At 40.2% G+C, this 576716-nt stretch overlaps 8 protein-coding genes, 2 long non-coding RNA genes and 1 other non-coding gene across 14 annotated transcripts; 1 reads left to right on the plus strand and 10 right to left on the minus strand.

Annotated features, from left to right (window-relative positions):
* The first annotated feature begins 10861 nt into the window (after window positions 1-10861).
* jak1 (Janus kinase 1) lies at window positions 10862-56019 on the plus strand. 2 transcript variants are annotated; one of them, XM_074634914.1, is made up of 25 exons: window positions 10862-11149; window positions 23041-23252; window positions 25949-26072; window positions 30892-31048; window positions 31612-31775; window positions 32208-32476; window positions 33651-33778; window positions 34873-35055; window positions 36305-36462; window positions 37096-37210; window positions 38627-38825; window positions 41701-41810; window positions 42503-42655; window positions 42801-42888; window positions 42979-43106; window positions 43279-43417; window positions 46731-46882; window positions 47094-47244; window positions 48078-48166; window positions 48512-48704; window positions 49913-50037; window positions 50180-50352; window positions 51432-51549; window positions 52111-52221; window positions 53867-56019. In XM_074634914.1, exons 2-25 carry the CDS (start codon window positions 23048-23050, stop codon window positions 53984-53986), a joined length of 3552 nt encoding a protein of 1183 aa, XP_074491015.1. In that variant the 5' UTR covers window positions 10862-11149; window positions 23041-23047; the 3' UTR covers window positions 53987-56019. The 2 variants fall into 2 exon arrangements, with proteins under 2 accessions (XP_074491015.1, XP_074491016.1); XM_074634915.1 differs by having other exon boundaries at window positions 33651-33766.
* Window positions 52448-61129, minus strand: LOC141767533 (uncharacterized). Its single transcript, XR_012593881.1, has 3 exons — window positions 60989-61129; window positions 59349-59419; window positions 52448-52623 (listed from the first exon to the last, which is right to left on the minus strand). It is a non-coding gene; the product is annotated as an uncharacterized LOC141767533 (long non-coding RNA).
* A 10293-nt stretch (window positions 61130-71422) lies between these two features.
* Window positions 71423-166043, minus strand: raver2 (ribonucleoprotein, PTB-binding 2). Its single transcript, XM_074636710.1, has 16 exons — window positions 165718-166043; window positions 143382-143448; window positions 113352-113659; window positions 111652-111816; window positions 99176-99367; window positions 93909-94029; window positions 89210-89292; window positions 89023-89121; window positions 88358-88469; window positions 86647-86969; window positions 83834-83942; window positions 81578-81759; window positions 80739-80852; window positions 80171-80272; window positions 78351-78569; window positions 71423-74224 (listed from the first exon to the last, which is right to left on the minus strand). Exons 1-16 carry the CDS (start codon window positions 166009-166011, stop codon window positions 74084-74086), a joined length of 2631 nt encoding a protein of 876 aa, XP_074492811.1. The 5' UTR covers window positions 166012-166043; the 3' UTR covers window positions 71423-74083.
* A 10085-nt stretch (window positions 166044-176128) lies between these two features.
* cachd1 (cache domain containing 1) lies at window positions 176129-269254 on the minus strand. Its single transcript, XM_074634911.1, has 27 exons — window positions 268503-269254; window positions 233288-233350; window positions 226105-226253; window positions 216437-216543; window positions 210242-210368; window positions 207843-207987; window positions 207463-207679; window positions 207128-207277; window positions 203148-203432; window positions 202604-202753; window positions 200127-200250; window positions 199873-199990; window positions 197241-197409; window positions 196953-197095; window positions 195901-196082; window positions 194914-195024; window positions 193605-193727; window positions 192904-193003; window positions 192678-192794; window positions 192004-192164; window positions 191683-191769; window positions 189467-189583; window positions 189000-189151; window positions 187792-187953; window positions 186844-186921; window positions 186609-186710; window positions 176129-179670 (listed from the first exon to the last, which is right to left on the minus strand). Exons 1-27 carry the CDS (start codon window positions 268764-268766, stop codon window positions 179420-179422), a joined length of 3954 nt encoding a protein of 1317 aa, XP_074491012.1. The 5' UTR covers window positions 268767-269254; the 3' UTR covers window positions 176129-179419.
* A 6893-nt stretch (window positions 269255-276147) lies between these two features.
* Window positions 276148-276668, minus strand: LOC141767526 (uncharacterized). Its single transcript, XR_012593880.1, has 3 exons — window positions 276614-276668; window positions 276385-276541; window positions 276148-276267 (listed from the first exon to the last, which is right to left on the minus strand). It is a non-coding gene; the product is annotated as an uncharacterized LOC141767526 (long non-coding RNA).
* Window positions 276669-277533: 865 nt separating this feature from the next.
* trnag-ccc (transfer RNA glycine (anticodon CCC)) lies at window positions 277534-277604 on the minus strand. Its single transcript has one exon. It is a non-coding gene; the product is annotated as a tRNA-Gly (tRNA).
* A 16633-nt stretch (window positions 277605-294237) lies between these two features.
* Window positions 294238-434110, minus strand: ror1 (receptor tyrosine kinase-like orphan receptor 1). 2 transcript variants are annotated; one of them, XM_074634912.1, is made up of 12 exons: window positions 433656-434110; window positions 341618-341680; window positions 334707-334997; window positions 334399-334432; window positions 309543-309670; window positions 307302-307619; window positions 305639-305884; window positions 304902-305116; window positions 300452-300631; window positions 299579-299806; window positions 299065-299429; window positions 294238-297872 (listed from the first exon to the last, which is right to left on the minus strand). In XM_074634912.1, exons 1-12 carry the CDS (start codon window positions 433765-433767, stop codon window positions 297170-297172), a joined length of 2883 nt encoding a protein of 960 aa, XP_074491013.1. In that variant the 5' UTR covers window positions 433768-434110; the 3' UTR covers window positions 294238-297169. The 2 variants fall into 2 exon arrangements, with proteins under 2 accessions (XP_074491013.1, XP_074491014.1); XM_074634913.1 differs by lacking the exon at window positions 341618-341680.
* A 10419-nt stretch (window positions 434111-444529) lies between these two features.
* Window positions 444530-456401, minus strand: pgm1 (phosphoglucomutase 1). The gene is made up of 11 exons (XM_074634918.1): window positions 456018-456401; window positions 451431-451593; window positions 451122-451265; window positions 450664-450789; window positions 450323-450513; window positions 449627-449781; window positions 449389-449504; window positions 449148-449283; window positions 448065-448248; window positions 447707-447841; window positions 444530-445250 (listed from the first exon to the last, which is right to left on the minus strand). The coding sequence occupies exons 1-11, from the start codon at window positions 456261-456263 to the stop codon at window positions 445161-445163; spliced, it is 1686 nt and encodes a 561-aa protein (XP_074491019.1). The 5' UTR covers window positions 456264-456401; the 3' UTR covers window positions 444530-445160.
* A 4053-nt stretch (window positions 456402-460454) lies between these two features.
* On the minus strand, window positions 460455-474019 carry efcab7 (EF-hand calcium binding domain 7). Of its 2 annotated transcripts, none has more exons than XM_074634917.1 (13): window positions 473756-474019; window positions 471871-472082; window positions 471546-471632; window positions 470731-470953; window positions 468284-468405; window positions 465277-465418; window positions 464250-464359; window positions 463829-463992; window positions 463434-463567; window positions 463190-463338; window positions 462252-462461; window positions 461061-461168; window positions 460455-460619 (listed from the first exon to the last, which is right to left on the minus strand). In XM_074634917.1, the coding sequence occupies exons 1-13, from the start codon at window positions 473883-473885 to the stop codon at window positions 460539-460541; spliced, it is 1872 nt and encodes a 623-aa protein (XP_074491018.1). In that variant the 5' UTR covers window positions 473886-474019; the 3' UTR covers window positions 460455-460538. The 2 variants fall into 2 exon arrangements, with proteins under 2 accessions (XP_074491018.1, XP_074491017.1); XM_074634916.1 differs by having other exon boundaries at window positions 470731-471001.
* Window positions 474020-485391: 11372 nt separating this feature from the next.
* alg6 (ALG6 alpha-1,3-glucosyltransferase) lies at window positions 485392-507423 on the minus strand. Its single transcript, XM_074634920.1, has 14 exons — window positions 507233-507423; window positions 506933-507017; window positions 505686-505775; window positions 505364-505452; window positions 505181-505263; window positions 504522-504586; window positions 502930-503115; window positions 501720-501855; window positions 497975-498060; window positions 496050-496134; window positions 495702-495772; window positions 494450-494518; window positions 491945-492137; window positions 485392-486692 (listed from the first exon to the last, which is right to left on the minus strand). Exons 1-14 carry the CDS (start codon window positions 507312-507314, stop codon window positions 486495-486497), a joined length of 1518 nt encoding a protein of 505 aa, XP_074491021.1. The 5' UTR covers window positions 507315-507423; the 3' UTR covers window positions 485392-486494.
* Window positions 507424-514698: 7275 nt separating this feature from the next.
* Window positions 514699-517114, minus strand: foxd3 (forkhead box D3). Its single transcript, XM_074634921.1, has one exon. It carries the CDS (start codon window positions 516478-516480, stop codon window positions 515302-515304), a length of 1179 nt encoding a protein of 392 aa, XP_074491022.1. The 5' UTR covers window positions 516481-517114; the 3' UTR covers window positions 514699-515301.
* Window positions 517115-576716: the final 59602 nt, after the last annotated feature.

Raw genomic sequence — 576716 nt, forward strand, 5'->3', positions numbered from 1 at the left:
ATACAAATAATGATATTTAGTTTGCAATGCAAATATTATATATATATATATATAAATATATTTATAAAATATTTTTAATAAATATTATTGTTTTTATTATTATTTTTAATTAATATTATTGTCAGTCAATTTAGTCACCTGATTCATACACATATTGATATTTGGTTTGCATTTTATAAATATATGTATATATATATTTATTTAATTATTTAAGATGTCAAGATCTGCAATAAATAAATTACTAGACTTACTCACATCTAGCATATTACCCCGTAGTAATTAGTAAAGTGGGCTATATACTCTTGGATTCCACCACTTGTTGACAGCTTATTTTCTCTCCAAAATCAGAGCTTTTATTATTATTCATTATGGCTCACGAGGTTCTTATTTTTCATGTTTTTTTAACTTGCTGGCAGCAGGCGCAGGAAAGCACATGAGTCGCTGTCATTACGCGCAACATTGTGCGGACGGACGGGCGGAATCTGGATCTGGAGAGTCTACTTGTTGCAGAGCCACACGGCGGCTGTCAGATGTTGCGCACAGACCTTCAGTCAGTCTCCAGTCAGTGGAGTAACCAGACTAATCCATCAGACAAACAACTCGGGAAGATTAACCTTTTTTTTAGCCTCGCGAAAGTATAGTTGGTCATCTCCGCGCACCACTCCGAAGCCTGTTTTTTTTTATTTGTGCGATCATTTACTGTCACATGTGCTTTTGGTTGAGAATTCAATAACAACAAAAAATGGCGACAATCACGTTGCTCTGTGTGGTCTAGTGTGCTGCTGCGTCATTAAAAATATTCATGTCAACACGGGGAATTAAACGGAATAAAACTGCAGGTGAGTGAGCCAAATATTATGTTATACTATTTAATGCAATGTTATATATAAGAAGAAAATATTATATTTTTAAATCCTTACAGCATGCATGTTTTGTTTTTGCTCCACAGAAAAAGGGGTGTGTATGCAATGCTGGGCGTTAACGTTTGGCTGCACAATATCCAACATTTGCACTTATATTTAGTCGCCTTTTAGTCGCCTTTTAAAGAGCATATTCAGCACAACTGGAGCAGGTATGCGTTTTATTATTGTTGTTTAGAACTTTTAGTTTTATTTAGTAGAAAAACAGCAACAAGCGTTTAACTGTGTCCTCGCTGTTGTGTTTATTATAGGAGCTATTTATATGGCGTGTTGCCTTCACGGTTAGTAGGTTATAAGGCAGTTATTAACATTGAGGGTTTTTATGCAATATGGACGCTTCTTCTTCACAGTCTCTCCTCTACTGCTTGCTGACAACAAATGGAGATATTGAGCCCAGCAGACTGTGTTGCTCGTCCTCTCACATGTTCAGGTATGTGCACATGTTGCTTGGCTTTTTGTGACATGAGCATTTTGTTGTTGTTCCACCAGTGAGTGGCCTGAGCAGCGGGGCTAATGGAGTTGTTTACATGAAGAGAGGAGGAGGGCGGACTGGTCGAGGAGGAGGAGGAGGAGGACGAAGAGGAGGAGGAGGAGCTGCTACGTCGGTCCAGAGACGCCACCGGACTGCTCGAGAGGTGGGCGGAGCCTGCAGTGGAGAATCATAACAAGTCTGACGTCACTCGGCCTTGTGGTTGGTATGAATAATATACAGTTAGTTTGTCTCCTCGAGACCAAGTCCGAGCAGGAAAAAGAGGTTTGGAAAAAGTCTTTGTACCAGTAATTGTTTTATGAGATGAAACATTAACGAGCCCTTTGTGCACAGAATGGAAACTAATGGAAAAAAACTTTCATATGGAAAGAGATTGTAAAATAACTAAAAATGATAAAAAATACATAGAGCAAGCTTCCTCCTCCTATTTTTTAAGAAATACAATTGTTTTAATTACAAATTCACAGCCAGTAGTTCATAGAGTTCAAGTTGCATGTTATGCACCCTTCAGACACAGGTAGACGTTTCATCATATAATGGACAACTGAGTCTTTTTTTGTTTGTTTGGTGTCCAACAACAGCTTAAGGGAACTATTGTTGACACTGACCCACTGCATATCGAGGACAGATATGAGAAAAAATGGTGAACATATATATAAGCATGTCAAAAATTTCATACAAGGTTAATAACAACTTTTAACGTAGTTGTAAGCAGATATATGCTTATTAATGTATTTGTCAACAACTATAACTCCTCCTGTGGGCAAGCGTAAGTGGAGGCCAAGATTCCTAGGTGAAATTCAGATTTGGAGTTAGGGTTCAACCCGCCAGAACCCTAACCCTAGCCCCGTAAACCGCAACACACACACATCAGACATCAGATTTTTTTTATTTTCATAAATAACTGTATTCATTAGAATATAAATGAAAAATTGGTCCCTGATATTGTTGGCTTAAAAGTGTTCAGTCAGTTTCACTTAAGTTTACACTTTTATCAACAAATAGGTGCGGCCGGGCAGATGAAAATTTTTTTTTTTTGTTTATTTGTTAACTCAATGCAGAAAATGGGGAAGGGTGCCAACTGGCATTTTTTAAAAAGTATTTCATTTAAAAAAATATTTTTTTAGAGGGCGACCAGCACCCCTCAGAAGGCAGCGCGCTAGGTGTCCGCCTATATGACCTATGCCTTAAGCTGGCCCTGACTGAGTCATTTGCAGGACAGAATCAATGGTTGTGCAAATAGCAAAAATCTATACCTCAAATACTTAAGTAAATTAATCAAATACAACAGCATAGTGGTTTAAGTGCACATGTGAGCTCACTCCTTCAACTTCCAAGACTCACTACTGAGCCAATTTCACCAAATCTAGACTTTTCTGACACAAACAGTAGGATGTAGCATAAAGGAAACCTGGATGATCAGGATTCTATGAGCCTGCGTAAGGACCAGTTTATTTCTGTTCTCCTAAACAAATATAGTTTATGTTTTGTACCTTTTTCATTCTGACTTTATGAGGTTATTTTCTAGAGTTCATTTTATATTTCCCCAAAGTATTATGGAATTTTCCAAAACGACTTCCTGCTTGTGGTCATTGTTTGGAAGGAAATGTATGTATTAAAATGAAGGATTGATAGGTTACATGTCTATATTACTCTGTAGATTAATCTGTTATAGATTAGTTATATGGAAACAAATGAAATGCTGGAGATACAACTTGCATATGTTTTGTATGAGACAACATCAAATATGCTGCAAAAATTCAAAAGGAAGACTGCTATGTTTGCACCTGTTTGCATCCGGAGCACAGGTATTATGGGTGGATGATGATGAACGGAGCGAAGCCCCGGACTGCTAGATTTGTCAGGCTGCCCTGGTTCAGTTATCACAGTGCTGATGCTGTCCCCATCGAAGGTACAGTACTGTGATAACTGAAGGATGGCTGCCAACTTGACACGAGTGCAGTGAATCGAAGCACGAACCAGACGAGTAAAGAGAAGGTGGACAAGTGTGAGTATGTTTTTTTAGTTTAATTGGATATCCAAAAATCCATGTGTTTTTATTCTCAAACTGTTTTCATTCATTGAATCTGTCATTATTTAGATTGTGACTGTATTGTTTATAATTTAAGTATAAGAAACATTAAACTCAAAACCTGTAAGTTACTATTGTCTTCACTACTTATGTAACTTCTGCTTAACTATAAGAAATAAAGTGAAATCTCTTTTATTCAAACGTGTACGTTCTTTTATTCGAATTACATTTAATACCTTAGCGTTGCCAGTAAAGATAATTTAGCATTAAAACTAATGTACATCATGAAAACTGTCCACATTCATTTCCTACATAGTGTGTCTTCTTTATAGTCAAGCCTGATGACTCTAATGCTGATGAACCTCACATTACAACATAAAGTCTTATAAATATCAAGTTTAGTTCAAGCATGTTCTTCAAGTTTCTTCCTGAGTAAACCATTAGGACTGAGCTGAGCTGTCCCACACTGGGAGCACTGGTCTGCAGGCTGAATGGGAAGGTGGTCCTGAATGGTTGCTCAACATTTTTGTCAGCAGAGGGAGCTAAAGATGTATTATTGATGTGCTGTGTGGTCTAAATAACAAGGTCTACGGCTCTGTGCCACTGTGTTATCTGCTCCTGAGACCTTAATAATGAATATGTTGGTGCCAAAGTTGTGAATTCAAATGAAGTTGTCATGATTCATGTTAAATATAGCGTAATGATTTTCTCTGAATCCAGTTTTGATAACAAAAAAGAAGATATTCGTTGTTCCACTAAGATTTTTTTTTACCAATAAGGCAGAACAGTTGAACATGATCCATGTATGATTCACATCAATGACAGCTACAGTCTATCTTTTGGTATAAATTGTCATTGTTGTTTTAGAGAATCTAAGGTAATGTTCAGTATTAGTATATCGCAGATCAAAACACACTTGTACTGTGATCTGTGATGTCAACACGCCGACATGAATCCTGTTTTTTTCAGAACCCTGTTTTGAATAATACCCGCACTGTTTGAGTCATGTCTGATAAACCACAGGTCACTGCACCTGTCCTTACCATGTTTCACTCAAAGGGTGCACACTGTAGCTGCTGTGGAAATCCCCAAAGAGTCATGATACATATTTTGTTTTTGTCTCGCCCTGAACCTCAATGTGCTCAACTCGCCTTGATTCACATGTGTTTTTCTGACTCACCATGTGATCTCTAACGGCCATGATTATGAGGAATTGCTGTCATACTTCCTTTAATACAAAGTAATGAGTGTTTACTGGGATGTGGCACGGAAAGTCCCTACCTTAAAGGTGAATAGGGTAAACATTAATTAACAAATAGATACCACCAGGAATCTTCCGTAGTTGCTTACTTACATTAAGACTATTAGATTAGATTAGATTGATTTTTTGTATTAAAAGTTTTCTGAAATGTATGTTTAAATATGCAAATGAGGCATTATCTTATCAAATATGTGCTAATTAGCACACATTTCCAGAACAGAACATTGGATAAAGCCAGGTTCAAAATTATTGTTTCATTTTGTTTACATATTAGAGTCAAATGTTTTTAAAGAGGGACTTTTGGATATCTCTGTGTATCACTCCATAAATCAGAAAATACTGTCAACAGCCATTAAAAAAAACTCACATTTTTGCCATGTTTTTAGGAATAACATGCTCTATAAATAAGGCTATGAATGATAAATGAACAATCCCCTCTGTATAAACCTTCCGAATATAGATAGAGAGGAAACTGGAAAGTTTGGTGAATGTAAGTGATACTGAAGTGGGGATTTCTGACTAATTTTGAGAAAACAGTCTTTGAAGATATGTAGGCTATTGTAAAATTCCATACATTTTGCAAGACACTAGAGTTGAATAGGGTAAAAACAATTAACTAATAGATATCACCATGACATTTCCCCAGTTGATTTCTTACATTAAAACAATTATTTTTGTTTTACAAGTTTTCTGAAATTTGATGTTTAAATATGCAAATGAGCATTATCTAATGTTAACTTTTGGTGAATTTGGGAGAAATCTATGCAAATAGACAAAATCTATCCCTGTAATCCCTGTCTATTCAACATGAAATTTGGTGTCCAACAACAGCTTGAGAGGAACTGTTGTTGACACTGACCACTGCATATCGAGGACAGATGTGAGAAAAAAGGGTGAGCATATATATAAGCATGTAAAAATTTCATACAAGGTTAATAACAACTTTTAACGTAGTTGTAAGCAGATATATGTTTATTAATGTATTTGTCAACAACTATAACTCCTCCTGTGGGCATGCATAAGTGGAGGCAAAGGAGAAGATATAATTGCTGACAAATATTGTACATTAATAAATACTTTAAAATGTCATTATAGCTGCATACAAAAACATTATAGTGTGTTCTAAACCATTTACTAAATGTTTATATACTTATATATGCTAAATAGGGGGAGTTAAAGTAAAGTGTTACCCAAAAATTATGTAAATAACAGCTTTGTTTTTTATATATATATATGTACAATTTACTGTATATGTTAACATACAGCCTACACTTTGTCTGTGTGTTTGATCTTTATTATGCAGTCGTCAGTGGGGAAACTCCATTATTTATTGTGTGGTGACATCACCCAGAGAGTCTGCTGACTCCCAGTTTTGAGGAGAGAATCAGTCGTTCACACACTTCCTTCAGTTATTTGTCCAACACTCTTGATTTCCTCTTTGTTAAAAATGTCCCTTTAAAAGCAAAAACTGATAGGTTACATGATATGCAACAGAATCTCGTGATGCAAGACATGAAAAGTGGTACACAACACATTTAGGATATTGGCAATGCCTCACCACTGGAATGCTCGCACACAGTTTCCAGTAAACAGCCACATCCAAACAGGCAGTTATGCAAATTTGCATGAGACAGAGCTCATGCCGTGTTATTGCAAACATAGATTATGACTACATGTTGTCAGGTTTTTTTGGAAACACAATCACATAGATGTTTGAGATGGCTCAAGAAAAGACCTAGAGGGAACTACGTACATTTTTGCAACCTACAGAATGGCAAAGATGAATGATACACTCCCTGCTACAGTGTTCAGAAGGTGTGCACAACAGGGAAGTCTTTGAGTGTGAAAAGTCCTTGATGGAAGAAGTATTCAGATCCTTTACTTAAGTAAACAATACCACATGTGGTTCAGTACTCCACTACAAGTAAAATGCAATTCAATTTATTTCAGTTCAATTCATTTTTTATATAACGTCAAATCATAACAGAAGTTATCAAGATGCTTTTCATATAGAGCAGGTCTAGACCGTACTCTATAATTTAGAGACCCAACAAGAGATCCCCCATGAGCACCCATTCTTAAAAGTCCTGCATACAAAAGCTTGAAAGTATATAAGTAGCCTATTTTCAGCAACATTTCAAAACCAGCAAAGTATCAAATGTAAAAGTATTCATTCTGCAGAAAAATGGTTCCTGACAGTGTTTTGTTAGTATAGATGATGCTTTTGGATTAATATTACTGCTGCATTAATGTATAGGTTGTAGGGCTGTCAAAGTTAACGCGATAATAAAAAAAATAAAATAGTTTTAACGCCACTAATTTCTTTAACACATTAACGCAATCGTTCTTTTAGAGGTTGTAGGGGGCTCAGTTTTAAAGCTAGAGTGAAAATACTGGAATCATATAAAACTAGAAAACCTAAGGACTCCATCGGTACCAACCATGTCATAGCCTACTAGCTTGGTTACAAAGGAGGCTAAACAACTCTCCAAACTGGTTATTTTCAAAGGGGTCCCTTGACCTCTGACCTCAAGATATGTGAACAAAAATGGGTTGTATGGGTACCCACGAGTCATGACAGATACGTCAGACATGCCCACTTTATGATGATCACATGCAGTTCCGGGCAAGTCATAGTCAAGTCAGCACACTGACACACTGACAGCTGTTGTTGTCTGTTGGGCTGCAGTTTGCCATGTTATGATTTGAGCATATTTTTTATGCTAAATGTAGTACCTGTGAAGGTTTCTGAATAATATTTTTCATTGTTTTGTGTTGTTAATTGATTTCCAATAATAAATATATACATAAGCAGAAAGCAGCATATTTGCTCACTCATATGTTGATAAGAGTATTAAATACTCTGTGATGAAAAAATGTGTGATTAATTTGCGATTAATCACGATAAAATATTTTAATCGATTGACAGCCCTAGTATGTTGCATTTTACTGCAGTAGAAATTGAAGGTTGTGCTTATATTAACTCCTTTATATACTGTTGGATAGATTAATCTACAGCAATGCATCATATTCTATAAGATCATCATATGATTGTAGAGTCGCTGTCCTGTTAGAAACACGTATCTCTAAAAAGTCAACTTTTCATGAGCTAAGAAAAACAGACATGTTTACAGCTTTGTGAAGATGCATTTTCTAGCTGATCCAAGAGGGGTTTTAAATAGTTTATTTAGATCAGGAAGTAGGATAATTTTCTCATCCAATAAAGAAACACTTAATTCTTCAGTTTATTGGAAAAATTGACATTCAAAATTCACTAAATTTGGAGATACGTGGTTTTCACTGGACAAGAAGGGTTTGAAAAATTGTAATCTTAAAAGTAACTGGTGACTAAAGCTGTCAGACAAATGTATTGGAGTAAAAAGTATAAAGTTGCATAAAATGGAAATACTCAATTATAAGTACCTTGAGTTTGTACTTAACTAAAGTGCTTGAGTAAATGTCCTTAGTTACATTTCACCAGTGCATATACTGTAGGTGTTCAAGATTGAGAAAGTGGTACACAGAGCTCATATGACTAATGCTAGACTGGCAAAGCTTTATCCAAACATTGACTCGTTATGTCTTCGGTGTAGAGGCCGGCCAGCGGACTTAATACTCTAATGTTCTGGCTGTGTCCGAATCTCTCCACCTTCTGGATGAGTATTTTTTAAAGCTTATTGTCAGATGTTTGTAACCCAATTTTACCATGACCCAGTGTGTGCACTCTCTGGTTTTGTATCAAAGGAATCCTGTGGTCTCTTGCCAAACAAAGCCTATGTAGTAATAGCTTTCAATTCACTCCTTGCGAGACCCCTAGATAAAGAGTAGGGTTGAACCCATAAATGTCCCATTACAGTAGTGAGCAATTCTTCCTACCCTGTATTTTATCTTATCTTATCTTATTTATTTATTTATCTTATTATTATTATTATTATTATTATTATTATTATTATTATTATTATTATTATATATTTTTTCCCCTTTCACTTTGTTTGAGTAATCAATACAATTATTTGGTTAGCCTATGTTTTTCCGTCCTTCACCTGAATGGATTTTGTATCCTGTAAAGCTATGGGTGGGTGGGTGGTGTGGTGTGGAGGGGTGGTAATGAGGACTTCAGTTTGTTAATGTATTTGTTGAATGGTGCCTCTTTGTAGTTGGGGGTTGAGTAAGTGCAATTGTCACAATTGTTTGATGGGAAATCAAAACGGTATTGCATGTTTGCAAAAGATAGTTACTCATCCAAAACACTTCAAAAGCTAGTCACTGTGTCAGTAAGTTGGTCAATGCCACCAAAATGAAAGGTTGCTTTGTCATTGTGTGAGCCATACTGGTCAAAATGTTTACATGTTTTGTTCACAATGGCACGCAAACCTGGAAATGTTTCTTATATGCAAATCTCTGTTTTGTTCTACTTTTTGTTGACACGGACTGCTCACTGTACTATACAAGCATGTCAGTCTTCTCTAGCTGAATGCTGTTTTGTATCGCAATGAGCTTTTTAGATTCCCATTTCAACAGTGAGTCAAAGTTTACTGGGAAAAGTCGATACTCTATAATACTGAAGAACACAGAAACACGATATGTATATATGTGTTTATAAAGTAAATATATTTGTTTAACAATGTGCTCACCAAAATTCACCTTTGAGACGATGAAAGAACCTGCTCTAGCTCAGTAAAAAAATAAATAATAATTGTACCTCCTCACAGTACGTAACACTATGTCATAGATATTTATGGAATATACATAGATACATAGATTTCGATAATTGAATGGATCATTTCGCATGCGATGGCTCAAACAAATGAAAGAATGTTTATAGAAGTTGTGAAGAGGACGACAATTTCACTGAGAATCAACTCATCAGTTTTGATCAGCAAGATATATGCAAGTGGCTTTTGTGCAAATTGAAGACAATTGTACTGACTCTTTTGCACATACAGTATGTGCCAAAACTAGTGCAATTTGCTTGAACGAATGAGAACGTGTAATCTATTGTGAACAACAAACTAATTGTCCAGAGATTTGAGCTTCTTGTATCAATGATTTGAGTCAAAGGAAATGAGTGTGGGAATACTTTTCAGTGCCCACAACATGAGTAACACAAGTAAAAAAACACAGACACTCACATATCTAGCCCCTGTATTGGTCTAGCCCAGGGGACGGCAACCTTTACTATCAAAAGAGCCATATTAGGCAAAATAATAAAAGAAATCTGTCTGGAGCCGCAAAATATTTGAGCATTATGATGAAGGTAACACAGCTTATAGTCTAAGTATGTAGTATATAAGTCTAATGCAGTGAGGGCCCAAATGCAAATGTACTATGGAGTATTAGGACCACATCGAGGGAAAAATTTCCAGAATAAAGTCATAATATTACAAGAAAAAAAGTCATAATATTATGAGAAAAAAGTCATAATATTACGAGAAAAAAGGTGTAATATTACGAGAATAAAGTCATAACTGTACAAGAAAAAAAGTCGTAATATTACAAGAATAAAGTCATAACTGTACGAGAAAAAAAGAAAATAACACGTTAAATTTCTACTTAATAATACTGACTTTTCTCTTAAACTTATGATTTTATTCTCCTAATATTACAACTTTTTTTCTCATAAACTTGTGTCTTTATTCTCGAAATCTCAGATTTTTTTTTTTCCTCCTCAATGTGGCCCTAACACTCCGTCGTGATAAATAAAAATGAAAATGTAAACAAACACCCAGGTTGAGGACTTCCGAGGATGGGGAGAAAGAACAGCCATCAACGTCCAGATGTAAATCTCCATATTCTCGTAACATTACGACTTATTTCTCGTAATATTATGACTTTATTCTGGATATCTCTTTTTTTTCCCTCAATGTGGCCCTAATACTCCATAGTAGATTTGCACTTTGGCCCTCACTGCATTAGACTTATATACTACAGTTTATAGTCTATACTTAGACTATAAGCTGTGTTACCTTCAGCACAATGCTCAAATGTTTTGAGGCTCCAAACAGATTTATTTATTTATTTATAGCCTAAAATGGCTCTTTTGATAGTAAAGGCTGCTGACCCCTGGTCTAGCCTGAATCCAGCAAAGGGTTAATGTCGTCATCCTGAGTGACGGGCTCAACAGCCAATCAGCTGCCGAGTTCCACAGAAGGCCATTGCGTTGTTTTCGGGAAGTGGGCAGCTCGTTGTCAGGAAGGGTTAGCGAGAGAACAGAGGAGACTGCGTCTCTGCCTAAAGCTGCTATTCATCAACAAATTACGTGGATTTAACCTACTGTTTCTCTCCCTCTGGATACTGGACATTTTCCTCGAGAAGCTTGGGAATCAAATAGCCGACAAATAGACTTAAAAACGCGTCTGTAGAGGAGCTATAACTCGGTCGAAGCGTCTTGATGTACTAAAAACGAAACGGAAGTAACTTGCCAGCTGTCTGGCGAAGCTCCTGATGTGAGTAAATAACCTTTTATTAAATGTTCCCATCGAGAAAACCGTCTGTCTTCTGGTTCATTTAACACACCAGCTTGTTTGTCATCTTTCCCCGTTGTTGTCAAGCGAGGAAACATCCAGCTGTTGTTGTTCTTTGACCATCAACTGGATAGCTAACAAGCTTGGCATGATAGCAGCGAGACGACATCCATGTTCAATGCTGTACAGGCTACATAGATCTATAGCTGCTGGGCTGATAGACACTGATTACAATGTAATGAAGCATGTTATGGATAGACAGGGAACAGAGTGAGGACAAGATACTAGTAAGATGTTATGTGATACAACCATGACATCAACTATGGCCTATGCTATTGAATAAAAAAAAGTTTGACACTATCTCAAGACAAATATTAGATTTAAAGATGGTCAAAAGGCAGTCTGTGTTTTTAAAGGATATTCTATTATTGGATTGAAGTTTATTGGATTTTGTCCACCAAACTGTCAATACTCGAAGTTGAGAAAAGGAGAAATGTCTTTATGAAAATACCCAGCCTGCCAGTCTATATATTCTTTCATTGTGCTTATATGATGTAAAAGAAAAGTGAAACCAATTGTAAATTTTCCAAAGGGGAACCACATGGACACACAAGATGGATTTTAAATAAACTGCTTAGATTTGATTCTGTTAACTGGAATTTAACCCACAGAACAAGGAAGAGGATGATTATATGTGTCACTTTGGTGTCCCACACCCACGACTTAATCTTTTAATCCATTGACATACAATTAAAGTGATTCATTATTTGATTGATTTTTCAGGCAAATCTGGCAAAGATTCATTGTTCAATCTTCTCAAATGTGAACATTTCCTGGTTTTCTTACTCCTCTGTGAATGCAAACAGCACATCTACTACTACTATTGGATTTTTGATTGTTGGTAGTTAAATGTCTTTATGAAATAGCCAGCTGTCTATATTCTTTCATTGTGCTTATAGGTTGTAAAATAAAAGTGAAACCAATTGTTAGTTTTATCTTGGACCAAGGGGGAACCACATGGACACACAACACTGGAAAAGATGGATTTAATTAAACAGCTTAGATTTGATTCTGTTAACTGGAATTTAACCCTTTAACAGAACAGGAAGAGGATGATCATAGGTGTCACTTTGGTGTCCCACACCTGAGATGTGACGACTTAATCCTTTAGTCCATTGACATACAATTAAAGTGATTCATTATTTAAGGAAGTGTTCAGGCAAAGATTCACTGGTTCAATCTTCTCAAATGTGAACATTTCCTGGTTTTCATACTCCTCTGTGATTGCAAACTGCACATCTACTACTATTATTGGGTTTTTGATTGTTGGTAGTGAAACGTCTTTATGAAATAGCCAGCCGTCTATACTCTTCATTGTGCTTTTAGGGTGTGAAAGTAAAGTGAAACCTATTGTTAGTTTTATCTCAGACCAGGGGGAACCCCATGGACACACAACACTGCAAAGATGGACTTAAATAAACAGCTTAAGATTTGATTCTGTTAACAGAACAGGAAGAGGATGATCATAGGTGTCACTTTGGTGTCCCACACCTGAGATGTGACGATTACTGACGACTTAATCCTTTAGTCCATAGACATAAAATTAAAAGGCAATGATTTTGATTAAATATTTAAGTAATTTTTCAGGCAAACCTGATAGTAACCTGCTCATCTATTGGGTTTTTGATTGGTGGTTTGACTAAACAAGACATTTAGAAGACGTCACCTTGGCCTTTGAAAGGCCTTTTCCACAAATTCTTGACATTTTATAGACCAGACAATTAATTGATTAATTAAAAAAATAGTCAAAGATGCATTGATAATGAAAACCTGTAATGCAAATATATTGTGCAAAATCCTGTCAACGATGGGTAAGTGGTTTCACACATTTGAGGTTGACAAAAGTAGGTGCTCCTTCCACACACACACACACACACACACACACACACACACACACACACACACACACACACACACACATTAAAAAGTAGGGGTGTTAATATTTCCATGAACAGTATTCCTGTAATCAACAATTCCACAATTATTTTACTCAAAATAACTACAAATTCAGACCTCCTATGTTTCGAACATCTCAGTCAGAGTTTGGTCTAATTTACCGAGGTTCAGTGATATGGAACGCTCTACCATCTCATATTTTAAAGTTGGCACCAAAACAATTTAAGAAAGCCATTAAAGGTTAGTTTTTATCTCCCCAAACTTTTCCTCATGGATTATTTCTGTTAATTGATTGCCAATAATGAGTTTTTATTCATGATATAATAATGAGAATTCTATTTCATCACTTTGTCTACTTGCATATATGGATGTTTGCTAGTGTGTGTAATATATTTTTCTTTTTATCTTCTCTCTCTCTTTACCATCCTTTTTTAAATATTTTTTCTCTTTTTTAAAAAAATAATAATTATTTGTGCCCTGAACAAGCCCCTCTGAGGGTTTTTTTTCACCCCTCCATCACATTTTTTGTTGTTTATGTAATATCAATTTGTACCTTTTTTATATTTGTAAACAACTAAAATGTAATTTCAAACAGTGACAGAAGGTGGTTTCTTGCAGCTCTCCCTTTGAAAGGAACTTGAACTGTCTGTACATGAACGACAGTTTCATTTCTTCGGCATTTTATTGATATCAGAATGAACAAGTGGCAGGCTTAATTGCTCAATTGCAGATGCTATTTTATTTTGACTATGAACACTTGATCAAAATGACTTTTTTCACCCAATGAACTTTGATATCAAGTTTACGTAGGCTATTTGTGAAGGGTAATTTTCCACTCAATCGTAGGCTTTGGCTAATGTAAAATTAGTCAAGGGAATTGACATTTAAAATGCTAAATGTTAAACTGAAATTATAGTTAAACTGGACTGGTGTAAATTTAGATTTACGAGAATCTGACTTTTTTAATGTACTTTGATGTGGGATAGTGATCAAATTTGAGCATTTTCAGTAGTTTGATCTTCTTCATTTTAACGCTTTTGAGGTTTATTTCAGTTGAATAAAATAAATAGGCCCACCTTTTGGTATTCTCCATTATAACATGATATTTAACATCAAAGAGCACGACATTTATCACTTATTTGATCTTTTCCTGTCATAACCAAGTGGCCTCTGGGACGTTGTTGCTTTACCAGCCTACAGTGTGCCTACTGTATTTTCACTTCAGGCACATTGTTTTTCAAGCTTTCAAAAAGTGAGACATGGTGTAGCACATTTTGCTGAAATGTAATGAAAACTGTAACGAAGAAAATTGTATTTTTTTTCATTTCCTGCCCATCCAAATTACAGCATTGTGTGTTTTAAGCACAGTCCCCCTTCACTAATTTATAAAATTCAGGGGCATAACATATTGAATTGACGATACCTACTCTGAATTGACATTACCTTCTTAAACAACTGTTTAATATAACATTTCACTAGTCAATTCCACTGATTAGTTTCTACTGTTCTGGTTTTAAGTCGGTCAGTCAGTGAAATTAGTTGTTGATGGTGTCACAACACTAGAAGTCTTAATTCAGAACCAATGCTTTGCTGCAAGTTAATATCTAAATTATTGTATGATGGTTATGGTGAAATTAAATTATATCTGGTTAAAGTGTAAAATGTTTATAGAATATGGCACTGAATTCGATTTTTTACCTTGAAAACTCAAGAAGTGCATGCAGGGAATCAATAAGGAAGAACTCATAATGATGATTCCTAACCATCAAAGCACTTATTCAGGCTTTTGTTATAGTTCATGTTTTGCTGCATTGTACAATTGAGCCAATTTAATGAACATCCTATAAAAATAGTTTCAGTTTATGAATGGCTGTATCTTCCAGACTTTGACCAATCGACAGAGGTATACCAATAATGCAGTGATAATGAATGTACACACTTAACGTCATTATGTTTATATGGGTGCTGATTAATCAAAAACAGGTACAGAAAATCCCTGGTGGGATAGTGCACTAATTCAACTTATTTATTAATGCTCAGACATTTAGATGGATGTCCTAGGTCGGCATGCACACAAGCAACAGTGTTGCAGCCAAGCACTGATCACTTTTATTCAGTGGTGGAAGAAGTACTCTCAGATCATTTACTTAAATCAAAGTAGTAATGCAAAATCAATTAAAATTTGACTTCGGTAAGTACAAAAGTATTAAAATCAAAGTATAGGCTAAAGTAGGCTATGCAGACTGGTCCATTTCAGAATACTATATGATATAGTATATTATATAATGCATTATAACTATTGATGCATTTGTGTGTGAGCATCACTTTAATGTTGCAGCTGGTAACGGCGGGGCTAATTTGAACAAACTTATATAGTGCCGGCTTGCTTAATCTATAATAATACATCATAATTGATTTGTTAATTACATTTTGTGTTACTAATCTGAATCTGCAAATTAAGTAGTATCTACAGCTGTCAAACAAATGTAATGGAGTAAAAAATACAATATTTTCTTCGGTAATGTAGTGAAGTAGAAGTATAAAGCAGAATCAAATAGAAATATTCACGTTAAGCACAAGTACCTTAAAATTGTACTTAATAACAGTACTTAAGAAAATATACTTTCCACCACTGGTTTCATTACATTATTTATGCGCAGCAATGTAGCCATATTACAGACAAAAATCCCAGAAACTGATTGAAAAGTTGCACAAAAGATCCAGATCCAGAAGGAGACTGGCTGCACTTAAAATAATAATAAAATGATAATTGTCATGCAAAAAACCCATAAATGACAAGTACCAGTTGATGTTTTGGTAGTAACAGTAGATAGCCTAAGCATTCTCCTTGTGTCTGAAAGTAAACAAACGTAAACGCCTTACCTTTACTCCATCATTTATTGTAACTCATTCCTAGTTAAGTACAATTCATTCAGTGTGTAAACTACACTTATTATTAGAATCATCATCTCAAACATGAGGGCAGAAGGATGTCAAAATGTTTAATGAGGAATGCTCTCTCCAATTTTGGCATTTTGTCAGCCGTGATTGGCTACAGCCCTTTTTGTTGATACCAAAATTTGGCTTCTTGTTGATTAACGACCGGCAGAGCGCGAGCAAGAGCAGCATTTTTGAGGGTTAGCATTATTGTTTGAATAAAGCTTTAAGGATTTATTTTAACACTTGTCGACTTTCATTCATGTATGGGTGGATGTAAAAGAAATGGTCTGTGGATATTACCTACAAGCATCTGCCATTGCTCCTGAGTTCTACTCTGTTCTCTTGTTTAATTGAGTAGAACTGAACGTTATCCAATGCTTAAACTAAACTGTAAATCAACGATAATTGGCTAGGTTTACTTTCGGACAGTTTTTAATACAAGGTGATTGTAGTGACAATGTTATGAATTTAATAAAAATGATTGTTATTATTTATAAATCTCTTTCTCTAACTCCTAGTGTCTCTAAATGGAGGACTTTAAATAGATCTGCATATTTGATGAAGTTCATGTGAATTATTCTTGCACTTCTTGGGGTTGTACCCATGTGGTTGAATGCACTTATTGTAAGTCACTGTGGATAAAAGTGCCAGCTAAATAAATGTAATTTAATGCAGGCTAATGTTGTGATGTATGCACAACGTGTCTATTCCAAAACGTAAGGTAGAGAGAATTTGGCTACCAAATGGCAATGGTAAATACAGCCCGATGCACTACTTATCAAAAGCAAAAATTGTCATTAATGAGTTTGTAATTAGGGATAAGACATGGCCAGTTTGCTAATAGCCTTTGCAGTCAACTGTGTTGGAATGAATAGTTGTTGCAGTACGACTAAAGACTGATGTAGATGTATTTTTCAGTTTCTCTTGCCATTTTTTGATGTGTCATTGTTTCGAAAAGTGCACAGTTCTTTCTGCTGGACATTTTTGACTCCTTTGACAATATGAGAAGCTGACTGTTAGCTTGTTTGCCGTTGCTTCTTTTGAACTTGATAGCATATGTAGCCTTGCTTTATAGCCCTGTTAATGGAACAGGATCATCATTGCTTACCTTGATTATTTTTCTTGGTGCTTAGTTTGTATAACCAAATGATCACTGTCTGCAGCTCTTCACCTTAGCAGCCACTGTATGGGAAAAACTAGGACTATTTGACCCTAAATAAAATCTCAATGGAGACCTGAGAAACCTATGATAAGTTGTCAGCCAGAGTTTCCCTTTGACACAATAAAAGTCAGACACATTGTCTTTGCTGGAAGGGTTTTACTGTGAAAATTATCTACAGGAAGTTTTGAATCAATAGGAGAAGGTTTTCATGGGGAAAGGAGGCTCATTTTATTTCACTTTCACTTTCTTGTTGTTGTTCTTCAGCAGCACTTTGTGGTCATGATGCTTGTGGTCAGGTTTTGTTTTTATCTCAATCTACAGATGGGCTACCTACCTTGGACGTAAATAGGCAGGGGGAACTCTAAATTGATGCAAGTGATGCAGAAGAGCTTATTTGTTTGTTGGTGTAGTATGCGTTAATAAGACGTCCAGTCCACCCAAGCTACAGAAACCTGTAAAACGTTCCTAGACTGAAGATTTAAGTTTTAGTTTAGTGATTTGCATGTTTCGAAAATATACAGCAAAGATCTGAAACAATCAGATGATTAATCAATTTGTTTATCAACAGAACATTAACTACCAACAATTTTGATAATTGCTTAATCATTAAGGTAATTTTTAAAGAAATAATGGAAGAAATGTTCTGGTTCCAGCTTCACGATGCACATTGTTTTTCTTTACATATTATGCACCAAACAATTAATTGATTATTCTAGAAAATAATGGCCCGATTAATCAATAATAAAAGTAATCATTGGTGCCCTAAAGCAGTATTTGATACTTTCTTTCTATAGAAAAACACAGATGCGTATGGAGGTAGTCTTTTATGCAGACTTTATTTTCCCCACACCTGAATCACCTACACACCTGTCAGGATTAGCTGTCTATAGTTGCATTGTAAGCCGCTCCAAGGTCTTGTGTTTGTTTGGCAGAAACAATAGTCCCAGTCATTTTATCGTCTTTAAAACAAAGGCATGCAGACAAGGCAGGGTGGCGTCGTTGAGGGGGAATAGGAAGAACTGTCAACATCTTTTTTTATCTGAAGTAGACATGGGAAAAATGTGGTTTAATGATTGCAAAACTCTAGCAAAAGCGTCATCAGTTCAATACTGCCACATGTATAGACACATCTGTTGAAAGTTGAATTTAGTTAGAAAGAGGATGAACGAGGGAAACCGACACACTGACTGAGTCACTCACTCATTGTAAATGGAAGACAGATGACTCATTTGAAAATCTCTTCTCACGAAATTCAGCTGTAATATATGACAATGAAGAGCAATGATGACTGTGAGAACATAGCTCACCAGCCAGGCTAACGACTTTGTGGTTATGTTTGAGAATTGGCACACATCACAATACAAAAAAAAATGTATAAAAACAAGCTTAGCTTGTCAGTTGATTTAAATATGATCAGTTTAAGGTCAGTGTGAAACAGAATGAGTTAAGCAGGGTAGAGTAATTTAATGGAAGTTATTTGTCAGCTTATTATGAAGTTAACAGGAGTTACGACGGACAGGAAATGACGGTGATAAAACAGATGAACAAACGCTCATCAGTCTGTTACTGTGCAGTCTACCTGTCTTTATCTCCTCCTCCCCTTTTTTCTCTCCTCTTTTTATGTTTGTTTATATACGCTTATGTGTTTCTAGTTGGTGTATTTAGCTGTAACTGCTGTCAACACAAGGACTCACAGCTGCTGCTGTTGACATGCTGCTTATGCTGTGCAGCCGGTGACAGGCTTTTAGACTCATTCCGTAGTGAAACCCAGACTCCTCGCAGCCCCTGCGTAGCAACGATCTGTCCTCCATGTTGATGTCACCAGCTCAGTGGAGAGGGTGACGTCATGTCACTCGCACTTGTAGTGACACATCACTGTGTCCTGTGCTTTTGTGTGTTGGGGCTCTGCGCTGTATTAGTATGAGTCATTGAACTCTCTGCTGAGCTCACAATCAGTATAATACTTTTGTTTTACTGTAACACACACACGGGCACACACCTTTAACACGCTTGATTGGCTATGTTAAATACGCAGTGGTCACCCTGTGTCGATAATAATAAAAGGGTGGGACAAACTAACAGAAGTACGCTCATTCTGGTGAACTTTGTATCAAAAGCTCTTGATATGTTTAATTAAAGCCATAAGTCCATCCATCCATCTTCAACCGCTTATCCGGGATCGGGTCGCGGGGGCAACAGCTCCAGCAGGGGACCCCAAACTTCCCTTTCCCGGGCCACATTAACCAGCTCTGACTGGGGGATCCCGAGGCGTTCCCAGGCCAGAGTAGAGATATAATCTCTCCATCTAGTCCTGGGTCTTCCCCGTGGTCTCCTCCCAGCTGGTCGTGCCTGGAACACCTCCCAAGGGAGGCGCCCAGGAGGCATCCGTGCTAGATGCCCGAACCACCTCAACTGGCTCCTTTCGACGCAAAGGAGCAAGGACTCTACTCCGAGTCCCTCACGGATGACTGAGCTTCTTACCCTATCTCTAAGGGAGACGCCAGCCACCCTCCTGAGGAAACCCATTTCGGCCGCTTGCACCCGCGACCTCGTTCTTTCGGTCATGACCCAACCCTCATGACCATAGGTGAGAGTAGGAACGAAGATTGAACGGTAGATCGAGAGCTTTGCCTTCCGGCTCAGCTCTCTTTTCGTCACAACGGTGCGGTAAAGCGAATGCAATACCGCCCCTGCTGCTCCGATTCTCCGACCAATCTCACGTTCCATCGTCCCCTCACTCGCGAACAAGACCCCGAGATACTTAAACTCCTTCACTTGGGGTAAGGACTCATTCCCTACCCGGAGTAGGCAAACCACCGGTTTCCTGCTGAGAACCATGGCCTCAGATTTAGAGGTGCTGATTCTCATCCCGACTGCGTCACACTCGGCTGCGAACCGATCCAGTGAGTGCTGGAGGTCGCAGACCGATGATGCCAACAGGACCACATCATCTGCAAAAAGCAGCGATGAGATCCTCAGCACACCGATCTGCAAACCCTCCTCCACCCGACTACGCCTCGATATCCTGTCCATGAATATCACGAACAGGATTGGTGACAAAGCGCAGCCCTGGCGGAGGCCAACCCCCACCGGAAACGAGTCCGACTTATTGCCGAGGATCCGAACACAGCTCTCGCTTTGGGCGTACAGGGATTGGATGGCCCTGAGAAGTGCCCCCCTCACCCCATACTCCCGCAGCACCCCCCACAGTATCTCCCGGGGGACCCGGTCATATGCCTTCTCCAAGTCCACAAAACACATGTAGACTGGATGGGCATACTCCCAGGCCCCCTCCAGGATCCTTGCGAGAGTGAAAAGCTGGTCCGTTGTTCCACGGCCAGGACGGAATCCGCATTGTTCCTCTTCGATCTGAGGTTCGACTATCGGCCGAACCCTCCTTTCCAGCACCTTGGAGTAGACTTTACCAGGGAGGCTGAGCAGTGTGATACCCCTGTAATTGGCACACACTCTCTGGTCCCCCTTTTTGAAAAGGGGAACCACCACCCCGGTCTGCCACTCCTTAGGCACTGTCACCGACTTCCACGCGGTGTTGAAGAGACGTGTCATCCAAGACAGCCCCTCCCCACCCAGAGCCTTCAGCATTTCTGGGCGGATCTCATCAACCCCCGGGGCTTTGCCACTGTGGAGTTGTTTGACTACCTCAGTGACTTCCACCAGGGTAATTGATGATGGTCCCCCATCAGCTTCCAGCTCTGCCTCTACCATAGAGGGCGTATTGGTCGGATTCAGAAGTTCCTCAAAGTGCTCCTTCCACCGCCCGATTACCTCCTCAGTTGAGGTCAACAGTGTCCCATCCTTACTGTACACAGCTTGGATGGTTCCCCGTTTCCCCCTCCTAAGGTGCCGGATGGTTTTCCAGAAGCACTTTGGTGCCGACCGAAAGTCCTTCTCCATGGCTGCTCCGAACTCCTCCCACACCCGCTGCTTTGCCTCCGTCACGGCAGTGGCTGCTGCTCTTCGGGCCCGTCGGTACCCTGCAACTGCCTCCGGAGACCTCCGAGATAACATATCCCGGAAGGCCTCCTTCTTCAGTCGGACGGCTTCCCTGACCACCGGTGTCCACCACGGTGTTCGAGGATTGCCGCCCCTTGAGGCACCTAAGACCTTAAAACCACAGCTCACCGCCGCAGCTTCAGCAATGGAAGCTTTGAACATCGTCCACTCGGGTTCAATGCCCCCAACCTCCACAGGGATGCCAGAAAAGCTCCGCCGGAGGTGTGAGTTGAAGATCTCTCGGACAGGGGCCTCCTCCAGACGTTCCCAGTTCACCCTCACTACGCGTTTGGGCTTACCAGGTCTGTCCAGAGTCTTCCCCCACCCTCTGACCCAACTCACCACCAGATGGTGATCAGTTGACAGCTCCGCCCCTCTCTTCACCCGAGTGTCCAAAACATGCGGCCTCAGATCAGATGATACGATTACAAAATCGATCATCGACCTTCGGCCTAGGGTGCTCTGGTACCACGTACACTTATGAGCATCCTTATGTTCGAACATGGTGTTCGTTATGGACAATCCATGACTAGCACAGAAGTCCAACAACAAACGACCACTCGGGTTTAGATCAGGGAGGCCGTTCCTCCCAATCACGCCACTCCAGGTGTCTCCATCGTTGCCCACGTGCGCGTTGAAGTCTCCCAGGAGAACTATGGAGTCCCCTACTGGAGCCCCATACAGGACTCCATTCAGGGTCTCCAAGAAGGCCGAATACTCCGAACTGCTGTTTGGTGCATACGCACAAACAACAGTCAGAGTTTTCCCCCCCATAACCCGAAGGCGTAGGGAGGCGACCCTCTCGTCCACCGGGGTAAACTCCAACGTAGCGGCACTCAGCCGGGGATTTGTGAGTATCCCCACACCCGCCCGGCGCCTCACACCATGGGCAACTCCAGAGAAGAATAGAGTCCAACCCCTATCCAAGAGTACGGTTCCAGAACCGAGGCTGTGCGTAGAGGTAAGCCCTACCAGATCCAACTGGTAGCGCTCCACCTCCCGCACAAGCTCCGGCTCCTTCCCCCACAGAGAGGTGACGTTCCACGTCCCCAGAGCCAGCCTCTGCCGCCCGGGTCCAGTCCGTCGAGGTCCCTGGCCTTCACTGCCACCCGTGTGGCAGCGCACCCGACCCAAGCGGTTCTTCCTGCAGGTGGTGAGCCCACAGGATGGAGAGGAGGGGGGTGCCACGTTCCTTTTTCGGGGTATCCCCGGCCGGGCTCCGTGGCAAGCCCGGCCACCAGACGCTCGTTGACGGGCCCTCCGTCTGGGCCTGGCTCCAGACGTGGGCCCCGGGCTTCCTCCGGGCCGGGTAACTCCTCCTCTGCCTCGTGTCGTCATTGGGTTTTTTGTGAACCATTCTTAGTCCGGCCCCTCACCTAAGACCAATTTGCCATGGGAGACCCTACCAGGAGCACGAGGCTCCAGACAACACAGCCCTCAGGGTCATAGGGACACACAAACCTCTCCACCACGTTAAGGTGATGGTTCCCGGAGAAGCCATAAGTCTTTCATTGCAAATGTAAGGTAGTTAATGATATTAGTACTACTTAGAAGCAATTACTTGTAAAATAGGGTGTATGTTTATTTACCATTTCACTGACCATCAAAATATAGTAAGTTGTGTGTAAGAGAAAATGTAATTAGGTTGTTTAGCACTTGTGTATTTTCTCATTTGTCTCATCTGTCCTGAATTGAATTAAATACAAAGCTTACATTGGTGTACACAATATGCAGGACAAAAAGGTTTAATCTAACATCCTCACTGTCTTCCCCATTTCTCTTTTTCCCTTCGCTTGTCCAGTGTCTGAATGCCAACTCTGTGGGTGATGGAGTTGAGCCGGCAACTCTGTGGGAAGATGAGGAGGTCCAGTAAGAGGACCCAACTCTCCTCTTCTCCTACTTCCACTCGGGGCCTGGAGATCCACTTTTACACACCGGAGGTGCACCAGCTAGAGTACTTCAAAGGCTGCTACACCGCTTTGGAGCTCTGTGTGGATGCTGCCAAGAAAAGCTGTGAGTATCTGACCTGTTGGCTAGTTGGCAAAATCATTGCCTGCTCTGCTTATTCATAAAGTCTCTGTTTATTGCCAGCAATGAAGGATGTGTTGTAGATTTCACTGTGAATATAATATGTGGCACATTAATTGGAGATAACAAAATCACCAGTTTTACATCTTAGACCCCCACTCTTAAATGACATTGCATTAGACTTAAAATGATTGATAACCAGTAGGGTTGGGCGATTGTTTTTATTTTCATATCGTCCAATCGTGGTTACTTGAGATCACCAATAGACGAGCCGATCCCCAGGGAACGACGGCTTGGCTCAGCATCTGATGGAGCTAATCAAACCTCTAAGCTTTCTGCAAGCAGTACCGTTAAAGTTACGTGAATAAACATACATGAAAGAGTGTGAACATTTTATTTAAAATATTTAAATATCAAAAAAACTATTTAATAGCAATGTCTCCTCTATTCAAACATTGGCTCCCTTTTAAAAGTCCATGTGTCTGTGCTTGGTGCAACAGCATCATGTTCTGTTTAACATTATTATCTTACCTTTTAATATCCAATCCAAAATCATATCCATAACGTTAACTACTCTTGTGAAGGTCAAAATAAAGTTTTGGTGAGCAGGTATATGGAGAGTCATGGGGTGTCAGATTCATCGAAAAGTGGTTTGTAATTAAGGATTTCAAATTAATTTGTCAAAACGAGACTCAGCGGGCGGACATGTTCCAGAAGATACATCTCTTAATGCACAGTAGGGCGCAGATTCTAGATAATATTTTAATAACATTTTCTGATAGTAAGTTAGTTAAAATTGCCTTAATATTGGTATAGGAAAAAACGATCATCGATCATCCCTTCAATCGCTGATAAACGATCCGATGCCAATCGGCACAAGCCTAATAACCAGTAGCAAAGGTTTATAGCAAACATAGAGAGAGAGACATATGAACACAAGTAGTGAACAGCTGTTAGTCACGTCTATTTATATAGCCCAATATCACAAATCAAAAATTTGTCTCAAGGGACAATAGGGTAAGAGAGATAGTGAATGTCAAGCACTAATGCAAGAAGTTGGATAAGATACAAGAATACAGTTTAGAGCTGGCTTGAACCAAAGACAAATCAACCTGATTACAACACATTCAACGTTGGGTATTTAGTGATACAGTATAATAAAACCCTGGGTAACCTTTGTAATTCCTGCTGTGATGACATTAAGGCCCTGTTCAGACGTGGTATTAACATGCGTCCTCAGTGATCGGATCACAAGTGGACAGCTATAAGTACAGGTGTGAACGCACTCAAGACGCATCGAGATCTGATCGCTCAGACCACATTTAGAGGTGGTCTGGGCCACATATGGCCACATTCTTTTAGTGGTGTGTACGCACATGTGTCCTGGGCCACATTGAAGGACCACCTACTCAATTGACGTCCTGCTGGAATCCGCGGGTCTCTGCGCTCCTCATGTGAAAAGACAGGCAGATGCAAGCGATTGTCAGCATGTAACGGCCTCTGTGCTCTACTGTAACCTGTTTGCATTTTATTAAAATACTTCTTATCTATAGGCTACATATCTACAGACTGTCAGACTAAACATGCATTATCATGATATTGTCGGAGATGTGTCTGTGTTTTTGTTCCGCTGCTTTACACGGAGCTGATGTTTACTACGTGTTTATTTGCATATAGAACGGGGAAGTGAGATCGGATCACAGAGTGGTCACTCAAGACACATGTGGAGACGTATTCTAATGCCAGCTGTGAACAGACGTACTTAAAGCTGTCCACTTGTGATCCGATCACTCAGGACGCATGTTAATGCCAGGTCTGAACAGGGCCATAGTGATCACAAAATGGTCTTTATAGATTTTGCATAGATTGGTACATGTAAGAATGTTTTAAAAAAAAAACACATAGCATAACAAAGATATTTATTATAGTTAGCCCCTTAATCACGTTTGTCTCATCTACCAACAACCATGACAGGTGATAAGCTGTCATTTGGCGTCTGGTTCTGTTGCAATTGGACAAATTCATTAACGTCTTTAATGAGTCATTTTTCATCCCCTGTGGCTTTTTTCTCTGATTAACTTCATGAAATGTGTCGATGTTAAGTTAACTGTTCAACAAGGGGTTAAATGTCAGAATATTAAACTACACTCTTGCAGAGGAGAACTTCTCCCTGTCTATTACTGTTCTCAAGTCCAGATGAACGTTCATTACTGTCTGAGTGCTGCCATTCAGCTGGCAACATCTGAAATAAAATGTGTTAAGATTCCAAACAATCATAAGTGCATGACACTCCTGCAAATCAATTACAACCACAGTTCAAAAGCCATGAAGCAGTTATTATAGTTAGACTAAGTGCCACTCTAGTGGTTCTTAGAAAACATATCTCTCCCTCTCTACACAACCATTAGTACTTTGAACTGACTGGTTAACCGACTGCTGTTAGCTGGAATAAGATGAAAATAGTGTCCAGTATCCTCCATTTAATCTACTCCAATGTATAAAAATATACAGTGTAACCAAGTGAGATTGATACAGTGGATTATGTACATCTCTCTGTTTATTGTGTTTTATAAGCAGATTGTTTGCTGTTGCTCTTAAATCTGCAGGCCTGCAAATCAGCCTCCCTCCCAGTCCAACAACTGCTCTGAATATTGATCTTTTTTCTTCTTTTCTCTTCTCAGCAATCTCTCCCTTGTGCCATAACCTATTTGCCCTGTATGATGAGTCAACTGGCACGTGGTACCCCCCCAACTATGAGTTCAAGATCACAGATGAAACCAGTCTGAAGCTGCACTATCGCATGAGGTAAGACTACATTAGAGTTGAATATTATAATTTTCTAGCTGCCATTTATCTCCATAAAGTAATTTCTTAAATTGAAACCAACCAGTTTTTCCGTGTTGAACCTCTTCAAATGTAGTGTAGTCTGAAAGATAATGGAAATATTATTTAATACAATTTAAGGACCTATATCAGGGATTGGACCCCTACTTGCAGCGTCCTTCGGACCCAACTTTGGCGGAGATGGCCTCATCTGACACAAAAACATTTATCTGCACTGCACCTTTATTGCTGTTTACAAACATTTACATAATGTCTTCATAAATTACCAATGTGTAGGCCTATGGGAACTGACAAAATGCATAAAATGTATTATCGCGGCGCCAAAAGGTGCAGTGAAAAATTGAGTGCACCCAAATTAAGTGCTGGTGCACCTTTATGAAAAAGTTAGGTGTACCAGTGGAACCAATGTAAAAGTTCAGCCTGGATCCCTGTATATGGAAGGGCCACCTCAGGAAAGCACAACTTGTCCGGGCTTCTGATACTGGATCACCTTCCACAATCGAGCCCCTACACCCAACCTGCAAGATTAGGTTCAGGGAAATTTGGCATGCTGACTCCTGACTATGAAAACTGGCTCCTGGGTTTTGGAATGTCTCTTTCTGGTGGGGAGGTGGGGCAATACCAAATGTGCCATAGCGAACCATAGTTGATCTCACTTTTAGGCTCTGGAGCCAATCTCCTGGATAGGGACAGGACTGTTTCCTTGTCCAGAGGTTTCCAGGGTGAGAGAACCAATGGGGGACTGTGAACAAGCTCCTTGGTGTGTGCTGATGTGTTGGTCTTATCCCAGAGAAGAAGAGTGCCACAGAAAGGAATGCTTTAACTGTTGTTTTTACAACTGGCCTTTTTGGACTGTCGGGGTCGGTTCCTGGAGAGGGTGATTCCTGAGGACGCTATAGTTCTGCCAGGGGACTTAAATAGTCATGTGGATACGGCCTAATATGGAGTTTTTGGTTTGGTGATCTCAGGATTGCATCTCTGCTTAGATGATGTCAAATAGAGTATAACCTGGCACGTGAGTAGATAATGTACCTCTGGTAGTGATGAGGGAGTCGGGCCAGAAGGCAAAACTTTTTATTAACCAGTCACTCTACATTCCAACCCTCATCTCTGGTCCAGGAGCTCTGGGTAGTGACCAAAGATATGAGATCTGGGATTCAAGTGGTTGAAATGTGTTTGCTTGAAGTGCTGTTCCTCCATGTTGAAAGGATCCAATTTGGATCAGGATGCTTTGGAGGTATAAAGGGCCGTGTCCAAATTGGAGGAGACTGTGTGGACTGTGAATACACTAGAGGTATTGCATATCCTACATCCCTGGTAATGTCGCAGAGTCGCCAGACAGAGCTGAAAGACATAGCAAGGTGGATGCCAGGGCTACTTTGTTTATCCTGCTGCCATCAGGACATGTGCCACAACAATTGGTGGAAAATGAATGGAATATAGCGAGTGTTGTATATATTTAGTCTAGAAAGTAATTTGTCCATTTCTGAGGATACATGCAAGCAGAATCAATTACACCTTAACACCTTCAAATAACAATTTAAACTATCATTCTATCTATAGGTCTCCTTCAGTTGTATGCAGCTGGCTACTTTGTCAATTTACCTTTTTATAGAAATTTACCTAGGAAAAAAATACCTATTTTGTACACTTAAACCTGCAGTAGGTAGAATGTTTTTTGCATCATTGGGCACAAATTCCATAATACATTTTCAGCATATTGTAATTCAAGTGCTCTGATGGATAACTAGACTTCTGCACCTCCTCATGGCTCTGTTTTCAGGTTTTAAAAAATCTAGCCTGCTACGGCTGGTGGGCGGTGTTTGGTATTTCCTCATCTGATCTCAACATGGCTGACGGCTGGGTCACAAACTTTCTCATTTTACAGCTAAACAGTCCACTACAAGATGTTTCTGAAAATATTTCAGGCGAGAAATGGGCATTACAGTAACAGAATATTGATTCATATTTGATCAGCGCTGCCTAGTTTGACCGTTTGATTGGAGTTCGCGAGTGATTGACAGCTGCTCAGAGACGGCAGACTCCAGCTTGGCTCTGATTGGTGGTTTTCCTCCGGTCTGTGAAATCTTGCAGATGCTTTAGGAGCACCAGAGGATACCCAAGGACACAGAAGCACATGATTTTTTTTCAGATTACCTGTCTCATGCACTACTGTCAGGATATAGTGACCGTTTTATAAAAATATATATTTTTTAATCATATTTGCTCAATTTCTACCCACTGCTTCTTTAATGTATGTACACCGGTAGGGTTTTATTACCAGAAATGAACTAATAGACTAGGAGAAAATACAGATTATTTGTTGTATTTGTTAAATGTCAGTGACTAACTGCTCCCTTCAAGCACATACCGCACATCCATCACCTATCCACAAGTCCTCTGTCTTCACATTGTTTTCATATAGAGCAAAACAAATCATCACAAAGGATTGTCAGGATACTAATAAAAACAAAGTCATAACTGCACCTTGTAACCTTGTTAAGGAAGGTGCTATAGAAATAAAGAATATTATTATAACTGTCAGTTTTAGAGGTTGTATATTACATAAAGAAGTGATGCATGTACTCTTGTAAGTACCATCAGAGAAATCTGGAAGGCATATCACTTAACTGTGTACAATTTAATAACTCCACGAAATCCTTGGCATTATCTGAAACCACTCACCCAAGCAGCATTACTTTAGAACTTGTTGTATTAGATCATAACATGACAAATGGCACTGGGCGGCTTGGCAAGTTGAGACACATTCTTCAAGTTCCCACAGGCTTGTGAGATCTTGATTCTCACTTTGGCTTAGTAAGAGGAAAGAGAAGAGAAAACGGCTAAAGATATCTCTCAAACAATGTTTGGAATTCAGCAAAAGATGAAGGTTGGCAGCAATTCAGAGACGGCTGTGTGGGCCATAATCTCAGAAAAGGCATAGAAGGCAATTACAAAAGTAATAGAAGGCAGTGAGTCACTGATGTGTTACAACAATTACAAGTGGATGCCAAGAGTAGAGTGGAACTCGATACTTGACCCAATGATAAGAGACTACATTGCTCATTATGCCCCGGTTTTGAGGAAAACAATGTTTTTATAAGAGCTGTAACAAGTCTGCTGGGAAAGTTTTTATGAGACAGACCAGCAATGTCGTATTTGTGACTGACTGGATTCATTTGAAGAGTTAAGTCCCTCTTTAGAGAATCCATTTGACAAGTTAGGTAGCATTTCGTGCAAAGAGGAAAAAAACATTACTGTGGTGTCAATTGCACTTCCTCTTTCTCTGTGCACTGCTTTGACAGTAGCTAGTGGAGAGAAAAGCGAGTGTGCACAGAGCCTAACTGTGGCGTGTGCTATGTGTGCTTTGCGTGTTTGTGTTTTTAGCTGCAGCCTGCTTTGCGTTCTGTAATGCAATCTGCCAAACAAGGCAGGGCATTGTGGTCAAGTCTGGATATTCACACAATCTTAAACATAAACAAATGTTGAACACGAATACACACGCACAGGGAAAGAGACACCAGTACGGACAGGTCTGTGAGGCTGTACTCAGGCACAGCAATCGTCAGCATGCTAACATGCTTACAATGGCAATGCTACATGCTGATGTTTAGCAGATATAATGTTTACCTTGTTTAATATCTTATTTTAGTGTGCTAGCATGCTAACATTTGATAAATTGCACTAAACACAACACACAACTGAGGCTGATGGGGATGTCATTAACTAAATATCATCTGACTGGGATAATATTAATGTCTGCTCAAAACTTTGTGTCAAACCAAATGTTGAGATAGTTCACTGGATAAGTGACAGGTCCTCTGGGGACCATGAATGTCTACAAAACCTTTAATGGCAATACATCCTCTAGTTGTTGAAATAAATCAGCCTGGACCAAAGTGGTGGGCCGATTGACAAACAGACCCAATATTACCATCGCCACTAGTGTGGCTTAAAAGCTCCTAGCTTCTGTGTGTCCTATTGGCTTCCTCCTTCCACCTACACTGTCTTAAGGAGTCTTATTAGTATCAAAAAGCATCACGTTTTTCATGACCTTGCTGAATGTTTCTCTATGTTTCTCTCTCTGGCCAATAAAATTTCAGTTGTCCCTTCATCAGTATTTTGCGTGCCCGTTTTGCAGATTTTTATCTGCTGCTTTTTTCCTCTTTTGTATTCTTTTTTACCCCAAACGTTCTCCTTATTTGGTTCCCCTGTGCCCCATGTGTGCTGTTGGTCTTCAGAAAAAGACAGTCTGTGACGCTGAACAGACTGAGATGACATATTTCCTCTGAAAAGCACAGGCTAGCTGAAAAGTTGCTTCATTTCAGAGAAAACAGGAAAATAAGGCAATACCTAAAAGAAAAAAAAAATGTGTATATGTTGCCCAACACTGAAATTCTTACTAGCTGGGCATGAAATGTTAAAGTGGAAGTGACAAAAGGTGGAAAAATGGGCATGGGCAATGTTAGTCATGGACATGTCACATGTTTACACATTAATCACTGCATATAATACCGGAGGGAATAAAGCACTTCCTTTTGTATTGTTTCAGTTGCACAGACAAAGTTCATGTATGAAGCTTATCTTTTCATTTTGACATTCCGCCGCTGGCAGGCATTTCTTTCGCCGAAGGCCAAAATCCCCTCAATGCTTCCTTGTAATTTATAGAACAAACATCCTTCTTTGCTTTGGGGAAACCTAGCAGTGAGTTCCTGGTACTTTCTTGCAAGCACACTCTGTATTCATTCTGTTAACTTGTTTTCTTTCTCTCTCCTCTCAGGTTTTATTTCAAAAACTGGCATGGCACCACTGAAGGAGAGTCTCCAGTTTGGAGACACTGCATCAGCAAACTCAAAGGAGTAGGACTTAGCCCACAGAAAGCTCCAGAAGGAACTCCCCTCCTGGATGCTGCCTCTCTTGACTACCTGTTTGCCCAGGTATAAAAAACAACTACTAATTACTTACTTTATATTGTCATGGGAGCGTTTTTAAGCATTGCATTCTCATTGTTGCCCACATGAAGTATCTATATATTTGGGCAGAGCACCTAAAAGTGTTTTTTTGAAAGATTTGTATTTGTTATTTCTTCATTTGAAGGTACATTCTGATTAGAAGCTCAAACATCAACACACGTCACAGCTGAGTTTCAAAACATCAACAGCTGGGAGGAAATGTAACAATACCAGGAAGTGCAGCTTCGAGGACCGCAATAGACAGCATACTCTCTTCAGTGTAACTTAAAGCCACTGTCAATTAGATTCTTTAATTCCATTGATATATAAAAAGACTGAAAGAAGTTGTAACTCAGCAGGAATTGATGTTTTCAAACTTCAAATAACAACTTAAGTGAATTGTTAGTTGTCTAAAATATAAGAAATCCCTCTGAATTTCCTGTAAATAAGGAAGTCTGCTTCTTAATCTCGTTTGGTCATCTTGACAGGATTTGTATGCCATGTTGACATGTCTCTATGTTTAATATTAATATCTGTTTGTTGCGCAGGGCCAGCATGACTTTCAGACAGGCGTGGTTCCACTGAGGATGTCCCACTCCGAGGCAGAGCAACACGAGATAGAAAATGAGTGTTTGGGCATGGCTGTGCTTGCGATCACTCACTATACCACGAATATGGATATGCTCCCGCCCACTGCTTCCAATGAAATCAGGTAAAACGTTGGGATGGTGCTACTTCAACCGACTTTTGATTAAGATATTAAAATAACACCCACTTTTAGGAATGATAGTTGCAGCACCCTTTCAATGCCATCCTGCGAATTTCTATGATATGTACTTTGTGCTCAGCCCACATGCACACGTTGTCCCAAAAAGCAGGCATTTGCATGCAACATTTTAAAGTAAATGTTGGAATGATGATAATAATAATAATAATAAATCATAATTTCCCCACATTTGAAGCTTAGAGAGCCTGTAGACGCACAAAAACAGTTGTAAATACCACAAGAATCAACATACCTACTAATTGATGGCTACTCACAAATTTTCCTTACCTTTAAAACACTTGCACAGAGTATAGGAAGTAAACACTGAGAGGAATTGTTCATAAATTTCCATCTATCTTTCTACTTTAATCCCACCAGCTACAAGCGTTTCATCCCTGAATCGCTGAACGGCAACATTAAGCAGCGCAACTTCTTGACACGCATCCGCATCAACAACGTCTTCAAGAAATTCCTCAGTGAATTCAACCGCCGCACAATGAAAGACAGCAACATCACGCCGTACGACCTGAAGATCAAGTACCTGGCCACGCTGGAGGGCCTGACCAGCGGCCTGGGCAGCGAGCTGTTTCAGCCCATCTCGCTCGGTGTAACGCAGGAAGGAGATCTCTGCAATGGAGGTTACTATGGTAAGATTTCAGGAAGATGATATAGGGATGCCCATGATTTAAAGGTCTCCGGCACTGTGCCAGATCTGTGTCATGCAACAGTTCAGTGTGGATTTTTGTTTGACATGTAGTTTTATAGAATTACAAGAGATTATAGATGACTAAGAAAGAGAACTACTTGTTTACCAAGATTATTCCTGTGGGAGTTAATGTAATAACAATAGACGAAAACTATCTTAAAGGACCAGTGTGTAACATTTAGGGGGATATACTAGCAGAAATGGAATATAATATTAACTATTATGTTTTCTTTGTTGTATAAACACCTGAAAATAAGAATCGTGTTTTCGGTACCTTAGAAAGAGCCGTTTATATCTTCAGAGGGAGCGGGTCCTCTCCACGGACTCCGCAGTAGTGCACCACCATGTGTCAGCAGTAGCCCAGAACAGCTTGGGAAGAATCGATAACGTTACTCGCTCCCGTCGCCACCGCTCTCTCTCTCTTTTGCTTCACCACTCACTTCCCTTGTACACACACACACACACACTCTAAGCACTGGCTCTGCTCCAAATGACCTACACTACTCTTACAACAACTGGCTCTAGAGAGGGCCATTTGTGTTTTCGCGTAGGCTACCGCAGCTCTCCCACATGCTTGGCACACAAGAGAGGCTTCAGTTGGTTGCAATTTCAACCTATTATTATTAATAAAATTATTAAGCATGATGAGACAAAATATAGTTGCTACTATACCATTTAATACCATTTAATAATTTGTTTGTTTTTATAACCCTATTGCAACATTTGAATCAGCTGTACTGTTTTGTAGTGGTTATGTGACGGTGGTTAGTTTGGTGTGTTGAAAAAAAACAAAATAATAATGATAAAAACCAAAAGTGAAAGAAACAAGATGTTTACATGACACATTAACCCACTTATCACAAAACAGAGTAGACCCTGGTTGATTCTAGCCTATGTGTGACGTTTTCAAGCAGAACACATTGTCCTCGCTTCACTCGTCTCTGCATAATCGCTGCCAAGATCTTCCAAAAACAATATCGAGTTACAATTAACTAACGTATAAATGTGTTTCCAACGATCAATGTGTCTACAGTCTGTGTCCTGCAACTGCAGCATTTAAATAGTTTAGCTGCATGTGTCACTGCTGCGATATAACGTTTGCTTGCTGTTTCTAGGGTACTACAACCAGGGCCAAGGGCAGAACCAGAGTCTGAACATGGAGCCTTGCCATGACATGATCGTCCTGGTTACTGGTACCACTGGCATTGCCTGGAGGAAGAAGCCCGCTACAGTGAGTGAAACTGTGTGAACAGGACGTTGTGTTAGAGAGATGATGGCCTCTAGTTTCACAAGTTTCAGATAAACTGGCAGTTACAATCAGCTGTCAAACATCATGCAAGAAAAATATCAATAACTCCCTGTTGAATAGCTACAACAGAACATACACCGATCAGCCATAACATTAAAACCACTGACAAGTGAAGTGAATAACATAGATTATCTCGTTATAATGGCACCTGGCAGTGGGTGGGATATATTAGGCAGTAAGTGAAAGTGAACATTTTGAACTTTGAACTTTGTGTTGGAAGCAGAAAAAATAGGCAAGCGTAAGGATGTGAGCGACTTTGACAAGGGCCAAATTGTGATGGCTAGACGACTGGGTCAGAGCATCTCCAGAACTGCAGCTCTTGTGGGATGTTCCCAGTCTGCAGTGGTCAGGACCTACCAAAAGTGGTCCAAGGAAGGAAAACCGGTGAACCGGCGACAGGGTCATGGCCGGCCAAGGCTCATTGATGCACGTGGGGAGCGAAGCCTGGCCCTTGTTGTCTGATCCAATAGAAGAGCTACTGTAGCTCAAACTGCTGAAAAAGTTAATGCTGGTTCCGATAGAAAGGTGTCAGAACACACAGTGCATCGCAGTTTGTTGCGTATGGGGCTGCGTAACCGCAGACCGGTCAGGGTGCCGATGCTGTCCTAATGTTATGGCTGATCGGTGTATGTTTCTATATGAAAAATTATGAGTAAGCTGGATAAAGTCACCATTATACTGATATCAGAGAAAGATTTAGGAGTAATAAAAAAGAAATTGCCTACAAAAATGTAAAGTATGTTAAGCTCAATAAAAAAAGTCATAAATCAGGTCAGAAGTTCCAATTCCCTACAGGCATATAACGGGAATATTTTACAGAAAAGAAAGTGAACTATTACTCACTTTTATATGTTTTAGAGCTATTAGCGCTTGAGGTAACTTGTCCAAATGGGATCCTACTGAATATTATCTTTGACAAACCTTGTAAAGGTCATTGCAGTATTTTCAGATGACAATATTTGAAAAAACTGATGTTTTATTTTCTTACATAATTTGTGTGTATATTTGTTTGTTTATCTTTAAAATAGACTACTGTGGCCGCCAAAGAAAAAGGCAAGTCAAAGAAGAACAAGTTAGATGGAAAACAGAAAAATGACAAGAAGAAAGATCCAAGCGAAGACTGGTCCATATTCTGTGACTTCCATGAGATCACACACGCTGTCGTCAAAGAGGCGACGGTCACCATCTCTAGACAGGACAACAAGAGGATGGTGAGGCATTAAAGAGCACTGTGTTTAATGTGGGATTGACCTCCATATTGTCACTTAGCTACCCAAATCTGTTCCTAATAACCCCAGCTGTAACTTCACATGTTTATTATGTTTATATATAACAGAGTATTATCATTATCATGGTAGAATAGTGTCACACAAGACGGAAGCTGTAAAAAGACTGTGTTTAACATTAAAGGTCCAGTGTGTAGGATTTTGGGGGATCTATTATCAGAAATACAATATAATATTCAAAACTATGTTTTCATTAGTGTATAATCACCTGAAACTAAGAATTGTTGTGTTTTCGGTCTTAGAATGAGCCCTTCATATCTACATAGGAAGCGTCACGGAGTCAAGTTGCTCCGCCATGTTGCTCCGCCATGTTGCTCCGCTATGTTTCTACAGTAGCCCAGAACGGACAAACCAAACACTGGCTCTAGAGAGAACCTTTTGCGTTTTTACGTTACCTGAAGGCCACCGTTGTTTTCCGACACGCTTGGGAAACTGCAGTAACATGAGCCGCAGAGTGCAAAATTGTGGTACCGCCAGCCGCCGTCTGATTTCCGTTGATCCTAAAGTAGTGTTATTATGGTGAGGATGCCTCTGAGCGAGGCGAACGATGTTACCATGGTTTTGCACTCGGTGGTTTTAGCTGACGTGTGTAACCTCACTGTTTTGAGCGACGCTCGTTGATGTCTATGTAGAGCAAGCACAAACGCGAGTGCGAGCAACAGAACGTTGACTTTCATTGACTTAACGGCCACAGGTGTCGCTGTTAACAAGCAATTTCTGATTCTTACATAGAGTCCCTTTAAGAATTAAGTTTGAAAAGGATTTATTGTACAAAACTTGTTTGGCCTTGTTGTTACAATAGCCTCAAACTAACACGTCAAAGTAAATACCATTGGGATGTACAGTCATCATGGAATCACGCATTCCCACATATTTTAGTAACCTGGACTACTGCCTCGACTTGTTTTCATAGTTAATGTGACCAAGGGTTACATTTGTTTCGATTTACAACATGTTGTAGTGAAGCCTTCCCTCGCTCCATGCTATTAGCCGTATGACTAATGGTGATACCATGATTCATCATGAAGCTGGATTTTGAGTTTTGCAATACATCACTGCTCTTTTAGATAGCCCTCTGGAGTATTGTGGCTTTATAATAGCTCCTATTCTGATCACCTCTCCCCTCCCTCTTTCTCTTTATCTCTCTCTCTCTCCCCGTCTTTTCTCTTTTCAGGAGTTGCAAATGGCTTCTAGGAGCGAAGCTCTGTCCTTTGCAGCCCTCGTGGATGGGTACTTCAGGCTGACAGTTGATGCCCACCACTTCCTGTGCAAGGAGGTGGCCCCTGCTTCAGTGGTGCACAACATCAACAACGGCTGCCACGGACCCATCTGGTTTGTACTGGCAGTTTTATTGGTGTAAATGTGTGTGTACGCATTTGCCTGTTTCCTCACAAAACATAGTGTTACTGGACACAGGCAGTCATATTATTACACATAATCATCATAAACCATCGGTTATTGAATTTATTTTGTATTTGCCCCTACTTTCTCAGCCTCCTACCTGCACAGAGATCACACACTGCTTTTTAAAGTCAACCTAAATTAAGGTTTTATAAGAAAGGCTGTTGTCTTCCTCATTGATAACCTACAGTACATCTTATTTACCAACCTTTCCATTATAGCAAGTAGCAATAAAAAGTTTGTCTAAATGTAGATTTTGTTACTGCTCTAAAAGGTTTTAGTCACACAAAACAGATCAATCATTGGTAGGCGTATCACTTTATTGATCAGGGAAACTGGTTTGGTCACCCATGTACAAGAAAAAACAGAATAGAAAAAACAAGTAAGAGGCCACAATGAACCACATACAGTGTGAAAGACATACTAACTATATAAAGTTATACTAACAGACATACTATCTTTCATCATAGCTTGTTTTAAAATATTTTATATAACTTAAAACCTTCAATCTACTTTTGATAGAACCCCATTACTGCCCCCATTAATTGCGTTTCCCCTCCCCAGCACGGAGTATGCCATCCACAAGCTGCGTCAGGAGGGCAACGAGGAGGGCACCTACATCCTGCGCTGGAGCTGCACTGACTACCAGTACATCATCATCACCGTTGTCTGCACTGAGGTAGTGTAGATTTATTCAACTTTGGGAAATGATATGTATCATTTGCATTTCAGGATCGCCGAGCAGTCTAAGGCGCTGCGTTCAGGTCGCAGACTCCCCTGGAGGCGTGGGTTTGATTCCCACAGCACACTCTTCTTGCAAATTCCCCCACTGTGGGACTAATAAAGGAATATCTTATATCTTATTATAATATAATAATTAGTAAATTATAGTGGTTACGTGTGTTTATTATTATGTTATAAGTATTTTTAGAGTACAAACACATAAAAACATTTCCACTGGTAACTAGTATTGGGGACTGTTGTCTCACTATTGATTTTAAAAGTATAAACTGAAAATGTATTTGAAAAATAAAATACAATTGAACTAAAATATTATTTGTTAATGGGAGGAAACCTAAAATTGATAAGGTGGTGCGGCTGTGGAGAAATTGAAATAAAAAGACAAAACTCCCTAGTTCCAGTGTAAACTCTAAGGTAGGATATTCTTTCCTCTTGAGAACAAAAACTCGTCAAGTTGCGTAAACCAAAACTGGAATAAAAGCCACACCCATCTTTGTTGTTGTGTCTGTTAAATTTCTACAGGCCTCTCTGCTTTAGAAAAAAGTTGTAAGGAAAAGCTGAGATCCTCTTGTTTAATCTTTCAATGTCATCATAGTGTAAGGTAACGTCTGGCATCCCAGTGATACTCAAAAGGCCTAGTGTTACACACTAGACTCACAGAAGCACCAAACCAAATATTGTCAGTTTATATTGGATTACAGGATGCTTATTTTCAGACAGGTCACTACAGTGCACTTCAGTTTTATGAGTCAGCACGCACGCACGCACGCACGCACGCACGCACGCACGCACGCATGCACACACACACACACACACACACACACACACACACACACACACACACACACACACACACACACACACACACACTAGCATTCACCAAGCTGACCCACTGGGTCATCTTAGCCACTGTTTACAGTCACGGTTTATATTAGGACTGAATAAATGTTAATGTATTGTAGTAGTGACACATTTCTGTAGTGCTTGCATGTGTCTGTAGAGCTTTAACATAACTAGATACACCTTTTTGTTGTTGTTAAAGAAATAGGAGCAAACTATATCTAGATATAACTTCTAAAAAAAAGAAACACTCTAAGGCCTCTTTTTTGTTTATTTTCTAAGATATTGACATTAGCTTTCTTGAGTTCATTACACTTTTACATTTTTCCTTACACAGTCCCACTCCCTCTGCTTTTCCCAGCTCCTCCTCATTTAACGTAATGTTCACTTTTCAATTTTTTTTTCTCTCCAAATCTAAAATAGTCCTCTTCACTTCTGTTGCTCATTCTCCTTCAGTCCCTCCATGTTTGTCATTTAGTCTTGTTCCAGCTAATATCTCTCTTTCTGCATCCAGATTGACCTGAAGGAGTCTCGTCCTGTGCGTCAGTATAAGAACTTCCAGATTGAGGTGTCCAACGATGGGTGCCGCCTGTACGGCACTGAGACGTTTCGGGCCAATCTCGTCGACCTGCTGGAGCACCTGGAGGGCCAAAGCCTTCGCACCGACAACCTACAGTTCCAGCTGCTGCGCTGCTGCCCTCCACAGCCTAGAGGTAAGCTTCATCCTGCCACAGACATAGAAAGATTTAATGTAAAAGGGTTGACTGTAAAAATTACACCAAATACTATAACAACAACATAAAAACAAAATTGTAGAAAGCCCTGCTGTGTTTCAAATAAATAATCTATCAAACAATTTACAATGCTCATATTACAGGATACTGCCGAGCAACCGCAATAATGGAGTTTATGGAAGATAAGACTAATAGAAATCAGTCTGAAGTGTTGACGACTCAAGTGGAGCATGAAAGAGCATTTTTAAATCCAAGGAGAAAACAGTTTACTATATATGACTCCAGTTTGTCCGTTTTTTTGCGACATGTTGAAATAACATTTAAAGCTATTTTAAGCGGTTGTGGTAAAGAGTGTGATAGATGTGATAAAAACTGGTGAGATGTGTGCATGTGGGGGGAAAAGAAAACAAACCAGAATGATTGAGAACCTGTAATGATAAACAGCAAGAATTTCATACATGCCAATGTCACACTACACCTGCAGTAAAAAAGATTTAAAATTGGAAATGCGAGGACAAGTGCACTTTTAAGTAATTTTACTGGTTTACAGCAATTTACTTAATTAATAAATGCTGAAAATGTCCATATGAAAGCTATTGGTGTGCAACATGTTTTCTACCCCCCCTGCAGCACGTGCACCCTTGATTTATTTGAATTGAGAAATCTGTCTATTATGATGGTTGTGAAAAGAACGTATTCCTCGTAACCATTTTTCCAAACGCTTTGACTCGTCTGCAGTGTTCACACATAAATGCTTACAGCAGACTGAAAATCCTTTGCCCTGGCATCTACCAACCTCTGCATCATCATTCCTGAACCTGTGCAGCACAACACTTCTCTGTGCACTCTTTTGTGCAATGCTACATCACAACTGGGTGTGGTAACAAGTACAATGGACCACACCTGACTGTGATGTTGGGTGGGGTCAGAAGTGCAACAGACTTGAACCTTTCAACCCAGAAAGTTCAGTGAAGCAAAGCTTTCCCTCCATACAAGATTTAGAGTGGAGTTGCCCTTTACGGAAAGGGTATGTGTGTTAGGGCTGTGTGGCTAGAATCTGGCGATACAGTACGTATCATGATACAGAGGTTACGATTCAATATATTGCAATACTGTAAGCAAGGCAATATATTGCGATTTTTAAATCTAATTTTAGGAAAATTTGATTTAGAAAAAAGAACACACCACCATATGCATAAAATCTGAGTTAATTTTCTTTTTTTTATGCAATCAGAAAAGTGGGATCTACATTTGCATTTATCACAGTTCCTGTAAAAGCCAACATCAAAGCACTACTTTGAGAGGGCACATTAAAGTATTGACTGAGTTAATCTTTGCATGCAAATTATTAATTAAAAATCGCTAGTGTTTTTGATACAGTGTCACAAAACATAATATCGCGATATTTGATTTGTTTGATATTTTCTTACCCACCTAATGTGTGTGTGTGTTTGTGTTTTTTGCCACCTGAGGTTAACTGAAGCTGGCATGAACAGTGTGTATGTGTGTGTGTGTGTGTGAAATGGTGTCAGGGAGGAAGAGAGTTGTAAAATGTGGGTTTCCGGCGCCAAGCTAGCACTCTTGTGTTTACTTCACTCAGGGAAAGGTGGAGCCATGTGTGCATGGATGTTTTGAGCTGTTTATGTTTGTTGGGGTTGTGTGGTGTTGATTATTATCATAAGGCACAACTGTTTTGGGTTAGAGTTTAGGCTGTTTCTGCCTTAGAGGAAGATAAAAGACTGGAGTGCTGTGTTGTTGTCCCTGTTAAAATATTTATGATGTGTTATACAACATCCTTGCTCTGATAATAACACACTGGTATCCCCACATCCCGAGAATATGATACAAGCAATTTACTTTTACTAGTGTTTTGGGTCTATGTACGGTTTTAACTGTTGTGAAAATATTATTAAGTAAGTATTTAATGGCAGATGGGTGAAAGACAAACTACATATTTTGGGCAAATGTGTATCTGGATTTTTCATATAAGTAAGTTTGAAAAAGACCATGCTGGCTTAGTTTAAGACTCAAGGTAAATGGGAAAAGGTTAGGCCTGGATAAGGTCAACGGGTTAAAGAGTGGGTGCATTGTAATAAGTGGGTGCATGTTGTATTTGGGTTTTGCATAAAACTCAGATTGCATGTTACAGAACAGTGCTCTCAACACACTGTGACAGTGAATGTAGGGTGATGCTGATGGAGTGCAGATCCTTTTCCCCCCATTAAACCACAGTGCGCTGGTTTTGTCACAACATTAGACACCCACAGACAGACACATGCAGAGTCGCACGCACATGTAGTACGGCAACAGGCACAAAGACACTTTTTTCACTTCATCCTCCCACACACAGCTCTGTAGATACAAAAAATAAACTGAATCAGTATTTGCAACCCGACCTGAATAGCTGTTCGCATCATTGCCAGATTGACGTAATTGCTGAGTGCATGTTTTACCACATGTAAACACGGTTTTGCTTTCATGCTGCATACCAGTGCATATATGAGCGTCTATACATTTGTAGCATTCCTGGGTGCTGCGAAAGACACCTCAACCCCAAGTTTACCTCACTGTGAACATCACTTCTGCTTCTATGGTTTTCAGAGTTCATTGTTGTTGTTGTCGTCTGAATGCCGTGCAGACTTTTTAAAGCAATCTAAACTTTCGACAGTGTTACAATAACACGACCTTGACAACAACAGAAGCAGACATGATGTTCTCTGTGAGGAACCACAAACAATTGTGGTCTGTGCTGCTTGATTTTGACAAAAACAGAAGCCAAAACACTATCATACTTTTGAAAATGGCCATAGAGCAAACCCTGATATGGCCCTTTAAATGTCTGTTTGTATTGCAGAGATTTCCAACCTGCTGGTGGTCACTAAAGAGAGAGCACCGACCCCTCAGACACCCATGCAGGAGAGCCAGCTGAGCTTCCATCGCATTCTCAAGGAGGAGATTGAACAGGTAAACCTTCTCATCTTCATGTCTGTCTCCCATGTTATGAAGGTAATGCAGTTCTTATGGATGTCTATAGATGTAAATATGTAAAACTCTTCAAATAAATAATGCAAATGTATGTCCATATACTGTATTGCAAAGTTTTTAATTATTTACATCACAGTTTAAGCTTCCTGTGTGCTGATTGTTATATATGTAAATACAGATGACAAATATTAGAAACATCTTTAATATAATACAGTCTTAAGGCCCAGACAAACCAACCCGACATAGAACGAGCAGTGACAAAGGCCGACATTTGCGTCGCATCACGTAGCCTCTGTCTTGGCCAAAAAATGGCATTCAAACTCACCGCAAAGACTACCGCCAACGGCAAACTACCACGTATGTTCTGCACCTGCGTGAGAGAAATGAACTCTCTCTCTTCATTTGCATACTGTACAATTAATTGTACAAATTGTATTCGCCGTATTTGCATTGTTACACACAGTTGAACTTTGGCAATTCATTTAATCTTCTCTTTTTCCGTATCATTTACAGTTAAAGTATGTAAGAGAAAAAGGGATTCCTTGAATATGAAGACACTCTGGTGTCTGGACAAAATATGTATTAAACAAATGTTTCAGAAACCCTGTTGTTTTAGTAGCCATAGTTTGGATACTGGATCTAACTGTTTTTTTCTCTGTTGTGGTAACCAGGATGAGCACCTTGGACGGGGCACAAAAACCAACATCCACTCGGGCACACTGAAGGTGAAGAGTGAGGAGGACGAGGATGCAGGTTACTCTTCCTTCCAGGAGGTCAAGGTGGTCCTGAAGGTGCTGGGTTCTGGACACAGGGACATCTCCCTGGTAAGACATACTCACAGATCCTGTACATGTACTGTTCTTATGAGGACTTTGACTACTTCAATTCTGTAACATCTTACCATCCTGAAGCCAATACTTATTAGCAGGACGCTTTTTTAACATCTGGTCTTTGTCTTTGTGTTGACAGGCGTTCTTCGAAACAGCCAGCATGATGCGACAGGTGGCCCATAAACACATAGTGCTGCTGTATGGAGTGTGTGTTCGCCACCAGGAGAGTAAGTGCATTTTAAGAACTGTGGGTGCATATTTGTGAGAGTGTGTGGCTGTTTCTAACACCATTGTCTCTTTGTGTTTGTGTGGAACAGATATCATGGTTGAAGAGTATGTCCAGCAAGGACCACTGGACTTATTTATGAGGAGACAGAAGAGCCCACTCGGCACACCATGGAAGTTCCAGGTGGCCAAGCAGCTGGCCTCAGCTCTCAGCTACTTGGTGAGACAGGAAAACACTCATACACACAAACTATAGGAATGTAAGCATGTCAGTGTTGTAGGCATCCATGGGTTTAGATCCATTTTGTCAACATAATTTTAGATTTAGACTTTAGATTTGCTTCTTGTTTTTGGACTAACAGGTTTGTTGTATTTTGTGTTTGTGTTTGTAGGAGGACAAAAAGCTGGTCCATGGCTTTGTGTGTGCTAAAAACATCCTGCTTGCCAGAGACGGACTGGGCACCGATGAAGGAGGGCCCTTCATCAAGCTCAGCGACCCAGGAATACCAATCACAGTACTCACCAGAGAGGGTGAGTACAAAGTACACACACAAACACTCCCTCTCTCTCTCTCTCTCTCTCTCTCTCTCTCAGGGTTACTAAAAGTGAAACCTAAATGGTTACAAAATAGCTGCCATGGAAAATTTCACAATAACTTCCACTTTCTTTCCCAGTCAGCTGTAAATGACTGAAACCAAAATGAGAACACATGAAATGTTACAACTTCATTTAATAAAGTAAAACGAATTGGACAATAGATTGGTTATATTAATTTTCCAATACATTTTGAAAACTAACTAGAACTTCAAAGATACAAACATTAATGTCAATAAAAACTTAAACTTAAAACTATTAATTACACGGCTTTGTTGAATACTCGATTCTGATTGGTCAATCACTGCGTTCAATGGTCTGTTATTTCTTTATCGCAAGACCGTTGCTATGGGCGCAGTTCTGATGTCAGACTCTGGCGGACCATTTTTGTGTCAAATTATTGATTTCTTAAGTAAGTAGCCGTGTAATAAGCGGGATAATGTACAGCTAGCGGGTCATTGTTGTGAAGTAAGGGCGACGAAAGACCCCTCTACTCCGCGTCGGGGTGCTGCATCGCCCTGTCGGGGTTTATTTCGCAACAATGACCGGCTCGCTGTACATTATTCCTTACTTAGACCGTGACACAGACTTTATTCAAACAGAAACATATTGACGTTGGTCTGCCAGGTTGAGAGTCTGATGATGATGGAGCTTCTTCTACGCACTGCCCTGTCTTAGTTGGATTTTTGCTCTTGTCTAATCTTGTTCTTTCGTCCTCTGTAACCTTATCTCTTCCCACAAAATACAGAAAAAATAAATAAAATAACATTTCCGATCAAGCAGAGTGTGTCAGCAATAGGACTCGTCTTTGTCACATAATCAATGCACATTGCATCGGGCACATTTCCCTCTCAGACCGCACTTTGTTTTGTAAAAGCTAGATCTGGGTTCAGGGAAGATGGTAATAATAATTCAGACATTTCTCAGATTGCACAGTTCCCCTCAAATGGCCGCCTCATGTTTCTGTTTGTCTATTAGAGCTGGAAGTTGCATGATAAAACACAATGTGGCTGCACAGATGGAACTGCAGACCACAGGACAGACTGGAAATGTTTCTCTGGAAATGTCCATCGCAGGGTGCCCCTGGGAAAACTCCTCCCTCCCTCTTTGTTCCCAGAACTCTTTACATTTCTTCTTCTGCCTCCATCACTTTGCAGAACCATCAGTCTTCCAGTTACACATCGATGTCCTTGTATATAGATTTGATTGAACACATAGTGGGTAAAGTGCTGAGAAACCCACTGGGAGCGTTCTTCCCTTCTTCCCAGCAATCTCTGATCGCTCTCAAATCCATTCATCACTTTCTTTCTTTTTTTCTCTCTTTTTCCCCCCAACACTTGATTATCTCCCTTCCCGCTCCCATTTCTGTCTCCATCTTCCCCTTTCGCTCCATTCAGCCCCTCCACTGCTTCTTCCCCTCTTTACTCCTCCTCCTCCTCCTCCTCTTTCCCTCCAGTCGGTCCTCCTGTGTTCCAGTCTGAGCTGCATACATTCACTTACATACACCCCTCATCTGATGTTATGGATTTATGGAGTCAGAAAACCAGCTATGGGGGTCAGCCAATCAGTCTTCCAGTCAGAGTATATTTCAGCCAGTCGAAGCCAAGGCGTTTTAGATTCAGCGGATGCAGTCGGTCAACATTTTAAGCCAGATACCCGTCCAGTCAGCCTGTCAGAGCTGTACTGTGTTGAGCAGAGTTTGTAGAGTATGTTGGCTCCGAACCGTGAGGTCACACCCTAATTATTACTTCCAAATAGTGTTTTTAGTGTGAAGCATAGATATTATGTTAGCATTTGGTCCAAGTGATCATATTGATCATATATAGTGTCAATAATATACATTACCCTCTATCCTGAGACTAAAGATGTTCCGATACTATTTTTTCCTTCCCGATACCGATTCCAATACTTATACTTGCGGTATTTGCCGATACCGAGTACCAATCTGATACCAGCGTGATAAAAAAAATATAAAGTTATTATTATTTAACAGTTTATTTCTGACCATGTATGGATGTGATATGATTTTTTATCTTTGTTGTGTGGCCTGGCTCAGGTTAAACCCTTTGTAAAACATGAACAAATGCACACAGAAAATGAATGCGGTAGACGTTTCTTTTATTATTCAGTTTGTCAGTTACAGAGAACATAAATAAATGAAGCCAGGAATAAATAACAACTCTGTATTCTCTTAGCTGTCTCCTCAGTGGACAGCCTGTGTGCTAATGTGTCCTGCAGGGTGCAACATTCACACACCCGACTCGAAACGGAAGCCTTACATACTATACATATTGCCGTTTTACTTAGTGGATTTTCCACTGTGAAATGTTGTCAAATGGCTGACATTTTTCTCACTCTGGCTACCGTTACACTCTCCACTAGCACCGCACTGTTGTTTGCTATCGTCACGTGACAAACTACCTGCAATCATTTATTCTTCGTTGCTCTAAAACAGTAGTTGCCAGTGGCAGCTTTGATACATTCAGGGCGACAGCACAATGGAGGCCACTGTTTTGGAGTGGCGAAAAAGAATTGATATCCAATTTAAAAAAAAGTTTCTATTTGAATAAATTATGGTATCAGATCAGTACATAGACTAGCATACTTGCTGATACCCGATACCGAATTTTGGGCAGTGTTGGACGCATTGCCGATACTGGCATCGGTATCGGAACAACTCTTAACAGAGACTAATGATGTGGACAAATCAGAGAAAAGGGAAAACAGCTACACAAAAAACCCTCCAACAGGAAAAAAGAGCAACATTGGAGGAATCCCTCTTCTAGGGCAGAAAGACATGCAATTAATGCAATACATAAAGAGAAATAACATTACAAAACAAAATTAGAATGAAATATGAATGTTACAGCCTGATGAGGACAGGACGATGTGATTATAATGCTATTCAGTTATTATGATATTTCAGTCTGTTGAAGGCGTTTAAGATGATCAGCGATTCCATGTTTTCCTCGCTTTTTAAAAAGGTTAAGTCAGTATTTCACACATTGTAATATCTGAGGAAAAGTTCTCATTATCACATCTTAAAGATCAAAGGGTCGCCTTGTCGTCACTCATCTTCACATCGGTTCTGTCAAACATCATTACAATTCAGAATTCCCATGTTCTGTATTTCACGAATCTCCAATAACCATATTTTGTTTTTGCGAAGACACCAGGGGACTGAAACAACGTTTTCCCTACCAGTAATTGATCCACTGGTAGCTAAAGCTGACTTTGTTTGCCTCTGCAGAGTGTGTGCATCGTATCCCATGGATCGCTCCGGAGTGTGTGAAGAGCCCGTCTTCTCTGAGCGTCGCAGCTGACAAGTGGGGCTTTGGTACCACCCTGTGGGAGATCTGCTACGATGGAGAGGTCCCCCTCAAAGACAAGAAACTCACAGAGGTAGGGGGCACACACAAGAACTTTATATGACGATGTATATAATCATACATATATCTAAACTAATTTTTTTATTCCAAATCTGATGGCTTTTATTCCTGTTCATTTTCTTACTACTTTTTTCCATTTCCTCTGTCCACCATCACACTTCAATGATCACATTGTGTTTTTTTATGCACCTCCTCATTCATATGCATGTCTTTGTGCTGGGCAGAGGGAGAGGTTTTACGAAACAGAGTGCCAACTGGCCACCCCAGACTGCAAAGAGCTGGCTGAACTGATGACGCACTGCATGAACTACGACCCCAAGAAGAGACCTTTCTTCAGGGCTATCGTCAGAGACATAGACATGCTAGAAGAGAAGAGTAAGTATGAGGGGATTGTGTTTCCGATACATTATATGTTAGATATTTTCATATAATGCGGCGGGTGGTAGAGTAAAGTAAAGTAAAACCTTTGTTTACGCAGTTTTATTGCCTTTAGGTGTCTCCAAAAACATGTTAGACCTGAATAGAATTGAGTGTTCACTGTAGGCACAGGTTAAAAAAATTCAAGGCAGTTGTCATATGATCTGATTCTGAATATGTTATGTATCTCACCTAGCAGCAGCCCAGTAAGCAGTGCAAAGAGAAAGAGAGAGAGAGTTGTTTACTCAGTTCAGATGTTCATGAGGAAGTTCACTGGGTGCATTATCACTGATCTGCCCCTCAGCTGGGCCCCATGGCAACATAATAGACTCTGTTCTTCCACCTGCTGGCCAGGATTGGATACTGCAGTCAGTCTTACTAAGGCTTAATGCTTATTACCCCATTGACCTTCTTATATTAAATTATTATTATTATATTAAGACAGCAACAAAATCACCTAAACTATAATGTCAATCTATTATAAATTGCACCCAAAATGGCTTGAAAATTCCCGTAGATTAAAAACCATTTTCATTAAATAAACTCTTTTATAATTATTGTAAATGGTGAAACTGAATGAATCTTGCTTGAGTAATTAGTAATTTTCCAACTAAAAGTAGCCAATTGTGTGGAAACCAGCTCATGCGAAAAGTTACATAACCACCAAAAATTCTGGTGAAAACTTTGACACCGTCAACCACAGTACACTTCCTATGACGCAAGTGTGCTTATGTTGAAGAAAAAACATGTTTTACCCTGCACGTTTTAAAGTCTCTTTTTCCATCTCTCAGACCCGTCTATCAAACCACAGCCTACACCAGAGGTGGACCCAACTATGTTTGAAAAGAGATTCCTGAAGAAGATCAGAGAGCTGGGAGAGGTAAACTGATCCTGCTATATTTATGTTTGTGCGTTAATCTCTGTATTGCAGATTTATTTATTTATTATATTTATAAGAATGATCAAACTTTCAATCTCCAAATGCGTAAATATAATGACCTGGCCATTTAGTTAACAAGCATTGGTCAATATTTTGCATTAAATCTATATAATTACCTAGTAGTAGTGTGGTGAGTATGGGTATTTTTACGGTTCACCTAAGCTTACTACTATTAGAAGACAACTGAAGGACTTGAGGTAATGATGAGAAACACCTAGTCCCTAACAGGAAGTAGACTAGAACTTGTTCGTGATCGTCCAAATAACACACATGTTCTTCGTGCAGGGCCACTTCGGTAAGGTGGAGCTGTGTCGCTATGACCCTCGGGGAGATAAAACAGGTGAGATGGTGGCAGTGAAATCCCTGAAGCCTGAGAACCGAGACGAGCAGAGCAACAACCTCTCGACTGAGATCGACATCCTGAAGGCACTCTACCATGAGAACATTGTCAAATACAAAGGCATCTGCCAAGAGGAAGGTAAGATGGAAAGATGGAAAGAGTGCATGCACAAAAATAAACACCAACAAATGTATATTCAGTTGCAGACAAATAGAAACCCACGTGTATTGTTAGGTGTGTGCTCTACTCAACACAACTCAAACATTTTAGGCCGCATTAAGATGTTTTCCACAGATGTAGTTCACTGGTAGGTTATATATTTTTAAGTCAGGTGAAGCAGACATGTAATGTTGAAATGATGTGCTCTTAGTGTGTAAAAGGCACATGATTACAGATGGTTAGTGTTTAACCACCTCGCATTAAACCAGAAATTAAGCTTTGGTGGATTAATTTTCAAAATAAGAGCATGGTAAATAAATGTCGGTGTCAAAAAAGCTGAGTAAAAATCTCTGGTGCCTCTAGGTTGTAGTTGCAAACACTAGTAACTCACTTGTAATGAAACTCCTCCCATCTCATACTATTCCCCCTTCATTGGTCATACAAACTTACGTACAGATGTGTGGCCTTTAAGGGCAGTTGTCGGGGCCATATTTTTAACCAGGGATCCAACGTTATACACACAGACCCAAACACACACGTATATAGACCTTTTCATTGCTATTCTGTTGCTAGGGCAACAGCTTTGGTCCGAATTTACTTCCTGTCAGTTATGGAGGTATTTCCTGAATACTTCAAGTCTCACAGAAACATCTGAACAATAAAATCTTCCGTCAGGTGTGTAATATACAGTAGTCATACTTTCGAACGTTTTGGTGGCATCTCGGCACGCCGAACTTCCAACTCCGTCAAATACACCACGCTCGACTTCACCACACCACACACGGACTGTATGGGTTGTAGCTGCTCTGGTACACGTCGCATCAAACTGAAGAAAGCTTGCGGTGTTTCGTAAAACCATATTAATAGTCCTTTATTTTGATATTTATTATCATTTTATTTATATATTTTTATTCTATCTGGGCACAAAAAGGATTGAATGCAGGTATCGTTTGACTGGAGAAGTTTTGATAGTACTTACTGGTTTATTTTGGTTAGTACCTTAAAGGTATCGAGTACCGACACCCAGCCCAATTGGTAATACATGGGAGGCACAAACTGGGGTTAGCATGCATACGCAGATGCAGACACACACAAATACGCACAACTTCTCTATATGTTAAAGCACAATTTCTGCTGATGAATTTGTGTCTGCCTCTGATTGCATTTATGTGTAAATCTGTTTGTAGGTGGTCAGGCCATTAAGCTGATCATGGAGTACCTTCCACTGGGCAGTTTGAAGGAATATCTACCCAGAAACAAAAGCAAGACCAGCCTCAAAACCCTGCTCAGCTACTCTGTCCAGATATGCAAGGTAACACAGCTTCTTACCACACAGCGGTTTCCTCAGATCAAACGTCAGACAAACATATAACCAACATGGCTGGCAGTGCATCCAAGTGTTTCAATTAATAGATAATGCATCAGGTATGTGTCATTGTTTTGTTGTTTTTTAGGGAATGGACTATCTGGGATCTCGAAATTACATACACCGGGACCTGGCTGCACGTAATGTGCTGGTGGAGAACGAGAGGACGGTGAAGATTGGAGATTTCGGCCTCACCAAGAGCATCAAGGACAACGAGGGATATTACACCGTCAAAGACGAAAATGACAGCCCTGTTTTCTGGTGAGTCGAGAGGAGATGGATGTTAGAAAAGCTCTTACTCTCATACTCGACTAGCTGAGATCATATTGTTAAAAGAGAGACTTTGTAAAGGAAGGAGAGAATAAAACGGGGAGGGGATACTAAATGAAATAGGAAGGACCAGAAAGGAGTGCTGAGTTGGAGAAATTTGGAATAAATTGGAATCAATTCAAGCAAAGAGTGCAGGGATTTCATTCATAAATCATTTTCATCCAGCAGGTTGACTCTGCTATCAGCTGAGATTTAGTTTTGAGTGTATAGATAAGGAACTAAGCCTGAAGGACCAGGTAGCATTGAGAGGACAGAGAAAAAGAGTGGAGTGGTTTGCAGCAGGCGGTTCACTTACGAGGGACTCGGTCTGTATAAACTGAGCTGAAGTACTTAGAATTATTATATTATAATTACAATATACAGTAAATATTAAGAATAAAAATTGTAACCCTGGTTCAGTGACCTTTAGCTGGTTTGGAGAGAGTCTCTTTGGTTTCCTAAAATCACTTCGGTGTTTTTAGAAAATTAGCTTTTAGTAAAATTAGACAAAGACACTTGAATGATTTTATTAGTCATATCTCCGAGTAAATAATCTGCACAAAAACATTAAAAATACCAGCAAACTGCCATTTCAATCCCAATTCTTCTTTTATTCTCTGGACATACCTTTTCAACCACAAACGGTCTTCGGCCTAATATTTCTTTAAGCAGGTATACATTTCAAAAAAGTAAACATTATACTATGACTTTTTTATGACATACTTTACAATGACTTTACCATACTATGATATTTTGACTATTTTTTCGACATACTATATGATTCCTTTTGTAGAATTAAATCTGTAAGCAAGCATCTGGAATTTGTTGCAGTTGCCTTTTCTCTCTGAAGGTGTGTAATACTGTGTAAAAACATTATTAAAGCAGCATATTTAAGTAACAATACAGCCTACTGTTACTGCTGAAAGACACACAGGGAAGGCATGGTCACATCAACACAAAAACTTACAGTGTAACTACAGTATATGTTGAAAAAGTAATCATGCTCTTACATTTTGTTTTGTGTTTTTCAGGTATGCTCCAGAGTGTCTGACCTTCTGCAAGTTCTACCTTGCCTCAGATGTTTGGTCCTTTGGGGTGACGATGTACGAACTCATCACCTACTGTGACTACTCCAAGAGCCCGATGACGGTCAGTATGCAGCGATCTCCTTATTATCTTCACTCTCACACAGGCGTTCAAGAAATACTTCTAATCCTTGTTGTGTATTTTTGGAAGCTTGGATGATTATTCCACATTAAATACATATCACACATACTGCACCGGTCTTGCAGAGATTCATTTGTATGTGGCAGATGGTGTCGGTTTTTGGCCAAAGTGGCAGATGACAGACTCCACCAGGGGCTGTGTCTGTGCCAGCGCTAAGAGCTTAGATTATCATGAAGATCTTTCATTTACATCCGGCTTTTAACTGGCAAGGTCATCCTGATTGATCAGTTAGTAATGAAGACCTGCACAGGTCAAGTGAATGTTGAAAAGGAGACATGCTATAAGGGCATGATGTTACAAAAGCTCAAAAGTAAAAGCTATTAAATCTGGAGCACAAAGACTGAATTACTTTTTTAAAATCAGTCTTAAACACATTTTCACTTGATGTATTTAAATGTTTCACGTCTAAATGATAGAGCCAGTATTAGTAGTAGTATTGTACGCTGTTTCTTTTGTAACCCGTACTTGTTTTCACCCACACAGCTTTTCCTTGGCATGATTGGTAAAACTCAAGGTCAGATGACAATCCTCCGATTGGTGAAGGTGTTGACAGAAGGAAAGAGATTGCCATGTCCTGAGGGCTGTCCTGAACCTGTAAGTCTTCTCTTTAACAACACAACAATAACATGGACACAGACTTTTTTTTAAAGTGTTCTGAAGTTTGTATTTACAAAACGAATGCAAACAAAGCAATATGACTATAACAATTGGGGATGTCATGATTTTGATTCTAAATCGGAAATCGATCGAAATTAGCTTCCAAAAGCAGCAATCAAAAGCAGGATCGGTGATTCTCCCAGTATTTTTCTTTCTTTCTCTATTTGCGTGCGTCCAAAGGAAAAAAAACAACAATTCAAAGATGAATCGTGGATTTGGAGAATCATGACACCCCTAATAACAATAGTTAAAATGTTTGGCCTCGGGTAAGGACCAATAGTTTGAAGAAGGAGTAGCAGCAGCTTTTGTACAGTAGGTCTCAATGTTAAAATCAACATCCTGTCAGAGAGGAAACAGGGAAGAAGGAGATGAGAGCACTCAAATTACAGTTTAAAACAATCACCACCATCAGTGGTTTCAATAGGGACATTTGAAGATACTGCGACGAAATTATTATAAATCAAGGACACAATGTCACTTCTATGAGACCCTGAATGACCCAAGAGTCACAATTTGATTTTGAGTTATTTACCCTATTACATGGAGCAGTTAGATTCTTAAAGCCTATCTTAAACTACTGATACTACTGACATTTTACTAGTGGTACTGGCAATTTTACAGTGGTTTTAGAGTGTATGAGTGTATCTTGAAGATCTTGATTTTTTGACATGCTGGCTTATGACTTTTTTCGAAATACTATATGACTTTTTTCGACATACTATACTATGGCTTTTCTATTTTTTTTTTTACATAAAATACTATTTTTTTATTGAGATACTATACTATGACTTGTTATTTTTTGACAGATTATACTATGACTTTTTATTTTTCCGACCGAATAAACTGACTTTTTATTTTTTCGGCATACTGTACTATGACTTTTTAACTTTTGACAGAATATACTATGACTTGTTATTTTTTTGACATATTATACTATGACTTTTTTCATTTTTTTCGACGTACTATACTTTGACTTTTTTCATTTTTTATTGAGATACTATACTATGACTTTTGTTATTTTTTATGTCTTTTTTAATTTTTTCGACTTATTTTTTCGACATACTACACTGACTTTTTTCATTTTTTTCGACATACTATGTTATGATTTTATTTTAATTTTTTCAACATCCTATATGACTTTTTTTCAACATACAATACTATGATTTTTTTATCAAGATACTATACTATGACTTGTTATTTTTTCGACATACAATTACTTTTTTTATGACTTATGTTTTTGACAGAATATACTATGACTTTTTATTTTTTCGACATACCATACTATTATTTTTTTTTGACATATACTATGACTTTTCTTACTTAAACACAATTTTGCATTATTGGATGCAAAACACCCCATCAGACTACCTTTGACCTGACACACACACTAACCTGTGTAACCTATAAGAAAGGAAAGCTATAGCAACAGCAATTTAACTTAACATGTCAATGTTGCCTGCTACAGGCAAATAAAGTAAAAGCCGCTGCACTGCAAGCAATACATCTTACAGCTGCAGTTCATTTCATTGTTAGGTTTTCACATTTCTACCACCTGTCGTCTAACACAATTCATGTTTGACAGGTGTACGAGCTCATGCGCAGGTGCTGGGAGAACATGCCCGACAGGAGAATCACCTTTAAGCGCCTGGTGGAGGAGCTGACCAACATGCAGCAACAGCTCCAACCACAAAACGGACTTTAAACCTCCTCAAAATGTTTGAGGCTCTGAGAGTGATGTTGATTTTTGCGTGCAGACTCGGGACCAGATGTGAACGGTAACACTGACCCCAGATCAGCATCTGCCTGTGCAGCTTCATTGTACTGAGAGACAGTCCTGAAGGATCAGAGCTTCACACAAAGCTGTGCTCCTTCATACTCATATATAAACCTTCCACAACCATGAAAAGACTTTAAGTCCTATCAGTCATGCCATATTTTTTATGTTTTTATTTCTCCAGTTTGTTTAATTACTCCATTATTTCCTAATTCGAGTTGAGTATTGGATGAAACAAGTTAATCCTCTCAAATCTTGTAGCCTTAGCTCATGCTTTATGTAACCTTATATTTTATAAAGGACCTCCAAATGTATCTAAGGGATTTAACACTCTGCATTGTCAGAAATGTCAAACTCACATGGACTCGTCGCTCTTATAATGTGCGCCGAAGGCTTTTATAATCATTTGGAGTCGAGGCCGATATCGCTCTCACTGATGGACGCTTGAAAGATGGAGACCGAGCAGAGAAAGGAACTGTTTAACGCCCACTTTCACACAGTTCAATGGCTGTGTGGTAGCCTTCTTTGGGAGACACACCCACTGGATCACTAATGAATCATGTTGAGAATATCTTGGATGGATGGACAAAGGCATTAACACAGATACTGAAGATGTGGTTCTTCAACGTTTTGTCTTGGACTCCTGTTCGCCTGATTTTGTATTTCTTTTAGCCATGAAGTAATCTGTGATAGATTTTCTTTCATGATGTGCAGATGCAGTGACAAAGATCTGGCTTTAAATTACAGCCAGCAATCAGTAAGCAATGTTGCTTTCACTGTGTTGTTGTCATCGGCATTTTAGCTGGAAAAAAATGACAAACATTCATTGGCTCTAGAAGACATCATATTTTAAGTTTTAGTAAACGGACAGGCATTTTTCACTATTTTCAGACATTTTATAGACCAATTAATCAAGAACATAATCCAAAGATTAATTGTTTTCAGGCTGCATTGTTTAAATGTGTAATAAATGCTTGTCTCAGCCCAAGTGACCTGCATCTGCACAGCAAATCTACTTTTTTTTTCTATTACAGGTTATGGCTCTCTAATCATCTTCCATGTTGTTTCAGGAATCACATCTTTTGCACTGTGTTAAGGTCCTATGATTGATTGAGGTGGTCCGGTTTATAATCTCTAAACGGGTTTGGTTTGTTAAATGTAACAAATCTTAAATTGAGAACTGTATGCATCTGATTAATTGCCTAAATCACATATACAGCTGGTAACTTGTTAGTTGAGGAGTGAGAGATTAAGACAAGTACCTGTGAGAGACACTTGAGGGCAGCATCACGTCAATTTTCCTCTTCTGTTTATGTAGCTTTCCACACATACTTTATGAAATGTCTATGTACCATACTGAATAGTGCAAAAAGAGATCCAATTGCCATTATTGCAGATTGTATATGGAAGGACTTTAAGTGGTACACAGGGCTTGAAGTGAGAGAGAATCATTGACTATTCACATGGTATTTTATTTGTTGTTTCAGTTAAAAAGTATATTATTTCTTTTAGTGATATTCATGATTATGTAAGTGCATTTTATTTGTACCGTTTCCTTTTCAATTCTTCAATATGCCCCGAACATTTATAAAAGTGTATTTTATCTGCGAGTATGTGAAATTTGAGCAGAGGGTTTTTTCTGTTGTAAATCCATCAGTAGACATGAGCCGTAAAATCTCACTCAGTGATAGATTATCATGACTTCAAGAAATGGTCAGTTTCTTCATATTATCGTGTGGCTTTTACTGTGAACTTTGGCAGAAAAAAAGGACTATCGAGAACACAAAGTTGCGCTTCAGTCCACATTTTATTTAGGAATGTAAAAGACAATTCCTTCTGCTCAAAATTAGAGAAAAGAAATATATATTTTTCAAAAAAATAAGACGAATGTATCAATAATGGCAAGTACAAGTATCCATTAATACAAATTGAATTAAATACATTTGTTGTGTTCTGTCTGAGTCAGTCCAAATGCAATATATTATTTAACTACTGACTACTTTTTTATGACATACTATACTATGACTTTTGACATGCTATACTATGGCTTTTTTATTACTTTTATTCTACATACTATGACTTTAATTTTTTTGAAAAACTATACTGACTTTTTATATTTTCTCAACATACTATACTATGACATTTTTAATATTTTCCACATACTATGCTATGACTTTATTTTTTCGATACTATACTATGACTTTTTTCATCATGCTATATGACTTTTTTTTTATTCTTCGACATACTATACTATGATTTTTTTCAACATACAATACTATGACTTTAATTTTTTTGACACACTACTGACTTTTTATATTTTCTCAACATACTGACTTTTTCGCCATACTACACTGATATTTTGATTTTTTCCACATACTGTACTTTGAAATTTTTCAACATACTATGCTATGACTATTTTTTCGAGATACTGCGCTATGATATTTTTCATCATGCTATACTATGACTTTAATTTTTTTGACATACTATACTGACTTTTTATATTTTCTCAACATACTATGACTTTTTCATTTTTTCCACATACTCTACTTTGACATTTTTCAACATACTATACTATGATTTTAAAAAAGGCATAGTATAGTAAGTCGAGAAAAAGTCGAAAAAAAATCATACTGAAGTATGTCAAAAAAAAATAAAAGTCATAGCATAGTATGTCAAAAAAAACTCATAGTATATATTTTGAAACAATAAAAAAAAGTCGTATAATGTGTCGATATGATTAAAAAAGTCATAGTATAGGATGTCGAAAATGTTTTAAAAAGTCAATGTAGTACGACGAAACATTTAAAAACAGTCATAGTATAGTATGTGGAAATACTGGTCATGGTATAGTATGTCGAAAAAATAAAGAAAACTCAGCATAGTGTGTCGAAAAAAGTTGGTATAGTATGACGAAAATTTTTTAAAAAAGCATAGTATAGTATGTCGAAAAAAAGTCATAGTATAGTATCTCGAAAAAATAAAGTCATGGTATAATGACTTATTTTTTCGACATACTACACTATGACTTTTTTTTGACAAATTATACTATGACTTTGAAAAAAAATGTTGACATACTATACGACGACTTTTTTTCAAAAAACTATATTATATATTTATTTTTTTAACATACTATATAAAAATCATAGTATAATATCTGGAAAAAATAAGTGATATTTCGAAAAAAAGTCATAGTATAGTGTCGAAAAAAAATCAAGTCATAGTATAGTATGTCGAAGAAATAAAAGTTATGGTATAGAATGTCCAAAAAAGTCATAGTATAGTATGTCAAAAACATTTTAAAAAGTCATAGTATAGTTATGTCCAAAACATTTTAAAAAGTCATAATGTCGGAAAATTAAAAATAAGTCATAGTACAGTATGTCGAAAAAAAGTCATAGTACAGTATGTTGAAAAACAAAAGTCATAGAATAGTATGTTGAAAAAAATTATTATATAGTATATCGAAAATATTAAAAAAAGTAATAATATAGAATGTTGAAAAAATAAAAAAAGGTCATAGTATAGTAAGTCCAAAAAAAGTCATAATATAGTATGTCGAATTGCTAGACATGGTATAGTATGTCAAAAAAAGTCATAGTATGTCAAAAAAATAAAAACAAGACTCGGTCAAAACCGAGAATATGGCTGTACCGTATATGGTCAGTATGTGAATTTGTGGCTAAATTGTTACACAAATAGTCAGTGGTCATGTCTATAATGTTTTGTAAACAGTTTTTTCCACTTATATCTTAATGTTTGATTAAAAGACAACTTATAATGAAGCAAATGACATTCAGTAATAGTAAATGGTAACATTGACTAGTCAGTATATTATATATTTTATACAAGGTGAAAAGGTATTAGCATGACATACAGTATGCAAGATTAAAAGTATTTAAGTTTTTTATTAAAGCATGTGTATCAAAAGCATTCATCATATCATACTATATTATCGCATTTTTATGACTTCGACATACTATACTATGTTTTTTTTGGGACTTTGACATATTATTCTGACTTTTTTCAACATTCTATACTATGACTTTTTTCAACATACTATACTATGACTTTTTTCAACATACTATACTATGACTTTTTTCAACATTCTATTCTATGACTTTTTTCAACATTCTATTCTATGACTTTTTTCAACATACTATTCTATGACTTTTTTCAACATACTATTCTATGACTTTTTTCAACATTCTATTCTATGACTTTTTTCAACATACTATACTATGACTTTTTTCAACATTCTATTCTATGACTTTTTTCAACATTCTATTCTATGACTTTTTTCAACATACTATACTATGACTTTTTTCAACATACTATACTATGACTTTTTTCAACATTCTATTCTATGACTTTTTTCAACATTCTATTCTATGACTTTTTTCAACATACTATTCTATGACTTTTTTCAACATACTATACTATGACTTTTTTCAACATTCTATTCTATGACTTTTTTCAACATACTATACTATGACTTTTTTCAACATACTATACTATGACTTTTTTCAACATTCTATTCTATGACTTTTTTCAACATTCTATTCTGACTTTTTTCAACATTCTATTCTATGACTTTTTTCAACATACTATATTATGACTTTTTCAACATACTATACTATGACTTCTTTAATTTTTTGACATACTATACTGACTTTTTATATTTTCTCAACATACTATGACTTTTATTTTTAAGTCAAAAAAGTCATAGTATAGTATGTAAATTAAAAGTCCTAGTAGAAAAAATAAAAAAAAGTCATAGTTTATTATGTCGAAAAAAAGTCATAGTATATATTTCGAAAAAAAAAATGCTTTTATTCATCAGTCCATCTTGTTGCTAAATAATAATTAATGTGTTGCTATGGAGATGTAAATCCAGAGGACAGATGGTTATTTTTTAATTTGTTGTGTATGGTTAGTTGTGATGTGTTTTGATTTTTGTCTGATGGGTCTTACTTGTCTGTTTGTTTATGGTAACAGTATGTCTATTGTATGTGTATTTTTTCTCAAATTGAGCTGCCTATGGATGCAAAATCAATTTCAGTGCAAACTGACAATAAAGTTGTATTGTATCATATTATTGCTTTTTTATGACTTTTTGTGACTTTATTTGACATACTATACTCCAACAATTTCACAATTTTTTTTTAAAACATCCCCGCAGTTGCAGAGTTTTTCAACTAATGTAGACTGTTGGCTTCACACCCAGCAGAGATTCCAACATGCTTCCACACCAAACGGTAAAAGGAACAGAGCAATGAGTTGTTTTACTTACCATGTTTATAATGTTGCTTGTGGCAAATTGGCTCCAGTCTGACGAAAGAGACACCTGCGACGCATTCAAGGCTCCAAAGTAAGAGCACAAGGTTTTAAAAAAAAAAAAAGAAAAAAAAAAAGAGATATATGGGCTCAGTTATCAAACATTAATACAAATAATCATACTATAACCTTTTAAGACATACTCTACTATGACTTTTTAATGACTTTCTTCGACATACTATACCATGACTTTTTTTTGACATTCTATACTGTGGCCTTTTTATGACTTTTCAACATGCTATACCATGACTTTATTTATGACCTTTTTCCAAAATACTATACTATGACTTTTTTATGACCTTCGCGATTTACTATACTGACTTTTTCGACATACTATACCATGGCTTTTTTATTACTTTTTTGACTTACTATACTAGAGTTTTTTTTAAACATGATACTGTGACTATATTTCAAAAATGAAAAACACAGGAAAAATTAAAAGAACAAAACTTGTCATAAGGAAATGACCAACACTAGGCCCCTGACTACAGGGCTCTTGCACTTGCTGCCTTTTCAGGCCTACGCTGCAGTCTTGAGTGGAGCTCCATGCCACTGGCTTTATACTGGAAGCCCCTCTTATTTGAAGGCATGGGCTAACCCCATGACATAAACTATGTATTGTTTATTATGACTTTTTTTTATGACTATTGGACATATGACTTTTTTCAACATACTATATTATGGCTTATTATTATTATATGACTCTTCCACATTTTATTACTTTCTTTTACATACTATATTATAACTTTTTATGACTGTTTTCGACATACTACGGCTCTTTTGTGACTTTTTTTTAACATACTATATTATTGCTTTTTTCGACAAAATATACTGTGACTTCTTAATGACTTTTTCAACATGCTATACTATGATTTTTCTTTGCTCAAAGTCTTTTATTGGTATTCTGTACAAAATCCATAAATAATTGTATAAACACACTATATCCCCCCCCCCCCCCCCATCCCTATAACAATATTACTGCACCATTAAATAAGCAGAGTTAATTTCATAAACAATTACATTTATACATATAAATGAATTAAATCCGATAGAAATATGAATGAAACACATACAAAGAAAAAAAAAGGAAGGAAAGGACCAAAAACAAAAAAAAGATAAGTAAATTAAAAATAAAATAAATAAAAAACTAAGTATAAGTTAAGTATACTATGATTTTTAATGACTTTTTTAATGACACTGACTTTTTTTATGTGCTATACTAGTATACGTTTTTTCATGACATACTATATAGGCTACTATGACTTTTAATGACAATTCTATCAACTAGATATCTCCACCGTCAAACAGGGTTTTGCAACAAAATCCATATTCCAGACTGAGCATTAACCTGATAAGAGTCCATTTGTTGCGGTTCATTCACAATCCACATCCAGAATTCATTCCTTGTCCAACAATTTCACCAATAAGGTGATTTGTTTAAAAACATCCCCCTGGCTCAGTTGCAGAGTTTTTTCAACTAATGTAGACTATTGACTTCTTAATTAACTAGATTTCTAAACATGCCCAGCAGAGATCCCAACATGCTTCCCCACCAAACAGGTAAAAGGAAACAGAGCCATGTGTTGTTGTACTCACCATGTTTGAAATGTTGCTTGTGGCAGATTGGCTCCTGTCTGACGTCATCAGTGATGATGATTAAATAATAGTTACAGGTAACAAAAGAAACTTGAAACTAATGAAGCAGTTGAAGAACTGTGTTGGCGTCTTCCTGTGCTGACTGAAGACACACCTGCGACGCCATCTTAATTATCAAAGCCAGGTGAGTCAAGGTTTTCAAAGTAAGAGCATAGGCTTCAAAATAAAAGCACAAAAATATATGGGCTCAGTTATATTAAACATTAATACAAATAAAAAAAGGCTCCTACAATACTATACTATTACTTTTTAATGACATTTCAATCCCAATTCTTCTTTTATTCTCTGGACATACCTTTTCAACTTTTCAACCACAAACGGTCTTTGGCCTAATATTTCTTTAAGCAGCTGTAAATTTCAAAAAAGTAAACATTATACTATGACTTTTTATTGACATACTTTACAATGACCTTACCTTACCATACTATGATATTTTGACTTTTTTTCAATATAAAATACAATTTGATTACTTTTTTTTTATATGGTTCCTTTTGTAGAATTAAATCTGTAAGCAAGCATCTGAAATTTGTTGCAGTTGCCTTTTCTCTCTGAAGGTGTGTAATACTGTATAAAAACATTATTAAAGCAGCATATTTAAGTAACAATACAGCCTACTGTTACTGCTGAAAGACACACAGGGAAGGCATGGTCACATCAACACAAAAACTTACAGTGTAACTACAGTATATGTTGAAAAAGTAATCATGCTCTTACATTTTGTTTTGTGTTTTTCAGGTATGCTCCAGAGTGTCTGACCTTCTGCAAGTTCTACCTTGCCTCAGATGTTTGGTCCTTTGGGGTGTCGATGTACAAACTCATCAAGTGACTCCTCCAAGAGCCCGATGACGGTCAGTATGCAGTGATCTTATTATCTTCACTCTCACACAGGCGTTCATGAAATACTTCTAATTCTTGTTGTGTATTTTTGGAAGCTTGGATGATTATTCCACATTAAATACATATCACACATACTGCACCGGGTCTTGCAGAGATTAATTTGTATGTGGCAGATGGTGTCGGTTTTTGGCCAAAGTGGCAGATGACAGACTCCACCAGGGGCTGTGTCTGTGCCAGCGCTAAGAGCTTAGATTATCATGAAGATCTTTCATTTACATCCGGCTTTTAACTTGCAAGGTTATCCTGATTGATCAATTAGTAATAAAGACCTGCACAGGTCAAGTGAATGCTGGAAAGAAGACATGCTATAAGGGCATGACGTGACAGAAGCTCAAAAATAAAAGGGCTGTCCTCATCATCTGAATAACAACACAACACAATAATTACATGGACACAGGTTTCTTTATAGATGTGTTCTGAAGTTTATTATTTAGAAAATGAATGCAAAGAAATCAAAAGGATTGGAAAGCAATATCAATATAACAATAGTTAAAAGGTTTGGCCTCAGGTAAGGAGCAGTAGGTCTCAATGTTAAAATCAACATGTTATCATTTACCTCTAGAGGTATTTAGAGGCATGCAAATAGTTTTGGTATAACATGGGGAAGTTTTGAGATATCCATCTCATGAGATTTCTGTTGCCCTTCCAGTACGATGGAGGTGAAATTCATTTAGAAAACCTCAACAGGAATTCTTTCTAGAATCAGTGTCCTCATTACTCTGGATAATCCTCAGAGTTAAGAGTTTTCATTGGATCTACTCTACCAAAGAATTAGTCCTGTTGAAACCTGTCCAAAGTGAGCCAGCTTCATGTTCAGTGGCAGGAGAAGTAAACTCTGTGATGGCAGTAAATTTGGTGTTTTTGGGTTTGTTTACCTAACCAACCTCTTTTTGGTGAAGTAGGTGATGGTTGCTCTAACTGACATTTAAAAAAGTTCAGAATCTTTATAAATATTATTATATAATATTCAGTCTCCTGCATAAGTGCTCTTTTAGTTGGATTTGCTTGATAATCATGCTCTTTAAAGGAGGGCAATCACCACCACCAGTGGTTTCAGTAGGGACATCTGAAGATACTGTGTGACAAAATTATTATAAATCAAGGACACAATGTCACTTCTATGAGACCCTGAATGACCCAAGAGTCACAATTTCATTTTGAGTTATTTACCCTATTACAATGAGCAGCTAGATTCTTAAAGTCTATCTTAAAATACTGTCACTCTTTGTGAAGTGCACATAAATATTGCTAGTAATACTGGCAATTGTACAGTGGTTTTAAAGTGTGTACATTTATCTTGAAGACATAAAGTAGAATTTAAAGTAGGGATGCTTGTGTCTATACTGACCTTATTAAGTGTATCAGGTATCGGCCAAACCTGCCACAGTTTCTTTGTCAATGTCATTATAAAATCCAGTGTTTCTGATATCAGTTATATGTCAGACCACTGACTCAATTTTTGGCCACAATAGTGTAAAAATGATCCATGCAATCAGGGCACATTTAAATTTGGGTGAATAAGTACCTGTGAGATACACATGAGGGCAGTATCACTTCACTTTTCATCTCCTCTACAGTTTTTTTAGTTGGCCACAAATACTTTATGAAATGTCTATATACTATACAGAATATTGCAAAAAAAAAGTCAATTGCCGTTGCTGCAGATTGTATATTTAAGGACTTCAGATGGTACACAGGGAGAAAGAATAATCATTGATTATTCACATGGCATTTTATACATTTTAGATTATTTGTTATTTCAGTTTTTCTCATAATTATATTTTCTTTTTAATTCTCCAATATGCCAGAACACTTATAAAAGTGCAGAGTATTTTTTCGGTTGTAAATCCATCAGTGGACGTGAGCCGTAAAATCTCACTCAGTTATAGATTATCATGACTTCAAGAAATGGTCAGTTCTCCATGTAATCGTATGGCTTTTGCTGTGAATGTTGGCAGAAAGGCAGAAAAAAAAAGAACTATCAAGAACACAAAGTTTCGCTTCAGTCCACATTTTATTTAGGAATGTAAAAGACAATTCCTTCTGCTCAAAATAAGAGGAAAGAAATATATATATTCTTCAAAAAATAAGACGAAAGTATGAATTATGGAAGGTAAAAGTATCCATAAATGGACAATGAAAAAATAAATAAAATCAGTGTTTGTTGTGTTCTGTCTGTGTCAGTCCAAATGCAATATATTATTTAACTACTGAAAACAGTTTGTTCTATATATTACATGTGTAAGTAGGCATGCTAAAATTGCTCTAGAAATACATTATTCACAGTAAAACAATAGCTATGTCAGTGTGATATAAAAGTTTTGCAAAATCTACAGTATATTCAGGTCAGAAAAAAATCCACATACTTAAAAAGCGAAAAACTGTTTACAAAGCAAGAAGCACGGCAAATCTAGATTTATCTACAGCCATTAAAATGTGTCAGAAAATCAGAAATACTTCAGTATTGCAAAGCTTTGTGATCAGCGCACACACACACACACACGCACACACAGTCATTCACTATTGCAAAGTCTAGCCTCACCGCTGACCCTGTGTAATATGCAGAATACATACTGGTACAATGGCAACGCACTGAAGCTTAGAGGAGGCTCCATTTACACAAGAACAGAAAAATCTGGATTTTAACCTGAAGTGATTCAGCTATATAAAAAAAAAGAATCACAACTACTACACGTGATTTTCTGTTCTGATGTAAATAAACACAACAACTGTATTTTCATGTCATCATATTTCTATTAACAACTAAAGACCCAAAAAATAAGTTGAGGCTGCATTTACACTGAAACAGAATTTATCCTGAACTGCAGCTGGCTCGCTAACAGGTTAAGATTACCACCAGCGTTACAACAGAGTCAAGAACATCCTCCGCCACGGGCGTACGCAGGCTTTGTTTGTGCTGTGTTCATTTCGGGGAACTGGGCCCCATTGAGTACAATCATCATGAGGACGTCACGTCTAGTTGGTGGCACAGAGAGGCACAGAAAAATAATAGAGATATTCTCCATCAGTCCCAACACTCAACATTCAGAACGGGGCTGATATTCTACACAAGTAACAGATATAAAAAATGTTATTTTATACTATCAAACTGTGGGAGGCAGTTTTAAAGATAATATTGCAACATCAGATAAATTCAAGATATATCTATCATTTGATACATCCAAAGAAGTAGTCCTTTGTTGAAAAACAATGGAGACTCTATTCAAAGGCTTCGAGCCAGACATGCAAATGTGCATTATAAAAGCACAGCACAGGTACAGAATGACCTGTGAAACCAAACTAAGAAACTAAACACTTGTATTTCTAAAAACAAAAATCTGATTGTATGGCACAAGTTTGCCATGAGAAAACATCAACATTGTATTTGATGTTATGAAATGACAAAAAGCGTCTAGATTTCCTTCTCATACAGCGTTAGCTGTGTCCCAACTCAGCCTATGACAGTATTTCCTTTTAAGACTGAAGACTGAAACTAATAGTGCTTTAGCTTTAGGCAGCCCTTGCCAACATATAAACCAACAAACTAATCCCAGCGTTAAACTCAGGTCCCAATCTTCACTTTGATATAATGCCAAGCCTGTGTTTAAGTCATGGAAAGTATTTCTAGATTAGATATGAACACTTTATCATCTCTGCTGGTACATCCTAAAAACAAAAACACTCCTAAAGAGAGGAGGACTACACTGGTGTACGACATCGCATGCAACAACTGGTGAAACAGTGAGGACAGTGAACACCGGAATAAAGACAAAAGCCACTCACAACATCGACGGTGGACGACCGGAGGAAGACCGAGGAGGACATCCACATCCGACACCAGAGAGAATTTTAAATCAAAACTGCTATTTTCAAGGTCAAGAATGAACACTGAAGCTCAACTATATCTATATAACTTTTATCTACATGTCATTCTCTGTGCAGCGAACACGTCCAGGCTGCTAACAAGAAACCAAACAGTGGAATTTATTCTGGTTATTATTATGTGCATCCTGCACTGACATTTTTTCATATATATATATTTATATATTGGTTACCAGATTTAGTAGAAGCTACTGGGCTTGGGGTTGAAAACAGGCACAGACCAGGTTATGGAAGTCAGAAAGAGACGGACTAACACATCGTTGGTTTTGGCCTTTTTTTAAGGGATTTGTCAAGACCAACAAAAATACACAATATCATCAGCCTTATCCTTTAAGTGTGATTGGTGCCGATTTAGTGGGATTATTCTGCACTAAGCTGCCACATTTGCACATCCGGTGACTGACAGGTTTGGAGGCTCGATGCCAACTGTGACCTTATGTGAGCGTCTGCAATCAGATATCTGTTCACCAGGGAGAGAGGGAATGATGTTTGTCAGTTGGCCTGCGGTATCAAAATGCAAACTGTGATTGTTTTCTCTGTTGATACTGAAAATGCTGGACGATTTACTCCACAGGAGAGATGATAATAAGCACAAAAACATGAGGACAATAATGTATTCATATCGATTTGGATCACACCGGGAGAGGTTGCGTCAGAGTCCAGCTAATACAAACACCAGAGCAGAGAGGAGACGTTTCCAGTGTGTTGGGAGTGTGTGTGTGACAGCTCTACAGGTACGTGCAACATGCAAGAGTCTGGCAGACATAACCAACACTCTTCACTGAGCGAGCAGACAGAAGAGGAGAACGCCACAAAAAAAAAGTTAAAAAAAGAAATCCCTAAAGGCTGAGCGGCTGACGGCAGCCGGAGTTGTTTTTCCATTCCTCTCTTTCTTTCAGCCTGTCTCTCCTTACCCCCATTACCTGCCAAGCGTACATTTTTAGAGAACTACACCTACACCTGCAATTACTGGTTCCAGCACACATGGAACACCAGGTGAAGTAAACACCAGTTTGACTCTCATTAACCGCTTCAATCAATCTGCAAGTCACGATGTGAGAGCAGACCGGGTCTGATTTTCGAAGCATAAACCATGTTCAGAGCACAAGTTTTGTGTATAATCACAATTTAAACCGTTTGGCAGAATAAAAGAAGAATATGAAAATGTGCTAACCAACAAATTTCTGACAAACAGGCTTCAGCAGGTCACGCACATTACTGACTGTCACACCGTTCTCAAAGGTATACAGATACAGGATGGTTTCTATTGGATGCGAATAAAATCACGACTACTAGGAGAAATGCAAACAACCTCAAGGTCACACACACAACAACAACAACAACTCAACATGGCTTACTGTAGGTTGTTATGGCAACGAATGTTGAACAGTACAACAAAAGATTCCCACTATAGTTTGAGAGCCAGGTGAACTTCAAACAACCTGAACTGAAAATACTACAGAGCAGCTTCGCCAGGTTCAACTCAACAAGAAACCAAATGAAAGCTACAGCAGTAACACTAAAGTATGGCAAACAAGATTTGCACTAAATCTTGTTTACCAACCCAGTTTTTGTTGTGTGTGCACTGTGCAGTTCTGGCTGAAATATCCTTTTTCTTCCTCACTTTGAATAAGATGCTTGGCGGTTTCACGGTGAAAAATCAGCACAATGGGTTTATGTAATAACACTAACTCAATTCTTAAAGGGATAGTTCAGGTGTTTTGAAGTGGGGTTGTATGAGGTACTTAGCCATAGTCAGTGTATTACCTACAGTAGATGACGGTCGGCACGCCCCCAGTAGGAGAAGCAGACAAGGGCACCGGAGCAAAGCAATGTACCGCTGTGGACGGGGACGGCAGCAAAATGTATTTTAGCCACCTAAAAGAAAGGCTCATCTAAAAAAAAAGAATATTGGTTTAAGTGTACGCTCTATTTAGTGTATTTTCTGACAGCGAATTGAACTAAATGTGAAACTTGTCTATACTGTTTTTGTCATCTAAGCCTGCTGGCTTTGGAGGGAGCATAGTTAAGTTTCACTTTCAGTTCAGTTCCCCGTCGGAAAGGAGAAGGAAAGGGCTGTCTGACGGCAAGATAAAGTGGTGAAAATATTCTAAATATAGCGTACACTAAAACAGATATTGATGTTTTTAGGTACGCCTTTCTTTTAGGTGGCTAAAATATGTTTTGCTGCCGGCCCCATCCACAGCAGTAGATTGCTTTGCTCCAGTGTCGGTGCTCCTGTCTGTTTCTCCAAACTGGGGGTGTGCCGACCGTCATCTACTGTATGTAATACACCTTCTATGGATAAGTACCTCATACAACCCCACTTAAAAACACCCAAACTATCCCTTTAACCTGCCAGTTAGATTAATGACCTGTCAATAAATCAATCAAAAGGTGAAGAGCAGAGTCTGCGACAAAAAAAATTAGCAATTAACAGTTAATTGGTGGCTTTTGAAGACTTGTTGGCAAGATAACCGACACAATTAACACTGTTGAGTTACTGGTTTTGAGTTTCATGTAACTTAAAAGGATTTTGGACAAGCAGGTGGAGTACACTAGAAAAGTGGAAGAAAGAGTGACACTTCTCTCTGTCTCTGAGTCTGTTTTTGCATGTGAACGGCCAAAACTGAGGGTGTGAAACCTTGAAATTGGCAAGTAAAGGAAGCCCTACATTCCAGTCAAGTAACCCAATTCTTTGTGGTCAGTTATACTCCTGATTCTGTCCCCATACAGGTATTTTTAGGAATATGTCCCTTTGCACTATCAAATCTAGACTTGCAGGATTAGAGCTCAGATTTGTTCTGTCCTCAATAGTTTTGACATCCACACACACACACACACACACACACACACACAACTCTGTAGTACATACAGTCATGGCTTTAGAGCAAGTGACACGTAGGGCAGAGAAAAAGCTGACACCAATAAAATAATTCAGGCATGGACAGTCAGAGTGGAAAACAGACAGTCAGGAAGACAGACGGGGAAAACAGACAAGCAGACGGTGCTTCTGCTGCCTCAGCTGTTCACATCCACAAACACAGAGGCCCCGTCTCTGGTCCGATCACACATTCGCACACACAGACATTTCTATCCCGTCTTTTAGAGAGGTGGAGGTGAGAGCGGAGTCCAGCTGGCCGCTTTTAATCCACTCACACCAGGAAGCAAATCAAACTGAGGCTCCGAGCCAGACAGCCAGAGGAACGCCATAAAATGGTGGTTACAGTTGATTCAGGGGGATCAGGCTGATGAAAGAAAAACAAATCAATTAAAAGAACTGCTTCAGAGGGGAAAATGCAAAAATGTCTTCTACAGTACAAACAGCCACAGATGGAGAGAGAGAGATGTCATGTGAAGTAGATTTGATTACAGATACAGAATGAAAAAGAAGGGACAATTGAGTTGTTCTCCCCAACTTTACATTGGAACACAACTGGAAAAACAACTGGATCTCTCTCAAACAGACAGTTCAGGTGTTGGAGCAGCACAGCAGAGAAGGTGATGAAGAGGGCTTCAACGATGTTTAAATTACAGACCTGCACATCTACATATAGATATTTGGTCGTTAAACTGCCGTGGGTGCAATATAACAGCAGAATTTAATCATGCAGATTATATTATGAGTTCAAGAAACACAGAATTAAAGCATGATCTGCATTTCAAATGTCTTTCTTTAATGTGAAGACAGTTACTGTATTCATTTAATATACAGTACTGAACCTAAGTGCAGCATTTTGAAGTCCATTATTGAATGAAATCAGTTGCAAAGCCAGATGGAGAACACATTTGAGTGGGAAAATGTTATAAGGTGTTAATTTGGAGTCATATTTAGAAATATTGTTAAGACCTTGTGGTTATTTAAGTGAAGCAAAATGGTTAAATATATGTTGGTCTGATTTTAATAGTACTGTGCAGGCCTGAAGAAAAATAAATCACAAAAATAAAAGCATTTTTAACTAGCACAGCCACCAGAAGTCACAGTCAGAATCATACAGAAAACATTCAGGACACACTGTCAGTCACAATAGTGCAAAGATGAGTTAGTGAAATTAGAATAAATGGAAATTGAAAATATAAATGCATGGTAAGTAGAACGATTATGATAGTTGCAAGAAAAAAAGTGGGGAAGAAAAAGTAAAAAAAATGTTTACAAGCTAAACATAAGATTAATCTAATACGCAATACTCTTTAGATTTTACGATCAGTGGGGAAAGCAGGAAACCATCAACTGTCTGAATTAAAATTATGGGAAATGTCAGTGTATGAAAATGACTGATTGTAAAACAAGAAGAGTCTGTGGGTATTCAATTGTAATTTATCCATATCCTCCATTAAAAGACTTCCCAAATGGGCAACACAAAAGAAAAAAGGAAGGGAGCCACTGAATGCAAAAAAAAAGTGAGTAAATTCATGATGTTAAATATGTGGAAACAAAGAACACATAACGGGCTTTGATCAGCAGCTATTCTCGCTGATCCTCTTCCTGCCTGTAAAGGATTTGTACAAATATTTAGCTGAATACATTCTCACTTTGTTTGGCACTCTAATGCTCGTCTACTCTTTTCTTTCTATTGTCCATATCCTCAATGAAACATGTTATGGATGCATGCTTCAAAATGTGTCACAGTTTCATGTTAAATATGATTCTCAAAATGAAAGCGAGACTTAAGAAAACATGCAACTGGATGAAGAGCAGGCAGCAAGAGAGTCGACAAAGAATAGAATAGAGGGATGTTAAGTATTGCCCTTTAGTTTAATGTTAAGCCATTTTATTGGTACTTAATAAGCGTACCTGCACACTACATTACCACTTATACTCTTCCATTATTATTGTGTCTGCACATGTAAACATCATGTACATCCTGTTTACAGCGAGCAGATGAGAAACTCGCGCCACATATCTGGTCCAAACCGACGTATCGTCATTATCTGATCTCACCTGCTATTGGGTTTCACAGTGTGTGAGCGTGGTTGCCATGGCTATGCAAGTAATATTCTGCTCCGTGATATATAATCAGATATGAGCAGAATACAAATAGACATACAAACAGGGAAAAAAAAGAAGCTTTTACTAAGCATATGCGTCATTACGTAGGAGTATATATATGATAATGCTGTGTGAATAATTTACACTAGAAAATAAACATTTTACATTCAACTTTCTACAGTAGTGGGAGACTTAGTTATTGCCGGGTTGTGCACATAAAAAACATAATATTACACTATAATATTAAAATACCAAGCCCTCTCCTCCTTAGTAATAAACATCAAACCTTCTGGACATGAAGTGTAATTCAGTTCACAGCATTTGCTCTAATCAAACAAACTACCTAAAGAAATCTTTTTTTTTTTTTCACAAAGAATAAAAAAGTATTTCTCTGTTCACTTAGAAAAACAGTTGGAAATAAATCAGCTCTACTAATATTAACATATAGTTTGCTTTTTTTCTGTTTCCCCTAAATACTTCAAACTGAGGTGTCGAAATTCTACCAGCGCCCATTAAAGAAAATAACATGCACAGTGGCTCGTTATAGTAGCATCTGATGAACAAAAAAATAAGAAAAATGTGAAACGTTTTTGATTCTGAGGATCGTAGCATCTCTCAAATGATAAAGACTGTGTCCCAATCTCATACTACATACTAGGGGTGTTGAGATATATTGGTAACACAACTTCAAAAAATTTAATATTGATATCATGTTAATAACACATATAATAATATAGTGTAAATAATCCAGTGCCTCTTAAATAATTTGATATATACAGTTATGGTTACAGACTCTCTCTCCACCTCCACACACTCGCATTTTGAGTGTAATTCTTTTGCCGAAAAAGAGACAAAATGCACAAAATTAAAGATGAATTCTGATTGATTGAATTTTTTTTTCAAATTCTCTATAGATATTGCGATAATAGCGTAATTGGGAATTCTTTTAGCCACGATAATCATATAGTGATAATCTGATTTCGTGACAGCCCTACTATACCAACTGTATATACAGTATATACTAATCTTTATAGTATACTGTTGTTTGCAGTCAGTATACAAAAACATACTTTACCATTTTATAGTAACAGGAAATGATGCAATATGTGCACTATGCATACAATCAAACTGCAACTTTAGAATATCACTGCCAATTAAACTTCACAAAGAGAAAATGAAATGTTTCTGGAGCCGTTCATCGACATTAACCATCAGTTTTACTTCCCATCAGTGGACGGCTCCTCCATGGAAGGATTTTTTTGTACTGAGAGAACCTGCTTTGAGTCAGTATGTAGTATGGATTTGGGACAAACGTACAGCCTGAATCCTTTATGTTCTAATGGCAGCTGGAAAATGGAAGTAAAGCTGCTTTTAACAGTCCCAACAGATCTTCCCAAAAACACCCAACTGTGTTACAACAGAAAAAAGAGGAGAGAAGAGAGGAGAAAGGACTGTGCACTCAAATTTGGCTTAAATGTTAAAAACCAAACCAGACAACTACATTTAGTCAACACAATTTGATTCAATGTTAATAAATTGCCTTGGAATATTATTATATTATATTACAAATATATAACAGTATAGATTGCAAAAAAACAGACACGCAGTAAATAGGCTCGTTGGAGATAAACTGCGCCTCGCCTGGAAAGTAGACGAGATCAGGCGGCAGGCAGCAGGGGGCGATGGCAAAAAGCTGCGGCCAAGTCGGCCAGCCGTTTCCAGCAGCCTTCAAAGAATTTACAGGAAGTCACAGGAAAAGTGACGTCCTGTTAGATCCGATTTGTAGGCTGCTTTTAGTTTGCAGACCACATTCAGATTTATTTATGTTTGTTTGTAAAACTATGCGGAAATGTGCGTGTATCTTGCATTGTATTATATCCTTTATTCTTTTTATGTCCGCCTTGTAAAGCTTGTTTTTATAAGTGCTTATAAATAACCATCATTATTATTATTGATATGATGTTAACAGATTAAACCTTCAATGCACAACATGAGACTAATAGCCTACAATCTAGCGTTAAATATTACAATTGAACAGATAATTTGTATTTTCTAAAAAACGTGAGGTTTGTTGTCAACACTAAGAGCCAATCAGCTCTTTGATCAGGCGACAGCCAGGCGTTTCCCATAATGCCCTGGGTCTTGTAGTCGGTGGAGAGCATCTACAGTACGGTGCCTGGCTCTAAAAACTGCAGCCGCCTCGATCTCGTGAGGTTATCGTTGCTCACGTGTGCACGACGTCAGAGCAAGTCGGGATCAAGTCGGACACAAATCTAACCGGCATGCGTTTTGCAGGCCTGGCGCATCTCGAACGAGCCTAATGTTTTCCTGTCATTCATGTGGTACAATACGCTCGCAAACAGAGCTGGGGAATGTCCATTAAATGTGATATTGTCTGTTACGCATGGCTTTATATATTCTGTATTACACACTGTATTTACACCAGTCTGTTATCTTTCTTTATAGAGAAAGGTCCATTCATTGAGGGAAGCTTTTTGTAAAGTCACCACAATTAAGGGGTGTGATTGGTTCAGGCCCCTTTTTTTCCTGATATGCTCCCAAACGTTGGGATTGAAATGGCTGACACTTCCTACAGAAACAGCATATCAACACGCATAAACACACACGCACACACACACACTCTAATCCTCCGCGAGGGGAGATATAAAAGAGGAAACCTGGGCAATACCAGGAAAAGAGAAAAGACACTGCAGCGGGAACAAACAGATGTCAGTTCGACTGACTAATCAAAAGCGTGAGTTTGAAAAGAGACACCTGACTGTAGACCAGTCCTAAGACAGTTTCAGCAGGCAGACAGACAGACAGGCCGCCTGGCTGCAGATACAAAAGCAGCTTATACGTACAGATACAGTATATACTTTAGTTTACATTATATTAGAAAAAATGTACAAGATAATATTAGTTGAGTACGGTTGACACACTGACTGAGAAACAACAGTTTAAGTTAGAGTTAAGGCTTGAACAGGACAAAAGCAACACCGTGTTTGTGTCTATGTGTGTGTGTGTGTGTGTGTGTATAGAAGTGCCACGATCAAAGAGCACTATGGCTTGCTTTCACTTGAGCCATTTGCAACCCTGAATTCTATTAAACTCAATACCTACTTAGGGATGCAAAATGGCAGCCACAGAAAGGCCACTAGAGGGAGCTGTAACATCCAGCAGACGCTGTGTGTGTGTTCGTGTGTGTGTGTGTGTGTGTGTGCCTCCCTCCATAAGCTTTAGGCTTTAAGGTGGTTTGGTTCATACTAGAGCCTCTTCCTCTTAAAGTAGTCAGCGTACTGCCCTCCCAGGCCTTGGGAGTGCTGCCCGATGTAGGCACCGTCTGATGATGTCACTTCCTGCACCGCCAGCTGAGGGTACTCTCTCTTGTGGCCCCTCGTCTGGTTCTGAGGAGACAGAAGTGAGAAGAGAGGGAAGAGTGACAGTAGAGGTGAAGAAACAGTATAACACTTAAATATCTTACATGTTAAAGGAACAAGGTCAGCTACTACTGTTGCACTTACTGATCACGTGTCTTACTTTTAGAAAATAAAAGATGATTCAATCAAACTTCTACGCCTTTTTCGAACACTTCCACACTCACAAGTCAAAAATAAATAACTCCAAGCCACACAGCAAACGTAGACCTTCAAATTTCCAAGTAGAAAAAGCGTCCCTTATTTTGGATAAAATTAAAAGCACTACTCAATTTTTGTATCTCCACACTTATATGTTGTTACTGTTGTTGTAAAATTTGTGTTTTGATTTGTTTCAATAAAGAGAGCAAGAAAAACTTCACTGTTACGAACATTATTTTTTTAAATTGCCATAAATAAAATTTAATTTAATGTGAAAATGTTAAGATATCCTGAAAATGGTTCACTCTTAAGTTAAAGGTCCTTTCCACTGCTATTTTTCCAAGCAGATTTTTTTATGTGATATTTAATTAATTATGGGGATTGTTCTTATTTTCGGGCCTTTGCTTTTCTTCTTTTTGCTTTTGCTGACTTGGCTTTCTCTTGATTTTTGTGTGGATTGCCTACATCTCTGTTTATCACTACTGTGTGCTTACTTACTGTATGTATTAAATGATACATGAAACACATGAGACTTTTCATGTATTTAGTGTGTTTTCATCACGACATTGATCGACACTTTAATCTGACGAGAAACTAAAAGAAGAGATTGGAAAAAGTGAAAAATGTGTTGTTGTGGATTTTGACAACAATGCAAACATCCTGTGTTTGTGTCTGAAGGTGGCTCTAGAGGACCACGCAGACTGTCTGTACAAACAAATGTAAATCTTTCTACAGACGAGGCTTAGCTCAGGCGTCTGGATCCTGTCTGCTCTCTGTCTCTGTCTCTCTCTTTCCTCCTCTTCTTCTCCTCTAAATAGTTTTCACACCCTTAAAAGATGAGGACAAAGTCATGGCTGTACTGTAGCTCTATTGCCACATCTCAGAAAATTGCCAAACATGTAATAGAACACATTGATCTACTATCGCCATAGTCATCAGCAGTCGTTCTCAGACTTTGTGGCTTGTGACACCTCAAAACAAAGCAACTACTTGTGGTTGAGAGCAGTTCAACCTAGACATGTCAGTTTCACTTCATTTTGCTTTCAATAGCCCGACACCCATTAAAGTGGCAGCAGGCAGTATATTTTTGGCATAATTGGGCAAAAATCCCATAATAACCTTTCAGCATATTGTAATTCAAGTGTTCTGAGAGATAACAAGACTTCTGCACCTCATCATGGTTCTGTTTTCAGGCTTTAGAAAATCTAGCCGTGCACCGAAACCGTGCACTACGAGATGATTCTGAAAACATTTGAGACGAGAAATAGGCATTAACGTAACATAATATTGATTCATATTTGATCAGCGGGCCTAGTTTGACCGTTTGGTCGGAGTTCGCGAGTGATTGACAGCCGGCTTTCATAGACGGCAGCTGGATAACAGACCTCAGATCAGCTCTGACTGCTTGTTTTCCTCCGGTCTGTGAAATCTTGCAGATGCCGTTAGGAGCACCGGAGGACACCGAGGCACATGATTTTTGTCAGGTTACCTGTTTCATGTACTACTATCCCAATATAGCGCCCGTTTTAGAAAAATGACTTTTTTTAATCATATTTGCTCCAATCTCGCGTACTTCAACTTTAACCGGCAACTAACCAGTTCATTTTTCAGAATTAATTGCACAAAATGACGTGAAATATAGGAAGGGCTATCCTTTTACTCCAGCGCTCTATTGACTAACTGAGCTTTGGCGCTGCATTTCGAAACGCTATATCCATCCAATTTAATGTTTTGTGTTGTGAATGTCTTGCCTTTTATTATATTTTCTGTTGGCTTTGCTGAAGTTTATTGCCGCATTTTGATCAGGTCATTAACATGCTCCGATCGATCAGCCACCAATCATTATCAGCTGGTCTCTGTCCTCCTTCTTAGCTGTCCATCGTGTCCGATGATGACGCACAGATTCTGAATTGAAACATTTTCAATACTCATTTGGCTGCTTTCTCGTCTGGATTTAAATTTGCTTTACCACAGCTTGACACTCACACACACACACACACACCCACACACACCCACACGCTCCGTGGCGCCGGGCCCGGTGTGTGTATCCTGTCTGAACAGCTCAATTGGTTAACATGGGTGCCAAAGTTTCCTTTCTGTGCGCATGTTGAATTAACACATAGACCGTAAATTAACCGCTAGACCGACATGCATAACCAGTCAAAAATGTTCTCGGTGGTTAACCGATTAAATGTTAACCGTTGACATCCCTAATTCAACCAAAGAGTAACTAAGGAAGTCTAATGTTTAGACACCAGAATAGGTCACATTATCCAGTAATTCATAACAAAACAAGCAAACATTAGTGGAAAATGTGAAAAAATAGACTGAAGATAGAATTATTTTTGTTTCTGCTTTCTTATCCTGTTCATCATCTCACCAGGGTGGGTAAACAGCATCATGAAAATGCAAGCAAATGAAAATGGATGCATATCAGAAAACAGTTACGACGTACACAGCCAGACGTGTTATTAAAATATGATCATATATACTTGTTAAAACAGGAAACACCAGACATCAAGGCCTGTCTCTAATATATGCTTTTTAAAATAAAGACTGGCTTCTATCCGCAGTCAAGACAAATCCAGACTCTGATCACTATTTCATAAATGATGGTAGTAATGCATTTACAGCAGCTAATATTACAATGAACACTTACTGTTGCTGCTTCACGTGAAAATCCTTTCATCGACTTTTCTGTCTGCTTTTATTGTGAAGCAGCTACAGTAAAATAAATAGTGATCCCGATACTCTCTCGGAGTTTCAATAACTCCTTCTTTAATGCAAACAACAGGGTTATGACCACGGCGGACAACTCATACACTACAGAATTACAGAAAATAATAGTCTGTGCTAATATTTATTATATTGTTTTGGCCTTTGTGTAAGGATTATCTCATTACACATAAATCCATCCAGTAGTGGTTATTCTGAATTATTACTTTGAATTCACCGAGCTGAACAGCGATCCTTCAGCTCCCCACTGTCAACAACTAATAACCGCCCACTAACATCAGAAGTCAGAGGGGAAACACTGAAGTAGCTCACTGCAATATGAAATGTTTGGATTTTGTCACCTGAGCTGAGCGCGCTCTCAATGATCACTTCAAAATGGAAAAATAATTGGGGGAAAAAGTACAGTGAAAAGGGTGTTTTCTCCAGCTTCACTCCCACATGTAATAAAAGTGTTACATCCTGTATTATGATGGTGGGAGAAGTATTCATGACCTTTTACTTGAGTAAAAGTAGCAATACCACAGTGTATAAATACTATGTTACAAGTCCTGCATTCAAAATCTTCCTTTGAGTTAGTTGTTAAATATATTTTAAGTGCCAAAAGTTAAAGTATTCATTATGAACATTTCAGATATATCTATATTATATTACTGAATTACAATTAGTGATGCATTAATATGTTCATCCCTTTAATATTACAGCTGATAAAGGTGATTTTAACTACTTAATATACTGCAGAGTAGCTTAATCTATAATAATATATCTTCATTTGTCAGTTGATTTATATTTTGTATTAAAGGGACAGTGTGTAGGATTTGGTGTCATCTAGTGGTGTGGTTGCAGATTGCAACCAACTGAGTACCCCTCCGCTCACTCCTCCCTTTCCAAGACCGCGGTAAGGTGAGCTGCTGAGTGCAAAACCGTGGTAACACCGTTTGCCTCGCTCAGAGGCCATTCTTACAATAATAAGACTACTTTAGGAGCAACAGGAAGTTAGATGGCGGTTGGCGGAACCACGGTTTTACACTAAGCGGCTCACGTTACCGCTGTTTCCTAAAATGTTACACACTGTTCCTTTGATAATCTGAATCTGCAAAGTAACAAGTAACCTAAGTTATCAAATAAATGTAGTGGAGTAAATAGTATATATTCCATCACTGCTCACAGATGTACTAAAGGTGTCACATCCTGTATTACAGTGTACATTGTCTCTACTCACATAGTAGTAGGTGTTCCAGTCGGGGGCGGCAGTGTGTGCGTGCGTGATGGGGTTTGGCGTGGCTGCCGCCGGGTGTGGCGCCTGGAGGAAGCCGGGCATTAAAGGCAAGGTGCTGTAGGCTGGCAGCACGGCAGCAGCTGGTAGGACGGCCGGTGGAGGGGCGGCGCCGTTACTGACAGCGTGCAGAGAGACTCCTAGAGGCTTACACACATCTACCTCCTAGAAGAGACAGTGAACGACAGGTGGTTGACTGTCTGAAGACTGCAAGTCAGGAAAAACACAATAAAAGTAATATTCCCCAAAGCCATTTTACATTTTAGGGTCCATTTTGTTGACAAATTAACCGACTCACACTCTTTTATTCATTTATTTCTGCCCCCTAGTGTCTATTATGAGACGTTCTGATGTCTGATGACACACTCATTCGCCTTCTGTCTGCGGATGTTCTTTTCCTTGAGGACAACGAGCCAAAACTAAGTGCTACAATGTCATGTCAACATATTTTTGGTTAAGTTTAATGTCAGAAACGCGTCGTATCATTTTCTCCAAGATATCAGTTTCTCCTCCAACAGTGAGCTCAGTCGACCAGAATGCAACTCTGGCTGCATCTTCAAGCAAACACTTCACACAAACACTTCAGACAAACACACACACACTCAGTCGTACGGCCTCCAGCAGCAGCAGATAAGCCTGGACCTGCTGCTCAGGGTGTGTGGAGATGTGTGTGTCAGCTGCTGGGTGCAGAGTGATGCATTGCCTCCAACAGGGTATCAGTGTCTTAGAGAGAGGTCACACAAATTGCATGTAAATACCAACATGCTGCTCTGAGGGCTGCAGCTCAGATCATTTACACTGCGTCTGTTTCACTTGGTTTTAAAGAGCTTCTGATAATTTCTACAAACATAATTAGTCATTTGTATGCTGTAATTAATAACTTCTGCAAATGAATTAGTCATGAATGTAATAATGTAAACTAATAATGTTAATAATTATTATTCATAATAATTTTAATTTTCCCTAAAATTCATATTACTATTCACTAATTCAAAGAAACAAATGATTAATTTGTATTAAACTTTCCTCCCCAGCACTTAAAGGGTAACTTTGGTATTTTTCAACCTGGACCCTATTTTCTCATATTCTTGTGTCTAAGTGAATAATGGGGACAACAATTTTATAAATTGGTCCAGTATTGATGGAGAAAGCTGCAGCCGCTAAACAAGCTGTAATGTATTCATTTGGGTCAACCACCGTTGACCGAATCTGAGAGGATCAGATTCTGTAATTAGTAATGTGTCTGACAACATTACAGAGAGGACCCTACAGAGAAATTAAACGTTATTAACTTTCTGTTTGTCATTGTGTCATGTGAGTTGTTGCCGGAAGAGACGACGGTAGAAACGTGAGTGTGAGTGGAGAGCGGAGTGCCACGGGACACCGGTGTTGTTAGGGTTTGTTGTGTTGGAGTACAGAAAGCTTAGCTCAGTGTTATCTAAAAAATTTGCAATGTCATGGCTGAATATTTAGCTGATTTCGACAATGTGGAAGCTATGCAAGGTTTCAGAACGAGGCTTCTCTGAGCGAGACACACAATAACAAACAGACTGGATCAAGTGAAAGATAAGAAAAACGTTTTATTTCTCTGTAGGGTTCTTTGCATAATGTTGTCAGACATTCAACACAAGTTACCCTTTAATGGATGAGCGTCTGTGTTTGTGTGGGATCTTGACAGTAAGGACATTTTGGCACTTCGGTTTTCGCTGTTATGGGGGTTATGGTTAGAATCATGTTTGGTTTGGGTCAGGCGTGTGTGTGTTTACCTTGCTGGCGTAGGCCTGGTTGGCTGCTCCAGGCTGGGAGTAGTACTGAGTGACCGCCTGCATGTAGGAAGTGTAATCCCCGTAGGTCGACACCGGAGGAGCCTTGAACACAAGAAGGTTAATTTACAAATTCTGTAGGGCTCATTGTTTAAAATGCTTTCAAGTAAAAATCCAGGAATGTATCTGCATCTATTGAACATTTAGCGATTTAAAAACGTAAAAATGGAAACCAAAAATGCAAAATTCGGTGAAAATTAGATTTTAAAAATAAAAAACAAACAAACATTCTTTCTGTAGTTTCAGTGGTACTTTTAGAAGACTTGGATGAAATTTGGCTGATGTGCATTGTCTTTTGTGTTTTCTCCTCATTTATCTCATCTATCTCATACATAACATATTCTGAGCAGTGTCCCAAATTGTATGATGTATGGGAACATAAAAAAATCATTTTACCCAATCTGCTACTTTTTGGTGAAAAAAAAAAAAGAAACACTGAAATGATGAGCCATAATTTTGCACACACAAACTCACATTGAAACCCACACAGTTACAAATGAGTGTGTGTTACCTGTGTGTGCTCCTTGCTGTAGTCTGTGGCTGTGTTGTCCTGTGGAGCAGCGGTGTTGTAGGTGTGAGCTTGTGCTTGTGCTTGGTAGTGCTGGTACCACTGCTGCATGGCCTCCTATGATACACACACACACACACACACCAGCAAACATCAGGTGCAGAAAGATGAATGTTTGCTCAGTAATTTTCTTGTCTTTGCTGATTTTTTTGTCTCTTTCTTTCTCTTTCTTTGTCATTCATTAACCATTGTTCATGCCGACGGCTCTCCCCTGTTCCTCTCCTTTGTCTTGTCTTTCCAGACAAATTAAACCGACCGTTTTATTGGTTCTCTAATCATGATTCATTTGTTTGGATGAGTAGATTGTAATTAACATTTAAAATTGGGTTAGCATCGCGCTGCAAATATCAGATGTGTCACTTGCTGCTGGAGGAGACATCGCTAAGACGAGATTGGAGGAAGAAAGAAAGAAAGAGATGCAGACAAACAGCCAGGAGGGAGGCTTCACGACTTGTTCAGATTGGAGTGTTAAGACAGATGAAGGGAGCAGGGACAGATGGAAAGACACGGCGCTCTCTGCCAAATCCTCTCTCATACTGTCTGTCCAAATATCCATTCCCATTCTCGTCTCCTCCACCTCCCTGCCTCCTGTAGTTACAGCTCACTCTGTCACTGCTGCTCTCATCCATCCACTCATTATGTATCCATCCATCGATCATCTATTCAGCACCCATCCCTCTCTCTCACATTTTAGGCAGAGTAACACAATTGTGAACACGCATCCATCCATCTATCACCATATTCCTTCATCTGTTTAGTGTGTCCTGTATGAGCTGCGGTACCTGTGTGTAGGCCTGGTTGTATTGGCTGTAGTCAGTGGAGGTATCAGTGCTGTATTGGGCTGTGGTTGTAGCTGACACGTTGTGGGAGTAGGAGCCGGAGCCCTGGGAGACGACGGGAGCAACCGAGCCGCCGTACACCCCGGAGCCAGGCTGCCCTCCCTGGGCTTTGTTCCCCACTGATCCTGGAGGAGGAACAAAGAGTGGGTGATCACACATACGCATTAACATGGCAAAAATATCTCAAAGTAATCCAACATTAATCCATCTGTTGTGCCCTTGGCTCTGAAACATTTATAGCTTGCTCCTTCATGGAGGACGGCAGCTGTAGTCCTTTTAGATTAACCACAGTTAACCACTCCTAAAGCATCATCCCCTTTTCCAAAGTTGACCTCTATCTTCAGTTTGCACCAAAAAATCCTCACTCTGCTTTTGGAAGAGCTTCGAAACTATGACGAGGCACAGAAGCAGTGCATTAGTAGCACTGTTGTGGAGAAAACCATGAGTGTTTAACATACTTAACATACAAACCAACGTCAGATGAGTGCTCAATGCTCCAGGAGGGTTTTAAAAGAACTGTTCAACATTTCACCGGACTCCACTGTTATCAGGCCATTAAATAGGCGCTATCGCTCGCTACAGTAAAAGCCTCATAGATGTGGGTCAGCAGGGGCCTACTACGCCTACTAAGTTGAAAAAGTGAAACTTAAAAGCAACACGTTTTAACACATTGCAAAACTGCATGAAACTTTACATTTTGAAGACAAACAAAACAGCTTCTTTAGGTTGAGGCAACAAAGCCACTTAGTTAAGTTTAGGGAAAAACTTGTGTTTTAGCTTAACATAACTACGTTTCAAATGTGAAATGTGTTCGAAAGTGAAACTCAACGCTTATGAACACATCCATCGTCCCTGACCTCCACCGATTATGGAGTTTCACACTGTCTGTACTACAGCACCTCACTTCCGCTTTTGCTCCTGTCATAATTACTATGGTCTTTAGAGGTTCCTGTCGTCTGCTTTTATTCCTTCTCCTTTCTCCTTGGGTGTAGCAGGGCCCTACTGACCAACATCTATGAGGCTTATAACCACTGATAATGCACATTTAATGACCTGATAACAGTCTAACCAGCTCAACATTTTGGGAAAACATGCAAATATGGCTCTGCTTCTTGCTGAGAGTTAGACTCTCAAGTCTGTACGTTATATATGGGACCAGCAGCCAGTTAGCTTAGCTTAGCATAAAGACTGGAAACAGCGGGAAACAGCTAACCTGACTCTCTCCAAAGGCAAAGAAATCTGCACATCTAAAGCTCATGTAGTCTCTTTCCTGCGACAGTGCTGTTGAAGTGATGAGGAAGGATGCTCCGCGGACACTGTTCTTTTTGGTATAATAGAGTTTATTACAAACAAGCAACAAATGTCATAACGAACGTCTAGAACGTCCGGAGGTCTCAAGTCAAATCTGAGAGTCCTCCACTTCGGAGCTCTCGCGCCTCCTTATATCGGGTTCATGTCATGTAACATCTGAGCTGAACGTACAACCATGCATGGCTCCTTTGTCCTACACATTTATCTTTCAGCCCCTGGTCCTATCTTATGACCATATTCTCAACTTATGCTTCTTACCCATGTGTTTACCCTTAGGGCCTCTCGGTCATGTGCAAGACTTGAAAATATACCACACTCACAAATGAACCTGTTGTATCTTGTTTGTTTAACCCGTTGAAAAACCAAAGTGTAAATCTATTTCTTGGCCTGAGGCAGTAACTTTCTAGAGTCTGGTCATCACTGTGAGGTTGAACAAGCGTATTACTCAAAATCTCGAACTATTGCTGTGAGAAAGTTTCTATGCACATTTTCATACAATTTCACACGTGTCTTTGACGTGACTCTGGATTGCTGTTGGAATTAATTGTAACCAAGCTGACCACAGCTGCCTCCTTACATGAAGGAGGAAGCGATAAACGTTGTAGAAACACATTTCAACCCTACAGACAGTTAGTTTTTGATACTCAAAAGATAGATTTTTGGAGGAGTTTTCCTTTAAAATGAATATATAGTTTTGTCAAAGTCCTATTTTTATTAATAGAGGTGAAAGTGTTTCTCCGTGGGCCGACCTAACGTGTTCAAAACAGAAGAGTTGCTATGTTTTTGCCAGATGGTCAAAAGTACTGAAAGAGCTACCTTAATACAGCTGATTGCACATACAATAGGATAAGATAAATGCATTAATTTGTTGTGTGTTGTTGTGCTCACCTTGCAGCACCACCCCTGGCATCACACTGGCCAGGTTCAGGTAAGGATTGGAGGGCAGTCTGACTTCTTTAGGTGGATCGCCCAACAGAGAGCCCTGACCACCGCTTACCTAAACAGAGAGAAACACATTGAAATGGTGTCATTAGGAAGTCTTGCAGGTCAAAGAAAACAACTTCAGTCTGTAAGTTTTACAGCAAATTGAATTACTGGTCAGTCTGCCCTACAACCTCTGATCCACCACCTCTGCATCCTTTCTATCCTCACTCTTAACTTGAATTTTCAACCACACCAACATACTGTACCAGCCTCAACGTAAGGTGTTTAATGTTGCAGAGATTCTGATGAAGTGCTGAAGAGGCTGTGGAAACCTGGGAGGATTGTACTCTCTGTTTAATTACACTTTCCCTCCATTAAAGACACTTTAGAGAAGACAGCGCTGGGACTGCAATCAGTTCCCATAAGAACTTTAGCACTGTGATTATCTCTGTACACTGACTTATTACCGATGATGATGTCAGCATAGCAGCTCTTTATTTAAACCAGGCTGAGACAAAGACGTGTAGAGGAGCAGAAAGGCAGTCAGGTGTACAGTGTGCAGAAATGTGTACATGTGAACAGGGCAGGTAGACACTAAAGGCCGGGCAGAGAGGCAGACGGAAGACCTCATACAGTATCAGTAATTAAGGGAGAGACAGAAGTGTATTATGGGAATTTCCCAAAGGGAGAGCCCTTGAGGGACTGTGGCTGTTTACTCATACGCTCACACAATGTGTGTCTTTTGAAGCCCTGATGAGGCTAAATCAGGAATAAATACCCGTCCACAAGAAACAGGTAGAAAGAGAGAGTAGTGATGAGGGACTTTAACAAATATATCTGGTAACACTTCATTTTACAGGTCTGCAAATTTCATGGTAATTAGGTGATAATTAGCAGCTAAATTATTTGAATTACTGCCAAATTACCCCAATATTTACCTCAAAAATTATTTTATTATAAACATGATTTAATAATTATGTGCTAAAATAAAATATAATCCTTAAAATAGGGCCCTGGTCAAGCGCAAATCTCACCCTTGTGTGGCTTATTGTCTACGCATATGTAACCTGGTAGCTAATGTAATGATTCAGAGTTTTTTAAGAAATTTCAAAGAAGTTATTTGCTAATAATTCTGAAACAACAGCTCAGCGATAGTCAAGTGTATCTCGGTCAATAACTTTGTTGTTTTTACTATTTTTCTGTAGATAAATACAGCTGAAACAGAGGAGGATCAATGAGCAAAAACATAAAAACATGATTTGATGATCAGTCGACTACAGGCAAGACTTGACCAATCAGAATCAAGTATGTAAATTCTTAGTCGGGGACACCCCTAGTTGCTTCAAAGCCCAAGGAGCACATCATGAGCTAAATACATTAGAGTGTGGGGTTACAGGTTAAAAAAAGCCCCATTCACAATGAGCATACTGGAAGGTAATCCGTAGCCAACGTTACCAGAGACAGTGTTAAGTTTAATAAACGCATTGTTAGTCGTCACCCAAAAGGCCTTTTCTCTTGTCACATTTAAAGATAAAACTTAGGCTACTGTTTGAAAACATAAACAAGTATGAAAGCTTAGCTGAAGTATCTGGTCTGAACCTGGTCATTTATTTCTATATTTGTCCTTATATTATACTGTAATGCTAGGACTGATTAGCTATATACTGCAATACAATATTGTTTCTTTATTTAAATGCTTTCTAAGTAACATAAATCGTCAGCTGATGAGAACTTTTTGTCTGGGATGTGTAGCTTTAGCCTCATGTATGTAAATGAGTCGTCATTTAAAAGATTCTCCTTTTAAAACGAGTCAGCCTGAAAACATTGAAGTCAGCCAGAGACAGCGTTTTTCAACAGACTCATGAAACTAGAGTTGTCTTAATTAGCTAGCTAGATAGAGCTAATAATATCTGTCTGCAAAATAGGAGTTAAAGGTGGAGTCAGCGATTCTGGAGAAGGATTGTTGACCCCCCTCTAGATTTACCGTTCCTCTCGCTCTCGCTCTCACTCCCACTGCCTTTCTCTTTTTAGCACCAACGCCGGTTGCTGATTGGCTGGAATAGTGTTGTGTGGCTCGGTCTGAGCCATTTTTATTTACAGAGCCAGGGCTGTGATGGAACACCAGATTTTATTTTTAGTGTACACACAGAAACGGACAGCTAGTAGACCGTAATTTGATAAAAAAAATGGATTAGATCAGAATCGCAGACTGCACCTTTAACAGGCTAGGAATGAGCAGCTGCTTTTCTCTTTCTCTGTCTGAAAACCCATTGTTTAAAAAATTAAGAATTTTGAGGGGATAATCTCCCACCATTATCATTGTAAAATGCAAAAGGTGCATGAAAAGGAAAGCTTGGCAGGCGTAGCAACGGTAACTATGAGAACAATTAGTTTCCAAGAGTCCTCCTTGTTTTGTCCAACCAACAAATGGCAATCGATTGAATATGTATTTCACAACAATGCCCCACTAGCTGTACATTATCCCGCTTATTACACGGCTACATACTTAAGAAATCATTTGAGTCTGACATCAGCGCCCATAGCAACGGTCTGTTATACATAGCAACATTCTGCTATAAAGAAATAACAGACTGTAGGACGCCGTGATTGACTAATCAGAATCGAGTTTTCAAGAAAGCTGTGTAATAAAATAGTTTAATTTTCTGTCAATCAGAGAGATCCAGAGACCGGTGACGACTCATGGAGAGATTCAGAAGTGACTAAGAATAATGTGAGATGCAGAACAGGAGGGACGGTGTTTGAGGATTTGTGCTCACCATGCCATCTGAGCTGTTGTGCTGGCCTGCTGTTGTATAAACTCCTCCGGGGGGTTTAGGTGGAGGAGGACCAAGTCCTGAGTTACTTATACCCAAGGAATAGCTCTGTCCGTGATGGGGATGGGAGCTCAGCATGGTCCCAGGAGGAGCTGGCTGCCTGTCACAGGAGGTGGAGGAGGAAGCAGAAGGGTTTGTGGAGATAGAATGGGTGCTGTTCTGCTCTCCCATTCCTGCTCGACCCTGGAGGTATGGCATCACACCTGCTGCCGATACCACTACTGTGGCATTGTGGGCAGACGATGGCACTGACTCGTGGCCCAACTCTGTAAGAGGAGAGGACATAGGACAAACATAAAATACAACACATAGGCTCGGAATAGAAAAGGAAAAGATGAAAAAGTAAAGTAAAAGAAAGGAAGGATGGAAATGACGGAAAACAAAAGAAAAGGAACAAAAGAAGTTAAGGAAAGTGAAATATGGGAAAGACAGGAAATACAGCACAGCAGAGGAACAATGTAAAGTAAAGGAAATTAAATGAAGGGGAAATGAAAGCAAAGAGAGGAGAGATGCCAGATAAACACGTGAAATGATTTTTACTGATGACCATCAGCGTCTCCGTCTCCTCTGGAGAGACACGAATCACTCAGACAGGCTGAAAACTGAGAGCTCAGCCCGACCGGCTCTGCAGAGCCAGCTGTAATATATCGTCACTTATCATGTTTATTTACAGCCCAGCTCTTTGCTCCACGCTCCCCAATATTTCACTCACTCCAGGGTTTAATAAACACAAATATGTACACACAAGCACAAAATAAACATACACAGACATAAAAGCACACATAATTTAAAGATGCACACACACACACACACACACACATGCACCACCACACTTATTATAAATCCAATATTGCTGTGACAAATGGCCTCCACAGCATAATAAGAGAATCAGCTCTAACAAGCCTTAAGCTAACAATCCCTGCAGACACATGCACTGATAAAAGCCTCACATTACACACACACACAAACACACACACACAATCAAAGAGGGACACGCAAATACATCAGCACACATACGCACAACTGCTATGATATATCATTTCCATTTAAAACAACACAGCTTTTCTCAGCTGGAGATTTGAATTGTAAATGCACTGCAGTGTTCCTGCTGATGTGTTGTACAGTAATGTACAACTGTGAGGCGTTCAGGAATCTGCAGAATGGGCAACCCCGACAAACATATTATGATCGAGGGTTATTTACATATCTGTTTACACGTATATCACTCTCTTCTTCTTCTGTGTTTACGACCTTTTATTGTTCAAAAATACTGCTACACATCAATTAACACTTTCAGTAAGAAGAATCCTTTTTACGACAGTGAGAAATATCTGAGAAAATACAAATACTCTTTGGGATACTGATATGTACTCTCTTTACTGCTTGATACGGGTGGCCTCAGCTTGCTTTGTTTGACAGCACAAAACAGAAATAGGGTGCTGTTATTGCAGAGCTAATTCATCAAACGTTTTCCGATGTTCTTACGATGGCAGCTGAGAGAAGTGAATGAAGACAACTAGATGAATTTGATGGATGGAGCATTAAGAAAAACACTGGTGAGAGACGTACTGCAGGTCTCACAGTGGTCTCATTAGCTTGCAGTAATGACACCAAGTCATTTGACGAGGGCGTACTGATACTGAGCCCTGCTCACCTGTAGGGGAGTCTCCCAGGAGGCCTTTCCCCAGCGGCACGAGGCCTTGAGGCCGCATAGACAAAGCTTTCTGCATCAGCAGCCTGGACGGGTCCCCAAGCAGACTGGAGACCTGCGGAGGACAGAGGAGAGACGTAATCTAGAGATTATGTGAAGAAAGAAAGGAGAGAGAGAGTGGAAGAGGTGGAGAGAGAAAGGAGATAAGAGAGAAGATGAGGGAGAGAAAGGGACAACAGTGAGTGTTCAAGTATCATGCATACAGTATAAATTACACTACAGTCTGCATTATCATTATCTTTTCTCCTTTTTTACATCCTCCAGAGAAGCCAGAAGAAATTACAGTATGAGGAAAACGCCAAGCAAATACACAGGGGTTGAGGGTCAAAAAAGAAAAATTTAAACAGCATTCCTCTTCATCACTGTGACTTTTAACTTTCACTTCAGCAATTAAAGACAACACCAGAGACATTTTAAAATATGCAAATCAAAACGTGGAGGGAATCTGAAACACCTCAAGGTCTTCCTTTTAAACAGTAAAGCAGCAATTAGGTGGCATGATGTACGGGGGGGTTGTGCTGAAGAGGAAAATGTAAGAGCACATAATGCGCTATGATTAACCCGCACACACTAACTAACTCATACACACACACTAACAGGTGTCTTACGCTGCTGATGCGCTTGTCTTTGATGTGAAGGAGCTGTTGCTGTGCGAGCTGCATATGCAAGAGGTTCTGGAGGACTAGTCCATTACCCAGCATAGCATTCTGCAAGGCAAAGAAAAAACACACATTATTGTAAGAAACACATCAACACACACACACTGAAAGAATAAGGTGTTGATGTTATTGTGACCTGGTGTGCTTTTCCCAGTGTGAGCAGAGCTGTGGTGAGAGGAGGTCTGAGGAACGGCAGGCTGGTGTGACGCCCGTACTTCCCTAAAAACACAACAAATAAACACATCAGTCAGTGCTTCTCTTTGGGATTTTATTTAATGCATTTTGTTTCCACTGATGCATTAATCAATCATCATCTCAACAGGCTTATTAGTCAGACAACCTATCCATCAGTCACACGGTCTTCTGTTTTATAACAAGCACGAGTAAAGCAATATTGGGATATTATGTTCGCACAAATTGCCTCCATCATAACTTTTTCCAAGTTTAAACTTCATTTTGATGTTGAAGATGCAGTTGAAAAGAATCTCAAACAAACAGCAACAAAATGATTAATACAGAGAAGAAAGGCAAAAACGCAAACTTCAAACGTCCTGTCTTTATTAAATGTACTGACAGTTTTCTCAAAAACAATAGAAGCGGCCTCTAGCTTCAGCATCTCATTTGTTTTTTTTCATTAATTCAGGAAAGTGTTTGTCTGTATCTGTAAAATGCTAAAAAATTCAAGAGAGATATTGGAAATTGTTTAAAGAAAAAAACAAACATATTCCCTTTTTTTGCAGAACCAAATGGCTGTGAATCATGCTGAACTATGAGATGATTTCAAAATGGGAACCACTGTGCTTGAAGGAGTTTTCCTTCTCTTTGTATTCTTCCACCACCACATACTAGGCACTACATACTCAACATGTTGTATTATCGTTCAACACACTGTTGTGTGAATAAACAGTAGTATGTATCTTTTCGGACGCACTAAACTGTAATTACCACGTCACTCCCTGAGAGCCTCCTTGCCTGTTGGAGACACGTAACCATGGTAACCCGTACCAACCTCATGTGACCCAGCGATGATTTGGGAGAATCATGAATCAAGTCTGAACTAATGTTAAAAAATATATTACGCCTAGCAAAGTGAAATCTTATACTTACACTTAAATTCAAGAACTACTGACGTTACAGAGCTGTCCGTCAATGTCTGTTATGAATGTTGTTGTCACTACCGCATTGCATTGTGGGATATTTATGCCGCTGTAGTGTCCAGTGTTTGCATACTGTGATATTTCACTGGAAATTGTATGCAATTTGCGTACTAGATTTCATACTAAGGTTTCGGACATACTTAAAAAACTCACATACTGTTTTAGCCATACACTGTATGTAAAGATGGATTACATGACAGCTCCCCACAAGTGGTTGTGTGTAGAAGGTAACCTGCAAATTACTAAAACTTGCAAAAACTCACGCAAGACTCGTTGCCTGACGACCTATTCTAACCTTAACTATTCAAAGTTAATGCTCTACCTTAACCATCTCACGAGAGCATCGCAATTTGTGTGTTACCTTCTAGATATGACCCCAAAGTGAAGCCAAAACATCTCGATCGCCCCCTGGTGGCTGGCTGCAGTATAGGTCATTAATACCGCCCCCTCCATGTTAGCGGATGGGAAATGGGCCAATCTTAAAAGTCAAAGTACACGTCAAATACATTTTGCCCAAAGATGGTTTCTGTCATTTTAGGTAGTTCTTATCACGCTGATGTATGTTCAAGTCTTAATATTTCTGATAAGTTTGGTTTTAATTAGTTATTTGATGCTATAAAAAGGGTACTTATAGAGATATTATGGTTAGTTGTGTCTTTCTAGCCAAACAGCAACCGTTATGCTGACGTCGCAGCTAGGTGGCTCACACTGACAAACTGCAGCCGTGCTCAGCTCGTGCTCGAGTCGGGCGGGTGTGTGGGCGGGACTTCGATACCGCGGCTCCGGCCCTCTGATCACTACTGCGCAGACTCTGGCTCCAAATGATATCAAAATCTCAAGATGGCAGTCGGGATATTTTGGCTTCACTTTTGTACAGTGGGAGGAAGTGGAGACACGTCGTCCATCTTTATATACAGTCTATGCTTTCAGCGTACTAAATAGTATGTTAATATAGAATTTCAGATTCAACCATCGTATGTTTACTAGATAAGCTACTGTGTTGTACTTCCTACAGGGATTTAATGTTGGATCTTTGCTTCTTCAGGCATAAGAGACGATGTACAATGTAACTCATTTTAAAGTTAGTCTATACTTTTGTGAATGCTTCAGTTATTGTTATTCATTTTTTGGTCAAACTTTTGCTCAATTTTCTGATCTGTTATTTTCACACAATTTGTTTTCACAGTTTGACTTCTGCTTCTGGTTAAAACCTCAAAGGCCAACTTCTGTCTTCAACTTTTATTTGAAGTGTGTTAAGCTAGCTGCTGCATAGCCGTGATAAAAACAACCTGTCCGCTGAGGAATGTAATTAAATTGTGCACCAATAATTGCCTTTTCTTCCAAAAAAGGATTAAGTAATGAATAAACAACAGTTTCCTTCTGTTGTTAATGGCGATCAAGTCTAGAGGAAGAAGACGTACCGCCAATTTTTTGTTTTGTTACAACTGTGTTAACACCCGGTGTGGTTTTCTTTGTAATGCTGAAAAATTTGAATTGCACATGTTAAAAATGAGCAGTTACACTGTGTTTTTTCAGTGGACACAGAAAAATCAATCCTCTTGCTTATCAAATCACCATGGCAACAACAAGAAGTAAGTTTGCATTGACCGACATTCATTGATTATAACTAGTACGGCTTGTTGTTTTTAAGCTGCAGTGTAAAAACTACAGAACAGATATTTTTTAAAATGGAAAAAAACTTCATAGATTTCCAAAATTGAGGATGGTTTGCCCACATTCACACACTAAAACACGCTTTTCTCTGTTCAGGATTCATATCAGCAAGGCTTCTCTCACCTTCAGGCGATTGCCACCCTACACTTGCACACATACAGAGTACACACACTTCCTCTCTTTGGCTTTTGTGTGCGTGTGTGAGCTCCTTCTCTGAATCACAAGGCCTCCTCATAATAAATGTAAAAGTCAATGCTAATGGTAGCTTCCTGCCGACTAGGTAGAGAAAGTTTAACATTTAATCAGGGTCCTAATTTTAGACTTTAATTGTGCGTGCTCTTCTTTAAGAGAGCTTCCCCCACCTCGCCCATCTTCTCCCCTTCCTGTTCTCATTTGTTCCACTAATGTCACATGATTTCATTTTAATACCTGATTAGCCATTCATCAAATAATGAAGCCGTTGACGAGGTGATTATAGTATATATAAGGGCCTAACAGAGGGACACAGTCTTACAGTGGATCTTTGATTATTATCCAAGAAAGGCTATTTAAAGGAACAAATTCAGGATGCCTATTTGCTTTAAAATCTTGAAGATTATTCAAAATGTGCAGTGTAGATGCAAATTTGATATAATACTATATACTATTTTCAAGTTGAAAGGTTTAAGCCGCATGTTACTAAGGGACCTGCAAACAGCTGCAAACACATTTCTTGATAAACAAAAAGAAACCCTGCTTTTTAAGAGATGTGATATTTAAAAAGTACAGTATACTGTGTCTTGAATCAAATTTTTAAACAATTAAAAAGTTAATCATGTTTTATGTTTGACGAAAAAATCTTAAATCAAGGTCCACTTACTAGCTTTATCCCAGTACTTTCAAGCAATTTTCCTTTGCAGATGTTACATCATAGCCATTTTATAGTTTTCTGCCCTTTAATATGTGTTTCCATTCATGTGATTCCATTTGTTTACAATTTGTCTAAATTTCTAGATCCTTCATTCATTCTCGTACATTCATTAAAGGGCCAGTGTGTAACATTTCGCGGGATCTATTAGCAGAAATGGAATATAATATTCATAACTATGTTTTCATTAGTGTATAATCACCTGAAACTAAGAATTGTTGTGTTTCCATTAGCTTAGTATGAGCTGTTTATATCTACATATGGAGCGGGTCCTCTTCACGGAGTCCACCATGTTGCTCCGCCATGTTTCTACAGTAGCCCAGAACGGACAAACCAAACTCTGGCTCTAGAGAGAGCCTTTCATGTTTTTACGTTACCTGAAGGCCACCGTAGTTCTCCAACACGCTAACTGTGGTAACGTGAGCCGCAGAGTGTAAAACCGTGGTACCGCCAGCCGCTGTCTGACTTCCGTTGCTCCTAAAGTATTGTTATAATGGTAAGGACGGCCTCTGATGCACTCGGCGGATCAAGTTACCGCGGTCTTGAAAAGGGAGGAGTGAACGGAGGGGTACTCAGTTAGTTGTAACCTCACCACTAGGTCCTTGCTTTAGTGTTTATGTAGACCTGGGATTAATCATCATTTTGTGAGTGTGGAGAGAGACTTGTATCACACTGAGGCAGATGTGCAAGGCCATCTCTTGCTTGGACCTTTTTGCTATTACTTTCTTACAATCACATTGCTGTCATTTCTTTGTAGAGGTGCTTATCTGTTCTCCAGACCGAAGCTTTAACGTCAGAGGGACGTGTGACACCTCCAGTTGATCTCTATCAACACTTCCCTCTAGTGCACTCCCATCCATTCAGCTCTTGATAAAGTGTGTCAGGGTAAGGTCGTTTCACACTAATAGCCCAAGGCGAGTATACATTACATGACATTAGCTGATGAAGGTCATTTTGTATAATTCAGTGGACTAAAATAAATCATGAAAAAAAATATTATATTACAAATTCAGACACTGTTAAAATAATGTTTGTATATAATAACTAATGGGCTATTAGTTGTAAAACCAAATGATGCTCCATGCAGCAGCACATACCTCCTCTTTTCCCAGAGTGGTACGGCCTCATGAGGATCTGCAGGGCAGCAGGGTTGGTCATACTGGTCAGCAGCTGGGCTAGGTTGGGTTCTGGTAGCAGACCTTTCCTATTACTCAGAATCTGGGGAACAAAAAACACACACACATATATACACAAGTTAGAGAAAGAAAAGTGAGACTGTCTGTGTGGTGTACAGTATGTGTTTTGATCTTGTCATTAGGAGTCCCTGATGGCTGTCGTAATCATTACACTAGTTTACATCAGCGGGATACGTCTGCAATGTCAGCAGAGGGGAGTTGATCTGGGAGACAAAAGAAAAAAAAGAAAGGGACAGAGCTGTGTGAGAGACACAAAAGGAGCAGCAGGGGGAAAGGGACAGGGAAAAGAGATGTGAAAAACAAGACAGAAGAAGAATTGGGTGGAGGAAGTTTTAGTAGAAACTTGAAAAAAAGTAGAGGCCACATTTCAGACATTTCAGACACCGATTCATAAGTTCTCTGCCAATTTTACTTGTCAACATGTTTGGAAAAAACCTTGAGATATTTTTCAGTGAAAGTTGTGGCAATCTGCTGCAATCGTGCTGAGGTGAGAATGAAAATAAATCACACCGAGGGAAGGCACAAACAAGAATCTTATATAGTGTACCGTGTGCAAACCAATGACAAGAGAAAAGCAAATCAAATTTTGAAGCCCCTAAAAACATGGTTTCAATTGTGTTTCTAAAAAAAACTTAATATTTGTTACCAAATTTACATTTACAACAATCAAAGCATCATTAAGTTCAGAAAAAAAGATTGTTAAGTATTATTTATTAGGAGTGTAACAGTAAAAAAACTTCATCAGGTTTGATTGACAGTCGCCTGGCAGCATGAGCTAACGACCCACCGACTGTCATCAGATTACGATTAAAATATTGCTGAATTCTGATTGGTACAGAGAAAGTAGTGACATCACACTCTTCAAACAAGTGAAAAGACCTCAGTACAAACAAAAAACGCTCAAATATCTAATGAGAAATAAAACAGTTTGGCATAAAATATATATTTTTTTCATTTTCATGATAAGGAGCTGATATAGAAAATTGAGTTTCAGGACCTTAAATTACTTTCCCGAATACCATTTTTTGGGATTCAAAGTTTTGGTGAGAAACATTCAAAGGTATTCTCGAATATCTCGCCCGTTTCAGTGCCCGGGACAGTGCCGTTGATGCGCTACCGTACACACACGCAACTTTACACACAACAAACAGTGATATCCATCTGAGAATAACTAATAATAATTAATGTTGAATATGAATAATGTTGTGGGATTATTCCTTATTTCATGGGCTATTTTGGGATTTAAACTTTATTATTACATACTTATATAAAAACAAAACAAAAGAATAAAAAACAAAGCATTCAAATACTGATTCGGAGGTCGATTACTATGGCAATGGTCGAAGCTTTGAAGCATTTGGGTCAGCCCTACATTTAATGTGTCTCACAATGTTGTTGTAGCTGCATGTTGTATTACTTTCTGTTCTTAGCACACACTTGTGTGTGTGTGTGTTTGTGTGTGGTGTAGTTGTTGTGTGTTTCTCCTGTTAATAGCAAAGCTTATATATAATTTGACATGAGCTGAATTTCCTGGAACTCAACAGATCTCTGCTGACTTGCATTTAATCGAAAGACATACTGTAGGGCACATCCCCAAATAATTTAATCACTCATTACGCTGCGAAATTAAATTCAACAGGCTCAAATGAAATCCTATTGAATTAGACTGCGTCAAATCGAATGGAGCAGCCCTTGTAGATCCTCCTCAGCACTGACAGTGTGGCGGCAGTGCTCGCTGTCTGGCCCAAAGACACGGCTATTTAAAACAACATTAGCAGGATGGTGATATTTCCTGCTCGTCTGCCCCTGAGCTACAGCATGACTTCAGCTCAAGTCAACCTTGTTTCCTCCCTGTCACATCCTGAAGAGAGAGCATTACTGACGGGGATGGAGCGGGGCTGACTCCAGCCTGTCAGCAAGAGACAGAGGAGAGTCTGGTGCACACATACAATATGTGTATTTGTGTGTTACAGCAGGGAAAATTGGTGTGTGTGCTGGTGTTGAACAAGGCCAGTCGTAGCTGACAGCGTCTTTCAAGGGAAGAGAGAGGAGGAGGTGGAGGAAGAGGAGGAGAGCTCTGTCATTTCTTTTCTTTCTGCTGGAGAAAATGTCAGCATGCATCAGTCTGTTTGGCTACTGGCACAAAATCCAGCCACACACCCACACACTAACACACACACACGCCTGCCAGGGAGGTAAGGGAGCCGCGAAGAAGGGAAGGCGAGAAGTGTCGCGTAAGGAGAGGGATGGAGAGAGAAAAAAGGAGGGAGGAGGAGGCCATCTGGTCCTCAGCGTTCACACTCACATTCACTAACTGGAGACGTGAGAGAGTTGCCTCGGAAGAGAACAGTAGCCAGGAGTAGTAGGTCTTGATCTCTTTCTGAAGGTCTGATGTTTCTTTTACCAGCTGCTCACATTCAATATGCAATAATCTTAAAAAGAGCCTCGGGGTACTAATGTAAACGTTTTCTTTCTCTCTACCTCTTCTTTCTCAACCAATCGCCCCGTTTCTTTCACTGAGTTAGTGTCCTCTTTCCTCCTCACGTCTTCCTTATCTTCCTCAGCTAATTTATTCAGAGACACATTTTCTCTCAATGTCTTTTCATCCTCTTCGTTGCAATTCAGACTCAGCGACCGTTACTGCTCTTCTTTTCAACCTGTAATTTTCAACCCATCCATCTCAAGGTCACAACCTCTTTTACCTGCGCCTGACAATTCTTGCTCTGCAACAGCCGGGAATAAAATCACAGAGAATACAGCAGTCAGACATATTTAAAATATCTACTCAAATTTAAAGACTAAAAGAGAAATCATGTAAGAATGAGTGAATTATAGCACCCTTACTGGACTAATGTACGTGTTGGTAGAGAACATTGTGTCCAAATTGTCTTAACGGTGTTGCAGTTTGACTACAAACTCTGACTTTTAATTGTTGCCCTCCATAAGCTCAATTAGTGTAATCTAAAATATTTATCATCTGATGGGAGTAAAGTAGCAAGCTGTAATGGTTTTCCATGGCCTATGGGTAACTCATAATGAACCACAAACTTCCAGTTCATGTGAAGATATAATTGAGGCTTTCCATGTGACGGAGCAATACTGTTGTAATTTGAGCCTATAGGCTGTTCAATGTGCAAAAAACAACCAAATTACCACTGACGTTGTGAATGAGTGCCATTATTAACTTTGGATTATTAGAGTTTACTGGAGTCCATGTAAAGCCTTATTAACGCAAATAAGAAAACCTACTAAATCTACATTATAATGTATGTTTTTAATGTAATGGCACACTGATTACAAGACCCTGCTTTCACACTAACCATTCTTGGACCAACTGAATAAAACAACGTAGGCCAATACAACATGTTTTACATATTTTCAACGAAACACAATAAAACAATAAAGAAATACATCTGTAAAAATATTAGATAACAAATAATTATAAAATTAATCAAAATATTTAAAGATTTTTTTTGAGGTTTTTATAATAGTATTAGTATTAGTATTAGTATTAGTAGTAGTAGTAGTATTAGTATTAGTAGTAGTAGTAGTAGTAGTAGTAGTAGTAGTAGTGTGCCTTATGTATTCAAATCAGAACGTCAAATTTTGGTCAAAGTATGTATGTTTTAGCGTCAAAATGCTATTGTCCCAAGCCCTTCCAAAAAATGTTTCCCACATAACCTGACGTAGAAGCAGACAGGAGTAGCAGCACAGAAGATAAGCAATGTACTGCTGTGGACGCCACATTAGTTCAGATCCTCAAGTCACACAATAACACAAACTAACTAACCGATCGATGCAGCGGTATACCACCAACTCTGCGAGGTAAAATTACTGTTTTTGTGAATGGAGTCTGGTGGCTTTGAAGACAGCAAAATAACAGCTTCAGTTCCCTGTCGAAGAGGGCTCTCTGATGGCAAGGTAAAGCAGTGAAAATATTCTAAATATAGCGTACACTTAAGCTGATATTGATTTTTTTAAGTGTCTAAAATCCGTTTTTCTGCTGCTTCCATCCTCAGCTGATTTATTTCGCCATCAGACAGCCCTTTCCGACAAGGAACTGAAGCCATTATATCGCTATCTTCAAAGCCACCAGACTCCATTAACAAAAATAATAATTTACCTCTCAGAATGCAGGAGTATACATAAAATCCATGAACCCACCCTTTTAGTTATTTCCAAACTTAGCATAGCTAAGATTGAATCAGCTAGTGCTAGCGTTCACATTATTCAGAACATTCGTATAGTAAATTGACAGCTGCTCTGAGTGAAGTAGTCGTGCAGCCGGAGGCTCGGGAATTGTACAAGAGAGGAGATTTAACTTTACCTTTCTATAACCTAACAAGTCTGTGTAATAGAACACGTGATATTACACGAGAAATTAAGCTTTAGTTGTTGTGTCTTTCTAGCCAAACAGCTACCGTGGTGCTAACGTAGCAGCTAGGTGGATCAAACTAAAAAGCTGCGGCCGTGCTCGGCTTGTGATTGGCTCGGGCGGGTGTGTGGGCGGGACGTCAGTACCGTGGCTCCAGCCCCCCCGATCACTACTGTGCAGACTCTGGCTCCACATGACGTCCAAATCTCAAGATGGCAGCTCCCCTATCCGGGATAATTTGGCTTCACTTTTGTACAGTGGGAGGAAGTGGAGACGTGTCGTCCATCTATATATACAGTCTATGTTATATATCAATCCATGTACTTGTGAAAATGAACAAGTAACGTTCCTTTTCCACCACTCATCACTTGTATTTACATCCTGTGTGTGTAAGTCTGCTGCACCTTCATGTATTTGAATGTCTGTAAATGTTTGTATGTCATACTGTGTGGTGGGTTTGGTTTATTTTAGGCAGTAGGAGACAGTGGAGGAGCCTAATCAGTCTATAGGACTATAATTATCATGTCAGTGTCTCTCTGCAACCACAGTACAGTGTAGGAGGGATACCACAGCTACAAAGACTATTTCAGCCAGAGGGTATATGTATATTAGAAATATGTATATCTCAACGCTGGATGTGCAATAACGTCTGCTTGTTTGTGTGTTTATAAGCCTGGAAAGTCCGATGTTTTGATGATATAGTGTATGGACTTACAGATTTGAGGAAACGGTTCGATGGAGAAAATCTTTTTTTTTCAAAAATCAAAAAACACGTTGCGTGCATCACACTCACCATACCCTGGGCGGCGATGAGTGCAGCCAGGGTGCTTCTCCCTGAGGTGCCGGGGGTACAGAGTGACAGACGAACCTCCTGTCCTCCCACCAGTGTTCGGTCCATCTCTATCAGCACAGCCTCCGCCTGCTCCGAGCTCTCATACTCCACCACACCGAAGCCTCGGACTGGGCTGCCTTCATCCTGAGCAAGCTGGAGGATAGCCCAAAAAAACAGCATTAAGTTACAGCTGGGAAATGAGAAGTAAGTCAGAAATGTTGTGCTTTGGGGGAAGAACAACTTCACTTATTGACTGTTTTATTTAACCAATAGGATTATTAATGCTTCTGCAGCAGCTTTGCTTCAAGAAAACTTTAATTAAACCTCCACTGTTTCATCTTCTTTACCTCTGCAAGACCTGTAATTTGTTTTCATTAGTTGTACCAAAATGTTTCCCCTCTTCATCATTTTGTTAAACAACTAGTGTCCCTCTGTTATTAGCACCGTCTCTTCTACGGCAATATATCGGTAAGAATATGATACATATCATAATGCAGGGGTTACCATTCAATATATTGCAATATATTGTGATACAGTAAACAAGGTGATATATTGAAACAAATCGAATTTTAGGAAAACTGTCATAGTATAAAGAACACATGCATAAATATGCAACAGTGGGATCTGCACTTGCATTTATCACAGTCCCTGTAACATCCAACATCACAGCACTACTTTATGTGCCATCTGAGCCACTGTCTGCCACAAATATTTGCATGTAAACCATTAATGAAAAATCGACCGTGTTTCTGAGAGCCAATACAGTATAACAAAACATAATATCACGATACTTATCAATAATTTCTGACAGCCCTGGTCTCCTCATTGTAAAAAGGTTGTGGGTTTGAATCTGCCAACCAGCTCTGTGCAGAGTATTTGAGTTTTCCTCACGTCTGCTTGGATTTTGGTTAACTCCCATAGTCAAAGAACATGAAGGTTAGGTAATCTAGAGGACTGAATGTGATTGTGTGTCAGTCCTGTGATAAATTGCCCCCCTGCAACCCTGAACAGGATAAGCAGGACAGCAGATAATGGATGGATGGATGATCTCAAGAGCCTCACTGGAGATGATGATGCTCAGGAGCCAAATTCAACCTGTAACTACTGTAGATGGATACAGCAACGCCAGTGCATCTGTTGCTGAATGAAGAAACACGAACTGTGTCCGAATATAAAAACACGACATGAACCACTGCAGCCACCGTTTGGAGAGAAACAGATCTCTCTATGTCTCATCTAAGATGTTTTTTTTCCTTGTATGATTGTTGAATCTTGAAAAAAGACCTAACTTCTGAATAACTGGCACTAAAACCTAATATCTACTGCACATTTCCTTCTTTCAGACTTCAGAAGGAATAAAAAAAAAGAAAAACAGAGGCATTATCGCCAAGAGCTGATTTAATGGAGTGACTGTTTTAGAGTGGGTTTTCTCTTCAATATGCAAGAGGAAATGTGCTCACTGATAATTCTAATCATCTAATATAAGTTGCATGCTGCTTAATATTTTTTTCTCTCAACAGAGGGGGCGAACTGCCTGGAAACATTACTTTCATTTATTCTATCTTTTAATAAATCATCAGGGGAAGCAAAAGAAGTCCCTGCAAACAGCCTCTTCTCTATTTCTATATCGAGTTCATGGCCCCGTCTAAGAAGAGTAATACCATTCATCCAGAAAGGAGAAAGGTAAGGTATTTTATATGATTGGATTCAATGGCCAAAACACAATCTCCGCCAGAGCATCCAAGGTTACCATGGTGACGTACTGTGAGACTGAAAAGTCCAACGTTGCTAGCTGACTGCTAATTCAGTCATATCGTTAGGCGAACGAATGTATTCACCAAATTCATTCAAACACGACAAAAAGAGCTTATAAAGAGGATCAAAACTACAAATGTACACACTTCCACTTTCAAGTGTGTGTGTATTCGTGAGTGTATTTGTGTGTGTGTGTGTGTGTGTGTGTGACAGATAACTGTGTGTTGTGGTGGAGGTGAAAGAGCTTGTCTCAGCTCCTTTTGTCAAAGAGGACAAATAAAAAATGACATGATGCAAGAGATACATCCTCTTCTTGCTCTTCCTGCACTGCTCCAGGGAGTAACCGTACGCACGCCGGCACACACGCACGCACGCACGCACGCACACACACCACACGTTTTCGTATGTGCGTAAAAGCGACCAAAATGTGGGCTGATCAAATCAAAATAATAAAATCCTGCTTAATGGCCACATCCATTGAACAACATGGAAAGCTAATGGAACAATGCAATGTTATCACATTTTCTTTATGGTTCCTGGCCGATGAAACGGATCTCTCCAGTCTACCCAGTACTGCTGACCAGTAACATTACTTCCGAAGATGATAGACTTTTCTGTCAAGGAGCTTCAGTCATTTCCAGTGTGAGGAGCAGCTAAATAATGCAGGCAGGCTAATAGCTTAAAGCTAATGGATGATATTGGATAATGACAATGGCTAAAAGCTAATGGCCTATGGTTAAAAAAAACCCACACCATTTGACCTACTGCTGGTAGTGACTGAATTCTATGAAAAAACAAAACTGAAAAATTACATGAGGAGCGCTTGATTTGTCTACGTCCACTTTTTGAGACTGTTTAAGTATATCTGGTGCAAAGATCTTAATTTAGTTATGTCATACTTGCATATGTTTTCTGTAAATTACTATTGAAGTGACTGATTGTAGATTCTGTAGGACACAGAACATCAGACTAATCTGCCGATTTTCTTGATTAATTGTTTATTATATAAAATATAAAATAATAGTTTCCCAAAGGCCGAGGTAATGTCTGCAAATCGTATGCTTAGTCCAACCAACAGCCTAAAGTCCAAAGATTGAGTTTATTTTGAAGAAAACCACCAAATATTCACATTTAAGAAGTTAGTAGCAGTGATTTTTTTTTACCTAATTTATTTAATCAGTTATATTTACATCATTTACAAGAAAGCCCACTCAAGCACTAAGTTTCAGAGGATTTGTGATTGCAATTAAACATAAAAAATTATCATATAATCACACTTCTATGCGATACAATCACATCAGGCATTTTCATGTAAAAAACTGATAGATTACGAATCAGTGGGAGACAAATGTATTTGTGCTTTCTCAGCCTGCGCGCTGATGCCTGTTACCATCAGCGCTCAATCAAGTGGCCCTCCACTTCCTCCCTCCTCTCATTTTTCTGCTGTTCCCTCCGGTCTGAACAGAGGACGGATGGATGGATGGACGGATGGATGGATGGAGGGGGGGAACGGGGGAGGAAAATGGATGTATATGTGGAGGAGTAGGTCGATAGGCTATTATGATCAGCATACATTAAGCAAACTGTATGGAAATGACCTGAACCACTCTACCACTTGAGAAGTAGATGGATGGATAGATGGCAGAATGAGAGAGAGTAGGAGTGAGGATAAGATGGCGAGAAAAGAGAGAGGAGGAGGAGGAGGAAAGAGGAGTGAAGGAGAAAAACATCAGTGATTGATTAAGTAACAAGACAAGTGAAGGGAGTGAGAGGATATGAGCCAGAAAAGACAGGAGGGAAAACAAATAAAAACTTGCTCATCATTATTTTTGTGTGTACACACAACAAATAAGATCGGAGTGGAAGTGGGTAAACTGTGAAACATACATTATATATATCAAATTGGATTGTGTGCAAATGGTATTCAAGCTACCATCAACTATGTGTGTTGTGTGCATGCGTGAGTAATGATGTGAGTCTCTCTCTACTCAAATTTCTTCTCCAACTCCACTCACACCATATCAAATATTCAATCATTATTTAGATCTGCACAAACAATTATGTAAATTTAAAGTAGGCATGTGTTTACTGTATGTGAGCCTTGTATATGCAAGCTGCCATTTGCTTCTCTCTTTTTGTGTTCCTTGAAAGCCTCGAAAAATACATATAAATGCATTTTTGCTGTTTGTCTTGTTCAAAAACATGTACAATTTATTGTAACCACAAAGTAGCTTTGATATTATCAACATAGTTTCACATGTATGGCAGCTGAAAAGGGCAGTGGTGTGCACATTCTCAGTTCTTCACACATGCGAGACTGACAACACATGACTAGGGCTGGGTATCGGTACTCGATACCTTTAAGGTATCAACTGAAATAACCCAGTAAAACTTCTCCAGTCAAACGATACCTGCAATTGATCCACTTTATGCCTAGATCTTAAAAGAAAGGTGTATTTGTTAGAGCATGTGAGCGGAGTGGAGCTCGAGCCAGCAGGGAGTTTTAGTGGAAGGATTTTGGATGGAGTGCAGTGCAAATAACTGGTGCCGTTCACACCATGAGTTCGAAGCTTGCCAGAGTGAGCCCAGAATGTGTCTGTGTATAGCGCACGGCGGTTGCATAGGATTGTTTCAGACTCGTGTGATCCAAACATTTCCAATAATCGCAGAGCGTTGTTAAAAAGTGAACAGTTATTGAAAAACGAAGGTGTAATCATTTCCAAAATTCCCAACATGTTTTTATCTTACGAAATATTCTGCTTCAATCAATGATTTGTTGGCGTTTAGCCTTTCAAAAACAACATTTTCACTGCAGTCAAAAAACGTTTTTCTCTCCGAATTGACATACACAAAGGACGCACCTGTATTAACGGGGTGTTCTAACATCAATAAAACGAAATTGATGAGTTATAATAAATTAAAGAAAGTCAATTTGATTCAAAAAATAAATTTAAATTGAGAATTTTGTATGAGGATTTTTTTCTGCGGCCTGGAGCAGCGGGAACGAACAGCTAGCCAGTGGGAAACACACACACAGCTTTCATTCACATGATGGGTATCAAACGTACTCTATTGGTATCGTTAGCACTTTAAGGTTACTGGTATTGGTACTGGCATTGTAATTTTTTAAACGATACCCAGCCCTACACATGACACTACAAAATTAGAAATCAAAGATGTCCGTGATATTGAAGAGCTCCCAATGAAAAAGTTAGATTTTTCTTGATCTTCACCCAACATTGTGTTGGAAATGTTAAAGGTTGGATTAAAACATTGCTCATGTGTCATTCCAATGAAAACCTTTTTTATTGCAACCCCTTTAGTATCACACAGTCTTGCTCGCCCTTGTCCTCAAGGTATGATTTAGAAAAATTAAAGAGTAATTAACTTCAGTAATTTGATACTTCATCCTATAAATTATCCTTGATGTGAATCGAATTGGCCCAGAGGATATTCCTCTCCTGCAAAGTGTAATCACCCAACATCAGTCTAATTAACAGAATGCGGTTTTTCATACTTTGGCCAACAGGTAGTAAAGTTGGAATAACAGACTAAAGTAATCGACTGCACCATAAGGTCCATGGTATGATGTGTAAATCACAGCTGTTTTTTTCTGTCATGATGCATATAGCTTCATATACAGTATATTCATATACTGTATATGATGCATATAGCTTCATATACAGTATATTCATATACTGTATGTCCTACATGTATGTCATCATCATCATTTTGATATTTTCTAGAGTTGTAATATAAGGTCTTCACTGTTCACAGTGCTGAATGTCAGTATGTATTGTACATGAGGGATAGACAGATATCATGTTTATGCAAAGTAACAAATGTAGCTTGTTGTATAATGTTGATGTAGCGTGGGTTAATGTACAGCCCACCAAAGAATAATGCTAAGATATTTTGTGGTATCATACTCTCTCGACATGTACTTAACCCTCCTGTTGACCTCGGGTCAAATTTGACCCGTTTTTATTTAATCATAAATATGGATTTCTTAAATCTAATTGCCCCAAAATAACATGGATGGTTGCCTATCAAAACAATATTCTGACTAAAAGTTTACATATACAAGTATGTGATAATACATCAACATTATGTTCCTCTGATAATAACTTTAGTCAAAATAATTCACAATATCTGCTTTTTCTTTTTACCAAATTTTTTTTTTATAATTTCACGGAAATTAGGTTTATTAACCTTAATTTCAACCCAAAAAGTGTAGAAGTTGGCCAAAAAGGTGTAACACAGAATTGGGTGATAGTTTATATTGTATGCTTTATAAAAAGTCAAACCAAACCGGGTTAATTTTGACCCGGGACGGCAAAAGTTGCATTGTTGACGGGAAGACAACAGGAGGGTTAAACATTACTTGCCATCCCTGATTTTGACAACATGATCAAACAAATGAGCCAAATGAGTCTAGTCGAAAGTGCAGTGGCACTCAAGAAGTACCTTAAATTATAGCATAATTAGCAGCAGTTGACAACCCCATTTTCTACTTGTACAGTATGACAGCCTGCCATAGAAACTCATTTCATAGAGATATAAAACCATATATGCAGAGTTTTCTGTCGGTCTGCTGTTAGAAAAACCTGGGGATCAAACCACACGACATGCCGATTGTTGTTCCCAACTCTTGCGAATCAGAACATACCAACTTATCAACAGACCAAAACCTTTCAAATCTGACCTCTAAAATCACGATAAGCATTCAAATGGACACAGATGTTATGATGGCATTTAGATGTAGCCCAGAGTGCATCTTACCTACGTCAGTAACTTGATTTGTCTGGGTCAACTTTTTGTATTTTTGCATCAGAAGACATAATATTAATAGATGATCCTTAGCTGACATTAAGAATTACCTTTGTCTAGCAAATATAATTGATTCAATAGATATTCAATAGATATGCATCTTATATGAAAAGGTAGGATGGTCCTCCTTAACAAACAGATGGAAGCAGCATTGTATGTTGTTTGTTTACAAGACTTTACTGCAAAAACTAGGGCTGCAACAAACAATTATTTTCATTGTCGATTAATCTGTCGATTATTTTCTCGATAAATCAAAGTTGTTTGGTCTATAAAATATCAGAAAATGGTGAAAATGTCGATCAGTCTTTCCCAAAGAAGAAGACGATGACGTCCTCAAATGTCTTGTTTAGTCCACAACTCAAAGATTTTCAGTTTACTGTCATAGAGGAGTAAAGAAACCAGAAAACATTCACCTTTAAGAAGTTGCGATCAGATCATTTTTACTTTTTTTTCTTAAAAAAATACTCAAAGCGATTAATCGGTTATCAAAATAGTTTGCGATCAATTCAATAGCTGACACCTAATTGATTTATCATTGCAGCTCTAGTAAAAACTGCCTTGTTACTTCATTTTACATTTCAATCCAGCACTTGCAATGTCAGGTCACAGGACATTTTAACGTTCGCTCTACCTCTTGTTTACACTGAACTTGGAATAAGTGGGTTCAAATACTACTCCTGCATACAAATGGAACAAACTCCAAAAAATATGAAGCTACATTCTCTGATCTCACTTGAACATTTTAAAAGGTTGTACTGAAAATGTTTAATGTATGTCTGTGAATCATCTGTGGGTCTGTCTATGCTTAAACTGTACATGTTTATTTTCTTTGTACGCGGGTCTCTCTTGAAAAAAAGATCCCAATCTCAATCAGACTACTTGTTTCAATAAAGGAAAAATAAAGTAGAAGAAATATGAAATACAAGTGAGGACTTTTCACCGAAGTCACAAAGGCCAGAAGGACGTTTAATCAAATATCAAAGGTATTTGTAGGTTTTGCAGGTATCGACTCTTTAAAAAAACAATTGTAATACACAGTCTTTTTCTAAATGCATTATATACAGTAAATCTCTGTATGTGTGTGTGTGTGTGAGTGCAGAAACCAAAGATGTTAAGCTAGCTATCAGTGTGTGTGACAGCTCCTGACCTCAAGTCGGGTCTCCAGCCAAGAGATGCTGACTGAGGCACCAGCAGGGCTGATACTGTGTGTTTGAGGGTGTATATGTGTGTGTTTGAAAAGGTTTAAACGGCCACATCAGCTGTCTGAACCGAGTGATGAGGTCACGACAGCCCTGTCACAGCTGTCGGTGAAGAAAGGTACATACATGACCTGTCACAGTGATAAGTTTAACTGTAAAGATCTTTATGAAGAGAGCTGGAGGAGTCGAGCAGAGGATGTGCATGTGTGTGGGTGTACATGAAAGCGAGGGAGAGACTGAGTGGGGGACAGCGTGACTATTATTAAAAAAATAAAAGATAAAATAATCAAGAAATCATTAGTTCTCCTAAATCAAAGTTGAAATTCACCAAACAACAAATGTTTGTGGAGGTTTTTCATTATCTTCGTGTGCGGCAAAAGATGTAATTAAACACGACACCTATCTTAGATTTATTCTCTCTTTGAATAAAACTTTGAAAACACCGCAAATTCCACCAAAGGGGGGGCAATAATGGTGTCAAGGATCTTAAGATTGTACTTGGAAAGACTTTAATTATCTGTGCGACGATGAGTGCCGATGATTTGTGAGGAACGTGTTTGTTTTTGTATCAAAAATTGGTATTTTCTGTTGCTTCTGAATAAAAGAATGCAACTGCAAAATAAAGTTTATTATAAGTTGTATTTCCCGCTTACAGCCTCTTTGGTTCATTGATGTTGTAAATGCAATCGGCAGAAGTAAAAAGCTAACGTTAGGCTACAAACAAATTACTCCACGGTTGCATGACTTTTTTAAGACACGTAAAAGCTTCGAAATTCACAAGTGGGATATTTACTGACGTATTTTATGGCGTAGAACAAAACGTTAAAATCTCTTCAGCTTGTGTTAACCACAGACTTTATTTCAGGCATCTAACTAAAAACCCATTCAAAAAACCCATTGATTCCAGACGAGGGAACCAGACCGGTTTTAGGACTGCAGCACTCTATTTACATGTATCTAGAATTATCTCTGATTCATCTCACATTCTTCTACACTTTCTCACATTCTTGTTTCACTTGGTGCCGAGAAAAACATTGTGTTTTAGTTGACATCCTTGTTTCTCAGCTGCTGTGATGCTTTTTGCCTGTGCTTGTCAATAAAAACCTGTCGCCAGTAACTGGACATTATTGCCATGGGGGCTGATCTTCGACCTGTTTCTTCAACTTTAAAGTCCCACACAGCACCTGCTATTAAAAACCGCGAAGCTGACTTTTCTGTTTGCGCCAGCTGGTGGGCGGTGCTTGGTATTTCCTCAACCGATCTCAACATGGCTGCCAGGTCAAAAACTTTCTTATTTTACAGCTAAACAGTCCACTACAAGATGTTTCTGAAAACATGTGAGGCAAGAAATAGGCATTACAGTAACATAATACTGATTCATATTTGATCAGCGCTGCCTAATTTGACCATTTGATCAGAGTTTGCGAGTGACTGACAGCTGCTCAGCAACGGCAGGCTCCAGCTCGGCTCTGATTGGTTGTTTTCCTCCGGTCTGTGAAATCTTGCAGATGCCTTTAGGAGCACAGGAGGACACAGAGGCACATGATTTTTTTCAGATCACCTGTCTCATACACTACTGTCAGGATATAGTGACTGTTTTATAAAAAATACTTTTTAAAATCATATTTGCGCCAATTCTACCCACTGCAGCTTTAAGCCATCTACATCTACATCTACATCTACATCTACATCTACATCCTTTTACAGATGTTAGTACATTACTGACCAGATTCGTTCCTATTTGTCTCCTAGTGAATGTGGGATTTAAACGTACTCTCCGCCATCATTATTACATTTACAAATATGCCAACAATCTTCTCACAGTGACTGACAGTCTCCCGCTCTTCATCATTTCCCTTCAGCTCTCCGTCTCCCTCCGTCCCTCTATTAGGCCTGACACTGTCAGCCCTCTCCTCCCTCGCTCCATCCTCTCTCTAATAGGTCTGGCATTCTCAGCACCATCCTCCCTCCTTCCCATCCCTCCTTACTGTCTACATCCTGCTGTCCTTCCCTCTAATATGGTTGACATTCTTTAGCCTCTCGTCCCTTCCTCCATCTCTCCTGCATGACTCAAGCTAAAGTGCTGCCTGGAGGGCCCTTTCGTGGGGAGCAGAATTATGGCGCTCAGGGCCAAGGCCACAGGTTAAGTGCACTCTGCACAGAGGAAAAGTAACAAGACGGCTGACTCTACCTGTGCACAGAGGAGGAAGAAGGTTTATGTAAGAGACTGCAGCTGACAACAGTAAGACATACGGTAATGATATGAGACAAATGAATATGAAGCAAACAGAGGAGCAAACATCATATCATACAAAAGTTTGCATGTCATTGAACAGGCGATGTTGCGATTATACGATCAGCGCCTCTGGGATGCCCAAATATATCAATCTTTATGGTGAAAAATGGTAGGGATGCACTGATACCGATGCAAGTATCGGGTCTGATACTGTGCTCATGTACTTGTATACTATTCCGATAGAACTTTATCACTTTAGTCTCCACCGCATCAATTAGTTTAGCTGCGTGTGTGTCTGCCTGTCGTACTCTGTCAGCCCGGCATAACGTTAGCGAGTGTTCGGTCAAGAGAGAGAGTGTGTGACGATGAGTGAAGTTATCAGTAACGTTATAGCTGTGAACGTATTAGTGCAGTGTGTGTACAGTTTATTTGTCGGTGAATATACTAAATGCTCCAACTCCTAAAATACCCTCTCCAAGTTCTGGGCCTTGCTTGTCAGCCACCTGCTGATTAAAGTGAAGGCATTTAACCTTGGAGTTAGCAACAACTCCAGTTCAGGCTCACTTAAGGTGAACTGACTTTTAAGGTGGACCAGCTATTCTCCTTTAAATGTCAAGCCACTCCTTTGAGTTTTGCTCAGCGTGTTTTTATTTTTAATATTCAAACAGTTAATTGTTAACATCCCCACTGCAAACTATGCTCTCTTTGTATCAGAAAAACACAAAGTTGAATGCTAAAAAGCCAGCAACTGCATCATGTCGTATATTTAATTTGTTACAGTCAGAAAGTGAGGAACATCTGATGAAAATAAAACATGTTTTCAACTCATTGTTAGAACTGTAATGGTATTATTAAGTACTCATATTGGTACTCGGTATAGGTAAGTACCCAAATGTAACTACTTGTACTTGGTCTATCCCTAGAAAATGGTAAACCAGAGAGACTGCACTAACCACAGCCGGGTATGCTACTTAAAACGGAGCAGGCGCACTGGGAATGAGGCATTTCAGACAATGTTTGTGTTTTCTTGCATTGAAATCAAGTGTATCCCCAGTAGTATCACAAACATGGAAATACTATGCTACAAATGAATGCAAAGCAGCAATTAAAGGTACTAAATGTGAGATTGGGAGCATTTCTATTGCCTCTCAAACTAACGGTGCCATCAGCGCTAACAGTGTTAACCTGGGGAGGAATCTCAGGGTGGGCGCTACGCTTCTGCGCCGCCGCCGTGGGTCGGGACGGCGTTATCAGCTGTAACCGCTGTATGAGAGCAGTGCAGAGTGGCAGCCGGGAGCTAGCCAGTGGGGCACACTCAGGTAGACATTACTCCTCTATATCTTTACACAACAAATAGTTGTTTGCTGCTATAATAATGCTCTGGATATTGTATAGATCACCTTTAAGGTTAAAATGACTTTAATGCACCACAGGCATTTCTTCTGCAAAATAATACAGTAACTACTGGTCTGAATGCTACCTTGTATGTTTTCATATCCCAGTATATGTTGTTTCTGCATCCTGTTTATTGGTGTTCGGGGTTTCAGAAGCTTTGTTCTTTGAAGTATTTCTAGTGCATACATGCTGAAGTGCAGTAAAACACACAAACACACACTTGTAAGCACATACTGTACTGTACATAGCAAAATGCTGAACCATAGGTCAAAGCCTGCTGGCTCTGAAACAGAGAAGCAACATGAGCTAAACACCCACAAAGCATCATGGGACCAGGATGATGTGGGTGTATTGATTTCTATGTGGGAGTGGGGCAGAGGGGTGGAGCTAAAACTGGAAATGTAGCAGATGACAGATACCCATTGAATGATGTCTAAATGGTAATGTGGGGGTGCGCTGGATGTAACGAGGCAGGGTGGTATATAACCTTCAGCTGAGTTATATACCGTTGAAACAGAGCAAAGTGGGAGGGAGGGAGGAAGTTGAAGGGTGGGGCAGTTGTCACAGCAGCCACACCTCACCATGGAAACAGTTGCTTGGTGATGCTGCTAGACTGACCAATAGGGACGCTGCCCTCTTGAATTTTATATCAGCACCTCTCACCTGATGGCGTTGGATTGAAAAAGGCGTGTATATGGAAGGAGGGAACCATTTCAAAGTGACAAAGATATTATGAAGATCCTTCAGTGGAGTTTGTGTGACATTATCAATGAATAACATTTTATTTTAGAGGTTGTTTTTTTTACACTATGAGGCTCTGAGAAAATGGAAATTTGCAAACATTCATCTTAAACCTTTCACAGCACAGACATGTTCAATGAGCCGTAACCAATTAGATACATAACTGTGTAGATCTGATGGTACGAGGTGCGAAAACTAAAAGGCCCTGTCACATTTGCTGTTATTATGGTAGGAATAAATAACTTTCTATCCCACACACACATAGAAATACACACACTCACTTGGCAGAAGACAGGTTTGTAGGTTTCTGAGAAGAGCTGGGTCAGTTCCTCAGAGTCACAGAGGTCCAGCGGCAGCCGGTTTATACACAGACACCTGGAGTGCAGGTTCTCCTCTTGGCTCAGCTGGTTGACGTCCATCCACTGCACCATCAATGAGCGATCATCCTGCACAATCAGAGTACAGAATCTGAGTTTTAAGACCCTGAACTCGCTTCACACTCCTACACTGCATAAGTACCCTCTAAATTCTGCATTTATTATAAATAAATGTTTGCAAATATAGCTGTACTTGCTATTATGTATTCATCCTCTTTGCTCTAAAATGCTGATTTAAAAGCTCGTCAGCCCTTGAGCTGCACACTTACATCTACAGTTTTTTGATTCACTGATTGAGCCGATCACAAATGAGAGGTCAGACAATGTGTTGTATGATTTCAAGTAAAGTAAACCGCACTAAAATGAGACAAGGAGATGTTTTTTGTTCCCACACTTATGTGTTCAACCTGCTATTCAATATTTTATACTCAGGAGTTAGATTGAAACCAAACTCAACTAGCAGAACCTGTATTTGTACTCATTATCTGTTCTCCCCTGTAAGATCAGTTTCTACAAATCACAAGTGATGTTTACAAGTTTCAGTCAGGTTTTGTGGAAGTAAACAACTCAATGTGAGGATGTGACCAAAGACTCAAATGTATCACTCCTCTTTCTGCTCACTTTTAGTTTTTAGTTTAGTTTAGTTTGGAGCTAAATTAACCCAATCTATATAAATATGTAACCTGCTTGGTGTTGGCCAGTAGTCCAATCCAGTATAATCAAATCAGTTGTTACAATCAGGTAACTTAAAAAAAAAAAAGTGAGGTAAGATTTTATCAAATCAAGTAAAATCATTTAAATTTAAAAGGGAACTACGCCCATTTTCAAAATATTATTTCTAAAACAGTCCAAAAAATATTAGTAAACATGAACAAATCTCTCCCAAATCCAAAAACTAGAATGCTAAAACTCAAACTTGTGAAGTCATAGGGTATAAAGTGTGGAACTACTCCATAGACAATGTATAGAGTGCGGCAGGAATGAGTCCTAAAACGCGGAAATGAGTTAGCATATTAGCATTTCCGTCTGGAAGTCAATGGGTTTTTTGGGCCTACAAAAATAAGTCAACCCTGCAGCACTCTATAGGGAGGAATATTATGAGTATATGGGAACATTTTCTGTTTCACAACTGACAACACTACAATAGAATAAAGCTCATTTGGGTATAAAAAAGAAAACAAACATCCTGTGGAACGAAATCGAGAAATCAGCCCCCCATTCATTGTCTGTGGAGCAGCTCCAGACTTTATACCCTATGACATCGCAAGTTTGAGACTTACTTCTCTGGTTTCTGGCTTTGAGAGAGATTAGCTCATGTTCACAAATATTGATTGAATTTTCCTCGGTCATGGAAATAACATATTGGAATTCTTAATTTACGTGGTGTTCCCCTCTAAATGCAGTCAAATCGAGCCAATTCAAGTCAAATCAATTCAAGTTTAGCGCAGGTTTAGCCCAGCAAACTAAAGTGCATCTTTTGTCCTCATCCAAAGGGTTCAAAAAACAGGAGCCCTTTGGCATCTTTCAGTCATATAGATAAATGTAACTATTAAGATGAAATAATCAAACATAACAGGATCATTATAACAACTGCTCTAACATACCATTGGTCGGCCCAGCAGCTCAGAACGGGCCCGTGAAGCAGAATCCTTCTTCATGTATTCAACAAACCCATATCCTTTGGAGTGGCCCGTCAGCTCGCTGTACACCAGGAAGGAGCGTTCGATGTTCCCGTAGGCGCGCACCGTCTCCTCAAACTGCTGGGCGGTGAAGGTGTGGGGCAGGTTGGTGAGGCAGAGCAGGGAGTCGGTGGGCTGCAGCGTGACATTGATCAGGCGTCCCCGGACAGTGCTGTGATGGAGGGAGCGGATGGCATCCTGAGCCTGGTCCCCGTTCAGCAAAGTCACAAAGGCTGGAGGAGGGGACATTATGGAGACATCGACGAGACGAAAACACAGACAGAGACGAAGAACAGACACAAAGAAAGAGACGCACACACGTAAATGGACGAGGACGTGTGATAGGCGAGCAGACGGAGACAAACATAAACATACATTTAAAAACAGGCAGAAAGCAGTTTGGAGTGGAGGATGCACACAGTCAAGAAACATGCAAAAAACAACTCACATGAAAAGCAAAGAAAATAAATGACAGGCCGAATGTGGCAAAAAAAAAAAGTTATAAAAGTTTGACAGACAGTCATAAAGACAGACACACAGATACACAGAGAGAAAGACAACACATTAGCTAGAAAGCCAATAGGGAGCCACTATGTAGGGGGAATCCACTGTGACACACACACATACACACCATATCTAAACTGATATATGTGTCAGAGAAACAGTAATACTGATGAATACTACAGTTAAATACTAATGGCAATTTAATTATGATACCTAAAGACAAATGATAGCCTCTTTTCCATGCCAGTGATAATATTTCTTAACGTCATATTATCATCACAGAGTATCTCTACCAATCACGGCCGGAGTTTCATGTTTGTTTTCTCTTTCTCTTTCCAGAAGATGATCTCTCTCCCTTTCCTGAAACTGAATACGTCAGCTGTATTTGAAAGAAAACTCCCATTTCATCTTAGTCCCGTGAAGCAACAAAGGTTATCACCTGTCTAGAGGCTGTCAGTTTTTGCCTACAAAATGAGAAAAGCCGTCCTGTGAAGTGAAGTCTATTGATGAAGCTTTGAGATTTATTCATAAATTACAATCCAGCCTTGATACGAATTCCCAATAGGCTTCCTTTCCTTTTAACGGTGATACCTAGCTCCAAGATTAAAAAAATAAAAACACAATGTGTAAAACCCCATTGATAAAACCACACACATAAACAACTGTTTAATTAGGCTGAAAGGGAGGAACACGGTGAATGTGAAGAACACTAGAAGCCTATGAAGCCTTAAACAGCCTCACATGAAAACTGCCACGGACGGATTCATGGGCTTTGAAATGAGGTGGTAATAAATTGATCTGTAATGTGTAGTAAATGTGTATGTGATATGTAAAAACAACAGGCTCAAAGGAAACAACATACACACTGAAAAAGACAAAAACTCAAATGAATAACCAAAACTAACAACCCGGTCTCACTCCCAACACGATTGGGCAGCGCCCCTCAGCATCGGAAACCAGCATACGGAGGTACCCTTTAGCGACAATATGTGACAAACCGGGCTTTCAACTCACTTCAATGTAAACCCACCCGGGGCGATATTCGACGGTCGGAGCAAGTGACGTAGTATTAATAGCATGAGAGTCCGCTCAGGGCGGGCAGGAGGGCTGGTGGATGGGTCAAACAAACACAAGACTTTCAACCAGGAGACCGGTGTTCGTGTCCCGTGTGAAACTAAAAGTAACATTGACTTGTTTTTTCACGTCAGTCGTTAGTCACGTGAGTCGTCGGTATTGTCAGTCCCATGAGTCACGTGGGTCGCTAGTCAGTTAAGTTAACGTCAACCACAACCGTTTCCAAACCCCAACTAAGTGGTTGTGTTGTCTAAACCTAAGTTCTTGTGGAAACCGAAGTTAATTTTGAAAGGACACTATGCATGTAACGAGCGTATATTGACATGACTTCCCCAGTCCATCCAAAAGTAACGCGAGAGGGGTACCCGGTGTGTCGGTGTCTGATGTCGAGCGGCACTGACCGGCGACATTCTTAGTCGACTAACACTCATACGATTTTGTCCTTTAATCAATTAGTTGATTTAATCGACAGATCTATAAAACTGAGTTTCTCCACAAAGAATCACACAAAAGCACAACTTTAAATGTTGTGTTTACCAGAGATGTGCTCATAAGTTTCTTGGAAATACTGTAAGTCATTCAGCTTGGAAAAAGCATAAAAAACAACTAATCGACAAAGGATATCTTAGTTGACTAACACCAAAATGAGCAATTAGTCGACTACTCTATTAAAAGGGGGCAGCCCTAAACTAAACCACCACAAAACTCAACAAGGAGGGAAAACTGGGATCTCTGCCCAGTTCCTGAATAACACTGATATATACAGTATGTCAGCTGAAACAATTACATAATATACACAATGCTGGAATCAACTATCCAATAATTCATAAAATGTCTAAGTAGTACGTTACTACTACTAACATCCTGTGAAAACAGCTGTGACTTCTGACCAGAGAATCATCAAGTCACATCACAGCTGCAAAAATATGGATAAAAAGGGAAATGAGACTTTCCATCATCACCCTAGACAACTTATGTTGAAACTACTAAGCAGTGTTTCTGCTGCCCCATTGGACCTGCTCAAGAGACCAGCAGTTTAAAAGTGAAATTGTATTATGCAGCTCTCAGATTTGACCATTTATAATCAGCAGACTTTGCTGAGCAGTAAAAAATAACTACGGCACCTTCTGGCACCCTGAAGTGTCAAAGAGCAAAGAGAATTCATTTGAATTGCAAACATAACCGTGAAGTCAAGTTGGAACACACAGGGCATCAGTACGGCCAAATCAAACATGCATAAAAATAAAAATGCTATTTGATACTGGGAAACAATTTCTGGGGTCCAGTGTAACCATGGTGATGAAGTTAAAGGGCTTCGTGATGAACAACTTCTACCAGTGTTCAGGCTTTAAATGAGTTGCATCACATCCTAGAAGGAGATAAGATAAAGATTCATTGTACAGTAGTAGAATAGCACAAAGTGTACTTTTTCGTGCTGAACAAAAGATTGTGCCGATTTAGCCGAAGCTCAGATTTGGGCTGGTCAAAATGTATCTAATCAAAATGAAACAGGATAAGCAGTTTGTGTGATTTTTGGAGAGATCCATTAAAGAGCACCTTAAACACTACAGACAGGTGCAGGCCTTGCACTGTGAGCTTTTGACCTGCAGGAAAATGTCACCATGCCTCCGGACATCACTGCCCCTGTGGTCATACACCTGGACGAGAACACAACACAATGTCTTTTATCAAAGCTCCGGACTCGCCTGCTGCTGTTTTGACCCTGAAGTCCTGCACATGTTGTTTTTGAAATAGTGTTTCACAAGAGAACATACCGGCTCCCACCATGCATAAATTGGCTACTGTTGGGGAAGTGTATTTCAAACACATCTAATACAGAGACTATTTCATGTCGGTTGAGTTGTGTTTTATTGAGTTTGGAGCTACTATAGTTACTTATTACTAATTACTATTTACATACATTACACACTATTATCCTGATATGGTTTGTTTTTGCTTCAATGCAAGTCCTTCAAAATTAAAACACATCGCACAACTCTTCTCCAGGACACCATGCTTTATTCACCAAATGTTTTCAGCTACCTTGACTTCATCAGGGTGGTGCCTGAGGCTGTTTCCAGTTTCCTTATATACAACACATTGAACTGTAATTTTTGACCGCAGTGAAAATATTGTTTTTGAAAGGCTAAACACCAACAAATATGGACTGAAGCAAAATATTTCGTTGGATTAAAACATGTTGTCAATTTTGGAAATAATTAGATCTATCTTTTTTCAATAACTGTTGACTTTTGGACTTTACAACGCTCTGGAGTTATTGGAAATGTTTGGATCACACAAGTCTAAAACAATCCTACGCAGCCGCCGCAATTACATATTCTGAGTTGGGCTCGCACGGGCAGGCTTGGGACTCCTGGTGTGAGTGAGATCGGAGTGAAATTGGAGTGGGACGGAACGGGAGATAAGGCGACGCTCCAACTTTTTAAAAAATCTGCTCTGTGTTCCAACCAAAATCCTTCCGCTTACACTCCCCGCTCGCTTGAGCTCCACTCCACTCGCATAATCGGACAAATAGTCTTTTTTTTTTTCTAGATCTGGGTACGAAAAGGATTGTTTGAGGTATCCCATTTTTGTGTTCCCATTTACATGTTGGAAGTGAAAGTGAAAGCCTGAAAACTGGTAGTGTGGAGGCTAAGTCGAGTATCACTCTTAGCTCTTGTCTTCTATTACTGATGATGAGAGACAGAGAAGCCAAATCCACCACACAGAGTTCAAATTTAGTATTTGTTCAAACCAAAGAGGCTTCATCCTCAAATACTGAGTGTGTATTTAAATGATACAGAATGAAGATATCAAGAGACAAAGACTGATTACAAACCTGGATAACGTGATGATCATCATATATAGGGACATAAATGTTACTCTATCCTACATTTCAATATATATATATATATATCCTACATATATATATATATATATATTGAAATGTAGGATAGAGTAACATTTATGTCCCTATATATCCCATATATATTTGAGAATCTCCCGTAATGAGTAAGTATGAGGTGATATACTCCTCAGCAACCACACACAGCATCTGAACAATACAGTGACAAATGCAACATCACATAATGCCAAGTCATCCTGAGTGCACGATATATAGGAAATAGGAAATGGAAAGTTGAATGCTGGAGTTTAGGTTCCAGTCCCATAAATCACTCAGTGATTGTTTGTTAAATTATTCAAATGAAAACATTGGCAGCTGGTGTCTCTGCCACTCATCAGAGGTAGCAACACAGCCAGAAAACGTCAGAGTGATGAGTGATTTTTGGTGCTAAAAATGGTGCTACAATCACAAACTATGATTACTCAGTCGAAGCTGGTTGCATCTATGTGGCTTCTATTTCAAGACAGCGTGTTCAGCTCCGTCACAACCTGAAGGTATGGCAAGGCAAAACAAAAGTTTAAAAACTTATCAAAACCCCAAAAGAAACTTCTCAAACCACTCATGAGTCAGAATCCACTCTTCCACCATTATTGCATATGTTCGACATTTTCCAAGAAATCAACTAGAGCAGTCGTTCTCAACAGCAGCAAGCTGCTAACATTTAGAGCCACCTTTCAAGCATATTTCATATTCATTTAAGACCAACATTGTTGGCACAAACCAGTTCCTAAAGTTCTGGGCAGACCTTACAGTGTCATAAAGAGGTGTCAAACAAGCATGCTTAACTTCAACTCAAACAACTGTAAAAAGTTCACATTTCTATGACAAGGTGAGGAAAAAAAAGAAACTGCGTTTGATAGATTTGAATATCTATAAAAAATGAAGGTAGGGCTGCAACTAACAATCCACATTATCAATTAATTTGCTGGTTATTTTTTGATTAATCAATTAATTGTTAAGTGTATAAAATGTGAGGGGAGGAGGGGGGATTTTCATCACAATCAGTGGCGCCGGCAGGATTCATAGTATTTCATAGTGTGCACAATAACCACCCGCCCATTTATAGGCTACCTTTCACATCAAGGTTCCCATGCACACACATACGCAGTCTACTCAGCGAGCGAGTGAGCGAGCAAGAGAGAGAAAGATTGATTTATGTGTTTTTTTTGCACCAATGTTGCCAATACATCACCACCACCATAAAACTCTGATTAGCCTACTGCAAACATTTCAAAGCCAATAGGCCTGAAAAACAGCAACAGCCAGCTGAATAAGATAAGATAAGAAGAAGTGCTTTAATATTACTTTAGGCCCTGGGGCTATGGACAGTGAAAGACCTTCCGTCTCTTCACAACATTAATGCAGCACCCCCTTTCAATGGACAGTAACAAAAAGTGCCCTCCTCATCAGTAAACACAATGTGAAACTCATCAATATAAGACAATATGTAGGGCTGCACTGAATGGTTCGAAGCTCAGAAGCTTCATTCATTCTCTCTTTTATCTCGTTGGCTAATCTTCCAAGAATCCACATTAAAAACATTTTAACATACAATAATTTATATACATTTCAACACATAATTGTTGACACACACACATATCACATACATACATGCATACAGTACACACACATTCATGACGTTGACATTCAAATTCTAAATTAACATTCAAATCTATTGATTCGTTTTGTTGTAAAGTCCAAAAGTCAAAATGTATTGAAAAAAGATAGATGTACGTTTATGATCATTTCCAAAATTCACAACATGTTTTAACCTCGTGAAATATTCTGCGTCAATCCATATTTGTTGCCGTTTAGCCTTTCAAAAACAAGATTTTCACTGCCGGGGCTTCAGCTTCAGTAAGCCCGTGCATTAGGCGCCATAGCCCAGAGAAAAGTGCAATAAAAGTCGTCCTTTAGCGCAAAAGCATCGGATTCCCTTGTTTAACAGCATCAATAGTTGGACAGTAACAACAATGTGCAATAGCAAGACCTCCAAAACCTCATAACGACAACTCATCACTCATTACGGCTGCTGGCGCCACTACCCAAGATCACGTCTTCACATTGCTTGTTTGGTCCAAACGGGATGTTTTAAGGATATAAAACACAGAAAGAAGGAAATCCTCACATTTGAGGAGCCGGAAACTTGTTGGGATTTTCTCTTGATAACGGACTTATATTGTTAATCAAATTTAAATGCAGGGAGCAGCTATGGACAATCTGGACATTGTCTCAATGTTGGCAGAACATGTATGTTCCCTTTCAACTCTGATGCGGGCCGTCAAATCAAAATCTATTTAACAGTAAAATATATGCGGAGCACACAGGAGATCTGGAGGTGGCTTAAAAGCATCTGTAACGCTGACCTGCACACAAACACCACCTCTTTTATCTTACATCAAAGCTACAGTCTGTATCTGCATACCGACCAACCCCTATGTCCACACTATTTGGTTAAAAAATACAATACAAAGACTACAAAGTGTATAAAATATGTGCAGGCATCTATGACTCAGTGCATGTGCAGATCCGGTAGACGCTGCAGTCTTGGATGGAAAATGTTGAAATGAGCAACAATCGGGACATCTGCTCCACAGGCGTCTTAGTTTTCACAGAGAACATCAATGTAGGCAGATCTAATGCAAGGTCAGGTCAGGATCGGGCTAACACACAAGAAAATCTATCCCCACCTTTCTGAATCTTCATCTATCAGCCTGCCTGTACTTGTCTTCCTCCCTCTACTGCATCTCCATCGATCGCTTCGTTTTTGTCTTTTTGCGCCTTTCCTTCCCACCTTACTGCTCTCTGACTACTGTATTCCTTCATATCTATTGGCTTTATGCCTGTCTGTCCTTTGGTCTCTCTCACCACTTCGCTCCCAGTTTCCCTATCTCCATTTCCATGTGCCTCTGTCTGTCTTCAGATACCGCCTCCACCCAAATCAATTACCTCAAACCCCATCTAATACTCTTACACACTCACACACACACTCACACACTGTAATGGATCTCTTACACTAAGCTGAGAGCCTAATCTGGTTTTAACCCGCTAAGTACGCCACCTAACATTAGGCATTACGAGGAGATGGAGAGAATATGGTTTGGGCTTTATGCTAAAGCTCTCTCTCTTTTTATTGCCTCTAATGACACAGTGCAGCCCGACAAGCGGGGGCTGACGTCAAATTCTGCTCAATACTTTCTCCAGCAGTGAAAGGGAGACCTCTAAGACGCTTAAATAGCTTACAAAATAATCTTATAATTCACAGCCTGGCAATCACTGAGTGGGCTTCCAAGTGAACTTTGCCACAAAAAAAACACAAAGAGAAAACATGAAAAAAAAGAATAACAAAAGCGCATACGTGTTAATTATGGGTCTCTGCTTCTGAGCGTGTCGATTATAACGCATGCTCCTATGAGGAGTGTGTAGGGGCTAAGAAAAGAAAAGAAAATCTTCCGTTGAAATCACCTCGAAGGCTGCAATTCTGCTGCCACGCTCCCCGTTGAAGCAGCTAATTAAAAACAGGGGAGTTACGAACGCCGCGACGGACCCCTGAAACTCGAGGGGCTGGTCCTCGTGCTGTGTGGAAGGTGGTCCTGCTGTTTCATCTTGGCCCTGAGGCCTAGATGAAAGTCTCAGGTGGAGAAAGGCGTCTCACAGAAGTAATCAACTCAGCGGGCTGACAGGGGAAAACGCTCCAGAAGTTCAATCCACATGTGAATTCTTTCTTGATGACTTTAAAAAATGCTTGGTAACTCCTTGAATTTCAAGCTGATAACTAGAAAACAAATGTGTACAATTTTCATTGGAAAGTATAATTCGATTGAATAGCATCCCCCCCCACGTATCAAAGTTACGTGATATGATAACTAGGGTTGTCAAAGTTAACACGATAATAACGTGTTAACGCAAATTAATTTTAACACCACTAATTTCTTTGACGCATAAACGCAAATTGTGATTTTTAGGTTGTAGCCTGCTCAGATTAAATAAGATGTCACGAAGGAGGTTAAATAACGCTCCAAACTTGTGCTAAATTTTGGCGAGGAAAAACTGTCATGGCCATTTTCAAAGGGGTCCCTTAACCTCTGACCTCAAGAAAATGGGTTCTATGGGTACCCACGAGTCTCCCCTTTACAGACATGCCCACTTTATGATAATCACATGCAGTTTGGGGCAAGTCATAGTCAAGTCAGCACACTGACAGCTGTTTGCCATGTTATGATTTGAGCATATTTTTTAAGCTAAATGCGATTAACTATGAACAATCATGCGATTGAATGCGATTAAATATTTTAATCGATTGACAGCCCTAATAATAACGTTATTCAAAGATATGTGGCATAATAAGGAGTATAACAAGCGAGAACATCCACTAAGAGCAGGAGGGAGAGGTGGTGGATGGGTCCAACAAACACAGGACTTTCCCCCAGGAGACTGTGAAACTAAACTAAAAGTCAAAGTTCACTAGTTGTGTGGTAATGTAATTTTGTAGGAGTCAGGGTTGACTTGTAAATATTGTTGACATCAACATCCAAGTTGTAATTAACGACTGGGAAACTCAATAATTTCTGAAAGCTCTGATATATGCGAATTGGCACTTAAAAAACAAGTAAACATAGCCGTCAGTTAAAGTTTGTCATTCAATATAATTAACCCAAATATAATGGATATGATGTAATCGTGTTTATGCACAATATTTTAAACCCTTAAAAGTCCAGTTTAGTAATCATACATCCATCTTGAATTGTCAGTTAACAAAGGAATCTTTCCCCACCTCTCTGACTCTTCATCTATCAGTCTGCCTGTACTTTCATTACTCATCCCATATGACGTGAACACAACATAGGCTACGATGGTAAACATGGTAAACATTATAGCTGCAAAATACCATCATGTTAGCATGCTGACATAAAGCATCACTCAATGCAGCCTCACAGAGCCACTATGGCTGTGGACTTGTCTAGTTTTAAATTATATCGTCAACTTATTGATATTCAGTAAAATAGCTGGACCCTGGTTGTTAAATTTTGTAGGCCAATGATCAAAATTAGTTAGACTATGATTAACAAAAGATTGAATAAGCAAAGTACACCTGAAGGATCCAAACAGCACCTTGATATAACCTTGACTTACAGCTAATTTCTCTTTTTTCCTATTTTGCATTTGAAAGCTTTGACAAGAGACAGGTTATTATTCAAAATAGTGATCCCAGAGCAACACTACAAAACAATTTAAGAGAGAAATCTCACCAACAACCAGCCTGGGTGTCATCTATTATCTTTTTATGATACCTTCATCCTTTACAGGCCATCAAGTGAGAAAATTATAATTTCATCCATTTCACCGATTCTTCTTCTGTGCTAAAGGTGAAAAGTTCCTTGAGTAATGATGTGTAAGATTTCAATTTGCTTTAGAGATGAAAGGGAGATAAGAGGAAACCACGGAGCCGAGGACGGTGTTTAGAAATTACATCATTATTGCAATTTCAAACCTGAACTAAAGGTAATATCATCTGTCTGTGTGTGTGAAGGATGAGCTCTCTATGGATCTGCTGCTCTTTCCTTATCAATCACACACACACACACAGATTATACACACCAGTAAGAGCACCGAGTCTCCTGTGACTCATCCTAACAATGAAGGCCCCCCAAGGATGTTTTTGACTGCGAACTGCAAAGTGTATAAATCCTCAGATCACAGCAAACATCATCTCTGAGATGAAGAAGCTGTGATCTGAAAGGCTATCCAAACATTTGCATTGTCTGAAAGGCATACGTTACAAAAGACGATTTCACAAATAAAAGATAAAAACAGGACGAGAATGGAAGAATGAGAAGTGGCACCAGCAAGTTGTGTCTACAAATATAAACACACACAACAGATATGACACAGCCACGATTGTGCCTCTGTAGCACCAATAAACCCTCATCCTCCCTTACGTCTCTGTGGCTTTATATTCCTCCCCGCCACTGTGCTACAGCATCTACATGAGTAAACACTTCAGACGAGCTGCGTGCTCCTCTCTCATCCTCTCCCTCTCTCTCCAGCGGGTCCTCTCATCCTCAGAGTCCTTTGTCTTCCAACACGTCGGCCCTCCCACACTCTCCTCTCCATCACCACCACAACCTCCTCTCCATTCTGCTCCCTTTTTCTCCTCTCTATCGCTGTTTTCATCCATCAGTCCTCCCCACAGTGCTGCAGCCACTTCCATTGCAGGCTTCAAGCTTACATTAGGGCTTGAATATTTTTTGGGTTCAGTAGATTTTTATTATGATTCAAAAATATTCTTTAAAGGAACAGTGTGTAGCATTTAGGGGGATCTATTGGCAGAAATGGAATATAATATTAATGTTTTCTTTAGTGTATAATCACCTGAAAATAAGAATCGTTGTGTTTTTGTTACCTTAGAATGAGCCCTTTATATCTACAAAGGAAGTGGGTCCTCTTCCCGGAGCTGACCACCATGATTTAACACCCAACCTTTGTGTATAATAATATTAGGGCTGTCAAAATTAACGTGATAATAACGAGTCAATGCAAATTTGTTTTAACGCCATTCATTTCTTTAAAGCACTGACGCAACCTGCGATTTTTAGGTTGTAGCAGGCTCAGTTTTAAAGCTAGAGTGAAGATACTGGTATCATGTGGAACTAGAAAACCTAAATAATCCATTGGTACCAACCATGTCGTTAAATAACGCTCAGAATTTACGCTAAATTTTGGCGAGGAAAAACTGTCATGGCCATTTTCAAAGGGGTCCCTTGACCTCTGACCTCAAGATATGTGAATGAAAATGGGTTCTGTGGGTACCCACGAGTCTCCCCTTTACAGACATGCCCACTTTATGATAATCACATGCAGTTTGGAGCAAGTCATAGTCAAGTCAGCACACTGACACACTGACAGCTGTTGTTGCCTGTTGGGCTGCAGTTTGCCATGTTATGATTTGAGCATATCTTTTATGTTAAATGCAGTACCTGTGAAGGTTTCTGTACGATATGTGTAATTGTTTTGTGTTGTTAATTAACTTCCAATAATAAATATATATATATACATTTGCATAGAGCAAGCATATCTGCCCACTCATATGTTGATAAGAATACTAAATATTTGAAAAATCTCCCTTTAAGGTACATTTTGAACAGATAAAAAATGTGCGATTAATTTGCGATTAATCACGATTAAATACTCTAATCGATTGACATCCCTTAATAATATATATTTATATTTTAGGCCCTAACCCAACTAAAAGCTGTTTGTTTAACTGAAATCATCCAAAGCAGTAATTGTGGATGTGGCAAAGTTTCCTCCGTCCCCACTGCACACCTGAATGTCAGAATCAGCTTTTGTGCAGGCATCTCTTGTCTAATTCAGTTCTGCAACAGCAAAAACACCACAAACAGGTGGGACTCGAGATGCGACAAGTGTGGAGCAAGATGCAGGCAAGCAGGGGAGCCAGAATCATCTTGAAATTTGATTGCAACATTAATTCAGCAGTCACCAAATGTAACAGAATATAAAATCACTTTTAAACAAGTAACTTTACAAAGATATTAATATTTAGAAATAGTGGCTACAGAATCAAACACGTATGACAAGATTTCTTATTACTGTGTTTGTTGTTATCAGCTGTAGCAGTAGTATTGAAATGTTATAGAAAGGTATATGAGGTTGGTGGGTGTTTGATGTATATGGACAGAGAGATAGAGAACTGGAGGGATGAGATGCATAAGAGGCAGTTGCTGAGTGGATCTGCCACTCGGCGTCTCTTCAACCAGCCGCCTACTCACCCGCCCACGGCTGCATTGTTCACTCAGCAGCTCTGTCCCTCTTTGAAACATTTCACTCTAAAAACGGGTGCGTCATTTTACATATCCACACATATAATTTTGTACAGTTTTGTAGTATACATGTGGATTGCATTCTAGTGGAAACATAAATAAAATAGTGCCTTCTGATTTAAATCTGAATTTAAACAAATGATAAAAGCAAGTACAGCTACTCTAGGAGTCTGCAGTTTGACGAAAAAACTTTGACACCAAATACTTTCGGACAGCAAAAAAAATGAAAATAATGCCTTTTAATTGTGCATGAGATCCCGCCCCTGTCGGCCATTGTATCATCAATTCATCATCTATTGATCCTTCCAGTAGATGACTCCGTCTCTCTCATTGTTCTCTCTCCGTCATGCCCTCCCCCCCGTCCGTCCATTTCTACCATTAGTCAGACAATCTGTCATTTTAAGTCAATCCTAACCTTCATCCTCCATCCATCAATTCAGTTCCTTAACATCCTACCACCACCCATTCTGCAGGTGCTTTCCACTCCTCTCCTTCCTGTCCTTTCTGCCTTCCCCTCTTCTTGAGTGAAAAAAATACTGCATTTGATCTATGATCTAACCAAATACCTAAATCTAATCTTAAATGACAAAACTGGCTCAAATGGAGTATTTGAAAACAGATGTGTCACCATGTACAGACACAACAACACAGACACCTGTACAATTGTAATTGATGAATCATTTCACTTTTCAAGCAAAAAGCCAAAGGATTTTATGCTTTTCTTTGAGAAGGATTAGGAAAAAAATCATATTACTATACAATACTAATAAAAATGTCTTTGGGAGTCAGATAAAACAAGGAATTTGAATTATAAAAGGCATTTAAAAAAAAAATCTGACTTTTAATGGACAAAATAATTTATCATGAACATAATTGGCAGGTTAATCAATAATGGAAATATGAATTAATTGAGGCCCTAATGTGAGTCAACGTAATCTTCAGCTCTCGTACACATTAGTGAAACCATACACCTGTGACAATGTCTCACTCTCTCACTCACATGCACACCAGTGAAACCAGAAGGTTCTGTTTTCTCAGAAACTACATACACTACAAAAGGGAATAGATTCAAGATACAAAAAAAGAGTATTTGTTATGACAAATTGTCATATTTAAATCAATACATTTAAAGAATCTAAACAAATGCAATAGAAAGAATGTTTCAATTACATCTTAGCTCATTTGGTCTCTCACTCTCCCGTCTATTTCTTTCTCTCTAACACAAAAAAACAAGACCACACTGAGAAATCTGCATATTCAAAACTGGATCATGACAATACCTCAGGGAGGCACGACTTCCTCTGTTGATGCACTCTGAAGACTTAAGACCAGATGTGGGTTTCTCTGTGTGTTTCTGTGGTCAGCTGGTTATCATGAGCTTTTCTAATCTTTTGTGTGCTCCTTATACAAAGAAAGCAAGGTTGACAGCCCTGATAACACTGTGAGCGGAAGTATCAGACACAAGTTACATTATGTGTATGTGTACATGTGTGAATCTTTGTGTGCTGTACAGTCCAACCAAAAGGTGTTAGACCATGTGTGTGTTTTTCATGTGCGTTGGTGTGAAACACAGATAAAAAAACACCTCTTATGCAAACTCTGGTTGCTGAAGAGAGAAACTTGAGGGTTTATACACAGTAAGTGATTATGACTTAATGAGACATCTGCATATTTTTCCATATTTCAGAGATGCCTGCATTTTTCTCAAAACATTATTTCTGATTGTCAACGGGGGAGCTTTAAAAACTGTATTTGCCACAGCTGGGGTTCAAGTTATTTACATTTCTACAGCAGTAACTTTGCTGCTGTTTGTTGTATGAAGATAAAAAAGATGCCACAATTATTCTTCAGAATTGTATACAGTCATTGCTGACCACAAAGCAAAGCCCAAACTTTGACAGTGTAATATAAAGCCCTGTTCAGACCTGGCATTAACATGCGTCCTGAGTGATTGGATCACAAGTGGACAGTTTTAAGTACGTCTGTTCACACTTGCGTCTTGAGTGACCACTTGTGATCCGATCTCACTTCCCCGCTCTATATGCACATAAACACGTAGTAAACACATGGCCAATACAGCAGACGTTGTGACGTAATATTACAGGATTGTCAGTAGTAATATCCTACATATTAGTGAATCTGGTACATTGTATTAACATCAAAATAAAAGGTTATTGTACCGGCGGTCCCCGGGGACCTCTGCGCCTCCGACACCGCTGCCTTTGCCAGGCAACAGTGGAGTACAGAGCTTCAGAGAGCCAGGGATGAGAGAGAGAGAGCAGGCAAGAAGGAGGGTGTCAGCTCCGTGCAAAGCACACATGTGACAGTATGATAGATATAGATGAGATATATTTTAATAAAATACAGTTGTACTGACAGGATACAGTAGAGCACAGAGGCCGTTTCCATGCTGCGAGGCAGACAAGCGCTCACATCTGCCTGACTATTCCCCTGAGGAGCGCAGAGACCCCGTGGATCCCAGCGGGACTTAAGTTGAGTAGGCGGTCCTTAAAGTGGCCCAGGACGCATTCGCGTACACACTGCTAAAAGAATGTGGCCACATGTGGCCCAGACCACCTCTGAATGTGGTCTGAAAGATCTGATCTCAAAGCGTCTTGAACGCGGTCAAACCTGTACTTAAAGCTGTCCACTTGTGATCCGATCACTGAGGAAGCATGTTAATACCAGGTCTGACCAGGGCCAAAGTTGAATAAAACTCGGCAAAATGGTTGGAGGCAATAATGGACTCCAAGAAAGCTATTTTTGAAACCAAAACCTGTAACTGTATGTGATCCCCTGCCAGTGGCATAAATATAGAGAGTGTAGCCAGGGCACTGGGGTCTGTTGCCAGAGAGGGCCCGTGCACTGGCCACCACAGCACAGCTGGTGGACGGCTTTTTTGTTGTTGTTTTAAACTGTCACCCACCAGTGAACCCCCCTGCTATACCCGATCTGTGAAAATATTTCTTTCGCCAAAGGGGGAATGACAGAAAAAAGTTTGAAGTCTTATCTTCTTATCTTAACTATCACACCACTGTATACACAAATATATCTGTATGTGTGTACATCTCTGCTATGTATGTCTGCGATCTACAGACAGGACAGTCTGACATTATAATATAGATAAATAAAAATATAGTTATTCTAGTTATGGACTTGTGGATGTGAAATACAGGAACAATGAGGCGGCTGCTGGTGTCACCATTGTGCTGTTTCACACTCGTCTCAGAAACAAATGTGATGGGCAACGTTATTGACAGTCGCCTTGTAATGAGGGAACAATAATAACGGGTGAGAATCGGCAAAGGAAGGAGAAGCATCACAATCATCATCGTCGTTTTCTTCCCCGCTCTTGGTGTCAAACCAAGGACGTTTTTTTTGACTAGTCGAAGCGTGTGTGCGTGGGGGTACTTGTCGCTTCATTAGCTACCCACAGTGCACTTGGCCTAATGAAATTCTGAAGAATTTCAAATTATGAACACACACACAAACACACAAAAGAAAAGCATGCGCAAAAACGTGAAACATGATATGACATATTCACATATTCACTCAGCCTGACAGCAAGAGCTAATAAGGACAGTGACATGGCGTGTGTTTATGTCTGTGTGTGTGTGTGTGTGTGTGTGTGTGTGTTGAGTGTGATCAAAGATAACAGGCGCATCACATTTGCGTGGCCTGTGCTGATTTACATTTAGTGATTCACAAGGAGACAGATGGACAGATGATGACAGAGACGGAGAGACAGAAAAGAGGGGAGGAAGAGGGAGACAGAGAGGGAGACAGAGAGGGAGAGCAGTGACAAGCTGCTGTCCAGGGAAGCAATTAGACGGACTCGGCTGCTGTCACTTAAAGACAGGAAGATGGAGAACAAAAAGTGAGATAGAAAAGAGTAGTATTGAGCCTCATAATGGTTCTGTTAGCTAGTGTTGTGTAGTCCTGTGAGAACAAACACACACAATTATTAATGTCCTAATGTTAATAATTATTCCAAATGTGCGGCCAAATGCTCAAAACTTTTCAGAAAGGGTAAAACCTTCCTTAGCTTTATCATTACAAAGCAAAATTATGGATGTCGTTTCAATGCTTTTATTGTTGCCTATGTAAAGCACTTTGAATTGTCTCTGTGTTTGAAATGTGCGATTTTAATAAAGCTACCCTACATAACCATGAAGCAACACGCTATGTGTTTATTATGTTTGATATTAGAATATAGCTTTACACTGTAATAAAAGTAAGTAAATTAACCATCAGTGAGATCACAACCCCGACATCATTTTTAAGGAAACTATAAATCAAATGTAAAGCTATTTTCTTATACTACTTATTTCATTTTCAGTAGATTTCCACATCAAAAACAGCAATTTGACAAATAGAGAGGTATTTATTGGCACTTTTAGGTAAAAAATTAAAACAAAAATACAGAAATAGTCACTTCCGCAGATGCACAAATTTTGTTGTTTTGCGGAGGCACGGCCCATGAAAGCCACAACGCTGATGGTACATGTCCACAGCTTCCGTCCTCTCCACACTTCCTATTCATTGTCTATGTTGGCAGTCGTGCAATGCATACTGGTAGCATGGCGGCGCGATTCGAGAGACGGGGCGTCACGTTGGCTGCTCTTCATTTGCATAAAGTTGAGGTCGAGGCTACTTTATCAGGGGCAAATCAGGGGAGTCCGGCGCGACTCACTGCCTATGGAAACTCCCGGCAAACTTTTAAACTAACTTGTGTATCTAAAATACAGACAGATTCAGCACCTACATGGCTTATTTCTCTCAAAAAAAAATTTCAGAAACACATTTTGGCGAACTATTTTCCTAATATAGGAGAAAAAAAGTTTACAAATGAGCTGCCATGTTGGTTTCAGTTTGAAAGCTTAGAGCAGCAGGCGGCAGCTTGGCTTGCGGTAGTTGGTGTTACTGGTGTTACACGTTGGTCGGGCATACACCGATTACATTATGTACCCACTGTCGTTTTGCTTTTTTTTACAGGAATAAAACCCATTTAGTTCATTTTTGCATATCAGCAGCGTGTTATCAATACAAAATCGGACGTCGGACGCTACAATCTGAAAGTGAAAGTGTCTGCTTGTACAGAGTCTCAGCTCCGAGTAGCAGGAGTCATATTTCACTCACACATGGGAGGAGAGAGAGTTGACACACAAGACAATGGCGGCGGATTTGGTGTCGAAGCGAAAAGCAAAAGCGCCTATTCGGCAATATTTCAGATTTAAACGACATAAGGGAAACATAATGTTAATGAGGTAATCGCCGTGAGGACGGAGTGGTCACAGCCGGTGTGCATGGCGGAGCAGCGCCAGGTGGAAACCTGCAGCCTCGTAGAGACAGCTGTACCGGAGAGACCAAGACACACAGCCATCGGACGTTAAAGATCAAAGTAAGCACGCTACACATATTGACTGTCATGTTTTCTTGTAAAATGTCCAGTGTAATCGGTAACACCGGTGTTGTCACAAGTTTATTAACCGGTGGGAAAATTTGTTCACTGTCACATCCCTAGCGGCAGCAGCCCAAGAGAGAAAGCGTTCGATGGTAGCCCATCAAGCGTCCACTAAAAAGTGGACTCACTAAAAAGTGATGACCATGATTCCTAAACCATGCAGCAGCAAATGTTTAGTCATGTCAGACGTACTTGCAAACCGTTTCTGTGCGCGATTACATTCTGCTGTAACACCTCTTCCTTTTGTGAAGCTTAGCCACAAACTGTTGACTCTATACATGTGCTTTGAGACACGCATAACCACCAATGTAGAGGGAAGTGCGGTCAGTCCAAAACTCTGCAATGAAAAGTGATTTTAAGGGACTCGTGAGCAGAATTGAGACTAGAAGAATAGAAAATACTTTTCCTTATATGTTTGGAATTTCTTCCAATTCAGACGCCGCATTCAATACCCAACCCCAGCAATGCTGCTTATAATGAGCTTAATGTTTTTTCCAAACATTTGTACAAACCCCAAGGCAGTGAACCATAGCCATTTCTCTAACCGTCAACTTCTGCTTTCTAAACTAAATGCAGCCTTCCAGACATCACAAACAACTAACAGCAAAGCTAATCAACTCTCCATTCAGCAGTGTCATTACCAGAGAAAAACACAAACCAACAGCAACCCAAAGCCAAACACATTCATCTTTGTAGGGAGGGATGACAAAAAAAAAGCGAGAGAATAGTTTATTGATGTAAACACCAACAGAAAACAGAAGAAGGCAGTAAAAGAAAAAGAACAAAGAAGAGCTAAATGAGTGTTTTAATGGCAAAGTCACAATGAAAATGGTAGATGTGATGGATAGTGTTTCTTCTCTGTGACTGTCTGCTGCAGGACAACCCATACTCGTCCCTCGGCCTGTGCATTTCATCCACACCGTCACACACACACACACACACACACACACACACACACACACACACACACACACACACAAAGCGACAATGAGCTTTTTGCCAGCATGTGTTGTCTTCATTAGTGAACAGTGCAGCCACGAACACAAAGGCCTCCATTGAAAGGCAGGGATTCCCAGGATAAACCCCGCTATTGTATTCCCGGATCCCTGGTTCCGCAGCACTGCCGAATTAGTACACATAGGACCGGTGGCCTCATGTGGAAGCGGCTGGGTCACTGTGGCTAGCTGACTGGTTGGATGGATTGATGCCTGCAGATTCCTGACAGGCTGGCGGACAGCTTCATCTGCCTGTCTGTGGTACATATGTAAATGTGTGCATCTGGGTGCCTGTCGAGCTGCCTGTCGAGCTGCCTGTCGAGCTGCCTGTCTGCCGCTCTGGCTGAAGCTTCAATTCAGAGCTCAGTTAAATCTGAGCAGCAGAGACCTGAAACCAAAACAACCCTCAAACTTCTTCCATATTCACTATTTAAAAAGTTAAGTTTGCTCAAAAGCCAACTGTCTTTCTGACGTGCATTAAACTTCTTTTCTGCAGGTCTGTCTGTGATCTCAAAGAGTTGTGGATATAAATAATAATTAGTTGATTAAAACTGATGACACGGATCGCTGCCTAAGGCCACTGAAATGATTGGCAGTGGAAATGGATCATGTGAGATAGAATCTGATAATGAGAAATAAATAATTCAAACTCATTAAGCTTTGAATTTGCATATGGATTTTGTTTGGCCTGTTCTGATAAAAACTACTGTATTAATACCAAACAAGGACAGTGGGCAAACACACAGCATCATTTATTAAAGGCCTCAGGTGAGTTCAAACATTCGGGATGTGAAGCCCAAAATTTTAATCACACATCAATAGAGCTGGAGTCTGAATGCGCCAAAATGTGCAGCCAACACGTGATCTAATAATGAGATTTTATACAGCGTTGGCAATCCCACCCCATAGTAATGTGAGCATGGCGACAGATAATGATGGATGCTGCACTTTTTGAACGTGGGCCACGGGCCAGATAACAAGCTGCTGGTAAAGGGACTCCAATTTGCTAATGGTGAGGAAAGGACGTAAGGAAGGAAAGAAGCAAGTGGAGGAAGGATTGAGAGGCAGTAAGATGTGCGAGGGAGGTACAGATCAAAAGGACGGTGAGAGGATTAGACACTTTTTGAGGGGATATCTTGGCTAGAAAAAAGTGTTAGGTTTAAAAAAACACATCAGGAGCTCAGGAAGAACAGAGGTGCTGGTACTCTGCTTGTGTGTGGGATGTGTGCGTGTGTGTGTGTGTGTGTGTGTGTGTGTGTGTGTTCGGAGGGTGGGTGTTTACGGAAAAATCATCATTAGCCGAGGAGCTGAAGCAACAGCCCGAAGCAAAGCCGAGACCACAGAGTTACGTACACACACACACACACACACACACACACACACACACAGCGTGACACGCTTAAACACACATTAACACAGATATGTGCACTGCTGGACACACCGACAGACAGACACATAAACACTCCCATCAGTATGACCTAATAAGTCCAACGGTGGAGGCCGGCTCAGTGAACAGATATGGTCATGAGGTGCAGATGCATGCCAAAGCTGCTCCCAGTAGTACGTTTCAATTAGAGTAGAGGTCAGAGACGAGCCAGGCGATGTTCCACTAACTAGTTACCACACAAACAGTGAGGAAAAACACCCCAGAGGATTAGAAGACAGAAAGAGGATGACAGTTTATCGTAGCAATCGCTTTTGTTACACCCAGGAAATTCAATTAGAGCAAAAGCAGAGCAAAAGTGTGCACTATGAGTAAATTACCACAGGGTCAATTACTAATGCATCCACAGAAAGAATTATGTTTGGTGTAATTAACACCTTTATCCCAGGAGAAGCCCTCAAGGAAAACGACTCCAACACTGAAGTAACACAAACACCGATACAACAGGTGAGTCTTATTAAGCAGACTGTTGCATGTCTCAACAGAGTCAAATGAACTCCTGCCATTTACCCCTGGGAAATTTAATTATTTCACTTTGACATACAGAATCTGGGCAGAACTGTGCGGGGCCCCAAGGAAGGAGGGGGGCCTGGCTTTCCAAGGAAACCCGGGGTTTCCTACAGGTCTGGTCCTCCGGTGCGTCTTCCTTGGACCACAGGGAAGCCAACATCACCACAGAACATGGCTATCCGACTGACTCCATTCCGCAAAGAAGATAGACGCACGTCGACTAGGAGGGCTGTTATCCTCCCATCACCCATAGACAAGTCGCACCTCAAAGAAGTGGTAACAGCCCAAGGCCCTCCTTTACCAATTCCAGTAAACCTATCCAAAGGGTTGGCTGCATTACAAGGCCAGGTGGAGGCAGCACAGCTCGTAGGCTTGGGGCTCCCAGGGCAACCTCATATCCATTGAGACCGACTGGGGCAAGCGTTTTTGCGGGTTACCATGCTTGCCTTCCAGTTCCTGTCCCAGCTCAGGAACAGCATACCAGCCATCTGTTTGTCTTGGGGAAAGAGGGTTTTCCTAGCATCCCCAGTTCAAGCTCTCTTCCTCTGGGTTTCATCCCCATTAGGTTCGGGGCTACCATCCGATCTCCTCTTCCGCAACAAAATAATCTTCAACATTGGCGCTCCATCGGTACCTGAGAAAATGACCCTACTTCTCACTTGATTTATTACCTCAGTAAACATTGTAAACATGAGTTTATGGTCTCAATCACTAGTTTCAAGTCTTCTTCAATACAGCATGATGTTCATTTAATAAATTATGGTCCCATTTAGAGTCATATAGACCATAAAGAAGGGTATGCTTTAAGGCGTGGCAACCTTGTGATTGACTGGTCGCTACCATGGCGTTGTCCGGTCTACGAGTTTCCGTGTTTTCGTTTTACAACTTTCACTCTTTCACAGTGTGTTTTCAGCTCATGAAAGTTAATTATAACCTTTTGGTCAGTAAGAAATGTCTCATTTAGCGTTCAGTTGTACTTAGCTCCACCCTCTTGTGTCAAATGCTTAATTCAAGCCTTCAAAACAGTAGTCCACAAACCAATGTGTGACGTCACGCTGACTACATTCACTACTTACAGTATATATAGTCTATGCTCTCAACATGGTGACAACTGGAATGGTGACTTGCAGCTAACAGTGCTAACAGCGCTAACAGTGAAAAGGGCAACAATGGTGACAGAGCTAACAGTGTTTACCTGAGGGAGAACCGTATGGGTGCTAGAATGTAGCACCTTTAACTAGTGTCTGTTACAGGTCAGTCTATGTGAAGTATTCCCTGTATCTGATATGTCTAATAGTCAAAAACACTACAGTGAAAATTAAACAAGAGTTCAATCCTCTCCGTCTTATTACGGATTTGTTGCTAAAAGGAATCCCCAACTACACACAAACACACACACACACACACACACACACTTTACCTTTCAAAACAAACACACAGACACTCCCACTCCCCAGTGACTATCATAGCATTCAGAATATTTTTGAGTCTTGTGCATGCTTGACTGTGTTTTTGTGTCTGCATATGTGATACACTTAGCTCAGGGAATGTGTGCATTTCACACCAATTATAAAAACCTCTCTGCACACAATAAAACCACGTAGCCGTTTTCCGTTCCCTGAGGGAGTTGTGCCATTTTTGATCCATACCTACTCGACAGCGGAGCCTGACACATATGGGCTTCTGACATACCTGCCATCTCATATTAGCTCAGTGCTTTAGTTCATATTTTTTTTGCATGTAGTGTTGTGACCAAAATGAGCTCCTGTTGATGAATAATATATTGAAGATTTCTCTGTAATCTAGACTATGATTGTAAAATTCAATCATCTATAAATTAAGAAAAACAATATTGGGCCACATATTCTCTAATAAAGCATTAATCCCATAAACTCCGAAGATTAATTTATCTGATGACACTAAAACCTTGGTGTGAGAAACAAAAGTTCACAGAGGGAACTCTCACTCCCTTTGTAGGATTAATATTTAATTGTGCATTTATTACAGAGCCCAGGGGCTCGTAACAACAACAGAAAGATATATAAAACCAATATAAAACCAATTTCACATTTAAAGCCAGTTTGACTGATAACAGCTGTGTTCTGTCTCACAATGACAAAACACGACTTCTTTTGAGTACTGCGATATAAAATGTGCAACAAAACTCAATATTCTCCCTATTAACAAAACACTACGTTAAACAAATTTTGTGTAAATTAAGTGTGCCCAGTTTGAATTTGATGAAAGATTATCAGCCATGCAGAATGATTTGCAGGCAAATAATTCCACCTCATAAAAAATTTAACATTTTTATAATTCAACCTTGCGGGGAAATGTGACTGAACCCGCTGACCTGTTGATGCCCGCCCTTGTTTAAGCTGAACAAATTACATTAAAGCCTGCTACGTCCTGTGAAATAGATGAGGAGATTACCTAGACGGGCTAAGGCTAATTCCTGGCTAATTCTTTGCTGAGTAAAATATGAGCTGAGATTGATTATGTTCCCTCTGCTCGTCCTTGTCTCTGGCTCTCACCTCCTGCTGATACAGTGAGCCTACATGAGTCGTACTGGGCCAACACATTTTTTAGGTTGAACCCTGCCCAAAGCCAATGTTTTAAGTCAATAACTCTCTCTCACCACCTGCTGATATTGAAGATATTGTATTGCATTTTCCTAGTTTTTGTAAGTCTTTTTTTTCTAATTAGCAGCAGCATTAGCTTTTGTGACAGCTGGTCAGTACCATATGAATGCCTTGTCCTTTTTACTAGGGCTGTCAAAGTTAACGCGTTAACAACACGTTAACGCAAATTTGTTTTAACTCCACGTATTTCTGTAACAAGTTCATGCAACTTGTGATATTTGGTTATAGTGGGCTCAGTTTTGAAGCTAGAGAGAAAATACTGGATCCAATGAGACTAGAAAACCTAAGATTTCTATTGGTATCAACCATGTCATATTAGCTTGTCGTGAAGGAGGCTAAATAACACTCAAACTTACGCTAAATTTTGGCGAGGAAAAACTGGCATGGCCATTTTCAAAGGTGTCCATTGACCTCTGACCTCAAGATATGTGAATGAAAATGGGTTCTATAGGTACCCACGAGTCTCCCCTTTACAGACATGCCCACTTTATGATAATCACATGCAGTTTGGGGCAACTCATAATCAAGTCAGCACACTGATACACTGACAGCTGTTGTTGCCTGTTGGGCTGCAGTTTGCCATGTTATGATTTGAGCATATTTTTTATAGACAATATGGACAATATGTCATTGTTTTCTGTAGTTAATTGATTTCCAATAATAAATAAATACATGTTTGCATAAAGCAAGCATATTTGATCCCATGTTGATAAGAGTATTAAATGCTTAAAGTACATTTAAAGTTCATTTCGAACGGATAAAAATGTGCTATTAATTGCGATTTACTATGGACAATCATGTGATTAATCAAGATTAGATATTTGAATCGACTGACAGCCCTACTTTTAACCAATAAATTAATAAGCACATTTTGTTAGAGGATAAGCAAGATGTTACATCTGTAGTGTAAGCGCTATTTACAAGAAAAACAACAACAGAAACACTAGAATAAGGAGAAAGAAAACCAATAAAACAATTAACAGTTTGTTAGCTTTCAAAAACTATGACTCATGGGATATGTTGTTGTTACATTCAACAATTATGATTCATGTTATTGTTAGATTCTAACAGAATAATCATTTCATCCTGTTTCTGTTGATATGAAGAGGTATCAAGTAGTAGATAGTCTCATAATGGCTCAGTGGTCTTTCTTGTTCAAGTGTTGTTCAGCTACTCTTTATCGACAACTGATGCTACACAAAAGCAATTCAGACTTCTGTTTTCTAAACCTCTGGTGTCAGGTCGCAGCAGCAACAACCAAAACAGCAGCCATCCCCTGACAGTAAAAAAAGGGGTGCCACCAACAGAAACTGAATATTATGAAAAAGATACCAGGGTACTGCACACACTGCTCAAATAAACATCAGCGAAGCAGAGAGGGAGAGATATGAGAAGAAGCCTTTGAGACCTGAAAGTAACAAAAATATTGAAGCGAAGGAACGCTCTGATATTCACAGTTTCAGAAATTAACAGACATGACAAAGAACATTTTCAACTAGGGGTGGGGAGAAGAAATTCGATACAGCATATTTTGCGTGGCAATATTGTATCGATACACGGAAGTATCAATATTTTATTATATAACTATTAACCTCTTAATCCAACAGCCACTATTCTGTCTTTCAGAGGTTGTAGCGGGAATACGCTGAATAACGCTCCAAAATGACGCTAAATTTTGGCGAGGAAAAACTTGCATGGCCATTTTCAAAGGGGTCCCTTGACCTCTGACTTCAAGATATGTGAATGAAAACTCTGAGATGAACAGAGGGAAAACTGAATCTTATTAGATAAAACAAATGTAAAGGTAATAAATTGCAAAATGTTTAAAATCGCAATAACATCGTAACGTGACGTAAGTATCGTGATATCGTATCATGAGGCCTCTGGTGATTCCCACCCCTAGTTTCTATGATATGATCTCACAACTTTCCGTTTTACATTTGCCATTATTACATGTTTCTGTTCACAATATTTAAATTTACTTTCCTCACTCAATAGAAATAGTCAAAACAATATGCCTGAGTCTGTATGAGACTGTCGATCACCATATACTGTACAACGTTGGCATCTTTTCCCTTTGGAAAATAATGGAAAATGGAAAACACAACTGTGTGTTCCCAGCAGTGCTGACGGTCTGGACGTCAAGAGCGTCAAATTCAGAACTTTTCAACACATTTCAGCTCATTCACTTAAAACCATTTCACAGAGTGCTTCACTTCAAATCTCTCTCAGCTGTTGCATGATTGCACAGACGGAAAGTCAAGACAGGCTTTTTGAAAGCTGTGAGACAGAAAAGGTGAAAGAGACAAAAGAAGGAGAGAGGAAGGAGAGAGTGAGTCAGGCTGTAAACACTCTCGCACGCGCGCGCGCACGCACGCACGCACGCACGCACGCACACACACACACACACACACACACACACACACACACACACACACACACACACACACACACACACACACACACACACACACACACACACACACACACACACACACACACACACACACACACACACACACACACACACACACACACACACACGACCAACACTGCTGCTTTACACAGCTTTACATTTGTTATGACATATATTAAACAAACACACACACACACACACGCACACAGGCATACATCAGCACAAACTAACACACACACACACACACAGGCATATATCAGCACAAACACACACACATACACACAGTGATAAAGCACAGCAGTTGAGGTTGAGTAGAGGTCTGTGTGTGTTCGGGGTTTGAAGTGAAGAGGCGACAAGCCACGGGGTTACCGGATCAAGAAAATATTCAACCCTTCAGCGCACACACAGACACACAGACACACACAAAGTGAAAAGCTACAGAGGCTTGAAATCAATCTTTCACACCTCTAACTGAGGCAGTCGGGAATCTCCCACCACACGCACGCACTTATACCAGCTGAGGGAACAGTGTGCAGCCTGCCTGCTGACGCAGCATCCCACCTTAAACAATCCCATTTGTACTCATTTGATTAGGGTCAAAGCATTAATGAACAGTGTCACTAAGTCTAACTGTTGGGGCTTGTTCACATCGACTACACAGAAAACACTAACACTAACATGCCAACAGCACAGCTCCAGCAGAAAACAAAATGGTTTCATGATTAACACTGGTTTAGCTTAATGCCCAAGGTCATAAAATGTTTTCTGCAAGTAGGGGCTACAGTAAAAATAAGTTAACATTTTTTTCTATTTGAAAATGCTCCCAAAGTGGACACATTTGAAAATGGTGTTCTTGTGTTGTACAGTAGGAGAAAATATTTTTAAAAATGAAAATGTACAGCCGGGGTGGCCAACAAGTCATGTCATGGAGAGTTAATAGCGTGCATGTTTTCATTCCAACCGATCACCTCAGCAGGCGAGTTCACTGATAAGTTCTTCCCCTCTACTCAAAGCAGTCTTTGGTTGCAGTAAAACGCTGCAGATTGTTGGCTCTCTATGGCACATAGTTGGCCACCTTTGTGGGGTGGCTGTGACTGAGGAGGTAGAGCGGGTAGGGATGCACCGATACTGATACTTGATCGGATATCGGGCCGATACTGACTCAAATAGCTGGATCGGGTATCGGTGACAATGGATAAATTTTTTTGCTGTATTAAAAAGGTTTACACTTGAATTGTAATTCCCAAAATTAAATAAAAATTCTATTAATATTAAAGATTCTTTACCGAGTTGCTGGTGTACGATTTATTATTTTAAATTTAATTTGTATAAATAAAATAAAAATGTAAAAAAAATCTTTCTGTCACCTCCCACTCTCTCTGTACCTCATTTATCAATATGACTGATACGTCATATTTCAAAAAGCTGTTTCCCTGGAGGTTTAACCTGCAAAGACCTTCTATCCATCTATTCAACCCCGCTCCTTACCAGAGGACTGAGGTAATGCACAACTTTGAAAGCGGAAGAAAAAAAAGATTTCTACTGAATTTCTATTATTTTTCTGGCGCTTTAGCTTGGACAGAAAGCTTTTGGAATATGATCTGAAGACGCTCTCTGTATTGCTGTCTCTCTGTGTTATTCAGTCTCTCCCTGTTGCCCCTCTCCCCCTCTGAGAGACAGATAAAGAGCTATAAGTGAGAAAGGAAAAAGAGGAAAGGAACGCGGTGTCATCACTATGGGTTTGTTAGGAAGAATTGTACATTTCCTTCAACAACTTCTGATGTTCTTGACGCTGGATTCTCATCCCACTCCACCCACCTCAACACATCAAAGCCCAACATCACCACAGCGGGCTAATTAGTACCGTGGCTGCCGGTCCGATGAGGGCCCGTGTGTTCATCACGCTCTCATTTGCTCCTAAACCCCATTAACCTTTTGGACATACTGCTGCTTTGATATCTCAGCTGTTTACAGCTCCCCTCTGCTTTCCAGAAGCGTTATGTTTCAGGAGCTTGGCTGACAGCAACGACTAAATATAGGCACTATGGAAGAGATTTCCCTGGAAAGGGACTCACTCTAGGGGCAGGGGGTCCGCTCTCTCTCATCTCTCTGTGTGTGTGTGTGTGAGTGTGAGTGTGTGTGTGTGTGTGTGAGTGTCTCCTAGTATATCAAGACTTATAAGGACCAAATGTACCCAGAAGGTGAGGAAGATGTGGAAAACCCTTCAAAATGAGTGGCTCACTTTATACGCAGCTAATTCACAGTTTTTGGTTAAGGATTAAATATAATCAACTAATATATAGCTAAGAGTTCATTTAGTTCATTTAGTTCAATTTACTATGTGTGAGTCTGTGATTGAGTATGTGCAAAGTGTATTTGAGTATGTTTTTATGTTTTATCATTTTAATTTTCTTGCTCCCTGTGTGCTCTTACTGCACGTCCGTATGGGCCTATCCATCTCTCGTCTCTGAGTGCTGAGCACTCAGACTGCGGACTGGCGTGGTGCGAGTCATCCAAACAGATCAAGTCATATGGGCAGAAAACACGCTACAGGAGCTAAATCCACTATTATGAATAAAAGGACGTCTGTCATCTTATCAATCGTGACGTTCTTTCGCCAGAAATGAGTGTCTTTGTCTCTTTTTCACACACACACTCCCTCTCTGTCTCTCTCTCTTCGGTGCGTGCTGTCCAGAGGACATACGTAATTACAACTATGACTACAAACCAATGACAATAATTGTTTTGGGATAGCTTGGGACAGCCCAGGTGTCCACCTTCAGTTGCACTCGCAAAATCACTCGGCGCATCGTTAATTAGCGCCACCGCAAACCCAGTGTGGACGAGGAGGAGGGGGAATTAAATTAAGCTTAGATGCAAATAATTTGCAAATCGTTCCAGCCCGACACCCATCATTTGTGCAAAGACTGTAAAAACAGATTTATTTGAATTCCATCCATTTAAACTTAAGAACCAAGCTGCCAATCAAATGCTTTCTTTATTTTACAACCACTTAAACTGAACCCATCACTTACTCCTCATGCAAGTCACGCTAACGTTCAAACCACCCGTCGCTTTTGCAATCGCTTCTACTAACCAGCTAACCTGTTTTTAAGTAGGTATCACTGCAGTGCCCATCCAGCCTGAGGAATAGATTAACCATTTAAAATTTGCCACAACAGACTTTAAAATCAGTATAGTGTACAACACCCTCTATCCTTAGACCCTCTATGCAGATAAGTAACCCCCTCCCCACAAAAACCTTTTAAAAGGAGAAAAATGACTAAAAAAACCTATGGAAATGGTGTAAACTGCAATACTCTTCTTTCTTGTGTCAATATTATACACTCAGTTACCAGTTTATAAGGTCCACCTAGCTAAAACTAATGCAGTCTAATACAACAGCTCTAGCAAGAAATCCTCCCCTTCATGAAGGTAATAATGTTCAGTTTTTGTTCTGTTTTACAGAGGTGTTTATTCAACTTTATGAACATTTTGGAGGGTGTAGTTTTTGGTGTATCAGACTGTATCAGTTTTACAACTCAGTTTTACCAATAAACATTAAATTCTAGGTTGAATTTAATTTATTTCAGTCAATTCAGAGACAAATGTTGAGTAACTGACAGTCCAAAGTCCTTCTGTTGTCCTAAACATACATACATGTACGTCATATAATCACCATCTCTGCTATATTATTATAAGTATATTTATATTTAGTACTGACTGAGTTATGACACATATCTCGGTCCCCAGAGTCACAGGCCGAAGTGTCACCAGCGTGACCCCTCCACTATGTCTACAGTATGTAAAACAAGTGTTTCAGTCACGCATCCACTGATCTACTTTCCATATAACTATAAATACTAATTAGTGATGACAGATACAGAATGACATAGCTGTAGGTTTAGGGTTACTGCTCAAATGATCCTGTAACTCCTACAGGATCATTTGAGCTGGATTTGTGTGTGTGTACATGCTCTTGTACATCTATCTTTGTGAGGACCAGTTGGAGTTAACTTTAGTATACAGTTAGTTGTGATGGTTAAAGGTTATGGTTAGGAAAAGCATTATGTCAATGAGGGTCCTCACAATTATATGGGTACAAGCATGTGTGTGTGTGTGTGTGTGTGTGTGTGTGTGTTGTTAGGTGTGAGTTTTACCTGTGCCTTTGTTGCGGTCCACAAAGCAGTACTTCAGTTCATATTCTTTCAGAATCTCATGGACTTCCTGTAAAGAGACAGAAAGAGAGAAACACACAGGACATGAGCCACGAGATCACCAAGATGCCAAAATGACCAAATGTTCAAATGCTTGATCAAGACAAAATTACAATTTGATCAAAAATATTTTTAAATATGAAGACGACTGAGTAGAAGCGCTGCTGGGTTTTTGTGGTAATCATATAGACTCAGATGCTCTTTGGATCCTTCAGGTGTACTGTGCTTGTTCAATCTTGTGAAGGGCTCATTGCATGGGTGAATATGATCTCAAAAAAGTATAAAATGCAAGTCTCCTTCAAAAATAATCCAAGGGTTTGAACAAGTTTATTTTACATGGCAATAATTGTTTAAAATGACCAAAGCGTTGCGAATAAATAAGAAATAAAACAATTTAATTTCTATCTCCAACACTTTTTGGTATTTGTATGTAATTATTCTGATTGTTATCAAAGTTATCAGTTAATTTGCAATGAATCTAGTAGGGTTTCCCCCTCTTAATCAACTAATCAGTCGTTTTGGTCTAAATCGACTACGGTATTTTTAGTCGAATAGTAATTTTTTATGCTTTTTTCATGCTTAATGACTTATTTCCAAGAAACTTATGAGCACATCTCTGGTAAACACAAGATATAAAGTGGTGCTTTTGTGTGATTGTTTTATGGAGAAACTTAGTTTTACAGATCTGTGGATTAAATCCACTAATCAATTAGTCGACAAAATCATATGAGTGTTAGTTGACAAAGTATTTCTATGGTCGAGGACAGCCCTCGAATCAAGTTATCAGTTAACAATTTTAGCAACTGACTAAACGCATCACTTGAATGAAAATGTGCGATTAAATATGGTCAGCAAATACAACTCGGTAGTTACTGTCAGGATGCAGTCGTCATGACAGTATTATTCTAACAACAAGACAATTATTATTAACTAACCAACTGCTTTCAATAATTATCAGAGCATTCAAATATTCACTATGACAACTTGAGTTTAGGTAAATCTCATAAAAATTGATTTTTGCTCATCACAATGATAAAAAAGGTATTTTTCGACACTTGAGAAAACTCTTTTCCTTCACGGTAAACTCTTGGATCCGACACTTATACAAGTGCAGTTATTTGTCTCTAACGGGTAATTATGTTTTTGTTCTTAAATGTATTTTTAAGATGAAAAGCTTTCTGTCTCCTGTCAGGCTCATAATTACTGCAGCCCACAACACTTCACTTCAATCCACATGAGGGACACACACACACACACACACACACACACACACACACACACACACACACACACACACACACACGCAGCTGCATATGAAAGTAATACATTTGGAAAATATCTTTTAAAGTGGAGTGTCGTCCACTCTCCTGAAGAAAGCTCAGCAAGACATCCCCACATCCTGTCTGAGTGGGTTATGAACTCCACTGCTAACTGTTAGCCTCTGTACCTTCCTGATGGGTTTCACTGTTACGTAGCCAGAGAGAGTCTCTACAGCACACAAGTAACTGACAGAACAAACTGTTCACAGCTTGGCAGCAGGTGTTTTTTTTCAGATATGCTCCTGTGATATGAGCAACCTTGTGGATCCAGTCACAGTCAAAACCTGTCCAACACTTCCAGATCCAACAGGAGCACAGTGTAGGCGCGAGGACTGAGCAGTGAGCAACTAAACTAAACAAAAAAAAAAATAAGATCAAAATCCACAGCGCTAAAACAACCTGCGCGCCATGATCTAAACTCTGTGGCACTGGAAAGGTCACTTCAGACTAAAGCAATTATTGTTAAGTGCCACCAGAGACAAGATGTAATGGCCAGTCTGCAGCAGGATGATGCACATCAGGCAGGACTTTCAAACTGTTTTATCCTCCGGTGCAGACACACTGAATTCACCGGGATCATGTCTTTTACACTTCTTTCCATCCTTTATCTCACTATGTTACCATCCAAATCTAATAAAACTTGGGCTGCCAATCGATTAAAATATTTAATCTTGATTAATCGCAAGATTGTCCATAGTTAGTCACAATTAATCCCAAATTAATCACTAATTTTTTATCTGTTCAAAATGTGTCTTAAAGGGAGATTTGTCAAGTATTTAATACTCTTATCAACATGGGAGTGGGCAAATATGCTGCTTTATGCAAAAGTATGTATATATTTATTATTGGAAATCAATTAACAACACAAAACAATGACAAATATTGTCCAGAAACCCTCACAGGTACTGCATTTAGTATAAAACATTTGCTCAAATCATAACATGGTGTGCCAGTGTGCTGCCTAACTATGACTTTTCATTTTCATTCACATATCTTAAGGTCAGAGGTCAAGGGACCCCTTTGAAAGTGGCCATGCCATTTTTTGCAGTTGAGAGACAAAGTCCAAAATTTAGCGCAAGTTTAGAGCGTTATTTAGCCTCCAAGTATAAAATGGTTGGTATCAATGATTCAATATCAATGAATGAATCAACGTTTCTTTAAGATTTGTAGTTTCATATGATGCCAGTAACTTCACTCTAGGTGTAAAACTGAGCCCGTTACAACCTCCAATAGATCGAATTGCGTTAATGCTTTTAAGAAATTAGTGGCGTTAAAAAGGAATTTGCGGTAACGGTAATTTATTGATACAATGTTCATGTCCCTATTGGAAAATTATTAGTGGTGTTTGAAATATTTTTTTTAATTTGTGAATAAATATAATTAACCCTCTGAAACCCACAATAGACCCGTTTTTGTCAGTCTTTTTCAGGGGGGTACAGAGGGTCTTTAGGGGGAGATAGCAGGTAAGCAGTAGATGGCACAGAAGAAGAAGTGGTGTACATCATCTGAAAGCCTGAAAATGAATTTGAGATGCAGCTCAGCACTGTGTGTCAAGCTGTTCTAGTCATTAATCTGTAATTAACATTAATTAATTAATTAATTAAAATGAATTGTAAAAGTGTATAAGGGTTTAGAACATTATGATAGAAGTATATGATGGTCATTCCCATGCTGTATTAGGTCTCATAAGTTGTTGCAGCAATTTTTGGGTTGATACCATTTGTTACACAGATTTGGTGCTAAATGTAACCATTTTTTACCACTTGAGAATTGATTAAAATGATCAATTATCCCTCCAAAATATCCCATTAAGACACCAAGACCTTGAGGAACACCATATAAAAAGTAATGCTTTGATTTGGTATCAAAAACTTTTGACATTTGGAGATTTCTGCAAGAATTGCATCTTTAGCCGATTGGATGGTGAGCACTTCTGTTCTGGAAACTGCTCAGAAACCCCTTATTGTCAATATAGATAGGAGAGCTATCCATCCTCTGAATGCTCTAGGTCTGTAGTTTGTGGCTGTAAAGTTTCATGAGGCTGTGATTATCCTAGAGGTCATCACAGGTTATTTTATACAGTGAGGTGAAATTTCAAAAAATGGCTACTAGGCGGACTAACATCATCACACATGAATACAGTTGGGCTCATGGGATCCATTAAGAGTCTCAGCTTAACAGTGATACCCAATTTATGTAATTCCAAGACTGTTTAGGGACCCCAGTATGCAGAAATATTCAAATACACCATTTTAGAAGAGGCAAAAATAACTTATACTGTGGGGCATGTCTGTAAAGGGGAGACTCGTGGGTACCCATAGAAACCATTTTCAGTCACATATCTTGAGGTCAGAGGTCAAGGGACCCCTTTGAAATGGCCGTGCCAGTTTTTGGAGTTGGGGACAAAGTCTATGACCGGATTGTTTCACAAGTAGCCAGTTTACACTTGGTTAACAGTCTATTTTTGTAGTTAATAAAAAGCTAAATCATCGTCAGACATTAGCCGATGGGTTTTGAGGTTGCATTTCGGCCAGTGCATTCCGCCTCTTTTGCTCTCCACAGGGACTGTTTACATGCATGCAACCAAAGCCCGCTCAAACGTGACGGGTCAAATACTACAAACAGAAACCAGAACTATTCGGATACCAAATTCTTGTCCTGTTGCCAATGCTCCCTTTCTTCTTCTATATCTGCTTATCCCGCTGTTTCAGTGCTGACATGTTTCTATTCTCTTACTGCACTTTTTTCCTCAAGCTCTCTCTTTCTCCAGCCACATTGCATGTTTCTGCGGGATAAAACTGGGCTCTGGTATTGACTAAAATTCTGACATAAAAGGTAATAAACTAAAGGAAAACCTCATTTCCTACATGCTAGAAATAATGATGGAAGAAAACATGCAACAAAACTGGAATTTACATTAGAAATCAAGTGAAGTGGTGTGCAAAAAAGTAAAAATCAAAGAAACTGCTTCCAGCTTTTTTCCCCCACTAAATGATAGTTACTGCTGGCCTGCACAGGATACAAACACTGACATAGCAGAGTACTTTGTGACAGTCAGACAAGGTTGAATTATGCTACTCAGTGTTCATTCTCTCTCTGGTGGTGTTTTATCACTCGTCTCTGTGCTATTCAGTACTTAAATTGAGCTGAAAGTGTGTCTCTCGCAGCACTGGCACATTACAAAACACATAAGACTATTTTTAGGAGTCCAAACAGTCCACACAATTTACCAGTTGAGCACACCATGCTGCACGTTTTTATGATATTCCAGTTTGTTTCACCCTATTTCCTTTTTTCATTCCATGTTTTAATGTTTTTACTTTCATTATCCCTTCACGCTGCTCTACGATGTTCTAACTGTTTCATTGAGATTCCCACTACGCCATTTCAACAGCTTCCTAATTAACACTGCCATAATAGCTAAGCGACGCTCGCGAGTGTTTCAAAACAGCCACTGAGCTCAGTAAAGTGAGAGTGTGAGCAAACACTCCTACTCTAAAACTCAACCCAAAAACTGCAAATCATGAGACCGGATTTTATATTTTGAGACAAATAGAGCTACATTTCGTTGCCTCTTACCAGAGATGGGTAGTTGTCATAAACCTTGACAGACTTTTTTAACATCATTACACATTTAAAAAGACACCTGTCTTGCCCCATTGCAGGTCTTTATGACCGACAGTGATTAGATGGAGAACCTGGACAGTATGTAGGCAGGAGCAGCGGGACAAGCTGTTTCCTGTCCTACGGTATGCTCCTCTATGTCAAGCTGTGCTATAATATAACTAAGTATGTCATTCTGTTCCATGCTGGGCTATAGTGGTCTATCTGCATGTTTGAACGCTTTAAGAAGCAGACATTTCCAGCAAATCCAGCAAGTACCCCAGCACCAGCCTCAAGCCCAGGGCCAGTTTCTGCACACATATACACACACACTTGGTGTAAAGCAAACTGCCCTGAGAGGATGGACGTGATAAGGAATGTGATAGCAGCCTGGTCTCACACCTGGTAGAGCTCATAGGCATAGTGTATGTTCATGAAGGGACATGAAATCAGCTTTTTATCAGCTTCACAGGTAGGAAACCGTGAGCACTCAGCTCCATGATCGCTAAACACTGCTGCTGCCAACTTTTAAACTTCTACTCACTGACCGGTGTTTGCAATGCAAGCCAAAACTCACCACCCACCACTCCAGCCTTCACTTACTTTATGTTATTTAACTTTAATTGCATTTAATTTGAAGCTACTGCTGCTGCTAACTGCTGTCCATACATTTCATTTTAACTGATTCAAGCTATTGTATCTCTATGATACACAAGGCATATTTTTATCATCTAGTACAGTGGTTCCCAACCTATTTTCCTTGAAACCCCCCCTACTTGTATCTAACAAAAAACTAAATCAAAAATCCTCAAAATGAATAAGGTGATTCAGTGTATTAAATGAGTTTGATAAATTAGTCTTTTTTTTTATTGTAATGTAATCACCTTTCTTTAAATGAATATAACTCGTCTGCATAAACTGATGACGTCCTGATGGATTCGCCAGGCGAATGCAGATACATAATATGATCTTTTTTTGTAATAACTTAATTTAATTTACTATAATAATGTTAGAGCTTAAATTGATTTATTGTTATTATAAATCTATTTAATTTATGGTGTTATCAAATTGCTGATAGACCGCATCATTAATAAAGGTGCGGGCCTCCATTTGTGTGTGTCGAAGCCGGAGAGTAAATATTTTTTGACCGCAGTGAAAATGTTGTCTTTGAAAGGATAAACGCCAACAAATGTGCATTGAAGCATAATATTTTGTTAGATAAAAACATGTTTACATGATTACATCTATCTTTTTTCAACAAATGTTGACTTTAGACTTTTTTTGAACACAACAGTTATTGGAAATGTTTGGATCACACGAGTCGGAAACAATCTTACGCAGCCATCACTGGAATCTAATTCTACTAATAGCATAATACTAATAATATTAGTGAAACCTGATCTTTATCTGCAACTGTGCAGAAATACTGGCTTTAATCAGAACGTGGGCGACTAAGTAGCAAAAAAATATATCTTTTTAAATAGTTTTAAATACAGACAATGTATAAATTATCCAGTAAGTGTGTGATTATGATTTTAGTTATAAATGTGCAAATCTAATTTTGACAACAAATCCTGGCGGACCACCTGTGATATTTGGCGCCCCACTAAGGGGGCCCCGGACCCCAGGTTGGGAACCACTGATCTAGTATATTATCTGTACAGATTTAGACTGGAATTATAGTTCAGCGAAGATACACGTAAAAGAAAGTCTTTGCAGCTCTATGCGGAGAAAGGTGTTAGAGGTAACCATAGGTCGTGGAGGCTTGTAGGAGCCGACACGCACACCTCTGAAATCTTTTGAAATCTCAATCTGGTTGATTCCACATTTAGTCACTAATGCTCGCCTATAGAGTGGCCACTAGGACAGCAACCACCTACCTGGACTCCCTCATTCAGGTTTATAGGCCTTCTCATTCACTAAATCTCAATCCAAACTCTTCTCCTGCATTCTCCTCTGTAGTGGAACGAGTTACTGAACTCAATTTGTTCAGGTGAAACCCTCTGTCTTCAAAACTCACTCGAAGTCCTATCTCTTTGAGAGCATTTACTCACCTAATATGCTCTTTCTCTCCATCTCTCAATCCTTATTTTTCTCTCTCTTTCTCTCAAAAAAAAGAATGCCATTTGCTATGCACTTACAATCACCTGTAGCCTTGTGGCACTCGTGTTAGGTGAAACATGGAGCGGAGTGCTGCTGCACTTATTCTTGAAGGCTTCTCTTTGTGACTCATTTGTACATCGCTTTGCACAAAAGCATCTGTCAAATGAATAAAAGTAATGTCAGTATAATCCAGCTTTCTGCTGGGAGAAGGTTCGTACAAGTATAAAAGACATAGCCACGCAAACATCTGAGTATGTACATGCAGCCCAGAGAAGCTTGTTCTAGCCCAAACGCTAGAAAGATGACTTGAGCAGAGTCATTACATCAAACTAAATTGCATTTGCCATTGTCGTAAACTATGACAACAGTGTTTCGAACTAAAGTGCAGCTATTTAAGAAACAGTGTGTAACATTCATAAAGTATAAGAATCGTTGTGTTTTTGTTACCTTAGAATGAGTGCTTCATATCTACATACGAAGTGGATCCTCTTTTCACGGAGTCCGCCATGTTTAACCAGTAGCCCAGAACGAACAAACCAAACATTGTTAACTTTTCCTGCTTGGGCCGGAGTCGATAACGTTTCTCAAGTGCTCTTAGAGAAAACTAGACTTCTGCACCTCCTCATGGCTCTGTTTTCAGGCTTTAGAAAATCTAGCCCAGTGACGGGAGACTTTGACCAATCACAGGTCATTTCAGAGAGAGAGAATCCTTATTGGCTGTGCTCCAGCTGGTGGGTGGTGCTTGGTGTTTCTTCAACTGATCTCTACATGGCTGCATGGTCACAAACATTCTCATTTTACAGCTAAACAGTACACTACAAGATGTTTCTGAAAACATTTGAGGCAAGAAATAGACTTTACAGTAACAGAATATTGATTCATATTTGATCAGCGCTGCCTAGTTTGACCGTTTGATCGGAGTTAGCGAGTGATTGACAGCTGCTCAGAGACGGCAAGGCTCCAGCTCAGCTCTGATTGGTTGTTTTCCTCCAGTCTGTGAAATCTTGCAGATGCCATTAGGAGCACCGGAGGACACAGAGGCACATGATTTTTTTTCAGATTACCTGTCTCATGCACTACTGTCAGGATATAGTAACCGTTTTATAAAAATAACTTTTTGTATTCATATTTGCTCCATTTCTACCCACTGCTGCTTAAACACTGTTATATTGCCCAGCAAGTCAATGCTCCTGAAAAGCAGTAATTGTATCACTTTCACGTCCGCTGAGTGCTATGGGCGTCAATTGACAGCACTATGCTCTTTTCGGGACAGCAGTTTGGGTAAACAAGTAAAAAGGCCTTCGTTCAAACTGATGACATCCACTTAGCATCCATCCTGCTTCAGCGTCTTTAAACAAGATACTGAATCCTTAGCAGCACTTCGTCCCAGGAAGTGAAATCAGTGGCAGAATTTATCGCTGCAGAGTAGTTAAATGTCAATTACTATAATTTCAATGCAATGGCAAATCCCATCCCTGTGTTGCAGAAACTGTCCTACAGCTTCTACTCTCGATTTCCAGCAAATAAAGAGCAAACGGACTGCAGATTACCTTTCAGACGGTCTAGATGCTGTTTTGACCCTTCTATATATCAGCTTGTTTGCCGGCACAGATATTTCTTAATCCTCTGCTGCACTCTGCAAGTCACTCTAGAGCGAATCATATTCTATGCAGTGGAAAGTGTACAAGGTTATCTAAATGTGAGGTGAGAAAGCCAACAGGCAAAGAGGAAAGATGTGTTTACTCTGACACCTGTTCATCCGTTACACAAATACACACACACACTTTTCATAAATGAGATGCCTCACAAACCAAGCCACCGGGGGAAAGTGTAACAGTGAGCTATCATTTCAACTCTGTTTGAGTGTGTGTGTGTGTGTGTGAAAGAGAGAGGGGTGGAGGGGGATTAGGGGACAAACACACACTGCATGGCCTCCTTACTGGCAGTAACTGTGTCCTTGACCTACTGATAGACTGATATGTGCTACAGAGAGAGAACACAGGATGAAGCAAGCTAGCAGAATGCCACACACAACACTACTAAAAATATAAGCATTACAATAGTCCCATTGTTATTACTCACATTTATAGAGTAGTAATACCAGCACTGCATTCATACGAGTGATTTTAGTGGTCCTGTACATTTATGAGCAGCTGTAGTCTGTCAGTGAAGTACACCAAAATATTTGATGTACATTTACAAAACTTGGATTTTGATATGATACATAAATACTTGGGCTGTCAATCGATTAAAATATTTAATCGCGATTAATCGCATGATTATCCATAGTTAATCACGATTAATCGCTCATTTTTATCTTTTCATAAGGTACCTTAAAGGGAGATTTGTCAAGTATTTAATACTCGTCAACACGGGAGTGGACAAATGTGCTGCTTTATGTAAATGTATGTTTATATTTATTATTGGAAATCAATTACCAACACAAAACAATGACACATATTGTCCAGAAACCCTCACAGGTACTGCATTTAGCATAAAAAATATGCTCAAATCATAACATGGCAAACTGCAGCCCAACAGGCAACAACAGCTGTCAGTGTGTCAGTGTGCTGACTTGACTATGACTTGCCCCAAACTGCATGTGATTATCATAAAGTGGGCATGTCTGTAAAGGGGAGACTCTTGGGTACCCATAGAACCCATTTTCATTCACATATCTTGAGGTCAGAGGTCAAGGGACCCCTTTGAAAATGGCTATGACAGTTTTTCCTCGCCAAAATTTAGCGCAAGTTCAGAGCGTTATTTAGCCTCCTTCCCGACAAGCTAGTATGACATGGTTGGTATCAATGGATTCCTTAGGTTTTTTCTAGTTTCATATGATGCCAGTATCTTTAAAAACCCACTACAACCTCCGAAAGATCGAATTGCGTTAATGCCTTAAAGAAATTAGTGGCGTTTAACGCGTTAACATTGACAGCGCCAATAAATACAAACAAAATTTCTACTTCTTGAGTGTAAATATAATTCAGGAGATTGTGTCATTTATCCACTGATTCCATTTCCAAGTGGGTGTACAACACACTTTGATGGAAAACAGCTCATGTTGTCGATAATGAATGCGTGAATGGAATCAATCAGGCCGTTTGTACTTGCATTCAAACGAACTTAAAACATCTAAAACATCCAACAGCCGCATTCAGTTATAACACATAGTTTAACAATTTTCTACTTATTCATTGGAAATTAAAACAATGCATCTCTAATAGATCCAAGAAACAATGTTACCCATTTTGGTCTGAGCCAAGCTTTGTGTGTGAGACAGGTGGCTTAAACCATGCACAGCACACATCGCTGGCCTGCCTGGAGAGCTTTTTAGAAAATGTGCACACTCCCATATTGAGAGCATAAATACGCACGAGTGCAGACATCTCTTTTCTTTCTCTCCATCTTTCTCTCTCAAGAGTTTCACACCTTGTATGTTAGTTTAACACCCTCGGTCGGCACTGATAGAATTTCTTGTTTTAACAACTTTGTTTTTATGTATCTCCTCCTCTGTTCTCTTTATCTCTTTCTCTTCATCAGGCTCTCTCCCCTCTTTCTCTCTGCCTCCCTTCCTCCTCCTACTCCTCCTCCTCCTCCTACTGTCCTTGAGCCTCCCCTCAAACTCATTTCTCCTCTCGCTCATTTGTATCCTCCTGCTTTCTCCTGTGTTTGCTCTTTCGGCTGTCTGGTTACATATTAATATTGAGTTACTGGAGACGGAAAATAAACACTGAGGACACCGGATCAGATCAATGACGCTCTCCCTCTTTTTTTCTCGGTTTTCTATGACTAAATCTTCATTCATCTCTTACATTATTTTTTCATTTTTGCTTGCCTTCAACAGTTTTGTTACTTTCCAGTAGAGTAGAACCAGCTGATGCAGTAAAGCACCGCAGCAGGAGCAGTGATTCAAACCCATAATCAGCCTCAGCAGCCTCATGGTCCAAGAGGTGCGCTGCGCTCTGACAGCCAGACTCTCAATGTGGCAATACACTACAGATACAGGCTCTCAGCTAAGGACCTGTTGACATTTTTGCACAGCATTCGCCACCCAACAGTGCCAACATTGTTTGCAAATGAGTGAAATACTATGCAAATAGCTACACATTTACATATGGGCTTGGGGCACGTCACCTGTTTACCTGTCTGTATTATTTCCACCCTGGGTAGATGGAACGGTTGTGACACCTATGAATCAGTGCCAGTCGAAATGAAGATTTTCTGCAGTTATATTAGCATGTACAGAAAACAACTACCATTGCGATACGAATTGCTTCCTTACTTGCTAACGCTACGCAATGCTATCCACATTTCAGCTACAGTAATGGGGAAGGATACAATTTATCCAGGCTGTAATGAACCTCAACATGCACCAACTCATTTAAGAACAGTAACAGAAAGAACATTTAGACCACTGATCCCTGTTTATTTCCTGTTATAGTGTACGTGAATGACATCAGCTGACAGGAAGTAAACATGGACCCAAGCTGTTGCCTAGCAATGCAATCCCGTTGAAGAGGTCCATAGTTAGTAGATACTAAGCACCTTTCAGGCAGCAGAAGAAGCCTACTGGTACTGCATGCAGAAATCTGCAATTTGGGCCTGAAACGTTGCCCATATATTAAAGGTAGGATCGGTAATGCTGAGAAACTAGCAAAAGTACACTACATTTTAAAAATGATCCAACTGAAAAACCCAGCCCAGTGTTGTCAACTCTTTTCCAATGAAAGTAGCAGCACAAGCTCCAAAAGTCACTAAATCTAGCGAGAAAGTCGCCAAGTCGGCAACACTGACAGTCCATCCCTTCAGGACTCCCTCCAAAGCCACTCTCCCAAAAATATCATTATGAACATGAACATATCATAATGAACGTAAACATGGCTATTGTTTGTACTCACAGCTGTCGAGCAAGCAGCTTGTGGAAGACTCTAGTGACGTGCAATGAGTGCACAGGCAGGTAGGTATGTACACAGGCAGGTAGCCCGTCCAATCATTATAATGGGGCCAGATTAAATGATTGGACCGGATTATGACAGTCATGCGACATCCACAAATTCAGTATTTTTTTATTTTTTTGTCAGAGCATTTGATTAATTGATTGCTGTCGGGATGTAACGGGAATTTCAACAAATACTACCAATCTCACCTTTAATTATATAGACAAATATATATCATTCATCATCCTATGAAATGACAAAATGCTTTTCCAGTGGAGCTTGGCCTTAGCATTCATACCAGTATTCATGAATAATTATTCTGAATAAATATTTTGAAGCCTAGAGCTCAGTGTCCCATTCGCTACCACCTTTATCAGTTACTGAAGTCAGAATATCAAAATTTCGGGAAAAAATGTGGGGAAGCGTGGGCGGCACAAGCTATAAGCAGTCATTACGTGTAATTGACTCAATCAAAGGAAACAGGTCTCAAAATAGATTTCCTTTTATGTCTTAATAACGCCTCAATAAAACAATATTCAAAATCACCAAGACACCGATTAGAGAGGGTGAAATTACCCATTGAGACTTAATTTGCTGTGGGGCGTGGGGGGGAGGCACTATCTTTGTATTTCATGTGGGAAGTTTGGAGTTTTCCATGTCACTTCCATATTCTGTTGCTTCCTTCATTTCACTTATTTCATAGAGAAGCTGGTTGATTTTAGTAAGGACAGAACCAGTGGGCTGAGGGAAGCAGGTGGCTTGCCCTGAGACAGGACCGATTCTGCTGTGACCCCACCTCCCTCCCCCATCCACACCCACCCGTCTCTGCTTGGCTCTGGCTCTGAAGCCACAGGCCTCAGATTGGAGGTTATTTTCTCCACTGAGCCGGCAGTCACTCCTCACATGTCAACAGAGTCCTGCAGACATCGAGTCAAAACATCATTCAAGAATATTCAGTATTTGCTTGCAGTACGCAGAGAGAGTGTGATTTGCCACATAATATAAATTCAAATGTGTACACAATGACAGTGAAGTATTAGAGCTTTATTTGTCAGCAGTGTACAGTGTTGAGATGTGGTAAATCAGAAGATAAAACAACCTAAAATTAATATTGTACCTGGGTGTTGAACACTGCTGAAATCTTTCTATGATCATCTATTTTTGGCTTGTTACAACAGCACTTTGCATTAATGTCAGAAAACTACACTTTACTGCAACTCTCCAACCGCAGAGATATGTGGAGACGGGCAGAGAAGCTCTCAGACATAAAAGCTAAATGTCCTGTCGTAGCAATTTGTACTCGTAGGCGCCAGTGAAAGCACAACGCACGTCAACAGGCTGCATGTGGAAAGGTTAATGCCTTCTTCTGTTCTTGCATTTGTTTCATTACTGACTTTAAACTCTCAAAAGAAGCTTTGTGTTACTGGAATTAAACTAAATATTTGGTTAAGTATTGTAGCTTGAAAAATAGTATTACATAAACACAGACTCGAAATATAATGTAAACATTACCTTTGTAGTAGCTTTATTTAGAATATCTGTAAGGTGATGGAAAAATAATGTTCTGATCAAGATATATACAAGAGTTAACTGACCTTCTTGAGTTCAAATTGTTTACTTCAATTACATTAATACGATGTTACGTTTGGCTAGTGCTGAAACAATCTCATAATTCAACAGATTCAATAATTATTTTGATAGTCAATATATTTATCTATCTTATTTATTTAATTAATTTGCAATTAAACACACTAACACACACTGGCTGCTCATCAGATTAAAGCTGCAGTCGGTTACTTTGAGCAGATATGATAAAAAGTTGTTTTTATAAAACAATCACTACATCCTGAAGGTAAAGCATGAGACAGATAATCTGTGAAAAAATCATCTCCCTGTGTGTCTCCTAGTGCTCCTAATGGCATTTGCAAGATTTCAACGTGCCCAAAGGAAAAGAACCAATCAGAGCCGAGGATCTCCGAGTATCTACAGCAGCTGTCAATCACTGCTCGAGAAACTTGCGAACTCCGATCAAACTGTCAAACGAGGCAGCGCTGATCAAATCTATATAAATAGATACATATAAACATACAAATACATATGAGAAAGTTTCCAGCTGGTAGGCGGTGCTTGGTTTCTGTTTTCAACATGGCGGCGGGGTCACAAAGTCTCTCATTTTACAGCTAAACGGTACACTACAAGATGTTTCTGAAAAAATTTGAGCGAGAGGAACATGATGTTTTTTCACAGATTATCTGTCTCATACTGTAAGGACATAGTGACAGTTTTATAAAAATAACTTTTAATTATATTTGCTCAAAGTTACCGCCTGCAGCTTTAAGCGGAAAATCTTATTATGGTAATTATCATTATTATTACGGGCCTTTTGTCATTTCACACACACTGAAGCAATTTACTGATTAATGACAAAATAACGTCTAGATTAACTGAATGCATAAATTACAGCAGCCCTGCATTAACTACATAAATGTTCCTGTTCATTTGAGTCAACATATCACACTTTAATGCCATATGAATTTCACAAACTGTAAAATTACATACTGTAAACTGATTTCTGCTAAAAGCTGTCTTGCTAATGGAGGCGTTTTACTTTTTGACAGGTATACTTGATTAATAAGGGCATTCTGGGTAAAAAGTTCTCTTTTCGTCTTCCGTAAGGGCTTACAATAGTCACATTTGTGTCTCTTTTTTATTTCTTATCCTGACAGAATGACAGATCCTATTGTTCCCACGTGGGTAGAATAAAACTCCTGAAAGTGATTTATGAAAATAAACCTTTGACATGAGGGAGGATGGATTGGCTCATGCTGATAACTCTGACTCTGCCATCAGCATCTCGCAAGAGAAACTGACATCTATCAGACTAGTCATCGCTTACCGCATTTACTGTATGCTTCTTTTGTTCACGGGTAATAAAAGTGGAACTTGGCACGGCTTCCGCTTGTCATTCGCGTTTGAACTCTCTCATTACTGAGGTGTTTGCCCCCACAGAGCTGCCACTGACTGCATTTTATTGTTCAAAGTCGATTTACAAGGTGCATCTTCAGTTTAATCATGAGGTTTTGAGGTTTCACTTAATTTGTGTATCAAAAGCATCGAACTCCAGTCGTCTGTGTTGATGCTGCTGTATGAACATTGAGGATCCAGGACTCCAGTAAACAGAGAAACCAGCAGGATGCTGAACAGGTCAAACACTCCTCCACCTGCTCTCTCTCACACTAACATACAACAATGACCTTCCTCTATCTTGTATCGTCTTTCAGTGGAATCATATGATGACATGGACATACTGTGTTAATTAATATAAATTATATTATTAATAAAGAACTCAGAGCAAATGGTAGTTATAAACTACTAAATTAGTTACTTAAGTTTGTATAATGTGTATTATTTAATGCTTACATTTGCTGCACAGTGATATAGGGGTGTAACGATCCATTGATCTAATGATCAACGATCCAATATATCGATGCAAAGTGAAAACATCGATACATATCATCATCCTTAAGATACGCCCTTATTTTGAAATTCTTAATGTGGCACTTTATAGTGAACATCAGTCTATTTTTAAACTTTCTATTAAAAAGAATAGATTGTTTTGATTTAAATGTCTGGAAGAGCTCAGTAACAAAATTGTCAAATCATATTTTAGTTGCTTTTTGTGAGCTTATATAAATGTAACTGATTGTGTGAAATGGGCATATTATATTGTCTCATATAGATCACAGGCCCCTGTATTGAATCAAAATCATATCGTGGCAGACTGTATGATATCAGCAAATATTTTATCATTGTCCAAAGAATTTATATAATATCGCATCGTGATGAAACTTGTGATTTACACCCCTACCATGATATATATATATATATATATATATATATATATATCCACCATATATCCACCATCGTCAAAGATTTCAAATGGCTCGGTATTGGAGGTCAGAGCAAAGTTCATCATCATCTACATGCCTTGGACATTGCTAAATTATGCCATATAGAAAGTAAATAAATATTCTGGTTGTACTAAAACTAGTCAGTCAAACTGGTGTATTTTGAACGCCTGCGGGATAATTGCAACACAAACATCTGCAAAACTTTGAGGTGACTAATGCCACAATAAACAGCTAAATCACAACAACATGTGTGCACGCGGGCTCGTAAGCGATGGAGGTGACGAGGGCTGCCCACTGTCAGGAGGGGCAGATTTCATGAACATCTGCTACTGACACACACACACACACATCACAGCATGGAAAGCGAGAGCAGGAAGTGGGTGGAAAGAGAACAGCTCAGGCACACGCTGCTTTGTGACATTTACATGTATTTGTGTTTACCTGTACATATGCAAATATAACTGCACAAGAGTAAAACATTGTACAAAACATTCAGGTAGCAGCTTCTCATATTTAGCCGACACTTAATGTCAATTTTCACCGGTTAAAAAAGAAACTTGGGAAGTACTTGAGAAGTACCACTACATATATTAAAATAGTAGTATAAAGTCTGTTGGGGCTCCGGAGGGAGTCACACGAAATCTGATAAATTACTTCAAGCGATGTCACTCGAGTCAGCGTCGGTTGGGGCTGAAGACTACAAGTTTGAAAATGAAACAAATCTGGTGATGTTAGAAAGAAGTGGGCTTACCAGATATCTTTAGCCTGCCCTTCTCCCTGCTAGAGGCTCGAGTCCATATTAGCTGCTACTAGCATTTCAATGTCCAACCGAATTGTGGTTGACTTTCATTGTGGGTACAATAAGGGTTTGACAAGGAAGAAGAATGTATGATATGATGATGGACAATATCTCTGGTTCTTTTCAGTGGGCAACCTCTGGGTCTGAAAAGTGAAGCCAATGCTGAAGTGCCTTAAACTTGCATTCTTTCTAACAGCCAGCAGGGGGCGACTCCTCTGGTTGCAAAAATAAGTCTGATTGTATAGAAGTCTATGAGAAAGTGAGCCTACTTCTCACTTGATTTATTACCTCAGTAAACATCGTAAACATGAGTTTATGGTCTCAATCACTAGTTTCAAGTCTTCTTCAATACAGCATGATGTTCATTTTATTAAATGATGGTCCCATTTAGAGTCAAATAGAAGATAAAGCAGGGGATGCTTTAGGGCGTGGCTACCTTGTGATTGACAGGTCGCTACCACGGTGTTGTCCGGACTGGGTGTTCTTCTAAACTTTAACCCTTTCATAGTGTGTTTTCAGTTCATGAAAGTTAATTGTAACCTTTTTGGTCGCCTAAAAATGTCTTATTTAGCATTCGGTTCTCCTTAGCTCCACGCTCTCCTGTCACTTCTGGTGGCAAAAAAACAAGATGGCGAAGACCAAAACGCCAAACTCGAGGCTTCATAACGGCAGTCCACAAACCAATGGATGACGTCACAGTGACTATGTCCACTTCTTATATTTTTTTTTCCATCATGGGTCAATGTTATATTATTTATTTAAATACGTCATATACTTCTTTTTTTAATTTTTGTCAATTAAAAAAAATATTAAATTTATTCTGTTTAAAGGGTATTTCTTCACACACACACACGCGCGCGCGTGCGCAGAGGAGACACAGGTTAAGTGAAGATAACGTTGTCGGTAGTGAATATAAGGCTATTATACTATGTGTAGGATTGTTTCAGACTCGTGATACAAACATTTCTAATAACTCCAAAGTGTTAAGTCCAAAATTAAAAAAAAAAATGTATTGAAAAAAGATAAATGCAATGATTTCCAAAATTCACTACATGTTTTTTTCGAACGAAATATTCTGCTTCAATCCGTGTTAGTTGGCGTTTAAAACATTTTCACTGCGGTTAAAAAACTGTTGGGAGGCATACACTGATGAGTACTATTCAAGTTGATTTGATATAAAAAGACTGACTCATTCAATCAGATGAATCACTTTATTCAAATTAAGGATTTTTGTTCAAGGATCTTTTTTAAGGTTATGACGTCTTTCATTTTAAAACCTCAATAGCTGTTAAAAAAAAAAAAAAAATTGACACCCGGTACAGCCCTATTAAATGAACCTGCCACCCAAAACTGCAGTGTCTGTGCCTTCTCAGATCTCAATTGAATCTTTGAGTTTTTAGATATTTATAACTTTAGTTACTTGAAAAATGTTGAAACCTAAATGTAATCATATTCAATAAGAGATTCAAAAGGATTTGGATTCAATAGTGGATTTTGATTCAGTAAAATGCTACTTTGATTTGATAAAATGCCGTCATTAAGAGTCATTAAAGGCTCCTATTTGAGGAGGGTTGCATGAACACATCCCGATCATTCTTCCTTGTCCCTCAACCAACTCTTTCTATTCTCTTTCCTTTACATTCATCCCTCCTTCCTTTCCTCTCCTCTCACCCAACTCTTCCCATCTCTCCTTTCTCATTGCACTCTCCTCTCCGTTGTTCCCATCCCCCCATTTCTCTCTGAGCTGCGGACTGTCAGCGGGGCCATATATTTGACACAGTGCACCATGGACTCCACACACTCACACGCACATATATCCAATCCACGATATAGAGTTCACTAATGGGGCAGCGGGTATGAGGGGAGTGGGAGATGGAGTCGGCTGGGCGTTGTGGAGTCCATCAGACATGTTATATAAGACAGTGACGAGGACTTTCCTTCACCATAAATCTATGCCCTTACGGAAGACACTGTAATGTCAACACCAGCTCTATGTATATTACTGGATACAAGATCAAGCAACTTCCTAGAGCCCCAGGTGGTGTTTTCAAATAGCTTTTCTTTTTTTATCCAACCAACTGTTTAAAAACCAAGAATATTCAATTTGCATTATATAAAACAGAGAAAAGCAGCCAATCCTTATATTTGAGAAATTTGAATGAGAAAATGTTGCCTTTTTTATGTAATAAAATCTTCCAGTCAATCGCATAATAAACTAATAATTTAAGCACGTATATACGGACATTAGTTCAGGCTCCTGTGATGGAACATATCTCAGCAACTCTGCAGCCTTTCAAACAGATATGAACGCAGCAATTGGAGCATTTTAAACACACCATTAAAAAAAAAGACAGCAATGTTTTACTCTCTTATTGATGGTTACAATATTTTGGAGTGTTGTGATGTTTAAAAGGTTTTTATTAATCATTCATTTCTGACAAGCTGCCGGATCGCTGAGATATCGCCACATGAAAGAGACGAAGCCTGAGCTTCAACAGTATCACTACTACCAGTCAGTAACTCATACCGCGTGATGTCAAAGAGTCCGAACTACTCCTTTAAGTGGATGAATTCATGTGGCACTTTCAGCGTGGCGGGCTTCGTGCAGCTCTGCTCTCCGACTGCTCTGCTCAGGCTCACTAAACATATCGCGCTCGTCCTGACGCATCAATAATGTGGAAAATACACAGAGAGAGTTTCCACTTCTGTTGCTTCACCTGACCCGAGTGACTTATCCTCTCGCTCCCCTCTGTTCCTTATTTTTCACTTACACCATGCAGTCACACTCTTTCAAACTCCCTCTCTTTCTCCTTAACACACTAAGGCTTCATTCACACCAAATCAGGCGTTGCGGCAAAAACGCCAGTCCGGTGGGGCGGTGGGAACCACGGGGGGATGCTGCAGCCTGTGGCGAAAAGTCGGAACAGTTTTGGAGACAAATTTTGGAGAAACGCAACCCAACGTCACGCTGCAGTGGCCAATCACGTAACCCGCCAATTAGACAGACAAGAAGGATCCATGACCATCACACCATGGAGTGTAGCGTTATCTTTCACGTGTAGTCACTCAATGTGGCCCTGTGCACCACTTTAAAACCAACCGTTTTGATAATCCTTGCATCCTGGTTGGTTATTGAAAGTAAAGATGTTTTTGTTATCTGTCGATACGGACAGACGACATAAACGGGCCATTTAAGTGACACTCCCACACCGCCGTACAACCCTGGCCTGCGCTAATCGCCGCAACGCCTGATCTGGTGTGAATGTAGCGACAGCCTAAACTCCAGGCAGTGTGCCTCTTTCTAAGAATGTATGGTGCTACAACCCTGAAGACATCACACAAGTGATGAATGGCACTAAAGAGTGGGAGAAACCAAGTTATAAACAGTGAAGTCACTCGGGGGGGTGTTTGACGAGAAACATGCACGCAAAGTTCTTGCGTGTAAATTAAACATAACAGATCAACTGACTGATCTGCTGTGAAGGAATCTGAGTAAGCTGAAGTAGTTGTAACTCTTGTTTACATTGTTCGAAACATATTTATATAAAAGAAGTGGCATGTGTGAGGACTTTAACTGCACAATATTGTATTGTCTGTAACACAATTTTTTTTTTTATTGTTACTGCGCAGGTTGAATATTAAAATGTATGCTGCAAGAAGTACAAACAGAAAGCAGACTCACAACAGATGCTACAGTACCTGACAAAGGCAAAAACATATTTCAACACAGTGAAAATATATATATCCAAAAATGTAGTGGCAGATGAAAATGTGGATTAACTATAATGCCAAACTGGTGTTCATAAGAAAACAAACACCCTCATCAACAACAAGAAATCCTGCTTTCTGACTTAACCAATGTCATATATAACACAAGTTTTTGATGTAAGAACAGATGCATGGATAAGTAAGAATGACAGAGGAGAAGGGACGTCATCCACTGTACCTCCTCTTGTTGCAAGGAAAGCAACATAACCTACAAGCCCCATGCAGCTTTAACAAGAACCAACTTGGAAACACAATCATTTACCAACATGTCACATTGTTTTGGAGTACACAGACACTAAGTTAATTCAGATAATCAACACCAGTAAAATGATTTAAGGTGTGTTTACATCAATAATTTTGCAGCCAATTTGCAATGCAGCCAGTTTGTGAACTGTTATAAAGGTGATCAAACAATTCATTTTAAATATGTCAGATTGTTTTGGGATACCTTTCCTCTAATTAATGTAAATTACAGAGTTATTTAGGCTTATTTGTTTTCATTTAACTTAAGAAAAATGAAACCTCCTGGTAGAATATTCAAAATACTTCTGCTGGTTTACAAAGCACTAAATGGTAAACATTTCTGATCTTGTGCTATGTTATGAACCATCCAGACCTCTCAGGTCATCTGGATCAGGTCTGCTTAGTGTCCCCAGAGTCAGAACTAAACATGCAGAAGCAGCGTTCAGTTTTTATGCACCAAATATGGTAAATAAATGCACCACTTTATTTTTAGCTTGTTTTTATTTTCTAATCTTTAATGTTTTTATGTTAACTGTTTTAATTATGTCTTAATGTTCTTTTGCACTTTTGTCACAATGTTCTTGAATGTTTATGTAAAGCACTTTGAATTGCCCTGTTGCTGAAATGTGCTGTACAAATAAAGCTGCCTTGCCTTGCCTTGAACTATTCAAATAAACTTTAAAACTAAAACTCCTTATAAAGATGTAGCTTTTATATCGTTTATTATTATAAATCTTAGCAGGACACGAGGTGAATTAAGGTCACTGTAGAGCAACATAACCTACAAGCCCCTGACAGCTTTAACAAGAACCCACTCAGAAACACAATCATTTACCAACATGTCACCTTGTTTTGGAGTACACAGACACTCAGATTCAGATAATCAACATCAGTAAAATGATTTAAGGTGTGTTTACACCAAATTTGCAATTCAAACAATTCATTTTAAATATGTCATTAGTTTCCTCACATTAATGAAAATTACAGTTATTTAGGCTTATTTGTTTTCATTTAATAAAAAAAAAAAAATGAAACCTCCTGGTAGAATATTCAAATAAACTTTAAAACTAAACCTCCTTATAAAGATGTGGCTTTTATATCGTTTATTAAGAATATTAGCAGGTCACGAGGTAAATTAAGGTCACTGTAGAGAGCATCAGGTGTGTTTTATTATCAATAATTTTGCCAATTTGCAATGCAAGGATATACAGTTTGTGAACTGCTATAAACGAAATCAAACAATTCATTTTAAATATATATCAGAATAGTTTGGGATCCCTTTCCTCACATTAATGTTTGTTTCAATTTAACTTAAGAAAAATGAAACCTCCTGGTAGAACTATTCAAATACACTTTAAAACTAAAGTTCCTTATAAAGATGTGGCTTTTATATCGTTTATTATAAGAGGTGAATTAAGGTCACTGTAGAGCATCACACTCCAGCTCTTCATCACCAAACCTACATTTCAAAAGTGCGACTGTCTGTGCAAACTAAACTAACCTGCACCACAGACGCACTATATGTCTCCAACATGCGTAAAAACTGCAAACTGAGTGAGCTGCGCTACTTTTGCATCAGTTTTTTTGGTGTACCTGGTTGGTGGTGTCAGGCGGCAGGTTCTTAATGAGGATTTTCCTCCTGTTGCTCAGCTCCATGCGAGTTTTGGCCAGCCTCTTCTCGATCTCCTCCGGCTCCAGGTCCGGCAGGTCGCGGAGGGTGATCTCCGGGTCTGGAGGCTGCGCTGCGGCCGCCGCTGCCGCCACCGCCTCCTCATCCTCCGGCTGCTGCCGGCTCTCAGGGCTGTCCATCTCCGGGGAAACAAGTGAGCTCTGCCCGGCAAGAGAGGAGTGAACCAGCGGCGGCTGGATGGAGGAGGCTGCCGCCATCTTGGGTAGCTGAGTGAGAAGTGAGAGAGAGAGAGAGGGATTGAGAGAGAGAGAGAACGAGAGAGAGAGAGAGAGAGAGAGAGAGAGAGAGAAAGAGAGGGAGTGAGAGAGAGAGAGAGAGAGAGAAAGAGAGGGAGTGAGAGAGAGAGAGAGAGAGAGAGAGAGAGTGAGTGAGAGAGAGAGAGAGAGAGAGAGAGAGAGAGAGGGAGAGAGGGAGAGAGAGAGAGAGAGAGAGAGGGAGAGAGGGAGTGAGAGCAGGTGGGAGGTGTGTCTGTTAGTGAAATAGAGAAAGGTAAAACATCCACTTGTGTATAATAATAAATAAATAAAATATAAAAAGGCTATTTTATTTGAGTCAAGTAAAGTCCTTTATTCTTAAATGTATTCATCATTCATGGAATCAAATATTTATTATACTTATATTGCCTATAGAGGATAATCATCAAGCAAACATCCTGTGGTTTGGTTAGGTTAGTGGATGATACACAGAAAACAGTGAAACTAGTAGCTGAGTGAAAGGTGAGAGAGAGAGAGAAAGAGAGGGAGTGAGAGAGAGGGAGTGAGAGAGAGAGAGTGAGAGAGAGAGAGAGAGAGAGAGAAAGAGAGGGAGTGAGAGAGAGAGAGAGAGAGAGAGAGAGAGAGAGGGAGTGAGAGAGAGAGAGGGAGTGAGAGAGAAAGAGAGGGAGTGAGAGAGAGAGAGAGAGAGAGAGAGGGAGTGAGAGAGAGAGAGGGAGAGAGAAAGAGAGGGAGTGAGAGAGAGAGAGAGAGAGAGAGAGAGAGAGAGAGGGAGTGAGAGAGAGAGAGAGAGAGGGAGTGAGAGAGAAAGAGAGAAAGAGAGAGAGCAGGTGGGAGGTGTTTCTGTTAGTGAAAGAGAAAAAGGTAAAACATCCCTGAATAAAATGCAAAAAGAAGTCTATTTTAATTGAGTCAAGTCCTTTATTCTTAAATGTATTCATCATTCATGGAATCAAATATTATACTATAATATAATAATAATAATATACTTATTGCCTACATAGGATAATCATCTCTAAACTCTTTTGGTTTGGTTAGTTGCTGTTTCTCTTTTGTTTTTAGTGGATGATACAGAGAAAACAGTGAAACTGCAAACAGCAGGGTTTTATTCCATTATAAAGGTTGTTTATTAGTGTTAAGGTAAAATGCAGTAGTTCATAGATTCATAGTTCATAGCTGGAGCTGAAGGGTTTTTTTTTATGGGCAGTTTGCGGCTCTGGTGGTTCGGTCAGGCTGCTGCACCTCATGGACTCCTGGCGACCCCAGCTGTCTGCTGGATGTATAGAAGACAATTAAAGAGCAGCCAATGTCACCAGTCCAGCATCAAATAGAGTTTAGTTTAGTCAACTACACCGGAGGCTGCTTGATTTGTGCATGGCATCAATGTTGTTAACCTACTTAAACCTGCAGTAGGTAGAATTGGAGCAAATATGTTTTTAAAAAAGTTATTTTTATAAAAAGGTCTCTATATCCTGACAGTAGTGCATGAGACAGGTAATCTGAAAAAAGAAATCATGTGCCTCTAGTGTCCTCCGGTGTTCCCTAATGGCATTTGCAAGATTTCACAGACCGGAGGAAAACAAGCAATCAGAGCCGAGTTGGAGCCTGCCGTCTCTGAGCAGCTGTCAATCACTCGCGAACTCCGATCAAACGGTCAAACTAGGCAGCGATGATCTAATATGAATCAATATTCTGTTACTGTAATGCCCATTTCTTGCCTCAAATGTTTTCAGAAACATCTTGTAGTGTACTGTTTAGCTGTAAAATGAGAAAGTTTGTGACATGTTGAGATCAGTTGAGGAAATACTATGACGTTTAATTAGTATCAAAACTTGCGCGCGCACAGAACAGTATCCGCGAGCGGAAAAGCATCCTCTCGAGGGAGCATTTCTGCTCCGCCTGCACAAATGCAATCGCGCGGGGGCTGTGATGAGCGCACACTCGACCCTCTCTACGCGCTCGCAACTGCTCGCAACTGCTCAAATTGCTCGCTCGTCAAGTTGACGCGGAGAAGAAATCCTTCCTCCCGGTTTTGATACTAATTAAACGCCATAAAATACCAAGCACCGCCCACCAGCCGGAGCACAAACTCTCTCATTTTACAGCTTAACAGTACACTACAAGATGTTTCTGAAAACATTTGAGGAGAGAAATAGGCATTACAGTAACAGAATATTGATTCATATTTGATCAGCGCTGCCTAGTTTGACCGTTTGATCGGAGTTTGCAAGTGATTGACAGCTGCCTCCGTTGAATGAACAGCCAATAGGAACACTCTCTCTCTCTCTAGATTTTTTAAAACCTGAAAACAGAGCCATGAGGAGGTGCAGAAGTCTAGTTTTCATTCAGAACACTTGAATTACAATATGCTAAAAGGTTATTATGGAATTTTTGCCCAATGATGCCAAAAATATACTGCCTGCTGAAGCTTTAAATCCTGTAATCTCCTGATTTGAGTGATTATATCCTCATCCACATGTTGAGTCTGACACATGTTCTGTAAAGTGTGTACAGTACATTGTAAACAGCAGGGAGCTGGTAAATATGTGCACATAAGCTGAATGACAGGAGAAACTCAGTTCTTATTTTTGTTCTGCAGCCCAATTAACACATTTATTCTTTTGGTCAAAGATAGAAAAAGAGAGAGAGAGCGAAGGCATTCATTGGAGAATAGCTCTAAACCACCATCCTGTTCCCTATGTGCATAATGTTACCATGAATGGCTGCGTGCCTTCCATCCTTTCTACCCAAGTCATCCAGCGAATGCCAAACTAGCAGCCAACCGAGCCTGCCTGCCTGCCCACCGTGGGTGGAAAGCTGCTCCTGGCAAACACAAAGGGAACAGAGCTCCCTGCCGAGTCTTCACAATGCCTATGTAGCTTCCGCAGGCTGCATGAGTCGCTGACAGACACACACACGGTAAACTCACACCCATAAAGATGCATTCACACTCCCGTAGGCCCACAAACATGTCAGCAATCGCACACATCTACCCACTAAAGGAGATATTGAGAGCGCGATTATGCCGAGACGGTGAAATCAACCTCCATCATCCAACCTCCATGTTCTCTCTCTCGCGCCATCTGTGTGAAGCGTTTCTTGGCAGACCGGAGTCCAGACAATCACAGTTGTCAGTGGGTGAAAATGATCTCACACTGCCAAGTGGCTGGACCAGTGTAACCGACACACACCGACTGTATATATGGACCAATCAAGCTTTACACGCGGTCCACTCCAGAGCGGAGAGGCCAAAGAAAAGGGCAGTTTATGTCATTTCAAACAGAAGGAATAGAGGATGAACAGCATTTTTCTTTTCTGCGAAAAATTCAAGACGTCTTCATGTATCAGTCTGATTCTATTTAGTATTATATGAGCTGATGTCACATATCCCACTGCAAACCAGAAGGTGACAAACGCTCCTATGGAGGAAAAGACAATTCCAGGGTGCAACGCTGATAGATGCGACTACTTCTTAAGCTCAAATGATGAGCTGATCAGCAGAAAATAAATCTTTAACTATTTTGTCGCACTGTGAAAGTTAATAACCCGTTAATGCAAATTAGTTTTAATGGCACTAATTTCTTTAACGCATTAAAGTGTCAGTAGGCAGTATATTTTTGGCATCAATGGGAAAAATTCCATAATAACCTTTCAGCATATTGTAATTCAAGTGTTCTGAGAGATAGACTTCTACACCTCCTCATGGCTCTGTTTTCAGGCTTTAAAAAATCCACCCTGAGACGGGAGATTTTGACCAATCACAGGTCAGTTCAGAGAGCGTTCCTATTGGCTGTGCTCCGGCTGATAGGGCGGTGCTTGCTATTTCTTCAACTGATCTCAACATGGCAGTACACTACAAGATGTTTCTGAAAACATTTGAGGCGAGAAATAGGCATTGGGGCTTAACTTGGTTCCTGGTACATCAGGCTACATCTTCTGATCAGCTGCTTTCAATTAAGATTCAGTCATGTCCTCATAGTGCTACAAATCACAAACTAATGTCCTGCAAATCAAAAGGTGAGGAATGCTCCTGAGCAGCATTCATCCCATAAATACACAAGACATGTTTTATTTCCAATAGCAATCACCTCAAACAAATACCTTTTTTTAACATTTGAAAGGAATTCAGGAGAAGTCCGTTTGTGCTCCAACTGCAGCTCATACAATACTCGGTGCCTGCTGACAGATTGGGGGACATGAATCATTGAGCAGTGGCTCTCTGAAAAGACAGCGAGGACTTGCCTGTCACTTGCACAGGCTGATTTCAGAGACGCATGAATCACTCCACTAAGTGCTAAACAACGTTTCCATGAGAGAACAATTAATTTGTTCTCTCAGTCCCACTGGCACAAATGCATGCCATATTACACTTACAGACACACTCTGACACACACACACACACACACACACATATGCATTAACTTGTGTCAGCCTACAGTACAGTCCCACCGCCGCACAGTTACACAAACTCTGTAGCTTTCAAACCGTTGTACCTATGTGCAAGTCAAACCCCATAATAATGGGCTATGCTTCACAAGCCAAGGGAAAAAAGAGATGTTGGTCCCTCTCCATCTAAAAACACAAGAGCCCTGCTGGTGCTTCAGCGTGTCAGCCAGTGATTCACAGCCTTTTGGAGTGGGTGGTAGTAGAGAGAGAGGAGAAGAAGAAAGCGGGAAAAAGCGTTTCGCCGCTGCTCGCTGGGACTGAGAGTGTGAGCGCGTGGGTGGGCAGAGTGGCTGAACGGGCAAAGCAGGCACCTGGGATCAGCTCAGTAGGCGTGAGGATGGGAGGGGAGAGGCGGGGGGGGTTGAACCCTAAATGGCAAAGTGGTTCATTGCGCGTGGGAGTTGACGGTGAGCACATACACGTGTGTGCATCCCGCATGATTGTGCAGTGTGATTACTGACATCTCACTCTGCAATCCTGTCTGGAGATATTAAAAAAAAAATGGACTGTAGCTGCCTTTCTGAGCTGGTGCTGTGCGCTCATAAATGATCAGTCTGGTGGCGTGGCTTTCATTTCTCTGGAAGAGATTAAGGGGACATGTGACCTGCTAAAAACAGCTGACCTGAAACCATGGAGACAATATGCACAAGAGGTCCCTGCCCAATTCATGTCCTAATTACAGTGGTCATAAGCATAACTCTTCAGCAGTGCGTCAGGGAAGGGCAAGTGAATCTGTAGTGAGGAAGTAGCATCTATTTTAACGTGAATAAACCCAAGCATAACTCAAGTCTGTACTTTTTTTTTGTCTTGATCCCTATAAAGGCCCCAATTAGGTTTTTAGATCTAACAAGAAAGTATAAAATTGGGCCTTTGAGCAGAACATTGTGAAATCCCTCTTTGGCAGATTTTGCTGTAAGATTCAAGTTGTGTTGTTTTTGCACACGTTTTCCACATATTTTTAGCAAAACCCACACGATACGTTAGAAAGCACTAAGAAAAGTCTGTCGAAACAGATTTCAAAGTACTTTAAATTGCTCGCATGCAAGACTTAAGATGATGATCATACTGCTGAGATGCGCTTGGGAAACTGGGACTCTGGACTGCACACAAAATATGCTGCTAGTGCATGTCTGCTGTACTAGTTGGCAGAGCAAAGACTGACTGAAATGACCCGAGGGTGCTTGGACAGCGAGCTCGGTGCTCTAATTCACAGCGTTTCCCTGGCAGGGAGCGGCAGACAGCTCGGGAGGAAGAGGGAGAGCGGCGGAGATGGAGTGACAGTGGAAAAGAGGCAAATGTTGGTGAGGTATGAATGAAAATGATAAGGTTTATGGGACATGGCGACAGGCAGGCTGACGGAGACATGGAGAAAGAGCTTCATTCTCTCCCTCGGCTCTCAACAGTGCTGAACTACTTCCCTGCTGATGCTCAGTAAACTGAGAGCCCAGCTCTCTATTTCCACTGTCCACCTCAAGGAGAAACAATTTACTTAGCTGCACTCTATGACCTTCTCTTAAATTAGACACACCACTTATGCTCACCTAGTCAGTAGTTCATTTTAATACAACGTGATATCTCAAAAGATGAGAGCAGATGAAAGTCGACTGACCTTGCAAATTCACAGATCCTCTATTCACTCAATATTCTCCGATTAAATCCTTTCCATACAGTCTAGGTGTCTCTTACAATATTAGAATAACACACTTATTAACTGCACTGAATATGTCATATAGTGTAGCAGAGACACCAGGAGATCTGAGTATTAAACAAAACCACCATGAACCAAGTTGTTCCATATTAGTCATTATGGTGTGCCTTATGTTAATAAAATCAATCTATAACAAATCTCAGTAAACAAACCTGCAGCACAATTATTATTGTTCTCTCGATGCTGAATTGGACAATCAAATTAAACACAAGCCAATTACCGTTTGGTCATATAGGGCCGGGCAATATGTCAATATTATATCGATATTGTGATATGAGACTAGATATCGTCTTAGATTTTGGATATGGTAGTATCTTCATATGGCATACAGTAGGTGTTGTATCTTCCTGATTTTAAATGCTGCATTACAGTAAAGTGATGTCATTTTCTGATCTTACCAGCCTGTTCTAGCTGTTCTATTATTTGCCCTTTACCCACTTAGTCATTATATCCACATTACTGATGATTATTTATCAAAAATCTCAACCCTACAATATCATCGCACTATCGATATCAAGGGATTTGGTCAAAAGTATTTGATTATCGCCCAGCGCTAGTCATAATGTGACAAAAAAGCGAAGGATTTTAAAAAAAGATGAGGCTAGCGTTATACATTTTTCTTATTGCTGACAAATTCCCTAAAAAAGACAAACCAACAATGCATCAGCCCCTCTATTAATAGAATAGAAGAAAAACAATATACGACTAAAATTTAAATATATTTACTTATGCACCGAAAAATAAACTTCCCTAGCCTCCGCCATTTCTGACAACGTCAACAAACACGTCACAAGTCGTGAACTTGGAGCTTTAAGAAACTCTCCGCTTAGGAGGTCGTGAACACCACAAGAGGGGACCACTCCATTTTATGGCACCATAACCGCTGGTAGCAGACTAAATACTTTCTTATAACAGCTGGCCAATGTTGATTTTAGCAAACTAGCAAATGATTTTAGACTATTTTCAGCTGTTGATTTGGTGTACTCGTGAATATTTATGGCAGCAGGATGCTGTATGTGGAATGGCACAGATGAGCAGAAAGCTGTATATCAGGCTTTGGCTACACAGAATATACTTGTTAGTAGGATCAGATCATTGTTGGTTTTGGTCTCTTCATGGGATTTCCTGACAACAAAAATAACTACAGAATGGGGCCCCATGTATCAAGGATGACTCCTTATCCTTACTCTATCTAAAATAAAGTCAAATGGAAAAAAAAAAAACTCTTTAAAAAAAAAAAAAAAAAAGAATATCACCAGATGAGGTGAAAGTGATGCAAACTTTAACTTAAAATTGTAATTTAAAATTAAATAATTTGTTTTCTTTCTTTATGAAAACATAACATTCTGCTCCCAAAAAAAGCAGCTTCTTGTTATATTGTTGTGACCATGTTGTCTCTCCATCTGTGGTTGTCCCCTGGCAGGAATCCCTGTATGTACAGAAAGGCCTTATAAATAACTGATAGGGTCTTCCAGGCAGTATGTACCACTATTCACCCACAAATGGCATGACCTACGGCCAACAGCTTGAAACACGATGAAAACCACACTCCTCTTGTGGAGCAGATTGTGACTGAAAGACCATTTCACTCTGAAATGCCCTATTTCTTGAAGTCAGGGTCGAGAGCTTAAACGAACTTTGAGGGGGGGATTTCTTGAGCTTTACCAAGACAGCAACAAATATGTTAAGATTTACGGAAAAAATGCATGACTTTTTCCTTACTACAAAAGCCATGAAGCTCTTCCCTTCGAACATAAAACACGATAAATACATTTTGTATTCTCACTTTGGCAAAAAAAAATCCAGAAGTTGATAATACTAACAACTGAGATTTAACCATTGAGTGATAAATTACAAAATATTCTACAATATGACTTTATGATTATGACTAAGAATAGTTATTTTTAATTTATTTTTACAAATAAAATACACTTCCAATGGGGTGGATACTGGCATACACGGATCTTATGTTGAAAATTAGTTTCTCCAACTACTGGGTCAGACAAATATCCCAGTTTGACATACTAGCAGACAGTTTTAGCCTACATATCATTAAAAATATACCCTTCCAAACAAGGCCAAAAAGCCTCTGAAGAGCAGCATTTATAGGTGTCCTTGATGTCCCTGCATGAACCAGAGAGGATAATACAGGTCGGACAGGCATCACATAATATTACTCTGTCAGTGAGTGCTAGTACTGGGACAGGTATTGAAACAACACACACAAAATCCCCTGCAGATAATCTCCCTGTCTTACTGTGTGCGATCTATTCCATGACCTCCTACAGTAAGAACAAAACGGTCCTATTGACAATTGAAAAAAACACAATTAGCAGCATTTGAACACTTAATATCAATATCGCCAATTTTGTTTTGACCTTAATGTTTATATAAAGTGAGATAAATTGCCAGAAATGCTAAATCACAGTAACAACTTCTGAGTTTTCTGTTTGTAAGACTGTCTCTGTGTGTGTGTGTGTGTGTGTGTGTGTGCGTTGAGTTCACCTTGTTTATAGGTCTGCATAATTCAACATGTTGTGCTTGATATAGGCTAGTGTATGTTTGACAAATATTTTTTGGAAATACTTTTCAGTCTTACTATGTAGGTGAAATATTATGTAAATGCCTACATCTATCTGTGCTGTTGCATTTAAGTTCAAAACCTATTCTATTTGGGGTTATCTAACCACATGCATCACATGCAGAGGTCAAATTGGGATTTGTGAGGCGCAGGAGAGCAAAACTGAAACTCCCTGTAATAACACACTTGGCATGCCGGGGAGAAAAACAATATTGTGATTCTCCAGAGGAAACGATATTTTAACTTTTGCTGAAAATAAATGTGCCGACAGCTTTGATTGCTCAGCACGACCACTTTGTTCACTGTTATTTCTCTGTATACATGTAAAATCAGTGTGCAACACTTTAGCTACATGTTTGCTGTGCAGAAAATCATTTGGGTTTACTTTCCGACAGAACGATTTGCATTTCAAATCTCATTTTACCATCACAACTAACTTCTGTTAACTAACCTAACACCATATTGTGACTTAATTATGAGGATCTCTGAGCAATTTAAATCTGTGAAGCTCCATTAACTTCATGTAAATCATACTTGGACAACAACAATAAAAGATCAAATGACAAGAGCTTAAATAAAGCTAAATGTTTGGGTTGTACATTGATCTCAACAAAACTCATTCCCACCTACAACCAGCAGCTGTTTTATCCAAATATCTATGATAGATATATATCATTAGATGCACAAAAAGCTAAAAAGAGAGTGACTATTGAACTTACATTCATCAGGAAACACGCCTCCAGTGGTATAATCCTGCTCTCTCCTGGAAGTGCCAACATGTTAGCTGACCGTATCAGCTTCATAATGGATTATTTAGCTATGTGTTAAAGTTAACTAGTGTTTATTACAGGTTGTTGTGGAGTTCTGTTGCCCCAAGTTTTAAAAAGCTAAACATACATTAATTATTGTAGCTTTATTACAATTACAATGCTACTCAAGACAACTTCATCCAGGATCAACAAATCAATCCTCAAACTGTTTTCAAAGAAATTAGCTGGATGAGACTAAACATTATTTTAGTCTGATAATAGCATGATAGCCTGAATTAGTTAAACCACATCTGAAGAACAAGGCCCTGAATTGCAGCATACGTTTAAGTTTGAACCTCCAATGAGCAGTGCAGTCGCAGTTTGCTGAGCTATATGTATGTTATAAAAATAAGGCAAAATAATTCAGCAACTACAACGGGTAGTATTTTTTTTAAATTATTTTTCTTTTTTATGTTTCCTTTTTTTGTGTTTTATATATGTTGTTGTTGCTGTCTGTATGTCCCTTTTACAAGTATGTGTATGTATTCCTTTAACCTTAAATAAAAATAAATAAATAAATAAAAAAAAAAATTCAGCAAGAATAAAACAGACAGATCATTTAAGTGTAAAATGGACTTTATCACATTCACATTGCAATAAATCTCAATTTGATAACTTTAGGCCTATATGATACATGAGGGGGGTGACGTACACGTGTTCCTTCAGTACATTAATTAATGCGATTCAGAGTGTCCTGTATACACACACACACACACACACACACACATATACTTGTTTACAACAGCTGGTAAATACTGTTTAAAAGTTCTCCAGAAAAAAATGCTTTTAAAAAAAAAACTCAATTTGGAAAAAATAAGAATTTGCCCCAACATAGACGCATTGAAATATATGCCCTTAAATGCTACAAGACTGCTTTGATGTCCAACCGAAATGATGAAGTTGTGTGTTTTGTTTGTGCTACAAATGACTGCAGGTAAATAAATGTTTATATGGTCAAACGTCCAACAGTAAATGGTCTGATGATGATAAACCTTTCTGTAATCCAAGTCTTGAGGGGAATATTTAACCCACTACACATCCAATGAGTTCAAGAACAGCAGTACTTTGACATGAATAGATAACACCACTTTGTTTTAATCTCTGCTCTATCAGCATCATTTAGCACTTTTTCAAAGTTTAATGAGCTCACATTGGGTGTGCAAATGTAAATACTCTACCAAAGTGACAAACACATTCAGATAACTGTAAATGAATATGACTGACAGTCTTAAGTAGCAACAGAACCATAGCAAGGCTTAAAGCAGCCTGTAAAATCCACGACAGGGGGGTTGTTTTGGTCATTACTCAGTGAAAATATGTAGTACCGCTTCTTTGCAAATCTAAATTGGTTCATGGAGAGATAAGCTTTCTTTAACATTTTGAAGACATGATAAAAACTAGAAGTCTCTCAAACATAAAAAAGTGTGTGTATTAATTTCTCCAAGTACTGACTTCCATCCAATATGGACCTAAAGAAAAATAAATCTAAAAAAAACAAACATCCAAGGCATCGAAAATATAGCGAGACACCATGAACAGACAATTCAAAAATATCAGACCCAAATATCTGAGCAGAAATCATGTCTTACCAACATAAAAAAATGGAGTGTACAGGACATTAATAGCTATTTGTGATTCTGTATTTACACTTCATAATGAATCTCTGAAAAACAATACATTTTTTTGCACCCAGGAATAAATGGATGCCGCGACTTTTGACCAGTTGAACAATCAAACCCACGAAAGCACAGATCGGGTCATGTGACTCTTCATCAGAATAAAAATAAGTGGATTTTTCTCAATCATAATAATTTCACCTATAATTCTCTAATACTATCTTGAAAAAAATACAATAATGCATTCAATGAAAAATGTTCCAGGTGGATAATCATTCTCTCTTCAAACACTCACACACACACACACATTCAACACACACAACAGTCAAACCAGAGACGTGTAGAAAATACATTTTGAGTGGTTAACCGCAGAGGAGCCGACAGATGGGTGTAACCTCTGAACAACAACAGCAGCATCTCTCCCTCTTTCACTCTCATTGGCGAGAAGGAGACTCCATCTTGGGCATCACTTGAAACTCGCTTTTTGCATCACAACCGTAACATACGCACAGCATCAGCTTGGCCTCGGGGCAAAAAGTTGTGGTATAAAATGGGAGCTTTCTATACTGGTTTTTCTACTCAGGCAGATAGAAGGGACAGCACTCAGTCTTTGTGAATCCCTCAGGACCTCTGTGAGGATCCCCAATTATCCCTCACACACCAAATCTCCAGCAGTGACTAAAGCCAGGAATGTTTTGCCGGTGTTAGTTTCTCTCTCTTCCCTCCTCCATCCCCAGGAGGCTTACGAAGGCCAGCGAGTATACAAGTTCTGCCTCCTGATACGGACGACATGTCCAGAATGAGGATGTTCTCACCTTACAATAACACAAAGCCCTCAGTGATTCAGAACACAGAAAGAAAAATGTGCTATATATCAAAGACCACTTCCTCCTAACTACTCTGATAGACAGGATGTGATTTAAGGCTCATCGTTTTTTTACCGATAATCACAGAAAAATACCTGGATTTTTATTTTTTATTTTTTAATTGAGCAGATCTGGTTTTGATTTTAAGGTCCCTGTTCCTCCAAAAATGTTTCCTGCATAAAGAAAACACCTCACTATATGTTAAATAGGATCTTGTGGTGGAGAGGATTAGCTCAGAATAAACTTCTGGTAAAAGAAAGTGAAAAATGAAATCAAAATAAGTTTCTGATTATCCTTGTAACATGAAAAAGAAAAGAAAAAAATGTCCAATTTTCACACTGTTTGATATTCTTAAAATTCAAAACACAACCAGTCACAGATATTTATGAATACAAAATAATGAGCTCTAAATATGATGCATTGTTTACAGGAAGTGACTACTTTCTTGTTTGTTAGCTGCAGCTGCTTACTCATCTGTCATCGAAAATCTACCTCTTAAATAAATAGTAGAAAAATAATATTTTCCTCTTTTAAAGTGTTTCATCCTGTATTTATGTGAATCATTGAAGATTTTTTTTTTCCCGCACTTTGAAGTTCACAGACACTCAAGAAAAATGTCCAAATATCTTTCAGATGAAACCAACTGTGGAGTGTCAATCTGCAGAACGGAGGAGAGTAAAGCTGGAATAGAATCCCGTATTAGATCTCGGTCTATGTAAAAATACAGTATTTTCACAAATAAGGAGTGCTCTGTTCCCCTCCTGCCCCTCACCACAGGTGGGCTTTAGTGGGGAGGCTGGGATGGAGCCCCGCTGGGTCAAAAGGGGTCCAATCAGCATCTAGATTTCTATGTTAATTTGATTTCCTCTGGTCCTATAAAGTGTTCTCTGCATGGCCTTCCACATGGAAATGAAGACCTCTGTTTTCCTCAAGGATTGTAGGTTCCAGTTGTGTCCTCTCCTCAATGAATGGGCTCAAACAGCGTATTTTTGTGCTCTTACAGAGTCCTGAACGCCAAATTCCTTCAGTAAACAAAAAAAAAATCCCATTTGGTTATTTTTTACTGGCCCAGGTCTGGTGATTTTCAGTGTGTAAAACTGTGTACACTTGCCAGATTTTGGACTGAGTTGAAAAAAAGGGTTGAGATGGAGATGTAGGTACAATGAGACCATGAGGTTAATATTAAGCTAAACATCCATTCATGGCAGAGATCCCAGTGGCCCAGCTGTAGCGTTCCTCTCCCTCCGTCCATCCTGACAGTACCTATTGTGTGCTGTCTAATCGAGCACAAATGTTGTCTTTTTAAAAATAGTCTTTAATATAAAAAAGTTCCATCCCTGGCAGGAGGGCGAATGCCGCGCTGAAGATCAGCACTCTGCGTCCACACTGTGCACGGTGACTGCGGCCTGCAGGTGGTGCGTGTGCGTGTGCAGCGGGTGGTGGTGCGTATGCGTGTGCCTGTAGGGGTGAAACTTGTGGCTGAGCAACGCCGCCGTCTGAGGAGGCGTGTCCAGGTCGAGGTCGTCGTCGTGGTTACCGACGTCGACGCCAGCCGAGAGCGGGTCGTTGTTCCCGGGTGGGTTCTCGCTGTCCTCCTGCGGACTCATGGTGCTGTAACCTGGAGACAAAGAACACGCAAAGGTTAGTGTAACTGGACTTGTTATCACTCATACAAACTCTTCTCCAAAAATAAAACCTTTAAGTGATTCCAGACAATTTCTTTTCAGTTTGAACAGCCCTGTTGTGACCAAGAGTTTCTCAAACTTTGAGTCAGGTCCTCATGTGAACTTACGCAGATAAGGTAAAGGGAAATTTGTAGAACTGATTTGTCTGACATCATTGTTTAATTCGGAGCTCCCTGCATGCTAATGAAAACTACTACTACTATACTACAAAGGTATGCCAAACTCAAATGTGAAACTATGGATGCATTCCAATACTATCATATTATTTATTATGCCAGAAAAAAATGTAGTATGACACAATACATGCCAAAAATACCAGGATGTCCTACTACATCTGATCACATTTTGCAATATGCAAGCCAGCATGCTTTTCTGGCCATTCTGACCCACAATCATCTGCGTGATGGAACATACTTCACATCGACTAACCGAAAGACCACAGACAGATGCCGGTCTGATGACAGCTCATTGACAGATATCACATATATCGGATATGAGCAAGAGGGTCAAAGTTCAATGCGCTATGTTATGACAAAGTAGTATGTCCCAATTGTATGTATACTGCATGCAACAGTACGTACTCTGTAAGGGCAGCTGCAGTACGTACTAAAAGTAAAAATAAAAAGTATGTGCAGTCTATGTAATTGGTAAATCAATCTTAAAACCTTAAAGCTACAGTGGGTAGAGAAAAAAGAAAAAAGCCTGGACCCCTTATAGAACATTTTCACATTTAACCTTTAGCGAAAAAGCTAAAGTGGAAACAAATAAAATATCCTTGATTTGAAGATTTGACCTCAAAACCAGCATCTCCACAGGGTTTTAAGGTTAAAAAAATTAAAGTGCAGCATATTATACACTGTAGGATGCCTTATCCTGGCACTGGGTGAGGGGTTAAGCAAATATAAAGCGCAGTTACTGAGTACCAATTTAGAATAGCTGCAGAACATCGAAAAGAAATGGGAAGACACTATAAAAGAAACTACTCAGCAAATGACACCCTCCAGTCATAGACATTCAACACAGAAACATCCGTGTGAATGCACAGCAAGACACAATGTTTCTGAAAGCGGTACAAGCTCTTTGATGGAGCATCGACAACTAAATATCCCCCCACAGGGCATTTTTGCTCCTTATGTTCAGCTCTCTCATGCAATTTGAAAAAAAAGAAGCATACATATTTATGACCGCTTTCCTACACATATTGCACACATACGTTTGGCCTGAGGAGATAGAAGCATAAGCCAACATGGCATTTAGGATACATTGGTAAGTGGAGCAGTGGGAGGGCGGTACTGCTGTCATAGAAAAAAAGGGATTACTGGGTCAGAGAATAAGTAATCAGATCATACATAAAGACACCAATAGTTTATTATATTACATGATGAAAGACAAACTCAGTCGTCACAATCCAAGTTTGTGACGACTGAGTTTACTAATCATGTCTCTTCTAGCATCTTATTTTCATGAAAACCTTGTAGGCTCTGGGTTTATTTAGTTCTTTATTTGTCATAACCCTTCATCTGCTGAGTGGGTTTCACCTTCAGAGCCATGAAATCCATCTGAAACACACTGTCTGACTATAACTAAATATTTGGGAGTTGATCTTGAAGTAAACACAATTTCCTTATTTCTGTTAGTGCTGTCTTTTTCAGGTTCTGAAGTGACATCGGCAACACGCTGCACGACGGGAACATCAATCTGTATACAGTCGAGCAAATAACCCTGTAAGCCTGCGCGCCTCAACGATTATATTTATAGAAAAATCACTGCAATGGATGATGCAACATTAAACCTCCAGAGATACTGAACCAAGTGATTCATATGTCTGAGATATGTAGGGAGAAGGTGGTGGCGGGTTGAGGTATGCATGTATGTTTGTGTGGCCTCGTCAAATTTATCTCCCAATTACCTTTTATATCATCCAAACAGTTAAACATCTCTATCTGATCCCTCCACATTCTTCTCAGGGCTTTAGGAGTTCATCTTATCAAGCAAGCTATCCACAAGCAAATGCTTAAAGGGATAGTTCAGGTGTTTTGAAGTGGAGTTGTATGAGGTTCTTATCCATAGTCAGTGTATTACCTACAGTAGATGACGGTCGGCACGCCACCAGCATGGAAAAGCAGACAGGAGTTAAGGCACGGAAACAAAGCAATGTACTGCTGTGGACGGGGCCGACAGAAAAACATATTTTAGCCACCTAAAATAAAGGCCAATATTAGTTGAAGTGTACACTATATTTAGAACATTTTCACAGGTTTACCTTGCTGTTAGGCAGCTATACAGTCTGTATTTCGGATGGGGAACTGAAGCCATTATCTATGCTCTCACCAACCAGACTCCATTGAAATTTTTTTTAATTTTAACGCGCAGAACACGGGAGTTGCTCGATTGATTAGTTTATTTGTGTTATTGTGTGACTTTAGTTAGTTCGGATTCACCAAAGTCACACAATAGCACAAACAAACCAACCAATCAAGGCAGCAGTAGACCAGAATCTCCCGTGTTCTGCGAGGTATAATTGCTGTTTTTCTCAATGGAGTCTGGTGGCTTTGGCGAGAGCATAGATGGACACAACGGCTACAGTTCCCCCTCGGAAAGGGCTGTCTGGCGGCAAGTTAAAGCGGGGAAAATATTCTAAATATAGCGTACACTTAAACTGATATTGATTTTTTTTATAGGTGGGCCTTTCTTTTAGGTAACTAAAATATGTTTTGCTGCCGGCTCTGTCCACACTCTGTCCATTACACAGGTAATACACTGACTATGGATAGGTACCTCATACAACCCCACTTCAAAACACCTGAACTATCCCTTTAATAAGTACAGAACCAAGCCACACTGTTCATAAACAAGACTAAGAGTTTACAGCCATGCTAGCAGTTCTATGAGGCTGTAGTCATGCACAGTGGTCAGCATAATAACATGCTCACAATGACAACGCTGACAGTCTGTTGCTAAGCAGGTATATTTTGTTTACCATTTGCCATTTTAGTTTAGTGTGTTAGCATGCACCAAACACACAAGTAAAGCTGAGGCTGATGGGATTGTTATTAGTTTATCAGGTATTTGGTCATAAACCAAAGTATCAGACTGATTAAAAATTTGACCTGATGATGGCGCTAAAGGAAAAGTCAGGCGATCATCAAAGTTATTACAATATATCTTGATTGGAACATAAGTGTCTGTACAAAATGTCATGGCAATCCATACAATATTGTTATTTTTCTGTCTTTACCTAAGTGTTGCTAGCATTTACTTTTCTCCCATTCTTCCTCCTGTCATGTTTAGTGGTGTATGTCCTGTGATATAGTATCATATATTAGACGGTAAGCCCACAATGTGGCGTGATCTAAAAGAAGTAAATGTCCTGTGTGTCTCACTGAGGAGTCCTAAAAGCCTGTACTAGAGTCAAAATGAGAAGTTTACTCAGAAAGTTCCCTCCTTGATTCTCAGAAGATTAGCCGGGCTTTGATACCAAACGAAAGAAAAGCTGACAAAGAAAAGGAGAGACAGAGGAATGAGCAGAGGGAGGGACAAGGAGGGGGTGAGAGAGAAGGAGAGAGGAAGGGAAGGATTAAAGGAAAGGGAGGGATGGAGACTTCAAAGAAGTTCCAGACATGGAAGATGCCAACTTCAGCACAGTTTATCCCTCTTTCCCCCAAAGCCAGAGCCAGCGTTTCAGGCAGGCCTACAGCTAACTGTGTGCTGTGGACCATTTTCAGCACAGGGGTGAAGAAAGCAAATCTCTCTTAATGTCAAGAGATGTGGAGAGAGAGAGTAAACTACTGCGGTATTTAGTTTTAGATGGAGACGAGACCAGGCAAAATCCTGGAAACTGAATTACAAGTTGACTAGCAGGCCTCAGGAACAGTTGGGCAATTTTTAAATACATTTATTCGCCTTCTTGCCAAGACTTATAAATCAATACCATTATCATGTGTGGAGCATAGAATATGCTACTGCCAGAAGCCGGTTAGCTTAGCTTAGCATAAAGACTAGAAACAGGGGGGAAACGATTAGCATGGCTCTGTCCAAAGGTTAAAGCTCACTAACTAACACATTATATCTGATATGTGAAGTGTAATTTGTGGTTTTATGGGGGTTACGTGAAGTATAGGCGCAACTCAACCGGTTTTGCACAACGTGATTGGTTGATGCCTTTATTCGTGGTGCGAAAGCTCAGAAAATCGACCTTGTTCCATAATATTTGCATTTTGTGTGAAAGTACTCGTGACAAAACAGGAGTACGAAAAGATATATTGACATGCAAATAATCGCACAAAAAAATTATAATTATATATATATAAATAAATAAATAATAATAAATAAATAAATTAAAAAAAAATGATATATATATATATAAATATATATATAAAATATATTTATATAAAAATAATTATATATATAATTATATATATTATTATTATAATATATTATTATTATTATAATATATTATTATTATTATAATATATATATATATATATATATATATATATATATTCTATAATTTAGGTCTAGAAGCAAGTGACTCCTAAAGATGAATTTCTATATTTTGAAGATGGAAATAATTATATTCTTCACATTTTTTGCACCAAAAAAAAGTGTAATTAATATTAATTACACTTAGTCTAGATATAAATATAAATAAATATATATATACACTGCACATAGCAGTTGCATGAATAAACATAAACTCTATAATGTTAGGGTGTGTGGATTAAAGTTGGTGATTTTATGTACGTATACAATACGTACAAAAAAATAGTTAGTTCTGCAGTAGCCATTGCCTGCTAATATTGCAGCTCTGCCAACCAGCACTCTGAATGTGTGCGTCACTCACTCAACAGATTTAATGCTCTGAACTTTCTGTGATACGCATGTAGCTTGTGTGTGTGTGTGTGTGTGTGTGTGTGTTTTATCAAACCCTTCAGCAGTATGAGTGAGTGGATTGTGGTAGGAGGCCACCTTTGACCAAGCAGAGAGGAGCAGCAACTTTGACGCGTCTACTTGGTAATGAATTTGTTTTAATCCCTGACGGACTAACACCCCCTCTTTCCATTATTTCAAGCTTGTCTTCCTCTCTGTCCCTGTCCTCTTGCCCTTGCATTTCTCTCTTATTTCCCCTCTTTCATCATTTTTGCATCTCGACAACTCTCCACTTGTCCTCCATTTGCAGTTTCTTTTCTCTCCCTTTTTCAGTTACACAACATTTGATGGTCTTTTCTGTCCATTTACGCAGACTGCTCTTTACATCCGCATTTATGAATCACTGTGTTATGCTCGCTCTTTAATTCTTTTACAACATGTGAAGGAGAACAATTCAAAGGAACTTCCTCTTCAAAACATTCCTTCAAAAAATGTAGTTTTATAAAATAATTTCTTTGATATTTAGGATTAGGTTACATTAATCTTTATTGTAAAAATATATTGTGCAGGAGACATGATGTACAGAGAACATAACAGTTGAGTCACTAAAGATGAACTCTTTTCCCTCACATCTCTTTATGCTTTAAACATCTATACTGTGAGTAACAAGCAGCTGACAAGCTCTTACTTATGTCTTTGTTTCACTTTAGCCCACTCTCCTATCTTCATATTCATCCCTGTTCTCTCCGTCGTCATCAGTTATGCAACAATTATTGGAGACACTCACTGCCAGGAAGTGGAGTGATGCCATATGTAGGTGTTGAGAGCCCATGTGGGTGAAAACTGTCCATCCACGCTCACAGAGTGTCAGACTTACAAGTTCTACAAACGGTTACAGCGAAACATGAGCAACTCTCCCAGAGCTGGAGACGAGAGAAAACGAGGTTCTGAGCTGTGATATAATGAAAAGAACAAGCCAGGAGCTGAACCTCTGCCAAACAACTGAGACTGTGCTGTAACATTCATTTCAAAAAGATGATACCTAAGCCTCTAAAATGTGATATTTGAATGTGGAGCTACATTTTATCTTGATAAGGTTTTATTTACTATAAGGTATATTATTAAAAGATCGTAAACTTGATTTCATGTTCTGCGGCAGAAGGTTAAGGAAGGTAACCCAGATTTCTTTCCTACATCCTCCAGCTCTTTCTGGGGGATCCTGAGGCGTTCCCAGGCCAGGTGGGATATGTACACTCGCCAGTATTTCCTGGGTCTGCCCCGGGGTCTCCTCCACAGCTGGTTGTGTTCAGAAAGCTTCCTGATTAGATAGCTAAACCTTAACTGTCTCCTTTTAGAGGTTAGCCCACATTGGTTGTATTGACATTATCATTTTAAATTTGCAGTTATATAGCTATGCTTATGCTGCCTAGGGCAAACTTTCAGCAGGGCAACTTGTGCAGGATGGGTCAGTTTTGTAACCGATGAATGATTCATTTTCCAGAAAGATGAGATTATTTTAGACTGAACTATCTGTTGTGTAAGAATAACATGTCATGGAGGGAAAAATTGGAATTATTGCAAGGATAACCTCCATGGAGAGCTGATCATGATGACGCTTGACCTCTAGAAGGAAGTTAAAACTATCAAAACGAATCAATAACTACAAGACATAGGCGGTTTTCTACAAAACTATGCCTGATGATATTGTTGCTGTTTCTTGTTTTCACTTAGTTGTCACTAAATATCAACTTCTTCAACAACTGTGGTGACTTCAGCTTGACCAATCAGTCAGGTTAGAAAGGACTTCATAATCTTATCAGTCGCCATGATGTCACTAATACAAATTATATAAATAGTCTTGCTTTGATCCAGCATTACTGGCATATCAGATGCAACCTACTCAATTCCTCTTTCCATCAATGCTAATGTACTGTTGGACATAATACAGTGCACACAACTAGTGGTTTTGAGTGTCATCACATTGTACATTGATTTGTCTTACCGTGGTCACTCTCTGTCCCAGATCGTCCCCAGTACCTTCGCCTCCGTTCAGGCGTGTGAGTGTGCCGCTCGATCACCGCAGCGATGAATCGAGTGTTACTGACTGAAAGTGAGGAGAACACACAGGTCAACACAAAAGGCCCTGTTTAGGAATAAAATACCTGCAATGTCAAATTTAAAAAAAATGTGTTAAAGATAATGTTGTATATATCAATGAGATATCAAACAATACTTACTGATTCCTCTGTCCTCGTGGCTGTCTTCATCCCTCTCATCTCTTTCGTTATCCAGGTTCGACATTCTCACTGACATTTCTGGAGCAGCATGGAGGTAAAGGGGAAGAGAATAAGAAAAATGCCAAGATGAGATAGATGCTACTATTCTAATATGTGAAGTATTATTTATAAGCATGACAAGTAGGAATGAGATGTCAACCAGCTAGTTTTAGCCCAAATGATAACTTGTGTACACGGGGATATTAGCCAGTATGTGAGTGCATGTGTAGGGTTCAGTGAAAGTTACTTTTAACCTTTGACCGTGTGTGTGTGTGTGTGTGTTGGTTACAAGATGCAGCTGCATAATGAGATGGACATGCCCAACACACACGCACACAAAGCTGTGACTTTATGAGCCCATTCGTCAGCCTAATGCCTCGTGATAATGTAGCCACACTCTCCACCATCTATCCCAAGTTGTTTACCGAACTATCAGACTGGAAGTGACTTGGACTCAAGAGTTTTAATGAGGTTCTAATCTTGTTTGATTTTTTTGTCAATAATGCTGAGTAATTACACAAATCATGCTGCAGCAGCTGCTGCTGCTGCAGCATGATGCTAATGTCAGCTGTTTAGTTCCAGCAGCACTGCTTGTTAATCAGGGTGCTTTAAAACTTTGTTTCTTCCTTTCCAATTAAAGAAATGCCAGTATGCGAAGAAACTAAATGTTGAGCAAGCAACTACTGTAACACACTTTTTTTTTTAACACATTTTTTGCGACCTACAGGCCAACCATTGGAAATATAAGATACAGAAAATCCACTGCAAATGCAGAAAAATATGCTGTGGGTTTATTTTGTCCATGGTAGCAAAATGTACTTCACTTCAATCTCAATTTCACTGACATATACGGTTTCACTTTAACTACATAAATGTATTTGTGAGATAGAATCCATCTCTCAGTCTTACCCTGTGCTGCCAGCGGTGACATGTGCTGGTGCGAACGCCTGTGGATCTGGTGTCTGTATGCATACACAGCCAGCACCAACACCATGATGCATCCCATAATGCCCCCGGCGACTGGACCCACAGGGGCGCTCTTGATCATGTTCAGAGATGCCACCTCCTCATCTGTGGAAGAAAGGGAGGAGAAGAAGAGAGAGGAAAGGACAGGCAGAAGGTTGTTTAAAGAAACTACAAAGGATTTCAGATGGCTGAAGAAGTGAAGATACAACAAGCTGATATCAAACAGCTCTGGCTCAGATCTGAACTCATGGTGCCATGCTGAGACATTTTCTACATCGCTTCCATTCTCTCATCAGTGTGAAATGCGACAGAGAAATTATTCGACTGCAGAGAGGCGGCCAATTCTGTTTTTGAAAAAAAAAAAACTGATAAGAGAACCAAAGAAAAATAACCCAGCAACAGAACAATTTCAGTCAATCTGAAATATTGGTTATCCGGGATCTACGAAAGTAACATTTCTGCTGTGATATGATAGTGAAAGCTGTGTATTGTACATGTAAAAGCCCAAATTAGCAATAGCTATAAACTCTCTGTTCAACACATCAGCTTCATGCTCTGTATTGGAACTATGTTAAATTGCATCGTCCCTATCACATCAAATAAATTCAAATTCAAGGACCCTGGATATAATTTGAGTTTTGTCTTCTTTTTTTTTTTTTTTTTTGTTTCTCTACTCTGCTGGCTGAAAAGGTGCACTACAGCACATTTTGCACAAATGTCTCTTAACTGTGGAACCAGACTCTGCAAAGACTCTGAAGGACTCTTTCAGGTCACTTTTCACTTCAACTAAAAACAAAAATCTCAATATTTACAAGATAAATGTAGTTTATAGTAAATCTAGTAGTAGTTGTAGTAAATCTAGGTCAGTGTTTCCCAAACTTTTTTTCTGGGGACCCACTTTTTAAAAATAAACCATCGCGACCCAATTCACAATAGGCCTTATCTATAAATCTATCAATCTATAAATAGTGAAATGAGCAAATTTGTGCGAAAATGAACATTCCTGACTATTTTTACTGCCATTTCTGCATCACCTTGAATTATCTTGAATAGGCAAACCAGCAATTTCAGAGATATATGTTTGATAAATCACAACTTTGTTTATGTGTTACTGAAAAGAAAAGCACCTCTGATATCCACATTTTACTCACCTATGAGTCCCATGCCATCCGCGTAGGGACTTTTTGCGCCGACGATGCCCCCGAAACATTCCTTCTGCAGGGCACAGTATGGCTTGTCGAGATGAGTCTTACCATCACTGTCCACCATGCACCACTCACAGTCCAGAACGCCGAAACAGTCGCTGAAACAGGGCACAGACAATAGAGAGAGAAATAAGATTCTTAAAGGGCAAACACTTGTTTTTTTTAGAGAAGGGCCAAGTGGTAAATAATCTTTCAGAGACAAAGGCGGTCATGTTTCTGTCAAATGTATATGGACAAAAGCTTTTGATTTCTTTAAACAGTGCATTAAAGTAGATTATCTGTCCCATGCACAATACAAAGTCATGTTTCTGGGTTAAATATGCACTAACTAGGGCCGTCCCAAATACCATTTTTTGGGCTTCAAAGCTACCCGTTAATGTGTACTGTACATGTGTGTAGTTCAGTGTGTATACCTGCTGGTGTATCTCTGGCTACAGCGGGTGTTGATGCACTGAGGCAGGGTGTCATGCAGACTGGAATCAATCACATTCAGACTGACTGGCTCATGGTGCACCTCACAGCTGGGGTTCCTGCACAACACACAATCACAAAACACACACAAGGGTAAAATACTCAAAGGTATAGGTACTGTACATATTACTGGTCAAAACACAAACATCCAGCTGACAGCATCCATCCAAATCCTAGAATGAAACATGACAAGTAAAGCAGATGCTGTACAGTAAATTTGACATACAAAGAAATCAAAGCATGAGCCCTCAATGTCTTCAGTGTGTCAATTTAAGCAAAGCAGCTTTAAACATCAATGCTGCTCGACACAAAACAAAGAGAAAAATATGACAGCGAAAAAATGATAATTGCATGTCTTCCTGAAATAAAGGAGGATTTGGCATTTGAAACATTGATGTGCTGTCAAAGGCAGCTGATGGCTGATGAAAGGAGATGGGTGAGACAAGAGAGAGAGACACACGACTGGGACTGAAAGGACAACAGAGACCGTGAGAGAGAAACAAGTGAGGAAACACCCACAAACAAATGTACACAGCTCCCAAAATCTTTGCAGGAGCACATACAGTACATGTGCACAGTTCATATGATAATAACTATAAAGTATGGAATATGAAAGGAAATATGTGCATTTGCAGACACTACTATCATGTATAAGGACTAAACAAATGAATTGGAAAATGTTTCATTCACACTGAATGAAGAAAAATAGAAAATACTACTGGCAGCAAGTTAAAAAAGTTATTTTATATCTATAGAGATCACATACTATAACACATTTACGTACTAAGAACATAAAAAAGGACAACAAATGTATAATTACCAGCTGCGACAGCGACGCTGGTATTGTTTTCACCTTACGAGACTGTGTGTGAGTCATCATGGCAAAATTTTGCTGCCGTTTGTTGTACATATCTACTTATTCTAGGTTTGATTGTTTTCTCTCCTTTCTTTTCTTTTATTGTACTACTGTATGCTTGCTTGTGAGTTTTGTGTGTATAGATACATTTATATCTTGTTTTTTTGCTGTTAATTATCATGTATTTATTGTTTACTTACCATTATATCTTGTTTTAGTTTTTGTACTGATGCCTCTTGTTTGCACTGTCCCCTTTGCTGCTGTAATTCTGCAAATTTCCCCGCTGTGGGACTAATAAAGGATTATCTTATCTCATAGATATTTTTTGTTTTGTGTTCTTTGTTGCTTTGTTTTTTGATGAGTAATAATGTCATTTTTTTATTTGTTTAAATAGCAGAGGACTCTGAATAAGCCTTTCAGGTTTCCGTCCTCTCCTGCACTGAACGTACCGTCTTTTCTATTGTATGCATTTTGTATCTAAATAATGTGCAAATGAATAAACTATAAACAAAACTATAAATGTGGTCCTGGAGACACCTACTGTAGTGGGAACTACCACAGAAACAGTTTTGAGCACTTTGCCAGGTGTCTATATTTCTGTCTGTCTGTCTGTGGGCAGATTTTGTAACTGTGACAGCGTCACAACTGTGTAAGATGTGTCACGAAACTTTACAGGTGTATAGTTGAGATCAAAACGAAGGCTGAGTTTGATGATGAGTGTGATCCGAGAAAGGGCGTCGGAAGTATCGAAGGAAATCTAAGCATTCATAATTCTATTGTATAAGTCAAATAGCAAATAAATTAACAGGACATGCTAATGGTTTTCACCTGGATATTAGTTAAATACTTCCCTTTTTATTTGTCTCTTTGATTATAGTTTTTATATGTCATCTTATGGAGACCGCGTCTCCCAGGTATGTGACTGACAGCTCTGTCGTGACATACACACCAAGAGTTATGACACAATTGGTAATATTTAGGCAACAATCTTTGGCCCATTTCACACAGAGTTAGAGCCTTTAATAGAAAGTAAAATCCTAGTATGACAAACTATGGTTTTACCTCTGGCCTATGTGCACTGGTGGTATGTGGTGTGACTACACTTCACACCAGCTACATTACTGCTCTAACAGTCCATACCTGAACAGTAACCTCTTCTATAAGCTCCCAGCATACATTTGTTTTGATTTAAGTATTTCCCTCTCATATTACGTCACTCAATATAACATAACGCCCAAGCAATGCAGTATTTGTGAATATAAATGTAATGCAGTATGTGGCCCAGACATGTCTTGCACTGACCTGTTTTCAGCATTAGTGAGGTTGCCGGTACACTCATTGACCTCCAGGGGGCACTCACACGGACACTCACATTCATTCTGCTCCATTCTGAAAACCACAACAGTCACATGTTCAGCAAAAAAGCTCCATTTAATTAGCTTTTTTTACCATCCACCTATGTAATATTTCATTAGCTGAGTTTCTGTTTGATTATGATGTGATACAATACACAGAATCAATAATGACTCTGCTGCAGCATTATACTATCAGAAGTGGATGTTTGCCTGAGTGCCTGGGAGGTAAACAGTAAATCCCTGATGAGTGTGTGGGTGAAGGTGAGACCTGTGACAGTTGAGACAGAGCCGGTCGACGGTGCTGCAGGCGCAGAACGCCAGAGAGTCACACGTCTCGTTGACGATACCAGCAAAGGCATTGGTGCCGGGGATTCGGGTCAGACGGTACTTGGAACAATGGCTACCATGGACCAGGTTGGTTAGGTCTCCCTATGAGAAACACAGGACAAGAAATGTTTTTTAAGAAAAATGTATTTGATAAACAGAGAACATGAAAATTGAGCAGACATCAGTAGATAAACTAGTTAGGGAAACAAGGTATTTAGACAAACTTGCAGTAGATTTGAATTTACGATATACTCAATGTGCTCCTTGTTAATCTAAAAGTGGGCATATATAAAATAGTATGACGTGTTGAAACTGATTTTACATTATAACTTCAAAGCTGTAGATCTTAAAATTGGAATAATGCACTCTCAGACTCTCTAACTACACAAAAACACTGCAGCCTCAATAGAATTATAGTATGCAGGAATAATTCAAGTTTGCAACACCGAGGATCACCACAAGGTGGCAGTGTTGTACTACCACATATTCACATGCTGATCAGAAAGGCCCTGAGGAGTATGTTTGTGTCCTGCCTGCTGCTGAGCTTAACGGTTTGATTCTGTGTTCCTCTGCTGTCATTCATACATCCAGTTACTTTGTGTTTCCCTGACTTACCATTATGCTGGTGTTGAACTTGTAGAAGCGCTGCACGGTGCGGTCACTGAAGCTGTTACACAGGTTTTTCTTAACAAAGTTGGGATGGTTCAGGATGTCGTTAGCCACCAGCGGCTCCTGCCATAAAAAAAGATGGAATGACAAAATGAGAAAAGGAGAGAAGGAAGCTTATAGCGATTATTAAAAGGGTATTTTTACATTTGTATATTAGTCCCTGGTCCTTTACCTTGTGTGTGATGTGCTGTTGCTCTGCAGGGGCGTGACCTTTGGGGTCAATGAGAGTGGGGTGAGCGACCAGGTACCCTCTGTCCTCCATTATGAAGCACCTACAATGTGTACACACACACAGATATATGTAAAGACTGAGGGATAACTTACATTAGTAACACAAGTACTCTAGCATTGACCACTTGTTTTAAGATCCCTTTTTCCCCCGGTGCTTAATTCAACTCCAACCTGCAAAATAGTGCTCCATTCTACTTCCCTCCATTGCTTAAACATTCTGCCAAATACTGTGACTCTCTGGCCCACACCCCCTTTGAACTAATCCTGTTTTATATGGCTCCTGAACACCAACAGAGAGAGCATGAAGGAAGTGGAGAGAGAGAAAGAGAGGAGAGGAGGGGGTGGGAGAAAAAGGATGAGGAGAAAAACAAAAAGGGAGACATAAAAGCTGGAGAAAGTATGTAGGACTGAGACAGCAGCAATGCCACATCTCCAGCAGGAATGTCATCGTAATCAGCTTATCTCTTCCCTCCCTTTCTTCTCCATCTCTCTGCAAGTTTAATTCTTGCTCAGTAAAAACAAGTGTAGCCCCCTCGTCAAAGAAATTCGGGGGGAAATGGCAAAAGAACAAGAAGAGAGTAGGAATGATTTGCAAGAAGAAGTGAGAAGAACAAATGATAAAAACATCCATCCTCTTCCTACCTGATCTTGTTCCCCTTGTCCTGGTTGCAGATGGGCAGCAGGTCCAGTAGGACCTTATAGAAGTAGCGTAGGGTGAAGTCTATCCCCATCACTGCAATCGCATAACCAGGGGCCATCTGAGAGCTGAGGAGAGAGGACGAGACAGAAGAAGAAGACAGAATGAGAAAAGGAGCAGACAGAAAAGCAGCATAAAGATTTCATTTTTAAAAATGAGGAAAAAAGTTGTCAGTTACTCTACAGACCTTTAACATAAATGTTTACCCACACCACCCAGAAAAAAATCCAAATCAAACACATACCCTCCCACCCTCTCTTCTCTTCGGTGTTTACGCAGTTTGCAGACTGCGTGATGTTATGCTCACTGAGCCGGTCATCAACACACTAATCCTGACTTATCTGAATATTGTTTATGTGTACGTTTGCATGGACCGTGGTAAACAGTTCCTATTGTGCTACTAACTGTAAGCGGTGTTGTGGTGCTAAGTTGCCTTTTAAGCTCACAGAACTAGAAAAATAAATACTTTAATCGCAGAAAAAATGGGCAAGCGTAAGGATGTGAGCGACTTTGACAAGGGCCAAATTGCTAGACGACTGGGTCAGAGCATCTCCAAAACTGCAGCTCTTGTGGGATGTTCCCGGTCTGCAGTGGTCAAGACCTACCAAAAGTGGTTCAAGAGGGAAAACCGGTGAACCGGCGACAGGGTCATGGGCGGCCAAGGCTCATTGATGCACGTGGGGAGCAAAGGCTGGCATTCACTCTCTTTTAGCTCTGTTTTTGGTCTCCACAGCTCGCGAGGGAAATATCTGGCTTTTTAGCTGCTAAATGTTCCACTATGTTCACCAGCTAGTTGCCAACTGTTTCTGCCAGATGTTTGGTGCTGAGCAGGTAGTTTACAGAAGGTGTTAAGAAAACAGCTGCCTGCTGCGGCCGAAGATGACATTATGAGAGCGGTGAGAGTGAATCAAAACAGTAAAGTTTCTGGCTGGACAGCTAAACAATGAGTTGAAACTGAAATACTAGGTCAGGTAACTGAAAAAGGATAAGGGCGAATGAATTGTTCCTTCATTTCCCAAGATTGTCTTGTTTCCTGGTGAGTTTTGGTGTGTTAAAAAAACACTGAAATGTAAATATGTGATTTGCTAAAACAGTGTGTAACAGTGCCACAAACAGAGAACTGACTCAGTAATGTAATGTTATGTAACAATATATCTAAGGTTTGATGATTTAGATATATTTCCTCTGGAGCAGTAAAATATGAGATGCAAAGGGGTTTAATGTGGTTAAAATACACCTTCTTCTTCTTCTTACCTGGAGGCATGGATGGTGTGGCTGATGGTGACGACGTAGCCCGCCCCGCCCACATCCAGGTACGGTCCCGTGAAGGTGATGAGGCCAGGGTTAGCCACAGCATGCTGGTACCTACACAACACATCACACAGGCAGAGGGGGATTTCATGAAGAGGGGTTATTTCACAAAGTTGACCATCTTAACTTTTCCTGGCTAACAAAGTAAATGAGATACCTTTTAATATGCTTTTACAGGTTTTATCCGACCAGTCATTACTTGAGAATGTGAATGGTAACGTCACATTTTATCCAATTAATCAGATTGCTATTTTGACTAAAATTTTATGTTCATAAATTAAAATTTAAAAGCAATAAGTCAAACTTTTCTGATGAGATTATATATGTCATAGAAAACATTTTATCCATAGCTGAATGTACCAACAAAAAGCACAACGGTAAGGTTTTCTGTTCTTTCATTCTACTATTCCTACCGTGTTTGCATGCACAAGTTGGATACATAAGTTATATGGTTGATTACTCTATGTTAACATTTGTTTCAATAAAGTAGGCAAAAATAGGTGCAGTTAATGCAGGAATGATATCTGTAATGCAGAACACTTTCCGTGGGCTGAACTGTAAAAGTGACTATGAATGTATGTGTCTTCTCTAAATCCTAATAACAAACAACCTGCCAGAATATCACATAACTAAAAACATTTAAACATATAAAAACATTGTTAACTTTTGAGTAAGTAGGTTTTGATTTACATACTATTGGATAATTGTCCACTCATTTGAATTCAACAGTTTCATGAGAAAATCTGAACTTAATTCAACTCAGTAATGGCTGGTGACCATTTTAAGCACAAACATGTGCTGGCAATTTGCACACATGCTCATTCCCTTTAACTCCTACCTTCCCAACACTATCTCAAAACTCCTTTTGCGCCCCTAAAGCACACACACACACTTCTGCACCCCCTTCACACCCTCCAAAGTAAGCCTCACCATTGTCTGCGGGTCGGGTCGAAGGCTTTGTCCATCAGTGATCCTGGGTAAATCCGGAGCACCCCACTGGGCGTTGCTATGTAACGGCGCACAATGTAGCAGTTGAGGCTACTCATTTCCATTAGTGTCATCCACTCATCCGTGACGTGACTGGTCGCCATAACCTCGTTCCTGACAGAGGACTGCAGAGGGGAGAGGATGACGGGATGGAGGGAGACAGGGAGAGAAGAGGGATGGTGAGGGTGAAAGGAAATAAGAGAAGGAAGGAGGAGGTTAATGAGGAGAGGAGGAAAAAAGTTGAGGAAGAATTAGAAAATCTGGGAATTTGCCTGAAATCAAAGTTGGCAAAAACTTTGGGCAAGTTGGCCTCCAGTCTACCCACAAACAACATAGAAATACAAAGTGACTCCTCCCTTTCAAACACACCTAAACTTGAAATCATTCTACTGTATTACTGCTCAATATAGATACACATTTTTTATGAAAGTATAAACAAGAAATCACAAATAGCAAGGCTCAGAACACCAGTATTTAGGAATAAATGGGACTCGATTAGCCCTAAAGCCCTGAAAAACACCCTGAAAAATCACATCCCAGTACCATTTACAGAGAGGCTTCTGAGTTTGAAAGGGGTGATGAGGTCACCGGAGGGGGCCTTTAAGACTAGCCTGGGAATCAGAGCTGGGACTGGGGCTTAGAGTTCAAACTCTAACCCCGTACTCCCCCCAGGACAGGAATGCACACAGGCTGCCAAAACCACGTGGGGGCTTGTCCCCCTTCTTAAAGATGCAGAGCTTCATTTAAAATGTGTGAAGGTTAGTTGTAATGTAAGCAGCCAGATATTGTAAGAGAGTTACATTTAAAAACTATCTTGAGACCAATTAATTGTGTGTTTGTACATACTTATGGAAGAATATGAAAATATGTGCCTTTAACCTGACTGCAGGGTTGGCGATGTGCCACCTGTTTGCCAGGTAAACAACATTAACCCTGTGTGCGCCCACAGGCTGGTCTTCGCCATGAGTTGCATGTGTGTTCCCGTGCTTGTTTACCTTGAGGCCTGGGTTGGCTATGAGCCTGGTGTTGTCACTCAGGTAGGCGGTGTAGTGCTCCACCATGCGCTTTGTTTCTGGCTGGCTGAGGTGCTCGTAGGGAGAGGAGAAACTACCGGCTGCCAACATCACAGTGGGGGACTCTGAGAAAGAGACACAAAGAGGGGAAAAAGGGACAGTCAGAGATGCTAATCAATGTTTTCGAGCTGACTATGGATAAAAATAAAGTTTGTAGACTCGTTTATTACTCCAAGTTATTATATATTAGTCCTGTGCTGTTCTGCTTACCAACTGTGGCAAGCTGTTTGAAGTGCAGGCAGGAGCTGGGTTGACCCAGCAGGTCTAAACGATGGTACAGGAGCTTGGAGCTGGGAGCTGTGTTCAGGTTCTTCAGATGCTTCACTGGGATCTCCGGCTGCACGTACACGATGCACAGGATGAACGACGTGTCCTGAACCTGGAAGATTAAAACAGGAGTGGTGGATATAATCTATATACTTTCATTTTTTAAAAAGACAAAAGGATTTCCTGTAACAGCTGGGCACAGTAGATTTTAGCAAACGCTATTCAAACAGGAGTAGATAGTGCCTCTGTCTGCAATTATTTTCAAGTGCGATTTAATACACATTTGCTGTGTTGAACCCACGACCACCCACTAACATCTGGCTTTTGTCTTCAGTGGGAAGGTTACAATCGGCATTCATTCCCGGGACAAATGTCTCTGCAGTAGTCACGGGTATTTATCAATTCCAGCTCCGATTGGCAGTGATGGAAAGATGACACCCGGGTGGACACGCTAATTTAAGCCCCTTTCCGGTGCGATGCTATGTGACGCATGATGAAGTGAAGCTATAATACATAAAATCAACAGTGATTTGGACAATTATTATAATTTATCAACATGCAAAACCTCCAATTAATATGCTCTCCTCAAAGCCACCAGTCTCCAGTCAGATCTCTGATCATCGAAACACACTCCATTTGAACTCCCCAGAAACGAAATAAACTCATCAAAACTGGCTTTTTTAGTCTTTCCACTGTTCCAACAATTACCAGCTCTGGTTTGAGAGTTTGAAAGAAAGACTAAATAAGTAACAGATATAAAAATCGAAGTAACCACCGTAACATTTTCACTGGTTACTAACTCCGCTCACGGTGTGTACGTAACGTTGAATGTGACACAGCAGTAAAAAAACAGAAAGGCAGCATACTCGCAACGGGAAAGGAGTCTATCGCCTATTTTTAACGTGTTTCCCCGTGTTTAAAAACCCTGTGTATATGTGCTAATTTTGATGGGAAAAGAGTATTAGTGGGTATGTCTGGCAGCAGGAAAGTGCATGTGGGATTGACTTGGAAAAAAACTACAGTGCCCATGTTAATTGTAGTCCTCATGTGTTTTAGTTTATGGTCAACAATAGAGGTCTATAGCACAGAGGAATAAGATATATCAGGCTTTGGCTGCCAATACTTATTAGTAGGATGTATATTTTTCATGGGATTTGTTGACATTAAGAAAACTACAGAATATCACAAGACTTATGTAAATAAACATACTCCAGACAATGCTGCAGAATGCAAAGAGGGATGACACATAAATGTTAAGTTGGGGTTGCCTGCTGTACTTTTTTTGGCATGTTCAACACATTTACCTTTAGTGACAAGTGTGAGCTTATGAATAAAATACTGGGAGTTGATGTAACTCCAGTGCATCTCCACTTCTTCATGCTTTGTATAAACTAGAAGCCAGAGAGACACTGTGACATTTCACACACTCCCCAATCCCTATCAGCTCTCTTTTTCAGTGTTTAGTGTATTCTGCCTTCACAGCCAGTGTTTCGTGGGCCGCAGGCGTCGTTCCAGAGAAGATAAATGTGTCCGGCTTAACATCTGCTTTCACCCCACTGATTCTAAATGAACCATGCAGGGCTCGTCTGGTCCCAAATTCTGAGACTTTGGTGTTAAATCATGCAAAATGTCAAATGAACAGTAAACTGTTTTTAGACAGACACAGGAGCTTCTGATAACTCAAGAGCAAATAAGTGAAAATCACCTCAGCTGCTCATTTTTAAGACACATTTTAGTCTAAATTCTGGTCACAAGGAAGGACAAAAACATGGTATACTCATAAAGGATTCCCCGAGACATCATTTGTCCTTCATAAAGACAGCATGGCGTGGGAAACAACAGACTCTTCTCGATTTTCTGGGCCAATTGACCATTTTTTCTGGCTCTGGAAAGTTCATTTTTAAAAAAACAGAGGCAGCTGCCAAACTCATGGCAAAAGGTGACGTGTTTGAACTCTAGCGCCTGTGCGAAAAGAAAAAAAATGTCAAAAGCTTTTAAAAAAGGCTAAAAGTGAAATGCCTAAATCAAGTGTGATATTTTTGCTCTTGCCAAAAATCGAAATGTCAGAAAGCAAAAAGACTCAACGTAATGTTATTGCTGTTCTGCTGCCATTTGCTCCTAAAACATGACACCTCTGGGCCGGAGAGGAAAAGCAGATTGGAGGGACGGACGGTTTATGGGTGTGGGAGCGCTTGGCTTTTATTACACCAACTAATTTAAGGTGGAGGAGGTTTGGTGGAGACATAAAGGCTGGGAGCATAAATCTCTGTACTGCTTTTAGACAGCAGTGTAGTAATGATAAAGAGACAGAAAGTATATGAGATAGATATTGTCCCACTACAACAATGGCTCACTGGCACAGAGCCAAAGATCATCATGTCTCTGCTGAGTGCTTGTTCTGCTTCAAATATACAATCCTTTTGCTCACATTTACTCCATTCAAATAATTTCCATCTCCACATGTGTTGATTTACAAATGTTCTATGGAAACAAACTAAATAAATAAAGTCAAAATAATTGCAATTAGATATTTTTTTCAAAATCGTGCAGCTCTAGTCTCTATAAGGACACCTACCAGCTTCCAGGCGTAGCTGACGTTGTATGCGTCTTTGCTGTTGTCCCGTAGTCGGTTGGCGTGCCAGGACAGAGAGGAGTTTACCGGCACAGAAATGACCTGACTGCCCAGAGGGAGGCTGCAGAAAAATGCACGCCAATAAACAACAAAAAGTACACATCACATATGCTATGTATGTATCCATGGGTGGAGGAATTCTGGTTGTAAGTGGTTTTGAAGGTGAAGTCAACTTTCTGTTCCTCATCTTCTCTTACCTGAGGATGTTTTGCCGGACAACAGGGAATCCTGGGATATTCTCGTAGTGGATGATGTCAGTGTGAAGGGGAGGCTCGGTCATCAGGTAGGGCCGTGTCAGTGACGGATGCATCAGGGTGTAACCTAGGAAATCAGACAACAAGTTGACAACATCATAAATTTGGGTTTATACATACTAAAACAAACAAAAACAAAATACACAGACCAATTAGGAAAAACTGGATCTGCATATAACCCTAGCTCTATTCCCAAAGTGTTTCCATACGTTACTGTATGTGTAGTGTTTACCACTTTGGATTTAAAATGTGAGGGTGCAGGTCGTATCCACGAGGATCTTCCGCCGTTTTCTGCTCTGTTGTTTCGGCCGGCTGCAGTTTGTTTTGGTTGACGGATACGGAACGCATATGGCGTGACTTTACTCTGACTACAACAATAAAAGCGGTAACTTCCTATTACCTCTGCATGGACTCAAATGAAACACATAAAGTATATTGATTCTGGCATTAAAAAATCTAAAAAAAATAAAATAAATTGTGATATATAGGTGAATAATTTTTTCCCACCCCTACAGCATACATGGAGAGCACAAGACTGTCAATAGAAAGTATTTAGGTAGAGAGTTACTTAATTCTGATCAACATTAGATAAATGCCTCCCATGCAAAAATATTTCCAATACTCTCATCTGTTATTTTCACTTCCAGGACCGGGAGCCTCTTGTCAGCCGTGTATTTACCTAATTGTATTTACCTTCACTCTAATTACCAGCAGACGATTTGAATGCCGGCTAATAACTTTAATTGGACTCATTCGTCTATGTTTACCGAGTTGCTGCGCTAATAAGCATGGTACAGTAATAAGCTGTAATTTGATGGCATATTTATTACAATAACAAACATTTTAGAGGGGGAAAAAAGAGACTCATTGAATGGCGCAGCAGAGGAGCGAAACTCACAGAGCTGCAACGATTCACTTACAATAATTAGGTTTAATAGTGAAAAATGATGCTGAACACGTATTTAAACCATTCAGGTGAGTAAATGCCTGTTAGTCTGCATAGGTTTTATAATTTGCTCTGCTATACCTCACCTCTCTCCTAAATATTTCCCTTCTCCTCCACACGTCTTCCACCTGTCCTTCACTGCTCCCTTCTTCAAACTTCTTTTTTTAAATCACTTTCACCTTCTTTTTGCTTTCTATTAGCAGTACCACCTCCCAGGCCCCCAAAACCAGACATCAAATCAAGTCTGGTTATTGTGGTGTTTGTTGCCAGATATACCTGCCCTCCCTACTCAACTCTTAAAGGTTGGGTTGGTAACGTTGAGAAACTAGCAAGAGTGCACTAGATTGAAAAAATGATCCAACCGAAACAGCCCATTGTTGTCAACTCTTTTCCAATGAAAGTAGCTAGCAGCACAAGCTCCAAAAGACACTAAATCTAGCGAGAAAGTCGCTAAGTCTGCAACACTAACAGTCTTTCCCTTCAGGCCTCCCTTCAGAGCTCAAAGCTCTTTTCTCTTCACAATTTTTTTAAATTTCATTTCAGTTTCCATTTTTAACAACTAGTTTTCATCTTTAGTTTTCAATACTATCTTATTAGCTCGGCAGGAGGACATTGTCACCAATGTTTTATTATTGTAGCCAATATAACTCAGTATAGAACCTTTCAACAGAATTGCATTGCGCAACAGCTAGGGTCCATGTTTACTTCCTGTCAGCTATTGTCATTCACAAACACTGGAACAGGAAATAAACTGGAAGACATTGAAATGTTTATGTTTACAAGGGGACCCAATCTGTTGCCATCATTGCTGCTCTCTGTTCTCCAGGCCTACGGAGCATGACTTAACGGCTGTACAGCACCAGCGGTTTAGTCAAGACCCCTTCAGCTGATGCCAAAACAAACCAACACCGGACATGAGCACTGCCGCCCTGCGCTGTGGCAACGCACTGAGGCATGGCTCAACAGAGAATGAAACGCCAAAGAAGTGCCAGTGCTACCAAGAAAACATGTCAATTAAGTCTAATAAGGGATAATGGTTGTGGAGGAAGTTGAAACAGACAAAATAACATGTAATTCCACTTGTGTGTGAAACAAAAACACCAAAATACACTATTCCAACCATTTGGAGCGTTTCTCTCAGGCTAATAATGATTGATATCTTGAATATGCACAGAAATGTTTTGTAGACCTGTTGGACCAGTCGTTTGTTTTTCACATTTAGCCTGATTGTTGCTTGTTTTGTTACTGACTTAGAAATCTAAGCAACACGCAGGGTGTGACTGATCTTGATGATCCCCTCTAGACCTTTTATTACAGCATTAACTTTATTTAGAGAACAGGCTGTCCTGATTTAAAGCTTTACTTGGTTACAAACGCTGCCGTACATTTGGCTGAGCACAAGTTAGAAAAGGCACCATTTCCTGCACTGCGGTAGATTGATTACTGCCACCTCGCCCGCCTCTATGTGACTGACCTTTGTTGTCAATGAGGAACGTGTATGAGGCCAGAGAGTCTTGGTAGTAGGTGACATCCTCCAAGATGTAGGCCAGGTTCACATCCACCCCAACCACGCCCAGGAGCAAGTTACCGAAGTAACACGGCCGGCTCACGGTCATAATAAACCCTGGAGAAAGAAGAAGAAGAATCTAAGCAAAGTTCATGCCAACACCTCGTTAGTTTAAATGTGATACTAACTGTTTTTCTTTAGTAAAAGTGTCAAGCCACCGTCTCAGCATGTAAAACCTTTGGTTGTGTATGTGTGTCTCTTTAGACAGAGCCAGACTAGCTGCTCCCTGTTTCCAGTCTTTATGCTAAACTACGCTAATTGTCAGCTGGCTCTTATTAAGCTCATGGATATGAAAGTCGATCTTCTCATCTGACTCTCAGACTTAATTTATGCTCTCTCGGTTCAATTTTATTCAAATGATCTAAACTTGTTCAACATGAGAACGCTGTTTGGCCAAAAATTCAAATGTTAAATTCAATATTAGTCCAGACTCTCTGTCCAAACCACTCACCATCTCCCATGGGGTCAGAGTAGGGCAGGCTGAAGCGGGCCAAGTCGATCATGCGATTGGGCAGGTTAATGTAGAAGCGGCCCACAGTCGTCTCCAGGTTGCTCAGCTGGTTTAGTACCATCATGCTTCCCTTCACCACCGGGATCATGGAAGCTCCTGCTGATCCGGACGAGGACGCCATAGAGGAGCGGTCACGGTCGTACATTCGGTCGACGCCGTACTTAACCGAATTTTGCTCTGCGAGGTCCCTCAAGAAGGCCAGCTCCTTCAGGCCCGTTACTCCCTCTGAAGGAGGACAGAATGGGATGGAGAATGAGTTTGATTATTTTTTTTTTTATTATTTAATCAAGCAGGGATATTAAGAAACAAATCCGTAATGGACGGCATGGCTGGAGGCTTATTGAACAGGGTAACTGTGCAAATGAAAAGAGGAGGGAGTGATTGAAAGGAGGTAAAAAGAGTAAACAGCTCTTCACTAAAGAGCGCATGACTGAAATTGCCATTATAAAAGGCAACCCACTGCTCCCTTTGTTCCCCTCTAGCTGTAAAAAACAAAACCCTCAGGGAGCCGAAGAAAAGAAATCACACCTCTGCCACCAAACATCGGCTGATTTCATCAAGAATCTTTGAAATGAGAGGTATATTTAGAGAACTCATACAATTCAGGTAGTTACGCAGCAAGAGGCTTGCATTAAACGGGATGGGTACTCAAAGCACATACTTTACATTGCCACATGGATTTCCCTAACTTATTTGGCATCAGCAGCAGAGATATTTCATACATGCAGGCCCTGACTTGTGAACCAGCGTCGTGATCTCTTTAAGCTTTATTAGTTCAATCCCGCGTATCTGCCAAACAACAATTGTCGTCTGTGAAGCTCAGAGATCATCACATGAATAAATCCCTCATCGCTTTACGGAAGATATGCAGCTGAGCGTTGATGCACTCTTCAGACTCGACCTTTCCAAGCCTCATAAGGTTATTTGGAGGAGACTGGATAATCATGGCCGGCCCCTTCAGCTGTCACCTGGAACATTTGGCATCCCACAACCTATTGGGAAGGATAGAGCACAAATGTCTGCCAGTATCCAATCATTGACTGGATTAGAGCCGAATCCCTTTCTAATGCCAAGGCTCTGCTGATCATCACGCTGGGCGACTGACGGGAGGCAATGTCGTCATGGGTGGCAATGTCAAACCAAACACAAAGGAGAAAGTTTGCTGACAGCACTGGTTTCTGTTCGCTTTAATTCGTGAGAGAGTACCCATTCACATTTCTAGGATAGGTATAATGATTTAAATATAATGATTTAATAAAATATCTACCGTAAAAGAGACCCTGTGAGGTTTTCTTGTAAGCAAACCTTTCACATCCTTTCTGTGCTTCCTCGTTCCTCATCACTTCTAACTACAGTAGGACATCAGTGTTCGAGGAAATCAACCCATCATCACCCACTTACTCAATCTGTGTGTGCTGTGCTCCCAATACTGGAGCAACTACCAAGCTAAGAAAACAAAAACATCAGTTTGAGAGTTACTTCAGAGGAGGTAGGTCAGATAAAAGACCTAACATGTGTGTGTAATGATACCTAAAAGTTCTACTTAGAGTCTAAGTTTTATTTTCATTTATGAAACCCACCCCTAACAGGTTTTACTTTTGGTAAAAAGTTATAAAAACGGTATATTAAACAAGCTGCTAATCCCTGTGACTTTGTGTCCAAGCTTGGGTTGCAAAAATGCAAAACAAGCTATTTTCGAGCAGTCCAGACCTGAAATCTTCCCTCTTTTATGTTGTTGCCATATTTCCTTATATCCCTACTACTAACACTTCCCTTGACACAAAAGCACACACAACTCATGAAGAAAAACCTGTCAGGGTCCTGCTTAGATCAGCTGTTATGTTGTCCGTTAGAGGAAATTACTTTCCCCGGCTGAAAGTGTGCTAATCACACGTACGGCCGGTATGGCGGGAACATTTATCCACAATAACACACCCTGCACATGTAAGTTGATCATTGCACACACATTATTGAAGCAGTGATGTTAATATTAATGAGGATATCTGGAGGGCTGAGAGGCCCTTTATGCTCAGGCCAATAAGAGCATGTGTTACTTTTGTGTGAGTGGGTTTGATTTTAGTGTGGTTCATTTTCTGCATATTTTGAAATGACAGAGAAGCATCTTTAAATTAAAAAGAAGTGTCTTTAAAAGGTGGACACATTAGAAACTGTAAATGAGCAAGACACAAAGGAATTGCGAGATAGGAAGACACGTTAGTTAATTTACTATTTTACTATTTACTCCTTAGAGTTAGAGCTTTGAATCACAGTATGTCCAGCTTCAGATTCAATGAACAAAACAATGCCAAACATTTGTTGTTTGAGCTGATCAAATGCAAGGATTTTTTAGTTTTCTCCATTTTATACATTAATATGTGCTCTAAGAAATTGTAACTGGGATTTTTCAGTATTTTCTGACATTTTTATAAACTTTTTTTAAATCAAAAAGTTGTATGCAAAATACAGTGACTAATACACAGGTAATGATCGACGTGTAGGGTAGAAACCATATGTCTAGTTGACAGTTTATTCAGCAGGTTATTCAGGCTACCATACACAGTTTTGATGAGGGAGGTGGGCATCTCATCAACACACACACAACTCTGCATTATGCTGCCGAGGGACTGCTGATCTCCTTGAACAATCAGCACTTCACATTTGGCAGGGGATGCAGGGAATAAGACAAGCGCACCCACAGTGGGCCTTTCAGCTGTGTGCAACAGCGTCAGCAACAAAACAAATGTTTTTTTGGATATGCAATGCTAATAAACTCAGAGGATGATAGATTTCTGCATCCTTTTCATCATGGAGCTCTTTAAACAGCCAAGGTCCTCTGTCAGTCACACACAGAGTGAGCAGCATGCCCTTTGAAGTCTCACTCTGTCCTCTCTTAGATGTACCTAATTTCCATTCTCAGATGCAAAAACGATTTGTATTAATGGTGGACTAATGCATGCGCAGCGGAGGTGAGTGTATGTGTGTGTGTGTGTTGCAGAGGGAGGCGGGAATCAGAGGAGGCAGATGGATGGACAAGGACAATGAAAGAGGAAAAGGAAGCATACACACCACACCAACACACACACACATGCAGAAAAAGCCTTTGAGGTTTCTGAGCACCTCTCTAACCTTCAGTCTTCTCTTGAACACATTGTACCCAAGAACATAGAGAAAGAATATCTAACACACAGAAACAGCTCCAAGTAGAGCAAAAAATAATGAAGCCTGAGATACTGTATGTGCAAAACAAGAAAAAATCAAATCAAATCTAAATGAATGTGAAGAATATGTGACTAATACAGGGCAAGGAATGGTGTTCAGTGACTGTTTTGTGCTTTATTTCCAAAAGAGGCTGCAGTTCTAAATACCCAAGTAAAGTAAAACAATAATATACGTGTACAACTAAGTGTTGTTGTGAGCTAACCGAGAAGGCTACAGGCTACTTCATTTAGTTTATACACAGCAGACACTTCAAAACGCTGTGAAAGTGTGTTTTTACACTGAAAAAAATTAATGAAAGTCCAAATTGTAAGTAAAATGTTGGTTTCAGCCTTAGTTAAAGTACAAGTAGGGCCCCTTTGGATCTTATTTTTTTTCTTTAGTTGATGTCTTTTCCTCTTTTTTTTAATATAAAAAAAAAAAACGGGTGAAAATTGGATAAAAAACAAATCAGCAGTGAAACCTCTGTGATAATGGTATTTTAAAAATTCCATTTGCAGCAAGATACTCAGGTTTAACCAATTATTGTTGAGGGAAATAAGCAGGTCATTTGCATTTTGTGTTCATTTTTATCTTTACTGTCAGTTCACTTGCTGCAATAGTGTCTCGCAGGAGAAAAAAAACAGCATGTTTTATTGTGGGTACATAAAATCTAGGTGAAACCACCCTTAACTAGCCACCAGCCTTAAATACGAGTGACCTACCGTTCATGAGTGCGTAGGTGAGGATCATGACCGAGTTGTTGAGGTGTCGGTTCTCCTCTCTGACCACACTGAGCGTCGCTCTCTTCTCCTGCTCTGACGACTCTCGAGACGTGATACCTGACGACAGGTGGATGATCACCATGTCTGTGGCTGATAGAAGACAGAGACAAACACGACACTCATGTCAAGTAATATCAAATAAATTGACAAGAGAGTTGATTAAAATATGCCCATAAAACTTATGCACAAGAGCTAGAATCGATCTCTGAGGCAGCACACCAACAACTGTGCACATTCCTAATATGCAGCGTCACCGCAACTTCGCGATTTCTTACTTGTACTGTGTTTGCAGAGACTGCTGGTGTTTCGGAGCAGCTGGAAGGCCTTCTGGAAGCCTGCTGCATGCTGTGTGGCAGCATCAGATGCCTTAATGTTGGAGATGAAGGTGCTCATCTTCCTTTTGGTCTCACTGGTGGCTGGAGAGAGCAGACTCTTATAGCACTGGTCCAGAGAACAGGAGCGAACCGTCTCAGCCACTGACAAAATGGAGATCTGGGGAGGAGCGATAATGAGATAAAATTAAAAAAAATATGTTAGCTGGAGTAACACTGAAAATGTCTTTTTTGATTTTCCAAAACATTTTGGCATTTTTTATGTATGTATTCTTCTTAATAAAGCAAGGTAAGAGAGAGAAGGTGTATTCCCTTTCACTAACCTTGTCATGTTCATCTACGGCGTTGAGTATGACCAGTGCCGAGTCCCTGGCGATCTGAAGCTGGGTGTCAGTTACAGACGCTCCGTGGTCCACCATCACCACGATGTGTTTAGACTGGGGACGCACCGCAGACACATACACAGGCCTGCAGGAACACATGCACAAAACAAACATGCTTGTCAAGATCAGAAATTTTACTACACAGTAATACGCATACAATCCTCAACCCAAGACAATATTAACACAAACTGTGACAGCATTTGTACAGTGATAATAAAATGCAAAAATAAGTGCAAAAACAAATCTCATTTTTTTTTCTAAAGTTGTTTGCATTTTACTTATTTATCATTGTTTCCATCTCTCTAAAACCCCTCCGCCACCATAATGTCATTCCCTCAGGGTAATAGTAACAATTCTGACACATGAGGATGTCGGGGCCGTGCCCCGCCCGGTCCCTGGTGGCTGGGGCTCTGCTCGGGGCACTAGGACGGTTCTCTCTGGAGCAGGCGGCAGGGGGGAGGAAGGCCGGGTCAACTTATTCCTCCTTTTCACATCTAAATGACATGACGGTCCATCCCTGATAAACAGGCCACCTCCCTTGGGTCTAGGAGCTGTTTTTTTAAGGGATCATGCCAACAATGGGCCAGCCCTCTCCAATAACACTCTGGGGGCACCCCAAAGCTGGGCCAATCAGGCAAAAAAAGAAGAAGAAAGAAATAATGTATGTGTATATTTATAGAAAATGAATAAATGCATAAATACAATTTCAAAGTACAAAATGAAACAATAACCCGGTTGATCCTGCCGGTCTGACCCTGCTGACCCGTTCTGGAGGTCCCTGACGGTGCCCCCGTTGTCCTTCGCTGCCAATGGACGGGGCGGCGCCCCCTTTATTATTGTTATAAATGTTATAATTATCATAAGTGTTATTATTTTTATAAGAATGAATTATGTTCATTGCTCATTTATTTATTTAGTTATTTACTTCCCTATGCTTTCTCTTAGTAAATTACCTTTATTACTTATTTACACACACCCACGCATCTGGCGTGGTTCTCTCATCCCATGGCAAAAGTGTGCTAACTGGCCTGTATTCACTGTTCTTGTCATCCTCTTGTTGTTCTGTTAATGAATTGTCTTTTGTCTTGCAATAAAAAGAAAAGAAAAAAACAAACAAACAAATGTAGTTTCCTGTAAGCTAACTGTAACTGTTTACCGTGTCTCATGTATCTGCTATCTTTCACCCTTTCCTCATCCCTTGTCTCTCTGGGTGGCTTTTGTCAGAGTTTCTGCACTCAGCTACAGTTTTCACAAGAGATCCCCTTCCCTTTCTGCTATTTTTGGTGGAGGTTCAACACTTTCTTCATGTCACGCTGTCATTGCAGAGTTATTTATTCAAAACCAAAAGTGTCCGACTTCCCGCAACTGTCTGGGAAACCTTCAAGCTTCAAAAGTTAGAAAAGGAATCTTACGCTTCAGTTACTGCTTGCATGTTTTAAAATTACAAAATAAGATTTCAGCAGCTTTTCAGGCCTTGTAGGATCATAGTCACGTAAAAAAAACTAAAGTAACATAATAAACGTCCTGCTACAGTATGTAGTATTAAATCATGGACCCTCTGTGATAAAATGATAAACGCTTGATCCACAAAAAGCAGACTCCGTATGTGCCCACTGTCGGCTTGCTGTTGGAATAAAAGTAGATCTTAATCTATTATCTTGAGGTATGTTTTCAATAATTGGTGTCAGTGTTCATGTATTATGATCAGCTTGGTGGGGTGCAGAGGGTAGGTGGTCAGTGTGTGTGGTCTACTGGACAAGGAGACACTAACACAGGGTGGAGAGGGAGCGATGTACTCACAAAGCCTCATTCACACTTGAAGCAAGCCAAGTAACGTCATTTCTCTCATGGCTGTATGCCAGCTCACTGACTGGAACAGCCAGAAGAAAAAAATTCAAAGGACATGATAAAAAAAAAAGTGAGAGCCCCATGCAAAAATGCAACAGAAAGCAAGAGAGAGACAAAATAATATAGAAAGAAAAGACTTTCGGTTGTAGCCACAAAAAACAAAAAAAAAACAACAACACTGGAGGTGTGAAATTCCAACAGGCTTTCGTGGTACAGAGTCACATTCCTGTCAAGGCTATGTGTGGTCAGGGTGTGTGAGGGCAGCATGCCATCAACATGGCCTCTGGGCCACCCCGCAGCAACTGACAGAGAGGAGGGGTGAGGAGGAGGAGTAAGGGAGGAGGAACAAGTTGATGTGTTTTTGACGTCAAGCCAGCCTGTTTTGATACTTTGCCAGGCGAGTGATATCAGTTGGCAAACTGCGTGTCTGGCTTTAACCTTGAGCTCGACAATAAAATAAATGTTAAACAAAAGGAGAAGTCAGTCCGTACCTGCTGCGGTGCTCGTAACTTCCCTTGCACTGGAACTTGTGGGCAGGGAAGACTGTGAAGATGCCCTCCTCTGAGCTGAAGTACTGCCACTTTATCCCCGGGTTGGACTTCAGGTTGTCTGCTAACACTGTATAGAGGGAAGAGACAGAGAGGGAGCATGTTAAAAAAAAGAGGGGAGGATAAAGGAGATAAGGGAGAGAGAAACGGGGAGGAGAAAGATCAAGGAAGGAAGTGGGAAAGGCAGGATGGAAGAAAGGTAAAACATGAATAAGTAAGGAATTCTGTACTTTTGAGAGTTTCACTTTGTTTAGATTTAACCTTTCACCTCTTTCAGGATTGAGACCTTTCAAGTTCAGGGGTTAACTGTGATTCCTGTGTGAATCAGAGTAGGTGAGAGAAACCTCTCACATGATTTTATCTCATCTTAGCCCTGACACACCAAGCCGACGGGTGGCGTACTATACAGACATTAACTGTGAGCTAGCTAATAACAGACCATCATGTTATTGATCCAACATTTAAACCAATAAGCTCTCAGGCATTTCTCATCATGCCCTGATGTTTTGCAGTCGGCGGAGAGCAACTGTGACGCCTGGCTTTAAAAACTGCGGCTGCCTTGATCTTGTGAGGTTATCACTGTATATGTTTAACTAACCAGCATGCATTTTGTTGTGCGGTGATCGATTCTGAGCAGGCATGGCTCATCTTGAACGAGCCTAATAAACTTCTGTAAACTTTCCCTCTGATAAACAGTTGCCTTCTGTTACTGGCCTTTTCATACCTAATTCAGATCTATGCAAACCTGCCTATTCAGGCAGGACGAGGAGTTAAATACCGCCCTTTCTGATACAAAATAAGTATAGACATGTAAATGATTTCCCCATTCACACCTCATAGAATAAATTAACTGGATGAAGAAGAAGTAAATTTGAACTCTTCGACTACTGCCAAGTATACAGAACGTCTCTCATTTGGATACCGGAACTCGATCCGTGTGTCACAACTGTGACTGCAGGGCGAGCTGAAATAACAGCCTTAACTACAACCTCTGCAGAAACACTGAGCCCAAGTATTTGCTCAACACTAACAGACAGATTTTTTTTACTGGGTCACAGAGTCAACAGTATCTTCACAGAGATCCCATCACAAAGCCAGCAACTTCCTTTCCGCTCACTGCAACACAAAACGGCCTTTCACAAAGAGATGGGGCGGGGGAGGGAGGAGGGAGTTGGAGAGACACAAATAGAAACTTTACGGGCGAAAACAGAGGAAACAGAGCGTGGCCACCAGAGTAGGCTTTATTATAGTAACATCAAACAATAATGCAGCTGTTAAATCAATTGATTTCTTAAGAAATACAGACATGCAAAGCAACCATGACAAACCCTCAAGCAGTAAATGAACTAATCCTTTCAATATAATCTAGCACAAATCTTGTCAGGATGCAAATCAGAGAGAAACTCTAGATATACAGTAGGGCTATGAAACAAACTGCAATTTGATTTTCTGTTTTATGTCTCTGCTTAAATGCCAATAGCCACACATGGCTACTTCTTGTTTCTGGCTAGAAATTAATCTATAATATTCAGTCCAAAATGTAATATTTCCTCAGAGAAAGTTTTGTTTGATTTAACCAGGTATTACTGTATAACGTTTAATTTGTTACATCTAATAAATATTCATTGTGGTTTCTGCAGGTCATTAGCAGCTGTACACATCCACCAACTATTTTGCCATTTAGCTGACTATTTGTTATTATTCGGGTGGAGGTTTCCACAGACGGGTAGGATTTCAAATATCTAGTTAATTAAGTCTATGGTCTTTGCCAGACATGCTAACCGCCATTCATGCACAACAGCTGGGTCTAAATGGTTCCTAAATGTGGTTCTTGGCTTGTGATCACATTGAATTAATCACCTGCTAACGACAACCTGTTTTGGCCTTTTCCAACCTCGCAGCAATATTACGAGCCAAAGACTATTTTTTTTTTCTATGGGAGGGGTGGAAAATCATATGTCAAATATTCAACTAACACTAAAATCCAAAACTCATTAAATATATATACAAATAGATTAATTACACCGTGAAACCGTCAAACTGCCAAACATTATAAACAGCATCAAAACACACCTCTGACTACATGCACTTGGCAAAAGAACTAGTTTTGAGACACGGCAGGTTCTCACACCCCGCGGTCGCCCATCATACATCCTCCCTGCCCGGTCGCTCCATCCATCTATGAGGCTCATATAAACAGGAAACACTCGGTTGTGTTGACAGTGGAAGAAGGGCTCTGTATACATCTGTCAGGCTACAGTGCTCCACTCTGCCAGCAGTGTTTAGATCTTCCCAGAAACAGATGGACAAGCCAAGAAAAAGGACCCAAATGACACCCATTTCCTACCACCTTAATACAACCCATCCTCATGCTGCCACTAGAGGAAAAGTGACCAAAGTCAGTAGGATGTATCGCCTGGGAACCATATATATGTCTGTACATTTTGTGCCAATCCATCCAGTAGATGTGGAGATATTTCACAAGATAATGGACCGACTGGTGGCGCTAGATGGAAAGTCAGGGGATCATCAAAAAGATTAGGATTTATCCTCTGGGGACCATGAATGTCTGAACAGAATTTTACAGCAATCTATTAAATAGTAGTTGAGATATTTTAGTCTGGACCACAGTGCTGGACCGAAAGCATGGGCAATACACTATTCGACCTCGCCATCCATAGAGCCCCGGTGTTAGCGTGTCTTATAAACAAACAGATTATACCTAGATTATAGTGAGACTCTGCACGCCATGTGTGGTTAGGGCTGAAGGATTTTGAAAAATATCGAATTGCAATTTTCTTTGACTGATATTGCAGTTGCGATATGATTTGCGATATTAGACAGAATGATCATTTTTACATCATTATTCTCATTTTCATTGAAAAACACTAAAATGATTATGGTGCGATATTTGCGGGATCTGTACCGAAACAAAGATGTTTTCTTAAGCCTGTAGAATATGATGTGTAGGCCAGGACATCTCTGTCGGATAACAATATTTAATTAGGATTTGAAAATTGCAGTAGACCCTATTGCGATTTATTTTGATTAATTGTGCAGCCCTACGTGTGGTGTTACATTTTCACTCTCATCACATGGTTTTAAAAATAAAAATCTGTCCGTGCACAGTTTACAACATGAGTAGTATGCCGTAATTCATTTAAATTCAGTTTACTTTAGTTGAAGTTCTATTGAGTTGATGCAAATGAAGCAAGATCTTGCAGCGTGACAAGTAAACTAAAAAATTTAAGGTCACACACATAGCCAAACAACTTGGCATGGAGAATGCAAGTCAATGTGACAAGTGTTCAGTGGTACTCCAACTTGAAGTCGGGGTTGAAGTTGTTGGAAAAGTTGGAATGCTCCGAAATGGATGAAATTGCACAGGAAGGCTGCAAAAAGGTAAAAATGGGTGGTAGAAAGAAGATGGATCAAACTAGTCCTCTAATCCCACAGCACTTCACTGCCAGTCATCTCTCATCTACTTGTCTTTTCACTCCCACCTGCTGGTATCACTATTGATGCCTCCCACATCCACCATCTCTCTCCTATCTCCCCCTTCCTCTCACAGAAAAAAGTAAAAATGAAGATAAGAGGAGAGAAGATGGAAAGAATACAATACATTCTTGATACAATTACTCAATTTCAATCAGCTCTCACCCCTCCTTTCTTCCCCTTCATTCATCATTCTCTCCCTCTCAATTATCCCTCTCTCTCACCCGCTGCCTCCCCCCTTCCTTCCCCTCTGTAGCTGCTTGTTTAGACTGGGCTGAGACAAATGAGAGAGAATGAATACGCTGGGAACGTGGGGGTCAAGGAGGGCTGAGTGTGAGGGACAGGGAGACGAGAGGGGTAACTTGAACTCGCCGTGACTGGCTTGCAAGGAAAATAACACCCAGCTGATGGTGACGTGTTATGAATGGCAGTCATTATGAATGGTTTGCAGAGAGAGGAGCAGGCTGGGACGCCTGGAAAAAATAGGAGGCGGGCGGGGGGGGGGGGCAGAAAAAGAACAAATGAAGTTGGAAGTTTCCTGTAAAAAGGGAAGGAAGATGGGGGCAAGTGCAATATCCAGGGTGCAATGGAGTAAAGGGTTTAGTATGCTTCAAATAAACTGGTTTGTATCAAGTGTCCTCTGAACACGCCTCGAGGCAAAAGTGATGATCTGTTACAAACGAAAAATTTAGCATCATAGAGAGACGCAATTTAATCATACAAATAGGGATAACAGCACACACTTTCAGATTTAGAAAGTTACAAAAATTGTGACGCAGCGACCCCGTTTCTGACGTCTGAACAGTGTGGTGAGGGCGGAGGTTTCAGGAGCTGTTTGATGATCCAATAAGCACTTAATTTGAAACATAAGGACGTCTTTAAGCAGTCCCTCCAGGATCTTACAGAGTTCTTTTGGGATTATCACCCCTAAAATGATTCAATTTGCGACAATTTTGTGTTGTTTTACAATATACTCCAGTAAGTTAACCAGGTAGTTGAACATGCTTACGTAATGTTTTATATCCCTGAATTTCAGTCTACAAGGTAAACTTTTGCGTCCTACTATGTAATATTGCGCCGTCAACGAGCTCTGCAAACCAAATATTTGGGTTTAGGTATTAGAGTAGAAATAGTTAAGTTTTGGTGACTTAAATGTTTTGTTTTTTTATTAGAGCAATAATTAGCAAGGTGGATTTATGACTTATACTGTAGCCAGCCACCAGGGAGTGATCCAGATGTTTTGGCTTCACTTTTGGGGAGCTGACATGTTGTCCTTCTTTAAATACAGTCTATGGGGCAAGCACTATCTGACAAGACATGCTATAGGGAAATACAGCCCTCCCCTATGTAGTTGAAAGGAAAGGTGTTAGTGGAGTTTGGAGATGGATTTTTATTTGACTGTAGCTGCTAAATGCGGTTATGAAATGGTTTATTTTTAGGCTGAAAACTGCAGTTCTTGGTAAAAATCATTTTTAATACAATTTTTGTAGAAATATTTTAGGGTTTTAAAAACTTACAGGATCTTACTCTGAGAAGTTACAGGGATCGGTTCGATTCTGTTGAATTCTTGCGATCATACAATCACAAATTCCTGGAGGGAACTGGTAATAATCTTACCATGTGTGCTGGACTGAGGCTGTACGTTTAATAGAAAGTAAGATTATTCTGGGAGATGCAGCCCATACGTGTCAGAAACGCATGCAATACAGCTTGATGTTTCGTCTCTGGAAGCAGAGGGAACGCACCGCAATCCAAGCGATGGCATCAGAACAGAAAAAGCAGCAGAGGAAAGTTGGCCTTTGTCTGGTTTTTAGTCAATTTGGTCCATTTTCCTCCTAATCAAAAGCAGACCGACATATGTGGTGTAGACACATGTGGCTTTTACATGCTAACATTCTGCAATGTGCTTATGCAATCTGGAGCCTCAATAAACGTATTGTTTGGCGCAGTGAGAACACCATCAAACTGTTTTCCATCGCTCTCTCTCGTACGACCTGTGAGGACGATGCCGAGGTGAGATGTTTGTACTACAATGACATGAATACACCTCATTTTTGTGACCACTGATGCAATTTCCATTTGAGGTAAAATGAGGAGAGAAACAAAGAACTGACAAATCCCATAACAACAGGATGGTAAAAACACACACTACCTGAATACATTTACAGACAGAGTTCAAAGTCAAACAAAGTGCATTTGATCTCAGGCTGTAAAAATCATTTTAAAATCAAACGGGAGGGAAAAAAACGAGGAGAAAAAGTGTTAGTGAGGGAGCACAGGAGAGGCTGTAAAAACATCTCTTTAGACAAGCACAGCTAATTACTTCCACCTCAGATCAATGTGCATCCCTTTTAACATTTCAGAAGATAAGAATAGAAAAGATAATACAACTTCTTAATTAAAAACTGGTTGCCATGACAACTGCTGTTTAATTATTCAAAATGTGGGGGGGGGGGGGGGGGGGGGGGGGGGCAGTCCACAGTAGAAAGAAATGGATTCATAAATGGTTTCAGCTTTGTGTGTCTATGTTTCATTTGTTAAACCAGGTCAGTTTGTATGCAAGCAAATTCTCCTTTCATTTGGTCTGTCTGTGTGTGTGTTTTGTGTGTGTTTTGTGTGTGTGTCTGTGTGTGTCTAACATACCTGAGTTGAGGTCCCGTCCAGGGTTGAAAGCTCGGCTGTTGACGTTGGGGGAAAGTCTGTCACAGCAGATGGTCTTGGAGACGTTGGTATTGAAGTTTCCATCAAACCTAAATACACACAAACAGGCAACATTTGAGGAATTTATAGAGCGTGTCCGACTCATTTGTTGGTGGAGCTGCTCTGAATTTTCTCTCAGCACTAACAGATGTACTACTCCACAGCTTTGTTTCCAATAAAACCAAACTCGCAGGTTTGCAAATACCTCGGACTTTATAGTAATGGTCATGCTTTAACTTTTTAAAAAAAAGCTATTGACTAAGCTATACATGACGTATACAAATAATAAAGAAATCTATGTGAAACCATGTGGTTAATCCAATTACATGAAACATCTGTTGAAACTAATAGACCCTGCTTGTTGAATCGCTGGCAACATCATCTGTTGCGCAGACCTCATATTAAAGTAGGAGTAATTGGCTAGTGAATAATATTTTCCATGGAAAACTACTTGAATTTCTGCTTTCCTCTCAACAAAGCGAATACCCACTTCCCTGAATACATCTGAATGTGATTGTAGGAAGGACTGCCGGCTTAGTTTGATGATGCAGATCATCTGTCACAGAACCTCAAAGTTGTATTACAAAATAACATTTTGTCCAGCAGCTAATTTGGAGCATCAAGGGGCAAATTCAGGTCAGCTGGATGAGACACTTCACTCTTTTTTATAAATGTGTGCATCACTGTACACAGCAATGGAGGAAGTAATCTGTCATCACATAGTATTAGGGCAGACCTGAATGCTTCAAAGCTTTGACCGTTGCCATGGTATTTGACCTCCAAATCATTATTTGAATGTTTTGCTTTTTAATTTTTAAAAATGTTTTTATACACCTATCAGCCATAACATTATGACCACTGACAGGTGAAGTGATTAACATTGATTATCTCATTACAATGGCACCTGGCAGTGGGTGGGATATATTAGACAGTAAGTGAACATTTTGAACTTTGACCTTTGTGTTGGAAGCACAAAAAATGGGCAAGCGTAAGGATGTGAGCAACTTTGACAGGGGCAAAATTGTGATAGCTAGACGACTGGGTCAGAGCATCTCCAAAACTGCAGCTCTTGTGGGATGTTCCCGGTCTGCAGTGGTCAGGACCTACCAAAAGTGGTCCAAGTAGCCACAGACCTGTCAGGGTGCCCATGCTGTCCTAATGTTATGGCTGATCGGTGTATATAAGTATGTAATAATAATGTATAAATCCCAAAATAGGCCATGAAATAAGGAATAATCCCATTATTCATCATTCATGGAGGAGATGGTGACAGACAGAAGAACAAGAAGAACATGTCAGCCTGCTGTGTCACGCTGCTCCGCGAGGCTTTGAATACCTTTGAATATTTCACACCGAAGCTGTGAGGCCAAAAAAATTCGGGACAGCCCTACGTAGTATACTCCGGTTTGTTAAAAACATATTACATTTGTTCCTTGTTAGCATATTCTTCTGGGTAGAAGAAAAACACAAAAACACAAGCACACGTATCTGTATCCTTAATTTGACCTTATGTTCTTTCTCTCATGTACTAAACAAAGCGACTGATGGCATTGAGGACGCGTCTCTGATGGCAGTTATACACAGAAAAACCTTTGACAAAAAGGGGATCAGCAGTATTGTTTATAACGTATTATAATTATGTTTAAAAATATCATGCTAGTTCCCAGCAGTTGCTTGCTTGCACTGCTGAGCTGTGTTGTAGTGTGAACGATGTGGCCCAGTAATGCAGTGTTGTCCTTGAGTGTGCACACACACCAAAATGTGTTTAAGGTGTCAAAAACATTAGACACTTGTTCCCATCAGCACATCTTTAACACAAGGCTTTTCTGCGAACATCTTCACACATATCATATCGCATTTCATTCAGTAATTTGTTTTAGTGTTAAGCAACAGCCTGAGTAGTGTTATTTTAAAATGGCTTACATGTGTGTGTGTGTTGATGATGGAGCCTGGTTGCCAGAGCTCGTATCTCTGGAGTTAAGAGCTTTAGTTGGGAGTTAAAAGGGGAGGTATGCAGAGGAGCAGCCTGTTCTGCACTGCATCAAGCCTGGCTGCTTTGATCCTTCCATCCCTCCAACTACACCCCCCTTCCTCCCTTCTGGCTTAGCAACATACAGACACACGTGTGCACACCTACACACACGCACATGCTACACACTCTTTGGCTCCCTCTGCTTGCAGACCTGGCCCTGGCCCGATGTGATTGACAGGTGCTGTGATGTACGGGCTGCGTTTGAACTTCACTCAATTAAAGTCCCATAAGGCCAAAGTCATTACTATTCTCCTTCAACCCACTTTGCATAGAAGCGGTGGGCAAGACGCTCAGCACAAATGTGTGCCAGATAAAAAATACATTTGCAGCCGCTTTGAATTCCACATCAAAAACACATATGAGAACGAGAGCGAGAGAGCGAGAGAGAGAGCGAGACACAGAGAGAGAGAGAGAGAGAGAGAGAGAGAGAGAGAGAGAGAGAGAGAGAGAGAGAGAGAGAGAGAGAGAGAGAGAGAGAGAGAGAGAGAGAGAGAGAGAGAGAGAGCTGATTCTGATCAAACATTTTAATGAGGGCAAGAGAAATCTGTTTTGCAAACAGTCTGGACTCACCAGACACAAACACAATTTGATTTGCAGAATATAAATCCAAACTCTTATGTTCCAAACTGAACGCATGGGGCTTTAAATAATTCTTCCACTGAATATGCATATTAATAATGTATTGTAGGAATGCTTGATTACCATACCTCCCAAAAGGGGTTGTTCTCTATGCAGCAATTAGAAATTATCCTGAGGACAATTCAACAGATAGACAGCACCAGTAATGGGCCTGTGAGTGTCCTTGAGAAAGATTCAAACTACAAATTAATTGATGTTTCTTAGAATTTGGACTGAAACATATTTTTTCTTTGCTTTTAATAGAGAATGAAACTAAAATACAATGCAGAGAAAAGGGAGAAAAGACATGAAGCCCAGTGTCTTATAGAGTGAAACAAGACAGACGCCTCTAAATAAGGCAGAACCTGCTGTCTTCAGCGGTGACTACCATCCACAGTTTATAAAAATCCATTTTATTAAGACGTACCCTGCTGCAGGAACCATGTATATCCACAGAGGAGGCAATCAAACACCATTCAAAAAAACCCAGAGAGTACAATTACCTTGAAGAGGCTTGCCGTTGTGCGAGCTCCAACGCCAAGAGTAATACCCTTTCTAATGTGTTTGCAATCCCTCAGTGAATAGCGGCGGTGAAGCAGGCAACATGCTAGCTGGAGAAAGGAGGGCGCTTAAAGAAATCTCTATCCAAACAGATTTTCATTGTGATATCAAAAGAGAGAGTGGATTTTGGAATACTGTTTGGTGTCCAGCAGCTACATTCACATTACCTTGCACGGCAGCTGGATCACATAGCACACAAAAATCCATCTTGTCACGCTTGAAGTAACGCTTTTGTGGCCGGCAAGCCAGATCACAGACCAATCAGCGTCTTGCGAGGAGCTACAGGTGTGGTTTAGGTGCGTGTGACGACACAAAGAGGCAACTATGTTCGTTCTAATCAACAATGATGGCTCCTGAAGAGGTTAGCGTAGCTGCAATAGCATCAGTTATAACAGAGCCGGAGAGTATTTCTTTATTGACAGAAGAGCAAAGAACGGCACTGAAGGTTTTTCTCGGTGGAAAAGATGTTTTCGCTCTTCTCCGCTGAGTTTGATTGACAGATGGTTCATCCAATCACCTGCCAAGTGTTTTTTAAAAGTGCCTGCCCTTTTCCAAACAGTTTCCAATGACGGCTTCTCAGATGGTTCTGAGTAACAAACCATCTGGCGGGTCAACAAGAAGGGAGGAAAAAGCTCAAGTGGATTTTGATCCTGAGCTTTGTTGCATTGCCTGCATTACACAGAGGTGTTTCTAATATCCTGGCCTCCCTCGTGTGTGTAAATGGGGGGTGGACAAAATGTTCTTTTCAAAACCACGCAATCTGAAACACTAACTAGGCCTCAAAAATGTCTTAAATGTTTTATTGCAAGGCTACTGTGCTGAATTGCACTAGACTGAACGGCTAAACATAAATCAATTTATAACTCAGAAAGCTATGAATGTGGGGAAATACTAGAGAAATGCTGCAATAGTAGCTGAGATAACATCACTGGAGGAATGCGTGTTGCTAGGTTGTTGAAATAACTGCCTCAAAACATTGCCCAGGAATTGTGTATGATTAGCTGAACCTGTTACCAGTATGTCATCATGTTTGCCACTTAGTCCCTCACACTGCTGGGCTGTCCATTAACCCACTAGGGAGAGTATGACGGAGGATCAAGTAGGATTGGAGTTGGGGTAGCATAAAAGGACAGATAACAGACTGGGCCAACGGGGCCGAAGCCCAGGGGCTTCTGACAGTGGGCGCCTCAGCCTTGGCTGACCGGAGGGTGATCCTTGTACTCAGAGGCCTTTAGGCATCATAAATGTACCACAATGCAAAACAAGTATGAATGTTATGAGGCTGCTGGTTACTCTGGAGAATGAGTTCCTTTTGTTGTATCAACTTTTCACTCTGGTTATAAGCAACTACTGCAGTCATTTAGTTACAAGTCTGCACGGGTGTGCAAGGACTGGAAACAGGCCAGATAGTGGAGACCCAAAGACCTCCTCACTGCTTAATCTGTCCTTGAATATCAACGGATGAGGATGAGGGGGAGGAAGGACATTAAAAAAGGGAAGGAAGTTGAAGAGGAAGGGAGTTTATCAAGAAGTGAAAACAGAGACTGGAAGGAAGAATACATAAAGTTTAAAGGGAGGCAAGGACGGAGGAACAAAGACGAGAAGGAAAGAGGAAGAGGTTGACATTAACGGAGGCGTGCAGAGAGAGAGATAAAAAATATGTACACCTGTTAAGGTCACTTAATCAGACCCCCTCCCAACCGGCCTGGTGTTTTGCCAATCTCCTTCTCTAATGTGCAAACAGAGGTATCACCATCGTGCTGACTGAGCAACCAGAAGATCAGCTTGATCTGAAGCTCGAACTCTTGAGTAGCTGCTCACTGGTGCCACTTATACTCTTGATCAGGGCTGTAAATCTGCCAATAACTCAGATGGTGAGAATTCCTCTTAAGAAACAGGAGCTCTGTATTAGACTGTGGAGTCTTTAATCTAATGATTCATTTATGAGTGGAGGTATTCTGCAATATCATCCCTCATGTGATATTGTGATATTATGTTAGGCATTTGGTGTTCTGCTCAGCAACGTTAACGACCCCATCTTGAGCCAGAGTTTGGTTTATGAATATAATTTTCCATTTCTGCCAATAGATCCCCCTAAATGTTACATACTGTTCCTTTAAGTAAAAGGATATAAACAAACAATGATATGATTCCAACTACTTTGTTGAGATCTTCGCATTAAAAGAAAATCATTCCCAAACAAATGTAGCCAAAAGTCTTATCTATCTATCGCATGCGGCTATGGTATTGGAAAGTTGAATCCTAATTCATGAAAATAGGAGCAAAACAATATTTCTTGAAATTGTTCTAGACACAGTAATCGATAGGGTTGTAACGATATATCAATCTGGATCGATATATTAATTCAATGATCAAAGATCCAATATCGATGCAAAGTGAAACCATCAATACATATCATCTTTAAGATACGGCTTTATTTAGAAATTCCCATGGCACGTCTGTGTCACCATTTCCGTCCAAGTGCGCCTCCTTCCTTTAGAGTCCGGTAATGACAATGTCAAATCATATTTCAGTTGCTTTTTGTGAGTTGATATAAATGGAACTGATTGTGTTAAATGGACATATGAAATCGTCTCATATCGATCACAGGCCACTGAATTGAATGAAAATCTTATCGTGGCAGACTATGTTATATCAGCAAATATCGTATCGTTGTCCAAAGAATCGATATAATATTGTATTGTGATGAAACTTGTGATTCATGTCCATAGTAACCGAGGTAGTAATGGGCATAGACTTTATGTGAAGCGGCACCATGAGGGGAATTTGGAGTAAAAATGGATGGATGGATTGGCGTGAATTATGGAACAAACATTATTGCATCCCTCGGGAGAAACTGTAATAACTTTGGTACCTTAACTTTTCATCTAGAGCCATCGTTACCTCATTACCTTCAGGCTGATTCATGTGAAAAACACTAAGCTTTGCACTGAGGTTTAACATCCTGCTAGTCAAACACTGTGATGCCACCTTTAGGGACACCATGCCATGTTGCGTTTCCCTCTACCTTTCTCCTCTTCTATTTTTGGTGAGACAATGTGTTGGTTTACGTTTTAAAAGAACTCTTCAGGAGCATCATATGAATAGCATTTTCCTTGCACAGTCCATTTGCAGCTCATCTCCAACTGGTGAAATGAGACCATTAAATCCCATCTGGGCTGCTCCCAAGCACACTTCTCACTTTTACAACTGCATAGCAGTGGAACTGTTGAAATGAGCACCTGGAGATTGCATGTTAAAAATAATACAGACATACACACACCAACTCTACGAGTCACATCAATTTTCTATTTTCAGGTACAGCCTGTCGCTGAGACGGAGCAGTGATTAAAGCATACCACCGGGCGCTAAGCACTGCCCTCGGTGGCCTCCCTGTGAAATGATAGCCTGGTAGCTTGACGGCTAACAGACATGGACACCCTGTGAACCACCTGATCCCCCTCTAAACTGGCTGACCTGACTGAGACCCCCAGAAGCAGCTGATGCCTGAGACTAATGAAGGACACTCTGAAGTGGACTACAGAGAGCTCAAGTCCTGTTCCCGATCTGGCATAGATCCTGTTCAACCAGGAACAGGATAGTAGGCTCTGTCTATTTTCTTTTCTTCTTCTTTTATTTAACAAAAATATTCTTCTTCTGAATTGTATGCCTTTATGAAAGGACCAGTGTGTAACATTTAGGGGGATCTATTAGCAGAAATGGAATATAATATTAATAACTATATTTTCTTTAGTGTATAATCACCTGAAAAGAGAAATCATTGTGTTTTCGTTACCTTAAAATGAGACGTTTATATCTACATACGGAGCGTGTCCTCTTCACGGAGCTGGCCGCCATGTTTCTACAGTAGGCCAGAATGGACAAACCAAACACTGGCTCTAGAGAGGGCCATTCCCATTTTCGCTCTCAGCCACCGTAGTTCTCCTACACGCTTGGCACACAGGAGAAGTTCAGTAAGGTCTCAGTTGGTTACAATCTATAACCTCACCGCTAGATGCTGGCAGATCCTACACACTGCACCTTTAAGTGAGACGCAACAAAATCCCTTGGCTTGACGCGAACCAGGAGGTTTGTAGTTGCGGCATGGTAGGCACCTTAACTGCTAGGCCACCACCTTTTGTACATTTATTCAAAGTAGATAGGTTGAACACAACTATATAGTAATTGAACTATTTGCTAATAATGCTTGAATATTAATCATTAGAGCCTGACTCAAGCTGGATTTTTGAAGCTAATACCAATATCTGTATTCGTGTATCAGCCAATATTGCTTTTACAACATACAGAAACATCTTTGATAAAGATCTCTTGAATTAGTTTTTTAAAGATTGATGACCAGGACTCTCTCTAATGGAAAAAACTAAGTACCAGCGACACTGTTTCTGAATAATTTTAAGCATATCTTTGGTTTCTATGTTAAGTTCTTGTAAGCCAACAGATTCACAGATGGAGATATATCTGCTGGAAATATCCGATAAATCAACACCCCCAAAATTATTGGTATGCATTTAATAGTCACTTTAAGAACAATGATTTTGTTAGCATTCAAAAACTAGTTGTTTTAGGCATACAGTAGGAATATATCAAAGCTTAATCTAACCTACGAGGTGCTCGGTTCTTCAGCTGCTCCCAGATGCAGAGTGCTCAGAAAGAGAGAGCTAAAGTATTCTGTATACTGCTCCTTAAAGTACCTCACGATCCTGCATAAACCCAAAAAATGAAAGCAAGAGAGCTCCGTGCCTTTTTCCTCCCCTGAGGAAGAAGCTTTGATGTTCAGGGATCTGTCAGACTCAGCTTCAGTTTGGTATGTCCATCCCCCCAACACCACCACCACCACCACCACCACCACCACCCATGTGACCGACTCCCCCTGCATCATTCCATCCTTCCTACCTGGGTCTTATATCATCTTTTCCTCAGCAATTTCTGCCTCAAACTGTCTCTCAAAGCTGTAAATCCATGATTTTAGACCTGGTTGTAGAGCACACATGTCTGGACATAAATACAACATGTCTGCGTGTGAACAACTGTTGAATGTATGAACAGTATGTCATGTGCATGATTCTTAAGCTACAGGTGGCCAGTGGCCCTGAGCCAGGCAGTCTCCTCTCTGCACGACTGAAGGAAAGACAGGTGACCTTGCAGCCTGTGAAGTCTGCAGCGCGAAAACTTCAGAGAGCAATAACTGGTTACATCGGCTGATAAAGGGGAGGGAGATAGACAGAAATAGAGAGAGAGAGAGAGAGAGAGAGATGGGATGATGGGTAGAGACAGCTGCTGCTCTGCAGATTAGAACTGAAAGCAGCTCTCAGCTTTGAACTGTGTTTTCGCCTGCTGGAGTTGGTGGATGGCTGAGAAGCTGGGTCTACACTGTGGGCTGGGGCAATTTTAAACTCTCAGTAGAGGACTTAAATCTGACATATTCAGTCTCACACCCAGTTTCAGAAAAATATACTTTTGTCATTTGGGCACCCTTTTCACAAAGCCTTGTGGCTTATTTTGGTCCCCAAACTATATTTATAAGAAACACTAACTTTGTCATCAGTGGCATTTTACAATTTCATGATGAAATCAAAAATCTAAATACTGTTTGTACATTATTGTTTGTTTTGCCTTTTTTACGCCCTGGTATTGTTTGTCTTTTGTTGTTAAATATCTGAAATGAGGCATGTATCCGCTCCACAGAAGTCTGTATTACGCATTTGCACATCCTTCCAACTCAAAATATTTGAAATAAATAAAAAATCTAGTGTATATAAGTTGATGCCAACACAGCAATCAAATCTCCAGGCTTTCAAAAAACTTTATTACCCATGAAAAGCCGCTCCCTATGTAGATATGAAGGGCTCATTCTAAGCTAACGAAAACCCAACGATTCTCACTTTCAGGTGATTATCCACTAATGAAAACATAGTTATGAATATTATATTCCATTTCTGCTATTAGATCCCCTGAAATGCCACAAACCGGTCCTTTAAAAACGCTGCCAAGTATGAGAGCATACTAGTACAGCTCAAGGCTGTAAAGGATGTGATGTAATCCAAAGATGATCATAACATGTTTAAACGAGGGAGAGATGGGGATTTGTGTGTGTGTGTGTGTGTGTGTGCGTGTGTGCGTGCGTGCGTGCGTGCGTGCGTGCGTGCGTGCGTGCGTGCGTGCGTGCGTGCGTGCGTGCGTGGTTAAAGCATAAAGCAATGTACAGAGATCGAATGCAGGTGCTAACAGCGGGAGGTGGGTGTACAGACAGAGAATGAACCTCCTGCAGAGATTTGTGTGTGAGTGTTATGAGAGAGACAAAGACAGAGAGGAAAGTGTGTGTGTGTGTGTGTGTGTGTGTGTGTGTGTGTGTGTGTGTGTTAAAGAGAAAGTTACTCACTCCATCATAGATGCAGGTATGGAGCAGCAGTCCTGTATGGCAGTGAGCGGAGAGGTGAGGTGAGCGGTGTACGAGGCCTCCACCACCTGTTTGTTCCGGTTCACCACGTCCAGGTAGCGGTTAAACTTTTCACGGATCTTTTTGGCCAACTGCACAAAGGAAACAAAGGCACATCAACAAGACAAGTGATTAGTGGAGACACCTAAATGCATTTCCTTAAATTCAGCTTTACCTTATAAACCGTAAGACTGACCAAGAAAACTTGGGATATTATCTAACCCACAGTCTGCCTAAAACCTGCCAGACTAAAGCTTAAAGTAGTGAAAAGATTACAACTATCACATTAAGGATCTATACAAGTATGCACGCACGCACGCAAACTCTAAACAGTACTCAGTTTTATTGAATGAATTATATCAAAGTGAAAAACTGCAGTATCACCAATTGCTTACATAAGGACACAGACATACACACAAACAGTTACACTGTTTATCTCAATGTTACAATATGATCATAGTGTATTTAACTATATTTCTGCAGGCCAGAACAATTAACTTTCAAGCATTTCCGTTCATTTGTTCTTTCCCTTCCCTCGTCCCTTGTTAACTCATTATAGTGGTCCATTTTTTATGACATAAAAGCTTTTTCTGGCTTTCGTCTTCACTGTATCTTATTTTCTGCGTATTCGCTATGTTTGTCCCACTATTTTTAAATATTTTCATGAAATCTTAGTTTATTTTCTTTGCTGCTTGCTTCTCAAGTTCATCTCTATCTTTTTGCTGCTTTGTTCTCAAACAAGCTTCCTTTCACTGTGACCTCTGCTTTCTTCTCCGTCACAAGTTTTGAATATAAATAGCTAACCTCTAAATGTAACTGTTACAATGACATGATGGATCATGAGGTAATGCTACAATTGTAAATTGGTGCAAGCAAAACACACAGTGAGTCTCTGTTGTCAGAACTTCACAAACCTCACCACCTTCATTTTATCCATGGTTATAATTAAAGTTATATCCATGTTCCTCAAAACCCCAAATCTGACGACTCTGTTTAGAAGTGAGATATTAGACTTTTATATAGACAAGTGTCCAGGTAAACTGTTTTCCACACACACTCACGAGCATCCTTATTGCATACATGTGTAAACAAGCACACACACACACAATGATTTAGCCCCGGGGCCCGTTTAATACCGGGTTTCACTACCCATCCCTAATCAAAGATGCCCAGAACTCAGGCTGCATTAAGTGTGAAATCCATCACTGTTAAAAGCAGAGCTGAATGATGGATGTCTGACGCTGGAGAACAAAAACACTCTCCATTTCCACACAGCACACCCTTCATCATTTAATAAGAAAATCCACCTTATAATACAACACGGGGCCAATATAAAGTGAAAGTTGGGAGTGGAGGCATTGTAAATATTTGTGGGAAAGAACATATAAAAAAATAATGCACCTGCTTATTATGCAGTGCATTTATGTATATTTGTATATATATAAGAACCTTGCACAATCCACATTATAAATATACTATCATCTATTTGTCTTGGTCCTAAAAAACCTTCTTCATTTAAAAGAGAAAACCAGGAAGCAGGAAGAAGAAAATGGTGTTTCTAAACAAATACAAAACAGCTAATTCAGTCAGTCTTTACTGGGGCCCTTAATGAAGGCCCCTGGACATGCATACATTATTCTTTGTCTTTCTTCCTCTGAAGGACTGGGTTCTGGTTGAGCACACATCTCACAGCACTCCTTTGGGGAAACTAATAACCGGCTCTGCAGCTGCCTCCTGGGGGACATTAATAACCAGCGCACCACCACCTCTTCACAACAGGTTCCTGTTCTTGCTTTATTTTGCCTTGAAAGGATGTTATTGGGGATTGTGAGGAACTCACATCCACTTAATCTGAAACATCACATGCATGTAATCTGATACAGACTATCCGCTTAACTTGAAAGCTGTCACATGATCCACTGGGTTTAACTCTAGGCTTGCCGCGGTAGTCGGTGTTACCGGTGTTACACGGTGGTCGGGCACACACCGATTACATTAGTTGCCCAAACCCCCCACCGTTGTGTTTTTTTTTTTATAGAAATAAAACCCATTTAGTTCATCTTGGCGTATCATCGCCGAGTCAAATTTCACACACATTGGATGACAGAGAGTTGACAGACAAGACGATGGTGGAGGATTTGGTGTCAAAGCCAAAAGCGCGGAAATGTTTCGGATTTAAACCCAATGCTATAAGGGAACCATAAAGTTAATGAGGCAATCGGCGTGCAGAGGACGGAGCGGTCACAGTCGGTGTGCACGCCACAGCGGCTCCAGATGGAAACCTGCAGCCTCGCAGTGAAAGCTAAACTGGAGAAGCCAAACACACAGCCATCCAACGATAAAGATGAAAGTAAGCGCTCTACATATATTGAGCGCCGTCTTTCTTGTAAAATGTCTGGTGTGATCGGTAACACCGGTGTTATCACAAGTTCATCAACCAGGGGAAAAATGTCACCGTGACATCCCTATTTAACTCTAAAGATCTGTTAAAGGACTAATTCCTAGTAAGAGCTAGCCGGCGGCACGCAACTAACGGTTCAGCACGAACGGCAACAGTGTTGACCGAGCCAACAGTGTTTACCTGAAGGGGAACCAGAGAGTGGGTGTTACGCTTCCGCGACGACGCCATCGGTCGGAACGGCGTTATCAGCTCTAACCGCTGTATGGTCATCTGGTCATTCATATGGATTGCAGTCAAAGCTGTCAGAGTGACTTCAAGAACAGACCTCTTCTCTTCTGTGCTGAGTTGCTGTGTTGTTGTAGACTAGTCTACTTTTTGAAAACTAATTTTTCAATCTAAAAAACTAGCAGTATTTTCTCTTTGTGTGCTAACAAGTTATACTTTGTTTTTCATGACGTTATCTTATTTGTTTGGGCTACGGTTATTGGCTCAATTCAGTAGTTTTTTTTTGTATAAAACAACATTGTTTTGTGTGACCGAGGGGAAATATGCTAATTGTGTAGGCAAATCAATACTCAATAATGTGTGCTGGCAGAATCATGACCACTCAGTTGAATTTGACACAAGTGGTGACCAATGAACTTCTAGAGAACTCAGGGATTATTAAAGGAAAAGGGAAACACCTGAGCTGAATTCAGAGAGTTGCATCAAAGTGTCTGAATACCTGTGTGAATTAAGTGTCTTAATTTAGATTTTGGTTTAATTGCAAGACCTTCTCATCAAGAAGTATGTGTACATTGATGGCAACTATAACACAAAAACAGTAGCAAAATGGTAGTGGTCTGAATACTTTCCGAAGCCATTGTAAGTTACCTACTCAGCCTTGTTGGATACAGAAAAGGGCTTATTTCCACAGTAACTGGAGCTCCATTGTTCACATCCCATAATTACCGGTTGCCTGCAAAAGGGCTGCGATTCAAGCCAGGAACAGGGAAATGTACCGCGACCCACTGACCGCTTGTACACCTAATCAGCCGCCCGCTATTCCTATTAGGGGTTTAACGGGGGCCTGAGGCACAGCCCACAATTACTCCTGCTCCACCACAAGGAACACACACACACACGCACACACACCGAGGCACTAACGTGTGCGCTCTCACACACACGGACATAAAGTCAAACACACAACCGTGGTACACCTCCCCCACACACAGTACTGTCCATGCATGGCCGCATGGCAATTAGCTGCAGTGAACTTGTATTAAAAAAGGGGGAAAATGGGCCAGTGTTCAGCTGAGGAGTGTTTCCATAGCTGGGAGGGGAGAGACAGACAGAGGGAGAAAGTAAGACTCGACTTTTAACAGAGTGACTTAAGAGAAACCAGAAACTTCGAGCCGTGCAAGTTAAAGCTTAAGTTACAGTCTGCCACAGAGCAGCCAAAGCAAACCTGCATTCTGCAGATTAACCACACTCTCCAGAACACAGGGCTCCTCTCTACGACCCATCCAACCAGCCTTTAGGGTTTACAGCACCCAGTGGGGTTGGTTCAGCCACAGAGCCGGAGTGAATGGAACGGGTGCAACCTGACGTCTCGTGTTGGGAGTTTTGAGGTTTGCCAGCCAGCCATCAACCACCGTTACTGGTAGTGGTGTTTATGGCAAGACCAGGACTTACTCTAGGATGAGGTTGACATAGGATGTTATGCAGAACTAAGAAACTGCACGGTTGAAACGTAACAGCACAGGTGTCACTTCTCCTTCGATGAACTGACTTTGTTATTGAACTAGTTCATTTTCATTACTGTGAAGTGGACAAGTTGCTTCCAACGACTGTCAGAAAGGCTCGTTAAACCTGCTGACTTTGTTCGCTCAACCGATGGTGATGTAATTATTGAACATGATTTGATAAAGTAAGGGAAATGGAAAAATCCTCCTGCTCACAAGTCTGTCATGAAAATCAGTGTCAGTTTACAATGGAAGAAATACCACCATAACAACATGAACGAAAGAGAACATCTTAATGATACCAATATGAGGAGAATTTATCAGTTGTATTCCCAGACTGCTATTTTGTGGAATGATCTAAAAATGTGTCTTACAACAAGGTGAATTATTACAGCTTAATACCATAAAACTGTCTATTTGATATCAGGTTGAAGCTGTGGATTGTTTGTCTAAATTTACTTTTATACGCCAAGAAAATGTGACGTATATTTAGTGGTTATATGCCTATAACGCATATCCTCAAAGCAGGAGTAAATGCAGAAAACACATCAAATGATGAACACAACATGTAAGCAGCGTAGACCTGAGAAAAAAAAAGTGAAATAATCAAAATCCCATTTCTCACTTGAATGGAACCATTTCTGGTTGTCCTTTTCCTTCCATTTCTTAAATGTCACCTTTTGAAGACTTCATCTACCGGGGCTGTGACGGACAGCCGTAACACTCCCTCACACAATAAACAGTTGAGCTGGATGTGTTTTTAGTGTTAAGTATGTCTCTCAAAAATACGTTGGTGGACCGACTGACCAACACACTTTGCTATTTCTTAAGCCACGCTGTCAGCAGGGCTAAAAACTAGATGTGGGAATCACCACGGACCCCATGATATGATATTATCACAATACTTAAGTCAACAGTTTGCGATATGTTGAGTATTACGATAAGATATATTGCGATTTATTGCCTTTTTTCAACTGCAAATTATGCAGTTTGTCAACATCTGTTTTATCTAATAAGATACAGTTTTCACTCTGTTCATCTCAGAGTTTTCATTCACATATTTTGAGGTCAGAGGTCAAAGGACCCCTTTGAAAATGGCAGTGCCAGTTTTTCCTCGCCAAAATTCGGAGTAACTTTGGAGCGTTATTTAGCGTTGGCATGGCTCTAGTTTCTAGCTGATACCAGTATCTTCACTAGCTTTAGACTGAGCCCATTACACACCATGATGCCAAACAGCACAGTGACTACTTTTCACCCTTTAAATAGGCAGACTGACTGATTAAAAGTTTGAAGATACCTGTGATGCTATTTACAGGACACACCTTAGTTTAACATGTCCCTATGGTCAAATTATTTTCAATCTTTTCTAGGGGTACCATCATTTTTGTCCAGGCCAGTTTCATTAGTTTGTTTTTTAAAATGATTCTGTTGAACCACAATTCAAAAGCAATGTCTGATTTTCATTAGGTAATTTTCAGTAAATTTTTTATTTATTATTACTTTTGTCAGTTTCAAGTTATTTCAGTGACCATTGTGGGTTGTTCTTTCTGTAACGGAAGGGTACCAACAATTTTGTCCATGTCTGTATATTCAACTCTTTATTGTAACTCATAGTACTCGAGGATATTGCTCTGTTGTTAAAACGACCCATGTGTGAATGGGGGATCAGCATGAAAACATTAGCAGCCAGCCGTTTCAATTCATGATATCCACTGACAGCAACACGTCAATGAGTAAAACAATAGACAGTAGTAGAATAGACAGCAGCAGACTCAATGAGACAGAGAGAGAGGAAGAGGGAGGGAGAGGGAGGGCTTGTGTCATTAGAGAGGGACAGATGTCTGCGTGTCTCTCTGAATAATGAATGTCCAAAGGAGAAACTCGTCGTCCAGTGGCTCTTCTCTGGAGCTCCTTGCCCTCTCTCCCTGCTCTCTCCTCCTCTGCAGACCCACTCCTAATTGAGCCTCACTTTGGCTCATGGACACACAACCCCTCTGCCCAGACAGAACTTGCGAGCCAACTATGCCAGAGCTGTCATCTGAATTAGTTGGCATCGGCCTCCGAAGGGTTGCAGCTAGAATGTATGGGCACTGTATGAGCTGTCAAACTATTCCAACAAGAAGTCAGTGCTGCTCTGCGGCTGGTGCTTATTAACATACACCCAATCCATGTTGTGTCAGTTCAAAACCTAAGTATCGTAGCTGAGGTTTCTGTGAAAGGAAATGCTTTCAGACCCACACTAAGAGACACTTGCACAACAGGTAATGATTATCAGGATGAACTCTCTATGGCCGACCCTAGGGGTTGTATGAATACTGTTTTTGTGCGAGTTAGCAAAGGACGAAGAAACAGCAATGCTTCAAGGCCAATTTGGAGCTGCCTCTGGAATAGTAAATAGCTGCAAGATGAGAGATATTGTATATTTCACACACATGCACTGACACAGATGGATACGCTGATGCACACACACAGAAACACGGTCGCAGGAGAAATGCAAACAAACATCCACCTGTCGGTTCTTGCTGGTGGCTGTTTACAAGTCTGGCGTTGTTTACCGTCACTCTTCCAAGATCCCTGATGCACGAGTGCAAAAACACACACACGCCACGCCAGCACACAATCATTGTTTGACTTATCGCCGGACGACAGAAACTCTGAGCATGGTTTTTCCAATCTAATGACTCACATATATTTAGACTTTTGGATTTAAGGCCATCAAAAAGATGCCGTTCTCTGCTTCAGGTCTTCTTATTCTGCTCATATTGTGAGCAGAGGGAGAGAGAGTAAGCTCACAGACAAGTGGAAAAACAGACAGAGAACTTCAAAGCCAATGAGACAGCAGCCGCAGAATTTTAATAAACCCCCTTTTTCCTCTGATGGTGAGTGTGAGTGTGTCTGTTCATTGCAGCTGAATTGAACACTACACAAGACCACAAGCAGACACAATCCATGGTACACACACACGCACACACACAGGAAAGGAGAAGCCTTTGTTACTCACCTGCTGCACTTCTGTCTCTCCGTTTGATGTCTTCTCGGTGTACACAAACGAGTTGAAAATCCTCTGTCGAGAGAAAGAAGCAGAGACGGTGAGGTTAGATCAGGAGGAATGCAGGAGATTCGGATCCAATAACTGAAAACCATCTCCTGAGGAAGAGTATTGGCAGGGTTCCTTTATAGAGATAGATTTTTTTGGTCCAGGTGTTGCTGAGCGGAGACCTTTTGTTATCAACACTCTGGGATTACATCTACTAAAACTGATGGCGAAAAGAGGCCAAATGTAAAAAAGTACTTTCCCCGTGACAATCTAGAAAAACTATTCCACTATTATCACAAGGTTACCAAAGAGTTCAAGCATTCACACCTCTTTATGTTTGGTGACTGCACTTCCTCACATTTACAAAGAATCTAGTCACACCAGGAGCTTATTGTGGCAGCGTGCCCGTTCATGCTAATGAAGCATACCAGCTATAATGATGAAGCTGTGACCGGGGCTCTGTTAGGCCCTGTTCAGACCCGGCATTAACATGCGTCCTGAGTGATCCGAACACAAGTTGACAGCTTTAAGTACGTCTGTTCACACCTGGCATTACAATGCGTCTCCACATGCGTCTTGAGTGACCACTTGTGATCCAATCTCACTTCCCCGCTCTATACGCAAGTAAACACGTAATAAACACATGGCTGATACAGCAGACGTTGTGACGTAATACTACAGGAATGTCAGTAGTATTATCCAACATGTTCGTGAATTCAGTCAGTAAGATAATAATGCACTTTGTGTCCCTAGTCTGATAGTCTGTAGATACAGTATACAGCCTATAGATAAGATATAGTTTAATAAAATACAGTCCGACCGGATACAGTAGTGCACAGAAGCCGTTTCTGTCTGTCTATCTATTCACATGAGGAGCGCAGAGACCCGCAGAGACGTCAGTGGAGTAGGCGGTCCTTAATGTGGCCCAGGACACATTCACGTACACACTGCTAAAAGAATGTGGCCATATGTGGCCCAGACCTACCCTGAATGTGGTCTGAGCGATCAGATCTCAATGCGTCTCGAGTGCGTTCACACCTGTACTTAGAGGTGTCCACTTGTGATCCGATCACTGAGGACGCATGTTAATACCACGTCTGATGAATCTGATAATTGTTCAATGAAATAGGAGACTTTGCAGAAAGAAATCATTTATATTCATCAACATATTCATAGACACCTTTAACCTGTAATGGCACTGTCATGTAAACCGACGCTGTTGCTCATCACACTTGATTAATTTCTGCCGGCATTATTTGATTTGGCACAGACACAAGCTATTTTGACAAGTTAAGGAAGTGATGGAGTCACTCTTGTTTGCACAAGCTGCATTTACATATGCCTTGCAAACCAATGGTTTTAGAGTTGGCGCTACAATAAGTCAAAGGCAGGTTTATAGCATGAGGGACTAAATACTAGAGCTGCAACGATTAGTCGATTAATCGATTAGTCGATCAACAGAAATCTAACCACCAACTATTTTGATAATTGATTAACCGCTAAAGTAATTTTTCATGCAAAAATGGAAGAAAATGCTGTTTTCAGACTTTCAAATATGGAGATTTCCTGCTTTTCTCTGTTTTATACCATATTAACTGAATATCTTTGGGTTTTGGACTAACAAAACAAGACATTTAAAGGCATCACCTTGGACTTTTAGAGACTGGGATGGACCTTTTTCACTATTTTCTGACAATTTATAGACCAAACTATTAATCAATTAGAAAATAATAAGCAGATTGATCGATACTGAACATAATCGTTAGTTGCAGCCCGACTAAATACCTTTAAGAATCTGCAGAACGTCCAGCTACTTTTATTAAACTAGCACAATTATTCTATAGAGAAAATCCAGAGTTCAAACAAGTCATCCAATGTTACTGCCGAATAAACTGGGCCAATAAATGCTGCTGAATAAATGCACAAAAACAAATAAAACTACGTTCATAGTCCTTTCTAATGGCAGTGACATTTTGATTTGTCAAGCACAGGTGTAACGCATAACGTTAACTAATAACCTTAATGATGGCTAAATTCCATTCAGGTGTTTCAGGACATTGGGAGTGTGTATCTTGGCTTGCTAATGTTAACGTTAAATTAGTTACACTTCATGCTTCAAGTCAAAATGCAGTGAAAGTTGATTTTAAGAAACCAATCATATATAATTTACAACATCATGGCAATAACACACAAGAAATAAACCAAATGACAACACGCAAACTGACTTCACTGACTCAGACAGTGACTGTGTTGACTGTGAGGCAGTAACATTAGTACTGATGGATGTCTCTGCTCAGACAGGTGCATCTGGAGCCATTTTATTACTGGTCCAGACTCCTTAGAGAATGATAAACCTGGTTTTCTGCCAAAACAACCAACCCAAAGACCCAGACGGTAATGTTCTGTCATTTACATCAGTTTCTCGGTCGGGGAGGAAAATGCGTCACCTGTCTGAATCTGGAGGTCAGCCATAACACTAAATGAAGGTTTTCATGAGCCCCGAATCACAAGGTGATGTTACATTTCCCCCATTCACCTTCCAGACTGAAACATTTTAATAGTCCCTGATTTATATTGTTAAGTGACGGGAAGCAGAGCGCTACATTAAAGCATGGAGAGAATGAGTCCTGGTGTGACCTCAGCCTTAACACACGCTAAGAGAGCTCCAGAAACACACTTTAAGAGCTGCCAAAATAACACACACGAACACACACACCTTTTTCAGATGCTCTCCTGAGTCCCATCAGCTCTACATTTTCTCTCTTTTTCTTACTTCCTCTCACACACACACTTTCCAAACACAGCCAGCAGTACTACAGAGCAGCTACAAACAGAGTAAGACTAATGTTTGTATTGAGGCAGCAGGTAGGCAGGTGTCTCATTGTAAGCCGCCCCACTGCACACAAAGCCTTAAATTACCTGGTTCCACACTGCAGCCGTTTCCTGCTGCCTGTCCACACCTTTTGTTGGACACATTCCAGAGGACACCAATTACCCAGAATGCACCACATACAACAAAACCTGGAGCTGATTCACTATAGACTGTTATAGCCTATTGCCCTGGCTACACCTTTACACCTTTCAACGGATCTCTACAAAGCATAACAAAACAAAGTGTCATTGGTTTCACACAGTTAAAGGGAAAAGGTGAGAAGTTCCTTCAAGATATTGGAGCCTCCAGAACATCGGAAGACTTATGCCAAGGATGCCTAAAAAGTAGGAGTCGGGGGGGGAAAAAAATCGATACAGCATAATATCGCAATATTTTTCGTGGCAATATTGTATCAATACACAGATGTCAAGTATCAATCTTTTATTATATAAGCTATTAACCTCTTAACAATCTGACGGGCCCGGCTGCTATTCTGTCTTTCAGAGGTTGTAGTGGGCTCGGTCTTAAAGCAAGATACTGGTATCATGTGAACCTAGAAAACCCAAGGAATGGGTTAGCTATGTCGTGTTAGCTTGTCGGGAAGAAAGCTAAATAATGCTCCAAAATTACGCTAAATGTTGGCAAGGAAAAACTGGCATGGGCATTTTCAAAGGGGTCCCTCGACTTCTGACCTCAAGATATGTGAATGAAAACTCTGTATCTCATTAGATAAAACAGATGTTAAAGAACTGCATAATTTGCAGTTGAAAAAAGGTAATAAATCCCAATATATCACACCATATCTTATCGCAATACTCAGCATGATCGCAAAATTTGTAAAATGGCAATAAGATCGTATCGTGACGTAAGTATCGTGATAATATTATATTGTCTGGTCATTAATGGATTAACCTTTTGGTCTATAAAACATCAGAAAACTGTGGAAAATATACATCACAATTTCATGTTCTTTTGTCCGACCAACCGTACAAAACAAACAGATATTCAAGTTGCTATAATGTAAGACGAGGAACAGCAGCAAATTGAAACATTTCAGAAGCTGAAACCAGAAAATGTTTACCATTTTTTCTTGAAAATGTACTTATATAATTAATCTATTATCAAAAAAAGTTGCTAACCAAACAAAAACACACAGAGATACAAAGATGCAACTAAACAGATGCCGCTATACTGCAAAATTTCCTCACAATGCCCTTTTCTGGGCCATAATTAGGCCATTCAGTTGATGTAATTTCTGAAAATTCAATTATGTCTAATGCGGCCTGTAAACAAACACAGTGCTAATTGTCAATCTGTCTTCAACAGAACTTTAACAAAGTGCTCGGTTTTAATCCTGATGGTCTAAATGGAGTCAGCAATCGTCGTTATTCTTTTCACTTTACAGAGGCATGAGACTTACAGAGAAGTGCTATATAAACAGCTTCTTTATGTTATCATTACACACACACACACAGCTGCATATTTCACTACTGAGTTATTTACAAAGTGCAAAACCAAGCCCAGACAGTCTACTGTTCCACACCCTTCTTAGTGGAAAAAAAAGAGAAGGTCCAAAGATGTCGAACTGTCAAATAAACACGAACAAGCACACACAAACAGAGCTGCCACTACTTAGCAGGAGTCATGTGCTCTCAAAACATTCCACTAACAAAAGAGAAGGAAAAAGGGGGAGAAACAGGCACTGCAATGGAGAAACACTTTGCTTCACTTAAGCTAGCAACTCTGAAAAATTGGGAACAAATCCTGAAGAGAGAGCAAACTCCTGTTGTTGATTAGCCACAGGTTAGCTGTCTTTCCCCCAGTGCCTCCAGTGTTTGTTGTTGGAGCTGCTTTGCGGTTTTCACAGCTATGGAGCAGCCGGGGAGGAATGCTCAGCTCTGAAACCCGAGAGGCCTGAGGCTGCCTGGGCCACCGTGAGCCTGTGGCCTCCCCTGACCCATAATCAAACACTCAAACGTACACAGGCACATTCACACCAGTAGAGAGGCACACACTAACAACGGGTGCATTCTCACTTCCCTATACACCTTACTGCTTACCTCCTCCAGGTACGACTGGGCAGTATACATATAAGAGATACCAGAAGACATGAGAAATAAACAACTGAATTATCCAGTGGATGTCCAGCACAGCGATGACAAGTCAAATGGGAACTTTTTGAAAGTATTCTGGTATAAATCGGACTTATGTTTTAATGTTGATGCAACTAACGATTATTTTCATTGTTGATTAATCTGCAGATTATTTTGTTTGGTCTATAAAATGTCAGAAAATGGTAAAAAGAAATGTCGATCAGTGTTTCCGAAAGCCCAAGATGACGTCCTTAAAAGTTGTGTTTTGTCCAAAACTCAAAGATATTCAGTTTAGTGTCGTAGAAGAGTAAAGAAACCAGAAAATATTCACATTTAAGAGGCTGGAATCAGAGAATTTCAACTTGTTTTTCTTAAGACATGATAGATAGAGATGAATAGTTGGCAATTAATTAAATCGACTACACATTGCAGCTCTATTTAATTTCTTCAAAAAATGTACAATAAAAGAAATCCTACAATAGCATTAGAATGATAGATGATAAACAATATATCTCCATCTGTCTAACCCATGAAGAGCAGCGGGAAACAACCACATTTTCCTGAGGATGCTCCATCTTAAACAACATTATGAACCTCATTTATCAAGCTGTGGAATAAAATCATTTTGTAGCGGCAGCATGTCCAGAGCACATACAGTATGAACCAAAGTTCAAAACAAGTCGGCATAGCTCTTTACAAATTATCTAAAATGTGCTTGCTGTTAGGGCTGGGCAATATATGGATATTATATCAATATCCTGAAATGAGACTATATATCGTTTTAGATTTGAGATATCTTAATATGGCATAAGTGTTGTCTTCTCCTGGTTTTAAAGATACAAATTTATCAAAAATTCCATTGTGAAAATATTTTGGAAAAGCACCAATAGTCTACCCTACAATATTGTTGCATATTGATATTGAGGTATTTGGACAAAAATATGGTGATATTTGATTTCTCCATATCGCTTAGCCCTACTTTTTGTCCAAATGCCAAGTCATAGGAACGTGACGCACAGTCCTACCAATGGTGTCACACTTTTCCACTGATCAACAGGTGGCGGTAACGTACCAAGATGTGCTGCAACGCGCCAACAAAGGCAGGGAAAAAGACTGTAAGCTAGTAAACATGGAGGTAAACAACACTGGATTTAAAATAAATAAAATCAGCATTGCATATGTTTTATGAGAAAGGAGTTTCACTCAACATGTGTGTTAGACCTCAAGGATACACACAATGTGTTTTGATGAGCAACACTGAATGTAAATATAACTTTTGTTTGTTTACAAGAAAACTCCACAGGGCCCCTTTAAAATAAACCATTTAAGTGGATCCAAAAAGGGCAGCTTTCTCAACACTAAGCTCACCAGAAATGCATTCAACCTCCTCAAAGTCCATTGATCACAGAGTACCAGCCTTTATCTCATTAGGCACGTTTTTAAATCCATCCACCTTGAGGTTAATCCTGACCACAGACGAGTGGCTCACATAAATGACTAACCGTCTTTAGAGAGTTACAGAGATAAACACCAGAAACTGTGTTGCAGTGTATTTGTTATAATGATACAGGGTTGTGGGTTGTTGCAGTGTAATTCTGTTGACTGACTTATCATTTAAACTCAATCCTAGCTTTATCCAGACTCATAACTTAACCTGTTCCCCTCTCAATTATAGGAAACTAGGAGGATTAAGATTGAGCACATTTACACATCACAAGAAAACGTTTGCAATCCTGCTTTAGTACACGCTGTTAGACTGCACTGTTGACGTGTTGAATCCCAAGCAAACCAAACTCTCCCCTTTGTTATTTCGTTTCTCTTTCTTGGGCCCCTGTTCTAGCATCTGAACCATGGGAACCCTCCGTGTACATGGCATCCATTTAATTGGGCCTGCCTCTTCAGCTCTCTTGGGGATGCTATAAACTACCCCAAGTGGCTCTTCTCCTTAAAAGAGGCTCTTCTGTTCTTAGTGGGGCAGAGAATAAAATCTAGATAGACGACCGGCAACACCAGCCCCAAACACAGAGAGACTTTGAGAGTCGTTTGTGTTTGTTGTTGGGGAGGAAAACACATGGAGAAACGGGCGCAGAGATGGGAAGAAGACTGTGGAGAGGTGAAGGCAAGATCGAGGAAGGAAAGAGAAAAGGAAGGCAGGAAGAGGGGAAGTGGAGGAACTGCAGTGGTACACATCTATTAGCAATTCCCCCCTTCTTCAAAGGCCAGAGTGGAGCCGTAAGCAACACTAATTTGGAATTGGACTGGAGAGCATGCACACACACACACACACAAAAAACGTACCCACACACACAAGCACGCACTCCCATTAATCCTGTCTTTAGGGCTTGTTGATCAGTGGTCCGCGGTTTATCTGGGAACACACTGGAGGGCAAAATGGGAGCATGAGCACACCTCGGATGAGTGTGTGTGAGCAAGTCAAAGTGACTGTGAATGTGCATGTATGTGAAGCTCATCAACTGCTTATCTGTCACTACAGGCTTCTCATTGTAGGAAATGTCGTCTCACACACACACACATTTCACATCCACACATTAGACTGCAGTGTAGATGTTTTGGAGCTGTAGAGCCGGAGAGATTGGTTTCCATACAACTGACAGATAAAAGCCCAAAGCCCAAGGGAGAGTAACTGCTGCTTCCTCCATGCTGCTGGTATACAGCTCAGCCTCTCTCCTTCCTTCGGTGCTTTATCCCCCCCGTTGGATTTTCCTCCCTCCCTCCCTGCGTGCCCCCAGCCAACTCTCCGCTCATTGCACTACAAAGAGCTGGAGCCAGGGATGCGGCATCAGAGCTTCGCCTCTGATGTGTGTGTGTTGTGCTTTTTTTTTTTTTTACTTTTTTCCTAGACCCTTTGCCATGTCTCCATCCCCAACCTCGCCCTCCCATCTCGATTTTTTTCTGAACACTACAAAGCAGAGTCGGGAAACAGGCACCTGGGAGTGGAAAAGCAAGGTGGAGAGAGAGAGCGAGAGAGAGCAGTTTCTGTATTTTCGCAATACAACAACAAAAGTCTGAAATAATTGCACCTGCAGTTTACAGCTCCATAACACACAGACCGGAACAACAGAAGAAAAGAGCATTTGTATTCATTCATTTTTCTATGGGGATGAACCTGGTGAACTAACCTAGAAAACTCAGAAATGCTTTAAAAAGGTTTCACTGTATTTCCTATCAATTATAACGACGCACAACCTCAGCTCAGTTGGAAACCAGATAACAGATGCAACTCTGGTTCTGGTGAATCTTTTCACTGAGCTTAAACATTATGTCTGTTAGCTGCAGTCACACCAGAAGGGCGTTAAGTTGATAAAAGCATGGCTATCTTTTATTATCTTTTAATCAGTGGAACATAGGAGACTATTGTAAGGTTACAGTTTGTGAAAAGGACTTTAAGGCCTAAACGAAAAACCAATTAATGCAGGTTCAAGTTTCTAAAACTCAATATATTGCTGAAGTTGTTTTATATGCATCTATAAATGATGGGAAACTACATTTTAATAAGGTTAGAAAGTGGTGAAAGCATTCTTTAAGGTGTCACCCAACCAAATGACTCATGGTGGCATCCCCAAGAGATGAGAGCCAATTCAGTACCCTGCTTTTCAGCTGTAAGGCGACACAGAGATTTTGGTCTTTTTGTTAGTCTTTGTTGCTCACATTTATCAGTTATTGGACATAAAGCATGTTTGTTCGGTTGGGCAGGGTTATTGTTCAAAAATATATTTTTGATGTATCGTCATTGTAAAAGTCCCGGTGAAACGTAAGTTAGAGCATCATCAGCTTCTGTACAGGGTTACAGAATACTTGAGCAGTGTGCAGTTACAAGAGGGATTTAAATCAAATCCTTCGCATTTGATTGGACCGCTAAAAAGTGGGCGGGCTTTGAATGTAGCGCGATACAGAGCTACAGAGGACTGTGGCTCCACAGACACCTCCCTTGACGTAAAAATTTGCAGAATGATCAATGGATGTCATGATATTATTGGTTGAAATTGGTTGGTACTAGTTTACGAAACTACATATCATATTTCGCTTCACAGGAAGAAAAGATGGAGGGGTTAAACAGGAGGAGACACGTCCGACGAGGATCTTTAAATGTCACTATAATGGCCATAGAGAAACCAAACCCTTGCTAATTAAGTGTGTCTCTATTTCAACCCAGTGGAGCAGGTTGGCTAATTAAATGACTGGCCGTCATGGGTCAATTTAATTTGCTTGAATCTAACTAACAGGCAACCTGAGGCCCCGGCCCACACATTGAGTTAGAGAGGGGAGTGCATGTTTGTGTGCAGCCTGTTAGTCAAAAGGCTTGGAGCACCACGGTTAGCGCTTATTTACTGAGCTCCATTTTCAATCTTCTAGACATGAATTTGTGTGCTTGTGGATGTGCACGTGAAAAATAGGGAGGATTGCTGCCACATGTAGAAATGATTCCCAGCTTTTATATATTCATAAAAACTTGGTTGTCATAGCAACGTGACTTAAAGCTGTAATGGATAAAACAGTTCAATGTTCTTTTTAAGGCAAAGTCTAAATCCCAGGCTGCATGCCTCAGTCTCATCCTGCTACAGCTCTACCACTATTCTGATTACAGTCACACTGAGAAAGAAAGTAAAATGATTGGATCGTCTGTAAGCAATCACAGAATCTGAAGTAGTAATATACAATCCTGATGTACCCATTTATTTGCTTTCCAATGTGATCAATGGGCACTTTGGAGGAAAGTACTGCCAGATCTGAGAATTGTATGGAAATCTTGAAAAACCTACAAAGATATAACTAAGCACATTGGTCCTGATCCAAGCACTAAGGGTGTGGTGGTGGTTTCAGCCTGCTGTTATGGTATCCAGCTTTTCAACATCAAGTCCAAGACCTTGGACAACTGTGTCACATTGACCACATACTGTATGATGACTTTTCAATGTGGTGCAACTTCTTTAAAAAAGATGTTTTCAAACATTTTCCACCAGAGTCCCTTATTCTATTTCTCGGTCATCCCCCAAAATGGTTTTTCGCCATCTTGAGGACGCATGCCATTTAAAGACGAGTAGTAACTTGTACATTCACCAGTATTTATTTAACTTCACTAAGGGCAACGATATATTGATCAGCATCTTCAGCAATGTATACATGCATAAAGCTGCCAGAAAAGGCAACAATAAAAGAGACCTGGAGTTGCAAAGGGAGAGCATGAGAAACCTACACAAGTGTTTTAAACTTAAACATTCACAGATGCTATAGATATTATTCATGAGAAATGTACTAGAGTACAGAGACCTCTAGCTGGACTTTCTTTATCTCCTTCTCCCTCATTCAACCAGGGTCTGGTCCAGTCCAATGCGGTGGTGGGAGGGTGAAGCCTGTCAGCTATCGGGTGCTGAGGACCTGAAATAACAAGACCCCCTTTTGTCCAAACAGCATCAGGGCCAAGAGCGAGAGAGTCACCGCACCGCACCGCCATGCAGATCTTAACAGCCTCCCCACCACCCCCTACACCTACCCGAGAGGCTCTCAGTCTCAGCCTGGGATGTTTGCTCTCCCTCTCCACCAGACAGGATATAATGCTTTCCACATGTGAGAGAGAAATGTGAGGGAATGGAGGGTGGAGGAGAGACGGAGGAGAGCTGTGGAAAAGTGGGGTGGGGTCGGACGAGAGCAGTAAGGAGAAGAGAAAGATAGAACCGTGGTTTGATAACAACCAAAGCTACTTGTTTATTTGAAGCTTTAAATGGGAACAAAGATGTAAAATTAGCCTTAATTTTACCTTAAGTACAAATGATCCATCATGACTGACATTATGACTACTGGCATGGATCCCGTATACATTTCAATTTATTTTGTTGACGCAACAAAACCTTTTTGCAGAAGACCCACGATGTCAGGATTTGACCTTCCCTTCTCAGTGAATTTAAACACACTTTGAGCATGTCTAGTGCTACCCCATGTAGCCCCCCTGCAGGACAGAGGATGGTAATGAGCCATCTGAATTGTGGTTTAGCTGCAGACCGAAAGTAAGGCATTGGGACTCAAATGAGAGACATAATCTTGCAGCTTAGCGAGAGTAAATGAGGTTTCCGCCTCTCTTTCTCTCTCTTTGGGAGTTAAGAAACAATGAGTGTTGTGGGTGCTCACCATCAAACTGTGTAAACGGAGGGTAGAAAGGAAAGTGAAGGACAGGAGGCATACAGAGAGACATTGTGCTCAAAATTGTCTGAAGTTTTGCGTCATAAACAGTGCTCAGAGTTAAGAAGTAGTGATAACACTGACAGCTCTGTCTGATGATCCAGCTTTCTCCTCTTAGTACAAGCCGCGTTTCCGCCAAGAAGTCCAGTCCAGTTCAGTCTCTTACACATTAGAACGGTTATTTTTGTGTTTTCATTAACAAAAGTTGTGGATGGTACCAATAGCACCACTCCATTCTTGGTACCGCCTCGGTCGAGGTTCCAAGCAAGCTGAGCCGATACTAGAAGGTGGAGTTAAAACACTGCAGACCACTGACTGGTCGAAGAGAAACGTCTCTAGGGTGACACGGGACATCCTGCACAAACCTGCTGCTTTTAAATAGCCAAGGTACAGTCAATAGCGGCCGCAATTCTTAATTCGCTGAACAGAGATTTTTAATAATGGCAGCTTGCAAAGTACGCCGTACAATTGACAAGTGACAATTGACAACATCGAAGTGCAGACGTTCCTCTGTTTGGCGAATGTCCCATTGAAGATGATGTAACGGCAGTTTCACGCTACGGCAATCAGCTGAGAATCCGGCCTACACTGAGAGGGTACTATCTGCAGTGGAAACACGGCACAGAGAAAAGGTTCTGGCTCCAAAAGTGAGTTGAGTGGAGCAGAGCCGTACCATGCAGTGGAAACACGGTGTGTGTGTGTGTATGTGTGCGCCTATGAGAGCATATATAGCGTACATGTGGTAGGAGACATTGGGTGCAGGTCATTACCTTACGGTTTCCCCAACACAAGGCCCTTTGATGTTAAAGCAGTTGAGTCATTAAAACAAGGCCGCAGGCCACAGCAATCATGCACTAAAATACTTGACTAATTAGAAATACTAAAACTTAATGAAACACACTTGATAGCGGCATTCCTAATTCTTTGATGAAAGTTTATTATGCAAAATTCATGATAACCCAAAGAACCCATTGCATATTTATAAATCAGACTGATATTCTCAACTTTTTTTATTTTAGCCTGAAAGCAGCAACACATACAGTACGCAGCGGCATTTCGGCAAGGCCAGCAGTGCATTATGGGAATAGCAACTTGCTGTTAAAGTGGAGCCAATGTGAAAACTTTCCAAAGACAGATCAAAGCCGCATACCTGGGCGCCTCCATTTAGCCGATAAAATCTAGGAGCGAAAGAGGACCAAAAACAAAACCTCACACACGGCGGTCAAATACGTTCGACACAGGAATGCAAGATAATGAGAAAACTCTGTCTTTTTATAGGGGCTTTGAATGTTTCTCCGTATCAAGGAGGTTTGTAAATGATGGTGTTTGTGTTCTCACAACATGACAGAGACTGAAAGCCAAGGGATGATCGTAATTAAACCATCATGCACTGTGCAGTCATGAACTAAAAGTTGTCAATGATATGAATAACTGAGGTAATTTAGTTGAGTCCCAAGTACTGTGCTCATTTCATATGACCAATTTCATGTCAAGAATGCTAGTAAATTACTGTGTGGGTCGGGGTGAGGGAGTTCATACTGAACTAAAAAAGAACCTCTACTGCAATCATGGTTGGCTAAAGTGTACTATACATCCTCTAATTATCACTTGAGACCTATAGTGGGATCACGTGCATGTTTACAGTGGATACTCTTTAGTTAGGAACATAATACTTCATGTATGCTGCTTCTTATTCAAAGAAAGCAGGGACTGTCTGACACTTTAAAAGCTTAATGACAGCTTTGGGGGAAGGAAAATTGCTCAATTTGAAAACATTGCTGGCATCATGTCCACTCTGTATTTTTGTGTTGGCTGGGGCTTATCACGAAATGAAATCTTCCACAACCAACAGCTTCAACTGAGATGACAAACAACATGGCTGAACAGGCGGCGCAGCAGTGGAAACTAAGCAAGAGTCTCACAAACACTTAACCTCTGGACTGGGCTGGGCTTCTGCCACTTCAGGGCCCGATGCCTGCCAGCAGCCTCTGGCACCACAAGTCCCAGTCACACCCTCGTGGTACACCCTACCACGGCCAAAACTACACATTGACCCCTTAGAGATGTCAAAAGGATCAGAGCAGACAGAACTGAGAATGATAAACTGTAAGTTGGGAGTCAAAGGAAAGGCAGAGAAAGAGAAACGAAAAGGGCTCGTCACCCAGCGCCAATAAATTCAAAACTTTGATATACGCTTCCTGCCAAAAGAGCCCCGCTGTCAGCCAAGTGAGAGGATGTTCAGATGGGGCGCCTGCACCGTCTGCACAAACTATCCTGGATTATCTTCACATTCCTATGCTGTGGACTCATCTCTGAGGCTTTTACTTGCAGTTGATATATACCGGTATGTACACAAGAGCCACTAAATCGCTACAAATGTTGTCACCATAATAATGAGAAAATGAAACACAGTGCTCTTGAATATGTGCCATAAAAACAGACTAACAGAGGAGCAGATCGGAGAGATGGGTCGAAGAGATAAAGAAGAGAAAGGACATAGGACAGAGAGGGAAAAAAATGTTCCCGGGGTGGTCTCCGTCTCAGGTTTCTGAGCACGATGTGAGATCATGTCTGGCCACTGTTATGAGGTCTCTCTATAGACAGGGTGCTTTGTTCTACTTCATGTATTCTTAGGGCAGTTACACGCACTGATTAATAGAGGCATGGGTTGCTCTGCAGAGAGGCTTAAGCTATATACGATACCGGTTTTGTCTTTGCCAAGCCAAACTAGTACAGCCTGGTCCTGCTGCCCCTTGTGTTCACACCCATAACTGGGAATTAACCAGCAACACCAGTCTGGAAAAAATTGGTCAAATGTTGGTTGACGGATGTTCATCGTCATGTGTTAAACACGGTTTGTGTGTGAAAGTGGTACCAGTTGGTCAAATACGGATTTACTAGCTAAAACGAGTGCAGCCTTATACAACAGTCCGCTGATAAATCCTCCTTTCATGAAGATTATAATGTTCAGTGGTTGTTGAAACTGTGTTAGATGTGTTGTTGATTCAACTGTGTGGACATTAAGGCTGCAGTTTGTGGTGCTGTTGAACAGTGTTGCATTATACACCGTGGTGTTTCTAATATTTAGTCTACCCGTACTGATATAAATGGGGTTGAATAAATATTAGAAACACTTTTCAGTATAACACAGTATAATTCAACAGCACTATAACGTAAAATTTATTCTGTTTCAACAAAAACTGAATATTACAACCTTCATGAAGGTTGGATTTATTGCAGGGCTGTTGAATTAGACTGCATTCGTTTTAGATACATGTACCTAATAAACTGGCAGCTTTTGAACTCCAGTTTCACATTTTAATCGTCTGTCGTATCACACGTTATTTTGAAAGAGCGCCGAAATTGAGAAGTTTTCAGAGCAGAAAAATGCCCTTCATCATCACTGTGGCTTTTCTTTTGACTGTCTGGACAGATAAAGAGCAGATGTTTCTTCAGTTAGGTCTAGCATAAGCACAGAAAATTGTTACCAAATGTCAGCTGTGGCACAAGTGTCGCATCTGACACATCAGAGTTTTCTGTTTAGCCAGCTTACAGCATAATAAGTGATGTTACTAGCGAATAGTTTAGTGATGAAAATGGTGATTTTGCAGTTGTAAAAAAGTGTATCCTGCAGGGTCTGGCCCTTTGGTCAGTTCTGGTCCTTTCACCACTTTGCAAAAACATTATTTTTGAAGTAGTAGTAGTAGTAGTAGTAGTAGTCTCTAGCCATGCAGATAGTTTTTTGGAAAACTCAGAAACAAAGTCTCTCTAGAAACAATGCTCTAGTTAATCAGTGTAATCCAGAGATCTCGCCATCAAAAGTTTCCATTAGGATGATTTCTTAAATAGAAAATAGTTCACATTGAGGTCTCCTAAAGACTCAGTGCCTATTGACAGAAATGTACATTACCCAGACATGTGATCAATGCAACAGGTGTCTACCATGAACACTTAAATGACAATGTGGCAAAAGATATTCTGAAAATACACTTGTGACTATTAAGAATATAAAATATCTAAATAATAATAAATAGTAGAGTAATGCATGCCGTAACGTAACACAGCACCGAACAGCGCAGCATTAATCTCTATGACATGAGATGATTAACTGGATGCAGGATTTGTGTTGGCTACTCAGCGTGCCGAGGGAGGCAACTTGGGAGCTGTGGTGAGGAAGGAAAACATCGGGCCACGCTCGGCTAAATTACAGATATACATATACAAGCACATTTACGCACAGTCATATATGCTCGCATAAAAATTACACATTTACACGGATGCATCATGCACCCAATGGTAAATAACAGCTCATGCAACATGACACGCTGAAAAACCTTTTCACGTCTAACCTGTCTACATCACCAATGCTCTGCAACTGCACACAAGTGAATTAGAAGGAGGACAGTTTATGAGTTGTGACCCTCACTTGCAGCAGGAAACCACACTGCCAAAGTACACATATAAAATACACGCACATACACAAATCTCCTTTTTTCTCTGCGCTATCGTGCAGATGCAGCTGAGTAACTCACAAACACAATTTGTATCAGAAAGCTTTCTAAGAAGTCAGCAGAACTGCCTAAAAGACACAGATGCAGTGGTGGAAGAAGTACACATATCTTTTACTGAGGTATAAGTAGCAATACCACAATGTAGAAATACTCTAGTACAATTTTGACTGCAGTACTTTTACTTGTAACAAAGTATAGGGGTGGGGGATGTAAACAAAGAAGAGATCAGAAATGTGCACCTGTTGGTTTTGGCTCAGGTGAGGCACAGTCAGTATTCCCACAAGCTCATGCATATAGTTTCTACTAGAAACTCTAATCAACAAATCAACAAAAAGGCTTTCTGACAAACTTCTGTTCCACAACCCAGCGCAACGATGGTAAATACAGTTCAATTATTCAGTCTCAGCACAGTACATAGTATCCAAATTACTCAAAATATAGTGTGACTAAAAATGGCTACCATATTTTCAGTTTCAACAACCAAAAGCTGATGCCTGGCTGTCAGCATGACAACCACTTTTAAAAGTTGGTGTTGAGCCCTGACGATAGGCACATTTCAGCTTCTCTTTAGCTCATAACACTAGGAAGTGACATATGGTAAAATACATCCTCGGAGGGCGGGTGGAGCCATGTGAGTGAACACAACTGGCAGCAAGAGCTACTACACTTAGAAAGAAAACAAGCACTCCTCTCCTACTATCCCAGGGACAAAATACAGCCTCCTGGACCGGCTGAATGACGACAAACTGGAGCCAATACACCTTAAAAATATGAGTTTCCAATCATACAGTCTGCATGATAATTTAAAGAAGCATGAATTGCAAGTTCAGGATATTTGTTGAATGCATTACGCAGCTTGTACACATCAAATTTACAGAAAAAGAATGAAACAGCTGTATTTATGTCAGTTTCACTGATCTTGAAATCCCTGAGTAATAAGTGTCATTCTCCCTCCATCATTAAACACCAGTAAGTGAGGGGTCTTCCGCATACTAACCACATGAGCAACCTCAGTACTGGAACAGCTTTTCAGTGAAAATATTTAATAAAAAAAGAGCCTAAATGAATGAAAATTACAATGCATTTAAAGTGTTTGTACTAGGACTCAAATCCCAGGCATTAAATTAATACGCAAAAATCTCATTATGCAAAAAAATATAGAGAACAAAATATCTAATTTACATTAATTAAGACTCAAGCAAACCACACACAGCGTCTGTGTTTCACAAACATGCCAAGCCGAGCTCTTAGACAGCAGGCAGGCCTGTGGTGTCAGCTGAATATGCATCAGGTTTCTTCCCTGTGCTGTCTAAACATGGGAACCCTCTCCTATTCAGATTCATGAGTCGATCATCGCTGTGTGCAGAAGCTCAAGTGTGAGTGCTTTCAAAAGAGAGAGAGAGGGAGAGAGAGGGAGAGAGAGTTCCCCAAGGACATTCACAAGTTTCTGGTATGTAAATGATGAGTGGCTTTGCTGCTGTGAATACGGGGAGAGGGAGAGCAGTGTTTTCTGTTTTGAAGTGTGCAGGAGACATGCGACAGCTCATCTAAAGGAGAGTCTTCCATTTGGCATCCCTGTTTTAACGGTCAATCAGAATGCCTGGTTTGGGACCTCATTAAACACTAACAATATTCATATATTCACATTCTAAGGTGGGTGAAATGACAGCATGTCATTTTATATATTAATAGCATTATCAAGTCCTATTTTCTGTACAAACTATGGTGATTTAAGAGTTAATTTTCCATGAAATGGCTCAACAAAACCCCGAAATATTCAGTGTACAGACAATCAAAAATGTGTGTTTACATTTTAGTGTTACATTTTCTTTAATAAAGTTAGGAGAGCAATGTATACCGTTAAAACTGATGTTGCTTTACACATAAAAGAATGATCCCCGTCACTTCCACACAGTGAGGCATACAGCTTAAACACTGGTATCGGATTGGTACGCGGTGTCCGCCGATACCAAAAGCTCAGGTATCGCTATCGATATCGGGATGAAAAAGTCAGATCGGTGCATCCCATAGTGAACGCGTAGTTTTCAACCAGTTACACTGCAGGGAAATCAGTGTTTGTTACTGTCAAACCCCATGTGCCAGTGTACGAAGTGTGGGACTGATGTTAACTTTCATAGTGTCTTCTAACATTATACTCATAACCACAAGAGATTCCTTGCAAATTAAGCAAACACACTTCCCCTTGACTTCTGTGAAAAAGTACTCATTTTCCCAATGTTTCAGAAATTTTTCGCACTCATGTTATCTTCCGTTTTTTCGGTTCCGCTATGTTTACTTAATCAAAATTAAGTAAATGCTTTCATCGACTAGTAATCAATGTAGGTCAAGGAGCAGTTCAAAATGGCAGCAACATCTAGTGTTTAAACTAAGAAGTGCAATGTGCATACAGTGCAATTTATTTAAAATATGTTCAAGTCATATTCTAGTTTAGTTTTAAATATTCACCGCAGGCCATTTAAAAACAGGTAGTGGGCCGCAGCTGGCCCACAGGCAGTAGTTTGACCATCCATGGCCTAAATCAACAAGGGATGGATAGCTGCCCTGATATGGATGCTACATAGAAATCATCGCTAGTTGACAAATTCCATCTGTCTCATGATATTCAGCATGTCGTCATATCAATCAACCCTATCACACATGCAGGCAAAGGAATGTACCAACCAACTCACTACTACCTCTACACACATAGGCACAAACACACACACACACACACAGGTTCCTGTTCCCACAGAGCTCAGTATCAGTCTAAGAGCCCTTTCACACATAGACCAAATAACACTGTCGGATTAACGTTTCCAGAAAAGGTAAGAGATCTGGCTTATTCACACAATCGTCAGCAGCACCAGGCAGAGCAGGTTTACTGCTGCCGTATGCTTCGCTTGAAGGATTTAGTTCTGTATCAAAATACGGTTGTATTTTTTAAAATATTTTCTGGTTTATGTTTTTGTAATTCTATTTAATTTAATGAGTCTTTCACATATGTAGCTTCAAACTGAATTTTTCTCCTGTAATCGTGTTAAAAAGGAGCCTGAGACAATACTGCAGAAAGCTGATCCAGGAAAAGACTCCCTTAAGACCACACTAGATTCACACACATTTTACATTTGTATGTGTTTGATGCAGTGGAAAAGTGTCGGTCTAGAGCTTCACTGAAAAAAAAAGCATTTTAAGTTTTAATGCCAGATCAAATTTACATATGAATAAGCAAGTTCCATAAAATATAGAGAAAGGGCTGAAGGTGTAGACGGGGTTCGTCTCCTGTTCAGCTGCCAAGAGATGCCGGCAGAAACCCCAGCTGGTTTACGATGCCAACACCGGGGCTAGACAGGCTGAGAAAAGCTGGCACGGCACCAGGCAGCCGAACCTGGCAGTGAGCAGGCCTTGGAAAGAAAAAGAAAGTCTGGGAGATAGAAGTTTGGAAGGATAGGAGAGGATAAGATGTAAGTTTCATGTAGAAAGAGTTAACTGCTGCCATAAAAAAGACACATGAATGCCTAAGTAGTGTTAAGATCCGGGGGTGAGCATTAGACCTCTCAGTTGGACCACCAAATGCTGATTTCAGTGGGCACATATACACAAACACAAACACAGGCTGACAGTGGGGTTTCTTTTGGACAGCAAACAGGAGGATGAAACTGATGCTGCTGCCAGAAACATAAACACATCATTTCCTTGGTGCTAGAGATTTTACCCTGAAAATCTGATATTAAATGGATGTGGGATGCAAGCAGCATCACCCTTTCAAACTGCACCACTAATTGTTAACTGGTTTAAAAGAAATAAATAAAAGGATTCATTACTGGTCTACACAGGGAGCCCAGTGTGTGACCCAACAAGGTAATAAACACAGAGACCAGACGGTCCCTTTCTGCCTATTTCACTAAACAACCAACTGCTTTTTGTAACTCAGCAGTGAAATCAAACCAGAAAGCACCACAAAGAGAACCATGCACACACAGATTGAGACAGCCGGAGAGAAAAATAATGAGAAAACTGAGACCAAGATGTAAAATATGACTGCAAGATGATTTCAAGATGGTCCCTACGCAACAAGAGCAATATGTTTTATGAGTCCGGGACCCATCGTGAGCCATTATGGTTATCATTTGAGCACTAAGCTGAATACATTTAAAAACCGAAAGACTCAGTTATTATGTCTCACATAAATGAGCTTGTTTTTCTAATGTCTTCTTCTGAAACTGGTAAATAAATACATAATAACACAAATATCCCATTATCGTATGATCATTTATTGGGCCCGATACATATCATGCATCCCTACTTGAAGGTGAGGTGGTGTAATAGTGGCAAGTTTGCTAGCCAGTGGTGTGACCAGACTTTTTTTGACTGGGGTGGACACTAGGCTTGCCGTGGTAGTCGGTGCTACACAGTGATCGGGCTCACACGATTACATTATTTGCCCACCGCCCCCCACGTCGTTTTGCTTTTTTCATAGAAATAAAACCCATTTAGTTAATTTTAATTTTTCAGCGGCGTGTTATCAATACATAGTCAGACAACGGACATTACAATCTGAAAGTGAAAGTGTCTGCTCTGTATGGTGTCTCAGCTCAGAGTAGCAAGAGTCAGATTTCACACACGGAACGAGAGAGAGTTGACAGACAAGACGATGGCGACGGATTTGGTGTCAAAGCGAAAAGCAAAAGCGCCTATTTGGCAATATTTCGGATTTAAACCCAATGCTATAAGGGAACCATAACGTTAATGAGGCAATCGCCATGCGGAGGACAGATTGGTCACAGCCGGTGTGCATGCCGCAGCGGCTCAAAGTGGAAACCTGCGGCCCCGCAGCAAATACTGGACCGAAGGTCAGACACACAGATCATCCAACGATAAGGATCAAAGTAAGCGCTCTACAAATATTGAGCGCCGTCTTTTCTTGTCAAATGTCCGGTGTAATCAGTAACACGGGTGTTGTCACTAGTTTATTAACCCGTGGGAAAATGTCCTCACCGTGACATCCCTCGTGGACACGCCCAAGATGTCTAGAGCTCTGCATTACAATAATTATGTCAAAATCATATCGGAGATCTGAATAAACTAAGATTGAAAGCAGATCTTCTGAAAGAGAACACTTTCTTTATCATAACCAGGAAAAGTTAGCTGGTTGTTTTTTTTGGTGATCTGGAGTCATGTTGACATGCCAGCAGGCAGGAGAAAATGTGTTGAACACCAAAGCCTCTCCCCCTAATGCTCATCTTCCATTACTTGTGAGTCAGTCCAGATCAAATAAGCCACTCGCTTGGCAGAAACATAACTGAGCTCAGAGACACTGATAGGTAAACACAGCTGCAGCAGCTCCATACATGCAGCTTTATATGAGTCCGTGTTTATGTGAGAATTGTGTGTGTATAGGCAGACAGAGATAGTGTAAGAGTGTGACTTCAGGGTGTTTACATGTGTTTGGAACAATGAAAGTGTCTGAAGCAGTCTACCCATTTCTCCTCTCACACTTAAACGCCCTGACTCTCCTCCCAGCCTCCTAATTAGCACGCTGTATCACATTTTCCCCCTTGCCATTTTCTCGGCGAGAATGAAAAAGCTCTGGATCTCTTTTCATCTTCCCGAACCAGCCTCGTCTAACAGAGACAGAGTCACAAAGTCCTCAGTCCAACTCATTAGTCCGGGTCACTTCCTGACTTATCTTCAAAGGAGGCGAACCAGCAGAAGACAAAAGGCACAGGACAGTTTCTCACACCAGCTCCACCGGCGGACACAATTACACCGAGAGATAGGAATGGGGAGCAGAGAAGATGAGAAGATGAAGATGGAGAGGATAGACAAAAGAAAAACTAGGAACTGTAGTGCAGACTGCATCTCTTCAGACTGCAGAGACCTCGAGGCACGACGGAAAACCAAAAGAAACAGAGAAACAGGGGGTGATGGTCCATTAATCTACTTTCTTTTATTATATCGTAAGATTATTTCAGTGTGAAAAGGATGTGAAACACAGAACTTACAAACCAGGCTAGCTGTTTCCCCCTGCTTCCAGTCTCTATAGAGTGCTACAGGATGAGTCGTAAAACCAAGAAATGAGTTAGCATTTTAGCGCTCCTGGTTCCCTCGTCTGGAAGTCAATGTTTTTTTTAATGGGTTTTTAGTTAGATGCCTGAAATAAGGTCTGTGGATAACACAAGCTGAAGAGATTTTAACATTTTGTTCTACGATATAAAATATGTAAGTAAATACCCCTGTGGCTAAATGAGACTACTAAACGTCATCACGCAGACTCGTCCGCCTTTACAGCCTTGTTGTGTGTACTCGCGTTCATGCGACCGAGGCGTAGTTGGTTTATAGCCTTTATAACGTTAGCTTTTTACTTCTGGCTAGGGATGCTAATTTTGAAATAATGTCTTAACCAATAACAGACCCTCGTTAACCGATTATTAACCGTTAACCGACTAGATTTGTGCCTCGCATGCAGCGATGCACCAGCTGCAGTGTATGAGCACAACAGACAACTGAGTCCCCAGTTCAGCCGTCTGGAAGCGTTAACTTAGCAGCCACGATGCTGCGTGTCGTGTTGCTGACATGCAGCAACTTTCCCAGTAAAAGTCTCCACCACACATTTAGTTTAGTTCAGCAGGTTGTCAGCTGTGTGTCTGCCCGGCTCGAGAGATCAGAGTCAACTTCCTGTATCCTGCAACTTTGGCTCCGCCTCTTAAGGTGGGCCAGCTTTTCTCTTTAAAGAGACGAGCCACTCCTTTGAGCCTCTCAGCTTTTTAATTAATTATTAATATTTCTTTAAAACCGTTTAACCGATAGCATTGATCGGTTAAAATGCTTAATGTCGGTTAACGGTTAAATGGTTAATTATAAACATCCCTACTTCTGGCGATTGCATTCACATTCAAAAAACATAAATGTGGTGTTTATTTGTGAAGATTATCTTGCTGAACAAAACGTGCAAGTATCATAAACGTGTTTTTGTCACAGAGTTTATTTTCTGCAATATCTGAAAACCCAATTGAAAAATCTAGGGATGCACTGATCTGACTTTTTCAGTCCCGATACCGATAACTGGGCTTTGGGTATTGGCCGATACAGAGTACCGATATGATACCAATGTTTAATTTAATAAGCTGTATTCACTGTGTAGAAGTGACTGGGATCATTTTTTTATGTGTAAGGCAACTTCATGCTTGACTTAAACCTTGTCTTCCTAACTTTGTAAAAGAAAATGTAACAAATAAATACATAGATATAAATGTATTGAATGGTTATGCATTATTAAAATTTAAAAAAACGTACACCAGCAACAAGACGATGGCGGAGGATTTGGTGTCGAAGCAAAAAGCACCAGTTTATTAACCAGTGGGAAAATTTGCTCACCGTCACATCCCAAAACCAATGTTCATTCGGATTTTTGAGAACCTAATCCACATTTCAGACAGAGTGCACAGAACGTAAAAAGTACTACTAAGCATCAGGAACAAAACTTGAAATCTCAGCAGCCGTTAACACACTGCACCCGTAACCGGCTGATGTCATTATGTTTATGAATGTCCATGAGGAGAGAAGTTAGACTAACTGAGCTGACCTCCACAACCCCATGACCCTATAGAGTCTGAGAAGCATCATGTAATTCCTCACTGTCACAGACAAAAGTGCAAACTGCTGTGACAGTGTGTGTTTTGTGCATGGCTCTGAATGAGACTCCACAATGTGAGAGACTTGCTATTTCCTAGCTGCACACAATCTCTCCCAGTCTTCCCTTGCACTATTAACGACCCTCTGCCTCGAGGAAGAACCCCAAAGCCTGCTATTACAAATTCACAGTCAGATCTTCGCCCTCAAAAATGCACCTATCCAAATACAAAAATACTGCAAACGGGCATATAAAACGTGGATGGAAATTCGAGACAACTTTGGAAACAGTGCTTCTTCTCAACAACTGTGAAGTTTGGGTTTACCGCCAGTTTGTGTGTGCAATGCAGAGCCCTGAGAGAGAGGCGTAAACAGAGAGAGAGAGAAAGAAAAGAAGAGGCATGAAAAACAGTCTGATCTGCTTCTCCACAGTAGGAGCTCCAACTCTCTCCTCATCGAGAATGCAAAGCCCCTTCTGCAGGAGTGTGTATGCATGTGTGTGTGTGTGCACGGTGAGGGGGGATGGGGGCCTTACAAAATGCATGTTGTCTGGGGGAGGGAACTGGTCCCTCTACTCTCCTTGCCCTCCCAGTCGGGGATTTTGCTCACTGCCCCCTTGCCTTCACCGCAAGCACCCGCCCCTTTCCTTTCCCCTCTTTCTCTCTGTCAGGGAGAGTTCATTTTGAGTCTTGCCCATTGTGGCGAGTGAAGGGACTGACTTGCTAAGGGGTGGCCTGGGGTCCCTTGGCTCACACTGCCAGGTCAGCCCTGTTGGAGCTAACTAAGTAACACTGGCAGGAATCTGGAGAAGAACAAAACACAAAGCCTGGATCACCAATAAAGATCCCTTTCTCTCGCTCTCATTGAGTGCATTTGTTATCGCTTTGTGTGTGTGTGTGTGTGTGTGTGTGTGTGTGTGTGTGTGTGTGTGTGTGTGTGTGTGTGTGTGTGTGAAGACAAGGCCGAAGGGGTGATAGTGAATGGAGGGGATAAAGAGCAAGAGAGGTAATAGAGAGAAGGGGGAATCATTAAAATAGTGAGCTGATTAAACACAGCCAGTTAATTAGTTCTCCTCTTTAATAAGCAGAGGAGACAGCGTTAGCTACTTTCACTGAAAAACTTGGAGGGTTGGTGCACTGGGCTCAGTTCAATACACAGAGAATTACTGCTGAAAGGATCAGTTGATTAATCAGCGGAGGGAAAATGAATCAATAATCATTTATAAACTCATTTATGACACTAAAATACTGACTATTTGCAGTGAGGATTTGTTACTTTACTCTTTTTTTATGTCATCGTAAAGTCAATATCTTTGGCAATATGTGATGGAATGTTTTACTTTCTTTTTTTTTTTACATTTAAAAGACTAAACAGATAACTGTAATCTGGGATTAATCAATAATAACAATCACTAGTTGCCTGTGTACAGAAAAAAATAAGCCTAATGCGACATCTCCAAACTTATTTTGCCTCACCGATTTTCCAAAACCCAAAGACAATCATTTAAAAACAGACAAATACAGCAACTTCTTACATTTGAGAAACTAGAACTGGAGAGTATTTGGCATCATTGCCATGAAAATGACAAAGGATTCTTTATCAAATTAGTTTCCAAATAATTCAACTAATATAACTAATGCTTTCAGCTCTATACATGATTATGACACAACACACAGATTTGTGTATGCATGCGTGCACAGCTGCAATTGGCATTCTGATGTTTATCTCTAAAACTGACAACAACAGGATGTTGGCACCTGGAAAAAAAATGTATTTTCTCTAATCTGACCATGTTTAACTATGTTGCACTTCAATAGCAGTCTAGGAAATGTTCAGTTTAGATTCTTAACAGGAGTTCAGCATTGCAGAGCAGGTCAAAACAAGATGCAAGCCGGGAGAGACTTAGAGCAAGCAAATGCAAAAGCTGAGGAGGCTGCAAATCACTGCAAAACCAATTTCAGTCTAGGCCAAACAGAGAGAGAGAGAGGCCTTCTTCAACTGGGAAATGTGGGAAACAGATCAAAAAGCGGTCGGATAAATGATCTGGCCACGACAGTACAGACAGATTTAAACCACAACAGCTGGTGCAGAATGGGAAGAACATCAGTTTTATGCTCCGTCCCGACCGCAGTCCGGCAGGAGCCAAGAGACAGTGCACTAGGCTGTACTTACACAGGCAAAAGAAATTAAAGGGATTTGATTGAAAATGAATGGGAGCCCTGTTGTTCAAAAGCTCCAGAGAAGAAGAAAAAACACATCCCTGAAAATGTTTTTCTCCATTTATCTTTCTTCCAGACGGCTTCTAGCACAGTTTAATATGGAAGTGGGCTGCAGGTAGATTCAAATAAAGATGAAGCCAGACTCCAAATGATATGTGATGTCTGCTCAGATCTCTGTGGAGGTCATTTGGCAACCGTTAAAAATGGACATGGCTGGGTCAAAAGAAAATCATAAATCTTTAGTTAACTGTGACTTGTGCCCAGAAAAACAGATATTTGACAACGACTGCAGTCACATTTAACTAAGTTTGGAAGCCATACAGCTAATTTTTGGTTGTTGTCACTCAGGATTAAATCTTTACAAATAAGATAAGTAGTGCTGGGCGTTACATTTTCCACCAACAAAATGCAGAATTGAAATAGATTTTTTAAGGGCTTCATTTGAAAGATAGTTGAGCAAGAATAATAACATGCCCACACCACATGCAAGACTTATATTAAAACAAATACAGGTTATCCCACATAAGTACGAACTGTCAGTACCGGAGATCTCAACCAAGTAAAAAACAGCCATTGTAATATCCACTTTAACCATAATACATCATCAACAAACAAAAACATCCTGTCCCCCTCGTTCATACGACCAACAAAAATCAATGAGAGTACAATAGAAAAATGTAACCACACACTGGAATCAGACATCTCTTAAGCTTTTAGGCCCACTGGTTTTCTAAAGACCTAGATTGGATCAAAATGTTGCAAATGGACCTTCAACAAGCTCTGATTCCAATGTGCAATACCTTTCTATTGTGTTTTCATGAAATGTATCACCATGTAGAAGTTGCGCTTTAACATACCAAAGCCCACTTACCCACCCAATGACCCCATGTATGATATCAAGTCCCACACATGCACTGCAACCCTGAACTTATCTAGACATTACCCGGAGGAGGAGCTGTATGAGACAACGCAATTGTCCGAATCATTCAGACTGGACATTAAACAGACTTTAGCCAGCTCGCTAGTACAAAGTCTGTGTAATGTCCAATTGAGCCCATGTGTGAATAGAGCCACTCATTGTCCGGAGAATTCAAGGCGAGCGAGTGGGCGTATTGATGACTTTTCTTTCATGTGGCTACCGCAAAACTGGTAGAAAACACACATCCAAAGGTGAATAAGGGTCATTTACACTAAGACGCCAACAAGAATGTCTAACTGGAGAGAGAACAAGATTTGGGAACTTAGGTAGGTAAGGGCTGAAATTGTTGGACAAATTCAAGGAACAGCAAGAGACTCGTTGGTAATGACCAAATTATGAACCGGCTACTTGACTGCGGTGTAATCCGCATCATGTCCTGCCTCCTGCATGCCTCTACCCAGGCGCCAACCCTTGCCTAAACCAAACGGAGTATTTCCAGTATGTGACAACAGGCATGTTACATATGTGAAAGGGAAACTCCGAACAATGTCCGGACCTGATTCTCCAGACATTGTCCGGAGTTCATTGAGAAAAAAGCTTAAGATTGACAAAATGTATATACGTTTTTTTTTAAATCCAGATGCGAAAAGGTTTACATCTGACAACAGCATTTAATTGCCAGTTTTGTCCAACAACTCTGGGGACTTCATCGTGTCTGATGCGAGTTCAGTTTGACGGTTAGAGACACTGCGGTGCAGAGCGGTTGGATACGAGGGGCGCTGGAGCCTCTCCATGTCTGGACTCAGGCCAAAACATACAAGCAGCTCCACGTTTAATGAAAACGTGGCCCTTTGTTCTGTTCTCTCCTGCATTGTGACGAGATGATAAAGGTAGTAGTCGACAGAACTGGGCTGTTTCCCCTGGTTTTGGACAGGCCAAGAAGTTTGAAGACTGATATCGAAAGTCATTCCAAGTTATAAAACATTGCAGATGTCGCTGCGGGACTTTGCAGCTGTTGGCAGAGAGCCCTGTTTCTCCATGATAAATGGACTCAAGTAATACAATTCTTAATTTCAATGTAACGATTTAAATTATAGAAAAGTTTAGCTTGGAAATAAGGTCATGTATACCCAACGAGTTATCGCGTCTCGTTACTATGTTCATTTTCAATTCAGCTTCGATAAAAATGAAAAGTTTGTATCATAGGGTATTCATGTATCAGCAGCAACCAAGAATCCAATAACTGTGTGTGAAAGCAAGGAAGTGTAAAAAAGCACTCCCTGCAATAACAGTTTGCAAAAAAGCAACAGTTAAAATGGAAAAAGAAGAGAGGTGCAGATAGTTCAGCACAGCCTGGAATGGCCCATAAACTGCTGAGTCACATTATGATTTATGGTTGGACTGAAAATGAGGAGTTGTGCCGTAGCAATGCAACGCAAGGCTGGATAATGCAAAGCACCTGTAGCTCCTCAGACGTCCTGAACATCCCACACAAGAGAGAGGAGGTGAGAGAAACAGAAGGAGAAAGAAATCCCTGCAACTTTCAAAACCTGACATATTTAATGTGGTGAGACAAGATGAGAGGTGGAGGGGGAAAACAGTGTTTGCCATTGGTGTGAATGGGTTAAAGCATATTATCCAGTGTGGCTTCAAACCCTGATGCAAACCACCATTCTGCAAAAATATGAACACAGATTAGAGCTATAGAAACCCTACAGTATATGCTGGAGGAGACTTTTAGCCATTTCACCCATCAATCGCCCTTTGTTTGACGGCACCTGAACACTAAAGCAGCTATAGTCAATGCTTTTTTTGTTGACGGTGTATGAGTTAAAGGGGTCCTGTCATGCTTTTGTGCTTTTCACCCTTTCCTTTAGTGTGTTATATTGTTTTGTTGCATGTAAAAGGTCTGCAAAGTTACAAAGCCCAAAGTCCACGCCAAAAGGAGTTACTGTCCCCTACAGAAACACTGCTCCTGAACTGCCTGAAACGCCTTGCTGAAGTCTCGCTTTTTCTTCCGTAACGTGGTGATGTCACCAAAAAAAAAAAACTTTGCCGAGCGGCCAGTTTGGCACAGCCTCAAACAAAGCTAGTTAGAGCGGAGCTGGAGCAGAGTCCAAAGAGTTTAGTTTGGTTGAAAAATCACAACAGAGTGAGCCAGCTGACCAATCGCAGCAGACTGGGCTTTTTGGGAGGGGAGAGCAGGAGCTCAAACAGAGCGTTTCAGACAGAGGGTGAAAAGAGGTGCTGCAGCACAGCCAGTATGAGAAAAGTAAAACATTTTTGAACATTAAAGCATGTAATCATGTTCTAGTAGAAACCCAAAATACATGTATGCACCTGAAAATAAGCATAATAGGTCCTCTTTAACTCTGTGTTATGTGAAAGGAGTCACTCGTAGTGACAAAACAACAGAGAATTATCGTCTTTTAAGTCATAGTTTTAGTTTTACGGCCCGCAACTTCACTGTTTTGGTTCATTCTCTCTGCTCTCGACAACATCGTTTTCAGTCGTTTTTTAGCAAAGGGGCTCTAAAAAAGAGTGAACTGAAAAAGAGACAAAGTTAGCAACTACCTGGCAAACACAGTGGAGCATAAGGTGATGATATGTACATGTTTGTAATTACAGCTTGTGTTGCTGGCCAAAAAAAAATAATTAATGCTTTTTTTTGGAGGTTTTACAATAAAGAAATGTGAGCAAATTGAGAAAGTAAATCCTAAAAACGTTTCCCAGTTTATCAGCACCAGTATAAAACCAACATAGCAGTAGCCAACTTTGCCAATATTGAAGTAAAACATCTCTGTTGAATCATAGAAAACCTTGATTGGATGATTTAGTGGTAATAGTGTGGACACCAGGGTCTTGAGTGAAGCTGTGATAAACCAGAAACCAGGAGTTTAGTTCAGTATCCTACATCATACTACACGGGACACATGGGGCATGGGCGGGAAAATATTAGTTAAACACATGACAAGAGAAGTTTTCCATCCTGCACCAAAAGTTTCTATATAATGTGATTTGCAACATTCAGTTGGCTCAGTTACGTAACCTCTGTGCCTTGAAGAATGGGCAACAAAAACAGACCCATTATATCCAGGAATATGCTTAGAGATATATCTGACACCTAAGTGTTCATAGTGTTATTGTGAAGAAAAATGTTATACATGTGCTCTTCTTTCATAGAATATATATACAATAACCTTCTATTCAATTGTATATGCAGTCAACATCTGCACACCCTGCATGGAGTGCTATAGCATGAAAGACTGGATGTAGAACAGTTCACATATATTTAAAGTCAAAAGAGAGAATGAATGAGAGATAGTAATAGTCCGACGTGTAGCAGAGGGCCTGTGAGGCTCGTGGTAACCTTGACTGTTTGAGCACACAGTCATGCAGTCAATGCAGTAAGAAGCAAGAAGGCTTTGAAGCTGTACTGCAGAGAACCAAGCAGGAATTCTGATGTCCTGCTGTATATCCTCTAACCCTCCTCCTCCTCCTCCCTGTCTCTGCGAGTGATTCAATATAAAGTGAGGCAAAGGGAACACAGCATAAGCAGCTAAAAGAGAAATAAGATGGAAATAAAGGCAGGTGGAAGACATTTAGATATGTTAAACCAGGCCTGATCAAAAATCTAGTCCAAGCAAAAAAAAAGAGCATCAATGCAGGAATTGGGGCTCTGTGATCGCCCCTCAACTGGTGTTGCCTTTGGACCAAACCCAACCCAGAAAATCACAGCTTAATGACAGTGTTGGAGCTGCACCAATTTTCTCTTTTCCTGCATAAACCTCCACTGCCCTCAAATTACTATCAATATTCAATTAGGGGGCCGGGGATGCTGGACTAGCCAGCCTCAATAACAAACCACACTTCTCCGAGGATTAAGGCCCTTAAAGCTAACACAGTGAAATTTCCTTTGTAAATAATCAGCCAACAGGGCGTAAATACCCTCTCGGTAAAAGCAAGTGAGCTCGACTTTTCACACAGTGATGAGTGATCTCGTTTTGGCTCCCCCCGTTAGTGACAATCTATGCACACGGCACACCGTTTTTTTTCCCCCAACAGTGATCAAGCATGTGTTGCTGTTAACTGTGGCTGGAAACATGTAGCGTGGTCCTGGCTCTGGTGGGCGAGTAACACCAGGCCCATGTTTTAATAACATGGGAAAGGGAAAGGAGATTAAATTTCATATTTGGATCCAAGTCCAAATTGCCGTGTAAACCCCTCCTGCTTTAAGCTGCAGAAAATCTGACATGAAATGCTCATTCGTTACATATATCAAAGAAGATTGCCTACTCTCACAACAAACATTGAAAGTCGCATGGCAGAAATCATTAAGAATGATATGAAATCATTTCTTAATGTGGAAGAACTTGATGTACAATAAGAGACAAATCAAAGATACAACATATAGTTTTCATTAGCAACAACTTGACACGAGCCACACAATGGATGTTTTAAATAGATGGCACATTAAGCAATAAGTACAAGGATGATGTAATATGTAAATGATGGAAAAATGATGGACATTGAATCCAAAACACTAAAACTGTTGGGCCACATAGTACACTAATCAAGATACCATGTGTGGGGAAAATGAAATATGTCTCAAATACTGATACCGTGTGAAAGCTGATAATTATAATAATTTAATTGTAATGAACCTTTCAGTAAACTAGATAGAAAAGAGATAACTAGATGCATAGACTAAACCAATGATAAATAATAGAAATGCATGATCCATTTTTTCCCCAGTTCTGATCCGATTCTGTTACTAAATTTGGATATCTGCCGATACCGATATAATTCAGATATCAGAGATCTTTTTGCGTAAAATTGCATTGCAATTTGCATTAAATTCAAATGTATTCCAAAGCAATTTATTTGAACTGTAGGTTAAGTAGGCTTCACATATACGTGTTGTAGTGCAAATTGCTATGGCAACTCCTTAAATGTTTTGAAAAACTTGAACAAATCAAGTGCATACATGCATATACAAGAATTCAAAAGTAATAAGAGAATTTCAAAGAAAATCAAAATCGGCCCCATCTCAAATAATAAAAAAAAACGAGAAAATTATAGATAATCAATGACAAGAATAACAGTATGCTGCAGCCCTACAGCAAACTTTACTGTGTAGTTGCAATAATCCAAATGAAATCAACTGAATTCATAAAAACAAACTGTTTAAAGTGTAGTAGATTGTAGCAGAATGCCTTAAAAAATTAAAACATTTAAAAACATCACAGGGAATTGCTTTTACATCATAAATCTGAAAGAAAAACATCCTCTGAGAAGTTGACCTATCAACTTAAAGTGTCAGCTGTACACCCTCGTGTCCCCAGATAATTGAGTAACTCAATGACAGATTGAACAAGGTTGACCCAGTGACTCAGAAGCACTGACAAGGAAAGCCTCAAATTACACATCTGCCAGAGAATGAGGGGTGGAGCGGAGAGAGGTAGAATTACATTTTAAACGGCGATGTCGGGATGCTCGCTTGATAACAAGACCCTCAGATCTTCTCCGAAAATAGTACAGTGTGAACTTTTGCATGTTGACGTCTTTGTGCCAAAAAAAGGAAACGCACAATAAAATGCCTCGAAGAGATAATGAATGTCAGCTGTGACTCCGGAAATTTGCATCAAAGTCAATGGTGCTGTTTGGATCCAAACTCAGTGTGGAAAAAAACTGTCTCCTTCACTGCACGGGGAAAAAGGAAAAATGGCAAAGAGACAGAAAGATAAAGTGAAATGTAGTTTCAGCGGACACACCTGCAGACTGCGAGTCAGGCCACATGTGAGCATCAGAGCAGGTGTCCGCACAGGCAGCATGGCCAACAGACTCCTGCAGTTGTTTTCTCGGGCAGATGCGGACTGTTTTTACTGGATGCACATCTCTTAACATTCGTGGAGAACCGCTCAGACAAATCCATGAAATGCACCGCATCAATCAAACTCACGTTAGCTTCATGCCAAGTCGGATTTTCACAGCTTGTACGACAACACGAATGCCTCAGAGCTGTTTTCCCATGATGCAGGGGGATGATGCGGAATGTGTGTTATCATAAATAATCAGAAAGGGCTGTATGAAATCTGAATGAGTCTTTAAAAAATAAAGTGAGAAAAATATTTTGCATTAATTACATATTTGCAGCCGATGAACAATTTGACTCTGATATGAGAAATAAAGACAGAAGGAGCTAGACGGAGAGTAAAAGAGGGGTGATTAATTTGACTGTAAACACCAGCAAGAGCAGAATAATACAGAGCAAAAGAGACAATCTGCACGAACAGCAGAGAAAGTGATGAAAAGAACCGGAATGAGACACAAACTGGAGCTCGGAGAAGGATGAGCGGTGACAAAGGCGGATCCAGGGGGATCAGAGGAAGCCCTCAAAGCCGACTCCCAGAGCCGGGATGAAGGAAGCTCAGTGTGGAAGCAGAGAAGATGAAACACCATTTGGGGGCAGGGCCCCCCCGCTGCCTCGCCTCTGTGTTCAGGGCCTGTGAGCTCTCCTGCATTTGAAGTGCTAAACACCCCCCTCACACCCTGCAGCACCCGGTGCTGCACCCTGCACCTCTTGCCATTTGGTGACTCAACCAAGGTCTGCACGCATGGACATGGCAAAGTAGTGTTTTCCATGTGTTCACATAGCATGTTTTAAATAAATCAGGGTAGAAGCAAACGATTACTTTCATCATCGATTAATCTGCTGGTTATCTTCTTGATTAATCGTTTGGTCTATGAAATGCCAGAAAATAGAAAAAAATGTGTATTGTTTGTCCGACCAACAGTCCAAAACCCAAAGCATTTAGTTTATTATCACATTAGAAAAACAGCAAATCCTAGAAAATGTAAAAGGTGGACTGGAGGAATGCTCGGTATTGTTGCTTTAAAATGACTTAAATTGAATAAATTACATTTTCAAAATAGCTGTCGATTAATTTTCTGCCGAGCAACTAAACAATTAATGGACTAATCATTTCAGATCTAATCCACACTGCTCCAAAATCCAAATATTTTCAATTGAATAGCATTAAATACTAAGAAATCCAGCAAATATTCACATTTTATAAGCTATAAACGGTGCAATTTTGGCACATTTGCTTCTAAAATTAATGAACTGACTAACCATTTCAGCTCCAACATCAATGACCAATCAAGGTTTCTATAATCTAACATGAGGACACACCATCATCAACATTATGGGGTTAATACTAGCTAGAAAAATGGGTGGGAATGGGAAGGAAAAAAAGCATGAACCATCTCATCTCTAATAAAACACAGAAATCCTCTCAGCTGCAGTCAGAACTGAAACAATGAATCAATTAGTCGACGAATAAATTAATCTATAACAGTTTTGATGATAGAGACAGGATTGAAATCATCTATGAAGCAAACGTGCCAAAAAGAAAAAATCACAGGTTGCAGCTTCGTCTATTTGCTGCTTTTCTATTTTTTCTATATCATTGTAAACTGAATATCTTTGAGTTTTGGACTCTTGGTTGATCATCACCTGGAGCTCTGTGAACTTGTGATCATTTTTTCTTTATTTTTTACAACCAAGTGATTAACTGACAATGAAAATTGCAACCCTTGTGGAGACAATGTGTTTCTATCCACATGATGTGCTTACAAAGTCTGATTTATAGTTTATATTTAAATAATGAGCAGTATCAGCTCTCCCTGTGTCCAAAAAGTAGATTTTCTGATTGGGTCTGTGGGATGCAACCAAGTGAGATAAAACTGATTTATACCTGTTATTTGATGTTGAGGAGACCTACATTCTCAGACACACTGGAAGAGGGCATGTTGAATTATAACCAGCTTTTTAATCTGCACAATGGCATGTGTGCACCAGGCATAATGCTGTTGGATAAGGGCCAAATCCACGATGAAATGTTGCTTCATGGCTGATTTATCATGATTTATCACTGTAAGGTGACAGTTTTTCCACCTTTTCAGCAGTCATATGCAAACACACACACACATACAGCAAACCTGATGTTTTGTAAAAAAGGTGAGGAAGGCATGTTGAATTATAACCAGCTTTTTTATCTGCACAATGGCATGTGTGCACCAGGCATAATGCTGTTGGATAAGGGCCAAATCCACGATGAAATGTTTGCTTTCATGGCTGATTTCTCATGATGTATCACAGTAGGGTGACAGCTTTTTTTCACCTTTTCAGCAGTCATATCAGAATCAGAATCGTGTTTATTGCCAGGTGTAAGAGGTATACACTAGGAATTTGCTTTGGTTATGTTGGTGCAAGTTAAACAGTATAATAGCAAAAGAATAGATAAAAACGTTAGAATAAAATAAGAATAAAAAAATGGAATTTCTACTAATATGCAAACATACACACACAGTAAACGTTAAAAAACATGATCTTTTGTTTAAAAAAAATCATCCTTTAAAGCAGATTATAGAATAAAAGGTGAAACACATGCAGCCCAGAAACACCAAAACCTCTGGGACATTTATCATGTCCCAGATAAATGCGTCCCAACTTCAAAGCGCCTGTTGTTGCACTGCGACCAAAACAGCTTATTGCTTCATAACATTGTAACAAAATTTCCCTCTGCAATTATAATTATTAGCCTACATTATTTTGGTGTTTTGACAATCATGTTTGAGCCAGTTTTGGCTCTTTAAATCAGCTCCAACTCGAAGTGGCACAAGAAATACCTCACCAAAAAACAAACCCCCCACTTTAAACTCCTCCACGTTTTTACCTGCATGGTAAAGACTCCCAGCTCCTGAGAGGACAGCTTCTTCATCTGATCGGACAAAACTTGCGCTTCTTCCAGGATGGAAAACTCCGTCTCGGCTCCGCAATATCCACAAGAAGAAAGCAGAGCCGAGCACATTAAAAAAAAAATGAAGCTCCAGGAAAAAGCCAACAAACCCCCGTGAAACCGAAGGTGTTTATCCCGGAAAGCAGCGCGCGTATTCGGCGTCAGAACAAGATGTTTCTCCCCCCTCGTCCGCCTCGCCATGATGGCTGTGAGGTTTTTTTTAACAGGCTGGAGAAAGAAACACGGAGTCTGAACTGAACTGGTGCGGAAAACAAAAAAAAACTTCAAGGGAAACTACTTTTTTACAACTTTACAGCGTTAGAGGACGTGTGCCCTTTCTCTCCGGTACGAGTCTCCAACATTCCCATTGCATCTCCGTGAAATCCGTCCAGAGAAGAAAGTAGATCCATGCGTAAAAAGAAGGTTTTTGTTTGTTAAACGTTGTCGGTGTTTTTAGTCTTCGGTACAGCCGCTTCCAACTCCTGGAAGTCTGGCAAAAAAGTGTGTGTAGAGCCGGAGATTCACCACAATGGGGGTGAAAGTGGGAGGCGTGGAAAAAACAAGAGTCCTACCGGCGCATGGATCTCTGGATCAATGGATCCGGGTTTCATGGTGCCTTCAATTGCTGTTGGGAAAAGAGCCTCCAAATGCGCAAATACGACAAGGAGAAGGTCTTATTTTTAGGGCTGTCAATCGATTAAAATATTTAATCGCGATTAATTCATTAATTGCAAATTAATCACACATTTTTTATCTGTTCAAAATGTACCTTAAAGAGAGATTTGTTATGTATTTAATACTCTTATCAACATGGGAGTGCTTGCTTTATGCAAATGTATGTATATATTTATTATTGGAAATTAACATTCTTATACTTCCTTTTATTTAAATGGTTCATATTTTGTTACACTTTGTTTAGCTCTTTTTTACTGTGTTAGCTGATGCATCTTGTTTTTTGCACTATCCCCTTTACAGCTGTACAATGCAAATTTTCCCACTGCAGGACTAATAAAGGAATATCTTATCTTACCTTATCTTAAATCAGTTAACAACACAAAACAATGACACATATTGTCAAGGAGCCCTCACAGGTACTGCATTTAGCATAAAAAAATATGCTCATATCATAACATAGCAAATTCCTGTCAGTGTGCTGACTTGACTATGACTTGCCCAAAACTGCATGTGATTATCATAAAGTGGGCATGTCTGTAAAGGGGACACTTGTGGGCAAGGCCCATGGAAAGGAGGCTGGGTCACAGTCGGACATGGGTCCTGGGGTACGGGGTATGACAGATGCGCAGTGTAACAGAAGCTGCAGTCGTGCGTTGCGATTGGCTCAATTTCGGCGAGAGCTGACGAGATTTGAATGCACATGTATTGTACCCCCAGTGAAATGACGCGTGACCTAGCCTCCTTTCCATAGGCCTTGCTCGTGGGTACCCATAGAACCAATTTTCATTCACATATCTTGAGGTCAGAGGTCAAGTGGATCCCTTTGAAAACTGTCTGACAGTTTCTCCTCGACAAAATTTAGAGCAAGTGTGGAGCGTTATTTAACCTCATTCGCGACACGCTAGTATGACATGGTTGGTAACAATGGATTCTCTAGGTTTTTCTAGTTTCATATGCTGATCAGTATCTTCACTCTAGCTTTAAAGTTGCGTTAATACATTAAAGAAATTTGTGGCATTAAAACGCGTTATTATCGCGTTAACTTTTACAGTCCTAATTATTATTAATCGACATATCCACTAAATTGACGACAGACTAAATGGAGTGTGTTTTTATAACATATTCAGCTGTTATCAGGACCAAAGAAAAGAAAATCTGAGAAATGCCATAAATTCAGGTGCCTATAGTTTTTAATGAGGCTATAGGATCATTTAAATCTTTTCTGCACACCATCAGTATTTAGTCAGTTTAGGTCAAACTTCACACAGGCACAAAGAGAGATCCTCTGCTTTAGGCATTAAACTAGTAAACTGGTGATATGCAATATCACGTCTCTGTGAAGATTGTGGATTGTGGGAAAATAGATTACAGCATTCGGATGAAGATGAATGAAAGCAACACTAAGAGTAGCAACCGGCAGAGACTCCACTCCTGTAAGAATCCAGTTCTCGTTTTTGTTGTAGCTTCAATTTCACTTTGGCTGAGCTGCTTTGAGGAAGAGCAGAGGCTTGTGTGTTTGGGCTATTCACATTTTGATTTCTGACTGCAAAATAAAATCATTTTGTTAAGGAATCTTGCAGTCAAGGCCAATGATGTGAGGCTTTTAAGTGTAATAGCACTCCAACAGCTGACCTCCAATCAGTGCTCTCTCTTCCTCTATTCATTGGATTGGTGTGTTTTTACTTTGCAGCTGCACAACTAGCCTCTCCACATCCCTCTCACTGCGTCTTGTAACATTTGGGAGATTTTCTGGTTAACCAATGTTTCATGGCCGTTTGATCAGGAAAAATTGGTTTTATCCTATTTTACAAACAGAAAAAATACCACATCAGGAGATGTCAAAGAGTGAAATAGCCAGCTTCACTTAGTGGGCAAGTTTTTAAAATTTGAATTCAAGACATTTGAGGACTTTTTGGTGAGTTGTGGAAGCTTTTGTTTGCGGAGTGAATGTCAGATTAAATAGAGGTAGAAAATATTAGCTCCATGGCAACTGTAGGTTTCAGCAAAGATGGAGCAAATTGGTGGGAACAAAATATTTACTGATATTACTGGGGGTTGATATAGCTCCTTGTACATACAATTAAACCTACAGGTAGGCTAATAGAGTCAATGAAACCTTTTTTTAAACTATGTGTCAGTCACACTAGAATTGACAGTAGAGTTGTCCCAGTCCTTTAACCCATGAAGTCATATCAAATCCATAATCGTCATGAGAGGCTTTTGTCAACTGTTCAAATGTTTACCACTGCTGTAGCCATGAATGCTAGAATGACCAACCTCATCTAAGGTACAGAAAGGTTTTCAAAGTAAGTATTAAGTGTGGTTTGAGACCCTGACAAATAGCTGTAAGTCCTTTTAGCATCAACTGTGTGATGGTTATTTTTCATTTTCATTTCTTCATGGTGCGTCACTTGCTGGAGAGATGACATATTATAAATATATAGTTTTTATGTTTTAGTCAGTCAGTCAACCATGTTTAGTCACGGTCTTGATCATAGTGAGGATATAGCAGTCTTCCCACCATGATCGTTTCACATTGCAGCCAAAATAACTTCAGTGCCTCGTAGCTGAAATATCATCTGTCAAGAGAAGACGTATTTTTGGCCTGCGGTGTCTACCAACATCCCATTGTTACATGGGTTGCATTAAAGCTCAATATTGCAGTGGAACAAGTCATTTTAAAAAATATACTAAGCTAAAAGTGTAGGTGATGTTGATATTATGGCTACACATGGTGCTTTTTCAGGATGAATTACTCATAATACTAACCACTACTGAGATTTTCATTTGTTTCCAATTGTCATCTCAAGATTTAATGCATATGGATGGCCGTGCTTGTGAAATACAAGTGTGATTGATGCAGTGGGCCAACACTTTGCAAACCAGGGATCTGCAGCAGGAAAAGAGACCCTGCCTCCAGACTCTGCTACGCTCCTGAATGGGTCGTCTGTCTGTGTCTTTGGCTGCAGACGCCATCAGATGTTTGCATGGCCGTCAGATTCTTTTAGACACTTACAAACACAGGATGTTTGTTGAGTGGTTAGATTTAGTGTGTGCACCGCATACATTATCAGTTCCCCAGAAAATCCCTGTTCTTCTTGTGTTGTTTCACCTTCAACTCTCAGTTCAACAGGCAAAACTGTAATTTATTTGCAAGCCAGTCTTTATTTATAAGGACATAAATGGTGACTGTTTTTGAAAGGAATTCATTTCCTGAATTGGTTGCAATATTTGCACAGGAGAAAATGCAGAAAGATCCGTCTGCAAACATCAGAAAGAGTGTATGAATTAACATAATTTGAAGCAGACTAAAATAACTCAAAGCAAAATCTAAATGCCACAATTTTTTAAGATTATATGGTCAATTTCTCCTCAGCCACAGAGGCAGAGCTGACCTCATCAAAGCTCTCCTGTTGAGTTTGGAGGATATTTTAAAACCTGCTGAACTCTCTCTGCTCCACACACCTGTTATTTGTTTCTGTGTGTGTGTGTTTGTGTGCGTGTGTGTGTGTGTGTGTGTGTGTGTGTGTGTGTTTGTGTGCGTGTGTGTGTGTGTGTGTGTGTGTGTGTGTGTGCGTGTGCGTGTGTGCTTCTACAGGTGTTTTCCGTTCACAGCACTGATGCAGAGATGTTCAGACAAAGGGGTCAGAAAAAGATTCAACATGTGGCCCTTTTACATCCTAGATTTCCATTAAGACGATGAGGGACTGTTCATTAAAGACTTGGCCAGTTACGCAGATCTTTAATTTTCCACACAACAACAACTTCTAAAGATACAGTCATAACAATTTTCGTCCCATGAAATTTGCCCGCTTTTGACCTTGAAAAAGGAGGTGATGTCACATTTCTGATGCAAGTAATAAATACATTAGGTCATGCTACAGTTTATAGTTTGGTTGTGTGATGATGTACCAAATATGGTGATATAATAGGCTAGAATTCTACATTTCCAAACACACTGGATCAGTGTTTCTAAATGTCTCTCACGCAGAGCCGGCTGGAGGGCGCAGCCAAACAGGAAACACACTTGAATATTCGTAGGACAGAAGAGTATTGTGACGATACCTTAAAAATGCATCTGTAGTGCCAAACTATTCAGACACTGTCCCTCCATGACCTGTTCCTTGCACCCAGAGAAACCAGTAAGAGTTGCTAGTGCATTGACAGTTGCATGATCCCTCACTGGCTTCCCACCAGCAAAGAGATTGCATCCCTTGAAAAGCACAACCAGGCCGGAGATACCACTGCCAGGAAATGTGGGCAAATAGTTTGCCCCTGCATCAAACATGTGCCATGTATAAAGTATTATTTCAAGATGCTAAATGCGAGATTAGGAGCATTTCTATTGTCTCCACGCGGCTCTCAACATGGCGACGGCTGAGTCGGCGCTCGCAGAGAAGCTCGGATCACAACACACACAGAGGGAGAGCGACTTCACTCTCTGCTCAGGTAGACATTACTCCTCTAGATCTTTACATAGTTGTTTGCAGCTATATTAATGCTCTGGATATCATATAGAGAACCTTTAGTTTCTTACTGATATCATTTCACTATCCTGGTAGGTAACCCGTGACTGTGCCACCTGCTTTCAACTCCCTTATCTATGATAAGTTGTTTAATTGAACAGCATCACACACCACAGGCTTTATAAAGGTAGAAATTATTGCAGGGATGTTGCATTGGATTGTGTTGGCTTTAGCTAAAGGTACATAATGAAGTGGAAACACAATGTAGGAAGGAGAAAATGGAAGTCTAATTGTACACTATGATATGGAGAATAAGTTAACAGTAATGTTTTATTTGACTATTGCAATGGTGTTAAACCATTTATTGATCTCTAAAAAAATAACAACAGGTATGATGAATAATACAACATCTTCAAATCAATCCTTTACTACAGAGACCGTTGGCTTGTAAAGCAGTAAAATATGTGGCATGTGGTTTGACTTGCTCTCATTGTTTTTTCACTCTATCTTTTGGATCATTTTCAGTCTGCAGCTCAACCAAAGCAACGTGTCTATCTGTAAAATGCCTAATCCTGACTGGCTGTCTGACTGGTATGTCTCTGTGGAGAGAGCGCTGCTGGTTTATTCAGAGCAAAATATTTCATTACACAAGAAAACGGGTAGGGGCCTTCATTAACGTCAGACAGAAGGATTTGTTTTACAGGATTACCCCATTTGCATTATTTTAATTACAGCATAAAGCCACAAAGCCACCTGGTTTGGGAAGATAAAGGGGAGAAAGTGAGGCTGATTAGTCTAGGATTCAGGATTTGTGAATATATTAAATGAGACTTTGGGGTGAGATGCAGGGAGGTCCTGTTCAAAGCACGACAGGAAGACTGGGATTTCACATCTGGCTTCAAAGGCAGCTCTGTCTGAGAGACATTTTTATTACACGGGAACAGGACATTTTTGGCTCATAATATTACCTGTTACCTGTGGAAGTCAAGATTAGATTCGAGGCCAGACTCAGTGAGGTTACACAGATTCTAATATAAGAGCACTGTTCTGTTAGAGAAGGTGTCACTGTGTGTGAGGAGTAGGCAATGCTGCAACTGGAGTTTCTCATGCTGTGTAAATAAAGCCCAAGCCAAATGCAACTGACTGAGGATGACAATTCCCCACTGCAGTAAACACAGGGGTTGATAGTGACACATAGAGGCTTGTTAGGCTTTTACAGCAACACTCCTCCTGGCAGAACAAGGCCTTTACATAACATAGTAGGTATGGTACACAGGTAGAAATGAACACTGATACAAAAGCGACACATAGAGTATCCACTGGAGAAGTCACTCTAATGCGTAGGTGCACACAGAGAGAGAATGAAACACAAAATCTCTTTACGGCTACATGATTTTGCTTATGTGCTCCGTTACATGATGCTCTAATGTGCATTTTCATTCTCATGTATATTGTTGGTTATATTGTATATAGACCTCCCTAATGCTGTAGGAGGAAGAAGATGCTTACATAGAAAGCAGTACAATCTAAATCAGTCCCTGTTTTACGTTTAGGACAGGCACGCAAATCAAAATGGCTCGTTTAATCTCATCTTTTGACACAGGCAGCGCATGAAAAAAGGGTTACTTCATTTAATCATTTGTGGGTCAGCAGACACCCATATTTATTTGCCCAGGCACTGAAAAAAATTATGTAAATTTCTGGATTTCTTTTAACATCTGGTTGGGTCAAAATTTTGTGAAATAAGCTTATTTTAAGATTGATACCAGTCTCATGTCTGACCGTAAGATATGAAGCTAAAGCCAGCGGCCAATTAGCGTAGCTCAGCATAAAGCCTGAAAGTAGGTTCAGGTTCTCTTTAACGTTAAAATTCTGCCTACCAGCACCTCTAAAGCTCACTAATTAAGCTCTGGACATGCTGGTAGGCAGATATTCTAACTTTGAACAGAGCCAGGCTAGTTGTTTCCCTCTGCTTCCAGTCTTTATGCTAAGCTAAGCTAACCACCTCCTAACAGTAGCTTCATATTTACCATACAGACATGAGAGTGCTATTAATCTTTGCATCTAACTCTTCACAAGAAACCGAATAAGCATATATCACAAAATGAGGAAAATATCCCTTAAACTTTGACCATTGTAACACTTCCCAGATTTTATATTTGTGGCATTTCTGCTTTACATTTTGATAGTGAAAGAGACAGTGAAGGCAGGGGGGAGATGACATGCAGCAAAGTGCCATGGGCCAGGCTTGAACTTGTGTCACTGGGGTAAAGACTCAGCCTTAATGGTGTACATGTAACCCAGTGAGCTACCAGGGCACCCTGTCCATTCAACACTTTTTATCTATTCATGAGCGGGTGTTGTCCCTTTAAACTAACCAACTAAAAACAAAAATGAGGCGATATGTTGAACAAAATTCAATCCCTGAGTACCATTTGGTATCGCAACATTTTAGTTTTACTCTGGATTGACTTTGCTCTTTAGATCTTAATGCTGTTGTCGTTTTTTACTGCATGTGTACTACAGCCCGTAGTCAGTAAAGCATAACATGAAAGTGCAGCCTGTTCAAAGTATTAAAGACATTTGTTAACATTGAAAGCAACCTGCTTTCATTTATTATTGGAAAGTTGACTGACTTGGTTGAATGACATTGTTTATGATTGCATGAGTGTCCTCACCGCTGCTCTTTGCCATCTCTTTCTTCCCAGCTGGTCTTGGGGTCAGCCTCAAACCACGAGGAGGAAGTGTTTTGGGTACAGCTGCTCCGAATACTCCTCTCTGGTTTAGACAACATCACCAAGTTGAGGAAAATCATCATTCATCCTCTCTTGATGTCTGATCAGAGACGAAGGAAGGAGAATAAAAACAGCACAAGTTCATTAATGGACTGCTTTCCACATGCCTCACCCTCTCAAGGGCTCCAAACAACAATTACGTCTGACAGCCTAAAAGTGTAGAGGAGAGATCCTGACTGACTAACCTGATTTTTCTCTCTTGGTGACCATGGCGCCTCGGTGATCAAAACAGAAATCATTTTAGACGTAAACAACCTCCCTTTTCCCAGCTGACTTGAACTCACTGGCAGCATCGGAGCTTCAGCTTCAGAGTCTCTGGGCGTCCATCCATCCATCTGCAGACAGGAAACGCTCCGGGGACAAACTAGCTAGACCCAGTTCTTCTTAATGCATGACAGACCCCTGTGATCACACGGCCATGAAAGACAGAGGCAGAGGGACAAAAAACAAAACAGAAATGAATCAAAAAGGCAAAGAGGCTCACATTGTTCAAGGGTCACAGACGGTCATGGAGACACAGCTGTACATAACGTTTGATGACCTATGTGACCTTCACAGCACTATTACAATTGTCCTTTATAATAATAATAGTAATGGCTTTTTATGATCTTTGAACAGGACTGTGGCATGACAATTTGGGCCCTGCACATAAAAGCTTCAGTGGACCCTTTTACCTGTAGAAATAATCCGTGGAGGTTATTAACATCAGAATCAGAATCAGCTTTATTGACCAACATACGTGCACACATACAAGGAATTTGACTCTGGGCTTAAATTGATCTCAATATATCTTCACACAGTTCCAACAACAAATTACAAGAAGATAGAAATAGACACAGCTGAAAACAAGGACAACAAAGCTGAACGAAGATAAGTAAAAATAACACAGAACTATTATGTTTACTAGACAAAAATATTTACACGTTTATATATAAATATGTATAAAATATATTTAAAAAGCAACAATGTCCAACAACATACTATATACAGGTATTGTTTTCAAACATATACAAATACTGCAAAGTAAACACATGCGCTGCCCGGGAATTGAACCCGGGTCGCAAGAATGGGAATCTTGCATGATACCACTACACCAGCAGCGCTGTTAGCTTATTCTGATTATGAGTTATTTATTTTACATTAAAGTAATTTTGGAAAAAAATCTGTCATACTAAATACACTTTTGTCTTCCCAATCTGAAATCAGCCCATTTTAGCCCTTATTTCTCAACATACTGTACAATTACCATATAATACTTTGACTATGAGGTCTGCTTGAAGAAACATTATTACAGAAAATCATTACCTCCATGCTGGTTTAATTCTGTATTATGCTCTTAGCATGATACAAAGCTAAAAAAAGATATTTTGCAATTGTATTTTGCATACATCTGTGAATGTGTAAGTTATTCAGTCTCAATTCAAAGCAAAATGATTGGGCAAATAATATGTTTGACCTGGACTACCCAACTCACAGACAGACATTGCCATCCATAAAGCCACGCTGCTAGTTAAAAATGTGAGAATGATCATATACTATCAGTGCAGATCAAGTAGATTAAAATCAATTGAACCTGTCCATACAACAACTTCTATCTCTTAGTACTTTATCTCTGACAGGATGAATGTTTAGCTCGTGCTTAAAAAATCCATTTAAAGCAGCAGTGGGTAGAAACGGAGCAAATATGATTAAAAAAGTTATTTTTATAAAACGTCACTATATCCTGACAGTATTGCATGAGACAGGTAATCTGAAAAAAAGTCAAAAGAGCTGCCTCCATTGAATGAACAGCCAATAGGAACGCTCTCTCTGAAATGACCTGTGATTGGTCAAAGTCTCCTGTCACGGGTAGCTTTTTTAAAGCCTGAAAACAGAGCCATGAGGAGGTACAGAAGTCTAGTTATCTCTAAGAACACTTGAATTACAATATGTTGAAAAGTTATTATGGATTTTTTTTGCCCAATGATGCCAAAAACGTTCTTCCTACTGCAGGTTTAACAGTCAATAAATGAGCAGCAACACAGAAGCAAAACTTAATCTGCACAAACACGGAAAAGGAAAAGACAGAGATGGGAGACGGATCTGATTACAACTGGTATTTAGATCCACTATAGCTATGAAGTGATAGCATGCAATAATTACAGGGAACAAGCTTCAAACATCAATACAGAAAAAAACATGAAGAAGCTGCCAGATAAGACTAAACCAATCATTTCACACAGGGAATCTGAAGCATTAGTTGCTAACCCTATTGGGTTTTAATTAGCTGCAGTAGTCCCCATCGGTACACACATCAATGTGATCTCTATACCGGATGTGGAGAGCAACAGAAAGAGACGGAGATGGAGAAATATAAAAGTATTAAGTCTGCACCCAGTACACACTCGACTCCTCTGCTGCCACCAATTTATTTGCTACATGTATGTGTGTTTGAGCAAAGGGGGGGTGGGTCTTTAAAAGCAGGCACCATACAGTTACCATGGCAACGAGCGTCTTTGAAGTTTTTTGCCCCCCTTTTTTTTACAGCTGGATATGAGAACCAGATCTGCTCTGTTCTCCCCTCAGTTTTCTCCCCCATCCCTCCCTCAGTCTTTCACTCCCTTTGCTACATCAAAAATTTCTCTTTGAAGACTTAAGCCGATTCCAAGTCAAACCCAATGCTATTTCTGGCTCTATTCAAGACTGAGGCTGAGGCTTTATGCAGTGCTGTGTTTGACATCTGTGTGTGCGTGAGACAGAGAAAAAAAATATGACTCAGTTTGTGCATGGAAGATGTGTGTGTGTGTGGAAAACCAAAGGAGATAGGTATACGTATGTGTGTTTGCAGCACAACACACATACATAAAAAAACTGTGTGATTACAAAGCCGCCTGCTGGTCGGGACCGATAATGAGAAATGTTGTTTCATGTGTTTGAATATGTGTGTGTATGAGTGTGTGTGTGTGTTGCCTGCATGTACAGACACAGACCTTTAAAAAAAAAGATATCAAAAGAGAAGGAGGAGAGAGAGCAGATGAAAGAAGCAGAGAGGAGAGGACGGGAAGAGGGAGCACTGAAACATGCCATGTTGTGTCATCATGTTTTTCCACACATGTAGAGATAAAATATTAATCAGACCATCCACATACAGCTCATACCAAACTCTCTACACCCACAGATCTGTGATACGAAGCCTGGGGTCAATCCTACATATTTAAATGAGGCCCAGTTTTATTCTGAACAGTAGTAACAGTACTATAATACGGATATCCGAAGCCTACAGTTTATAAAATGAAAAAAATAAAGATTGAAAAAAGCCATCATAATGAATTTAATAGTTTAAAGGAATAGTTCAACATTTTCGGAAAATACGCTTATTAGCTTTCTTACTGAGAGTTAGATGAGACTATCAATACCATTCCCATGTCAATGATGCTAAATATGAAGCTACAGACAGAAATTGGTTAACTTAGTTTAGCATAAAGGCTAGAAATAGGGGGACAGCCTATAGCTCTGTACAGATTAAACAAACAGGACGTAACATGTTAATTAGTGAGCTTTAGAGGTGCTGGAAACAGGGGAAAAGCTAGCATGGCTCTCATTTTTATGACATTTTTGTACAAATTAAACTAATTATATAAAATGTGTTAATTAGTAAGCTTTAGATGTACTGGCTGGCAGGTTTTGAAACTTTGAACAGAGGCACTTAATGCTGGCTGTAGCTTCATATTTAATGTAGTTTACGAACTCAAACTCTCGGCAAGAAAGTGAAGTGTATTTCCCAAAACTATTCATTTAAACAATGAAATTTTCATTTTTTTATTTCACAAACTGCAGGTTACAGTAAATATGAAGCTAAAGCCAGCAACAAAAAATCTGCCAGCACATTAAACCCCAAGAAAAACACAACTTGTTGTTCTTATACGTTGCATTTTGTACGGATTAAACAAACAGGCAAGCTGTTCTCCCTATTTCCAGTCTTTGTGTAAAGCTAAGATAACTATCTGCTGACTGCTGCTTCTCGTATTTACTGTACAGTCATGAGACTTGTAGTGATCTTCTCATCTGACTCTTGGCAAGAAACCGAATAAGCATTTCCCAAAATGTCAAACTAACACAGGACAGTACTGCTGCAGTCTCTTTGAATACTGCAAAGACATCCATTCACACCTTTATCACCAGGAAACGGGAGAGCGATCATAATCACACATCTGATCTCAGCAGCGATTCTGCACAGAGGAGTTGAAAGAGACCTTGAGCCTAATGTGCACAACACACTCGACGCCTTTAATCCAAATCAGGACTTTTCCACAAAGGCAGTCTTGTTGAGACTGCAGTATTGCATCGGTCACAGTGTAAGAGGGAAGATAAAAGAAAGAGCCTTTCTCAGAGCACAGCACTGTATGGATGTCTCACTGCCAGCTATGCATAACAAAAACCTCCCTCAAATCATTTCTTCCATTAATTTGCTAAAATTGATGACTTCTGCTGCCACAGAATTACTGCAGAATTCCACCCTGAACAAAAATTCCCCTGCAATATCTTTCTTTAATAATTAAAACAAAGGCTGATGTTGGAGTCCAGCTGTAGTTTCATCATCATCACAGTCTCAATTCTTGCTTTCCTTCCCTCAGGTAAGTTTACTTCATGGTCACAAACTCTGATTAAAGTAATCCAAAACCAGAGGAACAACATGAGGCTGCATTCAGTTTTCGGGTGGATGTTCCCTTTGATGGCACTGGTGCATTCCTCCACCATGACAAGATGCATTATACTGTAAAATCTCCTGCAGACAGAGTTTGGGCTGCCCACTATACAATTAGTCTTTCTTTCATCACTGTCATAGTCCACATGCCACGTGTAGTCTTGCTGGGTGGGCTGATCGCACTCCTCATTTATTTTATAAGATGAGCAAAAGGCTTTTACTTAAACAAAAAAAAACATTGTAAAACGCTCAATGCCTATAAAGTGTTTATATGTTTTATTTCATTTATTTATTTATATCTCAGAGTGATCATTGAGGGCAGGCCCTCATTTACAATGATGTTGAGTTAAATAAGTACTATTGTTTCATAATTATTGTTATCACAAATGCATTATGCGGATTAGGGCAGCAAACAATGATTATTATTATTAAGTGATTTAACAAAAAGAAAAAAAAGAAGACATTGAGTCTATTACTTTTCTTTTTGTTAAATCACTTGATTGTTTAGTCTAGAAAATTGTCAGAAAATAGTGGAAAAATATCTGATGTTCAAAATGCTTATTTTGTCTGATCTATAGGCCCAAACCAGAAGATAGTTAATTTAATTTACTTTGATATAAAACTGAGAAAAGCAGTAAAATGTCACATTTGAGAAGGAGGAAACGGAAATAGTTTGACATTCAACATGATAAATAATGTACAAATAAAAAGTTATTTATAGAGCACTTTTCAAGCAAAGAGGCACAAAGTGCTTTAGAAACCTTTAAGGTTAAAAGATAAAGACGGGACATAAGCAGCACTTTTAGTAAAATTCACAATAAAAGAAATAAAACATACGAAGAAAGTGAAAGCTGATAGATGAAAACAATGTTGGTTAAGAAAAGTAATTCTGTAAAAGTGTTTTTAAAGATGTGATTTAAAAGATTGAAATGATAAATTGTAAATCAAAATCCTTGTCAATGAACTTTCTGTGGTTTGAAGGATTAAGTCGATCGATTAATTGACTTATTGTTTCAGCACTATTGCAAATACACTTCCTACGTTGGCACAGATAAACAGGTGACTCTCTTCTAAAGTTTTAATCTTTTATCTTTTTCTGTTGCTTAAATTATCAATTAATTCAAGTAAATAAGCATACCAGTTGAAACCAAAAAAAACAACATACAATCTCATTAAAACACACCCAGAGCACAATGTCACCTTAAATATAACCAGAGAACAACTTGTGTCCAAATAATATCGCTCAACCGTTTCAGAGTCCCAGAACAAGACTGGAAGTGTCTTATGTGTGATCAGATTGAGAATGACAATAAAGTCGTTTTTTAATACAGTGTCCAGTAAAACATGATATGAGTCATGCCGTTTCATATGATATGAGATAAATATTCTGATTAGTGCAGTTTCGTGTTATAGATAGTGCCTCCCAGTCACACATGAAAGCTTTTTTGTTGTTTTATAATCATGTGTTAAACTTAATATTTTTAATATCCCATTCTTTTTTTTCTTTTTCTTTTTAGATAATAGAAAATATCAAAAACATTTGTGCAGAAGCAAAATTAGGTAGTTTGACAATAAAATAATGTACCTTTCTGTTTTCAACATTTTATACAAAAGTCAAGTATCCTAGCATCAAATGGATTTAAAGTGATTTAAAGTGTTTATGTTTTGTACTTGAGCAACTAAACAGCTCACTTCCCAATAATCTCATCATTTTCACACAATGCAAGCCACGTACTTTCTGAAGAAACCTGAGAACTGTCCACAGACTATCATTGGGAAACTTCTCCACACATGAACTGTTGTGAGGGGAGTAGAAAGTTATCTAATCTGCAGATTTAATTTTGTTTTGCTTCAATGCAGAATATGCTGTAAAAGTGATGTGGACCAGGAAACTTTATGTATGTGATTAATTGACTTGTTCATTGGTTTCAGAGTGACCCAGAACCTCCAGGATCCAGGGACCTGGCCGACCTCCCCCTGCTGCCTCGGGCCAGGAGGGGCCCCAGCATGGAGAGAGATCTTAGACTTTAACGCTGAGTGGAACCAGACTCGGGGGTTTTGTTGGAAAGGAGTTGAAGTGGAGAAGGGGGAGTGAATAAAGAGTGGCAGGCCTTGCCCTTGAAGCCCCACCACTGATGCACACAGATGGAAAGCATTAGACCTCCATTCCAGCACAAAGATGGATGGATTATTAGATAGAGAGTCTGTGTGGAGTGGGACAAAAGGGGAGGAGAAGAGAGGAGGAAGAGGAAGGAGTGCAGGGTAAGAGTTTGAGAGGAGAGAAGAGGCCGAATGAGGGGAGAGTGAAGAGGGGGAGGAAGAAGAGAATGGGAAAGGAGCTGATTCACTTCAAACAACTAAATGCACACTTTGCACAAACTGTACACAAGAATATTTTAGAGCTAATTGAATTGAGTTTAAGTGGATGCAAGGACAATACAGACTGTAGCCTGTACGGAGGACATTGTCTAAATTGTCAGTGAAGAAGGCAAATTCAGCAAATATTTTTGCTCCCGTTAAGTTTTTTGATTTGTTATTTGCCACCTGTGTTCAGCTTTTCGACACTCATTTGACTTTTTACCAGCGTGGCATTACTCCATGGTGCGTTTTTCTTGCTAGAAATTACCTTTACTTTAGTGGAAGGCAATGGCATCAATAACATGTAATTGTAAACTGTAACTAATTGTTGTAATTGTAATTAATAACTATTGTAATTTTGGAATTGAAATCATCCACAAAATCATTGACACAAATGGGGCAGGTGTGGAAGGGAAAGCCATGATTCACTGGTGCGCAATATTAAGGTGGCCTATAGATGTTTAAGGATATGGCTCCAATTCCACTGAAGAGCAACATATTCAAAGGGAGCACATTTTCCAAAACACATCTGCTTGCATTGGAAAGAATTATTGAACAAAATGGCAACACCACCTCGTTTCTTATGCACTCTGTCTCTGCTCATAAAGCTGCAGTCGAGAGGGATTGACTCAATAAGAACTGCTGCACTGCCGCAGTTAAACACATAAAATCAAGATTGTGCTTAATAATCAAATCACTAATCAAAAATAATTTGCCTGCCAAAGACCTGACGTTTAATGCTGCTGAAATTAGTGCGTCAAAATCGTTCTTTGTTATTTTGTTTTGTGATGACGGACATTGGCTGGATAGTAGTTGATGTAATTTCAATCTGCAGATTTGGTGGAGTACATTTTGTTCACTAGTATTTATCAAAACAGGAATAGAAATATGAAGTCCTCAAGAAGAGCCTGCTTCTAGGCGTTGGTGGGGGCAACAGTACTAAGCAGTAGGTCCATGCTCAATACGAGAAAGAAGAGGCATGGCATTTGATGTTAATTAAATGTACCCAAATTCAAGAATATGTAGGGTACTGAAATTCCTGTAATATTACGTCACAACGTCTGCTGTATTAGCCGTGTGTTACTACGTGTTTAAAGCTGTCCACTTGTGATCCGATCATTCAGGATGCATGTTAATGCCAGGTCTGAACAGGGCCCTAGGTATCTCCTCTCCTGTGTGAATTAAATGCCGGTATTATTTAGTGAATCACAAAAAGGGTGAGGCAGGGGAGAGTGAAGAGAGGGGTAATTAGGAGACTGATCCATGAGGCTGGTTGTCAACACGCTGACATTGATGCTGTGATGTCTTGTCTTTGTAGTACCAATGCTGCTGTGTGTCAAGGTGCATCATCAGGTCGTTGGGTGTCCCAGGCTGAACCAAAAATGGTCCATCAGCACTTTCACTCTGGATCGGCTTGGGTGGAGGCAATCTGCCCTGAAAGATGCCTGAATCCCCAGAACAGATTCAAGTTATGAATACAGTCGATCCCTTTCAGACCGCAGGAGCCATGTATTTAGTGGTAAGTCTGCTGACCATTGGAAGTGGTCAACTCATAAAAAACTGGGCTTTTAGTTTGCTCATACAGTTAAATGTTTCAATGAAATCCTACTTTAGTTGATACTAAAGAATACTCTTTTATGTCACAGACCATAGCATCTGGAATGCAGTATTTTTTAAATTTTCTAATGGCTTAGGTTTCCGATAACGGCGTCTCCCATAACTAGAGTTACAGTTTGAATTGTCACTTTAGATGAGGATGGGGATGGGGATTCATGAGGTCTGTCCAGAAATGCTGAAAGCTTTGGGTGTGGAGGGGCTGTCTTGGATGACCCGTCTCTTCAACATTGCATGGAAGTCGGTGACAGTGCCTAAGGAGTGGCAGACCGGGGTGGTGGTTCTCCTGTTCATAAAGGGGGACCAGAGAGTGTGTGCCAATTACAGGGGTATCACACTACTCAGCCTCCCTGGTAAAGTCTACTCCAAGGTGCTGGAAAGGAGGGTTCGGTCGATAGTTGAACCTCGGATCAAAGAGGAACAATGCGGATTCCGTCCTGGCCGTGGAACATCCAATCCTTCACTCTCGCAAGGATCCTGGAGGGGGCCTAGGAGTATGCCTATCCAGACTACATGTGTTTTGTGGACTTGGAGAAGGCGTATGACCGGACGATTTTTCTGTCAACTGGCACTCTTCATAATACTCCCATGCCCAAATTTATGAGAAGCAATCTCCACATCTGTCACATGGAAATGTATTAATGGTTCAAACCTGTTTTACAGTTGTAATGTCACCCCCAACTGTGGTCCGTATTTATGCCCACCTTTTGCCCTCTGTGGGAGTACAGTCTTGCACTTATCTTTTTTATCCCAGCAGGTAGAATTCCCATTCACAGCACATTAATTCAATGGTTTTGTTTCAGTGAGTCTTGGGAAAGTGATGGTGTCATTTAGAGATAGCTGTTCATTTAAATCTTGTCGAGTTGAACTCTGATGAAGTAACTCACCAGTAGAGGACGTTGGCAGAGTGTCGAGGAGTTCAGAAGACTTCTCCAGCGCGAATATCCTTGTCTTGAGTATGTCAATCTTTTGTATCTATTAATGACGGTCTGTGGGTAGCAAAATACAGTTCAAATTAGATAATCACAACCCAGAGTTGTCATAGAGTATCTTTCCAATGATTTAGCTGATAACAGGAAACCTTAAAAATTATTTGTTGTTTGTTTAAAATGAGATTTTAAAGCTTGCCTCGGCTTGACGGAGGTTCATAGCAAGTTTCAGTTCATTGTTTAGCTGTCCGACCCACAACTTTACTGTTTTGGTTCACTCTAACCGCTCTGATAGTTATTTTGGGCAGCAGCAGGCAGCTGTTCTCAACGAAAAGCTTCAAAAAAACATCTGTACACTAACTGCTCAGCACCAAACAGGACACAGACACAGTTAGCAACTAGCTGGTGAACATAGTGGAGCACTTAACAGCTAAAGAGACAGATATTTCACTCCGGAGTTGGTTGAAACCAAAACAGAGCTAAAAATGAGTGAATAGTGGACTAAGGTGGCCAGGAACTCCAAATGAATGATAATGTTGCTCCATAACTGCTGGATGTTTTTCCGCTGCCCCCAAGTGGCCAAAAAAAACAAACAGTCATTGCAGCTTTAAAGGACCAGTGTGTAGGATTTAGTGGCATCTAGCGGTGAGGTTGCTGATTGCAACTAACTGAATACCCCTCCACTCACTCCTCCCTTCCTAATCGTGTCGGAAAACCGACGGCGTCCTTCAACTCTAGAGTCAGTGTCTGGTTTGTCCGTTCTGGGATACTGTAGAAACAATGCGGACTCCGTGAAGAGGACCTGCTCCCTATGTAGATATGAAGGGCTCGTTTTTAACAATTTTTTTTTAACAATTCTTACTTTCAGGTGATTTTACACTGATGAAAACACAGATATGAATATTATATTCCTTTTCTTTCAATAAATTCCCTTAAATCCTACACACTGGACCTTTAAGTGATCAAAACATATCTTGCTATAATTGCATCTTTGTGTTTTAGAACAGGATTTCCTCTATCACTTTACATTTATCATTCAGGGCTAAACAGCACAGCAATATCCTCTTAATTGCAGGTACAGTATATACATATATATTTATTTAAAATGAAAATATGTACATTGTTGAGAACATGCAGGAATGTTTGTATTTTTAGAATCTGGTGGAGAAATATAGGTACACATCCTTCTTTGTGCACATGCACCATTTATAGGTATGGTACTTGCTGTAGGCTATTTATGTCCTTAATCCCAGAACTATTTATACACTACCTCTCTGTGCATAAACACACACAGTTAACTACCAAATGCACCATGTCTCAAGATATCTATCTCTTAACAACTAACAGAAGCTTGTTCACTGAATCTGGAGAGCAGCATTTAACACACACCCAATCTAACAATCCACGTGGTCTCTCAAGTCATTTAAATCTCATTAACTTCTATTACAGTTTTTAAGCTGTTAGGAGTGGAAACTGATCTGTATTTAGACGTGACTATAGAAATCACTCAAAACATTAAGGTCAAGTTCGTGCCATTACAGGCTAAGCTAAATTGTTGTAATTTTAAATTGGGACTCAAGGCCTTCTTTAAGGCCAGTTTCATGGTGCTTTGCCACAAATTCTGTGAAAGGCCATCATGTTGATAAAATCATCACATCAACCTCAAAACTATTTTGAGAAATGTGCTTATTCGCTTTCATGCCAAGAGTTAAGATATTCCTTATAAGATAAGATATTCCTTTGTTAGTCCCTTAGTGAGGAAATTTGCGTAAGATGAAAAGATCGATACCACTCTCACAACCGGTGGAAGTAAAAGTGCCAAAACAACAATGTAAAAATACTCCAAGTCCTGCTTTCAAAATACTACTTCAGTAAAAGTACAGAAGTATTATCAGCAAAATGTTCTTAAAGTGGCAGAAAAATAGATCTGAACAGTTAGTTTGTTTTTGTTCATTATCCTTTCGGGAAATTCCTCTCATGTCTGTGGCTATTGTCAGACAACAACAACAACAATAAAAGACATTACGATTAAAGACGGACATTAAATAGCATAGTGCCATCAAAAAATCAAGTAGCATACAACAAAATGCAAGCGGCATAAGTAACTAGTAATTATAGATGTAGTTATTATAGCTGTCACATAAATGTAGTGGAGTAAAAGCATAAAGTAGCATATAATGGAAATACTCAAGTAAAGTATGAGTACCTCATAAATGTACTTAATTACTTTCCACTACTGCTCATATCTGTATGCCGATGTAACTAGAGCCAGCGGGCAGTTAGCTTAGTTTAGCAGAAGCAGGGGAAACAGCCTGGTTCCAGCAGCTCTAAAAGCTAACCACCTGCTGGCTCTAGATTTATACACAAATCTGAAGTAACCAAGTCGGCATTCCTGCAGTGTCATCTTCTTACAATACACACACGTTTGAATGCAAGCTGTCCTAAGAAGTGTACAATTTTCCACTTTTACCTTTACTCTCTATGTAACGTTATTTTTGACAATGGTGTCTAGGAGTTCGGGAAGAACCTGAGCAGTTGTCAGCTGCCTAACGTTAGCCTGACATGGTGAAACAAGTAACATCAGTTAAGTTAACACTGTTTAGCTAGCGTAGCTTACGTAAGTGGGCTAAAGACACTGTCTAGAGGCTGCGTTGGTGCCACAGAATAAATTAACTCAATCAACTAACTGTGGCGTTATTGTTAATTATAACATTAGTTGCTCTAACTAGGGCAACCTATTGACCAAAGTAAACATCATTAATCGGTCGGCATCACAAACAGAACACGTACAAAGTGTCTGCTAACCGTGTTAACTGGTGACTCTCGGCCGAATGCGTTGTGGTTGTTAGTTGTGACTGCAGCTGTTGAAAACACAAACAGAACATGTAGTTGTCCTTGTAAAAGCCTTCAATTTGACTTGAATCCATTTTAAAGACATACTCATCTGTTTTTATTATCTACGCCGACCAATTCCGTTAATTTACCACGAACAACCACAGACGCTTTCGTCTGAAAGTCACCAGTTAACACGGTTAGCAGACAGCGAGTGACTATGACTTGCCACTGCAGTATTGGCGGCGCCGCTAGATCGCAGAACACACAAAGCGGTCGCCGAATTCGTCTATACTTAACATATAGACATGACAGTGTCAACAATCCTCATATGTAACCCCAAAATGTCTAACTATTCCTTTAAGCTTCGTCAGTGAAATAGCAGCAGGACATTGCACGGTCTGCTGTACTGTCTTTAAGAGAACCAATCATGTGTGTAATAATCCTGAGGTGGCGAATGGGTCTCTAAACCTTCATTTGATTCCTGAGTTTTTCAACTGAATGGAAACAATTTCCATACAACATTTTGTTGTAATGAGATTACAGTACACATCTCATCATTTGCTTCCCACTCTTCTGACAACATTCATTTTCATGTTAAACTAATTTGGCAAATGTTATCACGGGCCATTTTCGGGAGGGGTCATGTGATCTCAGACCTGTGAGGCATGAATAGAGAGAAGGAATGTGGATCCATCTTTCACTCTATTGTTCTCCTCCCGTCTTTCCGACTCTGCGGCGAGTATCTGTCTGACAATGAAGAGACTGTTAATGTTTAAAACAGCTGAACTCGTTCGACCTGAACAATGAGTTTAAGCCGCCAAAGACACAGCTGGCACAGGGCCGTGCTTCAGCACTTCAGCAGATGATGGTACAGAGAGGAAATCAGGGATTGAATATACTGTATGTACGCAGCTTTATGCGACTGGTTTTTGGAAACGCAAGCAGCAATGTCGGTCTGTCTGTCCACCACTTTGGTCAAGACTGAAATATCTCAACAATTACTGGATGGATCGCCGTGACATTTTGTACAGACATTCATAGTCCTCAGAGGATGAATCCTACCGGCTTTGGTGATCCTCTGACCTTTCCTCTAGTGCTGCCATAAGGTCAACATTTTCATTTTTCCCATCAGTCTAAATAAATCAGTCACTAAAATAAGATGGCGAATATGGTAAACAACATTATAGCTCTGATATAGCTCCGATCTGATTCTGTGTGACAGCCTTTGAGACTTCAATATCTTGGTGAGAACTATCTATGTCAAAGTTACAAAAATGTGTGTCAAAGTGAAATTTCTTAAACTTCTCAGTTACATTTTTTACCAGTTATTTTAAATCAAATATTTCAGGTCAAGTATTTTGTAATAAACTTTAAACAAACCAACAATTTATGGACACGGGGAAAACTAAAATGTAAATATGTTTCTCTGTAGAAAACAGTTTGCATGAACCAGGAAGATGAACATATAGTCCACATGACCTATTCCAGCTCAGTCAAGCCCCCCGGGGGAAATTAAACAAGGCAGTGATAGTTCACTTGACAGCGTTCAAAGGCTTCACTTCACTTCCTCTCTTCAAGGTCAGTATGTGGCAGCACGGACAGCAGAGGTCAAGCGCCTGTCAGCTCCTCAACAAAAACAGCTCATGTTCCCCAACAATCGGGGGCTTGTTGGAGGTTTCCAGTGCCGCCATGACAGAGCGAGAGGACGGTGAAACTGGATCCTTCTCTCTGCCTCTATCTCTCTCAACATATATCTGTATCCCTTCCTTCAGTCATCATATCCTCAAAGTGGAAGCCTTCAGTTATCACAACCAGGAGTGCTCCATCATCTAGTTTTCTGTATGAGTTTTGTCCTTAAGTACAATTTTAAGGTACTTTTACGCTACTTCACACCTCTCCTCAATGACATTAATAAGACAGCCACAGTTAAGCTACTTGTTACTTTTCAGTTTAAAAGTTTACATAAAGTCATATATCAATACAATACATTCAACTGCCCAAAGGTATATAAAGTAGTTAAAAATAGCTCCACTACAACAGGAAATACTGCGTGTGCACTGATGCATTAACTATGTAATAATGTCATTTATAATAATATATTGCTCACAGGGGCTATTCTTTTGCGGAAAAAAAATACTTTATTTGATAGTACATAATATAGTTTCCTTTAAGGATTTTAATAATAAATGATTAATATATGAATAATTACTTGGGTTAAAATGGAGCTTTTCTTATAAATGAATTCCTATAGAGGGCTGCAGGGATGATGTATTTTTGTAGGCCAACCCGGAAGTTAGCATTGCCCTTGTTCCCTTGACAAAAAGACGATGGGGATTTTTCCATTGGGGTTTCGATTATTGCAGAAAATAAACTTTGTGGCTTTTATGATTTTTGAAGTGTAAATGCAATTGCCAGAAGTAAAAAGCTAACGTTAGGCTATAAACGAACTACACCACGGTCGCATGACAAGAGTATACACAACAAGGCTGTAAAGGCGGAGTAGTCGGTGTGATGACGTCTTGTAGTCTCATTTAGCCACTCGTTAACAATCGCCTTTTTTAAGACGCGTAAAGGATTCAAAATTCACAAGTGGGATATTTACTGACAAAAATCTCTTAAGCTTTTGCTAACCACAGACCTTAATGCAGGCATCCAACTAAAAACCCATTCAAAAAACCCATTAACTTCCAGATGAGGGAACCGGAAGTGCTAAAATGCTAATTAGTTTCCGGGTTTTAGGACTCTTCCTGTAGCACTCTATTTTCCCCTGTGGTCAGTACCAGAAAGTTTCCAGAAAAAAACTTCATTGGGAATTATTAGACCATTACAAACCCATAAAATATAACATTACTTTTCATGATAAATGACTTAAACCATTCATCCATTTTCAAATTATTGAATTACTAATCAATTCATTGATTTGATTAGTTTCCTACATTCAATCACATAAATTACCTCTCAAATGTTTCATGAAACCTGGTGTCATAACACTTGAAAACAAATGCGAGTACTCTAATACTATTTCAGACAATGTGCACGTTCCTTCTCTCAACTGTATCATCAACATCTCTATTGCGTAAATTGTGTGAAAGAACCATGCCAGAGTTCTCACAAACAATTATATTGACTTTGATATTTGCACCTCGAGCCTCTGAACATTTCACTTCCAGCCTTCCTTACCCTGCAGTGAGTCCAGTTGAAGTCAGATCCCACTCGACCCTGACTCACTGTTTACAAGTTGTGTCCATAAAGACCTCACGGTAAAGCCTCGATGATCCCTCTGCTTTATGCTGTACTTTTAAACCACCCATAATCCCTCTCGGCCATTCAATGCACTTTACCTGTATCCATCTCCTTCCACTCTTTATTCATCCATCCCTCTCTTAAAGCCAAACGCGGCACATTCATTCTCTTCTTCGGCCTCTCCTTTACTTTCAAAGCCCATTACAGCCCATTACTCCCTGAACTCAAGAGGCTTAATGAGGCTCCTTTAGAAGAGAGCGCCCTCGGGGCTCTACTGTCATGGGAGTGGTCGTCCTCAGTTACACGGTCTGGTCGCAGGAAGTAAACCCCTATTTTATCATTGGGATGGGACACACCCATTCCCACTACACCCATCATTCAGAGTGTGAGACTGCTCTGTTTATATCCATAGAAGTGGTGGAAAATAACTACATGCACATTTACTCAGCTTGTACAATACTGAGGTACTTGTACTTGAATTGAGTAGTTCCATTTTGCTACTTTATACTTACTTTCAGAGGGAAATATTGTACTTTTTACTGCGTTACATTTATCTGACAGCTAGGACTACAAATAATTACTTTGCAGATTACGATTTTACAAAAGAAAATATGAGTTTATGTAATAAAATGCATTATTAAAGATTGAAGTGGTGGATCCTAATCATTCTGGCTTGTCACTCCTCATTAAAAGGACAGTCTATTAATTCTTAGCAGCTCCAACAGTGTTTTTCAAACTGTTTTTTCCTTCTTTCTTGCACCATTAATCATTTTATACCACCTAACCCCTCAGATTAAAGATATAAAGGCGCAAAATCTGCAACCAAGGAAGCATTGAGTGAACATTGAGTTTAGAAATATTACAGATGTGGACTAAACTTAGCTGATTTTGGTTGAAAATCCAAGCCACGTTCTGTCAATGTGAATCAGGTCCTGACTATAGGCTACATCGAAATACGGGGCTGAAGTGATTGTCAATTAATTGATTAACTGATCCACAGTTGTAGGTTATAAGCTATAAACGTTCAGTTTTTAAACTAAATTTAGGTCGGTTGTAACCCAGATGTCTTCTGACCTGCAAATTTCAAAAAGCACAGCACATGATTTTAGTTCTTGCCTTGGGAGAAGTTATTTCGAATATCTTCAGAGCTCTGTGGCTCTTATGAAGAAGTCATGAGAGTTAGTCAGCTGCTGCTGCTCGCAAACAGTTTCATAATACAAACTGTTCCAGAACAGCAGCAGAAAATGTTTTCAGGAGTCAATTGTGTTTCACTGGTTGGTTGGAGGGTGAGAGAGACTGAAGGGTTATATATATATATATATATATATATAGAAATCAATCAAACCATTTTGATTTTATGTGCCCATGTTTGGAGATATCTGTCTCTGGCTGAGATTACTGCTTCTACTCAAGTACAATAGAAGTGAAAGGAATTTCTTTTCTGAAGAAAAATCATATTTAAATACACCACCAGTAGCCTCTTTACAGAATCAGTGTTCCTATTTTTACCCTTTTCAAATGAAACAATCTGAGAAGGGAAAATAACTCTTTGCTTGAAGCAATCACAACTTGTAAACATTACGCAAACTGATGATGGGTCACAAGAATACACAGCTTCTTTTTAAGGCGTAAAAGCGTAAAAGGTTTGGGAACCAGTGCTCTGAACTGTTTCTAGTAGAAAGTATCTAAAACCTGGGGAAATAAAACCAAACTATCTGCATGGGTAAATACCATTAATAATGATTAGGAAATGTTTTTTTTTTGTAATTTAGGTAAACAAAAGCCAAATCACTTCAGTTGTATATATAATACATATATAATGGACTAATATTATTTCCAGCTGTTATGAAGCTCAAACCATCATCACTAATCAAACAGCTAAATGGCTTCACCACCTGGTGAAATATGGTCACTACAGTTATGAGGAACACAAATTTAAGAAAATCCACAGAAATGGTGATTTGGTGATACCTAGTGGATTCGTACCGTCATTACGAGTCTGATCACCAAGCCAAAGCTCAAAAAACAAAAACAAAAAACCCTCACAAATTAACGATCATTTTGACTCCAAGGTTAACCAAACAACATCATTTAATAAATGATTTTGCAATACAAAACATCTGTGCAAAAAATGTTCAGACAAAATACAAAGACAAGGCCTCTCTTGGTCAAAAGGTTAAGCACGTAAACCTTCTGTAATGGTTATTGAAATATAAATTTACTTGTATTTTGTTTTTTAAAAAATGGATCTATAATAAAAAAAAAAAAAAGGCACAATAATGATTTTTTGCCAAATACAAAAATACCTAGACTTGATTAAGATTCACAGTCTTGTGTACAAGTGGTTTCTGCACTGTAATGTTAGTACACATAAATCCTTTACATGCTGGATGGAGGTCACAGACTCGGATGCTAAGGTAGCTCGATCTGCTTCAGAGGAACAAAAAGACAGCAATGAAATAAAACCTCAACGGGAAAATTAACTTAAAATCACTCAAATAATCTTGGACTAGATGTGACAAAAGGAACAAAACACTATCTTCTCCCTTTATTTTGCTAACGTTGGTTTGAATAAATTATCTCGGGGTAAACTAAAGCTCAGTCTAATATAAATCTGATTTATTTTCATTTTAGTCTGCAGTGAATTGGAGCAGCTGCTTTTCATGTAGTGACATCAGATAGTAGCCATGATTACATAAACTAAATACTGAACTGTCTCATCTATCTACATTCCAGAAATGTCAACTTAAAAACGTTTACCATAAAAATGCACAACAGGCAACCAGCCATCTTCACTGCGCTTCATGCTCTGCACATCCACAGTGAGATGCTATCAGCGTGTGCCATAGATGTGTGTTTGATTAGTAAATACAGCTGATCGATAGAGGGATAAAAAGTGCAACACGTACAGTACACTGGGACACTTTTACGACCATTCAAACCCAACGATTGTCTACTACAAAGAAGGTAACTAAGATCACAAATTGTTCTGTAACTGCAGCTGCTTCTACCACTTTTATTTTCTTAAAACAAAAGCTTCCTATTTAGCCGTGCTTTTGATAAACTGTCATCAAATAACAACAGATAGCTGAGGCATCATTTGTGTGATTACAGGAATGTGATTTACCAAAAACTTCTTCATATCACAAAGGGATATTCAGGTAAATGCCTCCAAAACCGTATATGATTTCCTGCTACTGGACATGTCGAAATATAAATACAGTTGTACATTTAGAGACTCACAAGGAAACAATATGGGCATTTTGTTCTTTTTCCTTTAAAAGCTGCACTTACCCTTGTTGGGATCACCTAAGTACAGTTGGCGCCAGGTGTTTATGGATACCATTAATACCACGATAACCGACCATTTACTGATATAGAACCAAATAAAAGCACCATACATAAATCTCTCAGCACACAGTGAAACAGTCTGTCCCTAGCTCATGAAAATGATTCTTATTTAGGTCAAACATTCGTCTGTTCAGGCACAGATTGGGCATCAACGGAAGCATATCTATTCATAGGAGTTTTTGTACATGAGGCTGATTTTTGTAATGGAAACATTATCTACTATGTGTGTTTTTAACTCCCCTGCTTTGAGTACCTTAACTCCTCCGTGTCTTGAAAGGTGTTTTTTGCACAACACAGATGCCAAAAAAACAGAAAAAGAAAGGACATAAAGATGAGCCCTGTGAATAAAGTTCCTTCAAAATTCAAAAACTGGAAAAAACTCTCCCATAAAAATTAAAACTCCATATCAAATTTACAATAACAATGTTCCTTTGTGAGGGTGAAATGTTAGCTTTACATCATTGACAGTAAATTGACCCAAAGCCCTCGTGTGGTGAGTGAAGTGTTTGTGCCCTGAGACCGGTCCAGTTCAGCTGTGGAGGATATGAAGGCTGTGTGATTTCATTCGTAGACCTGTAGCCAGCTTGTGAAGTTAGATGCCGTGTCTGATCGGAGGGTGGAAGACGGTGGAGGAAAGGAGGAGGAGCAAATGATGAAGGTGACAGAGAAATGGAGGGAGCCAATCTGAAGTACTTCCCGCTTCCTTGTTCCTCAGCCTGGGAAGCTGTATACTGAGATTTGAAAAAAGGCAAAGAGGTCCACGTTGCAAAGATTGTCATGTTGAAGTTGCACCAAAAACATTCAGATGTCATTTCCAAAGGAATTTTGTGTGAAAACGGCAGATCTCCGTGCCTGGACGAGTATTTTAGCCATCTGTATCTGTTTTAGTTTTAATTCCAGCTGCTTTGATGGGAGCCGTCACATAGCCGTTAGCTGTCTGCCTGCAATGCCACCTGTACGCCTCGTATACTGCTGTATTTGAGCAGGTCGGTGCTGGTCGTCTCAGTAAAAGCTGCTCAACTTCTTGTCTACTGTTCCCATTTTTGCTCTGCTATCGTTTGCTAGACGCTGTTTCTTTTACTGTACAAGCAAATGTACAGCACATATTTTGTGTTCTAATACGTCCAGAAACGAGCAAGTCGCACCACTGCTGAAAGGCACCTAAAGGTCACGGTGTCACTGTTTCCTTCACATCCTGCATGAAACAGTCCGTTAACAGTCAGTTGTTGACGCAGGAACTTTTGTCAGACGGTGATACAAACCATTTCTCAGGAACGCAGGATGGACTTTTTGATTTTTTTCACCTTTAAAATGTATTTCTTAATAAAAAGTTCTTTTGAATATATATCTTTGTATTTCACTCATTCATTCAGGACTTATGTACCGTATGTACACAGAGGTTAAAATAATAACACAACATTGGTGGTCAAACCATGGTGGTAAGTACACATGCTTTAAACAATAAGGCATTAAAAAGTCAGACAGCTGTGGATATACTTGTGTAGCTGCGGCAGTGTTTCTTGCACACTCACATGGCCAGGTTCTGTTGGGGGGGGTCTCCATGTGACCAGAGTAGACTGGGTCCCTGTGTGAGAGGCTAAACTTCTCAGATGTGGGTCCCGAGCAGAGAGAGTGTGAGTATCTCTCTGTCTATCTACAGGTCTGCGGTGATGACCGTGTCGTACATCAGTACCTCAGAATCAACAGGGATCAGCGCTGTGTGTGACGCGTGGTCCAGTTGTCCCATTCCCTTCTGGCAAACTTGTCCGTACACCTGAATCTGCCCTCCGCCCCCCGGCATGATGCAGTGGGAGAGCAGCGGCGTGTTGGCGTCGTGGTTGGAGCCCGTGGTGGAGGGCCCTCCGCTGACGTGACCCGTGCTGGTGGAGCCGCTGGCGCTGCTGGGCGAGCGGCTTTTGGGAGGGGGCAGGTGGTGCTGGATGACCCTGGTCGGCGGGGCCGGGGGAGGGAAGTGGGCTGGAAAAGCTGCGTATCCCGGCGGGATGGGGTATCCGTTGACGGGGATGAAGCGCTGGTGGGTTTGTGGGTGGGTCACAGCCATGGGCGCCCAGGCCTGCATTGGGGCCATCTGGCCCTGTGAGGGAATAGCCTGGGCTGGGTAGAGGTACCCTGCAGCTGCGGCGGCAGCAGCGTAGCGCGGGTTGCTGAGGTTGCTGACGGGGCTGGCGCTGAGCGAGGTGGTCTGGGTGGTTGCGTTGCCTCCGCCGCCAGAGGGCGTGCTGGAGCTGGCGTGGGATGACAGCCCCTCCCAGGCTCGCAGGCGTAGGTGGATGTCCTTGAAGCGTGCTCGACGTGTTGGTCCCTCCTGCCAGCATTCAGTCATCAAACCATAAAACCTGAAAGACAACACAGTCAGTTATCAGGCAATTTATTTAAAAGCCAGTTTTAATTTAATAAACTAACTTTAATATCTGAAACTTCTGATATCAAATTGTTTTTCACATTTTTATGGAACTTTGTAAATGCTGTTTGTAGTAAGAGCAGGTGTGTGCTTACAGTAACTGTTCAAAGGGTAGAAAATAAGATATCTCTGTACACAGATCTGAGATGTGGAGCATCTGGTGGACTAGTAACCACTAGCAAACCATATAACGTCAACATTGATTCTGAATTTTGAAGAACTTGAGGAGTTTAAAATTGTTGTGTTTGTGAATTAAATCAATATTTTTTAGTTACTTATTAGAAAAAACAACGGCTGTGGCCTTTGAACAATGGGCACCTGCGGGGTCTGAAAAGTGAAGCCAATTCTGAAGTGCCTTAAACTTGCATTCTTTCTAACAGCCAGCAGGGGGCGACTCCTCTGGTTGCAAAAAGAAGTCTGATTGTATAGAAGTCTATGAGAAAATGAGCCTACTTCTCACTTGATTTATTACCTCAGTAAACATTGTAAACATGAGTTTATGGTCTCAATCGCTAGTTTCAAGTCTTCTTCAATACAGCATGATGTTCATTTAGTAAATGATGGTCCCATTTAGAGTCAGATAGACCATAAAGCAGGGGATGCTTTAGGGCGTGGCTCCCTTATGATTGACAGGTCGCTACCACGGCGTCGTCCGATCTGGGAGATGTCTGTGTTTTCGTCTTACATCTTTAACCCTTTCACAGTGTGTTTTCAGTTCATGAAAGTTAATTGTAATATTTTGGTTCCCTAAAAATGTCTTATTCAGCGTTCGGTTGTACTTAGCTCCACCCTCTCTTCTTACTTTTGGTTGCAAAAAACAAGATGGTGACGGCCAAAACGGCAAACTCAAGGCTTCAAAACCGCAGTCCACAAACCAATGAGTGACGTCACGGTGACTGCATCCACTTCTTATTTATATGCCTTTGAAACATAACAAGGTGAAAATGTGTTGCCTTACTAGCCCGACACTCGCCACGTTGGTTGTCTAAACTTCAGAACAAAGTGAAGATACAGTGACGTTTGTGAGCTCTGTACCACAAGTTACATCATCTACAGTATGTACTGTATCACCTTCTCATCATTTATTTCACAGCTTATGCTAATCAGCAACATTAACGTGTACATACCTTGGCGGACAGTCCTCGGGGCAGGGCAGCAGCTGCCTCTTTCTCACCATCTCCATCACTTCCTGGTTGGAGAAGCCGTAATAGGGCTGCAGACCGTAGCTGAAGATTTCCCAGAGTACGACTCCGAACGACCAGATGTCCGAGTCAGAGGTGAACTTGCCGTAAGAGATGGCCTCGGGGGGCATCCAGCGGATGGGCAGCAGAGTTTTGGGCTGCAGGCAGTAGTAGTCTGAGGAGTAGATCGCTCTGGAGAGGCCCAGGTCGGAGATCTTGATGTGGAGCTGTTCGCCTACCAGGATGTTCCGAGCTGCGAGGTCTTTATGGGTGTAAAAGTGGCTGGCCAAGTACTCCATCCCAGCAGCCACCTGGATTTGAATGGTCAGAAAGAAAACAATCAGTTAAGGAGGAAGTAGCTGTGAAGTATGACTGGTACACGGCAGGGTGGAAGAAAAAACAGGATGGCAAAGAGAGATGACAAAACTCAGACAGATCTAAAACTGCTTTCATATCCCACCTGTATGGACATATGCAGGAAGTCTCCATGATCCAGGCTGGATTTCACTGTGCCATCCTCGTCACTGCTGCAGCCAACGTCAGAGTGTGGCGAACGCATGATGAGGAACTCGTGGAGGTCGCCTTGGGGCAAAAACTCAAACAGCATGCAGACAGGCTGCTCCTGGATCACCATGCCCAGCAGGCACACCACATTTGGGTGCTGCAGCTCTGTCAGCAAGGCGGCCTCCTGTGATGGAAACACAAAAAGTAGCGGTGAACTTCAAGCAAAATAAATGAAATATTTGACTTATGCTCATCATATGCTGAAACCTTAAATTAACACTCCAGCCTAAGTCTTCTATTGAGGTCTTGTAAGACGGCCGTAAGAAGTTTGTTGGGTTTCAAACTCCAAAACACAGATTTTTGGGTGTACCACCTTAAAGGCTGGCAGTTCAGGTCTGCCTCATTCTCTGCACATGGAAAGGGAGGATTATGTTTTTACATGTCATCTGTTTCCATCCGCCTTAACATCTAAATTTATCTGGACAGTTTATTTTTGGATCTATTTCAAGAGTAAAAAGTGATTTTTAGCCGTATACAGTCTGCCATCGCCCACCACGTTTACCTTCTGTGGAAATATAACAAGTTACGCTTCAAGTCTTGTGGGAAGAGTGATCTTTCCACGGGAAAAGTAGTCCCTTGTATTTTCAAACAGTAGATTATTTTAGTACTATATCCATACAAAACTGCCAGTTAGACAAAGTCTTTTAGCCTTAGAGGTCGAACACAGGTTACACATGGTTGATTTTGGCATCTGTGTCTTCACCAACAATATATACAGTACATAGACAAAGTCATTTCTTTAAGCGGTAGACAGAGATTTACTCTGTACCTGCTGGAAGTCGCCCCAAAGTTGGACGTTGGAGATGTCCTTCAGGGTCTTTATGGCCACGAGCTGTGCCTGGTCCATGCCCGGCAGATACAGGTGACCCTTGTAGATCTTCCCTAAATTGCACTCTCCAAGCTCCTCCATGAAACGCACAGCCGACAGGGGAAGCTCTTTGGCCTTACTCTGCAGAGAGAAGAAGAGGGGGAAAAAAAAGGAAAAAGTGAGATCAATGACAGAAGAAATTAGATCATTATTTTCTTTGTACTCTTTCCTCATCATTATCCTTGCATGGAAACGTGAAATGTTGACATGGAGTTTACATTAGTGCTTCTAAATCGATGCAGGCAAACTGCCTAATATAACATCATATATGTGTTTGAGTTGTAAAACAACAAATAAAAGAATAGCCCAGAGAGTTGATAATTGTCATAATCAGACTCAATCCATTACATCAGCTCCTAATGACTCCCTTCAAGCCTTTGGAGAGCGATGTGGGAAAATCGTGAAATCTGGCATCTTGTTCTCGGCTTAAAAATGTCATTTAACTGACAGGTTAGCAGCTTTAAGGAAGACTAAGCAATTAATTCTCCTGCCAGTAAAACTGTAGAATCAGCTGCAGAAATAACAGAAAAAAAGCCGCAGCTGTCTTTGTGAGCGGGGACATTTTAGCACTTTTATTCTTACTGAGGCTGGAGGTTGGTTTGTTTATCTAACAGGACTGAACCAATTCAGCTGGACTTGATAAAATCTACTTCTTAAAGGGCCAGTATGTAGGATTTAAGAGGATCAATTAGCAGAAATGGAATATAATATTCAGAACTATGTTTTCATTAGTGTATAATCAGCTGAAACTAAGAATCGTTGTGTTTTTGTTAGTTTAGAATGAGCCCTTCATATCTACAGAGGGAGCGGGTCCTCTTCATGGAGTTCGCTAGTTGCTCCGCCATGTTTCTACAGTAGCCCAGAACGGACAAACCAAACACTGGCTCTAGAGAGAGCCTTTCATAATTTGACGTAACATGAAGGCCACCGTAGTTCTCCGACACGCTTGGAAAGGGAGAGGTGAGGGTAGGAATATTCAGTTCACCGCTGGATGCTAGTAAATCCTACACACTGGTCCTTTAATTAAAAAGCAACTTAAAGGGACTGTATGTAAGTTTTTACACGTATGAACGTGTTTTAATCGTATTTCATTGCCAATGTGTGAACAGGTTGTAACCTAACCAAAAAATGAGACCTTCCACGACTTTCTCGGTTTCCTCTATCAGCCTGTGGACTGTTTTTAATATGAGGAACCTGGGCCGTTTTTTCCGGAAAAATCCAACGCATGTGACGTCATACGCGCTCGCGATTGCCTTTAATTTCAGCTCCACTTACAGGGCTACGTGTGAAACTATAGCTAACGTTTGGTTAGAAATGGAGTTCCCTAACGCCAACAAACGACAAGTTTAGTTTTATTGAGTCACTTTAACACCCGTCACTTAATAATTTTAATTTACTAATTTAAAAAAGTGGATTTAATGTTAAAGTTACTCTTTAAAACTGATGAAAGTTAAGTATTTAATTTGATAATGATGCAAAACAATGATCATCAAATGTGAGCATCAGTGAGAAAAAATATTAACAATATGCTTAAATTATTGTCAAAAATAAAACTGTAACTGATGCAAAACCACTAAATATTCAAAATAAATGTTTTTTTTTTTAAGATACCTTATCAACACATGAGCGGCAAAGGTTTCTCTGCGTGTGTGTGTGTGTGTGTGTGTGTGTAAGTTATTTGTCTCATTTTGTATGGTAGTTTAGCCTTCATGACTTCAGCTAAACTCTCATATCTTAGAAGGTTAAGCGACTAAGACTAAAACTAAAATTAAAATTATTGTCAAAATTAACAGTGTCAAGGTGATCTTAGAAAGAGAGAGAGAGGGTTTGTGTGTGTGTGCGCGCGAGTGAGAGAGAGACCTACAGTAGGTATGTGTGTGTGTGTGTGTGTGTGTGTGTGTGTGTGTAGCTGTACTTGAAGATAAAAGGTGAGGCGATGTTGGCAGAGATTTTCAGATTCCAGGAACTATGAGATGAATAATGAAATTCCTCGGTGAGCAGGAGAAGGACACACACAGGCCTGTATGAGCTCTGAGGGGGGTGGTGTGTGTGTGTGTGTGTGTGTGTGTGTGTGATGTTATGAGAGGCACAGATGTTTTTAGTTATGGGTTTGTTTCACCCCTTCTTTTCCTCCCCACACCCAAACCCTTAGATCCTCCTCACACCACCGCAGGTTTGTGTGTGTGTGTGTGTTTTTGTGTGTCTAAATGGATTGTCACGGGCAATAGCCCCCGGGTGACCCCGCAGCAAAGCCTCCTGGGTAGCAGCCTAACTCAAGACAAAGTTGTAGATAAGAGGGGTGGGGAAATGAGGCACTCTTGTCATTAATATACTGTATAATTTGAGATTTTAACACTCATTAAAAAAGTTTTAAAATGGTAGAAACCTAATGCAAATCCTCATTTACCCAAAGTGTCTTTTAAGTATAGTATCAAGCTACCAGATTAGATGCATGGGCTGGAAAAGGAGGTGAGAACTGCACCTCTGTAAAAGCTTTTTTTTTGCTTTTGAAATCTTAAAATGGATGGTTATGTGATCTGATATGTGTGGACCATATTTCAGGCCCTTGTTGTCCACAAAGACCATTTAAAATTCACTGTATAATTCCATAACTGCATGGTTGTCACTCTGAAAAACATTCTTTGATCTCCAATCGTAACCTTGACTCTTCGCAGAAACAAGGCCGTCATCTAAACACAGCGAGGAGAGACTACCTTTTTAGGTCAGTGACATATTTGTTCCATTGCAAAGAAATAATACACATATTATTAATGGCTTCTGACGCTTCTGTGACATTTTGCGGTTATTTTTACAGCTGTTGATGGTAATATTATACACATTACCTTGAGAATCGGCTCTGCTTTGCACAAACAGACACATTGTCTAGATACCAAACCCCCCCACCACCACCACCACCACCAAAATTATGTGGAAAAAGATAAACAGACATGATATGACTGAGTGTGCAACCTTGAAAGAAATATGATCCAGATCCTAATGTGAGCTGTGTGTTGGCTGGCAGAGCGGGGGCTCAATGATCTACATTACAAAGAGGTTATGTGACAGAGGGGGGGATGAAGGAGAGAGTGAAGGGAGAAAAAGGAGGTCCAGAGGTAAAGGGATGGAGGGCGAGACGGAAGAAGAGCAACAAAGAGAGATGGATGAAGTGAGAGGGAGGGATGTGGAAAAAAGAGACAGTGGGAGAGACATAAACAGAGAGGAAAGGAGCTGCAGCTGAACATTCCTGGACCTGCTGAGCTCTGATGATAGAGATCTGAAGCTTTGCCTGAGACAGGTCATTTACACACACACACACACACACACACACACACACACACACACACACACACACACACACACACACACACACACACACACACACACACACACACACACACACACACACACACACACACACACACACACACACACACACACACACACACACACACACACACACACACACACACACACACACACACACACACACACACACACACACACACACACACACACACACACACACACACACACACACACACACACACACACACACACACACACACACACACACACACACACACACACACACACACACACACACACACACACACACACACACACACACACACACACACACACACACACACACACACACACACACACACACACACACACACACACACACACACACACACACACACACACACACACACACACACACACACACACACACACACACACACACTGAAGCCGGTAACCCCAGCATGCTGCGACATATCCCAGTTGACACACAGAGAGGCTGTGCCAGTGTTTTGACTCCTTCCTCAGTCTGCACTCATGACTTAAAAAGACAAACACAGCAAAAGAGCACAGATCTAGATTCACCACAGGAGAGTCACAATACTGTGTGAGAGTGTATATATATATATATATATATATATATATATATATTAGGTCTGTGTATTGGCAAGAATGTGGATACCAATGGATTCTTTAGGTTTTCTACTTTCATATGATGCCAGTATCTTCACTCTAGCTTTACAGCCCGCTACAACCTCCAAAGGATCGAATAGAGGTCGGGCCCGACGGCAGACTTTTAAGAGGTTAACAAAAAATCAATACAGCGTTTTGGAGAATCGATACAGTATCACACAACATAACATCACAATACTCATGTGTATCAATATTTTCTTACACCCCCAGTTTACGGAAACTAAATGCCATAATAAATTTGAAATGTTAAATGATTGATTGAAATTGTATATCCTCATGCTACATCAAGAAAATGGGGATGGAAAATACTGCCCCACCCAAAGTGTCCTGTGGGCTGTGAGCGTGACTGCTCTACCTTTGGCTTGTACGCGGTTGTGAGCATGGACATCTCAACGTTTTGTCCTCGGACCGGTTTGGGCTGGCGAGGGGCAGGAGGTGTGGGCGACTTCTGGTTGTTGCGGCACACGCAAATAAAGAAGAAGAGCAAGGCGATGGCCAATGGGATCGCCACGCTGGGAACCAGGATGTACAAGATCTCCATGTTGCCGCCGCCAGACTTTTCTTTATGGTCTGTAGGGAGGGATGGAGAGAGAGGAATATTATCAGACATATAGCTTTTTATATGACTGGGCGATACAATGTGATAAAGATGCATGCTAGAGTCAACTCTAGTTGTTTGAAGAAAATTAAGATGTAACAATTTTGATAATCAACAATTAATCGCGAAAATAATTATTAGTGGCAGCCCTATGGCATACTGATAATAATATAATTTTATAACATTTAAGAATGATCATTGAAAAAAAAAAAAACTGAGAAAGAAGAAAGTTAGAAGAATAAAGGATAGGAGCTTTACTACATACAATAAAAGTCTTGGACATTTCCTCAGTGTAAATTACCAGCAGATACTGTCAAAATACACTTTGAAAAAAAAATAAAAATAGCATGAGATTTTGCATAATGGGACATTTTTGACAGCAGATGAAAGAGATCATAAAAAACCAAAGCAAATATCTGCAAATGTGTTACAAACACAGCATTACACACAAGGAATCTCATTAGTATAGATTTAAACATATTGTAGTGTCTTACCACAGACGGGTATGTCACAGAGCTCCATGCGGACGCCCTCGTCCAGCGTGAAGCACCAGGGGGCCTCCAGTTTGTTCCCAGGGTTGCGGCAGTATGAGTGTCCTCCGTTGAGCTCCGCGTAGCGGATGGCCAGGTAGGTGTGGCTGTGGGGATACTGGGAGTTCCACGGCTGACACTGACGGCCCGACTTCGTCTTACTGACCGTCCCTCTGTAGTCCGCCCCGCTGTTGTTGTAACACTTGTGATCTGAAGGAGAGGAAGGCGTGGTTGTGTGTTAGTTTGAGTAGTAAGCTCATATTATTTGGCTTGCATCACTTTCCTTCTTTCTTCTGGGTGGCTGGTAGTGGACGGGGTTTACAGAGGTGTATTAAGTATTTCTTTCCTTCTGGTGGAAGGACAGAGAGCCTGCACATGTACGTATGCCTATTTGTTGTTTTTTTAGAGAACTTTTAAGCTGCCAACTCCAGATTTGTGTCCTTTTTTCACCAACCACAAACAACAGAGCTTTTAACAAGACTGTGTTTGACGAACTTCATTTGGCCACTCTTGGGTCCTGTGCTTGCCAAGCCCCAATCAACCCCCTACCAACCAGCCTGAAATTTCCTTCCTTTAATCATCACCATTATTTCATCCGCACACTGTATGTTAGAGACCACATCCTAGACACTAATAAAAAGCGGATTGCTAGTCATTCTCTTAACAGTTTGGGTGTATGAGTGTATTGAGTTTTAGTTTTTATGTTGGTATATTACATGTCTGCGTCACAATACAACAAACCATTTTCCAAAGTATACCACTCGCTTTTTAAAAATATTTTTGAAAGGGTCCTATCTTCCAGACAACCAGGAGTTTTTATTCATCGAGGTAAACTATCAAAATCAACTTTAAAAGATGAAACTATTACTTATATCAAGTAAGATACACTTGCTTGAGGTAGTTAATCGGTCACAGGGAACATTTAGTCTTTAGTCTATTTTAGTCTATTGTCACACTGTAAAGGAGTCAAGGAAGTGTTCAATTTAAAATTTGTTAAACAGCTTCAAAACATTTTTGGCATTATAATGTTTGCTATTCTGCAGTCAACTCTTATTATATTATAATTTAAGTATATTGAAAGTCGAATTTCTTCTAAGTTTGACTAGAGCTGCAACAATTAGTTCATTAATTAATTATTCGATCAAAAAGAGATTAACTGTCAACGATTTTGATAATCAATTCATTGTTTGAGTCATTTTTCATCAGAAATGCCAAACATTAGCTGGTTCCAGTTTGTCAAATGTGTGGATTTGTTGCTTTTCTTCATCATAGATGATAGTAAATCAAATATCTTTGTTGTTTTTTACAGTTTGTCAGACAAAATAAGCAATTTGAAGGAATCACTTTGGGCTCTGGGAAGTTGTAATGGATGTGTTTTTCACTACTTTTTGACATTTCATAGACTAAATGATTATCAAATAACAAAAAAAAATATCTGCAGATTAATTGACAATGAAAATAATCATCAGTTGCCAATAAAGTTGGTTCTGATATCGGAGCATACTTGGACTCACCGATAAGCAGAGTTTTCTAAACAGCTCCTGTTAGCAGTTACAATATATTTAATAATAATGAGCTCTATTAGCAGAAGTAATGAAGGAAGTCATGCAATCAGCAGGTGTCTTACTCTTGTTTATGGGCTCGGCCATGGGGATGCCGATCCTCAGACAGTTGGCGGCCTCGGGGCTGTCGAAGGCGGCCAGGTCCTCGCAGTTTGGCAGCTTCAGTCTCTTCAGGATGATGGGGTTTGAGCGGGCGATGATATATTCCGTCTTACACAAGTCGTTCTCCAGGATCTCACACTCGTCCTTACACAGGTCCCTCGGTTTGTCGGTTCCAGAGCTGCGGTCGCACGTTGGGAAGGCAAAGTGACAGAGAGAAGGGATGGCGAACTGGGAGCAGCGATCGGACAAATGGTTGGACGTCCCAATCATGGTGAAGGCCGCTGGAAGGAGGGGAGACAAAAGTAGTTGGAGAATAAATCATCTATAAATTTAGCATCTATATTGAGATATTAATTGTTTTTTAAGTGATAAGAGACTGAATAAAAATGAATTATTTCTTCTTAAATTCATCACATTGCAACGAACTCTTGTGCATCTAAACACATGAAGGATCAAAGAGGGAGACTGACAGTGAAAGCTGCAGCTGTAAATGTATGATTCATAGTCATACTGTACGGTTATTGCAAACATATGCTTTTCTGTGGTTGTGATTATCAGTAAAACAGCTCAGCGGGGGGCGGAGGAGAAGACAAGCGATTAAAATGTGGATAACTGAAGCTGGCAGTTATCCAGACGCTCCTACAGCACATGTTGCTCGAATAAAGTGAAGACCAGTGAAAGTGACATTAAATTCAAAGATGGTGAATAGCTACCGAATGTGGATGTTCTGGGTCTGAAATGTGATGATTTACAGTCCTACTGTAGGCTCATTACGACCCTGTGGCGTCATAAATCATAATTATCACTCGTCCTTGATGTTTCAGATTAGAGTTCAGGGCCCCTGAACTGACAGCTGCAAGGATGTAATCAATAACGCACACATTAAACTGACCTCTGAGGACACGCAAAGACACAAAACAAAAACACAGAGACGCAGACAGGTATGAAACAGTATGTGGGCCATTTGGGCTCCATATAGAGCGGTGACCGACCCCGCTGAACTTCCTTTGAACTCCACTGTTTCCCTTCTACTGCATACAGTATTCATTAATGTTCACCTTCTTAACAGTCCTCATTCACAAAAAGTTTTCATGTGAATCAGTGTATGCAGAGAAGGCAGCTCTATCAGCCCTGGTTGCTGAAGACATATGTGAGCAGCTACTAGTCAAGATAGAATCGCTAAATGGTTGAACTAGTGAACTCACTGGATGAAAGCAGGTCGTCAGCTGGAGGGAACAACTAGTTTGTTCTTAAAAACAATGTAAGGCTTCGCTGATCTGGCAGCATTCAACGTAGGTGCACATACTTGTAACTGAATGTGTAGCTCTTAAGTAAATGTTGCCAAATAGTGTCTGAATCATCTCCGAAAGCTCTGTGAGCATGTGAGTGAAACGTCAGAGAAAGCACATTTAGTTTGAAATCGCACAAAATACAGAGAGACAAACAAAAGTGCTTCAGAAGAACATTTAGTTATGAATGAATGAATGCCATCTACTGTACAAGTAGAGAGTATATTTAGACCTTCCTTGAGATTCTTAAGAGTCAGCAAAATAGATTTTAAGTTTTGGCGCCCTCAAGCCTACTTTGCTGTCTTTCAGAGGCTGTAGCAGGCTCACTTTTTAGAGCCAGAGTGAAGGTACAGATATCATATGAAAGGGGAATCCATTGGTAAAAACCTTGTCACGCATGCTAGAGGCTAAATAATGTTCCGAAGTTAGGCTAAACTTTGGCGAGGAAAAACTGGCATTGCCATTTTCAAAGGGGTCCCTTGACCTCTGACCTCAAGATATGTGAATGAAAATGGGTTCTATGGGTACCCACGAGTCTCCCCTTTACAGACATGCCCGCTTTATGATAATCACATGCAGTTTGGGGCAAAAACAATGCAGTTTAAACGTGTCATTTTCAACTATTCTAAAAATGGTTTCTGCATACTGGGGTCCTTAAACAGTCTTGAATTACAGAAATTGGGTATCACTGTAAAGCTGAGAGTCTTGTGGATCCAGTGAACCCAATTGTATTCATGTGTGATGATGTTAGTCCCCATAGTAGCTATTTCATTGTAGAGGGACCACTTCTATGTGACATATTCTATGTGACCTGCTATAAAGGTCCCTCTATACCACCCTAAAACAGACAAAAAATGGGTCTATGGTCAGAATGGGTGGAGTGGAAAGGGTTAATACGAGACACCCGTTCCTCACCTGTGATCTGGGTCTCGATCTCGCCCTGCATCTGAAACGAGTCGACGAAGATGCTGCGGTTGCCGATGAAGCGGGCACAGGCTATACCTCTGTACGGCTGGCAGAATCCTTCTTCGTCAAAATCATCCCTGAGACACACACACAAAGACAGAGAAGACAGTGTGGGTCAATTTAAAGATTGTTTACAGATATCTCAACAGTTAGAATACATACTGTATGTCTGGAAGAGTGAGAGGACCTCTGCAGACAGAAGTTACACAGATGCACAAATGTGCTGCAATACATGTAACTTCCACTAGAGGGCAGTCTTTGTTTGAATATCACACAAAACCAACTAGTTGCACTTCAGTGGGAGGAAAAGGCTGTTTCTTGTTGCTGCTCTTAAACCAAGAAAGAGTTCCCCTTTGCTTGGCTAAAGATAAATCACATTCAAGTCAAAGGCAGAGATCTGAAACACACACACACACACATACACACACACACACACACACAGACACACAAACACATACATACAAGCACACACACACTCACACACCCCAATTCACAGCACAGATGTAAACCGCATTAGGAATTAATGTTTGGCTGTTCGACTTTATTCCTGTTTATGGCAGAGAGATGTCATCATGAGCCCTAATCTGAAACACATGCAGAAAGAAAGAGAAAGAAAGAGAGGGGGGGGTTTGATGATCATGTTTTCACAACTTTTACTTCCTTTGGTGGCTCTTGATTTGTCGGCCCTTTTCCACGTTTCCGCATGTCACTCTCTGTTCTTGCCCTACTTTTTTAATCCATTTATCTCCCTCCCTCTTTCTTGTTCTGCCCTCAATCTCTCACCTCTCTCATTCCATACACTCACTCATACGTGCACACACACACACAAACCACATGCTGACTAGCGGGCGATTCGCTCAGTGTGAGATCACAGTGTCATGTGCTTTAAATCGTGCCATATGGGGACTCTAAAACCAGACATAACCACAATATATAGGGGAGTGCATGATGCCACTGTGCATAAAACCAAGCACAAAAGAACCATATTGTAGCTATTGGCCGATTGAAAGAACATCTTCATGCTTCAGACGAGGAATGGCAAACAGAAGCACTACATTTGTTACTGACCAGACTGGAACTTTGGAAAATACTTAAAGGGATAGTTGTAGGGTTGTACGAGTTATTTATCATTGGTCAGTGTATTACCTACAGTAGATGACGGTCGGCACGCCCCCAGTTTGGAGAAACAGACAGGAGTTACCGCACGGGAGAAAAGCAATGTACTGCTGTGGACGGTTCCGGCAGCAAAACATATTTTAGCCACCTAAAAAAATCAGTTTAAGTGTACTATATATTTAGAATATTTATATCCTTGCCGTGAGACAGCTATACAGTCTATGTTGCTGACAGGGAACTGAAGCTGTTATCTATGCTCTTGCCAAAGCAACCAGACTACATTGAGAAAAACAAATTGGTTAGTTTGTTTGTGTTCTTATGTGATGTTGGTTAGTTCGGATTCACCAAAGTCACACAACAGCACAAACAAACTAACCGATCGAGGCAGCGGTAGACCAGCAGTCCCCCGTGTTCTGCGAGGTAAAATTATAGTTTTTTTTCTCAATGGAGTCTGGTTGCTTTGGCGAGAGCATAGATGGATACAAAGACTTCAGTTTCCCGTCAGAAAGGGCTGTCTGACGGCAAAGGTAAAGAGGTGAAAATATTCTAAATATATTGTACACTTAAACCGATATTGATTTTTTTAGATAAACCTATCTTTTAGATGGTTAAAATGTGTTTTGCTGTCGGCCTCGTCCACAGCAGTTCATTGCTTTTCTCCCGTGTTAGTTTAATTCATTAAAATATAAAGTGGATAGATCCTGTCTTCAGAGTAATGACAACAAAAATACTGCCTAAACATTCATCTTGGAAATACGTTTTCTAAATAAACTGCTGTGATCTACAACTTAGTTACGCTACTTCAAGTTAATTGAGCGATACTCTACTTGCTTCATGAAAACACTAAAGTTCTGATCCCATTTCATGAAAACACACATCAAGCATCATTTCACTTTGTGTTTAACTGTAAAATAGAGCCTCTTGAGGTTTAACGCTTCATTATCATCCAACCATGTCTGCTGCCGTTGTTGATGAGAGTCAGGTAGTTTACAAGGGATGTACCAGCGCGTGGATAACACTAATTACGCCGCAAACTCTAAAGCTTTAAAGACGCAACTGAAAACAGCACAAATACACACAAACAGCCTTCGTAATGCCAAGGGTGTGTAATAAGTAGTGGCGTGAGTACGGGGTCAGTATGTTCTCTCTCTCCGAGGAGTGTTAAATGACTGAAAGGCCAAGGTCAGCTCTCTCCCTCTATGCCCGTCTGTACAGATCTAAATGGGCTTTCCAGACGTGGACACACACACACGTACACGTACACAGAACTATAGAGCGGCGGTCTGCATACTGCCGATCCCATGGAGATATGGTAACATTACATTTACAGCTTAATACAGGTTTAAGCAGATTATATCCTTGGAACATGTAATTTCCTACTAAAATGTGGAAATCGGTAATAATGAGTTCATGTTGCGGTGCCCCTGCAGACGGCTTAGCACCCCTTCATCGAGCCACAAACTCACAAACTGCACATCTTCAGATATTTTCCCCTTTGGCCAAGAGCTTCATCTCTTTAGGTGAAAATCACGTCTGGCATTGAAGCGGTAAGAGGAGAGTCTTGTTATAAAAACGCTACCACTGTGAAAACGGCTTGACTGATTTGAGGGATTGATGATTGATTGTTGGGCTGCAGCCGCTCTGAATGTAATGAAGCAGAATATGAAAAGGCAGCTTAGAGCATGAGAGAAAACACACACACACACACACACACACACACACACACACACACACACACACACACACACACACACACACACACACACACACACACACACACACACACACACACACACACACACACACACACACACACACACACACACACACACACACACACACACACACACACACACACACACACACACACACACACACACACACACACACACACACACACACACACACACACACACACACACACACACACACACACACACACACACACACACACACACACACACACACACAGGATAGAAAGTGAGGGCTGGAGTGTGTCCAGGCAGCCGAGAGGTTAGTTTGGTTGTGCGTCACAGAGGATGGCGGACACACACATCCACACTAACATCGAGCCACACACAGACAAGTAAATGACAAGGGAGAGCAGACGATCTGCCACAATGCAGCCGGATCCCCGCAGGCAAATTACAACTCTGGCCAGTCAGAACGGCCTCAACAGTACCAGCTCAGCCCAAATCCCAAATCGCCCCTCGTTGCTTTTTCTATATTTCAATTTCATTCACTCAAATTGACTTGGATTGAGAGCCGTGTCTAAGAGGCATATTAAAGTGTCTGCATCCTGTCCAGTGCAGCAGAAATGACTTGTGTCCAAAGAGAGAAATGGGAAGCCACATCTGCAATAACCTAATCGCTGTGAGACATCTGAGGTTTTCAGAAAATCTTTCCAGAGTTTTGTTTTTTGTGTATCCATTTGTTTCCCTGTGTGTGTGTCTGTGTCTGTAAGCTATCCCAGGCAGAGAGAGCCAAGTGCGGTTGCTATTTGTGTAAACAGTGGATGGCTGTTCAGGCCTTTTATTTTACACACCAACGCCACGGGCCCTCTGTGTAATGTTTTATAATAGTTAATTACAAGGAGAGGCTTTTCCCTCCGAGACCCGATATATAATCCAGATCTAAACAGAAAGGCGAGCCTCGCCACAGAACCTAAACAAGGTATTGAGGACATCGATTCATTGTCCAATTACACTTTTTCCAACCTCATTATTTATTCAGGGAAGCGCTTGCCGTGCTCTTTTTTTCGGCACCGCCCTGATTCATATGGTTGCATACATTCACACCTGGGTGGTGCCAGTACAGTAAGAGACTGCAGCTCCAGTGCTGGACACACTTTCAATGCCAGCTGCTTTGGACGAGATGAAAGAGAAAGCAAGCCAGCAGAAAAAAGTTAAATATAAATAGTTTAATGTGAAACTTTAAAAACTCCAGTCTTCCTGATTTGATTTCTTCAAAGAGAGTAAGAAAGACAAATTTGGCCACATTTATAAAGTGCCAACATTCATCCGACCAGAGACGCACATAAATAGAAGATGTATATAAATGTCCCTTTGACTCATGTGGGTGTTGATAGAGAACAGTAAAAAGGTCCGGATTAGTCCTGGGGTCATAAAAACTAGATGGTATAAAATGACAAACTTAGCCAGCAAAAAAAGTTAAATTTGCAATCTGCAAGGCACCAACAGTATGCAACATATTCACACACGAGTATGAGCTATAGAGCTCAAACTCACAGAAAAAATATATAAAAATACGTAAAGTATAAACATTCAAAAGTACAAACACTATTTTGTACATTGTCTTGATATAGTTTATCATATGACACACATGCATGGGCACATAAAGGAGGCTGAGATGGTAAACTGATAAACCAGAAACTGATGACAGGATGAAGCGGGCTGTTCTGTGTGATTTGACTGCAACAATGAGACAAAACTGAACATCTGAAGAGGGATCTATTTCAACTAAATTATATATTTCTTTACTGTATAGACCAAAGATTGTATATATAGATGGACGACGCGTCTCAACTTCTTCCCACTGTACAAAATCCTGGCTACGGGAGCTGCCATCTAGAGATTTTGACATCATTTGGAGCCAGAGTCTGAGCAGTAGTGATCGGGGGGGGTTGGAGCCTCGTTATCAAGGTCCCGCCCACACACCCACCCAAGCCAATCACGAGCCGAGCACGGACGCAGCTTGCTGGCATGAGCCACTTGCTGCTACGTTAGCACCACGGTAGCTGTTTGGCTAGAAAGACACAACAACTAACAATAATATCTCTATAACTACATTTATGATCAAATTGACATAAGTTCTATTACACAGATTCATGACGGTTGTGGAAAGTTAAAGTTACATCTCCTCTCTCGTACAAATCCTGAGCCTCTGGCTGCACGACTACTTCACTAAGAGCAGCTGTCAATCATGATGTCTCACCCCCTTTTTATAGCATCACATAACTAATTAAAACCAAACTTATCAGAGAAATGAACACGTGAACATACATTAGCGTGATAAGGACTACCTAAAATGACAGAAACCATCTTTGGGAAAAATGTATTTGACGTGTACTTTGACTTTTTAGTTTGGCCCATGTCCCATCCACAAACATGGAGAGGGTGGGATTTATGACCTATACTGCAGCCAGCCACCAGGGGGCGATCAAGATGTTTTGGCTTCACTTTTGGGGAGCTGCCATATCATCCATCTATATATACAGTCTACGGTATATAGACACAAACAGAGACACATAGACACACATCCACTGGCCTCAGAGACGAGAGCTATAAGCTCTGAGGAGGACTGTTGACAAATGTATCATTTACAGGAAAGGGAGAGTTTTGAGGGAAAGTTGAGGAGGTTGAATGTGAAGCCCACAAAAATGGATGATTCATTCAGATCCGACTCCAGGCTTAATCATCCTCGAAAAGAAGTTCAATTTGGCACTAAAGACAAAAAGACTGGATTCCTTTAAAATTTGCAATCGATCAAAACGACAAGCCTATCTTTTCTCACCATCTTAGCAGGAACTGTCAACACTCCACCCCCATCCTCCCCTACACTTCCTTCTCAACATGAGGTTCTCTCCTGCAAAAACAACTTTAAAATGCAGGACACTAAGAACCGACAGCAGCAAGGAAACACACAATCACTTATACACCAATAAAGTAAAAAGAGAATCCACAATGCCAAAGAATCAGCTTTTTGATGGTGCGTTTGTTGATGGCATAGCAAAGCACCCGCACTCCTATCCTTAGTTTCATTGTCAGTGTGTGATCTATCAAACCACACTGCTGGGAAAAAGACAACAGTTCAGACTATTGAGCATTAAGAAAAAACAACTAATCCTGGAGATATTTTTGAGTGATTTACCATTTGCTAAATATTAAAACTCGGGCTGTCAATCGATTAAAATATGTAATCGCGATTAATCGCATGATTGGCGATAGTTAATCGTGATTAATCGCACACTTTTAGCTATTCAAAATGTACCTTAAAGGGAGATTTATCAAGTATTTAATGCTCTTATCAACACGGGAGTGGGCAAATATAAAAAACTGCATGGTGTTTGCCCCAAATTGCATGTGATTATCATTACGTGTGCATATCTGTAAGGGGGAGACTCGTGGGTACCCATAGAACCCATTTTCATCCACATATCTTGAGGTCAGAGGTCAAGGAACCCCTTTGACCATGCCAGTTTTTCCTCGCCAAAATTTTGCGTAACTTTGAAGCGATATTTAGTCTCCTTTAAAACAAGCTAGTACGACATGGTTGGTACCAATGGATTCCTTAGGTTTTCTCTAGTGTCATATGATACCTGTATCTTCACTCTAGCTGAACCCGCTACACCGTTGTTGCATTAATGTGTTAGTTGCGATAATGTATTAAAGAAATTAATGGCGTTAAAACAAATTCACGTTAACGTGTTATAATCGTGTTAACTTTGACAGCCCTAATTCAAACTTTTCGCATCTTTAAAAGTACCTTAAAATACCTTCCAAAATACCCTAAGAGGCGTGGGACATCACTACTGTGGCTACATGCTGTGTTTACTCCAGAATAAACTCACTTCATTGTTGGGTCTATACTTTTCTTCATGTTTTGATTATGGAACAAATCTTCAGGCCTCCTGCGTGTAAACTTCTCATCAAGAAGCTGTGGGCTGGGATGACAGGTTTGTGTTGAGTTTTGGGGTTAAGGGGATGTGAAACTCAACGCTCTCTTTGTTGCAGGGGATATAGAAAGGATGGGAGTTGAGGCTGAGGAGGAGGCAAGGGGCGGATCCTGATGACATCTTAGATTTCAGGGTTTCGTTCGCAGGAGCTGCTGTGGGTGCTGAGTGAAGAGGAGATGAGCTGCCGGCAGCGTGAGGCCACAGTTGTAGGATCCTGATTGGGGATGCCCCCTCAGTTTGTGCTATATGTGTTGTTTAAACATACTCATATGAACTGTGGGGACTTTTGAAACGGCAATGAGCTAAGAGAGTATTCAGGGGATTTGAGGGCACTATTCAATCAGGATGTGTGGTTTTAACTGGGGCCATGCCAGTGTTTTTGCAAGTTCTACCTCCTAAACTAAACATTTATGGGTTCATATTTATATATATTTTAAAAGGAAATTGTCATTGCATTTAATTCATGTCTAATTAATTCTTGACATGTGTATTTATATGCATGTGTATATGTATATGTTTATGTATATGTTTATGTATATTTATACTGTATATAAAAAAATCAAAGAGAATATATATACTATATATATATACTGAATATATACATATACGCTTTCATGCAGTTTTTGTTTTTATTGGATTGTTGTCTGCTGATTGATTCGTTTTTCTGTTTATTTTGTGTGCTTTTTGTTGTCATTTATTTTTTGTTGTATTTTTCTAATTATTTTAGCTTAGTTTCTTTTTTTCCCCCCTTTTTGTTACGGTTTGTTTTTCTTCTTACCTTGAGGGGAGATTCGTTATATAAACCCGTTGCTTCTTGACATCTCCTGTCACATTTTTTATTATTTTTATCTGGATTTTATGAAGTTTTATGTGTGTGCAAATAAAATAAATTTAAAAATTTTAAAAAAGATGTGTTGTACTATTTTGTGCATGATACCCACTATGTTGTATATTCATTAATGTTACAAGACATGTTGTTTTACTCTTACTGTTTTTTAGGATGTCTTATTAACATCTGGCCAGGGGCAACAGATGCAAATTAGCAAGCTACTTCTAAAATGTATATGTGTAGTGTATTGGTTGAAAAGTGCAAAACCACTGGTATAGTTCTTTAGAGTATTTCTTTTTTTTAGGGCATTTGTGTATTATTTTACAGTGAATATGTTCTTGAGCTCAATGACTCACAGAGATACCACACTGTTGTGACTGTAAACATGTGCATGGTGTTAGAAGGATTAGATGTGTGTGTGTATTTAAAGGGAAGGTGTCCAACAACAAATCAAAGACACTTGTAGATCTGGAAAGGAGCGGATGGACATGAGAGGATGAGAGGGGGAGAAACAATGGACAATCGTGTGGTCACTGTCCTCAAGAGACTGCATTTCCTCCCTGGAAATGAGTCTGCCACAGATCATAAAAAAAGAGGATGAGAAAACAAAACCTGTTCGGCATTAGTCAGCCTGTTTCCGTTTACAAAAAGTACCACAGAATTAGCACTACTGAGCAAAACATAAATATAACATGTTGCAAAATCGATGCAATGCTGGTGAAATACATACTGATATTTTGCAACAGCCAACAATAACTGAGGGGCAGAGATTGACGAGCTGGACCCGCTATACTGGTGTCCGCTTATAGACAGCGTAACTCAATTATCATAGGAGAATTGCAGAATGCATGTGTGGTTGCAGCGTGTAATGATATCTCACTGACGGGGAGCCAAAATGGCCACCAGAGGCTGAGGTTGACTCGGGTCTGTGGCTGCCAGCGGCCCGTGACCGCACTGGGAATGAGCAGCGAGGGAGGGCAACTAGGCACTGCGTTAGGACACAATGGAGAAAGAAAGAGCCCTCCTGGGTCCTCGTGTTACTGCCGCTCAATAGAGGCTTCTGTCAGAGAGGAGGATGGAGAGATTCAGAGCGTACTGAAAGAGAAAGGAGGCAAGAAGAGACATGAGAGATGATGTGGAGAGGACAGCGACGGTGGATTTCAGTTGGTAGGTTTTCTTCTCATTTTAATTTTTTTTCAGTTTAGCAACATCTTTGGTAAATAAGTAGTCGTGTTGGTTTCCCTTGTATTTTAGGGTTAAGTTTGACTCCCTGTGTATGACGCTACTTCCTTTGTCTGTTCGGCTTGAAGATAAAATGCAAGGGGCTGCACTGATGTGTGAATGTTGCTTCAGGTACTGGTGAGAAGATACAAGACTATCCAGGAAGTCCAGTTTAAGTATCAGAAACCAAAACACTGCACTGCGGTTTGCAATACCATGAGACTGGATATTACAACTAAATGAAAAGTTATCACAGCGCCACTCATTTTGTCTTCTGGGGAATTAATTACAAATTACGCTGCGTTGTATTTTGTCGGAGCCCTCAATGTGGGGACCGGTGCAGTGATCTCGTTGAAGAACGAGGAGGCTCTGCTTGACGCAGTGTGTTATTGAACACTTTAGTCAATGCCCAGAGTGAAAACCATGTTCACAGCATTGACTGTTTATAAGAAGGGAACGTAGTCACCGTGACGTCACCCATTGGTTTGTGGACTGCCGTTTAGAAGCATCGAGTTTGGCATTTTGGCCGTCGCCATCTTGTGTATTTGCAACCAGAAGTGAAAGAAGAGGGTGGAGCCCAACCGCCAACAACCGAACGCTGAATAAAACATTTTTTGGGGACCAAAATGCTACAATTAACTTTAATGAATTGAAAACACACTATGAAAGGGTTAAAGTTGTAAGACAAAACAACGCCATGGTAACAACCCGTCAATCACAAGGTAGCCACGCCCTAAAGCAGACCCTGCTTTATGGTCTATTTGACTCTAAATGGGACCATAATTTACTAAATGAACATCATGTTGTATTGAAGAAGCCATGAAACTAGCGGTTGAGACCATAAACTCATGTTTACCATGTTTACTGAGGTAATAAATCAAGTGAGAAGTAGGCTCATTTTCTCATACACTTCTATACAATCTGTATCAGTCGCCCCCTGCTGGCTATTAGAAAGAAAGCAAGTTTAAGGCACTTCCACAATGGCTTCACTTTTCAGACCTGGAGGTGCCAAAACGCTCAAAAACTGTTCATAACACTATGAGGAAGGATTTTACTGCTGTGGAAAGTTATCACAGTGATGGCAGCAACCATTTCATAAACAGGTAAACAGTACAAATATGCCGTTCATGTTACAAAGCAATCTACCAGGAATGTCCACCTGCACGCACTCGATCGGCCAACGCAGAATGCAGGGCTATAGTCGGCCTGAACATGGCCTTCAGTTACGGTGGCTATCTCTGCTCGTGCTAAATACTCAGCTCTTGTATTTATTTCAAACAAGAAATAGTTTCTGCATCACTTCCAGTGAGTCTGAGAAATTTTCCCAGAGAAGACGCAGCAGGTGTTGGTTTGTTCGAACAGGAAATGCTAAAGCTTTTATGAAACTGCCTATGGATGAAATCCTCTTGATTTGAGATAGAAAGTTATTAACAGTATATTAACATTTCACAGAATGTGACTTGACAGTTGACAGAGTTGCCTCTCAGATACACATCAGTTGGACTGATCTCTGCTGAAGTATTTGTTGCGAGGCCCAGTCTTTCACGACTGAGGATGATACTAAAGAGCTTTAATAACAGGGTTAACACATACACGGTGATTCGACATGCAGAGAAGGACCCTACATCAATCCCGTCACTCCTCACAATGCCCCTGACCTGGTGACATCACTTCCCCTGGAGGACTGCGGGGTATCAAGAGGTCCAAAGGGGGGTTGAGGGTTTGGGGAGTGAGGGTGTCAATCAGCCTGTCAATTAGCAGGATAGGAGGGCAATACATCTCCTAAAACCTAACATAAACCCAGTGGTGTTTAGACAGACACATACACACACAAACAAACGGAGCACAGAGGTTACACAGGGAAATCCATTACTAGAGAGGTGAATTAGAGGAGGAGGGTGGGAGGATTTGGTTTGACTAATAACTGACCCTTTGGGTGTAGGGATCCCTGAGAACAAATAACATAGACTGATAGAGAAGGTCTAGGAAAGCATAAAAAACCATAAAGGGAAAGTAAAAATGTAGGATATAGAGGAAGAGCAAAGTTAAGTCAGAGAGAAAAATTGGGAAAATGAGAGATAATTGAGGAAAAGAAGGAGGCTGAGGACTGGAAAGAGTTAGGAGCTCTCGGCATTAGCTGATGAACAATGTAGTACGTGTTTGTGTGTGACCCAAAACACCACAAAGACCCGATTCAATCAGGAAGATTCAACACAATATGAAAAAGACTGACTTTTAGTGCCGACAAAGGCGTGTTACAAATATGATGTATTTCTATAAAAAGTAGTTTTCCCCCCGGAGCAGTATTATAAACTCCATGCTCGTTTTCCTTTTTTTTTGTGCCTGTCTTTAGTTTTTCTTATTAGCATTCCTTGAATTGACTCCAGGCTGCCTTTCCGTGTGGAAATAATAATAACAGGAAAAGCAAAGAAAGCAGTAAAGAAAGAACATGGGAAAGAGATAGCCAAGAGCGAAGCTACTTCTGTGATTCAGACAGCATGTAAACCCCCCCTCCACACACACAAACGTACTGCCCTGCATGATTTATGACTTATTGCAGAGATCACAGATCCCAATCTGAACACACAAAGGCAGACACTTAAAGAAGACAGGAGGACACATGTTTTGGCTGACTGGCTACTGACGGTGCTTCAGGAACAAGAAGACACACGTTTGAACACGAGCGTGGCTTCCTGAGGAAAGTGGAATAATCCTTGATGAGAGCGATTAAGAGTCACTAAAGGCATGTATTGTGGGGAAGGCAAACACTGTCGCACTCTGGAGCCCATAAATAATCCCTCTTTACACACTCTGATGTCAAAGGTGTCTGTAGGACACAGAGAACAAACAAGAAGGGCTTAAGTCTGGTTAAAGGATATCCACCTTAAGACATTCACACAAAGACGTTAAACAACAGATGATGACAATATGGTTTGTCCAATGGATCAAATTTCTGTTTTTTTTTCAGTAGAAAATAAGAATTTTTTAAACTCTTGGTTCATTTCTCTGCAGTCATGAATGCATCCTTTGACAGTAGCCTCATTATACCAGAATGCAATGCAGCTGCAAGACATACTGATGACTTGCCGATGACTTATACACTAGTTGGTGTTTTTCTTGACTGGAAAACCTCTTCCTCTGCTATATGTATCACTGCAATTATTGCTTTCTCTGCCTACACATCAAACCCACATCCGACGTTCAGAGAGTTCAGGCATGCCTTCTGAAGTTTCGGGGGGTTTTTAGGGGAAAATAAGGATATTGCTTGCAAACAGACAAGCCAAGCTAAAGGAATGTGGGCACAACAGAGAGGTTTATCGAAACACTTCATCACAAAACGGCTCAGTAGTGGAACACACTAAATATTCCTGCTTTTTCAAAACAGTCTAGAGACGATATGTCTCCGGATCTTCCAATAAAAGATAATTTACAGGCTCCTGCACTCTTAAAAACAAAGGGGGCTAACCAGGACATTATTCAGTTGGCACAAGGGCCTGACACACACTCTCAAGAGCTGTCACCCATATTTACAACATGGTCCAAGTATGTGTTTATGTGATATCCGCTTTTCTGTGTGTTTATATGAACTTCCTGTCTAGGGTCGTCTCTGCCTGGAAAAAAAAAACTGCTGCAAATTGATTGAAGGAAGAGAAAAGAAACACAGAGGAGGGATGACAACTAGAAAATATCCCGTCATCATATCAGCCTAGTGAAGTGTTTGGTTGACCGAGAAAAAAAAAATCCTTTTGTCCCTTTTTAGAGGTTTTTGGTGCTACAAACATCTGTATCTTGGCAATTTAGTTTGAAGCTTGACGTACTTTCTCCTGTAAAAATGGTAGAAAAGTTAAAGAATTTTTTTTATTCAAGTACCACCTCCCTTTTCTCGCCCTCTATCTCCATCATGTGATGTGTCCTCTGGCTGGCCGACCAGGAGAGCCCACCCAACAAGCTGGCCTTAAGAGACCAATTCAGGTTACACTGACAACTGATATTTTTGAATATGAAAATGATTTTATCTTTACAAAAACATATCTGGGAGCAGAATGCAGGCGTCTAGATGCTTAAATGAAATCTGCTCCCTTTTACAAGTTATTTTACTGTCATCGACTACTGGCAGCCTGAGACTGTTCATACTGAGCCGCTCCCTATCCACACAGTTCACTTTCAGGCCACTGTGAGACTATTTGGGCTTTATACCACAGATGTTAATAGATTTGTTGAAAGGGGAAATGATGACAAGCAACAAAGTTAATGATCCTTATAACTAATAACATTGTAAGACGCCTAAAGATGCCTCCACACTACACTGAACTAGTGAAGGATAAGTTTGTCTGTTACTATGGTATGTAAAAGGGGCACAAGGTCGGGAGTGGAAGAAAACAGGAGGGTGAAGAAAAACATACTGTAGGGGTTAGGTATATTGAGTATAATAAAGGTGGTAAATGATGATGATTCATTGATTAAACTATAGTCTCAATGATAAACATAACACATAACATATATCAATGTTCATCCTATGTTTTATTGTTTAATGACTCTGTAATGCTTGTAATGAGAATCTCTACCATCAAGTACCGCATCAGTCTTCTTCCTATGTTGTCTGAACTTGACATTCAAATGTTTTCCTGATAATATCTCTCTCTGAAGAAGACGTTGGAGCTGAATTTAGAGTGCTGCTTTATCACAACCCAAAAAGTCCTGTGGTCATACTGCATGTATGCAATTTCATAGGCGCCAGGACCAATAACTACAACACACTGATTGATAAACTGACTTCAACTGAAAGGGCTTCCTTTACCGACACTGCATCAAACTGCATTGATCCTGTTAAGCTCTACAAATTGTTAAATATCGCCTGGCTCAGACCGAACTGCGAACAAAAGCCTCTATTTATACCTAGAAAAACTCACTCGTACACTGTGCCTCCCTCTGTTTCTCTCACACCACCACTAAGGGCAAAGAAAGAACACTTTCTGTGCATACTTGTCCGTACATATGTGTGTGTTTTCTTTGCAGGAGTGTGTGTGTGTGTATGTGTGTTCATGGGAGGTTTAGGGCAAAGTTCAGGGAAACCCCACAAACCCCATCTAGGCCTTGTAACCCTCAGGGAGAACGCACGCACGCACGCACACACACACACACACACACACACACACACACACACACACACACACACACTTTCTTACCAGACCTGACCTTGACCAGACCTGCCAACAGGATCACCAACAGACAGACACAGGGGATTCTGGGAAACAGGAAACAGGAAGTGGGCCCTGTCCAAGCTGAGTGTGAAAGCCTTGTTCATAATGAGTTGTGTATGAAACTCGCGGTGTGCGGTAAAGCGTGTAAAGACAGACTTACGCACTTACTAACGCCTAATAATGTAAATTGCTTTAATGCTTAAAGTTGGCTACACATCGTGACAGTCCCCACGTGTGTGTGTTCACATGTGTCTGCCTGTATGTGTGTGTGTGTGTGTGTGTGTGTGTGTGGAGCTGCCCTGACCTGGGCAGCATTTAGCGCGGAGGCATCCAGGCTTGTGGGAGGGGGCTGCAGTGGGAGCTCTGGTTTCAAACAGTGCCGGTTCCCTGGGACCAGGCCGTGTCAAAGGGCCTGTCCCCAATGAGCCATATTAGGGCCCTGATCCCCAATCAATCAGCACTGTGCTAAAAAGAATCCACAACAAGACGGCAATTAAGACCCACCGAGGGCTTAACTAAACACGTGTGAGAGATAGGGTTCGTAAGAGTAACTGCGTGTGCAGTTCTTTGACTCTGTGTTTTATGTATAGGTGTGCATATGTGTGACCGCGTGTGGGTAAAAGCCTTTTTCGAGACCGAAGAGAGAAAAAAAAAAAGCTCCAGTCTACTCCGGACGTGCAAAAGGACTAGAGGACAGAGGTGAGGAAAGTCTCAGCAGGCTGTCTTTGTTTTTACTTGTGTATCGGTGAATTGACAGAATGCCCTTTTTACCTTTTGCCAAGAAATCTATTTTCCATGTCTGGCAGTTAACCGGACTAATCAGCAATTTGGGAATACTGCAAGAGCTCTTGGTTAAACTACGGGTTAAGAAAGCTCCAGTGGTACAGAGCTGTTGTTGGCAGGTCCGAATAGTGTCTGAAAGAGCTCCAGAGTCAATCCCAAATTGAAATAAGTTTAGTAAAACCCCCTGCGTCGGTCTGATGTGGAGTGCTGAAGTGGATCAGTATGTGGCAGAGGAGCGGTGCATCCAAAAATTGAGTGGGCCTGTCATCCCCTCAGTCTGAATGGGTGCGATGCTTGTGGTGCGGAGCAAATCATCATCAATCCTGGCCAGCATCTGAGAACCACAGCAGTGTTGACGCTGGCACCGAGGTGAGGAGAAGTGAAACCAAAATCCAAAGTTTCTCAATACAGCGCACACAAGTTCACAGTCTGAGCTCAGAGCCTATTGTGACCAAAAACAACACATACTGTGCGCTGAGGGGCAGCAGGGCGGCAGAGTGAGAGGAGAGACTGGTTTTAAAGTTGTGGACCTGCGTTTAAACCTACATCTCTCTCAGACTAAAGTGTCCTTGAGCAGGACATTCGGCACTACGTTAAACTTTAGTGCCTCATTTCAGATTCTGCAGCCATCAGGGACACCAACAATGTGCTGCAGTGTGCCATCTAGGTGCTATCAGTGACGTGCATCTCTTAACTTTATGCATTTAAAACAATAGTTCAACATTTTGGGAAATACGCTTATTAGCTTTCTTGCTGAGAGTTAGATGAGAAGATTGATACCGCTCTCCTTAGCTTATAGCATAAAGACTGGAAACAGGGAGAATCAGCCTAGTTCTCTGCAAAAGTAACAAAATCTACAAGCACCTCTAAAGAAGCTGATTTGTGGTTTTACGGGGGATGTGTGCCAGACTATTTCTTGGTCGGGTGCAGTGACTTGTCGTCACTGTGATGTTGCCGGGCAACCAGTGGATTGTTGTTTTCACATTGTTTACGGATTAAACAAACATGATATAACGTGTTCTTAGTGAGCTTTATGCTATGTTCACACTACAAGCGACAAAACGGCCAACAGCTTAATTTAGTATATAAAACTGGGGAAAAAAAGTTCGGAAACTTGTCTTTGGTCGATTATTTCTCTGTTGTTACAATGCTAATTGGCATTGTATTTTGCATCGTTGGAAAGCTTGTTTATTGACCTTCACAATGATGTCCAACTTGTAAGGATCATGCATTTGTGGGATGAGCAGCACAGCTGATTATGTGGGTAGTGCCCAAGAAAAATTTGCCAAAATGCTCTGCCAATGGTAAACAGTGTATTCTCTCCTGTTGGAATTGACTCTTGTTTTGAGTTGTTTGGTGGATTGGATGATTGAACTCTCTATCAGTAACAAGGAACATACAAGACATATTGGCTATTTGTATATTTTTTTAGACGGACCAGAACGGGGTGAAACAAAAACACATGACAGGTTTTCGCTTTGAAACCAGCTCAACTTTGATTTGTAGCACGTCACGACCGTCACGCAGCGATAAGTGTCGGACATCAGTTTGTAGCTTCATGTCACTGGCTTCCATTGAAAATGACATGTAGCCTGTTGCTATGTTGCTCGTACTGTGAAGTGCTGGTAGGAACATTTTGTTCACACAGAGCCATGCTAGCTGTCTCCCCTGTAAACTAGCACTTGGTGGAAGAGACGTATCTTCTCATCTAACTTTCGGCCAGAAAGTGAATAAGCATATTTCCCAAAACGTCAAACTATTTCTTTAACGAGGGATCATGGGAACATCGGAGGAAACACAATAACTATGTTAGATTGCACATTCTTTTGGATTTACAAAGGGATCTGCAACTTGCAAGGGTCAGTTTCATGTGGAAAAATGTAAATTTAAAAAAAAAAAAAAGTGATTTAAAAGTTGTTTTGATTAAAAAGTGAAGGCGCAGGTTCAGACAGGGAAGAGGAGTGGACGGGGAGTTGTGCCTTTGTACTCCTTAAACTTAATGTTCATTGAGCAGCTAATATATTGTAATCGCACTAGATTGATCAAACATTTACCTTGTGGCAACTTGAATTTATGGCACACAGATTGTTGGTTTGCCCGTCTGTCTAGATCTTGAGCAAGTTATAGCTGAGAGCAAAATATCTATGACAGACTCCCTAAATAATTAGCTCACTTAAGAGCTTCATTGCAGCTTAAGTAAATGCTTTGACATGTTGTCAGTTCATTAATGAGGATCTTGGATGCTTTGCTGATTCTTGCCAGATAAAACCCCATCGACGGCATCCTTTCATCCTCCTTCACTCACTGAACACACCTAGGAGGCATCTGCAGGCCCTGCTTGTGTAATTAACCTGACATCTTAATAAATCAGATGCTAATCGCACAGACATGATAAGTACAAGCCTTTCACAACAGCTGCTGTAAAGCAGATAAGAAAAGAGAAAATAGGTTTCAGGGTATCAATAAATCTGTTATGATTACTGTACACACACATATCTTAGCGCCTAGTACCTTTGAACAGGCCTGAGCAAGCTTAAAGATCAATGTTGTGTGACATCTTCGAGTCATTACACATTCTGGAAACTACTTCCTTAAACTAATTTGTCAATCAGCCCATGCTCCGCTGTAGGTGAGCCACGCACGCTACGCTCCTGTCGATGCAAAGTCAGATTACTCCTTGGGTTTTAACTCTTTGATGCTTCCACTGTATAATTGGATTGCAGCGCGGGCCTCGCGGTCCCTGTCACGTCAGCTCCTAAGGTCAATTTAAGCGTGTTGACAGCTGGCTAATTACAGAGTCGACGCACAGCCACACACGCAGATACACAGGATGTATGTACACAAACAAGCTGCAGGAAAAGTTAAACCGTGTGTGTTTACACTGCAGTTAAACACGCCTGATTAATCACTCCGAGTCGTCAAATTACACCCAAACAAGATCTGACATATTAATTGCAAAGTTACAAAAAGTAAATAAATGTCTTACTTTATTGCAGATGTAGCTGATACGTATAGACATAATCATTAACAAACCAGCACTTTCAGGCATGTGTGAATGTTGGATTTACTGTTAACAGTGGTTTGAATCGACATGCGAAAGTAAATTATTGTTCAAATAAGGCTGTTTCATGTTTGAAGGAGAAAAAGACCAGCAGAGCACGTCTTCCACCAAATACTGTCAATCATCAATATAAAAAAAGGTATGTTGAAGCAAATGACAGGAAGATTGAAGATAAGCAAGCAGCAGAAAGGTCAGAGCATAGACACAAAAGGAGCCAGAACAATAGAGTACAGAGGGAATCTGTTCTTTGTTAAACCTGTCCTCTTTATTCTCCAGCAGTACAGAGCGGACAGAGGAGAGAGCAGAAAGGCCCGGTGGAGGGAAAAGAGAGAGGGGGAAAAAAGCAGCTATTTTTGTAATTGCTTTTTTTTTGCCAGTGCTGAGAGAAAAGCGGCGGGGAAAGTTTTGAGAAATTTAAACAGCCTTGACAGCCAGGGTGTAGTGGTATTAATCATTTCAAACAGGGAGAAAACCCTTCTATTATAAACACAGACAGAGACTCTCAGATCAGCCGCAACGTTGCATAAAGTCTGTTTATCGCTGCTGTCGGATTAAAAAAACGTACGCATCCAGTGAGTCAACACTTTTTTAGAAATATACAAGCTGCTGTATTTTGGAAATCATACAAGAAATTATGAAATAATTAAGTTAAACTTGCAATAACTGATTTGTTTTAGCGGAAATAAGCTATAAACACAACAATGACATCCTTTAAGTTGCTCATTTACACATTCGGCAGACACAAAGCAACATTAGCTTTCATTTGGAGTCGTGTTTCTGGCCACCTGATGAATGTAAGTACAATATTCACTCTCCTTGTAAGTCTGCTTCTGGTCTCCACCAACTCCTGAAGGCAACTGCTAAATGCTCCACTATGTTCACCACAGGGCAATTTTGGGCAATCTTTGCCACCGATGTTTGAAATTCGGAAGTACCATCACACCATTTTGATTGAGCTTTATGGGGATAATACCTTGAATTTCGGGCCAATTTTGCCCTTCGCCCCCGATTATTTCTGACACTGGTTCACCAGCTGGGTGCTAACTTTGTCTGTCTACTGTTTGTGGGTTTATCAGAGCTTTTCCACTAAAAACAGCTGCCTGCTGTGGCCTATAAATGGCACTATAAGAGCAGTGAGACTGAACCAAAACAGTAAAGTTGTGGGCCGTGAAACAGAGACGGGTGATCATTGTCTGCGCGTTCACATTACGCACTTCATTTTTTTATCCATTGTTATTATAAAAAATATTGATTATAGTTACGTGTTACTTTAACAATACACATGGCGCAAAATCCCAGGTAAAAAAGGCTTTTCACACACCAGTAAGCCATGTGTCATGCTTTACCAACCCCCAACCTACATACAATGCCCCATTGAAGAGCTAAAAGAAAGTTATCATGACTAATAGTAGTTTAAAAGGAACATCCCAGCTCAGAAAACATGTTCCTTTTCAATTCTGACTACACTTTCATTGATTTTCTGTGATTAATTTACTCATTCAAATGGCTCCAACAGACAGAAGGAAAAGAATTACAAGTAATAAGTCATTTAAAGTTCAGTTTCAGTCCTGCCATGTGTCTGATGAAGAACTATTTAATTTAAATTGAAAAGAAAACTCTAAGAAAACGGAAATACAGACAGAAAGAAAAGAAAGATGAAGAAGTGAGTGTGTAATTGCGTAAAGGTCAGTTGTAGTCTGCTCAGTTAGGAGTTATTAACTGCCTCTGATCCGAGCTAAACCTCCCGTCGGCTCACGCAGCTAATCACACCTGAACGCTGCCGACCCCGCAGAACCCGGGAATCAAAGAACAACATGTTAATGGTACCATCCTCCTCCTACCCTGCTAACACTGTTTTTCTTTCACTCCCTTCACTCTCCCGCCGTCTCCATCTTTTTTTTTTCTGCAAATGAAGGAAGTGTGGCAGCGTACAGAGAGAGAGAGAGAGAGAGAGAGAGAGAGAGAGAGAGAGAGAGAGAGAGAGACGGGGAAAGTTGGGGGTCTAATTTTGGCAGGCGAGACTTTTTCCCCTCACCTTGTTTATTCTGGCTCTATTAAAACATCTCCAAGGAGGGGAGCAGAGGAAGGGGGAATATGGAGAGAGGAGAATGAAGAGGAGGAGCATGGGCACAGTGTACTGATCTTTCTCTTAGTTAGTGATAACTGGTGGCGTTCTGATGAATTCAGGATTAGAAATTAAACTGATTTAGAGTTGTAGATGTGAGACTCTAGACTTGGACTGGAGTCAGACTTGAGTCACTACTTGAGACCTGACTTGGACTGCTGTGAGACTCAGACTTCATATAAAAGGCCGACTCTAACCCCCCATAAAACCACAACGTGTAATTTTTATACTAAGCAAATGAGGTATAACGTGTTAAATTGTGAGCTTTAAAGGTGCTGGCATAAGGATTTATTTACCTTTGGACAGAGTCAGGCTGTCCGTTTCACTCTATTGCTGTTTAACTAACTGTGGTATCAACTTCTCATCTGACTCTCTGCAAACACGTGAATAAGCGTATTTCCCAAAACATCAAGCTATTCCTTTAATTAAGTGTTTTTTTTTTTTTTTAAGTTTTCAAGTTTTGATCATGCAAAATCCTGGAACATTAAAAAATAAAAAGACAGCAACAGACAGGCCTTAGTCACAAACTTACATATTTAATTATCAGGCCTCTATATTGAAAAGACTTGATCTCAACTCAGTAAAACACTATTAACAAATGCTTTGAATGCTTTAAACGGTCAACATCCAGAGACCTGAAAGACTTTCATTTTAACTTACAATATGCTGACGAAAACTCGTAACTTGACTTGGACCTGCTTTCGTTTTCTTATTTATAAACTTCTCTTGAATGACTTGAGACTTCAAATGGACGTGATTTAAAAGACTTTAAAAACAGCTCTGGAAGGAATACTTAGAAATCTAAAAATGCCTGTGCTTCAAACTTCCTAAGCTGACGCGCCAGATGGTTTGTTACACAGAACCATCTGAGAAGCAGTCATTAGAAACTGTTTGGAAAAGGGCGGGCACTTTTTAAATAATACTTGGCAGGTGATTGGATGAACCATCTGTCAATCAAACTCAAAGCCGGTTGGGAGAAGAGCGAAAACGTCTTTTCCATCTCCAGTTCTCATATAATTGATGATGCCATCACAGCATCTTTGCTAAGGAGCCGCTATTGTTGTTTAGAACGAACAGTCGCCTCTCCGTGTCGCGTCACACACACCTATGCCACACCCGTAACTGCCAGTAGCTCCTCACAGGACGCTGATTGGTCCGTGATCTGGCTTGCCGGAAACAAACGTTAAATTACTTGAAGCCTGACAGTCTCCTCCTTCCTGTATTTCTGATCTGCTCTGCTGTAGTTTTCTGCTCTGGTTTAAACCTCTGGGCTGTCAGCTCTCAGTTTGCCTGTGGCTTCTCTCGAAAACCCAACCCTGACGATATATACAAACACACACACTGTAATGTCCCGCACACCGCAGAGTGTATACTTAAGCCCGACGTAGAGGGGATGGAAATCAGAGCACAGACCGGAGCAAAGACAACACTGAGGACATGAAGTTCGTGTTATGTTCAGGTTCAACAAGCTGGGTGGCGAGAAGTTTTTCCCCCAAATTTGTGAGTAATATTAAGGCTAATTTATCCCAAGAAAACGGAAGTCACAGGGCTCCATGTAAAACTCTCTGCTGCATACAGAGATGATGGGAGACAGTGGGAGGTACAAAAAGTATATTTCACTTAAATTGACAAGCTCCTGGACCAGATGTCTTTCCGAAAACTCTGAGTCAAGGAGCAGAAGTTTTGACGTTTGAACAGCTGCGGTATGAGGTAAGCGACCGCAGGTCATCACGTGTCATCATTAGGTGACCCTGTCTCCTTGACGGCCTGCCACCTCCCTTTACAGCTAATAAGTTGGCCGTGGCACTAATGATGAGCAGCAATGAAGATCAGTCCACCGCCGCAGCCGCTGTCAAAGGAGGCCCCTGTCCGTTTAAATGAAGTCTGTAATGACTGTAATGAGACTCATGATCACATGTTGGTCTTCGGTTGACTGCAACGTTTTCCTTCAAATGTTGGCAGAAAAAAAACAACACAAGGAGAACTTAACTTATTCGAGCTTGCAAAGTGTAATGTGGTGTCCTCTGTGTTAGAGCTGTACCTCAATGAGTTTGAATCTTTGAGATTATAGCAGTCCTGAAAACAAGACAAGAAGCTTCTGTAGGATTTCATCAGCTGGAAAGGAAGAAGAAAGGCGCCCCGAGCAGTTGGGGGTTTGGTGCCTTACTCAAGGGCACCTTGACAGTGCCCAAGAGGCAAACTGGCACCTCTTCAGCTACCAGTCTACACTCAGTACTTGGTCCATGCGGGGGACTTGAACCAGCGACCTTCCGGTTCCTAAGCCTAGTGTGTGAAGCCTGTGAAAGAATCTCAGACAGGGCGATGCTGCACCCCGCCCTGAAGGGGATTCTTTCACAACAATGACCCGCTAGCTGTACATTATTCTTCTTATTACACGGCTTCTTACTTAAGAAATCAATATCTTGACACAAAAACGGTCCACCAGAGTCCGTCATCAGAGCTGCGCCCATAGCAACGGTCTGTTATACATAGCAACGGTCTGTTATCGAGAAATTACAGAACGCCGTGATTGACCAATCAGAATTGAGTATTCAACACAGCTGTGTAATAATCTATAATAACGTATTAGTTGATTTATTATAATTATATTTTATATTACAGTAATAATATAAATCTGCAAAGTAATAGTGGAGTAAAAAGTACAATATTTGCCTCTGAATTGTTGAGGAGTAAAGGTATAAAGCAGCATAACGTGGAAATACTCAAGTGAAGTACCTCAATTTTATTTACGTATTATACTTGAGTAAATGTACTTAGTTACATTCCACCACTGACTTTTATAGCCTGTTAATTAACTAAATGATCATGAAGCAAGAGCAGAAAGTATTTTTTTTAATTCCTGAAACGATAGATTTTTTTTCCAGGACAAACAAAATACACATAAACTTATATGTGTACATGTACTTTATGAAAGCACACAGACTTTAATTGGATTAGCAATGTCATCCCGATAATCTCTTACGTCAACATGTAATTTAGCCAAAATCACATCCTTCCATTTCCTAATCTACATTTATTTTTCCATTTTAGTTTATTTCCAGTGTTGTCACAGTGTTTCTGTTTTTTTTAGGCCAGCTTGTTTGATTTTTCCTTTTTATTGGTAACTCCCTTGAGATAATTGCATTGTGATTTCTCTTTGAGCCAACTGTCTCATCTATGAAACAAGCTGCAATTTAGTTGCACAAGGAAAAAAAAAAATCAAAAACATGTAAACAAAGGAATGGTAGAAACAGATGTTTGAAACCGAGCACGCATGTACGCTCAAACGTGTGTGTGCAGTCGTCTCGGTGTGTGAGTGGATTTAGTAAGTGTCTGTATCCACCATGTGCCAGCAGTTTTGATTCACAGGACGCCGCATGGAACATGGCAGCGAGCCTCGCCATAATGTCATTGGGGAAAATCATCCAGCTTAGCTGCTTTGATCCTGCGAGAATCAAACGGACTGAGAAAGTTCTTAGAGTTTTATCCCCACAACACTGAGGAGACGTCAAAACAAAGCAAAGGAAGCTCGCCAGACTCAATCTAAATTTTGATTTGGCCGGCAGCATTGCTCTGGCCAAGAACATGAAAATGTCTGTCTTTATGAATACTTTCTTTGGTTTGGTTTGGTTTCATTTGCTCATCTCGATACCTTATTTAATTTGCTGTACATGTTCATGTTAGAGATTAGGACCGTGGTTGGTTTCTGTACATTCACACAGCTGGCGGCTAATTAGGCCCCTATAAAACGTTATATAACAAGAAACCACAGAGACAGATGTGCGTCATTTTTCTATACTGCTCATTTCCAGGAGACTTCAGTTAATCAACTGAACTCGCTAGTAGACACAGGACATTCACTCATAATTATTATAACTTCATTACAGCCCTGAATGCAGATTAATGTCTCATTATTGCCCTCAAATTAAATGACTGGCACAGGTTTTGAATTTGTTAACATTCTGAGTTGAGTCCGTTACGATTAGAGTCGGCTGAAAGTAAATGAACCCAATTTCTCCAATACTACGAGTCAACATCTGCTTTGTGATTGGTGCGGAGTCCTGCTCCCGCCCAACAGAGACCACATGGTCCACATTCCCACTGTGGCCCACGGCTGAGTGGGTTCAGTTCATATTCAAATGTGAACCATGTGAGCTGTGATGGTCGGGCAGAAACAGCAGCGTAGAGCACCAGACATTTGGGATTTACAGGCTTGTATTAAATATTCATTTAGCCACACCGAGATCTGCACCAATAAAATGCAAAATTACAGACCAAGCCTTGTTATAGTGTGAGTGATTACTCAGTGAATATGCTGCAGAGTGAGTTAGGGTGGCTCTATGCAACCAGTCAATGGATTACTATGAGAAGTATAAGATTTAAGATTTATATAAGACAGTTTTCAGACTGTATCAGCAGACAATATGTCAACAATATGTCTTTAATCAAATTACCAAACTGTAACTTTGTCTTTTAGTTTATCTATCAAGTCATGACCTTTTTTTTCTCTATAATTCAATTTATATTATGGACATCTCGGAAACAGGCCCACCTATGATTATCAGTGTAGATAACAAATTAGTTTATCTCGTTCTCTCCCTTTGTGCGTCACATTTTGACACGTACCAAGGTATCAAAACTAAAAACATACTTGCAACCAAGAGCTCTGCAGGACTTGCAAATCTACCTGAAACGGTCCTCTGCATTACATTCTGGTAAGAAGAGAATGCATAGACTGACAGAGAGAAAAATGGATAGAGGAAAAGAGACTTACGTTGGCCTTCCTGCCAGAAGTGTAGGGAGTGGATCTGGAAAAGAAGACAAGGGGATTTTTTACAACAGGATAAACAATATTGCTCCCAGATTTTTCTCTGCACAAGCTGCCAGCTGCAAGCAAGAATCAGCGGAGACGAGTGTTGCTGACAGGAGCCAGATCTCTAGTCGGAAAAGATGAGTAGGAAAAAATGTCTTTGTTTGTCACAGTGAGTGCGTAAAACACTCGTCATAAAGCCACTTCTACATGCCAGTAAGTTTTAAAATGCTTGGCAGATACTGCTGTCGCCACTCTAACTCTTCTCTTACCGAATTTGACAAAGAGCACGCCCGTCGTGGACACGGTGCCCTGGGTGTTGGTGGCCACGCACTGGAAGTAGCCCGTGTCGGTGGTGTCCAGGTTGCGGATGCGGAGGCGCGATCCGTAAGTCGTGGATCGGTACGAGATCCGTCGCGGCTCCTGCACCACCGGGGCGTCGTTCTTCAGCCAGCGCACGGTTGGCGGCGGGTTGCCGGCCACGCGGCACAAAAGCTCGGCCGTGTGGCCCAGAGAGGTGGTGATGTTGTTCATGGGAGCTTCGAGGCGGATGAAGAAGGGCCCTGGAGGACACAGGAGAGATGAAAGGAATGAGTACAAGGGAGATAAAGAAAGATGAGTTAGGGGAAACATCAGGAGGGAGATGATTAAAGAGAGTAAAAGACAAAAGGAGATGGAAAACATTATTTTACACAAGGCCAAGAACATAAATCAAACAACACTTACTGGACTACATCAGAGCAAGATATATAAAACATGCTGCTGTTAAAAGTAGCAATAGTGGTAAAACAACTGTGTTTTCAGACACACATATTCTAAGCCTGGTTTTGCAAGATGTGTTGTGGTTGCTACTGTGGTGACACCTAATTTCACTTTTCACCATGAAGCCAGAGGGTTTTCAATGAGCTTATGAGGTAACATCACCTGAGTTGTTGAGGAGCTAAACGTTGAAGAACAACAAACAACCTTAAGGAGTTAATATGAGGCTGCAATGAGTGCAATGAGCTAAACATTTTTGTATAATAATCTCCCAGGACCACATTTTTCCTCAAGGTGGTCAGAAAAAAACAATTTTGTGGGCCACCTAAGAGTTTAATGTGCAGAGAAAACATTGGTGTTAATGTCATGAAAAACGTCTGGAAAGTTCCCTCAACCCCAAAACCCATCTTAGGTATGCAGAAATGCTCCTGGTTACACGAACTGGCCAAAACAAACAAAGGAGGAAAAACACATACAGAGGGAATCTCAAATACTCGTCAGACACACTTCAATTTGTGTGAATAGAGAGGCTGAGGAGTAAAAATAGAGGCACACACTCACATATGCAAGGACACCCACACATTTAAATCTTTACCACCCAATGTAAATTCATTAGTTAGGGCATTTATGCACTGGACAACAGAACTTTTATGTTCAAGTTTTTCACTAATTAAAATATATAGCTTTCTGATTTGTTTTTTTTAAGACATCCGTTTGTCTGATGAAATCACATGTCCGGGAAATTGATGATGGATTTGATGACATCTAGTGGTGTGATTGCAGATTGCAACCAACTCAGTACCCCTCCGCTCACTCCTCCCTTTCCAAGGCTGTTGTTAACGTGAGCCACCAAGTACAAAACCTTGGTAACGCTGTTGGCCTCGCTCAGAGGCCATCCTTACCATAATAACGCTACTTTAGGAGCAACGGAAGTCAGGCGGCGGCTGGCAGTACCACGGTTTTTGCACTCTGCGGCTCACGTTACCGAAGTTTCCCAAGCGTGTCGGAGAACTAAGGTGGCCTTCAGGTAACGTAAAAATGTGAAAGGCTCTCTCTAGAGCCAGTGTTTGGTTTGTTCGTTCTGGGCTACTGTAGAAACATGGCGGAGCAACATGGCGGACTCAGTGAAGAGGACCCGCGCCCTATGTAGATATGAAGGGCTCATTCTAAGCTAACGAAAACACAATGACTCTTAGTTTTAGGTGATTATACACTAAGGAAAACATAGTTATGAATATTATATTCCATTTGTGCTAGTAGATCCCCCGAAATGTTACACACTGTTCCTTTAAGGTGTACATACAGTATACCTAAGTGTAGTAATACTACAGAAAAAGGATTACAAGCCAGCAGGAAAAACATGTTAATAGAACAACAAGATAATTATAACACCGGTATGTAATAGTTCTGGTAAGAAGAAAAAAGAAATTCTGTCCTGTAATAGCTGGTATAAACTGGTTTGTGTGTGCGGGTAGATATTCTGCCCTGAATTAAGCCCTTTTTTTATTTGGGGCAAAGAGAGGCCCTTAAACATTAATGAATCTGCAAGAGAGTTACTGTTACAGTTAGTTTGTTGAGGTCAAAGTTAGATTTAGTTTGAGGAGATCACCTAACAGTGCTAAATTAGGAAAGGCAAAAAGCATTCCGAGTGTTGCACTCATTTGCAAAAGAGTAAAGAATGAAAAAATAGAGCCTGCGTACTGTCTCACCTCCACACAGCTGGTCGATCGCGGCATGAAGTTTGTGTAAATGTCAGAAAGAAATGCCAGATGTGCACATGACGTAGGAAAGGTGTGTGTGGAGAGGGATTCAGACATAGTTCAACCATCGGACAAGCACTTTGGCATGCTGGTGCCCTTAACTTGGTACTCTCTGCCACCACCCTTGTGATCTGATGCTTGCAGCTAACATATTGTCATGAGGTGTGTAAAATGAGTGCCTACGTGTTTGTGAAAAAGAAAAGTGGGGGATTTGTCTTGGCGTGCAGCCTCTGTGTGTGTGTGTGTGTGTGTGTTTTGTGTGTGTGTGTGTGTGTATAGCCTCTACTGGAGTGCACACACACACTCACGTTGTCCTCCCTAAAACCCCAGGCTTAACACAGCAATGTGGTACTAACAAGTGTGTGACAATATGAGGAGACTCCCACCATCTACCGCACCACCACCACCACTCTCCTCCCTTCTCACCCACTTTTTATCTGTCCTCCTTTCTCTACACACTGTACACAACCAACGGTCTCCCTTATATGTACAGCCCTGTCTCTGCACGTCACACAACACAGCAGCACTGGAGTCAGAACAAAACCTCCAGCAGGATGTTGACGTTGGTATTAATACAATGGATATCAATTAAACCACCAGGACAACATTCACGACCTTTATTCTTTCCTGTCTCTCTCCTCACTACTCCACTCCACTGCCCATGTGTGTGCACATTCTTATATTATTGCTCTTCTGCACACCACACACACACACACACACACACACACACACACACACACACACACACACACACACACACAAAACATGTAATGCACTGACACAGACCCCTGTGTCCTCTGTTTTCTTCAACAAACCGTGTAAATAGATTATCAAGACAAAATCTAATAAAAAAAGGTAATAGGTGGTGTAAAGGGTTGTGGGTAAAAGTTGATATAAATCCGTTGCTCTGACAGAAAGGGAATGCAAAAGCACAAATAAAATGTACAATGTGCATGAGTTTTAATTTAATCTGTAGCGTCTGATTGTGTTACCATTTAATCACTTTAAATGTCATGAGGCGACTACTGAGACGGAAGACGGGACTGTGGTCCTTCTGTATCAAGCAGTAGGCCAGTTTCATTCATTTATTATTTTGTGTCTGTGTCCTGATGTTCGACTGGGTTCAGCTTTCTGTCATACAAATGGCACGTGACATACCTGCAATCAGTTCTTCTTCGCTGCTCTAAAACAGTAGTTGCCAGTGGGAGCCATGATACATCCAGGGGAACAGCACAATGAAGGCTACTGTTTTGGAGTGGCGAGAATGGACTCCCAGCTAAACAAGTTAATTTTTTCTGGGTTAATAAATTATGGTATCAGATCGTTGCATAGACTGGCGTACTCGCCGATACCTGATCCCGAATTCTGAGCAGTATCGTACGCACTTCCTAAGCTGGTATCCGAATCGGGACAACACTAGCTCCAGGTGTTTGTTATGTTGCAACACTAATCACAGTACACTATCTCTCTTAACCACAATCTCACACACACACACACACACACACACACACACACACACACACACACACACACACACACACACACACACTGCAATGCTGATACCAATCACAGAGGAGTGCAAACACTGGTAGAAGCTGAGGTCATTGCTACTGGTGGTGATACATCTGTCTTAATGAGGGTGTGTTACATTGTGTCTGTACATGCTTACTTCTGTGTGTGGGTGTGTGTTTTCATTTTGATTTGACTTCCCAACTGTCAACCCAAAGTCATGTGGGGTCTGCTGTGAATCTGTGCTTGCCTCTACACTGCTATGAGTGTAGCGGACCACATCTCACCTACATGCTGATGCAACCCTTCACCAACTTAATGTGCCTGTTGAGTCTGACTATATTAACTAAAAACAAAAAGTACTTTCTATATTAAATGAGAACAGACCCACTCTTAAAAAAGACACGTGTTTTGCCAACGGCGGGGAGGTCACACAAACTGAGTCACTTTATCACTGTCTCATTAGTTGAGTTGATGGAAAAGAAAATGGTTTTTGGAGCTGTGTTGCCTGCACACTTCATTAGCTGTTATAATAACTGTCAATAAAGCAGTGGGGGAGCAGGAGAAAGGAAGCCGAGACAAGAGGAGACGACAGGAGATGATGAGAAGAGAGGTGAAGGGGAGAAAGATGTCCTGCCAATGTCTGTGTAACAAAGCCTCTCTGTATGTAATTGTCTCGTGGTGAGTGTTGTGGTATTTGGCACCGGGAGTACTGTGAAACTCAAACCATCGCTGCGGACTGTCCCTTTAATGTGGCAGGCGACTAAACGGTGCCCTGTCATCAGCGTGCATTTGCTTGCCGCGGTTTCGTACAATCAAACACTCACACGCAGGCACACAAACGTAAACACGTGCACACCCACACAACCGCAACACACACAAACTATACATGTTACGAGTTACACAATACCTTTTCATCTCACCAACAACATTGTGTTTCTATATGTGAATACGCAGTATGTATGTCTATATTCAATTACACACACAGGAGTAAAGCTGTGCTAAGCAGGCTGCTCTCAGCAAGACACAGAAACCTGAGTGGCTGCACAGCTAACTAAACATAGTCAGTAGATGTAGACCGAGGAGCCGAGGCTGTAGCATCGCCAGCTACGGCTAAAAGGTGAATTTCATTAAAGTTGGGTCACTCTCCAACAGGGAAAGAGAGGGAGAGGAAAGGAAGTAAAACGGATAAAATGAAACAAAGGAGAAAAAAAAGGGCGAATGAAAGAAAGCCTCAGGGAAAAGGAGTTCAGTAAACTATCATCACCCCTGATTTCAGCCCAATAATGAGCCTCTTTCAGCGTGATAACTTCCTGCTACTGATGCATACTGATAGAGCCACGCTACCTGAATGCTGTCTGCTCGGTCAATCAAAACCATTCCCTGCCTGCAGACAAAACAAGTGGTGCAATCACCATCCATCCATCAGATAAGAAACAGATGTTAGTCACGGGGCTGAGCTCAAATAGACACTCAGATACACTACTATATGAACACACGGGTGCGCGCACACACATACACACACACGTGCAGCCTTTGTAGGTTTTTATATTTCATGTTGTTGTGGAAAAATAAAGCTGTCTCTATGATTTGTTTGGAACTACTCCTCATTGTATTTATGACTTTTTAAACATCCTTGATTGGTCACCATAACCATTATCTAAACTGCTCAATCATGTCCAGAAACTACCGTCTTCGTTCGTGCTCCGTGTGTTTAACAATGCATGTTTTTGTGTACACAGAATCCTCCGTGGGACGGATGTTGTGGGAGATTCGGCTTTGCAAGAGATGAATTAAACAAACCAGATCAAAATGAGAGAGTTGAAAATAAAGGTCAAGTTCAATAAAGTTTCATGTTGAGGATCTTCCAAGTCAGTGTAACTTTGTGGGGGAATAGGCGGATGTCGGCTTTCCAAGCCCGGAGGAAACTGAGGAGATTTGACTGATAACTCTGGGCAGAAAACTTTATGGATCTGACTCAGTTGTTCCCGCAGTGCTGACAGGAGAACGGCAGTTTCCTCCGTCAGGATATGCTGATCTAAACCTGGGCAGCTCCAGGAGACGTTGCCATCCTCACCACAAAATAAATAATCTTATTAAACTGGCAAGAAGCCTTATTGATCAAGGAAGGGAAGGAATGAGCTGACCACGTCTATGTGGGAGAGCCAAGCAGCCTTTAAGGCGTGTTTCATGTCCATGCTGCATCCTGCAGTGCATTTTCTTGGGGTTTTGGAGGTGGAGTGTGAGTTAAATCTGACTTCTCGACAAGTTGTTTTCTACAAGTTGTAGAAATGTAGAAGCCATTATTTGACGATGAAACACCCGGAGATCTAGCGCACATCAGTCCAGTGCAGGATCCACTGAGAGTGGAGTTAATGATGCGTTCATGTGTGCATGATGGCTACTCTCTATGCATCCTGTTGTTCCTTCAAAGCGTTGGATGTGTGCATCCTCAGATATTTAGGCCATTAAACCGATCAGTGGTTGGAGCATTGTATCAGGATGTCAAGTAAAGTCAGCAGCAAACAAAAAACAACAAGGATAATTTTTCTGCTGCAATCTCCTTAATAGTAACAATACAGTAACCCCGTCAAGTGTTGAGATCCGGTGAGCTTTGATGGCTGTTTTCCTCGGCTGGATAAACAGTCCACCAATCAAAGCTTTTGTAGGTGAGATGTAATACAGAATTCACACCAGGCAGCGGCGAAGTGCGGCTCGCAGCAAACGTACTGTAAGAAGCACATTTTAAAGCTCAACTGGTTGATTTAGCTAAAAAGACAACTAAAAGTAGGTCAATGGAAATGAGAGAAAAGCAGTGCACCTGTGGCTGTATCCTCACATGTTGAGTAGATCAATGTGTAATTCGTTCCATCAATTATCCTCAACAGTGGCCTACACTGCCTGTGACGATGGGTGTTGTCTGGGTTGCAGAAGGTGACCACTCACAGAGGATGTGTAATTTTTAACACATCATTGAATGTAATTTCCAACAACACATGTGGGGTTACAGTTCAACGCACCATGTGTTAATTGGACTGTGAACATATCATCATGTATTGCTTGTAACAGATGTGTTCACAGCTATTACAGTTTTGCTGTAAAGAAGTTTGTTAAGGACGTGTTGTGTGTGTGTGTGTGTTTATGTGAGCCTTTACCATCACTAGAGGTGTTCCATGAAGTGGTAGCTATCACACTGGGGTCTTGGGGAAACTCAGACCCTGTAAACAAGAGGAAATGGAGAAGACTATTAGCATGTTTTGTGGCTGTTGGGCTCTACCATTTTCAATTGCTATTTCACTAGACGGATCATGAACCCTACAATTAGAATAAATGTGGAAGGGCAAGTGAAATAATGACAAGCTGTGAGCTTCAGCACCCTTCACAAATACAGACTGGAGATGTGAAAGACTCTTTGTGAATTGATTCTTAAAAACATGCTGCCACTTAATCAAAGAATCAAAAGTTTCCCAGTGGCGCTAAGTGGGGAAGCTGAGAAAGGTTCAACCTTCTGCAAGTGTTGCATAAGACTCAAGAACATAAAAGTACTTCAAACAACATGGGAAAACTGTCACAGTCAGCGGCTTTCCTATTCTCTATGATAAAACATGCTGCCGGGACTTGAATGAGATAAACGATGGATGGAAACATCCCTCGGGAAATTAAATACTAAGGGCAAGAGAAGAAAATAACAGTTCAATGCTAAACACACACAAGTCTGACTTTGAGTCAGTATGTGTGAACAGGGGGTCATTTCAAACTGCAACAACAGACACACTCTCGCCCAGACCTTCTGTGCCAATGGGATGCCCCTAAATTTAAAGCCACGACAGCTATGAACGGTGCATGAGAACAGCCTGCTATAATTTAAGTCAAACAAAGTCAAATAACAAGGTAAACATCTGTGTGGTGGCTAATACTGCTTATTATCATTTATGAAATAAACAATCTCGATGTTGCAGCCACTTTTCAGCGTAACAGACAGCACAAACACACTGCTTTAAGAGTTTCCCCATCTTAAATCCTGCGATAGCATTGTACATTTGCTGGTGCAGATCAAAGGTCTGAATGTATAACAGGGAGCCCATCAGCGAGCCATGTGGACCTAATGCTGCGTTATTACCAGCTGACGACAGAGCGGCCCTCTGCTTTTCATTACGGGAGAGAGAAGACAGCAGAAAATGGGCTTCAGTGTGCACTGCCACGGGTCACAAGGTGAGTCCTGACAAATGAAACAGCCTGCGCAGGGCTTAAACATGCACGACTGACATGGATGGGACATGAAACAGTTTTATCTTTGCTGTTTCTTTGGACGCCAGACAACTGACAAACACGCATATGTTATCCCACAGTTACAACGAGTTCTGCTTTTCAGGTTGTGTGCATGTGTTTAGCTCGGCGCAGGCTGGGATAGTTTAACATGATGAATGAGCAAATGGCTCAAACACATGCAGAAACGCAAGCATGTGCATACACACACACACACACACACACATTATCTGTAAACATAACCTCCCCTGCACACATACTGTACTCATGTTGCAGCAACACATTTAAAAAGAAAGTTTATATGCATGAATTTCAAACAACAACTTGTTAACATTATTGTTATGTGTGTGGCATGCGGGGTGACATTCGGGGAGAAAGTCTGCAGTGAAACGAGACCGGGCGCCCGACACGGGGTCATGCTAATTGGGTGATAATGTGTTGTTTCACACGTGCTGTGCCGTGTCAGGACGGTAATGACTGTGTGTGGTGGTGCTTGTGAAATGAGCTGTGTTAATGAGCAGCTCTTTGGGCCTCTGCACCTGTTAGTCAGGGAGTCTGGAGGCTTGGCAGCAGGCGAACAACAACAGGCGGGCAGCTTTATGAGGGTCAAGATTGTTACAGATATGCAGTAACACTGGAGGAATTAATCTAAGATAAAGACAGCTAAGATAACTTATAATTAAAAAATATCTGCTAGCTATAGGTTGTAATATCTTTACCCTTTGCTTTCATATGCTTCTGAGTTGTGTTATGGGACCCAAAATGACTGGTTTGATGAACTGAATGATTTGTTCCTGGAGGCTCCTAAGACGACAGTGTATTATGGCGAGCCTTGGCCCCGAGGTGAGTCTAAATTCTCTCCGTGTTCTGGGCTGATAGGCTTAAAGAAACACCGAGCTCTGTGGTTTACAAAGGACAGAGGAGAGGGGACGTCGCAGCTCACTGGCTTCACTAACACAAAGCTAGCCAAGTGCAGCCAGGTGAGAGTTCAATAGAGGGGCTGAAAGTGGGAATACGAGGGGAGAGGGAGAGGCGTAACATTAGGAAGTTTATAAAAACGGTATGGAGTTGGCATCATTTCTGAGAAGAAATGGTGTATTTTCAAGACTAGTTACATTTTTTATTGCAATTTAGTCCACTCTTAGGAAATTAATTTTTTTATTGAACAACCAGTGGCACATATGATTTTTTTTATATTATAGGGTTGTCAAAGTTAAAGCGATAACGCGTTAACGCAAATTCGTTTTGACGCCACCAATTTCTTTAACGCATTAATGCAACGGTTTTAGCCAGTTTTATTCCCTCATTTTTCTCTCTCTTCCACTTTATCTCTTCTCTATTTAGGTCACATCTGTTAGTTCTCTTTCATTGAGACAATCATCTGGAATATCGGGGATGAACTGCAGAGTAATTTTGAGATTAGCTCTCTAATGTTTTGCAGTAACAGAGGGAAGCAATTGTGTAAGGCCCATTTGTTAATGAGGGCCTAAAAATAGGCACCTTCGCAGCGCCTGTGTCAGTTTGGATCAATGGTTCTTGCCGTTGTGGTTCTGTCCCCTGATTGGATCATGATCCTGATTCTGATGTTCTCCCATATGTTAACTGGCCCTGTTTATTATATAAAAGATTCTCGTCTGCCTTTATCAATCACTGAAAAGGATGAAAGGGTTTAGATAGTAGAAAGAAACTATTACTGTGATTTTTGCTAGGTTTGAGCTGAAATACTCACGGATACTTGTCTGACTTTTTTTTAAATAACAGAGATACTAACGTTAACGGAGTTGCCATTCAGTTATTATTATGAGGCGTTCAAAGTCTGTTTCGGGAAAAAGGACTATTGGGCGAAGGAAAATTACAACGTTATCATGATGTGTTCAAATGTAATCTCGTAAAATTAAGTTTTAGGCGAGAAACTTGATTAAATCCAGTTGTTTGAAGGAGATTTTTTTTACAGCAGATCTAAAATGTTATTCCTTCATTTAGCGCACAGATTACAAAAGTGGCAGATAAAATTTCTGAGTGGCAGACAAAAAAAAATACTTGCCTGCCACAGTGACGGGCAGTGAAAAAAGTTCATTTCAGACCCTGCTCGCGTCCACACTACTGTACTCCGGCATTTTAGAACCCCTAAAACGGAGACGTTTGAAAACGCTGCTGACGCCGTTTTAGAAAGATCTTAAGTATCAAACAAGACCTTTTATTAAACGTAATACAATACTCCGTTGTTTTTTCTGTAACTAAGCAACCAGTTAAACAAAAGTTAAACAGTTAAAACAAAAATGATCTCCGTACACACGAGAAAACGTATTAGTGTGGATGTAGCCTAAAATGTTTTGCTGCCAATAGCGTATATACCACCATCAAACTAGAGGTCAGTTTACAAGAGAATGATAACATCACCGCCATCACTTCATATGTATGTGTTTCACACCTACAGCTCCTCCTGAAATCCCCAGAATTTATCAGCATCGCTCAAAGTCTGTTTTGTGCCGTCTCTCCAGCCAAGAGCCGAGCTACCTTTTAGCTGCTTGTCTATCATTTCACATCACTTCCATTTTAGTCACCTTCCCAGAACTATTAGTGCTCTGATAGCATCTCAGCCTATTGAGGGTTTTTTATTAAAACTACGATTATCTCAACTGTTAAAAACCCAAATTTTACAGCAATTTCCAAAGAAAAGCAATATAACCTGGATCTTAGCCATGCACATATTTCCATAGCAGGCAGTGATATGTTGGATGGATATTCTGGATGTTTGACAACCTATAATATATATATATATATCACATCCCCCCTCTTGGCTGGTATTGCATGTTTCACACAACAGAAAGTTCTGGACCCTGGCAAAATATATAGTAAATGGTTAACATGAAGGTGCCTTTGAGAGGCCCAGACATCAAATCTCCACACAGAAAGTTCCATGAGAGCAGCCTCTGATCCTCATCCAGCTGTATTTGGCTTACGATGATAAAAATCACGCAGGGACATGAGCTTCACTCCTATAAAGCTCTGGGTATTTGGTGTGACTTTACTGTGACAGTGTGCAGCATGTGGGAATTAGTGCAGAACTTCAAACTCATGGGAATGAGTGAGAGGCCGGAGGTGAAGTAAAGGAGAAAGTGAGAAAGAGGGAGCCAAGCAGAACCAAATCAGAAATGTTCAATTTGAGCGGTTATGCATAGCAACTAATATGCTGTTATATGGTCTGGGGGGCTGTGTTTGGAGCCAGGGTGGTTGGTGTGGTGAGTGAGACTGATGTATGAGCTCTCCCGCTCTGTTATTAGGGCCTCTCCCAAGGTCCTCTTCCATCCCTATTAGCTGGAAAACTAACCTAACTCAGGGGTTATCTGGGAGAACAGCAAACCAAGCATTTTCACAATATAACCATGTCATATTTCTGTTTTAAAGAGGTGAAAGATGGATATGTGTGGATAAGGAAAATCAGGAATGATAATCATTTCCTTCTCCAATTTGTCTTCATCAGATCTCTTTTTTTGTCCAGCAAGTTTCTTTCTCTCTCCTTGTGTCCTTACTCTCTCTGTCTTTTGATTTTTTTAATTTAGGTGCTTCTACCGAAAAAATTCTCCTCCCAAAATTCTCTTGATTTTTCCTAACAACCACGGTCTCATCTCACTGAACTCCTGCATGCTTACCATAAGGAAGTTAAGTATTCACGTGAACATCTATTCCTTTTGTATACCCAACTATGCAGTTACAGACAATGAGAAGAGTGAGATAAGCAGCTAGTTTTGCATGCATATAAGGCTCAAGCTGTCTAAGTGAATTATTAGCGCTGCACAATTAGGCTGAAGATTGGAAAAGGAGCGGAAAGTTACAGTCTTGGCGAAAGGACAAGGATTTGAGAAATAAAGATTATTTCGTGCCAAGAGGAAGAGAGAAAAAAAAAGAGTGAGGGAGAGAAAAAAAAAGTGAGGCAAACGAGAGTTGAGGACTTTGAGATGAATGGAGGGAAGAAGACTTGGAAAATGTGAGAGTGAAGAAAAAAAAGACAGCAAGGGAGAGAGAAAACAGAGACTTCATAATAAACTCAGAGTGAAGGCGCTTGTAAAATATGCTTTTTAAGAAGTGGGCTTCTGTCCCACCACGCTGGTGTTGGCTGGAGAGTTTATTCATTGTGTCAGATGTAAATAACCGTTAAACTGGTCATACATGGCCGTCACAGAGTCGAGGGACTGATGGCCAGCCACGGGGAAGGAGAACACAGAAAATAGATGGTAACTAGTGGTTCCAGTTTATTAGATAAAACCTGCCAGACTTACTTTATTATTGGGTCTTGCGTCGTAATTTTGGCCATTTCTATATTTAACAATATACTTGCCAAAGTAACTGCTGAGATCTGGGAACACAGCAACAGGCACTACAACAAAATCCGCTGGGGCGAGAAGAGCGAGTTTGATGATTTGACAAACTGCAAACGTTCAGCAAGTACACTATTACGGGCACCTGTAATAATTCTTTGTTGCACAGGAAAATGTTCTGTCTACAAAACTACAACAAGTAAAATAAATAAAAACCGGAGCAGGATATTAGTCTGTAAACTGCAGTGGATATACGACATACTGTACTGTTGACAGTTTGGGAAATAACTTTACTGTTTGCTTTTTTTTTCTCTTCCAACTTGTGTCTGATTGTCTGAATTCTTGTGTTTCTTGCCAAGTCGGACTTCTTTTTAGGGATATCGATGAGTTCCCAACTTGGTACGTACAATGTTTCTATTACAAATAATGCTAAAACTACCACCAACAAACCTGAGTTGAAATAACCTAAAAAGATCCTTAAAAGAGATATGGAGATGCCAAGACAATACTGCTAGAAAAACCAATAATGATGGCTGTGTCTGAAACCACTACGTTGTTCACTCATTCACAATAGAGTAGTGCAGGAATGAGTCCTAAAACACAGAAATGAGTTAGTATTTTAGCCCTTCTGTTTAGATGCCTGAAATAAAGTCTGTGGTTAACACAAGCTTACGTGATTTAAAGTTTTATTCTACGATGTAAAATACGTCAGCAAATATTCCACTTGTGAACTTTGAAGCTTTTACATGTCTTAAAAAAGGCAGTTGCTAACAAGTGGTTAATGAGACTACTAAACATCATCACGTCGAACGCTAGTCTGCCTTTAGCTTAGTGGTGGTGACGTGAAGTCATACGACCGTAGTGTAGTTTGTTTATAGCGTAACGTTAGCGTTTTACTTCTGGAGATTGCATTTACATCATAAAAGTGGGAAGATTATCTTTCTGAACATAACGTGCAAGTATCATAAAGGATTGTTTGCCAGAGAGCTTATTTTCTGCAATAATCCCAAAACTCAATAAAAAAATCCCACGGGCTTTTTGTCGAGGGAACCCAGGGTGATGCTAACTTCCTGGTTGGCCTACAAAAAGACTTCATCCCTGCACCACTCTATTCCTTATTTAATTATCAATAAATAATTCACTCAATCATGAGCAGTAAATGAAGATATCGGACAGTAAATTGGAGAGCACTATATCGTAAATATGGAGGGATATCAGATACAGCCGATTTGTACCACCTGTGCATGTGCATGTGTGCTTGTACTGTATAGCTGCACCTGCGTGTGTGTTTCTGCAGGTGTTTGTTCCCAGGCTCAACTGGAGCATGTAGAGGAATAAAAGCAGGCCCAGTTCAGTGTTCACCTGAGGACATCATGGACCAAAGAACACAGGAACCACTAACAAACACACACACACACACACACACACACACACACACACATACACACACACACACACACACACACAGGCCTGCATTGCCTCAGAAAATTCTGCTCTGTAACCTTATAAGACCACAGAAGGGGGTGATCGAGAGAGAGAGAGAGAGAGGAGGGGGAGAGAGATGTGAGCAGGATAGATGACAGGAGGCTGCGTGTCAACCCTTTTTGGATCTGAACAATAGACAACGAGAGAAAGAAAGAGCTCATGTTGCAACAGACATTTGCTTCAACATGAAAAAGCATGGTTAGTTAAAAAAAAAAAAAGTAAAAAAAGTATTGCTTCCCCTCCAAAAACCACACAGAGGGAGCTGAGCAGGGAGGATATTTTATGCAACGTATACATGTTTTGGGAAACTGAATGGCATTTGAAATTATAGTTTGGCTTGACCACAAAATTCGCAATAAATGTCGGAGGGAACTTTGGCTCTTTGGGTGTTTTTTAAAATTCTTTTTTAAATATCATGGAGCGTGATCAAGCTGAGTGTTACATACTTTACTTACTTACACAACAAACTGATTTTAATACGTAGCTGAACATTAAATCTGAACTCCCAACCACTTCAGAGGGTTTTTTAAAACTGCTGTAGAGCTACTTCAGAGGAAACTTGAGTACTCCAAGAATAAAGCTGACACAGACCAACAAGTGCTGAGCAGGTTCCTTTAAACAGCGCCTCGTCACTTCGCTGAAAATCATCTCACAGCGTCGGGCTCACACGGACAACTGTCACTATCCAGCATTCCTTCCTGAGTGGACGGCACGGTGACGTCCTTAAGAAACACACTGAATCAATCCTTGCAACCTCTTGGGATGCTGGTCTGCAGCAGACGCTGACCTCTGACCTCTTGTGCAAAATGAGAATTTCCATAGAGGCATCAACGGGGATGTTCTTGTTGTAGTTTTAATCTCAACAAGTAGTTTAACTTCATCTCCCAGTCTCCACCACCACTCTGTCTAACCACACGCAACACAAACCGAGGGGAGGGGCTGCACTGAAACCCTATAGGAGCTTCTCTCCCTCACAAGGCTGAATTGGGCAGCAAAGGTCACACTAAAATGTAACCTTTATACCTTAGGATCTCAATTAACTGACACTCGGGTTCGGCATATGTCAATTATTATCTTTTATTGACATTCTATAGCATTTCAGTAGAATCACATCATGATAAAGCGATTGTATTGTGTTTTTCAATGTTTTTATTTTGTTTAAATTAATTATTCCAAGCAAATTATAATTAAAAACTAATCCTCAAAATAAAATGCTCTTGTTTACATAAGTTGTGTCTGATAGAGAGGATAATAGTTTGCTAATTTTATGTCGTCAATAAGTAGGGCTGCAACTAACGATCATTTCCATTGTCGATTATTTTCTCGATTATTCGATTAGTTGTTTGATCTTTAAAATGTCAGAAAATGGTGAAAACGTCGATCCGTGTTTCCCCAAACCCAAGATGACGTCCTCAAATGTCTTGTTTTGTCCACAACTGAAAGATGTTCAGTTTACTGTCATAGAGGAGTAAAGAAACCAGAACATATTCCCATTTAAGAAGCTGGAATCAGAGAATTTTGACTTTTTTTTTTTTTTCAAATGACTCAAACCGATTAATCGATTATCAAAATATATGGCGATTAACTAAACAATTGACAACTAATCAATTAATCATTGCAGCTCTTGATCAATGTGCATACATTTGCCATATCTAGATTTACAGGGAAATCAGAAATATCAGGAAAACAATATTCCTGATAATATTGTGATATTAATTCAAGCCATAGAGACTAGATTTAGCTGACAACTCGATAACTGCTAGTCTTCTTCCTGGTCAAATTGAAGTCCACCAGACTTGTACTTGCATGTCTTTGAAATATGGGAGGAAACCTGAGAGTGCCAAGGAAACCCACGCAAACACACCGCATGTAAACCGGACACAGAGAACTTAAGTCTATTGGGTTTGCTTGGATTTATGTACAGTGAGGGCAATTTCACACATCTCCATTGCAGGGAAAAAAAGGCTGGCTCTGTGTTATGAATCCAAGTTTATAATAAGCTACAGTCCATCTTACACATTTGTCTGTTTCATCTTGACAGAAACTGTGCTCTTGGAGAAACTTCATGCTGTGCGTATGACTCTGCAGAAGTCCTGCCGTTGCCCTGGTTGGCCCTATAGAACTACATGTGGCCCTCGCTGGCCCCCGCTATCCCTGTGAGGCTCTGCAATGGAAACCACACTGATGTAAGGCCTGGTTAGCCCATTTTGGGTGAGGCTCCCCTCGGCTCCTGTTACCAGCGATGTAAGCAGACTAGTGAGGAATGTGCACAAGCATGTGCCATGTTACCACCTACTGTGCAGCTCATCTGTTTTAACCTGACAGGTCCAGTACAAGTGTGTGTGTGTGTATGTGTGTGCAAGCGCTCAGCTTTCTGGAAAACCTGATCGCTTCCAAGCAGATTGACGACTACCTCCGCAGATTACGTCAAGGTCTCCGGGCTCAGTCTGTCTGTGGAATGTGAATAGAGTCATCGCACCTGCATGTCAGTGTGTCACTTCACTGCAGAGGATGTGCTACTCTGGTGTATTGTGCAGCAATGAGACATAGCGTTTAATGATGTGAATATGGTGCACGTTAACGTGTTGAGGTATCCGTGTGTCATCATGGGGTCAGGTGTGAAGAATAGAAGATTTAAGACCTAAAGCTAAAGTCAGTCAGGCTGTCTGTGTGTGGTGACGTGAATAGAGTCATCTCGCTTGGCTTTTTGTACGTGACTTTTCTGTAAATAGTGTATCATGTGTGCCAACAGTGTGAATGGTGTGAATAAGACACATGCCATGTTGCATGCCTGTCTGTCTGTGTGTGTGTGTGTGTTCAGGTGCAGTCAGGGACACGCACATGCTCCATAAGCTCACTGCCGGCGTTCCGAGATTCCTCCAGGATGACAATTTCAAAAGAAGAGGCCCCAGTAGATAGGATCTGGGAATGCCAGGATATAATGCTCCCGAATTTCAAACATGACTCAGATTTAGACATCATGTGACTACAGTTGAGCTGGGCTCCGTTCCAAAACCATTCTTTACGTATTTCCTCATTCGCCAGGCTGAATCTCGCCTCGTTTGCAGGACGTATAATGACTGAATACTGTCGGCAGGCCAGATTAAATCAATGACAGTATTTAGGGCCAGACAATATTAATAAAACACCGAGCGTGACCATCTCAAGCTAAAGATGTTGGATTTAAATGACACATCAAGCACAGGGATGATGTCACTTGGAAAACATTATTAGCCAGAATGCTACTGCTCCGTCTTCCATCAGGAAGACTGCTTTGACTCTTTTTGACAATATTGCAATTTGGTACACATCTGAATATTCCTCTGTTGTTTCCAAACACATTTAAAGGAGCAGTGTATAACAATTAGAGGGATCTATTAGCTTAAATGGAATATAACATTAATAAGTACGTTTTCTTTAATGTATAATCACCTGATAATGAGAATCGTTGTTTTCGTTAACTTAGAACGAGCCGTTTATATCTACATGGGGAGTGAGTCCTCTTCACGGAGTCCCCCATGTTGCACCACCATGTTACTACAGTAGCCCAGAACGGCTTGGGGCGGAGTCGATAACGTTACTCGCTCCCGTCGCCGCCGCCCTCTCTCTCTTACTGACTTTTCTCATACACACACACTCTAAGCACTGGCTCTGCTCCAAATGACCTATGCTACTCTTACAAAAACTGTCTCTAAATAAAGCCATTTGTGTTTTTGCGTCGGCACCGTAGTTCCTCTACACACTTGGCACACAGAAGAGGCTTCAGTTGGTTGCCATCCCAACCTCACCGCTAGATACCACCAGATCCTACACACTGCACCTTTAAGATAAGTGTATTATCAATCACATAAATAAAACAAATTGTCCAAGTCTTTTTTGCCGTTTAAGCTCTGTAGGAGATGTTTCCACCAAGAACTCCATTCATATAACCATTGTGGTTACAAATTTAACTACTGATGGGTTTCAGACTGCACAGATAAACCATGCTGAATAATTTTGGGATGCTTCTGGGAAACTGGGTGTGAGACATCGTGTCTCCATCAACTCGTGACTCTTAGTCAGCTCTCAGCGATTGACGCTGTAGGATAGGCTCAGCCGCAAGAAACCTGACTCTGGGCCAGAGAGAAAGTCAAACTGGGAAAGGCGGAGAAATAGAGAGAACAAGTAGTGAGAGAAATAAGAGAGGGAGATATACTGTAGAGACTAAGACAGAGAGAGATGAAAGCGACAAGAAAAATTCATTCCAGTAAAAACGTCCTGTGTTATTCTTATTCTTTGGTTTTCTAGCTCTTTATTGCAGACTGAGTCTGGACTGCCAACAGTGAGACTCTGAGGCAAACTGAGAAGCTCTGAGCCTTTCCAGCACGCTTCCCTGTCAATCACACCAATGCTCTACGGGAACTTCTCCCCGTCCCAGGTTAAGAAAATAAGCACCAGCATTCCTCCGCTTGTTTAGAGGGAAAGGTAGCCGGCTGATGAGGAAGACAGGAGGATGGGAGAGAGATGAGCGGTGGGAAGGGAGAAGTGAGAGCTTTGTGTCCCCAGAGAGAGAGAGTGAGCTGAAAACAAGCCAGAGAAAAACCCACAATGTCTGCGTCCAAAAGGCTTTCCGCTACAGAAGAAAAACGTTTCTACAGCCAGGGAACCAGACAGGAGCATTTCCACATACCATACCGCAAAAAACAGATTTCACATACATTTCAAAATGTGCCGAGAGATACAGCATGATTCAAGAAACACTGGTTGATAAATGTATTTAAGATGTGACACGACTTAATTTGGCACTTAATTGAACAATCACTTTTGTCCATGATGTACTGTTGTGCAGTGATGGATCTGCAATATGAGCGCTGACAAGAAAAAGCAGGTCTCACCTACTGTTCTACTGTCTAAGCAGATAATTCAATACACTTTGTGAAGAACTGTAAGGAAAACACGAGACAAAACTATCCAAGAATAACTCTCTAGCTTAGCTTGAGTTGTTAATGTTGAAAAGTAAAGAAAAAAGATATAAAGGAAAATATATTGATGATAGATCTGAAGCTTCTTCACATCAAGTCTCAATCTCAAAGTTCGAGATTCATCTGCAATGTTGGTTTCATTATAGTGAAATATATGTAAAATGTAATATTACAGCAATGCTGTGACTTTACATGAACCATTGCATCCAAATCTGAAACTCAAGACTAAACTGTCCTATTCTGTCAACTCTGAACAGTAGTAACTACATACAACTGTGGCATCTATAAAAATGGACGCAATCGAGTAAAAATAATACAGGCCAATAAAAAAAGAAAAGGCAGAGGAGTGGCTGTAGTTCAGTTGGTTTTCTCATAAAAAAAAAAGTCTCATGCACAACAAATTGTAGATCTTCACTCTTTTAATGACCTGCCCTCTACAATAAAGGTTACAGCGTTGGCACAATACCAACACTTTCACTCAAAACTGAGCTTGTAATATATATTTTAAGAAATATAATATTAGCACCAGAGTAAAAAACAAAGACAATAGCCTTCCACTTTCCACCCCAAGCATAATTAGTACTAAACTTGCTTGGTAAAAGTGGAGCAATGTAATTCTGACTGCCAAGAATGGGGATCAATCAAATCTGCATTTATATACCCTCAAAAAGTAACTCTAAAGTCTGATTTGAGCTTGCAGAAAAATGACTATTCCACTGAATTGCACAGCAGTGCACACATAATTAATTTCCTGATGACACTAAAATAATAAATTAAACATATGTAAGTTGTTATTAATGGAAAAAGAATACTGCTTTACACAAGTGAGAGAGGTTTTATGTGATTCAGAGGCCCAAAAGGCTTCTTTAATGAGAGGGATTTGTCAAAAGGGATTCTCTTATAATGACATTACTCTTCTGCCCAAATAAGTGAAGAGCCAGATGGGCCCAAAGTGTTTGTGTGTATTCACTATGTGTGCGCTGTAGAGACAGATCATCATCTGTAATGTCTGGAAGAGGGAGGGAGACTGAGGAGGAATGGAGGGGGGGGACACCTGCTCTGGATCTACCTCAATTTGGTGGGAAAAAAAAGAGGGCAACAATATGTAAAAAGAAGAACAAAAGAGGAAAAAGAGAGGGAGAAATGTCAGACAGATGTAAGTGATGGAAACTGTGGAGATGATAAAAGGTAAACTTGACGTTGTGGGAAACTCGCTGAATGGAAACAGACTTCTTGGAAAAAGACACCAGGCAAACTGAATACAATCTGAAGGAGAAAATAGCAGCAAAAACAACAAACAAACCCCAAGTTAAAATATACACAAATCTCGGTTTGTCTATAAGGCATAAAAGTGGATAAATTGCGTTTAAAATGTTATTTATTTATTAGTAAATGATGGATATACATACATTTTTGCTCTTTTCTCCTAAAACCCACAGTGCAAAGTTAAGTTCAAGTTTGTCTTCCTATTTAAAGTCTCATCATTTGTAATTTAAACCAAGAACAATTTATTATGATGATAATTTATGATGCGTGAGGCCTCAGAGTTCAAAACAAATAACCATGCTGGGTGGAACATCACGTCTGATCTCACTTTTATTTGACGTAGTTTTCCATTGGCTGCAACTGTGTGCTGATTATGAAAACACTTCCACCCAAAATCATCGTTGTGGATTAAACATGGAGGACTTCAAAAAAGTAAAGGGGGGGTGGAGATGACTGAGGGATTTAGAAAGCCTGGATCGTATTTAAGTGGGCAAAATACAGAAAAAAAAGCAAGAACAAGACGGAGTGCCAGAGAGAGAGAGACATAAAATCTGCCACAAGAGACAAAGACGATCACAGTTCCTCTCACATTTCCAAAGCTTGTTGTAATTTCCATCTCATTTCACCAGACGACTGGTGCGGGGGCTGACTAAGCACACCTTGTAAAGCATCTTGCTTCTGCAAACAGAGTCTCACCTCACCTCCCATAAACCCAGCTCTCTCAAACACACACTTCATAACCCATCTACCTCCACCCCAGACGATGGAAAGGAGGATAGGCAGATGGTGGCGCGGTGAAGAAAGAGGTGTCAAAGACTACTACAGGCACAAAGATCTCTATTGTATTACCTCATTTCCTGTTCACAATCTCCCAGGTTGCAGAGATGAAATCTGTTTGATTCCTCTGAGTGCAGGATCCAACAGCCTGCTATGCACCTTTATATGTTATTTCTGCGGCAGTTCAGTCCGTGGGGTCTTGGCTTGTAGGGATGGGAATCACCAGAGGCCCTACGATACGATATTGTAACGATACTTAAGTCATGATTATTGCGATTTTAAACATTTTGCGATATGCTGAGTATTGTGATAACATACATTGCGATATATTGCAATTTATTACCCCTTTTCAACCGTTTGTCAACATCTGTTTTATCTAATAAGATACAGTCTTCACTCTGTTCATCTCAGAGTTTTCATTCACATATCTTGAGATCAGAGGTCAAGCGAACCCTTTGAAAATGGCTTTTTTCCTTGCCAAAATTTTGTGTAACTTTGGAGCGTTATTTAGCGTTCTCCCCGACAAGCTAACATGACATGGTAGCAATTGATTCCTTAGGTTTTATAGTTTCATATATATACACCAGTATATACCAGTATCTCCACTCCAGCTTGAAAACTGAACAACCAAAACAGAATAGTGATTGGGCCTGCCGGCGGGCAGATAATGAAAGATTGATACTTGACGTCCGTGTATCGATACACGCAAAATATTGCGATACTATGCAGTATAGATTTTTTCCCCCACCCCTATTGGCTTAGGAACCGGAGGGTCTGCAGTTTAAGTTCCTGCATGGACCAAAGTACGCCTCCTGGTCACTGCCGAAGTGCCCTTGAGCAAGGCACCGAACCCCAAACTGTTTGGGGCGCCATCCAGTGAGGCAGCCCCCTTGCTCTCACATCTGTTCTGCATGTGTATTGGTCCTGTTTGTGCATGTGTGTATTTGTGGCCTCTGTGTGTGAATATATATATAACAACAGTTTGAAAAAAAAAATTCCCCTTGCTGGATAAATAAAATATACATTCTTCTTCTTTCTTTCTTTTAGCACTGCAGATGCAAACAGGGACTGCAATGTTGCCATGTTGTCAGCGGTTCAGCTGTGGGCTACACCTGGTCCCAGTTTTTTTTTTTTAGCGTGAAGTTGTTTACACTTGCACCAGGCTAAGTTACGCTACATTAGGTGCTAATATCCATTCCTGTTTGTACTGTAACCATGGATGTGCAGGCAACAGTCAACTGAGTTTGTGAGTAAATGTGTTAAGTTCTAAGCGAGATCACAGTGACAAGTGGATGAAGACATTTTCTGGTTGATTATTTATTATTGATTTTTATGAGACTGCTGTGGATGGAGTTAAAGAGAACGGGTGGGGTGACAGAATGTGTGCAATACGAGCTTTCAAATGTGGTGAGCTGCGTGAAGGCTCTTGTCATGAGCAGGCCTGTGTGTGTGTGTGTGTGTGTGTGTGCGAGTTAGAGCCATGCATGTGCAGTGTCTATGTATGTGTTAGAATTGGCAGCAGGTTTGGGTATTCTGGCCTTGATTAGGCGTCTCTTTCCCGTCCAGCAGTTGCTGAGTGAAGCAGTGAATTACGCTGCCATTTCAGCGGTGTAATTGGGGACACATGCAGCCCTAAACCCCTCCTCCATCCCTCCTTCCCTCCCTCCCTCCATCTTTAGGTCAAAGCAGCAGTAAGATCAAATGCTCTCCTCCTCAGTGGAGCATTCCTCAATAAAACAACAAGCGGGCAGGAGAGAAGGGGGAAGAGTGAGAAAAAGGAGAAAGAAAGGAAATCAAAAGAGATGGGGCGAGTCAAGCAGAGAGGAGAAAAGAAGGAGACAGAGGTGGAGACAGTGAGAGCATATGGAACATGTTTACAGTAATATCGCTGGGCCCTGATGTTATCGTGGCGCTTCATTTGGTGGATCAGAACATCTCATCAAATTGCAGTAACGTCTGTCCTCTTCTCTTCCCTGCCTCGTCACTTTTCCTCTCTTCTCTGTGCAAGAGAAACCCGCCCATGCATGCATACTTTTACTTCATTACCCTTGCAGGAATTCCCTTTTCCTCAAAGTCTGTCCTACTGGCATACACTGTAAACTGTGTCTCTCTTCTGTACACATTACGCAGTGTGTCCCGGGTCCTTCTCAAAGCAATAAAGCCACGATGGGCTCAGGTCTGGTTCATGCTAACATAAACAATCCTCCCTCCTCTTCAAACGGCAGAGAGAGAAACAGAGGTTGAGAAATGGGCTGCTGGGCTACTGAAAAGTCCACTGACTTGAGATACGCAGTGACGAATGTGGACACAAAAATAGTTTGGATGAAAGCAACTGCGTAGTTGGTGAGAGAACAAAACAATTTATCACGAGTGTGGGACAAAGATGAAGGGATTTTTTTCCCAGTTCTTTGATGATACAGTTGGAGTCTAATGACGCACGCGGTTCTGCCATGTTAGACTGATTTCACAGGTTTCTTAGCTGTTTTCTGAAAGGCATGAAACTGCTGTCTAAAGGTGAAGGAAGCCATTTAGGGGGATAAACTGAACCCAGGCCTTGGATATTAGGTTTGATAGATTGTGAGATGGTCTGTGGGAGCAAGTGAGCAAGAGAAAAAGAAACAGAGACAGATATAGAGACAGAGACAGAGAAAGATAAGCAATGAAGAACTCTGATGAAGTAGAGAGATGTACTATTAACTCTACAGTGTGTGTGTGTGTGTGTGTGTGTGCATGTGTTGTATAGCTGCAGGCTGCAGACAGACACTGGAGTGTGTCAGACTCCACATCTGGTGGATGGGATCTGTTAGCTCTCCGTGTGTCTGCCTATTATTATATAGTATGGAGCCTTTGAACTGAGCAGCCACTGCTGACGATCACCAGACTCCAACACACCGGGTCATTCCCTGATTTTAAAAAGGGAGACGGGCCGCAATCCTTTCTCACTAAGTGTTTTCGCGCTGTAAAGACACAGTACAGTATGTTGATTTCCCCGCAAGGTCAGAAAATGTGACAGCCAGGTGGAGGGAGAGGGAAGAAAAGAAAAGTTGCAGGAGCATTTTAGGAAAAGTACCTCATACTGTATCATGTAGGACAATTCCTGACGTAACAGGGAGGTGGTGGAGACAAAAAAAAAGCATGCAGTTAATTATCCTTCCTCCCAACCCACTACCATATTGGACTAAAGTTGTGACTAAAGAGTGAAACTTAAAGGAAAGGCGAAAGCCAATGTGTTGCCTCACAAAAACCTGCAGACCAGCTGGATCCAACAACTGTTTCTTGATGTGCACCTGTCATCACTTTGTATGGAATGGCCTTGATATATTGATGAAGTGCCTCAGCACATTTTGATACACACAAGGCCTTCATAAGTCTCTCACAATGGGAAACTGGAGGTGGTGTGTACTGGGTGGTTCTCTTGAAATATATGGAGACATTCAGCTCTTCATGCTGTTTCTACTATGAGTCAGTCCCAAGACGACTTATTAGGAATTTAACATTTGAAAAGACTTGTTTCTGGCGCTGACAAACAATTTGAGAGGTTAGGTTTAAAATGCGTTGTTGCAAACCCCATTGAGAGATCCACCAGAAAGCGCAACGGTGTGGCTCATTTATGGGTTTTTAAACGTTTTTGACAAAAATGAGATGCATCACGCATCATGCTACATGAACCTCCAGCCCGGTCACAAGAAAAGGGCGTATGAATGACACAATAATGCGCAAGGCAAAAGTGTGCAATAAGAAAGCCGTTCTTGCTTTTGGTGTGTCATTTGTACGCCATGTAGCCTGTACTGACTGCAATGTAAATTGCAACTATTACACGCTTTGGCGTGATACTGGGTACCTGGAACCTCTCAGCGTCTCCAGCCAGACGCTTGTCAGGGTCAAGGCTCATCCACTGGAGTGATGACATCCTCCTGATGAGCTGAGCACACAAAGCTAAAATAGAGAAATACTGGAGAACGGTCCAACCAGTGCTGATGACATTTACAGCCCCACTCTGTTGGTGACATGGTAACAAACTAAGTTCATATGCGTAGAGTATACAGTATGTGTGTACTCTTAGCATGTGTACTTTTGGGTTGTGTGAAATAGCAAAGGTGTATAATAAAATCCTGCAGCCATGTATGACAGTGAGTTGTTACATTACACATCAATTTAAGTTGACAGTAAACACAAAGAGAGCCAAAACAGCAGAAAGCAGATCACCTTCACGAAGCTGCTTTAGGTTATGTAACTAGTGAGAAGATAAAATACATTTATCAATACACTTTAGAAAATAGTAGTCAATTAAAGGACTAATGACCCCCTTGAATATGAGATGGCACATCTTAAGGGCTTATTGCTAATAAAGAATTCCCAAGACGAAAAAAGATTAAGATAGCTACCATAAAATGATACCTTGGCTATAATTTGGGCAGCTTGTTTGTACATTTTCACCACCACTTTGTAACTTAATTAGATTGTAAAAAGAGAATTATTGTTACTGACTGCTTTGTAAAAGTGGATGTTACTTTGACAGTGTATTGGAGTTAAGCTGAAGATTGAACCAGGTGACATGAGAAGAAAAATCGACATAGGGAGCCAACATTCACTCACTTTACGTTGGCAGCAACAGAGTCCGGTTCCATAAGAACTGGGCGAGGTTGGTGTATCTTAACGTAGCTGCCAAATCAAACTATCCTTTCTCCAACTTAATATGATGATTTTCAAAAAAATCTGAAACATATGGTCTTCCAGCAAAGGACTATGTTGCTATTAGACCCAGGTCAAAGTCAAATAAACAGTTGACGCAACCATAAGCTCCTTTACCATCAGGACCAAAGCCCTGTACAGCACTCAAAGCTAAAACCTCACATACTGTACAGTACGTGCACACAAACCTGCTCTCATATAAGACACACTGGATTCACCATAACGAGTCAGCACACTGACACACTGACAGCTGTTGTTGTCTGTTGGGCTTGAGTTTTCCATGCTATGATTTGAGCATATCTTTTTTCTGCACAATATCTGTCATTGTTATGTGTTGTTAATTGATTTCAGGCCTACCAAGAAAATTGCTTGTACTTATGTGTACGTATGCCCTGTAATGGTGTAAATGAAACCAATAGGATAAAGAGTGAAGTCTGTCAACTCAACTTCACAGTTTTCTGCAAATCACAATGCATACAGCCCCATCTACAAAGTGAGATCTTTAGAAGACCCAGCGTTATTAAAGCATGTGAAGGGACGAAGCTGAACAGAATTAAACTGAAATCTGAAAACAGTTTATTTGTCAGAATTTACCCAGCCAACCGCTCCAGCTGCAGTTTTACACACATAGTTGGAGGGCAGCGTGTGTGTGTTTTTATTATGTGCATGTCTGTGTACTCACACACAATAACAACCACACCAGGTCTAAATAACCATATAATACCGTGAAATGACTGAGAAACAAGCGCATGCAAAGAGAGCAATACACACGAACTGGGTCACACAAATATCTTTGGATAACTGATCCCTTATTCCTCCATTTTCACTGCACTAACAACATACACACACTATGAGAGCCAACACATGCATGCACACGAACACACAAAAAGCCACACACCACACTGTATTGTCAGCCCCCTGATTTAAATCACTTGCAGGCTCAGAGTTTTTCCTGCTCGCTAAACGCCATATTACTCCTCCTTTGTTTGACTGGAGCGTGATTTGAGCTCGGGCCCTTTTTTTTTTTTTTTTTTTTTTACATTCTTTCATTACGCTCCAGTCAACACACAGGCGTGCCAGAGGGACTCTATGATCCACACTTGACTTACTTTGATTGTTTTTGGTAGAAATTGCTATTCTGGCTGGCACTCTCCTATTGGTGTAGCACGCCCGGGGTCTGGTAAGTGGGCTGGTCTGTGCACGTGGTGGTCTGTTCCAAAGCATATCACTGTTGCATGATGAAAACCTCCTCAGATTTTTGTGATGGTTGTATTTTAAACTAAATTGTAGGATTTCATGCTTCTCTAAAAGTAATAAATTCCACAACCCCTCGGCCTATTAACAGAAAAAGACTGTTTGTATTTCAAGGCTGTTCCTGAAAAGCTGATATTTCGGATATGTGGCTATTTTAGCCACGCTAAGCGGTGTGGCTCTGGGGTTGGCAACGTCTGTCTGGCGGTCGGTCCACCACTTTGGTCCAGACGGAAATATGGCAACACATATTGGACGGATGGCCATGAAATTTTGCACGTGCATTCATGGTCCTCAGAGGATGAATCCTACTGACTTTAGTTCTGACTTTTCCTCTAGCACCACCAGCAGGTCAATGTCTTCACTTCATTATCTGATTTGAAAGTTGCGCAGTAATTGTACTCTTGTGTGGACCAAAACAACCGGTCCGAGACAGCTTGCGGGAGGTGGTCTCGGACTGTTTCCAAGCAAACCGAAACGTCTGTGTGGGCATTTGTTGAGAGGGACACAAGCAAATGATGAGTGAGGGAGGACTGACCTGGACTTCTGCAGAAGTCCAATGTTTGCTTGACATCTGGGCCAAAGAGAACATACAGAATATAATAAATAAAGTCCATAAAAACAGTGACCTTTATAAAGTCCTTCGAGATGAACTGGAGAAGGCATTTGTGTGCACAGTAGATCAGTGCCGAGTCAAAGTGAAAAAAACGTTGACGGCAATATTTCAAAGTCTGCGATTTCCTGCAAAGAAGTGGCAGCTCTTGAGACAAAAAATATAGATTTGTTCCTTCGTACACGCCCCTAAGCAAATTATTATTATTTTAAAATTTGGTCCTCTTCAATTTGAGCACTGTGAAACCGACCCAGACTAAATAGAAAACAAACCAATTTCATTCTGATTCTGACGAGCCAAACCGACTATGGATTGTGACAGCGCCGTGAGTCTCGATTCATTTCTGCACTTCATTCTCTATTCAAGTATATGTTGGTTTTGCTGCATTTAAATGATTTCATGCTCGTAAACACATCAATATGCGGAGTATCTGCAAAAGCTTTTCTAATCTGATCTGGCATCCAGTAGAATGGATGGAAAAGAACATGGATTCTCACTTATGTCACTGCAGTAATATTGTATGTGTCAAATAAGAGCATTCAACTCTTCTTCATTTAGTCTGTGGGCCCCGCGAGGCCCCTGCAACAACCTCAGGGCTGTCCAGCTGGACTGAGAATCCAATATTTGTCAAGGTCACTGCAAGGACAAACCATTACATATCAAGATCCTCGGTGCTCTGTTTTTGCTTTCAGACCAGATGACAAAACAGCAGACATAACCGTCGGCTTCACCGGCACAATGGCAGCAACTGTACCATCCGTGACCATCTGACCTTTCATTAGAACCAGAGTGACAGTGAGGCAAGGCAGCTGGGCAGAGAGGAGAAAATGAGCAGTCACTCAGACTATGAATAGACCTTTGTATCATCTCCTCTTTCTACAGGAGAGGAGAGGAGAGGAGAGGAGAGGAGAGGAGAGGAGAGGAGAGGAGAGAAATTAGGTAGATGATCATCTCAACTAGAGAGGATGAGAAAAAAAGATAAAGGGGAGAAGAAGAAAAGAAAATTGTAGACAAGAAGAACAAAGGGAAAGCAGTGACCTGGATGGTGTTAGCAGATAGCAGGAAGCTTCTCCAGAGTCCCATTTAACCAGTTAGCATCTGAAGGATGCTTACTGCTGTAAATCCACTGGAATTCCGAGCGTGCCCGCTGCCTAAAAAACAAAGCTTGTGTTTTCCTTCGGCCTTGTCGTTTAATCACTTGCACATGAGGGGAGGAACAACAGCGGAGACTAAAAGACAGAGACGAAGGGGAGCAAAGGGATGAGAGGAGGAGGCCACTAGGGGCCAAAGCCTTTGATGCCCTCTGTGTCTTTGAAGCTTTCCAACAGTTGGGGAGGACCGAGAAGACAACCAGAGCAGCCGCACAGCGAGAATAAAAAAGGACCAAACAAGGAAAGGATTGTGAACAGAGACAATACGGGAAAGAAGGACAATAAATTAAAAGAAATAGGAGGCGAGATCAGCTTTATTTACTGACACAACTGTGGTCTCCAAGAGCATCTTTAATGAGGAACTTTTAAGATACTGTATCCCAGAGGGCAACTGGTGAGATCACACGTCCATCACCTTGACCGTGAAACCTCTCCACATCTTGTATCTTGCACTGACTCGCCTTATTCTAAACACTGTCCTTGTAAAACTGTTGAAGTATCAGACTGCGAAAATACGTCATTAGAAAGACTACACACCCAAAAGTCGCGAAAAGTGACGTCTCTCTCGCTGAAGCCACGATGCCTGTGTGTTTCGTACCGGGATGTACTCACACCAGCAACAGGTCTGATCGTTCTGTTCTCTTCCCGGCTGATAAAAAGACTAGGAGTCGCTGGATAAAACACATCCGTTATGATAAAGTTTTAGCACTAGCTAGTTACCTAGTGTTGCTGATGTATATTGTGTGAGACGAGAGATGTAGTTCAGTTTCACACAACACTAAATTATACTACCGCAAACCTACGACAAACAGACTTTCTTGACCTGCAAAATTAGGTTTTAAATTGACAAACATCATATATGTGATTCATGGCGCAATTCAAACGGGATCAAAAAATATTTTTCTCTCTCAATTGCCTGATGTTCATATTTTTTAAGAAATAAGGGGAGGGACTTGGCCTCTCTATTCGGCCTCTTATAATATAATCAATAGGTGAAAACGTTGCACAAACCTGAACTCCAACTCTCCATCATTCACTCCTTTAAATAATACACTTGTGTGCATTAAACCTGATAACAGCCCCTCTGCAGGGCTGTAACAGAGCAGACTATAAATCCAGTCCACCCCAGGAGATCTCATCCCTCTCTGTTCTTCCACAACACGTAACTCCCGCTTTATATTCTCGCTTGGCTCGCTCCACTCATATCTATCCCAAGGATAACACTGCAAAAAATAATAAGCATAGCTTATCAGGTCTATTTTTCAAACTTTAAGTTCATTTCGTCACTTTTTAAAACTCAGATTTTCTTGTTCTAATAGTGGGCTGTTTAGTTTCATGGCAATGCAACATCTTTCAACATATCTACATGCCAAGTCTTTTTTAGATGTTTTCCTTCATCATGACAAAGTGATGAAGTAAGTAATGTCATTTCTGAAGTGAATTAATTTGATTTGAAATATCTCAAAAGAAGGGTAATGAACAGTTACTAAACTCTGACAGTTTGATTGATTCTTGTTGATTGACTCAACTCCCAAAGGCAAACTATGGCACAGATATTATGTGAATTTGCAAACAGGAAACAACTGCTGTTGGCTACAAAGGGTGGTGAAAACACTGAACATATAATGTATATTTTAGAAAAAAAAGAAAAGAAAAGAAACAAGTGAGCAAAACCATGTACGCCTGGACTGTAAAATGAGTTTGAAATACTGCAGTTAAAGTCTAAAAGCACGGCTGCTACAATGAATTATAACTATATTGTCTTACAGGATTCCCAAAACACCTTTCATGTCTTATTTAATATTTTATTTGTGTGTCTGCCTCCTCCCCTCTCTGTGCAATAATCCACTTATGAAAAGTCTCCTCTCTTTTTTATTATTATTCCTTCATAATATTGGACATTTTGCTCGACACTTGTGCCAATCGTCACCTTCCTTGAAATCCTAGAGAAGCAAAAGTGTAATTTATGACAGCAGTCCAACATAAAGACAAGGAGCCATGGTTCTGAATTCTGGGTAATGTGAAAGACTAAACACAACAGCTGAGGCTCAGAAATGAATTTCATCTCCTCCAGACACATAAAACATCTCAAACATTCGGCCCAAGCTTTCCATTGCGCGCACACACACGTTATTACTTTTCATTATCTTTGATGGCCATCTGTGCTGCCAAATCCAGCTCTGTGTTGTTCTTTTGGCGGTGCAGCACAACGCTAATCCAGGGTCTTGACAGACAATCCTCCTGCGATTCAGTTTATACTTCAGCTTTTATTTCATTTTAATCCTAATGTATATGCCGAGCAATACAAGCCAACATTATGCTTACAAACTGACACTTACTTCTTCACTCTTAATATAACACTACCACAATCATTTTCAAACAGTTAAAGCCTTGCTTATAATTCTTCTGCTGTTGAAAAGCGGCTTAATGCAAACTAATAGCAAGCTAAGTAAAATTAATCATCAATGAGGATTAATAAGTATCATCCCATCACCTGACTGCCATTGCACATTATCTTCCCAGTATTTCTGAATGGTTAAAATGATTATCTCCCTTAACTCCCACTACAAAACAAGAGCAGAAGTTTCCCTGCTTATAAAAGTACAAGGCAGCCAAACCCAACTGCTCTTCACTGACCCAAATAGGAAAATCTGGCATGCCCATTTCATGCAATAAGGGATTTTCACGTGAGCTTATAAATGGGCACCGCATTCCTTGTTTGCCCCGATGTTCCTAAGCCTTATGTTTGTTTGAGTCTTCAGTCTTGAATCCCCATGGAAATCGCACTGTGCTTGCAATGTTAGCCAGTTCAGGATCTCCGAAACCTCAGAAACATCCCACCGTTCCCACCCAGGGGCCAAACTGGGCCACTGACCAGCACTGAAAACTCCAGCCGTAACACTAACAATGTCAGACTCGCACCATTTACCCTTCTCAAGAGCAAAATGATGGTGTGGCCAAAGAAGCAAACTTGTCTTTGAGGAGTTTAACTAGCGTTATTAGTAAGTAGTCAGCCTTGGCCTCTGCCATGTTGACCCTTTGTTCTGACAAAGTCCACATTAACTACCACTGCTGCATTTATTCAATTTGGTGCGCTTCTCCGCAAAGACGTATTGTTCCTATTACAGTGATGGCCATTGTTCCACATCAAGCATCTGTGCTAAATTAATCCTGCAATTACTACTTAATACTGCAATCTGTTTTCTCAGTGACATTTGACACACAGTAGAAGTGCCTCAATACCTGGTGAAGGTCTAAGACCAAAAAATCCATCCTTCTATTATCTATACCGGCTCATGCTGAACAGACAATCACCAAAACATAGTTTCCTTAATACATTTTGTGCTGACAGTGTGTGGGAGATCACCGCTTTCATTAGATCTAATTTGCTTTGATCTTACAGGTGTGCATTAATTTATATACTATTCTGCTACAAGATAAGCATGCTGAAGCCCAACATCGACAAAAAGTAACAAAAGGAAAAATAAAGAGAAAATTTGGGGTTTTTAAACCTTCTTTTGGGGTTGTACTCTAGACCACTTTCTTCAAGTCAAAAGACCAAAGCAAATCAAGTTGTACTTAAAAACCAAACCAGAAAGTAAACAGAGTATATATGTCTTCTCCAAATGTAAAGTTGATGCTTTAGAAGAATCAATAGATGTGCAGATCTCTCTGTGAGAGCGTCAGACTGTATCGTTCAGCATCAGTAAATTAATCCATGTCTAATCAATAAAAACTAGTGCGGTGCCAGAACCGGCCAATTGCTTGGCCTCTGGTATCGCTGGTTGCAGCTCTCTCGAGAACTGCTCATCCAAACAACTTCCCACTCGACTCTGCACTTCCTTGGTTCCTCGGCAAAAAGCCTGCCAAGTGTGACATCAGTTGGATGAACGGTTGCCGAGAAAATCGAAGGACAAACAGACACATATACATACAGACTTAGACTCCTTCCATTTTAGTTAGATACGTTTAACCATTATAAAATACATACAGTATACTCATGTAACCTTTATTTTCTTTTAGAGCTACCTGAGAAAATCGACATACTGTATATATTGGACCAAGTGAAGAAAAATATGTCATTAAAAATATATAAAAAGGTAGGAAACTGTTACGTCAATATTTAGTAGTGGCTGAGAGACAAAACAGGCCTAAGAGCAAGACTCAGAGAAAAGACCCAGACAGGGTTCACAGCGCTGCCTCTTTCTGTACGTACAGTATTGTTGAGCAGCAGAAACTACACATAATGAGAGGGCTGCTGTAATCTACACCCAATCCTTCACCTGCCCATAACTCTTCATCCAGTAACATTAGAAGACCTGGACCATTTAAAAGCTAAGCCCTGATCTCACTATTTATGTATCTTTGCCACTGCCAGATGTTCCTAAAAAAAGGCTTCGGCTTCCTATATGATGTTGGGTAATATGGATTTGTGGTGGGCAAACACAAGTAGTAAGGCTGTAAAAATAGTCCAAACACCAGAGTCTGGGCCTGTCGAGCATATTGTGGGCTGTTAATGTTGCTCAAAGGACTTCTCTACCCTTTCGCCCCCTCAGTTGGTGCCCTGGATATTTTCTGGTGTTGCTGGCAGACGTATTACAGTTCATGCACATTTGTCTGGCTGTGTGGAAGTGTATGTATTTTGTTTCATCAGACAATAAACTGTATTCATTGCTTCATATGTGAGTATAAACATCATAAATTTGTTTAGTAACGTTAAGAGCTTTCTAATTTTCCATTTTTTGCCTCATGTAGAGAGGTGTGACAGCTCTGACTGCTGCGTCCAACAACGACAGTCCCAGTTCTCAGTCCAGTCCCATAAAGAGAGCTCTCCTAAACTTTTACAGGCTGACAACAGCCTGGCTTCCACTAGCAGCCCAAATAATCACAGTCAGGTTTATATTATTTCTATGCAACAGTTTCCACTGTAAGTTAGGAAGCCATAGGACCAAATTGAAACTTGAGACAACAACTGATCAAGCTGCAGCACTCTTATCGACACCACTAAAGTGAAACCAGGCTTGTGCAGCACCTACTGGAGTTCAACTGTAATGCACGTAAAACAACATTAACATTAGCTCAGATGCCACTGAACTAGAGGCTACTTTACACTAGAGCCCCTGCTGAGAGGTAGTAATGATTGAAAATGTGTCACTCCAGTAGAACTGCTATAAATAGCAGAGGCATAATCGCCAGTCTGAGTCGCCTCGCTTGTGGAAAAGAACTGTCTTTCAAGCCACTGTCTAACAGATTTGGCATCGCTCTCCATCCGTCTGCTCAGACATACAGCCTGGCAACGCTGGGCAGCGTGGAGCCAGATCCGATTGTAGGGTTTAAGCATGTTACTAACATTGTCATTATCCCCGGAGGCCTTCGGAAATGCCGTGCCCTGGAATAACTGCAAATAATAAGCAAGAATAACTGGGAACGGCTGGTCATTCCTATGGTGATTTATGAATGGTGGTTGACAGTGTGTGCCATCTGAGGGCGATTGTATATCCGTACTGTATTTTCCTGGCTGATCAACACGTCGGCCGTCTATATCTATCTCAATCTCTGGGGTGAAATCAAACTATTTGCAGCTCTTTGATGAGAGCTTTTCACATCATTTAGAGCAGCTTGTCAAAAGGTCAGTTGTCCTCCAGGTTGCATGCGTACTGCAGAGTGAATCATCTGGGTTTAATGGCCCGTTGAAAATGGGATCAGAGAATTGAGACAGAGAGGTCTCTAAACTGTAAACTATATCTGGGGAGGCCAGAGGAGGGGTGAAAGGATGGGAGAGAGGAGAAAGTAAAAGAGAGCAATGAGAGGACTCTAATGACTAATCCAACCAAACGATGTGTCACAAAGCACTTTCATGCACACAGTGGGAGACGGACAAAGCAAAGGAAGGAACCCAAAAGAAAGGTAATAAAAAGCAGCATGGATCTCTTTAATTTTCACGCACGCCGCGACTTTTACAAGCCGCTGTGCCAGAGCTGGGAAGCGGCGGGTGAGTAAACGGGGCAGGAGCGAGGCCCCAGGCGCCCACATTGCACTGCAGCACACGACCCTGCCTGGTCTTATAATGTGATCGCAGGTGGGGGCGCGTCCATTCCTGAGCAGAAACGATCCAAAAGCAGCACTGTGTAAAAGCACGTGTTGTTTTTAACACTTCTGCAAAAGGGTGTTTGGTGGCAACGACGTCAACACACAAGCGTTGTGTTAAGAACAACAAATGAAATTGAAGTGGAAAGAGGGCGTACCTGAAGATTGAACTCATCTCTTAATGCTCCACATGATCTGCTCTTATCTACAAACGGGACACGCTTTTACAATAAGCAGGCATCCCTGAGCTGAGTGTGCTGATGCTTGTAGCTGCGTGTGTTTGGGAGGCGTGTCAAGGTAAGTATATTTTGGGAGGGGGTGGCGAGTTGTGTGATATTTAAGGGACAAGGTGTGTGAGCTCATTGGAGTTTGGCAGTGTGATTTGATGTGTTTACAAGTATGTGTGTGTATGTGTGTGTGTGTGTGTGAGAGAGAGTGAGAGAGAGAAAAAGAGATTTGATTTCAGATGTGTGAGTAGAAAATAGCTCTCTGGTGAGTGTGATGATATTCAGTTTTAAAAAGATGCTGACTCAGAAGACTAACCTGTAATTACATGCTCTTAAGGAGTAACATTATGGATTAATGTGGAGTGTGTGTGAACAAAAGGTTCGCGATGTGTGCACATGACTGCATGTAGTGGTGTATGACTACCTTTGTGTGTATGCGATCAGAACTACTTTAGGGAAAAAAGCCTTGAGGCAATTAGGGGCCAATAATCCTGTGTGTGTTGGTGGTGTGTGTCAATCTGAGGGCTCTTTGGTGGGCGGAGGACAAGACACTGATGTCAAACATGATACGGTAACAGCTGGAAAGTTCACTCTACCTCCGCCCTCTGCATGCTCTCTCTCTTTCTCACCCTACTCCCCTCAGGGCAGTTGCTCTGGTTGGCATGTGGCTAACTTGGCAAAGTTCTGCCGTCCGTCTGCTTTTCAGGGTGTGCGTGCTGCACGCGTGTTAACGTTTCTGTGTGTATTTTTACTTTATTATCTCGGTTTCTCAAATGTCAATGTCATTTTCCATTAATAATCTCAGTTAAAATAGTTTAAGTTTTATGGGCTTGGCAGCGTCATACTTTCACCAGGCTCCCGTCCATGCAAATACACATTTTGTTTTCGGAGTTTAACAAGATAATTAACTCTTCAACATTTAGAAAGTGCGTGACCCGGCAGCCATGTTGAGATCAGTTGAGGAAATACCAAGCACCGCCCACCAGCCGGAGCAAACTTTCTCATTTCACAGCTAAACAGTACACTACAAGTTGTTTCTGAAAACATCTGAGGTGAGTAATAGGCATTACAGTTACATAATATTGATTCATATTTGATCAGCGCTGCCTAGTTTGACCGGAGTTTGTGAGTGATTGACAGCTGCTTCCGTTGAATGAACAGCCAATAGGAACTCTCTCTCTGAAATGACCTGTGATTGGCCAAAGTCTCCCGTCACGGGCTAGATTTTTTAAAGCCTGAAAACAGAGCCATGAGGAGGTGTAGAAGTCCAGTTTTCTCTCAGAACACTTGAATTACAATATGCTGAAAGGTTATTAGGGAATTTCTGCCCAATGGTGCCAAAAAAATTCTGCCTACTGCAGGTTTAACGTTGGATATCTCCATTACATCCATGTGTTATTTGTACTCTGAACCCCCTGTGGAGCACTACAGGGAAATGCAACCACTAGGATGACGAAATACCCGGAAAATGTTGGTCATGAAAACTGGATTATGTATGAGGAAACCTAATGAACGCCCATTATAATATTTAAAAAATCCTTTCAATGAGCCTCTTTTAAAAAAAATTGCCTCTCATCTGACAATGTCTAGACATCTCTAGCCACCTGGTGAGCAAAGATTTGCCTGACAGACAATCAGAGAGTTATTTACTGCCTTGTTGGGCTTCTCCTAACCACTCCTTGCTGCCACTGTTGATAAGTGAAGTAGAATCACTGGATTCCTCTTTTATCTTCACTATCTCTGTTCATCTCACCGTCAAACTACAGGGCACGCTGCGTCTCCGAGCTCTGCTATGTTCTTCCACTCCTTCATCTCGACTCTGGTTAAAGAGTTTAGATCAAGGACATATTAGCTGAATGTCTACTCAAAGATTCACCTTATGGTAATACAATGATCTCTATTGTGGAATTCACCCGTTAGCTTTTATGTCTATCTCTGCACATTTTCTACCTCTCCAGCCTTTTGTTCACCATCTCCACTGCTCTTCAAGTCTTCCCTGTCTGTTTTCCTTTAGGGGAACCCTTGTTGCTGTCATTACACCTCCCACCCTGATGAAAACCTCACAGGACCCAGCAGCTACATTCCTGCTTGTTTTACAACCGTCTTTCTACTAATGGCTCGGTATCCAGCTGCCTTCAAATAAAGCCTCTGTCATTTTCACCCTGCCTGCTGCTGTCTTTGCAAACACACACAGAGAAAAAGAAATTACCCACCCTTTTATTATATGTCTGTTTATCCTTTTTCTATCTTTTTCTTGGCAAAGAAACTTATTATTAATTGCCAATCAGGTTTTTCTGTTTCTTCTAGACAGGGGAAATGTACAAAAACAAGATGGTGTTTCACATCTGGGAGGTAGAAGGGTAATTCATAGTGGAAGAAAACAACAGTCGTTGGCTGGAAACTGAAGTTGAACGCAGCCCAAAGATTACAATCCCACTGTTTGTGACGTCAAGTTCGATGTAATTAAATTAAGCTGATATCCAGCTAATGAATCATTGGATTCCAAACATCATGGCTGAAAGACTGACTCATTGTTTCTGAACAATCAGTTCTTTAGTCTGCGTTATTGTCACAAATGGGTCTCCTGTTTGCATTAAACACTGATGGAGGAAGCATCCAGATCATTTACAGAACTAACAGTAACAATACCACTAGAGCCACAACTAACAGTAACAATACCACTAGAGCCATAACTAACAACTGTTTTTGATGTCAATTAATCTGCAGGTTATTTTCTCAGTTCATCTATTAAAGGACAGGTCCATCTGTTCCACCCACTCAGTCGTTGCAAAAAGCAGGGACGTAGGTTACCAAAGTAAGATAATCGATGCTTATCAATAAGGTTATGAATAATGTGAGCGCTAGCACTAGCTGTTAGTTCAGATTTTTTGGAGTGGGTATGTATGTATACTTTCATGTTCTGCAAGGTAAAATTACTGCTTTTGTGAATGTAGTCTGGTGGCTTTGAAGAGAGCAATTTAGAGGCTTCAGCTCCCCGTCGGAAAGGGCGTCTGATGGCGAGGTAAAGCGGCTGTGTACGAGATCAACACAAGAATGTATTTTAGCCACCTAAAAAAATCTGTATAAGTGTACGCTCAGAATATTTTCACCGCTTTACCTCGCCATCAGACAGCCCTTTCTGACGGGGAACTTTATATCGCTGTCTTCAAAGCCAGCAGACCAGACTCCATTAACAAAAACATAATTTTACCTTGCAGATGATGGGAGTTGCTGGTCTACCACTGCATTAAACGGTTAGTTTGTTTGTGTTACTGTGTGACTTTCGGATCCGAACTAACGTGGCGTCCACGCAATCGTTTAGTTTATTAATCATTAGAAAACCTATGATAACTATAATATCCAAGAGCCCGAAGTGACTTCATCAAATGTCTTGTTTTGTCTGACCAACAGTTCAAAACCCAAAAATATTAAATTTACTATAACGCAAATGGATTCCAAATGGATTATCAAAAATAGCTGCCGATTATTTTTCTGTCGATCGACTAATCGAGAAAATAACCAGCAGACTAATTGATAAACCTGAGTCTCTGCAGTGGTGGGCGAGGACTTAACCCCTGCACCTCCTACAGTATGTGCTCGAGTTTAACAAACTTAATGATTTCTTGTAAAAAATTAATTCCGACCAACTAAAGTAGCACATAAAAGAACAATGCCAACTTTCAATTTGACACGCTTCAAAACACGATCAGTGTTACATCACGAGTCTTCTGTTATCACCTACAGCATAAATCATATGTATATCGTATATCATTAAGACAGCTAAAGAAGAGACTCCAGGGTCACACAAATACTGCAGTACAGATGACAATGTTTCATTCTATCACTCACACACACACACACACACACACACACTAGACAAAGGGCCTATTGAATGCAGTGAGGTAACAGCCCTTCATAATAAAGGCAAGCTGGAGCTGACTGAAAGAGCGAGCACACAGCCAGGTCCAAAGTCTTCATGAAACTGGACATTCGATAGCTGCTTGCGGGGCTGTTTGTGTGAGATTGTGACACTGATACCTTCTAATAAAACAGCCGCCTGCATCCATGCATCCAGCCAGTCGAAAGGTCACTCCTAATAGGTCAACCTCGGACAGATGGGCATGGACAGAGAGGGGGATGTCAGTGTGTGTGTGTGTGTTTGGAGGTTTTATTCCCAGAGAATTATTAGGCTCCACAGGCACCACACTGCTCTCCATCTTATTCCACTAATATATAGTACATTGATATTAAAAGGTACAGTGAGAGAGGATTGGAAGCAGTATACCGTATATATACTGCACACACACCTCATTTGGGAAACCACAGTCACTTCTGATTGTTATGGAAAAATATGGTAACAGTAATGATGATAGGACGACCTGCAGTCTATAGGGTTGATGCCCGTGTCGCACTGTATGACTTTGAGTAGAAGGTGGCTGAGGTCAGGTGTGTGTGTGTGCGTGTGCGTGTGCGTGTGCGTGTGTGTGTGTGTGTGTGTGTATGAATAATGTACAGCATGTGTGCGGTAGGAGGGTAATTTTGAGCCATGCTGCGTTTACCATCTTTTCTGGACTGCCCCTGTTCCTACAACTTTGTTAAATTACTCCCAGATTTGGGATAACCTAACACACACACACACACACACACACACATACACCCAGCCCTATGTACAGTACAGCATGCTTGGAGAGGGTGTGTTATGCTCATCCACGTCCCACTGCCAAGTTCTGACAGGAGATATATGTCTATTAAGTCCTTCCATAGACTACGCCTGGACTTTCTTTGGAAAATTTGAATAGACGTTGCTTTGAAACACATACACTCACCGGCCACTTTATTAGGCACACCTGTTCAATTGCTTGTTAACACAAATAGCTAATCAGCCAATCACATGGCAGTAACTCAATGCATTTAGGCATCTAGAGGTGGTGAAGACGACTTGCTGAAGTTCAAACCGAGCATCAGAATGGGGAAGGAAAGGGGATTTAAGTGACTTTGAACGTGGCATGGTTGTTGGTGCCAAACGGGCTGGTCTGAGTATTTCAAAAACTGCTGACCTACTGGGATTTTCACGCACAACCATCTCTAGTGTTTACAGAGAATGGTCCTAAAAAGAGAAAATATCCAGTGAGCGGCAGTTGTGTGGACGGAAATGCCTTGTTGATGTCAGAGGTCAGAGGAGAATGGGCAGAGTGGTTCGAGATGATAGAAAGGCAACAGTAACTCAAATAACCACTCGTTACAACCAAGGTATGCAGAATACTATCTCTGAACGCACAGCACGTCCAACCTTGAAGCAGATGGGCTACAGCAGCAGAAGACCACCCTGTACTAGCACCGGACACTTTATTAGGTACACCTTGTACAAAGTGGCCGGTGAGTGTATATTGCTGAAGGAGAAGTCCAGAGTGCTTCATCTCCCTCTATCTTAAATGGTAACTTCTGTATTTTTCCACCATGGAACCTATTTTCCCATGTTTTTGTGTCTAATTGACTAATAAGGACAACAATGTCTGAAATTGGTCAAGTATTGAGGGAGGCATATGCACATGCTATGCAGGCGCTCTCCTAGTTCTTCCTGAATTCCTCTCTTGAATGTGAGTGCTGCACAAGAAGAATCTAGGTACTTTTGCATGTTGATGTGTACGGTGTGGATACATTTTTCTATCGGGGTATATATGTGATTTTATATGTAGATATTGATGTACAGTACTTTGAGAAACTAAGTTACTTTCATGGAAGCTCAAATGAAACCATTATCACAAAAAATAACTGGATGAAAATATCTATTTCAGGATCAACAATTAACGTTTGCATCAGTTACGTTATAGCAAAAACTCAGATTGACAGTTGACTAATATCTGCAGTATAATCTCAAGGTATACATCGTCATATCAAACAACTTTAACTGTATGTACATATCAAACACTTTTTTAATCATCTCTTACTAACTTATGTGCTTTAGTCTATTTGTGTGCTTTCATGTTAAACAACTAAACTTGTATTTAAAGATTTTGTTTTGCCTTTGACTCAAGGTTATCCTGTAGCCTATATTTCCATTCGTATGGTATACAGTAAATGCCTCACATGTCCTGGTTGCTGTTCATGCTCCCAATCCATTCAAATATTTCTCCTTGTCAGCTCCCCCATTTTACAAAGTACCCAAGCATAACTCCAGCATGCCACATATGATGTCTTATCTGCAGGGTCAACATGAGCAAAGATATCAATGAAGATGTGCTTTAATCACACTTTCTTCATCTTGACCGGTCCAACAACACACACACACACACACACATGAATACGTGGGAGGTAAGTCTGGAGGGATTCGAGGGAAACAGATAAGACGAGCCTTGAACGTATCCTTTCATCTCTCATACACAAGGTCAGCGTGGTACCAGGGTGGATTATCAGTTCTCCATCTCCACGTACTTTGAGACGCGTTCTGACAGAGGCCCTTGCTGATATCCTCCTCTCTCTCTCTCTCTAACGCACACACACTTAACAAGCTTACAGTATGAAACAAACAAAAGAAAGTTATGTTGATGTACTGCACTGAGTAAATACAAAGTGATGTCCTCATATTAAACATTGCCACACTACTACTGGCCAAAGACTTTATTATGTAAATTAGATTTCACTTCTCTGAAAGCCAAAGCTAACAAAGAACAAACACATGGTGAAAAATCCAATTAACAACCGTCTATTGAGTCACTGTAATAGTACAAAGGATACGACCCCACTAACAAGCATTGATGGATGCCAAAATACCACGTCAACACTATTATATTAGCAGTTTCCAGCGCTCTAAACGAGCTAAAAGAAAACAGCATGCATGGACACATAATGTAAAGATCTATTAAAGCCCATCTCGGGTTCAAGCGTGGACCACTTACAGCATCATTTGGCTGGACAAGGTTGTAGCAAGCAGATGGGGCAATGAGGCTTTTTTTTCTGTTGCGAGCATCTGGTTGCAAGCAGGCAGAAAAACAAGCCCTGGGAGCATTCGAAGGCAGCAATGACGTTCAATTAATTAAAGGTTAATCGTTGCCGGATCTCTCTCCAGCCAACCTGTGGGGCTTGAGGAGAAGCAGGAGGATGTGGGTTGGCTATGAGGGGAGAGTAAAAGTGGTGAAAGGAGAGGAGGCAGCAGTTAAAGGGAAGGATAAAGAGAAAGTAGAGAAAGTAGCACAACAGAATACTGATGAATGACATGAGAATAGAAAAGATGGATGAGGACCTTTTTTAAAATTTTCATTGGACTGTTGTTATATGCCTTTAAAAGTACACTGTTCAGTGATGAATGCAGTTGGTTGGATGTGTCCGAGACATAAACGATGTATGGGAAAGTGTCCATATAAGTCCAGGGCCAACAACCGTGGCAGAGCTTTTCTCTCATGTCAGCCTGTTTCAGTTTGGGTCACGGGTTTAAGGCAAAGGTCAATCGTTTCCTTTAAAGACCTTGTGAACAGAAAAATTATGCTTGAGTTGTTAGACTAGGTTTGCACTACTTAAAAGGTGGATGAGGTTACTCTTTGTTGCATACGAAATATCATTATTGACAGAAATGTATACAAGGATGAAATATTAAGTAGAAGACTTCCTTTATCCATCTTTATAAGATCCATTGTGTTATCTACGAAATACACAAACATATCCTCATACAACGGTGTGTACGATAACTTATGAAAAGTTATTCCTCATTTTTGGTGCACTCTCATCCAGCAACACATTACGCGCGTGTCAATTTTGTGGGATATATAAGAATTACAGTGCATTACTTTTCATAAGTAGAGCTACAAACAGTATGTATGTATGTATGTATGAGAACAGCCGGAACACAGACATTTATACTTAGCCTCGACTGTATGCCTATGTACCTGTAGAACGAATATGGTTACATGATAATGTGTGTGTGAAGCATACATATTCACACCTACACTACATCCTGACATACATGAGAATACAGCAGTTTTGTGTCTTATTTTGGAGTGGAAAATAAGTACGCTCGAACAGTACTACAACTGCAAAGCTGACTAGTAATAACTAATGAAAAATAATGGAATGACGCTCCATAATGAAAAAAAACAACAACATCATGACATTTTTATTAAAGTCATGACACCACAATTTTCATCCCACTGCTGGAGTGGAGCGCAGGAAAAAAGACATGTAGGCTGAGAACAAGCAGAAGAGATAAAGACATTTCAAAGCTTTCATCTCGCAGTGCTGTTATCTGCTCATCATATCACAGCCCAGAGCAGCAGGACAGCTTCAATCACACACACAGAGCTCGTCTTCTCTGGCCTGCATGGACACGGCATACCTGGGATTCCTCTGTGTGTGTGTGTGTGTGTGTGTGTGTGTGTGTGTGTGTGTGTGTGTGTGTGTCAGAGGAGATGAGAGAAAGCGCAAAAGATAAGAGAGAGAAGAAACCAGACAGAGGGAAGATGTAGAAGATGGGTCCTTCAGAGAACTGGAAGAGGTAACTTGGGCTGCAACTAATGATTTTTTTTAATTTTTATTACTGATTAAATTCATAATTATTTTTTCAATTAATCAATTAGTCTATAACATATCAGAATATTATATTAATATGATTATTATTATTAATACTATCATTATTATTTAAATGCATTTTATTTTTTGTGCATTTATTTTCATTTTTTATATTGTATATATTAGTTTTATTGTATTTTATATTATTATTTTAATATTTTTATTATTATTATTGTTACCATATTTTCTCCTCCCTTGTTTTTAAATACTTTATTTGTCATGGTTTAGGTTGTTGTATAATTTTTCTTAAGGAAACAATAAAAAGCGTGATTAAAAATAGAATAAAAAGTACATTGTAAATTCCCAAAGTGGCACCTTCAAATAGTTTATTGTCAACTTTCAGAGGCTGGAAGTTGCACCCTTAGGGCATTTTTGCTTGATAAACGACTGTTTGATCCAATATCATAATGGTTGTAGATTAATCAGGGTTGAGCTGATCGAACTCTTTATCACGAAGATGCTTTCATATTTTGAGTAAGCACACACAGATTTACCACTGTCCTGTTCCTGGCCATCTGTCTGCACACTCATCAACTCCAGGACTGAAATTCAGAGGAAGATGCGAAAGAACAGTGTATGTGTGTGTGTTTATGTTTGCGTGGAAGCCAGAGGGGGGATATATGCAGAGACTTGTCTGTTACACCTCTCAGATGGCACCTGATGGTCGGATATGATTTCTCACCAACACCTTTGATTTACAGCTCTGAGACAGATTTCACAGATTACGCGGACAATATACAAATCTTCCCCTCCGGGGTTTAAATAAGCAGAGTTCAATGAGCCGGAGGTGAAGACCATGTCATAAGCAAACATCAGGAAACTGGAAGCTCTTCAGACGCCTTGGGCGAGGAACACAGTTATCCTGCGTGGTATATGAGATTTTAGATGTTGCAGATGTTTCATGGGTGGAAAGGAAAAGTTTCCTCTTGGCTTAAACAGAACATACTCGGCTCTGGTGTCGGTGGTAGCACATCGGAGTATTCACATTACTTTTTGTAAATTTAAGAAACCGGTTAGTAGTATTTTTTTTCCATCTTGGATTACTATCTAACCTCTAAATCTGTAACACAACAAATTACAATTTGAGCATGTGTTGATGTAAAGTTACTATTTAACTCTTACCCATAACTGTTATTAAAGACTCCGTACCACAATATGCGTGAGGATTTCAGCACAAAAATACCTGCATTCATTTTCAATCAGTTTGATTTTTCCACTTTATTTATCAGTAAAGAAGAAAAGGGAAAAGGGAAAGTTAGATAATGTTCAAGGAAAGAGTAAAGAAGAGTATGCACTACTCTCTACGTGGGCAAAAAAAAAAATTTAAAAAAAATGAAATGGTTCGACAGCTGCAATGTTTTAATATTATTTATCATTTTTACATTTTCAATTTCTAACCCATTTTCCTGGATTCTTTTTATCTTAACAATGAACCCTAATGGTGATCCTTTTCAGAGTTACTCCCTCTATTATCACTAAACCACAGCCTGACATTGGCATAATTAGCACAGTGAAACTACATTAATCTAAACTTCAGAATCCCCACACGCCCATGTAACTGAATAGGTAAGCACACAACAAAAGGATAGGGTTTTCCGTGGCAGCGGCGCTCCGCAGAAAACCCGAGACGGTGAAAAGTGTGGAGAAACAAAAAGAAGGTGGAAAAGAAAGAGCGAGGGGAGCGACGAGGGAACGGAAAGACGGAGGGAGATGAATGGTTGTGTTTTCGCTTAGAGTGGAGCTTTTCCAGGCTACATTTTTTTTGCAACAGCGGTGTAAGGTATCCCGCTGTATAATCCTCTGGTGGTGACAGACACAGAAAGATGGAGGGAGTGAGGGATGGAGGTGGAGGCAAATGTGTGCGAGAGTGCGGTTGGATGTGTGCGTGAGAGTCCGCATGCTTGCGATAATGCTCATTTATCACGGTGTGCCTACTGTATGTCGATACTGTGTGTGTGTGTGTGTGTGTGTGTGTGTGTGCATGATTTGACAAGCCATCTATCCCCCTCTGAGAGCAAATAAGTCTTGTTCACCTTCAGAGTCCTGCTCTCTCTCCATCACATTGTAAAACCCATTTACACTCACTCCGCACTGTAAAACCCTCCGGTTCAACTTCAACTCGTGCAGCTGCACAAATACTCTATTTAAATCACTTGTGACCGTAAGCTGATTAAGTGGTTTTTGGAGCCTAGTACACCCAGGGATATTATGGCTATTACATTGAGATGCATCTCCAAGACAGTTAACTTTATCTTTTTTCTGGCACATAAGCAGGTACAGTTCATGGCATGAAGAGGAGGGCAAGTCAAGTCCTGCAAGAACTGCATTTAATGTAATAGTTTGTCTGATACTGATGTCCATGATGTGTCAAAAACAATGACAAATGAGCAGTTTTGAGCTCAGAGTGATCTAAAAAATGCATTAACATTAAAATATAGGGGTGGGAAAAATTTGTACAATTTTGAAATAGATTTTTTAATGCCAGAATCGATATATTTGCTTCATTTTAGTATGTGCGGAGGTAGAATGAAGTTACGGCTTTTATTGTTGTAGTCTGAGTAAAGTAACGTCATATCCGTTCCGTATCCGTCACCAAAACAAACCGCAGTAGCCGAAACGACAAAGTAGAAAATGGCGTAGGGTCCTTATGGATACGACCTGCACCCTCACATTTTAAATCCAAAGTGGTAACATATACAGTAAAGTATGGAAACACTTTGGCTTTCACCGCCAGGAAAAGCAGAGCTATAGACATCATGGCTAAAGCTGCATGCTAACTCTGTCATGGAGAGGAAATGTTATCGTATTGCCGTAACGTGCGGTCAAGCCAGCCGTCAATCACATCTTTTTAATAAATAGAGAATTTAATAAATAATGCCTGACAATGACTGATATATTTGACTTCAGGACATCTCTGACTACATACATGCTGAAAATCAAATATTTTTACCGTATCAATTTAGATATTTTCCAAAGTAAAAGTCCATAGAAATGTATGATTCAACTTTTTCTCATGGTCTCGTGTTAAAAACGTTAACCAAAATCGCAATAAATCGTAATATCGTATCGCAATACATGTAGAATCGCAATACTTAAAAATCCTAATCATATCGAATCTGCACCAAAGTATTGTGATAGTATCGAATCGGGAGATAGTGTATCGTCCCAGCCCTATTAAAATACTATATGGACAGAGTCCTCACACAACACAAGAGTTTCATTTGTCTGTGCCTTGGTGGTCCCTCTGCCTCCCACTTTTCCTCCAGTTCTTTCCCAATCTATTTTATCTTTATCTCTGTCTTCTCCCACAGGAGACATCAATCCCACACACAACAGCCACTCTCTGAGCCTCAAGCCTGGAAGCCTTATTCAGTGCGTCTTTTCACAAACTCGGCAAGTCACAAAATTAGCAAGCTTCGCTTCACGAGCAGTGACCTGGAGTCTGAGGGGGAGGGGAGATGGCCGAAGGGAAAGATCGGAGCCCTCCAGCCCTGTGAAGTCTGCCACTGCAGGTTAGCCGGGGTCAGGGGGACAAATTGTCAGAGACTTGTTGCTCTCGGTGTCTGCTGTGGGAGCCCGAGGCATCTCGTCCCTCCACTGGGAGCTGAGGATTTTTGCGAGGCCAAAAGGAAACAGGAAAGTGGAGAGCTTTTCCTCCCAACACTTTGGCTCGAGTGGGGTGGGAGAATAGCCAATATAAATCACCGATGGTTTAGATATTGCCCTGCAAAATCTGCTGCTCGAATATACTTTAATTCTAAAGTAAATGGTGCTCTTTAACAGGTAGTGGAAATGCTGGACACTTATTTTCAATAGGCCAGTCATTGTACTGAATTGATATGAACAGAATTAAAAAGCATTTATCCCAGGGAATCATTTCTGGTCTTTGGAGACAGACTCTACGGTGAATCTCATCTCAATCAATCTCGTCTCAGGTTCAGAGGTAACAGGATCATGGTGGACACATTGATATTCCATCTGCTCGTCTGTGTTTATGTGTGTGTGCATGTCTACACGTTGAATGTGTGTCATACGCCTGAAGTGTAGCCAACAGGTGGTCTGGTATTCTTTAACTTCAGCCACTGAGAAAAAGAAAGCCCTCTCTACTAAGAGACTAAAGCAGGCAAAGGACTGGGACTTAGTGAAGTGTGTACTTGCACGTGTGTACTGTTGTATTCTTGTTGTTGCACTTTTCTTTAAAAGTCCTGAAAACCTAATATCTCAATAGACGTCTTCTGACTATGAAAGAGAAAGCACGACTTTCTGTGAAAGTTAGAGCAGTTTTTGTTATTTCAAGTAAGATATTTCTGTTTGTGTTTTTCTCAGACAAACCCATTTTCATACACATATCTTGAGGTCAGAGGTCAAGGGACCCCTTTGAAAATGGCCATGTCCGTTTTTCCTCGCAAAAATTTAGCGTACACTTGGAGCGTTATTCAACCTCCTTCCCGATAAACTAGTATGACATGGTTGGTACCAATGGATTCCTTAGGTTTCCAAGTTTCATATGATGCCAGTATCACTCTAGCTTTAAAACTGAGCCCGTTACAACCTAAAAATCGCAAGTTGCGTTAATGCGTTAAAGAAATTAGTGGCGTTAAAACAAATTTGCGTTAACGCATTATTATCGCATTAACTTTGACAGCCCTGGATAAAAGTTATGGGGTTGTGTCCTCATCATTCTGCTTGTCTATGTTTATGTTATAAATCAAATGTGATCATACCGTTTTTAACTATTAAACTTTTAATAAATACCATCTTAAGATTTATTTCTTATTAACATTTAAGGTTATAGATTCAAATTAAGTTCTGAAAACAAGTTTTCTGGTGTTTTCAAAACAACAAGGAGTCAAGACAAAGTTCTTCTAAACTGTTCACTTGCACAACAAATGAGTTTACACCATTGTTGGAGGGTTTTAAAATGACTGCAGCATTTAACATTTATCTTACTCACTTATCCTTCTCATATCTCTAAGCAGAGATGGAGCTAACTACCAGACTATGTTCCCCATCTCCAGTGAGTCTGTGCTTTTTTCTGAATGGGACTAGGAGTTGTACAGGAGGGGGACATTAATCACTGATACGAGCAGTGGAGGTCAGCAGCAGTTCACTGGGTAGAAGAGATGGAGGCAGAGAGGAGTCGAGAGATAAGGAAAGAGGTAGAGAGTGAAGCAGAGTGGATTAGAGGTTGACTGCTTCAGAGGGAGCAGCAAAGAGAAAGATAACTACAGAAAATAACAACGTTAACTTGGCACGGCAGGGAGTGTGACCTGATTTTAGACTTCTAAGTAGTCCAATAACACAAACCTAATGAAATAAGTAGACCTAAATCTTGAACATTTGCCATCCTATTGAAGCCTTGCAGCCTCTCTTGTTCAGTTGTATATTTATTTCCAACTGCATTATTCCCATCACCCTAAATCCCTGCATTAAAGTTACACAATCACCCCGTCTTGGAGCAGAAGCTTGCATGCATTCATGCATGTGTAAAAACATTTCACAGCAGGTTATCGTACATTGGAGAGAGTCATACTTCCGCTGCTACATATGTCCAATGTATCAGAATTGCTCTAAATCACAGCCTACTCCTGTGCACACACACACACACTTACATACAGTAAACTGTGCGGCTGAGAGGGTCCTTGTGTGTCTCCCCCGTTCACCGTGAGTTATCTCCCCACTGAGGTGTATTTACTTGTTGGTTCGTTCCCAGAGTTCCTGTTTGCGGAGGTGAAATCCAGCACGCAGCTCTGGAGCAGGACTGAGGATCTACTCACACACAGCATGCTGTGATTTAAAGCAGGATAAGAGGATGGCGTCCCCTTGTTAGCGTAATTTACTACATGCGCTCTCCTTATTTTTCCAGAAACTAATTTTAGACAGAACAAAGTTTTTCCTCCCCACCACTTTTCACCTTGTTAAACCTGAGTGCAGAGCGGCCTGGCGTTGCGTGTTTTCTGCACAACGAGGCTCTCTGGGGACAAGTTATGGACTTGTGAGGGGAAATTATATACAGTATGAGCAGTGGAGGTTATGTGGTGCTGCTTTTACTGTACTGTGCACAACGATTTCTTTAGAGAGAACACCCTCCTATATCTGGACCGCGTTTTAAACTTCGTACGGGATGAAATGAGTATGTTTCAGGCAACTGTGCTTTAGTAATCCTCCCCTGGGAGTGCGACTGTTTCTGGATCAGTGACCATAGCAGACTCCGTGAGGCCAAAATGAGTGGGCTATAAGTTAGAGTAGAGCGGTGGGAATTCTCCGTACAGTCTGAAAAATGGCAGGGATAAATATGAGTGGAGCCTTTTCTAAGTCTGACACACACACACACACACACACACATATACAGAGCTGGCCTGTCCATTGGTCTGTGCTGGATCAAATTAGGCTATGAGCACCTAGATTTATCAATATACGAACCTTAAGACGTTTGAAAGAAAACTCTGAGAGGTATGTTCATACATGGACTGTTCCAGATCCAGGTCCGCTCAGTCTAACTGCGAGCTGAGGAGTTTTCATTATAGGAAAAAGCTCATAAATTGTGTCCAGTAAGTGAGTGAGTGCAGAGTTAAGGCTGGGGAACTACAGTATACTCAACTTGGCTTAAAGTAGAGAAGAGAGAATTGTTTCATATAGATACTGACGCACTGTCCCAAAATGCACCCAAAATATGTAGCTTTTTATTGTAAATGTGGAAAAGAGGAAAGCATTAAAGAGGACCTATTATGTTTTTTCCCTTCCCTTTAGTGTGTTATATAGTTTTTTTTGCATGTAAAGGGTCTGCAAATTTACAAAGCCCGAAGTCCACGCCAAAGAGAGTTACTACCACAGAAACACTGCTCCTGAACTGCCTGAATTGATTGCCTTGATTGAAGTCCCGCCTTTTCTTCCGTAATGTGGTGATGTCACCAAGTAACACATTTGCATAATACCTGCCCAGTGGCTAGTTTGGCACGCATTCAAATAAAGCTAGTTAGAGCGGAGCTGGAGCGGAGTCCGAAGAGTTTGGTTCAGTTGACCAATCAAAACAGAGTGGGCCAGATGAGCAATCAGAGCAGACTGGGCTTGGTCGCAAATTGCAAAATCTGATCTGAAATCTGCAAAAACTCTTGTGAGACTCGCTGTCCGACCATCTATCCTAACCTTACCTATTCAAGATCAATGCCTAACCTTAACCATCTCGCGAGAGTTTCCCCAACTCGTGGGTTACCTTTTAGACACGACCACTGGGCTTTTCGGGAGGGAACTTTAAAGCATGTTCTAGTAGAAACCAGAAAAAGGTGTGCGTCTGTTAATAAGCATAATAGGTCCTCTTCAAAGGAAATACCAGTACTGTTAGATTGAGGTAACTCTGCAGTGGTAGAAAAAGTACTCAATGACCGTAAAGGTCCTGCATTTCAAAAGTTACTCAAGTAGAAGTCAGTATGTACTGAAGTTGACTATCGAAAATAAAAGTACTCATTATGCACAACCTTCTGAAAAAAAGTACAATATTTCCACAAGTACCTCACATTTGTATTTAAGTACAGTACTTGAATAAATATACTTAGTTGCTCTCCACTGCTGCAACTCCATTAGCCAAAAACATCTTGAATAATGGATGAGGATGTAAATCCAACTGCACAAAAGAGGTTAACTATAAAATGTTTTTTCAGAACAATTAATTTATACAAATGCACGATACAATATGAGAAACACCTGCTCTCCCCTTTCACTGACGTTTACTGGCCGGAGCCTTGATGAATGAGTGTGTGAGAAAGCGTTTGTCAGGCAGACGCTTGCTTAAAACAATGGAGGAAAAGGGGGAAGGGGGGGCTCATATTTGATCTGGTGTGAATTAGAGAGGAATCAGGAGGAGGGGGGGCGACCACAGCTGACCCTGCTTGAGGCTTTGGAGCTGGGGTTGACGAGGGGGAGCAGAGCCCTGGAGAAGAGAATCTGGACGGCTACAGTATGCAAAGGCTGTAAAAGAGCCATAAAACAGGGTCAACCAGAGGGGACATCAGCGAGAGGTCTGGGAAAACACACCCTGACACACTCCCTAACTCCCTACTCCGCTCCTCATTCACTCATCCACAACACTACGCTGTCTCTCAGTGTGTCTGTCTCTCTTTTCCCAAATCACCGGATCTATCATATCATTGTCTTGTCCGTCTGCTCTCACTCTCTCCATCTCATTCCTTTTGGTTTTGCAATGCCAGAAGCCATATTAGCGTTTCCTTTATAGACATTTTGATCGAATGCTTCCAGGTGGATTAAAGATGTCTCCGGGCAGATTTTTAAAAAGTGAATACGAAGAAAATTCAACATCTGCCCTTTCTGCTCAGCTAGTGCCATTTATAGCACAACTCCCCAATTATCAAGATATGAATATCAAATAAAAATGTGTTGGATTTCAGAATGTAAAGGCCTTTACACAGCAGGGGGTGTGACAAATAAACAACACGGAAATGTGAAATACTCGCCTGCGAATATTATATGTCTAGGAGTTTCATTGTGAAAGGTAAAAATGGAAGGAGTGGATGTGGTCTGCGTTGCATTTGTCAAGGTTGAAAGAGGTAATTAAGTTTGTCGTCTTGGTTTGGACTAAGGAGACTCTGTGTTGTTTCTCTCATAAATATAGGCGCAACTCAACTCGTTACGTACAACTTGATTGGTTGATGCCTTTATTTGCGGCGCGAAAGCTCAGAAAATTGACCTTGTTCCAAAAGAAAAGTATGCCGCTTTTTCGCTTCTGTGTGAATGTATTACAAAAAATACATTGACGTGCAAATTAATCACACGAAAAAAAAAACGACCCCAGTGTGTAAAGGCATTTAGTTGGACAGAAAAAGGAATTTGAGAAAAGGCACGCTGACTTTCGGGACATTGTGATTGTGAAGAATTGAGATTTCTACATTTTACCGACTGGGAGATGCTGCATATCTAAAAAGTGAACACAGTTTTCTTTGGCTTGTTAAAACCTCACTGGGATGAACCCTGACCCGTGAGTTGCCTTGCTCACTCACCCATCATATTAGGTGACCTCCCTCCCTCCCTAAATCCATCTCTCCGTCCTTTCCTCCCTCCCTCTCTGCCCCTCCTTCCCATATGTAGATCCACAGACTGATAAATGCTGCTGCTCCATTATCCCTGACAGCCCTTTCTCCCTCTCTTTTCCCTTTCATCCCTCCCTCTTGCATTCCTTTCCCGCTCATCCTCAAGTCTCTGTCTTGAGGCCCGCTCTGATTACCCATAATCCACCCCATTCCGCCACCGCCCTGCAGATGATGTGTGGGCTGCGTTCAGCCTAGCACTGTCTTAAGTTCATGTTGATGAATGGTGATTTGACAACACATCAAGATAAGCAGGTAAAAAGATGCCAAGGGAGGTGTGGAGTGGCTGACTCAAACCTGCCCATCTGTCACGGATAGTTGTGGGATGACAGTGCAGGCCTGGATGTACTATAATGTGCATTTGTGCGTGTCTATGTGTGGATTTAGTAGGCTTCACTTCATTTATCTCTTCTGTGATTCTATTCATCCCACAATCACTGTCTATTTTTCCAGACATCTTTCTTTGAATATGGCTCAATAATCAACCTGAGCTTCTTTCTATCCTTTGAGATTTTCTCTGCTTGGCTCAACTTCATACTGACGTCTTCAGTTTTACATTACATTACACTGCCAAGATTACACCATCCCAAATCTTTAATAAACATTTACGATTCACTACAGCATATCCACCTATAGGAGCTTAGGTTTCAAAGATATGGAAAAAGTGCCGAGCTGCACCTTCAAATAAAGATATTTTTAACAGTCGCAATTCACTTTCCAGCAGAGCAATAAATAAGTACAACCCTATTTAGTATTATAAAAAAAGGTACGTCATCAGATGATAACGTAGGGGTGTAAGAAAATATTGAAAATATTGAATATCGCGTTATTATGTTGTGTGATATTGCATCAATTCTAAAAACTTTAACTCAATACTTTATTTAGTTTGCAAAAAGATGAAGTGTATAAGTGTAAAGATCAGTGTATGTGCCTTCTCAAAGTAGTGCTATGATGTTGGATGTTACAGGGACTGTGATAAATACAAATGCAGATCCCACTGTTCTGCAAAAAAAACTTTATTGTTTTTACTAAGAATTTATGCATATGGAGGTGTGTTCTTTATACTTTGACAGTTTTCCTAAAATTAGATTTGAAAAAAATCGCAATACATCACCTTGCTTATAGTATCACAATATATCGCAATATATTGAATTGTAACTCCTATATCATGATACGTATCGTATCACCAGATTATTGCTAATACACAGCCCTAATGGTAAATTAGATTGCAATGTCACACCTCACACATTCCTGATAAGTCTCTATGAGGTCAGGGTAGTCCCACTATGAAAAGAGACATTGTGGGAGTTAAATTCACACATTTTGCAAAGTCTGCAAAGATGAAATATGGACAAAGTTGGAAAAAAACAAGACGATTTTGCTCCTTACACTCAACTGGAGCCACAGTAGGACTGGACAAACAAAATGTATCAAATAACCAACATTAGGACCGTCTTCCTGACATAAATCCACTTGTATTATTATTATTAAATGTCTGACAATAAGTTCAACAACAGATGACATATAACCAGAAGTTCAACTAACCAATCAGCCAGCAGCTTAGAATCTTAAACACTGTGATTGAAAACGGCAACCACAACACAAGTGAGCCAACATAAGAAAGGAAAGACATTACAGGCTTACAGGTGGATATATTACAAGGATCGGTCTTTCCGACAAACCACAAGTTTGGTTTGGGATTATACTAAAGGTTACTGTGAAAATACTGGAGGCCCCTAGAGACAACGAGAAAACTTTGCTCTGCAGCTTCACCCAAGCAACCTCACACAGGACACAAGCAGTGTGGGTCTATTTTAGCCTTTCACATCGTGTGGTCTAAATCGGCTACTTAGAAGAGCCACAGTTCTGGAAAGAGCTGACATGGACACAAAGCTCAGCACATTGTAGCCATGGGAAAATGGATTGAGGGGGGGGGGGGGGTTTGAGACACTGCGGCCGCTTAACACTGAGCCCCAACACACCCACCCAGTAACTCCCACCAGCCCCAGCTGGCCTTGACCGAGACTCGGCGCGTTCGGCACACAGTCCTCCTCTTGCCACCTGCCTGTGGAATGTTTCATGTGTGCAGCTGTGTATGTACGAGGCCCTCTAATTGGTCGGCATCAGCTCAGGTCGGCTTGTTGAGAACTCTAATTGACTGCTGTACTGACCCCGGGGTGGCTGACTCAAAGTTCATTAGTCCCTGAGCACTACTGGCCCATGACCTGGCAGGGCCAAGCCGCTTATGAGGTGCTGGTGATAGAAAATACAAAGACATGGACAATTTATTCCTCCTAAGTATGTGCTAAATATTACCGTATTACATTCTGTTTTGTACCCCTGCCCATTTACATGTGAGGTCTTGTGAAAGCCCCACAGTGTGCAGTAATGTTGTGTAACTCTGTATCCAAGCATCACATTTCTTGTGTTTGTAATGAATGTGGAAAAAGAAAAGGATTCAGATTAAAAAACATTCTTTCTCAGTGACTTTAACAACTTAAGCTGACGGTAGACCGTCGGACAGTTTACGGCTGTCAGTGAGCATCTGTCGGCTCAGTTTTTGCGGTGTGTCCCGGCTCTAGTCTGCCCGTTTTGGAATTTTTTCGGCTGATTCAGCATGTTGAATCAGCGACGGTGCCCATCGGTGAAGGAAATCACTCTGATTGGCGATTTAGTTTAAACGAATCAGTGTACGAGAAGAGAAACGGACGGGAGGAAAGCAAGCCAACGAGTAAAGTTGAGGAAAAACACAGAAGGCTCTTTTCATTTCTCATCTTCATCTCATCTGATCATTCCAATACACGGATATTTTCACAATGACACGAGTGAGAGGGGGAGAAAATGGTTGGCAAACGCCTCCTTGTTTCATGTACGTATGATTACAACAGCTTGTATATCCGCAGTCCTTGGTCTTCCAGTTTCCCTTTTTGAATGACGAATACAGACTACCGCCACCTGCTGGTGTGGAGAGTTATTTCATCTCACGCAGGCGCAGGATGTACGTGGTAGTTTGCCGTTGGCTGTAGTCTTTGCGGTGCGCTCGAGTGCAAGTTTTTGGCCAAGACAAAGGCAACGTGAGGCGACGCAGCTGGTGGCCTTTGTCGCCGCTAGTTCTCTGATGTTGGGTTGGTGTGTCTGGGCCTTTAAATGTAGCGACTAATGTTGGGTTCTGATAGCCGGACCTATTTCTAGATTTGATTCAAAGTACCCAAATTTGTTAAACTCAGAATTTTTAAATGAATGTATCTGGAAAAATATTTAGCTCTTTGATTGTCATTTTCTTTCTTTTTTTAGTTTTTGAATATTTAGTTATTATTTTTGCTAAAGCCAAACCTAAACCCATTTAAAAGTAAGAGATTTGAAACGGTTCAGATTTGATATGCAGTGCAATCAAATTCAACAAAATGCTATCAAAGCCTAGTAGCCACAGCTGTCCAAAACAATATCTGCTCAATATTGATTTTATTGATTAAACCTCACTTTACAAGCTCTCCCGCTTTCAATATCAAGGATCATGATTTTAATTCTACTTTTAATTGTTAGAAAACAAACATGAATACAAAATTAACTGTTTAATTAAAAAAAACAGATCTACATGATGAAATTCAAGATTCATTTTCCTCCTTTAGCCAATTTCTTCTCTCATCATTCAGCTCCCGGAGGCCACACTAACCCGCTGACGTCATGCTGAACAACCAGGCTACTTATTCTTTCCTCAGGGCTCACTTGCCTCATTACCGTTGATAAAATGCAGACGTACCTCTCCTTTTACCATTCAAGCACAGGAATAGTTAACGTAACGGATGATGACCACAGCATCTGACTTCATACTCTCACATTCTGAGACTTTATAATATCCCTGAGTGTGTTTGGTGTTCCAACGGGTGGGCCTTCAGCACATGATGCAACTATGGAAGCAGATGCCAAATACATTATAACCCACCGGTATCTTGATATACTCATTACGTTTTTCAGATGCTAGTTTGACCCGTGTGCATCATAAAGTGCTGAAGCGATGCGTGTGCGCTAACTCGAACTCTGCTTAATGGCAATGTGTGTGAATGAGCCAACCAGTCAGGAATGTGGGTCACACATGATGCAAGTCAGCATGCAAGTCTGAGCGCACACACACACACACTGCACCCTCATCAACACACAAACAAACTCAACCCACAGGTGCTGTCGACCACTCGATATGTGTGTGTGTGTGTGTGTGTTCAGCCGATGTGTATTTGTATGAAGTGGTTTAAGTTTCAGATAGGGCCCTATTTCTCAGCCATCCTGTTTTCAGCACTTTGAATTTGACATGCTAACTAGATACTCTTACTTTTACGCTCCCCGCCAACAGCCAGTTGCTGAGAGGGCCCAGCCCGCTGCCAGATTTAGACTCATTAATGACAGCTGTCACATACACCGTCAACAGGAGGGAGACGGATAAATGGATGCATGGACGGAGGCAATGGTTCGATGGGGCTTCTGGGTTTATGGGATATCTGGGGTTGGCAAAGAAAGTTAGACTAAAAATCCAGGACACATACAACTGAATCTGAAACTTCACCTGTTTAAAATAGCCTTCTACATTTTTCTAAAAATCAAATTTAATAACTTGTCTCCAGTGATTTAAGTCAGGAAATCGTCATAATCTCTTCCCCTGGAAAACAAGTGGACATGTTAAAAAGCTAATTGCCTTTGGGCCTGGCGGTTTTAGGAGTCGGGGCTTAAAGGAAGGTAGCGGTGTAGGGGAGTTAACAGTGCAGCGCAGAGAGGGACAGGCGAGCATGAATGGACACTTTGTGGAGTGTACGGCCAGTAATGACATGCAAATACAAGGTCCAGGCCACAAAATGAGAAGACAAATATCCTCCATTTGCCTTGCCCCTACTTTAGCTGTCTGTCAATGCAAGTTTGTCCCGTTCCTTAAATCTGTCACAGGAGGTGTCAGAGGGCAGGTAAAACGCCACTCTTCATCTATGTAATGGTTGACGTCTTGCGTTTTTAAAAGTCTAAGCTCTATACCTGTGCTTCGTTAAAGGGCTCTAATATTGACATAGCTTCAAAAAACAAACCACAGCACACTCATGTTTTCCCTTTTTGCACTACTTCTCTCTTTCTTTCCAAGATTTTTTTTCCCGGAAATGATCGATCAAACACACAACTCTTTCTGCAATCTGTTTAATCTTGGATTTTCCGACATGTGGCACACTAACAATGTGGATTGGCTTTTAATGGACCTTTTCGCTGACAGATAGCGGTTGTGCGCTCTTTATGGGGCTTCTGTTGGACAACGAACACGTTTGTGACCAACAGTCAGGAGGCCTCCGAGGGGCGGGAGGACAGATGACACCCTCTGTCAGCGCCGCCACCACAAACACCATGATAACACACAGGCGACCGTCCCGTACTCCCACAGGCTTCTCTATACATTCGACATCTGTGTTGTTCTGTGCCGCGCAGAGCAACTCGCATAAAAACAGAGATGTGGAACCTATTAAGACCTTTGAGACATTTTGGAACGGTGTTATTTTCCATTGCACAGACGGAAAACACAAAACTGATCACGGATCTAAATTTTACGATTTCATATAATACAACGAGAGGAACTGGTTCCAGAAACCGTCGCCAAAGTTCTTTTTTAATGCAATTTATTGAGGAACTCGAAAAGTGAGAAGAGGGTGAACTGGTGGATTGTGAGGGCCACCAAAGGGCCACTGTGGTTACATAAGAGGCATGGGATGAGATAGATGGTGCAGGTACGAGAGGCAAGAGAGAATTAGTATGTGTCCAGTGTCTGACCAGAAGCTTTCTGCAACTGGAACTGATGATTAAGAAATGTGCTGACAAGTTCTGTAAAAAACTGACTTTTAGTGGTGTGCTGGTGAGATCACGCACACACTGTGACTCATAAGACTGCAATTCTTCAGAAACTGAAATCAGACTCAAAACATAATCTTATTATTAGTTTCCATCTTCCAAAAAACACAGCAAAGGTGATTTTTTCATTCCAATGTTAGAGGTAGCCTTTACCATTTCCTATCTTTTAATGAAATTAGTCCTTCTGCATATATAAGAGAGAGAATAAGCAGCTCTATTGAAATGTGGTTAGTGCAGTTGAGTCCCGGCCAGATTCTCACCATGCAAGAACACAGTTTTTATCCTCTAATGTGAGGGCTGTTACATTTTTTCAGCCTGAGACCAAGAGGAGACACTTAGTCTCTTGCCTTCAGTCCAGAACCATGAAAGCATATTTCAGTACTTGTCATGTGAGAAAAGCGACCAGAAGCAGGTAGGCCTGTGGCCAAGTGTGGCTCTCTAACACATGGTTTCAGAAGCAACATTTAATACAATCCCCTGTTTATACGCTTTTAAAAAGAGAGCTTATAAAGACGGAGAGGAAGTCTGTTGAGGCACTTACTGTTTAAAGGTGCTCTACACGATATTCAGAGCATTATATAGCAGCAAACAACTATTTGTTGTGTAAAGATACATGTGATACGTAGAGTAATGTCTACCTGTGTGTGTTGTAATTAGAGCTTCTACGTGCTTTGTTGACATAGCTGGGCCGGACTCTCGTGCCTTTTAGTGCATGAATCTGAGTGTGCACATTTAATATTACCAAATGTGTTTTAAAAAGTATGTTTAGAATATTCCTGCTCTTCTTTATGATAAAATGTGTGTTTCGGCTCGCATTCTTCTATCTCTTAGTCTACACTGTAGATGCAGATGTGCAAGTTATGTACCTTGGTGTTCAATCTTTTTTCCTCCCCCCCAAGTATGTTTTTTTACTTTACTGGATAGCTTACAGTAGAGAGAAGACAAAAAATGAGGAGAGATAGGGGAGATAACATGCAACAAAGCTGCCTGGACTGACTCAAACCGGGTAGGTTGCAATTACATGGTCAAAGTCTTAAATGCCTAGGCCACCAGGAAACCTCAGTGTTCACTCTTTTCATAAAAACAGGATATTGCCATAAACTTGACCACATCACCTAACGAAAAAAAAAAACAACTCAAGAATCTTCCTGTGGCTAGAATGAGAATTTTTTTGTAGCTGCGGCACAGTCCAGTGTGCCCAATAATTTTGTTTTCGTGTGAATCATGAATCTATTTAACTGAGACATGTCACTTTTTTAAAGCTCAGGACATACCGTTCCTGCTCTGGATGGATGGATGGATGGATGGATGGATGGATGGGTTTAGTTGAATGTATAAGAAATATTAGGGACATTTTGCCAATATATTACTGCAGCCTCCTTTGCACAAAATGTCTCACAGCTTATAATATTTCTGAATCTTTGTGATTATTATTACCATATATGTTTAAAAATGGATTCAAAATGCACAATAAATGCTTGGATTCAGCCAATCAGAAGAAGCCATGAACATTTTTGTAAATGTAGTCCATATTAAAAAGTATATTTATACAGATAGATTATGCTGTGCTGTGTAAATTGTGTTGAACTGCAGTTCCCATAAGCAGGAGTGGCCTCTTGAAACTCTGGTCTCATGTGAGCGTGGTATTCATTCCCCAGCGACAGTCCAGCTCTCCTCTCATTAACATCCCATCTATCAACCGGCCTGCTGTCATCCTGCGCTGCCACCCTGTCATTTAGCTCACAGTAAAGCTACAACACACTCACACTCATTACCCCCTTTAACCAAAGTCTGAAAAGTAAACGTGCATGTTTGGACGGGGGGGGAGGGGGTTGTGTTTTTGAATCACAGTTCGGGAATGTATTCATGTGGAATTTGTGTACGTGCGGTTTCTAAAGCATACTTTCACTTCCATTACATACCTTTGCAATGATAATCTAAGAAGAGGAAAAAAAACTGTTTAAAAACAACTGCTAGTAAAGAGCGCAACGTCTAATTCACAGAGAATGTGAACCATTTTGAAGTGGCTTGTAAATGTGGTCATGTGTGGTTTATGTAAGTGAGGCTGCTTTCTCCTGTAAAGGTTGAGGCTTCGTTTAAGTTGAGCAGAGTAAGGTGCTCCACATCTGTTCATGCTATGCTGATTTCTAATCCATCGTATAACCTGTATCCCATTCCTCCCTCCCATTATTCTCCATTGTACGCAATCTAATAAAACACAATTAAAAACACGCTCCTTTCCACTGACTAATGTCCTGCAGTACCATTTTCCCTGCACAGAGCGTGCGTGTGCCTCTACGACTAAGTTGAGAGGGACATAAAACAGAATAGTGTGATGGTAAATTAACGCTGGTCTTTTTCTCTACAAGTCTGGCCAATAAGCGAGTTAAATAATGATCGGTCTGTATGGGAGTGTGCTCTCTGACCGAGACAGGGCTGGGAATATGGGAAAATCAGACACACACACACACATGCACAAGGTTAGGCCTATCTCCCTCTCTCCCACACAAATATACTGGGACACAATGCACCTGGTCTCTCTCTCTCTCTCTCTCTCTCTCCCCGCGGTCACGGTGACACACTGCAGGTCTCAGACTCCTGAGTCCAACAAAAACAGCAGTGTGTGTGTGTGTGTGTGAGAGTGTGTGTGTGTGTGTGTGTGCGTGCAGCAGTACACTGTGCTGTGTAAGACATGCACAGCAATGTCAATAAACTGTGAGACGACGCAAAACCAAACAGAGAGAGCTTAGATTGAATCTACAGTCCGGCGCGTCTACCACCCTCCAAGAAACGTCTCAGGACTGAGCTTCCTCACATCGTCAAGACTCAGGCCAAACTCCCACTATTATTACATTGGTTTTTTTGTCTAAAGCAATGCTGTAATGTGACATACATTGAACTTTGGTGCCAGAACAGTAGGAAGAGGAGACATGATGCGGTTTGTTTATGAAACACATACTTCATGTATGTTTTGGCGTGTTTCTCTCAACCTCACCCAACATATAAATCAGTTAGCCTAACAAATTTGCCCACTTGCTTCCTAGGCGTTTGTGAGACAGCTGAACTAGACAGAGAGTGAAAGTTAAAGCTTTGGTATTTTTCAACCTGGACCCTATTTTCCCAAGTGACTAATGGGGACAACAATTTTTGGAAATGGTCCAGTATGGTGGGTTAACGCTGTAATAATAACAATCAGAGCCTGTCATGGCAAAAACAAGCACTTTTAGTGGATGTAAATGACGGTGCCAGCTTGCCCCAATAGGATTACATTTGCAGCCTGTGAGCAGCTACCATCTACAGCGCTCTCACTAAATACTGGACCAGTTTCAGAAATTGTTGTCCTTATTAGTCAGTTAGACACAAAAAACATGGGAAAATAGGGTCCAGGTTGAAAAATATCGAAGTTACTCTTTAACTTTATTTGGTCTTTAAATAAGCTTACAAACAAAATTTAAAGATACACGTAGAAAAAAGAAAAAAATCACACAAAATTACACAAAAACACTCAAGTAACGGGGATGTAATAGTGAAAATCTGAGTGACTTCCAAATTTATTCTGACCACTCGCTGCAGATAGATAGGCGTTTCAGCCAGTGGCCTGAGCAAATTTAGTCATTTTTCAGATTTGGGATCATTATTTTTGGCATTTTAAAATATTTGTCCACTGAATGCAAAGCTCAGTCTCAGTGTGTTTCAGTGTGTCTATGAGTTAAATATATGCAGGAGTGGATCTAACCTAGAAAAAGATGTATTATACACTTCAGATGAGGATAAATGAGATGTTGAATACTGCTTAAAATGTACTTATTTCAATGCTTTGAACAAGTTCCCAAAAGTGTAAAGAATGTATTTTGGAAAAAACATGAATGTAGGCCAAGGATGTGGATTTCTTTGTGATTACATGAAACATTAAGCCATGTATGAAACACCTGCAAATTCACAAAATATTCTGTAGTGTAAAAAATCTTTGGCTACCCTTTCTCTCTGATAGTTTGTCATTTCTCTCCCTGTGGGTCTCAACAAATCTTCAGCATAATGGAGAGAATAACTTCCTTCTAAAACACATATGACGCCTCTTCAATTGAAAACAGTGAGAGATTTGAATACACTTGACCCGCGTGTGTTGAAAATTGTTTTATGCCTTTTAATGTTGAAGCCAAGCCCCCTGTCTGTTTCTCTCCCTCCTCTGATCCCTTCATGGTTTCAGTTAGCCAGAGATGCCTGCATTTGATTAGGGCTTCAATGTCAATAACGCCTGTTTTGAAAAACACCCTCAAAGGGCCCTGGAACAAAGATGAAGAAGAGGGCAAGTGGGTGAGAGGGAGACAGAAAGAGAGAGATTTGAAGGCAAGAAGAAACATAATAAGGTATTATGACTTGGCATTCACGTGCAGCCCACATGTTGCTGTATTGCGTGTGTTTGCCCCTCAGCGTGATATGACAGCTACTCTTTAACTGCTAAAAACACAAATATCTAATGACGATTGTCATGGAAACGAGGAGAGAAAATACATAATAAATACAAGAAAAATAGCACATTTATTAATACTGAGAGACAGTGGGGTCAAGTACATTTTTGTCTGTGTGTGTAAGGACGATAAAAATGCAACAACTCTTGTTTACTAGGGGTGGGGGAAAAACTATTCACCTATGTATCGCAATTTTTTATTTTGAAATTCTTTGATGAGTAGAAGGAAGCTACTGCTTTTACTGTTGTAGTCTGACCTGAGTAACGTGATGTCATATCCGCTCAGTATACGTCATCAAAACAAAGCTCAGCTGGCCGCAGTGAACCGAGACGAGAAAGTTGTCATGACCAGGAAACGTTATCGTATTGCGGTAACGTGCGGTCAAGCCAGCAGTCACTCTCATCTCCGTGGTCAAATCAGCCGACACTACAACTGTAGAGCACCCATATACTGACATTTATGTTAAATGCATTCAAACGGCCTCGATGGAGCTGACCATGGATGTATAAAGAGAACAGAGCTATCGCACACTTGATATGCATGAAGCTCAGACGCTGTAACTAAGCCAATCATGACCCCCGTTGAGACAAAACAGCTTGTTTTTGAAATGCAGTGATGGTTGAACGCTTTGCAGCTAAAAAAGCGCTGCAAACCACATGTCAAATGTCTGCATGTAGAGTCATGCTGCAACAATGTGCACTTATTAGTCTGCCAACAGTAGGTGAGCCAAGCAGTCGCCATGAATCAGCAGTCAGCTGACTGACAAATATTGAACAAAATGTTTATATGGGATTGTATGTAGGAGTATATGATGTTGTATTTGGGTCTCACATATCGTGTATGTGTGAACAGATATAATACAAGTGTCGGCGTGTACACAGTGGACACCGCGCCTCCGTTATCAGAGCGGGTATGCTTGTCTAAATCAATGCCCCCGTGGAAGTGTGTGTGTATATTCGTGCCAAAAGAGAAAATCCTTTGCATGATTCCATATGAGACGGAGTGTGTGTGTTTATTAAAAGACTACGGGTGGTCCTTTTTTTTTGTTTCATTCACTCTCAGAAAAAACAGCTTCTCCCTGAACATTGTGTCCCTCGAGGAAAATCATATGATATTACAGCCACCACACTGTCACAAGAGGTTTATGTATCTTTTATGTTAAAAAAAGAGCTTAGTAGAACTTAACACGTTACTGATGTTCCTTCAAGGTATACATATTATTTACATATTTAGAAAAATGAGCACGCACCCCTGTGGGACAAAACATTATTTCCTCAGGGTTGGGAAAACAACATACAGTAAATGCACTACAGGAAAGATTTAACCCTCTTCTTTGAGTTCAGCACACATCATGACAGGCGTTCACCCTGGAACTAAACATCTGCAAACATACAGCACTCTTAACCAAACCCGCAACCTCCAAATACACTGGTGGCTGGCTTTGATTTGTTTCTTTTTTTCATTCCACTATTCAAAAAAAGCTGTCTAAGGAGCCAAACGGCGGCCATGTCCACATCTCAGCACTGTGATTAATCAGAATCACTGTCAATGCAACCAATAGGACATCAGAATTAGCGCCAGGGCATATTGCACTGTGGGTACTCCAGAGGGTAATCTATCATGCTGGTAACAATAGCAAAGCATGTTTAATGCCCCTAATGCTCGCTACAAGCAGGTTTTTGGGGGCTGCTTTTAAGAGAAGTGATAGTCTGAACATGTGTTAAATCCTCAGGAAGGTTAAATCCAAAAACTAGTGGTTGAAAACTGAAGGCAGCTTCACAACAACACTTTGAACTGAAAATCAGAACAGCAATGAGTCCAGTACCAGATGGCCTCAGATGTCTGGAGTAACTTAAAGGTGATCTATATGATATCCAGAGCGTTAATACTGCAGCAAACAACTATTTGCCATGTAAAGCTATAGAGAAGTAATGTCTACCTGAACAGAGAATGAAGTCGCTCTCCCTCTGTGTTGTAATCTGAGCTTCTCTGTGCTTTATTTACACAGCCGGGCCGGCCGCGTTTGCCTTTTAGTGCATGTGAGTGAACCCCACTGGCTAGCTCATGGCTTCCGCTGTGCACTGTGCTCATACGGCAGATAACGTCGACGTCGAAGCATTTTTATGACACTTCTGTTCCTAAAAGGCCACGATGTTATCTACATCAAGGAAGTTCCAGTTATTTGCTTTAGGGTTTTTAATTTACTCAAATATTCATAATTAATGACTTATAAACTATGATCCAGTAATGTGTGAGACATACAGTAGAGGAAACACCTTGTGAAAGACTGACTGGAGCACTGACTGGACAAAACAAATTTCCCTGTGTGGAATAATTATCTGAAAAGAAAAACTGTTGAGGGACAAGAGAACATGTTGGTGACTGTAAGAAAGTAAATAAATGTACACAGAAAACATTATCACTTAGATTAAATGCATTAAACTTCCTCAAAGCTGCTGGATCTTTCTACACAGACAGCCAATGGCTCCATTTCACAGCACTGAGCATGAAATGTAAAAGGGGGCCTTCAATACTCATACACATAAACACACACACATTCAGAGGCGGGAGGGGTAGGGGTGTAACACCCCGTGTCTCCACCAATAACATACCAAATCCATCAAGGTGCCCCAGCATCCAGTACTGAAGGCTGCCACCGCTGGAAGCACAGAGGGTCTAATAAACACCACCAGAGCAAATGAAGGCTTTGTGGATTAACGCACATATAGCGTGCCGGTCATATCGTAGGTTTGACCCATGATTATCATATATAATCCCTTTAAAGTCACATACTATTGACATGCTCTCTCGCCTTTCTGATAAAAAAACTAATATAGTCCTGTATATCTAAAAGGGAAAACCGATGTTGGAAAAAACTTTTATGTTTAGAATTGTTTTTACAAAATGACACTGGAATGCTTCAGTCCGTGTGATAAATATTTCTTTGAAATGCACTCAAGCTGACTGTCACAACTGCTCCAAATGCTCCACTACCCCGTTGTGAAACACTTAAAATATAAAACAAAGGGGCAGTGAGGCAATATGATAATTTAGACAATCCAGTTACGTCATCTTTTCTGTCCTTTTCCCCAAAACCCCATAAACTTTACATAAACGCACAAAACACACACAAACACTTACTCCATTTAGTATTTGGAAGCACACGCCACACCACACAGCAGCTGGCAAAGAGTGCACTCTAAAACAAGCTGCACACAGACAAGGGAAAAAATGCTCTCAGTGTTTACTTAACCCACAAATCAATTAAAAGAATATGGCTCTCGTCTAATTAAAAACAAATGAGATTACTAAAAGTCAGTTCACTTCCTGGAATGTGGCTGAGCTCGGCTGGGTCAGGCCACTGGACTCAGATCGACAGAGCAGTGGGAGCCAAACGGCACTATTTGGAGGATGAGGGGAAGGGAAAGACAGATTTACATATGAGCAAAGTATTTTGGATGATGGCATTCCTGTCCTGCTGAGTCTCTATTCTTGCAGATGGAAAATAAGAACATGTGTCTTTGCTTTTAAAAAAGGCAAAAAAGAAAGAATTGCTGAACAGAAATGAAATTTAGACAAAATAACAGAGATGTAATGCTGTGGAAGATGAGGGGGTATGTAGGTGGATGTGTGTGTGTGTTGGCAGAGAAGGAGATAGAAAGAGAAAGAGAAGCCTGTGAACGAGGAATGTTCCCTGTTGGTTTTAATAACTGACCTCGAGACTGAAGCCTTTATATGACAAGCCAAGCTCCTCGAAACACCCGCTGGATGTCGGAGAGATGAGAGACGATGATAAGGATAATGTACACTACCTCAACGGTTCTTCACTTGATAAGGTTTCCATGGGAACCGAAATTTCACCTCAGATTTGACAAAAAAATGGGACTCAATGTCAAATCAACTGTGAAATCTGTAACATGATCGGTGGCAGCTGTGCTGTACATTAAAGACAATTAGACTGACATTTTTCTACTTATAAACAATGCTGAAGGTCGGTATTCAACTGGTAGTATCTCAAGTGAGAACACTGATCTTTAGTAAGGGTTAATATTGCTTGATATCTTAAATACCCTACAGTGCTTTACTTTGAGCAATACAATATGTTTGTTTTTCTACAAAACCTTTTTGTTAAGTTAAAGGATGTTGTCAAATGTCATACAACATCCAAACACTGGCAGCTGTACAATAACTTTAAATAAAATAGTCTTGAATTAGTCAAAAACGAAAAAGTTAATGAAGATTACAATTTTGAACAGATATTTGACGGCAACTTTAGGAACAGTTTTCCATACTCTGCGTTGCAGACACATTTTGGTCGGAACCATAGATTGTATATATAGATGGACGACACGTCTCCACTTTTTAGTTCATGGCCCATGTTCCATCCACTAACATGGAGGAGGCGGGACTTATGACCTATACTGCAGCCAGCCACCAGGAAGCGATCCAGATGTTTTGGCTTCACTTTTGGAGAGCTGTCATGTCGTCCATCTTTATATACAGTCTATAGTCAGAACCAATATGGGATTGAGGTTTCATATCTAGCCCCACGTTTTAGTAATAAACATACAGTTATTCATGAATCATTCATAAAATCAAATAAGGTTTATTTGGGGATTTACTATACATTTATCACCAAATTCATCTATTTGATGGGTTGAGGTCTTCCTCCTGTGCAGTTAGGGGTCAGGCCTGCTAATAATAAGCCACTACTGCTGTATCCTTAAGGACTCCAATGAGTCCCATATTGGGTTCGCTGGTCCAAAATTCTATTCGGTATAATCATCTCTGGACTCTCACATTAAAATTGACATTGACAGGTTACAGTTGCTCTTCTGTTTTCTCTGTAAAAGGAAAAAAAAGTTAAGCAACTGTGTACAGAGCTAAATCCTACAATAAACATGTTAGCAGATGTGGCGATTTAACTTATTGTAGCTGTTTGGTGGATCAGTCGGCTTATTCAGGCTGCGAGGGGAATAAACAGAGGTCTGCTCTAACATTTCCTACTGTCACCCTTATCACATCACTGTTCTGATCAGTGCTCCCACGCGCACGCGCACGCACGCACGCACGCACGCACGCACGCACGCACGCACGCACGCACGCACGCACGCACGCACGCACGCACGCACGCACGCACGCACGCACGCACGCACGCACGCACGCACGCACGCACGCACGCACGCACGCACGCACGCACACACACACACACACACACACACACACACACACACACACACACACACACACACACACACACACACACACACACACACACACACACACACACACACACACACACACACACACACACACACACACACACACACACACACACACACACACACACACACACACACACACACACACACACACACACACACACACACACGCGCCTGTCTGTCTGTCTGTCTGTCTGTCTGTCTGTCTCCTCGGAGCTGATCAGCCTGCTATCCATCAACAGTCTTCTATTCACACCGACCCGACTGCTGTGAACAAACACGTAAAAACACGCGAGAGAATGGATTCCTATACCCAAGCGCGCACACACACACACACACACACACACACACACGTACGTACGTACACACATAGGCGTCTGACCTGCTCGCCTGTCAGCACACCAAAAGGCTCCTTTGTCCTTTGATAACCCTTGTCCAGCCTCCTCTACAGGAGGCTGTCTCCCTGACAAGTCTTGCCCATGGCAGGAGCTCTGAGCTGGGGGCAGAGAACAGAACAATGCCCTCTCTCCTGGAGCAGGACCGTTCACACAGGGACCTCTAATGAAATCCGTGTCTCATCAGCCTTTCTCATTCTCTAGCAAACCCCTCCTTCTCTTCCTCCTCTTGTCTTCACCTTCTCTCATTTCCTCCATACTTCTTCAAGGAATTCATAGATTTCTGAAAACATAACATAGAGCCGAAACCTGGGCACTTCACGCTCAAAGAATAAACCAAACAGCGTGATATTGCCGATGACTAACTGCACTATTTTCAAATGGAAAATGGAAATGATATATTCACTCTCCTTTTCCTGCCTACGGGTAATCGAGAGCAAGGCATTAAACAATCTTTTGGCCTAAAGCGGGGAGAGGGCTTTAAATCATCTGGCCTTCTGGATTTCAGCAAGACAAATTCCATGAGCCAAAAAGCTGAGGAAGAAGTGGTAAGAAAAGGCAGAAATTAAAAAAGACAGGCAGAAAGGAGAAGGAAGAAAAGCAGAGACAGCAGGGAGAGGGATATGCTGACCTCTGGTTTGAGTGAGATGGGTTGTGAGGAGTGAGAAGTGGCGGGAGCATAAAAATCCTGTCTTCAGTTTCCATCCGCTGTGGAAATCCGTCTGGACCAGTCACCACAACAAACATTGGACTGTCCATGAATCACATTTCTATACTGTCTCCGCTCAGTTTATCCTCTTAAACTTCTCAACTTGCAGTCAAAAGTGAGCGATAAATCAACGGATGGTTGAGCGGATTTTTCTTCCATATGAATATCACGACAAAACATACACTAAAAATGATGCTGAAAAGCGTGCTGACGGCTCATACTAACAAATGATTTCATTATTGTCAAAATGTGTTTAGATGATGACAAACCCTGGCCAAAAACATAATTTCCTGTCTCAGAATTACCACATGACAGTTTTTTCCCTTTAAAGATGCATTTAATTATTGTTAAAGACAAACAGCTACATGTTCAATGTCACTTTCCCTTAAATTGAATTTCTCCATCTTCTCCTCTTAAAAAGAATCTTCTTCTCAGCTAATTTCAAACTTGCTTTTGTCCCAAAACCTCTCGTCAGTGACAGAGGCCTTTCGTGTTTAATGTCTCTGTCAACACTTTAAAAGAGTTGGCGGTGTTGTGAAAAATGAGCCAGAGCATATAGCGGAGGGAGGTGATTTCCCTCGAGCCGCTTGTAATTGCTTCAAGCTTGGACCAGACGGGACGAAACCAGGAGGCCTGGCGCAGGAAGTCGGACAGGAAATTGTTCAGATTCAGCCAGTGAGGCAACACGCTGGCTCCTAGAAGTGGAGCGGGTAGATGTATCATGACATCGCTGTCTTTCATGGCATCTGATGGTGCTAACTGATGAAACGTGTACAGACAATAGATTGATTATTAATAAACGGTAATGACACAGAGCGAAAGACTGCTTCCTATTTACCGAATCACCTTTTCAACATGTTCACTTACTTAAAAAGGTGTGTTTCTAGTCATTTTTAGGTCAGGGTAAGTCCATGTTCCCTTAGCTCCAAGTGGTCTGGTTCCTATCTGGGGGTCAATCTGATGTTGCAGCCCTCTCCAGCCTTCATAAAGAGGCTTTGAAGATCTGTTTTAAATCCAAAAGGGGTCAGACTCTCTCTGTCTCTTCCCATGCTTGGATTGAAAACATATCTGCTCATGCACGCTGACAGTCACAGCAGCATAACGGTCGACACACATATTCTGAACTAGCCCACGTGCAAAAAGTATTCAAGTTACAGATGCCTCTGAGACATGGGCACTATTTAAGATTCTCAGCACAATCTTCTACATTTGTGGAGGGAATTCTTATTGATTTAATCTCCTGAAAAGGTCTCATCTAATCTGAAATCCTCCATCCAGTCATAAACAAAACAGTCTGAGGTGGGCGTTTGTTTCAATATAAATGGCCCTTGAGGGTGAAAATGGCATTACTCACTCCCCTCAGGACTAAAAAGACGAGTGAGCGCTGGGCCATACAGACTGAGAAAAAGCTGATCTAAAAGGACTTCACCTCTCAAATAGTACAGCTGTCTCATTAACTCCGAATGCCTCGATAACTGAACAGAGACCAGTTGGACCACCAGCGGAAAAAGAGAACACCCTAGAGCCATGGAGAGAAAGCAGGTGAAAGTTAGATAGAAACTAGTGAATGGGAAGAGGATTTTTTCTCAAGCAACCCTTTCCATTTCTGCCCAAACCCTGGGACCTTCTTTTGCCATCTTATCGTCTCCTCCCTCTCTCCCTCGCTTTCCACATTTTCTCCTTTCTTCCAGCTAGGATTAGCTCAGCAGGACACCGGCATTCCTTCTCTACTGGTAGTCTTTGTCTCGACATTCCCACTCCTCCCAGTGTCCTCTGTAGCGTCCTACATCCAACCGAGAAAACCAACTGTTCCATAAACTGGAAACAGGTTTTTTTTTTTCCGGTTTTTTTTATGTGTGAACAATTTAATCTATGATTTAAATACAAGAATTAAAGATTGATTTCATAATAAGTTTTAAAAACTGATGAGTTTGTTCAAAGTCAGTCAAAGTGACTGGTAGATCTAAGCTGAGAAATGCCCAATAACAACAGTTAGAAAGGGGTCATGCCTACAGAGCTGCAGCCCGGCTCAATTCACACCCGAGGTTGGGGGTGCCCTTGCAGTGACTTTGATCTGGAGTCAGTTTTGCCTGTTGTGAGGTTTTGTACGAGGGTAAGATAACCGATACACAGTCGGAAATGGAGGGGAGCTGCACTCTACACCGGTGTGCCCCACCAGGGAAGGCCCTCATACTGTTACAGCCATGTGCTAATCCTATTACTCCAATTTTAGTGTTTGTGTTGAACTTAGACTCAAAGTTCAGGCCACATGTTCTTTCTTTTGCAAGTTTTCAACTAACTTTGAAAAACATCAGCTAAATGTAGCGTTAAACAAAGTTTAATTAAATCAGTCCAGTTCTCTATTTTTAGAGATCCAACAATATATTTTATGCTTATGTTTATACAAAGGCACTTGCAGTATTTTAATACTGAATAAATGAAACAAGTTTTATGATCCATAAAGTGTTCCCCCTCTCTGACCTCAGAAATAACCACCGATCACCTTTAAAAGCATTCTTTCCAACGAGGGCCAGAAGATATCAATGTGAAATAAAAGATTTCATTGCTGCATATTTCCATCCTACATCTAGACCTCTCTGCATTTTGGCTGCTGGTCTAATTGTAAAAATGTTTTCTTTTTCCCCTGGAAAAGGCTTGACTGATTTAGCCAAACTGTTTAAGGTCTTTGGAAGTCAGAGGCAGATTAAGGAACAAGAAAACGGTTTATTGGGGGCATCTGGTTTTTAACATGCATAATATGGCGATATTTTCCAGAGGATTTTTGCATGATGGAGCTACTGTAACCATTAGTTCTGTAACCACCCTCCCTGGACCTACGTATATTCTAATTGCAGACTGTACGCTGTTCCAATCTTGCAAACAAAGGCCCTGTTCAGACCTGGTATTAAAGTGCGTGTGAATGCATGTTCATTGTCAACGTGAAGTAACTCTACGTACAGGTGTGAACGCACTCAAGACGCATTGATGACTCATTGAGATCCGATCACTCAGACCACATTCAGAGGTGGTCTGGGCCAAATATGGTCACATCTATGCAAAGCACCAGAACAAAATCACTGACACATCTCCGACAGTATGATAATAATGCACTCCGCGTGCCGAGTCTGATAGTCTGTACATTATGTAGCCTGTATATAAGATATATCTTTTTAGCAGTGTGTACGCGAATGTGTCCTGGGCCACATTAAGGACCGACTACTCAACTGACATCTTGCTGGGATCCGCGGATATTTATACACTATGCAGTGATTGTATCATGCTACAAGTAGATGCTAAAAGCTGGCGAGGTTTTAGACGAGCAAGAATTTACAGCAGCAAAGGGGATAAAGACACCACAGGTACATTACAAGAAGCAGCTGCTCTCAAGGAAGAGGCTGCATTATAACAATATGACAGCTGTCAGCAATGATATACCAAGCATAGGATACAGCTATAGGTTCTGCATACAAATACACAAACCTGAAAAGCACATGTTGCACTGAGATGATGTGTTTCAGTTCTGAATGCTAAACCGGGGCTGAAATCTGTGTATCCACGTTACTTAACCTCACAACAAACAGAACGGTCATTCAGAGGACAACAGGGGAAAAAGAGAGGGAGAGGAAAGACGGGGACTGGGAGATACGATAAAAGAAGCAGATGTACTGTAGCAGAATGGGAATGTTAGAGGACGGTGAAGACAAAAGGCAACATGAGAACAAGCAGAGATGACAAGGAGACAGATGACTGATGGGGCATCCCAAACACATGAGTGTACCCGGCCTTGAGCCTTGACTTGTCACTGCTTAATCCTTTCACCTGGCCTTGACAACTGTCTACACACAGACAAACTGGTGTACTGGTGTTCCAGATAAAGGTACACCAGCCCTGGATAATAGTTTTATTAGTACCGATTCGTCCATAGGGCTTTACTTCTTAATCTCCATGGTGATTTAGCAATGCCGCCGTATGAACACACATTGCTCTCAGTGTGTGTGTGCGTGTGTGTTAATTACACAGACAGAATTGTCCATACACCGTCCAGGTCCCAAAAGGTCCTGTGTATGTGCGCAGGGCTCTCAACCCGCCAGCTTAGTTTACACAAGAAGGTCATTTTAATCAGGTGAATACCAGGCCGCCTAATCTGCGGGTCTTTGCCTGAGTATAAACAGAGGATATCCCCGGGCTCAGCCGGGATCACATACCTGGAGTCGTGGAAAAGTCATTTCTGGAGCTGACCGGAGCAATCCAATAACCTCCTGCCCTCCTGCTCCCTTTCTCTCCCTCCGACTCCGTATCACAATCACCTCAAGGTGCAAGCTCTCGTTCTCACGTCTCCTTCTTTTACTCTCCACGTCCCCCCTCCTCTGTCTCATTCTCCCTATTCCCCGGCTTCGTGTAACATTATTGTAATGGCTTACTGACTGACCCACAAGACCACGGTGTCAAATTTACACTAATGTACAGAAATGAAACACACTCGCTTATACATGTACGCAAGTAATGCAATCTATGACTTTGCTAATGCAGGAATTACATGCATGGTCACACACACACACACATACACACCTAAAAATACACCACACATGGTCATCTTCTCTGGTTTCAGTCACTTTGTGTCAGGGTTCTCTACTTTGGTAGGAATGTCACACCAAAAACTACCTAATTTTTCATCACCACCTCTTATAAACAACGACAAACATGTCCTAACTATTGACTGTTTATAAGATGTCGACGTAGTTACCGTAACGTCACCCATTGGTTTGTGGACTGTTTTAAAGCCTTGAGTTCAGCATTTCGTCCGTTACCATCTTGGCTTTTTGCAACCAGAAGTGACACGAGAGGGTGGAGCTAAGTACAACTGAACACTGACTAAGACATTTTTATGCGACCAAAATGTTACAATTAACTTTGTGAAAACTGAAAACACACTGTGAAAGAGTTAAAGTTGTAAGACAAAAACATAGACAGCTCCCAAACCGGACAACACCGTGGTGGCAACCTGTCAATCACAAGGTAGCCACGCCCTAAAGCACACCCTGCTTTATGGTCTATTTGACTCTAAACGGGACCATAATTTACTAAATGAACATCATGCTGTATTGGAGAAGACTCAAAAGTAGAGATTGAGACCATAAACTCATGTTTACAATGTTAACTGAGGTAATAAATCTAGTGAGAAGTAGGCTCATTTTCTCATAGACTTCTTCTTGCAGCCAGAGGAGTCGCCATCTGGAACTCTTCATTATACTGACCAAATTAAATATTAAAATATTTTTACTCAAGTCTTCAATGACACTGTGTATCAGTATAACTTGACAATATGTTTATTTTATATCTCTACTTTACGTTATTTAAACCTCTACTTCCTGGCACTTTGTGGATATTAAACATTCACTGTTCACTCCACTCAGCTTGCAGATTACTTCAGAAAATGAACTGTGATTTAATGCAAATGCAGGAAAACACGAAAGGGCACAATGATAACACTGCAACAACTAAAATCCCACCTGACATCTAGTCTCATTTTATGAAACCAAATGACATCTACTATTTTGATATATTGCCCAGCTTTGGTTAAACTGTCCAAGACACTCTGGCATGTGGTCAAACATGGGGGGCTTGAGGCTAAGGGGAATTCGGGTGGATTTAGTTTTTTGTCTAGGGCCTGGACATTAGTAGACAGCCCGGCTCTTAATACGATTTGACAGGTCAATCAAGAGCTAAAAAACAAGCTGAAAATAGGAACACAACAAGTTGCTCAGTTAAAAACAACACAAAATGAATAGTTTTTTAAAGTGAGGAAAGTCGTATGAGGAGCAACAACCTCAAAGTAGTGCTGCAATAACCTTCAGGACACCAGAGACCCACAAAGTACAAACAAGAAGGACAATAACTGAATTATTGTTGACCATTTCATAACGCATATACTAAAGTCTCCCAACACCTCCCACACTGCTATCTGGCATGCTGCCTCGCTTCCTGTGGGTGATAACATATCAATAAGGTCTGACTCTTTATCACACAGGCACACCAGTTAAGGTAGTGAGGCAGCCATGAAGTGGCGACCTTGTTATCGCTGTCTGATTTGAGTTGAAGTAGGTAGACGTTTCGCCTTGTGTGCATGTGTGTGTGTGTATGTATATGTGTGTGTGTGTGTGTGTGTGTGTGTGTGTGTGTGTGTGTATGTATATATATGTGTGAGAAAGAGAAAGAGACAGAACAGTACAAATACACTGCATCTCAAAACCTCTCTGATACAAAGCAGAACATGTTCAATAAGATCTGTATTATATCAAAGTAAATTCATTGTCTGGATTAATTACGGAGACAAAGATAACTGAGACTTCTTTCTGGTTAAGATTAGGAACAGAAACCGAAATCCATGTCAGATCAGCTGTTACTGACATTTAACCGCTTATTGGAATTGGCTTTAAAACATAAACACAACAACATTAAGGGGAGACACCCCAGGTGAATAGAGTAAGGTACAATTAACTATTAGTATATCACCATGAAACTTCCCCGGTTCATTACTTATATTAATAATTATTTTATTACAAGTTTTCTGAAAAATTAAATATCAAATATATGCTAATTTTCATACATTTCCAGAACCGAAATCTGAACATTTGATAAAGCCAGGTTCAAAATTCTTGTTTTTTTTTGTTCACATATTAGAGTCAAAGGTTTTACAGAGGGGATTTTGGATAACTCTTTGTATTACTCCATAAATCAGAAAATACTGTCAACAGCTATAAAAAAAAAAATCTGTTTTCACCATGTTTTTAGCAATAAAATGTTCTATAAATCAGGATATGAACAAATCCCTCTGTAAAAAAAACCTTCAGAATATAGATAGGAATAAAACTGTAAGGTTTGGTGCTGCTGTAGTGGAGATTTCTGTCTCAGAGTCTGAGAACAAAACTAATTTTGAGAAAACAGTCTTTAAAAGATATTGTCAAATTTCATACATTTTGCAAGACACTACAGTTGAATATGGTAAAACAATGTTTAACTAATAAATATCACCATGAAACTTCCCCAGTTGATTACTTACTTTAAGGCACCTGTTTTTTGTATTACAAATTTTCTGAAATTTGATGTCTAAATATGCAAATGAGGCATTATCTAATGTTAACTTTTGGTGAATTTAGGAGAAAACTACAGACGCAAATAGACAAAGTAGTAAAATAAACACCTAAATGTGAATGTTTTCTTTCCACTAGTCTGAAAGAAGACGTGTTATGGAAGCAAAATAGCCAAAAATCTCAAAATATACCAGTGCATGAAAAACAATGATTTTTCCTGCATGGGATGTCTTCCCTTAATACAACAACAACAACAATACGTGCTGGCAATAGATGGTGTTTGCTGACTAGAAGGGAACTTTGTCTTCTTTTCAAGTCTTTAATCAGGACCAGTGCAGTAAATTGTTGTGGTTGTTACTATTCTGGGTCTGCCTCTTATCCATGTGTGTCTATCAGTGCTGCTCTCGTCTGGAGGGGACTGGAGCCTCTGACAACCCTGGAGCCCTGCTCATTGACTGGACAAGTGATTTACTCAGTGTGTGTGTGTGTGTGTGTGTGTGTGTGTGTGTGTATGTTGCTGATCCTGAAAGGTATGCCAACCTTTGGAAAAGCATGTGTGAAAAGAAATCAGTCAGTATTGAAATGCATGTGTTTTGTCATTATAAGGGACAGTGGGAGAAAGACAGATGAAACAGAAACACAGAGATTCTCAAATGCATTCATCTTAGCAAAAAGAAGTTGTCAGTGAAAGCATACCAGAAGTGGGTTGTGTGTGGGTATGGGTCACTGTTGGTGCTTGCTGATGATCTAAGTGTGTGAGTGTGTGTGCATAAATGAGTGAGTGTGTGATGATAAGTGGTGATTCAGACCAAAGAAGCAGCCACACGGCTTTCTTCCAGATGTTGCACACTGCTGTCTGAAGTTGCTCAAGGACACAACAAGACTCATTGTGGGACTAGAACCAACAGTTTTTCAAAGACTAAACCGTCATCGTCTCTGACACGCTCTTTATGTTTTGGCAGACCAGAAGATACACACTTGTCAGCCATAACGACTTCCAAGCGTTCCAGTTATCCTAAATGTGCACACACATCATTCACACAATAGAGGCTCTGTGAGTCATACTTAAAGGAGAGGGGTCAAATGAAAGCTATAGTGTCTGCTGCTATTAACCATCCCTTTGACTCATCTGTCCAAAGACACTTTACAATAACAATACTACAGTCTATACAGTGAGCAAGCCATGAATCAGTAATGCCACAGATGTCTATAACTTAGTAAACTCAAAGATGTTCATGTCATAAACCTCCACATAAGCATTTAAACTGTCATGCTGAGATGATTTCTGACCTCAGTTTTTATTCATTTGGCAACCCCAATATATCAATCTGAAAATTGTGTCACAATATATTAATATTAAAAGGCTATAAAGGTAAATACTAAATTCTACATGGACTTTTATTTTTATTTTTTCAATGGATCAATCAAGAAAATTAACAAAATGAATATAGCAATGCATGACTTATTAAGCCTGAGATAAGGAGAATAAAGTTAACTTTTTAGTGCCCATTTAAGCCAACCAGCTTAACTTTTGAGAAGGAGCAATGGCACACATCATTCTACATAAATCTACAAAATCCAATCAGTGAAGACATATTGTGTGACGCATGGAGTCTGCCTTAGAAAAAACAGAAAAGGGCATCTTAATCAAGAGTCATTGCATAGACTCAATATATTATTAACCTATGAAAATGAGACTGCCAAAATAAAAGCCACTGGAAAAGATGCTAACTACATTACATTTAAAAGGGCAAAATGTATAATCACAGACTGGTTCAATTTCGTTTTTACAAAATTACAAAATCACATCAATCAGCTGCTGCCTGTTTTTCCAGCAATCAAAACTGGATTTGTGTACTATTCTGCTCTAGTCCTGAGCTGGAGTTTAACAACGCCTGGAACACGATGAGAGAACACGTTTTTTACGTCAATCCAATCTAAATTAATTTGCCAGCTGGGTCAGGCAGAGTGGAGCAGTGGGAAAGCTGTCCATCTGCTTAAAGCAACAGGAGTTTTATACGATTTCAAACCACAAAGCCAGGTGGTCCCGCAGCAATGGGGAAAGCACACAGAGGAGAACTGTGGAAAGAAACCTGGGATTAAAGGAAAAGGGGTGCAATTTTAGTGGGATAGATTAGATCAGACGGATAAGGTGGTTGGATAAAAGCTAACAAAGGAAGGTAACAGAGAAAGAGGGAAATGACTAACAAGTGTCTGTTCTTGGGCTGGTTAGCGGTAGTCTCGGTGGACCGGTGTCGGTGTAGGGAACTAGAGTAAAGGAGAGGTGGGGGGTTGTAAGGTTTGTCATGGAACACCTGCCTCCACTTAACCCCTCTCCCTCTCTTTCTGCTTGAGCTGCCTCTTTCAGCCATCTCTTCTCCTCCTACCGAGCCACCCCCTCCTGCCCCGTCATTCATGCACGGAGTATCCTACGAGCTACCGGGCCCAAGGCTTCTTCTTTTCCCAAACATGGGAGGGCCCCCATAGCCTGAGCTGGGGGCCTCACTAGCCAACCACCCAGTCAGTCAGCCGGTGAGCACTACTTAAAGCTCCAGTAAGCATTATTATTGCTATTAACACTGATTCAAATTCCCTCTTGTAATGTGAAAGCATCGCCATTACTACCAATCCCACTGAGAATCAGCATCAAACTTCGTAAGAGAAGCTTTGAGCTCATTATGTTGGTTTATAGGTGTGCATGTTTGTCTCCCAACAGCTCTCACAGGCGACAGGGAATTCAACCTGTGCAATGCAAAATGACCAAGAGCTGAGTAAAATAAATTGTTTTGTAGAAAGTGGAACATCTAGCAATCAAAGAGACTCCGGTGAACACAATCAGCACTAAAACCGGAGCAAATATTAGATTTGAATTGGGTGCTCATGTTGCTCTGTGTCTGCTGGATATGCAAGTGGGTATTTACTTGCTCACACATTATGTATTAGAACTTAATAAGCCAACGCGGTCAGTGCTCTATTGCTGTTAGTTTAGCTGGAGGTACGAAACGGCTATCATACTATACTGTACCACCATCATGTCCTTTCTACAACTGTCAAACTCATTCTCAGGCAATCTTAACAAATACGAACAAAATATTTTAAATACTCTTCACATAAAAAATTTTACTTTTTTTAAACCATCAAGAGTCAGTAAGTTTGAAAATCAACAAACCAATGGGTTAAAGCCTTCACACACCGGGGGCGTGGCGAATAAACGACACAGAAATGCGAAAAACTGCGAATATTATATGTCTAGGGCTTTTATTGTGAAAGGTGAGAACGAAAGTAGTGGATCTGGTCTGCGCTGCTTTTGTTGGTTAGGTAGGATGAAAAGAGTCCTGGTTTGGACTACGGAGTGTGTTGTTGTTGTTTCATAAATATAGGCGCAACTCAACCGGTCCAGCACAACCTGATTGGTTGATGCCTTTGTTCGCGGTGCGAAAATCAACCTTGTTTCTGGAAAAGTGACGTCAATTTTTCACTGCGTAATATTCACGTTCTGTGTGAAAGTACTCATGACAAAAACCAGTTCAAAAAATATCTTGACGTGCGAAACACTGTTTGTGTGTAACGGCAGCAACCAGACACTTTATTTAATGCTATTTCAGTCCATATTGATACAAAACTCATAGACTGTGCACAATCTGATCTAAACACAAATGTACATCTGCATTTTCACACATGATCCACAAATTCACTAAGACTTAATCTCAAACGTCTTATAATTTTACAGTGATGACAGAGTGTGTGTATTTTCTCACACATTCACACATCCAACCGGTTGGTTATACCAATTAAAGAGCTGTGTTAGGTCAGGAGTTATTCATTTGACATTAAAGAGGACATGGGGTCCCCCTATTCAGACCCACCGCAGGCATCAACTCCACCTCTCTCCTCTTTTCACCCCGTTTTCCATGCCTCATAAAAGACTTGCCTCTCGCCTCCCCACTTACCCTCCCCTCTCTCTTGTTTGCTCATTCTTCCTCCTTCACTCACTCTTTATTTTCCTCTCACTCATTCTCTTCAACTAACTACCTCTCATAGACCCTTACTCCCTCATCAGCGGGACTGTCTCCAGATCGGATATTATATTGAAATGATTACCAATAACCATCTCTCCCTCTTCCTCTCATTCCCTTTCTTGTCTGGCTGCTGTCCCCCTTTTTACCCTCTGCTGGCCTCTCCTCTTTTCTTTCCATTCATGGATGGTAACTAAAGATAGAGCTGGAAACTCCACCATTAGCCCTATATCTGTAGAGCTGGTCTGCAAGTCTTATCCCAGCGTTTCTGTTCCTATTTCAGCTGGTGGATGTGCGCTGTACATGAGCCTCTGCAAGACACACAGCCATGTACACACACAAGCGCGTGGTGAGCTGGAGGGGTCACTGGCCGTCAACACTGTGTTATACAGAAGCTCTCCCAAAGGTCTTTTACTCAATGAGAGACACAAAGATGCAGTCAGTTATTTCCCTCATTCTTTCCCCTGTTTAAAACGCACCATTGCCCGACTGGCGGTCCAGCAGCTTCTAATGTTCTGTGAATCTCTCACTTCTTCCCTTTGCAACACCAAATTCACAAAAAAAAAACACAGACAAAATATAGGCCATGTGTGGGATCCAGGGAGCTGTAAATAATGCCAAATCAAGTTGCAAACAGAGTGAATCAGTGAGTCCAACAGCAGTTCAGTGTGGTCACCTGACAGTTCATTAAACAAACAGGATAACGCTGACAGACATTTCCACCAACACTTGGTGTTTTAGTAAGTATTTTGTTTTTTTTAAATGACACAATAGTTGCCTCTGTTTCTTGGCCTTTTGACGTCTCCTGAAATAGCCGTAGTTCACCTTCCTGCGAAAGCTTTCTTATTGTAAGCCAAACTGAGGTAACGAGTTAAGTGAATTCCACAGCAATTACCAAAACAGGTGAAACTTAGGTCAGGGCTATGTTTAAACAGGAAAACATGTAGAGAATATATCAAAAAATAAATGATGGCTTATGTCAATGTGTAAAAGAGATAAGAAGAATAGCATAGGGGCTTTAGGTAGTTTGTAATGTAACTGCATTTAACACTTCAGTGAGGAGTAAACAGAAACTAGTCTCAGGATTTCCACTGCAAAGTCACGGTTTCTACATAGCTCTTGTTTATGGACGCTAGTCAAAGGACGGGTCTGACTGGTGGTCTTGGTGGTCCAGTGGCACTGATGGGACTAAGCCAAGTCAGATTTTGAGGAAGTGTACCGATCTGCATGGGCTACTTTATAGATCCCAGTAGGGACGTTTTCTTTTCATTTCCCCCTCTCTACAGGGATGTCAGAACTGCAGGGTCAGTTAATGAAGAGCTCTCCGAGGGCCGGTAGGCGTTCACTGTCTTGTTTAGGTACACTTGAAGGGCGTGGGTGTTCACCAACACAGGCTCTTGAACTCAAGCCCTGTGGTTAAACAGGGGCTTTCCTTACTCACTACAGTACACCACCCTGATGACTTATGATCTCTGCTACTTGTAGACGATTCAATTTTAACTCCCAAACGGGCGGTGCAATGGCAAAACACATCATATAGAGCAGAAGACCGCAGCAGATTTGTGGCCTTTACGTAAAGGGTATAATGACATCAGGACAAAAGAAGGGATGAGAGTCAAACTTTGGGAACATGCTGCATCTATGCTATAAAGCCGAACAACCTATAATAGCCTCATTGTTTTGACAGTCTGCTGATCCCAAAACCTAGAAGAAACTGATTTATCCTGCCAGTTGAAACAGAAATACTGCAGACAGTAAACTCAGCCTCGGGACACAGGATGCTTATCGTATCACACAAACATAACTGAATATTGCCAGAATGATGAAAACTGAATACACGAGTTTTTACAAACACACTGTGAGTAAAATATTGGTGTACATGACACGTGGAAATCCTGAAATGACGGGTTAAGAGCATAAAGGCGGTAAGCCTGCTAAATCTCAGCTGTGAGCCATGCTTTGATAGACACGATGCCTGAAATTACTCCCCGGCTGTACGGTAGCTTTCTTCCTGTCTGGGCAAGAAACAGAAGGAAGAGGATGAGGATGCAAATGACAAAAAAAAAGTTAGATAATAGAGAGGGAATGTAATAATATGACAAGCAAGCAGGGGAAAAGGTGTGGACGGAACAAAAGGAACAGACGAGAAGAGAGAGGGTAGACTGTTTTTAGTTAGCAGGCTGACTGAAGGGTGCAGATAGCTGCTGATGGACGCTCCCATTTCTGGATGTCAGTGCTAAATGGTACAGTCCAGGCTGAAGACAGAAAACTGATAACGTATTCTTTTTGTGTGGGAATGCGGGCAGAGCAACATCTTGCCTCAGTATTATTATGAAGTGTGCAGACGTGCTTGATTTACACACAGTTTGGAAATAACTCAAATGTTAATACAACATGAGATAGGAGTTAAAACAACTTGTAACCCTCGCTCTTATTCCGCCTCTCCGATATACTGTACATGCAGGCAAACCCCCTGACAACATGTCTTGTTAGTCAAGGTCATCTACAATGTAAAAAGTGCACAGATTTATATGACTGTTAGTGTTTGATCTATAGCTGGCACTGATTCTGCTCTGTTTACTTTGCATTTCAAGTCTTTCATCTTGTTGGTTTTTGCCTCCCTTTTCCTCCCCTGTGTTTCTAGTTGTGCCGTATAGTTTATGATTCGCTGATAGAACCGGCAGGCAGAGGTCTCGAAGGGTCGCCTGAGACAAAAGCTGCTTTTCAGCTCTCCGGGCTGATACCTCCCAGCTCTGCTCCCTTCAGATAGCCCAAATATGTATGCTGGCTGGGGGTTTGAGGTGAAGGGGTGGGAGGGGTGGATGTTGCTCCTGGCCTCCTCTTCCCACAGCGGCCGAGGTGAAAATGACTTTACCATGTGAAAGGGGTTGTGGTCGCTCCCGCTATGTATGTAACCCTGCCAAACTGTCCGTCATGTCTTGTCTTAATCTGAATGCCGAGGTTATGCTAGGACGCAAGTACAGAATATCTTACTTAAGAGTATGGTGATGTTTCAGGCCGGGGTCACGTGTGCATGTTTTCATGCTCCCGTAGTCAGGCTAAAAAAAGGCATACGTATCGTGGAGAAAAATGCAAAAAACAGTAGGCTGCTTCAAGAGTGTGTCTCTGTGAGTATGTGTGTGTGCATGTTTTGTGGAGAACAATGTGAAATGGGGCGAGTTTGTGGCAACAGAAAGTGCGAAAGAGAAAACAAGGAAGTCAGACGGCTCTACACCAGGTGAGTTCTCCTGAGGGCAGCTGGGAGTATTTTTCCCCTCATTTAGCAGTTCATGAAAAAACCACAAGCTGCCAGATGTGACAGAGGGCATGCACCCTGCTCACACACTGTAAACACACACACACACACACATACACAGAGGGGGGAACTCATTCTAACCCAATGTGAATATGTGTGTGTGGCACCGATTTACTGTATTCCAGCATAAGTCAAAGGCAGATTTCTATCGGGGGGGGAATGTCCGACTCATTAAAATGAATGTCAGATGAAGTAAACGGAGGGTGAAGACATCAAAGAGGTCTGCAGGGAGTCAAATAAATCTGGGTTTAAACTCACTACAAACCCATTTACGTCAGGAATCTGACCATGAACCCTATCAAGAATCCAAAAATAGTTTTCCTTGGAAGATGAAAAAGTTGGAAGAAGAGTTTTGTTATAATCTTTAGAATTTTGACACATGATCTATTCAATTTCTTTAAGGGTTTTTATTGGTAATTGTTATGGGCCAAAAAGAAAGTGCTAAATTAACTTCAAATATGAATTTCGCTTACCTACAAAACATATACAATGCCTTCTCCGATGTCTTCATAGTTTGGAATAATTACACATTGTCAAAAAAGAAATGCCATGGCCGCACCGTGTACCTATGGCTCACCGCTGACCTACATTCCCCTTTGTTATTCCACACATATCGGCACTCTGTAAAACCGCTGGCTGCTAATTGCTTTCACATTACAGAGCAGCCGGGTGATCTTGGTGGCTTTCCAAGACCACCAACACTGGGACATGGGGCGTGCACATTTGCAAATGCATACCACCAATCACTGGCTGCATCACTGTGTAAGCACAGACCGAGGGCAAACATGAAGGCTGCTATCTGCTACATAACGGGCAGTAAAGTACCTCTCTGCCATTGTCTGGGACCATCTTAACTACTGTTTTATTGCTGTCGAGCCAGGGAAGCCCATGTAACTTTACTTGCGTGAAAAAAATGCATGGTTTCCACATTAAAAGTAAAGAGGCTTTGTTACACACTTCTGGAGGCACCTTGTGTAAACCACTGAGTGATGTAACTCATTCAGCGAGCAGCAGAGCGCTTGTGTGACTTCCTAAACACATTTAACAAGCACGCAGTACACTCATTAGCAACGGGTTATTTGTGCCAATTAAACATGGAGGGTAGTAGGCAAGAAAATTGCCCTTCCCTTATGTAATCTCACAGGTCTACAGAGGACATGGAGGCAGTTTCTATAAAATATGACATAATGGTAGCGGAGCATTTTTCTACGGCACGCCCCCCAGTTAGGAGAAGCAGACAGGAGTTCCTGCACGGGAGCAAAGCAATGTACTGCTGTGAACGATACGAGCAGCAAAACGTAGTTTAGCCACCTAAAAGAAAGGCCCGACTAAAAAAAATCAATATCTGTTTAAGTGTACGCTATATTTAGAGCGTACAGCGTAGCGTGCACTTAAACTGATATTGATTTTTTTAGGTGGGCCGTTCTAAAATACATTTTGCTGCAGGCCTGTCTACTACAGCAATACTAGGGATGCACCGATCTGACTTTTTCAGATCGGGATACCTGAGCTTTGGGTATCGGTCGATACCAGTCTTTAATTAACAAGATGTATGCCTCACTGGAAGGGACTGGGATCACTCTTTTAAGTGTAAGGCAACATCACGGTTGACTTAAACATTGCTTTCCTAAATTTGTAAAACAAAATGTAACAAATAAATACATAGATATACATTTACTGAATTGTCGTTTATTATTAAAATAATAAAATGTACACCAGTAACTTGGTTAGAATTAAATTAATTAAATTGGTCAAAACTTAAACAGGAATTAAAATTCCAGAATATAATGTATATATTATATAAACACAAAATTTAATTGAATAGGCACCATTGTCACCAATAGGTAGCTCCTGTCTGTTTCTCCAAGCTGGGGGCGTGCCGACCGTCATCTACTGTAGGTAATACACTGACTAGGGATAAGTAACTCATACAACCCCATTTCAAAACACCCAAACTATCCCTTTAAGAGGCAATGTCTCGAGGTGATAAGAGACTGGTTTTGTGTTCTGAACAGGATGTATGTTTCTTTATTTCCCAGCAGTGCTAAAGCACACATTATGAACCACAAAATCTATTGATATCCTCAAATTAAACCTGGTTTCATTTCCACATTTTTTTCTTATTAACCACAAGAAACAAAACTAGCCTAGGACTTACTAAGATAAATAAATGCACACTAGAACGTTACATTATTGCTATTCGGTCACCTAGTCTGATCACTTGACCCTCAACAGAACACCGTTTGCATGACAGAAATTGATGGAAGAGTGTGAAATGTTTGTGGTAGCTACATTTAGCCTTTATAAAAAGCAGATCTTTGCTTGGAATTTGTTGATTTTAGAGAGAAGTACATCTTTTTCCACATGTAATCACCAACAAATTTTCAGAAAAGGACAATGTCCACTTCTGCTCAGGGTGAGTAGAGGAGTAGAGGTTAAGCTATCCAGCTGGCTGGAGTTAAATCAAATTTAAATTAAAGAGTAAATGGACTAACAAATCCTGGGGTGCAAAGTGAGGACAGTTGGGGGACAATGGGTCACTGCTGTCTGGTCGTGGACACACAGACAATGGAAGAAGAAACAATGACAGAGAGCCAGAACAGAACATGCTCCAGGATATAACTAGAATAACTGAACGCTTCATAAGAAACCCTCGGCTTTGGACAAAGTTTCCGAGGATGAGAAGGAAGAGGAGAAGATGTACAGTAGATAAAGACAGAGCGGGAGAAAAAGCAGGAGTAAGCGTTAAAAAAGGAAAGCTTAGACAAACTCTCGCCCTGCCAAACTCTACCACAAGTCCCTGCCGTGAGCTGACAGTAGTCCAAAACTGTTGAACAGTACCAGCCGGGGGGAAACTTCGGAGCGACTCCACTATTGTTTGAACTCCCACTCAAACAGTCATGAATCACAGCGATCTGTCTCGCTCTGAATTATCAGCAGCGGCCCATTTCAAATCAGCGCTTCAACAGAGCATGTCCGGAATAATAAGCCACAATGCCCATAGCAGGGATTTTTTTTTTTTCCTTCTCTACGGCTGCATACATCTACAGGGACGCGCCACAGACTCGTTGCAAAACATCATTACACAATGCATGCAACAGTATAAACAGTTGTTCATCTCAATGAAAAGCTCAATAAATATCCTATCTAAGTGCAGTGGAACTGTGGCTAAATGTGGAAAGATGCTGAAGCTGTGCCATCGCTCCTTTACTCCAATCACGGCCGTAACGACATGACATGAAGGTTTTATGTTCCATTAAAGATTACTGTGGGACAGTGAAACGCTGATGTTACAAAATAACATGGTCTGCGCGCATTGCTCAACATTTCCAAATTGAATTATAAAAATCTTGCTATTTTGCAAGCGCAAGTGTTGACATGACATGAGCTTAACTTATATTGTAAGAGTGGGGCATCGTGTTTTTAGTATGAAGGGTTTAACTGTGTGCATAATCAGAGGCTCTTATAAACCCCATGTTCCAGTTGCTACAACGGCTGGATGAAATAGTGAGAGAGGCTGAGAGGTAATGAGCTCTTGTGGGCAAAGCTTAGCACGGCTGAGGCAGCCACGCAGAGGTTAAGCAAACAGGCAGTGGGATCACGCGGGCCTAAGCCTCTTATACAGGCCCCTCTGAGGAGAAGATCATTGACTTCTGATAGCGGGATGAAGGTCAGGAGTTGTCAAAGATAGAGGGGCCACACCAGCCCTCGACTATAGCGAGAGACGACTTTTCTTCACCGTCTCTCAGTGGCTATTTATTTCTGTCTAGTTTTTTTTATCATGTGTTGTTTTAATAAGTCAAATATATCTTCTTTTTGATTGATATGACTTGCTGAGAGTTCATTTAAGCCTGCTGTCAGTCAAACGCCTCTATGAAAACATTTCCTCGTCTCAATATCGTTCTTAGCCCTCTCGGCTTTCTCTTAGCCGAAGCCAGACCCATCCCAGTCCTAACTCACATCCTCAGACTATCAATCTTTTCATCCCATTCTAAAAAACTAGCAGCGGACTTCTTTTACTCGCTGAACCCTCTTCCTCTTTTCCCTCCCCGGGTCCCCCTCTCCTGCTGGGAGTCGCAGGGGCAATGCAGTTTCATTTCCTGCCCTGCTGAAATCAATGCTGTCTGAGAGAAGGAGGGGAGAGGAGGGGTGGGGGAAACTGAGACAGATATATAGAGAGACAGGAAAACAAGAGTGAGGTGTGAGAGGACTGTGGGCATGCAGGACACAACCGCACAAGTAAGTAAACTTAAACTTGACTCGCTTCCAAGTCGGTGTCAGCTTTGATAAACATCTACCGGGAAATTAAATAACTGTTCAAAGTGGAAATATGAAAAAACAGAGGGGCTGCTTTAATGGGTAAACTCAATTTTCCCCTCAACACTCCCCATCGTTTTTTGTTTTTTTTAAATGCGCCTCAGAGAGGGAGAGATTCTGCGGAGAGCATTCGGCATCCCACAGGATAAATGTATGAATTCCTGGGCGGGAGCGTCCCAGTTGACGAGATTCCTTTCCGCCCGCCTTGAGGGTTAAATACAGAGTTCCCCCACATGAGCTCAAGTCTCTGAGTGAATGAGAGGCAGACGGTGATGATGAAGAAGATAGCATTAATTTTGTCACAGTCACACAAAGACAGATTCCTGCCCTATGACTATTCCATACCTTTCTATTACAATTCCTGCAACATTTTCCCCACAGACGCTCAGACATCAAACACAAGACTCCCTCAGTGATTCTACGAGCTTCTGGTTAACGCATCTGGACAGTCGGTAGCGCAAAACGTCTGGCTGTGTCCTTCCATCCTGCTATTCTTTTCACTCCTCGCTTGTTTCTGTTTAAAACAGACCCACAATCTGGATAGTTAGCCTGCACAGAAGTCAATAACTCTGCCTTTGAGAGAAGCTGCCGTATGGTTAGGCCATCAAGCCAAAATGGATTTAAGAGGCTAACAGTGACTGTGTGGGTAATGCAAACAGCTTTTCCCCAAGACTGTGAAGAAAGCTTTGAGGGTTTGCCAAAACGTTGGGTGTCGAGACTCTCATACGCACAGCTTTAGTTTAGAAACAAAAAGCAAAGATCTTTTAAATCTTAAACTAGTATTTTGAGTGCCAACTTTCATCTTATCATTGAAGCTTTTTCCTTGTGGCCTACAAAGTCTGATTAACGAGACAATCCGTGACCGCGTCTAATGCCACACAGGGGCAATGATTTCCCGGTTGGTGCTGGATTAGGCAGAAGGCTGGCCAGCAGTGGTTTGCTAGATGGGCATTTAACTCACGGCACTTCAGAATTACAGCCAGTGAGACCTTTAACTCCAGATTCCTCGGTCAGTGTGGTCAACACAGGATTAGAATGGATAGAAAGGGAATTTCCATTTAAGTCAAATTTTCTCATAGTCTTTTGTGCTTTTTTTTCTATTCGTGCTAAGTCACTGTTTTATTTTATGGTTTCTGGGTTCCTGTTACAGTTTTTGTCCCTGAACATTACCGTCACGATTTACAGCCATGCTGCACATTCACACAGACATTGTTTTCAGCAATCATGATGGCAAATTATAGCACAGTCAGTAGGATTAAAGGCAGGTACTTGTGTGCCTTATGTGAACGTTTGAGATCCCGTGGACAACAGGACTGAGCCACCAGTCCAGGGGCAGTCCCTCGAAAGTCTTTTGTATGTGAGTGAAGTGGCTGGGTAAACACTAGCTGCTGGTTAATAGGGAGCTTGCTTAGAGAACAATGTGACAAAGCCTTTGGTTAAACAAACACGCTAAGGCCATGTCCACATTCATGCAGATACATCTTAAAACACTGTTTAAGACCATGTCAACACTAAGCCAACTAAATCCAAAAATGTATAATTTTTCCTTCCCTTTTCTGTCCAGGTTTTGACACCCACAATTTATGCTTTTTAAAATGACAACTTTTTCCCGCTTCTGTTCACTTTGAAATCCTGTATAGGTGATCACACAGCATGGTTGTTAATCTATATTCATGTTTATTCTGATAGAGAACTTCGCAAGTATAATGTAGTAATTTGATCAATGGCTGCAGCAAAGGAAACACTGTTTAATTTCAAGTTAATTGTAAAGGATGTCATACCCTGATTTAATGAAATGATGGTTACTTATTTTCATACAAGTACCATCTAAAGCAAGCATAACAAGCATATTTACATACTTTTTGCTTTAAGGCTTTTTGTCAAAAACATATAAAGAAATGAAATGGGAAGAAAAACGTATCAGTGATGTAGCGGGAGAAAGAAGCAGAGGGGAGAGAAAGACGAGGACAGAACGACCATTGGTTGTTTCTTACCACCATAAATCCTATATAACAGTAAAACAACACGTCATAGTTGAAACACATATAACACAAGCCTGCCAAACATATTCAATGGAGCAGAAAAAAAAAAAAAAAAAGTTGCACAACATAGTCAGTACCCACAGCAAACCAATTCCCCTGATGGGAGAAGGACAAAGAGAAAATGTCCAGTGGAGGCAACAATAAATTCAAGATATGTTGCAACACTGAGAACAGACTTCCCCGGCTGCTTATACTCTACTATTGTCTGGAAACCTGCACACAGATGGACAGCTTGAGTGCTGAAGACAGACAGTCGAGAGCTGGATCACAGAAGAATTCAACTTTTGATAAGACATCATCTATCTACATACAGTAAGTTTGACAAATATTTTGATGAGGTGATAATCTACACGAGACATGGCCTTTAATCAAAATAGGCCAGTGTGTGTAAGTTGAAAAAGGGCTCATGAAGCATCTCGACTTTGAATCTCCCACTGAAAAAAATGAAAGGGCAAAAGGCTTATACATTCACAACCTTGTTGTTATTACTTCAACAGATCCCCAAATCTGTTTGGTGACCAAATTACATTTGTTAAACCGGCAGCTTTGAACTAAAACCTATTAACAGGAACTAATCTTCAAAAGGCAGAATTCCTAAACTTCAGGCTACAACAGGATTATACTTTCTAATTCTACCGATTGTCATTACAAAGCAGTAAAAGACCAAAACAAGCCAAACACACTTCTCTCTGTATGTTACACAAACAGAAAAACTTCCTGACTGACTACATGAGAGGGCGAACCACAAATCAGTCCTGAGCCCTGAAAAGAAAACCCAACACTAAATACGCGTACGTTCAAAGGGGTTCAGTTAATTCAAAGTGAACACAAATCATTAGATGCCCCGTAAAATTCAATTTCCTGCAGTCCAAACATCTCTGGTTGAATAATTCCACAAGCAGACTGAAGTTTGTGTTCTAAGCATTTTCCACATTACACAGTACTACAGGAGAAATGTGCTATTTACATTATTTCTGTCTGTGTGTAGGTTAGACGCATGAAAAAAGAAACAAAGAAACAAAGAAAGATTTGAATGACGGAGCTGCCAAGAACCATTTTGGAATCACACAACTGTGAAAAAGAAAAAAAATGCATGTGTTGATGTTGTATTAATAACTGCAGATTGATATAAGTTTATACAAATGTCTCAGTGGAGCTGATGGTCCAATGGTTTCACAGCGTAACCGCAGCCCCACGTGGGCCAAAGAGCAGACGTGGAGCCACAAAGACATATCGAGTCTGATATTGAGAAAGCCAAATTATGACTAAACATCCGTCTCATAATCAGCACACGACTGTATGAATGAACTAAAGTGTCTCTGCGCCCGCTGACATCACAAAAGAAGTCTTTTGCTCAAATCAAAGATGCTAAATAGTGACAAACCCGTTACCAAAAGCCTGTACAGTATGGGGCGTTATGATGGTGACTCTGAAGAGAGCAGGAGCTGGTGTGGAGCCATCCCGCTCTCAGTTATTGTTGAGTAAACACACGCAGCGTAGCCAAGAGCAGCATGTCAGTCAGCCAGGCAAGAAGGGCCAAGTGGAGGAGCCACTCGACGGCTAAAATGAATTGTACAGACAGAGAGGGAAAGGGACAATGTGTGTGTGTGTGTGTGTGTGTGTGTGTGTGTGTGTGTGTGTGTGTGTGTGTGTGTGTGTGTGTGTGTGTGTGTGTGTGTGTGTGTGAAAGACAGAATACCGCCAAGAAAGTCAGAAAAAGAGCAAAAAACGGGAGCGAGTGCCAACACTTGTCTCATGCCAGTCAGATAAGAGGAGTGCCAAGGAGTTTTGATGTCATGCTGATGGTGGTGGGGTGACGGAGGGGTTGAATATTCTCTCATCCTCTAGCAGGGAGAAAGTAGGTCTGTGTGTACTGAAAAAATACTTGGAGAGACGATTTTATAAACAACTTTTCTAAAGAACACAGAGCGTTTGTATCCACAAACAGCATGTACTTGATTAGCGTTTCTGACCTTCCATTGACATTAAAGTTATTTAATAAAGTGCAGCCAGGGGCACTATATTATATCCTCTTTTCATTCACTTCAAATTAACTGAAGATCATACAGTAAACCAGGCTGTTCTCATACACCGTTCGTATCTTTAACTACGAAAAGTAATGCACTATAACTCTTGTATATCCCATGAAATCTATTTGTGTGTAATTTACGTAATCGTGAACCAGGAAGTATAAAGAGCGACAAAGGGAAGAAGTCAGGGTAGATGGGTGGGTTAAAAAGCACCAGGCGTTTACCCAGGAGACCGATGTTCGTACTCTGTGTGTAACCAGAAGTCAACGTTGATTTATTTGTCATGTAACTTCCGTACTTTAGTTATGCCTTAAACAGTTATTTTAACCCAAAGCACAATCTTATCCTAAACCTAACTAAGTAGTTCTGTTGCCTAAACCTAACCAAGTCAATCTTTTCCTAATCCTAACTAAATAGTTTTGTTGCCTACACCTAAGTAAGTCGATCTTTTCCTAAACCTAACCACGTAGTTTTGTTGCCTAAACCTAACCAAGTCGATCTTCCCTAAACCTAACCAAGTCTATCTTTTCCTAAACCTAACTAAGTAGTTTTGTTGCCTAAACCTAACCAAGTTGTTCCTTATGAAGACAGAAGCTTATTTTGAAAAAAATGTATGCATTTAACAAGCGGATATTGACACTTGTTGCTGGACATTCGTAGGAAAACATATGAAAAATTATCAATAACTTTTCGTAACATACTATACAAACTGTGGTATGAGGATACATTACAGTAGAATAGATGCAGTTAATGATTTTGTTCAGTATGAGTGACAATCTACTTCACCAGACAACTTCATTTAGGCTTAGTACTTACTTAGGGAATATTGTGAAAAAGATGACCATGCTGCAAAAAAAAAGCTGATTTCATGTGGACAGAAATGTGCCGACAACACATCTTTGGGGGATAAATTGACTGATAAGCTGCACATATTTTTTGGAAAATAAATACTGATATTTTTGGCTGAGAAGGCCATAAAGTTGGGGTATTTAATACCTCGGACGGAGCGTGATGTTGTACAAAGACCTAATTGTGGCTGGACAGAGATCTGCCCGTCTGCTTGCAGTGGGGGTTTCTGAAGTCCTTAATGCAATGCAAACAGGGTTTAAAAAGATTTACTCTGACACATATAGGGGAATTTAAAAACCCATGTTTCATCCTACCCCCTATTAAATGAAATGTAGCATGATCTCCGCATATTAATCCCAGGCAAAGCTAGCAAGGAGGACGCTAGCAAAGTAGTAATTTGATAAAACTGCAATGAAGAGTCTCAATGAAATTTAGAGCTCTTTAAGCCAGCGCTGCTCCCCACAGTCCTCAACATTAAACCGTGCCAAGTCCATATAGGAAATTGATATGCAGTACGTGTGGCTTATTCCATTAGACTCATTAAAGTGTCACTTTGTCATCAGCACACTCACGCGCTTACAGCTTGCCTTACAACTGCAGCAAAGGACTCATTGTATCGAATGTGTAAAGTACAGCAGAGTAAATTTTTTTATGTGGCGGGCGTAATTTGTCTTCCAGACAGCAGTCAAAAGACATCAACATAGAGTATTGAATACAGTAGAAGGTATAGAAAGCGATTTAATTTGTAGTCCGACATACAGAACAGGGGCAAATATAATTTAGTCTATTAATGTACCATACACTTTTGACAGAAATAACTGCTACCTTGCTGCAGCTTATTTCCCCACTCAGTCCAGACTCTGTTAAAATCATTGAAGTGCCACACTGTCCTCTACACACTGGCTTCTCAACTGCAGCACTAAAAACCTGAACCAATGTTTTCTGTTCCTTTTGTTAATCCGGCGCTGCATTTCCCTGAACCCTGCAGAGGCTTTTTCTCTCTCTAACAGACTGACCTCCTGTGCAGACAGTAAATTGCAGGAAAAAGGTTTTTCACGCTTGGCTGCAGCTTGTAGTGGCAGAAACTTTATCAAACGCCTCCAACGAGGATCTAAGTGAACCGGGTTTAGCCTTTGATTAGACGCTGCCTCTCACAGGGACTCTGACCGCTAAAAAACAAGCGTGCTCCACAGAGTCGGATATGTGGAAAAAAAAGAGCATTATTCTGCCAAGATTACGCAAAAGCAGGAAATTTACACTTCTTACCATTCACAGAAAGGCTTTTTTGCCAGAGAGAAGATTTACAAAAAAGGGAAAAACCTAAATCAGGCTCTCCTTCCAAAATTCCTCTGTCAACCAAGCATTGACGATATATTATCAAGACATTCCTGCCAGCAACTCAATGGAAAACAACTGTACCATTTACTGGCATCGCACATCATAAGGAAACTTCATATCTTGTGAATTCTGTAGGAATCAATGAGGTAGTCCTGCTTGGAAAACAACAATCACTATAAGAGGGTTATGAGAAAAATCTACACCAGTCACAAAAACAGCAATGAATATAATATCTTGATGCTTTTTACGTCATTTAAAGCAAATCGCCCGCCGGCTGTACATCAGTTAAACAATTAGCACACAATATTCTCCAAACAGTTTGCCCTATGGCAACGCTGAGGCGCACGGAGCCTTGGCAAACACATGTGCTCAATAAGGAGTGGGAAGTAGGTAATTGCCAGTGCACGACGTGGGTTTACACACGCCGATGTTTTAAATCAGTGACATAAAACAGAGTCGGAGCATATGATTTATGGCCGTGTCCTGATTAAATTAATGTCCGAGACTTTCTTCTCATTTCACACGCTCAAAATGGAGTCAAACTGTCTTTTAAAAAAAAAAAAAAAAAAAAAAAATCAACCCCCCCTACTCCCAGAAAAAGACCATACATCTGTTTCACACATACAGTTCCTGCCACATTCTTCTGTGTCTGCCAAAAGCTTTTAGGGATGCACACCACTTGATGCCTGAGTTAGTGGTGTGTGCACTGACTGTGCAGAGTGGGAGTGGAGTTTTTAAACACAGCAGAGTCATCTATCTGAAAGACATGTACCACTCAGACCACGATAGAGACCAACATTTCCCAGAACTTCTGGATAAAATACTGATAAACTAAATGTAGAAACACATTAAGGAGAAATTATAGCAATATCGCAATGATGAAAAGCACTGAGCACACTAAAAAAAATCATTAGAGGGAGTGGCGGATATGCATTCATTTTACAAGAATGTATAAAGAAAGTGCTACCATTGAACATCTCTTTCACGTCCTTGTAAACTGCTCCCTTAATATGAATCTAAGAAAATGCCAGAAGAAATATAACAGTACAGATAGACATCTCAGTAGCAGAGAGAGCAGGACAAGCTCCTACACACTAAAGTCTGCAGGGCCGAGGATTTTTTTCCAGGGGTGAAGTGCCTTTAGTGTCAACAGTGTGTCCTGTTGAAAACTGCACTGAGGCAGTTCCACCCAACATGATTTATAGCCTCCCTGAGTGTTATTAAAAGGCTAAATGCAACTCTAAACACATTTCACATAGTCGCTGCCCTGCACAGGACCTTTTTATGTTTAGGAGGTGAATGTCCCATGTTCAGAAACATTACACAGTTTATAGAGTTGGAAAACATTGCCGTCAATTTATTTTTACGAACGTGTCACAGATTATTACTTCGGAGTAAAAGGGCAGGGGCTGAACGATGTAATGACAATGACTATTTTATGTTTACATAAAAGGTGCATGTACTTGCACTCTGTCTATCTGATTGTTCTCTGCTTTCAGCAGAAATCTGATTTGGCACAGATTACTGCTGGAAATAATAATAAAAAAAGATAGTAGGCCATGTTAACCTTCATGGGGGTATTTTAGTTTTTCCAATTGTGCGCAACTGCATGGAAAAGACCTCCAGAGGAGGACGGCTGTGATTTGCAAGTGAACCAATGCCTATAAGAATAAAATCTCAGATCTGTTCTACATGATGCCATCCTTGTTTAGCACCTAGAAGGCCGATAGTGATGCCTTAGCTGTTTTTGGCAAGGAGAGGGAAGAATCTGAGGGCTGATTAAAGTACAAACCCATTATCCAATCTCCTGCCATGACTTGATCACTTACATCAATCAGAACTTTGTGAGCATGTAAATTAAGAGTGTTGCACTTGTTTTATATGTGATATGGACTGTATTTTGTGAGCCAATTGAACTTTCAGTTATTTTAAGCAGCTGAGAGTATATACAGTTCCTCAAATGCTCATACATAGCATACATGCATATACTGTCTATACGGTTGGTTTACACATCCTTTGTCAGGTCTGCCATGTAAACAAATTCCTCTGGTTGTTCCTGGAAATGCAGACTTTTGAAACACAGAGACAGACCAGTGACCTCTGACCTCTTGACTGGAAGCTCTTGACTGACCAGTAAACCAAACAGACAGCCGCGCCTTTCAGTTTCTTCCATGTCACGTTTGCTCAGTTGCTTCTACAACACAGCCATATTACATCCACTGGTCAACGATCACAAGGTACTGCACTCTTCACTTCACATTGAGTACAGCTGAACCACACTGTTGCTCCTCTCTGACCATTCCCATTACAGAAAGCCAGAGGAGAGACAAGACACCCAGTTATCATTTACTGACAGATCCTGGAGCTGCTTCATTGGCAGCCAATGGCGAGTCCAGTTTGTTAATGCAATGGAAGAACAAAGCATATTGTTTAAGCTACGATTATTTAGATGTACAGAAAGAGTCAATCATCAAATAGAGTAGCTGTAGATTAGACAGCGGATACCGGTTGAAGTTTTTCAGTAGTTTAGATTGCAATGGCAAATCAGTTTGCTTCAAGAAAAACAGTATTAGCATATGAAATGTCATTTTCAGAGTAGGTTTTGCCTCTATAAACTGTGGGAGTCATTTCCACTTGTCTATTTCCAGATATAAAGTAGAGGCTTGGCTCTCCTCTGCTCCATATTCTATCATGAAACTCCACTTGAAGAAGTTATAGCTAACTCATCCAGTTAAGTAATGTGGATTAACATTCCTCCCTGCCTCAGAGCAAGAAAGATACAGAGAAGAAGAGATGGCGAGAGAAGGGCCATATAGCAGAAAGCTTTACTCTCGACGCAGCGTATGCTGTACACCTCTACTGTAAATAACTGACAAAAGCATTTAGGGAGGACAGAGATAATCCAAACAAACCACAAAAAACCATCGGGAGATAATTCATCACTACCCATCAGGGAGGGGAGGATTGTTTTATACTCGCTATACACTCAAAAAGCCAGAAGACAGAAAAAAAAAGGAAAATGCTTTTCCATGAGCGGCTTCATAAACAATTCAAATTTAATTTAAACTGAATTCAATCATACTTATATTAGTCAACTAAAAGCCAGTTACATATACCATCAGGCCATCCTTTTCTTTAAGATGTTTATACCACACACTCAGCCATGTAAAGGCAGTGGAAATATAGTTCTTGAGGTTGTTGAATGGGCAAAAAACAAACTTTACTTTTACCCACAGTGGAAAGACAAAGTTATTTTAATGTTTTGTAAAAGGCAATTAAGACAAAGTGCAGTTTTCACAGGCCGGCCTATGTTACCTGAGGTTGTCCATGCATCCTCCTGCATCATGCCACTATACTCTCTTACCATCAGTCAACCCTAAATGCTTAAAAACTGTTTGTCATTTAATTAAAATGTTATGCATCTCTTATCTTTAAATTGACCTAAATCACTGAGGGGGTGGTTGGGGATGCACAATAGCTCTCCAGCTGACTAGTTAAGAGCCCCCTATTGTCTGCCAATGGAGTCATGTCTTTCCCCAGTGCAGAGGCTTCACAATGACAATAGGACGATAATCTAAAAACCAAAGATCATTTACATGAGAGAGGGAGGCAAACAGATCTGCTTGAGGACATGTATGAGATGATTTCAGGAGCGAAAAACAAATAGAGTGCTCTTAAAAAACACATGATCATAATGATGGATGACGTAAACTGCCTTTAAAGTGGAATAAAGTAACTATAAAGCCAAAACTGCACATGCTTTATGTTAGTTTAGATCTTTCTTCCTTTTTAGTTATAGTTTTTTTTCTCCTGGAGTTGGGGGGAGGTCCTTTGTATAAGCCTGTGGCTTCTTGACCTCTCCTGACATATTTCTTGTTTTTTTCTTTTTATTGATTGGATTTTGTGCAGTTTTATATATGTGCAAATAAATAAATAAATGTCAGTGTTAACATATTACATCGTTGAATTCAACGCGTGTTGGGGATGAACTGCAGATGAAGTAAAGCCATCAGAGGAGAAGCAGGAGCAAACAGCTCTACTTGAGGACGTTTATGAGACGATTTCAGGAGCGAAAAAACAAATAAGAGTGCTCTAAAAAAACATATGATCATAATGATGGATGACTTAAACTATTTTAACCCAAACCACAATCTTATCCTAAACCTAACCAAGTCAATCTTTTCCTAAACCTAACCAAGTCAATCTTATCCTAAATCTAACTAAGTAGTTTTGTTGCCTAAACCTAACCAAGTCAATCTTATCCTAAACCTATCCAAGTAGTTTTGTTGCCTAAATCTAAACCTAACCAAGTCAATCTTTCCTAAACCTAACTAAGTAGCTTTGTTACCTAAACCTAACCAAGTCAATCTTTTCCTAATCCTAACTAAATAGTTTTGTTGCCTACACCTAAGTAAGTCAATCTTTTCCTAATCCTATCTAAGTAGTTTTGTTGCCTAAACCTAAACCTAACCAAGTCAATCTTATCCTAAACCTATCCAAGTAGTTTTGTTGCCTAAACCTAAACAAGTCAATCTTTCCTAAGCCTAACTAAGTAGCTTTGTTGCCTAAACCTAACCAAGTTGCAAACTTTGAAAGTGGAATAAAGTAACTATAGAGCCAAAACAGGCACATGCCAAGAGTCCCTACAGAGATTGTTCGTCAGTGTTGACTGACTTCACGCGTGTTGGGATGAACCGCAGATGAAGTGAAGCCAGCAGAGAGAAGCAGGGGGAATGATCACCGAGGAGCGAAGAGGGGTAAAGTGTTGAGACTCACCAGACGCGCTCATGTCCAGGACGCAGTGGAGGAGCAGCAGGCTGATCCACAGCGCGCAGGCTGCTGGACATCTCCGGACACGCTGGCTCTCCAATGCCCGACTTGGATACATTCCTCCGGCTCTGTGTGTTTAAAACCTCCGCCCGATTTTCACATCCACTTCACTCAAAATTTAATTTCGAGCACCCTCCAAAAAAAATTAAACACTCAAAATGCGGTGCCTTGATAAACTTGTGCAGAACCCTCTCGATAGTAAAAAAAAAAAGAAATGTAGAAGAAAGTTGTGTCCGTCTCTCCTGGTTTCTGTCTCTTTTCCTCCTCGCTGGAGCCCAGCAGCACGCTTTCCCCCTCTCTCTCTGTCTCTCTCTCTTCAACTGAGCGCAACTCTTCCTACTAACTTCTCTGCTGGAGAGGAGAGTTGTGCGCTCAGCAGCCACATGGCTCTGATTATCTGATTAGACACGTGTCGCCACCTTGTGGTCACTACAGGAACTGTCTGTCACAGACAGCCTGGCCACATCTTGAAGAGAGAAACAAGCAAACCAGTTCCACAGAAACACAACACCCAAAAGAAATAACCTTATGGAAGTTTTATTGGTAACCCTGGTCATTGATGTGAAAGTGGTAATATTGTGGTAGGTAGGTAAGGTTGCTTCTTTTGGGCTAAAAATACAAACATGAAATAAAATGTCCAACATTTTAAAGTTTATAACAAGAAAAATGTTACAAGCTAAAAATGAATGCAAAAATGATATAAAATGTTCAACTTTTTTGAGTTTATAACAAAAAAAATTAAAGTTACAAGCTAAAAATTAAATACAAACATGAAATAAAATGTCCAACTTTTTAAAGTTTATAACAAGAAAAATGTTACAAGCTAAAATGAATGCAAATATGATATAAAATTTCAACTTTTTTGAGTTTATAACAAAAAAAATGTAAAGCTAAAAAATGATTGCAAAATGCAATGCAATGCAAAAAATGAACTGAAAGGCATGCAATCCAAAATTAATTCATACATGTATATGAAGTGATCAAGTAGCCGCCTCTCTCTGTCTCATATTGTAGGTAAGGTTGTATGGAAGTTTTTATTGGACTTTATTTGTCGTAATCCACAGAAGACATTCCACAAATATGTACCATGATCTGCAAATATGTCACTACCCACAAACGTATTTTTGTATTTGTGTTGTGTAAAGTCACATCCACAAAAATACAGGGCGATTTGCAAATAAACATAACTTACTCTGTAAATACGTATTTTAAGGTTTACATATAAAGTGATAAACAGGCATTTGTGCATCTATTTCTACACGTGTAATGCTATTTGTGCATTTGCAGATCATGGTACACATTTGTGGAATGTCTTCTGTGGGTTACAACTAATAAAGTCCAATAAAAACTTCCATACAACCTTACCTACAATATGAGACAGAGAGAGGCGGCCACTTGATCATTTCATATACATGTATGAATTTATTTTGGATTGCATGCCTTTCAGTTCATTTTTTGCATTGCATTGCATTTTTTCCTTCATTTTTAGCTTGTAAAATTTTTCTTGTTATAAACTTTAAAAAGTCGGATATTTTATTTCATGTTTGGATTTGATTTTTTAGCTTGTAACTTTATATTTTTTTGTTATAAACTCAAAAAAGTTGAAATTTTATATCATTTTTGTATTTAATTTTTAACTTGTAAATTTAATTTTTTTTTGTTAACTAAACTAAAAGAATTTGAACATTTAATTTAATTTTTGCATTTCACCAGACCGGCATGATGTGCTCATATCACACTTACAAAAACATCAAACTGTCTTCGAATCGTTCCCCACTTGAGGGCCAATCCAATTTTTCTCTTTTTCCCAGTCTTTGCTGTACTTTTTGCCATATTTCGCCCACTTATTAACTACTTAGAGGAGAGGCAGAGGGATTGGGGTTGTGTACGAATCCTGCAACAGGACAAACTAGACCGGTGTAGAGGGGAGAGACAGGAGCCTAAATAAGCAACTACACTTTAGAAACAAGCCCAAAAAACCTACCAATATTTGTAAGGGCAGTCAAGACATGTAGCTGTGTATAGCTGACGTGAATGTGTACAGGAGGACCCACACCTCAAGAGCCTTCTTTGGGGCCCACAAGAAACATATATATTTTTAAAGCTCCAGAACAGCTACTAAATGGATGGCTGTCAACTACTGTATTCTTTCCAAGGTGAAAAATCAACTTTAAATCTCAACTTTAGAGCCAACATGAAGAAAATCTACAATTCCAACTGGGCAAACTCCATTTGCAGAGGAAGGTCATGTGAAAGCTTCAGAACAGCTTCTTAATAAACAATATGGTGAGATTGTTTTGTCAACTTCTGTTTCTGAGATCAAGAATGAACTTTCAATCTCTTTCCTTCTAGTTAAATGTAAAAGTCAACTTAGCAATGCGCAACTATTCACATCAATGAATAACTACAAATTATGACAATTAAACCTGCAGTAGGTAGAATATTTTTGGCATCGTTGGGCAAAAAATTCATAATAACTTTTCAGTATATTGTTATTCAAGTGTTCTGAGAGAAAACTAGACTTCTGCACCTCCTCATGGCTCTGTTGTCAGGCTTTAAAAAATCTAGCCTGTGACGGGAGACTTTGGCCAATCACAGTTCATTTCAGAGAGCGAGCATTCCTATTGGCTGTTCATTCAACAGAGGCAGCTGTCAATCACTCGCTAACTCAGATCAAACGGTCAAACTAGGCAGCGCTGATCAAATATGAATCAATATTCTGTTACTGTAATACAAATTTCCCGCCTAAAATGTTTTTCAGAAACATCTTGTAGTGTACTGTTTAGCTGTAAAATGAGAAAGTTTGCTCCGGCTGGTGGGCGGTGCTTGGTATTTCCTCAACTGATCTCAACATGGCTGCCGGGTCACAAACTTTAGAAATAGGCATTACAGTAACAGAATATTGATTCATATTTGATCAGCGCTGCCTAGTTTGACCGTTTGGTCAGAGTTTGCGAGTGATTGACTCGTGGCTCTCATAGACTGAAGCTAGACGGCAGACTCCAGATCAGCTCTGATTGGTTGTTTTCCTCCGGTCTGTGAAATCTTGCAGATGCCATTAGGAGCACCGGAGGACACAGAGGCACATTATTTTTTTCAGATTACCCTTCTCATGCACTACTGTCAGGATATAGTGACCGTTTTATGAAAATAACTCTTTAACCTTTTTTCTAACCTTTTTTCTACCTTTTTTCTACTACTCAAAAACAAAAAGTAATACAACCTAATAAAAAATGACTGCAAATTTTAGGGAAATGGCATGAGTACCTAAGTACATAATAGTATGAAAAAATAAACAAGATAAGATGTTGCTATTCAGCTGGGATGGGATTTGGGGATATGCTCTTCACACTACGACAAAATCAGGGAGTGTATCTATCTGTAAATACCTGAAAGGAATGAAGTAACCCAAAGAAAGCGTCTCAGTCCCCTGCAGGCTGAGAGGCACTAAGCAGCCACTTTGTTAAGGCTGTCTCTGGTACACATGATTTACGAGGTCCAGCATTTACAAGTGGGAAAATATTCTCCAGTGAAACAAAATATACCAATAATTAATTCAGGGAATGTGAATAGCAAATACAGCACGGCCTTACACATTTACTTCATTACACTCAAGATATTTCTGAGAATATTCCTTTACATGCTACAGCATTTACTGTCATAAAACTACACATTTTCTGAAAGGACGGTCAGAAAAATCACTACATTTTGCCACTTAGTATGTAGTTTGTTGAACAGTACTGAAACTGTATCATGACACTGAGTTGTACTACTGTACTGCTTACCTGTGACAGCTTCACCCAAGCATATAAAAATAGGCCTGTCTTCAACTACACACGTTCTCATTTGACTAAAATACAGACCAAAGTGACTGTTAATGTTGCTGAATTTATCTGATAATGGTCCATCTGGACCTGATTAGATGAGACGTGGTGATTTTAACAAGTACAACTACCTTTTATAATAACTAGAATTACCGTCCATATTAAAACCATATCCAAAAGTTTAATTCAGTGAACTTCATTATACCTCCAAAGACAGACAAATGAAGGAAAGAAAAGAGGGAGTGTAAAGAGAGGAGAATAAGGTTTCTTGTGCCGTGAACAATCACGTCCGCAGACATGTTAACTACAACTACACACTACATACACACGCCTTTGTACAATTATTAATTCCAGAGCCTTACAGTATTATTAACCCACCTCACCTTCTCCTCTATAACTCCACACCTTGTTTCATTTTACTGCGCTCACTTCTGGATTTTTGACACGTACTTTGTCTCTGCATGTGTGTCTGCACACACGGAGCACTTTGACAGACTAATACCGGGGCAGGAAAAGAATGGTAGCAATTTAGCATCTCCGGTTCTCCCATATTGTGACCTACCCCTGCTCATTAGAGGAAAATATCATCCTCTCTGAAGTATGTTTTGATTTAACTGTTGCAGAGAACGGGAATAGCATGTATGAATAATGCTTTAGACTGGATTACTTTCGATTTAAGATCTGAGAGAGGGTGTCAGGGCTTCACCTCTGTTATCCCTGCTCCTTGTCAGGCCCAGGGGTCCAGGACATGGGACTCCTAATCAAAACCTTCCTCCTCCTCTCGCTGCGTACTCAGTCATCCCTGGAGAGATGCTGCTAACCACAGCTTAGAGATAACGCTGCACAAACTTCCTGCAAACCAGGAGATAGGATAAGGGTGTGTCCGAGTGTGTGATGTCTAAAAAAAAAGGTCAATAGGTCAATAATTAACATCTTTGCAGTGTCCCTGGTCCATCATTACTTGAGTGGTTGAGGAAATTCAGAATATGGTAATTATGAGAGTTGAGGGATACAAAGCAGCAGCTTGCGATAGTCGCCAAAGCTCTGATTAAAACCAGAGCTGCGGTCAATTCAAGCAATTCAACATGTAAATAGAGACTGCAGTTCATTTGCTAATGATGATTGAGGGTGCAGTCTCGCTTTAATGGGTTGCACATAACAATTCTTTTATGCCAAAGGTTGTGATTTTGAAAAAGTTGGAATTTTAAAGAACATATTTCTTCTTGATTTAATTGAATTGTGAGTAAAATGGGACAAACAGTGAAATATGTACAATCTTAGATCTACCTTCTTAAAACTGCAGCCTGCAACTTGAAGGACTTGGAAGTGGTTTGAGTGAATATTGCTGGGATAACTAAGCTTCTTTTGGACCGCAGAAAGAAAAAGGCAGCACACACCAAAAGTGTGTGAGATTGCATGTGCAGACGTGGCATGTGTATGATTCCACATAACATTTCAATTAACACAACAAAGGGCTTTTGTGCTCCAGTGATATCACACGGAGAGCAAATTCAAACACAGTAACTCTAAATAACTGTCAAGCCATATGAAATTGGGCATGACTGATTGCAGTTTTGGAGAAACGTGTGAGGTGATGTACATCACATGTCAAGCTGTGTTTCTTACTGAGGCACCCCTTCATTTGCTGTTTAAGCAGCCAAATGAGTTTAGCCTAAGATGTGTTTGGTGGTTTTCTCTATAATAAGAGCAGTGGAGGGGGGTTTTCGGAGGGGGGGAAGACTTCCCCCCCTGGGCCGATCAAGTAGCGAGATTATTTCTGACATTGGCCTATTTTTCCTCCTTGATGTCTATCGACTTCATTTTGCCTAAAGTAGGATATGATTATTAAAATTGCAACCATGCATGGTGAAAGTCATCTTACTTTCATGGTGGAGTGGATTAGGGTTCTGAAGGTCTCTTTGAAGAGCAGATCCCCGAGGCTTTCTCCAGCGGCCACAGCACATGGACAGGGAGGCCCTTTGTTGCAAAGTTGGCAATGATGTCTGAGTCAATAAAAGAGAACGAAAGGATGAGGGTGATGATGGCCTTTCTGCCACATCTACTCAGTTCTTATTTAAATGTTGCTCCACAACTTTCTCTTTTCCTTGACATCCTCAGATGACTCTAATAATTTGGGGTTCAGTCTGATTTTCCTTGCCATCGTCTGAAAAATGTGCTAGCATTTTGCACATTCTTCAATCAGCGGATAACTCAAGACAGTTTCCGTCCCCGTTTAGACATCATTAAATGGCTGACAGACAATATTGGCCTCACTGCATCATTCGCATCCCCGCTGTCCAACCCCCATCTCCGTCAAAATCAGAGTTGACCTCTGTGCCACATATTGTGTTTTTATAGGCTTACCTTTCAAATGCCTGTTGCACTGTTACTCTATTCCCGTAGGATTACAGGGAACTTTTCCAGGCCAATACTGTAGTTTTACTGAACAAACAGAGAGCACTGCAAAAGTGTTCAATTTCCTAAGATATATTTCAAAACTGTTCAGAAACCTTTTCAAGGAAAAAGGTAAATGTTGATGCCAAAACAACTTTATATTCTCCCATTCTTCTCTACGGGGGCGTCCAAATATGTGAATCTTTCAGGCAGCAGAACAATAATTGCTTGCAGTTGAACACATGTAACACACAATACACTGGGTTTGATTGTGTGTTACTTTTTCTTTCTTTTGTTTGTACTTTTAGCGCAGCACATATGGAAACGGAATAAATGAGGTGACGGCAGATTTTTGTTGTTTAAGAGTTAAATCAGGCTAAAAGAGGACACAAACACATTGCACTGTTGCCTGCTTTGAGTATACTATAGATTACAACATGTTGAGTATTTCTGGTACAATACAAAGCCTCAATATCCAGTTTCTTTTTCACCTCAAATCCTAAATCCAAAAGGTCTCTCCATCAAACACACAGAGGACAATGGGCCAAAAGACGTGTGGTGTTTCCTGACATATTTGTCTTCTTATTGACCGAAAAACCAGAAGAAGAATGGATGGAGCGGCGTGTGGCCACAAGCCAGCGTCGACTCCACACTGCTGTTCAACCGCGTGGTCAGAAATGTTCACAGTCATCTCATCCCGTTGCTGAACTCTTTTTATGGTCTCACACATCATCCTGTACACTCCGGCTCCAGATCCTGAAAATTGAGAGTGTTAAGATGGTGATGACTCATATGGAGCCGCTACATCTATTAATGCCAGGTTTTGGGGGGATGGACTGAGACTTTGTTAACCTCACGCACCCTGTCAGAGCTTGTTCACATCCAGTGGACGAGCGAGAGGTGATATCTTGTTTTAACAAGTCAGACTAGTTTAAGTTCCCCATTTTCCAGCTTTGGCTTAACATTATTCAAGTTTGCAAAAGAGCACAACGACATTTGCTGGTATAGTAAAAAGGATTTCTGATTTTCGTGTTACATGTCCAGTAGGAATGGACATTTTGGAAGGAAAATACAAAAAAAAGTGGTAAAGTGTACCCTCAGTTTCAAGGTGGACATGATTCATTTATGTGCAGGCAAGTAGGCCTATTACAGTATTAATACATTCTGCTTTAGCACATGGCACAGACTTCTATTCAAGTGCCCAGTCAGTGTTAGGCAGGTGGTAGTTTATTGAAAAAAAAAAAAAAAAAACTCTTTCTCTATCTGTTATTATTTCGAAATGAGGCAGTTAAGCATCTTTAATGAAGTTGATGTACTTGCACAATTCTTGCCATTTTTAGGTTGGTTGAATGCACTTATTGGAAGTTGCTTTGGGTAAAAGCATCAGATAAATAAATGTAATGTAACGTACGTTATATTTACTCAATTAATGTTAGCTAATGTTCCTTTAATAAGATAAGATAAGATAAGATATTCCTTTATTAGTCCCACAGTGGGGACATTTGCAGTGTACAGCAGCAAAGGGGATAGTGCAAAAAACAAGATGCATCATCTAACACAGTCAAAAAAAAGCTAAACAAAGTGTAACAAAATAAGAACCATTTAAATAGAAGGAAGTATAAAAATAGGAGCAGTATATACAGTATTGACAATAAACAGACTATTAACAAAATTGCACAAGTGGAAAATGATATTGCAGTGAGAATGAAATGTATTACGTTAATTGATATTAGCTTATGGTCACTAAATTAATTTAGCATCTAAGGTGTATTATGATAAAAGGATGTTCAATCCAGCGCCGTTACGTTGTTTGATTAAATTTAATGCATGTTACATTACATTACATTTATTTAACTAGTTAACATTAGCTAGCTGATGCTTTTATCCAACATGACTTCCAATAATATATATATATATATATATATATATACACAGTATATATATATTTTATATATATTATTTTTCAGAGTTGGGCACCCGCTAGTGCAGTTTCCAGGGCAACCTCAGGTTTCAGTTAGCAACTATACTTACAGAAGTAGCCGGGCTGGCTAATGAAGCTAAATAGCGTCTAGTAATTGATTAATTAGTAATTAATAAGGAGGTAATCAGCTGGATAATGGGACAAATTTGATCAAATAAGTGCTTAAGAGGATTTGGTGAATCCTAGCTTTAGATCTCATTAGTTTACCAACTGGACAAAGCAGGCAGCTGCCTCCTATTGATTCACAATAATTTGATAAATTGTAACTTTGGTTAGTAATATGCATCACTAAAGCACAATATCAGCATGATAAGGTGGGCCCTTCTTGAAGAGGGTCCCTCCACTGTGCTTACATGGTAGGCTACATAATGCTAAATAACCGCAAAACAAACATGGGGACATTTAATATTCCAGTAGAGGAATTAGAGCTGCAATGATTAATCCATTAGTTGTCAGCTATTAAATTAATCGCCAACTATTTTTGATAATAGATGAATCGCTTTAAGTCTAAATTTCATCTTCTTAAATGTGAATATTTTCTGGTTTCTTTACTCCTCTATGACAATAAACTGAATATCTTGAGTTTTGGACAAAACAAGACATTTGAGGACGTCATCTTGGGCTTTGGGAAACACTGATTGACATTTATCACCATTTTCTGACACTTTATAGAGCAAACAAATAATCTAATTAATTGAGAAAATAAATGACAGATTATTAGACAATGAAAATAATTGTTAGTTGCAGCGCTTCCTGGCACAGAGCGGGAGGACGCCTAAGCCCACGAGAAGGTTATTTTCGACCATGACAACCATCACAACTTCCTGGAGAACAATGTTGTAATCCTGCTAGTGTACGATGCTCAATGGCCTCATCCTCATGGCCATTATAGTTCTCCAGTGATGACATTAAATGGGACATGAATTATTAGTTTTGGAAGAGGCAAACTTGGATAAAAGTATTTAATGTACTCAGGTGTTATGGAAGCTTCACGTTCCTAACTCTAACACTCGATCACTTGATACAGAAAATGCATAAGGAAAGGAAAAGTCTTACAGAACGAATCACAAGAACCAGAGGTTTCCTGAGTCCTTATTTGAGGACTTTGAGAATGATGTCTTTGTCCGCCGCGTTGCCCTCTTGCAGGAGAGCAATGAACACGCTGCTCTAAAAACACGAGGCTCGACGCCAGCACCAGAGAAAGCCATTTGGACATCTAATAGCCGCGGACCAGGCCAGGCTTAGCCTTATTGTGATTACCTGATGTAATGACAGCCAATCCAAATACAGCCTGTAAGCCATTACGAGCCGAAACAAGAGGAACACATTATGTATTGCACTATGTCAGCCTGACAGGGTCTGAACAATGCAGCATGAAAAAGTTTCCACCCTGTTACTGTGACTCCTAAGGGACCAGAGAGGAACTGTTTAGGGTACTTATATATCCCAAATGCCACAGATTGGGCCTTTGAAGGGTGGCAGGCCTTAAAAGCCCTATCCTCGATCTTAATGTAAACACAGATAAAAGATTGGAAACATTTATTCGGATTTAGCTCTTCAATGCTATTTGAAATATGTGTCTTGTGTCAGTAAAATTACAGGAACGGTAAAATAGCAGCAATTTCGTTATACATCAGACTTTTCAAATATCTGCAAGAAAATACAACTTGAATGGTCAATTAGTTCCAGCTCAGGAACTTTTACTATTTACCACATGTTTTGGGGGGATTAGTGCAAACAGGTAGAGCTGATTGTGTCGGTCAGTATGAATGACACTGACATGCATAACGGAAAATGTGCCATCTGTGATTGAGGCCAATTTTGACTTTTCATGTTCAGAGAGAAACACTGAGCGTTCCCTGTGCGGTGCGTGGGTGCACCTGATTTTTCCACCCTCGCTACTATTAACTAAATTGGAGCCAATTTACGTACAGATATGGGAGTTGTGTTGAGGAAAAAGTTGACACCAATCCAACACCTCTAGAGCCTCAAACATCATTCACTTCATTTCCCTTGTGAAAAACTACATTTCAAAGAAAAAAGAAGAAATAAAAATCTGTTTTAGCTCTTGACTGTTTGTCTTTAGATACAGCCTGTGGGATCCGCCGACACTTTATAACTCTAATCGTCAATCAGGATTACGGTGACTATCTCATTACACAAGAAGACTTGCGAGGGAGGGAGAGAAATCATCGAGTAATGCTTCTCTGCTTGCCTCAGGAATGTCTTCAGAGAGGCATTGACTTTTTTTGAAGCACTTTATTCTCTTGGAGTCTCCTGTCCTACGACTTGGCTCCCCTTCGCTGCAGGACAGGATCTTTGCGTTTATCTAGAATCATTTCCCGGCTGAAAAGAAGCATCATTAATACCACGCCACACACTCTTGTTTCAGTCTCTCCTGTGAAGGCTCACTTTTCTAAACTCGGGTCTGCTAAGGCAATTACAGCCGGCCCGAACACTTAGTCAAGCACCAGCTGGTTTCCTGAAGGAAAGGTACAGTATCTATAAATACGTTTGTGTGCCTATGACAGATATACGTATTAATTAAATACATAACATTTTGTGAAACCAGATATTAAAATACAAAAAAATATATATTTGAATAATGACCACAGTGCTTCTTTTATGTGAGGTTATTTTTTTATTAATGGTGGATATGTTAATTCTCAAGGCTTTAGGTGTGGGTCATGGTTCAGGTTGAGGGAGAGGGGAAGGCACCAGGTCATGAGGGGAAATGTGGGGTGAGGTTGCCCCAAATTGCTGATTCCTGGTCAGTTTGCCAATTTCTCCATCTAATGATATGATTGAAGAACAGATCTGGACAATAACATGATTCCAGAAATTACATGAGGCACACTCAATTCAAGTTTTTCTTGAAATGTTATTTTTAAATCACATTAATAAATGCGTGACGATGTCTATATGCCTGGCAGGTCACTTGAGAAGATTCATTATCCGACCCCTAAGGTGGATTTCCCTCCTTGTTTTAAGAAAACTGCATATAAACACTCACTCTAGTCCAAAACTGGACAATGGCAGTGGATAACTTTCAGTGTTAAGATAAATCAAGAGCTCCTCATGTATTTTCTTGTATTCAACCTGCAAGTTTGAGTTTCACTTTTTACGTCCAGCTCTGTTTTCTAAGAGGGCCAGGGACTGAAGCCAAGACAGCATTCAAGGGCAGCTTCACCCCCGAGAGAGAGCGGAGGTATCCCGTTGCTGAGGGTGAGTGGAGGCAGTGTGGTAGAGGAATCATGTGATCACAGTAGGGGCGGTGCGTCCTGTCTTCTCTTGGAGCTGAGAGACCTTCAGGGCGATGTCTACCAGGGGAGCCAGCATGACCTGCACAACGAGACAACACAAACACACAGAACATATGACTTCCTATACAGGTCATGCTGCACATCCTGCAATCCATGCCTTTTCATATGGCCTTGTATTGCCTGCAAGTGTTAAAAGTAGGGCTGTCGAAGTTCACACGATAATAACGCAAATTTGTTTTAACGCCAATAATTTCTTTAACGCATTAACGCAACTTAAGTTGTCAGTTGTAAACCTAGAGTGAAGATACTGGCATCATACGAAACTAGAAAACCTAAAAAATCCATTGGACCATGTCATACTAGCTTGTCGCCATGGAGGTTTTTCAAAAGGGTCCCTTGACCTCTGACCTCAAGATATGTGAATGAAAACAAGTTCTATGGGTACCCACGAGTCTCCCCTTTACAGACATGCCCACTTTATGATAATCACATGCAGTTTTTGGCAAGTTGTAGTCAAGTCAGCACACTGACACACTGACAGCTGTTGTTGTCTGTTGGGCTGCAGTTTGCCATGTTATGATTTGAGCATATTTTTTATGCTAAATGCAGTACCTGTGAGGGTTTCTGGACAATATGTGTCATTGTTTTGTGTTAAGTGATTTCCAGTAATTAATATATACATACATACATTTGCATAAAGCAAGCATATTTTCCCATCCCATGTTGATAAGAGCATTAAATACTTGAAAAATCTCCCTTTAAAAAGGTACTTTACGGTAAGGTACTCATTTTGAACAGATGAAAAATGTGCGATTAATTTGCGATTAATCACGATTAACTATGGACAATCATGCGATTAATCGTGATTAAATATTTTAATTGATTGACAGCCCTAGCTAAACTGTTAAACTAAGGGCCTTTTTTTACTACAGTATTACACTTAAAGTAATAGTTTGGCATTTTTTTGGACTACACTTACTAACTTTCTTGCTAAGAGTTGGATGGGAAGATTGATACCACTCTCTCATGTCTGTACGCTAATATGGTTAGCTTAGCACAAACTTTAAAAAAAACAGATGTTTTTTTAACTTTCTTTCTTTTTTTTAACTTTAAAAAGTTAGATACCGGGGAAATAGCTATTCTCTAAAGATAACAAAACCCACCCATAAACACATCTTAAGCTCACTAATTAACACATTATATCTTCTTTGATTCATCGGTACAAGAAGCAAAGTATAAACTATTTATTTTCCGGGCACAGCAACAGCAGAAACTGGGAGGTAGGGCTGTCTGCAACCAAAACAATTCTTAGTCGACTAACACGCGATTTTCTCAACTAATTGAATAGTTGATTTAATCGTCAGATCTGTGAAACTGGGTTTCTCCAAAAAGAATCAAACAAAAGCACAACTTTAAATCCTGTGTTTACCAGAGATGTGCTCATAAGTTTCTTGGAAACAAGTCATTCAGCATGAAAATGCCTGCTAGCTGCTTCATAGTTACTGTACAGACATGGGAGAGTTGTATCTATCTAATTGTGTACTCCCTGCAAGAAAGCAAATAGGCATACTTCCCAAAGTGTCAAACTATTTCTTGCAAGCATGTGACGGAGTTGGTCATGCGTTTCCTTTGAGCTGGCAGCTAAAGTGAGTTTCAAAACTATGAGCACAATGTCGTCTATGCAACATGCCAGAATAAAATAATTGTCTGAGTTATTCTCAACTTTACGAAGGTTTATACTCCAGGACTTTACACACAATATAATGACCATGTTTCACACACCAAAGCGAACCAGGAAAAACTGAATATTCAGGAAAACAACAACTGTTTGTTGAAATGTTTGAAAAAATGAGGAAATGTTTGTTGTGAAGTATTTCCTCCTTCCTTGAAAACCTGTTTAAATCTTAAGTTAACGATCTTGGTGTGTAAATCAAACCTACCCAGAGTCAGCCGACTGAACCATTAACCCACTGGCCATTTATCTGTCAGGTTAAAATTCTGAAGCAATATGTTTCTGCTTATCGGGCCGTTCATGGTGTGTAAGCACTGAAGAGGATAAAGGGCTCCAGTAGAACTTTCATTCACTTCTTTTTGGACTTGTCTTGCTTTCTTGTTCTACATCTCCTCCCTGTCCTCACCAGTCAAAACGACTTTATGAAGTGTCTAGTTGGAGCTCACACACTTTATGTTTTCTTCTTCATTCTGGCACTGATAAGCTGCCATAACTCAAGACTTGGCCAAACAGCACTGTAACTTGTTTTCAGAGAGCTCCACCCAATGAAAGCTGGCTGTCCTGCAGGTTACAGATCATTCTGGCCAGCCTGAAGGGTTCTGGGGCCCTGGTGAGTTAAACTATGATCACTGTAACCTTTAATCTCTCTTTTCTTTTTCTGTGATTTTTCATTTACAAAAATACTCAAGAGATAATAAAAAAAGGCACTGGCTCCATGAATGTTTATTTATCTGATGACTTCATTGTCTAGTCTCTCTCTCTCACTGGATCTAGCTGGCTTGAATTACTCCTTTTGTGCTGACCTGTGGGTCCTGGTATATCTTCTGGGGGTCCTTCTCGTAGCTGTCTATGTAGAGCCTGATGGTTGCTCCGGCGCTGCCTGTACCGCTGAGACGGAAGATGATCCTAGATCCATCAGCAAAGATCATCCGGAGTCCCTGAGAGAGTGAGAGAGGAGCAGACAAAGACGGGGGAAGAGATTGTGATTGATGAAAACGCACAGCAACTGGAAAACATGTGGCGGTGGAATTATGAGGTGAAATAACGCTGCTGCGCGCTGCTTACAGACGTCCATCTAAGTAATGGACGACATCTGCTGATCGATGGAAAACAGAGAACACAGAATAGATTCTCAATGTGCTCCGCCTCGCAGCCTCTCACCTGGTTTTTGGACACACTTCCGTCCACGGGGTCTGTGTAGGAAAAGTTGTCAGAGACAGCCACCTCGTAAGTCTTATCACCAGAAGACAACTTCTTTCCTACGAAGGATGGGTCGAACATGGTCGTTTCCAGCTCCTTGATCATCTTGTTGGCAGCGTCGGAGTCGACCTCCTCATAGTCGTACCTGGAGGTGAAGTTGGACTACGTTGATGAAAAAATATAATCTGGTGTCTAACTGGCATTCACACAATAGGTGACTTTTGGTCGTAAGATAATCACTTTAACTTTGAACTTTTTTTGAAGGGATAGGAGTGAGAGTCTCCGCAAGTTTAAAGATTTTCCCTATTTGTAAACTTGGAAGAAAATTACAATTTGGTCACAATCACGAAAAAAAATGAAACTTTTAAAAAGAGTGTTGTAGGAGCTATTTATTTGTTGTTAATATTTATTTGTTGTTTGATTGATTATTCTAGATGCTTGCTTTATTTAGATTCGATTTTTGATAGTTTTTTCTTTTGCTAGTTATTTGTTTAATTATTTTTTCATGTTATATATTTTTTTTTTTGCATAATTAGTATTCTGTTTTGTTTGTGAATTGTGTAACACTGTGATTATATATGTAGGTAAGCAGGTATAGGACCAGCATGCACCTGGGTGGGCCTATGTTTTATTACCAGAGTGTGTTCTTTCCATTGCTTGCTTGTTTATTTTTTATAAATAAATCATAAGAAACACAGAAACTTTGCATTCATGATGCATCAGTGGGCGTTTGATTTTACTGAAAAATGGCCATTACAAGTGTCTTAAAACAGCTATATACAGTACTGTACTGTACAGTATATTGCCTGTCTCTGAGCTTTTGTGTGCTGCAGTTCTCTTATTCACCACTAGAAGGTGCCAGAGTACCGTTTGAGCAACCAGCATCCCTACATCATCCTAGTATGTGTTGTTACAACTGTTTCAACCAAAGTATTGGAATAAACAATTATTTAAAAAAAACACCACTGGCAACCTGAAATACTCCTCTTTTGGTACCAAAGCTCACATTTCATAAACCACTCTACAGGGATCATCATTCCTAACCTTGTAAAGAAGTTCCTGCCAAACTTCTGCCAGTGTTCCTTCATGATTTCCTCCACGCTCTGTTTCCTGGTGGCTAAGATTGACAACCATGCAAGCACCGCCCACAAGCCATCCTTCTCACGGATATGATCTGAGCCTGGTCGGTTAGCAGAGGGAGAAAAGGGGGGGGATGAGTGATTGAGTGAATGCTGCTTTCATTTACTGCAGTTCTGGTTACATAAATCGGATGACGTTCAATCACCTGTGCCGAAGCTCTCCTCTCCACACAGTGAAAGTTTTCCGGCATCCATCAGATTTCCAAAGAACTTCCAGCCAGTCGGAGTCTCGTACAGCTGCATCTGCAGAGCTTTAGCCACACTGGAACAGATTGGCACACACGATAAACCACATAAGAGAAAGTTGATCTGTGACTGATCTTGAACAGCACTTTTTCAGTTTACCAATGAAGGAAAACTTTAGATTGTTGTGTGGTTTTTTACTTGTCGAGGGCTCCACTGGTGGGCATACTGCGGGCCAGTCCTTTGACACCAGTCTTCTGGAAGTAAGGGATACTGGTAATGTTGGCAGCGATGACAGCCACCGAGTCTGAGGGGTTCACGAAAAAGCCGTGTTTACCCAGTACCATGTTGCGGTCCTGAAATAGGGACATAAACGGGGGTCAACAGTCACAAATTGCAGACAGGATTTGTGACTTTTATGAAGAAGTTTTCTGAGCTGTAGTAAATTGTTGTTAATTGGCAACAGAAAAGTTTAGTGGCAGCCTTTCTGAGGTTTTCTTATGGAAGATATTGAATCTGCATGGATCATGTTTTACACCTGACTACATGTAGAGGTGTTAAACTTTCCTCAAAAGGGTATCTCAAAAAACTAAATTAAAGCCATTTTCAACAAACATGTCTTGCTCCTCATTATGAGTTTTGAACTGTTCCTTTCACGAAACGTAGAAAAGTGTCAGGAAGAAAGCTAGAGAAAAACAGCTAAATAAAAACATTCACTGTCCTCATTAAAGGTTCTCTTTACTGAATTCAGAGTATTATCTATGATTAAGGGATTGCCTCCACACGGAGGGTGGGCGTTAGGCTTCCACGGCAACACCGTCAGTCAGAACTTCACAACTCTACTCTCGCCTCTCCCTGCCGCAAAGTAATCTTCGTAGAAAAAAAAGGCTGACTTACACCATCACCATCAAAGGCCGCACCAAAATCATATTCTCCTCCTTTCATGGCGTTGACCAGGTCAGCAGCGTAGGTCAAGTTGGGGTCAGGGTGGTGGCCGCCAAAGTCCTCCTTGGGGACACAATTGACTGCTGAGCTGGCAGGAGAACCCAGCTCTTCACAGACGATCTTCTTCACATAAGGACCAACCACTGGAAGGAGAGAGAGAGAGTCCAATACACTCTAGGACATATACACTCAGGTACCCAGTTTCCACTCTCTGAATTTTAGGACCAAAACCGGCCTTTGCAATCTATTCTGCCTGTCACAATAGTCTGAAGTTGTGCCGTGCTGTTTCCTACCTCCGTGCATAGCATCCAGGCGAACGTTGATGTGTTTGGCTCCAGAGAGAAGCTCCTTCAGTGCAGCGAAGTCAAAGATCTCCCTTAGCATCTCAGCATAGGCCTCCACAGAGTCCACAATCTCCACTGAGACAAATAAAGAGGAAACAGAGACCGATCAAGACAGAAAGTAGATGCTAAGATAAAGACTGGGTGGCTAACTAACTTTCATCACACACTTGTCACACTAGTTTAACGGATGTTTAATGAATTTTACAAGTCACCAACTGCATTAATTCATGTTTTTATGACCAGATCTGTATAGGAGCTGTCTGTCAACAAGACAAATCAACATTTGCCACCACACAGCAGGTCACTGGTTTTTCATTTTCAACCCTGACAGCAAAGAAATGAATGAACTGTCATCAACAAGTTGTCTTTCAGGTGAGCTCAGGTCTCTGCTCTCTATGCAACTATACCTGTAAAGGGCTTGAAAGTGTCCACTTCAAAGGTCTGTTTGCCGATCTTGGACAGATCCGCTTTCAGCTCTGGGCAGATCTGATACTCCTGCAGGGTTTTGCTGACCTCAAATATTTTGTTTGTGATGCCCTCTGGAGCAGGTCCTAGGGGACAAAGTCAAAGGATGGTTAGACATTATGAACTGACGGAAAATACGGATGATGATGATGATACAGATGACTCCATGCACATTTCTCCTCATTGCTTGCAGTGTTTAACATAGTAGACAGAAGTCCTTTGGTTCTGTAAACTCATGTGACTCCACTTACCTCCACTGGAGATGTTGTACTTAATGCCAAAGTCCCCATTGGGGCCTCCAGGGTTGTGGCTGGCTGTGAGGATAATGCCACCCACTGCTTTCATCTTGCGGATCACACAGGAGACTGCTGGGGTGGACATGATGCCATTCTGACCAATCACCAGATGGCCAATCTGCAGGAGGGAACATAAATACACAAGGACACACAGATCAATGCACTCATCCACACACACACACACACACACACACACAAACACACACACACACACACACACACACACACACACACACACACACACACACACACACACACACACACACACACACACACACACACACACACACACACACACACACACACACACACACACACACACACACACACACACACACACACACACACACACACACACACACACACACACACACACACACACACACACACACACACACACACACACACACACACAGGCGAAGAGAGCGAGTTGAAGCGCAGGAAAATGACAGCTAAATGTTTTGGGACAGTGAACTAAGCCTCTCATCCCATTCCTTGATTTCAGCGTGTCGGGTATGTGAGGATCCCATTCCTTGTCACTGGAAACAGTACCGAACAGGACTGCATGGTTTGTTCGGCTGAACATACAATAGGCGGTGCTCTACCCTGTGGCCGAAAGGATATTCACACCTGGCTCTGCTAAAATAAGGCAAGGACAATCATTAAGGATCCCAACCACCCAGCTAACAGTCTTTTCTCCCTGTTGAGGTTGTGAAGAAGGTACCGGATAGAGTGTGTATCTCTTAGGCAGTGACCTAAGAAATACACATATATTTATTACTCTTCTATTCAAAACTCGTTTTAATGCACAAATTGAAGGAACTGGCGGGATTACATTTCACTGGCATTGTACGATTGCATGTGACAAATAAATTTGATTGATTGATTTATCTTTTCTGAAGTGTTAAATTGCTTTACAATCAACTACTAAAAGTTAAACCTGCAGAAGGCAGAATATTTTTGGGCATCATTTGGCATAAATTCCATAATAACCTTTCAGTATATTGTAATTCAAGTGCTCTGAGAGATAACTAGACTTCTGCACCTCCTCATGGCTCTGTTTTCAGACGGGAGAATTCGGCCAATCACATCATTTCAGAGAGAGAGCGTTCCTATTGGCTGTTCTTTCAACAGAGGCAGCTGTCAATCACTCAGAAACTCCAATTAAACGGTCAAACTAGGCAGCGCTGATCAAATATGATTTGATTGGTTTGTTTTCCATCGGTCTGTGAAATCTTGCAGATGCCATTAGGAGCACCGGAGGACACTGGAGGACACTGGAGGACACAGAGGCATGTGATTTTGTTCAGATTACCTGTCTCATGCACTGCTGAAAGGATATAGTGACCGTATTATAAAAATAACTTTTTTTTTAAAGTCATATTTGCTCCAATTCTACCCACTGCTGCTTGCCAAGAAGAGGGTACATAATAGTAGAATAACAAGTATATCTTGTAGATGACTATCTTTAAAATTGTGTCACTATCTCAGTCCAGGAAATCCTATTTAAACATACAATGGTTTGCTTTGTGTAAAACATATAAACAGAAGTGCCCCTGTCTGTGCACCTTTGGCAATGACAGTTTCTCCACTTCTTCATTTCCTAACATCAACCACTTGTGGAGTAACTGAGAAAGATCAGACTTTGTGCAACTTCATCCTGCTGGCATCACTGGTGAACCCTGCATTTACCAAGCCTTGCTTTGCAGTAGCTGCACAAGAGACAGAGCGGTCATCTCTTCTGAGAGAGAGAGAGTCACAGATTCAGTCTCTACCAGCTATTCTCAACCACTGGTGGGCCTCAGAGCGCCATCTAGTGGGCTGCGGCGATACTTCAAATGGTTAGATTAACCTCTTCAAAATCTGATGGCCGCTATTCTGTCTTTCGGAGGTTGTAGCGGGCTCAGTTTTAAAGCTAGAGTTTAAATACTGGTATCATATGGAACTAGATGCTAGGTTGTCCGGAAGAGCTCGAAAATAACGCTCAGAAGATACGCTAAATTTTGTCAAAGAAAAACTGGCATGGCCATTTTCAAAGGGCTCCCCTTGACCTCTGACCTCAAGATATGTGAATGTGAATGGGTTCTATGGGTACCCATGAGTCTCCACTTTTCAGATATAATGTTCACGGATGCAGTGACATAAAATGGAGTGTTTTTTTGGAAAACTAAAAAATGATGTTGGAGACAACCCTGCTCCAGTAAACTCCACAGCGTGTGGTGAGGAAATATGACCCCGAATACTTTGGATTCATAACGGCAGGCAGTGATGAGTGAGGATAAGCTGAATATTTGTGTGTGTCATTACACCCGACAGTGGCATAACACATATTTATTATTTATAGCCCAGTTTGTCATTTATTTGGGAAGGTGGTCCTCAGGAAAATGTTTATTAATCAGAAGTGGGCTTCAAGTTACAAAAGGTTGAGAACCCCTGATCTAGACAGCAACCATAATGTCCTGTACAAATATGATGAGGCTTGCAATTTATATGTACCAAACTTGGGATAAGGGTGGTAAAATGCTTAAAATGTCAAATAAATGGTACTGCATGTTCTGTTTTGCCATCTATGCTGCAGAGATATGCAGGGCAACGTGACTGGCTGCACGTTGCAGGTCACGCCCCCCTCTTGGCTTCAGTAACATCAGACTGAAGGCAGCCAGTGGCAGTGGCCGTTGCAGTGCACAGCTCATTATGAAACAACCACAACGTTTAAGGCTATAATGCTTCCTTGTGCAACAACAAACCAAACTTGCTCATCTGTATAATTGTGCAAGACTAAACCTGAGTCATGTTTTAATCCATTAAACCAAAGCAAACCAGTTCAAAGTCAGCATGTAGCCTTAAATGTCAAAGGTAATCGTTTGATATCCAAGTGGCCTCCTTCATGCACTTTCTCCTAAAGATCACCAGGGTCAAGCTGGCATCAGAGCCAGAGCAGGAAAACCCAGACGGCTGTTAATGACACCTGTCTTTTTACATATAAGGACTTATTAAAAGCTGACTGAATACGTTTGAACCCTTAGAAAACCACACAACTAACGTACAGCGTGTAACTACAGTATCTTGAGCTGACAATAACGTTACATGACATGTTATTAGTGACTTATTTGCGTTACTTTCGGCCCAAATAACGATAACAAGTCACTCGACTTCTCCTGGTAGCTATAAGCTATAGTGATGGGAATTCCGGCTCTTTTTAGTGATCCAGATCATTTGGCTCAGCTCACCAAGAAGAGCCGGCTCTTTCGACTCCCCAACGGCTCTTTGTTTTTACCACTTCTGCCTTTTATATTTCATCCAAATTTAGCTTTAGCTGTTTTGACCTATGATTAGTATGTATGCACATATATATAACATAAATTCGAGCACCACCCTCCTCTCTCTTTCTCTCCACCTCTCCTCCTGCTCTGTACCTGTAGACCATCAGCGCACCGCGCACCCCAGCCCCTCCCTGCTTGATGGTATGATCCTCGTCTGTCATCACCTGATTGGTCGCACGGAAGTCAATAACACAACACTCAGTCACGGTCATGGTACGTGTCCACAGGGGCGTTTTTTATCGCGAGGGGACGCGACGCTTCCTAGCATTGGACGTTTGGTGGGCTGTCACTAGACACAAGGCTGTCCCCACCTGATTGGACGAACGCTTTCACTCCGTGGGCTGCTGCTCCCAGCTTTCAAACCGGAACCAGTATGGAGGATCGTTTGGAAACTTTCTTCTCTTATTTCACAAAAATAGCGAACGGCCAACAGCGGGAAAGCCTTTGTCCAATCAGATGGGGACAGCCTTGTGTCTAGTGACAGCCCACCAAGCGTCTAATGTTGGGAAGCGTTGCGTCCCCTCGCGATAAAAAACGCCCCTGTGGACACGTACCATGACTGAATGTTGTGTTGATGAAATCCGTGCAACCAATCAGGTGATGACAGACAAGGATCATACCATCAAGCAGGGAGGGGCGGCGCGCTGACGGCCTACAGGTACAGAGCATGAGGGAGAGGAGGCGAGAAAAAGAGAGAGAGGAGTGCGGTGCGCGAATAGCAGACAAGATGAGTGACAGTCGGAAACGAAGCAGCATGTAAAATTATGGTATTCTGGAAATTATAAGGTTTAGTATAATCATATTGAATAATTTAAGTAATATATGTGCACACATACTAATCATAGGTCAAAACAGCTAAAGCTAAATTTGGCTGAATTATAAAAAGGCAGAAGTGGTATAATGAAGAGCCGTTTGGGAGCCGAAAGAACCGGCTCTTCTTGGTGAGCTGAGCCAAATGATCTGGCTCACTAAAAAGAGCCGGAATTCCCATCACTATATCACAGAGTGCAACAATGTATCTTAACGTTTAAGTAATGTAACGTTACTGTAACGTTAGTGTAACGTTACTGCACACCTGTCAGGTAGCTTGCTATTAGACATGTTATCCAGAGTCTGTATGGCAGCTGGTGTTTCCTTAGCTCTCTCAGCTAGCTCACGTTAGCACATATATATGGAGGACATGTAAAGGTGGACAGTATGTCTCCTTGTCCTCACTGACCCCGTTGGCAGCAGCGATCTGAACGATGAGCTGAATGGCGTCCTTCATGTAGAACCGTCCGTCTCCTCCCACCACCACGGTGGCCGCCTGGCGCTCCGCCGGCTGGATGACAGACAGGGTGCTCTGGATGAAGTTCTCCGCATAGTGCTGGTTCTGCTGAAACACCGTCACCCTCTTCCTCAGGCCGCTCGTACCGGGCTTCTGGTCCTGGTACGGCTTTGTCTTCACTGTCGTTACTTTCACCATGTTTATGTTTTTTGACCCCCCAAGAGAGTACTTATGGTCCCCCCGTGTGATCCGCAATCTGTCCCGATGAGGAGGCGACTGCAGCGGCGGAGCAGCCTCACGTACACACCGGACACCTCCTCCTCCTCATAGACTCCTCCTCCTCACTTTAAAGGGCAAGTAGAGATCATGGAGGATTTGTTTCACACTCAACAACATGAGACTTTGACACATTTAGAAGTAGTTTTCGGTAGTTTTTTTTATGCAGTTATTTCTGGGTATTGTAAATATATTAATACAACATTGCAGTATGGTAACCTAATGGTGCACAGGGCCGTAACCAGGATTTAAGAAATACAAAGGTCATGTGTTCATCATGTCCCCACCACCCTCAGATAATGTTTCTTAAAGGTCCCATATTATAAAAAAGTGAGATTTTCATGTTTTTTTTATTATAAAGCAGGCTTAAGTCCTCATATAAATACTGTGAAAGTATCGAAACACTCAATCCACAGGGAAATACACACATCCCGTATTCAGAAACTCTGCATTTGAAACAAGCTGTCAGGATTTCTGCCCATTTGTGATGTCACGAATATACAATATTTAGACCCTTGACACAGATTTAAATGTAAACAGACTGAAAAATGTCCCAAACATTTTTTAAAAAAAGCCTGAAAAATGTCCTTGGAAAAAAGTCTGATGAAAAAAAAAATTCAGAAAAACAAAAGTCAGAAAAATGTCTGAAGAAATGAAGTTTGAAAAATGAAAAAAAAAACAAGACAAAAAAATGAAAAAAAAAAAAAAAGTCTGACAAATGTCTGTGAAAAAAAAGTCTGACAAATGTCTGAGTTAAAGTTTGAAAAATGTCCAAAAAAAAGTCTGAAAAAAGTCTGTAAAAATAAGTCTGAAAACTATCCTTGGAAAAAAAAAGTCTGATGAAAAAAAAAGTCTGTAAAAAAAATGTTAAAAAAAAGACTGAAAAATGTCCTTGGAAATCAAAGTCTGATGAAAAAAAATGTTTGAAAAATGTCTGAAATTAAGTTTGAAAAATGTCTAAAAAAAAAAAAAAAAAAAAGGTCTGAAAAAAGTCTGGAAAAAAGAAGTTTTGAAAAATGTCCTTGGAAAAAAAAGTCTGATGAAAAAAAAGTCAGAAAAATGTTTGGAAAAAAAAAGTCTGATGAAAAAAAAAGTCTGTAAAAACAATGTTAAAAAAAACAGTTTATTTCCCGTTGCAGTGTATGTGAATGTCATCAGCTGACAGGAAGTACACATGGACCCAAGCCGTTGCAATTCTGTTGCAATTCCGTCAAAATGCGCTAAAACGGAGCGTTTCAAAAAGAGGGTAAATACAGACATATTCAGGCAGACAGTATGAGGAAAATAAAGTTTTTTTTAAACATTACAGCATGTAAACATGTTCTAGTAGAAACACAAAATACAAGTATGAACTGAAAATGAGCATAATATGGGACCTTTAACTATTTTCCTGGCAATTTTTTCCAATCATAGACAATAGATAGTAGAGAAGCCCTCCCGTCGTACTTGCCAACCTTGAGAGTTTTTATCAATTTTTTGCCCCTGCTTGAGTATTTTTTTTCTCCTACTCTCCATTTCTCTCTCCGTCTCTCACTCACTGAAGGTCCTTTCAGACAACGTGACAACGGTACAACGGCACAACAGCGATCTGAAACACATTATTTCCAATGGATTGCGCTCGCCACGACGGCGTTTCGCGGCGTTGAGCAAATTCCCACTTTGGGCGCTACACACTATATCACAACCATCTCTTCCACCGTAAAATCCTGTCTCAGAGTATTATAAACTAGGGCTGACCCGAATGCTTCGAAGCTTTGGCGGAAAAAAAGTCAGTTTCCTAATGAAGGATCTATGAAGCTTCACATTTATTCATGCTTGAGCAGACTTTTGTACCCTTAAGGTCAAGTCCCATGCACAGAAGGGTCAACGACTGCGTGGCTTGTTGTCCAAAATTTTACACCAGCTACAAAATCTGGATAGAAAGTTTATAAAATTATCCATTCTCTAAAAAGTCAGCAGTTACTCTTACAAATACTCAGAGAGAAAGACATTTACATTCACTCCTTAACAATCTATTGGAGTGAAAGGGTGAATTTCACAGAGAGAATATTGTGAAATAGTTGCTTCATGTTTGCCTGTTGCATCACAGTGTGTTTGATTTTCATTCAGGCAGAACAAAGTTTAACGTCAGGCCTGCCATCATGAAAGTCGTGTGTGTGTTTGTGTGTAAGGGTTGTTTTGAAACCAAGATATGTAGCTGTATGTATTTGCATATAATTGTGTACATACCAAGAGCAGAGTCAACATACTCTCAGTTCTATCAGTTCATGGCATTAGTTAAATGAATCTACATGTTATTGCCGGGTGATTGATTCCCTGTTGCCATCATTTTTGCCACTGTTGATTTATCAGCAAATCCATTTTATTACACAATTATTTCAATCTTTGAAGAAAATCATGTAACTGAAATTATAGTGAATTAAAAGTTCCCAACTGCCCTGAGCAGTCAAGTGCTACTGAACATCCGTGTTGGGAAAGGAAGAGAAGACAGGGGCTCAGGACATTAAATACAGCTCACATGCCATGTGACATTTACTTAGCTGGCTCTACTGTTTCAGCAGAGAAAGGTCAAAGGGCAAATAATGGTCTGAGCGATATAAATAGGAGGTCAACGCTGTTCTCAACTGGAAAGGCCAAGGGCAAATAAAGTTTAGACCCGAGCGCAATGCAAAGGAATGCATTTCACTGCCAACCCCAAAATCCCCACAGCCCCATATACTGTATTAGTAGTGAGTATGGAGAGTGGTGACCAATAGCTGCTCAGTAACATGCAAGCAGAAACAGACTGTAAGTATAAGAACCAAGGTACAGTACTTCATTTAGGTGTCGAAAGAATATTCAGTCAGCATTGATTTGGTAATTAACAGGTTAAAACATGTCTTGGTTAAAACCAGGCTACATTTAGTTTAAAAAATGAGCACTTCTTTAGACGTACAGGTTATCCATATAACCATTGTTTCAACATCATTTACATAGTGATATTTCAATGTGCAGTAACTACATGTTAGGACCAGCTTTGGGCTCTTCCTCAAATGTCACACACATGAAATACCATTGAAACAACTGTTATATGTCACCTAAATGTCTAAGAAACAGTGATTCTCAGCCATTATTGTAGAAAATGATACCAACTGGTTTCTATTTATCAAAAAATGTTGCTGTATTTGAGGAGAGCTGAAAGAAATTCAAATACTGTAAACCTGCCTGACAACAGGGATTTAAAGCACAGTGAAACTGCATTTGTAGAGCATCCTGCCTTTAAAGTAGCTCCTGTTGAAACAATATGTTGGTGCAGAGCATAATCAAGGGATGCATTCAAAAGTGTAAAACAAAGAGATATCAGTTCAGGAAAAGCTGTGATAGGAATGTTTTAATAATAATATTTACATCTACATGAGGAAAAATATATAAAAACACAAGAAAAGAAAATCTTAGCGAGTTTGATTTGGCCTCCATTACATGACTGCAAACTATGATGTGAAAAAACAGTTAAAAAAAATCATCTTTCATCTAATTGTGATTGAAGGAAAATTGTGATGCATAAACCTGAAACTTCGTGAAAATAACAGTTTAAAAAATAATTTAAATGACTACAACAAAATGTATATTGATGTTACATAAAGTACAGCACCAGACACAAGAGTATAGACTTATTTAGAAATGTTCTTTTTTGAAAATGATTAAATCTATTGTCAATACACCATGACAATAGCCTTCATTTTGTGTTGAAAATGTAACGTTTCATTCAGTTTTACTAGCGTTACTTAGTGTATTAGTTGCTTTTAAGATTCGCTTTAACTTTTACAATGTAGTAGGCCCCTAATGACCCACATCTATGGTGTTTACAGCGACCAATAATGCCTATTTATTAGCCTGATAACAGTCGAATCGGGTGCTCTTGCTGCCATCAGTGGTTAACACCTCTGATGCATCGAGTCACTGAGCTTCTGAAACACCGTTCTTGCAGGTGGGTCTGATCCAGCTGCTGGCCACAAGCAGCCAGAGGGTCTCACAGGTAATCTTTGAACTTCTAAAAGTTGAAAGGATTAGACAGTGTTCCTTTTGGACCTCGTTAGTAACAGCAAAATACACATTTGGTCCGACCAGTAACAACAGTGGATATAGAACAGTTTTTATTGGTTATGTGTCCTATTTTAAACCACTGGTTTATGAATCATCTATTTTTTCATCTATCATCTACGTGCTGGGTAGGATGGTCTCCACACAGTTGTAGGTCCAGTCCTGTCTCTCATTGATGGGAAGGATGTGTTGGCACACCTAGAAGTCATGGAACACAGGATCTGTGTATTAGTATCCAAAATACCATATAGTCATTTCAGTGCATTGTACCATCATATAAATTATAATTAAATGTTTTCTTATTCAGAATGAACAATTCAAGATTTGAATGTCGTAGAATGGAAAGTTTTCAAAGTTGTGATTTTTTTCTTGTCATAATAACCAAGAAAGGATTCTCAGAAAGCCTTCGTACCATTTCTTTTGGAAAATATAATTGCTACAAACCACCATAATGTAGCACAACACAACACGAAATGGAAAAACATTTGCTCTAGTGAAAAGTATGACTATATGAAATATTAAATATGCTCTATATGCTCTTTTGTTTAAGTTATATAGTCATGTCATCATATTGTGGTGTTTGTTATGTGTATTTTGAGTGTATTAAATTAAAAAAAATTAAAAAACAAGACTTCATACCATCTTAGTCCTGGCTGGCACCTCGACAGCAAACACACTCATGCCTCTGCTGCTGCAGCAGTTCCTGCTCTGCTCGTTATTTACATGGACCGTCACTTTCTGGTTGGCCTGCAACACAAAGGGTATGGTTTATCCGAAGTGAGCAAGGACAGAGGGTGTCGTATATGCTGTACAGATTGTAAAGCCCCCCGAGGCAAATTTGTGATATTTGGCTATATAAACAAAATTGACTTGACTTGACTAATCACTTCACTAATCAGCTTTCTTAACTTAAAATCACGGAAATATGCAGAAATTGGCTACAACAGCAAAACAAACAGACAAGTAGTCTGCATATTAAAAGGGGAGTTATGTGCTTTACCGATATAAAAAATATAAATGAACAGATAACCTTATGCTAATCTAAGAAAAAAATTGCATCTCCATGTATCAAAATGTTGCTACATTTGGACACAACTGCAGATGATGGATGTGTTTACAAGACAGTGCTACAACCCACTCATGAACCTTCAAAGCTGCTAGTGTCACTGTAGTTGAATTGTAAGGCAATGAGTTACAGGTAAATCTAAAATAAAAAAAATGAAAAATCAACACTCCATGAAAACTAGATAAACTGCATACCAATGTCAGCACTTCCCCTGTTCAGTAGTTCCTTTATATCACCAGATCATTCTTTCTGAGTAGCTCCTGTTGCTATGAGAATCACTACGATGGCTGCATATCAATTACAAACAGGGTGAATGGTTTCTACAACCATACACTGTAGACACAGAGTGTATTATATACCCCTGGAAAGTGTTATTATTATCAGATACTCTCAATACAATACACAAACAATCAGATGCTAGTGAGTAATACTGTATAGCATTTGTTAAATAATAATAATCATTATTTCTGCATTTTCTTTTTTTTGATGAATAGCACCTCTAAAACCTTTATAAAGCAGCTTATTCACTTACAGTCTTCACTCTTTCAAAGTTGGACTACCACCCCCTAGTGGCCATTAGGATGTACAGCAATTTGACAATCACACTGAACCAGGAGCATTCACTTGCCTCTTTGCAATACTACTGAAACTATATAGGCAGCTTCACATGACACTGTATGTCCTTGTGTCACATTTTGGATATCTTGACTTCAGAAGTACCTGCACAGTTAAATCATCGCTCCATCACAAAGTCTGTTGTCTACCTTGTTGGCTATGAGGGAGGAGATCCTGTGTTCTCCTCTGTAGGTGTAGATGAAGAGGTTGTCTTGTCCCCTCAGTGCTTTGGCCCCTGTCCTGGCTGTGATGGACTTCTGGAGGGCCTGGTTGTGAAGCTTGGGCCCTGAGTCCATACTGAGTGTCTGGATGGATGGCTGAGTGCCTTCACAGTGTACATCTATCTGGAATGGACAAGCCTGACACAGTGGGGGGCAGAGGAGTTAATTCAATTAGTTAGTAGGATTCAAATGGGATATTGAAAGCCTGTGTGTGTGTATTACAACCAGTGCTTTTGCTATTATCAAGCATTTGCACTCTGAGGCTTTGATCATGGAAATCAAGTGAGATAAACAGGAATTGAGAGTCAATTCAGTAGCAAGTTGTGGCTTATTGAAGGTTGCAATGCATTTTCTTATAGTATAGTGTCAAATGTAAGCCCTAAATTGCGGCATATTAGGAAAACGTCATGTCATGTCACATTAAAACTGATTGAAATCTGTTTTTACTTGCCCAAAATCAAATTGCCTTAATGGATTAATAAAGTTGTATTGAATGGAATTAAGCGAGAGCAGATGTGTAAACCATAGACTGTATATAAAGGAAGTGTTTTTTTACCTAATAAGTTTGGTTTTAATTAGTTATCTGATGTTATTAGTTATTTGATGAAGCCAAACAGTTACCGTGGTGCTAACGTGGCAGCTAGGTGGCCGTGCTCGGCTCATGATTGGCTCAGAAGCTTGTGTGGGCGGGACCTTGATACCGCAGCTCCAGCTCCCCGATCACTACAGCGCAGACTCCAAATGACGTCAAAATCTCAAGATGGCAGTTTCCGTATCCGGGATATTTTGGCTTCATTTTTGTACAGTGGGAGGAAGTGGAGACGCGCCGTCCATCTATATATATACCGTCTATGGTGTAAACTTACGTCTTCTAGCTCCAGCATTCGGTTGTAGCCCATGGCTTCCAGGGTGACCCACAGGTCTGCAGGGTCTCCATCTTTCTCCGTGGCCTCCATCAGGTTCAGCTCCATGAAGCCCTGCCGTGTCAGCTGGTTCTTCCTCATATCAAAGTTCTCTGAACGCCACAGCAAAAATAATGAGAGCCATAATGGAGCCATAATTTTACGTACATGTAACACTGTGTATCAGTGCCATAATGAGAATGATCACCTTTGCAGACAGCCCAGGCATCCCTGTCACATTTCTCTCCACTGGTCCTCAGCTCAAAGAAATTGTACTCCTCCAGACTGAGCAAACCATTCCCATCCAGATCGATCACCTCAAAGATGTCAGACAGCACCTCCCTGTGGCACAAAGGGAGCAACACAGAGAAATGTCACAGAGGACCCAGATAGCCTCAATTCATTCACCTGACCATCTTTCCACTCATGTATCCATTCATTCATGCATCCATTCAACTGTTGTGGTGGCAACGGAGCCAGAAAAGCAGTCCAGACTTGGGTGCTTCAAATTACAACTAATCAAACTGTCCTCCATACTGAAAACCTGAAGACGTTAATACTTTATACATTAACTACTGTACACGCATACACACACACACACACCTGAGCTCCCTGGTGAGGTCCAGTTCTCCGGTGTCAGTCCGGTAGACGAGCTCTACAGATTTGTTCGAAAGGCTCTTTTTGCTCTTTTTCTTTAGTTTGCAGCCACTAGTGAAGGGAAGCAGGTAGTAATTCCCAGCATGCAATTCTCCTTTCCAAACATACTTCTGTGGGAACAAAGGAGGAGTAGCAAAGTGAGTTAAAAACACTGAGCGCAACCTGGAATGTAGCACAATAAAGTTTCAACTTCCAGTGGACCTACAAACATTTTCATCTGTCATCCGGGGATAAATATTTGATGCAAAAGATATACACACAAACTCCTCAATTAAGCATCATTGGGAATGATTAAAGATTTAATACTGAAGATGAGCAAATGTTACAGTACACGTACGTCTCTCAACACACACACACACAAACATACTTCTTTGTCCTTCGACTCAGTGAAACACACTAAAGTTGAGTCCTCTTTGGTTTCACCAGCTGACATGACAAAAAGAGCTGTGTCCACTGTCATCCATGGAGAAAGCTTGTCTGAAAAATAACACAAGATGACACAAGATGCCATACAACATGTTGTACGCTTTGTGGTAAACACAACACAAACAAAAACAAAATCACATATTCAATACAAAACTATACAAACCTTTGATATAATGTATAGTACAAATAACTGAATATAAGCTTAATATATGCAGGCTTATGTAGTCTCTTCTGATTCAAGAGATCTTTTACCTTTGTCTTTACTAAAGCACATATATATATCATATAGGAGTAACCATCACCTACATCAATCCACTATCTGCTATTGCATGCTCTAATTTTATGAACTGAACTGCACCGTCTTCTTGTTGTTTGTCATACATCATCGTGCACAGAGTTGGAGCGCAATCTAGCACACGCTGCCACAAATAAGAGTCGTTGTGTTTTCGTTAGCTTAGAATGAGCCGTTTATATCTACATACGGAGTGGATTCTCCTCACGGAGCCGGCCGCCATGTTTCTAAAGTAGCCCAGAACGGACAAACAAACACTGGCTCTAGAGAGGGCCATTCACGTTTTCGTGTCAGCCACTGTAGTTCTCCTACATGCTTGGCACACAGGAGAAGCTTCAGTTGCTTGTAACCTGCAACCTCACCGCTAGATGCCGCAATATTCTACACACTGCACCTTTAAAACTGTGCAACTTCACTGTATGCCACTAAAAAACAGTGGCGAAGCCATGGTGCAGGAAGAAGTTCAGCAAGAAAATTGAAATATGGGACTTCCAAGTAATGAAAGGGCCGAGGTCTAAATCCAGAACCAGCTCCAGAGGTGTTTCTGAACCTAATTTCGGACCTCCCTAATCGGGAGAGCAAGAAAAAATATAACCCTGTGGCCAATGGGTTGATCACTTTTTAACCATTCTTTTGATTTCTGTTTATGTGTAATAATATAAAACAGTGCCAGTACCGGGTCCGTGGCTGAGGTTGAGTGGTTGGATGGTTATGTAGACGTTGGTTGTCTGGGGGACGTGAAGCTGGTACTGCAGAGAGCTGATACTCCCATCATCCTCCAAGAAGAAACAGCCCTTCACAGAAATGTGATGCCACTCCTGGAAAAAAGGATAGCATTTCTTCTCAACAACAGTCCCACCACATTCATACAAACTGATATAGAGTGCCTAAGCTTTATCAGAACTAGACCCAGTTGTTTGCTATTTTAAGCTCTTTGTACATACAGTATATTAAGTTATATTTTATGTGTGGTCTCTGATGAGATCCTGACACAGTCCCAACAAACTGTTTTGCTGCTTGACAACAAAATGCATTTATTCATTCAACAGAAACCCAAACTAATTTGCAGTTCCTATTAAAAGGAGGATTGATCTTGTGACAGGGGAAGTATATCTTGGCATGAAAATGTGAATTAAGCAGTCAATCATAACAGTGAGGTTGCTCACTTGATTAACAGAGAGTGCCGTTGTGATAATTACCACTCCAACCTTCAGGGGGCATATTCGTTATTACACAGTTTGTGTCGGCTCAGCAGCATGTAAACACTTGTTATACTCCTGCTGATCCACAGGAGGGCAGAAGAGTCACACTGTGTTTCTGCTGACGGCTGAAGTAAATCTCCCTCTAGGACATGATGTGGCAAATTGGAGTCCATTTAACTTTGATAAATACAGCCTTTTCAATCTTGGGCCAGCGCTCATTCAAAACTATCAAGAGGCTACTTTGGCGATATTTATGAATCCTAATATTTCTCTCATTTTGAAACCCTGTTGTTCCTTTTGTCTGGCAGCACAACTGAAATTAGGTCATAATTTGAAATTGAACAGGAACATCAAAACAAGGAAGTTTTCCTTCCACTCATTGGAGACACATTAAGTGGAAACACAGTTGGTGTGGACACACGGTAAGAGGACACTGAGGGCCGGGCGAGCCCAGAAAAGGCCATATATCCTTTTAGTGGACAAATAAATCACCAAGTTAAACAAAGAAAGTACCATAAAGACGGAGCGTGTAACTCATTTGGAGAAAAGCCATTTTCTCAAAGTATTTATCTTGGGCTGGGAGAGGCATAAAAGATCAAACCATAACACTTCAGTGGTTTGTCCAGACGATATTAAATGAGGGAAATAGCCATGGGCACCCATCAACTGCTTAAAGACATGAGAATTAATGCCCCCATAGAGAGAGGGTCAGCCTGCAGACTAATACAGGCGCTGTCACCGACTCCGGCCACAGGTCTGATTTACTGAGACGCAGAGGGTCGCAGGACACCGAAGCAGCCACAAACACAATCACACACACACATTTAAACCATGACCTTTACCTTACCTTATATAATTCTGACCCATTTGTAAAGACAAATCCTGAGAATAAATAACATTCTTTACTAGTTATGTTTGTATACATGACGACAAATTTGCATCCAACAACAAGGCACACATCCACACATTCACACCGCTACAAAAACACAGCCTGCCCTCCACCCACCTCCTCCCAATTATCAGCCCGCGGCAATATAGCAGCCAATATAACAAGCAGAAGTTCCCTCAGAGGTAATCTCTGGACACACATTCTTTCACCTCGATGATGTCTGGCCCTTTCCAATCTCAACACAGTGCCTGGACCTGAGAGATGGAGCGGGGGGCTGTTATTTCTATTCATTTAATTATTTATTTTTCTTGCTGTAAAGCAAACCAGCCGAGGTTAAGCCAAAAAGAGTGAAAACAAAGAGCGTGGGATCAATACGGTGTATATCTATCCACCAAAAACACTAGGTACCAGTGACACTGGGAGAGCACGGCCCTCGCTATTATGGAGTCTCTCACTGGAGCCCACATACGAAGATTTCCAGGTTTTCTCAGCGATGGTACAAACAGTTCATCTATCAGATTCATAATATAACATGTTGCTTATAGAATATACTGCAAATCATGTAATGGATGAGCTAACACTATAAACCCCTGTATTAAATTCAAGTTACTGTCATCAAATGCTATTTTATAAACATTAGTAGACAGGAACCAAACTGGGACTAAAAAGGGAGCTCTACTTATGTTATTATTTTATTTTGTTTGGTATAAGAAAATGGTCTTCAAACTTAGTCTTTCATGGGTGACTGAAAAACATGAGCTCGGAAAGATAAATAGGGGGGAGTGCTGATCGAACATTTTGGGTTCTCTGAAAATTTTTTGACATTTCATCAACTAAATGATTAATCAGTTAAAGCTGCAGTCGGTAACTTTGAGCAAATATGATTAAAACAAATATTTGTATAAAATGTGACAGCAGTGCATGAGACAGATAATCTGAAAAAAATCATGTTCCTCTAGTGTCCTCCTGTGCTCCTAAAGGCATCTGCATTAGGCAACCAGTCAGAGCTGAGGAGTCTCTAAGCAGCTATCAATCACTCGTGAACAAACTAGGCAGCGCTGATCAAATATGAATCAAGAAAGTTTGCTCTGGCCGCTGGTTGGTGCTTGGTTTTGGCTCGACTGTCAACATGGCGGTCGGGTCACAAACTTTCTAATTTTTACAGCTAAACAGTACACTACGAGATGTTTCTGAAAACATTTGAGGGGAGAAATAGGCATTACAGTAACAGAATCTTGATTTATATTTTGCATCAGCGCTGCGTAGAAGATTAGAATTTGTGAATGATTGACAGCTGATCAGAGACGGCCCTGCTCCAGCTTGGCTGTGATTGGTTGTTTAGATTCGGGCGAGGTAGAAATAGTAGTAAATTAGGTGCACTAGGAGGAAGCAGAGAAACATGATTTTTCACATATTATCTGTCTCATGCACTACTGTCAGGATTTAGTGACAGTTTTAAAAAAATAACTTTTTATCATATTTGCTCGACGTTACCAACTGCAGGTTTAATCTGAAATAATTGACAGATTAATTGATAATGAAGATGAGATAAATTGCAGCTCTAGGGTTATTATGGCTATAGGGGGGGTTACCTGTAAGCCTGAAGGCTCTGGCATTTTGCTGGCCTTAGTGCAGCTGGATGTCATTGTGATTGAGTTGGACAGGGACGACCGTCTGCTGCGAGCGGAAGGGGGACGGGAGGATGATCTGCTGTCTGAGACACACATAAAAACACATATCACACAAAAACACATGCTAAAAATACATCCAAAGTTGTTATATAATCAAGTTGCTGCAACACAACAGAACGCTCAACTGACTGTCTGACAGATGAAGTGCAGCCCTCCTCTCTCCCAACAGTAAACACACTTTCAAAAGAGAGATGAGGTGCACAACATAATTGACACAGTAATCTGTCTTCTCAGAAGTCCATCTCAAGTTCAAGTGAAGACGGCTACTTTGCATTTGGGCTGTGAGGTAGTGTGATCTCAAGTTCAACTCCCTTTTAATTAATTACGGACGCCTTTTAAATCACAAATGGCATAACAGCAGCCTCTCAAATCCATTATCTCGCACAACTTTTTCCCGTGAACTCTAATTGAAGCCAGAAAATATCAATTCACTAATGAGGGGTCTGATTGTTTCCAAGCCCGGGAAATCAAGATGCGAAGTAATGCCATAGGCTTACAAGCAAATTACCGTGGCAGAGAAATAAATAGACCCGCTGTCGTGGTATTTGGGATGGATCTATTTTGTATTGATGGCAGTATTTTAATCTAGAGGGCCAAATTGTGTGAATGTGGACAAAGGTGCACTGAAACGTGGCCTAACAAAAGCTTCAATGTGAGTTTATAGCCAGTATTGTTTCAGCACTAGTGGTTTCCTGCTGCTGGAAAACTGCAAGAATTGAACTAAACAGACCAATTATCAGAGAAACACCACGACAGTTCATCAATTGGTCTGCCAAAACATGTTAGACACACAACACCTGATACCTGATAATTAATCCGTATCTCATCAATTATTTGTTAAACAATTAGCCAAGATTACCCATCTCCCATAACATATTTCTCAGTGTTGCACTGCTTTATACTGACAAATGTAAGAGCAAATGAGCAGTCCAAACTGTTTTTGAGCTCCAACAATAACCCATTCAACATGTGCGCTCACGTCGCATCTCGTGTTGGAGCCTTGTTAAAATGTAGCGGGTATAAATCAATACGTGGGAGAGGCACAATAATGTGATAATCCCGACAACTATGTGGGGAGCTCATTTGTTTTTGCAGCGGTGGTCGACTGGGCCCTCCTCTCGACCACCGTCTAATCCCTCATCATCTCCCCAGTGAGAAGTGGTGGAATCCTCCGAATCAATAACATGAACATGGACTGACCACTTAAATCAACCCCATCTATCTTCACACTGTGGGCCTGTCCCTGGCTCGCTCATCCAGGATCTCTGTTCGAAATGCTGCCTTTAAAGTACAAAAAAGTGGATTTTTACATCCACCTTCAACTGGCTGAAGGTGCTGTCTTTTACACAGAAAAAACTCTGGTGGTTCAAATATCTACGCTTGTGGAAGGGTGAAGCTGGACGTGATGCCAGTCGTTGTTTGTTTAAGCTATGAAAACATATTGTTTGGCAAGAGCACCGACTCCAAAGCCATAGTTGAAAGGCAGCATTTTTCATCGGCGTAGACGGAGCTTTTGTCAATCTCTTAATGGCAGAAGTGATTACCCAAATCACAACGCTTTACAGTCTCCTCCCTCCAAACAAGCCGCCCTAATTGTGCGGCTATTATGATGTATGGACTGTCTTAATGAGGTGATTTGTCACTGGGGGGAGTGAAAAATCGATCAATAACAGAGCTATTATTTATTCATCAAAACTAATCGGTGAGGCGTATTGGGGCAAGCGGTGTGTATGGGTGTGCAACTACGAATTGGAATCTGAAGTATACATGATGTGCAGCTACTTTGGACCTGTAGATTGTGCCGCACAAATTGCCATTAGGTTCTGGAGTCATATACCAATACGATATTAGCATTTCAATGCAAAAAAAAAATCTGCTTTATATATTTTCTCAATATCTGGACACTGAGTAGTGGACGTTGATGCAAACAGATTTTGCGAACACATACAGTGCAGAATTCTGGGATATACTACAGAGTAACTATAAGAGGTCATTGATGTCATTAATTTTCCTTTAATGTTCTTCTGTCTTGTTGTCCCTCTTTTCAATGTTTGTTAATTCATATTTGTGACGTTGATGTTTAAATACGGACGGAGAATATATAAAATATAGTTAGAAGTTACATATAAATATGTCAGTTTTATGTTTTGTTGTGTAAAGTGTTTTGGATGGGAAGAAGAGTACTTATGAGGGAGATAAATGGGAGAGAAAAGAGTAAACATATTTCCTTGTGGAATCGCTCTTCATGTCTTTAATAAAAATGTATTGCAAAAAAACATACCTTTCATACTTGACTGCTAAAATTCAGTCATTTTTAAGTTGGATTATTCTGTCCCTACATGTTGTACCTTTCTTGAGTGTGGTGTCTGAATCTCCCCGGGGTGTTTCTGGAGGCTGAGGAGGAGTCGCTGCCGCTCGTGCTGCTGCTGATGATGCTGATGACACTGAGCTCTTCGGAGGGCTGTATGACTGACTGCCAAAGTTCTGTCTCTTCAGCTTGGCATTAGCCTCGAGCCTCTCCAAAGCAGCCATCTGACACTGCTCTGCTGTAGACACAAGCAATCTGCAGAACTGACCCATCTGACACTGCTCTGCTGTAGACACAAGCAATCTGCAGAACTGACAGCAAGAGGAAACCAGTGGTGAGAGCATGATACATGAAGATGTTGTGAGGCAAACAGAGGGACAGAGATGCTTATGTCTTGGATGGAGGTAAACATATGACACTAAATAAAGATAATATTGGAGCAAATTATAGGAGAGCTAAACTGTTCTTCTCTTTGGCAAATTTTCTGTGCCACTTTGTATTGCTGATTCTTCTGTATTTTATGTGGATTCAATTCAACTTTGAGGAAAAATATTTTGAAAGAATGAGACAGAGCATTAATATAGCAGCAAACAATTATTTGCCATGTAAAGATATAGAGGAGTTATGTCTACTTGAGCAGAAAATGAAGTCGCTCTCCCTCTTTGTGTGTTGTAATCCGAGCTTCTCTGTGCTTTGTTGATATAGCCGGGTCGGCCGCGCATGCTGTTAGTGCGTGTTAGTGTGCCCTACTGGCTAGCTCACAGCCGGTTATAGTAGGCTTGCCGCGTTGTTCGGGCATACACCGATTACATAACTTGCAGCATCAGAAGTCGCTTCAAACTTGTCTAAACTTACTTCTGCATAGTCCAGTTTGCCGTCTTTGTTGATGTCAGCCAATGAGAATACAGCATTCACCTCTTCAGTGGTCATTTTCTCTCCTCTCTAGAAGATTCAACATATTTTCTTTAGTAGTAAAAATAACATAATATTTTTATTTCATTTGAGCATGAGCCAAACAGTGATTTTAACCAGTTAATGTTTAGGCAGCCTATATCTGTAATACTGAGGTAGCTCAGTTGGCTGATTGTACAGAATCACCCAACTCACTCAAGATTAACAATTTTAGCCCAAAAAATATATAAGTAGACAGATCTCTCTACAAAATGTCTTGGCTACTCACAGTGGTAAGGGCCTTCTCCAGTTCACTGTGTGAGATGTAGCCATCACCGTTTACATCCATCTTTTTGAAGGCTCTCATCAGCTCAGTTTCCTCAGTTTTCTTCTCACTTTTAAGAATCTCACAGAAGTCATCAAAGTTCAGTTTGGATGTTCTCCGGGTCCAGTATTTACTGAGAGTTGCATGGGTTGGATTTCTACCGGCCTGCTGGAGAGCTGAATAGGATACATAGGAAAGAACATTGAAACTACAAATAGCAAAGACTGATGACAACCAACAACAACAACAATCCCTTTTCAAATGACATGTACATGCACATTATTTAAGAATTTAAAATCCCCACAATGAGTTGCTTTTTTTCCCATTAACATCTGTGCCACTGATTCCTACAATAGTTAACCACTCAACATGCACTTCTCCCCTTTTGTTTCTCCTGAAGTAGCTTTAGAGGTTGGAACAAATCATCTTATTACACTCTATCTCAGACGGTATCACACATATTCTGTAACAACTTATTCCAGCTCTTCATCACAACTATGTGATATTTACAGTGAGTTACTTAGGTCAATGTTTAGGTGCACAGCATGGCTTCGTAACGACTGATCCACCATTAGGTCAGTGGAATTTAAGAGTTTAAAGGTCCCATAATATGCTAATTTTCAGGTTCATACTTGGTATTTATGTTTCTACTAGAACATGTTTACATGCTGTAATGTTAAAAAAAAACTTTATTTTCCTCATACTGTCTGCCTGAATATACCTGTATTCACCCTCTGTCTCAAACGCTCCGTTTTAGTGCATTTCAACGGAATTGTGTTGCTAGGCAACAGTTTGGGTCCATGTTTACTTCCTGTCTGCTGATGTTATTTACATACACTGCAACAGGAAATAAACATTTAGAATGTTTGTTTAAAACTGTGTAATGATCTAAATATTGTACATTTGTGACATCACAAATGGACAGAAATCCTAACGGCTTGTTTCAAACGCACAATTTCTGAATACGGGCTGTGTGTATTTCTCCGTATATTGAGCGTTTTGATAGTTTCACAGTATTTATATATCACTTAAACCTGCTTTATAATATAAAAGACATGAAAATCTCACTTTTTACGATATGGGTCCTTTAAAGGGGAAATCACACCATAGAAAATTGACATTGTCCTCTTCCTTTTTGGACAATTTAAGTCAACATTTATGAACACAGACAATTGTCTCTCCAAGCTGGAAATTAGAGCATCAATGAGAGATGTCATCAGCTGATACCATTTGTAGAGCGATCCTGAATTAGTGGCCGGCTGTGGGTTTATAGTATATTTGGAATATCGCATAAAATTTAGTTTTACATAGAATAGAAAGCTTTATTGTCATCGTATTAAATACAACAAAATTCACAATTGCCACTTCTGGTCAGTGCTTTAAAACAAATACTTGACAAGACTAAACGAGGCAGATAAAACATTTCACAGGTAAAACACACACAGTTATAAAGCAAATAAAACAGGTAAAGTATATGCAATAAATAAATATAAACAGAAGTGTTACACTAGAAGTATAAAATATAAAAATAGATGTCATGTAAACAGAGGTAATTGCACTTGTAAAATAGGCAGGGTAGATGCAATAAATAAAATGTAAACAAAGGTAGTTGCACTTGAGGTGTATATTGCTCAAGCACATATTGCACAGACAAATGTAAGACATTGTAAAACTGCAGGGCTTTCAGTCGTGATATCCCAGTAACATCCCCATGACTCCTAGTGTCCACGGAGTCATCATATATATATATTATAGAGACAACATGAGAATGAAATCTATCGAAAAGACAGTTTCCTTGACACGTAAACATGGTAATAGTTAGTTATAATAGTGTATTAAATGAGCTTACCACGACATAGCTGCTGTTTGGAAGCGATGTTTGTCAAACTAGATGTGAACACAGCCAGGTACGTGGCTCTGCAGTGCCCGTAGAAAGCCTCCTCTTCATCAGAAGGACGAGGTGACTCTTGAAGAGACATCTTTGGAAGAAGAGATGGTTACCCTGGTTACCGTTTAGCTTAATCAGCTAATTTAGCATCCTCCAGCTCTTTAAAGCAAACCAGTCTGATACGGCGGCTAACTTAAGATATACTCTATTATTTCTACTTTTTCATCACACCGTAACTACCATGCAACATGTATTAATGAAGCAAAGTCGCATTAAGCAATGCCATTAGACAAACACCGTTGCTATCTTGCTCTCTGTTGCTAGGGAAACAACAACTTCCCCAGTGTACACCAAAAACGACACGAAAGAAACAGATATTAACTTTTCCAGTTCCTGATTAAAAACTAATGTCGTATTGGACCATTTGAGGTGATTAAAAATAAACACAGTGTTTAGAATATAACATAATGATTTATTATTGATTTATATGTTTATTTTGTTTTTGTAGTGTTGTTCGAATCGGGTTTTTTTCAATAAGGCGACATCCGGAACTATATATATATAGGACAGGTTATGTTCTACTCGGAACTGTTTGAGTGTAGCACAGGCTTTCTGCATGGCTCCACTGGAGGCTTCTCTGTCAGAGAGTTGCAGCACAGTGAAAGGCTGAAACCACAACTGGCTGTTTGTGTATGAGTTTAATAACACTGTTATACTGTAAAAGAGACTGAATATTGTGTTTTTACATATTAGAGAATTTGTTGTGGCTTTTTTTTTTTTATCTCTCATGGCTGCAATATTCCCATAAAATGTATTTTGCAGTTATTGATGTTGTTGAAGTGGGAAATGCAATGACAGTTAACCTGTCTCTCAGGTATAATAGTTATATATATATATATGTATGTGTATATATATATACACACACATATATATATGCATACATATATCTATCTATATATATAGAGATAGATATATGTATGCATATATATAATATATGTATATATATATACACATATATATATATATATATATGCATATATATATATATGCATATAAATATATATATATGCATATAGCATATATATATATATATGTATGTGTGTGTATATATATATATATATACATATATATATATATATATATACATATATATATGTGTGTATATATATATATATACATATATTATATATATACATACATATATATATATACATATATTATATATATACATACATATATATATATATATATATATATATATATATATATATATATATATATATATATATATATGTATGTATATGTGTGTGTGTGTGTATGAGGCACAAACTGGGCCTAGTGAATGGGCATTTTGCTGCATGATGTCAATTGTTACTGCTACAGGTTAACACACACCTTTCCTGTACTTTAGTATTGTAATTTTTAATGATATTACAGATAAGGACATAACTTTGTAGCCTATTAAATCACCCAATTCATTGACATTTAACTTTTATTTTTTTAACAGTGTGAGGGGAGCTCTGCACATGAAGTCCATCATGTAAGTAAATAAAAGGTCCCTAGCCTCTTGAGCCAAATTTGTGAATTGTTATTTGGCTGCTATATAAATAAAATTGACTTGACTTGAATACTGACAATGCAATTAATTTACAGATCACCTGTTGCTAATATACTGCTTTCTCGTGTCTGTGTAAAATAGTATTTAATTCAAAGTGTAACCTTTAGGCTTTCTGTGTTCAAAATGTTAGTTGTCAGAGCATGTTTCAATCAAATTGTGTCTCCTTTCTTTCCTGAATAGCACCCACTTTCCAAAATACCAGTACCTGCAAGAAACCACACACCTTCGACTGAGACTGCAAGTTCTCAAGCAGGTGCGTTGACAAATATCATTGCAGATCTCTGAAGACATGTCAGTGTACCATGTTACAAAAGATGTCCCAAACCTGCAGAAGTATAAACTACACATAGAAGCAGGGCAGATGAATTTCGGCCAAGAATGGCACTGACATATTGGTCATTGTCAGGGCTATGTCTTGTGTCCAAATGGAGTCTGTTCAGATTGGTAAAAATGAACACCTGTGTGTATCTTAATTGATTGCACACACGCTCAAGCACGCTACACATCTCAAAATCTAAACATGATCCTATGTGCTCCGTTTTCTCCACGACAACTTGTGAAGACTAGTGTCAACAAATCTGGGCAGCTGTGGTCTAAAGGTTAAAGAAATGAGCTTTTGACTAGAAAGTTTAAAATCTGGGCAGTGAATGACTGAACTCTTGCAGACCCACAGCTAGGAAAAGTGTATGTGTGACTGAATCAGTTATCTTGTAGGCTGCAAATTATTATTTTTGTTCACTACTAACTGTCAATACACAGAGATACAAAGTAGAGCACAGAGCTAAAGGGTTACAGAGAACTCCCTTTTACGAGTTGCTATATTTCAATTGCCACACTTTCCTGATGGTCACAGTGACATATCAGAATTTAATGACAGGAGACACGGAATGACGGAGATCCATCACGGGCCAAATTATCAGTGATTTACATAGCACTAAAAATAGTTGTATAAGAGTCGCTTAACACAAGAACCATTTCCTTAGTCAAGGCAGACATTTGGTGTCTGGCCCATCCATCAAGACAAGCATTAGTTTTTTAATTTTATAGTGCTGTCACTAATGCGTTACATGAGCTCGATTTACAGTACATTCATAACATTCACTTGGTTATGTCATATTAGGGTCATTTAAGGCACAGCAGTGTTTTGATTTATTGTACATTTTAAAATAAGTTTCATTGTATTTGGAGAAGTGGAACCCCAAACAGCCAGAATAAAAACAGACCCAATGAAACACAAAACTACAATAAAGCACAACACAAATGGAGATGAACAAGTAAATGAATTAATAAGAGATTAAATAAATAACTGGTTTACAACAGGATGTTTTAGATAAACAATGCTTTAGTTATAGAGCATTCAAATCATGGGCAGTGAAATAAAAGCAGCACAAATTCGGGATAGACATAAAATATTTTTTGTTGTATAAGTCCTGGGTTGTATCTTATAGATGTGGTTTTCAATCTCTTCTTTAGGCTCATTCAGGCTCCATCAATACTTATAACCCACCAGTCAATGTTAGTAGTTATATGTAGTCTTTTTAGAGAAATCTTTTAGGATTTAATATTACAGCCAGTCATTTATTCAATAGATCACACTGTCAGAATTAAGACTTCTGAATATTCACACTCTCTTTTGCTCTGACCAGACTGGACTCCTTGCGATCTAAACTGGAGCAGTCAGTGGATGGATTCATCAAGGCCAGGAAAGAGCTGGAGGAAATATTCGTAAGTACGACTTTTTCTTTTGGTAATAGGCGGAAATGTCTCCGTCTCCATCATATGTTCAGATTGAGAGATGGTGGGTTTTTATTACATACTGAATATTCACTTCTGACGTGGCTTTTCCTTTCAGAATACAGTTGTGGGTTCATTCATTTCCAGCTATCTTTCTCCATTTCCCACCATTTCCTGTGTATTGCTAGAGGGGGTTTTGTGGTTTATCCTTTTTATCCCATTGATCCTGTATTTTTAATTAGTCAGCAGAGGGCAGCAGTGAACAAGGACGTTTCTTCACTGGATCTTCTACTGACCTGAAGTCTGAGCAAAAGAGACACTGAGAGTCTGAGTTTGAATGACATTTATTTGCTGCATTTTTCACTAACCCAACTGGATGTAAAATACATTTAACTAGTTATGATGTATGTTCTGTTTGCAGTTATTTATGGCATCAAATATAAAGCACACATTTTGGATTAGGCTCTCTATTTGTTCCCACTTTTAAAATAATCATAATAGCATTTGTGTCTTTTCAGCTTTCAGGGACGAGTCATCTTTGAAAGACCCGAAGAAGAATCACAGTTAAGGTAATTTATCTGGTTAATAAACCTAACACAGTGTTAGAGTAAACACTCTTTACATTCACATGCTATTATGCTTCTACGTCAACAAGATAAACACACCTACTTCACATAACTGAGATTTTATCACACTGATCACTGAGAGGCTTTATGGCCACGCGCTAAATAGAGCTGAGGGTTGATCAATATCACAAGATTTACAGAAGATTAAAGCTCATACACGTGTGTAGAAATTCAGCACTTATTTTGTCAAAGGCTACATTAATTTTGGTCTGTAGGAGTACATGAATGGTTTAAATCATTTCATAGTAGATATCCACCTGAATTTATATGCAGGATATAACTATATAACTACTTTTTGCTTATGTCACGTTTTTGTTCACATCATTTTTCAATGTCATCCTTAAAAAATGGATCTGTGTAGACCATTTGTGATTGTGACCTTATCTCTAGGTCTTTAAAGGCTGTGAGAAAAACATTTAGTCCCAATTGTTTGGTTGATTTCAAGATGAGCAGAAAAACAAATGTAGTCACAAGGCCGTTTCATTCCCATCCGCCACTACTTCACTATTTGATTTGCCTCCCCCAGAATCTTCTCTGCTATTTAACATTAACAGCATCAATGAATGCCTGTTTGTTGTTCAGACAATCGTGTGCTCTGCGACCTTTGCAGAAAAACAACATTTTGTTATGGTTACACAAACAAGCCAATGAGTAGATTCCTGCAGATAGAATTAATTTGATTATTTTAGGCACATATTATGCCTGCAGCAGAGCAATTCTTGTGATCCAATCATACAATGGTGACTTGTGGAAAGTGAATAGGGGGCATTGTCAGGGGGCGAGCTTGTTTTCCGATAAGGTTGTCAGAAATTATTTTAATTAGTTCCAGTAAGGGAGCTGAACATACATGATGCATTGTGGATCCACACCCCAGGAATGTCACATTTTTGTCACATGGTGGATCCATGAAATTTATCAGTTTTGCATCAGCCTCCTTCCAACAACAGACTTCACAATGTCAGGGCAGATAAATGTGGGAGTGAATTGGCCCTCTATGTACATTTGAGACACACATTTTAAGTAAACAAACTGTTATTCAAAGCAGCTGAAGTGTTCCGGCCTATATCCTCTGGGAGCGTGAAATACAGACAGATGATGTTGATGGTATCTTGAAGCATGATCCAGCCGTAGTGTAAAATGTTTGTTTAGATCCCCTGCTATGACCTGTAGGCTTTGGGTCCATGTGCTGAGTACAAGGGAGGGGAGTGTAAGAAGCTCTGTGGAGAAGGCTGAGTGCTTTATGAGGACATAAGAGTACGCACGTTATGTGCTGGTTGTTCTCTAGTCTTGACATTTATGGGAATCATACGTACATGCAATGTGTGTGTGAGCACAGTTCTGTCTATCAGTCTGAAGTCTTTGCAGAGCTACATTGAGGCATTTTAGGATGTTTTTGGGGGCTACTACATGATTTCAAATGACCATTACCTGAGCCATGCTGATATGGCATTGGTTTAGGTCACAGCGACTTTACTGTCTTTCAGAGTAATCTGTAGCAGGATTCAGTGCTGGAGCTGAAGCTAGTGGCATTATATGAAACTAGAAAACCTAAGGAATCCATTGGTACCAACCATGTCATGCTTGCTTGTCGGGAAGGAGGTTAAATAACGCTCCAAAGTTAGGCTAAATTTAGGCAAGGGAAAAACTTATGCTGATTTTTAAAGGGGTCCCTTGACCTCTGACCTCAAGATATGTGAATGAAAATGAATTCTATGGGTACAAGTCTGTGTCTCCCCATTACCCACTGCCCCATGCCCACTTTATGATGATCCCATGCAGTTTTCCAGCAAAAACCATGCAGTTGTTTGCATGCAGTCTAGATTCGTTATTTTTGCCTATTCTAAACAGGGTGTATTTGAATATTTCTGCATACTTTTTTGACTATTTTGATCAAATCTCGTGTGGCAAAAAATGGTTAAATTTAACACCAAATCTGTGTAACAAATGGTATCAACCCAGAAATTGCTGCAACAACTTCTGAGACATAAGTGAGCATGGGAATGGCCATCATATACTTCTACCATGTTCTAATACACTTTCACGATTTATTTTAATCCATTCATTCATTCATTTATCAATAATTTTTATCATATTTTATTTTAACAACTTGACACACAGCACTGAGCTGCATCTCAAATTAATCTTCATGTTCCCAGCTTTCAGATGATGTACATCACTTCTATGTGACATTTACTGTTGACCTGCTATCTCCCCCTAAAGAGCCCTTGTATGCCCCCAAAAAAAGACAAAAACAGGTCTATGGTGGGTTTCTTAGGGATAAAAAGATTAAGAGACTGCACTGGTTTGCAGCACCTGTTTGTCTCCCTTCAAATTAAGACTAAAATCTCTATTGTAAAAAAAAAATGTTGCTATTTATCCTCTTTTTCTCTGGGACATCTGGGTTGAGGAGGCAAATGTGCAGAAAACAGTAGCACATGCCTATGGCAAATATACATTCATAATAGTATAATAGAGGTAAAATGTAGTTTAACAGTAGCACAAGTAGAGAAGAATCATAAAGTCAGAAAGCTGACTCAATAATGTCAGTTACACAGCAACATCTGTCTCAAGTTTGCTAACATAGGCTACTGGTCATACCACATCTTGTGAGGCTGTAGCAGCGAAACCCCCGTGTGTAGAAAGGGTGTGTTTTAATACTTTGGGAAAATGTGTTATTTCACATTTCATTACATAGTTTCGGGCTTTAAACACTGCAAATTTTGGATTGTCTGCACTTCCATGGCAGCCATTACACACCAGGAAGAGACATTTCAGACTCTGTACCCCCGGCTCTCCCGTCTCTTAGGTGCCAAGCCTAGCCCCCCAGCACCTCCACCCTGCCGAGGCAGCTGAGTAAATCCACCAGGACATTTAAACCTTGAAGGTCAATCCTCCAATCCCGCTTCTCCTCCTATGTCTAAGTCTCCTCCTGCCACTTTCTTTCCCTCTCCCCCCTTCTCCCTGCCTTGTCAACCCCTTTTCCGCCTTACGCTGTGATACAGTAGTTTAAACTTCTTCCCTCGGAGTGAGGGTGCAGTTTTAAGAAGCGCTTACGACCGTCCTTTAAGGTTAACAAAAGTTTCAGTAAGCGTTCTAAAGAAGTCACTCTTGGTGAGCAATCAGGCTCGGGGCGCGCATAAATCCTCCGGGTATTACAAATACCCGCAGCGCCTGTATGTGCTGATGACTACAAAATTGAAAAAGAAAGGCCCTAATAATTCTGAGGCAAGTTTCCCTCAGCAGTGGGTATTGATTATTTGTGTGTGGTGAGAGATTTGGAAAATTCAATTAAAGGAGTTGTGCAAAGGATTCATAAATTCAGCCCCTCCGACCCGCATCGAGACGTGGTTATGTTCTAAATCAATGCTGCACTTCACAATATATTTTCTTAGGAACATAAAAATAAATAACATTTAAACAGTTCTGCTTACCGCAGAAACAAATTTTATTTTCTCCGACGCTTTTTAGTAACAGCCAAGCACTGACTCGTGCACATCTTCAGGGTGGTAACATATTTTTATTGCAGTTTTTCCCATAAGAAAATCCTATATAATATGAATTTTGATATGACAAAATGAGAATAGAAACGGGACGGCTCAGCAGTGTAAAAATTGATCAGGCCATAGATGGGGCCACGTTGGGGAAGATTTGTATGTCAGCAGTAATGGGCTGTATTAAAAAGAGGATTCCTTAAGATGTCATAAAAGTGATGTCGCAGGTCGTGGGCCATCGGCCCCGGCAGCTCCCAGACTCTGGCACATCAATCCTACAGCAGGCCTCACGGACAGATACCACCTACCCACCGGGAGTTTTATGCTCTCTGATTGAACACACGGTTGCAATTAAAGGGGGGAGTTGTATATTAGACTGTTTTGGTCCAAGTGAAGCCGGTGGCCTTCGATCGACAACGTGGGTTGCAGAGTATGCAATCTTTCCAGGCGTGATTTCTGATTTAGTGATTGCATTTCATCTTAGGGTGCAAAAAAATACAATTCCATGTTTCTTTGAAATATTAACATAGCAAGCAAATAAGTGTTTTTTTATAAATAGATATAGTTGAGGGTTGAATGAAAACACTAATTAGCATAATCAAAGGATAACATTTTAAGATTGTAGTTGACTTTTAGTGACTTCCTGTCCGTATTTGTTAAGACTATTTGTCTCTGCATTTGCTTTTCTGCATTTTCCACTTGTGTTGCCTCGAGTATATCGACTATAACAGTGATTCCCAACCTCTTTCCTTAGGGGGACCCCTTTTCTATCATTGAGTAAACTGACGACCCCTGACTAAGGGACATTTTTTATGGATATTTCATAATATATTCGATGCATAACAATAACAGTACAGAACAACTGATAAACTGTACAATTTACCCAAATAGTGAATGCAATAACTGCAGGAAGTTTGTGTAAAACGAGCAATTTTTGTTATTTCCTGTGAATATTGCATCATCATAGATCATAGGGACTTTTCATACATTTCTCTGTATTGTGTATTTTCATATAAATTCAGTGTTTCTTCCCTTATCCTGTGGAATTTGTTTAAGTTTATATTTTAAATAATAATCCGAACTTTAAAAATAATAATTTCATTTAATGTTCCTCACATAAACAAATGAAATGCTGAGATGTAGGCCAACTGTACAGGTTGTGAACCCCCAAGTTGTGAACAATGGCCTATAGTCTATAGGAGCAATGCTAACTATTTAATAATCTATAGGCCCTAGATTATTAAATAGTTGGCATTTCTTTTTTTAAATTAAACACTTTTACTTATCTAGTCATCTACTATAAATGCTTGTTGATTTTGTTTGATCATTTCTCTTCTTAGGAATTGTGAAGACGGGTAGTCTCTGAAGTCCATTATGGACTGAGGTACAATAACCCTAATTTTAATTACAAATTTTAGTTTAAAGACTGACAGAAATCAATTTCCATACATCTTGGTATATGGAAAAGATGCCTCCTGTTAACTCTCTTCTTTATGAACACTCAGTCTTGACAGTGACTGTAATATCACCGGGTGCCAGTGGGGTTACAATCATGTTTTCCTCTCCCATATTCCCCAGGTTTTTGTTAGCGAGGCATCTCGGCTGTTGACAGCTAACGGAATTGCTCTTCACCTCTTGTGCGTATGATCCCGCGGAGATAAGGCGGGAAATGAATGTGGAATCTATGTTGTCAGGTTGTGAGGCTGAGATGTCTTCGGAGCCGTCATTTATCTGCGGGAGAAGTGTCTGAAACGGTGGGAGCGAAATCCTCTGACATGTTAGACCCCGTCTACCCAGCGGAGCCTCTGCCTGGCAGCTGACAAATGTTGATTCTACATTAACCACAATGCTGCAACGCTGTGCAAATAATGTTCTTTCAGATGGCAACCCTCATCCCCTTTATGGCTAAAACTATGCAATCCTCCCCACCTGTGCCGTTTAACACCTTTGAAAAGTAAAGGTGGTGGTGGTGGGGGGGGGAAAACTGTCTTGCACAACACAGTAGTCTCTTTATTTGGCAGTGCTTGGGAAGGCCGAGGCCTCTCGCTGCCCGAGTCGACCTAAGCAACAGCTGGTGTTCACAGCAACATTTCCTATTTCTGCCTAAGGTGGATCGTGTAACTCTCACTTTATCACCCTTAGAGGCCATGTGAAGGACAAAGCCAGCACGCTCATAAACAAAACTAATGTTTTGATACTGGCCCCTTTGGAGATTGATAGAAGGATCCGTGCTGCTTTTAATGGCCCCCTAGCCACCACTGACACACCACAAAGAATCTCCTACCGATACCAACGGTTTCCCCTTTAGGTTGGTATATAAAACCGTTAGCTCTTCTTCTTACTGAATGTGTTTTAGTAATCTGGAGTCCCTTAGGGGAGATTTCTTCATCTCCCATTAACTCAAAGTTTTAGCTATGAGGTACAGTATCTACTTCCTGTGCCTGCCTCTAGTCTAAGAGTCAGAGCTACAGAAACTGGGGTTATGTATCTTCAGTCAGAAACGAGGTGGTGACAGGAGCCTCATTTTCACTGTGGCTTGAAAATGAAAAAGGCTCGCTCTCTGCTGTGTAACTAGTTAACTGCTGAATGTGACATTTTCAATTGCAAAACTAATCTGTCTCGAAACAGTTCCACCAGAGCAGTGTAAACACAGCCAGACAAGGCAGCTTGCTTTGTGTTATATTTTGTAGCTTTATTATTACTGTTGTGTGATTGTTGTCACATACTGCATTGTATTACCTTTGTGTATCTGGTTTATATATAGGTTTTTATGAATTGATGTTTAGTATATTTTAATACTAAAAAACTAATGCTTATTATTTTATATTTATTGTTAGCAATTAATCTTTAGATTTTTTTAATTTCAAAATAGTGAAAAATGTCCAACACAAGTTTCAAAAAGATGTCTTCAAATTGTCATTTCTGTCCAACAAACAGACAAAAAGAGAGACGGTATGACATGCATCAAAGGGCCGTGGGTCGGATTCGAACCCGGGCCGCTGTGGTACGTTGTTTCTGTACCTATTTTACTTAGTTTACAGTTATTTTAAGCCCAACCATGACATTTTTCCTAAACCTAACTGCGGCCGTTACCGTAGTTTTGTCGCGTGGCGTAAAAATGACACGCAAAAGAGGCGTACAAATGTCACGCGAAAAGGCTAAAATGCGTTCTCATGACGTGCAGAATGTCCTTGTAATGTCGTGCTATTAATACGCCTTCCCATGAGATCAGGTTGTCGTACAACATGATCTTCCTCAGCAGATGCCCAGTTGTCATGGAAATGTCATTTTCTTGAAATCAATTATTCAACTAATCTTTTTGGCATTATTCAATTTGAATAAAGTAGACCAGAAAGTATTGTTTTGAATGTGTTGGCTTTTAATATTTTACTCCAGCTGTATAAGTTGTTTACCTGTATTATACTACTAACTTACTACTAATATTATTGATTTACCATCCCATTTTCCCCCATTTCAGACGTGGGAGACAAATTCCCATTTTTCCTCACATCTTTCTAAACGTATTGGCATGACTTTATATAAACATGTGTAATAAAAGGGCAGACCAACGCCTTTCACGCCACCTCTAATTGGCCCCTTGTGGTCACGTCCCATTGTGGTAACAGTTAACTCAGATCTCGGGCTCCTATTTGTCCCTGTGGCTCATTATTGGCTTCTGGCCTGGAGCCTCAGATGCACAGGCAACCCTCACTGACCTGATAACATTTATAGTTGTAATGGATTTTTTTATGCCCGTCATTAACTCGCTCAGAGATTGGAGAAAGAAATTGCTTGTACCTTTTTTTTCTGTGGTATTTCAACTTTATAGCATTATGTTCAGATATGTCACCTTCCATCATCTCTTTTTAAGGCCTGTCCTGTCACTGGTTTTGCTTTAAATGAACAGGTCTTTTGTGCAGGACCCTTGTAGTATCTAGGACTTGTAATGAATATTTAATGATGTTGAGTAAAAGCTTTGGAAGATATAATTTCTGTCCAATTATTGGCTCTGTCTCTGCCAGACTGTTAGGGGTGATTTAGCGGACTACTTGGTAAATGTAGACAGTTTATATGAAGCTGCTCAAAATTAAATCATTTTAACAATGTGGCAATGAAACTGATGTTCACTTTAGGTCATTGAGAATTTTTTATTTATTTTCACAAAAACTAAGTTTGTACAAAAGAACTTCAATGATTGATGAAAATAAACAGTAGAAAACCGTAAAAAAAAGAGTTCACATGAATAATTATCAACAGTTACTGCTAGACCTGAGTCCCATAAGGTATGTGCTTTAATCACAATACCCAGAGGAGGGTGGACAAAATAACAGGAACACCTTACAATATCATTACCAACTATGACTTAAAAAGTTACCACAAAATGAAATCAACACCTCTCCCGTGGTCTTAACAACAACTAAACCTTACAACAGGTGTTTCTATTATTGTGGCCACCTCCTGTAGCTTGAGCATACAGGCACAGAGCTATGTGAGGTCAAATGTGTAGGCTGCACACTGCTCGTCTGTTTGCACTTGTGGGATTAGCCAGCAACAGTGTAGTTTGAAGAGTTAAGTACCGTTGGTCCAAGTAAAAAATAATTCAAGAAAAGAGGTTTAGTAACTCAGATTGAGTTTTGGTAACAGAGAAGACTGATCTCATGATTTTAAGGCGAAATATCACCACCCGTTCCCTTTCTGTTGATGTCACAGCTCCTCTAGTTGTCATTTTGTATGATTGATGATTTCAGCCCACAATGTCCCTTCAACAAATTATTTTCCTTAACGATTAATCTGCAGATTATCTTCTTGGTTAATCATTTGGTCATTAAAAGTTCAGAAAACTGTGGAAAATGTTTGAGAGCCGCCCAAGGTGATGTGGAAAAATCTTTTGTTTTGTCTGAGCGACAGCCTTAAACCAAAAGATATTCAATTTACTATAATGCAAGCAGAGAAAATGCAGAAAATTGTCATATTTGAGAAGCTGGAACCATCAAATGTTTGTCGTTTTTGCTTGAAAATTGAATTAAATGATGATTATCAAAATAGTTGCCAATTAATGTTCTCTCTGTGGATTAATCGTTGCAGCTCTACATTTGTGCTCTTTGCACTGAGGACTTGATGGCACGAGTGAAAGCCTTCATGTACATTAAGAGCAGACGTGCCCCACGGTGTAACGCTAGCTTACCTGAAGCAAAATTAGCTAAGAAAATGTGCCGTGCCTTTGGCGCCATTCAGTTGTACTTCTTCTGGCTCTTTCTGCTGGGTGGTTCGCTGAACTGGACAATATTGAAATATAGAAATGTTCCCAAGAAGTGCAGGAAAGCAGTAGAAGACACCAACACAGGAAACAAGTCGGGTAGATGTGGCGGAGGAGCCAGAGCTACAGTCACGATGCTCAGACCGGCCATGGCTGCGACGCTGATGTAGAACTGTAACACAGACGGACAGAGTGGTTATCAGCTGAATGATGAGTTCATAATGAAATCCCTAAAAGACTTCACAAACCCAGGCTCAGGTGAAACAGCTGTGGTCAGGTGCTGCTTTAGAGAGACGAAACTTTAGCTTGACAAAAAGATCTCAACTCAAGTTAGACTTACTAGCTTTTTCTTGAACTCTCAACCACGTCTCAAGGTCTTCATCGGAAATGGAGTTTGCTTAGTTGGTTGTCACGGAGATGGTTCAGTTGTCATCATGTGACCTTAGTATGGCCCTTTGGTCACGTGATAACAGCATATGTCTCTCAAGCATGCCATCTCCATGACAACGGAGTGAAATCTTTCCACTGATGAATACCATGAGATATGGTTGAAAGCATTGACAAAGAAAGTAAAGTAAGTGGACCTTGAATGAAGATTGTTTTATCAAATTACTATTTTCACGGTCAAGAATGACCTTTATTGCTCAATCATAGATTAGCGTTTCATCGGAACAGAGTATGAAGAGAGAAATAAATTGCAATTGGGATGTCATCACATTGTTCTTCAAATCATCTAAGTACTATGCGTGATAGAGAGATCAATCTCAGAACCCATCGGCTATCGGTCTGGCAAGGGGTTTTATTTCTGGGGTTCTGGTGTAGCCAGCGGATTCACGGGCCGAGACTTCTTTTTCCGTGTGCTGCTCATTGTTTACATTCCGATTAGCAACTTGAGATGCGAGACTGGAGTTCTAGTTGGAGACGCCGTGTATAGCCAGTTCACAAGCTAATTTTAAACCAATAAAAAGCTAAATCATCGTCAGACGATAGTCGGTGGGTTCCCTGATTGCATTCGGCCAATGCGCTCCACCGCTTTTGGTCTCCACACGGACTGTTTACCTGCATTCAACCAAAGCCTGCTCGAACCTGATTGGTCAATATTACTCGGACTACAAACAGAAACCAGAGCGCATCTGTAGGAGCCATGTTCTTTTATTTGTGGTATTTTATTTTGTAAGGTTAGATGTGTGTTAATAGGCTGGACACCGGTAATATAGGCTTCATGCCTGCCACCACAGGTGCTGCTGACTGGAAAAGGCAAACAGTTTTTGACTGTGTTTTGTATGACAACGTGTTTTGCGTGTATCAAAGGATATTGTGTGTTGTTTATGTCTCAATTTAGAGATTCAAAATTATTAGAAGTGACGGACATGGATGGACATGATTTGTAGATAAATGCCAGGTTATATAGTATTGGAACTTTGTATACTGTTTGTTCAGAGCACATGTCTAAACAACACTTACCAATTAGCAGCCAGTAGCGGCTAAAAGCTGTAGTGACTTTAGTAGTTAGTTTACCAAAATCTTGTTCTGTTGCCTTCAGATTCTAGCCCACATATGAATGCAGAATCTGTTTTTAGAGATCAGAGTATGATTGATGAGCTCTCACCAACAAGTTTGAGACCAACTTTACACTTCAAGATTAGTATACTTATCAAGGCGCGTAAAAACTAAATATAAATGTATCTTTTGTGGCTCTGAGCTGAGCTTTCTATAGTTTGAAGCTTAACCAAATATTTTAATAGAAACCTTGCATTAAAAAAATTTAGCTGTTGAATTTAAAAGATGTGGCCGTTCACCATGCAGGGAGGGTCTAATGAAAGTTGCATTATGTAAGGTATAGCAGATCCAGCATTTCTGACCTATACTAGAGACTAAAATTTCGGATATCTCAGCCTCTGTAAATTTCTGAAATACCCCTTTAATGTAGAGAACTTTTTTCCAGACTGCTTTTTTTTGTGATGAGTGATTGGATATTCCTGGAACCAGAAACTGTTCCTCGTAAAAACAATGAAAAGACCGGGCACCTCAGGCCAAGAACAAACTGTTAGCTCTCCCCTTAATTTTAAGTGTAGCTATGATATCAAACCAATGAATGAATTCATTTAAAAAGCTCTCGGATCACATTGCATATTTATCACTGGATGACTTACATGAGATTGGTCGTTTGAGAGGTGATAAAATAAAGAAAAGAGAGTATCACGCTGCAGAATAGCCGGCTTGAATTAGAACCTACAAAACTACTTTTTGCCTTGTTACAGAGTTGCAAACAGAACTGCTGGTGTGAGTGAGATCATTCTTGTGTCTATTTGGGCTTTACGAGACAGAGATAAGTCAGTGAGTAAGATGGAGGAAACACCTCATGCCCACATCCGCCACACCGCAACCCCAAACCCATGAAACCTTATCGCCATCCTCGGGGCTCGCTATTTACGCTGCTTGTGTAAATAAATATATCTAGGCAAACCTGTGTTAATGACACGCGCTATAAAAAGACACCTTCTCCTAATCTCTGACACCCTACCGGAGCCCCTGTCGCTGAGGGGCCGGCGATGCAGCCACTTCAGACGCTGTGGAAACTTAAATAAGTGATAAATAATTCTTCGGCTGGCAGCGTCTTTCATCCCCGAACAGCTTACACAACTTACAGCGGCACATGATCTTTATTTATACAGTTGGGTATATAGTTGGGATATCTTCTCACACGGTTGCAATTTAGGTCTAGTGGCCTCGTTCAAAGCACAGGCCACCTGGGATCCTGAAATCAGCACCCTTCCTATTGCAAATGCATCAGCTGTGCATCCTCCTGCATCCACGTACACGAGCAGACATGAACCGTTAACTTAATCAAGCAGCAATATCCCTACTTTGTTTACTGTTCATGAGCCTTGTCAGAAGCAAAACGAAACCACGCTTTCAACTTAAAGCCCATGTGTGTAGGGTTAGAAAATGTGTGATTCTGGTGACTCCTGGGAGTGTAAAAAAGACACTGTGGTAGAGAGAAACTCGTGCCAGTCAGTGGGCAACCTCTGGGTCTGACAAGTGAAGCCAATGCTGAAGTGCCTTAAACTTGCATTCTTTCTAACAACCAGCAGGAGGCGACTCCTCTGGTTGCAAAAAGAAGTCAGATTGTATAGAAGTCTATGAGAAAATGACCCTACTTCTCACTTGATTTATTACCTCAGTAAACATTGTAAACATGAGTTTATGGTCTCAATCGATAGTTTCAAGTCTTCTTCAATACAGAATGATTTTCATTTAGTAAATTATGGTGCCATTTAGAGTCAAATAGACCATAAAACAGGGGATGCTTTAGGGCGTGGCTACCTTGTGGTTGACAGGTCACTACTACGACATCCTTATTTTCGTCTTACAACTTTAACCCTTTCACAGCGTGTTTTCATTTCATGAAAGTTAATTGTAACATTTTGGTCGGCTAAAAATGTCTTATTCAGCGTTCAATTGTACTAAGCTCCACCCTCTTGTGTCACTTCTGGTTGCAAAAACCAAGATGGCGACAGCCGAAATGCCGAACTCGAAGCTCCAAAAACCAAAGGGTGACGTCACGGTGACTGAATCCACTTCTTATATACAGTCTATGATGCCAACTGACCTGCTAACAATGAGATGAGAGGGCTGAAGCCAACACATACATTACAACATTGTTTACTGTCTAATTTCTCGACAAACAAAAAATCATTTGAAAGATGCTCTAATCAAACCGATATTCTACACATAGTGGCTTTAAATGACTCCAATAGCACAATCTGCCCGTGTTGTTGAAAATAAAAGATGAAGACTTACAATCCTGCCTTCACTACCTGTATTAATAGATATTAAGAATTCTGCATGACCTTTATTTTATTGGCAGCCAATTAGAGCTGCAACCACAATGATAGAAGTTACCGCCTCCTGTACAAATCTCTGGGATGGCAGACCGCAACCTCTGCAGCTTGACCTACAACATTTACCTGATATATAAACCATGAAATCACATTTGCGCTTCATTAATGTGCTCTTTGCCCCCTCCGAAAGGATAGTATTGTTTTGACTTCAGCATGGCTGGGGACACACAAATCTGTGGTGACAGTCAGACACAGAGAGCAGTTGTGCAACATATTGTACGTCTCTTCATGCAGAACAACTTTCTTTTTGCTGCACATACTCAGCAAGGACGATGTTGAGGATTAGTAGGTCAAAAGGTGTCCATAGATAAAAACCAGAGTCAATTTCTTTCTGAAAGTTTTTTAGATATGTAGGATACATATAACCATTGCTTCAATGCCACTAAAAATACTCTTTCTAGGACAATAAGTAGCAAATCCTAACTACAAGTCTAAAAGTAGAAATTAACTAGAATTATCGCCTCCCGGTTGTATGCCTCCACCAACCAGACAAATTGCCGTTTACATCCATGTGTGTCCAAAATGTCATCATTTTATACTATTAGTCCCTGTTCAGACCTGGCATTAACATGCGTCCTGAGTGATCACAAGTGGACAGCTTTAAATACGTCTGTTCACACCTGGCTTTAAAATACGTGTTCACATGCGTCTCTAGTGACCACTCGTGATCTGATCTCATTTCCCCGCTCTATATGCAAATAAACATGTAGTAAACACATGGCCAATACAGCAGACGTTGTGACGTAATATTACATGAATGTCAGTAGTAATATCTTACACAATTGTGAATTCGGGTACATTTTATTAACGTAAAAATATAAGTTACTGTACTGCCGGTCACCGGGGATACAGACACCGCTGCCTGTACCTGGCAACAGTGGGGTACAGAGCTCCAGAGAGCCGAGGATGAGAGCGAGCGGGTTGGTGTCTGCTCCGTGCAAAAACTGACACATCTCCAACAGTATGATAATAATGCACTTTGCGTGCCTAGTCTGTAGATATGTAGCCTATAGATAATATATATTTTAACAGAATACAGTAGAGCACAGAGGCTGTTTCCATGCCATGCAGACAAATACTTGTGCCTGTTTATTCATCTGAGGAGCACAGAGACCCGTGGATCCCAGCGGGACATCAGTGAATGTGTGTGTGGATGGGTGAATGCTAACATGTAGTGTAAAGTACTTTGAGTGGTCGGAAGACTAGAAAAGCGCTGTATAAGTGCAAGTCCATTTACCATTTACCACCAAAACGGAATCAGTTCATCCTTGAGTCCAAGTGGACGTTTGTGCAAAATCTGAATAAATTCCCTGCGTTCCTGAGATATTGAGTGAGAATAGGACGGACAGATAGACAACCCGAAAACCTAATGCCTCCGACGACGGCTGCCTTCCGGCGTGGAGGCATAAAAAATGATAGTGAAATAGTTAAATGTAACCTTATTGTCTTAATTTACTCAACAACCAAATTCAGCCTGGTTGTAACACAGATGTCTTTGGAGAGCTCGGACCACACTGACCTTCCATCTTACAATCCAGGCCAGGTCCAGTTTGGGGAAGCAGAAAAGCAGCTTGTGGTAGGCTCCCAGTCTCAGCTCTTCCTCTGAGCAGTGCTCCAGTGCAGACAGTAGATAGATGCTGAAGAAGAGGAAGGCCAGCGAGGTCACAACATAGGGCACCAGCAGACCGTCCTTCAGAAACAGAGGCAGCATGCTGCACAGAGGGACGAGGACAAGAACAATGGTGCATTTACAGTTTAGAAATTAGGCTGGAGTGATGTACAGTAACCCCCAAACAGAGCAATGCATATTAATGACTCTTAACAGTAGTAAGCAGGGATTGTGCAGATGGACCTGTGATACACACTTCCAAGACAGAATATGTAAATATACATAACATGATGTTTTTTTTATGGATTTTTATATATGTCCAGCAGTAAATCATTAAAGAGGACATATTATGCTTATTTTTCTCAAAAGAAAAGCCCAGTCTGCTCTGATTGGTCAGCTGGCTCAGTCTGTTGTGATTGGTCAACCGAACCAAACTCTTCGGACTCCGCTCCAGCTCCACTCTAACTAGCTTTGTTTGAGGGCGTGCCAAACTAGCCACTACGCAGGTATTATGCAGATGTGTTACTTGGTGACATCACCACGTTATGGAAGAAAAGGCGAGACTTCAAGCAAGGCGTTTCAGGCGGTTTAGGAACAGTGTTTCTGTGGGGGAGAGTAACTCTCTTTGGCGTAGACTTTGGGCTTTGTAACTTTCCTTTTACATGCACAAAAAACGATATAACACACTAAAGGAAAGGGGAAAAAGCACAAAAGCATAATAAGTCCTCATTAAGTTCAGGATCACATTGGCTGGGAAAAGGGCAACAGTAAACCACATAGCTTCTATCCAGCAGTCCTGCACAAGCAGTTAGTGATGCTCTGACATTCATGCCAAGCTTATCTTAGTTTAGCAGAAGGGCACGAACAAGAACAACAGTTGACTCATAGTAAATCGCACATCACCCCAGCTTGTAAAAACCCATCCACTCACAAAGAAACCACTCATTCAGATTTATACTCTAACAAAAAAAAAAACTCCATTCAGCAGATAAATGTTGAACAATTTGGAAATACATACTTTGTCAATTTAAACAGACTGGCTGCATTCTGTCCTCTTAAAATTGCCATGGTTAAGCATCCATTCAGCCAATTATGCTAACAAAAGATGTATTTTTTTAAATGGAAAGTGTAGAGGATGCAGATAATGTGAAAGTCCGAGTCGGACTGTACTGAGGTTCAGCTACAGAATGACCTCCTGTCCCTACACAACGCACGCTTAGACAGCAGGCATGCAGACTATGCTGTGTAATCCCCAGATATCCTTATACTAAACCACACGCACAACAATTAGTGCTGCCGGAAGAATTTAACAACAGCTGGTGAAAGTTAGACAGAGCATTTGCAGCACTACTTGTCTTTTCAACTCAGGGTCCTCAGCTCAACCCACATTGGATGGCATTTCTCATTTGACAGTTAACAGTGGTGAGAAATAAAGAGAGGTGCTGGATTCGAACCCTGGACAGTGCAGTTATGTGGTACGCGGCAACTTAGCTACCAGGACATCCCACAGGTCCATCTTTTTCTCAAAGCGAGACTTTTTCTGAACAATGACCACTGTGGCCACAAGTGGCAGGTAACACTATGGAATAAGGGTAAATGATAAAACTTAAAGGAACAGTGTGTAACATTTCAGGGGATCTATTAGCAGGAATGGAATATAATATTCATAACTATGTTTTCATTAGTGTATAATCACCTGAAACTAAGAATCGTTTCTTGTTTCTACAGTAGCTCAGAATGGACAAACCAAACACTGGCTCTAGAGAGAGAGTTTAACATTTTTATGTTACTTGGAGGCCACCGTTCTCCAACACGCTTGTGAAATTGCAGTAACGTGAGTGCAAAACTGTGGTACCGCCAACCGCTGTCTGATTTCCGTTGCTCCTAAAGTAGTGTTATTATGGTGAGGATAACCTCTGAGCGAGGCGAACGGCGTTACCAGGGTTTTGCATTCTGCGGCTCACGTTACTGCAGTTTTGGAAAGGAAGGAGTGAGCGGAGGGGTACTCAGTTGGTTGCAATCTGCAACCACACCACTAGATGTCATCAAATCCTACACATTATACCTTTAATGTAATAGTGGCACAAGTAGAAAATATTAATAAAATCAGTGAACTGACTCAGTAATGTTTATTATACAGCAACATGTAGCTTAATTTTCCTGACATTAGCTACTTTAATCTTCTGGTTATACCAGACTAAGTGAGGCTAAACCTCTGAGAACATATGCACTTTTTGGTTGTAAGAAGAGACATTATGTAGTTTCATTTCATAGTCTTGTGCTTCAGCTACAAAAATGTAAGTCAAGTTGTGCCTTCTACAGTACTTTTGATTTGATATAAAGAATAACAAAGACCCAGCTCATATCTAACTACTTCCTGTGTTTAATTAAAGTCTTCCATCCACACAATCTCACCTGAATGTCGAGGCCTGTAGGAACCAAATAACCACCAAGGGGAGGTCATTCAGCAGGAGGCAGACAGGCCTAGAAAAGATCAAAGTTGGACATACTCACTGTTAAACACACTCTGCAGTAAGCACCGTTAAATGTTATGTTACAGTAAGACAGGAAGTGAGGCCATGTTAGGTCAAAGCTGTATGTCATGCGTGTATAATATTAAAGCAACTGACATCCACATGAATCGATTATTGACAGTCTCTCACAAGGCAGTCAAGTGTTGAATCACATTATTTTACATCCGTACTATATATGCATTTTACTGTAACTGCCCTGGCATGTATGTACTGTATATATATATATATATATATATAAAAATCCAACGTTTACTTAAACTAATTATTCAATTTCAACATTAAAGACGTGAAAATGATGAAGTTAAAAGTTATGACTTCTATGTGGTGTTTCTGTGTAGTGAAGGCCTCTGTTTTTAGTTGAACCTGGTTGCCTGCGTCATTGCTAGCCATCGCTAGCTGCACACACTGTGCTCCGAGGGGGGCACTTTCCACCGGTCCCTGAGCCCATAATTACAGCCAGTGCTCTTTGGCGATCCTGTTACAGCCCAATAATTGATCCTGCGCAAACAACGCCCCGAGCTGCCGCCTGCCATTCTTTCCTAATCCCTGGACATGCATTACTGATTGATTCAGGGGGACAGGTGGGAGATATAACTCAATAGTTAATAAAGCAACAATCTAGATTAATAGATGAGCCCAGATCTAGCAAACAAATCCCTTGCTGTCAAAGACGTCACTCTGTACCTACACAGCTTTATACATATAGAGGTAAATGGTAATTAATCACACACATCTTTACAAATACTACATTTACTCATATTATGACTTTTGTGTCTGTGTGGCACGGAGTATGATGACCAACGTGAATAAGCCCTCAGTTAGCAAGTCTGTACTTAAACAGATCGTTCCTCTGCAACTGTGGGAGTACGGCAGGAGGGTGATGTCACTTTTACAGAGTAGTGCGCACGTATTCAACTCATTAACAATCTGCAGGACATAAACTGTGATCTGAAGTGGGGGAACGGGCGAATGGCTCCTTAGTGAGCTGAAATTAAATCTATACTCATGAATAATTTGAGGTATCGCTACAAGATAGAAAAAGTACCATTAATGTTTGTTACCGTCGCTGCTGTCACATGTCGACAGATCACCCAGTGGGACAAAACCTCAAGAAGTATTACCTCAGTACTTACAAGGCAGCCAAGAGGATGGACTTCTCGTGGACTTGATAGGAGAAGAGGAAAAACGCCAGAGATGAATTGGCCTAAAAGTGACATTGAGATTATTAGTAAAACAACAACTACTGTTATTGAACAATAAGACTGGGCAGCAGCAAACTTTTTAATAAAGGCAGTGAAGGAAAATAATATGTATGAACGGAGGAGGCATCAATAATGATTGTGTTACACTGTAATTATTTGATACTATTTTTAGACAAGACAGTGAAATGCAAAAAGTTCTGAGACAAATTAAAATGATTAAATCACTGATATTTGAGCCTTGCCTCTCTGTAAGGGGAGGATCCAAGATGCCACACTCACCAAGGCTAGTTTAAACTGCCAGAAGGTCGGCTTCGTCAGGAGTCTGATGCAGGAAGGTAGGACTGCTAGGAGAGTGCAGGCCAAACTGAAAAACAACACAACAAACATTCAGCTTATCTCACATCAGCATACTGAAATGCACAAAAAAATCGATGATAACGATATTATTGGGATATCTATAGAACATTTAAAAAAAAAAAAAAATGCTTATTCATCTTGAACTTTGTTTATTGTGCGATTTGTCTCGTTTTTGGCAAATCAATTACACTCAAAATATGAGTGGAGAAAGAGTCTGTAACCATAACTGTACATATTAAATGATATAAGAGGCGCTGGATTATTTACATGATAAAATCATGTGTATTATTAATATGATATCAAAATTTCATTTTTAAATATCACAGTTATTGTCAATACCTTTATATCACGACACCCTTAGCAAATATTCTTTTTCTGTATTATTCACAGCATTAATTTTTGTATTTCATGCTATGTCGCTGTGTGAATTTAAATGTATGTACATTTATAATGACTATATGATAACTTAGTGAATAGATAGATATTTATATTTGTAAAAAAAAAATGATTTTCACATAATTCCAGGCTAACACATATTGTGCATCTTTCTGTTGTGTTGACATGGCATCACGTGAAAACTTATAGTGACCAGAGAACTGGATGACAAAACACAAGATTTCTTTTCAGTCGGTGGCACTAGATGATCTGATTTTGATGTCAAATGCAAATAGTCGAACCAAAATCTAACTGTGGATCCGTCTCGCTGGGTTTTTTTTAGACACCGCCTGCTCTGCAAACTAAGACCTCCGCTATGTGGGAAATGACCAAATACTGGCCCCTTCTTAGGGTTACAGGCATTAGTTTAACCCTTCAATTGTCACCTGCTGGGGTCGGAGGCACCGGAAGAGAGTGACTATGTGTCAGTGTGAATGTGCTGAGAGGTCGGGCAGCGAGTTAGCTCTAGGCATGATGGCAACAATGTGTTTGTACTACGACACAGATAGATAGAGTTAATGACAGTGGTAGATAGATAGAGATATAGATAGATAGATAGATAGTAGTAGTAAAGGACCAGTGAGTGGGTATTTAGTGTGTATGACGTCAAGTGTGTTATGCGTGTGTGTGTGTGTGTGTGTGTGTGTGTGTTATGTGCAGGGCAGGGTTTTGCGGTCCGGAAGGAAAGGGATCTCTTTTCACAGCTGATTCATTCTATGTACACAGTATGCCCACACCAGAGCATTTAGCAATCCACTCCCTATGCCAAAAAGACAAGAGTGTTTTTCATTTGTTTGAAATGCACCACAGTCAAAGAAGTCCATCTTGATCCCCGGACTTAGCAGTCTGGCAGAAACGTGTCCATGCTGCGAACACAGGGCTCCTAAATTTAGCGTGCTGGGTCATTTAAGCAGGCTCCACCATGACACAACTGTTTTCTCATCGTGATCGGAGAGGTTCTCAGATTTTAGTCTAAATAACTTCTCCGAATACTTCCTGGGATGCTCCGCGGGGTAGTGGGCAGAGAAACTCAAGTTAAATGTCATGAGTGCTCAGTGTTTACAACGTCGTCGCCCCTGAGAGAACGATTAATTTGTCTTTCACCCACGTCTAATAAAGCACATAGTCCATAACATGCTTTACATGAAAATCAGCTTGATTTACTCGGCTTCCATCTCTGTATATGACTCCTGTGTCTAGCTGTGACTTCATGTTCAGAAGTTCCTCTCAAGACGTTTCCTTTAGGGATGGTCTTATTTCATTTATTTGATTCCGTCCGCTGAATCACAGTTGTCATTCCCAGAAAATTAAAAACAAGAAACAGTAGAAGAAGAGAGACAGAACAATACAGCAAGAGAGTGAAAGATAGAGGAGAAAAACACGAGACCTTGTTAGATAAATAGAGGGATTACCTGAGGTAAACCTGGGAGTCACTGGACAGAATGGATCTGATCTTTATCAGGATGTTCAAGCTGCACCATGTGTTGGCCACCTTATCCTGTATACACAAACACACACACACACCACTTGGTTAAATGAGAAATTATGTCACACACAAAAACATCAACACATGCCCTGATGCCTGTGTATAAAAAATATAAATTCCACTTTGAAGAGAAAGCAAATAAGTAGCATTGCTGTAGGTATTAATTTCCCCACTGAAAGTGCAATAGAAATTCCAGAGGGACATTTGTACGTAACCTTCCGTCATAAATTGACTCCCCCGTCAGAAAACAGCATGGGACTTATTTGTAAACTTGGGGACACGAGGTCAAGTGTCAAACCAGAGTAGCTTCTGCATGACCAGCAGTTAGAGACCAACCACAGAGCACTGCCATTTATTTTCTTAATTAATTAATTAATTGCTTGTAAAAATGTCAGAAAATAGTGAAAAATTACAATTTCCCAGAGCCCACAGTAACATCTTCAAATTAGTAGTTTTGTCTCACCAAGAATCCAAAACCTACAGATTCAATTTACAGTGATATAAAACAAAGAAAAGCAGAAAATCCTCACATTTGGGAAGCTGAATACAGATAATTATGGGCATTTTTGCTTGACTAAAATGACTAAAACGATTAATCAATTATCAAAATAATTGCACATTAATTTTCTGTCAACTAATTTCGGCTCTAATAAAAAAACACCGTAACTTTTCTCTCATGTTAGACTGTATCATTTTCAGATTGTTTTTGTAAACAACCTATCTGAATAATATGGAAGATATGCTACAGCCTTAATACCGGGCTAAAAGTACTTGTGGTTTATAAGAGATGAGGAGGGCGTTGCTGTGAGATTCAGTTGATTTAAGTGCTTAAGCAGTTGTGCCGGGATCAGATGATATTCAGGCCCGAGCCGCCACTGTGCACTATGATATCACCCATCACAGAGGCAGCGTGCGTAGATCAGCTTTATGATTCCACTGTGAATGGTTTCAGTGTGTGGCCCTGTCTAGAAAAACTATTTCTGGCCTCCTCTCTCTCCTCTGTGCTACAGCTGCTCACAGCACAGCTGTGTGGATCTTAATGGCAGCCTAGTCAGCAGCACTGGGTCATCCAGCTTTGTGTTGTCTCAGCCCCTTCCCTCTCTCTTTCCTCTTTGCCTCCCCGCTCCAAATAACCGCCACGGGAATGTTCCTGAAGGCAACACATGAACAAGAAAGGAGGAGGGGGGTCCCATCGGCAAATGTAAAGGGGGGGCGAGAGCAGTGCGGCTCCTTCACCTATAAGCTAGCATGGAATTTCACAGGGAGAAGCATTTGGTGCCATTTTTGTGAGCAGGCGGCAACGTGAGACGCCAGAATGCAGCTCAGTGGGCAAACTTACAACCGCTCCCGCCCAGTAGCTGCCACGACCACCAGTCAGCAGCCCTCCTCTTCCCCACCACCCCTTCTCGCCCCTACTGTCCCCTTGTCCAAAGCTTCTGCTTACGTGCACAATTTCATAATTAGTTCAGGACGCCTCGACCCGGCAGCCTCTCGTGCTGTCGTCACAGGGGAGTATAGTGTCTCTCACACCCTGTGTATTATGTTTGCATCATTTCGTTAAACAAATACTGCCACAGCGCATGCTGCCATCTGCTCCCCTGGTAGAATTTTCAATTACTTCTCACATCCGTGACACCTTGCGGTGGGTGCCAGCTCAGGGACCGGGACAAGAGGAGAGATACTGGGGTTTCAGAAATGAGAGCTGCAAAACCTTGGCCTCTGAGCTGTCAGTCTCACACACACACACAAGTACAGAAACACACACAGTTACTTCACCTCTGCTCCTTCCACGATGGCTCTCAACACTGCCAGCTGAAGTCTTTCACTGTCCACTATCACTTTCTTTTTTAATTGATATCATATTCCTGTATCTGCTCTTCTCTCAGAGGCAAAGACTGACTGACCAGTGCGTGTGTGTGTGTGTGTGTGCGTGCTATGAAACAGTCCATCATACTTATAAGCTTTCCAAAGATAAAGTCGGTCGCAGGCACCAGTTGTCGGATGTGCTCCGATACGCCTTTAAACGTAGCGTTTGCCCCACTCATCAGTCCACATGGCTAGAACACGGCTCTGCTATGAAGTGCTGAAAACACCCAGGCCATAAATTATTTAGATTTATCTATATCCTCTACTGTACGTCCCGAACCCTCCCACACCTCCCAGAGATAGAGTGAAACTGATCTCCTGACCTTTCACCATTTTATTCCACTGTTTTCTTTGATCCTGCAGGGTATCTATTTCCCACCGGCTAAGCGGTGCAGGGCGGAGGGGTGTTCACCACGCTGAGAGCGTGGAGCAGTGTGTCGGGCACGGGGAGTGCCACACAGGTTGTAATTTGACTTTCATAAAAGCACTGATCACAGCCACGTGCTGTAAACTGTTAAATTTAAATGAGGGCTTTATCTTCTTAGAGAAATGTCACCTCCGAGAAAACGAAAAAAAGTAGGCACAAAACTTCCAAGAAATCGTAGAATATCAAACAGCCTTTCTCTCTCGCTCCCTCGCTGTGTTACGTCTTGAAACAGCATTCCCTTTCAACAGAAATTACATTAAATTAAGGAAAATAACGATATCACTTCACTACTTTACGGGCATTTAATTCACACTGATACCTACACAACATACTAATATTAAAAGGTGCTAATCACAAACTGATTGAAGGATCCAATATTGTGTGTGTAGGAGGCCAGTGTTGAGCATAAACCCTAAAGGACCATATGAAATTATTGGGAGTGAGGAGTGGGGCTAAATCCTCAATTTTGTCAATATTGTCTTTGAAAACAATTGCAATAGCCTAAACCCAATATTGAAAAAATATATACTTTATGACAAGTATGAAAATACAGACATTAATAAATAAAAGAGCTGATAAATAAACAGTTATAACAACCACAGAATCGGTGAACCTGGTGGGGAGGAGAAAAAATATAAGACCATCATCTGCTCTCCAGGAAAATTTGGACTACTCTCCCTTCAGCAAAAAAACACAACCCTTTACTGAGCCTCCTCACCCTCTAGTACTTTTTGTAAAGTCCCTAACTTTTATGGATGAATAAAACCGCTGTGCATTATATTATATTTATATTTAGTTAGCAGCCTTCTATGCCTAAAGAGCCGCCACAAACCAAAGTCAAGCACACATTGATACGAACACAGCAGCAGGCTTTAGGGTAAACAGACACATATAATAGCAGCATCTCTGCTCATAACACAACAGATGGCAGTATACATATATATTTTATCTTCAAAGCCATACAAGAATCCCTCAGGCTTATTGACTTATTTCATGCTATTGATGGTATTTTGGAATGTGAGGACATTTGATTAATTACATTTATTCATGAATTTCTGATAGTCCCCTGGGATACACATGCTCATGTTTACCCCCAGAACAGGGTAGAGGAGGTCAAACATCTGCACCACCTCAAGGGCTTCAAAAGAAATGTGCATGTGACCTGTGTGAATCATCTAATCTGCAGGCCATACTGGTCTAACATTAGGTAGCCTATGATTAATATTACCTTCTTCCACTTGTTTCTTGTGAATATCTATTCTTAGATGCCTGCATGACAAGAGCACAAATGCCTTTTTTGATAAGACTAAGAGTCAAAAAGGCAATATCAAGCTTGTGGTCTTCAGGCTGACTTTTCGTTCTAGAAAGTCTACTGTACCTCAAACAGGCCGCGAGCCACGGGAAAGATCCTCCTGACCACCTGCATGGCGTGACCGGGGTCAGACAGGAAGGGCAGCCAGCAGAGGGCAAAAGTCACCAACACTGTTGAAGCAATTCTCGCCAACATGAACACCCTATATGACACAGAGAGACAAGCATCATGTCTGAGAGCAGGAGGTACAGATACACCATGAATCATTTTTAAAAACAAGGCACAAAATTTGGACATTTTCTGTTAACGTAATTTCTACAAAATACAAATGTTGACATTAGCGAGTAGCTTAAGTTTGTCTTTGTCTACTGGCATTCCTCAAACTGTGAGTACATACTGTCTGTAAGTCCTAAATTTGGGATTTGACCCTTGCGTTGAGGAATGCAGTGAAAGCCATGCATCAGCTGAAAGTCTTCAGCGGAGGTCAGGCTATCTTGTCAGCTGTAACTGTGAAGCTGCTGGTTAAGTTGCGCACACACAGCATAGCTGAGGAGTTTGGGCATGGCGAGAGTGTCATCTGGACATATCTTCCCCCCCGGGCCTTCTAATCCAGCTCTCCATTTGCTACTAAATGCCCTTGGTACATTGTTACTAGATAAACAGACACTGGACACACTAGTAACAGCATCCAATCTGATTACCTCAGTCATTCTGTGGCTCTCCTGAGGACACTGCTCGCTTATAGGCTGACATTACGTATCTGCTTTGAGCACTCAGCTGACACCTCTATGCAGAGTGACAAAACAATATAAACAAAACAATGACACGGATGAATAATCGTGACTTCACAGACGCAAAGATAATCCTCCGAATAATCCTCCATACCAGTGGCTGCTTTATTGAGACATAAATTGTGATCTTAATTAATTGCAAGAAAGTTTGACTGTCTCCTACTTTCTTTTCTTTCAAGAAGGCAGGAAATGAAAATGATAAATCCCTTTTGTTACTGTCCTTTTTTTCATTTCTTTCCTGGCATGGATTCATATATGTCACAGATCTACTACAGCTACTGGGTTTTCTCTGAAGTGAAATGTCATCAAACAACTAGGGTTATGATTAAGGATACTTGAGCCCATCTGATTGTGCCGTGTGGGTACGTTAGACAAAATATGTTGGAAACCACAGCTGTAGATAACTCCAAAACTCCTTAAAATGTAAAGAAAACAATCTTAAGTGCAGAAGAAAGAAAACACAGGATACAAACAAACAGACTCACCCTTGCCCCATCAGGCCCTGTTTGACGCTCTTCCCCAGCAGGTAGCAGAAGAAGGGCAGAGCGTGGTACAGCTCCATCTGTTTGTAGTTGAGAGCCAGACAAAAGGCCACGGAGCCCAACGCATCCCAGCCCAGCCCCAGAGCCAGAACCCCCCACAGGGCAAAGCCCAGACTCACTCCGTTGTACCTGATTCAGTTAAGGTCAATATTGTGCTAAAAGTGTCTCCATGTATACAAGTGGAGGTAAACGGCTCAATGTGCTGGGACAAGTACATTATAAAACAGCAGCTGATCCGGGGTCAGTTCAGATCAGATGCTCAGTTTGCACATCAACTCTTTAATTGTTGTGTTTAATAGTGTCTTAATAACAACAAATATGTTTTTAATTGTTTTATCACTGCATACATGAAATAAGTAGGGCTGTCAAAGTTAATAACAGGTTAACGCAAATTTGTTTTAATGCTACTAGTGTCTTTTACGCATGAACGCAACTTGCGATATTAAAGGTTGTAGCGGGCTCAGTTTTAAAGCTAGAGTAAAGATACTGGTATAATATGAAACTAGAAAACCTGAGGAATGTATTGGTACCAACCATGAGGCGAAGGAGGCAAAATAACGCTCCAAACTTGCACTAAATTGTGGCGAGGAAAAACTGGCATGGCCGTTTTCAAAGGGGTCCCTTGACCTCTGACCTCAAGATATGTGAATAAAAATAGGTTCTATGGGTACCCACGAGTCTCCCCTTTACAGACATGCCCACTCTATGATAATCACAAGCAGTTTGGGGCAAGTCATAGTCAAGTCAGCACACTGACACACTGACAGCTGTTGTTGCCTGTTGGGCTGCAGTTTGCCATGTTATGATTTGAGCATATTTCTTATGCTGAATGCAGTACCTGTGAGGGTTTCTGGACAATATCTGTCATTGTTTTGTGTTGTTAATTGATTTCCAATAATAGATATATACATACATTTGCATAAAGCAGCATAGTTGCCCACTCCCATGTTGATAAGAGTATTAAATACTTGACTAATATCCCTTTAAGGTACATTTTGAACAGATACAAATGTGCGATTAATCAGGATTAAATATTTTAATCGATGGACAGCCCTAGAATTAAGATTAACTGTATTCCGTATCAGCTGCTGTTTCTTTCCATTTAATATCTATGATAAAGGAGCAATTCCATGAGGAACAAAGGCACATAATTTATATATAATATAAGTATGTAAACAATCTTATATAATATTGCCGTGGGGCAAATGCTCAAATATTAGCTTTATATTGCCATTCAGAATACACTCATTTGACAAGTTTCACACATTTCAAGTTGTTCAAAGTAGTTTAAATCCTTAAGAAACAGTATTACATTGTCAATCAATGCAACTCAAAGAGCTACAAAGGTGATGAGAAAATATATTTAATATAATATTTACTTGATATGCTACTCTAATGCGATTAGGATTGGGACTTTAAGGTCAATGGCTGCAACTTTGAAGGTCAGTATTTCACAGGAAGTCATCACAATAATGATATCATATCATATATCACAGTGAATAAATAGTAGAAATGCACCTGTACATAAAGGATACTGGAAATGCCCGTAGTCAATGAGAATCAGGCCTGGGTATAGAAGGAAGCACAACACAGTGGATACCTGAGGGGAAAAGAGCATTTATGAGCTGTTAGAAGGCAAACATAACTAAAATCTAACTAAAGTGCACTGGTTATTATTATACAATGATGCATTACATGTTATGGGTTATGTCATATCAAACATTTGAATCACCTGATAAATATTTGCAGACTTTATTGTGGAAAGAGGGATCTCAAAACAAAGTAAGCAGTTGTCCTTATTCACTAAGCCTTCCCAGTACTTGCTTATTCACACTTAAGGTGTAAAGAGCCTGAACCACCGTGCACTGAACAAAAAGGCAATGCATGCTGGGATAGCCTGTTCTGGTGCTTCCTTTTTCCAGACAAAGCTGGTATGCGTCTTGCAATAACTGTTTGATAATATAACAAAAGATCCCTCTTAATTGACTGTCCTCTAAATGTGTTTATACATACATAACTTCCTGGAAAATGTAATATCATCATATTATATTGCAATAATGACTTCATAATTCCCCATTTTGGATGACCAGCGCTGTAATCAGTTTTAATCAGGGCGGGCTCCTCAGACTAAGAGGAAAATGTGGCTCATTTGAGTCTTTAGTTGAAAAAACTATTAGATGTCATATTGTGTTACCTTCTTTTTAGAGGATCCATCAGTCAGATAGAAACAGTATAAAACCACAGCAGGGATGTATATCAACAAATCTGCCACCAGGACTGAAACAGAACAAAGAACCATATTAGATCACATCAAGTTATTGTTTTGTGGTTGAGGTAGATAGAAGCTTTTCACTTTATTTTCTCATGGTTACTGCACCTGTAACTCTCATGAATAACTTGTGCGCTGGACTTTCATAACCTCTGGATTTGTGGAGCTCCACCCACTCAGGGTTTATCGCCTTGGCTCTGCAGGAATATATAGTTATAGTATAGACATTATAGTATTTATAATCCTAAAAATAAACCTTTAATGATAATACTTATGCACAGGGGTATATGCAGTAGAATCGAATATAAAAGTAAGTAGAACAGCAATGTGTGCCATATTAAAATTGGTTCTTTTCTTCAATAAACATTCACACACTGAAGCAGAGATGTCCTGTAAAATATACCCTCTAAATAATAAATAAATGACTTACACGTAAGCACAGATCAGGCTGTGATAGGCAGTCAGAGGAGGGTAGTCGAGACCCCAGTAGTTCAAGTCATTCTCAGTAGTGTTAGAGTACCTGGATGAGTACAAACATTACAAATACTTAAACTGTGTCAGACTTGTACAACATTATTGTTATATACATGCAGATTCAGCTTTATCCCATACTTGTGGCATTGTGGGTATGTGACTCACAGAATCTGCTCCTCTCACCGTTAGATTTACATATACATTAGTGTGTTTTGAGTACAATCATTACAGTATTTCCAGTCACTGCAAAAGCCCCAAAAGACCTCATACTCTTTTTACAGGTGCTTGAACTACTCTTTTTTGGCTTCCTCAAACTTGTTCCACTGAGTCAGGGGTCAGCAATCTGCGGCTCCGGAGCCACATGCGGCTCTTTAGCCCCTCTCCAGTGGCTCCCTGTGGATTTTTTTTTTTTAATTAGTGGAAATTAATAACTGTTGTTTTGTTTACATTTTAAATTTTATTTATCATTGTTGTAGGTCTATGGTACGACGGTACGACGGAGTATTAGGGCCACATTGAGGAAAAAAATAAATCTGAGATTTCGAGAATAAAGTCATAGGTTTACGAAAAAAAAGGTTGTAGTATTATGAGAATAAAGTCAGAATATAAAGTAGTAATGTTACGTGTCATTTTCTTTTTTTCTCGTAAAGTTATGACTTTATTCTCGTAAACGTTATTCTCGTAATATTCCGATTTTTTTCTCGTAAAGTTATGACTTTATTCTCGTAAACGTTATTCTCGTATTATTAAGATTTTTTTCTCGTAAAGTTATGACTTTATTCTCGTAAACGTTATTCTCGTAACATTCCGACTTTTTCCCCGTAATATTACGAGAAAAAAGTCGGAATGTTACGCGAATAAAGTCATAACTTTACGAGAAAAAAGTCTTCGCGTAAACTTCTTACTTTTATTCTCGGAATATTACGACTTTTTTTATCGTCAATTTATGACTTTATTCTGAAAACCTCAGATGTTTTTTCCCTCAATGTGGCCCTAATACTCTGTACTACATTTGCACTTTGCACTGCATTAGACTTATATACTATATACTTAGACTATAAACTGTGTTACCTTCATCACAATGCTCAAATGTTTTGCAGCTCCAGACACATTTTTTTTAAAATTATTTCTGCCTTAAATGTCTCTTTTGATAAAGGTAGAGGTTGCTGACCCCTGCACTGAGTAAACAAACTTCAGACTGACCATTCCTGCAGAGGGAGGTTGTAGGTCACTTCTTGCCAGTGCCTTTGAGCTTCATAGTCGCCAAACATGGGAGGTTTCCCCGCTCCTGGAGGAAAATCATTCAGCTGTTAGTCTGATGAATGAATGAACTACATCAATGACGGACACACACACACACGCACGCGCGCGCACACACACACACACACACACACACACACACACACACACACAGTGACTGAGCAGCAGTAGTGTAACATAACATGCTGTGACTCTCTGCAGGCTGCAGCATGTTAATAACATTAAACTCTTCACTCTTCCTACCTGAATATGAATTTAACGAAACGCCCCATCTCACAACAACCCCGAGCAACACACAGAGTGATACGAGACTCCACGTTTGCATAGCTTCGGTAATAAATGAGCTTAAAGAGGAAAAAATAAAAGCTAAAAACAATCTGTCTGCTTTGGAATCTGTCTACATTTCCTGGTTACGTCACCCGTCAAGTCTTCGTTGCGCGTTCTGATTGGTCACTGCACGATGACGTAGAGTAATGGGGCATTGAGGAACATCTAGAAAAAGACGGAATATTCCGTTATTTGAGAGATCGCAGCACAGTTTATGCTACAATAATTATATCAGACGAGTTTTAACTGTATATATAGCAGGCAGATAAAGTCTTCTCTAACTGTAAAGGTGTAGTTACATCACCTGTGACTTTAATCGTTTTTCTTGTTAATAGTTACAGCTTTGGTTTAGAACATGTAAAATTCCCAGTAACTATGAATGCAACAAGGGGTGAGACCTGATATATGAGAAATTGATGGATATTGTGCATTTTTTAAAGTTTATTTGTCCACTAATATCTCAATAACTTACTGTTGAATTCAGAGGTCAGAACTTGTGTCTTTTATCTAGAAGCAAATTAGCATTTCCAATAATATAGTGACAAAGATGCCTAACATAATACATGCATGCTTTGGAACAAAATGTATAAACTAAATGACAAGTAAAATTCCCCTTTTTTAATCACTGCTAGAAAATCCCTCAGTCCACATATCAGGGTCATAAAGCTGGCCCATTTCTGTATGTTAAATATAGGCCTAACAATAACCAATCACTATAACTACAATATACTGTACAGACAATATTTTAACAATAGTTTTGAGACATCTCTAAAATAAAAACATAAGTTATAATACATATAAATAAACAACTCAGCTATTTTAAAAATCCCCATAAAGAAAGTATGTAAATGAAGAAAAAAAACTAAAGAAGTATCTAAAATAAGAATATTAAATGTTCACTGTCAGCATTACAGAACATTTTGTGAAATCAAAAAGCTTTATTTTTCTGGGAAAGGAAACAATGAATGAATGACAAATACAGCTGACACATAATGAATACATAACTCAAAGTAGCTTAAATTCAAATTCAAAGTATATGTAAATTCAATGTACTCAGAAAAGTCATTTAACTAATGCTCAATATATGTTAAATTAGGAGCACTTAAATCCTTGTTTTGACTCCATGAATGTCATCTTTATGGCATCATAGCATGACATAGCATCCACTACATGTATGGAGCAGTAGAGGATCAGCTGTCTCATGTGTAATAGTTAGTTGTAACCTTCTGTATACAGATGTGTGTACGGTTATACAATGCAAGCGTCCCATTGCCCTTCCCTCACAATGTAAATCTCAGCCCAGGGGCGTATTCTCCTCTGTGACCTTTACTTCTGTTGACGCCGTCGTCTTTGTTCCCAAGGTGTTGGGATTTGTTGGGTGAGACATGTTCCTTGTGGTTCCGGCATCAATTATGCATAAATAATAATAACCTCGGACAACTGCTGATTTGCAATGACACTTTCATTACAACGGCAGCAGCCTATAACTCACTGGTACCCATTAGTTATTAATGCCTGGCCACGCCAGCTTTACTTTGTCATTTATTGCTTCATCTCTATGCCTTTTTAAATATTCAGTAACTGCTGTACCTACATTTACTGTCTGTGATCTCCGCCCAGCAGAAGGCTATAGCTTGTGGTGGAAGATGACCTAGTTATTATGGAGGCCCGGGCCTTGCTTGCCAATGCCATTGTAGTCTATCATATAAACATGTCAAGTTCACTATAGGAAGTCAGACGTGATCTTTTCTGCTATTTTGTCACATGTGAACATAAAAGCAAATAAAGACCCATAACTCAAATCTTAATTGTATCATCAGTGACTTGTTTGGAATATGCTGCAGTATTATAATATGCATTTAGAGGTATTTCAGCTCCGTCTGAGGGTTTGAAAGCCCAAATGACTCCCTATTCCAGAGGCGTTTGGTGTCAAAGTGTTTTTCAATGACACACAATATGCCCTCTCTGATTCGAAGGTCAAAGGAAACACATTAACCCCGTCCCTCGAAAAAATGTTATCACCCAGATGTTTAAAATCCAGCATGGAACAAGTGAATATAGGACTAAGCTGGTGCATCCATCTTCACACGGTGTCCCCTTGAAATTTTGACATGTGACATTGCAACATAAAGCAGTTTATTCTCTTCTAGATAAACAAAACAACTCATATTATACACCTGGACATGACAGTGGAACTACACTACTAAACTAAATATAAATGAGTTTGAAAGTTCATTCTTTACTTTAAAGTTAATTGACAAAAACTCATTATCCATGTTGGCTTAAAATTGAGATTGAAATGGATATTATGGAATATATTGAAACATCTATATTTCCATGACGACTGGGCAAACTCCATCCGTTGATAAAAGTCCTGTGATATGAGCTAATGATGGGATTTTGGTCAAGTAGTCAGTTGCACTAGAGTCACTCTGACATGCCACACTGCAGGTGGCATAAGCATTACATACAGTTAAGTTGTATGCTTATGATTTAGTGTATATAGACAAGAGATGTTTTTCTCAAGCCTTATTTGTGTTGCTGTACAAGTTATTCCCCAAACCAGCTGTGCTCATAGTGATTATTTGATGCCTCCCAGTTTGTGTATGGGTTAGACTCACAATTTGTCTACTTTCAGTGTCCGTGCAGCTATTACTTATCAGATACACTACACAGATGCACATAAACACTCAAGCATGTAGCTTTAATGAGCCCTTGCGGTTTGCATTCAGCGTAATATCTGGAGTCGTTTCTTCCCTCCCTCTACTGTTTTGTGTTTTATTTTTGTTTTTGAGTATCTTTTCCTCTCCCCGATAGCAAAAATAAAGACTTCAAAGCTTTAGTTTGGGATTTTTCTGCTCATCATATTGATGAGTGCAAGGGTGTTTTCCTCTACATTTTAAAATATGGCACACATTAAAACTGCAGATTCTACTTTGGGACCTTTTTACTCACTCTACAGCTGTACCTCTTGAAGCCACACATCCAGAGGAGCAGTTGTTCCTACATTGAGTTCGACCCTCCTCCTACCACCCCCCCCCCCATCCCTTATTTTGGATCATCATTTTCACGAGACATCTCAACACATTATGTGCGGTTCGTAATGGCTAGCCACGACCACTCAAGTTGTCATTAATAGCACTCTCTTATATTTCCTATTGACCTATATTATACAGAATAAAAGTTGTGTGTGAGAACATTTGTGAGTATATTAATCATATTGAGAAGTTAAGGCTGCATATAGCAAATGTGTTTGTACAAACAGCATTTATCTTGTGTCATGTGTACTGAAACACTGTCTAAGCTTGTGTCCCATCTCATGAATGAATCCAAAAAGTAAACTGTTGGTTCAAATATGAAAGAAATGTTTTCCTTTTAAGCAGTCATTTGTTTTTCCTGGGAAATGTGGGCTTCACCACAGAATGACCTTTATGGAGGTCATATTCTTCTGCCTTTGGATCACCTTACCAAATTAGTTTACTGAAAACAAGTGTAGGTCTATACTCATTTCTGTGGCTCTTTGTATTCTTGATATCCAAAAACTCCCCTAAATGTCCTATCAGCTGGTACAAACACAAACACTGGAACTTGTGAAAAAAGAGCTATGTTTTTTTTTACAAGAACCTGTTACACAAAGTCCAGATATAGTCTATTTGAAGACAGGTATATGACCGGTGTCCTCTCCCTATAACATAAATGCATGCTAGTGCTTAGAATTATAACTTGATGTGGTAGGTGTTTGAAGGACGGGGGTGAACATCAAATACCCAAAATAACGTTTTTTTCAATGAAATGTCTCTGGAAACATTGTATCTGAAGCCTTCGGTGAGTTTCTATGGATAACAGTTGAATATTTTACAGTGTGCAGTTTACACTGTAATTCTACAGCAGCATACTGCTAAATTGCGGTAATCTGATGGGACATTTACTGTGAAGTTATAGTTAAATACAGTAATTCTACAGCAGCATACTGCTAAATAACAGTAATATACTGTGAGGTCGCAGTATACAGCTGTCATTTCACAATATCTTACTGTAAAAATTATACAGTAACTTACTGTGAAAGCAATGCACCTAGTAGCCAGTAATTCACTGTGAATGTACAGTAAAATAATTTACAGTGACGGTTAATGTCAATTTTCTCCCACTTGCACACAGGATAATATATATATATATATGTACACAATCATATATTTATATATATATATTTGTTATATAATCATCCAAAATTTTAATTGATTTAAAGTCATGTCAACTTATTGTTGGCTAATTTATTAAAGCTCTTTCTGCTCTGATCTGAGTTCACTTGGTGGTCAAATAAGTCATCAATCAAGCACACAATGTGGACTTTAAAAGACTGAGACCAATATACAGTAGACTGGCTGGTAGAGGTTTGGGAACCACAGCCTAGATCTTCTCTACACCTGTGCACAAGCACGTGCAGCTGCATACGTCATTATCGATTGGGCGCGCGCGAGTGAGCTTCACATGAGCTTCTATTCGTCCAATCAGCGAATTGAATTTTTGGCGACATGATGATGTGAATCACCAGAAAATGCGTTTGTTTTCTATATAATAATTGTTAACGGGTAAAACGCGTAAACGAGCAAGTTGCCTTAATTGGACTGAAACAAACTGCAGTGATGTTAACAGGGACTTTTTGTTTGAAAATGTGAATATAAATCGATTTGCCTATCACACAATTAAATATATGCTATCTTTTAAAATCACCTGTCTTACACTGGGTTGTGTAATATGTGTAACAGTTTCCCATCATCTGCTGCTGTGAAACCTTAAATTACAAAATAATAATGTCAAAAATATCAGTGTCCCTATAGTCATATGTGACCCTAAAACAGTACCCAGTATGCTATCACGCTGTTGATGTATTATGATTACTGAGGCATTTGGAAACAAATATTTACCATATTCATGTTGCTCATCATATTAAAAAAAAATACTGTCAATAAAAATCCACTATTGGACCAGATATTATTAATTTATTTCAGTTTCCCCCCTTAAAGTAAATATATATTAAATTAAATTAAATTAAATTAAATTAAATTAAATTAAATTAAATTAAATTAAATGAATTTAAATATATATTCTAAAGATTTATTTAACCGAAATTATTGGACAAAATTTGAAAAAGAAAAAAAGAAAAAAAGAAGATGAATTCATTGGAAGGTTGATCCTCCATCACTTCAGGTTGTTGTGTCTTCCTAAATATTCCTTTGATTGGTGATCTTCCTAATGAAGAGCCAGAGGTGTCAGTTAACGCCCCCTAGTGGCTTGAATCTCCTCCGAGGTGATGTCAGCCTGCAGCATCACCGGTGCAACATCATGCACACACACACACACACGCACACACACATGATCACACTGTGCAGTTTTACTGCAGCCACTCTTACATGCATGTGAGCATGAGAGTTTGGCTTAAGGACCAACCTGCATCTGTTATATCACACACACATGCTTTGACTGAAATAGATTAAATAATTGATATTACAACTAAACGTGCAAGTTTGCTGTTATGCTTTGATGTTTTCTTTAGGAATTTGTTTTTCAAATACTCCCCAAAAATAACACACTGCATTTAAAAAAAACAAAGAAAAACAAAAAAACACCCATGTTGCTTTTTTTCCCACACTGTTCACCTTTAATCTAAATTATCTAGTCTGACTGCACCCTGAAAGTGACCTCTACTGCTGGTGCCTGAACGTCTCTTTCACAACCTCTTTAAACTGTCTCTTAGAGTGAGTGTGTGAATATTTAACACCTCCTTAGTTCAGAGAAAAATAGAATCATCAAGAACCCATTACAGAGTCTACAATTTCTATATTTCTATATATATATGTATTATTTTATTTTTTTTATTTGTATTCTTATTTTATTCTAACGTTTTTATCTATTATTTTGTTATTATACTGTTTGACTTGCACCAACAAAACCAAAGCAAATTCCTAGTGTATACCTCTTACACCTGGGCAATAAACACCATTCTGATTCTGATTCTTATTTCTATAATGTGTTTCGATTAGAGGAATAATCAAAACAATGATAAATGTGACAATGTTTGATTGGCAATAAAAACGACTTCTATAATACAAAATAATATCACACATGACTATTAATAATAATATGATGCTAATAATAATAGCCCTATAATAATATTAATAATATTAATGAATGAAATACCACGGTGACATTGGAGAAGCCTTTTGCATCATCAGCACCTTCTTCGGTGTCTGAAAGTGAATTGAAGCAGAGAGAGAGACGCTCCTTTCTCTTTCTCTCATGGGGATCAGATAAATATAGCTGCTGTAACCCCCCTCTCTCACACACACACACACACACGCACGCGCGCACACACGCACACACAGGCACACACACACACACTGAACCCGATCACCATTTGCTGTTTGTGTAAAAGTGATTAGCCAGACACAACTGCGAAGCTGTTACCTTTATAGTGGCCAAGCCGCAAGAATATCCTGTAAACCGAGCCGAGCAGTGATGTAATGCTGAATTATAAACTGTGACCTCCAGTCAGAGATCATTATCAAGAAAACAACCATAAATATATAGTTTAAAAAAACAATTAGACTGTTTTCATTATTTACCCTTAAATTGTTCATATATATATATCTTACACCGGTTTGTCTTCATATCTAATATATGATGTCAGATTTATTTCAGTCTGAAAGTCTGTAAGTATTTCGCAAATAACCAGTTGAGAAAACTACACTTTTAGGTGTGTTTTGCACTAAATCACAGGCTTTGTCATCTACATAATTATCCCCTCTTTTCACCTCTTCTTTAAAATTAAAATCCATATAAATATGTCTTAATTTCTTACTTTTTTTTTTTTTTTTACCATAGGCAATAATAATTCTTATTTAATTTAAAGATTAATTCCAAAAATATTTCTTTAAGATCTGACAATAAAGTTGCAATACAAGCTAAAAAAATAATCCAAAGCTAAAAAGGGTTAATATGGTTGACTGTTAAGCTGTTGCCGTAAAAAACATACGAAAAATATAATTATAATGGAATAATTAGAAATACAAATCAAACATAAAAAAGGCAAATTCAGTAATATATATTTTTAACATCGTAAAAATGTGATATCAATAATTATTATAAGCCTGAAAATGACTTAGTAAATTTAAGCACATAATATTCACAAGATAAGACAATTTTATAATATCTATAGGCCTAAATCTAAAATGGAAATTTCATTGACTTTGATTTTTTTTTTAATTCCGTTACAGCGGAATGAGTTATTTATATAAAAATAATAATCTCAAGAACATGCGTCTCAATAAATCTGTTATCAAACAATTTAAAAAAAATGTTAATAAAGAAAAATTGATTTTGAATTCTTTCTTAGATTTATTTACAAATAAATTCAGTTTACAACACAATATAGCTACATAGAATTACATATATTTGATATTTTTTTATTATTATAAACAGACTATTTTTCAGAGCTTTTTTGTGTTTCTTGTATGAAAAGGAAGCAAAAAAAATGTCCAGTTGAGCTTCCGATACAAAAAAGAAATGAAAAAAATAATTATCACAGATTTCAAAACAGAAAAAAACAAACAAACAAAAAAACAGGTAAAATCATTATTTTTTTAAACAAATATTTACAAATATTACCTGTACAGAAATATCTCCTTTTTTCTTGTTTTCTCTGTCTCAACAGTCTTTACATGGCTACAGAGTCCAGTGTTTTATTGATTTGTCTCAATGTCTCTATATATAAAAATAAGAGTTTTTTTTCTTTTGCTTTCAAAGTCATTGTGAATGCTGCTGATGGTAAAACATGTCCAGAAATATCTCCTTTTTTCTTGTTTCCTCTGTATTCAACAGTCTCTTACATGGAGTCCAGTGTTTCTATTGATTTGTGCTCTTCACACTGTCACACAATGTCTCTATATATAAAAAAATAAGAGTCTTTTTTCTTTTTTCTTTCAAAGTCATTGTGAAGGCCATTTGGCTGAAGGTAAAACATGTCCAGAGAGCATATTAGACGGCACGCCGAGCATGGGAGCGATAGCTGCGGAGCTCCGCGACAAGGAGAGCGACTGCTGCGCGCTCAGCAAGGCCGACTGAACGGTCACCGGAGGCCGCAGGAAAGCACCGGGTGACACCGATGACGCGCTGGACACTCCAATGATGTTCTCTATGCTGAACGACGGTCTGTTGTTCGACGGCGGCTCCGACTTAATCATGGACGCGGTGCTCAAGCTGTTGAGCTGCATCTGGAGACTCGGGCTGAGCTGCGAGTTGAAGGCTTTCCGGTTGAGCTCCGCGGAGGAGAGGAGTGGGACACCGGGTGGTAGCATATGACCAACCGGGGGGATATACGGGTACTGGAGCGCCGCTGGGTGCGCGTACGCTGGGTGGATGCCGTAGTGTCTCCCGTAAGGCCCACCGAGGCTGTACGCACCGAAACTCTGCATCATAAGCGCAGTTTGGTCCCTCAACATGTCCGGTTGAACCCTCTTGAAGCGTTTCCTCCTCCGCAGGAAGCTGCCGTTGTCGAACATGTCCTCGGACGCCGGGTCTAACGTCCAGTAGTTGCCCTTACCGGGGTTACCAGGCTCCCGCGGGATCTTCACAAAGCAGTCGTTGAGAGACAAGTTGTGCCGGATGGAGTTCTGCCACGCCGGGAACTTCTCCCGGTAGTACGGGAAGCGGCTGCTGATGAACTCGCAGATGCCGCTGAGGGTGAGCTTCTTCTGCGGGCTCTGGAGGATGGACATGGTGATGAGGGCGATGTAGGAGTACGGCGGCTTTACGAGGCTGTTTTTCGGCTTCTGGAGACCACCTCCAGCTGCTCCACTTCCACTCTCTTGACCCTCTTCTCCTCCTTTCCCGGTGTCTCCCTCCTCGCAGCTCGGACTACCTCCTACCTCCTCCTTCTCCACCTCGATGTCATCCTCCACCTCCTCGTCCTCCTCCACCTCCTCTTCGTCTCCCCGGAGAAGGATGCGTTCCACCGGGCTGTCGCAGTCGCTGTCCAGCCTCTCCATGGTGCTCTCCTCCATCTCGTCTCCTTCACCCACCACGTCGATGTCCACGTCCTCCGCTGTGAGCACAGTTTGGCCGGCGGACATGTCGCTGGCTCTGTCGCTGCCTCCAGACAGGGTCATCTCACTTTTCACTTAATATACTTTTTTTTCTTTTTTTTAAAGTCTACTGGAGCCAAAAAAAGCGTTGGGTGTATAGGTGAGCACCAGCGCAGTCAGTCAGTCAGTGCGCACACACCGCTTGGACTTCTTCTGGTCGCTCCTGTCAAAGAGTCTCCAAAAAAACAACTAAATGCCGGTAAAGCAAGCCGGTCAAGCCAAAGAAACTTCAACTTCTTCTACAAATATGTCTCCACTCGGTAAGTGAGCAGCAGGCCTGCGTAAAAGTGTTAAAGTCTTGCCTCTCGAAGTTGTTTTGGAGATGTGGAGACTTCTTGTGCGCTCCAGACGTCCACTGCTCTGCGCGTATATTTCCTACAGGAGTGATATTTGGAGAGCCAAGTCGAGATGACACATGCTGCTTTTTAAAGAGGCCGGAGCTTTTTAAAAAAGGGACTGTCTGATAGATTACTTTTCCCCCAGTATAAGATATACTATCAGTGCAGGACACGTGGTTTGGTGACGACAGACAGACGCCCACCTCTCCTCTTCTCTTCTCCTCCCTTCTCTTCCTTTTCCTCCTCTCCTCTCTCTGTTAAACCATGCAAACTGGAGTTGTTTCATGGATTTGTCAACAATGGGACATCAGCAATGCTGCTTTCCGCTGATTTCTTGTGTTTCGTCCGTCATAGACCATTTAACGGTGGCAGAGGAAGGAGGAGGAGGAGGAGGAGGAAGAGGAGGAGAGAGAAAATTGGCCTGCGTGATTGAAAGATCTGATGCGCATTAACTGCGTAAAAACAACCCAAAACCTTTAACTTACAAACTCCGTTGAAAAGCTGCAGAATGAAAACGACGACAGCTAAGTTCACTAAACTCCTTTCACTTATTTTAGTTTTAAATTGTGAAATTGTGCATGCATGGATTTTTTTTCTGCACTTTATATTCGTGTTGGATTCGACGACAGCTAAGTTCACTGAATCCTCCTTTAACTTATTTTTTTGGCCCTATATGTTGTTTTGAAATTGTGAAATTGTGCATGCATTGTTTTTTTTCTGCACTTTATATTTTCGTATTGGATAGTAAAAGGATTAAAGATTTTCACTTTGTTTATTTGGTGCATGCCTTGATATTTCCAGTTTTTTGCCCCTATATGTTGTTTTAAATTGTGAAATTGTGCATGCATTGTTTTTTTCTGCACTTTATATTTTCGTGTTGGATACTCTGTCAGCACGTAAGGATTAAAGATTTTTCACTTTGTTTATTTTAGTGCATGCCTTGATATTTCCAGTTTTTTGCACCTATATGTTGTTTTAAATTGTGAAATTGTGCATGCATGGATTTTTTTCTGCACTTTATTTTTGGATACTTTGTCAGTAAAAGGATTAAAGATTTTCACTTTGTTTATTTTGGTGCATGCCTTTGATATTTCCAGTATTTTTTGCAGCCCCGCCGTGTAAATTCAAGCTGCTGAATGCAAAGCATGAATTGAAGTCTATTTATTCCTGCAGGATTAGCTGAAGGTGGGAAGAATATTGAGCAGCAGCAGTCAGCGGTCGGTCGGACAGCAGCACCGGGCGACAATGAACTGAGAGAATAAAGAGTTTCCTTTAACAGTTTGGATGATGAGGTGCTAACGACCCAGTCAGTGCGTGATTTTACATATGAAAAAAATAGGAAATGCGGTCAGCGGGTGAATGCAAAGAGAGAGTTTATTCACAAGCATGAAGGTGAGCGGTGTAGGAGGCTGGGAGAGGAGAGGAAGAGGAGGAGGATGAAGGTTTCCTCCGCTGCGTGGGAAGAAAAGAAGAGTTCGTATATAAACGGGTGAAGAAATGTGCAGTAAATTACCAATAAAGGAATTTAAACTGCATATAGATTCCGATGTGCCACAAGCGATTGATTTTATCGGTTTAGCAGGTTAATGAAAATATCTATAATAAACACCAGTCAGGTATTCGTGACAAAGCTTTATTAGAATAAATTCAAACATATAAATAAACTACAAATTTACTTTAAGCTAATTTCTCTCTCAATTTCTGACAAACAATGAGGCAGAATACATTTTAATTTATTAAGTTTTAATATTATTATTAATATTATTATAACTATTGTTACATTTCAATACGTGTCACCTATTAATAACATAATTACCATTAATTACATGACGAAAACATTATTTATCTAAACAAAAAAAAACGCATTTTCATGAATTTATTTAATTTGTTTCTAAAAATCAACCATCAGTGTTATTTTTGTATCTTGTATATATATATATATATGGAGTGAACTTGATCCTTTAATAGCCTTCAGCAGCGCACAGAGGTCCTTTACCTCCGACACCACCACCTCTCTGCTCTCTGGATGAATCCGACGCTATCATTAATAACGCGCGTCTGGGTCAAAGGAAGGAAACATGTCTTCAGATTAGACTCACCTCTTGTTAATCTCTGGTGACCCGTGTGATCTGGAGGTTCGTCAATACGGACTACTTAAACAGATGAAACCACATCAACTTGTATCCTGCTTATCCGCAGGGCGCGTGTCTCTTTTAAGGAAGGTGTTTCAGGCCCATAAATAAGATAAATTAACTTTTGTATAAGGTTGTTTGTTTGGGAGGTTTTTGCTCAAATCGAAAACTTTTTTTTTTTACTCCTGTGCACTGCTGATTTGACACATTTTGTGCATTTCTTTCAGAAGTCCATTGAACTCTTTCTATTTAGTGACCTTAAATAGCCCAAAACCTCCTTTTTGGTGCCTTTTACGCAGCAGTTATTATAGCTTCAAAATAAAAGCACTTGGTTGCAATTTTCTTGTTTTGAAGGATTTTTTTAAGGAATGAGAAGGTCATAACCACTGTCTTAACAAATCTCTCTCATGTGTATGTGTGTGTGTGTGTGTGTGTGTGTGTGTGTGTGTGTGTGTGTCTGGAGAGAGAGACAGGTGTCTTTTAGGAAGGTGTTTCTGGTGTTTTTAGGCCCATAAATCAGATAAATTAACTTTTGTATAAGGTTGTTTGTTTGGGAGTTTTTTTTTGCTCAAATCGAAAACTTTTTTTTCTTTTCTCCTGTGCACTGCTGATTTGACACATTTCTTCAGAAGTCCATTGAACTCTTTCTATTGGTGGCCTTAAGTAGCCAAGGACGTCCTTTTTGGTGCCTTTTACGCAGCAGTTTTATAGCTTCAAAATAAAAGCACTTGGTTGCAATTTTCTTGTTTCTTGAAGGATGTTTTTAAATTTTTTTTTTTATTGTGTTATAAAGTAATTACAAAACAAGTGAAGACATATTCAGGGACATACATAAAAAAGACCAACATATATTATACAGAGAAAGACAAATAACAAAGTACAAAAACAAAACAAAACTAAACTAAAACAACACAAGGGGATAAAAGCAGGTTGAAGAATGTGTGTGTGTGTGTGTGTGTGTGTGTTTGTGTGATGTGGATAATGGGTGTGTGTTTGGCATTGAATGAGGCTAGATGGTCATATATGACATATATGTACTCTTAAACACATACAGAAGGATTTTTTAAGGAATCAGAAGGTCATAGTCTCTGTCTTAACAAACCTCTCTCGCTCTCTCTCTCTCACATGTGTGTGTGTGTGTGTGTGTGGAGAGAGACAGGTGCAGCCAGCCTCCTTTTAAAATCATCCCAGAGTCTCAGTGTTGTGTGAAAGGCGGTGTAACTGCTGATATAACCTGACTGCAACAGCACCGAGAGGGGGTTTCAAAACCCGTCCTTCCTGTGATCTTTTGAAGCCTCATAAATCCGCTTTTATACCTCCGCAGTTTGTTAATGAAATGTACGTTTTAAGCACACATGCACGGCTTAGCGCGACAAAACCTTTTAGTATAATAAGCCAAGTCGCTCCTGCATGAAACCATTAGGGAGGAGGAGGGGAGAGACAGGAGAGACAGCAGCAGCAGCAGCACAGGTGATGATGGAGAGGAAACAGTCACCACATGTGATCACTGCAAACTACCAGCAAGGTCACCCAACAAATAATTGTGATCATAATAATGTGATGCTCTGGTGATTCCTGAGAGTGAGACCTTTTTTTTGCCTGTCTTGTCCCCATCACCCCCCCTTGTGTAGGCCACTCCTCATGTCTCACAGGGGTCAAAGGTCAGGGTCACCTGCAGAACTAGAGAGCAGCGTGTTTGCTCAAGGACACTTCAGCAGACTACTGTTAAAATGAATGAAGGTGACAGATGAGAGATGCTGAATATTGTTAATTTTGAGGGGGGAAAGTCGAAAAATAGTGGTGAAATTTTCAGGTGTTTCCACTTTAAATCAACTTGTTTTTGATATTTTGTCCTTTGCGTGAAAAAGAAGCAAAGTTGTCATGTTTTAAGAGCACTTGGAACAACATTTCACAGAACATTAGTCATCAACTCCGTTCAATCCCTTATAATCACCTAGTTCGACACTTCTCTATCAACTGTACAGAAGCCAAACCATAATTTGGATTTGTTCTGGTTAAAAAAAAATCCTATAGAAACTGAATTTTCCAAACTGAATCTAAACAGACAGCCTGAATGCCAAATGTTCTGGTTTGGGTCTGAAGGTTAGGGTGAGGTAAGGGAAGGAAAGTACCCAAAAACTGGACTGATGAACCTCTAACTGGTATTTATTAACCAACCGGAAGAAAAATAGGGGTTCATGAGTCCTTTTTTCATCGTGACATTATTTGATGAGACTGGAGGTATTTCTGCTTTAAAGTTTCCATAGAAAATCTTAAAAATTTAGGAAAGTGCATTCTCACACCTTCTTTTTAGGCCGTAAAACCAAATATGAACAACATACAAGTATGGGACTGATATATGAAGATTTGAGGATATTTTAATACGTTTTTATCTCAGTTTTTATGTTTGCCAGCTCAAGCTGGATGCAGATTTTTTTTGGGGGGATTAGATGGATTTTGAACACAATCAATAGTGACCCTGGCTATTTCCCCCTTTAATCTTTTTTAAAGAAGCTGTGTAGTAGCCTATTTGGAATATTTAGATACTTTTTTGTGTAATTTCAAACAGAAAAGCTTAAATCTTTGTTAATTATTAATTAGATATTAAAATATCTATTATATAAATATTCACTTTTTCTGTGTTGTGAAAGAGTCCATTAAATTATGCAATTTTACATCATATCTGCACATAATGATAAGTGCTGAAAGTACAAACATATGACGTCAGGGCTAGTTAAAATCCCCAAACTGACTCATTCTTGCATCGAAATCGTCTGTTTGTAAAAGCAGATTTTTTGAAAGGCAACTCATTTAATTAATTAGCAGTCGAGGGCAGCAGCCAGTTAAACGATATAAGATCAATTAATGGCATTGTTAGCGCGCCTGTAATTACGACCATTATGTTAATTATTTTTACACCAGTAGCCAAATCTTCAGCTTGTCACATTTAATAAAAACAAGATGTTCTCAAAAATAAAATGGAGCAAAATTGAGAAAAAATAAATCTCATATAAAAAAAAACAGTTCTGTTGCACAAAAATAACATTTTGTTTCCTATAATTTAATACTTCATGGTTGACTGTGAATTCTGCAGAAAACCTCTCTCCTCTTCTTTTTTTTTGAAATCACCATTTTCAGCTCCTCTCAGAGAATCCACTCTATCAACCAGAGAGTTTCTGTCAAACATTATGATGGAGTCCATTTTTAACCTGCAGGATCATCTGCAGAGCCACATCTCTCTGCTGCACAACAAAGGCCCCAAATAGACGACACTGATCCACGTGTCTGTGTGTGCTTGGACGTCTTGGACATCTATTTGACACGTCTGTATATATATAAAGACACCATGAAGCAGATCCCAGCAGGTGATATAAGAGGACGACTCGTGTCTTCACTATATTAAGCTTTTCGTTTCGTTCATATTGTTGGGCTGAGATACATTATATATAATGATGAGCTCTGAATTCATGGTTCACATTAGTTATGGATTATGATTATAGCATGTTTAAAGGAAGAAAAAGTCTACTTATTTAATGTTTGCAGGTGTTGCTGCAGAAGTCAGTGGATAAATAAATATATATATATAATGATATATAGTGATGAGCTCTGGATTCATGGTTCACATTAGTTATGGATTATAATAATAGCATGTTTAAAGGAAAGAAGAACACACTTTTCCAGACAGTTGACCTATTTACTTATTTAATGTTTGCAGGTGACAGTGGATAAATATATATATATATATATATATAATTACATAAGAAATAGACTGAGTTAGTCGCCTAACGAACGTCCATCTACAATGTATACTTTACTGGTCAGTAATCCATTTCTTCCATCAGTCTGAGGTCTTCAGGCCTGTTTCCTCCTGCAGGCTTTCTAGTCCTCACCATTTGCAAGTTGTATTTTGTCCATTAAGTTTTTCTTCATCGGTTTAGAAATTATTGAGATGGTGGCTGTCTATAAAAAAAAAAATCTAATCTGGTGATTTTGTGGTGTAAAGTGAAATATATATATAAAAAATACAGTCAAGGCATTAATCATCCCATCTATCTTTAAGGTAAACAAAAAATATAATAAACAAAATGAATTGGTAGGTAAATAATTGTATAAATGTAGATCATTGTTATTATCTTGTTACAATAAAAGTCTGTCTAAAATGTTGTCAAAATGTCTTATGAATTGTGAAAAATCGTGTGAAATTTCCATTAATCCAAAATATACCCTAATTATAACGAATATGAGCTCGTGAGGGCTTCAAAACATCTCTTTCATTGTCATATTTGATTATCATGTTAATATTTTCCACTAAAAAAAAACACACACACACAAGAAAGGTTGAATAGTTAGGAAAATTGAAAAACACATTTCCCCCATTATTATGTATTAAAAATGCTAATTTGATGTGTCCAATTCTGCAAACCACGCTGCACCGTCTCCACCGCGCCTCTCCGCACCACACAGCCGGCCAGCGCGCCTCTCCTCCGGCCGCCCGGCAGAGGGAAGCCCCCTGGAGGTGGTGGGGTGTGGAGGCTGCTGCATGTTTCTCTGGTGGGAAAGTGACACCTCCTGCTAAATGCAGCCGGATTACCATGCCAATGTGTACTTGTTAAATACGTGCAATGTCACCCAGTTTGTAGGCCTTTTGTCATTCAGATTAGGGGCTGAAGAGTTGCACACATCAGTGTATCACCATGTGATGAGTGAGAGCTGTGATTCAGGCTGTAAACAGTGCAAATTGGCTCAATAGCAGGCATTTAACACGGTGTCAAAACACACAGGCTTTTGCACTAAATCTGCATAAAACGATAGTAAAAATAGTTGTTATAAATGGAGACCAGCAAAAAAAATGTGCTTGTCCATATCTTAAAAAATATATTTAGGAGCAAAAATGTCATAAAATAGTGAGAAACGCCCATCAGTTAGTCACCAAAAGCCAAAGTGACCGATTGATTGGTCTGATAATTAGTAAAACATCACAATTATTCAGTTTACTGTCATTTAAGATCAAGAAAAAAGAAGCATATCCTCACTTATGAGAGGCTGGAAACATTAAATATTTGGAAATATTTTTGCATGAAAAATCACATCAGTTATTCAAATAGTTTTCATTTTATATCAATCAACTCATCCTTTAGTCATCTAATCATTTCAACTATTTGTGTATGCAAATAAGCAAATTAATAGCAGATTATAAATCAGAAGTTATTCTCACTGGGAACTAAATTGATGATTTGATGGTAAAATAGGAAACATTGTGTTTCATAGTGAACTGACACTCTATCTAATAGGTGTCCAGTTAGAAAACCACGTTGTGACTCTTCATGCACTAATCTTAATGTCTGCAGATGAGCCCTCTTTTCACATAACTGACATGAAAAGGAAACTCTCACTCAGTGTGACCCCTGAACCCAATATCCTCCTGCCTATTGATGCATACACATATATGTAACATCACACTGAATTACCTCCTCTATACGTCCCCGCCTGCCCTGCCCATAATAATATTCCTTCACATAATCTGTCAAGTTCCTCACAAAGACACTTTACCTCTTCTCGAACCCAATTATAGGAATTGTAGAAGAAGAGGATGGTGATGATGATGATGATGAGGAGGAGGAAAAAAATAAAGACTTGATGATGTTTTGATTTTATGATTGACTGAAATGTGTGTTTATTTTAAAAAGTGCCTATTTTACAATATATCCTGAAGTGGTCAAATTAATATCACTAGTAGTCCATAATATGCATTATTCTCATGAAGGCCTAATGTTATCGCCTTAAGGCAAATTATCTAATTCATCTTAGAACCATATTTCTCCTCATAGCTTGTACTCCATCCCCCTATTTGCTTTATAAAAAGTGTCCTTGTCTGTTAATCCGGTGGGGAAGTGAATATCCCACATACTAATCAAAGTCGCTGTGCTGTCTCTTGAAATTAAGGACTGCACCTTTAAATTGTCAATTACTCGGAGGTTAAGTGGACTGAATAGACCCAATGATTCAAATCAGGTGTTACAATTTACTGCACAGAGATAGCTATCTGACTTCATCTCATTTTGGCCTGAGTCTCTCCTGCAGACAATCAAGTGATTTATTACACAAAGGGAAATATAAAGGTGTATGTGGTCTCACCTATATCCAGGATTGTTTACTAAATAACACCTTTTTATATCATTTTATCAAAAGACGTCTATTCTTCATGATTAGATTGAATTCTCACACACAAAAAAGGTCAAAATGGACCCAGTTTTGGTCACAGTACTGGTTTAACTTCACCCACCAATGGGCTGTTTTTACCCTGTTAGTGTTATCTTTTAACGTTACTGTTTGGGTTATTTACCCAAACTAAAATATGGTATATGTAGTTGCTGTTATAATATTCACCAGCTCTTTTTAAATGTACATGTTACTATTTGTAATATCTCATATGTGCATTTTTTTTTGTTTTTTTTACAACTAACAAAACCTTTACAGCTGTTTTCAGGTCAAATTTGAGCATTTTGTGTCTACCACTGGGTCAGAATGACAGTGTGTCTACTAATACCAACAGTAAAAACACTACATTACAAGTAAAAGTCCTGCACTGATAACTTAAATATAATCAGGATAATGTACTTTAAGTATCTCAATACAGGAAAAATGATTATTAGATAACTATTAATGTGTAAGCTGCATTTTACTGTTGTAGTTGAGGTGCAGCTATTTTTTTTTTTACTATTTTATATACAGTAAGGCTAAAAGTAATGATTATTTTCATTATGGATTAATCTTTTCTCAATTACTGTTAGTAAATATTCCGAAAATAGTGAGAAACGCCCATCAGTTAGTCACCAAGAGCCAAAGTGACCGATTGTTTGGTCTGATAATTAGTAAAACATCATAATTATAGTTATAGTTTACTGTCATTTAAGATCAAGAACAAGCAGCATATCCTCACTTTTGAGAGGCTGGAAACATTAAATATTTGGAAATATTTTTGCATGAAAAATCACATCAGTTATTCGAATAGTTTTCATTTTATATCGATCAATTAATCCTTTAGTCATCTGATCATTTCAACTCTAATTTGATATACTGTTGGATAGTAATCTATAACAATACATCATATTTTATATGCTCTTCATATGTTTTATAATTAAAATCTTCACTGCTCAAGTAATTATAGCTGTAAGATAAATGTAGTGGAGTAAAAAGTACAATATTTCCCTCTGCATTGTATAAAGTAGCATGAAATACTGCAGGACAAATACCTCAAATTAAGCACAGTACTTGAGTAAATGTATAGTTGGGTAAATAACCCAAAAGTAATACAAAAAAGAATACTATCACAGGGTCAAAACAACCCATTGTATGGGTAAAGATAACCCAGTAGTGCTATATTAATCCAAACTGGGTATAATTTAGGTGATTTTGCTCAGTGAATACTTTAAACTATAATATTAAACATGTCTGAATAATAAAGTTAACAGCCAAACAGTGTTAACACCCAAATAAAGTCCCACCCATGCCTCCGAATTGTATAAAGTATCATGAAATACTCCAGTACAAGTACCTCAAATTAAGCACAATACTTGAGTAAATGTATAGTTGGGTAAATAACCCTAAAGTAATATAAAAATAACACTAACACAGGGTCAAAACAACCCATTGTATGGGTAAAGATAACCCAGTATTATGCTGGTGCTATACTAATCTAAACTGGGTATAATTTAGGTGATTTTGCTCATAATACAGTGTTTACTAATACTTTAAACTATAATATTAAACATGTCTGAATAATAAAGTTATTCAATAAACAGCCAAACAGTGTTAACACCCAAACCAAGTCACACCCATGCCGGGAGTCCACAGTCAGCCACACAAGCATCAATATTTTACATTCCCTCAAGAATCCTCTTTAAAGATGCAATCAATGCCTCCTATTCATTATCCATGTGTATGTCTTCTAGGTATGGCCTTTGTCATTAAGCAATAATTCTCCCCTCCATAGTCCCACATTACTCCGCTGCTCCGTACTTTTACAAATGCCTCGGGGCTATAAATACTAATGAAATCTCTTTGCTTAATTTGATTTTGCTGGTACACTTGCAGTTATGGCTGAACTTTCCCACGAGAGAGGCTGATTGAACACTTTCAAGTCCTTATGGAAGCAGGAAAACATTCCAAAGAGCTGGGGAGATCATTTCCATAATTACCCCGATTGGCAGCCTAATGACCTTCTGTGACAATAAAAAGATCTCTTGTTAATTCCATTTCTGTCGCTGACATTCAAGAGATTCCTATCTTACATGTTTGAGGGTTCACAAGATAACAAGTGTACTTTTTTTCCCTCCCGTTTTCAGCGAGCTAAAGAGCAGCCCCATTCAGCTGAGCTCCCCCCAGCAGCAGCAGCACACTGCAGTGATGTGGCTCTGCTCTGCTCTGCTCTGAAAGGGACCTGCTTGTGCCTGCACGGCTCGTCCACCCTGCCCCAAAGTTGGATAATTTATGGGCCTGGGGGGAGATTATAAAGATGGATCTTTGAGGCAATCAATTCTCATGTTGCGTTTTGAATGGTGGGATAGAAATGAAGTGCAGAATAATTAAAAAGATCACAAGTCCCCCCTCGCATGTAATAATGAGTGGCTCCAGAGGCAGTGGGCTCTGCAGTCACAGTGCCGGAGGAGGAAGCGCTTTTTGATTTGACTGAGAGGACACCCGGTCCGGTCCAACACACAATGGGGGGGTTTCAGCACCAGCACACACTGCAAATCACGCTCTGTGTCTGTTTGAGGACTGTGTGCTTGTCCATAAGCAGATACTGTTGTCAGAGGAAACGGAGGAGGGATGGAAGGGTGGTTGGGGGGGTTGTTGCTTGGATGTCCAAGTCAGGATGACTCAGAGCTGGCATGAGAAGTGATGGAGGCGGTTGTTTGGAATATGTTTCACAGTGACCACAATGCTTGGAGTGTTGTGGGATGTTAAAATAAAACCCATCCGTTCTTTGGGTATGAATCAGTGTCAAAATGTACCATCAGCCCTCTGCGTGCACAACTGTGATCTGTTGTTCCTTGGCAGATTCAAATGGTAATCGGAGGCCTTTTTATACCTCTGAATGCATTAGAGTAAATGTGAAATGTGCATCTGTTATTAGCCTGTTTGCATGCTTCTTAGGTCAATGACAAGCTTTTTTGGAATAAACGTGCACTCTGTATTGTACTTACTGCTTAGTACTCAAGATATTGTTCAAAACATGGTAAGGATCAGGTTTTGCTAAACACACACACACAGTCCCTCAATTATGATGACAAAATGAAGTAAAAAGGACACTGCGGTGAGCTGGCGAGGGCGTCCTGGAAACAGATGGTGGCATGTGTGACTGCTTTTCTCTACTGGAAAGGGAAGCGTAATGACACCTGGCAGCGGGCTCACATTGAATATCGTTCTGCTGGTCACTTGGTCAACTCAACATTGGCACACTGCACACACACATCCAAAGACGTGCCGCGCTGCAGGCGGTAGTTAATTCAGTGAGGATTTCCCTTTTTAAAAGGTGCTAACATCTCGTAACTGATAGAACCAGAGATTGATTCCACCCCGACAAGGTCAAGGCATGTTGTGTGTATCTGTACCATCTCTAACACAGATGTGCTTTGTTTTTGACCTGCACATGGGTGAAGCCTTTTCTGATAAACTGATCAAGCACCATTCCTTGGTTGCAAATATCAGGGATCTAAATTAGTGATGGTGATATTTGGGCATGTTCACAAATTGCCTGTTAGTGGGTCAAAGGGACAGCAGGTAAACATTTGTAGAAGTAGAAGAGGCTTCTCAGATGCAAAATAATTAACTTATTCCATGTGCAAAAGGTTAAATAGGCTTTCAGACAGTCCTTTGGCTGAACTTCTTCGTCCCATTTTTTCCATCAACCCTTTCACAATTCTTTCAAATTGTGTTCCTTCTCAGCTGTAACAGGCAATCTGGTTGTGTGGTAGGTAGGGCTGGGCAATATGACGATATATATATCGTCACAACAATATAAAAATGTCTATCATATATATTTATATCTATATGTATCTACATATCTTTATTGGTTTTATAGGCTAACCCTATATTTATCTTTTTTTCTCTATAATATTACTTATATGACCATTGTGTAACAATTAGGGGGATCTATTGGCAGAAATGGAATAAAATATGAACAAGTATGTTTTCTTTAGTGTATAATCACCTGATAATAAGAATCATTGTGTTTTCGTTAGCTTAGAATGAGCCGTTTATATCTACATAGGGAGCAGGTCCTCTCTCCATGGAGTCCGACATGTTGCACCGCCATGTTTCTACAGGAGCCCAGAACGGACAAACCAAACACTGTCAACTTTTCCTGCTTGGGCTGGAGTCGATAACGTTACTCACTGTTGCCTCCGCTCTCTCTCTCTTGCTTCACCCCTCACTTCCCACATACACACACACACTCTACGCATTGGCACTGCTCCAACTGGCTCTAGAGAGGGACATTCGTGTTTTTGCGTCGGCCACCGTAGCTCTCCAACACACTTGGCACATGTGAGAGGCTTTGCTTGGTTGCAATCTCCCAAACGACCAGATCCTGCACACTCAACCTTTAAAACTGTTATGTTCGTTTTGCACTGAAGTTCTTAAAATACTTTAATTTGTCAAATATTTAACTCACACAGGGGTATACAAAAATAGGCTTTACCATTTGGTTATTTCATATAGACTATTTATTTCCTGAATTACCAGAAAACGTGCTATATCGTGATAATTTATATATTGTTATCGAGATATGAAATGACCTATATCGGGATAAAAGATTTTGGCCATATCGCCCAGCCCTAGTAGTAGGTAATGTTATCTTTACCCATCAGTGCTTTAGGCTACTGCATATAAACTGTATATATTTGAATCTTGTGTACTTATAATGTAATTGTCAGACTCAAATAAAGCATTGAAAGTATCTACGTGTGTAGTGAAGTGCTATTGTCACATGATGCATCTGTAATAGCTTTTATGAATTTTAAGATGGTGTATTTCTGTATTTCACCTTCAAAAGTTGAGTATTGTTATCAAAATATACCAATTTTAATTCTTTACATCTAATTTAAACCCATATGCAGTGGCAGGCAACGTAAACCATTCAGTAGAATACAGCAACGCAGTATGTATGCTGCTCTGTTTTTGGCTCATTACTTTATTGGATCACTTTTGTGATTAGTTGTGTAATAATTCCTTCAAAATGGGATAACTGCAGGATACGCTTTTAATCTTTTCTATTATACAACTTCAAAAATAACTGGTTTATGACTTTTTTCCAAGCCAGTGGCCTCTGGTTCACTGTTGGATCTTGTGGAGAATCAAGTGGATGGTTATCATTTAAACAAGTTACGAAATCATCAAAGTGCTGCGGTTAATAGTTACTTGGCTTGCTTCTCCTCTGCCTCTAATGTCCCAACTCAAGAACCAAAGGGGAAGCTAAACGGCTAATGGGGCCATGTGACTGGACTTGAGAAAGCAGCATAGAACAGCAAATTCAATTATCATGTTAGAATTCTGCATGAAAACAATCTACACTAGAAATTAGAGGTATTCCTGTCAGATGACTCGTGTTAGTGGAGCTAATGTTGTTTGGAGCAGCCTTACACCTTCTTTGAATGTTATCAAATGTTTACAAAAGAGCTTAATGTGCTAAAATGCAATCAGAGGATCTACTGGTTACTCTGAGGCAGCAGTGTTCCCTGGCTTGGTGATGCATTATGGGTAACAAACATTGAATCAAAGGCTGCCTAAAGGGGTCAAATGTAGGAGATACAAACAACATAATGTTTATCCTTAAAATTCCCAATGGGAGGTTACTACTATTTATTTTCTGATATTAATATGCCTTTATTAGACAGCAGAACTGTAACCTGAAATGAGAGGAGAGAGGGACGAATGGAGACGTTGTGATTACATGGTCAACGCCTTAAAACTGTACTCCACCAGAGGCCTGTACTAAAAAGTGAGTTCAATATACCCAGGGTATCTTCTTGTTATCTGGCTTAACTAACCCTAACAACCGCGATCCCGCTAAACGGTCCTACGGCGGTGGTTATCAACTCTATAAATCAACTCAGGGTTTCTCAATCTGGCTATGAGTGCGATCACATGAGAGGGGCAGTGTTTGCAGCATCTGTCCAATCACAAACATGGACAAGTCTACTGTAAGTAGAGCTAAATAGGTTACAAACCAGAAGCAAACTATAATATTAGACAAATGCAAAGAAGTTCAACACATAATCCAGAGTAATTGTAAAACAGTAGAAGGAAGGACAGCTGGCAAAAGAAAAAAATTGCCGATGTCACATATATTCGTAGACAGTGATATATAAATAGCTTTCAGAATAGAACGAATGAACAGATAATCTACATTATAGCCTTCATTTTGCCCTTTGGTAATAATGTAGTGTGTATGATTATTTCACCCTTCTTTCAGCTGCGTCCCGTCTTTGGCGGTGTGAAACAGTCTTGAGAGCATGTAAGAAGTTACAAGCAGTACCTTTAAAGCGGTAAGCACCTATAGCATACAGCCAGCTGTCCTTCCTGCATTTGTCAGTTTAAACTGTGTTGTTTTTAGCCTGGATTATAACTGTAACTTCTTGGTATTTGTGTAATATTATCATACGATCTGCGCACAAAGCTTTTGATTGGTCAGCAGCCGGTGCTTTCATACGAGTTGATCTCTTATCTGGAACATAACCTGCTCCGGAGTTCCGAAGCAGCAGTTGTTCAGCATGAGTTGCCATGGCGATCTACCCCGGTAAGAAGTGAACGTACGTCGTAGGACGGAAAACCCAGGGTTAACCCTGAAGTTACCTCGCTAACCGCAAATCCTGCTTCCTAGTACAGGCCTCAGGACACCCTGATGCAACGTATCTTCATACAACGCTTCGTATGATTTCTTACGAAAAGTTTTTCCTAATTTTTCATGCTTTTTCGTGGGAATGTCCAGCAACATGTGACACGTGATCATTTTCTGCTCTAATCTTTTCAAAATAAAATCGACTTGGTTAGGTTTAGGCAAAAAAAAACAACTTAGTTTTGGGTTTGGGTTAAAATAACTTTTATTAATGCTCTTTATACTTCCTGGTTCACAATTATGTGGATTACGTGGATGTTTTTTTGTTGCAAAGTGACTTTTCTGCATAATTTGTAGTAGAGTTCTATCTGCTGAAAAGGAAATGATTTGTGTTTCTCCAGCACAGATGTTTGTGAACTTTTGTGGAATTATAGTGCAGTATCATTGATGCAAACATACTCTTCAATGCACACCTCTTCTGTTGCTTAGTTATTGGGTATTTGGTTACCCGTCTTATTTCCCCTAAAAGGACTCGTCATCCTCGATCAGGTTTTGCCGCTTCCTGCAAAGGGGCCTTCAAACTTTCGGAGGCTCACAAAGGTCCCATTCTCCTCTGTGTTGCTCTTCTTCATCACCCAGCTCCAGGGCATAGCAGATCTGCTCAAACCCCTGTATTGTCTGGGCAAAACCACATATTAAATTTGCCCTGCATAAGCCATTTCATTGAGCTGCAGAAGGAATTCCTTTGCTGGGTCATTCATCTGTGTACATGGTTTGGACACACATTTGAAACAAAGCAAGCCAGTCAAGGATAATATTGAGGAAGTTACATACATTTCAACCTTTGCAGCATATGTCATTCTGTTTCTCGCTCTTTTGTGCTCTTGAGTTGGTGCAGATTCATGCAGCGGGAACATTCTAGTCTGTAGCTGCGAGCGATCCAAAATTTCTCCCTGCATATGTAATGTTTTGCACTTCATTAGGAATTCTGGATTTTCCCCATCAGGAATGTCAACTGAATAGAAAGAGAGGGAAACTAAGAGAGCTCTCTATCCACAGCAAACAATTAACAATGAATAATAAAGAGAAAAAAAAAATCAGTTTCAAGCCAAAACTGGTTGTCCTGTGGATAATTCATCAGTTCTGTATTGGAATAGTACATGAACAAATCTCTTGTTTGTTCATTTTAGTTATGAATATGTTTTTTATTCCATATCTGTAACTTAATCTCTGCACCAGCACAGCATGGTTTATAAAGCTAATCACTTTGTAAGCATGTTAATGGCTTATGTTGTGCTACTGTAATTACAAGACATATCTGTTGTCACTTGATATATGATGAAAGAAGATGATTTATGGATTATATGGATTATATATTAATTTTCAAACCAACTCAACCATCAACAAGAACATTTTGCTCTTTGACAAACTTCTAACATCCTGAGCTCAACGCACGGCAACTTAAAGGTGCTAAATGCGATTGTGGGAGCATTTCTATTGCCTCTGCACGGCTCTCAACATGGCAACAGCTGACTCTGTGGCTGGCAGCCAACGGTGCTAACAGCACTAACAGTGAAAACAAAGGCATCACTGCTGGCAGAGCCAACAGTGAACTAACCTAAGCCGGAGGGTTGGTGCTACGTTTCCATGACGACGCTGTTGGTCGAGACGGCGTTATCAGTTGTAACCACCGTATAAGAGCAGTGCAGATCGGCAGCCGTGAGCTAGCTAGTGGGGCGCGCTCACATGCAAAAACATGCACTAAAAGCATGCGTGGTGATTCCTACACACACAAAGGGAGAGTGACTTCATTCTCTGCTCAGGTAGACATTACTCATTTATATCTTTATATAGCAAATAGTTGTTTGCTGCTATATTAATGATCTGGATATCCAACATGTTCTCATCCCAACTCGTCACATACTGACGCTTTGTCAGACCCCTCGGCGTCACTTTTCGGTTGCAGTAAACACAAGCTTAATGTTGTGAATTAAACAAAAACACTTGCTTAGGTCCAGGCAATAAAACCACTAAAGTTAGGTTTCGGAAAAAACAACATTGATTGACACTGATTGTAACGTGATGCATGGGACACTAACAGTGGTCTCCTGGATGAAGCCTTGTGTTTGTTGGACTCATCCACCTTCTCCATATACCACCACTGTTAAAAAAACATCTATAAAAATTATGGCAGGACTCCTCCAACTGCAAACAAGGTCAATTATTACTTTTTGCATCATTAATTTTTTATACGTAGAGATTTTATATTTGTAAAACTTTCCAAGAGCCCAGAAAAGCTTCAATGCACAACGATCCTCTGCACAACCTGAAAGCTAGAGAACCTTTCTGGCTCATGCACTCGGCAAGCATTTTTTTTTTAGTCAAGGTGAATGAGCGTCATTTTGGAGTCTGGTATCTAGTTCTAATAACACATGCTCACATGTCCAAGTGTGTTCATCCGTTTTTAGTGTCCCCTAGAAACTTGTATTTTGAACCCAGGTCTGTCCAGTTCTGTGCAACTTGCAGCGCTGTTATATTTGCTTATGTTTTCTATGTTTGGTTCTATATCCTATATTTTGAGTGCATTTTTTATGGTGTGTATGTGTTGTCAAATTGGTGAAGATATCTTCTTCATTTGATTATGTTTTTTTCTATTTGCATGTGTTTTTTAATTTCAATGCTAAGTGTAGTTTACACTTTCTTGAAATGTGTTTACGGTATAATTGGTGCTCAGATTATCAATTGCATAAAATCTCCGTGCATACAGGACACAGCTGATTTTACAACGTGTCAGTCCTGCGAGTTCAAAAAGGTCAAAGTGAGTTATATGCTATTCATTTATCTAGCCCATTGACAATGTCCTCACAGCGTAGTCTACAGTGGACCCAGTATGCATAAACTTCCATGACCCTTAGTGATTGTCCTGAGATTCCTCTCAATTTAGCACATTAATCGCTCTGTAAACATTCGATTTATTTCAAAGACGCCTCCACTTAGCTACCTTAAATTGTATTTGCCTGAAAGTCATCTGACAGGAATTCCTCTATGTGCTGCTGCTGCCGTCCAAACACAACTCTTATACAATTTAAAAGATCAGAGAGGTGAGCGGCTGCGGCTGACCATCATCATCTCACATGATGTTGTGTTTGCAGAACAGTGGTGTTTTACAATAATCTAAGACTCAACTTATTTATCACTGGCCAAGCAGTAAATGTCATTATACTGGCTGTGGCTAAACTGAGCCTAAAATAACATCGGCAAAAACACTAAGGTTTCAGAGGACAGTTTTATTTCTCTATCTCTATCTTTGACCAAAGCAGATTATGTAGCTAGTCTAAACTTCAGTCAAAGCTGAAATTCAATTGAAAGGAACGAGACCTGTCAGCGAGTGAAAGGAGCTTTATGTGAAAACAAGAGTCTACAGCCGAGCTAGTGGCTCTGTGAGGCTGTAGAGGCACAGTGGTGTTTTAAACTAAATGCTTACGTTAGCATGCTAACATGCTGATGTTTAGCAACTATAATTTGTACGTCATCTTAGTTTGGCATTTTAGCATGCTAACTTTTGCTAATTAGCACTAAACACAAAGTTCAGCTGATTGAGGCTGATGGGCATGTAATTAGTTATTTGTTCATAAACCAAATTATTGGACAAATAAGAATTCTGTCCTGATGATGGCGTTAGAGGAAACGTTAAGGGATCAATGAAGTTATTATAATTCATCCTGAGGAGGACATAAATGTTGGAGCCAATGCGGAAGTGCGTTAAACTTGCATTCTTTCTAATAGCCAATATTTTGTGGATATTACACAAATTACAGTGCATCAACTTTTTGTAGATATAGCTCAGTGGGTTACCTCCCGGTTTGAAAAGTGAAGCCAATGCTGAAGTGCCTTAAACTTGCATTCTTTCTAATAGCCAGCAGGGGGCGACTCCTCTGGTTGCAAGAAGAAGTCTGATTGTATAGAAGTCTATGAGAAAATGACCCTACTTCTCACTTGATTTATTACCTCAGTAAACATTGTAAACATGAGTTTATGGTCTCAATCGCTAGTTTCAAGTCTTTCTTCAATACAGCATGATGTTCATTTAGTAAATTATGGTCCCATTTAGAGTCAAATAGACCATAAAGCAGGGTATGCTTTAGGGCGTGGCTACCTTGTGGTTGACATGTCGCTACCACGGCGTTGTCCGGTCTGGGAGTTGTCCGTGTTTTTGTCTTACAACTTTAACCCTTTCACAGTGTCTTTTCAGTTCATGAAAGTTTGTTATAACCTTTTTGGTCACCTAAAAATGTCTTATTCAGCATTGAGTTGTACTTCACCCTCTCGTGTCACTTCTGGTTGCAAATAACCAAAATGTTGACAGCCAAAATGCCAACCATGAGGCTTCAAAACAGCAGTTCACAAACTAATGGGACGTCACGGTGAATACGTCCACTTCTTATATACCGTCTATGGTTCAAATGTACCAAATCCCATAGTAATCTAAACACAATCTCATGGTGACGCTAGAGGAAAAGTCTGTACGATTCATCCTCTGAGGACCATGAATATACGTACAGAATTTCATCGCAATCCATCCAACAGTTGTTGACCATATTTCAGTCTGGACCAAAGTGGCGGACCGACCGACGTTGCCATCCCTAATAGTAATTCTCAAAGTGAAAAGAACAAACTTCACAGATTGTCTTCACACTTTTTGCCATCGGTTTGAGCAGCGCTACTACAGAATAGATTCAAATATGAGGAGTGCCCACAGTAGCTATCTGCCGCATCAACGCTAATGTCCTGTTCACTTAAAGAAGAAGTCCACTGGGGACTCGTATGTCCTCACACTGGTCGCACTGACATGGTCCATTCAGTTGGCATCTGTCCCATGATCCCTCAGAGCCACAAAGTTCACCCTGTGTGCTTGTGTCCGTCTGGTGTGTGTCATGATCTATGCCACTGTAATCCCAGGAGAAATATCGGTCACCATGTGTTTTGTGTACACCGTGAAGTTACTATTCTTCTGTGTAAAACTGTTAGACTTTCCCTTTACACCATACAAGCTTCTGTGTTTTGATTTTCCTTTTCTCAGTGTGTGTGCGTGTGTGTTTGTGTGTGTGTGGTATCATCTCCCCAGTGTATTCTAGGCCTCTTACTCAACTCTCACATGAGGATGACACGAGGCTTCTGGTTTCACTGTAAAATTAGGTTGACATCGATAGAGTCACAAGTGTCACCATGTGGCCATCCTGCACTTCACTACAATACACAGAACTTACTGTAAATGAACAGACACTTGACTGAGGCCTTTCTCTTCTCTGCTTGGTGTGTGTTTGTCGGACTGTGTCATCAGCTGAGTCATTCATTCATCAGTCTTTCATAAGTTTGAATGGTGTAAGTGTAGTGTGACAGTTCTGGGTGTTGGTCAAAGATTTCTGATGCTGTGCCCACCTGTTTTGTCAAAAGTCTCACCTGAATTCACGAGTATCACCAACACTCGCAGAAGGACCAAATACTATCAGTCCCAGTGGCACGCTGGCGTCCAGCCCACTGTTTATGTGAGGCTTGCACAAGAATCAATTGGTCTATCTCAATGTCAACCGACATGTCAATAGCCCTGGTCCGTATGAACACAATGAGCTATCACGCTTGGTTGTAACCCTTCTCTGTGTGTTGTTATAGCAATTAAAGCAACATTTGAGCATCATTTTTGGTTGTGTCCCATTCTCCCTAATGGGAAATGAGGTTGAACAGAGTTCACTAGAAGACATTGGCTAAATCTCTGTCTTGCTTGTCCAAGTAAGTAAGCAAGCTAAGCAGCCAAACAATGTACAATCATAGTCTCATCATACTTCCAATACAGGGACCAACTAGCTGTAATAATACTGCAATGCAACTGGTGAGGACGCTGTCTTTTTGCCTGGGACATGCAACTTTAGCCTCAGCGTTTAAGCACAATATCGTGTAGGCCTAATGTATGTTGCCAAGGACATATCTAAGACCCCTTTTAAAAAGATTCTCATTTAAAAACAAGCCAGCTGGAAACATTAAAATGTCAGAGGTCTTGGTTTCAACCAACAAATGGAGCTACTGCTAATAGTATCTGCCAGTGACGACTGTCAATTCAGTTGGCTTAGTGAGCAGTCAGTTCCTTTTTAAACTCATCCACACAACGCTGGTCTAGACTGTATAAATAATGTGATTTAATAGTTCAATGGTCAACTTTTTGGGAGGATTTGTCTTTGTTGGTATACACAATTACCCAGAAAACCTGTCTTCTCTTGAAAACAACGATGCCCAAATGTTTCAAACCCACTCCTGTAATACAAAGTAAATCCCAGCAGCTGAGTATTGCACCGCCGGCCGTGAGTTGTTGCCCCTCCCTGGCCAGATCATTTGTTTCCAATGGCTGAAGGTCTCTGTTGCCCAGTCTGTGGCAGGACCAAATTAAGAGGTGCACTCAGGATGGATGAGCGCAGAGCGAATGAAAGATTGGCGGGCAGGCCAAGATTTTTCCTGTTTTCTCCTTTCCTTTTGCTGCCTTCTGTCAGATAGATGATGTGCGAGGGAAATATTATTTGTTCTGTTTTCACTGTTGATTCTGTCTTGTCCTCCTCTGAGTTGCTATCTCAATTTTGATGACAAAAGTGAGAGATGAAGCCAAAGTACAAGACCCGCTTCAATGTTGTTGCTGTACTGCTGCAGCTCCCGGATGAATAATTTACAATTCAGGATGAGAGGGTCATCGATTATATCATTCCAACTTGAGTTTTACTGTATGTTTGAACAGCCAGCTGTACAACTTTTCATTGTGCTAAACATCTTAGATTAGTTTAAGGTTTGACGACTAAAACATTCACATCTGTAAAGTGAATCAAATAAAAGTAATACGCATCACTGGAGGTCATTTTAGTTTCCATTACTTTACATGTCCATGACTACAAATCTCATAGACCTCCGGCTACAAAAGTAATACATCCAAACTGTATTTTGTGCCAAAAAAATAGCACGGGTATGTTTTCATTTTAATTATTATATATATAAATTATATTATCATAATTAATAGCCAGTCTGCTGCAGTGTAGTTCCTTGTAAATTGTGCTTAAATCTGCTTAAAACTGCCAAAAATGGCTGCAAGTTTGCACTTGAATCTATATTAAGCCAGCAAGTGATGTGTGCAATGTGTTACTGACAAAAAGACAAAGACCAAGAGAGAAAGAGAGGTAGGCGTCAGTCGCCACCAACATTGTGACAAGTGTGCAACAACTTCCGCTGAGCCTGGTGGAGAGAGGAGCTGCTTTTGGGGTCATGGGTCACGGCTCGGTCCAGATGAAATACTTCATAGCTGTTAGATTTCCTGCTTGGACAGACAGAGGGGTTAGGTCACCAAATATATATTGATCCAACTGTCACACACATTGTCCCTTTGAGTATTGTGTGTGAAGAACTGTTGTCCAAAAATGCAATAAAAGACGAGAGGCAGAAGCTGCAGAAATGTATTTTAGGAGCGGCTTTTTTTATTATTATTATTATGGTAGCAATTCTTGTTGAGTGTCAACTTGACAGTTGTTTCATTTTGATGTTGTGCAGTTAGTAATTATGGTCATATGTACTAGTTATTATTATGACATGCATAGTATAATATCACAGTGTGTTTTGCAATAATGAAAATATAATCTGGACAGTTGTTTTTCAATAAATGTGATAGGTGTTAATAAAAAATAGAAACCCTACATTTTCACCATATAATATTTTGGAAAAGTTGAGATTTATAGTTTACTCTTGACCACGGAGACACTAGTTGACAAAAAAATCTTACCACATGAACCATTTTGCTTTGTCATACAGTATGTTAGATAGCTTTCAATCATATCGCATGATTTTCCTCAGCAGATTGCTGCCGTTTGCCCATGGAATTATAGATGTTCAAATTTGGCTCATCATCAATTGTGGCTTAGATATTGAAACTGTGATGAGATTATTTTGTCAAATTTTATTTTTATTTTAATCTGAATTTTTAAGCCAACATGGACGAAAAGTCTTTAAGTGCTCAGAAATTTTTTAATTTGAACATTTACACATCCATGGCAACCCCCATCTGCTGAAGAAGATTGTGTGAAAACATTATTTAATAATTATATTCTGCTATTTCCCAATATTTCCCAATTTAATACATTTCCAGGAAAACAAAGTAAATTGATATGCTTTATTTCCATGTCTGCTGGTAAATAAATGATAATTAGCAAATAACTTCTTGGAAATTCCTTAAAAAACTCCCTGAATCATTACATTACCGACCAGGTTATATTCGTGTTGACAATAAGTCACACAATGGTGAGCTTTGTGCCTGATCAGAATTGTCTTCTATTAGTTTTGGTTTTTCCACCTCCGATGAAGAGCAAAGCACGGCTGCTTCTCAAGACTAAGGGCCCTATTTTAATGATTATATGCTATTTTAGCATATAATTACTAAATTATGTTCATAATAAAGTAATTTTCGATACATATTGAGGTAAATATTGAGGTAATTTGGCAGTAATTCCAAAGAAATTTCAAATAGGTTACTTGCTAATTATCACCTAATTACCATGGCATTTGCGGACCTGTAAAATGAAGTATTACCGAACTTTTTATATAAATGAAATCATCACATATTTCCTGTAAGTTGTGAGCTACATGGCTGTCGTGTATGTACAGTATTTTTCTTCCCAGAAACAGTGACAGAAACAGTCATGTGAGTGTGTTGTTGAGGGTGAACTGAGTCAGTCAGCAGCTATGACATCATTCTATAGAAATGGCTCATCACCCCAATTACAAAGGAGTGGGCTATGTGTCGTATTTACCACCACAGCGAGTGCATATGTGTGTTTCCTCTCAGTCTACGCCCTCATTTTACTCCCCCTTCTACCACTATCATCATCACCTCTACCACTAACCTTAACTGTCAGAGGCCTATCTCCTAATGGCCAATTAAATGCCTTGATTTTAGCCAAAACGGCATGGCGAGGAATTACTTACCAGAGCTGGCTGGGTTACTTATCTGTAAATGGTGGTTCCTTAGCATTTGGTGGCATTTGAGGGCCCCGATCACAGGATAACTGCAGGTCATTTGTATGTTAATGACTCAATGACATGTAGTTAAGTTAGGTGTGTAGCTGAACGACTCGCTGGAGCGAAGAGTGGGGCAGTGCAGTCAGAGGCATAGAACAAAATAGAATAGAACAAAGGGGAATAAAAGGCACATGGGACGACCAAATATCAAACCAAGGACACGAAATATAAATTAGTTGACTAAACAATCTCACCCCAAGGTCCATTTAGTAGCTGTTCTGAAGTTTCTGATCATATCACATGATCCTCACCAACAGATGGATTTTGGAGATTATTTAAATCCTTAAAGTGCAAAGAAAAAATGGAAATTTGAACACATCTGTATTTCCATGACAACCGGGCAGACTCCATCTGCTAATGAATATTATCAAAAGCTCCAGAGTGGCTGCTAAATGGACCTTGAGGTGAGACTGTTTTGTCAGCTGTTTCCAAGGTCAAGAGTGAAATTGTAAGCTTGATGAAATTTAACGTTACAAAATGAAGAAAAGGCCAAAGCGAGATTTTAAAATGTTTTTAAAAATGTGCAATATCTGGGATCGCTGGGACGTAGCAGCAGGCTCACCCTGAGTAAGTTGAGGAGTAAAAACAGCACACTCACTTAGGTCTGGCTGTTCTCATACACCCTTCGTAGCTATAACATAGACTGTATATAAGAAGTGGACGTAGTCACTGTGACGCCACCCATTGGTTTGTGGACTGCCGTTTTGAAGCCTCGAGTTTGGCATTTTGGGTGTCGCCATGTTGTTTTTTGAAACCAGAAGTGACACGAGAGGGTGGAGCTAAGTATAACCAAACACTGAATAAGACATTTTTAGGCGACCAAAAATGTTATAATTAACTTTCATGAACTGAAAACACACTGTGAAAGAGTTAAAGTTGTAAGATGAAAACACGGACAACTTCTAGACCGGACAATGCCGTGGTAGCAACCCGTCAATCACAAGGTAGCCACGCCCTAAAGCATACCCTGTTTTATGGTCTATTTGACTCTAGATGGGACCATAATTTACTAAATGAACATCATGCTGTATTGAAGAAGACTTGAAACTAGCGATTGAGACCATATAGTCATGTTTACAATGTTTATTTAGGTAATAAATCAAGTGAGAAGTAGGCTCATTTTCTCATAGACTTCTATACAATCAGACTTCTTTTTGCAACCAGAGGAGTCGCCCCCTGCTGGCTGTTAGAGAGAACACAAGTTTAAGGCACTTCTGCATTGGCTTCACTTTTCAGACCCTGAGGTAGCCCACTGATCTATATCTATAAAATGGTGATGCATTGTCATTTGTGTAATATCCACAAAATATATTCATATGTAATCCACGCCACATAGGGAGTGGATTGGGTGTATGGTTGGGTGAAAAAAATAGTTTTGTTGCTAAAACCTAACCAAGTTGGTTCCTGTGAGGACAACATTTTTTTTTTGAAAAGGCTGTTTGCATGTAACAAGCACAAATTGAAACATGTTGCTGGACATTCGTAGGAAAACGCGCGGAAAATGAGGAATAGCTTTTCGTAAGATATCATTAAAACTGTTGTATGAGGATACGTTGCATAGGAATACAGTATGTGGACATATATGAAGTGTATTTTAAAGGTAATAAGAGTGTCCAACTATGTCTAAATGCAAAAGTGTTTATATCCTTTGCAAATTGCCACACACAGAGCAAAAAGCCGGCTGTCATAGAGAGATTAAATTGTAAATTGTTGGGTTCAGATGCTGTTCAATGGTCTGACAACACCCTTATTGTTGTTAAGGATGGGGTATGACATCATCCTCCTGCAGTCAAAAGAGAAACCATTACCACGTATCTTTGTCAAGAGCATTTATAATCACTTTCATTGTTGTAAAATGTAACACAATGTTTTGCAGTTAAGAAATGAATTGCCACCTAATTCTATAATCGCTCCGACTTTGTTTGCTGTTACCTAACAATATAAAATAAACAGTTTGTCAGAAAGCACTGTGGCATTGTTTTTAATTCTAAACAATTCCCATATGTAATTTAACACAGTGCAGGCCTCTTTCAATAAGCACCGCAGCTATTGATCTCTCCTCCGTCTGCAGCACTCCTAAAGAGAAAGCAGAAAGTTGTGCGAATGTTCTATGCAAATGTTTAGTGTATTAGCATACACAGTTGTAATTAAAGCATAATTAGAGAGACAAATGGTGCTGTGAAGCTCTGCGCCTTGGCTCCGGAGTCTGTTTATCAGCAGCCCCTTGTTTAGTCGGCTAAAACAGGTTTATATGAAACAAGCGCTGCCGACTGCTGCATTAATTGTTATCATTGCCTTGGAAAGCAAATAGGTGCCATAGCGCTGCGGACTGTGAGAGGAGAGAGCCGGAGAGGGACCGGGACAAATTAGTGTGGAAAATGAGAGTGTCGAAATTGGAGAGGGATTAGCACAGACGATAATGAAGCAATTAAAGAGTAAGCGCTCAGCACTCAGGTGCCTTTACTGAGCTGGTTCACTCCAGCTGCTTTCAGACGCTCCAATGCAAATATATCCCCAACGGTGAGGGAGGTAACACTCTGTCCTAATACATCACTGATATAGAGTGAGAGGAGAGAGCACAACACGACATGCTGCAGCATAATGCAACGTGACAAAGTACAACACAATCTGACACAACGGGGCACGACAAGATAGCACAACACAACATGGCATGACACAATACAAGATAGCACAACATAACATGGTATGACACAATACAAGATAGCACAACATAACATGGTATGACACAATACAAGATAGCACAACATAACATGGCATGACACAATACAAGATAGCACAACATAACATGGCATGATTCAATACAATACAGCACAAGAAGGCATAACAATACCACACAACACATGATGGTGCAGCACAAAATCATACATCTTATAATAATTCAACACAATACGACCCAACAATTTTCACGATGACAATGCAAAACAATAACGGAGCATTAACACATGAAGAAATTACATAGTAGCAACTACAACACATTACCACCCGTTCTCATTACCAGGCTGTCGGCGTGTGATACCGCCGCACAAGGCACCCTTTAACGCCTGTATGAGACGCACTGGGTTTTCCATTATCTTTAATGTAAACTCATCCGTGGCTACAGCGAAAGTGCGCTGGGAGTGTGGTGACGTAGTTTAAAGAGTCAAAGGACACATAAAGGGCGGGCGGGATGGGAAGTGGATGGGTCCAACAAACACAAGGCTTTCATCCAGGACACCGCTGTTCATGTCCCGTGTGTTAAGTTACACTTTCACGTTACAATCAGCTGGTCGTTCATGTCCCATGTTTACAAAGTTCAGTGTAATTTTCACTGTACAATAGTAGTAGTTTTAAGCCCAACCATGTAGTTATTTCCTAAACCTAACTATAGTGCTTTTGTTGCCAAAGGGTGTGACAAAGCGGCGGTATGTGAGAAGTTGGGATGAGAACGTGTTGCACATTATAACTACAGCTGGGTATTGAATCTCTGTACTTTTTTTGGTACTGACTGAAACCTGAAATGTGTCCATAGCACAGAGTGTTGTGCTAAATGTTGAGTACCGGAAGCTGGCATGGACGTCCAGACAGATTCGTAGTAATTATTTTATGAAGGCAAAATTCTTGTGGGCCTACTTGTATTTAGACCTTGTGTAGCTTTTGAGAACTTTGGCTTTTTTGTCAAAGGATAAGGCTTGTGTTCTACTATATTTTACTATACTATATTTGTATACTATATTTTTAGGGGCAGCTGTGGTCCAGGAGGTAGAGCGGTTCATTCAATAATCTGAAAATTGCTGGTTCGATGCATGTCCTTGGGCAAGATTACTGAAACCCAAATTGCTCCCAGGCTGTGCCATCGGTGTGTGAATGAGCATTAGTTTACATCCTAATGAGCAGGTGGCACCTTGTATGGCAGCCTCTGCCATCAGTGTATGAATGTGTGTGTGAATGTTGACATGTAGTGTAAAGTGCTTTGAGTGGTTGGAAGACTAGAAAGTCCATTTAGTGTTCAAGTGGGCAGAGGTGTGAGAGGTAGCCAAGGTTTGAACTTCTCTCTCTCTCTAGCTCTCTTTTTTCATTCTTGATGCAACTTTTTCTGTCACTTTTCATGTGATCAATTGAATGCGACACCATGAATGCTTTCCAGGAGAGACTGTTGTTCAAACCACTTCTTTAATAGTATAACCCGACCCTATCGCTCAACTTTCTATCTTTCCAACTTCCCTACCTTGTTTTTGACTCTCATCTCTGAGCCAAGCTGTTTCTTTTAAATGGCTATATAATATTAAAAACAGCGGGTCACTGTAGTTTTAAGCAAATGTTACTCCAACAGGAGCACATAGTGCATTTGTTGGGGACTATTTTCAGCTGCGGATTTGGTATGCTTCTGAGTGTTTACTGCACCTGAATAGTGAATGTCGGGTGACTCAAAACTAAACTACAGTACCCATTTGCATTGTAATGAAGGAACATGTCTCTCAGTTCATGAGTGTGGCTCATTGATGGGGTTTTAATAGTTTTGGATGGAAGTCTATGGCACAGAGAAATAAACTATATCAAGCATTGGCTATGTAGACAATATTTGTTAGCAGGGTCAATGTATTGTTGGTTTTGGACTTTTCATGGGAATCGTTGAGTATAAGAAAATCAAATAGAAAGGAAACATGTTTTTATTTCTCAACATAAGGTATCAAAAAGTATTGCTTGATATTGGTACCAAGGTATTGTATGGGCACTATCAAGCCCAACATGACACAACATCACTACTCAGTCAAACATGACGGAGTATATCAATGCAAAGTTCATGAAAGTGCAGTGCAGAACAACATTGATGTTAATATTTGGCAGCAAAAAAACACAGAAAATCCTCCACAGTCCCGATCATAAAGAGAGTTTTAGTTCCTTATGAAACAGAAAAATTGAAAGATTAGATTATGGGTGATTTCTTGTAATATGCAATTTCTTAGATGACGCACCACAGGGCAGCGACCTGATTCAAACCCACAGTGTCCCATTATGAACAGCCAAGAAGAGTCCGTATTTTACTGTCCCAGATAACATTTAAATATTCTGTCTAATATTCAGACAGTCGCCCCAACGCTGCCGAACGAGCAGGCGGGAGCCAGAGGTAGGAGGAAGAGGGAGAAAGGAAGGGATGGGGGCTGTCTATGGCAATGCCAGACATCCATGGTTGGGGGTAATAAAGCCCCTCTCAAAGTCAACAGTTCAGAAACTCCTTTGTCCTCCTAAAAGAGCTTTTAATTTTTAACACAAACTTGCACTTAGGTATGCATGAACTTTGGTAAAACCCTGAGACATGTGTATAAAAGGGTTTAATAGATGACGGTCATGTGCTCTGCTGCCGGGTAATGATGTCAGCCCCTCGATCTCATTCCCTCTCTGCCTCTCTTTGGGCTTCTTTGATAGAGGAGGGCCTAATGTAAATTTAATTTGGAGTGATGTATGGCAGGGATGGGTGAGTGAATGAGAGTGGGGTTCTGGGTTTTGGGCGGCGTGTGGTGGGAAAGTGATGGGAAATTGGGGCTAAGGTGGATGTAGGGGCGAGGAGGTGACGGGTGGGAAGACAGGAGGGTGTGTGTTGTGGAGGGGGGGTCAGATAGGGTGTCTGAAGTGTCTCTGTGGGGGGAGCAGCTGGATTGGGGCGCTGCCACTTTGCCAACACTGTCTTCTTTAAGCAGGATTAATGACGATGTACGCCCCATACCCATCCAGGAGCGCGCAGGCCTCCCTTTATACGCACGAGCATAGGCCGCACACACTCCCACCGCCTCACACGCTCTCTCCGTGTCTGATTTACACAGACATGATCAACCCCCGCCATGCCACATTTACCCTCAACAATGCGGAGGGGAGGGACGCTTGCTTTTGGTTTCCAACAAGAGGGCGACATCTGAATGGGAGGCTAAACACTCCCCGATTTCGCCTCTTCAAAGACCCCCAACCCTCCCTTCCCTGTCGCCCCCTTGTCTCACTTCAAATGAAGTGGACAAATGCTAAATCAATGTTTTTAGTGTTGCTCATCACCATCTTTATCCCCCCTTTCGCATTGTTTCCTCGCAGATTGAAAGGGTATTAATGGCCATGACTGTCACGACCACGGCTATCAAGGTTTCCCCTTCTTCTCTTAATGTCCTCTGGGAGTTTGTCCCCACTCCTAACGCTAACCAGGAGACACATTTAAATAGGACCAATCTGTGATGGTGGAGCTATTGTAGAAATCTCTCCATCCTCCATCTATTCTGCATTAATGCTGCAGGATTTTTTCCCCAAACAATTTTTTCATGTGTAGTCATCACGGTAGAAGGAGATGAAATCCAGATCCTATCTGTGGACTTAATGAGTTTCCGCAAACGATTGCACTGTAAATTGCCATGGGGTTATTAAACAAAACACGGAGATTGCGATGATCGCATGTAGAATGCAGGTATTGTTTCAGCAATGAAATCCTTGTTCATTAAGTTAAAATTAGTTTTGCGATGCTCAGAGTGCAAAGAATCCAGTATTGATTCACCTGTAATGTAATTTTAGCATCTTTCTGGTTCTTTATATATTTATATATATATATTCAACACTTAGATGGTTGAAAAACCTAAAAACTGACACACAACTTGTTCAGAAACTCGCAAGTTTCATTCTAATATACTTTTATTTTAACTAAACATTGGATGAACATAGAGATTATTTCAAATTCCCACTATTGACAGCATCATCATCATCATCATCATCTCCAGCTCCACAGCCTGCTGTAATGGATGCCGGCTAAAGGAGGATGAGCAGGGGCCGAATGAATAGTGAGTGGTATTCATCAGACCAGGGGGAAGCGGCAGCCAAGATCCAATTATATATATTCATTAAGTGATAATGATATCATGGTCTTTTAACTGAGAAGAAAAGGGAGCGTAATTGAATAATAACAGTTGTACAATCCCAGAGGATTGGACCCCCCCTCCCCTCCCCACATTCCCACCACCACCACCACCACACAGACACACACCCCGACACGGTGACCCCCCGAGGGGTGGGGAGCAGGAGGGAGGGCAGGGAGACCGAGGAGCGAGGATTGATGGAATTCTATTACTCCCTGATAGATTTATTATGAAGGCCTGAGTGGACTCTCTGCTCCACTTTGTCACTCACACTAATCAGCGGAGGGGAGGGAGGGAGGGCAACTCATGCCCCCCTTTGTGTGTCCCCACCCTAAACCCCCACCACCCCACCTCTTTCTCCTCTCCTGCCCTCCTGCCCGTCACCAAAGACAAGGTTAGCAGCCGTCTGACAGGCAGACGCGGCGGGTGGCCATTTTGGATCCCCGTGAGCCGAGAGATCGCCGTGGCAAATGGGCCAGCTGAGCTCCCCTGACCTCCAGGGTGAGCCCTTCATTTGTTTATTAATGGAGGGCCATGTGCAACACCATAAGGGCGGCGTGTCATGCAGAGATCAACAGCCTTCGCGTGGCGGCCCATCCTGAACGCTTGCTATAGCAACCCCCCACAAGAGGAGGACCAAAACAATTTGTGAACACTTAGCATGGTGATGAGGCACTATATAGCTCACGCCTCCTCTTCAGTTTGGACTAGTATGTGAGATGACAGGAGGCAGGTGAAAGGATGATAGTGCACGGTCATTGATGCTCAGTGTGTTCACGTGCTCTGATGAAACCAAGTTAGTGTAAGCTTTCTGTAGTAACATGAATTCTTAAAGGAAACAATATTTTTCAGCTTGGGTCTAATAATAGTGACTGTATAGTAGTCAGGCTGTTCTCATACACCATTTGTAGCTATGAAAAAAGAATGCATTGCAATTCTTACATATCCCACAAAATCAATTCGTATGTAATCCACATAATCGTGAACCAGGGAATATAAAGAGTGACAAACTACATAGGGAGAAAGTCGGGATGGATGGGTAAAAAAAGACTGAACTTTTGCCCAGGAGTCCGGTGTTCGTACCTTTAGTGGAACCAAAAGTAAACTTTGATTTATTTGTCACGTAACTTCCGTAGTTAAGTTACACCACTTCTGGAGTTATTCACGATCTTTTCCAAAACCTAACTAAGTAGTTTTGTTGCCTAAACCTAACTAAGTCAATCTTTTCCTAAACCTAAGTAGTTTTATTTTGAAAAGCCTGGAGTGGAAATGTGCATCAAAAACGCACAAAAAATAAAACAATAGTAAAAATACAAAATCTACTAGCTTGGAGGGCTACGGAGTGTTTGAAATTACTTATGTTAAATGTAAGTTTTTCCAACATCTCCACATCGGAGATAGCGAGTAATTATGACCCATAGTCAGAATGGCTTTATTTTTGAGAATCCAGGTTGAAAAATGCCAGAATATCCTTCTAAACATAATGCAAAATCTTGTTCCTGTAACTGGGATTAGCACAGCTAGATTTCTGATGGGGAAACCTATTTTATTGGCCATTTATATACATAAGGGTTCCTAACTGTGTTTTTACAATAGTGCATGACAAAGATTTCATACAGGAAGCGCGACAGCAGACGAAGGATTTATTCAAAATCCTTTAATTCAAAGTGCAACAACTGACACCAACTCACTTCTAGAAGTCTAAATAAATCACAGCTGAGCAGGTGACCATGTGCAAAATACAGACACATTCCCACCGCAAGGACAAACTGTATCCTCTCTGACTAAAGAGTCTCACTGTGCTGTTAATACAAATACAAAAAATCCTTCAGGACTTTGAGAAGCAGTGTCTTATAGTCTACCACTAATACACTAAAAATAAGAAAGCCGTGGTTACTACTATTAGTGCATGTAAACGCATTGTCTGATTTCCCGAGTAACCTGGTTTCATGTAAACATACCCAGAAAATGTCCTAAACCCACACTTTCCTTCCTACCAAGTTAATTTTACCTTTGTATCTATTCTTTTAATGTCACCTTTTTCTCCTGTGGAAATCAATTTATCCACTCAGAGAATATGTTTAGTGGGTGGAACCAGTAGCTCAGGACATGATTTCAAGTATATTTTCCAGGAATGCACAGTAGGGTAAATATAACTGTTTATTGCATTATCTGTGTATGTGCATGTGTCTGCTGACATAAGTGTGTTCACGTGTGTGCTATCAGCGCTTCGTAGAGAGATCTTAGAGAGAGACAGAGGAGGCCATTATGCTCCGTGTGTTTGATCCCTGGATTAGTGGAGAAAGCGAGAAGATCATTGTCATTACACTCCTTCCTTCTGTTTACTCTCCTCTTGTCTTACACCACTCACAAGATAAACCAGTCCAGCAGCAGCCCCTGTTTGTATTCCCGGGGGCATCACGTCTGACACACTGAGAAGTCCTTCAGACCTGAGAGAGCGGGTGTGTGTGTGTTTGGTGTGTGTGAGAAGACTCAATTGCTGTTTCATATGTTCGTTTCAATTGACAAACAGTGTGCATGTCTCATGTATATGAAAGTGTACTGGACAAACATCTATACCTTTCTCACAAGGACTCCCTTTACATCAAGTGTCCTGTCCTGACATTGTTCACATTATAATTTGAGGTAATTTCATTGTCCTTGTCCCAAGGATTCCCAACACTGTTGAATGCTCCCTTAAAAATAAAAATAAAAACGTATTATCTTTTCATCTGGTACAGATGACACCTATATTTTCTAATGTTTTAAGGGATCATTCTACAGTATTAGATAGATAAATAGATAGATAGATAGATAGATAGATAGATAGATAGATAGATAGATAGATAGATAGATAGATAGATAGATAGATAGATAAATAGATAGATAGATAGATAGATAGATAGTTACTTTATTGGTCCCGACGGGAATTCAAGTTTCCAGCATCACAGTTCCATAGTGCAAAAACATGTTAGTAAAAAGGCAGTAAAAAAGTTAGTAGTACAAAGTACACAGTTCTTGGAAGGCAGAAAACACAGGACTCCTGCACAAGAAAGATGCGCATGTGTTTTGCATTACTTACTGCATAAATTAAAACAAATATACATACTTTTATGGTTTCAGTTGTATAGTCTGCCGTGAATTGTACCTGTATCAATTTTATGACAGGGACAAGTGTCTAATCTGTTGATACATGTATTTTATTGTTATATTTTACAATTTCTTTTCATAGTAATTGTAAAGTTCTGCTTTGTGCTAGTTTCCAAGGGGAGGAACTGCGGGTGGTGATGGGTTAACTAATGTTAACTAAATGTTTCTGTTCATTTGCAACAATTTTGTTCACAAAATATATGTTAAAGCAAAGTTTAATGTCAGAGTCAGAATCAGAATCACGTTTATTGGTCAAGTATGTGTGCACATACAAGGAATTTGACTCCAATGTTTTTCCATTGCTCTCATGTACTTACACAGACATAGAAATAACAGCTAGGAACAAGGACGACAAAGCTGGACAAATAAAGGTACAAAATAGACAGGACTATGTAAACAAGTAGTGAAAATAGGTATATATGTAAATAATAAATATTACATAAAAAGCACCTACAATAAAATAAAAAAACAAGTCTAGTGTTGTGTAAGTTGTAAATAATACAAATATTGCGAAGAAATAATTACTGAATGGATATACACTGGGTGATTATATACAGTGTGCACATGTACAAGTCTAATGTCAGGAAGTATTGTGATACTTCTCTTAGTCTTTTGACCTTAACCAGGTGGTTTCAGCTGCCTAACTTCAACAAAACCATAATCATACATTAGTAACCAGGATACTGATGCTGAACTGGCTTCAATAACTGATAAATGCAATTTGTTTGCTGAAACAATCAATATAAAACCTGCCCGATGCTTATGAATCCAGTTTGACCTCAAAGTTTCTGTTTGAGCAGCTTGCAAATACTTTGATTTATGTGTGTTTGTCCATAACTGAGTATTTACAATGCATTATTACTGTTTACATAGTTGATCCATATGACATCTCATCTATCTTTTTTTTGTGTTGATGTGGCCACATGTGTCTTCGACCACCCCTGCTCATGTTTTGGACGACCATATCTTGTGTACGCTTTGAATTCATGTTTTTGTGTAATCCAATTATAACTCCATCACTGTAAAATGTAATATAAGCATTTTCCCAGCAGGGTCTCTATTTTGCTTTGCCTCTGTGTGATGTCAGTGCCAGAAAGTGCACACGGGGCCTGCGAAGCATCGGCTAACGTGTTCTCCGTTTGATGTGCGTTTCCCAAACTTCTCTCTCCAAACTTCACCACCTTCCTCGGGTGGTCGCCCAATGTCTCTCCACTCTGCTGTTTACACCCGCGCGCCTTTGATGCAAACGTCTATTTGTTTTCCGAGGCCTCGGCTTCGTATACCATGAGGCAAGATAAATATTTTGGAGCTTCGTGGGCATAAATAATTGATTTATGTCGCACAGCAAAGCACGACATCCCCACTTCACACGGCCCCGGCAGTGCTTTGTTTTGGGCCGGAGTATGACTGAGAGGACAATAATGTTTACCCTGGTGGTATTGCAATTAACAGAAGAAAACAGCTGCATGCATGCATCCGAGGCTGTGTCGAATTAAAGAGCGATTGCGAACAAGTACAACTCTGGCTTTTGTTTGAGTGTGGCGAGGGAGAGCAGTAAACAGAGCTGGGTGAGGCGGGTTAGGGATACGGCCCCTCTGATGGGAGAGCTGCAAATTGATTCACACGCATGCCAAGAAGGTTCAGATAGGTCTGTTGCTCTGTCTGTCAGATGTCTGTCTTTTTTTACTGTCTCTGTTTTTGTGTCTTTTTCAGTGGTTTTGTTCTGTCCTTTCAGTTTCTCTTTATCCGTCCTGTCTTTCCCTCTCGTCTCTCTCTCACACACATACTCACACACACTCGCACAGAAATTCTCATTACCTCATTAGCAGAGGCAGCTCTCATTTAGCTCTTTAATGACGGTTCTAGATGAATGGGCCTGGTGCTGATCCCAGTGCTGTGACTGGATTAGTGATAATGACTGATCTATGGGAAGTGTGACAGCCTCATCTCAAGTCTCCCCAGGTCTCATCCTCTAGCCCGGGGCCAACCAAAGTGAGGTCCACACGCCAAGTCTGGCCCCTCACACAGGTTAGGACTTTATGAGACGACCCCCGCTGGTTCTGTTTCAGAGTATGAAGAGATTAGTCAATGCTCAGACTTTTTCAATCTGCTTTTTGTATATCAAAGGGGTGATTTTCAGAAGAGAAGTTGGTTTTCATTGTGCCATTATGGAATAAATTGTAGTTTTAGTCTGTTAAGATGCCATTATCTATTAAGTTTAGTATCTAAGATTGCATACCATACTGTATGCATGTAGTCATGAATGGTTTTATGGTATTTCTATTGTATCATTGTGTTTTGTGCTGTTTTGTATATACTTTATTATCAGTTTGAAGTATTATTATAAAGGCCCTATCCATTGCAAACTGCCTTAGGCTATATATGTCGTGGTATGTGGCATTGGTTCATACTATATACTTGTCCCTATAAAACTAAACATTAAATATATGAATAAATAAATAAATATAGCCACCATATATCCCAGGTTCAATTCCAGCTGGGGACCTTTGTTGCATTGCTATCTAATCCCCCCAAAAGCTAAGGTTCAGTATTTGAATATAAATTTGATGTTTCCTCACGCAGTGCGAGCACACTGCTGATATAATAACAACGTTATTCCTATGATATTGTCCATGAAAGTGTCCATGAAAGTTTGAAATAAGGTTGCAAACTATACTGTGTTTAGGTGAAATAATTGGCTGGCCTCAGAAAACACTGCAGGCAAGTTGGTTAGAAAGCATAAACATAAAGCATATTTAGTTAGAATGAGTAAAGACTAAATAAGGTCTGCAACACTGAGGAGCTCCAAAATGAAACGATCAAGTGACCAAAAGAAAATAGTTTTTTTTACGTGTGTTTAATTTAATTATTTAAAACATTGTTATCAAGTCTTTGGTTTAGCGACTATTCTTATTGGAATGAACTTTCTGTCTTAACTTTTAAGCCAACTTGGACAAGGAAGCCTTAAAGTGCTTAGAAAAAAATGAAAATTTTAACATTTCCATGACAACTGGGCACCTGAGCTGTTTCCAATGACAAAAATTGGCTTTCAATCTTGCATGTTCTTTATTTTTTTTTATAGTTATTGTTTATAATCACCCTTAAACTAATTTTGCATGTGCACATCCTCCTATTTTTATATTTAAATATCATCTTAGTGTGGCAATAGAATCCTTTTGATTTGAGAGAGATATATTTTTGATAACATGACACAGAGACATAAAAACAGTCTGAGAAAGTTACAAGGTATAAATCTTTGGGATGTTGGGGGACGTGATGAGTTTAACCAGGACGCTACAACGTCTGAGAGATACTAACGTGTCCTCAGCGATCACATACTGACACACTCCTATTCCTCTTGTCTGTCATGTGTATATGGTGCATGTTGACATGATTCCATCTCACCTGAGTCTTTCTGCATGGTTTACCGTCAATCCCACCATCATGCCACATATTTAACCCCGAGGCCCCGGCTCGATCCCCTACAGTCGGCCCTCGGCTGATCCATCAGAGCCGCCGGTCGGCCCCCAGCCTCTGCAGACCTGGGGTCTCCAGTCTAAGACCACGGGGGACTGGGATCTCTGTCTGGAACACCCAGCAAGACCACTGAGACCCGCTGAGGGCCAGGCAGGCTGAATTAGTTCAGGCTATTATGGAGCCGGAGGTGTGCATTAAGACCTTATTGAGTTTGAGTGGTTAGGTAACACTTTGTAGCGTCGGCGCTGAGCTGGTTAGACTGCTGATAATGCTCTTACTGTTGTGAATCATTTGAAATAGCAAATACATCAACGAAATGTCATAAATATGTCAAGATATTGTAACATAAAGTAGAAAAAACTAAAATAATAATACAATTGGATACACAATTGCACAGAAAAACAGTATTTAAAACACATTTAGGCTATTTCTTTTGACAGCTTACAATAACATATAATATGCATATACTGTATATACATTTGATTTAAAAAAAAGTTTATCTGAATCAACATTATGGCATTCCACCTAGAAAATAATTTTTCAATAGTACCCTTTTTCTTACTCAAACATTTGTATGGTCATTGTATTCCATAATGAAATGCTATATAACTAAACACTACTTTTATTTATTTTATTTAATAACAAGAGTCACTATCTCAGAGGCCATAAGAAACTTTTCCAGCATGCAAGTAATTCATATTATTAAAAACTAATAATAATAATAATAATTGATTAGGTGACGTTTGGGGACTTTTGTAGAGATCTAATACAAACTGTCTTCTGATTGAATATTAAGACAATAAACAAAAAAAAACATTATCATTGGCCCAAGTGTAGAAGAAAATAGGAATAAGTTCAGGCAATTTACAGCTTTGACATGACAGCTCACAAAACACACTGTACTGTTCATACAGTGCCTTACATTTAAAAAGTAATAGATGATTTGAATGACAACATTATACAACAAACTATTTCTCAATAAGCCTGAAGGCTATAGACTGTAAGTACTGAGTCGATGCTTTCGTCCCAAGAAAATAGACAGCATTCATAATTTTTTGAGGAAAAATCCTGAAAACAACAAGTTGTTTACATTTAACTGACAAAGACCTTCAGCAGCCGTGCAAATTATGATTCTTGTCTTTGAGAAGCAATGGCAGAAGTAGCGTGACGTTGTTGTAGAGCCACAAAGTCCCATCCACGGCAACAGTAAACGCACAGGGAAAGTGCTGTGGTGATGTAATTTAAAGAGCGAAAGAGACACACTGGGTGGGAAGTGAGGTGGATGGGTCCAACAAACACAGGGCTTTCATCCAGGAGACCGTTGTTCATGTCTCGTGCGTTACGTTTCACCATCACTTTACACTCATCTATTCATTCATGTCCCATGTTCACAACGTCAAGTCACATTTTCATTGTTCAAACAACCATGAAGTTTTTTCCTAAACCTAACTAAATGGTTTTGTTACCTAATCCTAAGCAAGTGTTTTTGTTTAATTCACAACATTAAGCACGTGTTTACTGCGACCGTAAAGTGACGCCGAGGGGTCTGACAAAGCGGCAGTATGTGACTAGTTGGGATGTGCCGCTGCTCATGCCCTTTCCTACGACAGTCAACGTTGGTTACTTTTTTACCATGATGACGAAGGTTTCCTAACCTTCATCATCAAGTAGTAATTTTAACCCAAACCATAATCTTCCCCTGACCCTAACCAAATCGTAACCATAGTGACGTGAGATCAGAAAATTGTCATATGAACCATTTTCGTCATGCTGATTTGTAACATTTTGGGCAGAAAATGCTTACATGCAAAAGACAAAATCTCACCGTGTTTTATATATAAGAGCAACAGTTTCTATTAGTATTGGTAAAAGTTTTCAATCACAGTATTCATAAATGGTTTTTGTTCATCTGCATACTGCATCGGTGAAGTATGTCCTAACTGTACCAGAGTGTCTATATCTGAGTGGGGTGAAGTCTAGGAGGGCTAGATAATGTAATACCCCCTCCCCTCCTCCTCCCCCGCACGTTACCCCACGGTGTGTGTGCCCAAGGCAGTGGGCGCCCTGGCTCCTGTGACTAGTGGGTTTGCTCCCTTCAGCAGCACCACTCATCTCCCTCTTTAATGTCATTTAGCTGCGGGGTGGCCAGCGCCTCGCTCGCCCATTAATCCCATTCCAAATGCCATAACATTTCCCAAAAAGCCCCTGCTTCTTAAAGCCGATAATTAGAATGTCTATTTAAAGTTCACCGCTCTCCCTTGCCGTTATCAATTAAAAGACGTTTAAAGGAGATCGGTGGCAATCGTCAACAAATTAAATCTCTTTCTCGCTCTTTGACGTTGAGGCTAGAATGCGTAATAGGGGTCACGAAAGGCCTCGTGGAAAGAGAGCAAAATTTGAAATTTCCAAACAGTTCTGGCGAGTGGAAGAGCAGCTGTAATTCACTGTCGCTGACAGTAGATGCGGTATGAGTGGAGTGGCTTTATCACCATGTGATATAATTTGATAAAAGTACAAATTAGATGCAGAGAAGAGGCCAAGTGAGGTCCCGATTAACATTTTCAAAGCTTGGGCCAAAAGGACAGTAAGGTCAACTAACCGACTGACAGGACAACATAGGTTTTAATGAGATGAAAGCTAATACAAATCATAATCAAAAGCCTCACATTCGTCTCCCTGCTCATTATGTTTGTGCAGTGAAAATGAATGTCTTACTAAATGGCACATAGTACGCAAACATGCTGCTGAGGGTCTCCCTGGAAACAAATACATGAGTTTGTTATATAACCACGAAGAACTGCTTTAAGGTAAGACACCCCAGGTGAGCAGTTTTTAACTTATAGATATCACCATGGAACTTTCCCAGTGGATAACTTACATTAAGACAATAATTTCTCTGTATTACAAGTTTTCTGAAAGTTTACGTTTAAATATGCAAATGAGGTATTGTCGTAATAAATTGGTGCTAATTTGCACACATTTCCAGAAGAGCAATCTGAACATTGGATAAAGCCAGGTTCAAAATTCTTGTTTCATTTTATTGACATATTAGAGTCAGAGGATCTTTATTGAAGACATTTTAAATATCTCGTTGTATCACTCCATGAATCAGAAAAGACTGTCAACAGACATTAAAAAATACATTTTCGCCATGTTTTTAATGAATAAAATGTTCTATAAATCAGGCTATGAATGATCTACGAACAAACCCCTCTGTTAAAAACCTTCAGAATATAGATAGGAATGAAACTGGAAAGTTTGTAAGTGCTACTGAAGTGGAGATTTCTGGCTGAGAGAAAAACTCATTTTGAGAAACGGCCTTTAAAGATATGTATTGTAAAAATTACATTTGGTGAATAGGTTAAAAAATGTAACTAATAGACATCACCAATAAACCCAGTTGATTACTTACATTAAGACAATTATTTTTTGTATGACAAGTTTTCTGAAAGTTTATGTTTAAATGTGCAAATTATGCATTATCTTATCAAATATTTGCTAATTTGCGCACATTTTTCACAACAGAAATCTGAAATTCTTGTTTCATTTTGTTGACATATTAAAGTCAAAGGTGTTTAAAGAGGGAATTCTGGATATCTCTTTATATTACTCCATAAATCCTGTCAAAATACTGTCAACAGATTGTTGCCATGTTTTTAGGAATAAAGTGGAATAAACAGACTATGAATCATATATCAACAAACCCCTCTGTATAAACCTTTGGAATATAGATAGGAATGAAACTGGAAAGTGTGGTGTATGTAAATGCTACTGAAGTGGAGATTTCTGTCTCAGAGTGAGAAAAAACTCATTTTGCAAAAACAGCCTTTAAAGGTATATATTGTAAAATTATATACATTTTGGTGAATAAGGTAAAAAAAAATTAAATAATAGAAATCACCAAAAAATCCAGTTGATTACTTACATAAAGACAATTATTTTTTTAATTTTATGCTTAAATATGCGAATGATGCCTTAAATCTAATGCTAACTTTTGGTGAATTTAGCAGATAGATGAAATAGTAAAATAAACACCTAAATGTGTATTTGGATGTTTTCTTTCCACTAGTCTGAAAGAAGACATTTTATGGAAGCAAAATAGCCCAAAATCTAATAAGTGATCAATGTTTTTGCCTGGATTGTCTCACCTTAACAATCTTTTCTTCAACACATTTCCAGTCATATTTGTTACTGAGCATGCGGATTGTATCATGATTCAAAGGCCGGCAAAGGCGAAACATTTGCTTTTAATTTGACCCAAGAAAAAGAAATACTGGAGGCAGAAAGAAAATGTATTTTTGAGATTTTCATTTGGGGGCGTCGTCTCATTACCGGCTGACGATGATACATTAGTGTCGCTCACAGGAAAAGGATCATTTTCCAATGGAAGCCCAAACCTTATTGTTGGGAATGTACCATCTGGATCTCAAAGGGCTCCGCTCCCACATCTATCTTCTCTGGGATAACACAGGAGTCGGCACGGGGAGGCAAGACTGATTGGTGATGAATTATGTATACTTTTTAGCAAATTGTGATATTTGTCTGGCGATGTGATGCTACATATGACATAGACCCAAAATCATCAGCGTGAGCATGTGGCAAATGATCATTTTATATTTAATATGTGAAAAAATATTCAGTGTTTAACTGAATAATTTCGAAATATAAATATTTTGCATCTTCATTGCATTAATACTGCAAAAATATTTGTTAAAAAGTTCCTCTTTGAAGGGTAGAATGACAACCCAGGAGCAAAGCTGTAAAAAAAAAAAAAAAGTCAACATATTATACAATTTGATGAATAACTTTTTGTTGGCTGTGTGCATGCATGCAAAGCCCATTATGTTTGATGTCGCTCTCAGGGGCACACAGTGTCCCCTTGTTCCTCCTACCTCTGACAGTGACAGGGTGAGCCTGAGGAGGTGTGCCCTCTAATAAAACATTTATATCCGGAGAAAACAGCGTGTCCAGCTCCAGCCACAACACAGGCTTTGACACCAGGGGCTCTTTTGAAGTTAGCCACCAAGATTTAGAGGCTTTTCTAAAGGGGGGCCCATTGTTCAGAACCCTCATCCCTTCACATTCCCTCCCCCTGCATCGAGACGCTTGGTGCTAAAGTCCCACAGTAGTCGGCCGACACTTCAAAAGACGCCCCACATGAAAGGGCTCGGTTTGACCCCGTGCCCAATAAGCAGAGGCTAAATTGGTGGATTGAAAAGTGGGGTAATTTGTATCAACTCAGTAAGTTATTATGCAGCTAAACAGGAAGGTCATGCCTTTGTGCCACGGCCTTATAGCCCCAGCCCCATAGCAACGAGACATCAATGTAACATCAGTTCCCCAAAACACCGGCAAAAAAATGATGCGTGTAAACAAGGCCTGATTGTGGCGAGACAATCAGCCTCCAATTGTGCATCGGCGTGCAAAAGGAAGCAAAGTCAGGACAGGAAGTGTGTGTGCGCGTTGCTATTTTTTTTTCCAACGCTGCATGGCACGGGATAACTGTCCTGCTTTGCCTGGGAGATAATGTCTGATAATGGTAGGCTAATGATGCTTGGACTGATTGAATTAGGCCCCGGGTCCAGCGGGTCAGGGCCCCGGAGCCTCGGAGCCTACGAGTGACTCACCTTCCCCCCGCAGCTCCACACACACCCTCCTGGGAAAGAAGGCAAAGATCGGTGTCTTCCCCCTCCTCCGGTCCCAGTTTTTACAGCTCAACCAAAATTCTCATGGCGCTAAAATCAATGTTGCCATTGTTGGGGCCAAACGGCACGTCCTGACCATGGCCAATGCAAAGAATTCCAAGAGGCAGGGCCTGCTGGCCTGTTGGGAGCGGCAGATTTGATTATGAGGAGGGCCAACGTTGTTTTTCAAGTCCGTCACATAAAGGGGGTCTTGTTCCACGTCAGGACAATGGGACCTCTAAGTGGCATGTGAAACTGACCCGACTATGTGCAATAATTCAAGCCTTTGATTTGACAAATGTTTTTGTGCCTTCCTCCACATCTGCAAAATACCTCCACTCTTCTCCTGCCTTTCTTTCTTTCCTTGCCAGACACTGTTCGTACAATAAATGGCTTAGATTTACCTCACCCAATGAAAATCGGAGAAAATGAAAAAGACTTTGGAGGGGAAAAGAAGGGAAAATGTTGGCCACGCAGATAAGTTTGGCTGTTTGGCTTTTGTTGTTTGAATTAAAATAAAGGTTTCCTTCTCTGCTGTCACATCGCATTAGCCGCAGCTGCGATGGCTGCTATCAGCCCGGCTCCTGGCTGCGGCTCTGCGCGGAGCGAAGCTGACGGTGTGTGGAAACTAACACAGGCACTGTGCTGTGACCGCGTCACCTGCAATCAGGCCCTGCAGCCAGCCAGATTAATCATGACAGTAGGCAATATTTCCAACATTATTAGAAGAGAAACCTAATATTTTGGGACATCAGGGATCCCGGTGCCGGTGTCCATCAAAGTGAGAGCCTTCATTTAATGCTCCTTGGATGGGTAACCCTGGCACTTAACCCCTTTTAGATATTCCATCTCTCTCTTCTCCTCCTCTACACACACACTCACACACACCCACACACACGCACACACTCACACACACAAACACGTATACAGGCTGATGGCTTATGATGAGGCATCCCTCCCAAACAGAGGTGATGCATTTATTCCCAACACAATTTCTCACTGCCATTACGCCATGTTTTCACAAAGCCAAACAAGAAATTGTACACCTATATCTGCCCCCCGTAACATCAGTCCTATTTACCGGGGATTGTGCAAAGGGCTGTGGGGGTTAGTGAAAACAAAATGGACCTGCCACACCTGTGTACATGTGTGATTGTGTGCGGTAGCGAGGATTTTCATGTGTTGTGTGCGTATGTGTTTCAGTAACCGCTTTGTATTTTTACAGGTGTGTGTTGTGAGCCTTATATCTGTTTGTGGTGTGTCTGGAGGGTCTTGTTGCACCTCTCTGTGCGCCCTTAACATCGCTTACACTTTCTATTTTGTTTATCTGTGTGTGTGTGTGTGTGTGTGTGTGTGTGTGTGTGTGTGTGTGTGTGTGTGTGCCTTGAGTTTGATTTGATGTGATTGTGTCTGGCATGTAGTGTGTGCAGGTGCTGTGAATCGTAGAGATCCTAATCGTGACTCATCCCCGCTCCTCTCCTCTGTTCCCAGGACGTTTCACCCCTCAGAAGGTCTGTCGATAGGACAATGTGTTTGCATATGGATTAACAAATGCTCAGACACACACACACACACACACACACTCATGCACCTGCGAGTGTAGACACACATATACACACACTCACAATCATGTGAGCAACAAACGTAAAAGAAAGTTCCACGTAGTATATCTGGACACACAATGCTGTATTTATACTTGTGTGTCCATATAAGTGTATAATGTACGTTTGTCTGAACATTAGTGTTAATCATATAGAGACACTCAAAGAGTTGAAAATCTTTACTAACATAGCAGCTTTTAAGATTACACACAGTACATACCTGCACTCAGACTGTTCTTGTACACAAAGTAATGCACTGTAATTCGTATATATCCCATATAATCATTACACATGTAACCTCACTTCCGTATTTAAGTTACATCACTTCCGGAGTTATTTTAACCCAAACCACGAGCTTTTCCTAAACCTAACTAAGTAGTTTTGTTGCCTAAACCTAACCAAGTTGTCTCTTGTGAAGACGGAAGTTTATTTTTAAAGGACTGGAGCGGAAATTGACACGTGTCACGTGTTGCTGGATATTTGTAGGAAAATGCACAAAAAATGAGGAATAACCAGAGAAATAGAATATAATCTTTAAAAAACTCTAAATAAATTCTACATAATTTATTTTATTTCTATGGAAATAACTTTTCTCTACATATCATACGAACTGTTAAGGGTATGAGGATACGTTGCTGCACTTGCGCAATCCTGATTTATGAACTTCAGAGAGCAAATTTTTCAAAATAAAGCTGTTGCAAAACCACACACAATTACACACAATTACACAATCTTCCTCAGAAAATGCATTTTTGCTAAATTGTCACAGAGTTATAGATGTTAAAATGTATTATTTTTCCTGAACACTTCAAGGACTTCTCACTGTTACTGACCTTGGTAACAGCAGTTGAGAAAATAATCTCAAAATAAGGTCCATTTACATTTGGTTACATTTGTGTTGACAATAAGTCACACAATGGTGAGATTTGTGCCTGATCAGAAGTGTCTTCTATGAGTTTTGGTTTTCCGCACAGCTGCTTCTCAAGCCTAAGGGCCCTATTTTAACAATAATATGCTATTTGAGCATATAATTATTAAATAATGTTAATAATAATAAAGTAATTTTCAATACATTTTGAGGTAAATATTGGGGTATTTTTGCAGTAATTCCAAAGAAATTTAAAATAGGTTACTTGCTAATTAACACCTAATTACCATGAAATTTGCCGACCTGTAAAATGAAAAATATATAATATTGCATATAAAGAATATTTTAGCATGTACGGATGAAAAATCTTAATTTTCTTCTTTCTTTGTGAGCCCGCAATACAATCTCTTCACCAAAATTACCTCGCATATTTACTCCAAAGTAACTTTTCTGTGGTTTCTATCCATTGGACAAAAAAATAATATCATCCAGTTAGGAAAATTGGCTACACACAAAACCCTTTTACCCAAAAACTTTTATTTTTTCACTAATAAATCCTGTTACATAATCTTAATCAATAATGAGAACATGTTACGGAAGCATCTACATTTCTTAGGATTACTTTATAAAATAAAGATACAAGGGATTTTCACCAGAAGAGTATGATGCCAATATAACGTACACAGCTGAACACTGGTGAGCGCTTCACCTGCCAGCTATACTCACTCATTGACATCTATTCTTTGACCTACTGCTGTCTGTGTACATACACTACAGCGAGATGTTGCATCAAAGACCAAATTACATATCAATCATATTGATCCCCAGAATCGGTGCTGTTTATTTGCTTGTCAAAGGACTCAATTGGCAATCAATGCACAGTTAGTTTAATTTTGCTCATTGACTGACTGTAGTGTGTGTGTGTGTGTGTATTAGTGTGTGTGTGTCAGTGTGTCAGTGTCCCCCTCGTTCTCAGAGCCTTGTTGTTTAGGGGAGGAGAGGAGAGCGAGACAATGTTGTCCTGCTGGCGTGTGCCTCGGCTGTGTTCATCAGGGGGTTTGGGGTGCCTAATACACCATGGCGCTCCCCCATTTGTTTAATTTGTAAGGCTCTGACATCAATTGTTGAGCTTCATTTGCCCCATCGAAACGTCACATGTCACCGCTAATGGGCCAAGCTGTGCGTGTGCCACGTACACATGTGAAGTGTGTGTGTCTGCATGTGTGTGTGTGTGTGTGTGTGTGTGTGAATTAGGGAGGGGGCTGTTTGGAAATATATTCAGTTCCCATCAAGAGCCGCATCCTATGAATTTAATTTAATTACCCTTTAAGAGAGAATATATGAACACAGATTAGAATTAGCAGTACATAATAGTGAATATGATTATTTTGTATGTCTAAACTAAACTAACAGTTTAAAGTTAATGGTAGAGGCCTGAAGACTAACCAGAAGATAGACACAAATTTGAAGTTTGTTAAAAAAAAGAACAGTGACAATAAATCTTTGTATTTAACTTAAAAAAAAATAATTCAAATGAATAAAGTGATTTTGTTATTTCCCATTTCCAAAAAATTGAAATTGGATGATAATCCAAAAAAAACTACATATTCAGTAACACTATTTTTGAATGTTCAATTTCAATGTTTCTTTAAATGATCTATTATAAACACACAGGCAACTAAGGTATGGTTAAGCTTATAGGCAGCCCAGTTAAAGGAATACTTCAAACCTTAAAATGACCATTTGTAAATGAAGTACTCACTGCGTTACATTGAATTCTTGAACAAAATGTGTTTTTCTTGGATGCCTCCACATTGAACGAAGAATCAAAAACGGAGAGAAGTCTTGATGAATTAAAGTTAATGGGGGCTGTGTTTAGCAATGGCAAAACTATATAGAAACATTCCTTTACACTATTTATAACACTTGCTTGAGCAGGCGCGCTGCAAGTCCGTACATGAGGTGGTAGTTGTGTAAGTGTATTAAATAGTACGATTTGGGCGGAAATGCATGTGTTTTGGTACTGAGTGCTGTACTGAGCATACCACTGGACACACAAGCTGTGTAAGAGTTTGTAAACAGATGTTTTGTTTTTTTTAAAGTTATTTTTTTTGGGGGCATTTTTCCATTTTTATTGAGAGGACAGTGGATAGAGTCTTGGAAAGGGGGGAGAGAGAGAGTGGATGCGGAAAGGGCCACAGGCCGGATTCGAACCCGGGCCGCCGTGGTCAGGACCAAGCCTTGATACATGGACACCCGCTCTACCAACTGAGCTAACCCAGGCGCGGTAAACAGATGTTTTGATATCATTTTGCTATTGTTAAACCTGGCCTCCATTTACTTCAATTCATCAAGGATTTACTTTAGTTATTAGTTACTTTTTACAGATTCGGATTAATTAAAAATATAACTAATATTCAACAGCAATAAACTAATACATTAATATGTATTATTATAACATGTCAATAATTATAATCCAATAATAATCAATTATAATCCTAACTTCTGTACTTTTACTCAAGTAACATTTTGAATGCAGGATCTTAACTTGTAACAGAGTATTCTGTGCTATTAGTACTTTTCCTTAAGTAAATGTTCTGAGTACTTCTTCCACCACTTCTTACAGCTATGGTATTCAAGGCTGCAGCAACATGGATTTCAAGAGGACTACTTTCTGTGTTAACTTCCTGTCAGACTCAAAGAGAAGAGTTTGATATCATTTCTGTTGCATTGAAGCTTATTGGAAAGCTGTATGAGGTTTACACTGTTTGTCCCAATCAAAGGAAACCTTTGCAGGAGTCCACATTTACCATATCTCTACAACAGAGGTGTAGTAAAACATGATAATAATGCTTAATACCAGAATTTCCCTCTAAACTGTGTGAATCAAAACATAAATAGTGCGTGTGCAGAATCATTTAACATGACTGTAATTCCAAGGGACTCTGGGCTGTGCTGGACAAAAGAACAGATCATTAGGCCCTGCTGGCTCTTCTGAACGAATTAATTGTGTTTAGGACTCAATGGACCTTCATGAGAACTCACATTTGCACAGATGCTGCATGTGCGTGATAATGACCAGCGGTCTGCTTGCTGCTGGAAACGATGACTTCAGAGAGGCCTGCCACTGTGTGAGCCTTCGTCTGCTGCTGTGACACACACACATACAGATGCGTACTCTATACCGCCGCACATGAGCATATGCATATCATTATTAACTCCCACACATACATACACACGCTCACGCACAGGCACACACACACATATATATCCATTAGTCAGACAGTGAAAAGCAAAGTGCAGCGATGGACAAACAGAGCGTCTGAGCGCCCACGCACCGCAGCGATAACCCTGCCGCATGACTCAATTCAGGGAATATGCCCCGTCACATCAAAACACGCTCTTTGACACCATCAGGCCCGCGGAAAACATGTTTGTCATGTTGCCCTCTGAGGGTTATGTGTTCCCCAACTCGCAGGTCCAAGTGTAATTATTCAGCATCTCAATGGTCGCCATTCATCTGCTCTTATGGCAAATCATCGCCCGGAAGTGATCTAAACACGACCGCGGGAACCTATCACAGAATATTTGAAAGCAAAGCGGGGGAGTCTAGGGGCATAATTCTGTTGTGAAGGGCTAATGCATTCACACCCACACAGATTGACTCACACTGACAAAAGAGGCTGTGTTGTCTATTCTAGGCAGCTGGGCAGGATGGCGAAACTTGGAATCCTTTGTAGGCCGGAAGAGAAGTCCGTCTTTGTCAGATTTTTACAGAGTATATTTTACCATACGCCTTTGCACGGCCGGTCAGGCATTCAGCGTTGCAACAAGGCTAAAGAAAGTTTGCATAGATTAGCAGTGTTATTGCAAATGTTGAGCCCACTTATGTGTTAATCAAGCCCTTTTTGAGATGCAGGCCTTGTCTGTTTGGGGATTTTTTTGAGACGCAGTCTTCTGACACCGAGGCTGTTTATGTTTGTGAACTGTGAATGAATGAGGCCTGTTTGCAATAGTGACGATAAATTAAAGAATTACCAGTTCGCCTCAAGATAGTTAAAAGAACATTGCAGTTTTGTGTCTCCTAGTCATGTGTTTAAAGAGCAAAATGTAAACAGAGATTGCTCGAAGTCACCGGAAATGACCAGACAAGAAAGTGAAAGAAAAAATATCATGTATGTATTTTCCCTAGTGATTTATTATTTCTCCTGAATAAGATAATGTTTAGTGAAGAGAGACAGGGTAACTGTTGCCATGAGCTAAATTCAAATCAGCAGTATTGCATGTACACCTTTTCTATCTACACTATTTGGCCGACCATAGTATTACATCCAGATGTGGTTGTTGATCTCATCTTCTTCAGGCTTTCCACCAGATTTGGGAACCTGGCTGCAGGGATTTGCTCCCATTCAGCCACAACAGCATTAGTGAGGTCCAACACTGATGCTGGGAGATAAGGCCTGGCTCACAGTCAGCGTTCCAGCTCATCCCATAAAGGTGTTGGACAGGATTGAGGTCAGGCCTCTGTGCAGGCCTTCCACACCGTTCTGGGGAAACCGTTTCTTTATGGACCTGGCTTTGTGCACTTTCATGTTGAAACAGGAGAGGGCCTTCCCCAAAGTGTTGCCACAAAGTTTGAAACACACTGTTGTCTAAAGAAGTATTGTACACTGTAGCATTAAATAGGACCTGTTATGTTCATTTTCAGGTGCATACTTGTATTTTGGGTTTCTACTATGTTGCTATGTTTACATGCTTTAAAGCTTCAGCAACACGTTTTTGGCATCATTGGGCAAAATTTCCATAATAACCTTTCAGCATATTGTAATTCAAGTGTTCTGAGAGAAAACTAGACTTCTGCACCTCCTCATGGCTCTGTTTTCAGGCTTTAAAAAAGATTTTGACCAATCACAAGTATGCGTTCCTATTGAGCGTTCCTATTGGCTGTTCTCTGGCTGGTGGGCGGTGCTTGGGATTTCCTCAACTGATCACAACATGGCTGCCGGGTCACAAACTTTCTCATTTTACAGCTAAACAGTACACTACAAGATGTTTCTGAAAATATTTGAGGCAAGAAATAGGCATTACAGTAACAGAATATTGATTCATATTTGATCAGCGCTGCCTAGTTTGATCATTTGATCGGAATTTGCAAGTGATTGACAGAGGGCAGACTCCAGCTCAGCTCTGATTGGTGGTTTTTCTCCGGTCTGTGAAATCTTGCAGATGCCATTAGGGACACCGGAGGACATAGAGGCACATGATTTTTTTCAGATTACCTGCCTTATGCACTACTGTCAGGATAGTATAGTATAGTTTCAGGCAGTTCAGGAGCTTCTGTGGAGGAGAGTATATCCCTCTGGCGTGGACTTTGGGTTTCGGAACCTTGCAGACCTTTTATAAGCACAAAAAACTATAAGGAAAGAGAAAAAGCACAAAAACATAATAGGTTTTCTTTAAGATTTGACTTAATTGAAACTAAGGGGCCTATAACCCAAATCATGAAACCTCCCCCAAAAGTACAAAACCTTGATGAACTGTCCAAATACTTCTGGCCACATATTGTCACGTCAATTCAAACATTTGAACCCATCTATCTCTATGAGGTTAGCCACACCGAATCTGAAACTTTCATATTTTGCAATGCAGAGGTTTTTGTTGCCAGCTGTTTAAATTTTTGCTGATTTCGGATACCAATAAAAACTCAATTCAATTCAATTCAATTTATTTTTATATAGCGTCAAATCATAACAGAAGTTGTCTTGAGACGCTTATTATATATAGAGCAGGTCTTAGACCATACACCATAGTTTAGAGACCCAATTGGATCCACCAAGCGCGCTTTGGCCAGGAAAATCTCCCCGTTTAGTGGGAAGAAACCTGGAGCAGAACCGGGCTCTGGGTTGGCAGCCATCAAACAAACCTTTTGCTCACACGATCAACAGATTTTCTCGTACGTCAATGTCAAAATTCTGTTTATAACACAGGCAGCAGATGTGATCATATACCTACACGCACTCTCATCCCACACAGTTTTAAGGTTTATTCATTGCAGCTGTGATGTGAGAAGTTTCCAACCTGAGAAGAGGTCAAGGTCGTGGGAGCCAGAAGTGAAGCTTCCTGTAGCCGCTACTCTTTACAACACTGTCCCCTCTCTGTTCATACTTACTGCTTGTAGGTCAGAAACTTTCCATTTCCCGGTTGTCTTGAACTAATAGATAGGGAGTACCCTTGCTGCCAATCAAAATGAGCCTCTTGCCCTCGGCTGGGTGGAGATTGTTGCAGTAGCACTGAAGCATCCTGTTTAGTTATTCAATTACCATAAAGGTCCGTTACCTCTAAACAAGTTTATTGAGTTATAAAAAATCTATTTTTACACAAAGAATGCAGACATATGTAAAATGTGAAAATAGCAAAGTCGGTGACCTTTGGAATATTTTGACCGTCAGGTTATGGATATTAAATGTGGAGTAAGTCTATTTCCTCTGGTACATAGGAAAGCAGCTCAAATTGTTTAAAATTGGGCTTGTTTGGGAAGAGAAGAAAGATGGAAGGGAAAATGAAACTCAGACAAATGGAAGTGCTAACATGTCTCCATAATAGATATGTTTTCCCATGATGTTCTGCAACAATTTCTCCTCAAATTCGATTAGCTTAATCTAATATTACTCTGAACACCTAACATTTTTCATTGTCTTCGCTGTAATTTCTCCACGGACAAAAGAGAGAGAGAGCTGAAGAGGAGTGTGTGACTTATCTATTTTCACTGGTGTGTGTGTGTGTTCATCTGCAGTAGTGGAAACTAACTAAGTACATTCACTCAAGTACTGTACTTACAAATCCAAGGTTGAGCATTTTACATTTGTATGCAACTTTTTACTCCACTACATTTGTCTGTCAGTTTAGTTACTTTTCAGATTAAATTTGTAATACCCTTCATGTATCTCTAAATTTTGTGATTTTGAATTCTATTTTTTCTGATAAACTGAAGGATTAAGTGTGCCTTTATGGGACGAGAAAATTGTCCCGCTTCTTAAATTAAATTAACAATTTAAAAACCCTCTTTGATCAAAGCTGTAAACATTGGAGATATGTAGCTCTGATAGGACAGCGACAATACAAACAAATTATTATATTATAGAATATGATGCGCTGCTGTAGATTAAACTACCCAACAGTATATAAAGGAGTTTAAATTAGCACAACCTTAAAATGCAACATTAATGCAGCAGTAATGTTAATCCAAAAGCATCATATATAATAGTAAAACACTGACAGGGAATATTCTGCAGAATGAATACTTACTTTTGATGCCTTAAAGCAGCAGTGGGTAGAATTGGAGCAAATATGATTAAAAAAAACAACAATATATTCACAAGTGATTGACAGCTGCCTCCGTTGAATGAACAGCCACTAGAAACGCTCTCTGACTGAAATAACCCGTGAAGTCTCCTGTCATGGGCTAGAAATTGTAAAGCCTGTAAACAGAGCCATGAGGAGGTGCAAAAGTCTAGTTATCTCTCAGAACACTTGAATTACAATATACTGAAAGATAATTGTGGATTTTTTGCCCAATGATGCCAAAAACATTCTGCCTACTGCAGGTTTAAGTAAAGGATCTGAGTACTTCTTCCACCACTGTATGTCAGGTGTCTATGCACACGTGTCACCGTATACAGTATGTGTGTGTGTGTCTCTGTTTTCCTCCGTGTGTGTTTGTAGGAAACAAAACACACTGCTAGCTGTCACAATGCATTTAGCGCTCTCTTCCACAGTGAAATGTTTAGTTACTCTGTCAAACCTCTCTGGCACGGGGCCCAAGTTGCAAATGAATGTATAGCTCGTGTGCACCTTGGTGATTTGTTATCCAAAGACTATTTAAATAAGGCATTTAGGAAGCAGTGTTAATCTACCAACAAAGGCTCAGCTGTTTTTAGCAGATATAACGACTGTCGAGAGTCTCGGCTGGAAGTGCACCTATTCATGCACAGCTGAGTCGCATCAGACACACACACACGCTTGGCAAAATCCACACCGTTTGGCTGTTGGTACTCTGGCTCTTGAAACATAATAATTCTGAAGACATCCGACTTAATGTGAGTTTGGATTTGAACTAAAACACTCAAGTGTGAAAGAAGGTTGTGTGTTGTAGGAGGATGAGTTTATATACTAGCTTCTTCTCTCAGCACAGCAGTGTGTGTATCTGAATAACCCACAGCATATATACACTGACTACATTTTATGATTATGTATCTGCTTACAGATGAGAAGCACGTGCGCTTTTATCAGATGTCCTCAGATACTTCTTGCTCCATTTCAACTGACTGATTATTAAATTAGACTATATATGATTCACTGTTCTTTGGAACAATGTTTTGGATGAAGTGCTCTTGTGATGGTTATTTATGTTGACAGAGTATGCCTCTGTTGTTGTAGCTGAAAAAAAAATCATGAATGAAGTCAGTAATGTGATAACTGAATGAATGGGCATGAAACAGTAAATCTTCAAAGTGTTCCCCCAAGTACGTCAATGTAAGTGTTGACGTAAGGCGTATAAATAGTACAACATTACATGGACATTCTGCGTGTCATGAGGACGCATTTTAGCCAAAGTACAATACCGTCCACTTAGGTTTAGGAAATACGTCATGGTTGGGCTTAAGTAAGTTGGAATAAGTACATAAACTAAGTTAAATATATATGGAAACAATGTAACATAAGTACGGAAAACACAAACATCACTTACAAAACAAAACAAAGCAGCAGTCTCCAGGTTGGAAGTCCTGTGTTTGTTGGACCCATCCACCTTCCCGCCAACCCGCCATAAGCAGTCTTTCTCACTTTTTATTCTACGTCACTAGCTCTGAGCGTAGCATAGTTACGTGAATACGTTTACATTGCAGTGAGTACAAACTACATGGCGTACAAATGACACACCAAAAGCAAGAACGGCGTTCTTATTGCACGCTAAATGCCTTGCCATTATCGTGTCATACGTACACCATTGCGTGTGAATGGGCTGGTAAAACACAGTTTTTGTTTTTTTTAACTTAGTTTTTATTGCAGTTTCAGCAACTTATACAATCATCATCACATTCTTTAGCACTGTATTTTCATTTTACAGCTGTCTCTTTGTTTTTACACAAAATTTCACAACTTAAAACAAGGGGGGAGAGAGAAAACACAAAAAAACAAAACAAGACTTCATCTTAAACTGTAATTTCAATTGAATTCAGAGAAAAAGGGAGGACACATACTTAAACAATCCAAAGAATTAAAATAAAATAAAGTAAAATTAATTAATTAATTTAAATAAAAATAAATGTGAAGGGTTAAAACACTGTTTTGAATGTAATAAAAGTTAAAAAGTTGCAGCAGGTCGTGCAGTTTAGGAATTTATTTTAGTTCGGTGGATGGTTTGATTACATTCAGTTATCAAGATCAATCCAGGTTTCAGTCATCGGAGTATTCGTTTTTAATGTTGGGCATGTGAAGACCATTGAAGCCAATACAACCTGGTCATTCTGGTCCACACCTCACAATACATCTCTTGTTTTGTCCTGTTTGTTGTGCACTGAAATATGTTGCTTTTGATGATAATTATTAATGCAACCTTTTTACACAATGTAGTGCCTCTAGCAAATTAGTTTATTTTGAAATCAGCATGCTTCATATTAAACCTCACATTGCAGAAATTCAACAGCAACAGATAGAAACAGCCTGTAAGTCACACAATGGCTCTTCTTAACATCAGGCTGCAAGCCTCTCCATCTTGGGATTGCTGCTTGTTGAAGTGGTGGCACTTACAGATTTGACTTCACTTTGAACAGACTTATTTCTTGAGAAAATACCACATATATTGAATTTGAATGTGTGTTAAATTCAACCACATGGCCTGAACAGTTTCATAATGATAATCAATTGGATTAGCGTTGGCCTTGTCTGTGGTGCTGACAGAAACATGGGCCTGATTTAAGGCGAGGCGGCATCCCTGTGGGCTTGTCACATGTTCCACAAAGTGTATAAATCAACTTAAATAATTTAATAAGTTTAAGATTAAATTAGTGCGTAGAAATCAGAGAGAGAAAAGCCTCAATTGTGAACCTAAATTTCAGAGCGGATATGCTTAGAGTGGTGATAGAGCCACAAATACATTATTTAAATGCCTGAAGCCTTTCATGTTTGTATATTTTAAGAGCTTAAAGGGGAACACCAACTTAATTCCAATAAGTTATTTCCATGGTCTAGGAAAGTTCAATCAATATTTGTGAACATGAGCTACTCTCTCTCAAAGCCAGAAACCAGAAAGGTAAGTCTTAAATGTGTGATGTCATAGGGTATAAAGTCTGGAGCTGCTCCATAGACAATGAATGGGAGACTGATTTATACCCAAATGAGCTTTATTCTACTGTAGTGTTGTCAGTTGTGAAACAGAAAATGTTCCCATATTCTCAGATCATTCCTCTGGGTGCTCTCAGTGTCATCAGTAACATCTCTACCCATTCATTGTCTATGGAGCAGTTCCACACTTTATACCCTATGACATCACAAGTTTGAGTTTTAACACTCTAGTTTTTGGATTTGGGAGAGAGTTGTTCATGTTAACTAATATTTTTTGGACTGTCTTAGATCAAAGGAATAACATGTATGCAACTTTCTGACCGAGCGTGTGTCACACGTTGTCAGTATGCAGATCTCCAAAATTAGAGAAAGTGATGAAGTGCAGCGTTGTCATTGACAAAATCCAATCAGAGTCCCCATTTATACATGTGATCTGTATCTGGATATAGTGTATTATCTGGATAATGGCACCCGATCCGATCCTGGCTGACCTGATCCCATTCCGATCATTTACACCTGGCATACATCATGCATTTTCCTCTACCCAGATCACATGTTAATGCCAGGTGCAAATGAGGTAGAAATGTTCCATTGGTATACAAATCCTGAGAGAACATCAGAGATTCATTACTTTACAGACCAAGCAAACTCACTTTGTTGCTCTGGGTGAGACTATACAGATGATTTATCTGGTAATGCAACACGTTCTCATCCCAACTCGTTACATACTCATTCTCTGTCACACCCCTTAGCGTTACTTTAGATTTAGGTTAGGTTTAGGAAAGCACTACATGCTTGGGCTTAAGACTACTATGTTTGTAAAGTGAAAATGAAACTGAACGTTTTGAACACGAGACACGAACAGCGGTCTCCTGGATGAAATCCTTGTGTTTGTTGGACCCATCCACCTCCCACCTGCCCGATGTGTCTCTTTTGCTCTGTGAATTACGTCACTACAGTCACTCTCGGCGCTCTTTGTCTGAGAGTTTAGTCCAGTATCATCGCCGCATTTTTTAAGAGTTTGATGACATTTTTAGTTCTTAAACAGTGTGATGTAATCTTGCAGTTTGGTTATGCTCAAGTTAATGCATGCCATTTTAGCACACCAGCTGTTCTACAACAAAAGTGTACCATATCAAGTGGGTATATGAGAGATAGAGACAAGAGAAAAGTTAACAGAGAGAGAGAGCAAGGTTTGATCAAAAAGTGTCTCATCTATCCTCTTGACAGTCGTGTCTCTTGACCCTCCGTGTCAGATCCTGCCCATCCAGCTGTGTGGCCAAAGTTCAGAAAAAGGCCCTAAGGTGTTTTCTGATTGATCCAGCCAACAAACAATGAAAGCTGTGTGTCTCGTGCACCGTTGCCGTCTCGGTGCGGGTCAAAGAGCTTCGCCATATTTGCTGCCTCTCCTGCAAACAGTTGACACATCATGATGAGTGAAAGGTGTGCGGAGAGCGAGGGGAGCGGGAGCGGCATGGTGGGAGTAATGATACGTGACAGAGAGGTGGAGAGAGAGAGCTTTGTTTGGGTCTGAGTATGTTGCAGCGCTGCCTAATTGAAGGATGTTTTAATGCTGTCGGAGGATGGCAGGTTGGAATAATCATAGCTATTTGTTTACGCAGCAGACACCCCGATTGACTTTTAATGGCTGCAGCCTGTGTAGTGCTTTCAAGCACCCGGGTGAATTTGACTTTCATTACCGTGTGGAAAACATTCGCTCATCTCTGCTGCTTTCCTCTCTTGGTTTACATGAAGACGTTGGATTCTGCATAATTGATGAGGCAGCTTGTTGGTTGGTGAGTTTCTCCGTGACTGACTTTGTCTGTGTCTTCTCAAGACATTTTTACGTCACGTCTAACCCTTCTGAGGGGAAGTACTGTATGTGTCTTGTTAGAGGTGGGATTCTATAGGAATTAACTCCAATTTACTAAAAGTATAATTTGAAATGTCCATTATCTCAACTCAAGCTCAGTTTACCAGTTTACTTTGCTTCCAAGTGTGGAGCGTCGATCAAATGATCACATGTGGTTGTATATTCATATTTATTTATTTTAATTCTGGACATGATCTGAGCTTCCTTTTGTGTTAAACTGCAGTAGATTTTGAATTCAGAATAAAGTTGACCTCTGAAATACATTTTCAGTAGAACATTTAGAATATTCCCCTTTCATTTCCTGTTTCTGTTGAAATTAAAGGATGATTTAATTTTTCTACAATTTGGGTTTTTGTATTTTTAACCATCATTTTATCGGTAATAGGGATTATAAATGTGTACTCACCTGTGGTTTAGCCTTCGAATAAAGAGATTCAGATAACATGGTAAAACTTCTGGCTTGTTTACAACCGGCCTAATGATCTGAACACTTGTTTCTTTCCTTGTTGGACTTTGTTGTCGCCATGCTCCCATATCCAGCCCGGTTATACGAAAAGGAGTGTGAATGACACGATAATGCGCAAAAAAAAGAGGCAAAAGTGTGTAATAAGAACACCGTTCTTGCTTTAGGTGTGTCATTTTCCAGCCCGTTCTGAGGATGGTCACAAACCGAGGCTTTATCACCGCTGTCGGCGTGTCATACCGTCGCACAAGGCACCCTTTAACACCAGTATGAGACACACCGGGCTTTCCATTAAATACAATGTAAACCCATCCATGGCAACAGTAAAAGCTCAGAGAAAGTGCGCCAGGAGTGACATAGTTTCCGAACTTACATTACGTTATTTCCGTATGTATGTTACTTAGTTTACGAACTTATCTTAAGGCAAACCATGTTTGTTCTAAACCCAATTAAATGGTTTTGTTGCCCTCTGCTGGTACTGCACCTTGTGTAATATTCACTCCTCTGCGAGGTAAAACGTGACACGTTATCCTCTGGTGGACAGGCGGCTCTATCACCGCGTTGCCATATCTCACTTTGGAGTACAGTGTTGTCATAATAAAAACAAATAATGTCCAAAAGCTACAAAAATAAGACCTACAGGTCTTTAATAAAGCTGAATGATCCTTTAAAATGAATTCCTAATATGCCTGAAAGCTGCTTACATATTAAAGCTGCCACTGCTGCTTCCTGTTAATTAAAAATCAACACATGTACCGCTTTGTTTGAGAATGCCACGGTGTCGGACTGCAGGCAATCATTAACGTGCTGACTTTAAAAGGGACACCAGTTTATTCATTGAGAGATAAGTTTTCTCTGACCTTCTCTGAGGCTGGGTCAGGGGTCACATCGCCAAAGGGGATTTAAAGGTGGCTGCCACTGCTGCTGCTGGTGTCCGTCTTCACGGTAGCTTCCAGGGCAGCGGCTTCCTGTCCACCAAATCAACAACAAAAGCCGCCTTGTTATCATGCATTATTACTACCTAGCACATCTTAGTGAGTCATGAAGTCGGGGTGACAGGGGGGGTGAGGGGCAGGTCCTGTAATCCACAGCTGCAGCGGGGGGTTAATTTATCTCTTTTTCTTCAACTCACCATTCCCGCCTCAGATCCTAATGGGGCATTGATCAGTTGGAGGTGGGAGGAGGAGGGTGAGAGGTTGAGAATAGGGTTGTTATCTCCTTAAAGACGTAATATAAGGGTCACAGTCTGAGCAATATTACCCGCAGTGTGAATGGGAGCTGGGAATGTGTACTGCAGTTTTACCAGGATCCTATAAAAAATACAATTTCAAAGGTTTGAAAAATTGATGTTGTAAACAAAAAAACATAATTTCTATTGCTTAAATCAATTGCCACCATTACCACACAACTGCACTACACGCACGCCGTACTGATGTTTAATTACATTAATATGCACTATCAGTCGTTGGTAGCTCTTTAATTATGAATGAAGATGTAATGACACTACCATTA

The sequence above is a fragment of the Sebastes fasciatus genome, chromosome 5 (genome assembly GCF_043250625.1).
Source record: "Sebastes fasciatus isolate fSebFas1 chromosome 5, fSebFas1.pri, whole genome shotgun sequence".
NCBI lineage: Eukaryota > Metazoa > Chordata > Actinopteri > Perciformes > Sebastidae > Sebastes > Sebastes fasciatus.

Excerpts from the sequence above, each read along its gene's own strand:
- jak1 (XM_074634914.1), top strand. The coding sequence starts at position 23,048 with ATGCCAACTCTGTGGGTGATGGAGTTGAGCCGGCAACTCTGTGGGAAG. Across the intron at positions 42,656-42,800 it reads GACACAGGGACATCTCCCTG|GCGTTCTTCGAAACAGCCAG; the intron begins GTAAGACATACT and ends TTGTGTTGACAG. Across the intron at positions 50,353-51,431 it reads AATGACAGCCCTGTTTTCTG|GTATGCTCCAGAGTGTCTGA; the intron begins GTGAGTCGAGAG and ends TGTGTTTTTCAG.
- pgm1 (XM_074634918.1), bottom strand. The coding sequence starts at position 456,263 with ATGGTGAAAGTAACGACAGTGAAGACAAAGCCGTACCAGGACCAGAAG. Across the intron at positions 450,790-451,121 it reads CACTTTCAAGCCCTTTACAG|TGGAGATTGTGGACTCTGTG; the intron begins GTATAGTTGCAT and ends TATTTGTCTCAG. Across the intron at positions 445,251-447,706 it reads AGATATACCAGGACCCACAG|GTCATGCTGGCTCCCCTGGT; the intron begins GTCAGCACAAAA and ends CTCGTTGTGCAG.
- ror1 (XM_074634912.1), bottom strand. The coding sequence starts at position 433,767 with ATGTATCCAAGTCGGGCATTGGAGAGCCAGCGTGTCCGGAGATGTCCA. Across the intron at positions 334,433-334,706 it reads CGTGCTCTTTGTCAAATTCG|ATCCACTCCCTACACTTCTG; the intron begins GTAAGAGAAGAG and ends CTTCTTTTCCAG. Across the intron at positions 297,873-299,064 it reads CCCGAGGACTGTCCGCCAAG|GTTTTATGGTTTGATGACTG; the intron begins GTATGTACACGT and ends GTTGTCTTTCAG.
- foxd3 (XM_074634921.1), bottom strand. The coding sequence starts at position 516,480 with ATGACCCTGTCTGGAGGCAGCGACAGAGCCAGCGACATGTCCGCCGGC.
- alg6 (XM_074634920.1), bottom strand. The coding sequence starts at position 507,314 with ATGCAAACGTGGAGTCTCGTATCACTCTGTGTGTTGCTCGGGGTTGTT. Across the intron at positions 505,264-505,363 it reads GTTATTCATGAGAGTTACAG|TCCTGGTGGCAGATTTGTTG; the intron begins GTGCAGTAACCA and ends GTTCTGTTTCAG. Across the intron at positions 496,135-497,974 it reads GACTCCCAGGTTTACCTCAG|TTTGGCCTGCACTCTCCTAG; the intron begins GTAATCCCTCTA and ends GTTGTTTTTCAG.
- cachd1 (XM_074634911.1), bottom strand. The coding sequence starts at position 268,766 with ATGGCGAGGCGGACGAGGGGGGAGAAACATCTTGTTCTGACGCCGAAT. Across the intron at positions 200,251-202,603 it reads GTTCCTCATTGACAACAAAG|GTTACACCCTGATGCATCCG; the intron begins GTCAGTCACATA and ends CTGATTTCCTAG. Across the intron at positions 192,795-192,903 it reads AACAGCACATCACACACAAG|GAGCCGCTGGTGGCTAACGA; the intron begins GTAAAGGACCAG and ends TTTTTATGGCAG.
- raver2 (XM_074636710.1), bottom strand. The coding sequence starts at position 166,011 with ATGGCGGCAGCCTCCTCCATCCAGCCGCCGCTGGTTCACTCCTCTCTT. Across the intron at positions 113,660-143,381 it reads GGACCGCAACAAAGGCACAG|CCTTTGTGACTTTGCTGAAC; the intron begins GTAAAACTCACA and ends CCCCTCCTCCAG. Across the intron at positions 88,470-89,022 it reads AAGACAAGCGCATCAGCAGC|GTCTCCAGTCTGCTTGGGGA; the intron begins GTAAGACACCTG and ends TGTCCTCCGCAG.
- efcab7 (XM_074634916.1), bottom strand. The coding sequence starts at position 473,885 with ATGTCTCTTCAAGAGTCACCTCGTCCTTCTGATGAAGAGGAGGCTTTC. Across the intron at positions 471,633-471,870 it reads TGGAGAAGGCCCTTACCACT|AGAGGAGAGAAAATGACCAC; the intron begins GTGAGTAGCCAA and ends TGAATCTTCTAG. Across the intron at positions 471,002-471,545 it reads GCAAACTGGACTATGCAGAA|TTCTGCAGATTGCTTGTGTC; the intron begins GTAAGTTTAGAC and ends TCTTGCTGTCAG.